Genomic DNA, 434,622 nt, shown 5'->3' with positions numbered 1-434,622 from the left:
GATATATATATTTTACCTCTTGGGCATTTTTTTTTCCAAGACAGTGTTTCTTTGTGTAGCCTTGGCTGTTCTAGAACTCACCCTGTACACCAGCTTGGCCTCCACCTCTCAGAGATTTGCCTGACTCTCTGCAGGGGATTAAAGGCATTCACCACCACTACCTGTCTCTTGAGCTATCTTGATGGCTTATTTTTTTGGTTAAAAAAAATGCACCCCAAAATGAAAACCAGGAGGGTATAGTCACACATGCCTTTAAACTCAGCACCTGCAAGGCAGGTGAATCTTAGCAAGTCTGAGGCCAGCCTGGGCTACACAGTGAGTGCCTATTTCAAAACCAAACAAAAAAATCCAACAACAACAAAAAAAACCAGAATCAAGCTAGCACTCACTGTGTAGCCACCCCCTCCTGGCCTTGAACTTGTGATATTTGCCTGTCACTGGACTTTTTGGTTTTTTACAACTTTAAAGTTTTACTTGTTTATTTGGGGGGCATACGGATACCACAGCACACATGTGGGAGCCAGAGGACAAACATGAGAGCTGCTTCTCTCCTTCCATCGTGTGCCCAAGGGGTTGAACTCCTCATGTCATCCAGTCTGTCCATCAGCACCTCTACCTGAGTCATCCTGCCAGCCCCAATGTGTTTTAAAACAGGGTACTCAATAGTCCTGGGTGGCTTTGAACTCGCCATAATGCTGACGATGACCTCGGACTCATCATCTCCAGCGCCTGAGTACTGGGAGGATTAAGCACAGAAATGTGCCACCACAGCTAGTGGTGCCTATGGTGTGATTGGAATAAGATTCTTCAGTGAACTGGGATGGAAGTCACTGGGGCATGACATCCTTTGACTTTCTCCCTCTCTTCTTGCTTCCTGGTCATTATGAGGTGAATATTTTTGCTCGTGAACCTGCATGATGCTCTACCTCCTCACAGGACCCCCGCAGTGGAACCAGCGGACCAAGGACTGAAAACTGTGGGCCACAAGAAACCTTTCCTCCTTTAAGTTGTCTTCCAAGGTATTTGTCAAGGCAAATAGAATGGCATCATGGGAAAATAAAATTAAAACAGGATCGTGGGGCTCGAGAGAATAAAGAGCACCGCTGCTCTTCCAAAAGACCCAGGTTCAATTGTCAGCAGCCACATGACAGCTCACAGCTGCCTGTAACTCTAGGTCCAGGGCCTCCAACACCCTCTTCGGGCTTCCATAGACACTGAACCGCATGTGGCACAGACACACATGCATGCAAAACACTCCTAAGACAAATCTAAAGTTTACTGGATTTTTAAGCACTTGGTGCTGTGGGAACTCCTTCAGCCAAGAAGAGCCTTTTAGATACCGGCCCATTTCGGGCGTGATCTGAGGCACTATAAGTGCAGATGGAAAAGCGTGCTTGGCCCCCTTTTTTTTTCCTGCTGGGTTTGGTTCTCAGCTTCCAGGGCACACAGAGAACCGTGGATCTCTACCTTTGCTGTGAGTTTTGTCCCCGAATAAACCTTTGTTATACTCCATTCAGGGCTATTGTGGAACTCTTTAATATGCCTACAACTTATAAAAAAACAAAACAGGATCATGGATGTCTTTGGGGAATCGTTTGCATGATGACACATTAAAGGGAAAAAATTCTAACACCCAACTGTCAGAAACAGGCCAATCTCTAGGAGCAGCAGAAGCTGGCCTTGAATCCAGGATTTTCTTTCTCCTACCTTCAGGTGGACAACCATGCCTGGCCTAAACAAAGTTTTGATGCCAAAAAATAAGCTTACTAAAACTCCAGAACTGGATGTTTTCTAACTTTCAGTATTCCATATTCCAAAGTTTTAGTTATTCTTAGTCTAAGTCTATGTTTTGTTATTTCCATGGCAAAGGATCAGATTACCTGCCACTATATGGGAGAAATGAGTTATTAAACCATCTGAGTAGTGTTGGCAAAAAAGACCATGTCTAGACCAGTCTCTGGTCAAAATTTTTCTGTAGAACTCAAGTAAAAACAGCAAGTTACAAACGATGCCAACGATGAAACTCTTCCAACAGCCGGTCACACAAAACCTGTGGGGGAAATGTGCACCTAATGTTATATAACACCGGTTTATCTTGCCTTCACCTAATTTCTCTGACTTGCCCCAATCCGTCTGGGCTTCATTTGTTTGTATCCAGTTCTCTACTTAGGAAGACTTTCAAGGCCTAAAGCTCTTATTTCCCATACCATTTATGGAAGTTCAAATCGCTGGCTGGAAACCTTGCAAAGGAATGCTTGCCACTTTCACAAGTATTACTTCACTCTGAGCCCTCTCCGTCAGAAACAGATCCTCTACAATCAAGAGGTTTCAAGTCCGGGTCAGTGGGCTGGGGGTATAGCTCAGTAGCGCAGTACTTACTACACATTCCGAGCTGTTCAGGCCCTAGGTTCCACCCCAGCACTACAGCGACAGTTAAGTAGGCTGAACCATAAACTAGCTTCCAGTTGACAAGGACTCCTTGACCTCTAGAGCCTGAGGGAACCAAGTGAGGTTAGTCTTGCAGCACCCTAGCCTGACTCTTCACATTCAGTGTAGACTAGTAACTTGAACTCTGGTCTTTCTTGTGTAACCATGGCTATCATGGAACTCACTAAGTAGACCAGGCTGGCCTCAAATCAGAACTATGCTTGATACATGATGCATTACCACACCCAGCTTTGAACTCTGGTCTTGTTTTTTGAGACAGGGCCTCTCTGTGTATTTCTCACTGTCCTGAACTTACTCTGTAGACCATGCTCAAACTCAGATCCATCTGTCTCTGCCTCCAATTAAAGGTGTGTGCCACTACAACCCACTTTGAACTTTGGCTTAACCACACTTTTTTTGGGGGGGGGGGGTGACAGGACGGGACGCAATGTTTCACTACATAGCCCTGCCTGGCTAGCCTGGAACACCTCTGTATCTCGTTTGTGGGATAGGCATAGGCATTCATCCTTCAGCCTGTGTTAGCCCTGAATTTGCACTCCTCCTTGCCTCTGTCTCCTTTAATTCCAGCACTTGGGAAGCAGAGACAGAAGGATCTCTGTGAGTTCGAGGTCAGCCTTGTCTACTGCATGACAGCCAAGACTGTTACATAGAGAAACCCTGTCCTATTTCAAAAAACCAAACCAACCAACCAAAGAGAACCTACTCACTGTAAGCCCTAAACAGACTAAGCAGAAGCTGGTGACTGTACACGATCTCTTCTAACCTGTTAAACTGCTCCCCACAGATCTGCCTTAAATTCTCACTTTTTTCTTTTCAGACTAGAGAGTGGGATTCATTGCAGCAGAATGCTTTCCCCCGGCACTTTACATGATGCTGCCAGAGCCCACATCCTTTCCTAACCACACAAAACTCTACAACCACTGAGATGGTAAAGAAATCCGTCTGCTTGGCTCAGGTTAACTACTGTTCTTCACGTTCTAATTTAGAGAGCAGTCACAACTGGTTAGTTGAGAACACCCCTGGGAATAACAATGTCAAAGCAGACAGAGCAGAGAGAGTGACATACACGCCTGGCTGCCTCGCAGGTCCCCACCTTGATTCTTACTCTCCAGCAAAATCCCTGCCCAATGCTTTCTTACCTTTTGAAGCTGCCATATGGCTGACAAAGGTCTAGTAGCATCTTTTTGCTAGACGTGGCACTAAGGATTGAGCCTTGCCTTGTACACGGTAGACCCCCAGCTGTGACTCCAATGGCATCTAGTTTTCAGATGGAGAATTTATGATGATGCAGTTGACGTTATTCCTTGAACTATGAAGTGGACCATGGCTGTTAGCACCCTCCGGGGTGATGCTGGAAGGCTGCAGGCTAGTAGACAGTGATACCCCAGTTCTTGGATACCTCAGAACAGACAGCATGGACTAGCTTCTTTCCTGAAACTACAGTCCAAGAACAGACAAGATTCTAAAAAGGCAGTATGAGTCTGTAGCTAGTTCAGTTCAGCTCATTACCGCAGCTACAAATACTATTGTGCGCCTGTGTATAGCACACACTGAAAGTTAGAGGACAACTTTCCAGAGATGGTTCTCTCCTTCAACCATAGGTTCTGGGGATCTAATGGTGTTATCAGGCTTGGGTGGCAAGAGCTTTTACCGACAGCCAAGCCGCTGGACCTACTTTGGAGATTTATAGAGACCTTCCATTCTGTTTCGCTCAATCAAAGGACATTCCTGCCCATTATTCTGGAAAATAATGTCTACAGTGACTAGTCCTAAAGAATAAGTTTGCTTTATTATCATGATTCTGGGGAAGACAAACAAACAAACAACAGGGTGGACAGTTCAAGAAAAGAGACACAGGCCGGGCGGTGGTGGCGCACGCCTTTAATCCCAGCAGTCGGGAGGCAGAGGCAGGCGGATCTCTGTGAGTTCGAGACCAGCCTGGTCTACAAGAGCTAGTTCCAGGACAGGCTCCAAAACCACAGAGAAACCCTGTCTCGAAAAACCAAAAAAAAAAAAAAAAGAAAAGAGACACACAATGCCCTATTTTTAAGTTCCAAATTTCTTCTTTTTGATGGGTGGTGGGAGCTGAGCAATGATGTCATCCAGGGGTCGTTCTACTGCCACAAGTGTCCTTTCATCCAAGAGATCCATGAAGAGTAAGGGCTGCAGGAGAGAACAGTGACATCGACAGATGGCATCATCATCGCTCTCCACCAGTCAAGAGTCCAAGGACACAAATCCCTGCCAATCCTCCCTGCTCTCGGACTCAGCACTTCAGTGGAGCTGGCTTATAAGGAGTATGACTGCGGAACCTGAATTGGGCCAGACAGCCGTAGTAGCATAAGCTCAATGGACAACTGGTTTTATAGACACTGAGAATATTCACCAGAAAAAAGAAAATCATGCAAGTTCAATAATTTCCATTACTTTTAATTCTTTTTTTTTTAAATATTTTTTTATTTTATTTATTTATTATGTGTACAGCATTCCTTCCATGTGTGCCCGCAGGCCAGAAGGGGGCGCCAGGTTTCATCATAGATGGTTGTGAGCCACCATGTGGTTGCTGGGAATTGAACTCAGGACCTCTGGAAGAGCAGTCAGTGCTCTTAACCGCTGAGCCATTCCTCCAGCCCCCTACTTTTAATTCTTAAAACATTCTTTAATCAGAAGTTTCACCGAGAAGAATATTCATATTAAGAAACCCCACATGAGCACCAAGATTACTACAAATTTCTCTCACATAGGGAAGTATGATTTGCCTGCCTCTAACTTACTGAGTCAAAAACAACAAAACATAGCTACAGATACAGATAACTTCAAGGCCACTAGTCTCCACCAAGTCAGGGTCTCTACATGCAAAGGAAAATACACTAGTTTCTCAATTGTTAGTTATTATATTTTGATAACATCCCAGGGAAGCAACCATCCAAAATACAAAAAGAACTGTTTACCTTATATATCTTAGAAATTTTAAATGCATGGGCTGTGCGCCTCAGGAAGACATCTGATTCATTTTTGGGAGGAAGTGGATTATAGAGCACAGTTTTGTCGTTTGGAAGTGGCTAAAAGACAAAGATATGTTATTTATTTACTTGGGTGTATAAGGGGTCAAGCCTAGGTATTCACACACAAGAGTACTTGAACGACATCTCCAATCTTTCAGTTGTTTATTACTTCATGAGAGTTTCACTAAGGTGCCCAGGCTGCCCATGAATTCACTCTTTGCCCTTGAATTTGTGTTGCTCCTGCCCCAGTCTTCTGTGGTAACTGGACTACAGGCTTGAAGCACAAGGCCCAACAAGACATGCTACTTGAACTATTACTTTATTGTCTGATATTTTTTTGTTGTTGTTGTTTAATTTTCGAGACAGGGCTTCTCCATAGCTTTTTGGTTCCTGTCCTGGAACTAGCTCTTGTAGACCAGGCTGGCCTCTGCCTGATCCACCTGCCTCTGCCTCCCGAGTGCTGGGATTAAAGGCATGCGCCATCCCCCCCTCACCCCCGGCTTGTCTGGAATTTTTAAGACCAGGTGTTTGATCCTTAGCACCATAAAAACAGAAGAGCAAATGTTATTTTCATTGCCCTTTATGGACCCAGTTCACTAGTTTCTTTGTTTGGTTTGGTTTGAGACAAAGTATCATTGTAGTTCTCTTGATCCTCCTGAGGGCTAGGATTATAGATACACACAACTGTATATGTATTAGGCCCGCAGGTTCTTCACCTATGGATCACTATCCCATAGGAGGGCCATATAAACTGGATGTAGGATCATGAAAATTTGACAAAGGAAAGGTTTCCAAATGTAAAATGACCAAAATTTAATACAAAATCAAACATGTGAACTGGTAAGATGGTAAAGGTATTTCTCATGCAAGCCTGAACACTTAGGTTCAAATCTCAGAAACTACATAAAGGTCTGAAAGGAGAACCAACTTCACAAGTTGACCTTTGACTTCTACACATGCAGGGGCACACACAGCCCAACCCCGTCACGCTTACACACTTACACTGAGTCAGTTCTCTCTTTCCCCCATTTAGGTTCAAGGGGTATAGAACTAAGGTTGTTAGGTCTGGTGGCAAGTGCCATTAACCGAAGGGCTACCTCACCAGCCCAGTTTTAAAACAGATTTATTTTATGTTTATGAATGTTTTGCTTACATGTATGTATTTGTACCATGTGTGTGCCTGGTGCCCATAGCAGTCAGATCCTTGGAAATGGAGTTATGGATGGTTATAAACCATCACAAGGGTACTGGGAACAACCCCACTTCTTTAGTCTTTAATGAATGGAAAATTATATATATAAAGAAAAACTTTTTTTTTTTTAATAAGGTGGGGGCACACACCTTTAATCTCAGCACCTGAGAGTCAGAGGCAAGTGAATCTCTGTGGGTTCAAGGCCAGCCTGACCTATAAGAGCTGGTTCTAGGACAGCTGTTCTAGGGCTGTTACACAGAGAAACCTGTCTCAAACCTCCCCCACAACACACACACACACACACACACACACACACACAAATTTTTAAAAGATGATTTACTTTTGGTAATAGTTCTTCAATATACTTAAGGTCATGTAAAAATGTCTCAGGCAAAAGGGGTCATGAGCAGAATGAGCAAGAACGGGCTTCATACTACATGGCAAAATTAAAGACACACAAGCTTTGGGCCAGTTTTGTCAGTAGCCCTTTGTAAGACAAGAACACATGGACGTGTGCAGGATCTTAGCCCACAGATACTGCACTCTCTACTCCTCCCCTCCACAGCCATATCCAGTTCTCCCCCAGGGAAAATACCACAAACCACCCCCACTGATGTCACCGACACCTCAAGAGATGGCCAAATAAATGATGCACTTCATCTCTCACTTCCTTGGGAACCAGCTCTGCTTACACAAGGGCATGAGGGACTCATCAGCAGCACTTGGGAGAAAGCCTCTGGGCTGAGTTAGAGACAAGTGAGGGAGTGGGAGGCTCTTCCTGGGCCACTCACTCACAGCAGTGACTTGTCACCAGCTCTGCTTCCCACATCCCAGGACACAGGGCCCATGAGATGAGCTGCAGTGACACATCCCTGTGCACACCTCCTTTCGAGCCATCTGCTGCGGTACCACGCACGTTCCACCCACACCTTCACAGATCCACACAACAGCTGCTGTTGGGTATAACTGAAACCCATAGTGCAGTACAGCCATGGCTGTGATCCACAGGCCTCCTAGGAAAGAAAGGCCCTACCCAGAAAAGACAAGTATATTTGGGAAGAATCAAAACAGCAGCCAGCATTTTAAACTAAAGGAAACACTTGTGTCCCTACCTAAATAACAGTCATTGATGCTAGTTTTCCCGACTAGACTTTTCTCAAAACACAAAGACCAACTTTTTGAAGTGTCTTCAGCTAAGGGGTAGGGTGGACAAAACATCCATGTGTGTCTCCTTTAATGAAACTACTTTACTCAGTAACGTGACAATGGAAGTTAAAAGTGAGTCAGTCAGCTCAAAGGTATTCCCTGACAAGGGTCATCTTCTGAATACCAACTTAATCACTTTTCTACTTAGGTTTCTATGTTGAATAGCCAGAGAGAAATAACTACAGCAGCAAAATCTAGTCCATAAAGGCTAGCCCCTTACCCAGGAGCGCGCCAAACAAAAGTGCCTATCCTATCCTCTGAAGACCACACTAGCAGTTCTCATTCGGAGGCTCCTTCCTCTATCTAATCAGTCATTATTTAAACTTAAAAACTTCTAAGTAAAGGTAGGGTGTGCTACTAACTCCAGTAGCACTCAGGAAGCAGAGGCGGGAGGACTGCTGTAAACTTAATGTCAGGCTGGCCAGGCTATAACATCCTGTCACAAAAAAACCCAAAACAAAATGGGGCTGGAAAAGACAGTCTAACAGTTAAGAGCATTTGCTATTCTTGCAGAGGGTCTGGGTTCTGCTCCTAATAGCCATGTCAGGATGCTCACAGCCATCTGTTAACTCCAACTCCAAGGGATCTGAAACACTCTTCTGGCCTCTGTGGGCAACGCGCGCACGAACACACACACACACACACACACACACACACACACACACATTCCTAAATAAAGAAGTCTCAGAACTCACCAAGGACTTGTCAATGATGCAGAACATGTAGGTATCATGAAGGAGGATGTGCATCGGTCTCTTGGGATGGAAGCTGATGTGTGTGATGGGAGTATCCCTCTGGAGCCATAGCTGGTGAAATCCCTGCTTCTGGACAGCTCGGCTCCACTCTGTATACTGCTTGTCTGGGATACTGAACTCAAATACCTGAAGAACATAACACCAAGCAAGTGCACATGTGTACCCACAGAGTTCAGAGGCTCCTGCTCCTTCTGGGTTTTCCTATCCACAAATATTAGCAAACCTCAGGCGCCATATTTTAACATTACATTTTGTTGTTGTTGTTCTTTTTTTTTTCGAGACAGGGATTCTCTGTGGCTTTGGAGTCTGTCCTGGAACTACCTCTTGTAGACCAGGCTGGCCTTGAACTCACAGAGATCCTTCTGCCTCTACCTCCCAAATGCTGGGATTAAAGGTACACGCCACCACCGCCCAGCTTATTTTTGTTTTTTTAAGACAGGGTTTCTCTGTGTAGCCTTGGCTGCTGTAGACCAGGCTGGCCTCAAACTCACAGAGATCTACGTGCCCCCATGTAGCGAGCTACGTGAAGCCACATCTGATAATCAGCTCCTAATTATGCCTAAGACCTGACTTATGCTATTATCACACAATGATTATCAGCTGCTTGCATATGCGTGAATCTATAGGCAGTGCCCACCTGGCAATCCGGGATTGGCAGCCCATGCCTACTTAAGAGCTGGGAGAGGAGAGATTTGCCCGAGGAGAGAGAGGAGAGAGAGAGAGAGAGAAAGTGAATAAAGTCCTGGAAAAACTGCAGTGAGAAGAGCTCCGGTGTGTCGTGCGTCATCCTTGCGGGTCAAGGGTGTACGTGACACCCCCCACCCCAGTGCTGGGATTAAAGGCGTGCCCCACAGCCTGCCTTAGCATTACATTTTACCGTCACTTAAAAAAACTCTTTTAAAGGTAAGTTATAGACAACAACTTACCTGAAATTTTTGTTTGAGACACAGCTTTACAGTTTAGCTCTGGCTGGCCTGAAACTTGTGATCCTCCTGCCTCAACATGCCACATGATAGGATTATAGGTCACTGTCACTAACCTCAGAGGGCATCAGTTTCAATGACAAAGACACTTAAGGTGCCGCCTTTCAATAGTCTTGGTCAAGAATGAAAACCCATGCCCTTTCCCCTGGCTAGCAGCGTGGAGGCCGCACGATGCCTGGAGTTACTGTAAAAGACGTTAACCAGCAGGAGTTCGTCAGAGCTCTGGCAGCCTTCCTCAAAAAGTCCGGGAAGCTGAAAGTCCCCGAATGGGTGGACACAGTCAAGCTGGCCAAACATAAAGAGCTTGCCCCCTATGATGAGAACTGGTTCCACACGCGAGCTGCCTCTACAGCACAGCACCTGTACCTGCGTGGTGGTGCAGGGGTTGGCTCCATGACCAAGATCTATGGAGGACGGCAGAGAAACGGTGTCAGGCCCAGCCACTTCAGCAGAGGCTCCAAGAGTGTGGCCCGCCGCGTTCTCCAAGCCCTGGAGGGACTGAAAATGGTGGAAAAGGACCAGGACAGGGGCCGCAAGCTAACAACTCAGGGACAGAGAGATCTGGACAGGATTGCCAGACAGGTGGCAGCTGCCAACAAGAAGCATTAGGACAAAGGATGCTGGGTTAATAAATTGCCTCATTTATAAAAAAAAAAAAGAATGAAAACCCATGAAAGTGAGAGAGCACTTTTTGGATATCGTGTGCATGCATGAAAAGTAAAAACTGTTTCAAAACAGTAAGCCTCATCTGTTTAGCAATTTAATCAAATATGCTTCCCAGATACACTGTTTCTTTCCAACAGTCCGGTGCAGTGTAGTTGACAGACGAGGATACACAAGCACTGATGAGTTAGTTCATAATGTGCTCATCATTGGGCTGATGAGTTAGCCCAAGTATCTGCAGATTACCTCGTCCCAACTTGACATAAAAAGTGCTGTGAAGGAAGCTCTCACTTCGGCTGAGATCAGATACCTGAATTTTAGTAAGATCTGATTTTCTCATGAAGGCAAACCAAACATTTTTAGGTCACTTCCAAAATTTTATTACATCTCATATCTAGTTTAATACCTGGGCCCATGTTATCTCTAGTTTAAATTAGTAGAGTGTAGTCGGATAGTGGTGGCACACGTCTTTAATCCCAGCACCCAGGAGGCAGAGGTAGTGGATCTCTTTGTTCAAGGCCAACCTGGTCTTAGTTCCAGGACAGCCAAGGCTACACAGAGAAATCTTGTGTGTGGGTAGTAGCGGTGGTGGCAGGGATTAGCAGAATGCATCAAAATTCTCCCATCACTTTGTGCTTCCTAGCTCTAGAACGGCAATGCAAGCTGTGCCCATCACACCAGTGGGTACTGCTGGCCTATGATGGGCTCAAGCCACACATGGAAGCCTCACTCACATGAACTATCTAGCAGAAGGGAACTGGAAGAATGCACTAGAATCTCTTACCTGTTGGTCAGAATGAGCAATGACAAGGTTGTTGGTGTTGGGGGCGATGGCCAGAGCAGTCACTGGAAAGTTGTAAGCAGGGACTGTGCAGTGGAGCTGGGGAGAAAGACAAGGGACAAGGCTATAGGACATCTCATCTTCCTTCAGGAAAGGTTAGATGAGCGGGACATGGTGATGACAACTTTAATGGCAGCACTCCAGGGACAGAGGCAGGCGGTGTCAGTTCCAGCTCTATATGGTGAGAGCCTATCCCCAAAACAACCACCACACACACACAAATGCACAGACACACAGACAAAGCAGAACAAAAGGAAGCTAGATGTCAGCAACTTTTGTAGTTTATTATTGCACTTTCGTTGTTTTCTGGACCAGGCTTTGAGTCCTAAACTCCTCTACCACACAAAACCCTAAGCCCAAGTCAGGTGCTTGAAATAAGGTTCTTTGGAACTCAAAAGCATCCTATGGAAGTTCAGGCATTTCAACAACAAAGAACTTTAATTTCATTAAAAAGAAAATTTTGGCTGGGTATGGTGGCGAAGGCCTTCAATCCTCCTTTGGAAGGCAGAGGCAGGTGGATCTGAGTTGAGGTCAGTATGGCTTACATAGTGAGTTCTAGGCCAGTGAAGACCCTTTCTCAAAGAAACAAACAGATTATGCTCAACTGCTTACAAAATAGAGCATTTCCAGAAAACTCAAGAGCAGTTTTCTCTGAGTCAATGTGTCAATATGAATCACTCAAATATACCACTGTACTGAAAACATACAGCTCTACACTGGTTGGCTTAACAAAAAAAAAGCATTGCCAAAGAATGGACATTTGGGTTCAACTATAAAGCATGTTTGTGGGCATTAGAAAGAAACATGGTTTTTGTCAATGCTAGGGACAGAACTGTGATATACAACTCAATGTATTATTACCTATCTGTCAGAAGGATTCCCCAACTGTGATATCCGCCTTAAATTTCTGGTTCTATCTGATCTAAAATCACACCAAATTCACAAGACCTGTTATGGCCTCCAGCGCTGTATCTATGTATCAAAACTCCCTCCCCAGAGCAGAAACACCTGAGTCCCTTTTGTTGTTGTTATTTGTCTGCTGTATGGTACTGGGGACTGACCTTAGGGTACCATGAATGCTAGGTAAGTACTCTGCTATTGAGCTATATCTCCCTAGCCAGGAAATGGAGTCATCACTCCTAAATCCCTAAATGTAAGTTTGAGTATAGCTTACACCATTCTTTCAATTTTAATATTTTGTGATTTTAATATTATGTTAGTAGTGTTGCGGTTCTAAAGAATCCTCCTCCCCTCCGCCCCAGTTTTTCTTTCTTTCTTTTTTTTTTTTTTTTTTGATTTTTTCGAGACAGGGTTTCTCCGTAGCTTTTGGTTCCTGTCCTGGAACTAGCTCTGTAGACCAGGCTGGTCTCGAACTCACAGAGATCCGCCTGCCTCTGCCTCCCGAGTGCTGGGATTAAAGGCGTGCGCCACCACCGCCCGGCCCGCCCCAGTTTTTCGAGACAGGGTTTCTCTGTAGCTTTGGAGCCTGTTCTGGAACTAGCTCTTGTAGATCAGGCTGGCCTTGAACTCACTGAGATCCACCTGCCTCTGCCTCCCGAGTGCTAGGATTAAAGGCATGCGCCACCACCACCTGGCGGTTCTAAAGAATTCTAAAACAGAAATCTAAAGAAATCTAAAGCAGGAAAAATTCTTCCTTAAAAAAAAGCCTAGGGGGCTGGATAGATGGCTCAGAGGTTAAGAGCATTGCCTGCTCTTCCAAGGGTCCTGAGTTCAATTCCCAGCAACCACATGGTGGCTCACAACCATCTGTAATGGGGTCTGGTGCCCTCTTCTGGCCTGCAGGCATACAGACAGACTATTGTATACATAATAAATAAACATTAAAAAAAAAAAAGCCTAGTAAATTTCCAGGTCATTCTGCTCTGCCTTGAATCTTAACACGACTAGCAGCAGCTTCCCGTATGGCTATGAACTCTGATGCTCACCTTTAGATGATTCAGATCGTATATGTGGACTCCAGCACTGGTACCTGATGCAGCTAGCCAATTCCCATCTGAACTGACTGCCAAAAGACACATGGCCTCCACTATCCCTGAGGACAGAAGAAACAAGTTCTTGAATTAGGCACCCACAGCCTGCCCCGCCCTGGAGAAACCAATGAGAAACCCACATGGCTATAAATCATTTATAGAAGACTTTACTAGAGTTTTGCAAATTAGTTCTAAACATTAACCAATTTTTAATATATATTGAGACAGGAAATTACTTTTGTAGCCCAAGACAGCCCTAAATTTAGGATCCATGTGCCTCAGCCTCCAAAGGTTAGATAACTATGCTTTCCCTACTTTTTAAACTTAATTAGTGATTGTTGGGCATGGTGGCACAAGTTTTTAATCCTAGGACCCAGGAGGCAAAGAATATGAGTTCGAGGCTAGCATGGTCTATACAGCAACTTTAAGGCTAGTTAGGTCTACATCATGAGATGTGGTCTGAGAAAATATAAATATATATATTATAAATATAAATACTATTGTCTCTCGTGTGAAGAAAGTCCAGAAAGATAAAACTAGAGGCATCACTGGTTCAGACCCGAGTAAAGCACTAAAATCACACCCTAAGTTAACTATTTCAGACTACTTTTTCCTTCTTAATGTTTTAAAATTACAGTTAGGGATACATATTTAACAGACTTGAAGCACATATTTAATTTATTAAGTGCCTGCTGTCTGCTTAACACTATGGGGCATGGATGAGACACCTCTGTCAAAAAGGTTTTGAATCAATCTGTAACATTAAGACAAAATGAAAATCAGACACTGACATTATATGCTAAAATATGTGCTGCAAATAACAATCCCAAATAATGAAAAAAGCCTTATAACAGGTCATAAACCATCTCTTGAAAGAGGGAAAAGAAAAGGTAAGGGCAAGATAGTCTAAGATTTATAATAAAAATACTGTTGTTTAACTCATCTGACTCCTGAATGGTCAGCTTCTTCTGATGTAGCTATTTTTTTTTTCACCTTTTCTGTCTTTTTTTTTGGCGGGGGGCGGGGGGGAATATGAGACAAGGTCTTTTTATGTAGCCCTGGCTATCATGAAACTTACTCTGTAGACCAGGCTGGCCTCAAACTGCCTTCCAAGGGCTGGGACTAGAGTTGTGCACCACCAGGCCTGGCATTAAGCAGCTTTTCAATGAATTAATGTTAAGTACTTACAGTCCAGGCTGATGGGAACCTAAAACAGTAATGAAGTAGCTATATGCCAGGGCAAGAACAAGGGACAGGACCGTGGAATGTATTCAACTACCAACGTAAACTAGATACGAAGTTGAAGCCAACAGTTAACTCAGCATTGGCTAGTATATATAGTCACCTACTGACGCAATCTTATGTTCTTAGGGAACATGAAAAAGTCACAAGCACAAAAGACCCCAAATAAAGCTATATGCCTAACAATATTTTCATCTTAAATAAACATCTCATAAAAACAAATCTCTACACAGTAGCACCAGAAAACACCAAACAGTAAGGGGAGCCATTTGGTGTCAGGATTGCAGACGACTTTTACTTTCTTCCTAACTCTGCCAACAAACCTAAGGATGATGAAACTCCTCTGGTCCAAATAAGGAATCAAAAGCCCAGTGAGAAAGAAGTAGGTGTGAGGAACATTTCAGAGCTCATCGAGAGAATCTTCATCTGCCAGAGATCTCCTCCTACTTCAAATGGCAAACATGTGAGCAAGTGTATCTGCAAGGTAAGAAAGAGTAGCAGGCACCCTGGCACTGAGGTCTAAAGAGAAAAAGTCACCAGAGACAGAGAATCCCCTGCTCAGTTAGAAATCCCACCTGATTGAGGCTGGAAAGTATGCAAATGCTTGAAGTTTCCTTCCAGCAGATGAATGATATGCAGAGACCCTTGATTTGATGCCACAAAGAGCTTTGTCGAATCTTCAGAAAACAAAATATGGAGGGCAGAGCGAAGGAACGCTGGCATTTTGGAAACCTTTGGGTAAATCAACAGTAAAAACGAGTGAGAGAAAGCAGCATGCCACAACCTGACAGCCAGGTTACCTTACATTAACTCTCGGGATTGCCAAGAAAGGACCCACAAAAGGCCTAGAATACTGCCATGCTTCCTATAACCTATCTAGCTTTCTCTTCATCCAGATTGCAATGCTCAATTCTCCACCTTGGAAATAACTTAAAATGGGAATAAATACCATTTTTTGTTAGGATTATTTCCCTACTTCTTTTCATTTTATGTATTTAATAACTAAATGAGCCCTAAAACCATACACACACTAACAACAAAAACAGACTCAGCAGGTTGTATTCATATATTTGTGCAAACACACACTCTATTGAAAGTGGAGGGGCTATGAGAAGGGTTAGGGGAGGAGACCTGAGGGAATGGAAGGAGGAAACGAATGTAATTCTATTTTAATTAAAAAATGTATAAAAAGTAAACAAAATAGCAAAAACAAGTACTTAGCATTGCAGTGGTAGTGCTGAAGATTGAATCTAGAACCTTCTCTAAGATTTAAAAACAAAACTAGGGGCTGGAGAGATGGCTCAGTGGTTAAAAGCACCGGCTGCTCTTCCAGAGGTCCTGAGTTCAATTCCCAGGAACCCCATGGAGGTCCACAATAATCTATAATAAGACCTGATGCCCTCCTCTGGTGTGCAGACATATAGAACACTGCATACACAATAAATAAATCTTAAAAAAAAAAACAAAAAAAACAAAAACAAAACAAAAACCAATGATAGAAATCAATCCAACACTTGGGAGGCAGAGACAGGCACATCTTTGTGAGTTCAATGAAAGTCTGGTCTACAGAGTGAGTTTAAGAATAGCTAGGATTGGGCTGGAGAGATGGCTCAGCGGTTAAGAGCATTGCCTGCTCTTCCAAAGGTCCTGAGTTCAATTCCCAGCAATCACATGGTGGCTCACAACCATCCGTAATGAGGCCGGCAGGAAGAATACTGTATACATAATAAACAAATAAATATAAATATTAAAAAAAAAGAATAGCTAGGATTAGCAGCTGCACAGGTGGCTCAGAAGCTAAGAGCGCCGACTGCCGTTCCTGAGGTCCCGGGTTCGAGAACAGCTCGAGCGCTCTATGTAAATAGTCGGGGAAAAAAAAAAAAAGAATAGCTAGGATTATGCAGAGGAACCCTATCTCAAAAATAACAAAAAACAAAAAAGATTTAAAAACAAAGCAAAAACTAAACAAACAAATAAAAACCGTGTGTAGGGGCTTGAGAGATGGCTCAGTGGTTAAGAGCACTGGCTGCTCTGCAGAGGACAGCGATTTGGTTCCCAGTACCTATATGGCAGCTCACAACCTCCTGTAACTCTAGTCCTAGGGACCTATCCCCTCTGGACTCTGGAAGCACCACACACACACGGTAAAAGATATATAAATATGCAAAACATTAATACACACGTGTAAATAAAACATTTTGTAAAATGTGTGTATGTGTAGAGGTCAGAGGTTAACCTGTGGGAGTCTCTCCTTCCACCATGTAGGTCCTGGAGATGGAACTCAGGTTGTTAAACATAGCGGTCCCTGAAAGACTGCTCTGTAACAGCTAAAGAAAAATCCTTTTCACTAAGGATTATTTTTTAAATGATTTTAAATGATTCATTTATTTTTACTTTATGTGCATTGGTGCTTTCCCTGCATTTGTCTGTATAAGGGTGACAAATCACTTTGAGCTAGATTACAGACGGTTTGTGAGCTGCCATGTGGGTGCTGGGAACCGAACCCAGGTCTTCTGGAAGAGCAGCCATCTGTGCAGCCCCAAGGATTCTTATCTAATTCATTTCCACTTCAAACAAAAGTACACATTTAGCAAGTTTACTCTTTTACAGGAATCCACTTTGTCCTCACTTACTCTTTGGAGGCTTATGTTGTCACGTTCATATTTCACTCGATAGAGAAAAAACCGAGAGGCTGTAGAATAGGCTATCCAGCTTCCACACGGGGAAACACAACTGCAGCCAACGTTCTCAGGGCCCTGGCAATTGGAGGAAGCAACATGAGTGGAAAAAAAACACCAACTGTTTTTTAGGCAAAGTCTCACTCTGTCTCACTCCAGTCTCCCTACAGTAGACGGCAAACGGGGCTCACAGGAGTGAGCCATCAGGCCTGGGAAAGCTTCTTGTGACCAGGTTCCCACGACAGGACTCTACGCTCACGGTGCTCTCACATCCTCACAAATGCATCTTTGAGACAGGATTTAACTCAGCCCAAGGTGTGTTAATTCTAAGGCTAGTCAAATTCCCTACTAATCAAAACAGCCCTGAACTCCTAAACTTTTTTTTGCCTCTGCATCCCAAGTACTGGGATTACCGGTAGGATTACCATAAGGACCTAAAAGACATGTTTATAAAAGATAATATGATTAAAGCAATTTACATGGTATGTTGCTAACATAAAAAGGAAACATACATACAAATGAGCACAAGTTCTTTGTCTTTCTGAGGGAGAATATACAAGAAACTGTGGAACTGCTTATCTGTGAACAGCGAAACAGTAAAATGTGGGGTGAGCTTGAAGCTCCACTTGATCACACAACCTTTCACTGCCTTAATTATTAGAAACACACATGCTATTTCTATAATATAAAAAGGAAAACCCAATTTCCTGTACTCACTTATCAAATTCTCAGTATCTAACTTATAAACACCAGTGACACAATCCTTCAGATAAAATGACAAAGTCTGGGCTTCAGACTGAGTGCTGCTCAGATTCAGAATGGAGAAGGGCTCTGGGCCTGGGCGGAGCATGGACCTTCCTCACCTTTGTCTTGAGGTGCAGCAGATGGTCTGCGTTTTTAGAGAGTGGAAGAGTATCTCCGTTCTTGCCTAAAAACAGAAACTTTGAGCTTTCTCTCACCAAAGAAAATTTGTACTTTTTTCATTTTAAAGCCAAGCCTGAGTAACAGAATTTGCCACCAGGAGGTCAGGTTTACCCACATTACCACGCGTGCCATCACAATCTGGAGAGCCATGTGAGGAGCAGCAAAGAGACTTTGACTCTAAGGCAGTCTGCCATAGCTTCTCCCAGACTCACAGTGGGCAGAGGCAGGTTTTAGTACACTCTAAACCCTTCCTAAACTCGCTACTCTTCCCCAAGTCGTGGGACCTTTGTTTCCATACTGCACATCACTCCACCTTCTCAGCTTTCAACAGAAGTCAGGCCAGGGCAAAGTATGACTCCACAACCGTCATTCCAACTAACTCTTACATGCGTCTAATAGAAGCTTAAACTCTGTTTGGGGGGATGGGGGTTGAGACAGGGTTCTCTGTGTAGTCCTGGCTGTCCTGGAACTCACTCTGTTGACCAGGCTGGCCTCAAATCCGGTGTGGCTGTTGTCTCTTAAGAGTTTAGCCAGGCTGTGGCAGAGGCAGGCAGATCTCTGTGAGTTTGAGGCCAGCCTGGTCTACAGAGTGAGTTCCAGGGACAGGCTCCAAAGCCACAGAGAAACCCTGTCTCAAAAAAAAAGGAAAAACAACAAAAGGCCAGGTGTGCATGAAGATAGAGCTCTGTGAGCTCAAGGCCTAGTTGAACTCAACCTGGTCTATAGACTGAGTTCTAGGACAGAAAGAAAAAAAAATTGATATCTATCTTAAGATTTTAGATAGTCACAATGGTTCATGGTTATCTCATCATTTAGGATTGCTGAGTTCAAGGCCAATCTCAACTGCAGAATGAGATTCTATTTCAGAAAACCAAAACAAAGTTTTAACATTCAATAATTTTTTTCTTGTATATGGAAAAAATCGTAATTTCCCAGACACAGTAAAAAAAAGTCCACCCTTCTAAATGTATGCACGTGTGTGCAGGTCAGGCTGGCATTAGGCATTTCCTCAATTGCTCTCCACTTTGTTTTTTCACAGTTCAAGTCTGACTATGTAGCCCTGGATGGCCTGGAATTCCTTAGGGACCAGGCTGGCCCTGAAACTCCAGCTGAGTGCTCGCACAAAGGCAGAGTGTTGAGACTGGGACTAAAGGCGCACACACCATGGCCAGCTCCACTTTACTTTGTGACACAGGGTCTCCCTGCTTCCCTGGTCCTGAACTTCTGATTCTCTTGTTTCACTCTCTTCCCAGTTTCCTTCTGTGCAGGCGCTGGATGATGCTGCAGCTCAGACCTGGAGACCTGTGCTTCCCAGGCAGGCACTTTACTTCTGAGGTAGGCACCAGCCCATCTTGATATCCCCCCCCCCCTTTTACTGTTTTTAAAAATTTGCCAGTTTTTAAAACTAAGTCAAAAACAAAAAGAAACATCAAAAAACTCCCACAAACCTTTCCGCCAATTTACCTGTTGCCACTGTAGATCCTAGTCTCCAAAGCTCCAAGTGATGAGCAAACTGGAAGAGGAGAAGCTGCCTTCTTTTTGAACAGGAAATGAGACGACGCTGCATTCAAGAATTGAAATCTCATAAATGGGCCAATGTGGTCACCTGCTGCTTCAGTTCCAGAGGCAAGAGCAGCATCCTAACAGCCTCTTCCCTATTGCTGAAATCCATTGTGGCCAGCGCCCCCACCACCCCCCAGGCAAAGGCAGGTACATCTCTGTGAGTTCAAGGCCAGTCTACAAAGTGAGTTCCAAGGTAGACTGGGCTACAATAGTGAGACCCAGGCCTACCCCCCCACCCCCCGCAAAACAAAAACAAACAACCCCCCAAACCCATTTTGGTAGATATATCACAGTCTAGCCGCTGTGCTAGGATTTGAGAACACAATGGAGACTGAAATAGCCACTCATCTCAAGATGGTTCTAAAAAACTGACAAGTATGCCACAAGATTTAACACGGATAAACACAGGACGAGCAGAAAAGACGCCTACCCTAGCCTTGTGGAACCAACACAGATGAGGCTCACTGGCAAAGATTAGTCAAGCAGAGAAGGCAGGGTAAGAAGTTCCAGGGAGGAAAGAACACGCAAAAACACTGAGGAGAGCAACTTAGAATTGACAGGCTGGGGGAATGGGCCAGTGCAAGATCAACACAGGATCTAGAGACACATTAAGAATTTAGGGCTCCCAGCACTCAGGAAGCAGAGGCAGGACAGGCTCCAAAGCTACATAGAAACCCTGTCTCAAAAAAAAATAAAAAAATAAAAAATTAAAAAAAAAGGGGGGGCTTTAAGTTGAAGACAATAACCAAAGGCTTTTTAAATAAGAGGAATAATCAAAGTTCTTTTTCTTTTCTTTTTAAAGAGACATCTTGATTAAGGGAGCCATTAGGGAGCTAGTGTTAAACCTGGCACTAGAGAAATTCCCCGGAATCCACAAGACCCTAAGCAACAGTGGAGAAGGTGTCTAAATTGGCCTTCCTCTGCAATCAGATTGATGACTATCTTAAATGTCATCATAGAACCTTCATCCAGCAACTGATGGAAGCAATCAATCCACAGCTAAGCACTGGGCTGAGCTACTGGAGACCAGTCCAAGAGAGGAAGGAGCAATAATATGAACAAAGGGGTCAAGACCCCGATGGGGATACGCACAGAAACAGCTGACCCGAGCTAGTGGGAGCTGACTCTGGATTAATAGCGGGAAACCTGCGTAGGATGAAACTAGGCCCTCTGAACGTAGGTGGCAGTTGTGTGGCTTGGGCAGTCTAGGGGCCCCCACTTCAGTGGGACCAGGATTGTTCCCTAGTGCTTGAACTGGCTTTTTTGATCCCATTCTTTTTGGAGGGATACCTTGCTCAGCCTAGATATGGGTGGAGGGCTTCAGTACTGCCTCAAAATGACATGTCAGACTTTGTAGACTCCCCATGGGAAGTCTTACCCTTTCTGAGGAGTGGATGGGGGGGAGGGTAGGATAGAGAGAAGGTGGGGAGAATGGGAAGGAGTAGGAACTGGGATAGGTATGTAAAATGAGAAAAGATCACTAAAAATAAATAAATATTTATTTATTATGTATAGTGTTCTGTATGCATGTATGGCTGCAGGCCAGAAGAGGGCGCCAGATCTCATTACAGATTGTGAACTACCATGTGGGTGCTGGGAATTGAGCTCAGGACCTCTGGAAGAGCTGTCAGTGTTTTTAACCACTGAGCAATCTCTCCAGCCCTAACAAAGAGCTCCAATGGAGAACACATTGCAATGACACAGATGTTAGCATAAGGAGACAATGAACCTAGTCAGAGTGGTGCACAACTTCAACCCCAGCACTCAGGAGGCAGAGGCAGGCGAGTTCTGGGCCAGTGTGGTCTACTCTACATAGTGAGTTCCAGGACAGCTAGAGCTACACAGAAAAACCCTGTCTCACAAACGAAAAAAAAAAGAGGAAATCGCTGAAAAGGAATTCAGGAGAAAAGACACTGATCCAAAGTAGGATAATGGCGGCACAGAAGTGACTCAATTAAAGAGATAATCAGGAAATAATAAGGCTCTTGAGGGCTGGTGAGCTCAAGAATAGTCTGGCCTCACAGGGAGTTCAAAGTCAGTCAGTGCTACAAAGTGAAATCCTATCTTAAACAGAGGTGGGGGAGGAATGAGGACTATGTCTCTGACGTCGTTAAACCACATGCATGAAATATGAGGGTAATTCATAAAAACATTTTTAAATGTATGTATATAGATGTTGTGCCTGCATGAACTTCTGTGCATCACATTCACGCAGTCCTGAGGAGGCCAGAACAGAGTGTCGGCTCTTCTTGAACTGGTGGTACTAGCTGCCAGATGAGCCTAGGTCATATGAAGGAATCTCTGACCCCTCTCCTATTAACTGTACTTTATAGAAATGTCATGAACTTGTTTTTAAGGGTGGGCTCTATTATTCAGGTGGAGAAGCTAGGCTTGTAGCGTTCCTTTCAAGGTAAATGGTATCATTCCCCACAGTTGAGCAGACCTCCCCTAACACCTAAACTGGGTCTACCTCATTGCCACAATATGCATGTACATATATACATAGCAAGTTGTTGTTGTTGTTTTTAAGGAAGCTTGCCTCAGAAAAGAATGAAGACAGCTTTAGGAAGTATGAGCCTGTTCAATCTGACTGGACAGAGGGATGGGGAGATACTAAAGGCGAGAGGGGATACTCACATGGGGAAAAGTGATCTTCCGGAGGGCAGCATCATAATTCTTTACCTCCACTTTCTCCATGAGAGGACGAATAACTAGGTGGGTGTCTGTGCCTGAAACAAAGGCACACAATGAGAGAAATGCTACCCGAAGAGAAACAGCCAGAGCTGGGGGAGGACCTACCTCCTGATATCAGAGCTGTCGGGCTGTGGGCCACAGTGCGCACATCATGAGTGTGATGCTGGAATGGCTTTGTCCGCACCCACTGCTTCTCACTGCTGCTGGAAGTCACGGGGACCAGCTGAAAATGGAATACTGTGCCCTCGGCTGTGCCCACCACAAAACTGTCTTCTTGCTGAGAAATTAAATCAGGAGGGGGTAGATGTCAACATAACAGGTACAGATGGAAAAAATATTCTTTCCGGTTTTCTATCTGGGCAGCTCAGGGGAAAAGAAAACTCATGCCCTGAATTAGAAAGGAGGTTCCTGCCTGGCAAGGTGGTGCATGCCTTTAATCCCAGATCTCTGTGAGACTGAGATCACCCTGATCTACAGAGTGAGTTCCAGGGCAGTCAAGGCTACAAAGAGAAACCATATCTGGTGAAAGGGAAGAAAGAAGGAAGTTTCCAGGGAAGGCAGTTCCATCAGAGGACCAAGCTCAGACATAAGCAGCAATTGCCCCCTGCTGATAAAGTTAACACTTAGAATTGCCAATGTGTTATGCAGTCACATGCTATACATTCAATGACAAACCAAATACATGATCCATAAAAGTCTAATGAACCAAAAGTTCCTATTACCCAGTGATACAATAGCTGCCAAAATGTAGTACAAAACATTATTCACAATGCTGCTGCTGTAGAACACACGATCACACACCCTTTAATTGTACGCTAAGTTTGGTTTGGTTGGAAATTTTTATTTTGCTGTAAGATCTTAAGAATTACAGGACTGGAGGGATGGCTAAGCAGTTAGGCACTATTGTTCGTTCAGAGGGCCTGAGCTCGGTTTCTAGTGCACAGAGAATGCAGTTTACAACCTCCCATAACTTCCGTTCCAAAGGGATCTGAAGCCTCTGACGTTTACACTCCAGTGCACATATCCATACTCACACCCAACTTAAAAAAAAAAAAAAAGGCTAGAGAGATGACTCAGCAGTTAAAAGGGTATTGGCTGCTCTTCCAGAGGACCCAGGTTCAACCAACACCCACATGGCAGCTTACAACTGTAGCCCTAGTTCCAGGGGATCCAACAGACACACATGCAGGTAAAATACCAATATACATTTTTTAAAAAAGCTGGGCAGTGGTGCCTAACGCCTTTAATCCCAGCATTCAGGAGGCAGAGATAGGCAGATCTCTCTGAGTTTGAGGCCAGCCTGGTTTACAAAATGAGTTCCAGGATAGATAGGACTACACAAAGAAACTGTCTAAAAAAAAACCCTCACAAACAAACATTATATTTATACTTTTTTCTTTTTGTGTCAGGGTTTCTCTTTGCCTGATTCTAATTAATAAAAAAAAACAAAAAAAAAAACTTCTTATAGTTTCAAGTAAGGCACTTAGTATTTTTATTTGATTGTATAAAACATAAATTTCCTTAGTATTATTGGGTTTTTTTGTTTGTTTGTTTTTGTGGTCCTGGCTGTTCTAATCTCCTTCCTTGGTGACAAATGTCATCATCTGCTGAGCTATACCCTAGTAATAACATCTTTATGAAGTTAAATTTTTGTTTTTTATTTTTTTGAGACACAGTTTCTCTGTATAGCTTTGGAGCCTGTCCTAGAACTCACTCTGTAGACCAGGCTGGCCTTGAACTCACAGAGATCCACTTGCCTCTGCTTCCCAGGAGCTGGGATTAAAGGCGTGCACTACCACCACCCAGCTTAAACATTTATTAAAGTTAAACATTTCTACTAAAGAACATGGTAGGTGCTAGGTCATTGTTTATGTGGTTTAGAAGGAATTAGATTTCTCTGCTGCTTGTTGTGTAAAAGAACAGCACATACAATTGGTACATTAGTTGTGCAACGTAGTAGCTTTCCTACTACCTGTTTGCCTAAGTATATGCTGATGCTCACAGTGTTCAAATCACCTACTGATATATTTCTCAGGATGTGCTCCTGCCATTAGGTGACATAACTATATACAAACTATGCGCAGTACAAGGAATAAAATACCTAAAATAGATTTAAATAAGGAACATGTTAGTTGTGAGAAAAAACTGAATCCTTCTAAACTACATAGGCAATATATGAGAAAAGACAGACCAGACCCTAAGGCTGACTTGAAAGCTGGGCTTGAGGATATAAGGTCATATTCTTGGCTACTCAGGAGGCTCAGCAGGAGGACCGTAAGTCCAAGGACTACTTGGGCTGGGAGCATACTCACATCAGCGACAGCAATAGACTGAACATCCGCATTTGCGATGACGTGGCTCTTAACAAGTGTCCCCGTAGCTGAGTCCCATAACTGCACCTTTCCAACAGAGTCCACACTTATGACAGTTCCGTCAGACAAGAAGGCAACGCCCCACACAATACACCTTGACTTCGTCACTCCCAGGTGCTGCCTATCTAAAACCATCTTACGAGTAATGCTCCCTGAAAAATAAGAAAGGCACACATGGAGATGGTGTTTAGTTCCAGTTTCCCAAAGCTGCCCGGACAAGCTTAAGGTGATGAGTCAGAGGGCCTGGACATCCATTGTCAGTGAATGGCAGCTGAGAGGATGAGGCCCCCAAGGTGGGACAGTTGAAAGTTGCTCTATGAGGCTGCGAACCCTTGAAGTAGCAATCTCCTGAGTAAGCAGCGGATAGTATACAAACACCGTCCCAACAGAAGAACCTTAGGTAAAAGGTATGGAGAACTAAGTATGGGACAGGGTGTCTAGAGGGAAAACAGGGTCAAGTTAAAACTGGTAAGAACACGGAGAACAAAGATTTCTTCTTCTCAGAGCAGGGACAGCGAGGCCTGCACTTAACCAGGTAGGAGACTGAAAAAAGAGTGTCAGAATGCAGCTCAGGGCAGAGATGTGTAATGCCAATGCCAGGGTTGTCTAATTCCCAGCACCAAAAAACCAACTGACTGATTTCTGGAAACCAAGTCACACAAGACAGAAAAAATTATTTCTAAGATTCCCCAAACAGGCAACCCAGTGAAGACCATGCTCAAGAGTCCCACTGATGGAACAAGAACAAACAGTACACACGCGGGCGGAAAAAGCTTCCTCTAACAAGAAAAGCCAAACAGACTAACAGAAACAGCAAACAAATGAACAGTGGGCCAGGAAGGGTGCAGAACAGTTGCAGAATGTTATCACTAAAAGCTTCAGAGTGAGGGGCTGGAGAGATGGACAGCTGTTGAGCACTTTCTGCTCTTGCAGGACTGGAGTTTGGTTCCCAGCACCCACACAGCACTTAACTACAGCTCTAGCAGATTCCTGCACACGCACACAATCAAAAAACAACCCCCCCCACCAGGTGGTGGTGGTGCACACGTTTAATCCAAGCACCCAAGAGGCAGAGGCAGGTGGAGGCAGGTGGATCTGTGAATTCCAGGCCTGCCTGGTCTATAAGAGCTAAGCTAGTTCCAGGACAGCACCAAAGCTACAGAGAAACCCTGCCTTAAAAAACCAAAAAACCAAAACCCCAACTCTTAGAAAGAAATGAACAGCCTCAGAGGCTGCAGGTGTAACCACAGAACACAAACTTAGCACAGGCTCCAGCAGCTAAAAACAGAAAAGACCTTTGGAGGTGGCTAAGTGAAAATTTCACTACAAACATTAAGATATGAAGATGACAAATTTATATTAGCGAACAATAAATAAAATAAATAAAAGTAAAAAAGATGAAAAATAAGAGTGGCTAAGAAAGAAGACCCAACACTGAAGTAGTAAAATTCGAGAAAGAGAAAACAGAAACTGATCTACAAAGTAATTAAAAGAATTTCCCCCAAACAGAGGGTTTGAATTAAAGCAATCTCCTACGTATCTAGCACAACTGATTGACACGAGAAAAAACAAACAAACAAAAAAACAACCACATCTACAACAAACAGACTAATACAACAAGAATAACCAAAATTTTAGCTAATGTCTAACAGGGCTCAGGAGCAGAGGCTCACCTAGTGCCTAAAGGCCTGGGTTAGAGCTCCAGCAGAGAAACAAAGAAAACTCCTACAAAGGAAAAGGAAAGGAAAAAAGGCACATGCTCAAAGGTACTAGAAACCAAATAAAAGATTAACTCTCTGTATGGCCAAAGGGTCAATAATCAGAATGGCACCACACTTCCCAACAGGGAAAGGAAGAATCCTAAATAACACAGCAGCAAAAGGGACCCCAGAAAGACGGAAACACAAGTCTTTCTCACCTTGTACAGCACGACCCAAGTGGCTAAGCCAGACCGGAAGAAGTTAAAACAAAGAGACTCATTTCTAAGGACATAGAAATGGCACGAAAAAACAAATAAAAACACCGAAATACTCAGATGTGTTTGTATCAATTTATACAACTCAAAGACTTTATGGATGAAGTGGCAGAGATGTAGGAGAATGGGAATATTCAACAGGAAGCAGACAGGAAGGAAAGTAACTTCCTCTGAGAGCAGTTCACTTGGCCATGATGATAGGAACCCAGTTACAAATAAGCACAAAGATCAGGAGACAGTGTGATGGACACTACAGCAGAAAGCACACAGGGAAGACTCTGATGTTGAATTCAATAACGTGTATAATTAAAAAAAAATCAAAATGTAGAATTATAAATATGCCGTGTACAGCAGAGATAAATCCCAAAAGAATCAGCTAAGGGTTGAAGTGGTTTATTTTGGGGATCAGGAGAAGGGCATAGGAGATTACTCTTTTGGTAATAAGCCTTAAGGAACTCTGTGGCTATAGGCATGTGTAATTAAAGGCAAACAAAACAAAGAAACGTACAAACCAGGCATTGAGGAAAAAGAAAAACAGAGACATACCAATCCCCACCACACACACACTCTCTTTGCCTTTTTTGGGACAGGGTTTATCTGTGTTATAGTCCTGGAACTCACTTTGTAGACCAGGCTGACCTCAAACTACTACCCAAGTTTTTTTGATTTTGTTTTTTTGAGATAGGGTTTCTGTGTGTAGTTCTGGCTGTCCTGGAACTCACTCTGTAGACCAGGCTGGCCTTACACTTAGAGATCCACCTGCCTCTGGCTCTCAAGTGCTGAGATTAAAGGTGTGCGCCATCACTGGCTTGTCTCTGTACAAAAACATGTACAAATATGAGGTTAAAGGCAACGTCACCACTGAAGGGGTCTAATAGCTAATTTTCTACGTCAAGAACAGAAAAGGAAGTCATGGTTCTCTACCTTATATTCCATTTTTTCCGGACACATAGACATCCTAGTTAACACACACTAAATGCTGTATTACTTGAGAGTAAATGGGACTGTAATATATCCTCTTGGGGGCTGGAGAGATGGCTCAGGGGGCTGGAGAGATGGCTCAGCGGTTAAGAGCATTGCCTGCTCTTCCAAAGGTCCTGAGTTCAATTCCCAGCAACCACATGGTGGCTCACAACCATCTGTAATGAGGTCTGGTGCCCTCTTCTGGCCTTAAGGCATACACGCAGAAAGAATATTGTATACATAATAAATAAATAAATATTAAAAAAAAATATCCTCTTACGAAGAAAGTGCTGTATCCTATGGAAGAATGAAGATCCCCCAAATACAGCAGTGCTAATCAAAAACAGGAATGAGAGGCTAAAGAGATGGCTCAGTGGTTAAGAGTGCTTACTACACAGGTTTTAAAAAAAAAATAAAGAGAGAAGTCTGAATCCCAGGACACGTGTAAAGGTTGGACATGGTCCCTTCAGGCCTATCATCCCAGGCCTGGAGGATCATCGGAACTAGCTTCTTGCTGGCCTATTCTAAAAAACAAAATAAAACAAAACAAAAACCAGACTCACCCCTGCCCTGGGTTCATAAGAGACTGTGCCTCAGAAAGAGCCTGAGTCCTTCTAAAGTTCTTCTCTTGTCACTACCTATGAAGGCATGTATACGTACATATAACACAGAATAGACAGAGACAGACACACTTAGTCATATACAGAATGCACATGGAAAACGGGCAAAATTTGTGGTGGACATGTGGAGAGATTAATGAGAAGTTAGCTCATCACATTCATTGAAAACGTGACAAAGTCGAGCTCTCAGAAACTGAGAAATGTAGATCTGACAACACCCACAACACAAATGTACCAAATAGAAAACAGTCACCTGATTTGACATCAAACACGATAACGTAGTCTATGGAGCCAGCTGCAATGTGGGTACCAGCAGGATGCCAACTGAGACTTAGGATCCGACCTTAGGAGTAATAAAACAAGAAAAAAGGTGACATAAACTGAGCTCTCCTCCCACAGCGACCTACATGGCTTCTGCAATTCAGTGTTAGTTTCTCATTCCCCGCAGCAGATGTACTGTCCTGGGTCCCACAATGGAGTATCTGACAACTTGTTTTACTAATGTATAAATAGTTGAGGAAAATATGTAAAATAAACACATCCTTCTGAGAACGATCTGGTTGTGACCTAACAAAATTTCAATGTGCACAGACACTGACTTCAGATTAAAGAGACATACTTGCACGGATGCGCAAATATATGTATGGTCATGCACAAGTATTAACATTACAAACAAGGATGCACTGACTACAAGATGACGGCCTCATGAGACCTTATCATCCAGTGACATCAGCCATCTGAGTTTGTGTAAGCATACCTGATAATGTTCACACGATGGGATGATTTAACACTGTATTTTCAGAACAGATCCCTTCTGTTAACCAACCATAATTAAGCATATCTGTCGCCAGGCGGTGGTGGCGCACGCCTTTAATCCCAGCACTCGGGAGGCAGAGGCAGGTGGATCTCTGTGAGTTCGAGACCAGCCTGGTCTACAGAGCTAGTTCCAGGACAGGCTCCAAAACCACAGAGAAACCCTGTCTCGAAAAACCAAAAAAAAAAAAAAAAAAAGCATGTCTTTCTTTCTTTGGTGGTTGTGCTGATTAGTTTTTTTGTCAACTTGACTAGACTAATTCTATGACATCTACTGAAAAGTACTGTATCACCTTTCCAATTGAGAAATAACAAAAATCTGGTTCCAGTGGATAGCTATCCCTAAAGGACACAGAACACACAGCATGCTCACTACTCTCCAAAACAGGCACAGGCATTGGCAGTCTACAGTCCGCTTTCAGTTTGTAAATCAAGTTTTACACAATCACAAATCTCTGTTCATGCACTGTGACGGTTTCTGTGCTACAAGTAGAGATAGCAGGGACTATTTTGCCTTCAGAGCCTCAAGTACCATGGTGCTCAGTACTTTACAACCCAGAGCCCAAGCAGCAGCAGTTGCTCATGATACTCACCGAGACATTGAAATTGGCTAGTAGGGTTAAGAACCACAGCTAGCCTTTAATCCCACCACTTGAGAGGCAGAAGTAGATGGATCTCTAAGTATGAGGCCAGCCTGGTCAACAGAGTGAGTTCCAGGACAGCGAGGGCTACACAGAGAAACCTTGTCTTGAAAAACAAGCAAACAATAAAAACAAACAAACCACGGCCAGCAAAGCTTAGAGGTGCATGCCTGTAATCACACTGCTAAGGCAGGACTGCATGAGTTTAAGGGCAGTCAGGGCTACACAGAGTAACAGGTAAGTGGGGGCTACAGTGTGAGAAGCTGTCTCACAAAAACCAGAAGAAAAGGGAAAAAGAAATCACAGCTCTCTTGTTGTGCAGATCTGTAATCTCAGTACTCAGGAAGTAGAGGCAGGCCTACACAGAAGAACCAGCCTCAGGACATCATTTAATGATAAAAAACAAACATACAAATATTTAAATTTCACAAAACAGGAGTTTTTGTAGCGGTGCACTGCCTAATTTTATGTCAACTTGACAAAGCTAGTCATTTTGGAAGAGAAACTCTCAACTGAAAAAAAAAAAGCCCCAACCAGGCTGGCCTGTAAGCAAAACTGTGGTACATTTTCTCCATTGTGGAAGGGGACCACCCAGGATGAGAGGTCCTGGATGCTGTAAGAAAGCAGACCGAGGGCTGGAGAGATGGCTCAGCGGTTAAGAGCGTTGCCTGCTCTTCCAAAGGTCCTGAGTTCAATTCCCAGCAACCACATGGTGGCTCACAGCCATCTGTAATAAGGTCTGGTGCCCTCTTCTGGCCTGCAGGAAAATATGTAGACAGAATATTGTATACATAATAAGAAAGAAAGAAAGAAAGAAAGAAAGAAAGCAAGCAGACGAGACAAGGCAGCACCCCTCCATGGCCTCTGCACCAGATCCTGCCTCCAGGTTCCTGACCTGCTTGAGTTTCTACCCTGATTCCCTTTGACGATGGCCTGTCTGTGGAGCTCTAAGCGGATATAAAGTCTTTCCTCTCTGCGTTGCTTTTGGTCATGGTATTTATCACAACAACAGAAACCATAAGATGTACACTATACCTAACACTGACTTTCACACAAACACTAGTTTTCTACTTTGATTTTCTGTACTTTTGCTTAACCAGGCAATCACAACTATGCAACCAGGCAATCACAACTATGCAACCAGGCAATCACAACTATGCAACCAGGCAATCACAACTATGCAACCAGGCAATCACAACTATGCAACCAGGCAATCACAACTATGCAACCAGGCAATCACAACTATGCAACATAATGAGATGTAGAACTCCTAGAACTTTTCCTTGTACACACAAAAAATGTATATATACAAAACATTATTTATAGCAGCAGGAAAACACCCTCTCCCTAGTGGCGCAAAAACATAACTTCTTGTTGAGACTACTCATCACCCCACCAAAAACAACCCTTACTTTTCTGCCGATCAAAATTTCTTGCAAACTGTATTTTGTCTGGAGTGACCTCAAACAGTTTCACAGAGCCATCTTCACAACCGACCTATTGAGAGAGAGATAGAAAACAGACTAAATGAGTCTTCTATAGGACCACTATTCCCACACACAAATATATACATTGTTTCTTCTCTAAAAGCTATCACTTACCCTAAAACCAAACCAACCAAACAGCTTGTCAGAGGGGGTAGGGGACCTATGCTCAAGAAATTGGTATGTATACTCCTGTTGACTACACAGTCTAGTCACAAGTGGGCAACTTTCTGCATATGACATAGAATAAAAGCAGGCTTTCACACATACCTGCCAGAGACCCATGACCTAGTAAAAGATCTACTGACCTTTAAACCCAAATGGAAACATAAGATAGTATACAAGTTAGTATAAGTGAAATATTAAAAAAAAAAAGACATCGCAAAAAATTAAATGTTAGGGCAGAAAAATGGCTCATTGGAAAAAGGCTAGCTGCCAAGCCTGGATAACTTAAGTTTGATCTCAAAGACGTACAAGATGGAAGGAGAAAACCAACTTACACAGTTGTCCTCTGACCATCACAAGCACTCCGCAGCACAGATGCCTCAACCCCCATCACAAATAATAAATGTAACTTCACACACACACACACACAAACACACACACACACACGTGCAGTGAATCTACAGAAGGACTTAACACCCCATATTTCTGAAACAAAAGTTACTATTAAAATACAAACTATATCAAAACAAAACTAGTCTCTACTTAGTTCCAAAGAAGTTCAGAAAATTCTGAAATTAATTAACCCTGACATTTCACAAAGGAATAAACAAGGTCCAAGCTGAAGTAAGTCTTCTTCTGTCCCACCAGCCAGCTCCCAAATAACGGCACAAAGACTTATTAGTAATTATGAAAACTTGGCCTTACTTTAGACTTGATTTTACCTAGCTCTTACAACTTAAATGAACCCATTTCTATTAATCTATGTTTTGCCCATCCTGCTTCTGTGTCTCCTCTGACTTTCTCTCTCTGCCTGGAAGTCCTGCCTATACCTCCTGACTAGCTATTGGCTATTTAGCTTTTTATTACACCAATCACAGCAACACATCTTCACAGTGTACAAATCTTCCATAAAACCAAGCTAACAGCATAAGGGCAAAGTGAGCAGTGATTTATTATTGTTTGTTTGTATGAGCTTTGACTCTATGTATGTACGTGCATCACTTTTGTGCAGTGCCCGCAGAGGCTACAAGAGGGTCTCCAACTACTGGGAACTGGAGTTGTGAGCCACCATGTGGATGCTGGGAACCAATCCAGGATCTGTGCAAGAGCAGTCAGTACTCTTAACTGATGAGTCGTCCCTCCAGCCTATGACCAGGGATTTTTAACCTTCATTGCCAATTCTAATATTTTGTCTTATGAGTCTTGATACCTAGCTAAGCTTGGAATTTCTATAAGACATAAACATGAGGAAGGAAATTTGAGTGGGCATAAAACTACTCTTTGGAATAACCAAGAGTTGCTTACTGACCAAAAGCTGAGAGCCACTGGGGCTGGCGGTCATACTCCAAATAGGTCCTCCGAAGGCGTCCAGAGCATACTTTATGTTTAGTGCCTGTAGGTCATACTCGAGAATTTCTCCGTTAAGTCCAGCACTAAAGAGCCGCTGTCCTTCTGCCCAACATAGGGCTTCTGTAGCCCGAGACTCATGACCTGGGAAAAACTAAAGAAACATCATAACTTTTCCAACCTGCCATGAATTCAAAACTACAGAAACGCTGTAACACCCCAACTTGCAACCATCAACACTTGACGAGTATTTCCCCACAGACAACTAGTATAGGTTTTCACTATCAAACATTTGTGCCTACTAGACACTTTTACTTCTTTCAGCTTCAAATTTTAGTTACTTAATATTACTGTACTTTAAGTTATATGCTTGATTTTCTCTAACTGGATATGAGATATATAATTTCTTAAAACTATTGCAAACTTCTTGACTGTTGGTTATAGGAGGCACAGAGGTCTCTGTGCTCACAGATGAGCATTAGAGAAACCTGGAATGTTAGTACACATGGCTGTTCCTTCAAGGGAAGGAATACACACCCAGAAAGGTTATCCACCCAGAAAGGCTGGGAGCTTACAAGCCTTTGTGCTAGCCGTGTGGCTAGACTTTTTTAGGCATCTGATCTTGCCCCAGACCCTTATCATAAGCTTGTTTCTCTCAGTCAATCTACAGAACCCATTTTTATGGATTTTACAAGGAGTTTCTGTATAGTCATGTTTGATCTGCATGTTCCTCAGGGAGATTTATGTATGCTTTGTTGTATATGCAGAATGAGTTAATCATTACCAAATTGTGCCGTGCTAAAATATGCCAAAAATAAACTACTTGGGGGTTAGACTCCAGAAGTTTGAGCTAACATCAGATGGAGTTGTGTTAAACCAAACTGCCTTCTTCTTGCTATTCAAAAATCATTTCTCCGGGCGGTGGTGGCGCACGCCTTTAATCCCAACATTCGGGAGGCAGAGGTAGGCGGATCTCTGTGAGTTCGAGGCCAGCCTGGTCTACAAAAGCTAGTTCCAGGACAGGCTCCAAAGCTACAGAGAAACCCTGTCTCGAAAAACCAAAAACAAAAAAAAGCAAAAACAAAACAACAACAACAACAACAAAAAAAAAAAACATCTCTCTGTAGGCCTGTGACAGTCACAGAGTCCCAGAATTGACGGTCATTCCCAATCCTGCCCCACAAAACCAATTTTTCTATCCAGGATTTTTCATCTTCTTACTTAACTAGGCAGCCACAGCTATGTTGTACAATGGATGACTTAGTTTTTAACAAAAAAACCAACTAGGTTTTAAAAGTAAAATACAACAGTATATGCAACAGGACATAAAGGACAAAGGGAATGGAAATGGTTTAATTTGTTAAGGTACCTGCTACCAAGTCTGAGGACCCAAATTCAACGCCCAGGACCCATATGGTGGGAAAGAACTGATTCCCCCAGGTTGTCCTCTAGTTTATACAGGGATGTATGGCACGCACACACACCCAAAGGAGAAATGCCAGTCAATTTAGTGCAGCCTAATGTACAGCATTAAGAAGATCTGAAATTGTGTGCTGCACTATCCTAGACCTCAGAATTCACTGATCACTTGCTTACTAACCAAAAGTAACTTTCAAGTCTTGCAAGGTCCATTCAAACTAAATGCCTTTATGCAGGCCTATTATTACTAATCTTTTCTAGTTATTTCTATCGTGCCTTTTCTGTGTTTAAACACACAAATTGTCCACTATGTTACAACTGCCTGGAGCATTCCAATATAGTGACATGTTTTTGACGTCTATAGCTTAGGAATAAGGCTATACAATGGCTGGCTTGCATAAATCAACCTTCTAATGATATCCACTAATACATATCTCAAAACATACCTCTATCAAGAGATACAACATGACAAACACAAAAGTTGCATGACTGTACACATGCTGAAGGCCAGTGTGTCCACTTTACCTGTAAAGAGTTGTCTAGGATACAGTTCACTCCAGCTTTTTGTTCAAGTCTCAAGTTTTCCTTCCTTCCTTTCTTTTTGAGGCAGGGCCTTACACCATGTAGCTCTGGCTGCCATAGAATTTTCTATATGGACCAGGTTGGCCCAGGGCTCATAGTGATAAACTGCTTCTGTCTTCTGAGTGCTGGGATTAAAGGTGTGCACTACCACCACCACAGCCACATGACTATAGCCTCAAATTTTTAAGTATTTTTTCTTAGATATTCAGTATTTTCATACATGTCAAAGTATTTTAATTTTATGCCTGTTTGACACAAACAGACTATGCTTCCTATCTGAACTTGCAAGACCAAGCGACCTATGGGTTAAATGGCTATGTCCAAAAGGCTGAAGTCAATGGACTGAAGGGAATACAGGTCTCCTTACTCCCAGTCTCTTCATTCTGATTCACTAAGCATGTCTTTCTCTAATGACATGACTGAGGTCAGTAACTCTTAATTTTCAAAGACAATGTGTATGTATATGTGCATGCGCGTGTGTACATATGAAGGTCAAAGGACAACTGGTAGGGATTGGCCTCTCCTTCTACCACATGGGTGGCAGAGATCAAACTCAGGTTGTCAGGCTTGCAAGCAAGCATCTTTACCCACTGAGTCATCTTACCCAGCCAGGGGTTTTTTTGAGATGAATTTCTCTGTGTAGCCCTGGCTGTCCTGGAACTCACTCTGTAGATCAGGCTGTCCCTGAACTCAGAGATCTCCTTGCCTCTGGGATTAAAGGTGTGCGCCACCACCGCCTGGCCATCCTGACCAAATTTTAATGAGTAGGAAAGGAGACGTGGGGAAAACAGAAAATGAGACTGAATTAGTTAGCTGTTAAAATTACCTACAGGAGAGTGAAAGAAGAAAATGAGGGAGGGTGGGTAAGAAATGGAGGCCTTATCACTCAACATTACTCAGCAGCAAAGAGCTGAAATAGTCACCAGCATTGCTCACCTAGTAGTTCCCCATCTCACAGAATTTGAAGTTAAGTAGTAAAGAGGCCATTAAGCAAATATACAAATTATGCCAAATACAGTGGTTAGAAATGACAAACAGAAAAGTCACAACATGCAACAAGTGTACACCCAAGCATTCTTATCCTGTTTTTGGCAATGACCCATTTGTTGTGGGCAAGGAACTCCAACTGTTACGTACATACTTGTTCTTCAGCACTTCAACTCCAAGGACGATCCCTAAAGCTTCCTGTCGAGACTGCTTCTCGCTGCTTTATTACACAGCTCAGAAATGGTCTCTTTACGGATCGTTCTTCACGAATGTAAAAGCTCTGATACTTGTTTTTTTTTTTTTTTTTTTTTTTTTTGATTTTTGGAGACAGGGTTTCTCTGTGGTTTTGGAGCCTGTCCTGGAACTAACTCTTGTAAACCTGGCTGGTCTCGAACTCACAGAGATCCGCCTGCCTCTGCCTCCTGAGTGCTGGAATTAAAGGCGTGCGCCACCACCGCCCGGCTCTGATACTTGTTTTAACATCGGTACTGGACACGTACTCAGTCTCTTAGAAACATTTACAGAATACCTGATCTCAAATGCCAGGCTGCTGGACACTGGATACTCATTTACCCGGCTCTTCTCTCTTGAACCGAGCGGAATTTGCACCCGAAGAAAATTAGTAGTCAGTGTCCTTGGAGGGAAAATCTTCGGAGCTTGAGAGATGGCTCAACAGTTAAGAGCACTTGTTCCTGCAAAGGGTTCCCAGCACCCAATGGTAGCTCATAACCTTCTAACTCCAGTTCTAGGGGATCCAGTGCTCTCCCTGGACCACCATGGGCATTAGGCACAACTGAGGTGTACATACATGCACGTAGGCAGAATACTGCTGCACAAAAAATAAATGATACTTGATGTGTACCCAAAGACATTTTATCTAATTAAAAAATTCCTCTACTCCCAAATATAGACAATTAGTCCACATCCTTAGAGACCAGTGAACTTGTTATCACGCTACCTGCTATCATGTTCCAGAGTTTTCCGGTATTACAGCGTTTGAAGACCTTTGATTGAAAATAGAATGCATACTAAGAATCCCAGCAGGAAATGGTATTTTACCAAAATCACAATGATCTCAACATTTTCCTTTCTTCTAGGGGCCAAAAAAAAAAGACCCAGCACACTTCAGTCCCCAAATGGCACGACACAGGATTCCGAGGTAGGATCTTTCTACACAACTTCAGCTAGTCAAACCCTGACCTGCTTTCGCCAATCAAAGGATTTCATATATGCTACAGAAGCTCCGTAGTTCTAGGCAATTCCATCGCAGGCGCACTCACTCCATCTATCTTAAGATAGGACATGTAAGCTGTAGACTTGGAACTTGGAGTTAACATCAGGGACCACCACACCAGGCTTCCTAAAGACTTACTTTCTCCTGAAAGTAGTTTGCTGACAAGTTATAAATTTCCACCGTGCCATCTGTTCGTGAGACAGCCAATCTGTTTGACTGGTTATTGTAAGCCACGCAGCGGATGCCTGATGGAACATAATTAAAGAAACGTACTCGATGGACCTTAAATTCACCCATTCCTGGGGGGACAAAAAGACATCGTTAAACGTTAACTGGAGAATCTCGCAGGCATTCAATTTATTATCACCACTGCTGGATGAGAGATTCCAACGATCTCTCACTAACGTTCATTTCCAATAATGATATCGTGCCCCAGCAAGGCTCGACCACCTCTCAACACGGATGCTTCAACAAATTAACCCCAAAGGCCTACTCCAGTCCTTGTCTTTTTAGCCTACTGAGGAGGAGAAGAGTTTGAAAACCGGCATTTTAGCAAGAATGCTAAACTCTTAACTTTACTAAGTTTGCAAATGACAGATCCACTCCACGACAGGGACGTGAGGCTGATGGGGTGGGGGTGGGGGTGGACGACCCAGAGCACAAGTGAGCAGCGACAAGACTTGGTGATTTTTCCCGACTGCCTCGTCTAGCAGTTACCCCACACACACCTACTGAGTGGAACTTATCTGCCCATCACTCGTCTATCCTCAAGATTAGGAAGCCACAGGCAGAGAGGGCACGTTTTGAAGAGCGAGAGGCTTCGCCACCCCCTGCGCTATGCTAGGTCCCAGGAGTGACTTCCACTCTCTGAAACCGGCTATCTGACAATGTTCGCGGGTCCCCGACCCCGGGCGAGCTGCACCCCATCAGAACCCACTGTCCCAGCAGCCTCCGGAGGTTCTTCCCGAACTCACTTACCGCCCGGCACTCGCTAGCCCGGACCTCACCTCTCTCCGCCCCAGCCCCCACGTGCGCGCGCGCGCTCTCCAGCTCTACCCCGGAAGTGCTCGGCGGAGAGAGGCGGAAGTGCGCAGGCAATGCTCGCGGCGGCGGCGACGGCGGCGGGAGGTTCGGTTGTCGCCCGTTGGCCGCGCGGCGCCGCTCTCGGCGGCCGCCATTGCAGGTCAGGCCGCGGGTGGGGGGCGCGGGAGGACGCGGGGAATGAGGCCGGAGGCGGGAGCCGGGGCGAGAGCGCGGAGGAGCGGCCAGCTAGGGAGCCGGGGCCGGGCGGGGCGCGCGGCTCGGGGAGAAGAATGGCGAGCGGAGGGGCGGGGAGCGGGCGGGGGAGGGGCGCATGCGGGGCCAGGGAGCTTGAGGGCCGCGGGGGCCGAGGCTAGCCCGCAGCGGGCTGGGGGAGCTTGGGGACCCTGAGCTTGGACAGGGACGGAAGGAAGGCAGCGAGCGAGCTGGGCGGAGTGGGAGAAAGGTGGAAAGACTGGCGGAGCGCGGGCGGAGGACGGAGCAGGGGGCGGCGCGGGCCGCATCCTCGAGGTATGTGCGGGGAAAGGGGCTCAGTCCCCTGTCGGGAGGCCTGCTGGAGTCGGATGGACCTGGAACCCAGAAAGCGGGAATGGCAGAAGGAGGCTCAAATGGGGGGTTGGGCGGAGCTGACAGAAATGCGAGGCTTGTTCAAGGGGACATTTATTTTAAATCATGGTGTTGGGGTGGGGGGAGCTTCTGGGAGACAACATTTAGGAGGGTGGTTGCAAAGTGATCTCGGGGGCTTTGTGGATGGAGTGGAGCTTAGGGTCGAGGAGGGTGGTGGCCTAGAGAAGCGGGACTAGGAACAATTTTAGATAGTTGAATTGAATGGTAGAGGAAGGTAGTTGAAAGAGGATTTTTTTGGGAGGAGGGTAAAGGATTTGAAGACCGGTGGGGGCCCCACATGGAAGAAAAAGCAGTTTAAATAAGAGTCGGGGTAGTTTCTTAGGGAGGTAGATGGTGGATTAGACACCGTGGTAAAACAGTTCCAATAGTAGTCTCGGATAGTTTGAAGGGAGTTGGAGAAACGGGGGGAGGGGGGCTTCCAGAAAGTGGGTGGGCTTACAAGTAGAGTCTGTCTAGGCGAAAGAGTGGGAGGGGGACCAAGGGTGGAGGAGATAGAAGAAAATGGGAGAAGAATCCAGCCGAGAGAGGGCCTCCCTTTCAATTGCAGCGCGCGCTCGCGCGCTCCGCCAGAAAGGGTTGGGAGGAAGAGGCAGTGATGCCAGGAAGTGGAGGAAAGGTTGAAATGGGGTGGCAGAGTAGCAGAAGATGGAGAAAACCGGAATAACTCAAATCGACCGAAGCCATCTTTTCTACCCATTGTCTACAAATAACAGTAATTGATTCCCTCCAATGGAGAAAGCCTACCACGTGATGGGAACGTACCACGTGTGTGCATAGTGTCTAAACACGTTTGGAAAACATTCTTCACTAATTAAAGTTCGGAAGCATTCAGTTCCATCTTCCCTCCACAGCCCCTTTTGCAGGGGAACAAGTGTCTCATTTAAAGTAGTTTAGTCTTTAACCCCGCCAAGAGACAAGGCACCCTTAGAAGTTAGGATCAAACATTCCCTCCAGTCACAGAACCACCATGACACTGGTAATAAAAGTGATTTGTATTCAGTCATATATAAAACGTCCTCGGCTGTTCATTTAGCAGAAAGACACAGAGAAGTAGTTGTCATGTTTAGAGAAATGACCTAGAACAGCTTAATTCTGAGGCAATTTGGTAAACCCTGATTTTAGTGTTTGAACTGTTCTCCAGTTAGAAAGTTGACTTGATGACCTCCTGTTTTTATAGGCTATTTTTATTCATTGTAAACATTGGCAATGTGGGTATTAGTGATATTCTACTTGACATATACTAAGAAATATGTTTAACTTTTTTATACTTTAAAAAAGTGAATTTTAAAGTGCAGTTTTGGAAAATTTCAAGAGATTCCATTTAAAACAGGGAAAACCAAAAATACTCGAAGAACTAGTGCCTATCTTGTACATTGATTTAATCCAGCAGAAAAAGCAAAAGACAACACTAGCTGTTTGGATATGTTATAATGAACTTTTTTCCAGACAGGTTTTTTTTTTATGTAGCCCTGGCTGTCCTGGAACATGATCTGTAGACCAGGCTGATAAAATGGACATTTATAAAACATTGTTTAGTCCTAGAAAGTTTTGTATGTTGTTGAATCATTGAGTCACAGTCCTTTGTTTTTCTACTTGTATGATTAGGTATATATCATACCACATATTATTTTGGGAAGTTACCATTGTGAGGGTCACTTATCTCTAAGATATTAGTAACCCTGTAATATGTAGTGATATAGAGAGCAGAGGATGAGAATTGAGTTTGGTCAGATATTAAAATGAAACGTCCTCAGTCCTCATGACCTCTCTTCCTCATGAGGGGCAGAGAACAGGGTATAATTTTGAATCCTGAAGGTGGCATTGAATTTGACTTTTAAAGGTTTCGAAAACCTAGGCATGGATAATAGCTAGCTTAATTGTTAACTACTTTGATGTATTAGCTTGAATTATTAGCTACTTTCAAGACAAGTTACAAGGTTGCTTGCAGTTTTGTAGGAGAATAAGGCCAATTGCATATCTTGAAGTACTGTATGAGAAGGACCGTACTGTGTAGTGGTTAGTGTCGCATTGCCTCTACTTCTTAAAGCTATGTGATCAGTTGCTTAAACTTTAGCCTTTCTAAACCTGTTTCCTTGCCATAAAGAGTGTGATGACCATGACAGGATAAAATGAGATAATGCAGTAAACATTCCGAAGATTAGCGACATAAACTCTTTTTGTATTGGTAACACTGCTGCTTTTCCAAACAAGCCAAACCTCAGGCCAACCTAGAAATGGTCATTGTCTCTTAGTGTTAGAATGAAGTGAGACTGAAGACTCAGAAATTGATGCCTTACAGAAAAATGTCTTTGTGGTGTTTTTTTCTGTTACTACTAACAGAATTTGGCTTGTTACAGGTTAAGCGTTACTCAGTTCACACAAGAAGGGCTTCAGATTTTGGAATATTTGCATTAACTTAGCAGATGAGCACATTTAAACTGATAAAACTGAAAACTTAAAATTTGATACTAATAAGTAACCTAATATAAATTAAATTTTTCATATTTGGAACCATTTCATGTTTTAGAGGTGTTATACTTGGCCTCCTCATCTTTTGTAGTTTTTTTTCCCTCCTGCCTACTCTCAAGGAGTTAGGTACAGATTAAGATGATCATTTTCTTGCCCATTTTTGTTTTTAGAAACAGGATCTTTCTGTGTAGCTGGGCAGGAACTCAGTCTTCTTGCCTCAGCCTCCCAAATGCAGGGATTCCAGGTGTATACCAGCACACCTGGCTTTTTATGTCCTTTTGAATAAAATCCACGCTCATTCTCCTGTCACCCCCATCGGTTGTGTCCCCAGTTCAGCACTTAGTTTAGCTCTTGGCTAGTTCTCTAGTGAGCTCAAGGAGCAAGCAAAGGAATAATAGAATTTAGATGCTACAGGAAATTTTAAGGCATGAAAGTATAATTTTAAATTTTACTAAATTACTAAATACACAAATTATATAAACATAATCATATCAGTACATAGGTGCATCTAAACTACACTGACCCATAGAGCTTGAATTACCTAAATAGATTTAGCATAAGTTTTTACAGGCTTGGTGGAGCATAGTAACAGAATGTCCAAGCTGTGACCCGTAGAATTACTATTTTCCAGGGTATTGCCAGATGTTTGCCAATATTAATAGAAATAGTTCAGGCAAGGCCTCCTGCATCTGTGTAAAAATGTATGTCTTCAACTGAAGTCCCATGGGTAGGTAGGTATTCAAGTGCCACTTCTTAGTCCATTGTTGTGAATTCTTGTTTGATAGGAGACTATCCAGGAAACAGAGCATGCACTGAAAATACCTTAAATCCACATTGTCTGTCTCATTCTTGTGGATAAAAGCACAATTGAAATTGAAATTGAAATGAGTCTTCAGGAAGTATGGTATTTTGGTACATATGATGCATATATGCATACATAAATATGGAGGACAACCTTAGATGCAGTTCTTGCCTTCTGCCTTGAGTTCGTGTCTTGGTGGTTGTTCCACTGCATACCTTCAGGCTTTTTAAGGATTTTCCTTTGTCTTCCTTCTCATGAGGCCGCTGTTACAGGTGCTAATGCTGCATGTTTGCCGTTTTCATGGGTTCTGGAGATTTGAACTCAGGTGCTCATACTTGCATGGCTAACCCTACCTGTGCCATCTCACTAGTTCCAGGAAGTAGGTTTTATCTTTAGACTATGATGTTCACTTATATGGCTTCCATGTCAGTTTCCTTAGACCATCTTATTTTGTTATACCTTGCACTCATCATCATATACCAACTGCATCTTCAGTCATCAAAGCTTATTTGAAAGAACTTCACCTGTGCAGCATTGGCCATTTACAATCCGTATATTACATACTTGATGAATTATAGTCAGAGACTTTCAAAATGCTGAACTTCTTTCTTTACAATCTAAAAAATTAGCTGTTCTCAATAGATTATGAGTCTAAACAATCTTGCATGTGTTATATTTAGTCATGATACAAGTGAGTCATAATCTACGTGTTGGCCTGTAGTCACTTAATGTGATCTTGCAGTAGCTTTCCACTTTCAAGCTAGAACCTGAATCTCAGCCTTTTGAATTGGGATTGGTATCCTTTCACTTCAGAAGTGCTTTGGAGGCCGGACTTAATGCCACATGCCTTTGATACGTACGGTACTCTGGAGGTTCAAACAGGATTGCCAGTTCAAAGATGGACCTTGTCTCAAAAACCACTCAGGTTAGGGCCTGTGACTAGTCTTGTTATATGTACAAAGATCTTTGCCTTTGAAGTTGATAAATTGCCTTTTCTTGGGTGGGACCACAACCTGTTTTGGTCCAGAGACCTAACTTATTCAAGGTGGTACAAGTCTTGGTGCCCTTTTGCTGTTTTGAACAGCATTTAAATATATTGTCACTGGCTGCCTAATTTCTTAATTCCTTTTCATTCCTTCTGGCTCTTGGTTTTGTCCTCTGGGAAGGGAAAGTTAGGTAGTGATTTTTAAGTAACTAGATGACCCAGTTTCCTGTCTCAGTTTTACTATCTTTACTCCAGCTGAATATATACCACGTATGAATAAGTGACTTTATCTGTGTATGACCCAATAGCCTCAACTTCAAAATAGGAATAAATACCTCTTACTAGAGTTGCCATGTTGATTGAAGATACCATGTTCACATGTAGATAGTGTATGGTCCATAGTGAAAATTCAAAATATGTTAGCTGCTGACTGACTCAGTGTTTTTGGTGCTCTGGAAAGAGGTTCTGTCATCCTACTGGAGGTCCAGAGTGATGATAACCAGTAAGAAGCCTATTAAATGACATGCTGGAGTCAGCTATAGTCCTAACTATCTGGAGGCTGAGGCAAGAGTATACCTGGAGTCCTAAGCCAGCCTTGGTTGTGTTGCAAGTCCTTAGCTTGAACAGGAAAAAAAAAACAAAAAACGGGGAAAAAATCTGGTGTGTTTTTGTCAAGTTTGAATACAATTATAAAACCTGTTGGCCAATTATATCACAGTTGGTAACACTATATATTGTCTCATTCGAAAGACAACCAGAAGTTGTAGCTTTGGCCCCCGAATCCAGTCTCCTCTCTCCCTGAATGGCAGTCACAGAGCAAATGAAGCTAGATAGCATCAGCTTTTAGGGTACGCAGAATTGCCACCAGGTGGCACTGTTAGATAATGTAAAAGTATAAAGAGTGTTTTCTTGATCTAAGTTGAGAGTCACATTAGAATAGCACATGCCTTTAATTCCATGACTCAGGAGACAGAAACAGATGGATCCTGAGGCCAGTCTGCCCTTTAAAATACCAGGATAGCCTGAGTTATATAGTGAAACCCTATCTCAAAAGAGAGAAAAGAAAAGAAGTAACCTTGTGATTTGCTGGAGTACACCTGAGTGTATCATCCGTCTCGCTGTTGTCAATAGCAACTGTACTCTGTCTATTCGGAATCAGCAAGAAAACCTAGCCCTTTAGGCCTTGCTAGGCAGTAGAGAATGTACCTAAAAGCACTTAGAAAAGTGCCTGTCAAATGGATGGATCTAGAAAACATATTGAGTAAGGTAACTCAGACCTAGAAAGACAAATATCATATGTACTCACTCATGAGTGGCTTTTAGACATAAAAGCAAAGAAAAACCAGCCTACAGTTCACAATCTCAGAGAACCTAGATAAAGAGGACCCTAAGAGAGACATACATGGATCTAACTACCTGGGAAGTAGAAAAGGACAAGATCTGAGTAAATTGGGAACATGGGGACTGGGAGAGGGCAAAAGGGGATGGGGGAATATATACTCAATAAAAACAATTGAAAAGTGCCTGCCACACACTGGACGGGAGTGTACAACTCAGTTTGCAGAGTGTTGCCTAGCATGTATGAAGCCCTGGGTGAGGTCCCTAGCAACACATAAGCTGGAGGTAGAGGCAGGAGAATCAGAAATTCAAGGTCATCTTCAGGAACAACCTGGTCTAGAGATCCCTTCTCAAAGGGAAAAGGTACCTATCACACAAGTAAGTGATAAATATAAAGGTGTTTTTTTCTTTTTTTTTCCTCCAGTTTTTCAGTCACTTTTTTAAAGAAGGAAGGCTCATGGTGCAAATTGTTATTTCTAGGTGAGTATGTTTTAAGATTTTACTTAGCTTGAGTGCCAAGGGCTATACTGGTTTCACACTGTTCTGGAAGCATTAGGGTCCTCAGGTAAATCTTATATAACTATTTGCATTAAGATCTCTATTTCAGTTCTCAGCACTGCCCAATTTCCCAAGCACTTGTATTTATCCCAGAGTTTCTTTGGGCCTCTAATGGTGGTGTAGGTGTAGGACACTACTCATCCTTCACCACTCAAAAATATTGTAACCACCAGCCCTTTGCTTGCAGTGCGGGGGCTGGAGGCCTGGCAGAATGGGTGCTGATGGAACTACAGGGGGAGATCGAGGCTCGCTACAGCACCGGATTAGCTGGAAACCTCCTGGGAGACCTACATTACACCACTGAGGTGAGGGGGCTTTTATTCCCTACCTTATGCCTCAGTAAAGCAAGCTACACCGAGGTGGTGCTCCCAGGACCCAGTGTGAGGACTTTCCTCAGGTTTGTTGCTCGAGGTTTAGCCAGTCTGTAGAACTGTCTGCTTGCTGTCTCACCACTTTCGCAGTAGCAGGGCAGTGGAGCCTTGGGGAATCTGCAAGGGTCCTAAAAATAGAAATGCTCTTTACTTGGGGCTAGAAAGAATAAAAAGGGCATAAGGGTGGATTGTCCAGTGCAGTTTTTTAACAGTGATAGAGCCAGATTAGGGGTTGTGAGGTGCCACCATTGCTGCCAAGAGCAGCTTTACAAGGCACCTGAGAGGAATGGCCTTGCCCTCAACCTCAGGCATCTCCTTCTTCTTCTGCCAAAGGGAACCCCTGTGCTGATCGTGGGGCACCACATCCTGTATGGGAAAATCATCCGCCTGGAGAAACCTTTTGCAGTCCTTGTCAAACACACTGCTGGGGAGCAGGACTGTGATGAGCTTGGCGCAGAGACTGGCACTCGGTATTTGGTGACAGCACTCATCAAAAACAAGATCCTCTTCAAAACTCGCCCTAAGCCTATTATCACCAACGTCCCCAAGAAAGTATGAAAGAACCCCGGATTTTCCTTAGAGAGCGGCCAACTCCTTGGACTCGTGCTCCATTGCCACCTCGAGGACGGCTGGACGGTTCCCTGGGACCACAGGGAGGACCTGCTATGAACACAGGCCACCCAATGGGCATGAACTCAGATCCTTTCCTTATGGCAGCAGGTTCTCTTGGGGGGAACCTGGCTCCATTTCCAAGGAATCCAGCTTCTTTTCCAAGTTCATCAGGCTCACTGGCTTCAAATCCAGCACACTTTCCTGCTGGTGCTCGTGACCCAAGCATGGCTTCTTTTCCAAGAGGGATGAATCCCACTGGTACAGGTGCAGTTTCCTTCCCAAGGCCAGGTGGCCTTTTGGGACCGGGACCGGGACCAGGACCGGGTTTAAACCCTAGAACAGGGGGTCTTCCAGGCCCAGGACCTATGTCTAACCCCAGATTAGGAGGCCTTTCAGGCCCTGGTCATATGGCCAACCCAAGGGCAGGTGGGCTCCTGGGAACAAGTCCTGACCCCAGAAGTGGTGGCCCTATGGGCCCTGGATGTGCGCCGAACCTGAGGGCAGGTGTTTTAGCCTCTGGTACTGGTCCTCCCAATCCTAGGCCAGTTGGTCTGGGCCCTGGACCAAGTCCTAATCTGAGATCAAGCTTTTTAGGTACAAACCCGGCTCCTAGGTCGGGTATGTTTCCAGGCCCAGGCCTGGGGCCCAATCCACGAGCAGGTGGCTTAGGTCCAGGCCTTGGGCCCAACCCGAGAGCTGGTGGCCTAGGCCCAGGCCCAAATCTGGATACCAGAGCAGGTGGCCTCTTGGGTACAGGATCTGGTCTTAACTTAAGAATGGCTGGACCTCAAGGCTTAGATCTTGCTCCCATTCTAAGGGCAGCAGGTCTTTTGGGAGCAAATTCAGCTTCTGGAAACATGGGCACAAACCCACCTACCATGACAAGAGTACCTGGCCCCATAGGACCAAACACAGGTCCTAGCTCTCGAGGAATTGGCCTTCCGGGGCCAAATCCCTCTGCCATGTCAAGGGCTCCTGGCCCCATGGGCCCTAATTCAGCTCATTTCTCAAGGCCAGGTGGCCCAATGGGGGTAAATGCTGGAGCCTTTCCAAGAGGGACAGGATCAGGAGGACTGAACCCAGCTGCCTTTTCTCAGTCTTCTGGCTCACTGGCTTCAAATCCAGGTACCTTTCAGAGGTCTGCTGGTCTCCAGGGCTCAAATCCAGCAATTTTCCCTAGAGCCTCTGGGCCACTAGGTCCCAACCAAGCAAACTTTCCAAGGGCCACTGGTCTGCAGGGTCCAAGTCCAGCTGCCTTCCCAAGGTCTGCTGGCCCATTAGGCCCGGGTCAGGTTGCTTTCCCAAGGTCAGCTGCTGGGCACCTGGGCTCTTCTCCAGCAGGCCCTGTGGGTGTCAACCCAGCTCCTTTTGCAAGGCCAGCAGGAACCCTGGGTCTTAACCCAGCTTCCTTTCCAAGGATGAATGGCCCTGTAACCAAGACTTTGGTCCCATTTCCTAGGGTAGGCAGCCTCCCTGGTTCAAATCCAGCTGCTTTCCCCAGACCTGGGGGCCCAATGGCTGCGATGTACCCAAATGGAATGTTACCCCCTTAAATACCATTTTTCTTCCAGGGCCACTTCGTTTTTCAAATACTGTGGTTCTGGTCTGGGACTGTCTCTTAGATAAAGGAGTAGATCTGGAGCTACAGTCTGAAGAACATAGCTGGGGCTCAAGTTCAAATGAGCCTTCTTTTTCCTCTGCTTTTTCTCTTGACTGAAGGCAAACTATTTGTGAGACACGGACTATGGCAGATCGAATGATCCTGACTCAAGAGAAAGCATCTCTGGCCTTCTGGACGCCTGCTGTGTGTTGTCCCACAGCTTTCTGCCCCTCGTTTCTTACTAGTTTCTTGACTTGTTCTTGTGGACTTTTCCTCAGGGATGCACTGGCCTGCAGGTCCTAATTCCCCCGTTCACCACTGGAGAATTTGCTCACTTTCTGTCTAGTGATGCTGCATTGGTGAGCGGACCATGCTTCAGTAACTCTGGCCTGGTCACCCTGGACCTGGTCATGTTCTGCTGCCAGACCTTTCCCTGGGGGCTTGAACACAGAACGGAGAGGTGGACACTCAAGTCACAGATCCACACATTTCTGCTTGACTGGACCTGCAGCTCCTTTCTCCTGGGACTTAGGTGCCAGATTTAAGGCTCCTCTGATCATCCAGCTCCCTCTCCACTGGTACTCCCAATCAAAGAACCTCAAAACTTAAACTGATGTGGATGGGAATTGGGGAATTAGGGTGGGGGTGGAGGGATGAAAGGGAGAATCACTGTGCTTTGTTCGGCCTGATGTGAAGGATGGTTGGTGTTTTTCCTGCATTGTCTCTTTTCTTACTGTTTCTTTAATAAATGGGATGAGAGGGCTGTTGCGGTCATTCCATTTTGTTCTCTTCCACAGTGGGCACGTTTAACCTCTGCTTGTCTTTGTTTTGGTGCGACAACAACCTTGTATCCAACATGCTTGCATTTGAACGGTAAGCTTTGGTTTAGCCGTCACTCTTCTGTTTCTGTTTTGTGGAGTAATTGGAGGAGAGCTGGCATTTTTTGGTTGGGAGACTGCATCTGATCGTTATTTCACGAGCCTGAGATTCACTGATACTGTGTATGCATGAGCATTCACGCATGTGCCGTGTTAGAGTGGCCTAAGTGACTTAATTCCCAAAATTGATGCAAGTGTGACAACTTGCCCGGTTTTTGAATTTTTTTAAATTAGCATTTTGTTTTTAATATCTTCCCGCTTCCTTTTTTTTTAAGATTTATTTATTATTTATTTATTTATACAGTATCCTGCCTATAGGCCAGAAGAAGGCACCAGATCTCATTATAGGTGGTTGTGAGCCACCATGTAGTTGCTGGGAATTGAACTCAGGACCTCTGGAAGAGCAGTCAGTGCTCTTAACCACCAAGCCATCTCTCCAGCCCAGCATTTTAAATATTTGAGTGGTGTGTGTGCACTCATAATGGTTTTGCACGTCTGGGAGTCAGAGGACTGTAGGGGGTGGGGCAGTGGTCATCTGCCATGAATCCCAAGGATTGAACTCAGGTCATCAGGCTTGGTAGTAGTTTCTTTTACTCCTGGGCCATCATCTTGCTGGCCTCTTATCCTACTTCTGAATTCTACTGTTACCATTTCTATCATTAGTCCTTTTAAAACTAGAGTAGGAATCAGGTTTATTAAGTACAGGAGGACATAGCTCTGAGATTCCAGCGGTTTCTTTAGATCTAAACTTCTAACCTCGTGTGTTGAAGACTTGGTCCCCAGTGAAGCTCTATAGTAGAGGTAAGAGATGGATTCTTGGACATCGGTGGAGAAACAGCTCTGCTGATAGTCATGGTGTAGGAGGCTAATTGGTAAGTGACGCAGGCTTTAGGCAGAGCACATCTGGAGAGAGTTAGTCATATGAACATAGCTTGGAGAGGTGTGATTTGTCCCTGGCTTCCTCTAGCTCTGTGATACTCTGCCTCACCAAGTACCCAGAACAGTAAAGTGATAGGACACCAAAAGTGTGAGCCAGGGTGAACCTTCCTCCAGAAGCTCACCTGGGTGCTTTGTCACAGCGATGGACACACCAGCATTGTGGAAGAGTTTTTATTTTGATAAGTTCAGTAAAAAAAAATTGTTGACCTGAAAACAGCAAAAAGCTAATCTCCAAGGACAATGAAAACGACGGCGTTAGAAGCAACCGCTCATGGTTGCCAGCAACAAGTTGGCAGCTGCCTTGTCACCCAGAATTGTTTGCATTTCATGGCATCAGGGCTTGGTGGTGGCCCAATAAGGCCAATTTAGCACTAACTGTGGGGTCATTGAGCTCCTTTGAGAGAAAGGTGGCTAGAACCAGTGGTGGCTGGTACAGGCACACCATCAAGCTGCCATAGCAACATCAGGAATACAAGAAGCACCAGAATGGCACCTGCAGTCAACAGAGGTGAGGGTGGGGGAGGGGGGTTGGAAGCTCAGGTCCCTAATGGTGCTGCTGCACAGCACTCTGAGCAGTAGAGAAGCCAGAAAGTGTGATGTCCCATCCAGCTCAGAAGATGCTATTACTCAGCCTTCAAACTGACTCAGCCAAGTCCAGCCAAGGTGAGGTTGAAACTCTTGAAGGCCAGTGTTAAGAGGAGCTTACAGCAGCCAAGGTTTCAATCCCATGGCCTTTAGAGAGAGCTACAAGAAAGGCACTCCTGAGCCAGAAGTTGGGGGAGTATGATCCCTGCCTTGGGGAGCACCAAAGCTTGGATGGTGAGGAGCTATAGAAGACTTGGCAGAGTAGAGGACTAAGCTGGTGGAAGAGCTAGATAAGAGATCGGCATCAGTGCTGGTGAAGGAGTTTGCTTGAGACCTGCAGGACCTCACTGAGGAGCATGCCATTAATTCCAAGGAGAGACAGATCTTTAAGGACAAAGGAGTGGTACAGGAGGAGGAAGGTGTGCTGCAGGGGAACGTGAGCCTGGCGGGTGAAAAGTTGGCCAAGAAGAACGTGGGACTGTGGAAATAGCCCTAGCACCTGCTTTGTACCAAACCCCACCATGCAAGTGGTCTTCACACAGCAAAACCTTTGCTCTTTGGTAACCAGATAAGATGGGGAATTGGAGAGGAACGGACTTGACACTTTCCATGTGAACTAGAGTGATAAACCAATGGTCTCATGAGTGAGAATTGGCAGAACTGGGTCAGCCTGCAACTGTAACTTTAAGTTCAGCAGGGCCTCAGCTTCTCAGTATTTCACACTCAAGGAGATGGTGACCTTTAAGATGACAAAGGGAAGAAAGTCCTCAGAGTGGTAGTGCTAGAGGATGACATAGAGCCTCTTAAGCATTAGACTCAAAAAAAGGGACTTAGGTTCCATACTGCTAAACAAAGGTCAGCACCAATTACCCAGAGTGGAGAGGTGGTCCTGGATAAAGAGGAGCCAGTATCTTGAGCCTGCATCCTCACTAGATGATGCTGGAGTAAAGAACATCAGCAAGGAGGACGACGGGAGTGGAGCTCTGCTATCAGAGTCCCAGAGGTGCAGAAGGAGAAGGCAGAGTTAAAGCTGCAAAAGCGGTTGCGGGTGGGTGGGAGAGGGACATTGGTTGCGGCACCTGCAATGACAACAGCATCAAGAAAGATGGTAGCAGAAGGGTCATCCTGAGAAAGGGGTCCTGGGAGACTTCTGCTGCACTCTATGAGGATTTCCCACCTATGATTTGTCTGGCAACCTGGAGGAACAGGAGCAGCTCCTGGATTTGAGTTCAAGGAGGGTCATATCCTTAGAATGCTTTCTAAATAAGTCAGGGAAAACTTGAGCTGGAGCATGGCCAGCCTGCATAAGCAGTAGCGAGTTCTCAACAACCTCCTCCATTCCTGGACAAGGAGCTTCTTGTGAAAAGGCTAGTCACAGCCCCATTGCTATATAGCGCAGTCCAGAGTATGGCCCCAGCATGTTGTCACTCCTAGCCATGCACAGCACTGGGAACAAGATCAATCACCATTAAGTACAGCCAGTAAAAGGACTGCATGGCTCATCTAAGACTTCAAGGAGAAGGATGGCTGTAAGTCTGATGTTAAGGTTGTGAACTTAGATGGCCTAGGCTAGAAACTCAAAGGAGGTTTTCCAGAAGCCATTCCACTGCTTAGGTAGGAAGGGGTTGGGCAAGGTAGACAGAGCAGTGAGCAAAGAGGCTTACCTGAAGATGAGCTCCCGCTGCACACCTCTGCAGAGTGACTTTGCTTAAGAGGCAAGAGGCCCATGCATTGTGCTCAATGGCTGTGATAAGAACATTACCACCAAAGCTCCCTCCCTTCTGATTCCCTCCCACCCTTAATGTTAAATAAAGTTCCCTCCTTGTTTAAAAAAAGCAGGTAAAAATAAATATGTTTACAAATTGTAGAAGTAATACAAAAGAGGCTGAAATTTCCAATGAGGAAAACTCAAAATGAGTCTCATTGTATAAAGGCTCTTCCCTTGCAAGAAACAGGGATACAGCTGTAGACCCAGTTTAGTTTTGCTGCTGAAAAACTTACAAAATAAATTAGAAAATCCAGTCGAGGTCAAATGTTGTAAGCTCACTACTGTACCTGCATCTTTAATCTGAGGAACGTCGACCACAGTGCAAGGCAGAGGAGTGATGGTAGGACAATCAGTGTTCATCCGGAGTCCACTGTCCTGTGCTAGCCTTCAAGTAAAAGCTGAAGAAAAACACGCCTTGTGGTTGACTGACCGGATTGCCTCCATTGCAGAAAAGCCCAGAGCAACGGCCTTTAACAAATGGCTGCCGCTTCCCAGCCGCCATTGGTTGGGCTTGACATCAGTCAGCAATTTTATTGGAAACTTGAGGTCTGTGTGCTGTGGCAACTGTTAGCTACATCTGGAAAACCCTTGCGTTCATGAGAGGAAGGGAAATGCCAGGGTTTGCTCATCTGTGGTTCCGAGTGCACTTCATTCCTTTGTAGGAAGCACCTGTGTACACCACTTTCCACCTTAGTGTTGGTTCTGAGGGGTTAGCTGGCCCCTCTGAGAACAAATGTTTGGAACAAGTATAAGCACCCCTAAAGTCAAAGGCTTAGTCACGCTCCCAGGTTTTAGATCCAAAAGCCGAGTCTGCTCTTGATTTCAAAACGATAAAAAAAGCTTCTCATCACTCCCAAAAAGAAGCAGGAAAATCAAGCAGCTCAGCGTGGTGAGAGGTCTGAAGATTGTTGGACCAGTTCCAGCTCCTAGTTTGGTTTCCGGACTGAAGAGCAAACGGAGTATCCATTACCTGGCCATAGGATTCCTTAGAGAAGCCACTGAGGAGAATGGATTGTCTTAAAGTTGACCAACTTGGATTTGAGGGTTCATTTGGGCAACACCAGAAAGCTTTCCACTGGGGATGATTGTCGAGAACGGTTATCTAAAAGTCACACATGCCAACCAGTTGCCACGTTACTGACCAGTTCCGAGATGAAAAACTGTGTGATCAGCAATGGTATTCTTTCCATGCATGTAGGGGGCAGCCTTGTAAGTCTTGTGAGAGTTTGTTCTCTGCCACGTGAAGAAGCTTCCCCATGAAAATGAAGAGGTAACTGCTGCCCCACTAGAAAATCACAACCAAGAACAACTATGTGCCTTTGAAGGGAATGAAATATCAAGTAGGATGTCTGGCCTCAGATCAGAGCTGAATTTGAGAGGAATTCAGGTATGAATGAGCCAAAATAGTAACTAAGACTTCTCTGAACACATTGGGTTTTGAGCTTCCTGGTGAATTTGATCTCAGTACAATGTCTTGACAATTTTGAAACCCTTGTAAAGTCTGAGCAGTTTCCAATTGGAGCACATTCAGTCCAAGGCTTCTGTGGTTTTTTAGCACCCCGACAATCTGTCCATCCTGTCAAATTATTTTTGTAAGAGTTGGGAGCTCAGGTAGCCCAACCTGGCCTTGTACCTCTGATCTCTTACATCTACCTTACAAGTGCTGGGATTGTACCCATGACCAAACTTTCCTTTATAATATGCACAAACACCACCAAACGCAGTACTTAACCCCTGGGGGCTTGGTTTATCCCTGGGATGTTTTGATGTGGAGTGGAGTATATTACATAAAGCACCATTTCTTAGACCCTGTTTTCTGATCAAAGATCAGGCTTCCCAGCCTTGTTATCTCAGGCACAATTCGTAATGCATTGATGGCTAATTAGAGGTTGGGGAAGGGGATACTAGCTGGCCAGACTTGATGGGAACTTCTCTTATCCCTCATGTTCAAATAGGGTAGGAGGACATTTTCCTAAAGTCTGTCATTGCTTGCTTCTGTACTAGAAGTTGTCACAGGATGGAAGTTAGCACTTGGTTTAGCCCATTTCTGGACTCTGTAGTTAACAGAAGGAAGTAATCACTGCCTGTGCAAAGGCAAGCAGACCTAGCCTGAGAACAGACAAGTCCATCTGCCCTGCACCTGAACAATCAGTGCTGGGCTTCGAGAGCAGAAGCTCCGCAGGCCACACCACAGTCACAGTTCTTCACATTTCAGGTTTGTCCTTTCGGCCATGAAACTAGAACACAACACTCCCTGTGCCCCCCCACCCTGTCTTTTCCCTCCCCTCCCCTCCCTTACCCATTGCACTTGTCCCGCTTTACTTAGGGTTAGATCACACCTCAGCGAAAGCCAGGCTGTACTGCTCTGGCTTTTTCCCACACCTCCGGGCAATAATGGCCAGGTACAGCATGAGGAGGGCCACCCAGTAGCAGCCGTACAGGATGGCCCCGGAGACCAGGAAAGCTAGCTCAGTCTCACTGAACAGGTCCTGACAATAAGCTGTGTATGCTAGGCCACCTAAAAGAACAGCTACCCAGATGGACACAGGGATTAGGCCAATGAAGTTCACGACAATGGTTTTTCGGCCAGAAGTGCCCCAGCCAGACTTGTTGATGGTAGCAATGGCAAAGATCTTGGCTGGCAGGAGGCTGGACATGTAGAGAAGGGAGTAGAGAGACATGAAGATCATCTCTGCATTGCCTCGAAGGAAGCAGGCATAGGTAGCCTTGATAATGCCCACCAGCTGCACCGTCAGCAGGAAGAGGAGAATGTTCCAGATGCGACCACGGTAGAAAAGTTGTATGACTGTGGCAATGAGGAAGAATGGGAAGAAGCCTGTGACCACTGATTCGTAGGTCATCCAGAGGTGGTGCTTATGGAACCACAGAGAATTATAGAGCCATTCCCGGAAGTAAGACTTGCTCCAGCGGGTCTGCTGGTTGAGCCATCTGAGGTACTTAGTGGGGGTCTCTGTGAGGCACTTAGAGCGTGCTGTATACTTAGTCCGGTAACCAAGACTCAGGACTCGGTTGGTAAGGTGCCGATCATCCCCAAAGCTGCACTTGCTGCCTAGGAACTTCTGGTGGTACCAGTCCTCCAGGAACTGCTGGAGGAGGCTGTTTCGGTACATACCCAAGGGCCCACTGATACACTGCACACAGCCAAAGTAGGACTGGCAGGCCCGCTCCACATTGAAGGCCATCCAGTACCTCACACTGCTCAGGAAGGAGATCCATGAATCATACTTGTTGAGGATCTGTAAGGGGACAGAGATGCTGTGTTCATCTGAGGCCTTTCCACCCTGAGTTCTACAGCCTACTGCTCACAATCCTGGATGTTAGCTGTGAACTTACTAGAACTGAGGAATCTGAAACTCGGAGTGGTCATATAGAGCCTCACTCTCCAGCTCCAGCCACCTTTACACCTGCACTGACTCCCAGTTAAGATGCCCCAGGAGTCAGTGCCTGGTCTTAGAGAGGCTTTGGTGGTTGGAAAGCCCTTAAGGTGACATGACATTGCCTGCAGTGTCCTCTGGCAGAAGACCTGGCTCCGTGTGCTTAACATATTCCCTACAGCTCTTTAGCCTGCATTCCCTAGAACATGGGCTTTTCAAGGAACTAACTTGGGAGCTATCTGCTACACTATCAGTCCAAAAGGAAGTTATTTCTGAGACCTGTAGTATCCAGATCCTATGTCCTTCCAAATACATGAGCTTTCAAAAAAATTTTTTTTATTTTCTGTGTGAATGTTTCCTACATGTATGTCTGTTCACCAATGGCATGTGTGCCTGTGGAGGCCAGAAGAGGGCATCAGATCCCCTAGAACTGCAGTTAGGACGTTCTGAGCCATCAAGTAGATGCTGGTGATCGAACCTGGGCCCTTTGCAAGAGCAGCAGTGATCTTAATAGACGAACCATCTCTCCAGCCCCCTTCTTCAAATTTTCTAATGCTCCCCTCCCCTTACTCATGTTCAATAAGAGCAGGAAATGAGTTGGGCAGTCGGTGCAGTGAGCCCTTAAAGACCACAAAAACTATCAGGAAAACTGCTCCCCAGATGCTAGTAAGTCCAGAGATTCATTTCCCAGGCATATCCCACTGGGCTTGTAAACCGGAAAGGCCAGCCCCAACCCCCAGGCACTCTTGGTTACTTCTTACTTGGACATCTCCTCCAACACCCCCTACTTGAGGATCTTCTTCCAAGACTCGGAGCATCTCAATGGTGCAGGCTGGATCCAGCACGGTGTCAGAGTCACACACCTGCAGGGAAGTGCGTGGTCAGCGCTCTTGGCCTGTATAAGTACCCTCCCGCCTTGGGGGGGGGGGGCTGCTCCTGCCTGAGGAGCCTGACCTCTTTCCCATTCACTTCCAGCAAGTTTCCCTATGCTAGGTAGAAAGGGGGAGGGGAAAGCAAAGGGAAGTAAGAAAATGAACAGCTAACAGTTCAGGTACCACGAGGGGAAGGAGAACGTCCTGGATGATGATGTCAGGCTACTGCTGAGATGCTCTCATCGGTAGTTTGCCTACAGTGTTCTCCTGCTGAACCTACAGCCCTGGGTAAGAATGAGCCTATCTGCCCAAAAGCCCCTCCATGAGACGAAGCTGCTGCTGCCCAAACCTTCTGTGCTTGGCATCTTGGCCAAGTCTTTATGACAGGCCAACAGCTCCTCTTATCTGACCTACTCCGAATAAACCCGGAAGCTGGCAGCAGTTGCCATCAGTCACACCTGCATCATATCGCTGTTAGTTGCACCTGAGCTCTGGGAACATGTATCACGGCGGCTGACTTCCTGCCTGCCTTCTTTCCTTCCTTTCATTTTGAGACAGTCTCTTTTTGTAGCCATGGCCGTGCTGAAGCGCTATGTAGACCAGAAAGGCCTTGAACGCAAAGATCTGCCCGCTTCTGCCTCCCAATTGCTGGGACTAAGTTGTGAGCCACCATGACCAGCCTTTTTTGTATGCTTTTTGAAGTTGCTGAGATGGTCCTGGCATTCCACTGGGCAGAGAAATTGGGTTTACTTACTAACCACTGACTGGGCTCAATGGTCACTGTTCTCCAAGCAGATAAACTCAAATCCCTTAGAAGCTTTTACTAAAACTGCTGGCATAAGGCCCTTAATTAAATTTCCAGAACCAAGAAGAAATGAGGCTGCCTCTGACACCCCAGCCTTCCTCATTCTCTTCATGTTAGAAGACAAGGTGGCACAAACAAGCAGCAGAACGCTAAAGGGGGAGTGTATAGCCATCAGCACCAATTCTGCTTTCTCTGTCCTCCCACCAGACTTCCTTCCATACTGGAGCTGGGGAAGGTGCCATCTAGACTCCCAGAGCCGCCGCCTCAATTTAACGGTCAAGTGCTCAATGCTGCTGGTCTTGACTCAGTGAATTTCTCTCTCTCTCTCCTTCCTTCTTTTCTTCCTTCCTTCTTTCCTTCCTTCCTTCCTTCCTTCCTTTTTCCCTTTCTTTTTTTTTTGGTTTTTCAAGACAGGGTTTCTCTGTAGCTTTGGTGCCTGTCCCGGAACTAGCTCTTTTTTTTTTTTTTTCGGAACTAGCTCTTGTAGACCAGGCTGGCCTTGAACTCACAGAGATCCTCTGCCTCCCTCTGGTTCCCCAGTGTTGGGATTAAAGACATGTGCCACCACCACCTGGCTTCAGTAACCATTTCTAACCCATTCTCCGTGCTGTTTTGTTTCATCCACTCCAAGAAGGTCCTAACTATGCAGTTAGGGAAGGAAGAGTAACATCTGCCTGGGTCTCCCCTGGCTGGGCAAGGTTTGTTTTTTCCCCACAGAGGAGCAGACACATCTTTAGCAGGGCTGTTGGAAGGGTGGCTGAAGCCCAGCAGACGTGCACTGGCTGTAACCAGGGCTGCCTTAGGTTGTGGCTCAGGACCATGAAGAGTAGAGCAAGGCTAAGTGGGAGACTGAAGGTCCACCAGAACACAGGTGATGAAGACAGGCAAAGCAGGTTTGGTCGGTTCCTATGCTTCAGAGAATGGCTAATAAAGTTATTGTTGCCTGAGCAGTTATCAAGACAAAGGGCTTTTTCCTGTGCTTCTGGGTTCTAAGAAAAGTTTAACAAAGACCCCAAGTTCCCAGATAAACTGCAGAATCAACAGCCTTCTAGACACATCCCTGCTTACATACTTGGGTCCATGGATTTAGGAAAAGACAAACAAGTCAACTATTATACAAGGATAACATTAAAAGGGGGGTGGGTGAGTGGGGCTAGAGAGTTGGCTCAGCAGTTAAGAGCATTGGCTGCTCTTCCAGAGGACCCAGGTTCGATTCCCACTACTATAGCTGCCTATAGCTACAGTCCTAGGGAATCAAATTCCCTCTTCTGGCTTCCATGAACACCAACCACACATGGTGCACAGACATAATATGCAGGCAAAATATCCGTACATATGACATAAAAACAATCTTTAAAACAAAGTAGAGCTGGGCAGTGGTGGTTGTGCTCCTTTAATCCCAGCAGAGGCAGGCGGATCTCTGTGAGTTCAAGTCTAGCCTGGTCTACAAAGCAAGTTCCAGAACAGCCACGCATACAAAGAAACCCTGTCTTGGGGAGAAACACACACACAAGCTAACTTTATACTATCGAACACTTCGTAGTATTCAGGGACTGAACATGATGCCAATGAGATGGCCTCGGGACACCGTGGCTTCTAAACAGCCACTATTCTCTCCGTGTTTGTAAACAGATGGCAGAACCCTTGGCAAGTGTAGAAGTCACAAGAGGCTGTGAGAAATTCTGGAGCAGAACCTGGGCAACTGAGTTGTCTGTTTCTAGTTGGTTCTGAAATGTGTACTTTTAATATTTTTTGCTTTCTCTAGTGTGTATTTGAAATTTTAAGCTATGCAAACCTTGCCAGTCTAATAGAATTCTGGTGCCAGCGACCACTTGATCAGGATCTGGGCAGGGTCTGTTTGAGTTCCAGCCCTGCCAACACTGGATAAAGGAAGTTGGTCATTCATATGCCTGCGTCCCTCCAGCTGTCAGACATGAATTCAACACTAGGAAGAATAGGACTTTGTGGCCCTAACGCAAACAAAGCTGAGTGGTGTTTAGCAGAATCCTTTTATTCATTATACTTTTCTTTAAGATTTATTTTTATGTCATGTGATGGCGCACACCTTTAATCCCAGAACTCAGGAGGGAGAGGCGGGCGGATCTCTGTGAGTTCAAAGCCAGCCTTGTCTACAGAGCTTGTCCCAAAAACCAAAAAGAAAAAAAAATTATTATTATGTGTTTGAGTGTTTTGTCTACATGTAAGTCTGCATCATGTGCATGCATTACCTACAAAGGCCATAAGAGGGTGTCAGATACTCTGGAACTAAAGTGAGAGAGGGTTCTGGGAACGGAAGGTGGGTCCACCAGAACAGCCAGCCAGAGCTCTTAACTGCTAAGCTATCTCTCTAGTTCCCTCTTCAAACTTCCTTATGGTATTTGGTCACCCTATTGCCTGGAGTGAGCCAAGGGCTAAAAGCAGGCCGTGGATAGACTGCCGGGCTCACATGGTCTGCTGTTTGACCTAAGCAAGTTATCCTCTAAACTTCTCTTCGCCTCTCTCTGAACCCAGAAAGAGCAGCACTGAACTGCAGAGCTATTATAAAGGTTAAAAGAATGGATATATTTGAAGCAGCCCCAATAGTGCTTGTTATGAAGTCAGTGCTGTGCACCCTTTTGCTGCTGTTATTATGGGGACTCCAGTTCAAAAGTCTGCCCAGTTACCAACAGAACCACAGCCCAGGTTTGGACAACCCAGGGTTTCCTCAGAACTGTTATGCCTTGTTTATGGGCAAGGAGGGGTGGCAGGCAGCAGCACCAAGACCTACAGCAGATTTAAGTTGTTCGAGGAGAGAGTATGTGCCAGTATGCACACACTTCTAGGGAGGCAGCCTTACCTGGATGTAGTCCACTGAGTTGCCAAGGGCCTTGAAGGCTGTGTACATGACTTCACGCTTTCCTCCCCACTTCTGCATGATACATGAGAAGGTGCTGGCCCACACCACGGCTCGCACGCGCTCCATGCCTTCCTGTAGGCTGGCCTCTGTTTCTCCTTCACCCGCCTCATGGAAATTGCTACGCCATACAAAGAAGCCAGCTTGCTCAGTGCCACCCAGAACCTCGTGGAAGATGTCCAACATGTAGGCATCTTCCTGGCGATTGCCATCCACTACCATTACCACCTTGAGGTTTGGAAAGGCGATGCGCTGAGCTGAACGCAGGCACTTGCGCAAGTACTCAGGGTCCTCTTGGTAGGCAGCAATGCAGAGTGCCACCGAACGTCGCCTCTGAGAACAATGTAGCTTCAGTGGGCGCTCTGCCCTGCGCATGCGACGGTGCTCCAGGAAGGCAAACAGGCTCTGGATGAGCAAATGTAGACCCAGGATGGCACCGTAGAGGCCAAAGGACAGGTAGTGCTTTTCTGTGTGGATAAACTGGTAGCCTGTCACGTAGGCTGCCAGGATGCCCCCTAGCACCACCAGGGCAAACAGACTGGTGCCCACCACACGCAGGGCCGTAGTCAGCTGAACCGGCATCTGGGAAGAGAAGAGATAGTGGGGTCAGGCAGGGGCAGGGCAACAGTCTCAGAGGAGCATCCTCAGAGATAGGCCCAGAACAAGAAACGACCCACTAATAAAAACCATTGACACTTCATTGAACTTGACCAAGACCACATGGAAACTCAGAAGCTAGACTGCTGGGGTTCAAGTCCCAGTTCTGCCATTTCTGTCTGCCCAGCCCACTCCCTCTTTAGCTGTGTGACTGTAAAATGTGTCCTACTCCTAACCTCACAGCATGATCCAGGAGCAAACAGATGACAGGTAAGGGAATTAGAGTAGCGTTGACCGTAGATAAACCAAAAGCTAGTTAGTCCCTGGGATGTGGGAGAGCTTCAGCAGGGACCCTGGGCACAAAGGAGACAGGCATCATGGGAGAAGAGGTGTCACCCATGGCCTATAGCCGTCACCTCTAATGGACGAGTGCAGTCTAGGGGGAACTGTTCCTCTGTAACAGCAAAAACCCACGGAGAAAGCAGAGGCAGGAACATGAAGGGGTGTGAGGTAGATAGACACAAATAATTTCCCTTTTCCACCACTAGTCCCTAAGAACCGCCTGGTGTTTGCTTTCACTTTTTCCTTTCCTTGAGAGGCAGGAGAGAAGGCCAGAGGGGAAACTGACGGGGGGTGGGGGGTGTCAGAGTTGGGTATGGACAGCCCTCCTGCAAATCCAGCAAGGAGAACCAGAGGGAAGCGCTGCAAGCACTGCAGAGATGGCTGCTGGGGACTCTCACCTACTTGGTCCTAGTGCCCTGATAGGCTCCCCTGCCCAGCCAGTCGGGCAAACAATGCAGGTTTCCGTTGGTAACTAAGTTGGGGTTCCTAGCACCTGCCCGGCTGGGAACAGCTATGCATTAAGGAAAGGAGCCCAGGACTTGGCAGCAGAGACCAAGGGTTGGACAAACTCCACTGCCTCCTGGCTACCTGACCTTGCCCAAAGATTTAGTGTCCCTGTTCCCGGGAGTGGTGCTAATGATTCCTTGCTTCTCGGATCTAGGTGATTTCCCAGAAAATTAGCTCTCCAGGGAGAGGGTATGAAGCAGAGGGGTAAGGAGAGTTTGCCCTCCCCTCCTGTCGCTGCTACCTGTCCCATCCGGAGAATCCGTTTCCACCCTTGTCTCAGACAATGACCTCTCACTTCCAAGCCTGCTTCAACTCTGATCTCCCTGAAACTGGGCCCCATCCCAACAGGAACAGACTTTGCTGCCAAGGACACCCCTCACATAGGATGGGTGAGGAACAGGCAGTCACTGCTTCAGTCTACACAAGCATTCTTCCAGCCGTGTAGATCTGAAAGGGCGCTAGGCAGCTTGGCCTCTCCGGGAAGCCTGGTCTCTGCACCAGCCCCAGGAGCCACTGCGTGATTCCTCTGTAGGACCCCCGGCTCTCCCTGCACACACCCAGCCTACGTCCCCTGCCGGTCCCTCTCTGGTTGATGCATGGGGGGGCAAGGGGGGGGGCGCTGCGGGCCCTACGGCTTGCCTTGTTCTGGGAAGGGACAGGAGGTGCCCTGGCTAGCCCAGCAACCTGCGCCCTGGCGCCCCGCCTCGGTGCAGTTCCGGAGGCTATCCGGTCAGGTCCAAGGCAGCTAGCGAAGCTCTCGCCACGCTCCTCACCCGGCTTGAGCTTCGCCCGGCTGGCTAAAGACACACGGCCACACCCACGTGCCGATTTCCACGACCCAGAGAAGGAACGGAAAATCCAAGAAATAATAGCTAAATCAGGCCCTACTCATCTTCCCAGGGCCCCAGGTACCTTGGCGAAAGAGTGCCTGCAAACAAAGGCGACATCCCGGCTGTTGCCAGTCCCTCCATCCGCGGGCCGGACCCCTCCCCCTCAGGAATTAAGAGGCACTACCTTTGTACCCACATCCCCACAGAAGACCGAAGAAGGTTCTGCAGCCAGATACCCTATGTGCAATCAGGTTCTGACGCGGGCTCTGGTTGAGGTCCCCTGCCTAGACAGGGGGCTGTATTTCCCTAAGCCGGTAGACGAGAGTGTGATCTTATATCCTGGGCCGCTTCCCCCAACCCCTCAAAAAGAGATCCAGGAAAGCCCGGCCCAGGCTAGCTACTGCGCACTTGGGTTCAAGGGCAGGAGGCTAGAGCGCTTTACAAGATCGATGTGCCGTGTGACAACGGAAGGAAAGAAATAAAACCTCCAGGCAAGGACGCACACCTCCCTACCCAGCCGGGAAACTTTGAGGGTCTGCAAGGTTCGCAGCGCCTCTTTATCTGACAGGTGCGCCCTGCAGTCGGGCCCACGCGCACCGGTATGGAAACTTGCACTGGCGGTTGCGGCTCCTCCGCCCGCGCCTAGGCGCCCTCGGACCCCTCTGAGCCGGCAAGAAGTGGGAGCTCATCTCAAAGACACGTGCTGTGGGGACCAGATCGCTGGAAATCTTGGTGTCCCCGCAGATGCGAAGCCCCTGCGGGCATGAGTGGGGGGAGGGGCACTCTAGCCTTGCGCCCCGCACCACAGTCCCCCCGCCTCCCAATTCATTCACAAAACACGAGCCGCAAGGGAGGAAGGGAGAGAGGTTGCAGGAGCCCAGGATGTTGGAAGAAAGGGAGTAGAGATCGGTGGGGAACCGGCTGCATGAACCGCGCCGGGAAGCCTAAAACGGCCGCAGCCCTGACCACCCAGAGCCCTGGGGTCCCCAGGGCGCGGCAAGAGGCGCCGGAGGGGCAGTCCCGTATGGCCCGCCCCTTGGATGCGCTCACCGTGCCGCTGGCTGCCCGCGCTCCGGTACTCAGCAGGGCCGCGGCGGCTCCATGCCCCTCCTCCGGCTCCCGCCGCCGCCGTGCGCTGCCTCCACGGTGCTGCCGCGCGCTCCGACTGATGATCGCCGGCCCAGCCGAGCCGCCTTTAAGTATTGCGCGCGACCGCCCTCCTCCTCCCCGGGCCGGGAAAGTTGACAAGAGTGGCAGGGCTCCCGGAGCCCGCGAGCGCACCCGATTCCCGGTCACCGGCTGCTGCTCTCCAGACTCGGGGTCCGTCATGGACGCAGCCCCTCCGGCTGCAGAGTTGCAGCCTCTGCGCCCCCTGGAAAACTAGGGACCCCCAGTGCAGCCTAAGGCTCTGCTACTCTGCACAGACCTCTGGGCCAGTAGCCTTGGAAAGGCAGCCATTGTCCCCAGCCTAGAACCTGAAGCTTCGTTAACTTTCCAGACGACCCATAGGGACCTCCAAAATCGTTCCAGTCCATCCCCGCCCCCACACCCGTTTCCCAAAGTCTGAAAACCTACTCACCCTGCAAGCCGGCCAGCCCAGAGTATCTTCCCCCGACTTCTGCACGCCAAGGGGCGGTAAGCTATGTGAGGGGATTCCCTAAAACCAATGTTCTTCTGGAACCTTCCCGGTGGCAAGAGAGAGGAACAGAAGAGAAAAATTGTCAAGTAGAAAGAGGCTGGTCAAAGAAGGTGTTAGCAGTCGTGATAAGCTGAGCTTTGAATTCCGCAGCGGGGCGCTGATATTAAGGCTGTTTGCAAAAGCTGCAGATTGGTCTAGCAGGAACATAGAAGATTCCGGTCTTAAAGCCCAGACAGGTCTTCCTCCCCACTTTCACAGCTTTATTTCCGACATCCCGACCTCTTAAGTTTCCACCTGACAGCCTCGCTCGTACTTTCCAGGTCCCTGAGCTGGGTGAGGTGAGGTGGAGAGGGGGTTCAGGAGAGGAGGGTGCTGTTAGCAGAGGTTTAGAGCCAGCTGGAGACCTTGAGCTTTTACATCCTGGAAAATCTTGAAGAGAAATTATAATTAAAGACTAGTTTTAAAAATGAATTTACCGGCTGGGCAGTGGTGGCGCACGCCTCTAATCCCAACACTCATGAGGCAGAGGCAAGCGGACCTCTGTGAGTTTGAGGTCAGCCTGGTCTACAGAGTGAGTTCCAGGACAGCCAAGGCAAGAAAGCCTGTCTTGACTCCCCCAAAATTGTGTCCTCCAAGCTTCAGCGATAACTTCACCGGTTGAAAGAATTTTATAGGAACATGAGCTGCAGTTTGAAGTTTTCCTCTCAGATTTATCCACAGTCCCTCTGTCGTTTAGCCACAGCCACCCTGCAAAATCAAATACCCTGCTTCAGGAGACACCACTGTATGATCACTGTATGGGCTAAAGGGCTTCCTACATAGCCAAGGATAACCTTGAACTTCTTACTCCCCTTCCTTTCACTGAGAAGGGACAGGTGAGGTCCACCATTCCCAGTTTATTCTATGATGGGGAATGATCCCTGAGCTTTGTGCATGCATGGTAAGCACTGAGTTCTAGCCCCAGCTCCAAAGAGTGTGCCAAGACAGGGTTTCTCTGTGTAACAGCCCTGGCGTCCTGGAACTCACTCTGTAGACCAGGCTGGCCTGGAATTCACTGAGATCCTCCTTCCTCTGCCTCCCCAGTGCCAGAATTGAAGGCGTGTGCCATCACTGCCCAGCTAAGAGCATGCTCATAAAGGCTGTTGAGATGGCCCAGTAAGGGAAGACACTTTGGGCCAAACTTGAGTTCCTTGTCTGGGACTCACATGTTGGAAAGAGATAAGCAGCTACTACAAGTCCTCCGACCTCCACACAAGTGATATACACCTCCACAGTAAATCTATAAAATACAGAAATAATACTGAATATTGAAGCCACTCTCGCATTTGTATTGGGCTAGAGACCTACAGATCATCTGAGGGGCCCCAGCTAGAGCCATCAGCAAATACCCAGCTAAAGACACAGTCACTTGGTAAAGAACTGGTGCACAGGAGTCTGTTGGCTTGTGCTGCCTCTGGTTGTGACAGTAAACCTCACCGTCTCCGTTCTAGAAATGAGGCAGAGAGCTGTTCCAGGATTTGCGGAGTCCTTGAGAAAGTACATAGTAAGCCCCCATCAACCTCAGCCTGAGTGACTTCATGGCCACCCTGCTAGAACATTCGGCGACAGGCAGCACTCCAGTTAGTGTTTAGATAAACAAGCAATGTCTTGTCTTGATGCCATTACAGAGCCTAGGAGCCCAGGGCCACCCGTTCTACATCAAGAGGCAGCAGAGTCTGGAAGGGCCAGGGTCTTAGGGATCTCTTTGCTCTTCCCTCCCCCCTCTCAGAGTTGCAATATGCAACATTTTAGATCAAGGAAAACAAGCAGGGAGTGGGCAGAACCAAAAAGTGGGTGCAGCGGCCTCATGGAGAACAGATGTTCCACACAGAGGTGCGTTCCCTTGTGGCGGGAGGGGCTAGTGTAGTCAGGTCCTGAGCTGCTTGAAGGAGCCAGAAATCTAGATTTCTGGGATTTCACATACAGGTCCAAGCTGCTGATGCATGCACCTGCAGTCCCAGCTGCTTGAGGCTGGGGCAGAAGGATCACTTGACCCTGTTGAGTTCAAGACTATCCTGAGCCAGGTATAGTGGCACACCTTTAATCTCAGCATTCAGGAGGCAGAGGCAGGGAGAGCTTTGTGAATTTGAGGTCAGTCTGGTCTACACAGAGTTCCAGGATAGCTGGGGCTAGAGAGACCTTGTCTCAAAAATAAAAGACTACCCTGAGAGATATAGATACCCAATCTCCCATCTCCAAAAAATTCAGACAATCTAAAATAGCTCTCAGATAGTAGCAGTATGTTCTGTTTCCTCCACGAGGGCTTTCTTCAAGGCCGTGTAGGTCACAATACTACTTAGTACATAATTCAAAGTGGGACTGTCTTGAGTACAGAAAGGCGGCTACTACCTAACAAAGCTGTCCTTTCGCAGCTCACCTCTCTTGTGGACACCCTGCCTGGCTACTGCGTTTGTTTTCAACAAGCGCCCTCAGCTCTGCTGGTGGCCAGTTCTTTTCCTGTATCCTTGAAGGTCAGGGTTAGGTCATACCAGACTGACAGACAACCTGGGGATTCTGTTTTGTTTTTCCTCTGCCCTTAAATTAGTCCCTAAAAGGCTTTGTGTAGCCATCTTTCCTTCCTGTCTTTTTTTTCTAAACGAATGTGGAAAAATTCAGAAGGCAGTTGTCACCTATCGTCTCTCGGCTCCTAAGTTTATGCTCACGAAGAGAATACAATTACTCCAGACTGTCCATGTGCTTGTTAAATGGATACACAGATCACAGAGTTGCTGCTCGAACAATCGTTCCTCCGTTATCTGTGACTGTTTCTCCATTGTATGAATTAGGGACTGGAAAGACGGCTCAATGTTTAAACTCCCATATCAGTGCTGGGAACTGGACTTGAGTCCTCTGCAAGAGTAGCAAGTATTCTTAACCACTAGGCCATCTCTCCAGCTCCTTTCTTCTTTTCCTTCGTCACATTTTTATTTATTTATTGTGGGTGTGGGTGTGCCATGGCCCATGAGGATCAGAGGACAACTTGTGGGAGTCCTTAGGGTCTGTAGCAGGTACCCTTTACCTGCTGAGCCATCTCACTCGCCCAAAAAATCTGCTTCTTCTTCTTCTTCTTCTTATTGTTATCTATTTGTTTTTTTTATGAATATATCTCATTTTCTTTCTTTTTCCCCCCTTATTTATCTATCTATTTATTTTGAGACAGGGCTTCTCTATGTAACAGTCCTGGCTGTCCTGGAACTAGTTCTTGTAGACTAGGCTGGCCTCAAACTCACAGAGATCCACCTGCCTCTGCCTCCCAAGTGCTGGAATTAAAGGCGTGCGCCACCACCACCTGGCAAAGTTACTTTTAAATGGTTAGAATTCTGCAGTTTAAATCTATGCCGAGACCAGGTGGGTAAGAAAAGTTTCGAAACCTCAGTCTGCAATGAAAGTGATGAAGTCTGGGGGTGCAGATTTGAACTTGGCGGCAGCAGAAACACTGGGTGGTTGGCAATATGGAAACCTCCCCACTGTTCTGAAGGCAAGTTGGGGGTGGGGGTGGCAGTGTCTTCCCACCCAAGGGTCTTTCCCCTTTGGGAATGTGCAAGTTCCACCCACACACGCACCCGGTTCACTGTGACACCAGGTGGACACACACACACACACACACACTTCCCCAGACCTTAACAGAACAGAACCACGTGGCAGCCAGCCTCTCAGATCATTGGTTCATGTCACCCGAACTCCAAGTACAGGTGTCTTGTTGGTTTTGCTGTATCGGGTAATTTTTGTTTGTGTTTTGTTTTTGCTTTCCAAGACAGGAATTCTCTATATAATAGATATGGCTGTCCTGGAACTTATTCTGTAACCAGGCTGGCCTCAAACCCACAGAGGTCTACCTGCCTCTGCCTTCCAAAGGCTGGGATTAAAGGCGTGTGTGGGCCATTGTTGTCCAGGGATTGAATCCAGGGCCCCACACATGCAGGGCGAGGGTTCTTCCACCGAACTGTCTCAGCTCATCAATCATTACTCTTAAAGGTGCTGGCGCATCTCTGCTGTCTGTCTTCTTGCTTTAGAGAGTATTTATCACTGTTGCAGGGGAGGTCCAAAATGGAACCATCTGAAAGTATTCAGAGAAGAGCTGTGGACAGTGGCAATCCCTATGGCTGTGTGGGGATGGACTCCTCAGAATTCAGGCCTCCTGTGAGCATGCACCAATGCAGTGGTTCTCACTCCTGTCTGCTGTAAATTAGATTTTTAAAGCCTGTGGGGCTTTTTAAAAAAAAACACTAATGGCTGGAACCCATCCCAAATCAATTTTTTCAGTCACTGGGGTAGGCCCCAGGCTTGAATATTTTATATTTCCCAGGCGACTTTATTATGCATCCAGGGTTGAGTGAACATCCCAAGGGTTCTCCTTAGCTGAGATTTGCAAGGACATTTCTTACATCAAGAAGCAAGAGTGAGCCAAGCACTCTGGTGGTGTGCTCTAGAGCTTCGAACCATGCAGATCCCTCGTCCTCGATACCACTTGCCCCAACACTGGCACGTTTTTACTTAACTGACCTAAACAAACAAACAAACAAACAAACAAAAACAAACTAACAATGAGGGACTAGAGCAGTGGTTCTCAACCTGTGGGTAGTGACCACCTTGGGGTCACATATTAGATAACCTACATATCAGAGATTTACATTATGATTCATAACAGTAGCAAAAAATACAGTTATGAAGTAGCAATGAAATAAGCGTACGGTTGGAGGGGTCATCACAGCATGAGGAACTGTATTAAAGGGTCGCAGCATCAGGAAGGTTGAGAACCACTGGGCTAGAGAGGTGGCTCAGTGGTTGAGAGCACTGGCTGCTCTTCCACAGCACCCACAGCTGTCTGTAACCCCAGCTCCGGGGGACTGCATAAGGCCGGTCTCCAGGCCTCCCTGTGCCCAGGCCTCTCCAATGCACCTACAATGGGAAGCCAAGCACCTTTCGTTGGTGTGGTGATGCTTCCTTTTCTCTTCCTGGAAGCTAGGAAAGCAGCCAGTTCTTTCAGGGAGCGACCGCGGCAGCCTCCGGGAATTTTCATGAACTACATCTTAGGGCATCTGTATATAAGGGAGTTCTCATCCAGAGGATGGTGAAGTCACCCTCAGAGGCGCACAAAGGACAGTCCACTGGTGTTCATGGCCACGAGGAAATGGACACTTGCTTGATTCTGACACCTTTGAACATGACTTTTCGGTGGGGTGGGGACTCATTTCACCCCAGGTCTATCAGTATCTGCACTAACTTTCTCCTCCTTAAGTATAAACAACCTATTTTTCAAGCTCACCCCCTCCCCCCATTCTGCTACAGCCTCAGGCAGCCTATGCTGGTCTTGAACTCCTTCTGTGGCTGCAGATGACCTTGAATTCCTGGTCCTCCTGCTTCTACCTCTCAGGAGCTGGGCTTTGAGGCCTGGACTACCACGGCTGGCTCGGCTCGCCTTCCTTTTAGATTCATATTGTGGCTGCGGGTTCTGAAGTTTTGAGAGTGGTGTGTGGTCCGATGAGGGCTGTGTATTGTGTACGTGGGGGAAGTTCTTGCTGGAGGCTCTGAAGAGCAGGCGGCTTTGTTCTCCAGCACCAGGTGGCTACCTGTGCGTGAGAGGAGCAGGGCTGCACCTCACAAGAGCCCCACCCAGGCGCTGTTCTGAGCAGGTTTCAGCTCTCAAGGTACACAGTGAAGATGAAGCATTGCATCATTTAATAAACCACTTAAAGGCCTAGAGTTTTTTTCTAGGTCCCAGGACCCAGTAGAGAGAAGCTGCCATGGCTCCCCAACCGCTCTGCAGATGGCCTCCTGAAGTCTCCTGGCATTCCCCAGTCAGTTCAGCTGGTCGGCCTCTGGGAAAAGGCTCTTCCACCTCATCTACCTCTGCCCCTCCGCTCTCTGCTTTTCGGTCTTCTGTGTGCAGATTTTGCCTCTTTAAAACTGGGTGTATGGTGAATGTCTGTAACCCCAGCACTCAGGAGGTGGAGGCAGGAGGCACAGTAGTTCAGAAGCAGTCTCGGCTACACAGCAAGTTTAAGGCCAGCCTGGGCTACAAGAGAGTTTGGGCAACAAGGCCCAAACCAGTAACTAGACAGGAAAGGAGCTCACCTCTCCGGATCTTAGCGTTTCCTTCCCCGGCAGAGAGCTGTTCCTCCAGCATCTGTCTCTCCTCTAATGTAAAGGCACTGTGTGTAGTTCAGCAGTTAACACTGCAGCTCTTGCCCATGAGCTCCCAGCACCCACATCAGGCAGCTCACAACTGTCAGGAACTCCAGTTCCAGGGGCTCTGATGCCCTCTTCTAAGTCTTCACAGGTACCAGACATGCATGTGGCACACATACATGCGTACAGACCAAACACATACTCTCTCCCTCCATTTCTCCCTCCTCTCTTTCCCCTACCCTCTCTCTTTCCCTCCCTCACTTTCTCTCTCCCTCTCCCACTTCTCTTCCCTCCCCGCCCCACCATACAAGTCAAGCATCATTTTGAGAATTAAGCCTGAGAACCAAGGCTCCCTCACAAGAGATGAAGGGGCTAAACAACCACCTTCACAAAGGAACCACAAATTTGTTCCTTTGTTGAGACAGGGTCTCCCTACCTATCCCAGGCTGGCCTTGAAATCACAGAGATCCACCCACCTCTCTGTAGGTCTCCTGCTGGGCTTACAGCTCACACCACCAGATCTAGCACGTTACACCTTCCTTGCTCGTATATTTGTGGCTTGCTCTTCAGAGGCTATCTTAGAACTCTACTGCCTAAGCACCCCATAAAAAGTAAACAAAAGCCACCAGCGTGCCAGGTGGTGGTGCACCACGCCTTTAATCCCAGCACTTGGGAGGCACAGGCCAGTAGATCTCTGAGTTCGAGGCCAGCCTGGTCTATAGAATGAATTACAGGACACCCAGGGCTACACAGAGAAACCCTAACTCCAAAAACCAAAACCAAAACAAACAAACAAAAAAATTGGGGGAAAGGGGCTGAGAACTTTAACGAGCCCATTCTCTCACGGCCACTACAAGGTCAAAATGCAGAGATGAACAGCACTAGCAGGTTCTGATGTCTAAGGCTGGGTTTATAGGTAAGGCAGTACTGTTACTTAGTTTAAGTTTTGAGGCTGGGTCTCAGTACGCCCCCTGGTTGGCCTGGAACTTGCTATTTAGACCAGGTAGGGCTTGAACTCACAGATCACAGAGATCTGACTGCCCCTGCGCCATGCCCCCCTCATCCCTCCACACAAACTAAGATGGCACTGTTTAAAGGGAACTGTGGGTGAATCCACTTCAATAAGCAGGGAAATTTTTTTTTTTTTTTAAATCTCATTGACACCGAGAACAGAGTGGGACAGCTGCAAAACCTGGTAGTTAAAGTGCAGCGTTTGAAGCCAGACTGCTTGGTCCAAATACTGGTTTGCCTACTTCTCACTACTGTGGAATCCAAACAAGCAATTAACCTCTTGTATACCTCCATTTTCTCATCTGTACAGCAGAAGTAATTATACCTATTTCAGCAGGAATAACGATACATACCGACAATTCAGCATGTAGAAGGCAGAGGCAGGAGCACCAGCAGTTAAAGGCCAGCTTCACCTACAGAGTGAGTTCAAGGTCATCCTGAACTAAAGAGACTCTGCCTCAAACAAACTAAACCAAGTAATGGGCACTGCCTACCCCACAGGCCCAGTGTGAGTGACTAAGTGTGTTGGTGTGTGTTATCTGCACAGAACAGACTTGAACCACTATAGTGTATACAGTGTATCAATGGTCATTGTGATCACTCCATAAACCGCTATAGTGTATCAATGGTCATCGTGATCGCTCCATAAGGTGACGAAGAGCCATGGCTGCCACTCTCATTGGGGTTACAGGCTGAACCTGACACTGGGGAGCGTGTGTGATAGGGACCGTTGTGTTTGTGTGTGCAGAGTGGTTAAAACATATTTATGTGTGTACCCATGTGTGTACATGTGTATGGGGGTGCAGAGGCTGTTGTTGGGTGTCTCCCTTTATGGCTCTAAGGCCAGCCCTTGGCTTCTCAGTACTCACATGGACGTCACGTGGGTGTGTAGCCGACTTGTAAGGAAGAGATGAATCCTGGAGAAGACTGGCTCACTAGACCAGTCTAGTCAGGTGAGTGCTGGGTTCAAGAGAGACCCTGCTTCAGTCTATAAGGTGGACCGTCAAGGAAGGCACTTGATACCAGCCTCTGGTCTTCACGCCCACAGGCACACATGTGCGCCTGCACACATGCACACGTACACATGTGAAGAAGAGCTAAAGGGATCATATAGCAGTTTGCCAGCGGTGGCTGGAGTAAGAGTAGAGGTAAGATTGTGGAAATTTCTGTTATATATACATTAAATTTATTTATTTTGAGACAAGGCTTACTATGTGGCCTTGACTGACCTGGAGTGGGTGCAATATGTAGACCAGGTTGATCTCAAATTCAGAGTGATCCATCTGCCTCAGAGGAGAGCTGGGATTAAAGGCATGTGCCACCATGCCTGGCTCTATTAAATTATAATTCATACACCAATGCCATGTGAACACGCACACAGACAGAGGCAGTTAGGACATCTCCAGGTGGAGATTCCCTTTCTCAGAGGTAAACACAGGGGGGTGCCCTCTGTAGTTTAGTGGGGACTCAAGTGATGGCACAGCCACACAGCCACGGACCTTTCATGCTGGGGGCTGTCTTAGTTTCTTTCCTATTGCTATAAACAAAACAGAAGAAAACAAAAAAGCATTGCCGGGCAGTGATGGCACACACCTTTAATTCCAGCACTCAGGAGACAGAGGCAGGCAGATCTTTGTAAGTTCGAAGCCAGCCTGATCTACAGAGTGAGTTCCAGGACAGCTAGGGCTACACAGAGAAACCCTGTCTTGAAAAACAAAACAAACCAACTAAATAAATATATCCCCCCAAACCTTCATGACCAAGGCAATTTATAAAAGAAACTGTTTCCTTGGGTTTATGGTTCCAGAAGTGAGAGTCCAGGATGGCAGAGTGAAGGCAGGGATAGCTGAGGGCTTGCATCTTGAACCACAAGCAGGAGGTGGAGTGAGCATACCGGAGAAGGCAGGAAGCTGTTCTGTTTTGTTTTTTTTGATTTTATGTGTATGTTTTGCATGCATGTATGTATGTGCACATGTATATCTGGTACCTGGGGAGTCCAGAAGAGGGTGTCAGATCCTCTAGAACTGGAGTTACAGATGGTTATAGGTGCTGGGAATCAAACCCAGGTTCTCTAGAAGAGCAGCCAGTGCTCATAACCTCTAGCTGTCTCTCCAGTCCCATGTAGGTGGCTTTTGAAACCTCAAAGCCCGCCCCAAGTAACACACCTCCTCCAACAAGTCCACACCTATTAATCCTTCCTAAACAGTTCCATCTGGAGATCAAGTATTCAAGCATAGAACCTATGAGGGCCATCCTCATTTAGAACACCATAGGGCCCTAGGGTGTACAGCACTCACGTTTGCAATTCAAATTCATGAAATCATGAACTTGGTCTCTGTCTCTGTCCCTGTGCGCAAGTGTATATTGGGGATTGAACCCAGGCCTCATGCATGCCAGGCCAGCCCTCTACCACTGAGCTATATTCCCAGTGTGAAAGACTTTTGCTTCAACGCCCAGTTTGGAGAAACAACTCCAGCAGTATTCATCAGTGAACACGGTATCTCATGGAGGGTCTTCAAAGGTGAGCAGCACCTTGGCCGGAACTCAAAAGGACTGGAGCTAAATTCCCCCCAGAGGGCAAGACAATAGCTTCTCTCCGTATTTTCCAATCTAGCTGTCCAAACAGAAAGAAACAAAGCAACTGATCTTTGAAGATCCCAGAGGGTCACCTGGGGGAGGGATAGAAAGGGAGCTTTGGGGAGCACTTTGAGTGACTAGGAGGAGCTGTGGGAGGGACATGGGATCACCCTCAAATGCTAAGTGGGCAGAGGCCCTCCCAGGCGGATGAGAGGGTATGGCTTCCCTGCCAGTGTGTGCTGCAGCAGAGCTAGCGCTGGCCAGCAGGGAAGAGGCTGCGGCACAGACAGCAGCCAGACTTATTCCCAGCCCCCACGCCAAGCGGACACTGAGCTCCGCGCAGTCAGAAGTGCAGCACACCGCAGTGAGGCTGTGCGTGTGACTGCAGCACAAGCGAGCCTGCAGCAGGACACAGCCAGGCCCTCGAGGTCATCAGCACTGCTGGGGCTCGGGGAAGGCGGCCACACAGTCATGGAAAGGTGGCCAGCTCTCAACATCCATTCAGCACTCCGCTGTCATAGAAACCGGGCTGTGGGAAACTACAGAAGGCTTTCTCTGGTCTTAACAGGTCAGATGAATGGACCATCCTCCGGCTTATTACCACAAACTAATCAGTTTTCCCATGCCATGGCCACCCTTCCAACCCCTGGTGAGAGTCACAGGCAGATGGCTGTGGCACTTCCTTCAGGTGTCCTCTGAGATAAAGGGACAGGCCAGGGCCTGTGGGTGGATCCCGGGCAGATGCACACACTTGCTGTCCTTTCTGTTGTAGGAGCAGCAGAAGCCAAACTGGGGGGAGGGGAGTAGAGAGGAATCAGCCTGCTGCTTTCTTGTGATTGAGCAGAAAATAGAAAAAGGGCTGTGTGGTTATATTTATTTCCAGTTTTACAACACATACCACGTTAGCTTTGCAGCACTTTCCAGAAACAAGCTGAAGGAAGCGGCTTCAGGGAAATTCATCTGTGGCTGCACCCTTTGTTCAGCGAACCTCTCTGCTCCCTTTCCGTCCCCCTTACATCTATGCCACCATGGATTCCAGCTCCTCCTCAGCCTCACAGCTCTTGGGGGGGGGGGGGCTTTGTACTTTCTGTTCCTCTTCCTGGAGGTTTTCTTCCCACGTCTTTGGGGACATCCGTTCATCCCTGTGGTTTTCTGAGCTACCCACTTCACCAGGCTGTAGTACTGAGAGCTTTCACCCGACACTCGCTGTCCTCACTTCTGACTTCACAAATAATTTAGCCGGGCGGTGGTGGCGCACGCCTTTAATCCCAGCACTCGGGAGGCAGAGGCAGGCGGATCTCTGAGTTTGAGACCAGCCTGGTCTACAGAGCTAGTTCCAGGACAGGCTCCAAAGCTACAGAGAAACCCTGTCTCGAAAAACCAAAAAAAAAAAAAAAAAAAACCAAAAAAAAAAAAAAAACCAAAACATTTTATTACATTAATTCCTCTATCATGGGTTCCCTGGGATTCAAACTCACACTGTCAGACTTGGCAGCCAAAACCCTTACATGTTATGCTATCTTGCCAGCCCAGTTTCTCTTTGTTTTTATTCAAGACTCTCCCTCTCCCTCTCTCTCTCTCTCTCTCTCTCTCTCTCTCTCTCTCTCTCTCTCTCTCTCGCTCTCTGAGACAGGGTTTCTCTGTGCAGCCCTGGCTGTCCTGCACTCACTCTGTAGACCAGGTTGGCCTTGAGTGTCCAAAAATCTGCCTGCCTCTGCCTCCCAAGTGCTGGGAATAAAGGCGTGCGCCACATTAAAGGTGACCACCATAGGGTCTCTTTATGAAGCTCTGGCTGTCCTTGAACTCACTACAGCACAAGCTCCCTAAGGATAGTTTGGCTCTTTTGCTATGAGCTATGCTCTCAGTGCTTTGGTGGGAGAGCGCAACAAACTGTCCTACTGTCTGACTTTGAACTCACTGAAACCTCCTGCCTTAACCTCCTGAGTGCTGTGGTTATAAGAATTAACTACCATGCATGGCTTAGAAGAGTTATTTGATAATTTTTAATAATTTGGTAATGTTTAGAAGGGTTACATTAAATTATCTTCTCTTTGAATTTGAAGTCAGGAAGAAAAAATTACTCTTAAATTAAGCATACCAAAATCAACAAAGTCAAATACTTTGAGTCTTTTGATAAATAGTTCAAATATAAGTCATCTTATACATGGAGCTAAACGGGCTAAGAGGCTCTGAGGGGCACACGGATTCAGATGGAGAAGGTCCTCAAGTCAGTGCTACCATGGACAGTTACATGGACCTCCTGACATAGTCAACCTGTAGGTCTGAGCAGGCTTTCTCCTTTTCAATTATATACGTGTGGGGTGTGTGTACACATACATATATGTATATGTAAATAATTTCAAAAATGATTTGTGTGTATGTGTACATATGAGTGCTGGTGCCCTCAGAGGCCAGAGGTGGAGCTGCCTGATGTGGGTGCTGGGAACCAGACTTGGGTCCTCTGCAAGCACAGCATGCACTCTTAACTGCTGAGCCATCTCTCCAGCCCTAAGCTGTTTGTACTCTAAACGCTAATCGAGGCCAGTCTGGTCTACAGAAGGAGTTCTAGGACAGCCAGGGCCACACAGAGAAAAACCCTGTCTCGAAAAACAAAAAAACACACAAAAACCAGAACAAAACAAACAAACAGAAAAATAGAAAGGAAGAAAGGAAGGAAGGAAGGAAGGAAGGAAGGAAGGAAGGAAGAGGATTTTCACGTTTGTCCAGGTGATCTAAGAAAATCCTTGTCTTAAAAACACCAACCCTGATTTATGGACATTCTCGATCTGAAAAATACAACTAATGCTATTGCTCTAGCTGAACAGGAATATTCCCTCAAAGCACTCATGGGCCTCTGTTCTGATTTCCCCCTAAGACAGCCTCACTGTGTAGCCCTGGCTGGCCTGGAATTGGCTCCTGAGTGCTGGGGTCAAGGGTGTGCACCACCACTGCCCCTTGGCTCGCTAGGCTGACTGTGGTTTGTAACTGTGAGCTGCCCCTTTCTGGGGGAAGCCCCTTTCTAGGGATACCCCTTTCTGGGGAAGCCTATGAGGAAGGCTGAGCCGAGGCCCCGCTGTAACCTGGCTTGTCGTTGACAGGCAGGAGCATGTGTGTGTCAGCATGCCGTCAGAGTTGGGTTCTGCTTCATTTAGAGCAGAAAGTAGGGAGAAAGTCTCGGACAAAGTTCCATGCTTAGCCCTGTGGTGCTGAGAACCAGGAAACTCCCGATTAGACGTGTCAAGGTGGGCAACAGAGTGGGCTTATCTGAGGCAACCAGCCAGTTTCTTCTTCGTGTGTGTATGTGCATGATGGTGAGGGTACATGCACACTGTGTATGTGTGTGGATCAGATGACAACCTTGGGTGCTGTTTCTCAAGAGGCACTGCCTGGCTTTTTTCATGACAGGGTTTCTTTGTGTGCCCCTGGCTGTCCTGGAACTTGTAGACCAGGTGGACCTCGAACTTAGAGAGATCCACCTGCCTCCCTGACTCTTGAGTACTTGGCTCTTTTTTTTTTTTTTTTTATGCTGGCTGGCCAGTGAGCCTCATTGATGTGCCTGTCTCTCCTCCCAGTGCTGGATTATAGGCATGTGCTGCCACAAGCAGCCTTTTCACTTGGATGCTGGGGGACTGAGCTGAGGTCTTCATGCTGCATAGCAAATACTTTAGGGACTGAGGTATCTCCTCAGTCTTCAATCTCTTTTCTTTCTTTCTTCCTTTCTTCCTGTGCAATGAAAACACCAAAATATATAAATAAATGAGTCAGCAACCACAGTGTTACATCTGAGATTGTTTCAATGAGCTGGTGGCAGGCCACCCATATATAACACATTTTCTGTCTGCCTTTTCTCAGAAAGTCTATTCCACTGTCTCAGTTTTCACCCTGCAAATGGGCAGAGGAGCCAGGCAGTGGTGGTGCACGCCTTTAATCACTTAGGAGGCACTTAGGAGGCAGAGGCAGGTGGATCTCTGAGTTCAAGGCTAACCTGGTCTACAGAGCGTTCTAGGACAGCCAGAGCTATACAGGAAAACCTTGTCTTGAAAAACAAACCAAACCAAACAAAAAAGGAGCAGAGGGAGCAAAAGAAAATGGCCCTAGAGGACAAACAGTGCTTACTCCTTTCTTTCTGCGAGCGTCAATCAGCTCAACGACCAGAGTCAGCCTGGCTGATTATTCCAACAAGGTAATTTTATTCCTTTTCGTACGTTTAAGTAATGTTTCCTTCCCCTTCCCACAGCTGCACACCCACATGACTCTTTTACAGCCAAACGCGACAGCTCTGCCTGCTCCTCATCATAGGCAGAATCATCTCACCATGAAAGAATATCAAGATAGGACCTGTGCAGGCAGCCTCTCCAGCTGCAAGAAAATGGTCCATAGTCACATGCGCATCTCCTCTAAATAGCACAGGACAATGAAAATGTGCAGATTAGATGGGATTCATCCTTTCCCTTCTAACTGCACACGCTCTGGGCCAGATGCAGGAGCCTAAATGGACGCTCTAGAAAGGTAGCCCTGAACACCAAGTGCCCAGCACCACAGAGCTACCTTAAAGCCTGCCATATTGCCAGCACCAAGGAGGTGGAGCCATCTGCTGGGAGGTGTATGGCCACTGCTTTGGCTGCTTGGTCCCTCCCAGTCTTCCAGGTCCTAGGAACCAGGACTATGGCAGGACCACGATCTTCTTCTCCAGCTTCTGGGGAGGGAACAGGAAGTTCCTCATGATCTCATCTAGCTCTTCCAGGGCAAGTTGGGCATGTAGCTTGGCCACATCATCGGGTTCCAGACGCACCACATGCTTTAGCAGGTGATAGAGATCCTTGAGGACATCACTCAGCACCTGGATAGAGAGACAGGTCATAAGCACCTCTGCTGGGAAGCAATCTCAGGCGTCCTTGTGAAGATAATGCAGGGACCTTCCAACCTGGAGAAGGGAGAGCTGGCTGTGGCCCTTGTCCCACAGAAGGTTCCTTTGTGTCTCTTACCCGCGACATTTCACTTGGACTTTAGGCTGCTCCTCATTATTTCCAGGCCCTAGTATAGCACCTGGATCCTCCAGTCAAAGGCTCGCAGAGGCCTCAGGACAAAGACAGTAAGACTGCCTGGGTACAGATGCTTCTAGAACAGCTGGTTGCCCACATTTTTCTCAGGCCCTATGTGTGTATGCACAAGCACACATGGAAGTCAGTTCTCTCCTTCAACCATGTGGATCCTGAGGGCAGAACTGAAGTCAGAAGCCTTGGTAGCAAGCACCTTTACCCACTCAACCATCTCACGGTCCCCTTGGTGGAAAGCGCTTTTGCCCACTGAACCATCTCCTGGTTTTGTTTTTCTGAGACAGACTGGCCTTAAACTTGAGATCCCTGTGCCTCATTCTTTTGAGGGTTACAGGTATGTTTGGATATAGTTTTTTAAAAAAATTATTTTATTTTATTTTTGGTTTTCCGAGACAGGGTTTCTCTGTGTAGCTCTGGCTGTCCTGGAACTTGCTCTGTAGATCAGGCTAGCCTCAAACTCACAGAAATTCGCCTACCTCTGCTTCCTGAGAGCTGGGATTAAACGTGTGTGCCACCACTGCCTGGAATAGTTTAAAATTTTTTAGGGCTGGACAGCATGGTACAAAAAAAGTCTTTAATCCCAGCACTGAGCAGACAGAAGCTGGCAGATCTCTGTGGGTTTGAGGTGCTGTATCATGTGTCTTGGGCTTGCTATGGTAAATTAGGATTCTTCCACCTTGTGAGGTTCTTGGTCAGCATGGGCACTGGAGAAGAATGGGGCAAGGCAGGGAACAGGGTCACCCTAAAAAGCCCCGGCTCGCCCTTCCCACACCCAGCCTCCCTCTGGCTGCCTGAGCTCTGGCTCTAGATTTTTCTTCCTAAGCAGAGCTCCTTCCCTGACCCACACCTTTGCAATGCTATCCCTTTATGCTGGGAAGCTACACACACACCTACAAGATACCACATCCAAAAGCTTTTCTCTCGAATGCCCACCAAGCTAAGTCTAATCTCCTTGAATTCTGTCTGTAGTCCCTATCACAATTATCATTTATTTGTTGTGATGTTTTTTTTTATTTATGTTGGGGATTGGTGTTATATAATTAAAAATATTTTCCTTATTAGATCACAAATACTACTAATGCCCAGGCCATGTCTTGCCTTCTTCCTCTAGTGTGGCCCAGTACTTCATAAAATGATTGGCATCTGGCAGATGATGGAACACATTCATGGGTAATGAGGCACACATGCCACTCCTGACCAGCTTCTTAATTCTAAGGACATTTATCGACACAGTGCCAACCAGGCAGTCCAGTCCCCCAAGGCCTGTGCTGCCTGCTTTAATGACCTATTACTGAAATAATTTGTATTGGCTCTGTATCTTGTAAATGACATCCAATGAGGCAATGGAGCAGGAACATGAGCAGCGGGGACGCATGCCGCATCTCATAGGTGCATCTCTTCCTGCGGTCACTATGGCCCAGGAAGACAACCCCCTGGCAGACTATGGTGAAGGGAGATGAGCAACCCTGGAAGCCAGAAGCAGGTCACGGGGTCTGCCACTCTTACAACCGAACACAGGAAGGTGCTGGCAGCCTGGAGGGTTCCAGCTTTCCATTCTAACTAGAAGCTGTTCCCACCACACAAAGAATGTAACGGTTTTCAGGGAACCCTACCTAACATCCTTTCTTACTCATTCATGTTTTTGTTTTAGCCAAACATCTACACTAAAATCAACGACATAGAAGGAAGCATAACCATCTATCATCCTTGCTCCTTCCGGTCAGCCTGAAGGAGGGACACAGCGCTGAGAGCAGGGGCAGGAATCAAAAAGGGAAGTGGCTGTGCAGTTCCCTCCCTTTCCCGATGGTGGAGAGGCACATGCCTGTGCAAGCTGCGGGCTACACAGTGTGTAATCTGGGTGATTCTGCACACGAGGTAAACACTCTTCTATTTGCATTTAAGATTGACACTGCACAGGGTAAAGATGAGCTATGAAGAGCATGCAATTATTTCACACTTCAGTTTTCTTCTCCCTAGAGCAACCTCAGTGGCAATCAGTAAACACCAGGACAAGACAAGTGAGATTCTGGAAGGGAAAGGGGAAAACTGTATTTTACTATTATTAATGGTAAAATGTTTTAAAATACGTATTTATTTGGGGCTGAAGAGATGGCTCAGCAGTTAAGAGCGCTGGCTGTGCTTCCTCCAGAGTTCTCGAATTCAATTCCCGGCACTCACAACCATCTACATTGAGATTTGATGCCCTCTTCTGTCATTCAGGTATACATGCAAACAGAACACTCATATACACTAAATAAATATGTCAGTTCTTTTAAAGATGTATTTATTTTATGTGATGTGTGCTTGCTTGCATGGATGTCTGTGTATCGTGTGCAATCTGGAACTGGAGTTATAGACAGTTGTGAGCTGCTGTGTAGGTGCTAGGAATTGAACCCAGGTCCTTGCAAGGACAGTAAGCATGCACCTGCGGAGCCATCTCTCTACCCTTATCCCTTCTTTAACTGGGGTCTTGTATTTTGACTTTGCACGGGGATGCAGGTTTTAAAGAGTCAGTCCTGCCACATCTGTTCCTTTCTAAGTGTTGCTCCATGAGCCCCGTGAGCCAAGCTCAGCAGGTCTGTGAGGCATGTCCTGGATTTTCTCAAGCATATGACACACGGGAACATGGCAGGGACCGTCCTAACCAGGCACTATCCACACTCTTCTAACCTGTCTCTGCAACAAGGTTCTGCTTCGCGGTTACTCATTCAATAATCGTTATGAAGGATCTGCACGGTACCCAGGCAGTATACCGGTTCTAAAATCATGACTAATCCAGGAACCCATCCCTCTGGCAGCCAAATCCCATGGGGGAGGCAGACACACATGGCACAGAGAGGTCTCTGCGCAGTAAACAGTGAGCTTGATTATCGGGATCAAAGGAAGTCATCTGCCTTTTCAAGTGGGTGGGAGAGGAGGAACAGCACCCTGCTGCTGAAGGGGGCTTCACTGTGACACTTACTGGGGAACCAAAGAATGGCTTTGGGGTGCATGAGCAAGTCTCATATGAAATAAAGTCGTTTCTAAGCAAAAATAGTTTAAAAATTATATTAATATTTATTATCAAAGTTCTATTTATTTATTTGGTACGTATAAATGTATGTGACTGTACATGTGCCTTGACTAACACATGTGTGAGGGTGGGAGTCACTTCTCTCCCTATACTATGTAGGTAGGGATTGAACTTGGGTCATCAGGCTTGGCAGCAAGCGCCTTTACCCACTGAGCCATCTTGCTGTCCCTGGCCTCCAGCTCTCTCTGCAGTCAAGGATGATTCTGAACTCCTCTGCTGCTTTCTCCCAGAGGTTGAGAGTACAGGCATGTGCCCCCTTGTCTCTTTTTAGCCGTACAGGGATCGGACCCAGAGCTGGGCAAATGCTCCGCCATCTGAGCTACATTTGGAGCCCTCAGAGATTTCTTTCTCCTACAACGACCTACCATTCAAAGAAAGCAGCTTTACCTCTTTAAAAGGGGAAGTCTGAGGCACTGTGCTTTTCCTGGGGTGTGGGTAGGAATTTCCCTGAACAGTGCTATGTCCTTAGATACGAGAGCTGCTTGTGCAAACACACTGCATCCTTGCAGGGGCTGAGCTCCTGCTATCAGGCGCCCAGCTTTTTTAGGGATGTGAGTGTTAGGCAAAGCCTCCTTCTTAATTAATGGGTCCACCTTAGCAACCCACCCTTGTGCAACTTCTCTCCAATCCCACACATCACAGGACTTCCTCTGGACTCCCCAAGGATCAAAGCTTCCTGCCAGCCAAGGATTGTCACCAAATCCTAAGGATCAGGGGCTGAATGCAAGGCAAGTTCAAAGGTAAAGTTATTCACGGGAGCTTGTGAGGTGGGCAGGGTACGAGTGATCCTGTAGAGGAGGCCTCTCATTAAGACCTCCACACACCTGCCACCTACACGTGTGTAGAGCACACAGACATCCCAGTCAAGCCCAAAAGCTCCATGGAGAGGAAGAGGGGCACCTCAGGAAGGTGCTTCCTCTCATTCAGGAGGGCCTGAGCAGCAGGCGGCCGGCAGCAGCATTTTACTTTTGAAGAAGCTATCTGTGGTTTGGGGGGAGTTTATTTTTTGGTGTTGGAGATTTCACCCAGGCATTGTGCCTAATGCTAAACATGTCCTCTACCAACACTGCACATATCCCCATCCCCAGCACCTAGGTCAGGGATAGCTTAAAGAAGCACTCAGATTCCTTGTGTGAAAACTCTTAGAAGGGGCTGGAGTTCAGGTGCCTCACCCGAGACAGTGGGGACTGAACCACACACAGCCATTCTCCTACCCCTCTCGTAGACCACCTTCAGAGTTTCAGTGACAGGAGTTAGTGTGGCTGAGAAGCAAGCTCACTGAAAAGAACAGCGTGAGCAGACTGCCTTGGGCATGCAGAAAACAGCCAGGGACTCCCTCCGGAAGCTCAGGACAGTCCTGCAAAGCTGTGTCTTCGAGTTCAGACCCAAAGAAGAAATAAATGGCAGGAATTCTTCTTTTTATATCTGAAATATGTTTATTTGGTTATATAGCCGCATGACCACAATTTAGAGTATCTGGAAACTACAGGAAAAAAGCCATCTCTAGCCAAACTACCTTTCTAACAAGATACATTAGTAAGGGTGCTCAGTAGGGCAGACAGACAGACAAACATGCACATGCAAACATACACATCCACACTTTTGTTTGTTTTGTTTTTTGAGACACAAAACTATGCAGCCCTGGCAGCCTAGAATTTGCTATGTAGTCCAGGCTGGTCTTGAACTCTTTGAGATGTGCTTGCCTCTGCCTCCCCAGTGTTGGGATTAAAGGTATGTATAAAATTTATACATACACACACAATCTGTAAATATATGATTTTATTTTAGTTTGTCTATGCCTTACTTTATCTGTATGGGTATTTTGTCTCATGAATGTCTGTGCACCACATGTGGGCCGCACCCTCAGAAGCTAGAATCTCCGGAACTGGCATTTCAGAGGCTTGTAGGCGGCCACATGGGTGATGGGAATTGAACTTGGGTCCTCTGGAAGGGGAGTCAGTGCTCTTAACCACTGAGATAACCCTCTAGGCTCCTAAAAATACTTTTAAAAGGGAGTAGTGGAGATGAGATGGCTCAGCAAGTAACGCCACTTACCGCTGAGCCTGGAGACCTGCGTCTGACCCCTGGGACCTACATGGTGGAGGGAGAGAAGCAAGTCCCATAAAAATTTTCCCCTAACCATGGCTTCCCACACTAAGTAAGTAATAAAAAAAATCATAATAAAAGGAAAGTCACTAATATCATCTCTAATTTTCCCAGGGCCCTATGGCTACGGGATAGAACAGACTGGATGGAACTGACTCTGGAGTGCGACTCTGCCAATCACTCGCCACTGTAGTTCCCGTGGGCATCCTTTTACTGCCACAAACCAGGGTACGGAGAGCACATCCACTGCTCCCCAACGGCTGACGCAGGCTCCAGCAGGGAATGCATGTGAGAATACTTTGCTGTCCTAAGCAAGATGATATAAAGAGAAGTATCCTTATTACCACCACGTGGAGAAAGCCTGGCTTGCCAACAGGGGCTAAGGAAACGAGGGCAAAGACAGCTCTGAAGACAGTGGACACCCAAATATAAGCAGGCAGAAAAGGAAAGGGGTGGCTAGGGTGAGGTAGGGGTGAGTAGGCTTAGAACATGGCTTGTTTGCTTTTTGTAACTAAAGAATATTTACTTATTTCCCGCTAAGGCTTTACTTGGGGACTATAACTAGAGGGTGTCACCACTCGACACCATGAAGTATTGGAAGTATTGGTACAGTTAATGAATATAGTTACACATACATGTTAATTTTTTTTTCCAAGACAGTGTTTCTCTGTGTAGCCCTGGCTGTCCTGGAACTTGCTCTGTAGACCAGGCTGCAGGCTGGTCTTGAACTCACAGAGATCTGCCTGCCTCTGCTTCCCTAGTGCTGGGATTAAAGGTGTGCGCCACCACTGGTTGGCTACACATTCATTTTTATATATATTTATTTGGCATGTTTTATGCATGTGGGTGTGCATATGCCATGAAAGAGGTTCTCTTTTTTGACCATGTAGGATCCAGGGATTGAACTCACAATGTCAGGTTTAGTGGCAAGTGCTTTTATGTGCCTTTACTCTCTAAGCTGTCCTAATGTTATCTTACACCCTTAAATTAAAAAATATATTTATTTATTTTTAATAAATAAATATGTATGTGTGTATGTGCATGAGAGTTAGGTGTCTGCTGCCAAGGTCGGAGGTTTGAGATCCCATGAAGCCAGATTTACAGGCAGTTGTAAGCTGTCCAATGTGGGTGACGAGAATTGAACTACTCCTCTGCATGAGTAGTATGTGGTTCTCTCCACTTTTAAGTGGGTTCTGGGGATCAAACTCAGGGCACCATTCTCCCTTAGTGAATGCTTTTACCCGCTGAGCCATCTTATCAGCCATAGTTAATACTATAAAGCATATATAAATTGGATGGTGGTGGCCCATGACTTTAATTCCAGCACTTGGGAGGCAGGGACAGGCCAATATTTGTGGGTTTGAGGCCAGCCTGGGTCTACAGAGCAAGTTCCAGGGCTGCCAGGATTACACAGAGAAACTGTGACTCAAAAACAAACAAACAAACAAGAAACCCAACTAACCAAATAACAACAACAAAACCAAAAAGCAGATATGAAATTTGAAGGACTGTAGCCAATATTAAGTCACAAAGAAAAATTTCTGTCTAAATCACCATTAAAATGTTTAAAAAGAAAGAAAGAAAAAAAGAAACAGGGACAAGGAGGTTTAGAAGGGAAGGAGCTTTACATGCCGTCGAATACATTCAATCTCCACTTGTGTGTAAGAAACAACACAGGATTACTGTAATACAAAGCAGCTCCAGCAAGCTGTGCACCTTGGGAACAAAGCTTTAGCGCAGCCGTGGGGTCGGTGTGGGTCAGGTGGTAGTGGCGTGTGTCACACTGCAACATCTGACAGTGCTGCTGTGTGGAGCTGAGGGCACTGGGGGAATTTTGCTGGGCAAGCAGATACAACTGGATCCCAAGCCTGCGAGGCAGGCAGCCGCTCCGTAATAATGGGAAGCCAAATGGAGGCAGCTGCCTGGCCCAGATATTTTACTGATAAGACCTGAAGGTCTAGGAAAAAGAAATTAGGGCTGATTCAAACAGCAAGGCCAGGCTTTGAGACACTGCATTGAGAATACAGGGAAGCCAGCAAAGAAAGCAGGATTACTGATATCTAAGGGATGTCTTGCCTGATGGACAGAGAACTTGGACTCCCTAAAGCCTAGGCTGCCATTATAGTAACTGGAGGTTATTGAGCCATTCAGAAAGCATGTATTTTCAACGTATTTTGGTTAGACCTAGATAATGGCACCCTGACTCCTCCTGGACTATGCTTCACCGTGGAATGGGGAAAGAATCCCAGGTGTGAACTGCAGATGGGTGGAAGGGGACAGGAGTATCTGCATGATTTTCTCTGAAGAACAAGGAGGGGACTAGCTTGTCAGGTGACAAAATGCTGTAGTGATACAGACAGGTGAGGCAGTGCAGGGACACTGACCAAAGCCCTGGGAGGGATGATGACTCAGGGGTCTTAAACAAAAGGGCAGCATGACTTCCCCAGGTCTCATGTGTGCGTCCAAGCCAGCTCTTGCTAAGGCACTTCACCCAAGGATGGGGTCACAGGCCATGCAGTCCACTGTGGCAGGGACAGGAGCAGCAGCTGTCACAGAGGTGGGAGCAGTGGTGGCAGCATCTTTCAGAGTGTCCTTAAATAGCAACACGAGGAAGGCAGCAGTTTTCCTGCACCTTCACAGGCACTGAAATAGAACAAAGGCGGCAGGGAGAAGGGCCAGAGCCTGTGCAGAGACGGCAGACTGCTGCTGCTTCTGTGGGAGAGGCTGGCAGCGTCTGAGAGAGCCATGACAAACTCACCCTTCAAAGGGCACTCAGCTGCCACATCTGGAGACAAGCTTTATTGTTTCCAGCCCCGGGATCACTGCGCAGGCACCTGCCAAGTGTGGAGGTCCTGTTTCCTTCATTCGCTGAAAGCATTCGGCTTGGGACTAGACAGCCACTGGGCAGAACACAGAGCACTGCTGCCATTTATTGGTGCGTCTACGTCAGTCAGTGGTTCCCACGTGTTTTATCTTGAATCTTGTGATACAAGAATCATTAATCCCAGTTTGCAGAACTGGGTTGGGGTTTAGGGAAGTTTAGAAATTTAGAGTTCAAACCTGTATCTGCCGAGTCTGGTTTCATAAACCTTGCCTTTAAATGTGATCTGTAGGGAGGTCTTGGTCCCTCTCCTGCACTACTTAACGTGCTTAATTTGGATGGTATCTGGCTAGTGGGGCACAGGAGGAGCTGATGGATTAACGGCTCAGTCCAGAGTAGGAAGTGCCAGTTTATGTTGGGACACCCTGAATCATCACAATCTTAGCTTGGTCACACAGCCTTGGTGTCCCTGGAACCGGCCAGGCCTTTCTAGGTTGAGAAGGTGCTGGTTGCAGTCCTAAGAGCATCTGCTTAGTGGAGTTCAGTGCTGGAATGACTTGGGAAGAAAAGGCTGTAGAGTTGGATAAAAGGCCAGAAAGAACAAGAGGCGAAGACATACCCATGTGAAGCTGGGGTCTGTACCGTCCGCTAGTTTATACAGTGTGACACACAGTGGAGAATGTAACACAAGCCCTCATCAGAGGCGGCCACACCGCCCTTGAGGGACAGCACCACTGGAACCAATGACTGCACACTAACTTCACTGCTCACATGAAAACCTCTATTATTTTAGTGGTGCTAGATGGCACACCTTGTGTACACTTGGCAAGTCAAGACCCCAACCTCTGAGAAATCTGTATTTGTCTGGTCTGTTTTTTATTTTATATGTATGAGTGTTTTGCCTGCAAGGATGTCTGTGCATCGCATGCATGACTGGTGCTGGTGGCAATCAGAAGAGGGCATTAGATGCACTGGAACTGGAGTTACTGATGGTGGTCCACCTACCATGTGGGTGCTGGAACTGAACTCAGGTCCTCAGCAGGAACAACAAGTGCTCTTAACTGCAGCATCTTCTCTCTAGATCCTCTCTGTGCCCCCATGAAAACTGTTAAAAAGCCTGGGCTCACCACTTGAAACGTTTTAAATTTTCATATTTTGTAGGAAACTGACAATCTAACAACAATGAGGTGTCTACAAGAAGCTCAACAAGGGGTGTGCGTACGCCTGTGTGTGCGTGTCAGCTTCTCTCTGCCACTGGCTCTGGGTAATGGGAAATTAATTCAGATGCTCATGCTTGTGTGGCAAGCATCTCCCAGCAACCCCCTCCCCCAATAATCTAATAAGAATGAGAAGGAGGCAGTATAAGATCTCATAAAAAAATGACAGGAGACTTAGTGAGGGATCTGTCATGATTTCAAAAGTACATGTCATAAGTAGGTGCCCAAGATGTGGCCAAGTGTCAATGACAAGGGAAAGTGACTTAGGCTATTACTGCATTTCTTGGAATTTCCCTAATGATGAACAGAAAGGTTTTCTTTTTCTAGAAACAGGGAACTGGAAGAATACTTTTTGACATATACATTCAGATTGCATTTCTGGGCCCAGTGAGATGGCTTAGCGGATAAGGGCATTTGCTGTACAAGCTGGACAACCTGAGCTTGATCCCTGGAGCCTACATCAAGGCTGGATATGCGAGCATGCGTTTATAACCCCACACTCACAAAGACAGAAGCTTGTCCCCAGTTAGCCTAGAGTATGAAGCCCAATCAACACAAACAGAAAGACCCACCTCAACAAGATGGAAGGCTCCAGTACCCTCATCCTGAGCAATGCATCCTTGTTAACTAAGGGGAACCAGAGACCAGAAGAAAGCCCAGGGGTGAAGGAAAGGAACCCACATTCATGTCAGCACATCTGAAACAGAAACAGTTGCCTGTCTCTCAGGTACAGCCTCAGGCGTGCTCTATTATTATTATTATTATTAATTTATTTTGGTTTTTCGAGACAGGGTTTCTCTGTAGTTTTGGAGCCTGTCCTGGAACTAGCTCTTGTAAAACAGGCTGGTCTCGAACTCACAAAGATCCACTTGCCCCTGCCTCCCGAGTGCTGGGATTAAAGGCATGTGCCACCACTGCCCAGCTACTTAACTCTTTCAGAACAGCTGGGCTGCCATCTCAGCCCTTACCTCTCACTGGCTGTGAGACCTGAGCATCTAAACACAAATGTGCTGGACCGCAACTTTCTCATCTGGAAATACAGTTTGTGAGCCTACTCATCTCACAGAGTTACTATGAGGACTTAGGATATAAAGAGTTTGGAGGCATACAATAAGCCATTAATAAATATTAACAATATTAAATAGAGAATCTTGGAGGATGTGGCATTTACTAGCAACACACCGCCATGAGCAAACAAACCATGGGGTAATGACCAATGAGCTAGACTAGAACCTACAGAATCCATCTGTTTGATGGTTTTCTTGTCTTTAGATTGTTTTTTTTAAAGAGTCATTCATTTGGGAGAGAACTGGGACATAGGGATATTCTTATTTATTATGTATAGTGTTCTGTCTGCATGCCAGAAGAGAGCACCAGAAAGCATTACAGATGGTTGTGAGCCACCATGTGGTTGCTGGGAATTGAACTCAGATCCTCTGGAAGAGCAGCCAGTGCTCTTAACCACTGAGCCATCTCACCAGCCCCCATCTTTAATTTTTTTTAGAATTGCTTATTTATTTTGTGTGTGGGTCACATGCCACAGTGCACGTGTTGAGGTCAGAGAACAAGAGATGAGGAGGAGCTGGTTCTCTCCTTCTACTACATTGCTCTGGTGGATCAAACTCAGGTTGTCAGCTTTGGTAGCAAATGCTTTTACCTACTGAGCCATCTTACTAGGCCTGTTTTTTTTTTTTTTTGTTTGTTTTGTTTTTTCGAGACAGGGTTTCTCTGTGGTTTTGGAGACTGTCCTGGAACTAGCTCTTGTAGACCAGGCTGGTCTCGAACTCACAGAGATCCGCCTGCCTCTTCCTCCCGAGTGCTGGGATTAAAGGCGTGCTTTGAGATGGTATCATGTGGCCCAGACTGGTCTCAAACTAAGTAGCTGGAGATGACCTTCAACTCTGGTCTTTTTTGTTGTTGTTGATTTGGAGACATGGTTTCTCTGCATAGCCCTGGCTGTCCTGGAACTCACTCTGTAGACCAGGCTGGCCTCGAAATGACAGAGATTCATTGGGTAGGGAAGCAACAAACACCAGGAGTTATTATCCCACTAACAACTACCAGGGCAAGATTCATCACTTTTGTCTTTGCAGAGTTGTGGACATCAGCACCAGACGCCTGCAGATGTAGGTGCAGACAGGGAACTCAGAGACCACGGATCACAAGCCCTGGGTTGCCTCCCACCACCACTTTTCAGCTTTGTCCCATCTTCCCAGTCTTTCTACCATCAGTCTGGGGTCATCTCATATTACCCCAAGAGAGGTACACTCAGCCAGAACTCCTTTTCAGAGCATGGAGCAGAGGAGGGGCAGACCTGCCGTCCAATGCCCTTCAGAGCAGCATGATTACTGTTGGAGGGAGAAAAGTTCCAAGATTCTCCCCAGCCTGGCAACTTAGAAGGGGTTTAGTCCTCTGTGTTTTCTCTCTGCTCCCTAATTTTTCCTGATTCCTGTGATGAGAAGTTGCTGGATGCAAAATCTAGGGCTGGGTTTTTGGCAAGAGACGGTGGGCCATGAGGAAGGGCAAAAGGCACCCAGCCTATTTCCTGTCTCTGCGTTCTGAAGACTTGCTGGCAGGTCCTGGAGGGCACCTGGGCCCAAGGCCAACTCAAACACTCTCCAACTGCTCTTCTGTCATGCTCCTGGGCAGACAGTGACTGTGCTGTGAAGAGGGGGCCAGGTCTGGATTCCTTTTGAATACTATGGCTTCCCAGATCCCAAACAGCCTTTATCTGGTCATGATCTGTGGAGTAAATATCCAGGTGACTCAGTTTCTGGGTCCTTCAGATGACAGGAATATGGAAGATTTAGATTGTGTTCTGAGCCGGGGAACAGTTAACCTATCTTCCTGGTCACATCTTTACACAGGCATCTGAAACCACACCGAAACAGGATGGTTACGAAGACTGAATGGTCTAATTCACCGAAAACACTCGGACATCAGCTCTGTTTCATAATAAGCCCTCAGTCAAAGTGTTCTGGGTAGTTTTCATACACAGTTTTTTGAGGAGGAAACTACTATGCCTATTGAGAGATAGTATTTTGATTTGCTTGAAATCTACCAAAAACAGTTAACTAATTTAGTTTTGTTTTTTTTTTTTGTTTTTTTTTTTTTTCTGGTTTTTCGAGACAGGGTTTCTCTGTGGTTTTGGAGCCTGTCCTGGAACTAGCTCTTGTAGACCAGGCTGGTCTCGAACTCACAGAGATCCGCCTGCCTCTGCCTCCTGAGTGCTGGGATTAAAGGCGTGCGCCACCACCACCTGGCAGTTTACTAATTTAGAAAATCAGGTTGTGTAATGTTGTCATTCATGGTACCTCTCGATCAGTCTATATTTGTAGTCAACCCATTCACACTGATTCTTTTTTTGTTTTGTTTTGTTTTTGTTATCAGTAACAATAACTTTATATTCTAACAGGTAATTTTCCTACTGCTTTAGCATTTTCCTCTCAGAAAACACAAGTTTTAGAACTAGATCACTTGGCCCTTTCTCTTCTTGTCTCCTCCCAGTTCAAAATGCTTGCATCTCTTAACGGCCAGCATCCTCTTGGACCTGCAGTTGGGCTCCACACACTCAAGTCTGAGCACGATCTGTGGTTTTAGCTGTCTTTTGGAATTTTTTTTTTGTCTGCCCACTGTAACCACTCTGCTTCTGATCGTAGTGCCGCTTTCCTTGGGCGTACAGGGAATCCTTGCCCTCCTTATACTGGGTCACTTTGTGAGGTTGATGCTTGCTTGCTACATTTTTTACAGAAAGTCCTTTAGGTTTTGGGTACATTGACCATCTTTGCAGTACCTTTGTCTATCTGACGGAAACAAGAGACCCAGTGTCCGAGACTGCCCCCCCCCCCCCAGTACGAGCCAGGCAGGAAAGGGCTGAGATCATGGTGACTCTATATGCAAGAGCAACTGAATAAGCATGTCTTATTATGAATTATTATCCTGTTATTTCTTTTCTATATTGAGGTTGGATCATTGTATTAGCTTAGAAATATGCCCGTAGTCAGGCGGTGGTGGCACACCACCATCTCTGAGTCCACGACTAGCCTGGTCTACAGAGTGCATTCCAAGACAGTAAGGGCTACACAGAGAAACCCCGGCGGGGGTGGGGGGGGAGGAAGAATCCTCAGACCCAACTTAAAAGCATGACAGGTAAGTGTTTGGAATCTCAGTGATCACAGGCAGATAGGGTCGTGGGTCATCAACCTGCTTACTCAGCAAAAAATCAACAGAGACCCTATTCCAAACAAGTAGAAGGCAAGGACCTTCACCAAGGTCATCTTCTGACCTCTACATAACATTTGTATGCACATATCAGAATCAGGTTTGAAAAAATCCATTCTATCAGCCTTTCTCTAGATTAGACCAATGTATTTTTATTAGAAGAGATTGTTACAGCATACTCTTAAGGTATTGCCTGTGCCCTGCTAAATAGCAGGTATAGCTTCTTATGTTGTGGGCATATTTCTCTTTTTTTTTTCTTTTTTCCTTTTTTTTTTTTTTTTTTTGAGACAGGGTTTCTCTGTAGCTTTGGGGCCTATTCTGGAACTAGCTCTTGTAGACCAGGCTAGCCTCGAACTCACAGAGATCCTCTGCCTCCCAAGTGCTGGGATTAAAGGCATGCGCCACCAGCATCTGTCTGGCTTGGGTCTGAGGATTCTAACGTAGATCTTCTCACCTGAGCAGCAGGCACTTTTACCCACTAAGTCATCTCCTCAGCCCTAAGCCTGGTTCTTCTTTTGCATACTGACTCACCTTAACGATGTCACATAAGGAACCCTGGATACATGATAAATCTTGTTTCTGATGACAACTGAATTAGACACGAGGAAGAGAGGAAGATGCTAGACTTTCACTAGCTTTTGACCAAGGTCAATTGCCAGAGGCAACAGGAAACCAGTGCCACTGCTTCCTGGCATTAGCTTTGGAAAACTATTAACTACAGTCTCTCTACAAGCCTTACTTTCTTCATTCACAAAAGGAGATGTCTGATTTTTCTTCCCAAAGGTTGTTCCATGGAACAGTATTACTTGGTCACTTAAGATGGCAAAGAGTCCTTAGTAAATGAATTTAAGAAAGTGTTAGTCTCTTTGCTACAGAACTTCTCAGGCTCCTTACTAGGCCAACATGAACTGAATCTCTAGGACAGACCCCACTGGCTATAGTACTTCCCCAAACTTTGACATTATTTCAAAGGAGCAACTCAAGAGGTTACTATGCCAATGGACATCTTTGTGGTATGTAAATTATCTCTAAGGTTTCTTCTTGGGCCTTTTGGATCAGAATGAGAAGGATAAGGAAAAGGCTTTCTATGGAAATGGAAGTATTCAGACATCAAAGCCAGGTCTTCCACATGGGGATCCATGTAAATGGGGATGTGGAGGAGAAGGGAGACATTTTCAGTGTTAGGGTTTCAAACTGCCACCTACTTTAGCACTAGAAGAGGCTAAGAATTTCTAATTCAGCAGTTGCAGTGAGGTGCTGAAGCATAACCTTTGTACCATTGCTTCTCAAATCCATCATCCATGCCATACAGATTTGTCACTGTTGAGGAATCTATGGCTCCACTCATGTCCTCAGCACTAACCTCTCACAGGAGGTTGAACTTGAACCTGATTTTATATAGATCAGATATCCCACGCCCCACTTAGCCCATGCAAACGGGGGATGGCCATTCGATCTTAGTTGGGACATCAAGTCTCTCCTCTGTAATGTTTGCCTTTAGGTCAGAACAGGACTCTGGTGTTAGTGCTGTAAGTACCATGTGCTGGACAGCTGTCCCACTGGGCCTGTGAGCAGTGACATTGCCTCACTAGGAAGAGCAAAGGTAAGAGGAGCAGACATGAGGTGCAGTCAGGAATCAGTCTGGGTCTGATTCCTGGCGCCATCTCTGTGTTTCCCACCTTGTTGTGATGGCTCAGCCCTCCTTTTATGAGCACAATAGACTAAAAGGTCCCTTTGCAGGGCTGGAGAGGTGTCTTGGTGGTTAAGAACATGGCTGCTCTTGCAGAGGACCCAAGTTCAGTTCCCAGCATCTACATGGTGGCTCACAATCAGCTAATCCAATTCCAAGGGATCTGATCCCTCCTTCTGGTCTCTGTAGGTGCCAGAATGCAGATATACATGCAGGTGAAACATCCCCACCCATAAAGTAAATTTTTTAAAAAAGAAAAATTTAAAGTCCCTTTGCTTCAGTTAGTTTATGCTAGGTGTTTATTATTTTAATCCAAACAAAATTCTGAGTATAGTTATGCCTGTCCTTTATACCTCTTGAAAGTAAAGTGCACATGTTCCTCTTGAAACCCCACTGAGATGACAGTAAGGGTGTTTTTTGTTTTTGTTTTAAGTGGCACTACCTAGAACAAAGAGAACTAATATGGTAACAATGGTCACACAAGATCTGATGCTAGAAAGCAGTTGGATGAATCTTGGAGTCATAGTTCTGATTTTCCCAGGAAAGCACAGCTTTACCTCGGTATTCTGGCAAATTACTAATAGCATCCTTTTACTTTTACATAGCTCAGTTTGGAAGATTGTCTAATTAATTAATTAATTAACTAAAACAGGCATGGTAGTACATGCCTGTAATCCCTTAGCACTTGGAAAGTGGTAGCAGGAGGACCAGAAATTCAAGGTTAGTCTTAGCAACCCAGCAGAGACAAGGGGCTTTATTTTGTGATGATGAAAATGTTCTGGAAATGAATGGTAGTGATGGCTGCATGCCTTACAAATATATGAAAGTGATGAATTCTTTAAGAGTAAATTTTATAATATATGAATTATATGGATTTAATAAATTGTGTGAGAATAGAATACAAGCTGTGAGGAGCAGCACATACTCTCTGGACCTCTTTCTGTGCCAGCAGCAGCGGCCTTCTAGAAGCCTGTCCCCACCTGGCTTGTCCCTGCCTGGCCTTTCTCAAGTTGCCAACTTTGCTTGGGTTGTGTCTGTGCTTGACCTGATACCTTTCCACTCCTGACACCCTTTATCCCTGTTCTCTCAGCCTCCTGGCTCAGATCCTTGGACAAACGTACCCCTGAAACATGCTCTTCAAGACTGAAGGGGACCTCACTTTACTCTCTTTAGCTCAAGGGTCTGGGGCTATGACTTCATAGCTGCAATCTCACACACGCATCTCATGTCTGGCAGATGATGAGACCTTGAAAAAACAGGCACCAATTGATGACTAAACACTGTTTTCGAGACAGGGTTTCTCTGTGTAGTCCTGACTGTCTTAAACTCTGGTCTTCATGCTTGTCATATCCTAAGCCATAACTCTAACCTCCTGAAAACATTATCTTAAAGCAAATAATTGCACTAGTAATGAATAAAAACGGACAACAATCATGGGTCTAATTGCCCACACTGACAGAATTTTAAGTGACTTCTTTTTTTTTGGGGGGGGGGTTCAAGACAGGTTTTCTCTGTAGCTTTGGAGCCTCCAGGGAACTCACTCTGTAGACCAGGCTGACCTCAAACTCACAGAGATCTGCCTGCCTCTGCCTCCCGAGTGCTGGGCTGCCACCAACTGGCTTAAGTGACTTCTAAACGATTGCCTAGAGATTCAAAACGTGGCAATATCTAACTCATGGCTTCTCTGAGCAAGCTGTCAGAAGGTTGTTGTGTTGGTTCAAATGAGAATGGCCCATAGACTCATATATTTGAGTATTTGGCTCCCATTGATAGAACTGTTGAGGTGTGGCCTTGGAGGAGGTGTCTCACTAGGAGTGGGCTTTGAGGCATTAAAAGCCCATGTCATTCCCAGTTAACTCTCTCTGCCTTGTGCTTTTGGATCAGATGTAAGCTCTCAGCTACTGCTTCAGCACAATGTTTGCTATCATGCTCCCCACCATGATGGAAACCCTCTGGAATGGTGAGCCCCAAATTAAATGTTTTACTTTATAAATTGTCTTGATGATAGTGTTTTGTTATAGCAATAGAAAAGTCACTGAGACAAGAATGATGACTGTGTATATTGAGCCATTTGTCTTATTCTGCTTTGTTTCAAGCCTGACTTAATTTTCTGAATTTAAGGAGCCCATCAGACCAGGAGCACAATTTTCAAATGTTTGTTCCCACATATTAAAAGCAATGTTTAGCTAGGCACGATGGCATACTACCTTTAATCCCAGCACTTGGGAGGCAGAGGCAGCAGATCTCTGAGTTCAAGGCCAACCTGATCTACAAGAGGTAGTTCCAGGACAGGCTCCAAAGCTACAGAGAAACCCTGTCTCAAAAAAAAAAAAAAACAAAAAAAAAAAACAAAAAACAAAACAACAAAAAAAAGAGTTAACTAGTAACAAGCCTGAGCTATTGGTCAAGCATTTATAATTAATATTGAGTGTTTGAGTGGTTTCTTGGGAGTGGCTTGAGGACAGAAATTTCTGCCAATAAGAAACTTTCCATTTGATCTGTCTCTTTATTTTTTAACTCGAATCTGTTTTTGTCAGTGTTAAGTCACACCACAGTCTCTACTTGGCCTAGACAGACTAGCACCAGGTGAATCTAAAACACAAGCACTAGATTCCACCTTCTAGTGTTGGCCATAAAGACTTCTTTTCTAAGGTCCCTACAGTATCACATGCCTCGTCAAATAACTCTTCAATCTGTCCCTACAGTGAAAGCCAAGGAAACAGAAATCCTCTGCCCATGATGGTCCTCTAAGCCTGCATGCCTCATAAGAACCAGCCTGCTCTCCTCCCTCTCTCAGGGATCAGTTCTCTCTGTACTGGCTGAATGGCTGCTATGTGAAGGAGTGCCAGCTTCACAGGACGGCCTTCAATTTCTACTCCTTAGTTATTGTCTCAGGACCAAACTTATGAATATGTATATCTAAACATTTCTAATACATGGGATAAGTGAGTCACTGGGCAGAGGTCAAGCCTGGGAAGAGGAGGTAGTTAGGCTGCACTGTCTTTATTATGCTGCTTAGCTCACTTTTCTGTGTTGAGAGGCCTGTTCTTAACTCTGAAAGCAACACGTTACAGGTCAGAACATGTCATGCCTCCTCTCCTGGTTATTCCTAGTAAATTTGCTTTTCAGTCAGCGTGAGATAGATAGGAGTTTAAAGAAGGTAACTTCTGGCTTCTTAACTGTCATGCTATATATTAAGCACATAGGGGTCTAAAGCTAAATCAAAAAAAGAGAACTTTTCTCTTCAGTAAGAGAGTGAGTGCAGGTTTTGTTTTGACTGCCACTAAACACTCTGGCTACTTTTGAATGAACTAAAAATTACCTCATCAATTAGAGGCAGAGATGGTTTCCCTCTTACTCCCAATCCATCTCCCTACCTCCCTGGCCAGTTGCTGTAACCACAGAGATCCTGGGCCCGACACCCACAAGCAGCAAATGAAACCCAGCACTATCTTTTGGCTACCTTTAGCTGGAGAGATGGGGATTAGCAGGACAGAGAGGAAAACTTCATCAACAGAGTAGCATTTTCACTTCAGCTGTTCCTGGGGGCAAAACAGCTCTCAAGAGAAATGTCAGTGTAAGCTGAGCAGTTCTCTCCACTCCTCATTACAGTGGCCCCAGTTATAATCACAACCACGGTGACAAGATTTAACACACCTGGTCTCAAGGATGCAGCGGGGGAGTTAGGCATCCATCCATCCCATTTCCTTCCTTCACCCACTGAGTAAGCACAATTTGTAAGTTTCAGTGAGTGTGGCCCAGAGGTGTGAACAACAGGAGAGGCATTTTCTATTGACACCACTTTTTAAAAGTGACAGAGATCTTCAAGGCCACAGGTTAATTCCTGTTTGGTGAGGCAAACAGTGCTGCTTTCATTAGCTATACGCAGATGTGAGGCACTTAGATAACGTTTCTTTTCTTTTTCTTTCCTCTTCTTCCCCGGGCCCTCCCGTAGCCCATGTTAGTCTTGAACTTGGTTATGAAGCCAGGGTTAACCTGATCCTCCTGCTCCCAACCCGAGTGCTGAGATTACAAGCACACAACAGCACACCCAGCTTTTAGAGTTCCTGCTTCAGCTTTCATTGTTCTCTAATTCACACACGCACACACACACACACAATTCTCTTTTATTACGTATGTACATGTGTGCACAGCATTACTCATACTTCATAAGAATTTTTCCTCTTTTGATATTGGGGTCAAACTTATTGCGGTCTACAAGTGAGCTACACCCCATGTCCAAAGTTTTATGGATTTGTTTTGTTTTATCTGTGCAACCCAGGAGTACCTGTTCTGTAGCAGACAGAGCTGAACTTGTGACTCTCCTGCCTCCAGATCTCAAATTTGGGGATTACAAGGGTACAACACCATACTGAGCTTAGATTTTTCTTTAAAAGGTTGTAACTTGGGCTGGGCGATGGTAGCACATGCCTTTACTCCCAGCACTCTGGAGGTAGAGGCAGGCAGATCTCTGAGTTTGAGGCCAGCATGGTCCTCAAAGCGAGTTCCAGGAGAGGCTCCAAAGTTACACAGAGATATCTTATCTTGAAAAAACAAACAAAAAAGTTGCAACTTATATTCTTAAATATATTTTATTATTTATTATCTATTTATTTGCATGCACACGTGCATCTCTGTGCATGGGCCTGAGGAGGTAAGAGATATGTCAGAAGCTAGAGTTTCAGGCAGTTGTGAGCTGCCTGATGTGGGGGTGCTGGGAATTAAACTTGGGCCCTCTGCAAGAATAACATATGCTGGAACTGAAGAGATGGCTTAGCGGTTAAGAGCACTGTCTGCTCTTCCAGAGGTCCTGAGTTCAATTCCCAGCAAACCACATGGTGGCTCCCAACCACCTATAATGAGATCTGGGTCCTCTTCTGGAGTGCAGGCATACATGCATGCAGAAGACTATATATATAATAAATAAATAAATCTTTCTTTAAAAAAAACAACAACAACATATGCTGTTAACCGCTGCGCCATTTCTCCAACCTCTTAGATAATCTTTTATTACTAAATACTTTTAGACTGGTAGAAGATTTTAATATAGAATCCTTGTATTCCCTACTCAATCTTCCCAGTTGTTAAGGATTACATAAACAGTGATACTGACTCGGGACCCAGCTCAGCGCAAGCTAGAATGAGTAAAGCTCTACTAGGTTCAACTCCAATTCCAAAAAGAAAAAACTGCAACAAGAACAACACAAGGACCACGATGTATTTACTGGAAGCATCGTAGATTTGTTGTTGTTTGAGATAGGATCTTGCTGTGTAGCCCAGGCTGGCCTTGAGCTCATAATCCACCCACCTTGCCTCCTAAATGCTGGGATTATACGTATATAGCAGTACGCTTAGCCCAAGTTATTTTCTTGAGTGGCAGAGGACGGAACCCAGGCTTTTCCTGTGCTGAGCGCCAGGCAAGTGTCAGACCATCTGCACCCCAGTCCTGTAGATCTTAACAAAGATGGAAAGTACAGAAGTTTCTTAATTCTTGTTTGTACAGCAGGTTCTGAACAAAAGCTGCGTGTATACTACAGCAATTCATTTAATTCTAGGAACCATCAGTTATGTGCACATGTCCCTGTCTTATCGCCAGACAGACTAGGTGAGAACTCCATCACTGCACAATTCTTCCCCTTGTGAGTCAGCTCGGCCACTCTTCCCACTTCCTTTGTGTCACTATTAGTCACAGCCCCAGTATTCATTTCCTGCCATCATCCTCGCTAACTAAGCTTTGATTTTGTTTCAAGCAGAAATGCGCAGGCTAAATGCAGCATGGAGACACCTTACCGTGGGGGTGGTTAGGTGAGCAATGACTGAAACAAAGTAAGCTGAGGGGGATGATGCTAGAAAACTGCCCCCCCCACAGGATGCAAAATGCCTACAATTGTCTTTCTCTCACCTTCTTTATTTCCCATTTAATCAGTTCTAGGGGCCATGCCTACTGTAGCCACACTGCTTCTAGGAGACAACGGGCCATGACAATCCAAGAAACACTGGCCTTTCTATAGCTAAGTTACTAAGAAACACACAGTTCTTGTGATTTGATAAAAACAAATCCTCACTTGACGAGCCCACCACAATCAAGCTTTTCTAACTCACAGGTGAACACGTTCATGCCACATGAGCCCATGCAAGCCCAACCTTACCCTAGGCAAGGCACATGTGAAGGCAGAGAAGAGCAGCCGAGGGTGGCAGACAGGGAAGTGGCCGTTTGGAAACCAGCTGCCAGGCTGAATGACAACAAGTAGGCATTTCTGGAGACAGCGAGGCTGTCAAGGTCGGAAGGGGCTAACTAAGAGTGCCGACATGTACAAACAGGTGTTGGTGACCTGATACGGTGAAACACAGGCATGAATAAACCTCTCTGTGACAGAACAATCACTCTCACAATGGCTTCCTGGAGGTTTGGTTAAATACTGATGTGCGAGCCGCAGATCAGTCTGTGGGTGCCAGCAAGTGAATTATTAATGCAGACTCTAATCTGAAAGCAGCTGGGGAGGTGGTTCCGTTAGAAGCAAGAGGGAAACTCATTTTGAGTTCATTCACTCTCAGCACACATTTCGATTCATAAACTTTCTTCCTGTATTGGCCATACAATGGGGAGAGGTCCAACCAAACCACTTGAAGAAGAAAGTATAATTTAAGCCACAACTCAGAGCTGGAAAGGAAGTCTCTTAGATGAAGCCTTCCATCCCTAAGCATGAACAGTGAAGTGGGTCAGAAAGACAAGCCACCAGAGCTCAGGCTGCAGAGCAGGGTGAATGTGCTCCAGCTAGCTCACCGTGGGGCCTGCCCTGAGACTGCCAGGACTCACAGCCTCTGTAAACACGCATGGTTTTCACGCAGCAGCTACTGTGCTGCTAATGCATCATAGAGACTCTTACTGGAGATGCAAGTCATACCATTTTCTTGCTATGAAAACCCCAACTCAAATCTAAGAAAGACGGTTAAGCTGAACCTGTACAAGGAAGACTGGGTCCCAGAATAACACAAGGAAGGGAAGATGCACGGGGGAGGGGGGGAAGCTGGCTTACCTCAGTTGCTTTCTGGCTGAGTCCCCGCAGCAGCAGCACAACCACATGGATCGCGGCTCTGCGCACTTGAACATCATTGTCGGTCTTAGCTACAGCAATCAGGCAGGCTGTCACCTAGGAGGGTGAAGGAAGAAGTCAATAGGAGCCAGGATTGCATAACTACCTGTAGCCTTTCAACTGCGTTCATCTCAATTACACACTACTTAAGAGCAAGCTGGCTTAGAAAGGGGTGGCTTAGTTTTCTCATGTTCAATGAAGAAGGTGAGATCAGTGGTAGAGGTCCTGATACAGCCAACTGTTTCTGGAAAAGGTCAAAATCTGGTTTGAAATTCAGGGGTGGAACCAAGGAGTGGGAAGGCATAGATGTCTACAGAATATGTTTTCAAAAAAGGCAAGGCCAAATGCAAGTATTCCCTAAAATTGGGGAAAGGTGTTATGTGCTTATCTTTAGGAACTTTCCATCAGAGGAAGGACAGATGGGCCAGAGCAGTTTCTAGGGTCTGAGGACAATGAGGCTCAGCTAAGCAGCTTCGGAGGTCCTGGGCTGCCATGAGACGGGTATGCCATTAATGTCAGTCTCAGCACAGGGCTATGAGGAGAGAGACACTCATCTCCCTCTGCATGTCCACCCAGTCCTTCAAACCTAGTGTCCATTCTAAGAAGACAGCATGGCCAGTTTCAGAGGTGCTCTGCCTGCGTCTCTTCCTTTGTAGACCGGATCTTTCAGCACTCAGGCACTTTCAAAGACAATTCCATCTCAGAAAAGAAGGACTAGAAGTTACTTGCAAACATGGTGTCATGTGGGCCAGTGAGATGGCTCAGAGGGGACAGGTGTGAGCTACACAAGCCTGATGCCCCAAGCTCTATCTCTAAAGTGTTATAAAGGGGAAGGAGAGCCTGATCCCTAAAAATTGTCCCTTGACCCCCTGCACTAAAATAAAACATGGCGCCATACACACAGCTAATAATTACATGTGATAAAAATGAAACAGTGCAAGGCTGGGGATGGCAAACTGCTGTTGTGCAAGCTTGAGGACCTGAGTTAGAAACTGGTACACACAGGGGAAGAGGAGGAGGGGAGGGGAAGGAAAGAGACACAGAGAGAGATTCTAAATCCTGCGCCAGTTATCCTTCCACTGCTCCTCACAAGCACAAAGATACTCTAAAAGGTCTATAAGGAGACACCATTAACAAGATGCCTTTCTGAGGCATTCAGGCAAGGCTTAAAAGGAAAAACATAACTTTTGTGTGTCACATGGTAGTAACAAGCTGCAAGTATGTCTAAATTATTCAATTGGTTTCTCACATAGTTTTGCTATTAGGTTTTCATTGTGTGCTTGTATTTCTTGGCCAGCAGTGGAGGGAATTCTAGCCATGATAAGAAAATAGCCAGACCGTGTACTAGAAAACATGTATAAATACTTATTATGTTCAAAGGATGGGGAATACAGGCACAATGAGGAAACAGGCTTGTGTAGAAATTTTAACTATGCAGGTTGTATTTTTCACAGCTTTCAAACAGTTGGGCAGAGTTCAAAGTACCTAATTAATCAGTGATGGCAGAGAGATTAGAAGGAGGAGGCTTGTTCTGAAATATAATTGCATCTGTGATGTGCTGGCATTCCATCAAGTTAAGCATCTAATAGACACACTTGCAGTTTGAAAGGGAAGAAAAATCCCAGAAACTGCAACCCACGGGGAACTGCTGCTGTTCAGTAAGATCTAGGAAGCTGCTTCTCTGCTTTGGACCTGGGACTCCCAACTCTAAGGCCAGCAGGGGCAGCTTCCATGCCCCTGGCATTAACAGCAGAAGCATTTTAGTTAGGAATTCCTTGGGCCACCTCCAGGGAGGCAACAATATAATAGCTACCTTCACTTTCAAGCTTAGTATTTACAAGGTAGGAACTGAAGACAGAGAAACAAGTTAGAGCTAGGTTGTAGTCTTTCCAGACACACGAAAGTTTTTCTTACTTGGTTTCATAACATAGGAAGCCAGCCCACAGCAACATCACAAGCAGAGGTTCTGAGTGACTGCCCCTGTGCCTCTCGAGGTTTAGCGTTGGGTGCAGGATTCCAATTTGGGAGACCAAGGTTTCCCCTTCAAAACCCTACTGGTGCCTGCTTTTGCCTCCACTGTTCTGCCCCCCTGCGCCTCTCAGTACAAGCCTGGTTCTGATAGTTAAACTACAATTTGGATATCTAGGGAGAAGAATCCTGTTTGGAGAAGGGCTTTTCTCTTCAAAGTTAATTCTTCAATCCCTATGCTATATCTTGAAGGTACAGTGGAAAAAACTGTGCAAGTAGTTGTCCAGGACAATCAGGAAGAGGCCTAAGATCAGAAGAGGCCAATGAACCTTTCTCTACACCTCTGCCATGAGGACCACATCCTACATAAGGAATGGCTGTTCAAGGCAGTAGAATTTTTGTATGGCCTTGTATATGTCATCTAAAGGTCAGAACATTCTCCTGCTCAGGTCAAGCACTTGTGCCCAGCTCATACACTGCTTTCCTGAAAGCTGGTACCATGGATTTCTGCCTAACACTAGAAATGGGGAGCTGGCAAGGCTGTTACCTTCCATTTTTCTAACACTCCAGGGCTAGTCTCTCACCTTTCCAAGGACAGACTCAACATTGCCTTCCATCTCTAAAAGCCTTGGTGAACCACAGACATGATGTAAGGTCTTTACTAATTTATAATATTCCCAGTTTCCATTTCTAAGCTTTCCCATAGGACAGAAATCCACTTTGGATTAATTTGGGACACTTGCCCTGAAGGTCAATGCACCTATCCTAATGAGTGATACTGCTTACTGAAGGCTTCCTCTTCACAGGCAGAATCATGGAAGCCATTTTCCCTTCTGAAAGTCATACAGAAGGGAAGATGATGGCTGCTTTGGAAACATTAGTGGCCAGTTTGAGAAACTGAACATTTCATAGGAGCCACAGAAATAAGGAAGATCATCACCCCCAAACAGCTGGCACACACCTCTATAAGGAAGACTATGTAAATAATGACAGTAGAATGGCAAGATTACCAATAAGCACTTTGGAAAACCCCAGGAGAGAAGCTACTAGAGTTGAGGTGTGCGTCAAGAAGCCATGACCTCAGTGTTCCAGCGTCCCTTTCTCCCTTTCCCTGAAGCTTCATTTGTTAAAATCCAGTTGCTGTGCTCACGTGTCTGAAACTGGATCTACTGGAGAACTATAAAGCAATGGTTATTATGAGCTCATCTTACTCATTTAACCTACCAGAAATAAACCGTGATGGTTACTTGAGCTTCTTCAGGGTTCTCCAAAGCATCAGTGGAGTCTCACTGAAGGTACTTTGTTGCATATGCAACTGCACTGATGGTGGAAAAGCCTGTGATCAACTCAGAGCATGTGCTACTTTGAATGAGAATGTCCCCACAGGCTCTGGCATTTCAACACTTAGTCCCCAGTTGATAGCGCTGTTTGGGGGAAGCTCAGGAGCTGTGACCTTGATGGAGGAGGTACATTAAAAGGGGCAGGCTTTGAGTTTTTTCCTTGCATCATTTCTAGGTTGCTCTCTTCATTTTATGGTTATGGTTTAAGGCATCAAGCCTTGCCAGATATGGTGACACACGCCTTTGATCTCAGCACTCAGGAGGCAGAGACAGGCAGATCTCTGTGAGTTTGGGGTCAGCCTGCTCCACACAGGGAGCTCCAGGACAACTAGGGTTACATAGAGAGACAATGCCCCTACAAACAATAACAACAAAACAAAGACAAAAACAAAACAAAAAAGGAAGATAGATGTATGCCTTCGGCTTCCTGTTCCTGCCTTCACACCACCATCATGGACTCTAGCCCCCCAGAATTGTAAGCCTGAATAAGCTCCTTCATAATTAGGTTGCCTTTGTCATGTTTTATCACAGCAATAGGAAAGTAACTAATAGAGCAGTGACTCTGTACCTGCCTCAGAGCTCAAGTGTGTGGAGTTTTGGGCAGTCATTAAAGTAGGCTCTTCCATGTCCTTGTCACCTGGGACACATCTTATTTGCTGGATTGAGGACAGGCCTCTTCCTGCACTGACTTAAATCACAATACTTCACACAGTGATAAAGATGAAAGCCTACCAAGATTTGGTTTCAAGTAACATAGTGCTTAACATGAACAAGAAGTTGTGGAAAAAATGATAATGTACTCTAAACAGGCTAAATCTTGACACCAACAAAGAAGAAAAACTTGAATTCCCAGTAGGAAGAGAAGGGGAAGAGCTGGACCTATACTTTCTCCCCCCGCCAGCCAAAACCATATAAACTACAGAAGTGTTCCCAATCTGGACCACTCACAAATTAGGACAGCTCTCTTCAGATGCCACAGCTAGAGGGGCGAATGTCCCCAGAGCAAAGAGCATCAGAGGGGTGTCTTTCTTTCTTTCTTTCTTTCTTTCTTTCTTTCTTTCTTTCTTTCTTTTATTTTTCGAGACAGGGTTTCTCTGTGGTTTTGGAGCCTGTCCTGGAACTAGCTCTTGTAGACCAGGCTGGTCTCGAACTCACAGAGATCCGCCTGCCTCTGCCTCCCGAGTGCTGGGATTAAAGGCGTGTACCACCACCGCCCGGCTAGTTCAACTTTCTAACAAAGTGGATTATGAACCTGCACTTCTTCTGTCTTTCTAACACTTATCAACATGACTTCCCAGCTCTGTGTGAGCCCTGTGCTTTGTAGTATTAAGAGCGGCGGGGCTGCGTCCCCAGCACCCCGGCTGCCTGCTAGCTTATGCCCCAAAATAATTACACGGACACTGTATTCTTTTAAACACTGCTTGGCCCATTAGCTCTAGCCCTTACTGGCTAATTCTGATATCCTGATCAACCCATCTCTAATAAACTGTGTAGCACCGGTCTTACCGGGAAAGATTCAGCATGTCTGACCTGGCGGCTTGCTTCATCGCGTGAGTCTCAGAGAGCAGAGCTATCGCATCTGCACGGGAGAGGGGAGCATGGCATCTCTGAGCTCACTTCCTCTTCCTCACAGCATTCTGTTCTGTTCACTCCACCCACCTATGTTCTAACCTATCAGGGCCAAGCAGTTTCTTTATTTAATTAACCAATGACCTTCCTCCATCAGTGCTTGGTCTAGTGAATCATCTGTCCTGTCCATTGTAGACTCTACTAACATGTCAGACTGCAGAGCACTCTCTTCAAGTTAAGGTTCCTTCTCTATCAGCACTTGAGGGTAGGGACCTCCCAGATACCAGGATCAGAACCTTCATTAGACGCTGAAGAGCTAATAAAAATGTCTCAGCGATTTAAAATAAATTACACCATTGCATTTCTTCTGCTGTCTTCTCATCTCGCACAAAAGAACACCCCCCCCCCCCGACTTTGCAAGCCCTATGTGGATTGGCCACTACTTTTCCAACGCTGGCTCCTACTGTTCTTTCTCTTACACTCCTCTCTCCAGCAACAACCCACCTGGAATGTTGTCCTCCAGGTACATGGATCACCTCTTTCCTTACATCTTTGCTCAAATGTCACTCAACAGAAAAATCTGCTTTGTTGGAGTGGATATGGCCTTGTTGGAGGAAGTATGTCACTATGGGGGCAGGCTTTGAGGTTTCCTATACCCAGAATACTGCCCAGTGTCTCAGTCAACTTCCTGTTGCCTCTGAGTCAAGATGTAGGACTATCAGCTCCAGCATCATGTGTTCCTGCACACCACCATGTTCCCTGCCATGATGATAATGGACTGAACTTCTGAAACTGTAAGCCGCCACCCAATTAAATGTTTTGTTTATGAGTTGCCGTGGTTATGGTGTCTCTTCACAGCAATAAAAACCCTAAGACAGTGACAAAATTCAACAAAATCTGGCACTTCTTAAGTGCTATAAACCTGTGTTAGCTCAGTCTTCTATATGCTGTGGTTTCCACGAAGAGAAAGGGAAGAGTCTAGAGGCTGAGAAAGCAAGCTGGTGTTCAGGTTTGGGTTCAGTGATGACAATGAGCAGGACTCTTCTATCCGGCCTCATCCTGTTACAAAGGTATGGCTACTGGCAGCTCTGAGCTGAGCAACTCGGCCTGGCCTGTGTGACCAAGGAAGATCAATGCTAGATTTGCCTAAGATTTTTTGGTAAATAGAAATGACTCACAGATGACCAGAGAATGAAAAAAGGTCAGTCTAGCTCATCCTCAAAGTTTCTTCAAATGTGTCAGCCGCATCAGGGTCTTTGTAGCAATTTATTAGTTGTTTTTAAGCAAGTGTGAGGAACCTGGAACTTAGATTCTAATGACAGGTTGAGCACATCTCTTCTGAAATGCTTGGGACCAAACTGTTGTGGAGTTCAATTTTTTTTGTGTAAAATTTACATATACATAATGTTATCCAAATATGCAATATAATTATATTTCACATAAATTTTAGACACCTAGCCAGAAGGTTAATTCTATACAACCCTTTTTCCTACCTGAGATAGGGTTTTTCTTTCTAGCCCTGGCTGTCCTGGAACTCACTCTGTAGACCAGGCTGGCCTCAAACTCAGAGATCTGCCTGCCTCTGCCTCCTAAGTACTGGAATTAAAGGTGTGTTCTGCCACCACCTGGCCCAATATAACATTTTATGTAATTTTATGAAATTGTACCAAGTTTCGTGGTCTAGAAAAATTTCCAACTGTGACATTATACTGTTATTAGCATTTTGGATTTTAGATCATCTTGGATAATTTTGGGTTTTAGAGGGATGCTCAATCTGGAAGACATCTTTCAATATGAGTATGAAATAAACAGGGAAATTAAAGGCAACAAATCATTACATCAAACATATAGATTAATAGGGAATCAATAATTAATATGATCCCCAAAGGACTCTATGTTCTACCACAGAGCTATTAGGACATATATATTTATTGCTGTGCTATCCACTACAGCTAGGAAACAGATCCAGCCTAGATGTCCATCAAGAGATGAATGAGCTGGGCCAGGGTGGCACATGCCTTTAATACCAGCATTCAGGAGACAGAGGAAAGTGGATCTCTGTGAATTTGAGGTTAGTCTGGTCTACAGAGCAAGCTCCAGGACAGCCAGGACTACATATAGTAAACCCTGTCTCGAAAAGAAAGGGAGAGAGGGAGAGAGAGACAGAGACAGAGAAAAAGGAAATGAGTTACATATATATAGTGAGAAAAGAAAGATGAAATCATAACATTTGCAAGAAAATGAGTTGAACTGAAAATTATCTTAAGGGAAGTATCTCACATTTAAAAAGACAAATACTACCTGTTTTCTCTCACCTTTGATCAAATATTTTATTTATATGTGTCCATTCATGTGTGTGTGCATGTTCATGTATGTGCACCCATGGCCGTTGTGTATACATGTTCATGTATATGCACCCATGGCCGTTGTGTATACATGTTCATGTATGTGCACCCATGGCCGTTGTGTATACATGTTCTTGTATATGCACCCATGGCCGTTGTGTATACATGTTCATGTATGTGCACCCATGGTCGTTGTGTATACATGTTCATGTATGTGCACCCATGGCCGTTGTGTATACATGTTCATGTATATGCACCCATGGCTGTTGTGTATACATGTTCATGTATATGCACCCATGGCTGTTGTGTATACATGTTCATGTATGTGCACCCATGGCTGTTGTGTATACATGTTCATGTATGTGCACCCATGGCCGTTGTGTATACATGTTCATGTATGTGCACCCATGGCTGTTGTGTATACATGTTCATGTATATGCACCCATGGCCGATGTGTATACATGTTCATGTATGTGCATTCATGACCGTTGTGTATACATGTTCATGTATATGCACCCATGCATGTTTATTTCTCTCTCTCTCTCTCTCTCTCTCTCTCTCTCTCTCTCTAGAAATCATGAAACTAGAAGAGGAATCCTGAAAGGTAGAAAAGAAAGTCTTGGGGAGGGTTCAGAAGATGAAAAAGTAGAAGAAGAACAAAAAGGGGGGGCAGCAGATACACATGATATGAAATACAAGGGGACAAATGAAGGAGCGAGGAAGGGGATTAGGGAGAGGGGTAGGGGCAGTGGAGGAAGGGGATTAGGGGAAAGAGGTAGGGGCAGTGGATTAAAAACAACAAAGTATGCATGAAATCTCATAATGAAACTTATTATTTTGTATACTATTTTAAAATAAGTAAATAAAATTCAAAAGTGAACTAAGTTGAGGAAGGGGAGGATGATAGGACAGCCTACAGAGGTTAAATGACAGACTTGTCCCGTTTCAGAGGGATGCAGTAGCAGATGGGAAAGGACCACAGGTTGATCTCCTGACTTAGGAGCCCACACTTTATCACAGTCTCAACAAATCAAACTCTGGGGACAGAGTCGGCATACGGTAGGTACCTCATGAACCACAGGGCCCAGCAGGAAGTCCAGGCGCTGGCACAGCTCTCCCAGGTTGGCTAAGCTGCTGGCCCTGTGTGCAGCATCTGGATCTTTCGCTCCCCTCAGGAATGTGTGGAGCAAAGGCTCCCGGTATTTTGAGACCATGTCCCCTGTAGAAAAAACAAAAAACAAAAAACGATCAAAATCCTTTAACATTTCAGCTCTTTAGTGAAGGACTAGCGATTTAACATGGCACACTACATGGTGCCTTACTCTGCAGTGGGCATATATAACCACTAAGAGTCATGCTCAGAGCTGGGCATGGTGGCTCACGCCTGTAATACAACACTTGGGAAGCTGAAGAAAGTTCTTGTGTTCAAAATCAGCTTGAACTCCACAGACAGCTTCAAGGCAGACTGGGCTCCATACTAAGACTTCTCTCTGTTAGATATGCTAATGTTATTTAGATATGAAAATTAACAAAGCATCATCTTTAGCCTGTAAGAAGTCAAAGCTTAAATGGTGGGTGCAAACAACAAGTGCTGACAACTGTGGTCCTGACACACTCCATGCAGTTCTGTGTCTCTCTCTGCCCTGTGAACATCAACATGGACCGGGGATGACTCAGCCAGTCTATTTTCAGCATAGAAAACCGGTACACACTCAGGGCTGGAGATGGAGCTCGGCTGGTAAAGTGCTTGCCTAGCATGCATATTGCTCAGGGTTGAATCCCTAGCACTGGCTAAAACTCAGTGTGGTGGAGGCCTGTAATCCCAGCACTCAAGAGGCAGGAAGAACAAAAGTTAAAGGTGATCCTCAACTACAGAGCAAGTTCAAACCCAGTTGGGACACATGAGACTTAAAAAAAAAAAAGTGTTCAAACTTGGGCTATTTGACATTTAAGTCCTATAACATACTACATTTAAGATATTTGCAACGAAAAAGAAGATATACTCTTCTACTTTCCCCATAGTGCTTGGCTTCTCTGGAGTTGAGAAGAGGCTTGCTCATTCTGCAGAGCGTAATATAGATCCAAGGCTGGGTTCTAGTTTGGTCTCTGCTCTAAACAATAGTGTGACCTTGGACAATAAACTTCCCCTCTTTAGACAGAGTAGAGATGAGCCCATAAGACAAGATGATGGGCCTTCTGGTTATAAATCTGTAGGTTTGTGAATCATCTTGTTTAGTTAAAGGGACATGAGAGCTAACAGTCCCAGGAAAGAAGAGGGAGCAACATTCATAAGCCCGGCGGTATGAGTTTGTGCAGTTAAAGGAAGTAGGTTCCTTGTCAAGAAGGAGGGCACAAGAAAATAAAAGAGGTCTGGAAATACAGAAGGGAGAGAAATTGCAGGATAAAAAGAATAAGCATAAGAGAACCAAATTAGTTGTTAATAACAGACTTAAAATCAAAATAAATGGTAAAAAATACATTCTAAGTTAATTGATTATTTCTTAGTCTCTTGTTATTACTATTATAGATAGGGTTTTCCTGTAGTTCCAGTTGATCTGGACCTCATGATGTAGCACAGGCTGGCCTCAAAATAATGGCTATATATGTATGCCATGTATAAGGGCAGAAGAAGGGATCAGATCCCCTGGAGCTGGAGTTCCAGGTGGTTGTGAACCACCTGATGTGGGTGCTGGCAACTGTTAGAAGGGCAGCAGGCATTCTTAACTACAGAGCCATTTTTCCAGCCCATTGTCATTATTATTAATTTTGGCTTTTGAGATAGTCTCACATAGTTCAGGCTGGTTTCAGTATTGCCATATAACAAAGACTGGTCTTGACCTCCTGATCCTTCTGCTTCTACCTGCCAAGTGCTGGAAGTACAGAGCCTGTGCCACCATTACTGATCCCTTAATTCTTGCAGTGCTGGAGATCAAACTCAGAGCCTTGTGCATTCTAGTCATGTGCTCTACCATGAAATTACACACCCAGCCTAATTTATTAATTTATAAAATATTTATTAAGCATACATTTCAGGCACTGTCTTAGGTATTGAGACCAATTACATTTACAAAAACAGACTCTTAATGACGCTCATTGCCTAACTGAAAACAAAACAGAAGAGAAAACTGACAACATGGTGCCATGGAGATGCTCTGATCAGTAATTTGACTCAGTTTCTTTTCTACTAAGAACAGAAACATCATCTTCATCACCATCAGCAGCATCAGCAGCAAAACCATGACCACCACCGTCATCACCATCACCACCATAACCATCATCACCACCATCATCACCATCACCATCGTCACCATCACCATCGTCACCATCATCACCACCATCACCACCATCAGCAGCAGCATTTTATTTTATGAGTAAGAATATTTTGTCTGTATGGATGTCTGTACATTTTGTCTGTATGGATGTGTATTCAATGCCCAGAAGGCCAAAAGAGGGCATCACATCCTCTGGAACTGGAGTTAGAGATGGTTGTTAGCCACCAAGTGGGTTCTGGAAATTGAACTCAGGTCTCTAGAAGAGCAGCAGTGCTCCTATTAACCATCTCTTAACCGTCTCTCCAACTTTGAGCCAATACCGTCTCACTCATTCTAACAACATGGTTCCTGGTGTGGCATTTCCCTCTATTACCAATTAATCAGTTCACTCACTCGTTCATTTGATACAATCAGAATCTGAGACAACCGACAACAGTTGATACTGAAATCAGGCACCACTAAAATAACTTTTTTTGAGACAGGTTTGAGACAGGCTCAGGTTGGCCTCAAACTCTCTAATAGTTGAGAATAATCTTGAACTTCTGATCCTCCTGTGCCTTCCTTTCCAGTGCTAGAATTATAGAAATGTACTACCACGCCTGCTTTATGTGATGCTGAAGATCAAGCCCAGGACTTCATGCATGCTCAGCAACCTTCCTAGCAACTGAGCTACATCTGCAGTCCTAAATAAATATTTTATCGCAAAAAAAAGAGTAAAAAAATCCCAGCACTCAGGAGGCAGAGGCAGGAGGATCTCTGTGAGTTCGAGGCCAGCCTGGTCTACTAGTTCCAGGACAGGAACCAAAAGCTACGGAGAAATCCTGTCTCAAAAATTAAAAAAAATATATATTTTATCGCTCTATAGTAAATGAGGAATGCAAACACCTCAAGCTAAGCATGGTTATTGCAAGTGAGTTCAAAGTTTAGTAATTTCTGGTAGCTCAGTCAAAAAAGGAAAACAGAACATAGCTCTCATTATCCAATAAAAGAAGGAACAAAAAATTAGATAAAAATTGAAAGAAAAATACTTAAGAAGTGTCTCAGTAATTCAACCAGAAAATCTTTCTTGGGGGAAGGATGTGGGGACACAAGGAGTGCTGATAATTGAAGTAAGGCCTCACACATGCCAGAGAAGCACTCTGCCACTGACCCACATTCGCAGCCCTGATACAGCAAATCCTAAGTGGGTACCAACAATATCATAACTATGTTCTTAAATAATATAGTATGGACAGGGCTGGAGAGATGGCCCAATATGTACTGTTGCTCTTCCAAAGGACCTGGGTTCAGATCCCAGCACTCACATCAGGTGGTTCACAACTGCCAGTAATTCCACTTCTCAGGTGTGTGTGTTGGGGGGGGGGGTCCAACACTTTTTTTCTGGCTTCTGTGTGTACCTGCATTCTTGTGCACATACCTACATATTTAAAAATAAAATTAAAATCTTAAATAATACAATAAAAAAATAAAATTTCCAGCAGAAACCAACCCCATGAAGAAGCATAGAAAAGAGGGGTTCTTGAGAGAGAGCCAGGGTAAGAGCTCATCAAAAGCTCTTGGATGAAAAGACTTGAAGGGAAATCCACACGAGGATCTAGGGGCAAAGTGAAGAAGAGAGTGAACTCAGAAGCCATACTCTTGTCATCAACCACAGTAGCAGAATGATAGGCAGTACTCATATTACATTCATAGGAGTCATAGGGTTGTTTATACTTACCTTCCACCTAAGTCAAGAGCATGCTCAGTACATTAACAAAGCTATAGTGTAGCTGTTGACTTTGACTTACTGCTGTCCTTTCCTGAGTTTCCTAATTCCTTTCGAGCAACCATCTCAAGTGCACTCTCCACCAACCCATCTCTACCTATGTCTCAGAACCAGAAGTCTCTGTGGGTCAGCATCTCAAGACTGCACTGAACCCAGTCAGTTTGCTCTGGGGCCATTTATCACCTTGTTTTACATACACCAGATCTGTCAGAACTTTGCTCAAATTTGGTTTTAGTAGGGGAATTTCTGGGGCTGTAGTTGGTACTCACTAATCTTTCTCTCTCTTGCCTCTACCATGCCATGTGACTAGGGTCTCAAGACTGCATGTATTCCAGTCTTTAGGTAGAATTCACCCTGACCAGGTTTCTATAGAGGACAAAATGAATGCACACATTCAGCTGGGCAGTGGTGGCACACATCTTTGATCCCAGCACTCTGGAGGCAGAGGTAAATGGATCTCTGTGAGTTCGAAGCCAGCCTGGTCTACAGAGTAAGTTCCAGGACAGCCAGACTACACAAAGGAACCCCGTCTCAAAAAACAAACAAAGAAACAAAAGAACATAGCTTTCAGAGCTACAATTGAATATAGGCACTGGATTAAAAGAATCTATATTAGGCATTCTCAATTTGGATGTTTCAATGTGTCCAATGCTGTTATGTGTATTTTGTTGATATGCTTCTATTCTTCCGTGGAAACAACACTCTAATTTTGTCCAGGTACCTAGTTTTTACTGTTCCTGTGGACTCCGTGCACAGTCTCCATTGGTTTGAGTGAATCATGGTGGGCACAGTGTTAACTGGCTTAGGCAAGGGCATCCGCCCAGTTCTGGACAATAAATTATGAAGGGAAGCATTCTGGAAGACAGAAGATGCATACGAGGATATTCTGACTATGTGGTCTCGAGGACACAAGAAACTAAAGGATAAGGCTTGAAAGGCAAAGGTGGCAGAGCAGAAAGATGAAAGAACCTGGCCTTGGATGATGTCACTGAACCAAGGAATTACCCAGCTAGACTTTGTATCATAGGTAGAACTAACTGCTTATGAAGTTCGTTGATGCTAGTTTCTATTACCTGCAGCCAAAACCATTCTGAGGCCATAATCTCAAACTAATCACTTTTTAACCTTGAGTACGTCTGTGTAAGTTTTACAGCTAACAATACAAAACCCAGAAAAAGTAAACCTGCCAAAACTAAGGGATTTAATAATTCTTACATTAATTTTTTTAAAATATTTATTTATTTATTATGTATACAATATTCTGTCTGTGTGTATGTCTGTAGGCCAGAAGAGGGCACCAGACCTCATTACAGATGGCTGTGAGCCACCATGTGGTTGCTGGGAATTGAACTCAGGACCTTTGGAAGAGCAGGCAATGCTCTTAACCACTGAGCCATCTCTCCAGCCCCCTCTTACATTAATTTTTAAAGATTTATTTTTACTATTTTAAAATTATATGTATAAGAGTGTCTGTGTGTTCATATATGCGCCCTGGAGTCCAGAAGAGCATGATGGATCCCTGGATTTTGAGATACAGGTAGTTGTGAACCACCCAGGTGGTTGCTGCAAGCTAAATTGTGTCTGCTGCAAGAGCAGCAAGCACTCTTATGCGTGGCGCCACCTCTCTAGCCTCTTAAAGGTCTTTATCTCGACTCCATCACACATTGGTAAAGCAGCTTCCAAATTATCTTTATAACCAATGTCCAATAAAAGAAAAACTTAAACTCAGGAATTTTCCTTTTTTTAAGGAAAATTTTAACTGAATCAATATCTTAGTATTCAGCATGATTCTTACATTTGTACATTCTCTCTCTCTCTCTCTCTCTCTCTCTCTCTCTCACACACACACACACACACACACACATTTCCAAAGAAGATGTCATCTTTAGACACCTACCAACTTACTTAAAAAACAAACAAACAAACAAACAAAAAAAAAAACCCCAGAAAACAAAGACCCACTATTTCCCTTAGCAGCTTGGGAGGATAGGTTTATATGCTGAGTGTATTTCATATCCATATGACAACTCATTTAATTGTTAAAAAAAAAAACCCTCTGGGCCCTAAGACATCCACTATCGTTTCTTAGTGTCTGCTTCAGCAAAAACAGCACAATCATTTCATCCATCCCCTTCACCTAGATGAGATGCCCTCATTGCTTCAGTTGAATTTTATTTTGAGTCACCAGACTCTAAGACCTTTCCAGATCTTTTGTCTGGACAATGGCACACACAAGTGCCCCCAACACACAGTGTCCTCATCTTCTTAACAATATGCATTTTGTCTTACAGTTTTATGAAGAACGTATTTCCCACCCCCACTTTCCGGAAATACTCCCCACAGACATCGGCTACAGACTGAGATACCTGGGAAACTGAAGCTGGAGAGGTGCCATCTTTCCCTCGGGCATGTCCAAACAGCTCGGGGAGGTGAACACGGCAAAGCCTGGGTAGGTCCTGCTTAGCCCATCTGTCACAGTCTAGCTCTACGAGGCTTTACTTCAGGAAACAGTAACAACATGTGGCTATCTACAGCTCCTTTTCTTCCCAGCAAGAAAGCAATAACCTCACTAAGAAACAAAACAGCTACATGCCCATGGAAATTAGGGAGGCATTTAAACAACTTCTCAAAAAGAAATTACTTTAGTAGGTGAAAAACTAAGCACATAGTGAAAAGAAAGTGGAAAAGAGTTACCCCACCTTGAACCTGCCCGTCTCACGGTGTAAAATAATAAAAACACATGTGTTTCACATCACTAGGTAACTTCAGAAAGGGAGACCTTTTCCGCAGTTTGATTCCCAGGAGCTCAGGAGTTAGAAAATCCCCAGGGTGGTGACTCCAGCAGGGCCACGCTCCTGCTGATCCAAAGCAGCCAACAGGAGATGTGATAAGACATGATCTGTCACCTGCTGCTTCTGTCCTCGCTACCGTGAACTGAATAAACTGACTTGCTGTCGTGTGTGCCCAGCGTCAACAGATTGCAATTCTGTCAAGGTCACAAGAAACTCAGCCCAACATGGCATATCTAACAGGCAGGATTTCCTCTTTAAAAGCCATTTAGAAAATTAAACAATTTAAACTCAATTAACTTTTGACAGAATTCATCATTTAAAAAAACATGGGTAAATTTTGATCTATTAACAATTACTTTTTGGCCTTGAATGCTCACAGGAAATCACTTCTTTTCCGATTTCGTTCTCCTTTCCTTTCCACCCCGCTGCTGATAAATGTGAGGACCATGTGGAGCACAGAGGTGCAGTGGAGGCCTGCCATCAACGCTGTGTGCACGGAAACCGCTTCAGCTGCGAGAGGCCAGTATGTCCATTACCTTGTTGAAGAACTACGATTTTGAGGTAGGTGGGAAAAGCTTTGTGTCACAAATGATAAACTTGAAAAGAGGTTGCTCCCAGGTCACCAGCTACGGAAAGGCGTGACTCTCAATAGCGGACTCCAGTTCCCAGGCAGAAGGTTTTTTCTCCTGCCACACAGACATTTATTTGGCTCCCCATTAAGAACGGCAGGAACTTCCGCTCTAAAACAAAGGGCACGAATGTGGCCAAGGGACTACTCCATATCTCTGACATTTCAAGGTCCTCATAATCTTCATACTTCTTTGTTTAACTTTATAAGGCATGGTAGGAGAGAAGCAGTACTCAAGTCTTGAAAACAACATAAACAGTGGGGCACAATGGGAGCAGGGACCTTCAGTTCATGGACACACAGAATTTCCACTGAACGGGCTAGGTGAAGGGCTGGGAGCCTACTTATTTTAGGCTGAAGAGAACAAAGGATTCCCCACCTCCTATTTTCGAAAGCATTAATTAACTGCTCCCTTCCTTCTTAGTTTCAAGACTAAACACTTGTGATTTCCTAACCAGGAGAGTACTGGTAAACGGCCTTCTGAAACCATGTATTGATGTGCAGGGAGGGCACTATGGAGCGTGACGGCTAACGTTGTGCTGTCTTGATGGGGCTTGTCAGGCAGGCAGTCACAGCAGTCACTGGGCAGGAATGCTGGGTACTCCCTGGTTGGATTCCCCCACTGGATCTACATGTCAGGGCCCACTCTTCTCCCTACGGCTGTTGATCCACTGCATTTCCATTCATCCCATCATCCTCTTTTGTAAGGTAATATAACCAAGAGGTGATCCTGCACCACAGTGAGTGAATGAGCAAGGTGTCCTGACTTTGTTTCACAGCACCTTAGTGCTGCATCATATGGGCTACCAGAGAAAGAATGATTATAGATGCAAATCATATGCATAGTTTGACAGGCTTCAGTGAGACCATGTCACGATCCCTGCGGGATAAGGCATTAAACATGCAGAAGTTAAAATAGGTAGGGGCAAGGCAGCTCAGACATAGGACTGCTGTTGGTACCAGTAATCTAGCAAGAACGAAATAAAACACTGAGAAAACTCCTTATATCCAAATATTTCCTTAATTTTTTTTTTATTATTTTTTGGGGGGTTAACTCAGAGTTTCTTAGCGTAGTCTTGGCTGTCCTAGAACTAGTTCTATAGACCAGGCTGGTCTTGAACTCACAGAAATCTGCCTGCCACTGCTTCCCAAGTGCTGGGATTAAAGGTGTACACCATCACCACTTGGTCTAAAGACATTATTTTAATTATGTGCATATGAACATGTCTGTGAAAATGTATGTAGTTGCCTATGGAGTCAGGGTTCCTGGAAATGGGGTTACAAGTGGTTGTGAGCTGCCTCACATGGGTGCTGGGAACTCAGGACCTCTGGGAGAACAGTGCACACTCCTAGTTACTGAGCCATCTCGCCAGCTCCTTTCCAAGGATTTCTACTAATGAGGTAACTTAGTAGTTAAGGCAATGGGCTGGCAAATAGTTGATTACTAACTGCTCTGTTTCAGATTCTAGTTAATTATTTAAACTCTATTCCACAGAGAAACCCTGTCTCGAAAAACCAAAATAAATAAATAAATAAATAAATAAACTCTATTCCCTTGGATTAGACAACCCACTTAAAAATGCAAAATAATCCTATGATAATACAATAGGAAGCTGCCATCTACACACTAATAAAAGCTTTAAATGTTTTTATTTATTTATTTATTTATTTTTTTGAGACAGGGTCTCAAAAATCTCTAGCTAGCTCAGGATGGTCTGAACTCCTGATGCTCCTGCTTCCACCTCCAGAGTGTTGGGATCACAGACATGCACCAACAATCCCAGTTTCTACAGTGCTGGGAATGGAACCTAGAGCGTCATGCAATCTAGGCAAGCATTCTACCTACTGAGCTATAGCCCTCAGGCCTGTAAATCTTAAAATACTTCCTCCCTGCGTTTTATAAACTGTGAAGGAATGAAAAGTGATTACTTTCTAGTGACGGTCAAATCTACAAAAGGGTTTGTCTAAAAATGTTTTAAATGGGAGACGGAAGAAGAGGACAAGAGGTGCCACAGGAGTGACTGAGCCCTACCTTATACTTCAACTTGCAAAAGGAAATTTTCTTTCCATCTCTTCAGAGAGCAGTGATGTGCAAATAAGAACCAGAGATAAATATCTTCTCGACAGAGCCAAACAATGTACAGGAAATTCTTTATATCAGGGGGCTCTTGGTAACCCAGGGTGCTGCAGTCACGTAGGTTTCAACAGGAGGGGCTCCGAATGATGTAGTTATGCATTAACTAAGTTAGTCATTCCATTTCAACAGCTCACTGACCCCCAAGATGGGCGTCAATCTGGACAAAGTCACCATGTATGGAAACTGTGCAATGAGAAATTGTACTGGCAAGACAAACAGATCCATCTGTTCTCCTGAAAAGGGCCCCAGGCAGTAACAGACTCAAACTTTCTTCAAAGGTAGAATTTAAAATCCAGAAACATGATCACAAGATGGAAAAGTCCAGGTTTATAGAAAGTCATTTTGAAAGATGAAAGAGGATGAAAAATCTAGACTTAAATGCAGATTTTTTGCATTCTGTGATGATGAAAGTATTAAAACTATTCAGATGATTTAATGAATTTAATTTGCTACATAAATGTTCAAACTCGTTCAAGCACGCCCAAGAGTTAGTTAGTGTCTTAGCACTGTCTGTGCTGCATGTGTGCATGCGGAGGTGCACTCACCAGAGTGTGCATGTGTGAACACCACAGGTCGATGCCAAGTGTCTCCTTCTATTGCTCTCCATTTGAGCTTCTGAGATAGTGTCTCTGAGTGGACCTGGAGTTCATGGTAGCTGGCAAGTTCCTGAGATCTGTCTTTGCACACACCCTTCCGGTTCTGGGGTTCCAGCTATGTGCCTTACCTGACTTTTACAGAAGTACGAGGGATCCAAACTCAGATCCTCATGTTTGTGCAGGAAGCACTTTACAACTGAAACCCCAGCCCCAGGTTTGTTCAGCAGTCAAGAGCACTGGCCAACAGCTCCATTCTCAGCATTCACACTGTGGCTCACAACTGTGGGTAACTACAGCTCCAGGGATCTGATGCCCTATTTTGGCTTTTGCAGGAACTACACATGCACACTATGCACAGACATATATGCAAGCAAACCACCCATCCACATAAAAAGTCAACAGAAATCTTCAAGAGAAATCAATTCTTACTACATGAAGTTCTATAAGACAAAAATAAGTATTTTTCTCCCTAGAGGAATAATGTCTTTTAATCAGATCTTTGGTTTAGTCTTTTGCAATTTAAACAGTCAAAATAAATGCAAAAGTCTATTTCAAAATTTGCCAAGAGAAGAGTGAATTGGGTGCTTAACTGTTCCACATTCTCTCATGTGCAATGAAGCAGAGTCTAAATTGGAATAAGGGGATGAGCTGAAAAAAAAAAAAGTCTGAGAACACCAAAAATAAAAATAACAATAAAATGTTGAAACATGCAAGTACAATTAGCTTGTTAACTTTAAAAAAAGACTGCCTTGCCAGTGGCATCTGATAGCTTCCAACCTGTTACTGACTCACGCGGCAGGTCACTTCGAGGAAAGATCTGCAATTCCTACTCTAAAGAGATCAAATTATAAAAGGTAATGTGGAATATAAAGCTTTAAATGGGAAGAACAGACTAAAATCTAACACAGGAATAATTTGGAAGCAAACAGAGAACGGTTGCCAAGGGAACAGACTATGAACTTGGACACTGGTCCCCAAGGGTCAGCAGGCCTTTTCTGTGAATGCTGCTCACCGTTCACTTTCACCTGCTACTGATGGAACTTTATTTGTGGACACTGCAGTCTGTACTGAACATAATTATGAAACATGACACAAAAGATGGTTCTTTCACTACTCCTTCCTCAACCATTTAAAAATGAGAAACTCACTCTTAAAAGAGGCCAATGACCTAAATTTGACTCAAGGGCCACAGTTTGTGGACCCTACCATCCCCACCCATAAAGCCCCATCTCTCTCTTGTTACAGAAAGAAATCCTTGTTGCTGCTATAGTCACCGATGGACACTCTACCCCTAACACTTTATGCCATTACTGGCAGTTGAGTTTCTAATTTTACAGTACAATTAAAAAAAAAAATTTAAGCTGGGCAGTGGCGGCACAACTTTAGTCCCAGGAGGCAGAGGCAGGAGGATCTCTGTGAGTTCAAGGTCAGCCTGGTCTACAAATTGAGTTCCAGGACAGCTAGTGCTATTACACAGAGAAACTCTGTCTTGAAAAACCACAACCAAAATCAAATAACAAAAACAAAACAAACAAATAAAAAATGAACAAAAGTCAGGTTTAGTGGCCTTGTCTTTTGGAGGCATAGGCATGTGAGTTCTGTGAGTTCAAGACAGTATGATCCACATACTGAGTTCCAGAATAGTCAGAACTACAAGATGAGGTACTTTATCCCCAGAACAAAACTAAGAAAAAATCAACCAACCAAATAAATGTTGGTTCATGTCAGTTTAGGTTAAGGGCAGGATCTTTCTAATCTAATCTGAGCATTTCAGTTTGGTTCTGAGGAAGTAACTAATTCTTGGAACCTATTACCTACCTTTCCTCTAAAAATGGTAATTTTAGTACTAATAATCAAAGCCAACTGAACAACATTTCAAGAGTTGAGCAAGGAATAGCACAACAGACTCCCAGCTATCTCTCTGACTCCAAAATCTTTTTTCATTATCTTCCATACCTGTGACAGACACCAAATCTCTTTCATCATCAAACTATTCTGCCCAACTTTCAAGACCTTCTGTAGTCTAGCACCACCCTCTCCATCTAGCCATAAATCCCCAACACTATTTGCTATAGTAATCCAGGAGTGGAGATTAAGAATAATAAAATAGGAGCTGGAGAGATGGCTCAGCAATTGAAACATATATTGTTCTTGCAGAGGACCTGAATTCAGTTCCCAAAACACACACTGGGCACTCTCACAACTGCCTGCAACTCCTGAGGTCTTCTGGGCTCTGAGGGCACCTGCACTCACATGTGCATATATCCCACATACATACATAAATACATACATAATTAAAATATAATTTTTTAAAAGAATAATATGACAGTCTAACCTATATACTAAGTTCAAGGCCAGCCTGGGCTAAAGGTGAAGAGTGAGGGAGGAAAGCACGCAACACTTACCTCTGGTCTCTACATACATGTGTGAATGTACCTGCAGGTATACATGTATGCACATCCACACTAACAACTGCATACCACAAGCATACACCCAACATCATATAGACAGACACCCAAAACACACACATAACAGACTACAACACATTAAATATAGAAAAAGAAAGAATGATAAAACAAATCTGAGGTCTTTGGTCCAACAGCCTAAAAACCAAATCCCATCAACAAAATGAGTCAAACTGAAAGTGGTTCTGTCTTCAGCTAATCCTTCAGATGGCTCTACAGCTCAGCTTCTAAACCACAGCCTTAGGGGAGGCACTTAGCAAGCCCTGCCTAGAATCCTAGTCTACAGAAACTGGGATATAATAATTTTTCCCTTTAATTGATCATGTTCCCAGGTAATTCATTTTGCAATAATAGATGATTAAAATAGAATGAAATAGAGAGAGAAGATAGAAACCAATAAAACAGAAAGAAAAAACAATTGGAGAAATTAATGAACTTTGAAAGCTGGCTCTCTAAAAAGGTAGGTGCAGCTCTAGCCAGATTGGTCATGTTGAAAGAGAGAAAGAATATTCAGATTATTAACATTAAAAATGAAGCAAGGGAGAGCACAACAAAGCCTATAAACATTAAAATGTTAGGAGAATACTATATTGCTTTTATGGCATATTAAGTAACTTAGATAATAAATTCCTTTAAAGATATTAATCAGTAAAACTGACTTAAGAAGAAAAGAAAATCTAAGAAGTCTTATGTCTACAAAAGAAATTTAAAGTTTTTCAATTGGGTATGGTGCTAACACCTATAATACCAGAATTTGAGAAGCTGAGGCCAGGCAGTTGTGGTGCACACCATTAACTCCAGAATTTGGAAGGCAAAGCCAAGCAGACCTTTGAGTTTGAGGCCAATCTGGTCTATAGAGCAAGTTCAAGGACAGCCAGGGCTACACAGAGAAACCCTGCCTGGGGTGGGTGTTGAAATAAACAATGAACTCTATTAAAAATCTTTTTAAAGAAATAAAGCAGAAGCCAATTCTTAAATATTTTTGAAGATTTAATTGCCCTAAAGCAAACTCAAAACAAGACTATACACCATAATCCTTTCACAAAACAACACAAATGTGCAACAAAATACAATCAAATGAAATAATAGTATACTAGACTAAGTGGGATTTATTAAGGAACACAATGGCTTAGCATTAGGAAATCAATCACTTAGTAGAAGCAAAGTTTGGGCTGGGCAGTAGTGGTGCATACCTTTAATCCCAGTACTTGGGAGGCAGAGGCAGGTGGATCTCAGTGAGTTCAAGGCCAGCCTGATCTACAAAGTGAGTTCTAGGACAGCCAGAACTGTTTCACAGGGGAACCCTGTCTTGAAAAACAAAACAAAATAAAACAAAATTCAGTGCTAGGTATGATTGTAATATCTACAAACCCACCATTCAGAGGGTCAAGACAGGAGGATTATGAATTTAAGGCCAATCTATGCTATATTAGTAAGGTCATGTTTTTATTTTTAAAAAACAAAAAAGCATATAAAAGAATAAGGCTAGCTGGGCACAGGAGTCAGGAAACTACTTGATTAGATTACCATGAGTGAGGTGTGTGTGTGTGTGTGTGTGTGTAGAATAATACTGCAGCTTTAAAGCAGCTCTGCTGAGTTAGATACCTCAAGGCTGGGGATGGAGCTGAGCAGCAGAGCACTTACTTAGAACACATTGGGCTTGGGCTCAACGAACACAGCACTGCAGGAACAAATAGCAGAAACAACAATGAACTCCTTAACACTATTTAAAGTGAAACCTTTAGTGTGTGTATATACATGTGCATGCCACAGCATATATGTGACTGTCATGAATCTACCATGTAGATCTCAGACTTGGAGGCAAGGTTGAGCCCTCTAGCCAGTCCAACACAACAAACTTCTAAAAGTGATTTACTTCATTATCCTTTGACTAGTAATACGGGTCAATTATATTAAAATGTATTAATGCTGGCGCGTTTGATTTTTTTGTTTTGTTTTTGTTTGTTTTGTATTGGGAATAAAACTCAGGGCCTCTTAAATGCTAAGCAAGCACTTTCTCACTGGGCCACATCACTAGACCAAAACTGCATCTTTTCTTCTTCCTTTCCTTTCCTTTTTTTTTTTTTTTTTTTGAGACGTGGTCTCCCCTTTTTGAGACAGGGCCTCCCCTTGTAGCTCCCCATATAGTCTGGCCTGAAACTTGCTATGGAGACCAGGCTGGCCTCAAACTCAGAAATCTGCCTGCCTCTGCTTCTCAAATTCTGGGATTAAAGCTGTGTATCACTAATGCCCATCTTTTACTTCTCTTTTTAAATATATATATGTTTTAGAACTTATTTATATTATTTACTGTGAATGGGTGGTTTGGTTTCTAGAACTTATTTATATTATTTACTGTGAATGGGTGGTTTGGTTTTTAGAACTTATTTATATTATTTACTGTGAATTTGGTTTGCCTCCACACATGCCTGTGCATCATGTTCATGCAGTGCCCACTGAGGCCGTGATCAATTGGAACTGGAGTTAAAGAAAGCTGTTAGCTACTATGGGATAGGGTGCTGGGAATAAAACCCAGGTCTTCTAGAAAAGCAGCCAGTGCTCTGTTGCTGTTGTTTGTGTTTTTTTTTAAACATTTATTTTAAATTCATTTTACATTCTTACTAAGGTTCTCCTTTGTACACCGCCTCCTGCCACCCCCTCACTCCCCTCCCCCAGCCCTCATCCACTCTTCCCAACAGGTAAGGGCTCCCATGGGGTGTCCACAGTTTGGCACATTAATTTGGGACAGGACCAAGTGCCTCCCATCTGTGTTAAGTCTGAGCATGGCATCCCCTCAAAGGGAATGGGCTCTAATAAGCTAGTTCCTGCACCAGGGATAGATCCTGGTCCTATTGCCAGGGGCCCCTTAGATACCCCAAGCTTCACAACTGACTCCCACATAACAAGGGCCTAGTTTGGTCCTATGGAGGCTTCACAGCTGTCCGTCCAAAGTTCATGAGTTTTCCACGACCTTGGTTCATCTGTCTCTGTAGATTTCTCTATCATGATCTTGACCTCACTTGTTCACGTATTCCCTCCTCCCTCTCTTTGACTGGAATTATGGAGGCAGCCAGTGCTCTTAACCATTGAGTAATTTCTCCGGTCTCTGATATCACATCAGCCCCGCTTGTTTGATGTTGTTTTAGGCAGGGTCTCTTTGTATAGCCCTGACTGTCTTATAACTCATTATGCTTACTAGGCTGGCCTTCAATTCACAGAGATCTGCCTACCTCTGTCTCCCCAGTGCTGGGATTAAAGGTGTGTGCTATCACACCTAATTTCATATTTCTTAAAACAAAACATTTTTACCCTCTGCAATCAAAGCAAATGATAAATAATTTTCACTTTGCAAAAAAGTCACAATTTTAGTTGAATATCTGCTGTAAATTTTGGCACTACATCCTGTAAAATACTATGTAGCTATTTAATAGTCATTTCCCTCGTCCTAATTACCAGACTAACCCAACTGGAATTTATTGCAGCCTGTTAGACAAATCCAATTATAGCTGCCTCTACGTATCTGTGAGGGACCTGTTTCAAAGTCTTCATAGAGAAGGTTCCTCATAAAGCCTATCATAGCTTCCCAGATACTCTAAGTCATCTCTAGATTGCTTATAATATCTAGAGTAGTGTAATGCTATGTAAATAGCTGTTTTATTTTATTGCTTTGGGGATAACTGTAATAAAAAGTTTGTATACATATTTAGTGCACACAATGTTTGAGAAATGTGTTTTTGATCTATGGTTGGTTGAATTAACAGAAACTGAACACGTGGATATGGGGCTGACTACGTTCAATTTTCCTTTGTTTTCTGTAATTGGCTGGAAGAACATGGGTAGTCAGGGCAGGATCTGAGTCTGAATACTCTAGTCTCCGGACAGATTATAGGCTTTCTAAAATCAGATTATGGGCTTTATCCTGGAGCTGGATGGGCTGGTAGAGACGTAGATCCCAGGTTGCTCATCAGTTGAATGAACTTTGAGGGGCAAAGTGATTGCTAGTCCTAAACATAAAATCCAAGCCGGCAACATGGAAAAGGGTTGACAGGGAGTTTTGCAAGTTTCAACAGTTAGAAATACACCCTAAAGCCCAGACCCACCCTTTTTCTGGAATACAGGGTATTTTGAGAGAAGATACTATTTTGCCTCAGGATCCTGGGTAATTCCACCTGCCATGGCATATGCCAACAAAGATCTGTGATTGACTCGTCTGCCCTGTCCTCATTCAAATCTGCAGATGGAGCAGCGTGACTGCGGCCTGCCACTTCACTCTCCTCTTCAGAAGTCTCTGACACTGTAAGCGGCAACTTGTCCGAGCTTGCTCACTGGAAGACTACATTCTATCTCTAAAAATAATTAAGATCTGCTGTTCTTTCTGCTAGGGCAAGAGGCTCGCACTGAGTCACACATCCATGAGCCATCCCTGTCTCGCGCATGTTCCCCGGCTCACCGTGGAGCAAAGGCACACACAATTGGAGAAAAATGCCTGGGTTTGGAAGTTTGGTGGGAAGGCACAGAAAATTTTTCTCTGGGAGGCACTGGCAGTCTCAATTGTTGCTGTCAAGATGCACATTTCTGAAGGAAAGTCTTCTTAAAAGCACATGTACTCTCACCTAATCGTTTCTCCCCTGGGAGGCAATTTCCGAGAAAGGAATCAAAGTCTCACCAAAGGGACTGAATAGAAAAATCAGCAGCATCCTTGTAATCAGGAAGAAACTGGCAACAGTCGAATTAGAGAGTTTCTCCTAAATGATAACCAACTAAAACCACAGTCCATCCAGGTTATTGAGTATAATACAACTGTTAACCACTGCCACGGTCTGAGCATGGCCGTGCACAGCTGTAGCCTGAGAAGGGGAAGCTTGAGCCCAAGAGTTCAAGGCTAGCCTATGCAACACTGCAAGACCCCGTTAAAAAGAAAAAGAAAGAGAGTAAGAGAAAGCAAACCAGGAGGGAAAAAAGAAAGAAAACAGGCAGTCATGATAGCTCAGAGGCTGCTAAGTCAGACACTCTTGGGACCTACATGATGACAAAAGAGAATGAACTACTGCATGCTACATACAGACATACACATGCATGCATACAGAGACACACAAATACAGATACATCATATACACACACACACACACACACATAGACACACGCACACACATGCACGTACACAGAGACACACAGATACATCGTACACGCACACACAGACACACATATACACACATGCATGCACACTGAGACACACCAAGAGATACATCACAGAATAAATAAAATTTAAAAAATATTCATGAGCCGGGTGGTGGTGGCGCACACCTTTAATTCCAGCACTCGGGAGGCAGAGGCAGGCGGATCTTTGTGAGTTCGAGACCAGCCTGGTCTACAAGAGCTGGTTCCAGGACAGGCTCCAAAGCTACAGAGAAACCCTGTCTCGAGAAACAAACAAACAAAAACAAAAAAATTCATGAAAAATGTTAGATTAAAAACAAGAATATACATATAAATACAATCCTGAGGAAAAAATCATTAAAACCTAACCTGAAGGTTGGCACCCTAGCTCAGTGGTATAGCCCATGAATGCAATAAGCCCTATGTTCAGTCCTTAGCATCTATTAGGAAAGTAGAACTTTAAACCGAGAGGTTACTTCTAGTCTGCAAGTAATGGACGAGAGTTTTCTTTTTCATACTTTCAAATATTTTCAAAATGACCTAAAATGACCAAGTGTTACTATGTAATTAGGGAATGGGAAAGGTCTATTTATACATTTTAAAATAAAATATAATAAATTAGTCTAGGCTTTAACCTTTAGTCTGACTACATTAGTGTTCCCAGATTATATTAGTATAAACACGTACAAAGCTGAGCCACACTTACGCTGTCCAGAGCACATTTGGCAGGGTGTGCGTGTGCACATGTGTGTATGTGTGTATGCGTGCATGTATGTCTACAAGTGTATCTGTGTGTCTCTGTATGTATGTTTCGTGTGTGTGTGTATGGGTAGGCATGCATGTCATGATTCCTGAGGTCACAGGACAGCCTTAAGTGGTAGTCCTCATCCTCCATCTTGTTGGAGAGAGGGTATCTTGCTTACCACTGAGCAAGGCAGGTTGCTGGCCTGTGAGCTTCCAGAGATATGTCTGTGTCCACTCCCATATTACTGCAGAAGTACCACTATTACAGACATGCCGTCATCTTACTGCAGAAGTACCACTATTACAGACAGGCCGTCATCTTACTGCAGAAGTACCACTATTACAGACATGCCGTCATCTTACTGCAGAAGTACCACTATTACAGACAGGCCGTCATCTTACTGCAGAAGTACCACTATTACAGACAGGCCGTCATCTTACTGCAGAAGTACCACTATTACAGACAGGCCGTCATCTTACTGCAGAAGTACCACTATACAGACACACTGTTATCTTACTGCAGAAGTACCACTATTACAGACACACTATTGCATCTGATTTTACATGGGTTCTGGGAACAAAACTTAGGTCCTCAAACTGTGTGGCAAGAACTTCTTGTCACTAAACCATCTCCTCAACCCCAAAAAACATGAATTCTAAAGTCAAGTGTGTTGAGTGCATGTCTGTAATTCCAGTACCTGGGAAGTGGAGGCAAGAATGATATGGAGTTCCAAGCCAGCCTTGGCTACATAGTGAGTTTGAGGCCAAACTTGGCTACAGGGTTTTTAGATTTTGTCTATAAAAGGGGGGAAAGAACAAAAACAAGTATACAAAACCAAGTGAATTCTAGTAAACAAAACCAAGCAAATTCTAGTCATTAACTATGGTTTTCTGCAGCAGAGCTCTGTAAAAGCCCAGGCTGGTCCTCTATTATTCACACTTCCTTCCATATTTTCACCGTGTCTGCTAGGAGGTGAAAAATCTCTGAATTACCACACTAAAGTTATTTCTCCCAAACTGACCAGTTATGCTGTGCTAAAAACAAAACAACAAACAAACAAAAGAACAACAACAAAACACAAGTCTCTGGTACACACTGCCACATTCACGTACATATCAAGAAGAACCAGGGCAAATAGTTTCTTCTGTGATTCCACAATGCCGTGGGCAGGTCTCTCCTACCTCTTACCGTCACCTCTAGTTGAATTATAAGCTTCCTGTTCTAGCCTCCAGCTGCCCACAGCTCTACCATTAAGTGTCCACTCAAATGTTTGAGTCTGCATGTCTATCTTCGTCTCTCTTTCTCTCTCCCTCTCCTCTTTTGTCCCTTGCCCAAGGCCTTGCTATGTAGCCCAGGCTGGCCTTGAACTCCTAACCCCACTGCTTCAGGGTTCTCAGTTCTAAGAACAGGTACATTCCTCCTCACTCACCTCAGTAAATGTCTTTGAACTGAACTATGATGCTCTCATTACAAAGATGGAGGGGGGGGGGGAGATATTCAAGATAAAGAATTTTGAACAATTATTAGAAAGTACAGATAATGTGGACTTTGTGGTTTCAAACTTGACAAAAGCTAAACTTAAATACAGAGTGGTTGTATGTCACTCTAGGCAGAACTGTTAATAGTTTTTGCATCAAAGATTTATAACCCAAGCTTTAAACAAGAGTCACATGCAAATAAAATGCAACCGGGCGGTGGTGGTGCATCCCTTTAAATCCAGCACTCAGGAGGCAGAGGCAGGAGGATCCGTGCCTGGTCTGTAGAGTGAGTTTCAGGAAAGGCAAGGCTACACAAAGAAACCTGTCTCAAAAAAAAAAAAAAAAAAAAAAACCAAAAAAACCCAAGACAACAAACAAGTAACAGGAACAACAGCAACTACAAAGCTCCACAAATAAAAAGCACTTCAGGTGGTCTACAGAGTTCCAAGACAGCCAGAGCTCTTACACAGAGAAACCCTGTCTTGAAAAACCAACCAACCAAACAAACAAACAAAAAGCAACTTTGGGGTGACGAGTATAGCTCAGAAGTCAAGTGTGTACTGAGCTTGTGTGAGGTCCTGAGTATAATCCCTAGTATCAAAGTCAAAAACTCAACCAAACAAATTAAAAAAACAACCTCTATTTTCATATAATCCTTAAAATGAGAAATAAATATTTCTAAAGTACATGAAATATCCCCTAAACATAGGCAGTATTTAGTAGTTCAACTTATGGTCCATTAAAGAGGTAGGAGGATGACAAAAAGGTTATTGCAAAGGTGACCTTCAGGCCCTTGCCTGGTACACACAGGTCACGGGTTTGATCCTCAGCAACCCACTGATTGGTAGAAAACAGATGAAACCTGCTCAGTAAGAAATCCTCACATATAAGAGAATTTATAGATATTTTATAGAAAGGAATGAATAACTTTAAAAGATTTATTTTTAAAATTATGTTTGTGTGTGTGTATGTGTGTGTGCATGAGCATGCGTGCACACATGAGTGTGCACAAAAGTGCAGGTACTTGTGGAGGCCAGAGGCATCAGATTTCCCTGGGGCTGAACTTACAGACAGTTGTGAGCTGCCTGGTAAGGGTGCAAGGAATCGAACTCTGGTGCTTGGGAAAAACAGTACATGCTTCTATCTGCCAAGCCATTTCTCTAGCTCCTAGGGATGAATAATTTTTCATGAAAGAGTAATTAAGCCTAATAATTGGAAATGCAACTTAGGTTGTGAGACAAGTTGGCAGTTATTTTACTTGGTGTACTTTAAAGCCCCCTCGGTTGAGGAGCAGACAATTAAAGGGTATGCCATTCATACAGAGATGCCCCCTGGAGTTTACACAGCTGTGAGCAACCTGTAGAATGAGTGCTGCAGTCTGACTTTTAAGTATAACAGCCATTGGTCGGTTGTTATTTTTTTGAGGCAGGATCTCTTGAAGTCCAGTCTGGCCTCTGAATCCCCATGCAGTGGAGGATCCCCTGAATTTCCAGATCCCCCCATCTCTACCTCCCCAATGCTAGGATTACAATGAGAGTCACCACACCCAGTTTAATGTTTTACATTTTTCTAGTTTTTTTTTTTAATGCAATGGTACATAATAGCCCACAGGTTATTGTCAATATCAACATTGGACCACACAAGAGGAAACAGATGGAAAAACATTTGGGAAGATTGGCAGCTTAACAATGTGTTAAGATTACATTTCTGAAAGTTTAAAAAAAAAATTGTTCCTCTAAAAAGACAGACTAGGCCAGAATCCTACCATAGCGTTCTCTACATCAAAAGAAGGAGATAAAGACATAGAGATTCATACATGAACAGACATAGTTGGGAGACCTAACTGCATAAGAAGTCAAAAAGGGAAAGTCAGATTTACCTACAACAAATAAACAAAATATAACCCCACAATTCTGCTTCAGAAACAAAACTAAAAGATTAACAACAGAAGAAAATTAACAAAATAAACATCAATAATTCAAGATCTTAAATATACAGACTTTAAAAAATGACAACACAGTAGGGCTGAAGAGATGGCTCAGCAGTTAAGAGTGCATACATCTCTTCCAGAGGACCTGGGTTCAGTTCCCAGCACCCACATCAGGTGGCTCACAATCCTGTGACTCCAGAAACAGGGGATGCAAAGCGCCTACACTCTCATATACATAAAATTAAAAATAATAAAAATAAACTCTTTTAAAAATGAAATTCTAGCCAGGCAGTGGTGGCGCACGCCTTTAATGCCAGCACTTAGGAGGCAGAGGCAGACGGATCTCTTTGAGTTCAAGGCGAGCCTGGTCTACAAAGTGAGTTCCAGGACAGCCAAGGCTAGAAAGAGGAAACCTTGTTTCAAAAAAAGAAAATGCATTAATTAATTAATCAATTAAAATTAAAAAATAAAAATGAAATCCTGTCTGAGTATAGAGATATACATATATCTTCTAACATTTGAGAAGCTGAAGCAGGAACATTGCATGTTTAAGGCCAGCAGGTCTTGTCTAAAAAAAAAGAGGTATACCCATTAAGTCTCACCAAAATAACTTCCTAAATATGAGATGAACAGGAACAAAAGACATGACAAACTGGACAGGGGTTAAGACTGAAGGGTTTTTAACCTTAGGGTTAAGGCCCTGCGATCTTTCCCCTACACAAAGAACTACAGGCAACTCAGGAATGCTGAGTGGAAGAAACAGTCTTCCCAAGGGAATAGCACACCAATTGCTTATCCAATACCAAATGACCAGCCCTGAAAACATGCACACAAGTGACATCATACAAACTGAGAAGGTTACGTTTAGAAATATATGTGTATATTCATATACACATATGCATGCAACAACAATTAATAATAAAGAGGTCATGAATTTAAAAGAGAGCAAAGAGAGAGGGGTATGGGAGTGCTCAAGGCAGGAAGGGAACAGGGAAATGACACTATCTCAAAAACTCAAAGAATAAAAATTGCCAAAAACCAAGCAAACAAAAAAGAGAGCCCCTATGAAACACTGTATCTGTGTAAGGTTATCTGTGACTACTTAACCCATGACAGTCAACAGGTTTATAACAAATAGGCCAGAATCAGGCTCAGCATCACTAAGAGTGAGATGATCCGACAACTCTGTGCCCCTTAATCACGGCAACAGGAAAATGCACTACATAGCACAGCTTAGAAGTATGTTTGCACTTCCAGATTTAATCTGAATTCACATGTGGTGATATCTAACAAATAAAGCTTGCTGGAAGATCAGAGGGTGGAGCGAGTCACTAGTTAACCATAGATGTCTGGAGATCTATACAGACAGGAATTGATACAGCTGGGTAGAGAGAGGAATATAAAGTGGGAGGAGACAGGAGCTTAGCCCTTGATTTGGTCTGAGGATTTTGTAGAGGTAAGAAGTGGCTGTGGCTTGCTCCTTTGTCTCTCTGATCTTTCAGTATTTACCCCAATATCTGGCTAGGGTTTTTATTAACACCAATTAGAACTCATGCTGCATATGGTGCCCAACTTTAGAGCACAAATTCACAAAAAAGTTGCTTGCCTGTGACTTTGTAGCCACTGGTGCATGCTGGAGCTGCATGTGGGGGCTCCCACTGGAGTCACCACCCCACCAGCTAGGTTTTCTATTATTTTTCCCCCAAGCTCTGAGCAAGTTTGGGATTTTCCTGTTACAGCCTCTCTACAACACTCTTCAGCTGCCACCCAAACTACAGAAGCACCTGGACCCCAAATGCCACAGGACTTACCTACCCTAGACTGGCTGGCCCTACTTTCAGGCAGTTCCCGCCATGCATGCTTCTTCCACACAATCCAGTGTTTTTTCAGACAGCCAGGCTCCCTCTCCCCTGTGGGTTATATGCTTCCCCTACAACACCTACCTCTCCTTGGGAAGCTGCCATACACTCTCATCTCACGGCTACATGCTAGCAGCTCCAACTGTCCTCAGCCAGGCTGTGCACTGCCTATGCTCTCAGATCTGACGTGCTATGCAGCCTTGTGCTCCACCCTCATTGTCAGCGGATTTGGTGAGACAACTGGAAATTCTTTTTCCCTTCCTTCCTTCCTTCCTTCCTTTCTTTCTTTTTCCCCTTGGAGTCCAGGTTTGGAGCCTGTCCTAGAACTAGCTCTTGTAGACCAGGCTGGCCCTGAACTCATAGAGATCTGCCTGCCTCTGCCTTCTGAGTGTTGAGATTAAAGACATGTGCCACCACTGTCTGGCTAACAACTGGAAATTCTTAAGAGGGGGGTTAGTTTTAAAAAAAAGGAAAAAGAGAGAAAGTTTTCTTCCCACATTAAAAAATGGGAAACACTGTTACAATGGAGGGAGTTAGGTCTTTGTATGATAATACACTGGTTTGAAAATGGGAAACACTGTTGCAATGGAGGGAGTTAGGTCTTTGTATGATAATACACTGGTTTGAAAATGGGACAATTAAATGAGAGGATAACTAATTTAGATAAAATTTATATAATGTCAATTAGAAACATCAGATATATAATTTTTTTTTTTTTTTTTTTTTTTTTTTTTTTTTTTTTTTGTTTTTCGAGACAGGGTTTCTCTGTGGTTTTGGAGCCTATCCTGGAACTAGCTCTTGTAGACCAGGCTGGTCTCGAACTCACAGAGATCCGCCTGCCTCTGCCTCCCGAGTGCTGGGATTAAAGGCGTGCGCCACCACCTTTTTTTTTTATCACTTAAAAAAAGTTGGTTAATCCGAGTGCTAAGATGCAAGTTTTAGAAAAACTTCACAAAACAAATCATAAAGATATTCAGATCCAGACAAAGGAATTTAAAGAGGAAACAATCTCATCATCGCACTTTAAGGTTAGAGAGAAACAGTCTAAGGTTTTCAAACAACCAACATTAATATATCCTTATAGGAACAACTGCCAAATGATAGATATCCCAAAGGCTGTACAAGAGCTGAAGGTACTCCTGTGGAAATGTTAGATTTAAGGAGATTCAAGGAAGCAACAGTCTCATATTATATGCATTCACCTTTTGTGAAGCAGATTTGAACTTATAATAGAATTATCAACTTATAATAGAATTATCCCTCAAGACTGGAAAGACTTGGTTATAGTAGTCTTGAATCCTGGTCCTCAATTATAATGGAGGACCTGGTGGAAAGATGAGGCTAAGACCATTGGACAATGAAGTAGGGCTAGAGGTATGGAAATCTCCCAAGACCACCTTCATGGAGAGGCAAATTATGCTAATGAACAAAGGCAATTTTTCTATTATGACCACGCCTTGACTTTAGGTTGTACAGCAGCTTTGAATGCTTGGGGACAGAATTAAAGAAGTAGGAAAGGAAAGTGAGTCATTTACTAAAGTTATACAGGGCCCAAAGGAAACTTTCACAGAATTCTTACAAAGACTGACTTTAGTAGTAAATAGAATGATATCAAATTCAGAAGCTAGATAAATAATTATTGAATGTCTGGCTTTTGAAAATGCTAATGTACAATGTAAATTTGTAAGATTAATATATATATATATATATATACATTAATTAAACTTTTTGTCATGATATTATTAGTCATATAGAGTACTAACTAATTCCAGAAAAAGGTTTCATCTAACTTTCTGTACATGATTTCAGTTTTCTGCGGTGAACCATGAACATGCCTAAAAGCAACTTTTGAAATCTCCAAAAAGAGAATGGGGACCCACAATGATTCCTCCAGAACTATGATAACACCACTAAGCTGACAAACATCATCTAAAGGGCAACTTTGAGGTGGCTAGCTGAGATTTTCCAGCCTCAGACTACTCTAGCCAGAACTTGAGACAAAATCCTTCACTCTCCCATTATGCAGAGACTGGACAAGAAATGATACAGCTATCTCTTCCAGGACTTGACCATTAACCCAAATTTTTCTTTTCAGCATCCCCTAAAGATGCCATCACCCCCAGATTGCAGGAAGTAAATTTAAGTACTTGATGCCCACATTCCCAAGAGATAGAGTGGGTAGGTTTTGGTCATTCAATGGGTTATGGATAATTGCCATCATTTAGGGTGGTTGGTTAATGGTTATGGTTAGGAAAAAAGTTGAACAAAGGAGATTAGATTCAGAGTTCTTGTTTTGAAAAGAAAAAAGGGAGATATGATAGGATATAAGGGTAGATTATTGAACCTATTTTCTCCCATTGGTTTTTCAAGATAGGATTTCTCTGTGTAACAGCTCTGGTTGTCCTGGAACTCACTTTGTAGACCAGGGTAGCCTCAAACTCACAGAGATCCACCTACCTCTGTCAAATTTTGCCAAGACAAGGTAGGATAGCCCTTCAGAATATCCTGCTTCACAAAAAGTCAGTCAGACATGCTAGGCTTATAGGCTGAAGATGGATGCCCCAATGTTGCAGAGAAACCATGGATGACTGTCCAGGCAGCCAGCTTTTTCTGTCATTTCTCATAATTTTTGGAAGTTGCTTGCTTGCACTTCCCATTTACTCAGGTAATATTATTTCCTTCTTGGGTCTGTGACAGAGTTGAAGACTTTATAGTTATAGTTTTCCTTATCACCAGATTCAGAAAAGAAATTCACTAAAGAGGTGTAAAAGTGTATAAATTTAAGAGACATAAAAATATAGTTTTGGTAATGTAAGTTAGAATAAAGTGAATTAAAGACAACCTTTAGGACTCACCAAGATAGGAGAGACATGGTGTATTTTTTCTGAATCTGTCAACTGCTAATGAACTAGACATTGCTGATGTATTTGTTGCCTGTATATAGCATATATATTGTACTTATTGTACATAGTTTTTCTTATATTAGTTATAACCTTCTTTCTTATTTTAGACAAAAAAGGGGAAATGCAGTGATATCTTGTGTGTACTCTAACAAATAAAGCTTGCCGGAAGATCAGAGAGTGGAGCTAGCCATTAGCTAACCATAGAGGTCTAGAGGTCCGTACAGACAGAGAGGAAGTGATATGGCTCAGCAGAGAGAGAATATAAAGAGGGAGGAGACAGGAGGTTGGCTCTTTTTTCAGTCTGAGGATTTTGCAGAGGTAAGAAGTTGCTGTGGCTGGGCGGTGATGGTGTACACCTTTAATCCCAGCACTTGGGAGGCAGAGGCGGGTGGATCTCTGTGAGTTCGAGGCCAGCCTGGGCTATAAGAGCTAGTTCCAGGACAGGCTCCAAAGCTACAGAGAAACCCTGTCTCGAAAAACAAAAACAAAACAAAAAAGAAACCAATCAAAGTAAACTGAAAATGATAAAAAAACAATTCAGAAGATTGCTTATCTCTGGGGCAGGCACAGACTAGAAAGGGCAAAAGGAAGTTTTGGGGGTTCATTTCTAATTTGAATAGTAGTTAAGTAAACTGAATGTCATAAAATTGTACTCTTGACATTAGTGTACTATAAACATAGCTAGTTATATAGAATACCTTGAGGGGTTTTTGTTTTGTTTTTGCTTGTTTTGCTTTGATTTTTGAGATAGGTGCCAATATATAGCCCTTGATAACCTGGAACTTAATATATGGACCAGGCTGGTCCTGAACTCACAGAGATCTGCCTGCCTCTGCCACCACATCCAGTCCAAGTTTTAAAACAGAAGGAGAAATGAACTCTTGTTGAGTTCTCCCACCACCACCCTGTACAGCTAGGAGCTAGGGGATGAGGCCAAGAGAGGGGCATTGTACTGAATCCCAGCTCCTTTCACACCACTACACACTGCTGAGGGTAAGAAGGAGCAAGGCCCTGAATGCAATTGGGGTGTGTGCATTAGGCAAGCGTCATCACATTGGTGCCCACACGGACCTCCACAACATTAGCAAAATAAGAACACTGCTTGTGCCATATGAATAAGCCCTATTTCCCTTGAAAGGACTTTAAGTCGTTTGCTCTATGCACCCAGCACACTGGCACAGGGGACTGCACCTCATCCAAGAAGCTGAGGACCAGAGTCTTTCAGATTTCATAATTTTCTGACCTTTGTAATATCTGGATATGTATAAGTATAAACACAAAATTCATTTTTGTTTTGTATACCATTTATATGCATAAACTGAAAGTAATTTTACTTAAAATGTTTTTTGAATAAAACAAAGTTTTGTAGTATGGAATTTTCTAGTTATGACATCATAAGAAGTATTCAAAAAGTTCAGATTTTGGACCATTTGGGGAGTCTAAATTTTCAGATTATGGATGCTGCACCAGGATGTGAATGAGACAGTTAAAGCTGTGACTAGCCAGGACCCCAGAACTCGGGAGGCCAAGGCAGGTGCATCTCTGTGAGTCTGAGGCCAGCTTGGTCTGCAGGACTACATAGAGAGAGTCTCAAAAAAACCCAAATAAGCAAACTAAAGCTATGACTGTTCTCGAGGCTGGAAACTCAGAAAAGTGAGGTGCAGGGAGTAGAGCTGCCAGAATTCATGGGATTTGCCTTGAAATGACAGGGCTGCCTGGGAAACGTGGTTAACTACAGATACCTGCAGAGGAGCGGAGCCTCTCTCCAGTAAGCCCATCCTTTATCTCTCATCGCAGAAAATGACCTGGCTGCTTGATGTGGGCTGAGCCGCCTCTCCAGTGCCCCCTTATGTTTCTGGTTTTGGCTGTTTTTGCAGTACTGGAGATTAAACCCAAGCCCTCATACAGTTTAGGCAAGCACTCTACCACTGAGCTACATTCCCCCCTCCCTCTTTTAACTCCTGAAATAGGGTTTCACTAAGTTACCCAGGTTGTTCTTGAACTCATTCTGTAAACCAGGCAGAACTTGAACTGTGATCCTCCACCTCAGGTTCTTAAGTAGCCGGGATTCCAGTTCTGTACCACTAGGTCCAGTTGATTCCCTTTAATTTTATTATTCAAAATATGACCTTATTTAGTATGAATATCCTCTTTATACATGTGAACACTAAAGCACCAAAAAGCAAAGAAACATTCCCAAGATCACTCAACCAGCTAGAAGCAGCTCAGTATTTGAATCCAGGAAAGCCACATCCACAGCCCACGAGACAATCACTACTCTCAGTTTGTAGGCAGGGAGCAACTCCTTCAGGGTGGTTCAGTTCTAGCACTACCATTCTCTGGCGAAGGAATGCTGACAAACTGCTGAAGGTCTGAGTCACATTTCATTCCTCCTGGGTCTAACAACAGCCTGTCTAAAGGACTTGTTGGGCATGGTGGGGTGTATCTATAATCCCAGCAATCTAGGATGAGGGGGCAGACTGTGAGATGGAGGCCTGCCTGAACTGTTCAGTGTATCTTAGGCCAGCCTGGTTTGCAATCAAGAGCCCATTCTAATCACACAGACCCCAGGGAAACAGCTCTTGGGGAGGGAAACTAAGCAGCTATAGGAAAATAAACAATCTTCTCACAGTTTTACTTGCTCAATATGTGCGCAATCCCTAAACAGTTCGTCACTACCCCTGATCTGCTAGTAGGATGAGCCCTCCAGTACACAAAGATTTTAAAACCACACTGCTTTGTTTCAGAGGATGAGATGAAAAACAAACAAAAAACTCACCTAATGCTCTGACAATTCGCATCAGGACCTCTCCAACTTTCATTCTGGTCTCTGGAGTGTGCTTCTCTTTGCCACTATCGTATTTGGCCAACAGGTCAACCAAGATTTCTTCAGGGTACACATCTGAGAGAAGGGCAACCCCTGGGGTCCAAAACAGAAAGACGGAACTCATTATTTAGGACAGAAAGGCAAGTAAATCTAGATATCATGCATGTGATGAGGGTGAATACGAAGATTTATTTATTTTTACATTTATTAATGTGTGTGTGTGTGCGTGCATGTGTGTGTGTGTAGATCAGAGGATGAGCTGCAAGAGCCAGTTCTGTCCTTTCACCTGCATCCTGGGTATTGGACTCAGGCCATCAGGGTTATTCTGAGCCATTTCACCAGCCCACACAAAGACACCTACACTGTAGCTCTTAAGGTCACAGCTGCTCTCTGTAAGTGGAAGGTGGTGACTAGGCATCCAAATTCCTGGACTTGCTAATCCTAGGCAGGGCTCTAATGTACTGCCACTAACATTCTATGATCTCTGGGCTATGGAAAATCCAGTATAGGCTAGATCACTACAAGTCATGGCTGGATTTGCACAGCAGCAAGGGACCGCCAGGCTTCTCCAGATTTTAGGATTCTAAAGTCAGATGACTGTAAATGCTCCATGACCGTCAGCCCAAAGCTCAGCAGTGCTCCATGCCTTTGCTACAGCTCTTCAATACAGTGTGATGTCCCTTGTAAAACTGTAACTGTGAGAAACATTTTCATGACAGGCATTAGATCTCAGCTTACAGCTCATTTCCTGGATCCCGTCCCCCATCCATAGTAGGCCTCCACAGTTTGTACGAACAAGAGTGCAATCACATCGGAGCCCAGCTCCACATTCACCCCAGCCAGAAAAACGAGGGCTGCACATGTTTTGGATGTCTCCCTGCTTTTACCTCAACCTCTCAGGTCCTCAATGTCAGGTCTGCTTTTTCTCAGCAACCTTTTAATTGCTCTGTCCGCTTCTGTCCTTATTCCTTACCACAGTGGGAACAACTGTTTAACATGCACATCAGGCCCCTTCATTCTGCCCTGACCTCTCAATGGGCTTCCCTTTTCCCCTTCCCTGTATACGCTCCCTCTTGCCCTACCCTCTCTCCATGATCCAAGAACCAAGGAGGCCTTTGAACATGCTATCCTTTGCTCACTTATCCTGAGCAATTCTGCCCACCTAGTTGTTTTGGGGTTTTGTTGTTGTTGTTTTGTTTGTTTTTTTAATTTTTTTTTTTTTGTGTTTTGTTTCTCTAGACAGGGTTTCTCTGTATAGCCCTGGCTGTCCTGGAACTTGTTTTGTAGACTAGGCTGGCCTCGAACTCACAGAGATCTGCCTGCCTCCCAAGTGCTGTGATTTACAGTGTATGCCATCATCGACTGGCTGTTTTTTAGATTTTTAGTACAGCAATCTGCTTCTGCCCCTGTATCTGGGCCTCACCTCTTCTGTTACAGCAGGGGCTTCTCCTTGGGGAAGGCTGCCAGCTTGCTCCAGACCACCTAGCTCATATCCTGTTTTTACCCTTTTTTTTTAAAATTATTTATTTATTATGTATACAATATCCTGCCTGCATGTATGCCTGAAGGCCAGAAGAGGGCACCAGACCTCATTACAGATGGTTGTGAGCCACCATGTGGTTGCTGGGAATTGAACTCAGGACCTTTGGAAGAGCAGGCAATGCTCTTAACCGCTGAGCCATCTCTCCAGCCCTCATATCCTGTTTTTAAACATTAAGTGGCAGCCTCCTTCCACTAGCACTTGACCCTTCTTGCCTGGCTTATTTTCTTCTTAGCACACGGTGCTGTTCAGCTCGCATAAGCCCTTACGGATTGTTTGTTCTTTTCCTTAGAATGCAAACTGCACGAAGCCAAGGATTTTGTTTTATTGTCCACTGTATCCCCTAGAAATGGGCCAGCACACAGTAGGTGTTCAATAAGTATTTGCTCAATAACTCAATGAATGAATGAGTAAAAATGGCTCGAAGAGCCAGCCACATGTGGTGGCTTATGCTTGTAATCATAGTACTCAGAAGGACCATAAGTTTGAGGCCAGTCTGGGCTACATATACCAGATCTCAAGGCAGCCTGGGCTGCTAAGTGAAACTGTTCCAAAAGCCTTAAAGGAAAGCAGGAGAAAAAGCAGGAGGAAAAGAAGGAAGAGGAAGTGGTAATGGTGGGTGGCGGCGGCAGCTACAATGGCTCAAAAATAATCATGATAGAAATCCCGAAATTCATAGAGGACAGGGAGGGAGTAAGCATAAGCAACACTAGAGGATCTACAGTATTTTCATTTAGATTTGCCACTCTGTTGTTTAATCTGACTATCTTCAGGAATGTGCGCATATTATCTTCTGTAGTATAGGCTGTGATTCTAGTCTCATTTACATTCACGTCCACTGTTGTCACTGCACCCGCTGAGGGCTGCACCTGCCTTCCCAGCCTCTTGTCTATCTTCCCCCTCACCCCTGTTTCCAAGGAGCCTAGGAAGCCCCTACATGTGGGCTCACACCTCACACAAGCAGCAGCTCTGCTCATGCAGAGCTTCAGGCTGCAGCAGGAAGAGATGCAGTCCACTCTGTTGTGTAAGCTGATGGAGAAGTCTTTGGGGTCCCAGGTAGAATCAGGGGATATTCTAGCTTAAGGAAAATGTAAATGAATTGTTTACTAAGAAAGAGAAGGGAAATAGCGTCAAGATTCTGGAAAAACCTCAAAGAAAGGTGAACTGGCACGGGGCAGCTGCAACCCCAGCCAGCTCGCCTGGTGGCCTGCGAGCCTTCACCGCAGCTACTTTTATCCAGGGGCTCACACTCAGATCCAGTGGACTCTTTCCTTGTAGGAGCAGAGTCGTTACTTTGTCACGAACAATGGGGAAAATGGGGTTTGCTGTGTAAAACTCTGATATCTAGCATTCCTGAAGCCATCTTACCCTGGTGTCTCTCCTGCCTTGTTCATTTCTCTCTCTCTCTCTAGTCTGTAGCAGAAAAGTGATTTACTTCCTCAGACATAGTATCCTGGCTAAACACGCTCAGATGTGTGGCGTGCACATCATCTGCTCTCTCCGGGAACCACCCTGAGGGTCCTTTGGGAATCGGTAGTTCCCCTTTCCCATTCCCTATTCAAGTGTGCCAATAACACACCTGCCTCCCTCTGGGTGGGACTTATACCCCAGGGTGGCAAATTACAAAACTCTGTCCCATCCCAACCATAATGATTCATTCAGGAATGGGCAAGGAGGTTAGGTCCCAGAACCCAGGTTGGAACTCCATGAAAAGGTAGCCGCCACCCCTTTGTTTAAATTAATGTCCTGGAGTTTCCGGTGGCCACTATGAAGATAAAAACCCACCCAGCAAGATACCAAAATAGAGCCAAGCTAAGGGAGGAGGGAAAGGGAAAAACCCTGATTGATCCTGAGCTTCCAGGTCTAACTGCTCCTACTTACCTACTTATTTTGGATACATAAGCTAATAAACACTATTTTATGTTTGTCAGTTTCTTTTTCTTCCTTCCTTCCATCTTCCCTTCCTCCTTCCTTCCTTCCTTCCTTCCTTCTTTCTTTCTAATTCTTCAAACAAAGGAATTCTAAAATACCTTCTGTGCTGGCTAGGTTTATGTCAACCTGATGCAGGCTAGAATGACTTGAGAAGGAACGTCAATTGAGAAAAATGCCTCATTAAGATCAGCTGAGGGCATTTTCTTAATTAGTGATTGCTGGGAAAGGGTTCAGTTCATTGTGGGTGGCACCATCCGTGGGCTGGGGGTCCTGGGTTCTATAAGAAAGCAGGCTGAGCAAGTCATAGGGAGCAAGCCAGTAAGCAGCACCCTCCATGGCTTCTGCAGCAGCTCCTGACTCCAGGTTCCTGTCCGGTTTGAGTTCCTGTCGGTTTGAGTTCCTATCCTGGCCTCCTTCAATGATGAACTGTGATGTAGAAGCATAAGCCAAATAAACCCTTCCCTCCCCAACTTGCTTTGGTCATGGTGTTTCATTGCAGCAATAGAAACCCTTACTGGGACGCCTCCTTTGAGATTCTTTTCTTTTCTTTTCTCTTCCTATAATGCTGAAGGTGAAGTTCCACCAGGCAGCATTAACTACTTCTACTCTTCTACAAAAGGGCGCTAATGGCTAAGCACAGCCCCACTTCCTACAGCCCTGGGTTCACTGGCCAAGTTTATCTTCTTTCTAGGCCACTCCTCAGACAACTACCAAGGGCTGTCTGACTGCCACTTGAAGTTTTTCTTCCAGAATGCAGCTGTTGCCTTAGAGTTTATCTGGGGCATTAAGGAAGTGCCAGCCTTACTCGGCAGATAGCAAGAAGAAGCACATACAAGGTGAAGAGCCTGTGTTTAGTTAGGTTAATTTAGTTTTTGGTGATTAGTACTTGTAAGTTTTTCTAACTTTGTCATGCTAGGGTTGTATTATAACCTACACATGACCTTTGCCCTTCCATTTAGTAATTTCCTTTGTAATTTGAAAATGTGGCAACTTCTTGGTTATCACAGGTTTCAAGAAAACATGACACACCAATCAATCCCTCTAGCAGCAGGACCCATCAAGGTGCCTTCTGCTCTTCATAGGAGATGGCTGCAGCTGGGGTGCTATGTAGCCAATAAGACACACAGAGAGGTGAAGCTGAACCACACTCTGTTCCATGCTTGGGTACAACACAGGACACAGGGGAACTGGCTCAACAGGGAAACTCTTACTCAAAGAACATCTCGTAATAAAACACTAACTTTGCAAAGTAACTATTTGCACATGCCCCCCCCCACCAGACTTAGATTACAAAGGAGAAATCTATTTGATCAAAGCAGTGACCTCCACATGATCCCTTAGCATGTTGCCAAATGATCTGTAGAGCCTTTCAGCAGGTGCAGGGGGGAAGGCTCGGCTCATATTATCATAAAGATGGATAGCTCTGAATGGTGATGCTGACTGGATCTATCCCACGAGCCTGCTAAGCCATCCTGACTTCAAAACTCGCTTTCCCTGGGCAGATAACAACTACACAAAATACTTGCTCAATTTGGAAAACTACATATTCCCTCAAACTCCTTAGGTGCTTCTGCAAACAAGACTGTAAGAGGAACACAAACCACACAGATTGTGTGGCACCTTTTACATGTGCTATTCAGATTAGGCCAATCTACACACAGAAAGTAGATGTAACGGTGGCCCAAGACTGTGAGAGTTGGATAGGAATGATAACTACTACTGGACACAGAGTCTTTCTGGAGTGATTTAAAACGTTCTAAAACTAACTGTCAAAATGGTACACATCCTATGACTATAATAAAAACTACTTAATTGTACACATTTTAAAAAATTGTTTGGGACTGGAGACATGGGTCAATGGCTCTTGCAGAGTACATGAATTCAGTTCCTCCAATTCCAGGGGATCTAATGACTTTGGCCTCTAAGGCCATCACCATACACACACACACACACACACACACACACACACACACACACACACACACACCTTTTTTAATCTTTGAAAACAATAGCTGGGTATGGTGACACATGTCTAAATCCCAGCCCTTGGTGGTAACTGTTGTTACTATTGATTTAAGGAAGAGTCTCACAATTTAGGTCAGGCTACTGAACTTCTGATCCTTCTGCCTCAGTTTCCCCAATGCTTGATTATAATAACACACTACCAAAGTCTATTCCTCTTTTTTTTCTTTTTCTCTTTCTCCCCACCCCCCACCCCTGAGGCAAGGTTTCTCTGCACTAGCTGTCCAGGAACTTGCTCTTGTAGACCAGGCTGGCCTTGAACTCACAGAGATCCACCTGCCTCTGCCTCCCAAGTGCTGGGATTAAAGATGTGCGCCACCACTGCTCAACAAACTCTAATTTCTTGTAAGTACAGATTGTTTGCTTGTTTTTTCTAGTGCTGGGGATTGACCCCAGGGCCATTTACTAATCTCTATCTTAAATTGTACACTTCATATAGATGAACCCTAAAATAATTAAATATAGTATCTTAGAAAATTATTATCTACATGTGTTGAAACATCATATAGTGCACCATGAACATAGACAACTTAAATTTTTATTATATTTATTTATGGATGCGTGTGTACATGTGCCATGGTGAGTATGTTTAGGTCAGAGGACAACTTTTAGGAGTTGGTTCTCTCCTTAAATCATGTTGGTTCCAGGGATTAAACTCAGGTCACTGACCTTGGCAGCAGGTAGCAGGTGCCTTTACCCACTGAACTATCTGGCCCTCAATTTTTCTTTTCTTTTCTTTCTCTCTCTCTCTCTCTCTCTCTCCCTCCCTCCCTCCCTCCCTCCCCCCCCCCCTCTCTCCTTCGAGATAGGGTTTCTCTGTAGCTTTGAAGCCTGTCCTGGAACTAGCTCTTGTAGACCAACTCACAGAGATCCACCTGCCTCTGCCTCCTGAGTGCTGGGATTAAAGGCGTGCGCCACCACCACTCTGCTATCTCTTTCTCTTTTTAAGACAGGATTTCAGCCAGGTACATACAGCATGGGCTATGCAGAGAAAGTCTGTCTTGAAAACCCAAAAAAGAACAAGAAGATGATGATGACAACAATGACAACAGGATTTTATTACACAGTCCTGGCTGGCCTGCAACTCACTATGGAGGCCAAACTGGCCTCAAACTGCCTCCCAAAGTACTAGGATTAAAGGCCTGTATACCCACACCTGGCACCTTTATATTTTTATATATTACATAAAGATAAATTTCTTTGGTTCTTCTTTCCTTTTCTTTTCTTTCTCACATAGCCCAGGCTGAGGATGACCTTGAACTTCTCATTCTCCTTCACCCCTCTCCCAAGTGCCCAATAAATCTAAAATGAAACCTAAAAAAACTATTTCATATCTTCTTTTTTTAGATCTTTGAATAGATAAAAAACAGGATAAAATAGCCTGGCATATCTCAAATGTTAAGCGAAGTACACTGCCAAGGGCAGAGTTTCAGCTCCAAACAGGCTTTGGCTGCCCCTGCAGTGTAAGAGAAAATGACTTCCTATCAGTGAGCTAAATGAGGAAAAAGTCAAGTATTTCATATTTCGTAGAATGTCTTGCAATCTTGAGAAAATGGCCTACTAGTTTAAAAACAATTTAAATTCTTCATTAAGTCAAAAAATTCTACTCTAAGGATTTATTCTAACACACACATCAGTACAAGTAGATAATTATTATGCGTAAAAGCATTGCTGTAGCACTATTTGTAATAGAAATGACTCAAATCAAATTAACTGTTCATGAATAGAGAGCTGGTTAAATCACAGTCATTCATCCAGTGAAATCTGACGTACCCCTCCCCCACAAAAATGAAGCAGCAGCTTTTTAAGAGCTGTTATGAAATCAATTCCAAGCTCCATTATTAAGCGAAAGCTGAGATTTAGAACAGTGTGTTCAGAATTCAACTGTACTTAAAACAGAGGAAACACACACTTATCAAATAGTCCCAGAATAGACATGGAAGTCTAAGCTACATTTGTGACCAAATGTGGCATAATAACCATAAGATCTATGTTTTCATCGTCCTTAAATCTCACTCAAGTGGCAATGAAGAGAGGAGAGGGGAGGAAGGAAGGGGGAGGGCGAAGAAGGGGAGAGTTGAGGGAAGGGAAGGAAAGGCGTAAGTCCACCAATGAGGAAAAGGAGACCGAGACAAGTCTGAAATATGGAGAAATAGGCTGAAAATGGAGCAGAACAATATGTGTTTGGCAGGGCTGCTGGGTCATTTGGATAAATTTAGTCACAAAGTACTTGGAAAAGGAAGCAAATATAGGAGACAGGCTGATCATTGAGCTTGGCTCACTGATAGACACCACACAGTCAGCAGCAAACACTGCCCAAGATATAGTCAAAAATTAGAATGCGGGGGGGGGGAGCTCAATAGATGCCCCAGTGATTAAGGGATTGTGTTAATCTTGGAGAAGACCCAGGTTCTGTTCCCAGTGCTCAAACAGCAACTTACAATCATAACATCAGTTCCAGGGGATCTAGCACCCTTTTCTGGCCTCTATGGACAAGTACACACTAAATGCATGTACATATATGTGGGAAAAAAACACTCACACATACAGTAAAAAAAACAAATCTCTCAAAAACAAAACAAACAAACAAACAAAAAAACAGTGATGGCACATGCCTTGTCTATAAATCGAGTTCCAGGAAAGTCAGGGCTGTTACACAGAGAAATCCTGACTTAAAAAAACAACCAACCAAACAAACAAACAAACAAACAAAAAGCTAAGAAGAATCTAAATATTAGGAGTTTTTTAAAAAGGAAATAGCTGTATGTGGTAGCATGCACATGCAACCCTAATGCTTGGGAGGTAGAGACAGAAGGACCCTAAATTTAAGGCTATACCCCACTACATAGTGAATCTGAGTCCTGTCTATATTATATAAGACTCTGTCTCAAAAAACAAACAAACAACACAAAAAACCGCAAGGGAAAATATTAGGAGAACCAGTTAGGTGTGAATGTAGCTGCACTTGTACTCAGCCCACATCTAAAGTATAGAAAATGAATAGATAGATAGCCAGGCAGTGGTGGTTCACACCGTAAATCCCAGCACTGGGGAGGCAGAGGCAGGTGGATCTCTGTGAGTGAGAGCTTAGCCTACTCTACAGAGTGAGTTCCAAGACAGCCAGAGTTGCAGAGAGAAACCCTGTCTCGAAAATCCAAAAAAAGGAAAGAAAATGAGTAGACAGGGATGGAGAGACAGCTCAGTGATTAAGAGCACTGGTTGCTCTTCCAGGGCACCTGGGTTCAATTCTCAGCACCCACAGGCTGTTTGCAACTGTCTGTAACTCCAGTTTCGGGGAGTCTGACACCCTCTTCTGGCCTTTACAGGCACTGCATACAAGTGGTATACAGACATAATACAGTAAGCAAAATACTCATACATGTAAAATACTAAAATAATAATTAAAAGAGTAGATAATCCCCATTTTTCTTCATCAAGAAAGATCTATATAAGCATTTTATCTAGAACTGGGGAGGTCATTATTAGAAGAAACTATTTTAAAGAAAGAGAGGGAAACCAAGTGGTGATACACATTTATAATTCCAGCACCCAGAAGACAGATGCAGGAGGATGGTAAGTCTTAAACAAGCCTGGACTACACAGTGAGAGCCTTCCTCAAAGAAAAAATAAACAGGGAGGTGGAAATGATCTCTAGGCCTTCAAAGATAAAGTGGGATAAAGATAGGGCAAAAAACTGTGTTCAAATACTTGGCATAATCACAGGCCAGTGACCCCAGCACTAAGAAGGCTTGCAGCAGGACTTTCAAGTTCAAGGACAGCCCAAGATGCATAATGAATTATAGACAAGCCTAGGCACCTGAGGGAAATGTTGTCTCAAAAGGCCAAGTAATAACAGCAACAACAAAGAACTGTGTTCAACATAATTAACAAATTTATTTAGAAAACTAGAAAAACAAGAAAATATGTGTTTGTAAGGCAAGTTCTAATTTGAAACAACAAAGAATAATAGTTGAGGGGAAAGCCGGGCGATGGTGGCGCACGCCTTTAATCCCAGCACTCGGGAGGCAGAGGCAGGCGGATCTCTGTGAGTTCGAGACCAGCCTGGTCTACAGAGCTAATTCCAGGACAGGCTCCAAAGCCACAGAGAAACCCTGTCTCAAAAAAAAAAAAAAATAGTTGAGGGGAAGTGGTCAGCTGAGTTACTCTGATAGCTCCAGCATTTGGGAGGTAGACAGGAGGCTCCTAAATACAAGGCCAGCCTGGGTTATGTAACCAAGTTCAAAGCTAGCCTGATAGAAGAGAAGAGAAGAGAAGAGAAGAGAAGAGAAGAGAAGAGAAGAAAAGAGAGAACATAAGACACAAAGATCCTTCTGCATCACCATATGTATTGGCCTCTCTTGTGGCTCAAGGGAGACCACATCAGGAGGAGGAGGTTGTGCCTCAGCAAGATGTGTTGGCTGTTACATGGGGGTTCTCATTAAGATAGAAGCTAAGGATAATTTCAACACTACACTAAGATTCCAGGAAATTGCACAAACTGGGGAATCTGGTTATTATATCAAGGAAGTGTGGAGAACTCAACTGGATAGCGGTTGTCTTTGTAATTACAGTGAATGACAACATCTAGCATGCCCATATGCTGTTCAGTTACTCCAAGGCTCCAAAGTTGTACTAATTACAGACAGGTTCCAACAAATTCCTACAGATTCAGGATGAGTGAGTGTTACTCAAGTTTGAGGAAAAGCAGGGTTACACTAAGGAGCCTTGATGGCCAACTGCTGAACATCTGTATGAATATAGGGCAGCTACCTCTTGAATTTTTCACACTTCCTTGTGTGTGTGTGTGTGTGTGTGTGTGTGTGTGTGTGTGTGTACGTGCACATGCAAGCATGTCATGGACAGCATGTGGAAATCATAGGACAGCTTGTTAGAGTTACTTCCACTAGGTGGGTTCTGCAGATTGAACTCAGATCATCAGGTTTTGCAGCAAGTGTGTTTACCCACTAAACTATCTCAGCAAGCCCTTTAATAAGGATTCAAGTAATAATTCATACACTAAGGTAACACTGAGGAATCTGTTTAAATGGTGTCCTAATTTCCACTTTGGAGAGGAAAAAGTAAAAACGTGTGAATAACCCGTTTACAGACAACCACACTTATTGAAATCCCTTGAATTGTAAAATTACACTATTTTTTCCTTTTTTAAACACTTAATGAATTTGTTCTTTGATAATTTTATACACATTTAACCTGCATTCTGATTATTAAACCACCCTCCCTTCTAATGTTTTGAGGCAAGACAGAGCCTCACGTAGCCCAGCTAGTCTTGAACTCCTGTGGTGCCTAGGCAGCACTTGACCTTCTGATCCTATCCACTCTTGAGTGCTGGGAACACAGGTGTGACCTTGATCATGAAATTCCTCTGTACACGCCTGCGCTTGAGAGTCAGAAATCGACACGAGGTGCTTTCCTTAGTCACCATCTGCTTTACTTTCTGAGACAAGATCTCACAGTGACCTTATCAATCAACTAGACTGACTAGTGAGCCCCAGAGAGCCCCTGTCTCTGCCTCCCCAGAGCAGTGAGCCCCAGAAAGCCCCCGTCTCTGCCTCCCCAGGCTAGTGAGCTCCAGAGAGTTCCCGTCTCTGCCTCCCCAAGCTAGTGAGCCCCGGAGAGCCCCCGCCTCTGCCTCCCCAGGCTAGTGAGCCCCGGAGAGCCCCTGCCTCTGCCTCCTCAGCAGTGGGATCACCAGTGTGCATGCTCATATCTGGTCTTTGTGTGGGATCAATCTCAGGGCCTCACACTTGTGCAGGATGTGCTTTACCAAACGAGCACTCCCCCATCCCAGGAAATATTGCTCATAAAAAACTAAGAGCAATCTACTAAGGCACAGTGAGTGTGTTGCATACGCCTGCATACACCAAGCACTGCATATGCATCCATGCTATTAGTGCACTAGACAATCATGTAAAGAAGACCCCATTATCATTTCTAATTTTTTACTGAGGGAGACAGTGAAGAACAAGAGCTGAGAGCAGAGCTGTCATCCTCTACACTCGGTTGCTCTGCCCCACCACAGACCACCTGGCAGCAGTGCCCAGGGTGAGATAACTACCAGACCAGCACAAGCCTCATGAGCACTCTAACCCTAGAGACAGCAAACCTCACACTTTCAAGTTCAGGTGACATTAGCCTCCCTCCAGGACAGGCGCTTTCTGAGGACTCGGAGGTTCATAAGGAGAAGCATCTTACACTCTGTATCCAAGTACACACTCACTGGGACCAGCTGGGCTCCCTGGGGACTACCTTTTCCCACTTGGAATATTATTTAGCTTGTGAAAAAGGGAGATAGTGATGTTAACAAAATTTATAAATGCTCCAATGTGAAATACTGACAGCAAGTCACATAAAAGGGACATGGAAAGTGAGGGCTTCAGTCTCTCTTTAACCAGCTACTCAAACTCCTGCACCCCACAACAGGCCCAAATACAAAGACTGAACTGCAAAGTACACAGTCTGCCTTGTCAGGGCTACCTCTACCAAGCAAGAACATACGGGTGAGTTCAGAGAGAAGCACTAAGAGAGCAGACATCCAGACAATCATCAAGAGGGCTGTAGAGACCGCTCAGTGGACACAGTGCTCACTATGGAAGTGTGAGGACTCAGGTTTGAATCTTCAGAAGTCATGTGATGCTGGCTAAGGTAGTGGACATCTGTAATCCTAGTGCTCCCGGGGTGAAATGGAACAACAGAGACCAACTGTTATACTTCTGCTGGCCTTCCCTGTCACCTGGGTACCCTGTCCTTTTAAGAGACAAGCTCTGCCCACCCTCAATTGCCCCCATTTGCCACCTAGGCAAGCTGATCTTGCTTCTCTCATCTCCCCTCTCTCTGTCAGTCCTTCTTCTGAAGAGGCAGTCTCTGCCTCGCCCTTCCCTTTCTTCCTCTTTCTTCTCTTTCTCTGTCCCTCCATCTCTCTCTTTCTCTCTCCCATCCATAACCCTCTTACCCAAATACCTTATACCCTTCCCAATATCCACTAAATAAACTCTATGCCCAAGCTCTCTCTCTGCATGGTGTATCTGTCAGTCTCCCACCTACCACGGGTCCCATGCCATGAATCATAACACCAACTCAAACACGGTGGAAATCCAGGACTGACAGCTGAAGTTGACCTCCTACTGGAACATGAGCATTGTGGTGCACACAAGTGTGTATACAACAACACAAAGGTGCTCACACATATCATGCACACACACACACACATTCTCTCTCAGTCACTCACACACGAAGGAAGGAAGAAAGGCAGGAAGGGAAGGAGGGAGGGAGGGAGGAAAGAAAGAAGAAAAGAGGAAGGGAAGGAGGGGGAAGGAGGGAAAGAAGGAAACTGTCAAGAACATGATGATGCTCAAGCGTGTGCTATGTATGAACAAAGAAGCCCTAATGTACTGATTGAAACTGAAAGGGAACGAACGAGGGAAGGAGGGCACAGCTTTGAAGGTAATCACTGCTCTGTGTATTCAAAGCAACTTGCATTTCAGCTGATCATGAGTGAGAAATAAAGATGTCACTCATTTAATTCTCCTGAGACTATTTTCAGGGATCATTTCTATAGTTCATTAAATTCTCTTCACATAGCTTTCACAGAGTGAAAACACACCAAAAGAGACATTTACTGGTAAAAGGCACAGGTGGCTCCTGATGCTGCAGGAAACTTGAGCTGATTCACTCTTGAGTCAACTTCAGGGAAGAGGCCAGGTAAGAAATAAAACCCTTTCTACACGTCCTGCAAACCTCAAGCCAGGCAGTCAAGACAGGAGCAGCCAACCTGAGCCTTGGGTTCCCAATGGCATTTTACCTCCAGCCTACAGAGAAGCTGCTGAATCGGCACAGCTGACTGAGGAAGTCACTTGGCCTAAAGCTCTGGCAAGATGGGGCTCATCTTCCACTTGCTCCAGCCAGTGACAGACAGGACAGAAGGGTTTCTTAAAGTGTCCCCTTTCCTTAATTACACCTAGAGATGTTCTAATGAGATGATTGGACGAGCACTGGTAACAGGCACTCCAGGCTAGAACTGGCTTGGAGAAAGTGATCCCTGCAACAGCAGCAGCCATGACAAGCAGGCTCATAACTGCAGCAGCATCAGAGACTAGGCAGGGCTACTGCTAGCCCCTGGCAGAATCTTCTCTCCTAAACACACACACAAGGACACTGCCTATAACCTCAGGGGTAACCACAGAGTTACTTACTACAGATTTCAATCCTGAAGTAAGTCCAACTTATAATAAGATGTATACAAAGCTGACAGTGTGGCTTAGAGGTAGAATATTTGCTTAGCATGTGTGAGGCCCTGGGTTCAATTAAAGGCACAGCAAAAGGCAAGCAGAATAAGACATCTGTAAGCAGAGGAGAAAGGAGAACCATTAAAACTTAACTTTAGGTGCTAGAAAGAAGACTCAGCAGTTAAGAGCACTAGTTGCTCTCCTAGAGGATCTAGGTTTGATTCCCAGACCCACAGCTACAGTTGTCTGACTCCAGTCCCAGGAGATACAATCCCCTCTTCTGGCCTCTAAGGGCACTGCACACAAGTGGTTCATAGCACACATTTAGGCAAAACACCCACATACTTTATATATATATATATATATATATATATATATATATGTATGTATATATATGCATATATATATATCTTTGTTTCTATAGACAAAAAACTTGATTCCCTCCCACAGTGATAATATGGCAGGAACTGTAAAAGATTTAAACACGACAAATAAGTATAAAGTAAAACAAAATTTCCTGGCTTTACTGATAGACACCTGTGATCTCATGATTTGGGAGGTTAAGGCAGGAGGGTCAAAAGTTTGAGGCCAGCTTGGGCTAGATCGGCTTTAGACCAGCCTGGGCTACAATGAGATCCTGACTTAAAAAACAAAAACAAAGACTCAAATTCTAATGTTTAAAACCTGAATATAAGAGAAGCTAAATAAGAAGGTGAACCCAAAGAAAAACATATAGGCACCCTCCTGAATATTAACCTTCATCAGGCGATGAAAGGAGACAGAGACAGAAACCCACATTGGAGCACCGGACTGAAATCTCAAGGTCCAAATCAGGAGCAGATGGAGAGAGAGCACAAGCAAGGAACTCAGGACCGTGAGGGGTGCACCCACACACTGAGACAATGGGGATGTTCTATCGGGAACTCACCAAGGCCAGCTGGCCCGGGTCTGAAAAGACATGGGATAAAACCGGACTCGCTGATCATAGCGAACAATGAGGACTACTGAGAACTCAAGAACAATGGCAATGGGTTTTTGATCCTACTGCACATACTGGCTTTGTGGGAGCCTAGGCAGTTTGGATGCTCACCTTACTAGACCTGGACGGAGGTGGGTGGTCCCTGGACTTCCCACAGGGCAGGGAACCCTGATTGCTCTTTGGGCTGACAAGGGAGGGGGATTTGATCGGGGGAGGGGGAGGGAAATGGGAGGCGGTGGCGGGGAGGAGGCAGAAATCTTTAATAAATAAATTAAAAAAATAAAACCTGAATATAAGTATATTTATTGAATAGTTGACATAAAAAAATAATTAGCCAGCCGGGCAGTGGTGGCGCACGCCTTTAGTCCCAGCACCTTGGGAGGCAGAGGCAGGCAGATCTCTGAATTCCAGGACAGCCTGATCTAGAGAGTGAGTTCCAGGATTGCCGGTGCTACACAAAGAAACCCTGTCTCAAAAACAAGCAAACAAACAAAAAATTCTTTAAAATTTTAGTTTAAGGGTTTAATGTTGTTTTTAACTAAATCTCTGTCAATCTACTTAATCAATAAAGACTTGGGAGCCAGATGCTGGGGTGAAAACCTGCTAGCTCAGAGGCATAGAAAGCACCCTGAAGCTTCCTCCTCCACCAGCATCCTAGAAAGACAGAGCTTTCTCTTATGCCAGCTCAAACAAAACTCTTCCAACTCAATGTCCCTCCCTTCTACTTCCTGTGGATCTCTCTTTTTTTTTTGGTCCTGTGGATCTCTTTATCCATCCTTCTCATTCCCTCTACTCTCCGCGTCAACTGGTTGCTTGCTCTACCTCTTGACCTTTGGAATGTTGTTTTTATTTAATCCTATTTACAGCAAACAGAAAACTCTTGGATTAAAGGTGTGTGCTAGGACTGAGACACACCAGAACTAGAAACAGGTTTTTCCTGTAAATAACATAATTTGGGGGTTCATAGCTTGATCAAATATCCTGCAATAGTCTGGCAAGATGGCTGTAATGTTAAGAGTACTTGCTGCTCTTATAAAGAACACAGGTTTGATTCCCAGCACACACATCAGGCAGCTCACAACCACCTGTATCTCCAGTTCCAAAGGATCCAATGCCCTCTTCTGGCTCCTCAGGGCACCAAGCATATACATGGTACATAATACACATACATGTAGGCATTCATACATATACATAAAATTAAAAATAAATAAAAATTTAAAGCCCAAGGTGGTAACCAGTGCCTTTAATCCCAGCATTCAGGAGACAGAGGCAGGAGGATCTCTGTGAATTCAAAGCCAGTCTGGCCTACATAGTGAGTTCCAAGACAACCGAGGCTGTTATTACACAGAGAAACCTTGTCTCAAAAAACCAAAAATAAATAAATAAATTCTTAAAAATTGGTTGCATTAAAAAGAGAATGTTGAGGGCTCGGAGATGGCTCAGAGCTTATGAGCACTTGTTATTCTTTAGGATGACCCCAGTTCAATTCCTAGTGCTGACACTGTAGCTTGCAACAGTCTATAACTTGACCTCCAGACGATCCAATGGCCTTTTCTGACCTCTATAGGCACCAGGCACACATGTGACACAAAGACACATACCCACACACAAACAAAACACTCATGTAAAATAAGTAAATCTTAAAACAACAAAAAACAGATGGATCCAGGTCTGGTGGTGGCGGCCTGTGGCCACTGCAACTTGAGAGGCTGTCCATGGCAGTCGGACCACAAGTACAAGGCCTGCCTGGGTGACTTGGTGAGACCACATCTCCTAATAAAAGATAAGAAGAGCGCTGGGGAGATGGCTCACGTGGAAGATGGGGGTGGATGTGGCAGCCCACCGTAATCTCAGATGGGGAAGCTAAGTCAGGAAAGCAATGTGGTTAGCCAGACTGGCTGAAACAGCAAGTTAAAGGTTCAACAGGAGAGTCTGCCAACAAATAAGGTGGTGGGGAGTCAAGAAAGACACTCAATGTCAACCTCAGGCCTCCATAAGCACGTTCACACATACATGCACACACATACATGTGTACCCCCCACAAGTCCACATCCATATGCACAAACACACAGACCATACACCCACAAAGTTAAAAAGGGCCAGAGATGTAACTCCATGGCTGAGAGCTTGCCTAACATCTGTAAGGCTCTAGGCTTAATGCCCAGTATTGCAACAACAAAAAAGGAGGTAAATGGTTAATTTAAAAAACAAACAAACAAAAAAAAAAACCAAAAAAAACCCCAGTAACGTGTATATGCAGAAGTAATCTGAAGCCATATTTGAGAGACAGTGTTAACATAAGGCGGGGCAGGTCTCATTCACATATCCACAGAATACTACTGGGCATGTTATTTCGTGATACAAATATAGTCAGCAGTGCTTCTCTAGAGACAGATTAGTTGATGATCACAAGACACTGTGGGTCATAAGGATTCAAGAAGAGGGGAGGAAAAGAGAAGGGTAGAAAGGATGTAAAATGAAGGCAGGGCTTCTTGAAGACAGACAGATGAATTGTTACAAAAAGCACTACCAGCCGGGGATGTAGCACAGTTGGCAAGTGCTGGCATGAAGCCCTGAGTTCCAGCCCCAGCACTGCATGAAACTGGGCCAGGTGGTACAGTTTGTAATCCCAGCACTCAGAAGGTGGAGGCAGGAGGATCAGAAGTTCAAAGTTATCCTTGTTTGATGGAGATGGAGGTAGCCTAGGCTTGTCTCAAAACAAACAAATAAAAAATGAACTAAACTAAATAGAAAAGGGGCTGGTAACATGTAACTCAGTGGCAGAATGCTTGCCTAGCATGCATGCATAAGGCCCTAGGTTCCAAGCACTTGGCTACATAGTGAGTTTTGAGGCCAGCCTGGGACAGATGGCCTCAAACAAAACAAGCAAAACCCCAACCAAGCAACTAAACAAACACGAAACACTCCACAAAACAAACAAACCCATCCATTAAGTTCCATTAAGTGTAACCCTCCTGAAAAAAACAATAAATAAACAAAAAAACGAACAAATAAATAACAAAACAGTGTACTCCTCCAAAGTTCATCACAAAGCTTCCACAGCTGTAGGATCAAGGTCCCATTTAGACCTTCAGGCAAATTCCGCAAAGAGAAACAACTCACCTAATGGCTACAAATATCAAAGCTGCATTTCAAATGTTCTAATTCATTTTCTTACCAAGGGAGTCTGTGTCATCATACTTAACCAGAACCAGAAGTCCCATTGAAAAGTTGCCTGTGGTGGCGCACACCTTTAATTCCAGCATTTGGGAGGCAGAAGCAGGCGATCTCTGTGAGTTCAAGGCCAGCCTGGTCTACAAAACAAGTTCCAGAATAGTCAGGGCTGTTACACAGAGAAACCAGGACTCAAAAAAACAAGCAAACAAACAAACGAACAAATTGTCCACTACGGTTTTTATCTACTAGATATTTTTCTTATTGATATCTAGTAACTTTTTACGTGATAAAGATATTAACTGCTTACCTGCCTTTTGCTAAAAGAAGCAGGTTCAGTGTGATATAATTCATGTATCAGGAAACCGTCATTCTAAAGTGCGGAACTCAGGGGTTTCAGGAGACTCCCAGAGCTGTGCAACCATTAGCACTCTTAGTTCGGGAACATTTTCATAGCCCCAAATGGAAGCTGCCCACTCATTAATCACTTTTCCTTCCCATCCCGAGCCCTGGGCAACTAAAGATCCATCTCCTGTATAAATAGACTATGTTTACCATTTTCCTAGGACATCTTCTGTTGTTAAGTATACTTTGCATTTTAATTAAAGCTAAGGAGATCAAGTCTTTTCAGTTTTCTTCCTGATTTCTTTGCCTGGAGATACTGGTGTTATGCTCATTCACTGCAATTTTTTTTTAACCTCCTGGATCATTAATTCTCTTCCTGGCTGTGTCTGCTGCAAAACTCTCCCCCCTGAATTTTCAGTTATTCTACTTTTTATTTTTAGATGTTCCTTTTAAAAAATCAGTTTGATTTTTTTGTCTTTTATTTCTTACTTCTTAAAGTTATTGTCAAGTTTATTCTGTATTTTTTTTTCCCTTTTTTTTTTGGTTTTTTTTTCGAGACAGGGTTTCTCTGTGGCTTGGAGCCTGTCCTGGAACTAGCTCTGTATACCAGGCTGGTCTCGAACTCACAGAGATCCGCCTACCTCTGCCTCCCGAGTGCTGGGATTAAAGGCGTGCGCCACCATTGCCCAGCTATTCTGTATTTCTTTTTTTTTTTAATATTTATTTATTTACTATGTATACAATTCTTTCTGTGTGTATGCCTGCAGGCCAGAAGAGGGCACCAGACCTCATTACAGATGGTTGTGAGCCACCATGTGGTTGCTGGGAATTGAACTCAGGACCTTTGGAAGAGCAGGCAATGCTCTTAACCTCTGAGCCATCTCTCCAGCCCTCTGTATTTCTTTATAAATACAGTAAGCAGAGTTACTTCTTGATGTGTGTGAGCAACAAATCTAATATCTGAAGTCTTATGGGACCTTGTTTTCTTGTGTTTGGCTGTGACTGTGTGCTAATTACTGGCTTCAAGAACTAGTATGGATGAGTGTGTCCCTTACAGAGAAATATATATCCTAATTAAGGGAGCCATCTTAGGATTGGCAAGAGACTTGACTCTAGAGGGGCTTGCAGGTATCCAGGCAGATGTCCCCAGCTAGTACCTTGAGCAACTGAGGAGAGGGAACCTGAAATGACCCTATCCTATAGCCATACTGATGAATATATCTTGCATATCACCTTAGAACCTTCATCTGGCGATGGATCGAGATAGAGACAGAGACCCAAATTGGAGCACCAGACTGAGCTCTTAAGATCCAAATGAGGAACAGGAGGGAGAACATGAGCAAGGAAGTCAGGACCACGAGGGGTGCACCCACTGTGACAGTGGAACTGATCTATTGGGAGCTCACCAAGACCAGCTGGACGGGGACTGAATTAGCATGGGATGAAACCGGACTTCCTGAACGTCTGACGAGAAGCCAAGGTCAATGGCACTAGGTTTCAATCCTAATACATGAACTGGCTTTGTGGGAGCCTAGCCTGTTTGGATGCTCACCTTCCTGGTCCTGGATAGAAGTGGGAGGACCTTGGACTTCCCGCAGGGCAGGGAATCTGGACTGCTCTTCAGTCTCCAGAGGGGGAGGGGAGTAGGGGGAGGGGGCGATGTGTGCGAGGAGGGGGAGGGAAATGGGAAATGGGGAGGAGGTGGAAATTTTTTTTTCAACAACTAAAAAAAATAAATTAATTAAATGTGCTTTTATCAACAAAAAAAGGATTAGTATGGAGAAATGTAGTGTTACTGTAATGATCAGCAGAAGAGCTTCTGTTTTGGAGAATGAAAGTTTCAATAGTGGTGGTAACAGCTATATGATATGATAAAATAATTAGTGCCAATAAATTGTTTAAAATGCTCAAATGTCAAATTTTATGTTATGGTTCACACATGCATAAAACCACAATACTTTTTTTAAAACAGTGTCTTGCTATAGAGCCCAGGCTAGCCTTCAACTCTTGCTCCTCCTCTCTCTACACCCCAGAAATTCAGGGGTGAAGCACAGCGCAGGGCACTGCACAACACTGCTGACTGACCTGGGGGTCTAAATTGAGGAGTAGACGGTATCTGTTGTTTAATCTCACTTGAAATTGCTCCAAATTTTCATTTCTGCAACTTATCCATGGCTCAATTTCAGGCAAATGTCCTCAGGGCAAATGCGGGATCTCTTGCCGAGTTCACACCTTAAGAGTTCTGCCTTTCTCCTCAAATGTTACCCTGCCCTTCCTCTGCACTTTCAATTCTTTAATGGTCTTAGGTACTTTTGAATGTGTTACTCTATGACAGCTGTATTAAACAGAATGATCTCATTAATGGAAAGCAGAGAGCCACTTTCCCCTAGATTTTAATTAGTTTGAATTTGAGACGTTTGATTTAGGCAGAGTTTCACTATGCAGAACAGAGTCAACTAGAATTCTCCATCATCTTTCCTGGGATTATAGGTATTTACCACCATGCCTGACTAAAATACTTGTTTTAATTACCCAACAAATACAGTATAGATTAAGATCTCTTTATTGTCAGTAGCAGCATATCAGAGCTGGCAAGTGAACTCTGGGGGCTTTCCAGTCTCTGTCTGTCTCTATCCTCTCCAACCCCCAGTATTAGGGCTATAGATGCTTTTATGGGGTGCTGAGGATCCAAATTCAGGTCCCCACGCTTGCACAGCAAGTACTTTACCAACTGAACTATCTCCACAGCCCTCAGTTCTTTTCTGGGTTCCTGTATACAATAAAGTCAACACAAAGGAAAACAAAAGTTGAACACAAAGTGCAAAGATGTTCTTTAGCAATCACCTGGCAACTGGGTGTCAAGATGACCTAATTAGGTCACTGGATGCTCAGGGTCTGACATTTTCTCCCTGAGGTCAATGCACTTCCAACTTGCCTTCCTCTTTAGGGACCAGCAGAGACAAGTCTGATCAAGAAGCAGAACCAAATATCAAAGTCTAAATCTAAACTGAACAGATCCCATGTAAGGGTATTTTTCCAACACTGTCCAAGACCTGACATGACCAGAGAAGTGGAAATTGATGCTTCATTAAGTCAAAAATGTTGAACTTATGATTCAGCAACAAAAGGATCTATGTCAGGGTTAATAAAAAAATGTAAATGAGCCTATTATGTATGTGAGCAACTTCAAGGATCACCTTAATCAATCACATCTGGTAGGATTAGGGATTGTAATTTGTATTTGAAATAATAATGTAATGTAAGCTACTTGCTTTGTGTTATGGGAAAAAGAAGGAAGAACTGGGACTCTCCAAATGGTACCACTAATGGAGGAAGGTCATTGGTTAAAAAAATAAAGAAACTGCTTGGCTCGCCCTCATTGGTTAGAAGATAGGCGGGAGGAGTAAACAGAACAGAACGCTGGGAGGAAGAGGAAGTGAGCTCAGACTCCACAGCTCTCATCTCGGGAGCAGATGCCTCAGAGAGACGCCATGCTCCCAGCTCCCAGGCAGACACACGCGATGAAGCTCCGACCCAGGATGGACATAGGCTAGAATCTTCCCGGTAAGCGCACCTAGGAGCGCTACACAGATGATTAGAAATGGGCTAAATTAATATGTGAGAATTAGCCTAGAAGAGGCTGGATAAAAATGGGCCAAGCAGTGATTAAATGAATACAGTTTGTGTGTTGTTATTTTGGGCATAAGCTAGCCAGGCAGCCGGGGTGCTGGGGACGCAGCCCCGCCACTCTTATTACTACAAATGGCGCCCGACGTGATGGACTAAACCCACTTAAAAAACCTGAGAAGGTTTAAAAATAAGGGAGAGAGAGTTTAACACAGATTTTTGCTGTTTGTTGGTGGCGTGCTGTAGAGAGATTTCCTGATTCGGCAACAGCAGCAGAAAAAATGCTGTGTCATTTTAAAGCGCAGCTTCTTGGGGCTGTGCTGCCAGCGTGAACTCTGGCTTTAAAACATTTGTGGCACTCTGCTTGCTAGAGGCAAGCAAGCGCTCTCATCTAAGAGAAGATTCCTGACTCAGCTTTAGCTGCAAAACCCTACAGCTCATTAAGAGGTCCTGCCACGAAACACTTAAAAGGTGTTGACGAAAAGCTGAACGCATGCTTTTCGGTTTTCAGCCGTAGCAGGAAAAAAGCTGCGCCGTTTAAAAATGCCGGCTTTCTGGGCTGTCCTGCCAGGGTAAACTCTGACTCTTTTATGCAGGCAGTTCATGCGGTTTGCAAGCACAGGCTGCTGAAGCTCGCTTGCTGGCAGGGACCTTGAAATGCCATAGACTTGTGGCAGTAAACATGGCTACAGCCAGTACCTCAGCCATGAGGCTGGAAAGCTAAGGAATGGGCTACATCTAGCTGGCAAAGCCACGGCTTTAGTCCTACTGAGATTGCTTGGTAAATTAAAGACTCATGTGGTCAGAAAAACAGAGAGAGATACAGTAAAGAGAGCATCAAAGACAAAGAAAAATTTTAAATGATTTACAGCGTGTTAAAAATATATGAGAAACCCTGTCTCGAAAAACCAAAAAAAAAAAAAAAAAAAAAAAAAAATATATGCAGACTAAAAGTTGAAGTTCTTAAAGTAAAAAACAAAACAAAACAAAAAAAAGCAAGAGAGTTGTTGTGTGTGGTAGTACACACCTTTAATCCCAACACTTGGGAGGCAGAGGGAGATTGACCTCTGTGACTTCAAGGTGTGGTAGTACACGCCTTTAATCCCGGTGCCTAGAAGGCAGAGACAAACAGATCTCTGTGAGTTCAAGGTGTAGTAGTGTACACCTTTAATCCCAATGCCTGGGAGGCAGAGACAGGCGAATCTCTGAGAGTTCGAGGACAGCCTGGTCTACAGAGTTATTCCAGGTCAAAGATATACAGAGAATATAAAATAGAAGTAAAAAGAAATGAAATAGAGGTTAAAACAAAGGTGTACAAAGATGGAAAATAAACAGAGAATTTTGATACTGTATGCTATTATGCTCTCTTTGAATTATTTGAATGCTGAGGAAAGAGCAAAAGCTACTAAAAGATATTTGTTTATAAATGCTGCTGAACTAATCCAACATAGATATTTTGAATTTGGATCTAAGGATATGATACTTTGGAAAAGAGATTCTTCTTTTGTTTTCACAGAGGATCAGACCTTGTGGATTGCATTTACCCTGATATGGTATGATGGACCACACCCTCCTGAAGGGTTGTTGTGAACATCTTCAGAAAATTGCTTCGCTCAACTGCCAACTGAGATGAAACTAGCACACAGGTTATACTGTGAAAGACCTAATTGACGACGCCCCCATTCAGCAGGAAGCAGTTTGGAGAGAAAAAACTGCGCCCATATTCCCAAATATGGTTTATAAACGTTCTTTTACATTTAAAGGGGGATATGATATAGATATGAATAATTTACATTAGTATAGATTTTGCTTTATTGATAGAGATTTAAGGTCAATTTTGTTATGTATAAGTGTTTCTGATTTTGATTAAGGTATTGTGATTGTGTAGTTCATTTAAATATGTACTGTATAATTAAGAAATATAGGTTGTTAATGGATAATCATCGATAATAGTAAAGCTTGTAGTCATGTTAGTTAGATTTTCTAGATATATAGAGATATATTTTAGATAGACATTCTTCATGTCTTTCAAAGATTACAGAATAGGACATTTAATGTTTTAATAACTTAGGACTTTTCATGACAATGAGACACTCTGCTCCTGGCAGCACCAATCTACTTCAAAAGGAAGATGGGCATCGAAGAGGCTCATTATGGAGTTTGATAGCCATTTGGGCAAGAAACTGCTCTTGCCTGGACTATTGCATAAACTGGACACAGAGAACCCACAGAGAGAGGACTACTGAACTTGCCTAAGGTGAGATGATCTTTCGGGGTTCCTGATTCATGAAAGAGTCTGCGAGACATTCTGCAGGCCACAACAGATAGTGACTGAACTGACTTTGAATTTTCCTGCTTTATGGAAATGTCTGCTGGATACCATGGGCCTGAAGGCTGAAGATGGATGCCCCAACGGTACAGAGGAACTTTGGGTGACTGCCCAGGCAGCGAGATGTCTCTGTCATTTCTAGAGTTTTAAAAGTTGCTTTTTCTTGTTTGCTTAGGTAATATTGTATCTTTCTGGAGTCTTTGATGGAGTTAAGAATAGTTAGTTATAGTTATAGTTTTCGTTAGTTATGATAAAGATTATTGTAATTTTTACTTGATAACTATTTTGTTATATGTAATTTTGCTATGTTAAAGTTAAAGCCTTGCCGGGCGGTGGTGGCGCACGCCTTTAATCCCAGCACTCGGGAGGCAGAGGCAGGCGGATCTCTGTGAGTTCGAGACCAGCTTGGTCTACAAGAGCTAGTTCCAGGACAGGCTCCAAAACCACAGAGAAACCCTGTCTCGAAAAACCAAAATAAATAAATAAATAAATAAATAAATAAATAAATAAAGTTAAAGCCTTTCCTTTTTGTTTAAACAGGAAAAGGGGAAATGATGGAGGAAGGTCATTGGTTAAAAAAATAAAGAAACTGCTTGGCTCGCCCTCATTGGTTAGAAGATAGGTGGGAGGAGTAAACAGAACAGAAAGCTGGGAGGAAGAGGAAGTGAGCTCAGACTCCACAGCTCTCCTCTCGGGAGCAGATGCCTCAGAGAGACGCCATGCTCCCAGCTCCCAGGCAGACACACGTGATGAAGCTCCGAACCAGGATGGACATAGGCTAGAATCTTCCCGGTAAGCGCACCTAGGAGCGCTACACAGATGATTAGAAATGGGCTAAATTAATATGTGAGAATTAGCCTAGAAGAGGCTAGATAGAAATGGGCCAAGCAGTGATTAAATGAATACAGTTTGTGTGTTGTTATTTTCGGGCATAAGCTAGCCAGGCAGCCGGGGTGCTGGGGATGCAGCCCCACCGTCCTTATTACTACAGTACCACGACATAACTCCAGGGAATCAGAGAAAGCAGGGTGCTGTACTTAAACACAGGTCTATTTTACTTATAGACTCTTCCATTATTCTACATTATTCTCTCTCTCTCTCTCTCTCTCTCTCTCTCTCGTGCATCACCACTGCTCAGCATGTTATTCTAGTCTTTTTACTGCACCCTTAAAGAAAAAAAATGGTAGTGGTGGCGCATGTTTTTTAATTCCAGCACTCAGGAGGCAGGGGCAATCAGAGCTCTGTGAGTTTGAGGCCTGCCTGGTCTACAAAGCAAGTTCCAGGACAGCCAGAGCTACATCAGGAGACCGTATCTCAAAGTGGTTGGGGAGAATTCTCTCTTAAAAGGAAGGTGGGTTGAGGGCAAAGTTTACATAGCAATTCTTCAGGGAAGGTAGGTACTTACTGACTCCTTAATAGCTTATAAGGGAGACATGGGCAACTGACTCCATCAAAGCGTCTCTAAATTGTCTTCTGGAAGGACCCTGCCTTTATGGCAGCTCATCTACATGAACAGGAGATGAAGGATTTGAAGAAAATTCTGGGAACCATTAAATTAAGTATGTACCTGTTTACGTGAAAATGTCAAATTCTAGAACAGCCACAGCTTGTTCTACTTACTGTTTGTAGGAGCAGAGGCCTCAGACTTGAGAAAGGTGGGAAGATATTAGCACTGGGTGGATAAAAGCCTTGGGCTCAGGGTTGAATGAGGGCTTTATCACTCACTGGCTAGCAAAGAACATAGTCTTTTTGTTGTTAGAGGTGGCCCTGGGTGGCTTAGAGCCTTGAGGGAGAAGCTAATGAAACAAGCAGCTGCTTCTGGGCCACAGATAGCGCTTAACTGTGAGTGAAAATAAAAGCATGTAAGTAAAGACAATGAATAAGTACTGATCTTTCCATCCAGGAAACCTGTCCCTAAATCACTGCCTGCAGGGGGACTGCAATCTGCACAGACGAGCCTGGGAGCCTGCAAATGGTTCCCAATAGTGTCTACTCTCAAGTTCCATCACTCCTTCCCCTTCATACCCTCACAGCCTCAACTACTGCTTATCCCCCTCCATGCCTGCCCTACTCTGGACCGTCTTCAGGCTTTTGCTTTCCTTCAGCCTCAACTTCTTCCTCCATTTCTATCTAAATCCTGCCCATGCATCCTTCACACTCCCAAGAGTTTCGTGAAAATCTCTGAAATTTTAAGATAATATTTGAAGTGTATTAACTGGAGTTGGAGAGATGGGTCTGTACTTAAGAGGATTTAGTACTCTTCCTGAAGATCTGAGTTTGGTGCTCAGCACCCATGTTAGGTGGCTCCCACCCTCCTGTAACTCCAGCTCTACAGGATCTGACACCTTGTTCTAACCTCCAAGGGCACTTGCATAGACACATGCACATGTGTGCACATATGCAAACTCTTTTTAAAAGAGGTAAAGGGTTTCTCTGTAGCTTTGGGGCCTGTCCTGGAACTAGCTCTTGTAGATCAGGCTGGCCTCAAACCCACAGCAATCCACCTGCCTCCCAAGTACTAGGATTAAAGGCATGTGCCACCACCGCCTGGCTCCACTATCTACTTTTAATTCAAAAAGAAGCTTCACATCCAAATGAAATCCCTCTTCCACACTCTAGTAATGACTACTCCTAGTTCTACAGATTGGCCTGTTTTGGACATTTCACATAAATGGAATCATACAAAATGTGGCTTTTCATGTCTAACTTCTTTCACTTAACCACACTTCCAAGGTTTATACTGTAGTATGAACCGGCAGTATGCCATCTTTTTTATTACCAAATACCATTGTATTAAATAAATGTACCAGGTTTTATTTGTCTACTCACAGGTGACAGGTTCTAGTTGTTCCTACTTCCGGGCTACTGTGCATAATGCTGAGGTGTAAGCTTTTGTGTAGACTATGTTTGCTGTTACTTTCCTTCAGGTCGGGGTCTTGAACGTGCTAGGTAAGCACTCTGTCTTAGAGTTTATCCCTGACGATTTTTTTCTCTCCTTTTTGAGCTAGAATCTTATCTAGAACTTGAGTAGGTCTTGAACTTTTGATGACCCACCTGCCTCTACCTTCTAAGTGCTGAGACTACAGCTAATACACCCACTCCCTTCCCTTAGGAATCTTCCAGACCTTCAGAACCAGACTGGAACTGCTGAGGCATTCAGCCTTGTGAACTGAGCAGTACTAGGCTCTCAGGCTCGCAGCATGTGTTCAGCCATTGTTGTTACCCAGACACTGTGTAGCCAGTCTAATAAATGCACTTCTAACTTATACATTGGCTCTACTGGCTTTTAGAGAACCCTGACTAATACAAGAGGTGATGAGGTCATGAAGACTCAGCTTTTGCAAATGTATTCATGTCAAGATCGTAGGAGTGAGGAGTGGCTTCCTGAAAAAGATGAGTTCAGCCCTCTGACTCTCCAAACCTCTCTGGCTGTTCCCCAAATTCCTTTTGCCATAGGATGATGTAGCACAAAGGTCCTGGCCAGATGTTGCCTTCAGACCTTGGGGTTCTGAGCTTCAGAACTGTAAGAAACAAAGCCCTGTCCTTTATAAGTAAATTCCAGGTCCAGGTATTCTGTCACACAGTACAAAAGACAGCACATGAATGCAATCCAGAAGGGACTTCTGAAGCCTTCTCTGACGCTCCTGAGCAACACCATTCCCTGCTGTGCTGAAAGCCAATGACCACTGAAGGGAAGAAGGAAGAAGAGCAGGCAGTGTGAGGTAGCAAGGTGCATTTTAAAGATCCAGAGATTACCTGAAAAGTAACACTCTACACACTACCTAGTGAGCCAAAGAAAACAAAAATCAAGGAAGCACAAGATCGGCAGACTGTTAAGTTACATAAAGAGCTGGTTTATGATGGAAGTACTGCCACAGGCAGGCCTGGTCCATAAATGCAGAGACCATGAGGAGACTCAATCATCCTTGGGGGCTGAAGCGATGTGGGTACTGCGATGCAAGAGTATGGTTTTCAAATTCTGGTCCTGTCACCTAGTATCTGTGTCACTTTGGACCAGGTAGTTAATATCTTTGAGCCTCAATTCCCTCGTTCTGAACTGGTAGGGTTGCTATGATTGACATATAACAGGTACTCAGTAGGTGGTAACTTATACAACCTACTGCCATTTCTGACATGACAATTACCCAGGGCAATCTTGGAAAGTGCAAATAATTGTGAAGTAGCTATTATTCTTTTCTATATAGGTAAAAGTGCCAAACTGCTAAGTTTCTGATATAAATCTGAATATTGTTTTTTTTTTTTTTTGACTGACAGAAGAAACCACTGGTCAGAAAGTCCAAAAATGAAGCTAGTACAAATGAAACTTTAGTTCAGGGCTTTGAAGTAACTCCCAACCCCCTATGTGGAAAGGGGCAGAAGGCATCATGTAGAGCCTGTGAACTTCAATAAGGTAAGTACAATAAGTACAATGGAAGGGGATCGCTGCAAAAAGGGCTTGCTTCACTTCCACACTCTACCAGCTTTTGTGACTACCAGCAAACCACGTCTTCATTTAAAAAGCTGGTAGAGGGGGCTGGAGAGATGGCTCAGCGGTTAAGAGCACTGCCTGCTCTTCCAAAGGTCCTGAGTTCAATTCCCGGCAACCACATGGTGGCTCACAACCATCTGTAAAGAGGTCTGGTGCCCTCTTCTGGCCTGCAGACATGCACACAGACAGAATATTGTATACATAATAAATAAATAAATAAATAAATAAATAAATAAATAAAGCTGGTAGAGAGCCAGGCATCGTGGTGTATGTCTTTAATTCCAGCACTTGGGAGGTGGAGGCAGCTGGATCTCTAAAAGTTCAAGGCCAAACTAGTCTACTTTAGTGAGTTCCACACTAGCCAGAGCTAAGCAGTCAGACTCTGCCTTTAAAACAACAACAATAAAACCAAACTAACACACACACACACAAAAGGAAGTTGATAAGAGTACTTGCCTAGTCATGGGTTTAATCCCCAGCAAGACATAAACCAACCTGGTGGGCTCAGAGATTAAAAGCTCTGGCTACTCTCCCAGAGGTCCTGAGTTCAATTCCCAGCAAACCACATGGTGGCTCACAACCATCTATAACTAGAACTGGTGCCCTCTTCTGGTGTGCAGACATAAATGTAGATAGAACATTGTACACATAATAAATAAATCTTTTGTGTGTGTGTGAAAAAACATCTAATTGTTTTTATTGAGCTATATACTTTTCTCCACTCCCCTCCTTTCCTCTCCGCTCCCCTTGTACTCTCCCCATGATCCCCACACTCCCAATTTACTCAGGTGATTTTGTCTTTTTCTACTTCCCATGTAAATTAGATAATAAATAAATCTTAAAATAAAAAAAAAACTGGCATGGTGACATATGCCTGGAATTCTAGTACCCGGGAGGTGGAGAAGGTAGGTCAGAAGTCCAAGGTCATCCTTGGGTACAGATCAAGCCTACAGTCAGCCCAGACTATGAGACTGTCCCCAAAGCCAGATAGATAGGTAGACAGACAGACAAACAGATGGAACTACAGTGCTTTACTATATTTCAGGATGACTGGTGGAATCTGGTGTTTCTATCCGCGTTATGAATAATGATCAGCAATGGGAACCACTCAACTGTGCATCAGCTGATGCTGGATAACAAATGTGGCTAGTCCGTAGATGATTAACGTTATTCTTGAATAAATATTGAACAGCATAACATCTGTCATCATCTTTTTTTTCAAAACTAACAACAGAGGGGCTGGAGAGATGGCTCAGCAGTTAAAAGCACTGGATCTTGCAGAAGACCTAGATTCAATTCCAAACACCCACATGGTTGCTCACAACCACCTACAGCTTCAGTTTGAGGGCCTCTAGAGCCTCTTCAGGCACCAGACACACCAGACACACATATGATACACTAGCATACATACAGATAAAACACCCATCCACATAAAATAAAAATTAACAAAAAATTTAAAGCAAACAACAGGATCAGTTTCTACTATTATTAGAAAAATTGTGTAGAAGAGGGACCTGTTGGACCCTGGGAGGTAAAGAGCAAGCTCTCAGGCACAAGAGATTGTGGGTGCTCAGTACCATACTTCACAAACTGATTCATCCTGGAACCCATATACTGGATGGAAAGAGAACAGGCTCTCAAAAATTATACACACATACACACATGCACCTGCAGGCATATGCTCTCTCTGTGTCTCTGTCTCTCTCTTGTTCTCTCTGCAGAAAGTAAACAAATAAACATTTTTTAAAAATAAAGATCTAAATGACCTTCTATGTTATCTTGGAGAACAGGTTTAGGTTAACCTAAGTACAAGTGCCAAAGTCTTTATCTATAAAATGGGAATATTTTGTATCATACGTAAAAATTAACTAAAAATGAACCATATATCTAAATGTTAAGAAGAGCTAAATCAATAAGAGTTGGAAGAAAAATTGTGTTCGCAGTCGTCGCCGCGCCGCCGCCGCTCTCTAATGCCAGCGCCGCCTCTGGCTTGCCGAGCTCCAGCCGAAGGAGAAGGGGGTAGGTAAGTAAGGAGGTGCCCATACCATGGCTCGTACTAAGCCGACTGCCCGTAAATCCACCGGTGGTAAAGCACCCAGGAAACAACTGGCTACAAAAGCCGCTCGCAAGAGTGCGCCCTCTACTGGAGGGGTGAAGAAACCTCATCGTTACAGGCCTGGTACTGTGGCACTCCGTGAAATCAGACGCTATCAGAAATCCACTGAACTTCTGATCCGCAAACTCCCCTTCCAGCGTCTGGTGCGAGAAATTGCTCAGGACTTCAAAACAGATCTGTGCTTCCAGAGTGCGGCTATTGGTGCTTTGCAGGAGGCAAGTGAGGCCTATCTGGTTGGCCTTTTTGAAGATACCAACCTGTGTGCTATCCATGCCAAACGTGTAACAATTATGCCAAAAGATATCCAGCTAGCACGCCGCATACGCGGAGAACGTGCTTAAGAGTCCACTATGAGGGGGGAAACATTTCATTCTCAAAAAAATTTTTTTCCTCTTCTTCCTGTTATCAGTAGTTCTGAATGTTAGATTTTTTTTTTTTTTTCGAGACAGGGTTTCTCTGTGGTTTTGAAGCCTGTCCTGGAACTAGCTCTTGTAGACAAGGCTGGTCTCGAACTCACAGAGATCCGCCTGCCTCTGCCTCCCAAGTGCTGGGATTAAAGGCGTGCGCCACCACCGCCCGGCAGATATTTTTTCCATGGGGTCAAAAGGTACCTAAGTATATGATTGCGAGTGGAAAAATAGGGGACAGAAATCAGGTATTGGCAGTTTTTCCATTTTCATTTGTGTGTGAATTTTTAATATAAATGCAAGATGTAAAGCATTAATGCAAGCAAAATGTTTCAGTGAACACATTTCAACAGTTCAACTTTATAAAAATTATAAATAAACCTGTTAAAATTTTCTGGACAATGCCAGCATTTGGATTTTTTTAAAATAAGTAAATTTCTTATTGACGGCAACTAAATGGTGTTTGTAGCATTTTTATCATACAGTAGATTCCATCATTCACTATACTTTTCTAACTGAGTTGTCCTACATGCAAGTACATGTTTTTAATGTTGTCTGTCTTCTGTGCTGTTCCTGTAAGTTTGCTATTAAAATACATTAAACTATATTAAAAAAAAAAGAGTTGGAAGAAAACAGAAGTAAATCTCCTCAGTGTATCCGCGGGTAGCCTGAAACTCACAGAGATGTACCTGCCTCAAGCCCTGAATGTAAAGGTGTGCACCACCACACCTGGCACATCCATTACAGTTGAATGATAACTTATTAGAAATGACTCCACGAGTATGAGCAATGGAAAAGAAAGCTAACAAATAAATTTCATCAAAGCTAAACTTCTATGTTTCAAACAGCACCACATACAAGAGAACAAGATGTTCTACACACTGGCATAAAATATCTGCAAATCATACATTAAGGAAGTTGTCTCCAGAATACACCAGCAAATATCATAGCCCAATAATAAATAAAACATCCCAAAATGGAAATGGTAAAGAATCTGAATAGATGTTTTTCTAAAGAACATTTTAAAACAGACAAAAACTGATTTTAAAAAAAAAAAGGTGTTCAACATCATTCAACATCATCAGTGAAATACAAACTTAAATCACAATTCATTTCATACCCATTAGGATGGCTGAAAGGAATAGGCCAGAAAATTAACAAGTATTGGCTAGCTAGCATAGTGGAACTTTTGTTTATTATTGGCAGGAATGTAAAATGATGCCACCATTTAAAAAAAAATATTATTGACTTAGCTCTTATATTTAGATATATAATCCATTTTGGCTTAATTTTTAGGCATGATATGAAATAGTCCCATTTTATAGATAAGCATGGAGTTACTATATGACCTAACAATTCCCCCAGCTGTAAACTCAGGGCAAATAAAAACAAGTGTACACAAAACTTTGTAAACCAGTATTCATAGTGGCCGAGAAGTAGAAATGGGGTTATTAAGATAGCTCAGCAAGTTAATGGTGCCTTTGACCTAGTCTGAAGACCTAAGCTTAGTCCCTGGTATCCACATGGTAGAAGGAAAGAACCAACTGCTACAAGTTGTCTTCAGACCTACACACACACACACACACACATAAATAAATAAATAAATAAATAAATTCAATCTAGAAACAATCCAGCTGCCCATCAACTGATGATGGAAAATAAAACGGTGCTATTCAGTACAATGAAATACTAATCTATAAAAAGGAATGGAGATCACGGAGCAGTGGTAGTGCAGGCCTTTAATCCCAGCACTCAGGAGGCAGAGACAGGCTGATCTGAGTTTGAGGTCAGTATGGTCTACAGAGTGAGTTCCAGAACAGGCTCCAAAGCCACACAGAGAAACCCTGTCTTTTTTTTTTCTTTAATATTTATTTATTATTACACAGTGTTCAGTCTGCAGGCCAGAAGAGGGATCCAGATCAAACTACAGATGGTTGTGAGCCACCATATGGTTGCTGGGAATTGAACTCAGGACCTCTGGAAGATCAGCCAGTGCTCTTAACCTCTGAGCCATCTCTCCAGCCCCCGAGAAACCCTGTCTTGAGAAACAAACAAACAACAACAACAACAAAAAGGAATAAAGGTATTAAGGTATTGACCCATGTTATAGTAAGGAAGAACCTTAAAAAGGTATTCTTTATGGAAAGGAACTAGAAAAAATGGAGGTCTGACTCTATTGCCATATGACTCCATTCCACTCATAGGCATGTCCACAAAAGGCAGATCAGAGACAAAAAGCAGACCAGAGGTCAAGGATTTAGTGGCGTGGTATAGCATTTGTCTGGCATATGCAAGCCTAAGGATCTGATTCTTAGCATCACAAAAAAGAAAGAAAGAAAAATGCCCATCATTGGTTGTCAGGGGCTGGGGGAATAACTGATATGGGTATAGGATAAAAACATATTCTAAAATCAGACAGCCATGGTGGCTGTCTGTACCATGACCATGGCAACTCTTATAAAGGAAAGAACTTAATTAGGACTTATTTACAGTTTCAGAGGTTTAAGTCTTTTGTCACCATGGCAGGAGCATGGTGGCATGCAGAGAGACATGGTGCTGGAGAAGTAGCTGAGAGCTGTACATCTGGATTCACAGACAGTAGGAAGAGAATGAGCTACTGGCCCTGCATGGACTTTTGAAACCTCAAACCCATCCCCAGTGACACTTCCTCCAACAAGGCCACACCTCCTAATCCTTGTAAGTAGTTCCACCCCATGATGACTATGCATTCTTATTCAAACTACACAAACTACTACACTGTCCAAATTTTGTGTCCAAAAATTTGTGTGTTGGGGTATATGTGTATGCATACGTATGTTCATGTGTGTGCATATGTACATCAGGTGCACATATATATGTGTGAATGCATGAGGAGGTCAGAAGTCAACACTAGTGTCTTCCTCAAGCTTTCCCCAGACTATTTTTTGAGAAAAGGCCTCTCAGTGAACATGGCACTCACCAATGCAGCTATGCAGGCTGGCCAGTGAGCTCCAGTGATCCATCTGTTTCCATCTCCTCAGTGCTGGGATTACAGACACGCACTTCTGCCCTCAGCAAAACATAGGTCCTTGGAAATGAAACTTGGGTCCTCGGGCTTTCGAGCTGAGCACTATGCCAACTGTGACATCTCCCCAGACCCCTTTTTTTTTGTAGGGGAGGAAGGGGGTTTAAAAAGAATCTCACATAGCTCAGGCTGGCATTAAACTCACTAAAGCAGCCAAGGGTGACTCTGAACTTTGGATCCTCCCGTTTTGATCTTCCAAATGTTGGGGTTACATCTCTATATACTAAAAAACACTGACTTGCACCTTTTAATTTGAGGCATTTTCAGAATGTAAATTATATCTCAAATAAGTTTGAAAGGATGAAGATAATGTCTACTTCCCTGCCAACTTCATGACTTTACTAAGCACAAACAGAATAGACACTGCCAGCGAGACACTAAGAAACCAGATTGGAGCAGAAAGAAACCTTCCAGTTTCAAGGACAAAAATGGAGAAGGCAAAGTTCACACGACTACAGTCCAAATTTCCACACCAGATCTAATAAGATGATCCTTAAGAGACAGAGAATTGTTTTCAGCTAATGGTTTCTTACTTTACTTGAGGTAGAAATCTGAGAATAAGATAAAAGTTGGTGCCTGACAAGTTAAAGCTTGTAATTCTGCTTAGTTGGAAACTCTGTAAAAATCTTGTCATCGTGTATATACACTCATCGCCCCCCTTCTGTGCCTTTTGCCTTGGTTCCCTTTGGCTCTTTTGAAAGAAAAGAAAAAGAGGGTGGAAAAGGGTGTGATTTGTCTGGGCATGTCAAAATGTCTATCCCTTCCTTTACACAATAGCATACTTTCACCTCCATGTCTTGGCTCAGTGTATAGGTTTTTTTCTCCCTTCCTTCCTTCCCTCCCTCCCTCCTTCCTTCCTTCTTTCTTCCTGTTTGTTATAATTGTTTTATCAAAGACATTTTGGGCCTAAGAGTGTGCCTCTGTAGCAAGAAAGAGGCCCTGGGTTCAATCCTAATGATCTTCAAAACAACACCAACACAGCCAAAGATTCTTTTGACACTCAGAAGGATCATTGGGACCCCTGAAATGTAGACTGTTCTTCAAGGACATGACTTTGAGGACATCTGAGCAGATTCGTAGCTGGCTAAACTGTCTGGCTACAAGAGCTTACTGAAGAACATTACTCATGTGTCTACCACATTCATCACAACGGAGCGACATGCCCTTAAGAGTCTTACAGTGCAGGCTGAGGAGATGCTCAGTAGGTAAGATACTTGTCATGCAAGCATGAGGACCGGAGTTTGGATCCCCAGAACCCACATAAAAGCTGGGTGGAGATGGCAGCTACTGTAATCCCAGCAGTTAGGCGGCGGCAGAGGGAATCCCAGGGGTAAGTTGACTAGTTAGTCAAATCAGAAAAATCCAGGTTCAGCTAGAGACCCTGCTTTAGTTAATGAAGTAGGAGTAATCAACAAAGGTAACCAGTGCCAACACATGGCTTCCACATACATGCTTGTATACATACCCTCAAGTGCAAAACACGTGCACAGACACACACACACACAATCCTCAACCCTCAACACATTAAGGGATAATCACAGACATGTCTTAACTCCTATTTTGGGAAAGACAGGACTTCTGCTTTGTATACAATTCCTTATCATTGAAAAAATTTTTGATTTTTTTTTGTCACAGGATATTACTCAGTAGCCACAGCTGGCCTCTAACTCACTCTGTAAACCAGGCTGACCCCCAAATCACAAAGATTCACTTGCCTCTGCTTCTCTGTGCTAGATTTAAAGGTGTCAGCAACTTTATACACAGCTTCCTATCTGCAGCAGCTGCTAGCTCCAGCACTTGCCCGGTATGAATAGCAGATATGCGGACATCTTTTCACAAAGTCAAGTTTAACTATTCAGGGATTTAGTTCTTAGACTGCTACATGAACAGGTAACACATGTAGCAGGAATTCTTAAATAAGACAAGAAGAGATATCTACTGTGGGAATGAATACTCAGCCCCTCTCTGCTCTTTGCCTGGACTGCAGACAGAATTGGTGAATATGTTTAAAAAAAAAAAAAACCCAAACTATCACTGAGTTGAGTGGGAAGTATCCATAGAGTCATGCAGGCAGATTGAGAAAAAGAAAGATTAAATGCATTCACAGACCCCCAAAACTAAGTGCTCCCCAGAGTACTCTCTAGTACCCTTATTACAAACGACCAGAACAGCATGTTTGGAATAACTTGGGCCTGTGCAAGTAACACACAAGTGGGAAAATTCACCTCCTGCTTCTCTTAATGGGAATTCACTTAAGGCCTTGGCTTTTAAGTACATATAACCGACACCAAAAACATCAGTTAGTTCAATCTTGTCCATCTTGGGGAGGCAGAACAGAAATTCCACCTCCCCCTACCTGTCCTGTTATTCATCACTAACTGATTAGCACACCAATTAAAACCACCGAAAACACATGCAACACCAACAGCTGCAGTTTTTATAGGGGATCCCAGAGGCTAATGAGATCAATGGGTTAATAAGCTGAGCCTTTGACAGGCAGAATGTTGCCACATTAGAATGACACACCACTTTCAAAAACTCAGACCTAAAAACAGACAAGAAAGTCTGTGAAAACCATCTCCTTGAAAAAGCACAGGTGACTTGGTGTCTGAGGCTTATATTTAGAGGTGTCCTGGGTTCTCCAGTCACTGGTTTCTCTGGTTTCCTTAAGTGTTACTTCATGGCTGTAGTCGCACCTGCGTGAGCCCCAGCCTGTCTGACCTCCACAGCTGCAGGTCAATTACTTTCTCTGGAAACTCTCAACTCTCCTAGTTGTCCTCTTGCCTCTGGGGTGGTCATCTTGTCTCCCTTAATCCTCTTTCTGTTTATTGCCATGCCTTCCCCACCTGGATGGACTGTACTCTCAAATTGTGAGCCAGAACAAATGCTTCCTTTTCTCTTTCCTTTCTCTCTTTCTCCTCTCCCCTACCCTTTCTTTTTAAGACAGGGCTTTTCTATGTAGCTCTGGCTGTCCTGGAACTCCCTTTGTAGATCAGGCTGCCTTGAACACAGAGATCCGCCTGCCTCTGCCTCCTGAGTGCCAGGGTTAAAGACGTGTGCCACTACTGCCTGGCAACACTTCCTTTCTTAAGGTGCTTTTTTTGTCAGGTATTTTGTAACAATGAGGAAAAATAACTAATGCACACACTGAGTTCCAATTAACAGATAGGAAACTGGAGCCCAAGAGGCCTAACGTCATTGCCAAAGCCTGTTCAGCTGAGAAGCAGTGTACTTAGGCAGTCTGCCTCCAGAATCTCAGTTCTGCATCAAAGGAAACTGAGGCAACTCTAGCTTTCTCACTGTGATTCTGATCCTGTTGGAAAGGGTGCCCAACTTTCTATTCTCCTCTAGTTCTGGAATCTATAAACCAATAGAAGTGTGGAGAACAAAGAACCTCAGAGAAGAAATAAAATGATTTCCATGTTTTCTCCCCAGTGTTAGGAAGATTTATACATGCTAAGCAAATGTTCTAACCACTGAGTTATATTCCTGCTCTATATGGGTTATTTGCTTGCTTGTTTGTTTGTTTTTAGGGTTTTGGAGACAGGGTCTCCCTATTCTGTAACTCTGGTTGTCTTGAAACTCACTCTATAGACCCAGGCTGGCCTGGAAATCAGAGAGATCCACCTACCTCTGTTTCCTGAATGCTATATTAAAGATTTGTGTCACCACATATGGCCCCATATGTGTCTTGATTTTTACTATTTATTTATGTGTATACGGGTATGGGTATTGCATATATGCAATGCTCACAGAGGCCAAAAGAGGCCATCAGATCCTCTGGAGCTAGAGTTACATGTCATTGTGAGGTGCCTAACATGAATGCAGGGGCACAGTATGCACTCAGGTGCTGAGCCATCTCTCCACCCCATGTGTGTATGCGTGTGTGTGTGTGTGTATGTGTGTGCGTGTGTGTGTGGTTTTTTAAATGAAGAAATATTAATGAAAATATTAAATACCTGAAGCTGAGGGTGGTGCTTACTTGTGAATGTGTGAGGACCTAGATTTACTCCCTAGCTCTTGACACCCCACACCAAAAACAAAACCAGAAAAAAAAAATCACCAAGAATAACAAAACAGAAACCATTAAAATGAAACCAAAAACATTTGAAAACTCAAAACCTTGTGGCGTGTGTGTGTGTGTGTGTATGCCCATGTGTGTCCCATGAAGATCAAAGGACAACTTGTAGTTCTTCCCCTCCACCACGTGGATCCTGGATATGGAACTCCAGGCCTCAGGCTTAGGGCCTGTGCCTTTACCTGCTGAGATCTCACTGGCCCCACAAAAGGTTACATTGCAAGAGTTTATGGATGAGTTCTTTACCTCTCTCAACCAAGGAAATGGCACTTAATCTATAGAATGATAAAGTAAACATAAAACTTCATCATTATGAGACATTGAAACTTTCTAAGAACCCTATGGAAACTCTAGAATGCCATTATTATCACTCAGAGTATCCCACGTAGGAAGAGGAAAGATGGACAAAATGACCAGTCATATCTGGTGGTTGTATCCCTCAAGTAAACATGATGCCATCTTTGGTCCACGATAGCTTACCCTGAATTGCAGACAGATACACAAAAGTGTCTTCATGCTCCAAGTTCTCCAAGAATATCTGGAAGCACAAAACAGGGTAAGATGGTTCTCAAAGAGCAAAAAGACATGGAGCCCTTTATCCACCGTCTCTGAGAAGCACATGTTCTTCTTCTTGGTAGAAACTAGTCTGACATAGAACCAACCATGTGAGGAAAATGGTTTATTTGCTTGAAGTCCAATTTCTCTAGCAGTTTAAGAGGGGAGGGAAATTAGGGGGAGAAACTTCTTGAAGTTATCAAGTATATACCAGCACTAGTTATAGAAATCAACACATAAAGAATAATCAACAGATAAAGACTTGATGTGCAAACCTGGGAACCTGAATTTGGTCCCTGGGTCCTATGATAATAGAAGAAAACCAACTACCAAAGTTATCCTCTGACTCCACAGACACTGCAGCACGTGTGTGCACACTCACACTCCCACAGACCTCCACAGACACACTGCAGCACGTGTGTGCCCACACTCACACTCCCACAGACCTCCACAGACACACTGCAGCACGTGTGTGCCCACACTCACACTCCCACAGACCTCCATAGACACACTGCAGCATGTGTGCCCACACTCACACTCCCACAGACCTCCATAGACACACTGCAGCACATGTGTGCCCACACTCACACTCACACAGACCTCCACAGATACACTGCAGCACGTGTGCCCACACTCACACAGACCTCCACAGACACACTGCAGCACGTGTGTGCCCACACTCACACAGACCTCCACAGACACATGGCAGCACGTGTGTGCACACTCACACAACCTCCATAGACACACTGCAGCACGTGTGTGCACACTCACACAGACCTCCACAGACACACTGCAGCACGTGTGTGCACACTCACACAAACCTCCATAGACACACTGCAGCACGTGTGTGCACACTCACACAGACCTCCACAGACACACTGCAGCACGTGTGTGCACACTCACACTCACACAGACCTCCACAGACACACTGCAGCACGTGTGTGCACACTCACACAAACCTCCATAGACACACGGCAGCACGTGTGTGACACGCTCACACTCTATATACATCATGCTCACACACAGTAATATCCATAAACCTTTTTAAGAAGAATCCTCAACACTTTTCTGTGCTGGCCCATGGTGGACCACATTTCAACACAGGTGATCCTGTCCTCTGAGCTACCAGCAGGTGGGGACGCAAGGGAGAGACGATGGATTTATTACAGAGGCAATTTCATGTCTATGCCACTTTTTTTTTTAAATCCTACAAATTGTAGCCCTGTGATTGACACTGCTAACAAACTACTCTCATTCTTTCCCAAAGGAGGCACTTATCAGGGTGTCAAATGCAGTACGGTCTACCTAGGGACACTAGATGCATGTTAAATTTAGACCCTAACATGGAGCATGTGCTCAAATTCCTCCTGCTTGCTGTCTAGGGAAGGCAGGAGTGCCTACTCATGGACCACTCAGGGTCTTTTGCTCAACAGAATCTGGTCTCAACTTCATGCTTGGTGTCTACACTACTGAGGGAGAGCTGAAGACCAGATGGGATGATGACTGGGTTGGAGGACACTGGGGCTGCATATGGAGTGAGGGAAACAATACAGAGTCAGAGCCATGAGAATAAAATATAAGAAATATTTTAAAGACTCCACAGAAAAAGAATTGACAGGTGTCCTCACTGCAATTTTTCTTCTTTCTTTCCTTGTTTTTTTTTTTTTTCCAACTTGACAAAAGCTAGGGTTATATGGGAAAACAGACCTGCAATTGGGAAAATGTCCATCACCAGATTGGTCTTGTAGGCAAAGTTAGAGGGCATTTTGTGGGAGGGCCCAGCACATTGTGGGTGGTGCTACTCCTGAGCAGGTGCTTCTGGGTGATATAAGAAAGCTAGCTGAGCAGGACAAGGGGAACAAGCCAGCAGGCAGAACTACTCCATGGCTTTTGCATCAGTTCCTGCCTCCCAGGTCCTGCCTTGAGCTGTTGCCTTGGCATCCCTAAACGGACTGTGACCTAGGATATGAAAACCAAATCCTTTTCTCCTCAAAGTTGCTTTTGGTCACAGCAATAGAAACCTTAACTAAGACAAGAGGTCTAAAAGGTAGAGAAAAGAGAGGAACAAGAGATGGTTATAAAACATACATGCCATGAAAGCACGGGTTTCGTCTCGGGGAAGAAAGGAATCAGCAAGGGTCAGGAGTGGGGCCGGGAGGACAGCTGTGGGAGGTATGATAGCTAATCTTGAGTGCCAACTTGATGAGATTTAGTAACCACAGAAACAAACCTCTGGGCACATCGATAAGGGAATTTCTCGACTGGGTTCATTGAGGTGGAAGACCCACCCTAACTGTGGGTGGCATTACTCCACGAGCTGGGGTCCTGGACTGAATCAAAAGAAGAAAGGAGTTAGAACTGTGAAACAACCTAAATGCCCCTCAATCAAAGAATGGATAAGGAAAATGTGGTACATTTACACAATGGAGTATACACAGCAGAAAAAAATAACACCTTGAATTTTGCAGGAAAATGGATGAAGCTAGAAAACACTATTTTGAGTGAGTAACCCAGACACACAATTATTACATGTACTCACTCATAGGTGGTTTTTAAACATAAAGCAAAGAAAGACAGCCTACAAATCACAATCCCAGAGTACTTAGACAACAATGAGAACACTAAGAGAGACTTACATAGATCGAATCTACATGGGAAGTAGAAAGTAGAAAAAGACAAGATCTCCTGAGTAAATTGGGAGCATGGGGACCTTGGGGGAGGATTGAAGAGGGGGAAGGATAGAGGCAGGGAGGGGAGCAGAGAAAAATGTAGATCTCAATAAATATCAATAAAAAAAGGGATTTTTTTTCATGAGAATAAGAAGAAGAAGAAGAAGAAGAAGAAGAAGAAGAAGAAGAAGAAGAAGAAGAAGAAAAGTCAGTGAGCTAGAAACAGGCAGAGACGGCTGCTTCTGAGAGACATCTGAATCCAGCCCTGCGACCCGGCTCCTTACCATTTGTCCTCTGGTCACCATACACTCACTGTGGGGCCCACACACTTCACCCACCCCACCACACAAAATAAAAATTTAAATGTAACAAAAACATGTTTGTTTGTTCTTTTTAAAGAAGAAAAGGAGCTGAGTATTCACCTGCCTCTGATTCCTGATTGCAGACACAAGGCGGCTCAAACCTGTCCCCTGCCATCTATTGCCATCATGGACTGTATTCTCAAACTATGAACCATGAATCAATCCCTTCTTCCTTAAATTGCTTGTCAAGTGTTTTGTCATAGTAATGAGAAAAGAAATGCAGGGGACAAATAAAAATAAAATACAGTCAGGTAGTAGTGGTGCACACCTTTAATCCCAACACTCAGGGAGGCAGAAACAGGAGGATCTCTGTGTGTTTGAGGCCAGTCAGGTCTACAGAGTGAGTTCCAGGACAGCCAGAGATACACAGAGAAACCCTATCTCAAAAAAACCTAAATAAATAAATAAGTAAAACACAATAATGTGGGCATACAAAAATTTTACAATAAAACACATTTTCTTGCAAGATAACCAAAAACTAATTTAAAAAATAAAAAGGACAAGAGTGTGGTAGTGCATACCTGTAATCCCAGCACTTGGGAGGTATAGGTAGAGGATCAGTCTGGGCTACATGAGTACCTGTTTCAAAAATTCAAAATTAAGTCTGGCATGATGGGACACTCTTGCAATCCCAGCCCTTTGGAGATAGAGGCAAGAAGATCTGGGCCTCAGGATCACCCTTGGCTACGTACCAAGTTCAAGAATTGCCTGGTCTACCTGAGACTTTATCTCAAAAAAAGAAAAAAGAAAAACAAAACAGGAGAGGACTAGGGGCTGGGGATGAGTCAGTGGGTAAAGTGCCTGCCAAGCAAGTGTGAAGACTAAGGTTCTTCAGCATCCTCTTGCAAAGCGCAGCACTGATAGGTGGAGACAGAGCATCACAGAAGCTTGCTAGGCAGCCAGTTAACCAGTTGGTGAGTTCCAGGTCCAGTGAGAGACTCTCTCAAAAATAAGATGTAGAGTGGAAGAGGAGGACACCCAGAGTTGACATCTGGCCTCCACACCTGCATACACATACATGCCACACACAGACACACACACACACACACATACATACAAATCACAAATAAGGGATATATTTTACGAACTTCTTCGTAAAAAATAATTGGCAAAATTTAGTGAACATAGCAGTGGAGATGAAATGCAGGTAAAGGAAATTCCAAAGGTGGTCCCAACATGCATTATCTAAACTAGCATTCCACAGGATCCTTGGGGGCTAATAGTTACTCAAAGAAGGTTTCTGAGTTCAGTATCATTTCCCTGACAGAAAATCCTTGGCATATGTCTGCATTTTATCTGTAAGATGAGGATAACACAACATTGAAGTTGTGAGAATAAGAGACAGTGCCAGTAAGATACATGACTTGTTCAACAAAGAGCAGACGTTATTATACAATACTTCCAGTATCATACTAACTAAAATAGATGTTTTCCATCAGAATTATAATTTGCAGTCCAAGGGCTAGACAAATAGCTAGATCACTCCATTACTACCAAGGCTCAGAAAGGTTCAAGGTGCTGCCAGGAAGCTGACATTGGGTCCTAGGCAGTAGTTTCCAGGTCCCTTGTTCTTACTGTATCTCACATTCAAGTCCCAAAGACCTCCATAAAAGGGAAAGGTCCTATCTAAGCAATATGCACTCTGCTACATTAGTTTAGAACATCAAGACAGTTTTTTTTTCTGTGAAGGAGGCAAAAGAGTAGAGGAGAGCCAATTAGATCCAGCGCCCCTCTAAAGAGAGATCCAGTTCAAGGTGAGGCTTACCTAGGATGGGTATCCTCCCATCTCTGTGAATTGGCTCATGCTGGCCCACTGCCTGTCTTTTACACGCCCACACTTGGCCAGTTTGTTCAAGACATATAAAAATCAACCTCTCCCAGATTTTTCTCTGACTACCCACCACATTGCTCATACATAAAAACGCTGGCACTCTATCCACGTTCCATTGAGCAGCCCCATGTGGTCTTCTACACCCTTCCTACCTCAATCTGACCTCTCAACAATATAAATTCCTGGAGGATAACCCAGGATGGTGCTAGACACACGATCAGTGTTTAAGAGATATCTGAGTTAGGCTGGTCATGGTGACATGCACCTTTAATCCCAGCACTCAGGAGGCAGAGAGACTGGTGCATCTCTGTGAGCCCAAGGCCAACCAGGGCTCCACAGTAAAATCCTGTCTCAAAACAACAACAAACAAAGCCCCCGAAATGAATGTCTGTTCTGGGCTGCTGTCTGCACCGTATCATCACATGGAGGGCATTGTGTTCTACTCACCTGGAGAAGCTTCTTTTCATCCTTGAGGGCTATCGCTTCTCTCTGCTCTACCCAGCGGGAAAGAGTGCGCAGGGCAGCAGCCCGGGTTGGAATCTGAGGATCACAGGCTGATAAGAGAACCTCCTGGAACTGTTCTGAGGTTATGTTTCTATGTGGCTGACTTGCCGCAATGCCAGGCTCATGAGACTCCTGCTCTGCTTTAGGAGGGTCCTGCTCTTGTTTTGGGTGGTCCGGAGCTACTTCTGTGAGTGTGTCATGACTGGTTTGTTGCTGCTCTATTTTCCATTCCGGGTCTTTTTTGTTCAGGGTACTTTGGGCAGCCATGCTGACAGCCTCCGTGGAAAAGGCTCCATGAGTAGAGATGGTAATTCGGAGATCAACAGCAAGTTCTTGGATGACAGGGTCAGGGTATGTATTAGAGACCTTCTCCAACAGAGGCAGCAGCTGCTTCAGGACTGCAAAATCACTTGACTTCAACTATAAAATGAAAATTTAAAAACAGTAAGTCAAAATGAATGTGTAAAATGTTAAGAAGTGAATATAAGGAGTAACAATCATGACATGTTCATGGTGCAATCAGCACAGTGCAAGGACAAACACTGAAGACTATATGCTAACTAATTACAGCTAACATTTATTGAACACCGTCCACATACAGGCACTTTTCTAAGTTAACAAGCACACATAACAGTAGCCCTGAGATAAAGTGCCAATTAGTTCCTACATTTGAAACAGACACTTAAGAAGGATGCCCAGGAGCCGGGCGATGGTGGCGCACGCCTTTAATCCCAGCACTCGGGAGGCAGAGGCAGGCGGATCTCTGTGAGTTCGAGACCAGCCTGGTCTACAGAGCTAGTTCCAGGACAGGCTCCAAAAGCCACAGAGAAACCCTGTCTCGAAAAACCAAAAAAAAAGAAGGATGCCCAGAATCACAAACCAGAACACAGTGTAAAGTGAAGACGCTACAGTCCAGGCAGTGTGGTTCACGTCTGTCATCACAATGGGGAGTCTGGAGCAGAACTACCCTGAGTTCAAGACTAGCTAGGGCTACATAAATTCAAAAACAGCCTGGGATTCTGTATCAAAATAAAATAAAATAAACAAAAAGTCATATTTTGGAATATAAAAATTAAATTTTAGCTGAGCAGTAGTGGTGCATACCTTTAATTAATCCTAACACTCAGGAGGCAGAGAAAGGCAGATCTTCATGAGTCCAAAGCCAGCCTGGTCTACAAAATTTGGAACCAAGACAGACTCCAAAGCTACAGAGAAAACCTGTCTCAAAAAAAAAAAAAACAAAAAAAAAACAAAAACAAAAACAAAAGAAAATTATATTTTGCCTAAAAACCATCCTTTAATACTGCTTCCTGGGACTGAAGAGGTGGCTCCTGAGTTAGGAGCACCTGCTGCATAATCAAGAGGACCAAAGTTCAAATCCCAGCATCCACACAGAAACTGCATTTTCCATGCACACCTATAATCCTAGCTCCAAGTACGGTGGAAACAGGAGGATTATTAGGGCTCCCTGATGTCTAGCAGAGCAGAGAGATCCTGTCTCAAAGCAATAAATCGAATGATACAGGACACTTCATACCCTGTTTTGGCCTCTGTACACACATAAGTACACACATGTGCATATACACTCTTATATACACATACAAATAAATAATAAAGGACTCTTAAAAATACTTATTTCTGCTAGATTTTTGGGTGTTGGCAGTCCTGAAAGATTCTATATCTTTTTGTTTTGCTGGGTATTTGTTTTTCTTTTTCAAAAGCAGGGTTTTTCCATGTAAGAGCTCTGGCTGTTCTGGAACTTGCTTTGTAGACTAAGCTGCCCTTGAACTCCCAGAGATCTGCCTATCTCTGCCTCCTGAGTGCTGGGATCACAGGATGCGCCACCACTGCCCAGTGTTTTTTGTTTTTTGAGACAGGGTCTCTCTACAGAGTACTGGTGGTCCTGGAACTCACCAGGAAGACCAAACTGGCCTTGAACTCACAGACATTTCCTTGCCTCTGCCCCCAGCCCGACAAGTGTTAGGATTAAAGGTGTGTACCACCATACCTGGCTAGACTCAGTGTTCTTGGAAGCATTTACATCAATCTGTAGTATTTTAAAGCAAATTTAAAAAACAAAAAACAAAAAAAACCTTCGCAGGACACTGGTAACAACAGAAATAAGGCTCTGAATATCTTTAACAACGTTTATAAATTAACACAATGAAGATAATTCCATATTTAGACGGCTTAATCTCAAATGCAGAAGGCACTGCAGACAACTAGTCTTTATATAACTAAGAGATAATTTAAAAATATATTTGTGAAGCTGGGTGGTGGTGGCGCATGCCTTTAATCCCAGCACTCGGGAAGCAGAGGCAGGCGGATCTCTGTGAGTTCGAGACCAGCCTGGTCTACAAGAGCTAGTTCCAGGACAGGCTCAAAAAAAAAAAAAAAAATATATATATATATATATATATATATATATTTGTGCATGTGTATGTGCACATGGGGCACAGTGCCTCTTCACGCAACTGTAGGTCAGAGGGCAATTTTGTGGAGTTGGTTCTCTTCCTCCACTTTTACAAGAGTTTAAGGAATTAAAATCAGGTCTTCAGGTTTGTGTAGTAAGTGCCTTTGTCTGCTGAGTCATATTATTGATGCTGAAAGATCATTTTCTGAAAAGATGTAAAATTAGGGACTGAGCCGATGGCTTGGCAGGTAAGAGCATTCACTGAGTAAGCACGAGGACTCGAGTTTGAATCCTCAGCAGCCATGTAAAATCTGGGAATGGCTGCACATGTGCCTGCTCTCAGAGCTGGGAGGGAGAGACAAAGAGAGACTCTGCTTCAAGGGAATAGGCAGAGAGTGACAGAGCAAGACACCTAGGATCTTCCTTTAGCTTTTGATGTACAAATGGTCACAAGGAGATACAAAATCAAGGCAAGGAATATAGTAGTATCTTAGCATGTGCAGAGTCCTGGTTGAAGGTACTGTGCATTCTAAATAAGGGTTTTACAGGCAAGGACCACCTACCTATAAATGCTTGAAATTCTGAGAAACATTTAGGCTTCCTAGGAAATAACAAACAAAAATGCCCGTGAAAACACTATGTGTGGTCTTCTTTTCCTGTAGCAACACATGACAAATGTTCTCCACACATCCATGGTGTACTGATATCTGAGAGTTGCCCAGTAAGGGAAAGAGCAATGTTTTTAAACTTTTAAAAGCCTATGCCCTTTGATAAACATTTAAAAAGAAGAGAAAAAATAAGAAAAAAACAAAATTGCCTCCTTACCTAAAAATACTCTTCTCCTTTCTTTTTTCTTCCTGCCATTTGTCCATCCACCCATGCTGTTTACTAGCTGCTATAGCAGGCTTATTAACAATGACCAGAAAGCAGGAAATACCTGCTCGAGTGACAACAGCAATTAAGAATGAATGATCTTCTATAGAGAGCATGTCCAGTCCAGTGAAGGGGAGGAAGGACAGAAGGGGAACCAGTCAACTCTCCTTGCTGAATGAACAGGTTCACAACATGAATACCCTCTCTTTGCTTCCCCACTCTGTGGCAGAATCCCTAGTTTGTTCACCACTATTGACAGAATCCCTGAGTTTGCTATGGTTCTAAATATAAGTCAACTACACCTAAAACACAGGCACATGCTTAGCACAATGTTTTGGGGTTTATGTGTATGAGTGTTTTGTTTGCATGTATGTCTATACACCACATGAGTGCAGTGCCTCTGGAGACCAGAAAAGAGCATCTGGTCCCCTGGAACTGGAGTTACAGATGGTTGTGAGGCACCATGTGGGTGCCACAAACCATCCTACAAGAGCAACAAGAGCTCTTTACCTCTGAGCCATCTCAACAGTCCTTAGGGAAACTTTCTTTTACTATTAAGCAATAGCCTTTGGAAAGAAAGGAAGGTAGAAAGTACGAATGAATGGAAGGAACAAAGGGAAAGGAAAGACACAAGAAGACCTAAACAGCTAAAGACGACTGTCCCTTTAGAGAAAAGATACACCTTTGGTATCTAACTAATGAACCTCACTACAACATCTGGGCTTATAGGTTAGGAGTCCAGCCTTTAGCAATACATTCCATTGCTACCCTGGCACAATATGGCTTCAGTGTATCCTAAGGCTAGAATGGTCTATTCAGCTCCACCAACCAGGGCAACAGTGGGCCCACCAGCTCTGCAACATCAAGCAGAAACTGCTCCCTAAGGGGACAGGAGAGACTCCCCAACGTGCTACTTTTATTGATGACCAAGCCTGGAATTTAGAAAGTGAGTATGGGGCTGGAGAGATGGCTCAGTGGTTAAGAGCACTGACTGCTCTTCCAAAGGTCCCGAGTTCAATTCCCAGCAACCACATGGTGGCTCACAACCATCTGGAATGAGGTCTTGTGCCCTCTTCTGGCCTGCAGGCATATACACAGGCAGAATATTGTACTCATAATAAATAAATAAATAAATAAATAAAAAAAGAACCAACAATGTGAAGTTGCCTAATGTACTTTAAAAAAAAAAAAAAAAAAAAAAAAAGAAAGTGAGTATGGAATTACGGTCGTCTTGTTAGCAATCTTAAACCTGCACTTTCTCCAAATTAACTCTCTTCCCGGACGTGAAGTTTTAATAGTCACCTTAATTACATGACTTAGAAAGGAATGAAGAAAGGCCCGATACTGTTAGGTTCTGTTTCATTAGCCAAAACAATGACTTCTAACAGGGAGTATGTAGAGCATGGTGTTCCAGGCTCTAAAGCAGAGACTCAGAGTGACAGGAGTCAACTAGCCCCAGTTCTCAAGTGTGATTTTATTGTGAATACGAGACAAAACCTAGCATTACTAAGGAACTTTTACAGGGCTGGAGAAAGAGAGCTCTGTGGCTAAGAGCACTGGTTACTCTTCCAGAGAACCGGACTCAAATTCTCAGCACCCATGTGGTGGCTCAGATCCATCCAAACTCCAGTTCCAGGAAATCCTACAACCCTCTTCTGACCTTCTTGGGTACTGAGTACACATGTGGCACATATACATATATGGAGGTAAAACATTCATACACATAAAATAAAATAAATCTAAAATAAAATGTAAAAAAGAAGCCCTTGCCAGGTGTGGTGGCACATGCCTTTAATCCCAGCATTCAGGAGACAGAGGCACGTGGATTTCTGAGTTCATGGTCTACAGAGCAAGTTCCAGGACAGCCAGGGCTACACAGAGAAACCTGTCTCAAAAGAACAGGGGAAAAAAACTTATAAACGGCAGGCGGATCTCTGTGAGTTCAAGGCCAGCCTGGTCTACAAGAGCTAGTTCCAGAGCTAGCTCCAAAGCTACAGAGAAAACCTGTCTCGAAAAAAAAAAACTTATTAATGCATTAATCAAGCAGGAAACAAAAATTTAGCAAATCTAGGGCATAAGTAAAGAGGGTGATGTGTTTATATTCACTTAAACTGCAGAGTCGAGGGAGTCAGGATGGCTCACAGCAGGGCAGGGACAGGCAAGTGCTGTCCAAACGCCACAAGCCAGGCCTGGCCAGTGAATACAGAAGCCTCCAACAAGAAGCTTCTAGAAGGGAGATGGGAGAGCTCTGTGGTTCATTGTCCATGTGTTATATTGTCTGAAATACGTACTAAACTACAACACACACACAAGCTAGGCTTTCAATGTATAGACTATCAAAATTAATATTCGACAAGAAAAACAAAACTCAACTAAGCTAATTAAATCCACTAACAATTCAATTTAAGCTATTCCATCTGTGAACCCTTCCTTGTCACATCTAATATGGCTCTGGAACCTTAGCTAAACTTATTTTGTCAAATGACGTGTGGAATGTAAACTTAGGAATGCTAAGGAAATCCAGTAAGAAATGGGATTTGCACTGACAACCAGCCCAGATAAAGTCTTTTTCTCCTTAAGAACAGGCAGGAGGGAGCCACCTTTTGACACTGAAACATACGGACACAGGCTAGCCAGGTATGATTCTTAGAAGGCTGGAGATGGAGCACAGCGGGGAGTGAAAGACCCTGGGTTTGATCTCCAGAACCACAGAGCGAAAAAATAAGAGAAAGGCAAATTCTAATACATCAAAAATCAAATCTGATTTGAATGTTCAGACTCAAAATGCATTCCCCAGGGGCTCCTGCTTGTGGTTGTTGAGTCTGATTTCATAACCTGCTCTGAGACTGTCCTGCTTTCTTGCGGCCTCCTAACCTACTGTGTCACCTGACCAGCGTGCTCTAGCCCAGCCTATCCTCCAAAGGACAGCCTTTGCCAGCGCTGTCCCCAGGGCTCTGCAGCTCAGTTATGCTGGCTTTCCGTCAATGCTCAAAAAAACCAAGCTTTTCTCTGCTTCTGAGCTTTTGCCACGAGTTTCCTTAACTGAAAGGATTCTTCCACCTGTTCCATGCTCGCCACACTCAAACACCTATGCCTCCTTCAGGTCTTAGTGGAATACCTTCGCTCACTGAAGACCTCCCAGCCTCACTTAGATGTTATGTTCTCATGGCCCCCTTCCCTCTTTTTGGGGTGTTCCATTCAATTCTAATCATATTTTAAAATGGTCATTCTGGGTGTGCCTCTCTTCCTGGACTATGGTGTGAGTTATAGGCCACGTCTGTCTTGTCCACTGCTATGTTCTCAGATCTATCATGTGGCAAATACGCAGTCAATAGTGGTTGAATGAATAAATTAAAAATTATAAATTAGAGCTGGAAGGATGGCAGTGGACTGCTCTTGCAGAGGACCTGTGTGCTTGGCTCCCAGGACCCACATTGGGTAGCTCACAGGGGCTCTGACACCATCGTCTAGCCTCAGCAGGCACCCGCACTCGTGTACACATAGACACACACATACACACACACAATTTAAAAATAGAAATAGATCTTAAAAATTACAAACTAACTATGTAAAAACCATAGTGGTGCACACCTGCCATCCTAATGCCTGGGAGGCAGGAAGGAATAGCATCAATGTCATATTGAATTCAAGCCCAGCCTAGGCTACATGAGACTCTGCCTCAAACAAAACAAAACAAAACAAAACTCTTTTTTGGGGGGAGGGAAGTTCAAGACAGGGTTTCTCTGTAGCTTTGGAGCCAGTCCTAGAACATGCTCTGTATATCAGACTGGCCTTGCATTCAGAGGATCCGCCTGCCTCTGCCTCCCGAGTGCTAGGATTAAAGGCGTGCACCACCACCACCTGGCCAAAACAAAACTCTTAAAAATGACTGGCAGCAGGCTTGAGTATATTGCACTGTATGGGCTAAACGATGGGTCCTGAGCTAAGTAGAACCGTGCAAAACAGGTGCCATCTGAGCAGCCAAGAGGTTGCTAAGGGTTTCCCACCAACTCTTTGGAGTCAGAGAACTGAATGTCTGCCTCAGGCACAAAACACTCAAAGTTTCCAAAACAAGTTTGTTCTATGCAGGAAAGAGCCCTGTTCATTTGACGGTGACATGCTGGCAGGTCAATGTGAAGTGGCATTCTATGTTAGAGATTAACGCTCATTAACAACCCAAGTTGGTCATCCTGATTCTCCTGAGCGCAGTATCGATTCTTGTTGTCCATGAAGGTATGGAAGAAAGGCAGCAGGTTCTCGTTCCTACTCAAAAATTCAAGTTTCGCTCATACCTACAACTCACCTGAACAGCCCCTCCCAGCATGACAGCCACCAGCCCCATTGACAGGCTCAGTGTCTGGGATTCCACGGTGCTCTCTGCCTGATGAGCCAGACTTGCGCACGCTCTCTGCAGTGTTGCTGCTACAAAGTCAACTACCTACCAAAGAAGGAAATTAGCATTAGCATCAGTGATGGGGTAAGAAACAAATGTAAAATCCATACATCATATGTCTACGTCTTATCATGTTCAGGATCATGAGAACATACTGGCTGCTTCTATGTAGCAAGAGTGGTGCTCTATACTTTTCTGACTTGTTTTACATTTGCCAGTTTATATAAGATGTTTGGAAAGAAGCCGGGCAGTGGTGGCGCATGCCTTTAATCCCAGCACTTGGGAGGCAGAGGAAGGTGGATCTCTGTGAGTTCGAGGCCAGCCTGGTCTACAAGAGCTAGTTCTAGGAGAGGCTCCAAAAGCTACAGAGAAACCCTGTCTCAAAAAAACAAACAAACAAAAAAAGATGTTTGGAAAGATACAGTGACAGTCAAATGACAAGATGGAGCAGACACTGCATGAGGATATAGCGCTCTCTACTCCACCCAGCACCTTCAGGACCTTAGCAATGCAGAAGCTTCTAAGTATTTTATATGCATATTATCAAGTCTTTTGTTGTTTTTTTTTATGAGACAGACTTATATACTCATATAGCCTAGGTGAGCCTTGAACTTGTTATGTCTTTAAAGATTGTTGTGGACTTCTGCTCTTCTTCCTGATTTCAATTCCCAAGTGTTAGATTAACAGGTATATGTCACCGTGCCCAATTTATGTGCTCGGAAATCAAACTCAGGGCTTCCTGTGTGCTAGACAAACACTCTACTTGTCATTTGAGATGCAAGTCTCATGTAGCCCAGGCTAGCCTCCAACTGGATACACAGCTGAGCATGGCCATGAATGACTGATTCTCCTAATTCTTCTACCTCCTAAGTGCTGGGATTACAGGTTTTTGTTACTGGCTTTCTTTTTCTTTCTTTTTTAAAATTCAGAACTGTCAAGCAAACTCAGGGCCTTGCAGAATACAAGGCAAGGGCTTTACTATAAACCCAGTCCCAAGAACTCTTTTCTTATAAGAAGAGAATTCTCCCTTGTCCCAGCTAGCTATTGCATTTGATATTTACCCAAAGGAGGTAGAAACTTATGTCCACGGAAAAGCCTGGTTGTTTACAGCAGCTCTGATCATGATTCCCAAAGCTTGGTGATGACCAAGATGTCCTTCATAAGGTAAGTGGATAAATAAACTGATGTGTCAAGACAACAGGAAAAGGCCGGGCGGTGGTGGCGCACGCCTTTAATCCCAGCACTCGGGAGGCAGAGGCAGGCGGATCTCTGTGAGTTCGAGACCAGCCTGGTCTACAAGAGCTAGTTCCAGGACAGGCACCAAAATCACAGAGAAACCCTGTTTCGAAAAACCAAAAAAAAAAAAAAAAAGACAACAGGAAAATGAGTCAACACTATAAATGAGCTAGTAAGCCATGAAACACCATGAGGAATATTAGTGAGGAGAATGCTACAACGTGTAGAAGCCCATTGAAAGGATACAAGTGAGAAAGAGATGACTAGAAAGAGGACAGAGGACAGATACGATAGTGAGTCTATTCCTAGGACACATGTGTAATTGCACAACCCCCAGAGGGAACCCTAATGTCAGCTATAGACTCTGAGTGACGGTGATGTGTACATGCGGATTCATCAATTACAACAAAGGGGCCCAGGAATGTAGCTCAGGGGTAGAGACTGCTTGCCTAGCAGGTGGAAAGGTTAAGTCCTCAGGAGAGATATATGCATGTTCACACACACACACACACACACACAAAGAGATAAAGAAGTCTAACAAGGGCACTGCTCTGTGGCAGCAATGGAAAGGTCAGAGACATGTAAACACAGGAGATACCTGAGAAACCTCTGTATCTTTTCAATTTTGTTGTGAACCTAAAACTACTCTTAAAAATAAACTCTTGGGGGCTGGAGAGATGGCTCAGAGGTTAAGAACATTGGCTGCTCTTCCAGAGGTCCTGAGTTCAATTCCCAGCAACCACATGGTGGCTCACAACCATCTACAATGAGATTTGGTGACTTCTGGCATGCAGGCATGAATCCTGTAGACATAATAAATAAATAAAATCTAATAAAATAAAATAAACTCTGGGGTCTGCAGAGATGGCACAGTGGTTAAGAACACTGGCTGCTCTTCCCAAGGAACTGAGTTCAATTCCCAGCACCCTCATGGCAGCTGTTTGTAACCCTAGTCCCAGTCCAGTGCCCTCCCTTCTGGGCTCTGTGGAGACTGCAGACATGGCACACATATGTACATTCAGGCAAACAAACATACACATAAAAAATAAAATCTCAAAAAAAAATTTTGTTGGGCAATGGTGGTGCACACCTTTAAACCCAGCACTCAAGAAGCAGAGGCAGGTGGATCTCCAGGTTTGAGGTCAGCCTGATCTATAGAATGAGTTCTAGGACAGCCAGGGATATACAAAGAAACCTTATCTCAAAAAACCAAAAAGATAGCCAGGCAGTGGTGGCACATGCCTTTAAACCCAGCACTCGGGAGGTAGAGGCAGGTGAATCTCTGTGAGTTTGAGGCCAGCCTGGTCGACAAGAGCTAGTTCCAGGACGGGCCCCAAAGCTACAGAGAAACCCTGTCTCGAAAAACCAAAATAAATAAATAAATAAAATAAAATATAAGAAATAAACTGTGGGCCAGGGAAATGACTAGGTGAGGAAAAGCACTTGCCATGCAGGTCTGATGATTGGGTTCAGATCCTCAGAACCCACTGTAAAAGCTGGAAATGGTAGCATATGTCTGCAACCCCAGCATGCCTTAAGTGGCATGGGAGGCAGGGACATGAGGAACATACAGAGTGAAAGAGTCCCATCTGAAAGGCTTCTGGAACCTGACAGGGCAGCTTGCCTGGACCATATGCAGCAAATGCAAAAAATATTGTGCCTCAAAATCAAGCTAGAAAGGGAAAAAGAATCAATGCCCAAGGTCACCCTCTGACCTACACACACACACACACACACACACACACACACATATATATATAGATATGATATATATTTGATATATATACACATTTGATATATATATGCATATTAGATGTATGTGTGTTTGATAAAATACATATATAAAAATAAATATTACTCTCTGACCATTTATAAAATGTTATCTGAAGAAAGTTTCCTCGTTGGTGATTTCTTAGTTCCACATCGGACAGTCTTAATTCTAATAAGCAATGAATATGGAAGACAATACCCAATTTTATTTATAAGCCAGTGTCTTCCATCAATCTACAAATGATTCAGTCATATTCTAAGTTTCAATATTTCTACAGACTTAAGGTAGTTCATACACAAGATTTTATATAGTGTAGGCTATCAATAACCTTTCAAAGGAATTAATTTGGTCGGCACCATCTGAACAGAGCCTGGTATAATCATCTAGCACAAAGATCTTTGAACAAACAACAGCAGACACACATTCACGCACGTACTCATGCACACGTGTATATTCAGGATTAATGGCTCAAAGGGGAGATATCATTTTGTAAATGGGAAGGTTGAGATAGGTTGTAATAAGCCTCTAAACACTATGCAAGGTTGCATGCTTAACTCTCTGGACAAATCACATGGTGTGCTAGAATCCTCACTGCAAGCTTAAAGCTGGGAGAATGGCCTGTTAACACTTGTCTTCTGGGACAAGGCAGAAAACTGGGAAGGTTATTTAAACGTTCCATGCACAAAAACAATGCTGACAACTTCTACCTCCCTCTCTAACCCTGAGATGTTACTGATTTATATACCATTTTGGGTCACCTGGTTGTGCTACTGAAAAGTTTTTAAAGTGCACCTTGATTTTATTTAGCTTCTATGTTAGCACAAGAATTGTTTAATTGCTGGAGCTAGCTTTTTCTAAGTTTCTTTCTAATTTATTTTTTAATGTTAAAAACATTACATTTGTAGCTGGGCAGTGGTGGTGCATGCCTTTAATGCCAGCACTTGGGAGGCAGAGGCAGGCAGATCTCTGTGAGTTCGAGGCCAGCCTGGTCTACAAAGCAAGTGCCAGGACAGGCTCCAAAGCTACAAGAAATCCTGTTTCAAAAAAACAAACAAACATTTGTTTATTCTTGTGTGAATGCACACGCACACACCACATGTGTGTGGAAGTCAAAACAATTTGTAGGAATCTGTTCTCGCCTACCAAATGAGCTCCAGAGACTGAACTCAGGCTGTGAGATTTGGTGGCAAGCACCTTTATTCATTTAGCAGTCTCACCCAACCCATTATGTACTGTTTGAAAAGAGCTGGAAGTAGGCATGGTGGTGATTACCTTTAATCCCAGCCCTTGGGAGGCAGAGGTAGGCGGACCTCTGAGTTAAAGGCTAACCAGTCTACAGAGCAAGTTCCAGGACAACCAGGGGAAAATCCTGTCTAGGAAAAAAAAAACAAAAATGAAAACAAACAAATAAACGATAAAATAAAAAGGCCATAAAAGGGGGTTGAAAAACAAATAATATGATCCCCTTCTTAGGGAAGAAGCTTTCCATTTGAATGCATGAAAAAACAAAGCAAATGGGTGAAAACCAGGAGAACACCAGGCGATGGTGGCACACGCCTTTAATCCCAGCACTCAGGAGGCAGAGGCAGGCGGATCTCTGTGAGTTTGAGACCAGCCTGGTCTACAGAGCTAGTTCCAGGACAGGCTCCAAAGCCACAGAGAAACCCTGTCTTGAAAAACCAAAAAAAAAAAAAAAAAACAAAAACAAAAACCAGGAGACCATGAAACTGAGAGACACAAGGTCAGTGGGCACTGGGGGAGCTGGAGGAAGGGAGCAGTGGATGGATATGATCAAAATACATTACATAAATGTGTGAAAATTTCAAAGAATAAAAAGAAATTCCTTATCCATCATAGGATGGAAAAAAGAAAAAAAAAAGAAAAAGAATTATTAAAGAACCTGGGAACTATTAACTATGAAGTAATGGCCAGGTAATAATGTATGGCATCAACAAAATATCCTTTCTCCTAAACTTCCTTGGTATTTGTCGGGAGGACACTGAAATAGGGTCTGATTGCGCCTAGGCTGGCCTCTCACCGTGTAGCCATGGATGAGCTTGAACTTCTGATGCTCCTCCCAAGTGCTGGATGACTCCAATGTCTAGGCCGACGGCCTTCCTGTAGCACCCCTGTGATAGCAGCTTACCCTGCTGTGATTGGGATGGGGCTGCCAACCCAAGAAGAGGTCCTAGTGACTGAAGCCCAAGTCAGAGCTCTAGAGCTCAGCTTCTCGGGAGGCTGCTGAAATGCACGAAATCAACAGTCAGCACTTCGTCAGCAAGTTACACATCTCCATAGGATCACTAAGAGGATTAAATGAGTTAATACCCATCATGTGTTCAGGATGGAGCCTGGTAAACAGCAAATACCTAATGTTATTATTAAAGAGTAAAGGAATTCTAAGCGGTTGACTCAGTAGAACCACAAGCAGGTGGGGAGAGATGAGATAGGACACATCCATGGGAATAAGTCTCCTGCTTTCCAGTGTGCCACTCCCACCCACAGTCAGAGTTCCCTGAGTTCAACACTGAGCAAGAATAAACCTCTAGGCTGGCAAGATGGTTCAGCAGGTAGAGAAGTACTTGCCGTACAAGCTAGTCAACTGAGTCTGATCACTGGAACCCAAGTAAAGATGAAAGGAGAGAGGGCAGTGGTGGTGCACACCTTTAATCCCAACACTCAGGAGACAGAGGCAGGTGGATCTCTGAGTTTGAGCCTTGCCTGGTCCACAGGAAAGGTCCACAGAAAGCTCTGCTGATGCTTGTCTATTGTTTCCAGGGAGAACAGGTCAATCAAGACCTTGTCTTTATATTAGGCACTGCTGTGTTTTTGTTTGTATGTTTTGGTTTTGGGGTTTTTGTTTGTTTGTTTGTTTGTTTTGAGTCAGGGTTTGTCTGTATAGCTTTGGAGCCTATCCTGGAACTCACTCTGTAGACCAGGCTGGACTCGAACTCACAGAGATCCATCTGCCTGCCTCTCCCTCCCGAGTGTTGGGATTAAAGGTATGTGTCAACCACCACCCCAGCTATATTAGGCACTTTTGTGCTTTGTTTTTGCAATGAGTCTGTGTTACTTATGTCACACACACAAAATTAATCTCTAAAAAGGGAAAACAAAAACATCATGAATAACCATTTCTACTCTACTGGTTACAGTGATCCAGCTCAGTAGCATGCAAGGGCAGACTAGGAGGCTTGCTCCTTCCCCTGCACTGGCACTGGGCTCCTTGCTGGTCCTGACACACGTGGGGCATACTTCCTTTATCTGGACATCTCAATAGCTCCCAGCTTCCCTGGCTATAGGTTTGTACTCAGAAGTCATCTCTCACTGTGGCTCTCCAAGGCCACCTACTTACCAGCCCTTTTCCTTGCTCTATTTTTCTCCAGAAATGATCACCATCTGACACATTTCATAATGAAATTATCACCAAATGATATTCTTTGCTTTCTTTTTTATATAATGATTTATTTATTTTTATTTCATGTGCATTGGTGTTTTGCCTGCATGTATGTCTGTATGAGGGTGTGAGATCCCCTGGAGCTGGAGTTACAAACAGCTGGGAGCTGCCAATTGTGGGTGCTGGGAATTAAACCCAGGTCTTCTGAAAGAGCAGCCAGTGCTCTCAAATTGCTAGGCCACCTCCCCAGCTCCACTCTTTGCTTTCTTATTTATTATTTCCACTTATGTGAATGTCAGCCCCATGAATGCAGATACATGTCTGTTTTGTTTAGCATTGTGTCCCCAGTACCTAGAAGAGTTAGATAGCACATAGCTCAATATGTGGTCACAGAATGAAAGAATCTGAGAGTTGGTGGAGAACCCCATTTGTAGACAGACCCATTGCATGCCTCGTTTCTCTATTACCATAACACAGATAATATGCCATTTCAATACATTCTACTGAATACTTACTTTTTTGTTAATAGGTACTTCAGTATGCATTTGTAACAGGTAAGGAGATTTGGTTTTGACATTACTACCACGCTATTATACCCAATTCTTTAATATCTCCTAGTGCCTGGTCCACAACTGTTACAAAAATATCTCATGTAATTCCTTTCTTTTTGGGACACATCTCACTATATAGCCCTGACTCGCTTGTAACACTCTAATTCTCTATGTATGCCAGGATGGCCTCAAACTCAGAGATACACCTGCCCTTTCCTCCTGAATGTTGTCATTAAAGGTGTATGCCATCATGCCTAGCCACAATTTGCCTATATTTTTTAAAATTTATGTGTGTATCTGTCTGCATACAGGCTAAGGGCAGAGAAGGACTTTAGGTATTTTCCTCTATTGCTTTTGACTTTATGAGATTAGGGTATCTCAGCTGGAAGACTGGCTGGCCAGAGATCTGCTTATCTTCACCACCCTCCCCCAACCTCACAAGTGTTGGGGTTACAGATGTTCTCTTCCAAGCCAGCTTCTTAAATGGATGTTGGGAATCCAAACTCAAACATGATGCTTGCATGGTAAGCACTTCACTGACTGACCCATCTCTCCACTCTTCCAGTCATTTACCTAAACCCAGTACTGGTTCCTTATTTGTTTGTTTATTTACTTAGGTTTTTTTTTTTTCAGTCAGGTTCGCTACAAAACTCTGGCTGTCCTGGAATTCACTAGTAAATCAAGCAGGCCTTGAACTCACAGAGATCTGCCTACCTCTGCCTAATGAGTGCTGGGATTAAAGGCGTGCACTACCATACCCAGCTTGATTCTTTTTTTTTCTTATTTTTAATGCCATTTATTTGATGAAGAAACAGAAACACATGCACTGTAGATGTTCACATTTTGGATCTGGCATATGGGGGCACACAACACATCTGTTCTTCAATGGTGACATAAGAACAATCTGTCCATGCCAAAATATTTAGCACAGTCCCTATGTACCGCTATCTGCATTAACCCTGAAAGGTACATGAAAAATGAGATGCAGGAAATAAAATCATGAGTAAAGATGCGATGAAGTATAATAAAATTCTGATGGCAACATCTATATAGAAAGTGGGTACAAGGTATTCACTACAAAATTCTTTCAATAAATAAATATTTTTCAGTAATATGTATAATTAATGTTTTACACACACACACAGTCAGGTGTGCTGGTACACAAATGTAATCCCAGCAATGGAGAGGCAGAGGCAGGAGGATCTTTGTGAGTTCTAGGCAAGCCTGGTCTACACAGCAAGTTCCAGGTCATCCAAGGCTACATAGTGAGACACTATCTCAGAAACCAAACCAAGTGGTGATGGCAAACACCTTTAATCCCAGCACTTAGGAGGCAGAGGCAGGTGAATCTCTATGAATTAGAGGCCAGCCTAATCTACAGAGCTAGTTCCAAGACAGACATGGCTATACAGAGAAACCCTGTTTCAGAAAGACAAAATATCAATCAATCAATCAATACAACAACAATCTGCCAAGGGGCTGGAGAGATGGCTCAGTGGTAAAGAGCACCCGCTCATCTTCCAGGCCCCATGTCAGTTTCCAGTGTTCATGGCAGCTGACTCACAACTGCCTGTAACTCCAGATCCAGGGAAACTAACTCCTGTCTTCTGCAGTCACCTGTGCTCAGGTAACATACATAAGTACACACGAGGACATAATGTGTGTGCACACACACTTAAAAATAAAAATAAATTGCTTAAAAAACAAAAATAAATAGAATTACTGAAAAATATTTCAAACTTGAACATTATATAATATGGGGGAAACAGTTTCCCTGGTATTCTGGGACTAACACATAAAGTTTCTATCCACAGCCTTTCTAACCATTTTGGCAAACAATGGTGATCGTTAACTAAATCTATTTCATAAAGGTTTCCAAAATGTAATTCTCTAGTTCTTTTTTAATAGTTTTGGCTGTGATCTTCCTACAGGGCAAGCAGCCTACTACTGTCTAATCCACACCGCCGGCCCTGTGATTTCCCTAAGGAGAAAAACATCCCTTTGTTGCTTATCTGACTGAGCTGGAACCTAATTGTTACAGGAAAGGCAAGACAAATGCTTTCTCCATTCCCTTTGATTATCAATTTATAAAATACAGACCAAATGCCCTAACAATCTCTAAAGAATCCTGGGAGGTTTTTAAAATCATTTTCTGTCTTTGATGTGTCTACTGAAGCCATTGTTCCTCTGAATGCTGTAGTTGTGCTGTGTGTTGCAACAAGAGTCCTTTAAAGGTGGCTCCTGGCTGCTACTGCCACAACCCCATTAAATTCAGATAGCGTCCTTGTGCCTGGGCTCATGAAACTGCCTTGAAGCTTCTAATGTACAATCTTCGCCCTAGACTTCAAATCAACCTTTATCCCAGAGAGCTCTGAACACTTTGAGTAGAAAACGGTATTTATAGACTCCACTCTGGAGCTAGGGCACTACTGCTGCTGACTGCCATTGTTCCCGGCACTGAGAGTGGACACTAGAAAAATATCCATTATCTAAAAAGAAAAACATTAATCATGCATTTACACTAAGATTTCCAACTTGAATTTTCCAATTCAAGAGTATAGGGCTTTTATGATAGCTCTTTGGTTTTTATATGCTTTTCTTATATAAAAAATCTTCATCCTAACCATATCAACTAAACAATTTATAATATATTTTCTTTGTGTGTGCACGCATGTGAGTGTGGGCATGTGTGTGCTTCAAAATAACATCTAATATTTTTACTAGCAGTGAAATTACAAAGGACAGTTTGGTACTTTTTGTTCTGGAACATTTGAACTAACCTGTGCGAAGAGTGAGTTAATGGCCACCTCACCTGCCACACCAGCCCAACACTATCGCTCCTTAATTGGGAAGGAAGGAGGCTAGTGCAGAAGCTCAGTCCATCAGCTTTTAGACCACTCCCCCTTCCACCCAGCACCCTAAGACAGAAACAGACCTGGAAGAGGAAGTCTTCAGAAACCAGATAAACACAAGAGGAACAAATCGCCATGCCAAGTAACACAGGGTCAGTGAACTAAGGAGTGAAGGGCTTGGACAGAAATCAGGAACATAATTCCCATTAAACAGGCAAGCTCAGTCAGAGCTGACAGGCAGCAGCTAACGTTCTCAGCAGGAGCTCCAGCGAAATGCTGCTTAGCAACACGGACAGCAGATGACAATGACAACCATACAAAGAGCTGGAGGATCAGATTAAGTGTGACAATCACACCATCTTACAAAGGACTCTTCCCCAGCCAGGCACAGCTAATTATGGTAAGTGGTAAATACGGTCCCTGCATTGCCTATGCATTATTACTTTATGTCCTATTTTTAAAAAAATGTCAAAGTCAACATTCAGGAACTGGCCCACACAGGAACACTACCCTGAAACCATTGTTTTGAGAATATCTTAAAACTGCACAGGACACTGTGGAGATGAACTGTGAATCTGAGTATGTATAAAATTTAAAGTGATCTTACTAACATTTTTTTTTTGTTTATTTAGTTAGTTGATTGGTTTTTTTGTGTTTTTTGTTTTTGTTTTTGTTTTTGTTTTTTTTTTTTGATACAGAGTTTCTCTGTGCAGTCCTGTCTGTTCCTGACTGAACTTGCTCTGTGGACCAGGCTGACCTTGAACTCAGAGAGCCACCAGCCTCTGCCTCCAGAGTGCTGGGTTAAAGGTGTGTGCCACCACACCAAGACTAATACTTTTTTTTTTTCCAAATTTGAATTCCAATCATTGTCTACTTGTGTGTGGCATATTCACACATGTGTGTAAGTACACATGCCTAAGTGTATGAGGGATCCAGGGGAAGGTGTCAGGTGTCCTATTCTCTCCCTCTCTACCCTATTCATTTGATATAGAGTCTCTCGCTGAGCCTGAACCTATGCTGGTAGTCTCTTCCCTGAACAGAGCTGGGGTCACAGGCACATGTATGATCATACCCAGCTTTTTACATGGGTAATGGGTATCCAGATACAAGTTCTATGTTTGTACTGTAAGTGCTCTCACCCTCTAAACCAGTGGTTCTCAACACGTGGGCCCCAACCCCTTGGAGGGGAGGGTCAACCAACCTTTTCAAGGGGTCACCTAGGGCCATCAGAAAACACAGATATTTATATTTCAATTAGTAATAGTAGCAAAATTAGAGTTATGAAGTAGCAACAAATGTAATTCTTTGGTTGGGGGTCACCACAATATGAGGAACTGTATTACAGGGCTGTAGCATTAGGACGGTCAAGAAACACTGCTCTGAGCCATCACTCCAGCCCTTCATTTACAACCTTTGGCCCATGTGAAACCTTAAAAAAATTAAGACTTTCAGGCTCCCACTCGGGCATATTAAATCCAAAACCTCTAGAAAGGAACCAGGTAGCAGTCTATTTTATAAAGGCTAGGTGATTTTATTTGCACTCAAAGTTGACTATCACTACAGTAGAAAAATATGTAAAGCAGTTCTAGAAGTTTCGTGTATGTGAGACTCACATCAGGAGCTTGTCAGGCACAGAGTATAGTACGAAAGACTCAGCTTCAGCTGGACAAGTGTGAGCTTAATTTTAATTAATAGCCTTCATGTTTAGCCAGAACTCCAAGAAACGTGGACGGGGTGCCACCAAGTTCCAATCTAAACAACTGTTTTTGAGACAGGGTCTCAGCACTTAGCCCTGGCTGGCCTGGAACTCACTCTGTAGACAATACTGGCCTCGAGTTTTACCTGCCTCTGCCTCTGAGTGCTGGGATTAAAGGTGTGCACCACCATGCCTGGCTAAGCAACATTTATTTTTTGAAAAAATGCAAAGAAACCAAAATAACAGCAGGTTGGACCCAGAAAGTGACGGCTACTAACCTGAGATATGTGCGTGAATATCTGCTCAGACATCCTCTCGCACAGGACAGCCAGCAACTGCAGCACCAGCAGCTTTCGCTCCTGCTCTTCTATAAGCAGAGCCTGGTGTTGCTCCAGTTCCAGCAGGCTTGTATAACAGGAGAGCGTGGGTTTGAACTCTGCTTCATTTTCCACTACCAGATGAGACAACTCCTAGAAGCAGGGGATGAAAGAAAGAGTGACAGAAAAGCCACTGGCGCTAAGGACTTGGCAAACATGGAGGGATTCACAGCCAAGGAAGCAATCTGCATTTGTTACACATGCCTGTGGTCTCCGCCACTGGGGAGGCTGAGGGAAAAGGATTGCAGGTTTAAGGCCATCAAGGCTACAGAGGGGTCCAAGACCACCCTGGACAACTCAGTGAGACCTTCAAAACTAAAAAATAAAAAGAACCAGGGGTATAACTTCATGACAGAGTTGTTCTTGTCTAATATATATAAGCACTGGGTTCAAATCCCAGTATTGAGAAAAAGAAAACAAAGAAAACATAAGGTGTAAAGTAATATGCATTTTGTGATACCGTGTATATGAACTTCACGCACACACACAAATACAGAGCACCGGTTTAATGAAAAAAATCAATTCATGAAAGGTGTCCTTTGGCGTCCACACAGTGACTCACACACGCCAACATACATACACATCCAAAAACATACACAAATAAATAAGTGTAAAAAAAGAACAAAAAAGAACTTATTTGGTAAACTTTTTATAATATTTTCATGATTTCTATCACTAGCCTTCCATGAACTAAGTCCTCAGATGATATAACTTAGCCAAAGTCCTTTCAAAGACCATTTCTGGCTTTCCTTTAAGATAAGCCAGAAATAAACGTCTGTTCACAGGGAATTCATTACTGTGGATTTGGTAAGCTTTCGACTGCCCTTCTCCACTGTGAATTCCCATAGAAAGTGAAAACTTTAAGTTCCTTAACAATTAGTGCTCACTGGAGTAGCTGACAGCTGAGAGGAACAGTGTTCAACTGCGCCCGGGTAATTTCCCTCCCTGGGGGACATTTTGAAATGTCTCCAGGACATTTTTGGTTGTCATAATTAGGGGTTAATGCAGGCATTTAGTGGATAGAGGTCACAGATACTGCTAAGAATCCTACAAAGAACAAGACAACCACACCAAATAACACATTTATCTAGACCAAGTGTCAGTTTTGACAAGGTGAAGGTTCCCTGGTTCCAAGCAGGGTTTCCCAAACATTTCCACTCACAGCCTCTTTTCCCTGAGGGATTTACTACAATTCCATGTGTGGTTGTGTGTAGAATATGTATACTAGTCAAGCATACAGTGGTAACAAATTATAAAGAAATTTAGAAATTTACTTTAAAACAATTCTTTGTCATACATCTGTTTTTACCATTTATTAAAGATGAACCAATTTTCATACTAATAAGATGGGTTTGCTTGATTAATTTTACATGAAGAATTCAATCTTAAATATTTGATATGGCAAGATGCACAGTATCTTCAATGTTTCTCAGAGTAGATTGACATTTTGATTTTGTAAGCATCAATACAGCAAACTCAAGTTTGCTTAAATACTTAATACAAAATTGGAAAAATTAGTTGAGGGCCATTTCAGAATTTATTTAAAATTCTGACCTAATCCAAGGCCAAAATTCATTTAATGATTATGTATGTGTCTGTGTATGGGTTTGTTCGGGTTAGTGCAGACACCTACCAAAGGTGGCATTAGATCTTGTAGCACTTGAGCAGTGGGAGAGCCTGACGTGGGTGCTGAGATCCAAACTCAAGCCCTCTGGAAGAGTAGCAAGCACTCAGCACCTGAGGCTCTCTCCAGCCCCCCAAACCAACAATTTCTTATTACTATTATTTTCTTTTTTAGGTTTTTCGAGACAGGGTTTCTCTGTAGCTATGGAGACTATCCTGGAACTTGCTCTGTAGACCACACTGGCCTCGAACTCACAGAGATCCTGGGATTAAAGGCATGTGCCACCACCACCAGACAATCAACAATTTTTAAAATAAAAAAATCCTAACACAATGAAATTAAAAGAGAAACTAATTTAATATTTACCTGCTGAGGAATGGGCATTGGAAAAATATTAAAAGTCTTTGTTTTCCACAGTTAAGCCATTGTTTATATAAAAGCAGCAAGTGCTGTAATTGATAATACATAGCGACCTCGAACCTGAGTAGCGCTGTCTTAGGCTGTGCTTGTTGGCACTGAGTGCTGACACAATGTTCTGCACTGTGCAAAGGGCATGTGGTCTGTGTTCTGAACAACAGCCTCAGTGACACTGTGTGCTGCAAGAGTTGTCAGAAATGCCTGAGCTCATGCCCCACCAGATTTTGAATTAAGTTTTGGTTATTTTATGGTCAAAAACCTTTTGCTGTTGACAAATGTTTTGAAATCCCCCCACCCCACCCACATTCACTTATGTGACCTCACCTGGGGTCATGACCTACAGTTTAAGAGGCTTGTGTTAGCTGGATATAGTTTAGCTGGCAGAATACTTGCCTAGCACGCACAAATCTCTAGGTTCCATTCCTAGAACTATATAAAACAGGCCTGTAATCCTAGCACTCAGGAAGTAGAGACAAGATCAGAAGTTCAAGATCATCATTGGCTAGACAGTTTGAGGCCATGAGACCCTTCAAAAAACAAACAAACAAAATATCAAACTGAGGTTTAGAATAAAGTATTTTGATTTGGTAGTAGTGATAGTTTTTTGTTTTGTTTTGTTTTTGGAAACAGTCTCATTATGCAACCTGTGCTGGCCTGAAATTCAAAATCCTCTTTGTACCTCTGATTCCAGACTGCTGCTATTACAGATATGTACGACCACACCTGGCTGGTTTGGACCATTACAAAGAAAAAAAAAATTCATTTATTTTTTTTCTTTTATGTGTAAGAGTGTTTTGCCTGAATGTATGAATGTATACTCTGTGTGTGTGTCTGGTACCTACAGAGGTAAGAAGGCACTGGATTCCAGAGGGCTGTAGGCCACCCTGTGGGTGCTGGGAATTTAACCCAGGTCCTCTGGAAGAGCTGCCAGTGTTCTGAACCAAAGGACAGCTGGAAACAAAGCACACAAATAAGAGAACCTCTGCTTAGAAAGTAGAACACATGGCTGAGATGGAGGGGAGCGTGAACATGGAGATGAGAGAGCACAGAAAAGAAACAGCCCTATTGCAGGTTCTAGAAACATCAGCTTCGCATTCCCAGACAGCTTGAGAAAGTGGGAAAAGCAAAGCTGGCGGTCTCCAGCAGACATCAGGCAGGGCTAATGTTATGGGGTACATCTAGAGATTAGGGCCAAAGGAAACACAACAGGCACTCGGCAAGAAACGGAAAAGGTTTCAAGTGGCTACAGAGTGAAATGAGGGAGGCAGAGCGGCTGTCTCCTTTCCAAATACCTGACAGCACAACAGTCAGAAAGGATAAGGGATTACTCTGCGGCTCTAAAACCTGCTATTAACTTCAAAAGGGTTCTTACTGTCAACACGGAGCAAAGCTTAACTCTTTCCTAGATCAACAAGGCTGCTTTGTTCATGTCTAACCTCTCAGTGCAAACCACCCAGCGAAGGAGACAGAGCACATCGGTCCCACTGATGTGTCCTCTTGACAACTCCAAAGCTATCAGAAACTGAATTACTCTTTGTCTTCTGTTCATTTGCCCTAAACTGGAAGCTAAATTTTAGGACCTAAAAGTATGAATGCCTTAAAAAGTCAAAGGCTTTACTGCAGCTGTCCCAGAATGAAGAAGAGATGTGACTGTGAGCGCCTACCTTCAAACAAAAGATGAAGAAGTCTCCTGCCAAACCACACTGTTGGCAGTGGGACAGCAAGTCCCCAAGATGTTCAATCTGGCTCTGCTCCGAAGACACCTTCTGGTACAGGGCTTCATCTTCGTCATTACTGCAACACCGGGTAAGAGTGTTTCACATCAATGTCACCAAACATAGCACTTTCTCTCAAAACCAACATCATTTTCTTTCTTAAAGGTCTGTTTTCTTTTGTGTGTACAGGCGCACATGTGTGACTACCAGGGCACATGTGTGACTACAGGGGCACATGTGTGACTGACTACAGGGGCACATGTGTGACTACCAGGGCACATGTGTGACTACAGGGGCACATGTGTGACTACAGGGGCACATGTGTGACTACCGGGGCACATGTGTGACTACAGGGGCACATGTGTGACTACAGGGGCACATGTGTGACTGACTACAGGGGCACATGTGTGACTACAGGGGCACATGTGTGACTGACTACAGGGGTACATGTGTGACTACAGGGGCACATGTGTGACTACAGGGACACATGTGTGACTACAGGGGCACATGTGTGACTACAGGGGCACATGTGTGACTGACTACAGGGGCACATGTGTGACTACAGGGGCACATGTGTGACTACAGGGACACATGTGTGACTACAGGGACACATGTGTGACTACAGGGGCACATGTGTGACTACAGGGGCACATGTGTGACTACAGGGACACATGTGTGACTACAGCAGCACATGTGTGACTGACTACAGGGGCACATGTGTGACTACAGGGACACATGTGTGACTACAGCAGCACATGTGTGACTGACTACAGGGGCACATGTGTGACTACAGGGACACATGTGTGACTACAGGAGCACATGTGTGACTGACTACCAGGGCACATGTGTGACTACAGGGACACATGTGTGACTACAGGGGCACATGTGTGACTACAGGGACACATGTGTGACTACCAGGGCACATGTGTGACTACAGGGACACATGTGTGACTACAGGGGCACATGTGTGACTACAGGGACACATGTGTGACTAGAGGGGCACATGTGTGACTACAGGGGCACATGTGTAACTAGAGGGGCACATGTGTGACTACAGGGGCACATGTGTGACTACAGGGACACATGTGTGACTACCGGGGCACATGTGTGACTGACTACAGGGGCACATGTGTGACTACAGGGACACATGTGTGACTAGAGGGGCACATGTGTCTTGGCATAAAGTTGCACGTGGAAGTGAGAGGACAATTCCCAGAACTCAGTTCTTTCCTGATACCTTATGGGATCCAGGAATCAACTCAGGTTCAGGCCTGAGCACAAGTGCTCTACCTACTGAGTCTTCAGAAGCCTAGAACCTCACAGTAACCTTGTAAAACAGCACTATTTCCATGTAGATCTTCGTTAGGTAGACCCTGAAAATATTTTCCTGTACCTCCATGCTGAAGAATGCAAAGTATTAATTAGAAGCAGAGGTACAACACTTTGTAGTGCTTTAGTACCACTTCCTGAGGGAAGTGGCTTTCAGGATGAACATTGAAAATTTAAAACAAAAAATGTCACATGTGTCTAAACAAAACAAAAAAAAAAAGAAAGAAAGAAAGCTGGTGTGGTGGCTCATCCCTATAATTCCAACACTTGGGATGATACAGGATGATTGTTTCAAGTTTGAGGCCAGCCTGGGCTACATGTAAGTTCAAGACTAGTCTAAGCTATAATAAGTGAACGAACACAACAATAAAAAAGTATAAGCCCAGTGGTGGTGGCGCACGCCTTTAATCCCGGCAGTCAGGAGGCAGAAGCAGGTGGTTCTCTGTAAGTTCAAGACCAGCCTGGTCCACAAAGTGAGTTCCAGGACAGCCAGGGCTACACAGAAAAAGCCTATCTCAAAAACAAACAGGGTTGGAGAGATGACTCAGGAGTTAAGAGCACTGACTGCTCTTCCAGTGAGTTCAATTCCCAGCAACCAAATGGTGCCTCACCACTATCTCTAGTGGGGTCTGAGGCCCTCTTTTGGCATAAAAGTGTATATGTAGGTAGAACTCTCATATACATAAAAATAAATAAATTAAGAAAAACAAACAAACAAAGTAAAAATCTAGCTCCAAAGTCATATATAAATGCTCATATAGAGTTGGGTTTTTTGTTTTTGTCTGTTTATCTTTTGGGGTTTTGTTTGTTTGTTTGTTTTTTGTGACAGGGTTTCTCTGTGTAACAGTCCTACCTGTCCTGGAACTCTTTCTGTAGACAAGGTTGGCCTTGAACTCACAGAAATTTGCCTACCTCTGCCTCCCAAGTGCTGGGATTAAAGGTGTGCACCATGATGCCCAGGGTTTCAGTCATTAATCCTAGCACTCGGGAAACAGGGGCAGGCAGATCTCTGTGAGTTAGAGGCCAGCCTGGTCTACAGAGTAAGCTTCAGGACAGGCTCCAAAGCTACAGAGAAACCCTGTCTTGGAAAACAAGACAAAAAACAAACAAACAAAAAACAGAAACAGAGTCTCATTATGTAGTCCAGGCCTGGAACTAACTCCATAGACCAGGCTGGCCTCGAACTAACAGAGATCCCCCTACCTCTGCCTCCCAAGTGCTGGGATTAAAGGCGTGTGCCACCACCACACAGCTAAAATTTCTTTAAAACAACTTCTTATTGGAAACTTCTGCTAGGCTAATGGCAGAGAGAAAGTGAAACAGATCAAGTTGCCTGCCCTGCCAACACACACACACACAATACACACACACACACACACACATATATACATACATGCACACACATACACACACTGTTTTCAATCTTAGTGTCAATGGGCATTTTTCTTTTTTAAACCCAGGTGTTCATGTAACTTTTTTTTTTTTTTTTTTTTTGGTGTGTGTGCTACAATGCCAAAAGGGCTGTACCCCTAACTGGAACAGACACCCAGATTTTAAGGAGTGGTTGCTTCTGGCAGTACATATTCATTTAATCACTGGTTACTAACTATATTCTCATCAGGAAGTAAAATAATAGTTTCAATGAGAACTGGGTTTTCATATATACATGTACTAATTAAACATGCCAAATACTTTTAAACTCATATTCAATGGGCTCAGTTAATAGACCTGCTAATATTTAATGGTTCTCAGGAAGGTTCCATCAGTCTGATAATTCTACTTTAATATTATGTTTTTTCTATTTTCCTTGTTTATCATATTCAGTATATGTTTTACATTTTCGGCGAGCTAATCATGAATATAAAGTTAAATTTAAGCACTTCTACAAAGAGCCACACTTTGCACGTGACCAGAAGGGAGCGGCTGGGCCAGTGACATACTACACATCTCCAGGCAACAGAAGCTTGGGTTGAGAAAGCAGCATCCTCCTCCACAGATCATCACAAGAGGGAACAATGTAAAGTACAGACTTGCAGGGCTGGGAGCACAGCTCAGTTGCCTTGGATGCATGTCAATCTCCAGCACCACGAAAATAAAATACTAGGAGATATTGTAGAAACAAACTATCCACTCTACTAGGATGTATTAAGTACTTTTTGTTTGGTTGTTTGTTTGTTTTGTTTTTCCAGACAGGGTTTCTCTGTGTGGTTTTGGCTGTCCTGGAATTAGCTCTATAGATCAGGCTGACCTTGAACTCAGATCCTATCTCTGCCTCCAGAATGCTAGGATTAAAGGCTTGCGGCACCACTGCCCAGCCTAGTAAGTACTTTCCAATCCATTCTTATGAAAATCAAACCTCATTATAAAATTACCAACTTCAGTAATCAAACAATTTCCATTAGGAATAAGGCTGGAGAGCGGGCAAGAGAGATGGTTCAGCAGGTAAGAGCTCTTCCAGAGGTCCTGGGTTTGATTCCCAACATCCACACAGTGGCTCATAACCATCTGTAACTCAGGTTCCAGGAGATTAGACACCCTCTCCTGCACAAGGCATGTATGTAGACATGCATACAGACGAAACACCATACATATAAAATAAATGGATAAATAATTTTTTAACTTAAAAAAAGGATCACTAAAGGCATACAAAACCATATTGCTTTTTGAGTCAGAAACAGAACTGGATTGCTCTGGTGTTATGGGGGTACGTGAGCTGCCCTTTGCTCTGGCTCAATGGCAGTGAGCTGTAACTGGGAGCTGGGCTTGCTGTGGTGTGGAGCTGTGAAGCTCCAGTAAACCGCACCTACTGTTAGCTGGCATCTTGGAATAACACCCAGAGGGTCATTTAAGGCTCTGGTTTTTTAAGGATCATAAATAGCAAGTGCCTTGGCTGCCTGTTTCTGGTTTCCTTTCCAACAGCGCCCCTTAGTGGTTGCCTCGCAGAACAATGAAATATATGAAATTCTATCAGGTCTGACATCAGAGGGTGGGTGGGTGAGCTCACCTAACGGTCTCTTGGACGGTAATCACAACGCCACCGTGCATGGCAGCTCTAAACTGACACTGAGGATGGAGGGAGGGCACAGCTTTGTCCAACCCCGAGAATCCTTTCAGGCTGGCAATTGCCTTCTTCCTTTCCAGCTTCACCAGAATCCATAACAAGATCTCTTGGCAAAGCGACCTGGCAGAAAAAGCAGTTATGAATGAACGAGCCTGTCATCATACTCCATGCAGCTAACAAGTTATTCGGAAAAAGAAAGAAAGACTGTCGGGTACCCAAATGCTGCCCTGTCACTGGCTGCTGACACGCAGGAGAAGAAAGCGTGGATCCTTCACATTTCCGAGTACAAATGCCCTGGAAGTCACCCAGGGACAGCCTAACCGCTGGCTCTGGAAGCAGCTCTGGTTGCCACACGAGCATCGTGTTATTATTATTATTTTTACTTCAAGTGTGTTCTACTTGTGCTAAGACATTATGAATGAAAGCATGCACTAAAAAAGAATTATTCTCAGGGCATCAACAGCTGGTGACCAAGAAATAGCATATCTAAGTACAAAGGGCTAGACTGATACAGGCACCCTCCTTGTCAGTCTTTGATGAGACTGCAACAGTGCTAGAGGTTTTTTTTTAAAGATTTTTACTTTTAGGCTGGGCATGGTTACATATGCCTTTAGTCATAAATACAGGGTGAGTACCTTTCTTCACTATTAGCAAACATGCTAATGATTGCTATGAGTTATTGAGCTTACTGTTTGCCAGAACTGTGCTAGGGACTCCAGGATACATCCTGTTCAAGGAACCCAGTAAAGAAGTACTACTGTTGCATATCAGTTTTGTTTGTTTTTTCTTTTTTCTCTGTAGTGCTAACGCTCAAATCCAAGGGTCTCATGCATTCCAGGCACGTGTTTTACCACTGAGGTACATCCTCAGCCTGCCCCAAATCAAAATTCTGTAGACTTCAGGAAGGATGTAACTATAAACTCATACCATGTGAGAGAAATGCCACAAATAACTGAAAACAGGTAATACAAAATAAATCTTTTTCAGGACAGGAACCAAAAGCTACAGAGAAACCCTGTCTCGAAAAATTAAAAAAAAAAAATCTTTTTTAAAATTAACTTGTTTCTTTAATCTTATGTGTATGAATGTTTTGCCTGCATGTATATCTGTACACTATGTTCATGCAGTGCTCAGTGGAGGACAAAAGACAGCATCAGATGCCCAGGAACTGGAGTTACAGTTGTTAGTCACCATGTAGGTGTTGTGAATCGAAGCAGGGTCTTCTACATTAGCAGTCATGGCTCCTACACCAGAGTCATCTCCCCAGCCCCTAAATGAATCAGTTTTGGTTGGTTGGTTGGTTGGTTGGTTTTGGTTTTGGTTTTTGAGACAGGATTTCTGTGTAGCTTTGGAACCTGTCCTGGAACTAGCTCTTAGAGAACAGGCTGACCTCAAACTCAGAGATCCTCCTGCCTCTGCCTCCCAAGTGCTGGGATTAAAGGCATGCATCACCACCAACGGGCATGAATCAGTTTTAAAGTAACACATAAAAGTGTTTTCTGGAAGACTGATAAGCCCTTCCTTTTAGAATGAAAACTCTGCATCTTTGATGCCAAATTTGGCTAAACTATGATATACTAAATTCACATGCAGACTTTTCAGACTTGTTCTCCAGCACTCCACCAGGAAATTATAATCCATCACCTGTTTCCTCCTTCCCAGAGACAGTAAATACAGCATTTCTTACTGCTCAAACAATGGCATATTTACCCATGGAAACAGCTTTCACTTCTGCTGTATAGAACAGACTACAGAAAATCACCCCCAAAACTACATCCAGTTCGCCTTAACCTGTAAAAATCCTTGTTCTTTTCTGTGTAAAATGAGTGAGAGAATCCCCAAACGTCTTCCTACCTTTGAAAAAAATAGCACCCTAATTTAAACTTCACTGTTTATAAACAAATGGGATTCAAATTATAAGCAAAGAAATTCTGTTTGCTTACCTTATGTGAGACACACTCTGACTGGTAAAACAGTAGAGAGAAAAGATCACCCCGAGGAGCGGAAGCAGGGCATCCAGCAATACTGGGAGAGGCTCGTTTGCCACTACATACACCTAGACACAAGAACATGATGAGACAAACCACGACCAGCCAGAGCAACAAGAACTCAACACCAGCCTTCCACAGAACTTAGAGCTTTTCTTACACAGAACTTTCTCCTAAGTTGCACAGTTCTAGTGTCCATGGCTATGCTGAACCTGGCAATAGAACCATGTTGGCTATGTGAATTCCAGCACCTTCTCACCGACAGACTGAAAAACAGCCCAAAGTCAGGAATTCACCCATTTCCTGACCCCTTTCCTTCCTAGCTTCTGGTTGCCTCTGTATCTCCTGATGAGTCTACTGTGATCTGTGCAGTAACGATCCTGCGGCTGAAGGCTGATTAACAGTAACTATTATCAAATAGGAAAACTAAAAACCAGTCTGAAGGACAGAACCATGAACTCAGTAGTAGGGCCTGTGCTGGACTAAGTCCTCAGAGCTGAAAGAGAAGGAAAATTGAACAAAACCTAAAGTAGAAACAAAACAGTTCACTGTGGTTCCAAACTATGATGCTATATGGCAGCTCTATTCTCTTCAAGTCAAGAAATGCTCAAAAGATATGGTAGCTCACATCCAAAAATCCCAGCATTCAGAAGACCAAGGCAAGGGACTTCTGTGAGGGTGAGGTCAGCCAGAGCTATAGTAAGAAACTCTATCTTAATTGCCAGGCAATGGTGGAACACGCCTTTAATTCCAGCACTCAGGAGGCAGAGGCAGGTAGAGGGGGCATTATGGCTCATGTCTATAATCCCAGCACCACCAAGGCAGAATCTGCAGAATCAGGAAGATCACTAAAAGTTTTAGGCCAGCCTGGTGTACACAGCAAGTTCCAGGTTAACCTGGGCTACATAGCAATCATCTTTAAGTCTTTAAGAGAGAGAGAGAGAGTTGGTGTTGGGGAGATGACTCAGTCAGTAAAGCAGTTGTTGTGAGAACACAAGCACCCACATAAAAAGCTGAGGCCGGGCGGTGGTGGCGCACGCCTTTAATCCCAGCACTTGGGAGGCAGAGGCCCGTGAATTCCTGTGAGTTCGAGGCCAGCCTGGTCTACAAGAGCTAGTTCCAGAACAGCTAGGACTGTTACACAGAGAAACCTGGTCTCAAAAAAAAACAAAAAATAAAAAAAATAATAAAAACTGCCTCTAACACTGAGCTAGGAGGCAGAGACAGGAGTACCCCCGGGGCTCACTGACCAGTCAATCTACCCAACTGGATGAGCCCCAGCTTAGTGAAGACCCTATCTCTCTGGATGACAACCAACACTGATCTCTGGCCTCTGTATGTGTATGCACAGACATGTACACATATACCCATGAGCAGGTACACAGACATATAATGCACAAAAAGTAAATGTAATAATTAATTCAGTATTTTTTAAAAATTACAATAAGGGCTGGAGAGATGGCTCAGTGGTTAAGAGCATTGCCTGCTCTTCCAAAGGTCCTGAGTTCAATTCCCAGCAACCACATGGTGGCTCACAACCATCTGTAATGAGGTCTGGTGCCCTCTTCTGGCCTGCAGACATACACGCAGACAGAATATGTATACATAATAAATAAATTAAAAAAAAATAAAAATAAAAAAATAAATAAAAATTACAATAATTTGAAGCTGGACATGGTGGCAAATGCCTGTAACCCTAGTACTTAGGAGACAGAGATGTTTATATAGTATACAGAGTACAGTATAGTCTTGAATATATAGTAAATTCCAGGCCAGCTATGGCTACATATCACACAGGGGCACACATGCACACGCACACACACACACACACACACACACACACACACACACTGTATATGCATATATAAACTTTCCCTGTTAGTTTTAGCAGCTTTATTTAAAGAACAGGGAAACTGGAAAAGAGTGCTGTGGGTACAAATCAAAGCTATTTCTGAGAGATGAAAGCTTGTAGAGGCCCTGTGTAGAGTGAAAAAATCTGTTTTTCCAGCAAACCCTGTCCCTCTAGATGAACTCTAATTTCCCACTCCTCATGCCTCCTGACTCCTCTGTGGAGCCTGATAAGTAAGGAGCTCGCTTCCTGTGCATGATCTAATTTCCATAAGCTGCAAATGAAGGGCCTTGTAGGGCTATGTTCAGAGGTAATATGCAGGCCTAATTACGGCATCACCGACTACAGGAGGTAAAAGAAGGGATCTCCCAGATAACCCAAGGGCCTATTGTCTGGCTCTGGAGCCTGTGTTCTCAGAGGTAAGTGCTGCAGAGCCATCCTTCCGCACCAGCATCTTTGATGGCTGTATACGGCCAACATACTTTAAATTTTATTTTTTTGCAGTGCAGGAGATTGAACCCAGGCCCTCAAGCATGCTAAACATGCCCTTCCCCATGATTATACCCTGGACTCAAACTTCAACATAGCCTCAACCAAGCAAATTTCTCAGAGGAATGTACTTTTGTTGATCCTAAAACTCTTAAGAAATCAATGATCTTTCTATTTAGAAAAAAATTTGTACAGCTATTTATACAAATATATTATTTAATTTTATACAAAGGCTCAGCAAATATATACTAGGTGCCAGTTAAATGCTAAGCAAGCTTGGTGTGCTATGAATACAAGGATGAGCAAAGTCAGCTTTGAAGAAGCTAACATTCCCATGAGGAAGACAGAAAGCAACCACTAGGTAAAGGGAAGGATTATAACAAAAAATAAAAATATAAATATAGCAATATTTTTCAAAGTAGAAAGATTTAGAGACAATGTCCCTTTTGGCTCAAGTTGATAAATGATATATCTTTGATATTTCAAAGAATTCAATGCTTCTGCTTGATATATACATGGTTGTCACATCTTTTCCAACATCAATAGTATTCTTTCATGTACTAAGCCCAAATCTACATCTGTCAGGCTTCCTTGGTGGAAAATACTACTATAGCCTTCTAAGGCTGAGGTTCTTTTCTTTTTCCCCCTAAGACAGGGTTTCTCTGTAGCTTTGGATCCTGTCCTGGACTCACTCTGTAGACCAGGCTGGTCTTGAACTCACAGTAATGCACCAGTCTCGTCTTCCAAGTGCTGGGATTAAAGGCGTACACCATCACTGCCTGGCTGAAGCTGAGGTTCTTAATTCTGTTAAGCACTCGTTGAGTTGTCTATGGCCATAGGTTTGATAGAGGTGACTGGGGAATGTGGCTAAGTTGCCAGAATGCTTGCCTGGCAACTCATGGATTTCATCCCCAGCATAGCACAGAAACTTTGTGTGGTAGCACCTTCCTTATTCCCAGGATGGGGGAGATGGACTCAGGAGCATTAGAAAGTTCACAGTAAAAAAATTTTTTAAAAAAAAGCCAGGTATAGTGGTTTTTTCTTTAAGAGTGTTTGCCTGGATGCACGTATATGCACCACATATGTGCCAGTGCTTGAGGAAGTCAGAAGTGGGTCTTGGTCCCTGAGACTAGAATTGCAGACTGTTGGGAGACATGATGTGGGTGCTGGGAATCAAGCACAGGTCTTCTCCAAGAGCAGCCAGTGTGCTTAACTGCTGAGCCATCTCTCCAGCCTCTCTGTCTCAGCTTTTACACTTATCATACAGGTATTAGCTTGGTTATTTTTTTAAATTTAATTATTGTATATACAGTGTTCTGTTTGCATTTTGCCTGCATACCAGAAGACAGCATCAGATCTCATTACAGATGGTTATGAGCCACCATGTGGTTGCTGGGTACTGAACTCCAGGACCTCTGGAAGAACAGTCAGTACTCTTAACTTTTGAGCCATCTCACCAGCCCCTAGGTATTAAGTTTTTGGCATAAGGGCCAATAATGATAGTTCATGTTTTAAATAAAATGCACAGCTACATACAAATGTAAGTTTAATTTATGCTTTTAAAATTGAGACTACAATAAATGAAACTGTTGTCCTAATGTATGGCCTCCTCTTAATAAATCATGATGGGGATACTCAGAACCAGATAGAACTGAGATGAATAAAAGACTGAATAAAACATTGAAATTTGAGACAGGCTGGATCTTGATTTTTACCTGTTAAAGACTAGGCTAGACAAATGCTGCCCTTGCCTGCAAGCATAGAGACTCTTTGACAGTGGCATTCCAGAACTTCTAATGCACTTGCTGAGTTTAATTAAGACATATGAGAAGAAAAAGAACAAGGCTGTTACCTAATATAGCAAGTACTTTGCACTGTGAAAGCTTTCAGAACATATTGCCTAAAACAGTCTTTTTTTAAAAGAGTTTCTTTGAGCCAAAAAGGAACTGACAGTTTTCTGAGCACTTATGTGCTAGCTACAGTATGCTATGAACCTATCAAAAGTTACCTTATTTCACCGGGCATGGTGGCACGTGCTTGTCAAACCAGCACAGCACTTGGGAAGCAGAGGGAAAAGGACCAGGAGTTTAAGGCCAGCCTGACTACGTGAGACCACATCTCAAAACAGACAAAAAAGTTACCTTTTCATCCCTACAACTCAAAGGGTAAATATGTCAGCTAGAGTCACACAGTTAAGTCCTTCACGACGTCAGAGGAGAACCCACATGTTTGGAGGACCTGGCATGTCCACTACACTGCACCAGACCTGACAACCCAACATCTGCAATCCCCACAGCTTTAAACCACACATCTGTTGGCCCTTGGCTTCAAATTAGTTCAATCACGGCTGGAATTATTCCCCTAGAAAGCCTTAAAACTTCTTCAATTCATACCACATACAAATACTTGGTTTTACACACACATACATACACACATACACACACACACACACACACACACACACACACACACGGTGGGGAAATTATTATATTATTTCTGTGAGCGCTGGAAGAAATCACTTGAACTTTGGGGATTTTCTTTCTTATTTTTAAAACACATTTTTTAGATTTATTTTATGTATATGAGCAGTTTTTCTATATATACATCGATCGATATACCAAGTACATGCTGGTACCCACAGAGGTCAGAAGTAGGCATCTAGTCTCCTAGAACTGGAGCTACAGACACATGTGAGCCACCATGTGGATGCTGGGAACTAAACCTGGGTTCTCTGTAAGAGCAACCAGTACGCAATTGGAAGGCAGCCAGGCAGATCTCTCTAAGTTCTAGGTCAGCCTGGTCTATAGAGTTCCAGGATATCCAAGGCTACACAGAGAAACCCTTTCTTGAAAAACTATAAAAAAAAAAAAAGAGCAATCAGTACTCTTAACCACTGAACCATTTCTCCAGCCTCCTTTCTTTTTTATAAAATGAAAAGTTAATTTATGAAAACTCATAAAATGTACAATATCAAGAGTGGAATCTCCTATAAACTGTGAATTAAAGTAATATTGATGTGTCAATGTAAGCTCATCAATTGTAACAAATGTCTCGAAAAAACCAAAAAAGAAAAGGGAAGGAGAGATGGGGAGTGGGGAGGGGAAAGAATGGAAGGAGAGACTGAAATAAAAAAAGAAAATCAGATTTCCATATATATGGACTGTGTATTTGTAGTTTCAACCACAGACTGAAACATTAGGGAGCGGGTTGCATATGTATGAATACATACAGATAGTTCCCTGATGGGGCTGGAGAGATGGCTCAGCAGTTAAGAGCACTGACTGCTCTTCCAAAGGACCCAAGTTCAATGCCCAGCACCCATGTAGTGACCCACAATTGTCTGTAACTACAGTTCCAGGGGACCCGACAGGCTACACACAGGCAAAACACCAATGCAGGTAAAATAAAAATGAATAATTTCTAAAAATAGAGTTGAGCAACCATTTATGTATCATTCTAATGTACTAGGTATTGTAAGTGTCACAAAGATTTAAAACATGCAGGGAAGGCAGGTATGGAGGCATACTCCTGTAGTCCCAGAACTTGGGAGGTGAAAGCAGGAAGATGAGGAGTTCAAAGCCAGTCTCAGCCACATAGAGAGTTTGAGGCTACCCTGAGCTATAAAGACCCTATTCTAAAAACAAAAACAAGACAAAGAGGAGCTGAGAATGTGGCTCAGGTGGTAGAGTGCTTGTCTAGAATGCACAAAGCCTTGGGATCAAGACCCAGCATGGCATACACCAGGCACTGTGCAGGGCACCTGTAATCCCAGCACTTGAAAGGCAGAGGCAGGAGAGTCAGAAATTCAAGGTAATCCTCAGCTATATACTGAGTTGAAGGCCAGTCTGGGCTACACAAGACTCTATCCCAAACAAACAAACAAACAAACAAAAAATTACATAGAAAGATATGCCTAGGTTATCTGCAAATCCTAAACTCTTTTACATGCAACTTAAGCATCCTGAATTTTCAAAACTTTAGGAATCCTTAAGCTAGACTCCAAAGATTCTAAGAAGCAATTATAAAGTCTGTATTTTTTAAAAATAGGTATTCTAAATTTTTTTCTAAAGGTCCTTCTCATCTAAGTTTCTATTATCCCAACTTTCTCTATAAGACTAATTAAAAATTCAGAAAGAGGAGTCAAATGCCCCCAATCTGACAAAGCAACTGTAATTAGAATTCGCTGCATTTGATGGGGAAACGACTTGGATAATTAAAGTTAAGATCCACCGAATCTGGAAATAGAGATAAAATGGAAATGAGGAAATATAAAATAAATGAATTAACTATCTTCTAGCCTTTCCTACATAGTATTTCTTCTGCTCTTCAGAAGCCTTGGGAAACACTACAGTTAATGCTTCAGAAAACCCTTTTCCCCTGAGTTGTGGCCAGTCTGCTAAAGAGCAGAACACGGGCGAAGAGCAAAGCACAGTGAGTTTCCTGTCCTAACGAGACACCTGGGCCTGTTCACCTCCCAGGCAAAGAAAGCAGGAAATCACTATGCCAGGAGCACAAAAGAATGCAAGCCCTGTGGGGCCTGGTCCCCAGAAACTCAGTAGAGAGTGAATTGACAAGTGACTTGAGCTGCCCCTTAGTCCTTTCTGGAGATACATAATTGCAGGATGAAAGACACAAAGCACATAGAAATGAGAATTCCTCAGAAGAAATACAAGTGAGTATCTAGCACCTACATTGTAGCACAAATAATAAAAACCCAGAGACAGATATTGAGATTCAACCTGAAGATCAGAAAAGCAAAGCAGTCAGCCACTAGGGAGCTCTTGCCTCTATGAAATCTCACTGAGAGTGAGTTCCTGTCTCATTCCGCCTTATATTCCTCTCTAGTGCTAGGATTAAAGGCGTGCACCACCATTGCCCGGCCTCTACGGCTAACTAGTATGGCTACTAGGATTAATAGTGTGTGCCACTGCTGCCTGGCCTGTATGGCTGACTAGAGTGCCTCAGTTAATGCTTTCAGGAGGACACACGCAGGCAATCCCTGACTTTTAAACACAGTGTAAAAGGTCAGTCTCGGGGGACATGCCAGACCCCTTCAGAAAGCCTTAAATAATCATATTCACCACATGTGGTGGCACAGTCTATAATTCCAGCACTTGGACGGCTGAGGCAGGTGGATGAAGGGCTATCCAATGAGACAAAGGGACACTTGGTCCTGGAAGCTCAGGCACAGAGCTGGGCTAGTACACCTGAGAGCCTGAGTCACGGCCCCAGCAGCACCACCAAACCAAAATGAACTTCATGACAGGAATAATATCTCAAAACACATCAAAAATCAGTAGACATGCAAGGAAGCAAGAAGGAAGAAGCCACAATCAGAGCTGGGCAGTGGTGGCGTATTTGAGCCCAGCCTGGTCTACAGAGTGAGTTCCAGGACAGCTGGGCAACACAGAGAAACCCTGTCTCAAAAAAAAAAAAAAAAAAAAAAAAAGCAAGAAAAGAAAAGAAATCAAGGGGCTGGGCGGTGATGGCACACACCTTTAATCCCAATACTCAGGAGGCAGAAGCAGGCGGATCTCTACGAGTTCGAGGCCAACCTGGTCTATAGAGTGAGTTCCAGGGCAGTCTCCAAAGCAACACAGAGAAACCCTGTCTGGGGGGTGGCGGGGAGGAAGTCAATAGGATTGACCCCTCCAAAAGGAGGTTGATTCCCTCAAAAGTAGACTGACTACCCAAAGGGAGAAGAGCACCTGAGTTCAGTTCCTGGAACCCACATGGCAACTCGCAACCATTCCTAATTCCAGACCCAGGGAATCTGATGCCCTCTACTGGCCTCCAAGGGCACTGCATGCATGTGGTACACAGACATGTGCAGGCAAAACACCCATAGACACTGAAATTACTGTAAAAAAATGTATTCTATATTTTCAAAAGGGTAAAGGAAAGGCTGATCAAGATAAGGGTGTCAGAAGACACAATAAAGTCAAGGCTAGCCTGGACTGCATGTAGGTGAGATGCTGCCTCAGAGGAAAAACATCGTGCTGAGAGCACGTACTGTGTGATTTTCTTTAGGTGAACCTACAGAGTGGTTGCCTAGGGCAAAGGGTGGGTGGAGAGTGAGGAATGCTAGCTAATGGCTTCTCTCGGGGAAAGATTTTCTAGAATTACATTGTGATCATGGGTGCATAAGCCTGAACTGTACACTTTAAATGAGTGCACTGTACATTGTGTGGATTTTATCTCAGCAAATCTGTGAGCAGAAGGAATGGAGAGAAAAAACAGCTGGAAATGTTCCCAGATGCCTCTTAGAAGCTAAACAGCCTCTTGTTACCCATCAAGTGGCTGGATCAAGTCATGCTTTCCAGATGTCTTCCTCATTTCCTGCGTGTAAACTCTACTCTATAATTTAGTATTAGCAGAATGTTAATAAAGATTACACTCCCTTTGTTGCTAAATTCCACACAGTGTTTACTATCTTCCTCCAGCATACACATTTCCTCTGTCTTCCAACTGCAGCTGGGCTGCCAAAAATTGCAGGGAGCAATTACCGTCTGCAATGTCCCTACTTCACAGCAGTGTGGGTCAGACTCAGCACCTACAGAAAACTGATGGCTGACTTTCTTAGTGGAAAGGGTCTTCATTGTTGTTGTTTGTTTTTGGGTTTGGTTGGGGTTGTAGGTTTGAGATCACTGTGTAGCACTGGCTGGGCTGGAATTCATTTAGCAGACCAGGATGACCTTGAATTCACAGAGATTGGGCTGCCTCTGCTTCCAAAGGGCTGGGTAAATTAAAGTGAGCCACCATGCACAACTGATTTTTTAATTTTTAAGCACACATTTTATATCTACAAATTTATTAGCGCCATATGTAAAATTTAAAACAAAACAAAAGCCATCCCGCCATCCCTGTTTGTTTTTTTTCTGTTTTGTTTTTGTTTTTTGTTTTTTTTTTTTTGTTTGTTTCTTTTTGAGCCTGTCCTAGAACTAGCTCTTGTAGACCAGGCTGGCCTTGAACTCACAGAAATCTGCCTGCCTCTGCCTCCAGAGTGCTGGGATTAAAGGCATGCATCACCACTGCCCAGCTAGATTTATTATTTTTGATTATGTGTATGTGTGTGTCTTGGTATGTGGGTATGTTCAGGTGCCTGAGGAGCTCAGAGGTACTGGATTTCCTGGGACTAGAATTATAGGCAGTTGTGAACCAACTGACACAGGTTCTGGGAACTGAACTGTAAAAGCAGTATACAGCATATGTTTTTACCAGCTGAGCCCTTTCTCCAGCAGCCTCTACTCATCCAAACTCTTGAAATTCTTGTTAAAAGGCAAAATTACAGATGCAGATCGTTGCTAGCAGGAGGTATTGTTCAAAGTCAGGAGTTTCCAAAAACAAAAGGTCTTCAAACACTAAGTATGAACATTTAACTAGCAACATCATCAACTTGAATTACCAACCTTAAATACATCTTCAATACATCGACTAAGTTCTTCCTCAGTCACCAAAATAGTTCCTGGCACCATATTATTCTCTGGAATCTCTTTGAAAACAAACAAAAGTAGTTCCATCACTTTTCTGAACAGAAGACACTAACAAAGTTTTATAGTAAGAGAGCCCAGGTAAGACCAGAAAATCAGCATTACCACTGTACAATACGCCATTTATATCCATGGAATCTATGAAGCTTCTGATGATGTCAGATCCTGTTTCAGGAAAAGCATTCTAAAACAGAGGACTTTTGTCTTTTTTTTTTTTTTTTTTTTTTTTTTTTGATTTTTTGAGACAGGGTTTCTCCGTAGCTTTTGGTTCCTGTGCTGGAACTAGCTCTTGTAGACCAGGCTGGCCTCGAACTCACAGAGATCCGCCTGCCTCTGCCTCCCGAGTGCTGGGATTAAAGGCGTGCGCCACCACCGCCCGGCTGACTTTTGTCTTTTTAATGGAGTATTAGAAGAGCTGGCTATGGCGGCATATGCTTATCATCTCAGCACCTGCAAAGCCAACTGAGACAGCACAGCCAAGTTCAAGCATGTCCTGTGCTCTATTGCTCTTAAGCATGACCTTGTTCCCAAAATCCAAAAACTGGAGTGGAGAACGGATCACTGGTTAGGAGCACTTGCTACTTTTTCAGAGGACCCAGGTTGTTCCCAACACTCACTTGGTGGCTCACAACTATCCATAATTCCAGGTCCAGGGATCTGGTGCCCTCTTCTGGTCTCCTCAGGAACTGCATGTATGTGGTGCACAGACATACATTCTGGAAAAATACTTATGTACTTTAAAAAATAATGTCTTAAAAAAGGAAAACCCAGCTAGGTGGTAGTGGTGCATGTCTTTAATTCCACCACTTGGGAGGCAGAGGCAGGCAGATCTCTGTTAGTTAGAGGCCAGTTTGTTATACAAAGCAAGTTCCAGAACAGCCAGGGCTGTTACACAGAGAAACCCTGTCTCAAAACACACCCCTATCAAAAAGAAAAAGAAAATGTGTTTCAAGGGATCTGACACCCTCACATAGACATATGGCAGACGTATGGCAGAACACCAATGTACATAAAATACAAAATAAAAAAATAAACTATAAAAGAAAAAAACAAAAAACAAGGTCCAGGACAAGCCCTGACAACCTTGTATGGATGGGAAAATTTTCAAGTGTGATCACTGTTCAATAGTCAAGTAAGAAGCTGATTATTATTATTATTATTTGTTGTTGTTTTTAAGGACAGGGGTTCTCTGTGTATCTTTGAAGTTTGTCCTGGAACTCATTCTGTAGAACAGGCTGGTCTTGAACTCACAGAGCTCTGCCTGCCTCTGCCTCCCGAGTGCTGGGAGTAAAGGTGTGCTCCACCACTGCCCAGATGTTTTCTTTAATCTTTAAAATCACTTTTACTTATTTGTATGTACGCCCGAGCTGTGCTCACCTGCCTGCCACAACCCATAAGTGGAGGTCAGAGGACAACTTCTTCTACCAGTTGGGTCCTGGAGACTGAACTCAAGACGCCAGGCCTGGTGGCAAGCTCCTTTACCCACTGAGCTAGCTGGCTGGTCCTTTTTTAAATTCAGTGGTTTTTTGGTTTTTTTTAAAAAAAAAAAAAAAAAACAGAAACTAACATCTTTCTTCGAAGATTTATGCTGAAAGATTTAGGAGTGATATGTCATCACATCTACAAACTAGCTCTCAAATGTTCCATAAAAAACTAACTGTATTCATGTGTGTAGAGCGAAATGAAGCAAATGTAACCCAAATGGGAACAGTTGGTGACTCTGGTGAAGTGTGTCCCAGGGACTCAATATTCTCTTCCTGGAACTTGGGAAAGTAAAGTTTCCAAGTGAAAAGCTAGGAGAGAAAAAGGAAAACTGAGGACTGAAAGACCCCAGACTTAAGCCCTTTAAGTTTAAACTGTAGGGAGGGTATCCCCAGCACCCCCTTACCTGTTGAAAGACCCCAGACTTAAGCCCTTTAAGTTTAAACTGTAGGGAGGGTATCCCTAGCACCCCCTTACCTGTTGTGGTCAAGCACCGATGCAGAGGAGCTAGCATGGGCTGAAGCAAATACTTCGGAGCCAGCTCTGGGTGTTCCCTCGACATAGTTATGAAGGTGGTCGTGGCCACTCTCTGAAACTGCCGTGCTGTCAATTTATCTTGAAAATGGAATAAGTCCAGAATCTACAATAAAAATCAGCAGCAAATAAGAGAAAGAGGTATTTATATTTTTTGGAATGTGTATGGGTATTTTATGTACACGTGTGTCTGTGTACCACATACATGCTGTACCATAGAGGCCAGGAGGAGCTCGGATCCTCTGGGACTGGACTTCTGAAAGGCTAGTTCCTATGTGGGTGCTGAAAATTAAACCTGGGTTCCATATGTTCTTAACCACTGAATAAGATGTTCTAGTTTGGGTTTTTTTGTGTTTTTGGTTTTTTTGGGGGGGGGGTTGTTTGTTTTGTTTTTCAAGACAGGGTTTCTCTGAGTTTCACAGAGATCCTCTGCCTCCCAAGTGCTGGGATTAAAGGCGTACGCCACCACCACCTGGTTCTCTCGTTCCTTTTATTGTTGCTATAATAAGACTCTGACCAAGAGCAACCTGTGGAAGGAAAGGGTTTTTGGTTTGCTTTTGTTTGGTTTGGTTTTTCTTTGTTTTTTCAAGACAGGGTTTTTCTGTAGCACTGGAACCTGTCCATGAACTAGCTCTTGTAGACCAGGTTGGCCTCGAAGTCACAGAGATCCACCTGCCTCTGCCTCCCTAGTGCTGGGATTAAAGGCATATGCAGGAAAGGGTTTCTTTATAGTTCACGGGTGATGCAGTCAAGTCAGGAACTGAAACAGAAATTATGGCCCAACCTGCTTTCTTATACAACTGAAGACCACCTACTCAGGGGTAGCACCACCACAGTGAGATGGGCCCTTCTACAACAATCATTAGGCCCCATGGATATGCCCACAGGCCAGCCTGATGGAGGCAATTCTTAGGTTGAGGCTTCCCCTTCTCAGGTGATGCTGGTTTGTGTTAAGCTGACAACAAACCAGCAAATACCTGTAACTCTAGAGGACAGGATGGGCATGGGTGGGCGTATGTGTGTGTGTATAGGAAGAGGAGGTGCTGGTGGTCCCCACCAAGCACAGCAGCTCACAACTGTAACCCTAGCACTAGGGAGGCTAAGGCAGGAGAATCACTGCCAGCCTGGGTTGTATATTGAGTTCTGGGCCAGTCTGAACTGCAGCAACCCTGTCTCAAACAAACAAACCATAAAAAGAGAGTCACTCACTAAACAGCCAAATGAAATACTATATCACTCTTCCTTTACTTTTAGAATATTAACTGTCCTTTACTTTTAGAATATTAACTGTCCTCTATGTGAATTAGCAGACAATACTTGATGGATCAACAGAAACAAATGATTTACCTGAGGGCAGATGTCCTTGTAGTAGCTCTCTGGGGACAGAGACTGCTGGGGACAAGAGGCCAGAATCTTTGCAATCAAGTCACATTTCTTCCAGTCAGCAGCTGTGGCCTCGGCATCACTCCCACCAGCAGCACCCGCTGTCACACAGAAAGAACATGCTCACAGCCGTCCCCATATAAAGTGTATGTGATAAATCTGCCTGAATCTGGGATAAGAAATGCTTCAAGATGTGACTCGCTGAATAAGGTACTGAGCCATGTGGCTAACATAGACAAGAACAACAACTAATATAAGTTATAAGAGTTAATAAGAAGTCTGAGCTACTAGGCCAATCAATTTATAACTTAAAAAAAAAGAAATGCTTCTTTTTCTCTACTGAAAACACTCTTTTTTAATATTTTATTTATTCTTTTATAATTTCACAAATATATAAAATATTCTTTGATCAAAATGTTCCCATTACTCTCTCTTAATCTCTTCGAACACCTATTGAAACTAAATTTGAGCTGGGTGTGGTGGTGCATGCCTGCAATCTCTCCTTGGGAAGTTAAGACAGGACTAAGGCAAGCTTGAGACCAAACTGATCTACAAAGTAAGTTTCAGGGTAGTCATGTCTATGCAAAACTCTGTCTCTAAAAGAAAAAAAGCCAAGGTGTAGTAAGATATGTCACAAATTTAAGGCTAGCCTGGTCTACATAAAGAGTTCCAGGCCAGCTAGGGCTACATAGAAAAAAAAGAATTCATTGCTAATAGAGCTTTTAAGAGGCAATTTTTTGTTTTTTGTTTAGTTGGTTGGTTAGTTTGGTTTGGTTTTTGATTTTTTGAGACAGGGTTTCTCTGTAGTTTTGGGGCCTGTCTTAAAACTAGCTCTTGTAGACCAGGCTAGCTTCAAACTCACAGAGATCCGCCTGTCTCTGCCTCCCGAGTGCGAGGATTAAAGCTGTGGGCCATCACAAATGGCTTAAAGCAATTTTTTTTGACGTTGAGGCAGAAGGAAATATGTATTGAAGTTTGTTTTTTCAAAGATTTATTTATGTTCTATCACTTGCTTGATTGTTTTGCTTGCATGATGTATATACACTGAAGAGGCTAAAAGAGGGCATCAGATCCTCTGGAACTGGAGTTACGGATGGTTGTGAGCCACCATGAGGGTGCTGGGAGCTGAACCTAGGTTCTTTCTGGACAAGAACAGCCAGTGCTTTTAACCACTGAGCCATCTCTTCAGGACCTTTGTCTCAGTACTCCTGAGTGCTGAGGTCATAGCATGTACCAACAAGACACCTGACTTGGGGACCTAGTATCCTTAGAGCAGTCCTTCATTCTATGTGTCGTTCAGCAGAATCTACTAGGGCTGCACTCAGTGCCTGCCACATGCTAGGTACAAGGAGTAGGTCGAGCTACACCTTCACACAATGAGATTTAAGGCAAAGGCAGCGATTCACTTCTGACTCAAAGGGAAACATATACCACAGTAACAGAAATATATTATTTCTTACCACCTGCTCCTTCCAAAATGCCCCGGACTACTGCCTGAACGCCGTTGGGTCTCATCAACCTTTCAGAAAGCAACTGCCCACACAGACGCCGAAGCCAGGCTGGGGCCTGACACCTAAGCTGTGTCTTTACATCTGTACAGGACTGAGAAAAGGGGAGGAAGAGCTATAAGCCGAGCATCAGTGAAACATACACAGTATGAACACACCATTTTTTTATTTTTGTGTTGGGAAGGTAGCTCATATGTTTAGTATGTGCAAGAACCTAAATTTGATAACAGAGAGAGAGAGAGAGAGAGAGAGAGAGAGAGAGAGAGAGATACTCCCCCTACCCTCTCTCCATTCAGTTCTAGTAAATGAACCCAGGGCCTTGTGCACAGTAGACAAGCCCTCCCCAGTCTTTCAGTTTCTTTTCAATATAAGCAAGAACTTTCTCTTTTACAAAACCTTCTTCAGTATTACATTTTTGATTTGTTTATTCTCTCTCTCTCTCTCTCTCTCTCATCCCTTGGAACTAGAGTTACAGGCATTTGTGAGCTGCCCGATATGGGCCCTGGGATGCAAACTTGGATCCCCATGATTCAGCAGCATTTCTTCTGAACTGATAAGCCATCTCTCTAGTCCCAATCATATTTTTGCCTTTTTAAAAACAAGGACTCACTAAATACCTCTGGCTGACCTGGAACTTAGCAGATAGACCAAGAGGCTCTCAATTTCACAAAGCTCTGCCTGTCTCTGCCTCCAAAGTGGGATTAAAGGTGTCCATCACCAAAATTTCTTTTCCCTTGAGACAAGGTTTCTCTACGTAACCCTAGATGGCCTGGAATTCACTTTGTAGACCAGACTGTCCTTAAACTCACAAGAGAGCCTTAAGTGCTGGAATTAAAAGCATACATCACCGTGCCCACCGTGCCCACCATGCCCACTCTCTCCAATAATTACTTTTGAGAGAAAAATAAATTAAACTGGCCTAATGGTGTAGGCCTATAATCCTAGATACTTGGGAAGCTGAAGCAGGAGGATTCCCAAGATCAAGGCCTATCTGGGCTACAGACCTGATTTAAGACCAGCCCAGTAAGTTAGCAAAACTCTCTCTCAAAAGAAAAAAAAAAAAGCTATCTTTATGCCAACAATATATTTAGAATGAGACTATAAATAGTAATAGCTCTAATTTAAATTTCTTCAGCTCAGATTATTTCATTCAAAACAGAAGGAGCCCAAATACTTCTGTCAAAAAAATACATTGTCCAGCCGGGTGGTGGTGGCACATGCCTTTAATCTCAGCACTTGGGAGGCAAGGGCAGGAGGATTGCTGTGAGTTCGAGGCCAGCCTGGTCTACAAGAGCTAGTTCCAGGCAGGTAATAAAGAGACACAGAGAAACCCTGTCTCGAAAAACAAGAAAACAAGCAAAAAAAAAAAAATTGCCCAATAGCCAATTGTTAGTTTAAAAACAAAAATCTAGAGAACAGAAGGATGGCTAATGGATAAAGGCACTTGGCACCCAGGTCTAATGACCTGAGTTTGATTCCCTGAACCCATATGGTAAGAGAGTACTTACCTCCCTCCACATGCACCCTGTGGCATCCATGATCTGGCATGTACATCCTCCCCAACACTAATAATTTTAGAAAATTAATACAGAGGCTGAAGATACAACTCAGTGGTAGACTGATTTTGAATATTTTAAGACAGGGTTTCTCTGCATAGCCCTGGCTGTCCTGTCACTTGCTCTATAGACCAGGCTGGTCTCAAACTCAGAGATCTGCCAGTCTCTATCTCCCAAGTGCTGGGATTAAAGGTGTGCCACCACCACCACCCAGCATAGACTGCTTACCTAACATGTATAAGGTCCTGGGTTCCATCTCCAGCATCACAAATTAAAAAGACCCAAAGCTAGGCAGAGTGGCTCCTGGTACTTAGGATGCTGAGGCAAGAGGAGAGCCTGTGCCACATAGTGAGTAACCAGCTTGAACTGTAGAGTGATACTCTGTCTCAAAACAAATATATAGGCTGGAAAGGTAGTTCAATGACTAGGAACATTAATTGCTCTTAGCAGGGGACCTGGGTTCAATTCCCAGCATCTTCATGGTGGCTCATAACCATCTACAACTCCAGTTCCAGGAAATCTAAGCCCCTTTTCTGACCTGGTGCACATGCAGGCAAAACATTCACACTCCTCAAATAAAATAAATATTTTTATTTATTTATTTATTTTTTAGTTTTTCGAGACAGGGTTTCTCTGTAGCTTTGGAGCCTGTCCTGGAACTAGCTCTTGTAGACCAGGCTGGCCTCGAACTCCCAGAGATCCGCCTGCCTCTGCCTCCCGAGTGCTGGGATTAAAGGCGTGCGCCACCACTGCCCGGCTATGTTTATATTTTTTATGAGGCATACATAGTATGCACACTTAGAATCTAGCACTCAGAAGCTAGAAGGCAGGAAGAACACAAATTCAAACTAGCCTGGGCTACACAGAAGACCCTGTCTCAAAAACAAAACAAAAAATATATGTGATGGCAGGTGGTGGTGGTGCACACCTTAAATGCCAGCACTCGGGAGGCAGAGGCAGGTGGATCTCTGTGAGTTTGAGGCCAGCCTGGTCTACAAAGGGAGTTCCAGGACAAGCTCCAAAGCCACAGAGAAACCCTGTCTTGGGAAATGTGTGTGTGTGTGGCACTATATCTCTGTGTGTGTGTTCACATTAAATTGTCATAGCCTTTAAAAAGTGAACATGATCTTGGGAAAGTATCCACTATTCCATTAACAAAAGGTCTTTTAAATTATCCTGAAAGTTAATGACACTTTATTTTATAAATACCACTTAATTATCTAAAAGCTAAAATAAGAGAAGGGCATAGTTGCTTATGGCTACAATCTCTACTTTAGGAGGCTGAAGCAGTATGAATTCTAGAGCAGCCTGGATTACACTAAAAAGGATCTGGAGAGATGGCTCAGCAGTTCAGAGCACTGGCTGCTGTTCCAAATGACACAGGTTTGATTCCTAGCACCCACATGGCCATTCACAACCACCTTTAACCAGTTTAACTGCAGGAGATCTGACACCCTCTTCTGGCCTCCATGGGCACTAGCATGCAGGCAAAATACCCATACAAATAAAATAAAATGCAAAATATAGGCCTTGTATGGTGGTACATGCCTCTCTAATCCTACCACTTGGTAAGTAAAGGCAGGCAGACCTTTGTGAGAGTTCCAGGCCAATCAGGGTTACATAGTGAAACTCTATCTATAAAATAATAATAATTATTATTAAAGAAGTAAGGCTCAACTAGATGATTTTATAGGAAACTAAAGTCAGCTAACTTTCCAGGCAAAGAAGACACATCAGCTCCCACCAAGTCTGAGGCCTGAATACCTGGGGTGGTCCTCCCTGGAGAATAAGTAATTCCCGGACAGCTAATGGTTGGTAGACTTGATCCAAGATGTCTCTCAAGGCTCCCCTCGATAGGACTCTTTCCTCTTCCGTTAAAACCTAAAAGACATGTGCACTTGGCTTTAGTGAAATACAGACCAGGCAGAAAACAGAAGGTAAGGTTTACTAAAACTCAAGAGGGGACAGGAGGAAGGTGTTCCCTCTTAGTCCCTTCTGCACTGAGGAGGCTGTGCTCGGCAACACTTCAGGTCCACTCTCCATCTCTCAGCTGCTCTGTTCTGGGCAGGGGTGTGCTTACCTGCTGCAACTGTGGAGTGCACCTGCTTGCTGCTCCTCTCTCTTCTCTCCATGGGAGTGAGCAGAGCAGTGTACACCCCCTGCCACAGGGCAGATGGCGCCAGTTTTCCAGGGCTCCTGAGACTGCATGAGCAGTAAGTCTGTCTAACTGGACTGCACTAATAGAGCTCCATCTTTGTTTAAAAGATCTCTCCACACCGGCACAAGTAGCCAGGTGGTGGTACACACCTTTGATCCCAGTGCTCAGGAGGGGGGGGGGAGAGGGAGAGAGAGATCTCCACCTTTGTGTTTATGAACAACAGTAGTGATATTTTTACTTCACTGTGGAATTGGTTCTCTCCCTGCACCTTTATGTGGGTTCTGGGGATTAAACTCAGGTCACCGGGTATACATGGTAAACAACTCTACCCGATGAGCCATCTTGCAACCCCCATATTTTGACTTTTCATCTCTTACTCTGGTAACTGTTTTTTTTTTTTTCTTGCATTCAGAACTTAACTATCAAAGAGGGATGAAGGTCGCTTTGTGTACTTCTAATGCCAACAGTACCATCCCCTTAGGTGATTGCCACTCACAGTCCATCAGGGTCCTGCCTGCTAATTACCATGTAATACACTGAAATGTGGGTGCTACACAGAGCAGCTTGACAACTCCTGAGCCAGCCTTCATACTGTGTTCTTTCAGTATGTTTGCCCTTTTTCTCCGTCTTGCCTGAGACCCTTGGGACACTGAAGGGCCTCAAAAACAATGAAGAGATGCCGACTGCAGGCTATAGGCACTGCTGGTTCTGCCAGTGCTTTACCCTGAAGTAAAAAGCAGGTGTTCTGGTTTGGACACTGTTTAGTGACACTGCTTGGACATAGTGGCTTTTAGGTAAATACACGGGAAATGGTGTGTTAGGGTTACTACAGCTGTGATGAATACCAAGGAAGAAGCACAAGCGTGACCCCAGCAGGTAAGAGAAGCGACAGCTTAATGAAGCAGCACTAGGGCATTTGCTCACCCGTGTGACCTTGACCCATTTATATTTTAATGGATGTTTCTCTGGCTAGCTCCTGAGACTGGTCCACGAAGTGAAGACACAATGGTTTCCTATTTGTAAATCTTATCTCCTCAATTATTGTATGTTATCCATGTCTATTCTAGTTTGTTTTCTGTTAATTTGATAAAACACTGACCAAAACCAAGCTGGGGTGGAAAGAGCTTATTCTAAGGCTAACATTTCCAAGTCACTGTTCATCATTAAGGGAAGTCAGGGCAGGAACTAAAGCAGAAATCATGGAAGAACGTGTTTATTGGCTAGCTCTCTGGTTCTATGCTCAGCTAGCTTTTGTTTACAGCCCTGGACCACCTGCCCAGTGATGATGCAGCCCACAGTGGACTGTGCTTTGGCATTAGATAGAAATTCTAGATCTTAGTGGGCAAGGTGGTGCACACCTTTAATCTCAGCACTTGGAAGGCAGAGGTAGGTGGGTCTCTTGAGTTTGAGGTCTACAGAGTGAGTTCCAAGACAGCCAGAGTTACACAGAGAAACCCTGTCTCAAAAACCAGAAGGAGGAGGAGGAGGGAGGAAGGGATTCTAGATCCTTCAATCAGCACGTTCTAAACAACTAAGAAATGTATTCAGATCTTACGCAAGTACACACGCTATCGGTCATAATCTCTCTTCTCTCTGTACAAAAATTTACCTCTTCCACGGGGGCTGGTGGTTTTCTTTTGGTTGGGCAGAACCCCAGCTGGCACAGACCTGCTGCAATATCCCCAAAATGGCGGCAGAAAATCAGGCTCCCCAGAGATGCATGCTGAGCCAGATCTAGGAGGACCCTGCAGCAGGTGTACAGTCTCCGGGTGGCATGGGGGGCAGCCTCTGGACGTACTACGTCTTGAACAACAGCTCCAAACTCAGTCCTGTGTTTCAGAGGGACTCCCACACCAGGCAGGAGGTAGGGGCAGACACCCAAGGTGACTACAAACTGCAGAACCGACTGGACGGTCTTCTGTTGGGAGACGCTTAGTGTATCCGGGCTGAGGGCGGGAGCAGCTTCGGGAGTCTTGGGGTTGGGTGTACCTGGACTAAAATCAGCTACAAGGCGGGTCATGGTTTCCTTCAAACACAGCAGCAGCAGCAGAGTCTGAGAGGTGAAACTCCAGGTGATATCTTCGGAGCTCTGCAGCCACTTGGCCTTACCAGCAGTTTCATCTCTTAGGACTTTCAGCTTCTTCCACTGAGCATCCTTTAGAAACCTGGCCTCCAGCACAGACAGGTTAGATTTTAGGGTCTCCAGCAAGACATCATGCTTTGTGTTCTGTAGTGAACTTAAGCCCGATCCTTTTGAAGGAGAAAAAAAGGGGAAATAATGAACCAAGAAAACAAATGAGATTTTCTTCTGTATGGGACACACTGCCCAATCCAACCAGGAGATGGCCCATGAAAAAGGGAAAAGTTGGGGTGCTGTGGATGAGATTGTTAGGCAGCTGGAAAATGCTTTTGTGGGGGAGTCTTTCTGCGGTGCTATGCGACTGAGCTGAGCTGCACTCCTAACCTCAAACCTTAAAAAGAAAAAAAAATCTATGGGCCATCACAATGGCTCAGTGGGTAGAGCACGTGCCAAGTTGAGTTCCATCCCAGAGCCCATATGGTCAAAGAGAAGAACTGACTTCTGAAAATTGTCCTCTGACCTCCACATCCATGCTATGGCATGTGTATGCCCACACCAACACAAGCATACACGCCTACACAGTAATAAAATAAAAAAATTTAATCTATGGTAGATGCATGGTATTATAAATTTATCCAAACTACATATCAGGAAAACTAATGCAACCATGTAAACCATGGACTTAGGTTAATAACAGTGTTTGAACACTGCTCACCACCTGTAACAAATGTACCACATTAAGGCATGTTAATAAGAGGGGAACGGGGATTCCAGTGGATAATAGAGCGAGCACACGGAAAAGTTCTCAGTTTCCTCTTTCTCTGTGACCCGAAACTGTAATCAAATATATCAGAGTGTTTGGGAAGCAGGGGCAGGAAGATCTTGAGTATCAGGCCAGCCTGGGATGGCTTAAAAACCATACACACACACACACACACACACACACACACACACACACACAGAGAGAGAGAGAGAGAGAGAGAGAGAGAGAGAGAGATGCATGAACACTCACACAGAGGGAGAGAGAAACGTGCATATGCGCTCACACACACACACATGCTCACAGTCACACACATAAACGGTATTCTCTAGATGCTAGGGTTTCCTGTGTTTTTCTTCTTACTTTCTTCTTTTTTTAATGTGTGTGTATACATGTGTGTGTGGGTACACAAGCATCTGTGTGTGAAGGCTGGAATTCAGTATCAGTTGTCTTCCTCAATCGCTCTAACTTATTTTTTGAAACAGGGTCTCTCTATGAACCTAAAGCTCACCAATTTGGCTAGACTGGCTAGCCAGAGAGCCCTGAGGATCCCTTTCTTTCTTTCCGTCTCCTGATGCTGAGATTACAGCTCAAACTACTGCTGCCCTCAGCTTTTTTCCCCCCAGAGATAGGGTTTCTCTGTGTAGTCTTGGTGGTCCTGTAGACCAGGCTAGTATCGAACTCACAGAGACCCACCTGTCTCTGCCTCCCAAGTGTAGGATTAAAGACATGCACCACCAACCCAAACTGCTGCTCCCAGCTTTTACATGGGTGCTGGGGACCCAAACTCATTTGCACAGCAAGCACATTACTAAATGAGTCATCTGCCCAGAGCTTTTCTTTTTCTCACTTAATTACATTTAAATTTTTCTGTAGTAAGTCACACTGCTTCTGTACATAAGTTATTTAAAGGTTATAAAACTATGTATTATATATATAAGTTCATTTCCATAGAAAGTAAAAACAGTATTTCCCAGAATTCTGGTAATGGTAACAGCCAGGTAATGAGATTAAAGTACTTTTTTATTTTCTTCTTTCAGTTTCCTGTAATAATAGGGGCGGCGGGGCTGCGTCCCCAGCACCCCAGCCGCCCGCACGGCTAGCTTAGCTTATGCCCCAAAATAACAACACACAAACTATATTCATTTAATCACTGCTTGGCCCATTCTCTTCTAGGCTAATTCTCACATATTAATTTAGCCCATTTCTAATCATCTGTGTGTAGCACCCCAAGGTGCGCTTACCGGGGAGATTCTAGCCTAGTCCATCCTGGGTCGGAGCTTCATCCCGGGAGCAGGGCATGGCGTCTCTCTCAGGCATCTGCTCCGGAGAGCAGAGCTGTGGAGTCTGAGCTCACTTCCTCTTCCTCCCAACGTTTTGTTCTGTTTACTCCACCTACCCTACCTATGTCCTAACCAATAAAATGGGCCAAGGCAGTTCCTTTATTAGCCAATGACCTTCTTCCATCAGTTTCCCTCCTTTTGTCTACCCTTTATATATAGTAAAGACCAAATGCTCTTATAAAAAAGAACAGGGCTGGGCAGTGGTGGTGCATGTCTTTAATCCCAGCACTTGGGAGGAAGAGGCAGGCAAATCTTAGTGAGTTTGAGGTCACCCTAATCGACAAAGCGAGTTCTAGAACAGCCAGGACTGTTACACAGAGAAACTCTGTCTCGAAAAACAAAAAAACAAAATAATAATAATAATAATAATAATAATAATAATAAAATAAGTAAAAGAGAAACAGTTACAACGTTGTTCTTCAGAGTAATAAGACAGGGCTGGAGAGATGGCTCAGTAGTAAAGAGTATCTTCTGAGTACACAATCTTGAGGACCTGTGTTTGCATCCCAACACACATGTAACGAGCCCAGGCGTGTGGCCTATGCCTGTCACCCTAGTTCTAAATTGGGTGGAAACAGGAGGATTCCCAGAGCTCACCGGCTTCAGCCCTAAATGAGCCCTAAAATCCGAAAGAGACCTTGCCTCAAAAGAAAAAGCAGAGAGAGATAGAGGATGACCTGAAGCCCTCGTCTTGCTTCAGTATACACACACACACACACACACACAACACATACAAACTTACATGTAAATGAATAAATCAACCACATGATGGCTCACAACCATCTGTAATGGTGTCTGGTGCCCTCTTCTGGCCTGCAGGCATACACACACAGAATATTGTATACATAAATAAAAAAATAAATATACAAAAAAAGAATAGTGAGAAACAACTGGATGAAGTGGTTTATATCTGTGGTCCTAGCATTTGGGAGACTATAGGATAACACTGGAAGGTTATCATGAAGCAGGAGCTAACCTGGGCTATCAATGAGACCTATGGATGGGTTTGGGAATATGAATATGAGAATCAGTATAACTGTCTCTGCTTCCCTGGTACTAAGATTACAGGTACAAACTGCTGCCCTCGGCTTTTTTTTACATGAGTGCTGGGGACCCAAACTCAGGTCCTCATGCTTACATAGTGACAGACCCCAGCTTAGCTGCTGTAGTGCCATTTTGCAAGGCTTTCACACAAACAAGTGTAAGTTCAAGGTAAAGTCAGTACTCCTAGGCGGCCAAAACAGGATATCTATGGTCAGACACCAGGCCTAGGAGGGGAACGGACAGTTCTGGGAAAAACTACATGTGCCCTAGATAGAGCCAAGTCAGCTATTATCATATCTTCATGTCCCCAAGAAGCTTGTCCCCAAGTGAACCCATTGCCCCATCTGAACTGACCAATGGGATTCCTGTAACCATGCTTCTACTTCTGTAGCCTGCTCCGCCCGCCCCATTTCCATATAAAAGACCCCCTGCCCAGCCTGAGGGCGTGCAAGTCTTCCAAAGAGACTCTGACACCTGCAGGTACCTGTGCCTCGCTCAATAAATAACCTCTTGCCATTGCAGCCAGTGGTCTCGACTCTTCCTTGGGTTAGGGGTCTCCTCCTGAGGGAAGGACCACTCTGAGGGTCTTTCAATAGCAAGCACATTACTAAATGAGCCAATCTGCCCAGTAGGGTCTTTTTTTATTACACTTAAATTTTTTTTAAATATTTATTTATTTATTCATTATGGATACAATATTCTGTCTGTGTGTATGTCTGCAGGCCAGAAGAGGGTATTAGAACTCATTACAGATGGTTGTGAGCCACCATGTGGTTGCCAGGAATCTAACTCAGGACCTTTGGAAGAGCAGGCAATGCTCTTAACCACTGAGCCATCTCTCCAGCCCCTACATTTAAATTTTTCTATAGTAAATCACATTACTTCTGTACATAAAAAAGTATTTAAAGATTATAAAACTAGGGCTGCCCGGGCCAAGTAGCATTGAAATGAGGTTCCTTCAGCAAATGTACACCTATCAGGAAACGTGAGCCTGTAGCCACTAACCAACATTCAGGTCAGCAGTCAATCTCTCCGTGACTCCCTATGGTACACGATTTCTGTGGCCAGGCGTGAAGTACAAAGCTGTGATTTAAAGCAGGAGCTTGTGGAGTTCTGCCCTGGCCTTGTGATACAGCAGTCAGCCCTGCCCTCTACTGGTAAAAATGAGTAAAACATACCTGAATATGTGGGCTCTTCTTTTTCAACAGCAAAGCCCACCTCCCTCCCCAGCTTGGTTTTAAGAGTCTCACTACTTGGCCTGGCCTCTGCCTCCCGAGTGCTAGGATTAGAGGCATGTGCCATGCCTGATACTAAAGCATTTCCTAAAATATGGCATAAAGGACCCTGGTTGCCGAGATGTGTCAAGGACAAAAGAATTCCTAGTTTGATTGTTGTGATAAACACCATGACCAAAAGCAACTTGGGGAGGAAGGGTTTTTTTTGTTTTTTGTTTTTTGTTTTTTTTTTTTTTTTTTGGCTTACAGGTTAAAGTTCATCATCTAGGGATACCAAGGCAAAAACTCGTGACAAGAATTGAAGCAAAAGCCATGGAGAGGGCCGGGCAGTGGTGGCGCACGCCTTTAATCCCAGCACTTGGGAGACAGAGGCAGGCGGATCTCTGTGAGTTCGAGCCCAGCCTGGTCTACAAGAGCTAGTTCCAGGACAGGCTCAAAAACCACAGAGAAACCCTGTCTCGAAAAACCAAAAAAAAAAAAAAAAAAAAAAAAAAAAAAAAGTCATAGAGAACTGCTGCTTACTGGCTTGCTCCCCACGGTCTGCCCACCTTACTTTTTATACAACCATGGACCAGCTGCCCAGGGGTGGCACCGCCTACAGTGTGACCTCCCACATCAATCATTAATGAAGAAAATGCACCACAGACAAGCCTACAGGTCAATCTAATGGAGGCATTTTCTCATTGAGGTTCCCTTTTAGCTTGTATCAAGTTAGAGGGAGGGAGGGAGGGAGGGAAGGAGGGAGGGAGGGAGGGAGAGAGGGAGGGAGACAGACAGACAGACAGACAGATAACTGAAAACTGACTAGTACAGAAACACTGAGACAGGGTTGGGGATCTACAGAGGTACACATGTCAGGTCCCAAGTTTTGTCTCCAGCATCACACACAAAAAGAGATTTAAACATGTAAAATAATGCTGCTCTCCCTGTTATTTCTCCTTTAACATGTCCTTACAAGGTAAACTAGAGATGTACATCTGTTACTGTAACACTTGGAAGGAAGAGGCAGAAAGATTGTTTCAAGTCGAGGCCAGCCTAGTCTGCACAGTAAATTTTAGGATAGCTTTTAGCAAAAGAATAAGACCTGCCCCATCCACCCCCCAAAATCTACCCTCACCAAAACAAGAGGCGGGTGAGTGGCACAGCATTGCAATCTGAGAACTTGGGGGCAGAAGCAGGCAAATCCCCAAAGTCTGAGGCCAACATGTTCTATACAGCAGGTGCCAAGGGCACATAGCTAGACCCTGCCTCAAATACACACATACACACGCATGTACGCACGCATGCATTGCAGCAGTAAACTAAACTGGTAGAGCAGGTGCAAGTACAGACCTGAGATTTGATGCCCAGAACCAAAACCAAACAGAATAAAAAAAGTCAGTTTGGGATTTAAAAAAAAAAAAAAGCCAGGCAGTGACAGTGCACACCTTAAAAAAACTTTTAAAAAGTTATTTAAAAAAAAAATTAAAAGCCGGGCGGTGGTGGCGCACGCCTTTAATCCCAGCACTTGGGAGGCAGAGGCAGGCGGATCTCTGTGAGTTCGAGACCAGCCTGGTCTACAAGAGCTAGTTCCAGGACAGGCTCCAAAACCACAGAGAAACCCTGTCTCGAAAAACCAAAAAAAAAAAAAAAAAAAAAAAAAAAAAAATTAAAAATGAAAAGAGAAAAGCAGCATCCTGATTCACACAGTACATACATATACGACATAGGATAATTTTAGAGGTATGAAGATAATGTTCAGCGGCTGAGAGTACTATACGCTCTTTCAGAGACCCGAAATTGGGTTCCCAGGACCCACTTTAAGAAGTTCATTGCCTCATGTGACTCCATTTCCAAGGGATCTAATGCCCTCTTCTGGTCTTCATGGGCATTACACACATGCATATACACACAGGTATACACATACACATAAATAAAAATAAAATAAATATTTTTAAAAGATTTATTTATTTGGGGCTGGAAAGATGGCTCAGGGGTTAAGTGCACTGGCTGCTCTCCCAGAGGACCTGAGTTCAATTCCCAGCAACGACATGGTGGCTCACAACCATCTGTAATAAGATCTGGTGCCCTCTTTTGGTGCCCAGGCATACATGCAGGCAGAAAACACTGTATACATAAAAATAATTTTTTTTCTTGGTTTTTCGAGACAGGGTTTCTCTGTAGCTTTTGGAGCCTGTCCTGGAACTAGCTCTTGTAGACCAGGCTGGCCTCCAACTCACAGAGATCCACCTGCCTCTGCCTTCCGAGTGCTGGGATTAAAGGCGTGCGCCACCACCACCACCGGGTTGTAAATTTTTTTTTTGTTTTGTTTTTTTTGTTTTTTGTTTTTCAAGACAGGTTTTCTCTGTAGCTTTGGAACCTGCCCTGGAACTAGCTCTTGTAGACCAGGCTGTCTTCGAACTCACAGAGATCCACCTGCCTCTTCTTTTCTTTTAATATGGGAGTTGGAGGGATGGTTGTTGGTTAAGACCACTGACTGCTCTTGAGAGAACTGGGGTTCAGGTTCCAGTACCCATGTGACAGCTCACAACTGCCTGTAACTCCAGTTCCAGGTAATCCGACCCCCTCTTAGGGCCTCTGTAGGCTCCTACATGCATATGGCGCACACAAACACACTCATAGAAATAGGTACACACACATATTCGTAGGACAAATAAATAATAACATCTATATTTTGACATTGACTCTTTTTGTTTGTTGTTTCTTTTCAAGACAGAATTTCTCTGTGTAGCCCTGGCTGTCCTAGAACTAACTCACTTTGTAGACCAGGCTGGACTCAAACCCACAGATTCTTCTTCCTCTGCCTCCAGAATGCTGGGACACCACTGCCCAGCTGCCATAGACTCTTACTTTAGGCAATATAGTATATTCATCATGCTTCTAGTGAAGGAAACTGCACTTACTCGTTTTACTCTGGGCAATTCCCAATGTACCTAAGCCTTCCTCTGCAAAAACGAACGCGAACACTTCCTATGTCGGGAGACTAAAGGATATCACTTAAACGGAACACTGTGGGACTGCCACTTAGTAGGCTTTCATCTGGACTAACTTCTTTTCACTTTCCTCTAGTCCAGTGTAACGTTTGGGATCGCCTTTTGAAGCGGAGAGCATTCACCTGATCGCCTTTACCTTGACAGTTCGACCTCCCCGCCCACACATACTGTATTTGTAAATAGGGCCTTATTTCTTCCCCGCTTCCCTACATTTCCAGATAGCACCGGACGCTCTATTCTGAATAATTTGCCGTAGTCCGAGAAGGAGATTGGGCAGAACTGTGTTCTAGGTCCAAGGTTGGTCCACTAACATGACCACGTGATTTGGGGCGTGAGGTCCTGGGCAGCCTTGACTAGAGGTTGGTACCCTGTCTAAAAGAAAGAAAACCAAACCAAAACAAACAAAAATGATGCATGGTGATGCCTGCCTAGCCCCAGCACTTGAGAGGCAGAGGCAGTCGAACCACCACAAACTGGGACGCGACAGGAAAGGGCAGCGCAAGGCTTCACCATTCCCTAGGTGCCTTCAGATTCTAAATTGGGACGGGTCAACCCAACACATCCCTGATACCAGAATGGAAACCCCTAAACATCTTCCTCAAACTCAGCCAAAAACGCCCCTGCTCCGCATCTCTGGTTCACTTGGCATTTTGCACAGATCTCGAGCGTGCCCAGAGCCCTCTGGCGACTGAGACCTCACATTACACCTGTGTGAAGGTGTCGCGACAGTCCCCGCTTCTGAGCGGGGCTGGAGCCAACAGTGAGGCGAGCGATGGACCTCGGCCGGATCGCCGGCCCTCCGGAGCTTTAGTTTGCTTAAGTTCTAAGTGAGACTGGACAGGGCCCAAACGGCCCCAGGAGTGGGACTGAGAACCCGGGAGGGCCTGAGGGGAGCATGCTGTGGCAGCCAGGGCAAGCCTAGGAGACGTCTCCCGCGGCCCCGCGAGCCTCAGGGCGAGCCTCGTGCCAAGATTCGTCCTCTCACCTCCCGGGCTCAGCAGCAGCTTCAGCGCTTCCAGAATCGGTTCCAGACCACATGTCTCCAAAAGTCCGCTCGGCGCAGCCGCCGCCGGTTGCGGAGCCGCCATGATTGGAGCGGAGCTCGGCTCCTGAGACGCGCTTTGACGCACTAGTGGACCAGCGTGGCCGCCATGTTGAGTGTGGCGGGCGGCGTGCCCGAGGCCGGGGGCGGGGCCTGCTCTGACGGGAACGCCCCTTCCCTGTAACTGCTTTTTCTGGTCTCCTTTATTCCTCTGAGCACGGTTTCTTATGTTGTTCTTTCAGAAGTCCCAAGTTCAATTCCCAGAATCCATATCGGTAACCAGCCTGTTACCCAGGTTCGCGTGGAGTATAAAACCTCAGATGTACACAAAAACACGCACAAGCATAGTTAAAAATGTTCTTTAAAAGAAAATATAATTAAAAGACAAAAGAAAGGACAAGCATGGTGGCACATATCTTTTTTTATTTTTATTTTTTGGTGGCACATATGTTTAAGCCTAGTACTTGGAAGCAGAGGCCAGTGTGGTCTACATAGCAAGTACCAATCAGGTCAGTCAGAAAGAAAAAGGAAAGGACAAGATTTGTCTTACACATGCCTCTAATTCCAGCTACTATAGAGGCTATAGCAGGAGAATCAGAAGTTCAAAGATAGCCTACACATCTTAGTGAGACCCTGTCTCAAAAATAATAAAAGGTTTGAAAATGTTACCCAGCGATAGAGCACAAGACCATGAGTTCAATCTTCAGTATTAAAACCACCAAAAAAGATGAGTTTTTTGTAAAATAATAAGCATTTCAGAATGAAAATGCTGAAGTACTGAAACCCAATAAAGCAATGTTCACAGCTGTGCATAGAACCAGGAGGAGAAGTTCACACCAATGATACCAGCATTCGAGGAGGCTGATGTCAGAGGATCATGGGTTCAGAACCCTGTCTCAAAAAGCAACAATAGCAAAACGTAGTAAACTAAGTATTATTGATTTCCTTATGTGACATTTAAAAATAAATATACACGGGGCTGGAGAGATGGGTCAGTGGTTTAGAGAGTATTTGTTGTTTTTGTAGAGATCCAGGTTCAATTCCTATCATTGACATGGTGCCTCACAACCATCTATAACTCCAGTTCTGGGGGATCAAATACCCTCTCCTGGCCTTCAAGAGGAACAGTCATACATGTGATGCAAAGACATACATGCAGGCAAAACACACACAACTATAAAGTAAAATAATTCTTTAAAAATTCTAAAAGTAAACATACACATACATATATCCTCTATGAATGTGATAGCTACAAACATCACCATTGGTATATGTATTTGTTTATTGGGGACAGAGATTAAAGCCAGAGCCCCTAGATCATGCTCTCTGCCAATAAACTGCATTGGCACCCCCAGTGGTAAGGTTCTGAAATGTCCTTAGTAAAGCTCCTCTTTGTTCTATTTATACGGCTCTTGCATTACTAGAAAATTCATTTTATACTAAAACCATAACCCCCCAAGTCATGTTTACATGGAAGAGAATTTGAGATTCAGATCATCAGCTTTTCACCTCCATAATTCCTGGTGGGACATTCAAAGATCTCAAGACAATGCTTTTTATTTTTAATTAATAACTTTTAGTTAGCATAAGAATAATTGATTATGACATTTATGCCACACACACCATTGCCCTTTGCTGGTATACTCTACTCCAGCCCATTGCTCCCCTTGTCCATCTTCCTCTCTCCTACCGTTCCTCTTCCTGCCCCAGGACAATGCTTCTGGGAACACACTCTTTAGTACATCTGCCCTCCCCAGTGAACACCCCTGGCTGCACTCAGGAGGCTGAAGCAGGAAGAGAAGGAAAAAAGACAAAGGCCAACCATGGTCCTCTATCATTGCCACTTCCTTCTCAAGACCTAGTGTAAAAAAGCTCCTTGACCATCCCTGAGGTGCACTGGGCACGAGGCGCACTGGGGTGGAGCATGGCTGACTCCTGCCCCTCCAAATTAATGGCTAGAAGTCTTGGGGAGCAAAAACAGTCCTCATGTAGCCAGTCATGGGGGACTCACCAGCAGAGGCAGGTGGATCTCTGAGTTCAAGGCCAGCTTGGTCTAAGAAGTCATGTGTACAACTGAGAAACCCTGTCTCGATGGCAGAGTGGGCAGGAAGGAACCAAACCATGGAGAAGGGAGCTTCCAGCTGAAATGACTTCTTTAATCCCAGCACTTGGAAGGTAGAGGCAAACAGACCTCTCTGAGTTTTAAGCCAGCCATAACTACAAAGTTCCAGGTTATCCAGGGATACACGGTTCAGACCCTTCCTGCTCCCCTACCCCTCCACCCCGACCATCAGCCAGTAGGCATCATTGCTCCATGGATTCTGCTTCAAGTCCCTGCCCTGACTTCCCTCAGTGATAGACTGTGCCCTGAAAGTGTAAACCAAACAAACCCTTTCTTCCCCGAGTTACTTTTCTCAGTGTTTAATGACGGTGACAGATGACACTAGGACACCAGTTTCTTCCTAACTTAAAGACTAGAGTCAATCTGGGCATTTGTGCAAATTCAAGGACAGTGTGAGCTACCCTAGACAGCAATTTAACGCCAGTCCAGACTACAGTGAGACATTGGCTTTAAAATAAAAACAAACAAAAGACCAAGAGCAAGACACACTGGCTTTCGCCAGGATCCAGTCATTTTATTTGCTGCATTCACTTTATCAGCTCCAAGAGTGGATGCAGGCTGTGTCCACATCAGTATAAGAGGCCATGCCCCAGTAGGCAGATAATCACAAGCGGCAGGTCTTCCTACAGCACCCAGTACCACAAAAAGCATACGTTTAAAACGAAGGAAAGACAGAGGATAGTTCTGTGGTTAAGTGCATACTGCTCTTCTGGGACTCAGTTTCAGTTTCTAACACACACACACACACAGAGGTTGGCACACAATTGCCTCTTACTAGCTGTAGAGGATCTGAAACCTCTGACCTCCAAGGGCACCAGCATTCACATATACACTCACAATCTTATTTGGTGGGTGGTTCAAAACATGGTCTGTGTGTGTAGCCCTGGAGGTAATGGAACTCTCTCTGTAGCCCAGGCTGGCCTCAAACTCAGAAATCTGCCTGCCTCTGCCTCCTGAGTGCTGGGATTAAAGGTGTGAGCCACCACTGCCCAGCTCACACACATTTTTAAAAAAACTAAAAGCTAAATAAAAAATTTACAGGGCTGGAGAGATGGCTCAGAGGTTAAGAGCACTGACTGCTCTTCCAGAGGTCCTGAGTTCAATTCCCAACAACCACATGGTGGCTCACAGCTATCTGTAGTGAGATCTAGTGCCCTCTTCTGGCCAGCAAGCATACAGACAGACAGAACACTATACATAATAAATAAATAAATATACATAATTGTAAAAAAAAATTTACAAAAGAGTAAGCATTACTAAGCTGGGGGTACATCTGAATGTTTGGACCCTACTAGCAAGCTCAGAGCTCTAGGTTCAAGCTCTAGTGTCATGGAATGGGGGGAAGAGAGTGGAAGGGAATCGATAAATGTTTCTCGGGATGAGGCCACACCATATTCACGCAGAATCGCTGCCTCCACTATCAAGAAATATTTACTGATTGCAGAGGAAACTGTGGGTTTGCTTCTGTCCCATTGACCTTGGCACTGCTTGCTCTTCAGAGGCCACTCTGAGCAGCGGCCTTGTGCGTGCATTTCCCTCCCAGGCAGAAGGAATGAAAGGACGGAGAAGTCATTTCAGCTGCAAGCTCCCTTCTCCATGGTTTGGCTCCTTCCCGCCACTTTCCCCCTGAGACAGGGTTTCTGTTTGTAGACCAAGCTGGCCTTGAACTCAGAGATCCACCTGCCTCTGCCTCCCCAGTGCTGGGATTCTGAGCTCACCTCCTTTGTCTTTTTGTCTCACTTGGAATTCTGGTAGAGTCAAATCAATCAAACGTCACAACAGTTTAACAAAACTCTTTAATAAAATTTATAAAAATGTATCTTAGAACAGTTTTAATCTTTTACCTTTCCACTCCCCATAAAATACAAAATTATCAGTACCCACACACATATACACTCAAACTACATACAAGTGACACTCTACACTGACTACAGTAGACATTTAAACTACAGAGAAATCAACAGTTCTCACAGTTGATTGCAGTCATTATTTTCTCCCAAAAAATAGTCGCGAGTAAAGCACTTTTAACAAAATTCTCTCCAGTGGTTATCAAAAAGCTGAAATTTTCATTTTTAATTAAAAGACTCAAATCAAGGCCCTCGCCCCCTTTCTCCCATTGGAACAGTGTTTCTTCCTGCTTCTACAAGAAAATGCACAATTTCTAATAGTCTCAGTTTTCTATGCATACTTGGCCCTACTCAGCCAGCATTTTCTGTAGCTACCATCAAAAGCAGCAGGCATTGGAAGGGCATGCTTCCTGGGCTTCAGAAGCTGCAGAAAAGGACTCCAGCCAGGAAGCACATGGTGAGACCCCTCTATTCTTCCAGAAGTTTCCTGAGAAAGAGTTCAAGCCTCACCATCAGTGTGTGAGCTGGCCAGGCACCGTGACACACGAGCCAGTCTCTCGCATTTGCTCTCTGTCTTTGGCTGCAGCACGCTGGGCACTGGGGAGTCTTAGAGCACACGGCTCTTTTACGTTGGTGTGAAGGAAGCATAAGAAACCGAAGGGGGCCTGAAAGCCTTCCTACCAGCTGTGGTCATGGCTCCCTACAGAGAACCGGAGCAACACACCCCACTGTGGCTTTCACCTAGAAGACAGTGACTCCGCACAAGGAATTCCCATTTCAAGTGAGAAATCTGGAGGTGAGGAAGGAAAACTATGAAGGTCTTTAAATCTACACTACCCCTTCAGTCGCACCCCTCCCACGATACCTGTCTCTCACCACAAAAAGACCCAGTCACTTCCGCATCATAGAGTATAGCACCTGGGCAGGGCAACAGAATTCAGGAGCATAAGTGGGTATGAGAATACAGAACACAAACATAATAACTGTGGGAAAGTACACAATTTAAAATTTTTAGTCCCAGCACTTGGGAGGCAGAGGCAGGCGGATCTCTGGGAGTTCGAGACCAGCCTGGTCTACAAGAGCTAGTTCCAGGGCAGGCTCCGAAACCACAGAGAAACCTTGTCTCAAAAAACAAAAAAAACAAAACAAAAAAAAAATTTAGTGCGGGGTGAAGGGCTTGGAACTTGCCTAGATCCCTAGCTCAAAAACAAAAACAAACCATTTCCTATACACAATGAAAGAGAAATAGGGCAGACCCTCTCCCCTATCTCTTAAACTGCCAGTGCTAGCTGACCCTTCTGAGGCTCGAATTGTCATTCTGAAATAAAAAAAACTCTCAACTGGGGCAATAGGTTGGTAACAAGAGGACTCGCCTCTCACTGTAAAGCCCCATATTCATCCCATCCACGGAAAAGGAGAGAAATATTAAAATAAGGAGAGGGTGGGCCTGTGACTCAGTGGCAGAGTTCAAATCCCAGCCCTGTAAAAACAAAAAACTGATTTCAAGAACAAATGACAACCATTCTAACACAGTAGACTGGTAGAACGAGGCCACCATGCAAACCGCATATCAAATCAGTCTCTCTTTTTACAAACTTGGGGAAGGAGACGAAAGGCCACTGGCAACATTATTCTGAACCTTCCATGGCCGCACCCAGGGGCTCCTCTGTAGTCTCCTAGTCATCCTCGCCGCCACCGTACATATCAGCCAGCTTCTTGAAGCGGTTGCCCCACTCGTTCAGATAGTCGTAGTCCTGGTCCTGATCCGACTCGGAGGAGTTCAGTGAGCTCAGGCTAGCAGCTTCGGAACCACTCCCCTCATAGTCAAACACCAGCAGAGAGTCGTAAGGGGGTGCCGTGGGGTCGCTGTCAGCTGCCTTCAGATTCTAGAGGGAAGAGCACCATATTAATTATAACATGTGTATCAACACAGAAGGACAAGTCACAGAATGCTTCTTCTGAGGGACAGCTGCCTGTCAGGATGGGATCCCCGGAAACCAAAGCAAGGATCCCAAACCGCTAATCAGCATGGACAGAGGCTAAAAACAATGAGATCAGCCCAGAAGATCCTCAAAGGCTGATGCACACTGTCATTGTTAAATGCTAACCCTGAAAGGTGAAGTTGAAGGATCAGGAATTTAAGGTCATCCTCTATGTGGTGGTTTGAATGAAAATGACAGCCATAGGCCCACACAGAGTGGCATTATTAGCAGGCGTGGCTTTGCTGGAGTAGTGTGGCCTTGTTGGAGGAGGTGTGTCATTGTGGGGGGGGGGGTAGGCTTTAAGGTCTCTTATGCTCAAGCTATGCCCAACGTGGGACAGACTCCTTCTGGTACCTTCTGCCATCCTGGTCTACATAAGGAGTACAAAGGCTTCTGGAGTTACATAGTCTTGCATGCTTGGTCCCAAGTTAGAACTGCTTGAAAGGATTAGGAGGTATGGCCTTTGTTGCAGGAGGTGTGTCATGGAGAATAGAATTTAAAAGATCAGCTATTTCCAATTAGCTCCCTTTGTCTCTCTCTCCGCCTTCTGCTTGTAGATGGAAATGTGAGCCCTCAACTGCTCCAGCCACGCATGCCCGCCTGCTGCCACGCTCCCTGCCATGAGAGTCATGGACTCGAACCCTCTGGAGTCCCTCGTTAGACTCTTCTGAAAGCTGCCTTGGCCTCAGTGCAGCAACAGAAAAGACAGACACCTAGATTATGGAGCAGGAAAGTCAAACTAAGTCTGCAGTACAACTCCTTTTACTCCTACGAAATCTTTGTAAGTAGATTTTGGTTTTGTCTCAAGGATCTAGACAAGCAGACACCATAAGGCAAGAATGCGAAGGTTCTCACAGGGATGTTTTTCTCCTTGGTTCCCAAGTTAAGAGACGCACCGTGCCCTGGCTCACAGCTTTGCCTACTTACTTCATCGATGAAGTTCCCGATTTCATCAGGATTGGCTGGTCGGGGACGATACTGGGGCATGCTCAGGTGGCTGGGAGCCACATCGTTTCGAATCACTTCAGGTCGAGCATCCAGGCCCCTATGCAACTGGCTCAAATCAAAGTCCTAGAGAAGAGCGGAGACATGGCAGCAAGTGAAAAAGGAAGGAGTGCATAGGCGGGGGGCTTGTTTACTTCACAGCATCGCAGGCTGTGCCACTGGAAAACCCAAAACTACCCTCTGTGCGGTGTTTACCAACACGCGCCCAAAAGCATATGAAATGTCCGTTTCCAAAGTTCAGAGTCTCCTAACTTTCACTGAAAGAAGAGACCACTTGGGGATTCTATGAATGCAAACTTCTGTGTCTTACTCATTTCACGGGGCATGACTATTGGATTGTTATTGCTTGGCAAATTTTATTCAGTCCTCCCCAACCATAGCTGATCCTGCCTGTTAACAGTGGACTCTGTCATGTGAGGGGCTCAGGTAACAAGACAGCAAGTGATGCATGCCTACAGGAACCCGTATCAATTAGGCTCCCGTGCAGCAGACATGGACACAGGGTGCAGCGTAGGGCCTTTCAGCAAAACTCCTCTGCCTGGGTTAGCTGCATCCTCGTGGATTTACAGATGCTATAAGCTTCAATGTAATCAATAAACGCTCCAGAGAACACAACAGTGTCTGGGGAAGGTGCTGTGGAATGATCCTTCTGTACACTGTGAAGATGGTTTTTTGGACAAGGTGCCTTCTGATTGGTTTAATAAAAAAAAGCTGACTGGTCAATAGCTAGGCAAGAAGAGGTTAGGTGGGAGAGCCAAACTGAGAGGATGCTGGGAAGAAGGGTGGAGTGATGGAGTAGCCACCTGGCTCCTAGCAAAACCTGCTTTAAATACCTGATATGAGAATCTCCCCAGCATAGCCAGTAAGTCTCTGTGTAGCTATTCAGAAGCCAGCTGGCAGGATAGAGCTGACTGGTGGGACAGAAACCTCCACCTTCCTGACTTCTGTATCACTGAGATCACAGGGTTCTGGTGCTCCATAGCAGTACTGTGGGATGACTCACTGCCAGTATCAGGCACCACCCCCCACCTCTCCCCCCACCCCGTCATATCTTAAATTTTGCATCTTTAAAACCCACCTGGTCCTCTTCTCCACCTCCTTCTTCATCATAGTAATACACATTGTCCCGGGTGTCGTCATCTGGAGGCAGCAGGGGCTCTTTGACCACCGTTCTCCTCCGTAGAAACAGTAGGAGCAGCAGGATCAGAACTGGATACAAGGGGGAGTGGGGGAGAGATGAGTCATAGGCAAGGAGACCAGAGGAAGCAACATTTATGGGCACGGCAGCCTTGCAACTCCAGGCAAATGGCAGATGGGTAGGCACTTGACGGAAAATGACCTCAAGTCCAGCCTTGGCTACATTGTAAGTTCCAGACCTGCCAGTCTAAGCTAGCTAGAGGAGGGAGAGGGGACCAATAAACAGCCTCCCACTACATTTGAGGCACCAACTTGGTGGACTAAGTCCATGTAAAACCTAAAAATCTTGAAAAGCAACTCTAGACACAGAATAACAAAGTTTAGCCTCATTTTTTTTCAGCTGGTGGCATGCTGCAGCTCCCTTAAGGGAGGTTTTCCTGATTCACTGGGAACAGAAAAAAAGCTGCACATTTTAAAAAGGCAGCTTCCTGGGCCATGCTGCCAGTGCAAACTCCAGCTATGGAGCATTTGAATGGCATTTGTGGGCCCAGGTGTTTTGTGCCCACTCGGGGTCAGGAGCTGAGCCAGTTGGCCAGGAACCAACAAGCAGCCTCCTACCACAAGGTTAGACATCTGACTCCTAGCAAAACTTCTGCTTTAAATGCCTGATGAGAATCTCCCCAACTTCAGTCAAGTCTAATAAACTATATCTACTGGGGAAGGAAAAAAAAAAAAGGTCAGGAACAACAAAAAACATTGATCATAGAAACCCTCAGGGCACCAGCACCAAGTCCAGAACACTCCATAGGTAAAATCGGACCAAGGATTATGGATAGAAATGGCCAGCTTCCTTCCAACATCTCCATTGTCCATGGATATTCATTGTTCAACCTGTTCACCATCTCCACAGTCCCCCAAACAATCACTGGGCTCAGTCAACCAGTTGGAGTTAAGCAGCAGGAGTCTCCAGGCTGCCTAGCAATTTGGTACGGCTGCTCTTGAGCCAAGGGGATGTGAGCAGTAATGGTGTCCACAATGTACAGTTAGGTAGCTTCAACTTCCTCTCTTATCTGTCCTCCAAGGTGGGTGGGTGAGGGTATCTGCCAGCCTTGGCTGTGCTAATAAGAACCGTGAGTGTGCCATGGCCTTGTAACCACACATGTAGTCCTGAAACTTCAGCATCACTTGGAAACTAAATCAAAATGTAGCCTCTGAGGAAGGGACCCTGGGTCTCAGTTCTGGCTTAACTGAGAGGCACAGGTGACTTGCATGCACTCAATCTTAGGAAGCACAAAAAGAATCAGAACAGAAAGACCCTGGGTCCCAACAGAAAGCTCTCCCTAGGAAATGGCCTGTTCCAGTCTTAGGTCGCAGGCTGAGGCACTTGCCCCTGTACTTACTCAGCAAAGCCAGGATCCCTCCAAGAATGCCGAGGATGGCAGGAACTTGCAATCCTGCTTCCACGTAGCCTGCCCTCATGCAGTTGTTGACAGCCCCTTCACAGTCACACACAAGGATGTCCAGTGTGGTCACCTGGTCTTTGTTCTGGTTATCCATGAGCTTGAGGTTGATTTTGTATTCACCTAATTCTAAGGCCTTCTTTGGCTTCAAAAGGAGAGATTCTTGGCCTAGGGAAATGAGACCAGGGAATGTTTAGGGCACCAAAGGTACGCAGCTGGGTTAAGGGATTGTTTGGGGTCCATATTCCTATACAGTATGCTCAGAGGAAAGGGAGAATGCATGAGAAGTAGAAGGAACTGGCACCCGATACCAAGAGGGGTGCATCTGGAGCGAGAAGGGAAATCGGGAAGGGGGAAGGCAGAAACGAGGCAGGCAGTGCTGCTCTAGAGATGGAGCTGGACTTCACACCTGGGTCATTGTACTCGATGGTCCAGTTGACACTGGCCCCGTGGGTGAGTTCAGCAGTGAAGGGGAATGTATTGGGGGGCAGGTCTGGATCGATGATGTTGATGACATGGGGCTGTGGGTTCCTCTGGCAGAATTGCATACTTCGAGGTTCTGGGATGGGAGCGTTGTCATTGATGTCAGATAGGACCAAGAGAAGAGTCCCTGTGCCAGTGGCAGCTGGGGAACCTAGGAGAAAACAGAAAGGCTGTCACGGCTCAGGGATAATATCACCTTCCAGCTGACTGTGCCCCTTCAGCAGGTTCCATACGACACGTACAGCCTCTGCCCTACCACGTCTCCCCTTTCTCACAAGCTCATTGCATATTTGTGTCCAATGATTGAGTTGTTCTTCATATAAATGCAGCTTTCCTCTTCTTGATATTATACTATTAATCCACTTAAGTTTGGGGGGTTTATTGTTTTTACTGTTTTTTTGCTGTTGCTTTGGGTTTTTCGAGACAGGGTTTCTCTGTAGCTTTGGAACTAGCTCTTATAGACCAGGCTGGCCTCGATCTCACAGAGATCTGCTTGCCTCTGCTTCCTGAGTGCTGGGATTAAAGCCGTGCACCACCACCATGAGGCTGTTGTTTGTTTAACACAACGTCTTACTGTGTATCCTTTGGAATTACAATCCTCCTGCTTCAGCCTCCTACAGAAGCCTGGCTCCACCAGATCTTTTAAAAAGTTAAGAAAAAGCTGACTGTGGTAGTGCTTGCTTGGAATAATTTTATTTTATTTTTTAATTAATTTATTTATTTATTTATTTATTTATTTGACACAGGGTTTCTCTGTGTAGCCGTGACCATTCTGGAACTCACTCTGTAGACCAGGCTGGCCTGGAACCCAAAGATCTGCCTAACTCTGCCTCCGAGTGCTGAGATTAAAGGTGTGTGCCACCACCGCCTTGCACTTACTTGGAATCTTAGAACTTCACAGGATGGGGTCGCTCACCTCAAATTTGAGGTCTTCTGGGCTCCATGTGAGTTCAAGGTGAATTTAAATCTAGTCAGGTTTATACGGTAAAACCATGTATCAAAAATAACATGAAATTTAAAAAGACGGTTAAAAGAATTAAGTAATGTCAGGCAGTGGTGGCTCATGCCACCTTTTATCCCAGCACTCAGAAGGCAAAGACAGGTGGATCTCTGAGTTCGAGGACATCCTGGTCTACAGAGTAAGTACCAGGACAAGCAGAGTTGCCCTGTCTTGAAAACCAAAAACAACAACAAAATTAAGTAATAATACATTCACAGTCTTGAACCTGGGATACAAACCCAGGTTTCAGCAGGTAGGAATGAGCTTCCAGTGCAGGGAGAGACAAGAGAAAGAAACCCTACTTGACTCAAATTTTGGAATTTTGTTACCAAGTATTTTTTTACGGATAAAAGAAAAGGAATGAGGGCTGGAGAGATGGCTCAGCGGTTAAGAGCACTGACTGTTCTTCCAGAGGACCTGAGTTCAATTCCCAGCAACCACATGGTGGCTCACAACCATCTGTAATGAGGTCTGGTGTGCTCTTCTGGCCTGCAGGCATATAGGTAGACAGAATATTGTATACATAATAAATAAATTTAAAAAAAAAAGAAAAGGAACGAAATCATGACTCCCAAAGAAAGGCAGGGGCACAGGAGGCGAACAGGCTGGAGAGTGATGGAGCCCAGGGATGTGGATCAGTCACGCAGTATCTGTACCATTATCTGTAGCGATGATGAGAGCTGTATACGTGCTGTTCTTCACGTTCTCCACGTCTTCTCTGTCCATCTCAGCCCGAGTGGAAATGGCACCAGTCTCTGGGTTAATCTCCAGCCACTTGGCAGTGTCCCTCAGAATCCGATACCTGAGGGCACAAGCTGTGGCTTAGAGTAGGGGCAGCAGACAGAATGGAGCGGAGGTCACAGGTACTATTCAGCTGATACACAACTACACACACACACACACACACACATTTTTATGTATTTGTGAGTGTGCTTGAGTGTACGTATGTGTACCACATGGGGCAAAAGGTCAAAAGAGATATCAAATCGCCACAGTTATAGATGGCTGTGAGCTTCCACGTGGGTGGGCGGGTGAGGGGTGTAAGTGGGTGAAGATACTTGGTAGCGAGCCTGACAGTGAACCTGATACCCAAGACCTACACAGTGGCGGGAAAGAACTGACACCCACTGGCTATGCACATAAGGTGATTTAATTCTTCAGGGAAACTGCAGCCATCTTAATTTGTTTGACAAACTATATAATGTTCTCAAAATGATCCAACTTCTCATGGACAGATTTCTCAGAATATATTATCATTACATGACAAATGACTACATTTATATTGGCTTAAATTGCGTACATACATACATACACACACACACTGGGGAGACATATATACATGTCTGCACTGGGGAGGCAGAGCCAGGTGTACTTCTGAGTTTGAGTCCAGCCTGTTCTAAACAGTGAGTGCCAAAGCAGCCAGGACTACACAGTGAAACCCTGTCCTGAAAAAACAAAACAAAACAAAGTATGCACCCACTCAATACTAGTCCTTGGTCCAACTTACGTAATCTTCTGGTTCATGAATATGTCTGGCTCGCGGGCAGTGTAGGATGTGATTTCCTGACCCACACCGAAGTCTTCCGGTACTTCCACCCTCTTCTCGGCTGGCACAAAGATGGGGGCTTCATTCACATCCACCACATCCACCGTCACAGTGGCTGTGGAAAGGGCAAGATTCCCCTCAAAGGGGTCCACGTTGGCCACTGTCACATATAGAACATACTGCTGCTTGGTTTCGAAATCCAAGCCCTAGAGACCAGGAGAGGGAAAAAGTTAAAACTAAAATACAAGGGGTTGGGTGCGTGACTCAGTGGTGGAGCACCTGCCCAGCATGCTCAGGGCCCTGAGTTCACCCACTGTTGCCACAGAACAAATAAATAGCTTTTAAAAAAGAAACGGTTAGTTTAAAAAAATTTTCTGCTGAGTGGTGGTGGCACATGCCTTTAATCCCAGCAGAGGCAGGTGGATCTGTGAGTACGTGGCCAGCCTGGTCTACAGAGTGAGTTCCAGCACAGCCAGGACTACACAGTGAAACACACTTCCAAAAACTGCCACCTTTGATTGACAGCAGTTCTCAAATGCTCACTTGCTGAAGAGACATTAAAGCTCTGAGGTACTCTGGGCATCTATTAACTTTTGCTAAATTTACCAGTAAATCATTCCCACTTTTAATTTAGACTTTTTTTTGGGGGGGGGGATATTTTCCAAAGATTTACAGGCAGTTATAAGTGCTGGCTACCAAAAGCCATTGTCTTTCTAGCCCAATGGTTCTCAACCTTCCTAATGTTGCAACCCTCAGTTCCTCATGTTGTGGTGACCCCAACCATAAAATTATTTTCATTGCTACTTTGAAATTGTAATTTTTCTACTGTTACGAGACATAATGCAAATATCTATGTTTTCCAATGGTCTTAAGCAACCCTGTGAAACGGTCATTCTGCTCTTAAAAGGCCACGATGCATAGGTTGAGAATCACTGCAAGCCTCTGGGTTTAGGACATTTTCCAAAAGACTAACACTTACTTCATTTCTAACAAGCCAAGAAAGTTTCTGCAATCCCCAGAAAGTCAATGCCATCCCCAGACTCTACCCTTCCCCTGATGGTGTTGACCCAATCATAAGACGACATTATAGGACAAGAGAGGCCCAGCTGCTAGCACGTCAGTCATACAAACCTTAGCTGTTTTCAGCATGCCATCATTGGTTGTGGGGTCTGTGATAACAGCAAATTGATGGTCAGGATCATTGACTATGGTGTACACGGCCTGCCACGCTTGAGTATGGGGGGCATCATCATCAGTTACTTTGAGTGTGGCAATATACGCATTTTCCTCATTCTCATCCACTTGACCCACGTACTGCAGAGCAAAGGGAAAACCAGGTCATTATGACAAAGTGAGAAACTTGGAGCCAGGACTTGAGCTAAAGGAATGAGATCCAGAGAAGTGGAATGAGTGACGTCAGGAGTGAGCCCCCAAGGGTAAAGAGTAGGCCCTCGTTTCCCATCAGCAGACCAAACAGCAGTGCCTGAAGCATCTTTCCAAGGCGCTGGGTTTAAGAACCATCTGTTGGCCACATTGTTTGCAAACTGTGATCTAAAGATACACGTGTCATCTGTCCCCAACCCCCCTCCACTCTCTAATCTTTATTAGTAACCATTAAAAAAGATAAATCATGAAAGAGCAATTTTCCATGGGCCTTTTGTGACATAAGAGGGAAAAAGTCAGCTCTGCTTCTAGAAACTACACTATTCAGGCCTCTGTTAACCAACCATTAAATCGACTTCTAACTTAGGAAAGTATGATCTTCCCTTCCAAAACTAAAAAGCTGAGCATGGCATTACATGCCTGCCTGCCAACATGGGCTATAAAATGTTGTGTCCCAAAAATCTTAATTTAATTAAAAATATGTATGTGAAGTTCCTTATCTGGCTCTTAAAACCTTCTCCTTGAATACATTTGATATTCTTGGTATTTAATAACTCTTATGAAGCTGGGCATGGCAGCTTAACCCAGCATTTAGGAAGCATACTACCAGACCACACTGCTCTAGTGTTTGAAGTTCACATTCACTAACCTAGGGATTCACCCATGCACAGAGGCAGAACTTAGCTCCTGAACAATGAAGAGCCCCTCACAGAACCAAAGTGGCAGAATTACCGTGGTTGGGTTAAAGATGGGAGCGTTGTCGTTAACATCGAGGACGGTGATCACGGCTGTCGCTGTTGTGCTTAAGCCTTCGCCTTGAAGGTCAGCAGCTTGAACTACCAGGGTATATGTAGGATAACTCTGCAGAAATCAAACATGGAATCAGAACCTGCTCCAACAGCCAGCCCAAGCCTGGTGCAGCCCACTGCATACAGAAAACTAGACTATGTCATCATCTGTCTCATTGCCCAGGCTGCCTGCCTCCAGGCATTTAGATGCAAAGACTCACACGGACTGCCAGGCTCAGCAGAGGTTGCACCATCCTTGAAATTTAGTATACATTCATTTGCCTTCAACTCCCACTGCAATCCCCCTGAGCCCTGACTGACCTCTCGGTCCAGTCCGGAGGTGAGCACACTGATAACCCCTGTCTCTCTATTAACAGTGAACATGTTTTTGTGAGGCAGCTCGGGATCTTGGCTGATGATGGTATAGGCAATAGCAGCATTGTAGGTGTTCACATCATCGTCTGCGTCAGTGGCTGAGACCTGCATCACAGAGGTTCCTGGAAGTGTAGAGGAGAGATTTAGAATAGCTGCGGTGCTACCTTGGCATTTGTCTGCTCAGAACAACCCTGACCTAGGAGATGACCACTCCTGATCATGATTTTTATTTCTAGAATTCTCATCAAATTGCCAGCGAAGGGAACGTTACACCAAACGTTCAGGGAACTCAACTTTCAAAGCCTATCACTTAGGTGAGAGGAGGCAAGGCAGAGAATGTTGGGAATGAATTAACTAAAATAACCCTACCAAGGCCTTCTCTTTTACTCCTGCTAGCTCTTATTTTTAAAGATCTTATTATTATTATTTGTGTGTGTGTGTGTGTGTGTGTGTGTGTGTGTGGTATGTGTGTGTGTGTTGTACATACATGCAGATGCCCTCCAAGACTAGAGGAGGGTGTCGCATCCTCTGGAGCTGGATTGGCATTAATGCAACACCAAGCCCTAAGAAGTATTCTTTTATTGTTTCTACTTACAAATGTTATATCTGCTTCCCCCACACTCCCACCTCATCTCTCACGGTGGCTTTCAAAGAACACGTCTGAACTTCAGGTTCTAATCCCAAAGAACTGGAGCATCCTTCTGGGTACCCAGTTCACTGTGATTGATTTACCTGGACGAGCGCCCTCGTAGACAGTTCCCTCAAACACCTCCTTGATGAACTCTGGCTTGTTGTCATTCTGATCGGTCACTGTGACCAGAATCTCCATGGGATCCTCCACTGCCTCCCCATTGGATGACACAGCATGGGAGAAGAGCTACAAGAAGAACCAAGTGAGTGTTACTTAGCCCTGCCTGGAAGAGGAACTGGGCAAGGGAGTCCAGTGAGAGTGGCTTCATCAGCCTCCACCCCTTCCACTGTGAGATCTCCACACGATGTGCTGCTGCTGCTGGATAAACTCATAGATGAGAACACACTTATCACGTAGAGATTCACTTTAATTGGGGTAATTTTCCTCTGGCTACAACAGTCTAATGTTTCCCTGAGATTTTTCTGCATATGGCATCTATAGGTTACCTAAGCTCACATTGTAACTAAGCCCCTTGGATTTTCCTCCCTATTATTGCCATCAGAATATATTTTATTATGTAAGAAGCTTCTCCCCAACCCCAAGAACAAGTTGACACCTTTTCACTTCTGTGTGTGTGTGTGTGTGTTCACATGCACTTTCATGCATTACATGGAGCGCCTGGAGCTGGAGTTTCAGGTGGTTATGAGCCACCTGACATGAGTGCAGGGAATTAAAGTCAAGATTATAAGAGCAACAAATTTTTTTAACCATTGAGCCATCTCTCCAGCTCCACTTTGACAACTTCTATCTATGCTCATGTAGGCTAGGAGGAACCCCTGCTTTTCTCCTCTAAGGAAAAGAACAAAACAAAACAAGTACCATCCCAAAGTGTTCTCTTGTGTCCACTTTACCAACATGTCAAGGGATAAGTGATGCTACTCACACGATCTGGGAATCTAACCCGGGGATAAAACATAAATGGCCCCCAAAACTTGACAATTGTTACCTAATGGTCAACAAGTATCTATGAAATAAATACTCACGGTGTAAGTGGCAATATTTTCTCTATCCAGAGGCTCTGTCACTTTCAGCCAGCCTGATTCTCTCTCGATGATAAACACACCAACAGGAGGTCTGTCAGCTCCTGGGCCAGTGATGCTGTAGAAAACCTTGGTTTCTTTGTCCCTATTGGATTTGATCTGCACAAAACCAGAAAAGAGACAGAATTGGCAAGGAAATATCTTGACACTGGGTCCTTTCATCATCTTTTCTCTCAGTCCTTCCCCTACCTGAACCAGTTTTTTAGGAAACGGGCCCTTCTCATTTTCTGGGCAGCTGATGGGGGGGATGACCCAGTCTCGTTTCTGTCTTCTGGGACCCTGGTGAGAGCTGGGAAACATGAGCACTTCTGGCTCGGATCCAGAGGCAGGATCCTAAGAGGAAAGATTAACAAAATGAAGCAATTCAGAAGATAGGAGGTCTACAGTTCCATCTAGTTCACCAATGACTCATTCTCAATAGCAAATTACATGTCCCACCCAAAATGAAGAGCTCCTGACAACGCTATTGTATGGACACAGACTGCCCATTATGGTCCCTATGCTTGGAAGCTTGGTTCCTAACTTAGTGGCCAATGAGAGGTCTTCAGATCACAGGAGATATGTCCTTGAAATATTCTGTGAGACCTCAGTCTCTGCGTTGCTTCATGTATCATAAGATGAGTGTGGTTTATTCTCCTATTCGCTCTCAGTCTGATGTGTTGCCCTTGCTAGAAGACAAAATAACAGCATCATTTGGTCTTAAACCTTCAGAACCGAAAACCCAAGTAAAACCTTTTTCTTTTTATGTTAATTGTCCCAGGAATTTTGTTATAGTGTCAGAATGCTGACCAACACAGCTACACAATAAACAAAGCTATATTCTCTTTAAATTCTGGCTGTTGTTGTTGTTGTTTTTTCAAGACAAGGTTTCTCTATGTAGTCCTGGTTGTCCTCAAGCTCAGAGATCCCACTGCCTCTGCCTCCCAAGTGCTGAGATTAAAGCCATGCACGCTGCCACCACCACCAGGCTGAGCTCTTTAAATTCTTAATACCCAGAATTTGAATAACCATTGTGAAAACACAATTTGTGGGTGCGAACATTTGACAAAACTTACATAATGCATGTCCTTTAAACGACACTATGCTGATAGGTTAAGGTGATGCAGAAGGGATATTTGGGAGTTCTGGACTTCCTTTCTTTGTTCCTAGTGATATAGTTCTCTAAAGTGGAGTTTATCAATCTTGTTTAAATACCAAACTTGTTTAAGTTTGGGGAATTGCTACTAAGAACTACTTTGAGATCGATACAAATGTGTTAATCTTATTGTGCCCTATAAGGGTCCCATTTGTTCTAACAGAAGCTGCTGGATGGGAAACAAAAATAACCTGGAGACTCGTATTGAACAGTTCCAACGCGCAATAAAGATAACTTCATGCACACTCAGGGAAATAAGAGCTGAAGATAAAAGGAAAATGCCTCCTAAATTGTTTAAGTGCTCTGGAGTGATTCGTGGTAACAAAGTTTCTGGAAGATTTCACCCTCTTCTTTCACAAGGAGATACTCATTTAGCAACACAGACCACCTACCAAATTCTAATCTAGCCCTATTTCCTGTTTACTTGTTTGCTGTTTGGTTTGGGTCTCTTTAGAAACAATCTCATGAAGCCCAATCTGGCTTCAAATTGTATAGCCAAGGATGATCTTGAACTTGAGCTCCTCCCTCTATCTGTCACAGGATGACAGACATGTTCCACCATGCTGCTTGAGTGACAGTGGGGAATAGAAGCAGGGCTTCATGCATGCTAGGCCAGGCTCTACCAATTGAGCTACATTTTCAGCCCTCCGGATTCAAAACATGAAAGACAGACATAAAATGTGACCATGTATTCTAAAACCCAATCCCACATACCTGCCATACACACATACACACACACACACACACACACACACACACACACACACACACCTGACACACTCTGCCCTTGCCATCCCTGCATCTGTCACCTACAAAAGAAAGCCAGCATGGTCTAAGTCCTGGCTCTGGGACTGGCTACCTCGCGTTTAATTCTCATCTCCCCATCTGTTTCCAGAGGAGATCACATAACTTCTGTGTAAACTGTCCCAATGACTAAAGTGGGTATTTGTTTTGTTTTGTAGAGATAGAGTCTCATATTGTAGCCCTGACTGACCTGAAACTCACTATGTAAACCAGGCTGACCTTTAGTTCATAGAAATCCACCTATCTCTACTTTCCAAATGTTGGGATTAAAGGTATGTGGCATATCTGGCTAAAATTGAGAGTATGATATTTTGTGTCAAGGTCCTAGAGTTCTTAGAAGGACTAAATGATACTTGCTTACATATAAAGTATCTAGAACAGTGCCTGAAACATAGCAAGTTCTCAGTAAATGCAGATGTGGACAGTTGGAAAACACTAACATAATATTTGAGGGGAATTTAACTTCAGGGCAGGGAATATACAATAAACTGTCCATCAACAGTACACCTTAAGCCTCCAAATGGCCATCTGACAGGGCCACAGTGAACAACTAGACACGGGTAAATGAACACAAACCACTGGTGGGTGAAAAGGTCCTGCCCTGCAGAGCTGCATGGTGTTTACAGAGACGGATGTGAGAGCAAAGGGAATAGTGCCCAAACATCCCGAACACGAAAACCCAGCCGGGCAAAGGGGAAGAAGTAGAATGTTAGATTTGCGTGTGCTTGCATATCGCGATTTCACAGCAGGTGTGTGCTAATCAGGAGAACCCCAGTCTCTGGGTTGTTTGTCACTGTGAGCGTCAGGCTGGCTGCCTCAGTGTCACTTTCCTGGATCTAGAGACCCACACTAGTTCCCCTGGCATTGTGTGGGTTTTGGGAATTCACACTTAGGTCCTCATGCTTACAAAGCAAGTGTGGTACCTTCTAAGCCTTCACTTCCAAATGTGTTTTGTGTGAGAGACAAAGTCTTGTGTTGTGTGGCTCAGGCTCACCCAAACTCACAATTCTCCTGTCTCAGCCTGAGATTACAAGTCTGTGTCACCACTCCAAGACTGAGGGTCTTTTGGTTGTTGTGTTTTGTTGGTTTTAGTCTTTTGCTTGATTAGTTTTTTTTGGTTGGTTTTTTTTTTTTTTCTTTGTTTTTTGAGATAGTGCTTCTCTCTATAACAGCTCTGGAACTTACTTGTAGACCAGGCTGGCCTCAAACTCACAGAGAAGGGCATGCCTCTGCTTCCCGAGTGCTGGGACTAAAGGTGTGCACCACTACCGCCTGGCTAGTTTTGCTTTTTTGAGACAGAGTTTTACTCTGTAGCCCAGGTTGGTCTAGAATTCACTATGTAGTTCAGGGTGTCCTCAAACTCACAGCACACCTGTCTTAGAATTCTAAGTGTTGGGATTAAATCACGAGCCAGCAGCATGTTTGGTTCTTTGTCTTTTGAGACAGGGTCTGCAATACAGTCCTGGCTGGCATTACAGTCACGCAATCCTTCTGCCTCAGACTCCCAAGCATTAGGATTACCCTTACACCCAGAGTTTTATTTTCTTATTAAATCCAGAACTTAGAGGCTAGAGAGATGGCTCAGTTGTTAAGAGCACTTGCTGCTCTTGCAGAGGATATGGGTTCATTTCCCAGCACCCATACAGAAACTTAAAACCATCTGTAACTTCAGCTCCAGGGGATCCCATGCCCCTTTCCAGCCTCCACAGGTAGCAGGCATACATGTGGCACACACATAATATATGCAGGAAAAACAGCAATGCATATACAATAAAAATAAACAAATCTTTAAAATTTTAGTTCTCTTTTTCTCTAACATATACCTCAGTTTTGTGCCCAGAAATATATATGTACATAGGTTACATTTGGGAGTTCAGGATATAACTGGCTGGGTTTGAGTCTCATCAATAAATAAATAGTGCCTGGAGCCTGGAAGGAGGGCTCGGTGAGTAAGGTGCTTGCTGTGCGGGCATGGACAAAGTGGCACACAACTGTAAGCTCAGCACTGGGGAGACAGTGACAGGTAGATCCCAGTCTAGCTGGAAAGACCCAGTCTCAAAAACCATGGTGGGTTCTGGGCATGCTGGCACACATCTTTAATCCCAACACTTGGCAGTTGGATCACCATGAGTTCTAGACCAGCCAGGGCTGCAACGTATGACCTCAAAATAAATAAAGTAAGTAATTAATTACTTAATTAATTAAAAAATTGAGGAAGATTGACCTCTGACCTTGAAGGCGTAAGTCATAAACAATCCCACACCAGTTTGGATTTTGGCTGGAGGAGCGGAAGGACCTCCCGCAACCTGACCTCTCTCTACACACAAGCACACCAACACCACCTTTTTGGTTTTTGTTTACAAAACGACATTTTAACAGCTAGATATGGTTAATAAAAGTAGGACTAGTGCTTGAGAATCCCATAAAAATTCTTAAAAAGGGGGCTGGAGAGATGACTCAGTGGTTAAGAACATTGCCTGCTCTTCCAAAGGTCCTGAGTTCAATTCCCAGCAACCACATGGTGGCTCACAACCATCTGTAATGAGGTCTGGTGCCCTCTTCTGGCCTGTAGGAATACACGCAGACAGAATATTGTATACATAATAAATAAATAAATAAATAAAAATTCTAAAAAGGTAGACAATTAAGCTATATAAAACATTCCTCTTTCTCCCTCATTTCACAATTAAGAATGGATGCTGGACATTGTGCTGCATGCACTCCTTTATATCCAAGATTGGGGAGGCAGAGGCAAGCAGATATATGTGAGCTCAAGGCCAGCCTGGTCTTCATATCAAGTTCCTGTCTCACACACCTCCATGTCCTCTACCTCCCTGACAAGATGGGATGACTGGCATTCATTCCAGCAGCCAACATGAAAAGCCACGTGTGGTGCTAGTGGTGCACACCTATAATCACAACACCTGAAAGGGGGGCATCAGGAGTGCAAGCCCACACGGGCTATAATGAGACCCTGTCCGTAAAATAGGGAAGCTATAGTACACACTTGTAGTCTCGGTATTTGGGAGTCTGAGGCAGGGGGGCCACAAGCTTGAGTGATCTCTGTGAGTTTGAGGCCAGCTTGGTCTACAAAGTGAGTTTTAGGACAGCAAGAGCTAGACAGAGAAAACCTGTCTCAAAAGAACAGCAACAACAACAAAATAAATAAAGAAACCACAAAGGTGTGCAGCACCACACCCAGCTTGGGGGTGTCTATGATGTATACTTGAACATATTCCTGAAACAGCAGAAATATGAAGACAGAGTAAAGTCAGCAGAGGCAAAGGTGTATGGGGGCGGGGGTGGGGGAGGCACTAGAGGAAAAACAAGCCCCCAAACTGTTCTTGGTCTTAGAAGGCTACCACAGTCAACTGCCTGGGGTGGTGGGAAGCCGGGGATACACACTTATTGTGCTGAACTTGCATACATGAGCAGCCAACTGGAGTCAGGAAGCCATGGCTAATGTAATTGAACTAAGTTCTTTCGTTCTTTAATTGCATCAAAGAGAAATACTATATTAGAGGGTTATTAAATTCCATGAACCTCAAGAGTCTTCAGGGAACAGAACAGGAATCAACCTTAAAGGCTTTGGCACTCAATGGATATGGCACAATCCACACTTCTGAGGCAGGAAGCGAGATACGGCTAGAAAGTCCCCTGGAGAGACCCATAGGAAATACCAAGAGAACATTTAAGGCAGGCAAAGGCATTTGGCTTCTGGTAACAATCTCCAGGGACATTCATGACCAGAATCTAAATAGCAAATAGTCTGTCTGTGCATCAGCCTCTTCAATGTTTGCTGGTTGTCGGACCCTCGCGGCAGGCATTGCAAACACCTGGGGAGGGATCTGATGCCAGTGACAGCAGAAAGAAGGCTTAAAACAGTTTGTTTATTATTTGTTTGCATGAATTTATGTGCACCGTGGGCATGCAGGCACCCACGGAGGGCAGAAAAGGGCAGTGTTCTGGGGTGCCTGATACGGGTGTTGCGAACCAAACCCATGTCCTCTGCAAGAGCAGTAAACATCCTTCCCTGCTGAGTTGTCTGTCTCTCCAGCTCTACAGAGGAGCAAAGACTTTCTACTGGTCTTCCTCTCCTTGCTAAGTAAGCCAACCAGCACTTAACCTTATTCATTCTGCCTCAGGACAACAATGACATCAGCTAGTATTTGATGACTCTAACTCACCCAGCTGTCCCTCCATCTCGGGTTCGCATCTGTGTTCAACCAAGTACAGATAGAAATGATTTTTTTTTCATGGTCAGATACGGTGGTGCATGCCTACAATACTACACGTGGGAGGCAGAGATAGGAGGATTGGTTGTGAGTTTAAAGTCACCCTGGGCTACACATCAAGTTTGGGGACAACCTCGGCTATACAAAACCATTTTTCAAATGAAACAAAAAGAGGGTCAGGAAAAGATTTTAAAAGATTTGTTTGGTTTTTGTTTTTCAAGACAGGGTTTCTTTGTAGCTTTGTAGCCTTCCTAAAATTTGCTCTGTAGACCAGGCTTGCCTCGAACTCACAGAGATCTCTCTACCACTTCTGCCCAGAAAGAAGTTATAATCTTTTGAGACGGGGATTCTCTGAGTAGCCCTGGCTCTCCTGGAACTAGCTCTGTAGATCAAATGGGCCTTAAACAGAAATCTGCCTGCTTTGCCTTCCAAGAGCTGAGATTAAAGGCGTGTACCACCACCACCTGGCTTTTTAATGATTTTTTTAAAGGTCTATAGAACTGAGGAGATAGCTCAGTTGGCAGAATACTTGTCTACATCACAAAATGAGCCTGTAATGCTGTCACATGGGAGATGAAAGGTTAGAAGTCATCTGCTATACAGTGAGCTCGAGGCTATCATGAGCCAAAAAAGAAAAAAGCAAAAGGAAGAAACCCATATCAAACATGTTAGTACACACCTGTAAACCCAGATCTCAAGAGGCTGAGGCAGGAGGAAAATGAAGCCAGCCTGGGCTATTTTTATAGCAAAATCCTGCCTCAAAAACAAAACAAACAAACAAAAAAACCAAAATAACTATAAAAATAGCTGTGCTGAATATATACAGATTTCCCCCCTCATTGTTATCTCTAAATAATAAGAGTATAACTGTAACAACTGTCACATGAGTGATACATGGCACATGATCATGCATTATCTTATGTAGAGGTGCACTAACCTGAGGGTGTCCGGTTGTGTGTGGGTATCTACACCCATTTATAAGGGACTTAAGCATCCAGATTTTGCTATTCACAAAGGAAGAGGGGGCTCCTTGTGAATATCAAGTGTATACATATGTTCTTAGTGTTTTATGTGTGTTAATTCACTCAGTCTACACAGGTTAAATGACTCCTCTCTGATTACTGGGATCAGAGATTAGAGAGAGCAATGGTGGGCTAACAAAGCCAAGTAGGGCCCGTGTCTTCCTCCTTATCCTATACTACCAGATCCCTATAATTCAACAGCAACCCCTAAACCCAATCTCAACTGGGGATATTTTTGTCACCCCCACCCTTACCCTTACCCCCATGGGGGTAGTTTTGGCTGTGGTAACTGACAGGTGTTCCTGGAGCCAAGGAGGCCACTTAGCACCCCATAGGGTCTTCCCACAAAATTATCTTGCCTCACAAGATCCCAATACCAAGGTTAGAGGACCCAGGTCAACAGCAATCTGAAAAATATACACACATCCAAGAAATAGCGCAACCTACATGGTGGTGGTGGCGGTGTTGGTGGTGCCTCACAGACTTCAGTATCACTTTGGCAGTAAACTTCTTGTGAGTAGAATCCCAGGCATGGACAAGAAAACTCGTCTCCAGTTTATGAAGGTTTAGAGGTCGCTTGAGCGTGATGGCACCGTCAGGAGCCACTTTGAATTTGGAGTCCTCAGAAAAGTAAGCTGTCCTTGGCCGACCAGTGCACCCTTCAAATCTCACTGCAGGACAGAGATCACAGGAATTAGGATATTGGACAACTAGATCACAGATAAGGACACTCCTTCTTCAAAAAGTGAACCTTACCCCCCCCCCCACCAAATCATACAGAACATGCACTTGCTCAATAAACCATAAGCTGACGATGAACACCCGTACCCAGGGGCGTCTTCATCATCATCAATATCTTCCTACACACAGGGCAAGTGATCTCTGGAGTCTGGTTTGAGTGTTTTTCCTCATCTAGTTAAGTCAGTAAAAATAGTATCATTTTCAAAATGAAAGCAAGATAGGTAACTCAAAATGAAAACCGACCATAAGGCTAGACTGAACTTGCAGCTCAGCCTGATGACAGAGTTTAGACCCCCAGAACCCATGTAAAGAGCAGGACACAGCGGTCTGCATATGTAGCTCAGGACTCCTATATCAAGATGGGAGAACACCCAAAAGCTCATGGGCCAGCTGGCCTCCAGCTCACAGCCAAGTCTGCAAAGACAAGAGACCCTGCCTCAAAACTTTCCCAGAAGATCCAAGTTCAGTTCTAGGAGCATTACAGTGGCTCACAACAGCCAGTAACTCCAGTTCCAGGAAATCTGATGTCCTCTTAGGTCTCTACAGGCACTACATGAACACGTTACACTTGCATGCATATAAAACACACACATAGGGGGCTGGAGAGATGGCTCAGTGGTTAAGAGCATTGCCTGCTCTTCCAAAGGTCCTGAGTTCAATTCCCGGCAACCACATGGTGGCTCACAACCATCTATAATGAAATCTGATGTGCTCTTCTGGCCTGCAGACATACACACAGATGGAATATTGTATACATAATAAATAAATAAATAAATGAGTAAAAAAAACACACACATAATAAAAATAAGTAAATCTTAAAAAGAAAACAGAAGCTGGGCAGTTGTGGCACATAATCAGCAGATCTTTGTGGGTTCAAGGCCAGACTGGTCTACAGAGTGAGTTTCAGGACAGTCGGGGCTACACAGTGAAACCATCTCTCAAAATAAAAACTTAAAATAAAATAAAAAAAAAACAGAGCTTAGATATGGGCACCTAAAGAATTCAAGGGTCAGAGGCTGCAGTAAGATCTCTGGACAATTATTTTTTGTTTTGTTGAAGACAGAGATTTACTATGTGTCCCCCCATCAATCCCACTGGTAATCCCTCCTGAATGCTGGGATTATAGGCATATACCACTCTATTTCAAGTCTTTCTTGACTAAATAGCAAATTTCAGACTGCCTCAACAAAACAAAACCAAACCAAAACAAGGGTCACTAAAATGGCTCACAGGTATGGGTGCTTACAGCCAAACCTGACAACCTGAGATTAATAGCTAAAACCCCCCCACAGTGAAAGAGCTAGTCACATGATAAGAGAACTGACTTCTGTGAGCTGTCTTCAGACCGCCAAAGGCATACCACGGGACACGTATGTGTACACACAGAGAAAAGTAACCAAGGTTGAAAAAAAAGGTTCACAATAAAATTCCTTTTCAAACAGTGTCCATCACTACTCAAAATGGAATTCCCATTTTTTTCCCAAGCATTCTCTTATGAAAATTCCTCTCCCTGTGTCTACTTTACACACCTCTACACTCTCCACTTTGGGCCTGGGGAAGACGCCTGCCTTGCAGTGTTCATTTCTTCCACCAGGGGTCGCCCTTGTAAACATGTCTGAAATCAAAAGTCCAGCACTTGCCAAGAAAATGACATGAACGCTTCCATCGTGAGGGCAGGTACCGACACCACCATCAATTCCACTGGTAAATATGCTTCTTTGGAATCAGATTTGTAATCAGATGGATCTAATGGATCAGTCAAATGGATCTTTGCAGAAGGATCTATATGAACTTCAGCTATTCTTTATTATGGGACGTATAAGCATGTATGGGGAGAGAGAGAGAGAGAGAGAGAGAGAGAGAGAGAGAGAGAGAGAGAGAGAGAGAGCGCAATCAACTTCGGCATAGTTCTTCAGATATTGTCCACCTTGTTTTGTAAGACAAGAATCTCTCATTGCCTGGAACTCAGCAAGCCAGCCAGGCTGGCTGATCAGGACTCCATGTAGTGTTTCTACCTCCCCATACTGAGATTACAGGTCCCCCACCTCATCAGACAAGCACTTTACTGACTGAACCATCTCCCTAGTAGTTCCCAGATACCATTTCTAAAGTCCAAATTAGGAACCTTCGAAGATGCTTTTAAAGAAATTTTCCCAAGAACACAAGTGGGTCGTCTTTGGGGGCTTGTCACAGGCGGGGAATGGGGAACTGGCCTCATTCCTTTACACAGCCAGGACAAATCTTAGCAGTCAAAATCAGCAGAAGCATGACTGGACTTGCCGAGGGTGGTGGCTAAGAAGAGTGAAAATGGCTTTGTAAATAACTTGGTGCAAGGCATGTAACCTGCTCAAGGCATTTCTTAATGGTGGCTCGGCCTCGCTCCTGGAGAGGTGACAGCATGGCAGAGAGCCCCAGCCTGAATTTCCAGGTGGCTGGTTAAGGATCATTATCTTTCAGTAAAACCAGATGCTCTGGGCTGAGACATAATTACAGGAAAGTGAAGGGACTCTCCAGCTCCAGGAAGGTTCTGCGAGTTGCCTTCCAGCCCGGCTCAGCCATGCAGAGATCTGAGAACACCAAGACCGGCACATGGAACTGGGTGTGTGTTCTTTTCCATGAGAAGGTGTTGAATAAAGAAAGCCAGTGAGGGACTGAAGTCAATCTCACCCAGCACAACACCTTTCCTTTAGGGGCTGCTACCTGCTGCATAGTCCACCGGGGAACTGAGACCCCTGAGCACCTCTACCCGAAGCCCGCCACAGCAGTCACTTCTGTCAGCTCAGCAATAGTCTCTAACTGGGGGTGCTCCATTACTGCAGAGTCTGAGGCTACCCTGGCTTGCACATCAAGACCCTTAAAAACAACCCTTCCTATAATCTGAACTAATAGTTTAAGTTACCCTTTGTCAACTATTTTACCCACATTTTAAGTATATGTAGAATATTATTGTTCCAGGCTCCATTTTAAGCACATTACAAATACTAAACACACAGACCCAGAACTGTATGCAGCCTTTTTTAGGGGAAAATGGGGGGAGCCTGAAGGGAAGTGGGTCTGCGTGGTCCTGGTTGTTCTGAAGCTCACTCTGTAGACCAGGCTGGCCTCTGTCGAAGTCTCCTCCTCCCAAGTGCTGGGACTATGGTGTGTGCCACCACTGACTGCCACATCTTTTTATCCATGGGGAAATTTAGGCAGATAGTAACTTATCAGGGCTCGGGGTTGGACCCAGGCAGTCTGAGATCTCTTGCTCCTGACTGTACTTCATGCCTCTATCTATAGCAGGCCCCATGCTTAGCAATATCGTTCTAGACGTGTCTAACTTCTGCATTAATCTGCACCCATCTTCTAGCCCACTTGGAAGAAGCGGTGGTTAAAAGCAGAAAACCTGGAAGAGACAACTTAAGTGCAGACAAATAAAGCCCAAGCCGACGAAAGACTCTGGTGGCAGTGGGTGACTGAGTCTCAGCAACATTCTTTTCCTGCCAGGGTTGGTCTCCCTTGAAGGATCCCATTTCTTCTTCCACTGGGGTGGCTGTGACTGGAATGTGAGTGGGTAGAAACAAAACTCTCGCAGAAGCCTCCGAACATCGCAGAAAATGCAGGGGCCTGAGGACCAGGGAGTCACCGGTCACCAAAGGCAGCTGACCATGGTGGGACACAAGGGACAGGTCTTCCCCCAGAGAAGTTCCACAGCTAATGCCAAGACCTTGGGGTTTAGTTTTACTTCAAAGTTACAAACGTATGATCAGGGAGGCTTCTGAGCTTCTGGGGGCCACACTGCCACTGTGTACCCCAAACTACAGCTCAAACACTGAATATGGAAGATGAGAAGTTTCCCTGGAGTAGACAGTCTCTCCTTCAGAAGTCACCGGCCAGAAAACATCTCCCCGGGTCGCTCACTTTCTTAGATGGCATTGGGTAATGCTGGGACATCCTCCATTAATGGATGTCCACAAAACTAGAAAGTACTACATTCTTACAAAACAACCACACTCAGCAGAAGATACCATCATAGCTTGAAAAATAGGGCAAGGACAGTCCTTCAGTCTGTCCACATCTGGGGCATGTGGCCGAGGAGCCATGGACAAGAACTACAATCTGGTCACTCGGAGAGGAAAAGGGATTTGCTCGTGCTCATTCCGCTCTCACTTCTGGGAATAAACGGGATAAAGGGCAATCCATCATCACCCAGACTGTCCCCAGATGTGTGAGGTCATTAATGCTGACTGTGGACACCTGCCCAGTTTCTACCTGAGCTAATGTGTTTCAAGTTCCACAGTAAATACCAGTGAGTGCTGATCACAATCAGGGTGAAGGCTGCCATCAGTCTCACAAATAGGGCGTCTCGAGTCAGTCAGCAGCCAGGTTAATACTCTACATCTTGGTGCGGGGGCAGTTCCAAGGCCCACCCACTGCATGTCTAGCACAGCCAGGGTCCCTAATGCAGCACAGAAGAGCCAGGCAAGAACACAGAAGACGTGGCCATTGTACCAGAATTAAAGTAAGGATAGCCTGTGGGTCTACAGAGGTCTCGTGCCCAGCAGTGGCTCCTGTTCCTTCAGTTCAGAGCATCTCCCTTTCCCTTCATGTCAAAACCAAGGAAAAGAAAGGCCAGTTTGAAATCATTTACTCTGGACAATCCAGAAATGGCCAGAGTCTGCAGATAAAACTTTCTGAGGCTTGATCGTGGCATAGCCCTGCAGACCCAGTATTAGGTTCTAGTGTTCCTAGATGTCCTGTTTGGTGAGGACCCTGGTCCCAGTTATTTTAAGAGAAATGGAAAAATGAAGTGCAAGAAGGTGAGGACTTTGTCCCTGTTCGTTCCCACCATGGTGGCCAGCCTGCCTTAGTCACCAAGGCTGCTGCCAGGTGCCTTTCCATCATCAGCTATGCGACACAGGCGCCCCTTAAAGTGCCCGTCACTCACAGTCCTCTCGCTTGCTTTTGCCTCTCTTGCCTGGACTGTCTGTTAGCCTCTCTCATGTCCCCACTCTGAGGTGGGCTTTCGTTCTTTCACTCTCCCCGTTCCCCAATAAACCCCTTACACTAACTCTGTTGTGTGTGGCATGTTCTCTTAGGGGCATACCTTGGCGGGGTCGGCCGCAGGTACCTACTTCGCTGCATTTTGTGCTTTCAGACCCTACCATACAGGGCAACTTATTTGGTCACCTCAAAAACGAAAGGGTGGGGGGAGGGGAATAGGGTGGAGAGATGGCTCAGTGGTTAGCAGCACTTGTTGGTCTTCCAGAGGATGCAGTTCAAATCCCAGCACCCATGTTAGGCAGCTCACAATTGCCATTAACTCCAGCTTCAGAGGATCTAATGGTCTCTTTTGGCCTAGCTGACTTTAAAAGGGAGTGGGGATTGGGGCTAAGGAGAAACCCTTTGGCTTCCACCATAGCAAGTCAGGACTATAGTGGCCTGGCTTTTAGCCACAGGTAGACACAGTACCTCACTACCTAAATACAGGGGTGCTAACTGGCACTGGCTGCCACCAAAGGGAGCATTCCTGTGGCAGCTCCAGGACCTTTTGTCTATTGATTAGAAAGAAAGGCTGCCCACTTTCCCTTTCCATGGGATTTCCTGAGGCCGGGGAGGGCCCTGTTCTAAATTCCATAGCAGTGGAATCCCTCACCCTCTAACCCCTGATGTCTCCCCGCAAGACTAGGCAGTTGAGTACTGGTGCCCTGGTTCTCCTAGCCCTAGCCCTTATTAGAGTCTTTCCTATGAGCTCTCAGGCTTAGTCCCACTTGGGTACCAAGGCATGCTGGCCAAAACACCTAAAATCTGGGATCTAACGCGAAGGGTGCACACTCTCCTGGGAGCCTTGAAGAAAACTGCCCGGGCCTGGGTCCTGACTCCACTTAACTTAATACAGACATCCAGAGATGGGAGAGTCCAGGAACAGACACATCTTAGCTTTCCCCCAACTCCTGTAGAATCCAGGGTGAGCAAAAAAGCTCTACAAAACTGGTTTGCATCAAGCGTAATAAGCACTTTACAAACCACTGTGTGAAACATTACTCAGCAAAGGCTCAGAGATTTTAAGTGTCTCTTCCAAGCACATGCAGCAACAAGTGGCAGAGTCATCAAACTGGCTGACCCAGCTGACCCAGAAACCCACCTTCTTAACTCCAGCCCAACCTTCTGGGGTTCGGGGGTTTCCTTCACTCCCCTGTCTCATCAGGAAAGTGAGAACACAGTGTCCATCACCCCATTTGTTGATCTGGACTGTCGGGTCCTCACACGATGGAAGAGACATACACACATCACCTCTTCAGACATAGTCAGGGTTGTTTTCCGCCCCACATCGGGGCTTGGTTTGGTTTTTAATGTCAATAGCAGTGGCTTCTGTATGTATGGTGGTGGGTTAGATAACGACACGCTGCGGTATTTAACACGCCAAGGTGGAGATGAGCGGTTGCTGAATAAAATATGGTGTAGCCAGCGTGTTCCGCGATGAGAGGAAATGAAGCAGTAGAGCCTGCGCTTTGTGAATGAGCCCGACAAGAGACACCCTGCACGGTTCCATCTGCTCTGTGTGAACACTCCCGATCAAAAAACCTAGACAGGACTTAGAGGTGGCGGTGGCAACAAGGGATGAATTTCTTTTTAATAATTATACATTTATTCATTTTGTTTTATGTGTGAATGTTTTAGCTACCTTTATGTCTGTACACCACGTGAAAGTTTAATGCCACCAGAGGTCACAGGATGACATCAGGTCCCCTGGAAGTGGAGTTAAGGGTGGTTATGAACCACCAAGTCGGTGCTGGGAATCAAACCTGGGTCCTTGAAAGACCGGCAGGTGCTCTTAATCACTAAACCGTCTCTGCAACCTCCTTAGTAATGTTTATATTTATTTACTTGTGTGTATGTTCCATGTGGGGGGTGTGTGCATGTCATGGCACATGTGTGGAGGTCAGAAGACAACTTGCAGGAGTCAGTTCTCTCCTTCTACCATTTGAGTTTGAGTAGAAAACTTGGGTCATTAGGCTTTGAGACAAGTGGGTGAAAACCCACTATGGAGTCCTCTCACTGGCCCAAGGTGAATAATCTTGGGGGTTTTGCTAAAACTGTTTTATGTTGTCTATATTAAATTTTGTCTTCTTGAAGTTTGAGGGCAAATACAACTTCTACGCATGGTTTCTCTGTGTGGCCCTGGCTGTCCTAGAACTAGCTCTAGCTGGCTTCAAACTCAGAGATCTGCATGCCTCTGTCTCCCAAATGCTAGGATTAAAGGCCTGGGCAAACCCAACTTCTCTCTCTTTTTTTTTAATATTTATTTATTTATTATGTATACAGTGTTCTTCCTGCATGTCTGCCTGCAGGCCAGAAGAGAGCACCAGACCCCATTACAGATGGTTGTGAGCCACCATGTGGTTGCTGGGAATTGAACTCAGGACCTTTGGAAGAGCAGGCAATGCTCTTAACCTCTGAGCCATCTCTCCAGCCCCCCCAACTTCTCTTTTAATCTAAATGTTTGTGTATGGCTGCACATTAAGTGTGTACACCACACGTAAGCCTAGCTGCCTCAGACACCAGAAGGAGGGGTCAGATTCCCTGGAACTCAAGTATGTAGATGGTTGTAAACATCTGTATGGATGCTAAGCACTGAACCCACATCCTCTGCAAGAACAAGGGCATTTCTGTTGAGCCATTTCTCCAGTGCCCAACAGAAATGCTTCCAAGGTGAATGGGGGAACGGCTGCAAATTCTCTGCATATACCAAAGGCATTTGAAACAACATTTTCAATGGGTGTGATGTTTGATAAAAGAATCTTTCTCTTCCCGCTCTTCCTACATTTTCAATTAAAAAAAAATTAGGGTCAGGAGAGATAGTTCCTCTGTTCTTAGGGAGCACACACACATACACACATAAATTTTTTTAAGACTCTGAAACTTATATGATTAACCTATTGCTACCAGGATGGATAAATTATGCTATAGCTACCATGACTCCACAATAAAAGGAATGTAGTGCGGCATCATGTCTAGAAACGTTTTCCTTTTGCAGTGCTGGAGGTAGAGTCCAGGGCCTTGAGCATACTAGGCCAGCACTCACTCTGCCCTTGGACCACATCCCCAGCTCCTCCAAAGCATCTGTAAACCTTAACAACAGTATGTGTTAAACTACTTATCTCATTTTATGACTTAGAAAATTAAGAGGCAGCCGGGTGTGGTAGCACAGTCTTTAATCCCAGCACTCGGGAGGCAGAGTATGTGGATCTCTTGAGTTTGAGGCCAACATGGTCTATAGAGTGAGTTCCAGGACAGCCAAGGCTACAACATAGAAAAACTCTGTCTCAAAAAAATAAAAAGAAAGTGAAAAAGAAAAAGCTATAAAAAAGATAAAAAGTAGGCTCGTGGAGACCTGGGACTGAGGTGAAGTGAGTATTGGATTGTCAGTAGATCTAAGGGGGGGCTGGATCGGGGGATGGGTGAACCACTTTGAGTACACTTATAAAAATTAACATGCATTTACACTGGGCAAATTGTAAGGTGTGTAAATTATAACTCAATGAACTTGAAGAAATATAGTTATTAGGGTTTCATTTGAGGAGTACCCCATGAGCCAAGGACTACACACCCAATAATAGTACAGCTATCAAAAAGTAAAGAATGAAGAGAGAAGCCACAAATATTCCTTAATTAACAGTAATTACAAGAGCAACCAGGAGCCAGATGTGGTGGCACATGCCTGTAATCTACAAACTTTGGAGGTGGAGGCCAGAAGATCAGGAGATCAAGATCATTGTCATCTATGTAGAATTCAAAGTTAGTCTAGGATGGGGGCTGGAGAGATGGCTCAGTGGTTAAGAGCATTGCCTGCTCTTCCAAAGGTCTGGAGTTCAATTCCCAGCAACCACATGGTGGCTCACAACCATCTGTAAAGAGGTCTGGCTCCCTCTTCTGGCCTTCAGGCATACAGACAGAATATTGTATACATAATAAATAAATAAATAATTTTAAAAAAAGTTAGTCTAGAGAGATGGCTCGGCTAGCCAGGATGACTGCTGCCAAACTAAAGACCTGAGTTCAATCCCTGGGACCCAAACAGCAGAAGGAGACCTAAATCCCCACGAGCTGTTTTATGACCTCCACATGACACATGGCATGTGTTTGCACATACTCACACAGGCAACACAGTAGCAACCATGATACATAGGTATTGAGTGAGCACCTCGTGTTGGCTCCTATGCTGTTGGGGAGCCAGTTGGGTGTTCTGGGATTTTTTGTAGTTGCTCTTTGTTTTTCAAGACAAGGTTTCTTTATGCAGTAGCTCTGGCTGTCCTGGACCTCACTATATAGACCAGGTTGGCCTTGACTCTCAGAGATTTGCTTGCCTCTACCTCCCAAAACACGGTTAAAGGTGTGCATCACTATGCCTAGTTAAGGTTAGGTTTTCTAATCAACTTTTTTCCTGGTGGCAGCTGAGAGTCACAAAACCAGCCGACCATCAATCTAGGATCACTTTCCCAAGCACTAGAGAACACAGAAATGCCCAAAGCCATTTGGGCCATCGGGTACGGAGAGTTGTCACAGAATTCAGAACTTTTGCTTGAGACAGCCTGTGTTGTGCATGCTGGCCTTTAGCTTTTGAACTCAGGGGGTTCTCCTGCCTCAGACTCTGGGGTTGCTGAGATTCCAGGAAATCCAGAATATTTGGTTCATTCAATAACTCAAGAATGAGATCTAAAACCCTCTTCTGTAGAGAATGAACACGAGGCCAGGCCTCTCACCAAATGTGGGCTGTGCCGGAGAAGCACAGACCCTCTGCCTCTGACCTTTAAACAAAACTCCTAAACAAACCCAAAGAAAGGCTAGAAGTCCAAACTGCAGAGGGAGGCGTTTCCCAGTCTGCAGGTCACATGCATCAGCAAATGACTCCATGACAAGCGCCCACTTGTCCACCACGGCTTACAAGAGGCAGCTTTTCCTTTAATGGATGCTAGCATCATTTTTCATTATCCAGAACAAGCAAGCATTGATGGGAAAGGCAGCTGCTTCCACAGAGTGTTTGCTAACCTGCTCGGCCTGCCTGGAAAGGTAATTGCTCAGGAGAGAAATCCCACAACAATGCCACATCCCTTAGAGAGGGACGGGGGAGTGTACCTCAGTTTGGGGGGCTCATTCTAAGAATACCAAGTCAGGGCCAGGAGGTGGTGCAGTGGTGGAGCACGCCTTTAATCCCAGCACTTGGGAGTCAGAGGCAGGTGGATCTTTGTGAGTTCGAGGCCAACCTGATCTACAAGAGCTAGTTCCAGGACAGGTTCCAAATCTACAGAGAAACCCTGTCTCGAAAAACCAAAAAAGAATACCAAGTCAAAAACTATGAAAAGAGGAAACCAAGAGTGACAGATATAACTCAGTGTTTGCTAGCTTGCCAAAGGTTCAGTCTCAAACCTCAGTGCCACAAGAAGGCGTGTGTGTGTGTGTGTGTGTGTGTGTGTGTGTGTGTGTGAGAGAGAGAGAGAGAGAGAGAGAGAGAGAGAGAGAGAGAGAGAGAGAGAGCACAAACTAGTAGTGGGCGTGGTGACTCCAGCATTTGGAAGGCTGAGGCAGGATTATGAAGTAGAGGCCAGAGTGGGTCTGAAACCAGCTGGGCTCCACAGTAAGGCTCTGACAACAACAGTTAACAGTGGTTAAAAAAACCATGAAGGCCAGCCAGTAGGTACAGGTGCAGTATACAAAGTGTACAGCCACAGGTCACATACTCTAGATGCCATAGTGTGAGTGCTGCGACACCTGCCATATAGCCCAGTTCCTCTAACCTTTTACCTCCATGGCTGCAGCTCTTTCAAAAGACTCCATTATTCATTAACCCGGTGTGCTCCCGGTTCCACTGCAACCAAGAATTGGAAACTTGCACACATGCAAATTCTCATGCAAGGTTCCTCACTAAGGTATTGTTTGCAACACACAAGCATGGGCACCAACCCAAGTATCCATCAGGGCAGAATTAGCTAAATAAATGGTGGTATTTTCTTGGGGCAAAATGCTATGTAGCTATAAAACAAAAAAGCTCCTTATACCTGGTTGTTGAATGATCAATACATTATGTTAGGGCTGGGCACAGTGGCTCAGACCTGCAATGCAGCAGTGGGAAAGTTGAGGCAGTTAAGAGGATTGTTAAGAGCCTCAGGTCAATGGGAACTATACAGTGAACTCCAGGGTAGCCTGAGCTAATAGAATGAGACCTTATCTCAATAAACAGCAAAATAATGGATATTTTGCAAATGCTCAGGACTTGGGGCAAGTCACAGGCCACTTAGGATGTCCAACATGCCAATCCCCTGAGGATCGAGACCTTCCCAAGAATTCACACATCACAGGACCCAGGAGCCCTTGTGTGGGATGGCACTTGTGGTGAGGTGGGTGGAGGGTGACCCACATGAGTGAAAGAGGAAAGGCACCGCAGGCAGTTGGCAGTTGTCTGCAGAGAAGCATGACAAAAGCCAAGTCTAGTAACTAGATCCTCCACGAGAAGGTTGTTCAGGTCCCCTGCACCTTCCTAGGTAAGCGGTCTCATATGCAATGCGCAGAGGCTGAAGTGAACCATTACAGATGTGGGCACAAAGGCCTGGGGTGCTGCAGCAGGCGCATATGAGCATGTGTGGGGTTTTGGGGGTGTGTTTTGAGACAGGGTTTCTCTGTAGTTGCCTGCTGAGTGCTAAGATTTCAGGTGTGCACCACACCACTGCCTGGCCCATATGGGACACCCCCTTTTTTTGAGACAGGAATTTCACTAAGGTTAGCCTTGAACTCTCGATATTTCTGCCTCCTGTCTTTGTCTCCCAAGTTCTAGGATTATAAAATTGCACTGCCACAGCTGGCTCAGTATAATGCACGGAGGTCATTCTGGTTGACTTTACATCCTTCCTTCCTACAAAGCATATTTATAAGACTTCATTCCTCAAGACACTTGCCCAAGAGCAGCCGAACAAGGAAGTCATTGCAGGCCTGTTCTCAAGGGCAAAAGATTTAAACAGCATAACAGCAGACTTGCACTCAATAGAACAGGATGCAGAAATTTTCAAAAGGTGGTGGCGAGGCTGTCTGTCCATGGTGGTGAATGCCTTTATGCTCAGGACTCAGGAGAAGTCTGGTCTACAAAGTGAGTTCCAGAACAGCCAGGGCTACATAGAAAAGCCTCGTCTCTGGGGCACTGAGCTGAACAGAGAATTCTCAACAGAAGTTCAAATGGCCAAAAGACACTTAAGATCATGCTCAACTTTCTTAGCGATCAGGGAAATGCAAATCAAGACAACTTTAAGATACCATCTTACACCTGTCAGAATGGCTAAAATAAAAAACACCAATGATAGCCTTTGCTGGAGAGGTTGTAGAGAAAGGGGTACACTCATCCATTGCTGGTGGGAATGCAAATTTGTGCAACCACTTTGGAAAGCAGTGTGGCGGTTTCTCAGGAAATTCGGGATCAACCTACCCCTGGACCCAGCAATACCACTCTTGGGAATATACCCAAGAGATGCCCTATCATACAACAAAAGTATATGCTCAACTATGTTCATAGCAGCATTGTTTGTAATAGTCAGAACCTGGAAACAACCTAGATGCCCTTCAATGGAAGAATGGATGAAGAAAGTATGGAATATATACATATTAGAGTACTACTCAGCAGTAAAAAAAAATGACTTCTTGAATTGTGCATACAAATGGACGGAAATAGAAAACACTAGCCTGAGTGAGGTAAGCCAGACCCAAAAAGAGGAACATGGGATGTACTCACTCATATTTCATATTTGGTTTCTAGCCATAAACAAAGGACATTGAGCCTTAATTAGTGATCCTAGAGAAACTAAATAAGGAGAACCCAAAGAAAAACATATAGGCATCCTCCTGAATATTAACCTTCATCAGGCGATGCAAGGAGACAGAGACAGAGACCCACATTGGAGCACCGGACTGAAATCTCAAGGTCCAAATCAGGAGCAGAAGGAGAGGGAGCACGAGCAAGGAACTCAGGACTGCGAGGGGTGCACCACACACTGAGAACATGGGGATCTTCTATCGGGAACCCACCAAGGCCAGCTGGCCTGGGTCTGAAAAAGCCTGGGATAAAACCGGACTCTCTGAACATAGCTGACAATGAGGACTACTGAGAACTCAAGAACAATGGCAATGGGTTTCTGATCCTACTGCACGCACTGGCTTTGTGGGAGCCTAGGCAGTTTGGATGCTCACCTTACTAGACCTGGATGGAGGTGGGTGGTCCTTGGACTTCCCACAGGGCAGGGAACCCTGATTGCTCTTTGGGCTGACGAGGGAGGGGGACTTGATCGGGGGAGGGGGAGGGAAATGGGAGGCGGTGGCGGGGAGGAGGCAGAAATCTTTAATAAATAAATAAAAACAAAAAATAAAATAAAATAAAACAACAACAGAAAAAAAAAGAAAAGCCTCATCTCAAAACAAAAACAAAACAAAACAAAGAACAAGAGTGAGTGGTGGCACACAGGAGGCAGAAGAATCAACGTGAGCTCAAGGCCAACCTGGTCTATAGAGTGAGTAACAGCACAGCCCAAGCTACCTGGAGAAACCCCATCTTGAAAAAACAAAACAAAAACAAACAAAAAAGCTGTAGTGTAACTCAACAAAGCACTTCCCTAGCATGAAGGAGGTCCTGGGTTCACACTCCATCACTGCTAAATGACCTTTTCTATATCATTCTATTGATCTGTTTGGGGTGATGGCTCACTGGGTAAGAGTTCTCACTCTGCAAGCCAAAGGGCCTGGGCTTGAATTCCTGTGACCCCGGTATTAGAGTAGACAGACACTAGCCATCCTACAGCTCACTGACCACCAAGCCAGCTCACCAACACACTTTACACTTAGGGAACTCTAATAAGGTTAAGAAGGAATTTAAAGACACCTGATACCCTGCGGCTGGCCTCCATGTATGCGAGCATAGGCTCATGCATCCACTCTCGTGTTCATATATCATACACTGTGTACACACACAATTTAAATAAGTAAATAGATTGTTTTCCTGCCTTTACATAACAATGGTTTTCATTGTCTTTATTGAGAGCTGAACTGAAAGAGGAACCTGTGTTTAGTTGACTGTAGCCAACAGCAACCAGTGTGGGTGACACAGCTCCCAAAACCCTGAATGTGGGTCTCAGATGCATTATTGAGTGAAGACACTCAGGGCATGGGAGCCTGTGGGTCTGCCTGACTCTTTGCGGTTTGATAAGAACATTCTCTGGGCTTCAATCTAGCAACATAAATGATAGATGATGTTTTTCTCCTTCCAAGAGTCAGGCTTTAAGAGGGACTTTGACCCCTGGAGTTGATCCCAGGGCAAAGGGGTAAGGATAATAAGTGGCCCTCTGCAAAGGGAGGGACAGGAAGAGAGAAGAATCAGGAATACTAGAATTATGTGGCGGATTCCATGGAGAAAGGCCAGTTACAAGGGCACCGGAGGGTAAGATAAAGACCAGCAGAGACAGGTTAACAGAAACAGTAAGGAACAGAATGATTCCCACGATGAAAGCCAACCTCTGATTGGACCAGCCCCCTCCTGGAGGCCCCTTTCTCTGTTAGCACAGGTGGCTCCAGCAGGGGCCGCCACTCCCCGGCACTGCTAGGCACTAAACACAGAATCTGGATAAATCTGGACTTTGGCCTGAACTGTGCCTCTAACTAGCTGTGGAACTATCAGGAAAATTCATTCATCCTCTTTCTAAAATCAAATGTTTGGATATAGTAGTCCATGCATTGGGGAGGCTATGGCAAGAGAATCCATTCCAGTTTGAGGCCAACAACCTGGGCTACAAAAATAGACATAATGGCCATGATGTCTATAACCCTACTCAAGCTTGAAGCAGCCTACACTATATGGTGAATTCCAGGACACAGAGTAAGACTGTGTCAAACTAACAAAAAAGGCTCTTCATCTTACGGACTCCATAGGAACATCTGAAGCGAGATCCTATGAAGTGAGCCACTAAGTATTGCAATTACATGGCAGTGGCCCAATTTGCAGAGCTAGAATCTTCTGCAGCTGCCTCAAAGGCCACTCCATGGTGGGGAGAGGGACCAGGGGTGGCACCCAGAAGGCTGAGCAGGCTCTAAAGAAGGCTGAACTTTTTGAGGAGGCTGGGATACCAGCAGGGCTCCCCATCTCCCTGCTCACCCTCAGCAGTGGTCATTCCTGCCTGCAGGTGTGGCTGCCCCTGCCTGTGGGGGTGTCTACACAGATCTGCTCTTGGGAATCTGATCCTTCCCCAACCCTTCTCATCAAAGCTTTGGTACAACAGGGAACAGAGTCCGACCATGTCAGCCACTCCCTTCCCAGAATGCTTGTGATCATAAAAGGAAGTGTCCTGGGTAGCTTTTCTGCTTTCCTGACCCCTCCCTAAAGCCTCAAGAGTGAAAGAGTGAGCTGAGCCAGGGTTTCTGAGGGTGGGGGGAGGGGCATCGGAAGGTCTGAGCTCCTGGAATGTAAGTACAAGGGTGCCCGTTGGAGGCCCCATAGCCTTGAGCTGCTGAGTCTCCAGAGGGTCTCAAACTCTCAGAAGGGATCTCTTCTTTGGAAATAGCCATAAGGGGTTAAAATGGATATTTTAGGGCTTGGAGAGATGGCTCAGAGATCACTCAGCCTGTACTGCTCTTCCAGAGGGCCAGAGTGGGGTTCTTAGCACCCATGGTAGGTGGTTCACAATCAGCCATGACAACTCCAGGGGAACTAATACAGCCCCAGCCTTTGTGAGCACTGCACACAATCATACACGGGTCCACAGACACACAAAATGGGGTGTTGTGGTGTTGAAGATAGGGGTGGGGTGAGAGAAAATGCCGGAGACCCACTGTGGCATCAATGACTGGCTATTTCCAGTACCTTCACCCTTTAACCCAAGTCCTCAAAGCACCTGCAGGTACCAGCATTGCTTTGAATTCTGGATGGGGACAGTTTGTCCAGAGGCAAACCACTACAGCAGCCCAAGCCTCTCCCTCCCTCAGGGCAGGGAGAAGACAAAAGTCCTGAAGGGGCAGGTGGTACTGTCACAAGGCCCTTTTAAAAGGAGCCTTTGGGGACTTGGACAATGCAGGAACTGGTGGTTCTGAGACTAAGTTGGCTCCACACCTTGGCATTGTTGGCTCTGGCAAAACTTGAAAAGGCCATCTGGATATTCCCAAAGACCGTCGTTTGCTTAAGTAAAACCAAAGCCTTTGGTGTATGTAATTCCCAGAGAAAGCCCTAGCTTCTAACAAGATACACAGATTGGATGGGTGGGGGTCTGGCCCACAGGACAAAGTCTCCAATCAATGCCAAAAAGCTGTGCATTAACCCTGGATGCGGGTCCAGTGCTCTCCGTTGATGCCAGCTTTAAATACCTTCATTCTTAATGGACCTCTTTTGCTGCCTGGGCACTTCAGGCCAATCAGTCTCAAGCCTTCTCTCTTAAACACCCTCTCAAGCCGTCATCATAGGCTCAACCAGAAAGCCGCTGGCCTAAGCCTGCATTCTGATTACACAACACGTTCATTTTTTCCACAGGCTGGTAGTGGAGGCTTCTCAGAATCCTTCCTCTTTTTTGGAAGGCTGTGAGCCTCCTCACAGAAGGCAGGGCCAGCAATGCTCACTGGATGAGGTCATTTACTGAAAGCTAGGACAGGTTGAGCTGGTGGCTCACATCTGTAATTCCAATTCTGGGGAACCTGCTAAAAGTTTGCCATCTTTCTGGACTACACTGTGAGGACAAACCTAGTCTGGGCCACACAGTGAGAACCTATCTCAAAGGGCAAAAAGGAAACAAAAATGAGGGCTGGCAAGATGGCTCAGCAAGTAAGAGATGCCAAGTCATGTGACGGCAGGAGAAGACTCCTGTTTTCTGACACAATGTGGTCTATGTACACACAAACACAATAAGCAAATAAAATATAATGAAAACAATGCAGAAGAAAATTGGTAACATTTAAAAGTTCACAGTATTTGTCTTTTAAAAAAGAGAAACTATTACTATAACACAAAATCCTTAACTTAAAAGTATGTTTCAATGGTTTGACTATATACCCCAGGTTGTACGTCAATCATCAGTTACTACTTCCCGACACCCTGGCCACGCCACTTCATCAGCTCTATGCCCAGCAGTCTCCTCCCACTTCCTGCAGCTTTGCGTCCACTATTTGTTCTCTGCCTACCCTGGGCATTTCATGCACATACGATACCTGACTTACATGTCTTCATTCTTAATATGGTTCAAGATCAAGTACTACATGTTTGATGGGAACCATACAGTAAGCTAACTGAACCATGTCAGGCTACATGTAAGCTAACTGAACCATGTCAGGCTACATGTTAGCTAACTGAACCATGTCAGGCTACATGTTTAGCTTAACTAAACCACATCAGGCTACATGTTAGCTAACTGAACCACGGCAGGGTACATGTGCTAACTGAACTTCCATCTTACACATTGTAAGTCAAGAAGACCATGATATGAAGAGTCAAGTGTCCCATGCTCCCTTTTTTGTTTGTTTTCCTTTTGTTCTTCCCCAGATAGGGTCTCACTATATGTATAGATGGCCTTGGCTAGCTTTCAACTGCCTATGTGGCCCAGGTTGGTCTTAAACTCAATCCTCCTGCCTCAGCTTCCTAAGATGTTAGAATTAGAGACATGAATATAGTTCCATGCCTAGTAATACAAAAATAGCTGTTTTAGGGAGTGGAGTGTGTGTGTTCTGTGTGTGCAGATTATTGTTTGGGAAGAAGTAGATACCGAGTACTTCCTTCTACCACTCTCTTATCTTTTGAGATGGTGTCTTGTGTATCCCAGGGTGACTATACAACCAGAGGGATCACAGGCATGTGCCACCATGTCCAGTTTGCTCAGTTCTGGGGATCAAATCCATGACTTCTTGCGTGGCAGACAATCACTCTGCCAATGGAGCTACACTCCAGTGTCTGTCTTGTTTTTTATTGTTGTCTTTTAGATGGAGACTTTCTGTGTAGCCTTGGATAGACTGTAACTCAAGGTTTCAACCCTCCTTTTGCCTTTGCTTCCTGAGTACTCAGATTACAAGCCTATGGCACCAAATCTAGATGCTAACAATCCCATCGCACACAAAGCCAAAGCAGAAGAACTGCCAGAAGTTTGAAGCCAGCCTAGTCTATGTAGCTGAGTTCCAGGCCTGTCGGAGAAACAGCTTTCTCTACTAAATCCCTCACTTTGAGGAAAAAAGTCTGGAGAGCACAGGTGGCAGAGGAGATGCATGTAGATCTGGACTTAACACGTCTTGACCCTCTACGTCCAGCATGTCTAACTCCAGCACCTACCTCAAAACCTTTTGCTCCTTCTCAAACCATATGCAGGCACCATCAGAAACTTCAGATCCAAAAGTGCCACCTTGGCTTTACTACAGGGAAGGGACATAGAATGTCTTTTTAAATTACAAACCCGACCTCTGTCTGTGGCTCTCGTGTGCATGGCTATAGCTTATATAAAATCCATGTGCTTAAAAATACAACAGCAGAAGCTTGACTTCTGTAATCCAATAAGATGCTTCCAGGTTCATCCCCCAAGTGGAAGAACAAAGAGGGGGACAGGCCAATCAAAGGCGAGGCACTCCTCCTCTTTATACTCTTGACTGCGCAGAATGGAAGGTCATGTCTGAAATGCCTAGCATTTAAGATCCTACACTAAATAAAACATTCTTGGGTAAGAGAGAGAGGCGTTTGAATAAGGACGAGGCATTGGATGCTGCCTGTGAGAACAGCGTACGGTTCAGAAGGGGCATCCTGTCTCTTGGAAATGAAACTCAAGTAGCTATACAGTTTGTTTTCCTAAATACTAACTTAAACATTGCTTTGGATTGTACGTGTTACGGCTGGAGAAGTGGCTCAGCAGTCAAGAGTGTGTAATGTTCTTACAGGACCCACATTTGACTCCCGGCACCCATATTAGGTAATTCATAACTACAGGTAACTCCAGCTCCAGGAAATCTAATACCCTCTTTCTTGCCTCCAATGGTACCTGCAGATATATAAATGTGTTCATTGTCACACATGATTTAAAACTAAGATAAGCCAAGTATGTACAGTGTTGCATGACTTTAATCCCAGTACTTGGGAGGCAGAGACAGGTAAATGTCTCAGTTGGAAGCCAGCCTGGTCTACAAAGTGAGTTCCAGGACAGCCAGGGCTGCACTGAGAAACCCTGTCTGAAAAAAAACAAAACTTAAATTAATTTACTTAAAAATAACTTTAAAAAATTAAACTTGTTTAAATGGTAGCACGTTATGTGGTACTCAACTCAGGTATCCCTATCTACTCCAGGGCACCCCTACCCTACCGTCTCAAACGTGTATTGCTCCTTTGTAGGGAAGTGTTCAGCACCCTTCCAGCTTTACCTAGAAACACTGACCATTCTCATCATCTGTAGTCACACTCCTGTGAACTTTTTTTTTTTTTTTTTTTTTTTTTTTTTTTTTTTTTTTTTTGGTTTTTTGAGACAGGGTTTCTCTGTGGTTTTGGAGCCTATCCTGGAACTAGCTCTTGTAGACCAGACTGGTCTCGAACTCACAGAGATCCGCCTGCCTCTGCCTCCCGAGTGTTGGGATTAAAGGCGTGCGCCACCACCGCCCGGCACTCCTGTGAACTTATTTCTCCTACCTGACTATAAAATGCCTTCTGACCCACTGTTCCCGATCCTGCTAACCTCCTCCTCCCCCCAGCCTCTGGGAAGTACAACATACTTGCAAACCACTGACACAAAGCAACAAGCTTTGCAGGATAAACTGTAAAAGGAGGTGGTTCCTTGCACTTCTGAAAAGGTTTTTATAAGATCCTACAACAGGAACGAAAAGTAAAATCACCCAACCATGTACACATTGAGAACATGATGAAGGCTGACAGGCCATGAGGACCGCTGACTCAGCTGCCCCAGCGGCCTCTACTCTGCCCTGGGCATCTTCCCTATACCCACATCACCCTCCAGCTGCTGCCCAGGGCATATAGACTTACTGGGACACAAAAGGCAGGTGTCCATTTCATCCGCGAAAGATCTGAGCTACACTGACCACCACTAAATATGTCTAGCACACAGCCAGGCAGAAGCCTGTAAAGCCAGCATGGGCAAGGCAGCAAGGTTAAGAGTTCACATCCAGTCTGTCTCAAAAAGGCCTGTTCAAGAACCTATCTCAAAAAAACAAAGCAAAAGAGCTGGACATGGTGACACGAGCCGTTAATTTCAGCACTTGGGAGGCAGAGACAACAGGTGGACCTGAGTTCAAGGCCAGCCTGGTCTACAGGGAGAGTTCTAGGACAGCCAGGGCTACACAAAGAAACCCTAACTCAAAATAACAAAAAAGAAAGTCAGTGAAACACTGTGAAGGTCAGGACACTTGGAGGCTTCGGTTCTCTCCTTCCATGGTGTGGTGCCCAGAAGACTGAGCTCAGGCAGTGTTGGCAGCAGTGCTTTTACTTGCTGAGTTCTCAACTGCCCGGCTCTTTTTTTGGTAAGTGTGGGTCCTGGGAACTGAACTTATATCTTTGAACTTGCAAGATAAGCACCTTGCAAGGTAAGCTACCTAGTTCTCTACAACTCTTAACACAAATGTCCTAGCTGGAGTGGTGGGCCCACAGCCTCAACCCCAGCACTCAGGAGAAACTCAGAAACAGGTGGATCTCTGAGTTTCAGGCGAACCTGCTCCATATGAGGACTTCCAGGACAGCCAGGGCTATACAGAGAAACCCCGTCTCAACACAAACACAAACACAAACACACACACACACACACACACAGAGAGAGAGAGTTCTAATTCACCCTATTTCAGAAACCTAATCTCTCTCTTTTTAGACTGATTTCCACAAATACAAACAGGAAGGACTCTGTGACAGATTAAACTAGGAGAACCCCAGTTTAATCCAAGCTCCGCCACCTCTGTGCTGAGTAAAGGGCCACCCCTTTACTTCTCAGAACCTCAGTTCAGTTCACTGCAAAGTGAAAATGGTAGTTCCTCTATAGCACCTGGAACGTGCACATTCCTTCCATCCCAAGTGATGCATTAGGGACAACTTAAGCATAGCCCAGAGGTCTCTCACTTAAGCATAGCCCAGGTCTCCCTCCCTTAAGCATAGCCCAGAGGTCTATTTTGCTCATGGGTGTGACTTCTTCTACAAAAAAACACCAGGTGAATACAGAAAATTATACCCAGCTGCAAAGCAGGAATGCACAAAACAAAAGTAGCAGCATCAATGGGCTCAGGGACACACCATGCCACACCCACTCACATCTGGGGCTAAAACTTCCCATGGATCTCTGATAACCCTTGTCCCAGTCTTGGCTGCACAGTAACAGCTAAAGAACTCACACAAGCCGGGCGGTGGTGGCGCACGCCTTTAATCCCAGCACTCGGGAGGCAGAGGCAGGCGGATCTCTGTGAGTTCGAGACCAGCCTGGTCTATAAGAGCTAGTTCCAGGACAGGCTCCAAAACCACAGAGAAACCCTGTCTCGAAAAACCAAAAAAAAAAAAAAAAAAAAAGAACTCACACAAAATCCTTGTCAGACATCTTGGTGAAGTGTGGGGTTTTTTGAGACAGGGTTCTGTTGTAGCTTTGGAACCTGTCCTGGAACCAGCTCTTGCAGACCAGGTTGGCCTTGAACTCACAGAGGTCCGCCTGCCTCTGCCTCCCAAGTGTTGGGATTAAAGGCCTGTGCCAGCCCCTGCTTTCTTTTTTAAAGAGACAGGGTCTGGAGGCTTGGCATAATGTCACTTAGTCCCGTCACAAGAAAGGCAGAAGCAGAGGCAGAGGGATCTCTGTAAGTTCAAGGCCAGAGAATTCCAGCTCAGCCAAGGCTACATAGTGAGACTTGTCTCACAGAGACACACAGAGAAAAACACAGAGGCAGAGGCTCAGGGTCCTGCTATGCTGCCCAGTTTTCACTTGAACACCTAGGTTCAAGGGATCCTCCTACCTCAGAACTAAAGAACCTGAGACGCTAGATACCACCACCGCACCGCACCTGACTTCTGCAAGCTGAAGGTAAGAATGCTGAGCCAAACCCCGTATCCCCACAGTCCAGTGACTTATGTCAGTCGATTTCCATAGAGACTTTTAAGAAAGCTGTATCTGGTTTCAGTAGAATGGATGTAGTTGCTACCTCACTCGAGTCTATGGGGTAAGACTCAGGTAAGATTGTACACAGCTAAAGCTTCAGCCCAGAGATTGGCCCCTCGTAGTAAACACTGCTATTTATGTTCTCCCACCGTTTGCATACAAAGCTTAGTGCATAAGAGATGCTTATTGAGGACTGGGAGTGCACTCAATGGTAGGACACTTGCGTACCATGGAGGAAGTACTGGGCTCAGCACTCACCACTGTCACAAGAGTGAAACTTAGGGGTTACTGCTGCAAGTCTACACCCCTGCCCCTTGGGAGGCTGGCGTAGGATGAGTACAAATCCCTATCCAGCTACAGAGTGAGCATGAGGCCAGCCCAGGAAACTGAGTGAGACAAAGGGGAGTTGTGGGTGTGGCTTAGTGGTCAAGCACTTGTCTAGTCTGAATAAGGTCCCGGCATTCAATTCTCAGAACCTGGGTAAGGGGCACTTAGTGAACAGTTACTGAACCTGCCTTGACATGTCAATGCTTTTATTCATCTTAGTGGACTAATGAAGAGGTGGTGGCGCACACCTTTAATCCCAACACTCAGGAGGCAGAGGCAGGTGGATCTCTGTGAGTTCAAGGCCAGCCCGGACTACAAGTGCTAGTTCCAGGACAGGTAGAACTGTTACACAGAGAACCCTATCTCAAACTCCACCCCCAAAAGGTTTACCCTTCTTCCACAAGAGGGTGGAATAGGGTGGCAACTCTCAAACTCCTAAGCTAGAAATGAAACTTCGAGACTTTGGAGCCAAATGTGGCACTGAGCACAAATGCCAGAGACCCTGAGCCTGTCGGCAAGGGCTGTCTGGTCAGGTGCAAACAAAACAAGGACATCCACCACTGGATACTGCAAATATGGGGCCAACTTTGTGTAAAGAAGCCTAAAGTCTGTTTCAACATCAAGGACACGGCAAGGGCTATAAACCGACTAGACACTCATTTCAAAGGTCAACTGACCCGTGCTCAAATCTCAGGTCCACTCATCACTACACAGTCTCTACTCATACTTCTGCCCCCATTTCCTCAACAACAGACCAACACGAGGCCAGAATTGGTGGCTCTCGCCTATCATTCTAGCACTTGGGAGAACTGGAGAGTCCGAGGATAGACTTTGTCTCAAAAAACAAAACAAGGGGCCGGGCGGTGGTGGCGCATGCCTTTAATCCCAGCACTCGGGAGGCAGAGGCAGGCGGATCTCTGTGAGTTCGAGACCAGCCTGGTCTACAAGAGCTAGTTCCAGGACAGGCTCCAAAACCACAGAGAAACCCTGTCTCGAAAAACCAAAAAAAAAAAAAACAAGGCCTGGCATGGCAGCACACGCCTTTCACCCCAGCTCTCAGGAGGCAGAGGCATCCCTGAGTTCCAGGACAGCCTGGTCTACAGGAGTTCCAGAACAGTCAGGGCTAGAAAAAAACAAAAACAAAAACAAAAAACCCAGCTGGGCATAGTGGTACACTCCATAGATCAAGGCACGTGGGAGGCAGAGGAAGGCAGATTTCTGTAGGTTTGTGGCCAGCATTGTCTATATAGTGAGTTCCAGGACAGCCAGATCTATAGAGAGATAACTTCTCAAAAACAAACAAAAAAACGCACAAACAATAAATTAACAAGTCCTGTTTTCTAAGGCAGTACACAGGATGAGTGCTCGATAATACTGACAGCTAGTCCAGGGCTACAATTGAAAATGAGCAGGAACTCAACAGCAAGGAGGGTCAGATTCAGCTGGGGCCAAAAGGCAGGACATTGGAGGTAACGCTAATCCCCATCAAACACACACCCCAGATCCTTTCTGACACAAGCCACTGTGCTGAGCCGTGCCCGGTGAAGAATGGGTCTTGTTCCGGTCTCTTGCACTTTGTTTCCAAAGGACCCAGAGGCTCCTGGGCTAGGGGAACCACACACACACACACACCCAGCACCCCACCCCCACCGGGTGCTTGGCCAGAAGGAAGAATCAGTTTGAACAGACTAGTTAGCTCATCTTGGTGGAAGCTGATAGAAACTGGGGCAATTACCCACCCTTCAGGACAGAGGTCTGGTCCTGGGTAACTGTCTGACCTCATTTCCGTACCTATGCACCTACAGACCGGCAAGGAGCTCAGCCACAGGCTTCTCCCTTCTCAGTACACGCTGCTCATTCTGTCTGGTTGGTTATCACCTACCAGAACCTTCTGTTCTTGTCATGGAGCCTTTCCTCCATCAGAGGATCTCTTTCGTTTTTGCTTTCGTGGAGTACTCTTGACCCCAGGACTGCCGACAAGCTAAGCACGTATCCAGCCACTTCAATACACCCCTCCCAATTTTCGAAAGGGGGAAATGAATAATGTTCTTTTTATATTTGAATTTTTATATATTTGGGTTTGGTTTGGTTGTTTTGTTTTCCCAAGACAGAGTAGAGTTTCTCTGTGTCCTGGCTGTCCTGGAACTCACTAGCAGACCAGGTTGGCCTCGAACATAGAGATCTGCCTGCCAAGTGTCAATCACCACACCCAGCCATGCCTGAAGTGGTGGTGCACACTTTTAATCCCAGCAAAGGCAGACGGATCTCTGTTCACTGGAGGCCAACCTGGTCTACTTAAGAAGTTGCAGACCAGCTAGGTATATACAGTCTCACTATGTCTGGGTAATATACCATGACTATTAAAAAGAGAGAGAAGAAAAAGAAGACACCTACTGTCTATGTGGTTATTAGATTGTGTCTATTGAAGCCTAAATGTATGACCTATCAGGATAAAATATCTTCAATATAAAATTACATTTACTAGATAGAAGTAGCTAGTGGGCCATGATACAACTGAAAGACATCTTATCATGAGCCTCCTCAAAACAGAGCCCAACCAACAGCACATACGAAATAACTGTCATTCTGAACTACACATAGACTCACTTAGATCTATAAGGCATTTGTAGGTACAAATTAGTAGTAGTTACTGATATGTAAATGTGATAGATGTAGAAATAAAAGAAATAGCTATGTATGACCGGGTGGTGGTGGTGGACTCCTTTAATCCCAGCACTGGGAGGCGGAGGCAGGCAGATCTCTGTGAGTTCAAGGCCAACCTGGTCTACAAAGCGAGTTCTAGAAGAGCCAGCTATGTATCTGGTGACTTGATGGTAGAGCACTTACCTAGCATGTGTAGCAAGTAAGATGCTGGGTTTAATCCCCAACATCTAATGGGGGGGGGGGTTACTTGAAAATTTACTGAGGCAGCATTCTGAGTCCTCCTAGTACAGCAACCTACAATACAGAGCAGGCTGCACCTTCAAGGAGCCTATGCTGGTGGAGTGGGGCGTTGGAAGGTGGAAGGAGTAAGCAGATAATGTATAGTATATTAAGCTGAATCATAACAAAGACTATGAGAAAGGAATTGTACATTTTATTAGGAAGTGGACTCCAACAGGGGGAATCTTTAGTAGCGAGTTATAATGAGCTATATGCCAGGCCAAAGGTGCCCAGCAGTGGAAATAGTAAGCACCATGACCCTGAGGCAGCAGAGTGCTGGGTAACAAATAACATTAGTAAAATTTCTACCATTACATATTGTTATGCTATGACTTTATCTTGCATTATACAAGATGGATCTTACTGCTAGAGGGACAGATGCAAAACCACTCCTCACGGAGCTATGTAGGTGGTGACCTTTGTTCTCTTAGAGTCTACATTGTGCAATGTTGTCTCCACAAGTATTGACTGTCTAGTAAGACAGCTGCAAAGGTGCGGTCTGACACATTAGACTGCAGAGAACCAAGAACTCTCTGGAGGAGCCAGACACCCCACTAATGCCCAAAACATTGAAACCCAGCTGTAGGGCTGATCAAATTTCCCTCTTTATTTTGGTTGGTAGGAACAACAGAGGCAGATGCATGCTCTCTAAACTGTATGGCAATCACCTTGATACTCATCCCTCCTCTATCTACTTTTTATCCTTGTTTTTCCTTTGGTCTTTCCCTTGTGTCTGAGATACAGGTGTAAACAAATTCTTTACTGGAAAAAGAAAGAGAATGTTGGCAGTAGGGCAGAGAAAATTTCCATTCTTAGGGAAACCCCAGCTTTCTCATTTCTGGAGAATTGGTGATTGCCCTATTTCACTGACCACGGCAACTCTTATAAAAGAGAGCATTGAACTGGGGGTTTGCTTACAATTTCAGAGATTCAGTCCATTACCATCGTGGCAGAGAGCAGGTGATACATAGTGCTGAAGCAATAGCAGAGAACTAAAAACTGATCCCCAGACCAAGAGAAAAAGAGACACACTGGGCTTGGCATGAGCCCTTGCAACCTCAAAGCCACCCAGAGACACTTTCTCCAACAAGGCCAGACTTCCTAATCCTTCTAATTCTCCTGAAGGGAGCCACGCCCCGGTGACTAAGCATTTGAATGTATGAGCAGTACTACTGGGATCCATTTTTTTTTTGTTTGTTTGTTTGTTCGTTTGTTTGTTTTTCAAGACAGGGTTTCTCTGTAGCTTTGGTGTCTGTCCCGGAACTAGCTCTTGTAGACCAGGCTGGCCTCGAACTCACAGAGATCCGCCTGCCTCTGCCTCCCCTGCCACCACCGCCTGGCACTGGGATCCATTCTTATTCAAACCAGCATGGTTTAAAAGGTCTGGCTCACCAGGCTCTATCACAGGAGAATCAGATGGTTAGAAGACCTTCAAAGTAATAAGGGCATCATGGAGGGCCAGAGCTACAGGCCAATGTTTCCTCAAAGATTAGACCAGTAACCCCAGCAGGCAAGAAGATCTAGGTCCTACTGGCTAAATCGTGAATTCGAGATCAGCCCAGGCTACAGGAGACCCCTGTCACAAGAAGAGAGAAGAGACATAGGAAGCAGAGAGACAGACACAAGAGAGAACTAAAACCTGCAACTGGTTAACTTGTTACCGGTAAAACAACTGTGAAGACTGCTCAGGCTCATGACTAATTGTCCTTGCTAAAATACCAGGACTGCATTTAAATTCTAATATCTGAAATACATTATGCATTCACTGGACCTGTTATCAAAACCCAGATGAATTAATCATAAATTAAATCAGCACACACCCCCAGAAGAAAAGCAACTTAACTCCCTATCCACAGCAAAGAAAGTCCCGAAATTCTTGGCCCAGCCCAAAACTGAAACTGCAGCTGCCTTATCTCCACGTTGGATCTGTTCTCTGCTCCGTTTGAGTTTCACACTGGCTTCTCCCAGACAACAGCAGGGCTTAGCCATGCCTTTTAACACAGGGTTGGACAACTCATAAATGAGGGAGCTGTGTTTATAGATGCCTCAGTCCAAGGCCAAGAGAGTTAATTGTAAAGCTACCCACTGGAGTGGACTAAGCAAACCACTCTCCCAGCAAGAAGAAAGTGAAGGCTGGACGGAAGCAGGACAGACAGAAGCAAGGGCCTGCCAATCTCTTCTAAACACACTGGAATTTTGTCACACATCTTCCGGGTGGCTCTCAGCACTCAGAAAGCAGAGGTCACAAGATCTAGGCCAGCCAGTCTGCACTTCCAGTCACTCAGAGGTCAAACAGAAAAGGAATGAAGGATGAGGGTACGGTGTACAGTTTGTACCCATTATTTTCCTACATCTCTTCCTTGAAGGACCCTGAGATGCATCCACTTTAGAAGATTCTACTTTCTGGATGAGTCATAACACCAAGGGGAATTCATAACCCTTAGGGATAGGGAACGCCCATAAATAGACACAGGACAATCCAGTGTTATCCTTGGCTACAACGCACGTGAGGCAAAAAAAACAAAAACAAAAACAAAAACAAAAACCAAAAAACTGTGCTTCCTGTGCCATCATATGGACTGGAGGTTGGATCCCAAGAACCAATGTTGAGTGGGAATGGAAGGGTGCACAGGGGACCCCTGGGGCAAGCTGTGAGCCGCGGGTTCAGCTTAGAGACCTGCCTCAATGAATAAGGGAGAATGTAGTTAGAGAAGACTCGCCCCAATCCCCGGCTCTGAACACAACACTCGAATGCACATGCATGAGTATGCATATGCACATGCGCAAAGGTGAACACTGTAGACCATCTGATCCAATCCAGTACAGAGACAGACACACGTGCACACACACCTTGTCTACAACTTGAAATGGCTTCTTCTCACCCCAAGTCCAGAGCCACCTGGGGAGTTTTCTAAAGCATCAACCCCTCAACCACACACAGATCCCTGGCCTCCATTCTCCAAGGCAAACAGGTCACGTGGAGACTGTTATCATTATGGCGCGAGGCGGGACCCTCGTGGGTCCCATGGCAGGTGAGAAACAAGGCCAGACAGAGCGTGAGTGCAGTTTATTGAGGTAAAGGAATGAGGAAGGGAAGAGAACGAGAAAGAGAGAGAAAGAGAGAGAGAGAGAGAGAGAGAGAGAGAGAGAGATGCAGAGAGGGGAAGAGAGAGACAAAATGCTGTCTTCTCAAAGAAAATGGCAGAAAGAGGACACGAGTAGGCGGGGCTTGTCTCTTAAAGAGACCTTTAGCGCCTGTGTACAGACTAGGACCCTGGGCTGGCCAGTGTACTACCTGGGTAATCCGGCCAGATGGCAGGGCAGGACAGCATAATGGCTGAATCTTAACAGAGACTGCACATTTGGGGCGGGGGGTGGGGTGGGGAAACAAGGTCTTTTCAAATAGCCCTGTCCTGGAACTCACTTGTAGACCAGGCTGGCTGGCTGACTCAGATCTACCCGTCTTGGCCTCCTGAGAGCTGGGCTCAAAGACGTGTGCCATCTAACTAGAGTTTGGTGATCCACATTCTAGCTTCGGCTTGGGAATTTACATTCTGATCCAGATGGTTCTCACAGTAGGACCAAAAGACACTTCAACAGCTTCAGTTCAAGAGGCAGAGGGGCAGACAGACCTTTGAGTTGAGGCCTATCCTGGTCTACCTAGTAAATTTCAGAATGCCCAAGGTTAGTAAATAGTAAAGACCCTGTTGGAAGGAAGGGTCGGTCCCAGATATTGAATACTTGCCTAGCATGCAAGAGGCCCTGTATCAGTTATCAGTACTACAAAAATAACAATGAAGTTAAAATGCAGAGTTCTTCACAGCCCTGATCTCAAATATATAAATCAGAATCCTGAGGATGGAGCTGAGTACACAGGAGACAGTTCCCAGCATGATGTTGAAACGTTCTTAAAGAATTTTAGGTGGTGGGCACCAAAAACTCCAGCAGAGCCTGACAGGTGTGAATTCCAGGCCAAACTGCAGGGGGGGGGGGGGCAGGGATTCAGCTCAGTAGCAGAGAGCAGAGTGTTCACCAGTATGCAAGGCCCTAGGTTCATTCCCACCGCTGAGGGGACAAACAGCTCATTAAAAGTAAAGAACTGTTCCCCAGAATTAGCTGAGCGTCCTTTAACAATGCTAATTAACCACTCAGCATTTCCAAAGATGGAGCCAGCAGACCGGAGGGAGAGAGGTGGACTCCCTTCCCCCATTTCGGTCCCACAGTCATCTGACTTCTTGTCTCCCCCCCCTCCCCCCAGGTTTCGCTCATCCTTCCACCCACACCCCTAGGTTGCCCCTCTAAACCTCAGTCTGTAAAACAGGAATGAGGCAGAAAGGGCTGCAGCAGCAATAAAGGCGCAACCCCATTGTGTTCCCCCACCGTTGAGTCCTTTGTTTCCTCGGCAAGAGAGGATAGATTAGTCTCCCTAATCTCTCCCTTCCCCACATGTAATGTAATGCCAGGAGGAGCGGGTTGCCCACATTTCCACAGGCATTCTTCTGTAGCACCCCTGTGGGCCGGCACAGGGTGGGCAGTTCGGTACACTTAAGAGTGGGTACAAATGAAATTCGAGCCCCTTGGCTGGTCCTAAACACTCAACAGAGGCGGCCACATTTTCCTTAATGTGAGAAGCATAAGGAGCACACTTTAAACTATGCTGGGTTTTGTGATTAGCTTTAGGAAGCAAATAGCCTCGGTGGTGATGGAGAGAGTAACACCCTCCTCTCCCTCCCTGTGTAGCCCAGGCTAGCTTCCAACCAGAGCCTCCTGCTCTGTGCTGGGACAACCACATTGTGCTAATACACACAGCTAGGAATAAAGCCTTTTTAAAGCCCTCATCACTGTGGAAAGGGGTGGTAAGAGTGATATTACAAACAAAAGGGTGGCCAGAAAGACAGCACAGCAGCACACGTGTGCTGTTTAGAAGAACAGAGCTGGGGGGTGGGGAGGGAATCTAAGAATCTGATTTTCCTGTAATGCAGCTCTCCAAAAGTCCTTCAGAGATGGAGGTGAGTAAGCCTTGCCTCTGCCCAGTTCACACCTCAGCCCAGTTCACACCTCAGCCCAGTTCACACCTCAGCCCAGTTCACACCTCAGCCCAGTTCGCACCTCTCCTCACCGCTTATTGAGCACTGGACACACCAGGTGCTCCTCTAGGGGAAACCGGAGAAGCCAGGGACCTCTGCATTTGGGAAGAAGCCAAGTGAGTGGAGATCAGAGAAGGCATCCTGGAGGAAGCATCCCAAAGCTGACCACCAGCTGGGCAGGGAGCCCAGTCAAGTGCTGCTGGAAAGAAGACAGAATGTGCCAGCTGGTGGCAGGGAACCTGGCAGCACTATCAAGAATGTGAATCAGGGGCCCCACCCTGTGCCACCTGGACCAGAAATCCTGGGGAGGGCACAGGCTCTGACCAGTGGCGAGCCTGAGCCGTCAGAGGCTGATGTCCAAGTCATTAACTACTAGACTTTGCTCTTTGGAATGGAGGGGCAAGGTCAGGCTAGAAGGGGTCAGAGAGTCCTTGCGATGAATGGGTGCCGGGCCCTCAGCACAGTGCCATCCACCCCCCCCTCCACCACCAATCCCCCCCCCCCCCCCCCCCGTGCTCCTCCTGTCTCCTGCTGCCCATGATCCACCTGAATCCATGCACAATGGCCTTGCTGTTCCTTAGCCCGGAGGCTCTGTCCTAGCTGATCCCTTAGGCTGGACATCCTCAGTATTCTCCCGTCTTGAGTCTTTGCTTAAACGTCCCCCTTTGGTGAGGACTTCAGACCCCCTCAATGCTCCAGCACTTCCCACTTCAAATCCATTTTCCCTAAAAATCTGCTGCCCTCACATTCAGTGGGGGCTTTGTTGTTGTTGTTCTGTTTTTTGTTTGTTTTTTTGTTTTACGAGACAAGGTTTCTCTGTGTAACAGTCCTGGCTGTCCTGGAACTGACTTGTTAGACCAGGCTGGCCTCAAACTCAGAGATCTACCTGCCTCTGCTCCCGAGTGCTGGAATTAAAGATGTGTGCCATCACCACCCGCCAGGCACATTCAGTATTTTATGGTTTTGTTTGGTTGGGTGGTATTTTGTTGTTTGGTTTTTCAAGACAGGGGTTTCTCTGTGTAATACTTGGCTGTCCTGGATGGAACTCACTTTGTAGACCAGGCTGGGCTTGAACTCAGAAATCTGCTAGCCTCTGCCTCCTGAGTGCTGACATTAAAGGTGTGTGTCACCACCTGGCACTTTCAGTGTTTTATATACCTGTGTTTACGGTCTGCTCCTGCCAGTTCTGCAGAGCACTAACCCCAGAATGCAGGTGCCATGATCTGGTTCTGATGCTCCCCAGCCTCTGCGCGCTCCTCCCTTATAGCTCTCCATCTTCAGGCCCAGAATGAACAAACAAAAGATGGCTGAGAAGAGTGAAGGCTGCCACTGCTGAGATGGGCTCCTAGAAAAACTATCTAGAAGCAGAGCTGGGGAGAAGGAAGCCGTGTTGGGTAAGCACTTGGGGGCAGTCACAGAACTCCAGAGGTTGCCCCAGGCCTCCCATGAAACAACACCCTTCCTCCCCCAGGTTTCCAGCTGGCCTGGGGCAGGGAGAAGGAGGAAGACCTGCTACTCCAGATCTCCAGGTCCTCCCACCTTACCTAACAGGCCCCAATCCCATTATCTCTATGACCTGGTAAGGCCCGTCAACCACCAAGACCAAGCTTCCAACAGGAAGTTTGCTCACAGATCCCGCCCCTTTCATCTGAGTCATAGTTCAAACGTCCCTCTGCCCTGGAATCCTGGGGGAGGGGGGTAGTCCTCCCCACTGCCTTGGCTTATGGTCCTCTCCTCTCAGCCCGGCCTGCTGCTCCCCCTGAGGCTTCAACAGCTGCTCCAGCCCACACAGGCCTGGCCCCACCTGCATTCTCAATATGCCCATTGTCTGATAACTTGGCACCCCAGCACTTTCCACCACCTCAGATCCATCTCCAGACCCCCTAGGGACATGGGAGGCTTGTGACCAAAACAAAACTCCCAGGACGTCATCACGGGGTATAGAGGAGGGTTTCTGGTGATCTGAAATAGCAAAAACACCTCCTATGGAGAAGGGGTGGGTATTCTCAGACTGACAAAATTGCCGAAGGCCTGTTATAAATGATAGGTGAGAAAGTGGTTCCTAAAACAACAGGAAGACGGCCGCTGGAGTCACGTGGCCTCAGTTTCAGAGGCCACTGAGTCTGGGAAGGAGTTAGTGACTATCAGAGTTTCCTATCTCCGATCGTTACTTGGATTTTAATGGAGAATTTTTAGTGCCCCCCTCCAGCTACCCCTTTGGTTCAGTTTTACAGGATTTTTTCACATTTTATAAAGGTGACTGCGAAGCCTCTGTGACGGTGAGGTGCGCACGATGAGGTGCGCATGCTCCATCTCCTCTCCCATCCCAGGCATCTGTTTTAGCTCCTAGCTGCTCTGTAACACGGGATGCCTCCCCCTCCATTACTACCGTCGTTATGTGAATTTCTTTCAAATGCTTTCCTGTCTGTCTGTGGCACTCAGAGTTAACTGCCTTACCCTTCACCCCACCTCCCACCGAAGTGGTTATGAGAAACCCATAGGTAGCAATTTGGAAAAGAAAAACAATAATAATTAAAAGGAGCCAGCAGAGTGCCGAAGCCCTTCCATCTCCTCAGCCATTCAGGTTCCAAGGGGAGCCCAAGAGGGCCACTAACTCCCTTTTGTTCCAGGTTTTAAAAGGGGTGGGAGCTAAAGGCTCCAAGTAACCAGAAGACTAGAAATGGGGAGGAACTGCATGGGTGGACTTCAGGATCCACCAGGAGATGGGGTGCAGACATCCTCAGCCAGCCGCTGAGGACCCAGAGGGGCCAATGTAGGCGCGACCAAAGACGTACCTTTCCCAGCAGCTCTACAGACTGGGGACCCTGGGTTGCTGATCAGCTTTTGCAAGCTCCCACTATATTTGTTGGAAATGGAGTTACCCATGTAGTAACTTCTCCAAAGTTGGTACAAAGATTAAAAAGGGGGCTGGAGAGATGGCTCAGTGGTTAAGAGCATTGCCTGCTCTTCCAAAGGTCCTGAGTTCAATTCCCAGCAACCACATGGTGGCTCACAACCATCTGAAATGAGATCTGGTGCCCTCTTCTGGCCTGCAGGCCGACACAACAGAATATTATATACATAATATTTAAAAAAAAGATTAAAAAGGTCAAAAATCACACAACGGTAGTTAATTCAGTATTCAAGCAACCATCCACCCATGTAGCTTTCATTTGGTGATAATGTTGCTAGCCTGGTCCTGACACTCGCCCAGTCCTTCTGGGCTCCCTGAACTTGATCGTTTATGTACAAACTAAGAAACTAGATGAGGGGAGCTGGAGAGATGGCTCAGTGCTTAAGAGCACATACTGTTCTTGCAGAGGACCCCAGTTCAGTTTCTTCACATGAGAAGGCTCACAACCTCCTGTAACTCCCAGCTCCAGGGGGATCAGGTGCTTCTGGCCTGCTTGGGGCACCTGCACTCGGGTGCTTGGTGTTTACTGTGCTCCTCCCACAGTTGAGGTGGAAGGATTAGCAGAAGCAGAGAAACCGTAACTAACCCCCAGAACCGAAAGGAAACCAAGGCTGCCTTAGATGGAAGTTTCCAAATCAAGCCTGGCACCACTCCCTATTTGGTCGCGACAATCAATAGGATAAGGCTACTGTGACCACAGGACGCGGGGACTGTCATCTGTAATGCCAGTAACACTGAGGACATAGAGATCATCTCAAGTTTGAGGCCAATCTGGGCTACACAGTCGGTTCAAGGCCTGCCTGAGCTACAGAGACCCTGTCTCAAAGAAAAAAAAAATCCTCCATTCAGAAAACAAAGCAAAGTTCTGGTGATGAATGCTGGCTCACTGTGAGGGAGGAATGCTTATCTTCCCCCACCCCCTTTCACAGGAAAAGGGACTGAGGTTAAGTAGTTTCCTGAGGTCAAATGGCAAGGAAGGGCTGGTGTCAGCCCAGGGCCCTCTCCACCCTCCAGGTTCACCTAGGTCCCTACAGAATTTCACTGAAAAGAGCAACAGCTTGAAGTCATGACCTTGACGTCGGTCTAAACTGCTGATAATCCTAACAACGTGGTAGCCTGGTTCCCTAGGATTTTTTCTTTTTTTAAGACAGGGTCTCACCTGTAAAGCACTGATCGCCTTCCCCCAGTTTTAACGACTCCTATCACTCAAGTGAGAGGATTACCGAGAAGAGGGAGAGGTCATAGCTAGCTCCAGAAAAACAAGCTCAGCTCAGGCGCACAGGGAAGTTTCAGACTCAGATCCCAGTCACGAGCCCAGAGACTCCCACCTATGAGGTGTACAAAAGGTGTGCTCTCTCTCCCTCCTCCTCTCAGTGAGACAGAGCATCATGCTGCCCAGACTAGCCCTAAACTTCCAGGTTAGTTTCTCCTGCCTTTCTCCCCAGTGACTGGGATAGAGGGTGGGCATGGGTAGAGGACTTCCTTTTTCAAAGGCAGATTAGAAAGACATATCCATAAACAGGATTTTCTCCACAACTTTAGTCATGACGCCAAGCCTGGGGGCTAGGTGGTCATGAAACTGGTCACATGAGCTTTATCAAGTAGCTGCTGGACCCCAGCCATTTCTCAAAAAATCCTGAGCGAGAAGCTAGGAAGAGACCAGTAACTCACAAGAAAGGGACCTTGGAGCACGCAACTCTAAATGGGATGTTTCCACCAAATCTCTGCCTTGAAGGACCAGGGAACCCAGCAGAAGTGGGAGAGAGGATGTAAGAGCCAGAGGGAATTGGAGGACAGCAAAGAAACAAGAGCTTCTAAACACGATTTGACCAGTGCATGTATGAACTCAGAGACTGGCGGCACAAAGGGCCTTCGTGGGTCTGTACCTGATGGGCGTCCTAGGGCTGATAGAAGTAGACATAGGCCCCTCCCTAACCCAGAAGCTATCTCCAACCGATAACCACTTGCAAATGGAAAATTGATTTTCTTTAAGGTTGTATCACTGAGAAAGGAATCACTCTTAAGGGTAGGCCCTATGCCCAGCAGTAGGGCGACCAACACAAGTGAACTCAGCGGCAGCTTTGGAGGCTGTCTGATAATGTTGTGTCAGGGCATTTTTGTTTTAAACCTTACACACACGTAAAGGACTGTATATTATGGCTTACAGTTCTGTATTCTTATGAAATTCCTGTGTGTAAATGTCTGTGTTTCTGTGTCTGTATGTTTGAGCTTTTTCCTTTGGATCTTTTTTTCCCTTTGTTTTTTTCTATACCAGTTTGTTTTTATTTTATCTTATTGTTATTCCTTAGATATCTGTTTTCTAAGAGACAGAAAGAGTGCAGATTGGATGGGATGGGATGAAGTTGAAGGAGGGGAAACCATAGTCAGATTATATGTAAAAAATCTGTTTCTATAATAGAAAAAAGACAAGGGAGGGAGGAAGAAAGGAATCCAGTATCTCCCAGGAAGCATGGGTAAGTAAGGGCCTGTAAAGTACCTGCTGCTCTGAAGGGTGATGTCATGGTGGATTCAGTCTTTGAAAGAGAAACCTTCCCAGGTGAGGCCTCTCTATGACTCAGGACCCGGCCCCACCTGTCGATAAGTACCCAGGTATGTCCAGTGCTGACTCAAGAGGTGACGTTTTCTGGTAGGAAAGCCATAACTTTCCCACAAACAAGTCGGTCATCTTGTTCCCTTTGCAAACCTTCCCACACAATTGTAGCAAGGAATTTGTGGGGGAGGAGGTCTGCAGTCTGAAGTCTACTTGGCTTTCACATGAGCGGTGGGTCACCAGGGCAGCGCCCAAGAGGTTGTGATGGAAATGGACAATCGTTCCCCTCTGCATGAGAACTTTGGAGAACCAGACTAGAGCCATTTTCCTTCGGCAACAAGCCAAGAGGTGGGGTGGCTGGAAAAGAGCATTCGATTCTGGTTTGAATCTGATACCCTTTTAAAGGTGCCAGAGCTGTTCTAAGCCCTCAGGATTGTTCAGCAAATGCTACCGATTAAGTACTTGAAAGCAGCACCCACAAGACCCAATCTAACTTTCTGCAAGGCCTGCTGGTTTTGATGGGGTTTTTTTTGCCATACTGGGTTTAATCTAGGGCATGACTAGGCAGTGGTGGCAGCACACACCTTTAACCCCAGCTCTCAGGAAGCAGAGGCAGAGTTCTGGGACACCCAGGGCTACACAGAGAAGCCCTGTCTTAAAAAAATGATGGATAGATCATTAGATAGATCGATAGATCAATCAATTGATAGATAGATAGGTAGATAGATACATACATACATACATACATACACCTAGGGCCCATGTATCTTAGGCAAACACTCTACTACTGAGCTACATCACAACAATTTTTGGGGTTGTATTTATGTTTTATTTCTGGGTTGTGCAGGGAATGAATGTGCCTGTGTGTTTACATCAGGCACCCAAAGGTCGAACTCAGACTGTTTTTCACAAACCATCCATCCACCTTGCTTTTTTTAGACTGGGTCTTCTAACTGGGACCTGAGGCTTATGATTTGTTGAAACTGGCTATGAGCCTCAGAAATCCCCCTACCTTTGCCTCCCTGTCACTGGAAGTTTAAGTAGGCTACCAGACTTTTTTTTTTGGATTTTTGAAACAGGGTTTCTTTGTGTAGTTTTGGAACTTGTCCAGGAACTCATTCTGTGGCCAGGCCGGCCTCAAACTCAGAGATCCGACTGCCTCTGCCTCCCAAGTGCTGGGATTAAATACGTGTGTCACCACACCCGGCTATTTTTTATTTTTATTAAGACTTATTTATATTTTGTGTTATATGTTATTTGTTAGGGTTAGGACGGGAGAGATGGCTCAGCAGTTAAGAGCACTTGCTCTTGCAGAAGGACTGGGTTCAGTTTCCAGCAGCCATATTGAGCAACCCATAACTGCCTATAACCTAGTGTTGGGGATCCAAAGCCTTTTCTGTTCTCTGACAATGCATGTAACATCTGTTTTATCCATAAATTCACACAGGCACACAGATGCCTATACATAAAGAATAAGTAAATCGGGGGGGGGGGGGTCTAAATAATAAAAGCTTGCTCCTTCATTCCTTCCCTCCCTTCCTTCCTAACTTCCTTCCCCTGTCCTTTTTCCAACACTGGTAACCAATCCCGGGGCCTCACACTCGCCAGACAACATGTTCCTCCTTTTTTTGAAAAAAAAAATAACTTATTTACTTTTATTTTATATACATTAGTGTTTTGCCTGCAAGTGTGTCTGTATGCAGGAATCAGATCCTCTGAAACAGGAGTCACAGACAGTTATGAGCTGTCCTGTGGGTGCTGGGAATTGAACCCAGGTCCTCTAGAAGAGAAGTCTTAATTGCTGAGCCATCTCTCCAGTCCCCTTGTTCCCCCTTTGAGTTACACTTCTAGGCCCAGGGTAATGTTAGTAAGTATGTCGCAAATACTCCATAAAGCATTCTTACTCTAAAAATGTGAAATTCAAAAATAAGTGATGGCGTACATAAATAATCCCAGAACTTAGGAGGCAGAAGCAGGCCAACATGGTCTACATTGCCAGTTCGACTTGTCTCGAAAAGAAGTTCATTGGTGTCCTGTATTTTGGTTTGGCCCCTCTACTTCTGAAGCAGAGTGATGAATCTTACAAAAGGATGGAGACTCTACACACAGTGGAGATTGATTGATGATTGATTGGCGGGATGGATTTTAGCCCTGAGAGCTCTACCTCGGCTGGTCTAACCAAGTTAGCTTTGCATTTTTACCTCTGAGCTTTCTAGATCTCTCATCCAGCTCCTTCCAAGATGCTGGGGCCTGCCAAGAAGTAGGAAGTCTTGAACTATTAATGGGCTGCAGCATGGAGGTGAGAAGCCAATCTGAGAGAGGCTTGTTCAGGGAGGTGAGCCTGACGGCTGGAAAGCAAGGTGCCCGGTGTTCCTTGAGATGTCACCTGGCTTCCTTACACCCTGAAGTGTGGGCCGCAGAGACTCATCTGACCTTTTAGACTCTGGGCAGCAAGCAACCTTGTAATAGGACAATTAGGTAAGGTTATACTGTAGCTGTGTCTACAGGGAGTGCCAAGAAGAAACACAGAGCCTGAAAACATAGCATCCTTCCTCCTCACGTGCCTATACTCTAACAGCCCATTCTGTCTTTCAGAACTTTTGAACGTGTGTGTGCGTGTGTGTGTGTGTGTGTGTGTGTGTGTGTGTGTGTGTGTGTGTGATATGTAGGCAGGGTTATGGTGTTCATGTGGAGGCCCAGAAGATAGCTTTGGAGTCAGTTTTCTCCTTCCACTTTCACATGGGTTCTGGAGAATCAAACTCAGGTTCCAGAAGGTACAGCAGCAGGTACCTTTACTCCCCGAGCCATCTCACTAGGCCGCATTTTATCTTCAAAAACCAAAAACCTCGCTAGGCGGTGGTGGCGCACACCTTTAATCCCAGCACTCGGGAGGCAGAGGCAGGCGGATCTCTGTGAGTTCGAGGCCAGCCTGGTCTACAAGAGCTAGTTCCAGGACAGGCACCAAAAACTACAGAGAAACCCTGTCTCGAAAATAAAAAAAAAAAAACAAAAAAAACAAAAAAACCTCTGTTCTGCCTGGAATACAGCTCAAGAGCAAACAATACAGAAAGGCCTGGCCCCCTAGAATTTGTGTTTTTATGGAAGGAATAAGTGGCATGTTCAATGGTGGAAAGTGGCAGAGAGCGCTGGGGTGTGGCTCAGTTACAGGTACTTGCATGGCACACACAAGGCCCTGTGTTCAATCCCCATCACTGCCCCCAAGAATAGGAGTCAGGGGGCTACAGACAAATAAAGCAATGGGGAAAGTCCTCATTGAATGGGCAACATTCTAGCAAAACTTTACCTGACACAGGTGAGTGGTCATAAACGGGTAACGTATCGGGTGTGGTTGTACATACTTGAAATGCCACCACTCCCAGGTAGGAGGATCAGGAGTTCAAAACCAGCATTCATCTGAAATACTATGGTATTCTGAGTACAACCAGGAAGCAGATTACCTGAACAACGTACATATGGAGAGTCGGGGGAAAAAAATGAGGACCCAAGTCATGGGGCTGTGGTAGGGACCTAGTACCTGAGCCTTGGAAGTCATGGACACGATTTTTATTCTGTATGAAGCAGGGAGTCCCAGGCAATTATAAATAGGAATGATACTTTCTAATTTAATTTTTTAAAAATTCATCACTCTGACCTGGTGTGGTAGCACATGCCTTTAATCTCAGCACTTTGAAGGCAGAAGCAAGTTGATCTATGAGTTCAAAGCCAACCTGTTTTACAAATTGTGTTCCAGGCCAGCTAGCCAAGGCTGAGACACTGTCTCATAAATTTAAAAAAAAAAAAAATCCCCCTGAGTATTGGGTGAAGAATGACTACTGGGAGAAGGGAGGGCGTGGGGAAGAGGACCAGAAAGAAGCCGCCGCAGAGATCCCCTTGGAAGCAGATGGGTCTGCATGCCAAACCACAGAGACAGGTGTAAGTTTAGTCTTGAACTTGTCCAGGTAAAATAAATCTGAAACACTTTCGGCTTCTTAGAAGCTCTCCTAATTACAAAGCTAACTAATTATTATCTAGGGCTCAGCCAATTATCCCACAGGGTCCTGTGCTGGCCGCCATTTATGAGCTGGCTCGTGGGGAACAGGTTCATCTCCGGTACACCCCCCTAGGTCCTACTAGTAGCATCTAAACATGCCCCTCCCCCTCTTTCAGGACCTAAGAACACTCCCACATCTGTCTGGCTTATATGCCTTAAGCCAAGTCCTAGTTGGAACATGACTTGTTAGAGGGAGGAAGGGAATCTTCCCACCTCCCCATGACAGAGAATGGGGAAGAAGAACTTTTTTTTTCCCAGGACCCCCAACACTGAAAAAGACAGGGCTGTTCAGCTAGCAGTATCTGCACGTGAAGGTCAAGAGGCTGAGCAAGCCTCAGAGCACAGGCTGGTGCACAAGGCCACAGCGTAAGCTCAAAGCCAGCCTGGGAAAAAGAGAGACCCTTTTCCAAAGTAGAAGGATGGAGATGTGCGGGACAATGGTGGCACATGGCTTTAATCTCAGCACTCGGGAGGCAGAGGCAGGTGGATTTCTCTGAGTTCCAGGCCAGCCAGACTACACCGAGAAACCCTCTCTCTGGTGGAAAAGAAGATGGAGATGTATCTCAAAGGCAGAGGGCCTAGGATGCGGGAGATCCTGGGTTTAAGTCTCCAGTTTAGCAGTATAGGGGAGAAATGGGCTGTGAAAACTGCCCAAAGCAAACGTTGAAAAGAAAAAAAAAAAAAACTTCAATTGTAATGTCACAAAATCAATGAGGCAGAGAGAAACATCAATGAGGCAGAGAAAAAACATCTTTCTGGGGGTGAGGGGGAAGGAGGAAATCCCTTGCCTCAAGAAAGGAAGTGGGTACCATCGCCCTTAGGAAGGGAAGTGGGTTCTGTGGGACATCTGGGGTTTGGCAACAGGCAGTAGAAACTGGGTTCTGTTTCTGATTGTCCTCAATGCTGGGGATCAAAATCAGGGCCTCACGCTCAGTAGGCTCACACCAGACCACAGAGCCACACCCCCGGACTTCTCCTGACTGTTCAGCAAGGAGATCCTGAGAAGATCCACACAAGAGAAACCTGTGGGAGGGAAGCCCTGGGTGAGGAGGAGACAGGCTGAGCATCGTCTCAGTGTCAGTCGTATTTTGTTCCTGCTCATATATGCTTAATTTGCCTTAGAGACTAGAAGGAGAAAGCCCTCACCAGTGGACTGAAAGGCCCAAAGTCCCACAGGAGCCTGTGGTGACTTTCCTTTTCGTGCCTGCCCACGCCCTCTTACTCACCAAGACCGGGCAGGTGAAACTGACCACTTCTACAGGCCCCTCCTCCCCAAACGCCCTGTGGAAGTCTCTCTAAGCAGAGATTTTTTTTCTGGACCTCCTTGAGGGCAGAGACTCACAGTCTCTGGTGCACTGTCTACATTCTGAATCCACTAGTCCCATGGACCAAGGGTGCTTTTAGATCCTGGACCTCAGGGTAGGTAGCCAGATGCCCACACCCTGACTGGCACCAAGTGTTTACTCATCAAACACCTGTGACCTAACTCCTGGGCTGACAGGGGAATGAATGTGTGTCGGATACCTGGAGAGCGTTAAACAAAAATGCCAAATTCATTAGTGCAGAGTCATGGGCCTTTAACATCCCAGCACTTGGGAGGCAGAGGCAGGCAGATCTGGGAGTCTGAGGTCCAGTAAATTTGTAGGATGGTACATCTGTATTTGTGAATGGCCCCATACAACTCTATGCTTGTCTGTGGGGACGGGGTGGACCATGGTCTCAAAAGATGGCCAGAAAGCCTTTTGCAATGGATCAACAAATAAGTATCTTTAAGCATATGTATTATGAAATAGTCCTAAAAACTGAGGTTTTTGGAACAACAAACTTGAGGCCATCCTGACTTCCCAACCCCCAGCTACTCTACCTACTTCTGCTCCAATTTGAACCCTTTCTAACCCACGGCAATCGCACTGCCGCCCACTCCCACATTGTAAGAAAGAAAATACCATTGAATTTCCTTTTCTAACAAAGGCAAGCTCCTGGTCAATAGTGTGCAAAGCAGTGTTTGCTCAGTACAGAAGCAAGGAGAGTAAAGAAACTGGTTTGGCTGGTTTGCTGGGCGGGAGAGAGAGAGCTTAGGGGCAACTTTCAACCAACTCTCCAGCCAAGCACATAAATCACAGAAAGGGGAAAGTCACAAACCAAGGGCGCCCTGCAGGATTCGATTCTGAATACTCACTGAGTTTGACGGATGCCCCGAGGATTTCGGTATATATGGTTATATCCACGTTACAGATGGGGAAACTAAGGCTCAAGGAAGAAAAGTCTGGGCAGGAGTTCCTCAGCAGACAGACACTGGCGCAAGAACCTTCTAAGACTGGTTTTGGGGTAGCATACACTAGAAATTCCAGCACTTGGGGGCATAGGCAAGAAGACCAGAGATCTAAACCAGTGCTACCTACATAAGTTCCAAGCCAGCCGGTAAACAGGGTCTGGCGTGGGGTGTTCCCAGCACTCAGGAGGCAGAGGCAGGCAGATCTGGTTCAAGGCCAGTCTAGTCTATTCAGGGAGCTCCAGGCCAGCCAAAGCTAGATAGTGAAACTCAAAAATAAATAAAATAAAGTGAAATAGAAGTTACAATTTTTTGTTGTTTGTTTGTTTTTGAGACAGGGTTTCTCTGTAGTTTTAGAATCTGTCCTGGAACTAGCTCTTGTAGACCAGGCTGACCTCGCACTCACAGAGATCCTCCTGCGTCTGCCTCTGCTTCTGCCTCCGGATTAAAAGCATGCACAACAAACGCCCGGTTTACAAATTTCTTTCTAATTGACCAAAGAAAATCACTTTAAAAAGACTAATGCTCATTTCCAGATCTGGGTTTGAAGTCTCCCTTCTGTGGCATCAGAAACTTTCAAAGTGACTTGCTTGGTTCACAATATCTCCAAGGACACGCTTAGGGCCAGACTTGGTGTCCAGGGAGAGTGCTGGGCAGAAACGCCACACAAGAACATTAATTCCAGGCGACCTACTCTGCCCTGCTCATTCACCCTCCGGGGCTGCTCTGGGGACACAGGATGAAGCCACAGAGAAAAAACTGAGTCAAGGTAGCAAAAATTGATTCATGCATCCATTCATTTGTTCAAAACGAGACTAGAAGGCCTGTCAGGTCCTTAAGAAATTATTATCCACTTTTCCCCTTCATTTCCTCTTCCTCTTACTAAGACATTATGTAGCTCCCACCTAGCCTGAAACTCACTACAGAACCAGGTTGTCTCTAAACTCAATCCTCCTGCCTCATGTGCCTCCATGATCAGCTTTTATTTTTTTAATCCTTCTCTCCCCACAGGTAGCTCAGGCTAACCTCAAACTTGAGATCCTCCTGCCTCATCAGCCTCCCCAGCACTGGGATACAGATGTTACAGGTGTTACCACCACACCTGATCTAATGATTCTTGCCGAATTTCTTTTCTTTCTTTCTTTTTTTTTTTTTTTGGTTTTTCGAGACAGGGTTTCTCTGTAGCTTTGGAGCCTGTCCTGGAACTCCCTTTGTAGACCAAGCTGGCCTCGAACTCCCAGAGATCCGCCTGCCTCTGCCTCCCGAGTGCTGGGATTAAAGGCGTGCACCACGACCACCCGGCTTCTTGCTGAATTTCTGAAGCAACTTATGTGGGCAGAAGAGAGATGAAGACTGACCTCAACAGACTAGACTGTTTACTTCAGACAGAAGGACAGACACTCTCCCTCAGGCAAGGGGTGTCTGAGAAGGGACTCACACAGGAGGTTTGGGGAATACAACTCCTGCGGCCACTTGCAAATCTGCAGTTTCTCCCTCCTGGAGCTGTTTATCCAGACAAAGCTGTTTTATGTTTGCAAAATGTCTTGCCCTGAGTATCAGGATATGGGTCATAGTGGGAGTTTGGCAGTGATGGAGAAGGGGTTGGAGTTTCACTATAGTATCTTGGTCAGAGCGTGGAGGAGGTTGTTCAAAATCCTTCTTCCTTTTCTTCCTTCCTTTGAAAAAGGGTGTCACCGTACTGTGTAGTCTACTGAGCTTGGAACTGCTTTGTAGACCAGACTGGCCTTGAAATCTCAGTGGTAGGATTAAAGGTGCACACCACCACAATCAGCTTTTTGAAACAGCAACAACAGCCCATCATTTACCGTGTGTGAACATTCACTGCATGCATGTGAGGTTAGACAACCCGTGGGAGTCCTTTCTCTCCTCCTACCATGTGGGTGCTGTGCACCAAATTCCAGGCTTCACATTTGGTGACAAGTGCCTTTACCCACTATGTCATCTGGCTGACTTTATTTTGGAGACAGGCAGGGCTTTTCTGTGTATCCCTGGCTGTCCTGGAACTCAAAGATCCACCTGCTTATGCCTTACCACCGTGCCTGGCTCATTGCCTTCTCCACCCCCATATTTTTTCATTTATTTTCAGCCATATTTCCCAGGGCTTAGCCTAGTGCTGGCATAAAAGAGCCAGATGCCCATACTCCAGCTAGCATTTATTACTCATCAAATATGCGTTAATGTATATAACAAAACCAATGTATATGATTTTCACACTCAACAGATAAGTAAACAGGGTCTCACAGAAGCAAATTGACTTATATAAAGTCAGATTGGTAGTAACTACTTGTGCTCAAACCTGAAGCTTCCTACACTTTCACGCTGAACCTGCTGTAATGATTTCATTCTTCTTAGAAGAAAACTTGATGCCCTGAAAAGAGATTGGGGTGAGGCACAGTAAAACCCCCAAAGGCTGAGTCTGGACTATGATGGTGTCTCTGGCTGATTTTAGGGTTTTGGCAGCTTCTTGGAGATTTCAAGAGCTGATTGTCCCCACACCTGGCTTATCTAAGGCTGCTCTTGGAAGGGAATGTGTAACAGATACCAAGGTGAGCATTTCAGGCAATAAAAAGTCCCAGAGAGTAAACAGGGATTTTTATCCACCTGGCAGAGAGGGCTGGGCAGCAGGAAGGCAGCTTTCCTTAAATGGCCTGGCTGAGCCTGCGACCTCACCGCCTACACTCCTCCTCCTCAGGAGACAAAGGCAAGGGCGGAATGGCAGACACCAGCCTCTTTTCTAGGAAGGCCTGCATGAGCCCCAGTCCCAGGCATGAGGAATAAGGGGAGAGTTTAGGAGGCTGGGGTGGGAGTGAGTATCTGATGACGGAAGGCGATCCACGTTTGCTTCTCTCCCTATCCCTGCAGCTTTCAGCACATCCTTCAGAAAGGAGAGGAAATGGGTGTATTTAGTCCACACAGGTGGATGCCTGGAACTGGGTCAATCCATCAAGTGACCAAAGCCCAGGCCCAGACTACAGGCCTGTTTGTCCTGCAGACGTTGTGAAGAAAGCTATGGGAGGAAAAGCCAGTAATTTAAAGGGCTTGTCAGCTCTTTCTCACTCCATATAGATGTAACCCTGTTCATTTGTCTAGTGTCTCCAGAGAGGCGAAGGTCTCATCACCTGGGTCTCTGAAAATTCTGTGCTAAGAAAAAGGAAAATAAGCGACACTCTAGAGAAGCAGCTTACAGTAGACTTGGCAGTGTTGGTAATCCCAGCATTCAGGAGGCTGAGGCAGGAGGATCACCATGAGTTCAAGACTAAACTGGGCTATGCCGTGAGTTCCATAACGGCCTGGGTTAGACCTTGTCTCAATAAACCACAAAGACTGTTTCATTAGGATGGGACAGCAATTAGCATGGCCCTGAACAGGGATGACATGAAAACTTGCAAAGAGCTTCGTATTTAAAAAAAAGAAAAGAAAAGAAAAAGAAAACACAGAATCAGTTAAAAACAAACAAAACCCAGCATGGTGGTGCACACTTTCCATCCCAGCAGTGGAGAAGCGGAAGCGGGAAGATCACAAATTCAGTCATCTGCTATACATAAGATCCAGGCCAGACTGAGCCCCTAAACCTCTGTCCCAAAAACAAAACAAAAAACAAACAACCCCAAACAACAACAACAGAACAACCAGAACTGGTGTCTGCTTCCTAACCCTCAAAAAACAGAGGCAGGGGAATCCTGTGAGTTCAAGGCCTGCCTGGTCTACAATAATGAATTCCAGGCCAGCTAAGGCTACCTCTCAAAAACAAAAAAACATCAAAAACAGAACAAATAAATGAACAAACCTAATGAAAGAATATACTTAGATAGTGGGAGGGGTTTTTTGTTTGTTTGTTTTCTGGGTTTTTTTTGTTTTGTTTTGTTTTGTTTTTTGGGTTTTTTTATTTGTATTTTAAAAAGCCAGTGAAAGAATCTGCAAGTCTTTTTTTTTTTGTTTTTGTTTTTCGAGACAGGGTTTCTCTGTGGTTTTGGAGCCTGTCCTGGAACTAGCTCTTGTAGACCAGGCTGGTCTCGAAAAATCTGCAAGTCTTATGGGGCCTTTAATCCCAGCACTTGGGAAGCAGAGGCAGGTGTATTTCTGTGAGTTCCAGAACAGGCTCCAAAATTACAGAGAAACCCTGTCTGGGGGTTGGGAGAGAATCTACAAGGCTGAAACTGTGCAGTCAAGCTCATGGGACACAGGGATGGTCCTTTCTTTGTTCAATCAAATCCTATTTGTAACTTTTTAGCCAGTGTCAGGTCTTATTTCCAAACTCCTGGGCAGCAAACTCTTCAGGAATCTGTATAGGAGAGCCTAGAGCTGCACAATCCTCCATTTCCCCAGAGGTCCAAAGAGAGTGACACCATCTTCCTAAATCTGGGCAACTCTTTCAAGTCACAGAGCATTTCCTGGGATATAAGTGTGATGTCTGGAAAAGCACTCTGACCTAGAGCAATTCCCCACTCCAGTGGAGCAATAGAGCCCTGGCAAGTATGGTGATGGAGCCGCCCCTTGGAAGCTTGGGGGATGCTGAGAGCAGGCTGCCTCTCTCTCCTACCCAAACCACCAGGGAGAACCCCTTTACCTCCCCCACCTCAAGACCTCGGTCCTCAGTCTATTTTACAATGGAAGCAGTTTTCCCCAAACAGGAACACATACCTAGCCTGTCCTTCCTTCAACCTTTCTTTCCTTTCTCCCCCTCTTTTCTTTCTCGTTTTTGAAGAAGAGTCTCATCTCACTCTGTACCCCAGATTCGTCTGGAACTCACTATATAAGACCAGGCTAACCTCAAACTTAGAACTTTTAATAATTCTCCTGCCTCCGCCTCCCAAGAGCTGATTATAGGTATGAACCACTACATCAAGACTCAGCTCTCGCTTTCTTTTCTCTCTCTCTCTCTCTCTCTCTCTCTCTCTCTCTCTCTCTCTCTCTGTGAGAAAAGGGAACAAAAAAGAGAAAGACTAGTTGTAGAATCTTCAGGCAATACAAAAGCCAGTCAAGCCAAACACACACACACACACACACACACACACACACACACACCGAGTTCTTTAAGGACTAGAATGATGTCCACCCTCCGGAAGTTCTCATTTTCACGTCAGGTAAATGGAGCACTTGCTCCCAGATGGGGTCAAAGTGAACAGGTGGCACCATTAGTTATAAATGGTATTATCATGATAATGCAATGGTATTAGTGACTGGTCACTAGAGCTTAGATGTGCAAAATAAAAGCCAGGCTAGTGCCAAAGTGAGTCTATAATCCCAGCACTCCAGGGTCTGAGGCAGGAGGATTAAATTGTGAATTTCAGGCCAGTCCAGTCCAGATAGGACAAAGTGCCTGGCTAGCAGCAGGCCTTGCGTTTGACCCCCAACACAACTAATGCGCAAAGGCCATCCTAACTAAGGCACAGCTGTGTCATCCTGCCACAGGAAAACAAAGCTACCAGCCCGTGGATTGGGGTGTCTACTATGTACTCATGCTCTCCCGTGTCCAACCCTGCACAGCTCAAGACTGAGTGGTGCCTACCTCTTTCCAGAGGCACTGGAAACCGCCTAGGCCACACATACCTCACTAGAGTGTCCCAAAGTGCCACTGAAGGGCTTCCTGAAATGCTCTCAGCAACCTAGCAGAGGCTCAGCATATTCCTTGGGTGGGCAGCAAGTGGAGACAGGCTGGGAAATCATTGACCACTCCAGCTTCAGGGCTACAGGGCAGCACTGTCTTCCTCAGCCAAAGAAAGCTCCACAGAACCAGTCAGATCTCAGAAAAGCAAATAAAACTAACCAATAGAGCTGCTATTTCTCTATAAAACACATCATCAAACTTGGGCACAACTTGCAAAATTCCCAAAAAATCTTAGACACCATTATGATCGCTACAGATTTTGCAGGCGGCCTATGGCTGTAAGAACAAACTTGGTCAAAGTCTTCCCAGAAGGGATCCTGAGTGGCTCCTCCTTTTTATATTATTTCTTTCTTGTTTATCATGAGAGGAGGAGGTGGTTTTGGTACAAAAGAAGCACCTGGAAACTAGGAAAGCCAGTTTAAAAAAAAAAAAAGGTCCTCTTTCCTTGTTCCCAGCCATGCCCAACAGGGAAACAAAGAAAATTCTAGATTATTACAATGAGATAAGACCTGAAATATATTGAGTGCTTGCATTTATGAGTCAGAGCTACCATCTTTTTCTTAAAGAAACGAGGCCAGCCTGGTCTACAGAGCAAGTTCCACTATAGCCAGGGCTACACAGAGAAAATCTGTCTCAAAATACCAAAAAAAAAAAAAAAAGAAGACAAAAAAAAAAAAAGAAAAGAAAAAAACCAATACTATTTTCATCTCTATTAACAAAAGTCACAAGTCACTAAGAGCCTCAGAGACTACATAAATAATGGGAGTCAAATCTCGGTTCTGATCCCCGCCCTGCTGACCCTGTGAAGTCACCTTTTGAGCCTCCAATTGCTTATTAAATGGGAATACAGGCCAACTGGTCCTACCCAGCAGGTTTTGGCGGTCTGAAATGATAGGCTACCTCCCGCAAGAAGTTGGAGAAATACCGATAACCTCTAAATACCCTTGGCCCATCTTGGCCCCTGTAAAAATAGCACAGCCAGACACATCTACCTTGATCAACCACAATCGATAAATTTAGATTCCCAAACTTGCGTAAATCCCAAAGGAGAGTTTTGTCCATTCCTTCCCACGGGCATGGGAGCACAGTTTGTCGGCGCCCCCCCCACCCGATTCAATTCTGCCCAGTTATACCAGCAGAGCGCCCTTACCTCTACCCAGGGCGCGGCCTCTCTCCAGGTGCCTCCCCGGCACCAGGAACGTATAGACCTCGGCACTGAAGCCGGGACGACAGGGCTCGGGTTCTGGCTCCTGGCAGAGCAACGATGAGACCTGGGGTGGAAAAAAGGCAGGCAACCTGGTGACTTGGGGGAACCCATACCGATACCAACAACATAACCCTTCCCTCGCCTGGGGCATCGGGATTGTGGGTGGACGCCCCTCGCGGCAGACAGGGACGCCATCCTCTCAACCCGAAACCAGGCGCCAAACTTCAAGAACCCTTGGGGGAGGGGACTTCCAGGGTCACCACCTCGCAGCCTAGCCTTTCCCACCTGGTTCCATTTGCATCTCACTGGAGTGGAGATGCCTATATTCTTCCGGACACCACTTTCCACGTATCGCAAAGGGTCTCAACAGCTCAGACTTCTCTTTCTTACTCCAGAGAGCCCCCATCCCCAGTCTACCGTCCCTTTACACGGCAGGTGCCTTTATACTGCTAAAGTACCCCTTTCCTTACCTCGGATCGCCCGCGCTGCTTCTACCCCCACCCCTTTTTCATGCAGGCCCCCCATCCTGCTCCAAGCCCCCTCTGCCCGCCTCAAACTGGGACCCAATGCTCAAATTCGGGGTCCCGAGAGCTCGCAACGTGGCGCGCCCCCACCTGGGAACCTGCGGGAGAGGCGGCCACTCTGTGCTTGCCTGGACCCCCCTCCTACTTCACAGCACTCAGCCCCGCGTCGTGCAGCCTCCAGCTGGCCCTCTGCACCCCAACTTTCTTGGAAGAAGGAAATCGGGACGGCAGCAAGCAGCAAATATCAACGAAGGGAGTGGTGGGGCCGAAAGGTGCCCTGCGGGCAGTCAGGACCCTCCAAGTACCTGCAGCAGAAGTAGAATCGCGGAGAAACAGCGGCACAGGGCTCCCATGGCTGGCCGGGCGGACGCCGAGCAAACACGGAGCTCGGGTGCGGTCGGTGCGGTCGGGCAGGGACCGGTTAGGCCGAGCTGGAGTCGAGCAAACTTCCCAAGAGCTCACAGCCGCACCGCTGCTCCCCTCTCCACTGAGCCAGGCAGAGGCTGTGGCCGCCAGGTGAGCCTAAAGGCACCGCCCCCGGCCGCACTGATTGGCTGAGGACGCACCTGCAGGTGGCAGCCAAGGAACGGCACGGCCCTTGACTTCCTCCACCCTAACTGTAGTTGGTGGCTGGCACTGGGACCGAGACTTCCTTGTTTCCTAGAACAAATTCTTTCGAATCTCAGCCCAGGCGTGCTCTGAGTCCACTGAGACTTTGAGTTACAAAGAACTTTACTCTTCATCTACGTTTTTATTTCGTTTTTCTTTATTGTTTTTTGTTGGAGGGGTTTGGTTTACTTTGTCTTAAAGATTTTAAAAACAATGTAGTGTGTGTGTGTGTGTCTGTGTCTGTGTGTGTGTGTGTCTGTGTGTGTGTGTCTGTGTGCGCGCGCGCGCACGCGCGCGCAAGGCACGTGCCACAGCCGGTGTGGAGATAAGATGACAACCTGCAGGAGTCAGTTCTCTCCTTCCGCCAAGAGGGTCTCGAGATTGAATTCCCATCATCAGCCTTAACTAACTGAGCCACCATCAATAGCTTGAGTTTTTTTGGTTTGGGGTTTTTTAAAATCTTTGTTTTCCAGCCCAAGTGGGCCTGGAACTGTCTTAGATAACCTAAGCAATCCTCCTGCTTCCACCTCCCAAACACTGGGTTTGCATAAGTGAGCCACCAGGCCAGAACCATCTAATCATCTAAGTTTCTAACATCTGCCCCCCTCCCCTTGGAGATATGGTCTTGCTATTTAGGCCAGTATGGTCTTGAACTCACTACTGTCCAGACTCAGCTTCCCCACTTCTGGGATGGAACTACAGGTACCCATAAAATCTGTTCTTTTATCTTCTCAGCAGGTTAGTGAGTCAAGGTGTAGATCCAAGGGATTAGAATCTCCTGGGGCTGGAATTACAGGTGTTTTTTTTTTTTTTTTCAGCTGCCCGATGTGGGAGCTGGAAACCGAACTCTGGTCCCCTGGAAGAAAAGCAAGCCTTCTTCACTCCTAAGTCATCTCTCCAGACCCTTGTTTGTCTGGTTATTGTTCATTTGTTTGCCTGAGACAGGATCTATGTAGCCCTGGATGTCCTAGAATTCACTATGTAGACTAGTCTGGCCTGGAACTCAGAGAGGTCCACCTGCCTCCACTTCCCACGGGCTGGGATTAAAGGCGTGTGCCACTACAAATGGCTCGTGTTTGTCTGGTTTTTGGGACAAATTCCTCTTAAGTAGCCCAGACAGGCTTTGAATTTAGAATCCTCTCGCATCAGCATCCTATACGCTGGGATTACAAACAGGCATTACTACACACACCAGTTTTTGATGTCGAACTGGAAGAGAAACTTTAGGATCACTCAATTCTTATTTACCTACAACTTTCTTAATAACGTGTAGGAAGTAAGAGACTAGAACTGAGAGGCTGGAGATGGCTCAGCAGTTAAGAGCACTAGCTGCTCTCCCACAGGACCTGTTTTCAAATCCTAGAACCCGCATGGCAGTTAACAACTGTGACTCCAGTTCCAGGGGCTCTGACGCCCTCGCACAGACACACATGCGGGCAAAACACCAGTATACCTGAAATATAAATAAATTAAAATTAAAAAGATGAACTCCAGCTTTCCTGCTCCACAGATTGAGGCTTTTGTTTGTTTTTCAAGACATGGTTTCTCTGTGTATCCCTGACTATCCTAGAACTCACTATGTAGACCAGGCTGAGCTCAAACTCTGCCTGCCTCTGCCTGCCTCTGCCTCCCTGGTGCTGGGATTAAAGATGTGCACCATCCCTGCCTGGCTAGATTGAGACGTTTAACGCCATAGCCATAACACGTTCACCACCACTTTCTGCAGAGAATTCTATCTGTGGTACATTATTTTAGGATCAAAAATAAGATAAACATTAGATCAGTTTCCCTGTCTTGCCTGTCCTGCCATGGACATGCTAACAAAGGCACCTCTCGTCCTATGATACAGGTTTTGACAAAACTACAAAACAGAGGTTGGGCCAGGCGGTGGTGGCGCACGCCTTTAATCTCAGCACTTGGGAGGCAGAGCAGGCAGATCTCTGTGAGTTCGAGGCCAGCCTGGTCTACAAGAGCTAGTTCCAGGACAGGCTCCAAAACCACAGAGAAACCCTGTCTCCCTGTCTCGAAAAACCAAAAAAAAAAAAAAAAAAAAAACAGAGGTTGCAGGGCTGGAGAGATGGCTCAATGGTTAAGAGCACTGACTGTTCTTCCAGAGGACCTGGATTCAATTCCCAGCACCCACATGGCAGCTCACACTGTCTGAAAATCCAGTTCACCTTTATACCAATGAACATAAAGTTAAATAAATCATAAAAAATTTAGAAAAATTAAAAATAAAAATCACAATAAAAAAAAAAAACAGAGGTTGGGATGGGACTCAGTTTGTAGAGAACAAACCTAACATGAATGGAGCCCGGGATTCCACCCTTACCACTCTAGAAACCAGGTATGGTGCTAGCCTGCTATAATCCCAGCACTTGGGAGGTGGTGGCAGGAAAACCCTAACTCCGGGGCCATCCTCCTCGGCTGCATACTGAGTTTGAGCCCTGAGAGTCTCAAACAAGCAACCAAAAACTACAAAATAATGTTCTTGCAGTCAGTGCCTGTGTGACCTTAGGCAAGTTAGTGACCTCATCTGTACAATTGAGCCCAAAGCCAGAACAATCACTGAGGAGTGAGAGTTATGCCTTTGAAAGGCCTAGCCCTATCTCCCCACCCCTGGGAACAGTCCAACCCTATCGTCCCACCCCAGGGCACAGTCAGGTTTACAGTATTTCCCTTGAAGCTAATGGTAAACCTGAGCCCACAAAGAGTGCAGCTTCGTCTGTAGAGGTGCTGTCTCTAACCCACATAACCCACATTGTCTCTGCCAGCGCTCCCCCAGGCGAACCCCTCCATTTTAATGGCTTTCTAAGCTCACACCCAGCAGCCTTTTGGATTTCCGCTTCTTGGCTCCCTGGGCCTCTTAGCCCACCAGGAGGCTCTGAGGGAGAGGGCTCTGGTATTTTCTTTCCCACTGAAGCTCTTGCCCAGATCAGGGCACTGAACAAGATAATGGAAATAAAGAAGCGTTTTCCCCCATTGGGCAGCCTGTCGTTTATTTTTTTTTCCTCCCAGTTATGTAAAAATACATATTTTATATCATTGCTAGGTGCAGGGAGTCTTTGGGGCTTTGATTTCTTCTGCCAAGCAAACATTGGCCTTGGATTCCTGAGGACTCTCATTGACTCTTCCATTACACTCTGATAATTCAATAAAGAGGGTTTTCGATGATTAAGGGCCGTGTGGACGGGTCAGTCTAAAGCACTTTTTTTTTTCAGTCCTGATGCATTGCTTCAGATTGCTTATCAAGTACTTCTCTAGGCTTCGGAGAGGGTCAGAAAGGGTCATTCATCATCCCCTCCCCCCATCACACACACCCCAAGGAGAGAACACAAAGCGGCTCCCAACACAGTTGGGGCTCTGTGAGGCAGTGAACTTCTCCTCTTCTGTCAAACAGGCATCGACCTCGAGTGTGAAGATCCACTGGGTCCGTATGTAGAGACTGCAGTGTGGGAGCTCCTAGTCTGTATTTATTAATCCACAAAAGGGACGGTGTCCATAGGAAATCTCAGTAGGTTCTTGGGAGGTAGGGCCTCTAGTCCAGGATGGCCTCATACTATGTAGGTGAAAAGATAAGCCTCCCTTTCTGAACTAATCTCCCGAGTGCCAGGCTGACAGGAATGTGCGGGAGCCCAACCCAGGGCCCTGTGAATGCTAGGCAAGCACTCTACAAATTGAACTGGACTTCCTCAACCCTTAGAAGATTGTCCTACATATTCTATAGCAATGTCGTTGTTAGTGGATGGTGGAACCTGAACCCATAACACAGGCTATGGATAGCTGTATTCCAGCCCCCCCCCTTTTTTTTGTTCTTTTTTTTTTTTTTTTTTTTTTTTTTTTTTGAGACAAAGTCTCAACTAGTTGTTCAGGCTAGTCTTACACTCACAGAAAGGCTTTGAACTTGTGACCGTCCTTCCTCAGCATCAACTGAAGGCTACAGGCTTGAACCACCAGGCCCGGACGCTCAGCAGCAGTCTAGAGAAACAGTCTGTGAGGAAAGAAAACCAAACCAACACAAAACAAACATGTGAGTACCCTGGGAACCTCCCCAGTTCCAGGATCTCTTTTCACCACCCACTAGAAAAGCCTCTGAGGCTATCTGTGACCTGGGAAAAAAAACTTTTACACAATCCAGCTAAGCACTGAGAACTTCTCAGGGTCATTTGCATTTTAAAGAGGGTGCTGAGGGCTGAATTTGCTGCTTTCAAAGGAAAGAAATCCTCAGAGCTAGTCCAGGGGACTTAACCTGAAGTGTTGGTTGGGCTGTGAGGAGGGTCTGTGTTTGCATCCAATGCTTCTTAACTCAACTCGGGAGGAGAAAAAAAAATTTAAATCCTGAGATCAGGATCCTGAGAATCTCAGGCACTAACAGAGAGATCACTCTGGTAAGATTGGCAGACTGTCCCACCCTAGATGCACGGCACCCAGCCCTCAGTGGATTGTAAACCGTAGGCTCCTTCATTGCACACTTGGGCTGTGGCTGATGGACTTTCATTTCCTGGATGCCCTACCGGTCAGCGAGAAGGCTAATGATTAACCCCCTGAGCCCTCTTGGTTTCCGGCCCCAGGATTGCAAAAACACTAATGGCTTCTCAGGTGTAACAGCACAAGCCTTTAATCATAGCATTCCAGATGCAGAGGCAGGCAGATTTCGATGAGTGAGGCCAGCCTGGTCCATATAGACAGTTCCAAGCCAACCATGGCTACACAGTGAGGCCCTGTTAAAGGTGTGGGGCGGCGCATGGTTACTTGCATATAAACAATGAACAGTCTCTTTATGGCAGTCATCTCCAGGTTACCTAATACAATGTGGATGCTGTACATTGCTTGTATATATTGTCCTGGAACTCACTATGTACAGATCAGGCTGGTTTTGAACTCACAGAGATCCACCTGTCTCTGCCTCCCAAGTGCTGGGATTAAAGGCATGCACCACCACCGCCTGGCTTCAGATACGATTTTTTTTTTTTTTTTTTTTGGTTTTTCGAGACAGGGTTTCTCTGTGGTTTTGGAGCCTGTCCTGGAACTAGCTCTGTAGACCAGGCTGGCCTCGAACTCACAGAGATCCGCCTGCCTCTGCCTCCCGAGTGCTGGGATTAAAGGCGTGCGCCACCATCGCCCGGCTTCAGATACGATTTTTAATTTTACTTTATTATCCTTTTCTGTTTTGGATAAAATTTTTAGTACACGTGTCTATCTATCTACCTACCTGACAGATTGCAGAAGCAGATTCTATCCTACTCCGTGGATCTTGGGGCTTCAGCTCTCTCATCAGGCTTGGGGGCAAACACCTTTACCTGCTGCACCATCTCGCTGGTCCAGATGCAGTTTTTAAACATGCATAGGTGCATGGTGTGTATGCAGTTACAAGTGCATGTGTGTCCTCACGGAGGCTGACACACCAGGGGGCCTTGCTCAATTGGTCTTCACTTTATTTACTCTCAATGAACGCAGAGCCTGACAAGTCTGTCTAGCCCAGCTGGCCAGCCTACTCTTTGGCTTTCTGCCATTCACCTACAGGACTTTTATTTTATTTACTTATTTTTAAAAAACAGGATCTCACTATGCAGTCTGGCTGTCCTGGAACTCACAGACCCACGCGCCTCTGCCGCCTGAGGAGTGATGGGATTAAAGGCATGTGCCACCATGCCACACCAGAGTCAAACTTTTAAGCAAAAATACATCGCCAGGGTTCGGTGAGATGACTCAACAAGTGCTTGCTGCCAAACCTGACAGCCTAAGTTTGATCTCTGGGTCCCACCTGGCATAAGGAGAAAACTGGCCGTCATACCTGTGCTATAACACGCCCGTGCACGAGAGTAAATCAATGTGATTGAAAAGCACACTCACGCACAATACTCCAGAGGCTGGGCCCTCCCCATAGCATAGCATCTACAAGAAAGAAATCCTCTGGCTATTCTCTCTTCAGAAGCCAAGATTCAGTTGGTGTCAGCTGATCCTCCAAGCTCTACATTACCTTGTGGTTTGTAGCCCAAGGGATGATGACGACTCTCCAGCTCAGCTCCATTATCTTATTGAGTCACACAACAAGCATTTATTAAGTACTCCTGTGTGCCTGATGTTCTGCTCAACACAGGGCACAGAAATAAACAAAATACGGCCCTTGCTTTTATGAAGCTCATAAAATAGTAAGAGCCATGGACAAATAAACATTCATCCATTTATTTACTAAGTACTAACAGAATATAGCCAGGTGATGTTAGCACACGCCTTTAATCCCCAGCATTCAGGAGACAGAGGCAGGTGAACCTCTGAGTTTGAGGCCAGCCTGGTCTACAGACCAAGTTCTGGATGGTCAGGGTTGCATAGAGAAACTCTTGTCTCGAAAAAACAACGACAAAAAACAAAACAATACAAAATACTTACAGCATGCAAAATATGCATCTGGCTTTGTGCTAGAGGCCAGCGATTACATTATAGCAGGTAATTAAAGTACAGCAACTGTTCAAGGGGGCCTGCCGTGTTCAATACACATGATCTCGCCTATCTTCATCTAGCTCTTTGCCCTCAATACATCCATATGACCGATTTGGAAGAGAGAATCGCAGAAAAGTAAAGTTAATAGATGGTCAGAGCTCTCCAAAGAACAGGATCGATAGCACATCCACATCGGCAGCACGGCTCTGTTCAAGCCCAAAGGCCAGGGAAACTAGAAGGAGAGACCCTGGTGTAAGTCCCAGAATCCAGACGTGGAAGCAAGAGTTCCGGTTACCAAGGGCAGAGAAGAACATCCTGTCTTCCACCCTTTATCTTCTGGGGACCCTCAGCAGACTGGATGGTACTGTCTTAGTTTGCTTTCTATTGCTACGATAAAACCCAAAAGCAACTTGAGGAAGAGAGGGTTTATTTGGTTAAATAGACAATTATGACAGACAGGTTATAATCCATCCAGGGCTGACTCAGGGCAGGATCTTGAAAGTAGAAGGTTCACCATGGCTTGTTCAGTATGCTTTCTTATACACCCCAGGACCACCTGTCCAGGTGGGCTAATCCCTCCCACATCAATCGTTAATCAAGAAAATGCCCTAGGGCTGGAGAGATGGCTCAGCGGTTAAGAGCATTGCCTGTTCTTTCCAAAGGTCCTGAGTTCATATCCCAGCAACCACATGGTGGCTCACAACCATCTGTAATGAGGTCTGGTGCCCTCTTCTGGCCTGCAGACAGAATATTGTATACATAATAAATAAATAAATATTTAAAAAAAAAAGAAAAGAAAATGCCCTATAGTGTTGCCTACAAGCAATTTGATGGGCCCATTTTTTCAATTCATGTCCCTTTTCCCATGTAACTCTAGCTGTGTCAAACGGATAAATGCAAAAAGAAACAAAAAAAGACCTGGAGAGATGGCTCAGAGGTTAAGAGCACTGGCTTCTCTTCCAAAGGTCCTGAGTTTAATTCCCAGCAACCACACGGTGGCTCACAACCATCTGTAATGAGATCTGGCACCCTCTTCTGTCCTGCAGGCAAAAAGAAACAAACAAAACCAACCAGGACAGTACCCATTTACTTTTGGTGTCTTTTTCTTTTTAATTGTTAATTTTTAAGTATATGGGTGTTTTGCCTGCTTGTATGTCTATGTACTATATCCATGCATTGCTCTTGGAAGGCAGAAGATGTACAGGGCTGGAGAGATGGCTCAGAGGTTAAGAGCATTGCCTGCTCTTCCAAAGGTCCTGAGTTCAATTCCCAGGAACCATATTGTGGCTCACAACCATCTGTAATGGGGTCTGGTGCTCTCTTCTGGCCTGCAGGCATACACACAGACAGAATATTGTATATATAATAAATAAATAAATATTAAAAAAAAAAGTCGAGTGATGGTGGCGCACGCCTTTAATCCCAGCACTTGGGAGGCAGAGGCAGGCGGATCTCTGTGAGTTTGAGACCAGCCTGGTCTACAGAACTAGTTCCAGGACAGGCTCCAAAGCCACAGAGAAACCCTGTCTCGAAAAACCAAAAAAAAAAAAAAAAAAAAAAAAAGGTGTACAGTATCCTAGATACTGGAGCTACGGACAGTTATGAGTCACCATGTGGGTGCTAGGAATTGAATCTGGGTCCTTTACAAGAGCAGCTAGTAAACCCAGAGGTGGTGGCTCACACCTTTAATCTCAGGGTACTCGGGCTTTGTCTAAGTCAACCTGCCACCCCAGAGGCTTGGGTTTCTTTTCAATATATTTTTAAAAAAATAATTTATTTAACTTTATTTTATGTGCATTGGTGTGAGGGTGTCAGATCCCCGGGAACTGGAGTTACAGATAGTTATGAGCTACCATGTGGATGCTGGGAGCCAAACTCAGTGTTAAGTTGAGGGCATAGTCCCCAGCCCCTAGCATCCATCCCAGCCTCCCTGACCTGGGGAGTTGCTTTGGTCTGTGAGCTCCCAAAGGAGAAACGCATGGTCTCGTGTGCCCCCCCCCCCCACTGCCGCTTTGTGGTCTCCTGGTTCCCCCTCAGGGCCACCCAAGAGTGCAGGAATCCCATTAAACCTGGATATATTTTAATTTGGTGTGTTGTGATTTAGCTTGATTGGGATTTTTGCGTTGGCAGAGAGCTCATATTAGGAAAAATTCTTAACACTCAGGTCCTCTGCAAGAGCAGCAAGTGCTCTTACCAACCACTGAGCCATCTCTCCAGCCCTTTATTTATTAATTAAAAAAATTCTTTTTTACTTTTTGTTTTTTTGGTTGTTGTTATTGTTTTGTTTTGAAATTGGGTCTCAAATATCCCCGACTGCCTCCAGATCACTATGAGGCTGAGCATAACCAAGGACTACTGAACCCCCTGCCTGTGCCTTCCCAGTGCCGAGACTACAGGTAGGCACCATCACACCCTGCATATGAGGCACTGGTGACTGAGCCCAGCGCTTTCTGCATGCTGAACAATCACTGCACCAACTGAGCTACACCCTCAACCCTTACACTTTTTATTTGGAGGCTGGTCTCACTTAGTTGCCCAGACTGGCCTTCAACTCATTTTGTAGCTCAGGCAGGTCTTAAATCTATAATTCTCCTGTCTCAGTTTCTAGGTAGCTGTGATTACAGGCCTGCAGCCCTCAGTCTAATCCTTGCCTAATTTGGCAAGAATCAGTCTGTTGCCCTGGCTGAAACCCCATTCCCAGGGTAGCCAAGAGAAGGCGACAGACAAGAGGCAAGAGCACAAAGGTGTTGCTATTTGTCTCCTTGGAAAGATGGAGAAGTTGGGAGTCTAGAGAGAGGTCCTTGTTTTTAACTTTTATCTTTCTTTGCTTTCCAATGTTGTCTACCAAGGATGGAACTTCAAGGACAGTGAGGGGCAAGGTAGTGACCATAAAGGAGGATTGGGTCCAGGGGACAGTGGTGATAGTCCATCCTGCAGCTCACCAATGGAGCAGAGATTTTTCTCCTCTGTGAAGGCCCAAAGAGGCCAAAGGTCAGAGAGTTTGGGACTTGTAATGATTGTTCTATCTCTTTAAGAGACAAGACACGCCCACTACCTCCCCCATCACCTGAGGCTGAGGCAGGCTGATCTTGAGCTGCCAGCCTGAGCTCAGCTCCCCCTTCCTCTAGGAGAGGCAGCTTCTGTCTCTCTCCCCACTTCTCCCTCCCCCCCCCGCTTCTGTCTCTCTCTTTTCTCTTCTCTTTCTTTCTCTCTCTCTCTGCTCTTCTCCCCTTCTCCCTTCCCCCTCCATAACCCCCTGAATAAATATTTAACCTCATTCTGCATGTCGTGCCTATCCATGTCTCTGTCTCTTGCCTGACTGCCATGTGTCTCCCTGCCTGGGACCAGCCACCACTGCGGGTGTGTGTGTGTGTGTGTGTCTTACCTGTGTGTGTGTCTCTGCCTGGGACTGGTTGCTCTCAGGGTCCACTGCCTGCCACCATGTGGCCTGCTACCACCACTTGGGGACCTACAGCATTTCTGCTGCCTACTGCTACTGGGGATCCTGCGGCATTTTTAATTTTTTCATTACATTTGTTTCTTGTTCATTCAAGGTTATTGTTTTTCTGGGTTTTTTTGTTTTTTTTTGTTTGTTTGTTTATTTGTTTGTTTTTCGAGACAGGGTTTCTCTGTGTTGCTTTTGAGCCTATCCTGGAACTAGCTCTTGAAGACCAGGCTGACCTCAAACTCACAGAGATCTACCTGCCTCTGCTGGGATTAAAGGCCTGTGTCACCACCACCTGGCCCAAGGTTATTGTACTTCTACCTCCCAGCTAGTTGTAAATCAAAATTCTGCTCTCTCAAGGCTATGGTCAACAGGTAAGGCTAGTTGCTGTCAGACATCTGCTCCTGAAATAGGGAAGTAGTTGGTTCCTACTTAAACAAAAGTCTAAGGATCCAACTAAGTTCCAGTTCCCTTTATGGAAATAACTTGGGATTCCACCCAGGGAGTGGTTTGCCTACAGAGTGTTTGGTCTCGGCCTAGAGCATGGTGAATGTAGCTGCCTGTGACTTTCAATTTGTATGTTAATGTAGTCCTTTGTTTTATTCCTATCTTTTGGGGTCAAGGGTATGTTAACCAGTTGGAAATTAAACATGGGCGAATTTTAATTACTCACTGAAAAATTCCCTCCCGACACTATCCTATATTTTTCTGTGTTTTATTATTTTCATTTGCATCTTTATATTTTTATTTATTTTTTAAATTTTTTTTTTTTTTTTTTTTGGTTTTTCGAGACAGGGTTTCTCTGTGGCTTTGGAGCCTGTCCTGGAACTAGCTCTGTAGACCAGGCTGGTCTCGAACTCACAGAGTTTGCATCTTTATATTTTTTACTGTATTTCTAAATTCCCATGCCTCCAGTCTGGAGAAAGGTATTTTGTCGAGGCTGGCCCCTGACACTCCTCATGTTACAAAGGAAGCAGCTGAACCTCAGAGAGATGATTTCAGTTTCATGGCAGAGGCTGCCTTGAGACTGGGGTGCCATAGCTCCAAGACTAGTCCTGCACAGGTTGCCTACACAGACCTGGCACCTGTTAGTCTGGGACTGGGAATTGAACTCAGGTCCTCTAGAAGATCAGCAAGTGCTTTTAATCACTGAGTCATTGAAATGGATGATTAAAATATGCTGCGGATCCCTGGCGGTGGCAGGCAGCAGAAACCTGTAGGTCCTCAAGCGGTGGCAGCAGGACGTGTGGCAGCAGGCAGCAGGCTCTGAGAGCAGCCAGTCCCAGGCAGGGATGGCTGCAAGTCCCCGAGCGATGGCTGGTCCAGGGCAGGGAGACACATGGCAACAGACAAGAGATGGAGACATGGGTAGGCATGCCATGCAGAGTGAGGTTGGATATTTATTAAGTGGGTTATGGAGGGGAAGGGAAAAGGGGAGAAGAGGAGAAAGAGAGAGAGATATAAGAGAGAGAGAAGGGAGAGACAGAAGGGGGGAATGGGAGAAGCAGGGAAAGGCAGAAGCTGCCTCTACAAGAGGGGAGAGGGAGATGGAAAAGGAAGAGACTCGGGCTGTAAGCAGGAAGGAAGATCTGCCTGCCTCAGTGGGTGGGGGAGGGAGTAGGCATGGCTTGTCTCTTAAAGAGACAGAACAGATCATTACAGTCATCTCTCTAATTTTTTTTTTTACTATTTTTTGTTTCGTTTTGTTTCTTTTGTTTTTTGAGATCATGCCCACTGGTTTTAAGTCCCAAGTCATCTCTGTTCTTTGGTTGTTTTATCAATTTATTTATTTATTTTTGAGACTATGTAGCCTTGGTTGTCCTGGAACTCACTACATAGACCAGGCTGACCTCAAACTCCTGGCCTGAGAGACCCCTTGCTTCTGCCTCCCAAGTACCAGGATTAAATGTGTGCACTTCCACACCTGGCTGTTGGCTTTGTTTTTAAAGGGTTATTTATTTTTATTGTGTATGTATGAGTATTTGTGCACAATGAACCTGGTGCCAGGGAAGTTGTGAGCAATCATGTGGGTGCTGGGAACTGAACCCAAATCCTCAGCAAGAAAGAACAGGAAGTGCTCTTACCCACTGAGCCATCACTCTGCTGCCTTGTTTTGTTTTTTGTTTTCTGAAACAGTTTTTGCTGTATCTAAATTGGCTTCAAATTCGCACTCTTCCTGTCTCAGGCCACTGAATGCTGGAATTACAGGCATGTGTCTGACACCACATACTGCTTAATCACAAGCTTGTGAACAAGCCATTTAAACTCTCTTTGCGGTCTGGGGATTTAGGTCAGTGGTAGCATGCTTTCCTAGCTTGCTGAGGTCATGGGTGCAATCCCAGCACTGAAAAAATAAGATTTCTCTCTGAACTCTCCATTCTCTCATCTTTCCAGGGAAAATCATTTGAGCACCTACTCTGTTGAGTGGGTTTAAGAATTAAGAGAAGTGCTGATCTTGGCGTCGAACGCCTTTAATCCCAGCACTTGGGAGGCAGAGCGGGTGGATCTCTGTGAGTTCGAGACCAGCCTGGTCTACAAAGTGAGTTCCTGGACAGTCAGGGGTACACACAGAGAAACCTTGTCTTGGGGGAAAAAAAGAAAAAAAAAAAAAAAAGAACAACCAAAACTATGTAGAGAGACCCTGTCTCACAAAATAAAGGAAGAAAAAATGAGGTGAGGTAACCTAAATAAACATGCAGACAGGAAATGGTAAGTAAACATTAACCGTTATCATTTCCACGCTGCACATTGCTCAGGGGCAGGACTTTCCCAGAGCCAAGTCCACAGGCAGCAGCCCCTTTCCAACCTGGAGTAAGTCAGGCCTTCTGACAAAGGGTGGTAGGGAATCTGCCCCATTGGACAGATCACTTTGGACTTAGTGTCCTATGAATGACCGATTAGGACTGCAGGATAACTTTTGAGGCCCAGAGGTCTGCAGCAACATGTCCCACCTCCAGGCAAACAGGACTCTGCCTCTCAGAGCCTGGGAATCAGGCCAAGATCAAGTCCGGAGGAGATGGAGTGATAAAGCCCCTCCTAAAGGCGATCCCTCTTGAGCATTGACAGCCAATGGAACGGCTCCCTGCCAATTTCAGCCTGGCTAGAGTCAAAGATACCAAGAGAGGGGCTGGGAATTGTGTATGTGTGTTGTGTGTGTATGTGTTGTGTATGTGTGTTGTGTGTACGTGTGTTGTGTGTATGTGTGTGCATGCTCTGTTTGTGTAGCATATCTAGAGACAAACATCTTTGCTTTTACTTTGTTTGAATTAGACAGGAACCCATGTAGTCAGGCTGGTCTAAAATTCACCACGTAGCTGAGGCTGGCCTCGAACTCCTGATTCTCTTGCCTCAACATCCTAAATGATAGGATGACAGATGTGTGTTACCATGCCCAGATTGTTTTCATTTTTCAAATTAAAATTGCTTTCTTAGACTATATCACTGAATACTAGATGTGAAATTATATATATATATATATATATATATATACACATGTGTGTACAGGAGTATACACACGTATATGTATATGTGTGTGTGTGTGTGTAAATTTTCCTTAAGATAAGGAACTTTGAAGCACACTTGTAATTCCAGCACGAATGAGGCTGAGGCAGGAGGATTATAAACTGGAGAGCAGTCTGGCCTACATAGTCAATTCCAGATCAGCATGGACTACACAATGAGACCCTTCCTCAAAAACACCAAAACAGGAAAGAAAGAAACTGTAATTCACACTATTTGTTTTTTTCAAATCCCAGAAGATAGACAGACATACTGTAGGAAGCTGGCCGGTATAATTAGGTGATTAGACAGCTCTATAAGATAATCTAACAACCTAGATGCCCCCAGTTTCCCCACTAAGATAATTCAGTGCCTAGATCCCCACAGTTTTTCCTCTATAAGATAATAAGATAATTCACCGTCTAGATGTCCCGTTTTCCCTCTATAGATAATTTATCAGCCTAGATATCCCCAGTTTTCCTCTGCCCTTAAGAACTATGAGTTTAAGCCTATTTAATTAATTAATTTACTCATTCATTAGTTTTTTGTTTATTTGTTTGTTTGTTTTGTTTTTCGAGACAGGGTTTCTCTGTGGTTTTGTAGCCTGTCCTGGAACTAGCTCTTGTAGACCAGGCTGGTCTCGAACTCACAAAGATCCTCCTGCCTCTGCCTCCCAAGTGCTGGGATTAAAGGCATGCGCCACCACCGCCCGGCTGTTTTTGGTTTTTTTTTTGAGAGTCTCTCCACGCAGACCAGGCTGGCCTCAAACTCACAGAGACCCCCCTGTTTCTGACTCCGGAGTGCTGGGATCGAGGGTGTGTGCCATCGTGCCTGCTCTTCTATTTTTCATTTTTGGTTTGTGAGATAAGGTCTCCTGCATCCCAGGCTGACCTAGCGTTCATAGGATTATCCTGAACTTCTGATTCTTTTGTTTCCGTCTCCCTGACGCGAGGGTCCCGGAGCATGCGCAGTGCGTGCATCAGCTATGCTGCCTGTAGGATGAACCTCGGGACTTTGTCTATGCGCTGAAAGCACTCTCACAGCTGAGCAAAATTCCTGGTGCTCCTCAGCCTTTTTTTTTTTTTAATCTTAATTATTATTTTGAGATAGAGTTTCATTAAACCTTGCTCCATAACCCAAATTGTCTTGAATTTGTGATCCACCTTCCTCAGACTTCCCAATAGCTAGGATTATAGGCAGCACTGTCAAGCCTGGCTGACTGTGAACTTCTATTTTTGCCTTTTTTTTTTTTTGAGACAGGGTTTGGAGCCTGTCTTGGAACTTGTTCTGCATTCCAGGCTGGCCTCGAATGCACAGAGATCCACCTCTCTCTGCCTCTTGAATGCGCCGGGATTAAAGGCGTGTGCCACCACCAACTGGTGACTTTGAATTTCTTGACACTGGATGCTATGTAGTGTTTAGGTCACTATGTCTTCTCATAGGACCTGGGAGTTAATTCTCAAATGAGTAGACAATGGATACTGTCCATTGATTTTCTTTTTCTTTTTGTGTGTGTGTGTCCATTGATTTTCAATATTCGGCTCAACCTCCAGAAAAAGCACAGAGGGCATATTTAAAGTTACAGAACAAAATATAAATATTCTAAATAATACATGACAATTAACAATTGCAAGTCAGGCCCTTGAAAGGCCTAGGCAGGTACCGTGTTGCAAACTGTTCTACTTGTATTAGGAAAAGCTTCTTGGGAAAGCTGTGATTCTCTTCCCATTTAAGGAAACAGAAAGGTGGTAAGGTTTTCCATGGCCAGTAAAGGGTAAAACTGAGATAAGTCGTGGTAGGCCAGGCACTGTCCTAAATACCACACCACTGTGCTAAACCCAATCTTTGGGCCATTACCCTCTTCATTATCTACACAGAATGACCCAACCAACCCAGTGCTGGGGTTACCAACAGTCCCCATTTACCTGAGAAGAAAGGTTCCCAGGGCAGAGGACTTTCCATGATAAAAACCTGGGCTGAGTCAGTAAGCACTGAGTGGCCTTGCGCAACGACAGACAAATGTGTAGGCGCTTGCACCCTTATGCCACCTAAGCCTGCACTGGTAGAAGGGCTAGGGTTCTCGGTGTTCCCAAGTTTTATAGCAGACAGGGTGGAGTTGGCCAGACAGGAACCAGACTGGGACAAGTAGCAGAAACTTCCTGCCTGAGGAGAGAAACAAGAGCCATAAAATGTAGGCACAGAACAAAGTTTCTAAAGAAGTCTGGGAAAATTCCAGAGTTCAGACTCAAGAAGAAGGGCCCATATTGCTCAACAACTTTCCAACTTTTTTTTTATCCTTTCGGTTTTTCAAGGCAGAGTTTCTCTGTGTTAGCCTTGGCTGTCCTGGAAGTCGCTTGTAGACCAGGCTGGCCTCAAACTCACAGAGATCCACCTGCCTCTGCCTCCCAAGTGCTGGAATCAAAGGCGCGTGCCACCACCAACCAACAACTCTCAAACCTCTTAGGCTACTGTCATTTAGTCAGTCAGTGAAACCTGGAGTCAGTAGAAGTTCACTGAGTACCACGGCCTGAGCTAACTTCAGACTGTTGAGGGTGGGGTTTCTCCATCTTCAAAGAGCTTTGATCTGGTAGAGCAAGCAGACAAGGAAACCAGGGCAAGGGACTGTTGAGATGGCTCAGTGGTTAAGCGTGTTTCCTGCACTTCTGAAGACCAAAGTTCAGTTCTCAGAACCACTTAAGTCACATCCGGCTCCAGCGGATCAGATGCCCTCTTCTGGCCCCAAGAGGCACCTGTACTCACCTCACACACACCTTTTTGGTTTTGTTTTGAGTGAGATAGGGTCTCAGCTGGGCGATGGTGGCCTACGCATTTAATCCGAGCACTCGGGAGGCAGAGACAAGTAGATCTCTGTGAGTTCGAGGTCAGCCTGGACTACAAGAGCTACTTCCAGGACAGTCTCCAAAACTACAGAAAAACCCTGACTTGAACCCCCCCCCCGCAAAAAAAGGAGGGGGGAGGAGGAGGGAAAAGGGAGGCGGGGAGGAGGCAGAATTTTTTTTTTTTTTTGGTTTTTCGAGACAGGGTTTCTCTGTGGCTTTGGAGCCTGTCCTGGAACTAGCTTTGTAGACCAGGTTGGTCTCGAACTCACAGAGATCCACCTGCCTCTGCCTCCTGAGTGCTGGGATGAGGCAGAAAATTTTAATTAGAAAGAAAGAAAGAAAGAAAGAAAGAAAGGAAAGTGTAAGTTATTTTGAGAGGATTCAGTCCATCACAGTGTGGGAGTTATGGTGAGAGGCAGGGACAACGTGGTGGCAGGAACAGCAAAAGCAGGCTGGTTCTATTGCCTCTACAGTCAGGAAGCAGACAGTAATGGTTTTGTTTTGTTTTGTTTTCATTGTTTTGAGGTAGGATCTCCTGTAGGCCAGGCTGGCCTTGGACTCCCTACATCACCTAGGCTGGTTATAAACTCCTGAATCCTGGGATTACAGATGTGCACTTCTATACTACCTCCTAATGGCAAGACTTTAAGCACCTGAGCAGCCTGATGGAGCTCGCGTACCTTTCCAGAAGACATCAGGGACCAAAGTTCTCCAATCAAGAGCCTATGCTCTCAACTGACAGGTGTACCAATTACCCATAATCAGCATGACAGCCAGAAGATTCTTATTGGGTAAGATCAGGTCATTGGACCAGTCCCGGTCCAGCTTCCCAGGACCACATGGACAAATTCTGGGAGTATTCATTTGGCTCCATATTAATTTCACTCCATATGCTTGACTCCACGAACATCACAGTTCTGGGAGAACGTCACGAACTGGGTGGAGCACGGTAGTCATAGCAGCTGGGAGGTGTGGCAGAGGTGTTCTTAGTGACTGGCAAGTGGGAGAGGTGAGGCTCTTTAAGGGAAAATGAATGTGTTCTCACTCAGAGGGAGCTGATTCTATGCACAGACAAACTAGTCCTTAAGCCTCAGTGGACTCCCTGGGAATCAAGAGGAGGGACTGCTTCCCCCTGGGGCAGGCTAAGGACCTTCTCTGCAGAAGTTTCAAATGGTTATAAGATGGGACTGACCTTGGGACTGGGGTCCTGACCCCTGCAGGGCCCCCCTTTCCAGAACCACTGACTGACAGATCCCCCTCCTCTAGAAGTCTGAGGTGCTTGTGCCTGCTGGGGATGACTTGGGGACCAGCTTCCTGTAAACACTCCTCTTTAGTAGACATAACTTAGTCCCAGGTTGACCTAAAAATATGAAAAAAACATTTTAAAAGCCCAAAATAGAATGACAAGTGGATTCTGGGACCAAGTTTCAGTCTTCGCTACAGAAACTGTTTTACATCAGTCTGTCTCTATGAGCTGGCTACCGCCTGTGGCTCAGCCTGTAAACGTCTGTTCAAAGGTAGCTGGGCTTTGGGTGGTGCTTCAGGACACAGACCCTGAAGCTACGTACCCTGGGCTCAGCTCTGCTGCTCACCAGACATGCAAATTACCGGCTCTAGGAGCTTCCATTTCCCCATTATGAAATGGCTTCATGATGTCAATAATAGAACTTCCCATTTAGAGCTGTCTATGAATCAGCTAATGAGCCCATGTTCAGACCAGTGTCTGGCACAGAATACACATGTGTAAGTGGTGGCTAGTGCCTACCAACCACCTCAGCAGCAGCTTTCGGTCCTCTGGGAGCTGAGGCCAGGCAGGACAAGGCCAAGACAAGTCAGTACGGTCCCAGTGCTGGGGGTGGGGCAAGGGTGGGGGCTGACGGAGGCTGATAGTTGTCAAAGAATGAAGGACTGTATGGCTAAATCTTGACACCAACAAAGAAGAAAAACTTGAATTCCCAGTAGGAAGAGAAGGGGAAGAGCTGGACCTATACTTTCTCCCCCCACCAGCCAACACCATATAAACTACAGAAGTGTTCCCAATCTGGACCACTCACAAATTAGGACAGCTCTCTTCAGATGCCACAGCTAAAGGGGTGAATGTCCCCAGAGCAAAGAGCATCAGAGGGGTGTTTGGTGGCTAGTTCAACTTTCTTTCTTTTTTCTTTTCCTTTTCTTTCTTCTTTTTTTTTGTTTTTTTTTGGTTTTTTTTGTTTTTTTTGTTTTTCGAGACAGGGTTTCTCTGTGGTTTTGGAGCCTGTCCTGGCACTAGCTCTTGTAGACCAGGCTGGTCTCGAACTCACAGAGATCCGCCTGCCTCTGCCTCCCGAGTGCTGGGATTAACACCGCCCGGCTGTATCAGTGTTTTGCCTGCATACATGTATGTGCATGCCTGGTAGCAGCAGAAGTCAGAGATAGCATTGGATCCCACGTGAGTTCAGGGAACAGAAGCTAGGTTCTCCTCAAGAGCAGCAAGGGCTCTTAAGCACGTAGTCATCTCTTCAGCCCCTGATTTTGTTTATGTATTTGTTTATGTATTTATTTATTTTAGACAGGGTCTCACTATGTAGTCCTGGTTGGCCTGGAACTTGTATATAGACCAGGCTGGCCTCAAACTCACAGAGGTCTGCCTGCCTCTGCCTTCTGAGTGCTGGGAGTCATCACATTCAAATGTTTAGACTTTTAAGTTTCAAATTTTTTTTTTTTTTTTTTTTTTTTTTTTTTTTTTTTGGTTTTTCGAGACAGGGTTTCTCTGTGGTTTTGAAGCCTGTCCTGGAACTAGCTCTTGTAGACCAGGCTGGTCTCGAACTCACAGAGTTAAGTTTCAAATTTTGAAAGCAAACCTCTCTCTCCCATGGCCCCAGCCCGCTCTCTCCTCAGAGCAGCTAATCTAAGCCATCTCTGCGCAACCTTTAGGAATAAACTTCCTTCTTCTGCTTGTTCTGTAGAGCGCTTTGGCTGAACACTAGACTAGTTCATGGTTAGCTTACCCCATCAGTAAATAGATGTATGGAACCCCAGGAACACTTTATCATTTTATGTGTGTATGTGTTGGGTGCACACATGTAAGGGTGCTCATTACTTGTATACATCTGCGTGCAGAGGCCGGAAGTTACCATAGAGCGTCTTCCTCAATTCCTTCTCTGCATTATTTTTGAGACAAGACCTCTCATTGAGCTTGAGTTTTTGTTTTGGGGATAGAGTTTTTCTGTGTACCCCTGGCTGTCCTGGAACTCACTCGTTAGACCAGGTTGGCCTCAAACTCACAGATTCTCCTGCCTCTGCCTCCCGAGTACTGAGATTAAAGATGTGTACCATCACTGCCCAGCTTTTACATTTTTTTTGGCTGTTTTTGTTATTGTTAGTTTAGTTTAGTTTAGTTTTGTTTTGTTTTTTTTTTTTTTAGCAGAGTCTCATGTTCCTAACACTGGCCTCAAACTACAGATTAATATGTAATCAAGGGTGATCTTGAACTTCTGATCTTCCTATCTCTACTTTCCAAATTCTGGGATTACATGTCTTTTTTCTGTGGCTTTGTGCATGCTAGGAAGTGATCTACTGACTAAACCACATCCTCAGCCTTCTAATAACACTTGATTTTACTTATTTTGGTGTTGGAAGGAGTAGGAATGAGACAGGGTTTCAATTTGTAGCCCAGGTCAACCTTGAACTGAAGATCCATTGTACCTTAGTCTTCAGTCTTCAGTCCTGAACCATTCTCTACCTCATCTTTCAGAGTACAGGAGCCACAAGTATGGGCTGTATTACCAGGTTCAGTTAATTAATAAAAATTTTGATGCTGAGGATTGAACTCAGGACTTTGTGCAAAGTAGGTAATGCTAGACTATTAAGCTATAATCCCACAGTACTTAAATTCATTTTTTTTTTTTTTTTTTGTTTTTCGAGACAAGATTTCTCTGTGTGGTTTTGGAGCTTATCCTGGAACTTGCTCTGTAGATCAGGTTAGCCTCGAACTGACAGAGGCCAGCCTGTCTCTACCTCTCAAGTGCTGGATTTAAAAGTGTGTACCACTACCATCCAGCTCAGTATCTTTTTTTGTTTGTTTGTTTGTTTTTTTGAGACAGGGTTTCCTCTGTAGCTTTGGAGCTTTGGAGCCTGTCCTGGAACTAGTTCTTTTTTTTTTTTTTTTTTTGTTTTTTGTTTTTTTCGAGACAAGGTTTCTCTGTGGTTTTGGAGCCTGTCCTGGAACTAGCTCTGTAGACCAGGCTGGTCTCGAACTCACAGAGATCCGCCTGCCTCTGCCTCCCGAGTGCTGGGATTACAGGCGTGCGCCACCACCGCCCGGCATGGAACTAGTTCTTATAGACCAGGTTGGCCTCGAACTCACAGAGATCCACCTGCCTCTGCCTCCAGAGTGCTGGAATTAATGGCATGCGCCACCACTGCCCTGCTTAGTATTTATGTGCTGTGTGTATTATTAAAAAAAAAAAGAAAGAATGCTTCATGTATGAGGTTTTCCTCTTTTGTTTTATTGAGACTGGATCTTATGTAGCTCAGCCTGACTTCAAACTCACTAATTAGCCAAGGATGACCTTGAATCCTGACTCTCCTGCCTCAGCCTCCCAAAGACTGGGATTACAGGCATGCATCACTGAGCCTGGTTATTCTGTGCAGCTTTGAAGAGTTGTATGGGAAAGTAGTTGGGATCATTCTTGTGTGCACAGGACTGCAAAGAGGGCTTGGCGCAGAAGAACCCCTAATGCTCTTCAGAGGACTCAAATTCGATTTGCAAACTCTCCCACACTGGGAGCCTCCTGAAACTTTTCCTGGCCTCCACACAGGCACAGATATACATACACAGAAATAAAAGCGAAAAAAATAAATCTTAAAAAATGAGAATATGTACATATGTGATGGTTTTCAGCCTTCTCTTGTGCCCACAAGAAAGGAAGGGGTGACCCTCCCTCTGAGAGGTTTGACAAGAGGCCTGATTCTTTAAGGTCTTTGTTTTTGAAGCAGACCCCTGAGGTTAGTCATTCAGCAAAGCCCTGTTAACCATTCCCAGGACCTTCTCGTGATATGACAGGAAATGCACTGGCTTCTCAGGGAGAGGAGAACAAGAAGCCTTTATTAGAATGTTATTCACCAAGAACACTTTCTTAGTACAGAGCTTGGCTTTGCTCTTGGGCAACTCTGCAGGCTGGTGTGGGCCTCAGTCTCCTGTGGGGAAGGTGGTCTGGGCTCCAGGACATGCCCAGGCTACTTGGCCATTGGTCCCAATTCTCTTCACTCACTAAATACACATTACCAAAGGCATTTTACTGTTGTTGTTGTTGTTGCTTATTGTTATTTTCCCTCAGAGCGTGTGTGTACTTGGGGGAGTTGTGAATGTGTGTAGGGTGTGCGTGTGCACATTCATATTGTGTAGGTGATGATGACCGGGTCCTAGAGCCAGATGGCCTGGACTCAAGTCATCACTGTTCTACTTCCTAGCTGCATGGCTCGATACGATGCAGGTGCTACGATGCATTGATGCACGTACGTGGACATCTTGTCATCACTGGAGGGATGACAAACCCTAAAGGCTTTCTGGAACAAAGGATATCTAGACAGGAATCGAGTCTCAAGACACTTGCAGGTTAATACAGAGGCCAAGTGGCTTTGAGAGAGAGCAGCTATTAGGTTCCATTATTGGAAAAGTACCTATGAGAGTCAGAGCTTGCTCTTCTCAGATTTCAACTCAGCAATCACGGGATCCCGGGAACTATGCTCAGCACTCGCGATGAATGAGGGCTGGAGGGAGGACATCTGCTTGGGGCCCGTGGGGGAGAGGCACTTGAGATGTATAGCAAGCAGACTCTGGGTGAATGAAAAAACAGGCTCTTGACTCATCACCGTTGCCAAGCCCAATGACCTGGCTTAGATTCCCAGCACTCATATGGTGGAAGGAGAGAGAAACAGCTCCTGCATGATGTTCGTTGACCTCCACATGTGCACTATGCTACTTGGATCACGCATACAATGAACGTAATTAAAAAACAGTCTCCTAAAGTGGTGGCACACACCTTTAATCCCAGCACTTGGGAAGCAGAGGCAGATGGATCTGTGAGTTCGAGATTAGCTTGATCTACATAGCAGGTTCCAGGATAGCCAGAGCTATACCATGAGACCTTGTCTCAAATAAACAAGCAAATAAGTAAGTAAATTAAATTTGGAAAATGAAAGAAATAAAAAAATAAAGAACAGACCCTGTTGAGATCTGCCAGAGGAAGGCACAATGCATTCCAGCTCAAGAAGAGCTAATTCCACTGCCAGGAGAGAGAAAGTTTTTGCAGAGCAGGTGTTAGTAAGAATTGAGAGAAGCCAGGCCTGGTGGCTCACGCCTATAATCCCAGCACTCAGGAGGCCAAGGCAGGTTTGTCTCTAAGTTGGAGGCCAGTCTAGACTAGCTAGTGAGTTCCAGGCTAACCTTGACTCTGGTGAGACCATCTCAAAAATAAACAAAACCTATTAGCCAATATGAAAAGGAAGATGCCTGAGGTGGGGACACCCAGACAGTGTCACAGGGCGAAAGCCGACAGTCCAGCAAGGGGGACGGAGACTGCCTTGTGTGCCTCTATAGTCTGTACCTGGAAGCGGGATAGGTCAACAGGAGCTGGGTCTTTTGGACCAAGGCCGGGAACAAAAAAGGACTTTAAATAGCCTGTTTGTATTTCTCTGCAGTCGTCATGGGACCGCAATGCAGTGTTCACAGGAGGAGGAGAGCTGCTCTGCTCTGCTCTGCTTCCTGCACTCCTCTCTGTGGGGAGTCAGCAGTCTGCCTAGGCCAGAGGAAGAGGACACAGGAAGGGAGGGGGCAGGGCCCGTCAGCTGACCTGGAATCCAAGCCCTTGTTGTTCCCTGGGGGCTGTTGAAGGAGTTGTCTAATATCCCTAAGATAACAAAGGCTTCTGACACTGGCCTGCAGCAGCCTGCTAGGCTCCTTGATGGTGACTAGGGAACCCGTGTCGAGAGTCATTGAATCGTGGAGGGGAAACAGGGCAGTAACTAAAGGGAAATGACTTGCTTCACCGCTTGCTTCCTGACTGTGGCTATGATGTGAACGGCTGTCTCACGGTCCTGCCACCCAGACTTCTGCTGTTATAGACTGTACCCTTGAACTGGGAGCCAAAAAAAAAAAAAAAAAAAACCTTCCTTAAAAAAAGAAACAAGCCGAGCGACGGTGGCGCACGCCTTTAATCCCAGCACTCGGGAGGCAGAGGCAGGCGGATCTCTGTGAGTTCGAGACCAGTCTGGTCTACAGAGCTAGTTCCAGGACAGGCTCCAAAGCCACAGAGAAACCAGTCTCGAAAAACAAAAACAAAAAAAAAGAAACAAAAGTCTTCCAGGTGGTGGTGGCGCACGCCTTTAATCCCAGCACTCGGGAGGCAGAGGCAGGCTGATCTCTGTGAGTCCGAGGCCAGCCTGATCTACAAGAGCTAGTTCCAGTACAGGCACCAAAGCTACAGAGAAACCCTGTCTCGAAAAACCAAAAACAGTGCTGGAGAGATGGCTCAGTGGTTAAGAGCATTGCCTGCTCTTCCAAAGGTCCTAAGTTCAATTCCCAGCAACCACATGGTAACTCACAACCATCTGTAATGAGGTCTGGTGTCCTCTTCTGGCCTGCAGGCATACATGCAGACCGAATATTGTGTACGTAATAAATAAAAAATATTTAAAGAAAAAAAAAACAAGAAACATTATTCCGTAAATCAGGGACTGGCTCAGATAGGAACACTAACTATTCAACCAGAGGTCTTAAGTTCGATTCCTAGTACCCACAGCCATCAGCTCACAGCTTTCTGAAGCCCTCTTCTAGTGTACACACAAAGCCCACATATCATAAAACAAATAAATCTTCTAAAAAAAAAAAGACTTAATTCACTTTATTTTTCTTGCATAAAGTCCTTCCATGGTGGCCTCAGCTGGAGCCTGGGTCCTCTGAGCAGAAAGAATTCCTGAAAAAGAGACTTGGTGAACACAGCCTCTTTCCAGGGGTCAGGAAGTTGTAGGTCTTAGAGATGGCATCAAAGGTGGCCTCGGGGGCTGGAGAGATGGCTCAGAGGTTAAGAGCACTGGCTGTTCTTCCAGATGTCCTGAGTTCAATTCCCAGCAACCACATGGTGGCTCACAACCATCTGTACTGAGATCTGGCGCCCTCCTCTGGCGTGCGGGCATACATCGAGGCAGAATGTTGTATACATAATAAATAAATAAATCTTAAAAAAAAAAAAAAAAAAAAAAAGGTGGCCTCGGTAAAGTTGCCCAGGATGGCAGTGCAGCCCCAGGCTGATGTGTAACAGTCATCAATGCCGGTCACATCAGTAGCTTCTTGGGCACAATGCCAGTGCCTCCAGGGACAGGGATGAGACTCACCAACACAGAGCCACAGCGGCCTGTCACCTTGCATGGGAGAGTAGAGACTTGGCAATCTTGCTCCTTCAGTATCCTCTCCAAACAGGAGCAATGGAAATGTTGGCCAAGATGATGGGTCCTTTCATGACCACTGTAGTCCCAAACCTTGAATCTGGTCCTCTGGCCAGCCCAAGTCTGCTTCTGCACTGGCATGATCTTCTTTAAGGATGTGCCCAGGAAAAAGTTAATAATCTCGGATTCCTTGATGGGCAGGGAGAACAGGTAGATCTCCTCCAGGTACTTGATGCTCACATCCTTAACCAGGCAGCCCAGCTTAAAGACGGGATCTACTCCTTAAGCCTTACCTCCACGAGGCCCAGTGGCCTGGACCTAGGATGTGGCCTCTCAACAGGACCGCAGTCCCATTTCCTCAGAAGTCGCAGGGAGCCTCCTAATTAATCCTGCCCTCCAGCATCCCCCAATCTTCCAGGCACTCCTCTGCATCTCCCTTCATCCATCCGTCATTTGTTTTCCTGGAGAGGAAGCAAAAGCCTTGAGCAGGGATTCGCCTGCCTCTGCCTCCTGAGTGCTGTGATTGAAGCATGTGCCACCACTGCCCGGCCAAATAAATCTTTTTTTAAAAAATACCTTAAATAAATAAAGGACTGGAGTGATGGCTGAGTGGTTGAGTGTTTGCTGCTCAATCGCTAGGACTGGAATTTAGATCCTAGCATTCACATAACAACCTGATGTCTCTCAACTGCCTGTACCTCCACCTCGGAGTGGCCTCATATCCCCTCTTCTGGCTCTGCACACACCCCAAAAAGAGGCACATGCACCTTGACCAGATATATATACCTATATGCATACACATGGACTCATACGTGCACAAGTATGCAGGCACACACACACACACACACAAACATCTTTTTAAAAAGCAAAGTGATTTCATTCTATTGTTTTTCATTAATGGAAACAATATATAAAGTAGACAATCATCTGAAAAGTGTTTCAAACCAGGCATGGTGGCACACTCCTGTGATCCCTGTGGTTGGGTAATGGACTGAAGGAAGGAGAAAAAAATTCAAAGTCATCCTCAGAAGCATAGTAAATTCAAGGCCAGCCTGGGCTTTGTGACTAGGTCTCAGAAGACAAACAACAACAAAGGTTATCAAAGTGAAGGCCACTTTACACCGATGGGAAGAAGGAACAGAGGGAGATCACTGGGAGGAGGAAAGAGAAGGACAGCTTAGCAAAGCTACATAGGGAAGGAGATGGCAGGAAGGGGGGCAGCCAAGTGGGTGAAAAGTGGACTGCTTAATAACCTTGAAACTGGGAAGCCCTAACTTCAGACGTCTGGCAAAGCCATGGACTATTCTCCGCCACTCTATCAGCTGGTGGCTAGTGAGAGGAATGCCACTGTAGCTGCATCTCAGATGGCAGTACTCTGGGTATTCAGATGAAGTCAGATTTTCTAAAATGTCCTGCAGATGTCCTCGCACTAAGAAGGCTCTTCAGCAAGTGGGGGGGGGGGGGCAGGTTCTGTGGTCAGCATCAGCCAAGGGGTTACTATGGTGAACATCAGTTACATTGTAACTGTGGTCAGCATCTGATGTGGGATTCCCCTTTGTATACTGGAAATATGCCATTGGTTAATAAAGAAGCTGCTTTCAGCCAATGGCTTAACAGAGTAAAGCCAGGTAGGAAATCCCAACAGAGATGTAGAAAGAGAGTAGTCAGGGAGATACCATGGAGCCGCTGCAGGAGGAAGACCCCTGGAACCTTACCTGTAAACCACGAGCCTTGTGGTAAAATCTAAAATAAAAGAAATGGATTAAGATGTAAGAGCTAGCTAGAAATATGCTTAAGTTATTGGCTTAAACAGTATTGCAATTAATTTAGTTTCTGTGTGATTATTTCGGGTCTGGGCAGCCTCCTTCTCCAAGCATCAGTATCGTATCTCCAGATGGTTATTTGTATGTGGGATCTAGATTGTCAGTATCGTTACTGTGGTCGTCATCAGTGTCCTTACTATCAGTCTACAGATGGTTATTTGTATGTGGGATCTAGATTGTCAGTATCGTTACTGTGGTCGTCATCAGTGTACTTACTATCAGTCTACAGATGGTTATTTGTATGTGGGATCTAGATTGTCAGTATCGTTACTGTGGTCGTCATCAGTGTACTTACTATCAGTCTACAGATGGTTATTTGTATGTGGGATCTAGATTGTCAGTATCGTTACTGTGGTCGTCATCAGTATCCTTACTAACAGTCTACAGATGGTTATTTGTATGTGGGATCTAGATTGTCTGCCTGTCACAGATCCAGCTGTCCTGTTAAACCTGTCTGACCACTTGACCCATGGCATCTGGCACCTAGGAGGTAGCCCTTAGCGCCTCAGCACAGGGATTGTCCCAGTGCCATCTGCCTGCTTCCCCATCCCCAAACTTCGTCACTGCAGGGCCCTGCCAGGTTCTAGTAGCACCAGGGTCAGAGCACGGGACAGCCTCATTCTCCCATCGCCCGACACCTTCCAGACGGGGTCCTGCATCCTCTCATCTGGGGACTGGTCTGCACTGTAGCCGCAGGCCTCACTCCGCAGTTTTACTTCTCTGTCCTGGAAACCACCTTGGGGAGAAGATGAGAAATACAAACCAAAAAAGGTGAGATCACTTCACACCACCACTTCCCCTTCCTCATCCTCTTTCTTCCTCTGTGGTTCTTGGCAACTTCCCTTTCCTATTTCTAGTGGGAAGCAGGGCAGAGTCTGTGGAAAGCTGACTGTGAGGCCTCTGCTTTCTGGGGTTGCCATGCAACACAGAACTCTCTCCAGTACCCAACTGAACATCCACTTGCATGTCCCATAGACTTCTCCAATGTCGTGTTCAGAAGTGACTTGGAGCTGGGTATAATGGTGTAAGGGACGTACCTACAGCTGCAGCACTGGAGAGACTGAGGCAGGAGGTTTGCCGGATTGCCATGAGTTTGAGACCAGCCTGGGTTACAGAGTGAGACTATTTCAAAACAAAAACAGCCAACATTTGAGGGCTGGAGATATGGCTTGGCAGGTAAGAGCACTGCTCTTCCAGAGCACCTGGGTTTGATCTCGAGCGCGCACAGGATGGCTCACAACTTTCTGTAACTCCAGTTCCAGAGGACTCGATGTCCTCTTTTGACCTCGGCAGCCACTGCGCATATGTGACTCACAGACATTCAAGCAATCAAAATATCTATACACATAAAATAATAAGCTAAAATTTGAAAGTTAAATAAAACAATAAAGCAAAAACTGGCTGGGCCTGATGGCACATGCCAGCGGAATTAGGCAGATCTCCATGAGTTCAAGGACAGCCTGGTCTACATAGCAAGTTCCAGGCCAGCCAGGGTTACCTAGTGATTCCTTGTCTTAAGAAAAAATCAAAATAAAACGAACAGAAACCCCAACAACACATACACAAGATAAATAAATGTAGTTAATTAAAAATCCAAAGAAGAAGCCGGGCGGTGGTGGCTCACGCCTTTAATCCCAGCACTTGGGAGGCAGAGGCAGGGGGAGCTCTGTAAATTGGAGGCCAGCCTGGTCTACAAGAAATCGTTCCAGGACAGGCTCCAAAGCTACAGAGAACCTTGTCTTGAATAACAACAACAAAAAAAAAAAAAAAAAAAAGAAATCCAAAGAAAAATAACAGAACACACACATAATAAATAGAGCAACAACAAAACACAAACATGAACACAGAACGAGATTTAACATTGCCCTTCTCCAGTCTGAAGGAGGCGCTGTTCTCTAATAGCTTAGCATCCTTGACTTGCCGCTCATTCACTGCTGGTGTCTGAGAGGCCATGGAGCCCCCGAAGGAGTCCTGAACCCATTTCTGTTTCTTTCCCTCCAGCCCTTGCTGGGGGATTTTCTTGCTTGTCCTACCCCGGCCACTCTCCCCTGCCCTGTGCACAAATCCTAGATCCTTGGCAAAGACTCTCTCACTCCCTGGATACTTGGATAAAACACATGAAGGAGATAAAATAAGTGGGAAGGAGATGAAATTGAAGTGTCCCCATGAGAGATTGCTTGCCTATGACCACTGCCCTTGTCATGTGGACCCTGTCCTGGGCCTGCGGCCCTCTCTATTTCCAACTAAGACTATGTCTTCTTGCCCTGCCCTATTAGTGCTCGGAGAAGAAATGGCTACCTGCTTGCTAATCCAGGGATACCCTGGTTGGTTATTGTCTAGTTTGCCCTCTATTGCTGTAATAGACCCATGACCAAAGTCAACTTGGGGAAGAAAGGATTTGTTTGACTTGCAGGAACCTGGAGGTAGGAACTGGAGCAGAGGCCATGGAAGAACTTTACTTACTGGCTTGCTCTTTATGGCTTGCTCAGTTTGCTTTTATTTATTAAATTAATTAATTCTTTTCTTTTTCTTTTTTTGTTTTTTCGAGACAGGTGTTCTCTGTAGCTTTGAAGCCTGTCCTGGAACTAGCTCTGTAGACTAGGCGGGTCTCGAACCCACAGAGATCCACCTGCCTCTGCCTCCCAAGTGCTGGGATTAAAGGCGTGTGCCACCGTTCCCCAACTCAGTTTGGTTTGTATACAACCCACAACCATCTGCTCAGCGGTGGCACCTCCCATAATAGGTTGGACCCTCATCAATTATTATTCAAGAAAATGTCCTGGAAGACTTGACTAAAGGCCAATCTTGTGGAGGCATTTTCTCAATTAAGACTCCCACTTCCCAGATGACCCTACTTGTATTAAGAGGACAAAAATCTAATTAACACAGTCACCCTCATTAAGTGGTCTCTCTTTCTTTCTTTCTTTCTTTCTTTCTTGCTTGCTTGCTTTTTGGTAGAAATAACTGATATACAAATTTACTTCCTTTCTTCCATATTTTTTAAAAGGTAAGGGAGAATCACACTCCCTCATTGGTATCTCTGCAGACATGCTCAATGCCAGTTTTGGCTTGCTTCACAAACTTCCAGAGAGTTGACCTTGGCTATCTGACGAACCCTTCAGGACCAGTTTAATCCCTTCGGGATTAGTGACAACCAATACAAGGCACAGGGGCTGGGTTTACCAGACCTCTTTTACCTGGTCCCACAGGCGACAGGTGACTTGGGTCATTATCAGGTGACTTGGCTCGTCATCAGAAAGGGAGATTTCACCCCAGTGAAGGAACCGGTGAGCTCAGCTGAGCTGTCCAGGCCTTTCTGCTCACCAGAGAGCTACCAGCAAGGGATCCACTCATTCAGCAGCTCAGTGGCCTAGGTTCCCATTGGTTAAAATGTCCAGCCCTCACTGGGTGGGGGAGGGAGGCTACCTCATTGCACTGCTGGGCCTATAAGAGAAAGGCAGAGCAGTGCACTGGGTGGTTTGCCCTGGAATTCCAACACTCACTTCCATGCATGTCAGCTTTAGAGTTCAGGGAACTCCATTGGGAGAGCGGTAGGTGGCAATGGGGGCAGAGAGATGAGGATCCCCTGGGGATCTTGGGTCCAGGTCAAACATCCTTCCATTCCTAGCATTGTTGTCTTTGTGGCCAAGGTTGTTTCGGGGGATTTGAGGCTTATGATTCCATTTTCTGGCCAGTACAGAAAGGTACTGTAAACAGCTGAGTCTTTAGGGGTGTATCACACAACTGTCTGTTCTTTCCAGACTGCACTTTCCAGGGCTGGGAGGCATAGATGGCCTCCTGCTGATCTGCAGCCACTTGTCAACAGCAAGAAGCCTTTCTTGGAAGATGGGAACGATCAGTCCACCTTTAGTTGGTCCAATGTTGAGAAGGTAGTTGCCTCCCAAACTTACTGTCTGAACCAATTCCTCAATGATTTCATTCTCATTGGCAACGGTAGACATAGTCACGTCAAGGAGATAGCCCCAGGACGCCTTACCCGTGCTGGTGCACATCTCCCGCTCGCGGTTTGGCAAACTCGGTGCGCATATTTATCCTGACAGTTGTAGTATCCTCCATGAGGACAGGAGCAGTTCTGACCCCACGGGTCATTCACTATCACCTCGTCCTGTTAACAAGGACGGTATAACCCCAGCAGCACAGACATTAAGGGCCTCATTGAATAAATGGGACCTCCTGAGACTGAGAAGCTTCTGTAAACAAAGGACACTGTCACTAAGACAGAAAGGCAACCCCCTGACTGGGAGAAGATCTTCACCAACTCCGCAACTGACAAAGGTCTGATCTCCAAAATATATAAAGAACTCAAGAAACTAGACTGTAAAAGGCTAATCAACCCAATTATAAAATGGGGCACTGAGCTGAACAGAGAATTTTCAACAGAAGAAGTTCAAATGGTCAAAAGACAGTTAAGGTCATGCTCAACTTTCTTAGCGATCAGGGAAATGCAAATCAAGACAACTTTAAGATACCATCTTACACCTGTCAGAATGGCTAAAATCAAAAACACCAATGATAGCCTTTGCTGGAGAGATTGTGGAGAAAGGGGTACACTCATCCATTGCTGGTGGGAATGCAAATTTGTGCAACCACTTTGGAAAGCAGTGTGGCGGTTTCTCAGGAAATTTGGGATCAACTTACCCCTGGATCCAGCAATACCACTCTTGGGAATATACCCAAGAGAGGCCTTATCATACAACAAAAGTATATGCTCAACTATGTTCATAGCAGCATTGTTTGTAATAGCCAGAACCTGGAAACAACCTAGATGCCCTTCAATGGAAGAATGGATGAAGAAAGTATGGAATATATATATATATATTAGAGTACTACTCAGCAGTAAAAAACAAGGACTTTATGAATTTTGCATGCAAATGGATGGAAATAGAAAACACTATCCTGAGTGAGGTAAGCCAGACCCAAAAAGAGGAACATGGGATGTACTCACTCATATTTGGTTTCTAGCCATAAACAAAGGACATTGAGCCTTAATTAGTGGTCCTAGAGAAACTAAATAAGGAGAACCCAAAGAAAAACACATAGGCATCCTCCTGAATATTAACCTTCATCAGGCGATGAAAGGAGACAGAGACAGAGACCCATATTGGAGCACCGGACAGAAATCTCAAGGTCCAAATCAGGAGCAGAAGGAGAGAGAGCACAAGCAAGGAACTCAGGACTGCGAGGGGTGCACTCACACACTGAGAACATGGGGATGTTCTATTGGGAACCCACCAAGGCCAGCTGGCCTGGGTCTGAAAAAGCCTGGGATAAAACCGGACTCTCTGAACATAGCGGACAATGAGGACTACTGAGAACTCAAGATCAATGGCAATGGGTTTTTGATCCTACTGCACGTACTGGCTTTGTGGGAGCCTAGGCAGTTTGGATGCTCAACTTACTAGACCTGGATGGAGGTGGGTGGTCCTTGGACTTCCCACAGGGCAGGGAACCCTGATTGCTCTTTGGGCTGATGAGGGAGGGGGAATTGATTGGGGGAGGGAGAGGGAAATGGGAAGCGGTGGTGGGGAAGAGACAGAAATCTTTAATAAATAAATAAATTAAAAAAATAAATAAATAAAAAACAAGGTCTTACGGCTCTGGCATTGTTTTCACATTGACAAAATGCTGAGTTTGGAAATCATTTTTTCTTATCGAGTAGGTAGAATGGATAAAACTACTCCAAGAGCAAGGGGTCCAGGCCATAGCGTATGTTCCTCTTCTGAACAGCAGCTCCCAACTCACCAACCAAATCCCGAAGGGGCCCCACGTCCTTAGAATTCCAGCTTGGCCAGTTTGTGAAGCCTTCGTGATGCTTTGTGGTCAGGACCACATACTTGGCCCCAGCAGCCTGAAAGAGTTCAGCTGTCTGGTCCTGCTGGAAGAAGCGCGCCGTGAACTGCAGTCCGAAGTCGGTGTAGCTCAAGCCCGGCGAGTAGTTTTCTTTCATGAAGCGCTCCTAGGCCCCTATTCTCTCACCCTGCCAGCGCCACTAGAACCACTCGCTGCCGCAGGTGGGCACCGAGAACACCCCTCATTGCACAAACACCCCGAACTTGGCCTCGCCAAACCATCTCGGCAGTGACTGAGAGTCTAGGCTCTTCCAGTCTGGGGTGTAGCGGCGCGGGGCCTGGGCCACTGCCTGGCCTACAGCAGCAGCCGGCAGCTTCAGCTTGAAACCCACCACCGCCATTACCATTAAGTGGTTCTTTGTTTGTTTGTTTTGGATTTTTCGAGACAGGGTTTCTCCGTAGCCTTCTGGTTCCTGTCCTGGAACTAGCTCTTGTAGACCAGGCTGGCCTCGAACTCACAGAGATCCGCCTGCCTCTGCCTCCCGAGTGCTGGGATTAAAGGCGTGCGCCACCACCGCCCGGCCATTAAGTGGTTCTTAACCAGAGATCCAGGTGGCCTAAGATATCAGCTCTTGTCACCAATCACGTTCTCGTTCTGCCCTTCTCCAAGAATGCAGGGGGTAGACAGAGACAAACGGGAGGTACTTTCTTGCCAATTTGAGATAAACAATCTTATACAGGCTCAAACAACTTAAAACAGATTGTAGAGTAAAATTTCTTTTTCTTTTTCAAAATTAAGTTCTTTAATTTACAAAGTTTTTCCTGTAAAAGAGACAATCATTTCAATACATATACATGTGTATATGTATGTATGTGTGTGTATGTATATAAGTATGTATTGAAAAAGGACTTCTCTATGTAAATCTGACTATCTTGGAATTCACTTTGTAGACCAAGCTAGCCTTGAATTTAGCGATTCGCCTGCCTCTGCCTCCTGAGTGCTGGGACTAAAGGCATGTGCTACCATGCCTTGCTTTCAAACTTTAAATACATTGAGAATTTTTTTTACTTTAGATTTATTTATTTTATGTGTATGAATGTTTTGCCTCCTTGTATGTCTATAAACCAAATGTGTGCCTGGGGTCCGAAGAGCGTTGTTTAGATCCCCTGGAATTGGAGTTACAGATTAATGGATTATGAATCACCATGCTGGTGCTGGGAACTGAACCTGGGTCCTCTGCAAGAGCAGCAAGTTCTCTTAACTGTTGAACCCATCTCTCACCTGCAACTTAAAATTTCAACGAAACAGCCCTCACAGTGTGGGGCGGCCCACACAATTCAAGGGATGAGCCTTGCAATGGACAAGATGGCCTCAGTACTGGCTGGTCCTCATGCAGGATGCACCTAGGGATTCCCGGATTGAGCTGGAGGATTTAGACACAGCTCTCACAACGGGGGTCCTCTCTCCCACAGGGCATTAGGGCTCTAACTGTGAATTACTGCCCCTTCACCCTGCTGTGAGTGGCTCCTCATTAGCACTCCTAGGTGGGACTTTTTTTTTTTTTTTGGTTTTTTTTCGAGACAGGGTTTCTCTGTGGTTTTGGAGCCTGTCCTGGAACTAGCTCTTGTAGACCAGGCTGGTCTCGAACTCACAGAATCCGCCTGCCTCTGCCTCCCGAGTGCTGGGATTAAAGGCGTGCGCCACCACCGCCCGGCCTAGGTGGGACTTTTTTGAAGTGCTAGCGCTGGAACCAGAATTTAAGCATGGTTTACACCACTGTAGGACCGAACTAAGATACCCAGGCTTGCAAGCGATTCTGTGCACCTGGCCCTGTCTCTTGAAAGCACTCTGACACAACTGTCACTCTGTCTTAACCGCTCCCTGTATGAACACAGCAGAGTCCCACATCTCTCCCCCACTTTCCTTTCCCTTGGCTTTACCTTATTATTATGAATTGTGTTTGAGACAGGATGTCGTGTGTTCCAGGCCAGCTCCAGCTTGGTTTATATACCTTGAACTCCTTGATTCTGCCTTTGCATCCTGCATCCTGGGACTGTAGGCCAGTGCACTCTGTTCATGCTCGGCACCTGTGCTGATTTAAATGGACTAACTTAGCAAATAAGCTAGTCAGTTTTTAATTGTTAGCTGCACAACCAAAGTCAATTGGGAAGAGGGAGCCTCGATTGAAGGGTTGCCTTGATCAGATTGGCCTGCGGCCATGTCTGGGGGGGGGCGGGAATTGTCTTGATTGATGTGGGTGGGCTCGGGCCATTGTGGATGGCATCAACCCTAGGCTAGTGGGTCTGGGACCTGTATAAGCAAGCTAGTGCATGAGCCAGAGAACCAGTGTTTGTAGTGTAAGTATAGACTGTTTCCATCCTTGTGGAAACGTCTACTGGACAGCATTGTTTCAGAATTTCTCTGCACATTTTAATAAAAAAAGATCCTTAAAAAACAGAGCAAAAATCCATATAGTCTTCACTTTCTCCACTTCTACCCCAGGGGCACAGCCTTTTAAACAGACTTCTCCATCTTACTCTGTCAGCTGCTTCTCTTGGATCTTTCCACATCAGTACACAGCAATGTTCCTCTTTATTTTAGTTCCAGTGAATGGGGCACATTATTCCGGCAGACCCCACTAGTGGCTAAAAGGTCACTAGCCGTCTTTTGCTTATACAGACAGCGCCGTGGTGGGATGAATGTCCTTTGCTCATCTGTCATCTTGCATATGTGTAAATGTCCATCAGAGACGACCAGAGGAACCAGTTCTAGAGCATCGGTTTGATCATGCTCCTGTCCCCACTGAGCACACACTGCTCCCGTTGTCCTCCCCAGCCCCCTGAAAAGTCCTGCTCAGCTCTCCATTTGGGCTCAGCTTGGGCTTCCCCTCCCTGGGACCACTTTCCCTTTCTCATGCTGGGAGACCCTGTGGAGGAGGAATGAGGCTGCATCTCAGGGACTGGCCCAGGCCAGGCACTGGGCAAAGCCTCGATCCGTGTCTGCAGAGATCTGAGACAGGCATGGAACTCTAGATGGCTCGCATGTCCTTTTATTTATTTTTAATTTTGTGTGTGTGCGCACGTGTGTGCATGTGTGCCTGAGAGCGTGTGTGTGTGTGTGACATGAGCAGGCAAGGGCCAAGAAGGCCAGAAGAGGGGGTCAGTCGGATTCCCTGGAGAGGGGGTTACAAACAATTGTAACAGGCCTTTGTGAATTGCCTGATATGGGTGCAGAAGGGCACTTACCTGCTGAGCCACCTCCCCAATCCCTCTTTCCCTCGCACTTCCAGCCTCTTATCTAAGTGTTACAAACCAGTTAAAAGCCAACTCGAAAGACTTCCTTCCTCTTGCTGGATTATCTCATCAGTCAGGCCAGCCTTGAATTTACCCTATTACCAAGGCCGGCCTTGAACTTGGTGGTCCTCCTGCCTCGGCCTTACAAATAATCGATATTACAGGCCTCCCTCTGCCTGACTGCCTTCTTAGACTTCTCCAGTGGTCCCTCCCACCCTGAACTCGGGCAATTTGAGCACTCAAGTTAACACTTGATTCTTCTCATGGTTTCTGGATATGAAGAACCTCTTTCCAGAGAAAGTGAACTCTGAAAATTTTTTTTAGGGTAGAATAGCAAGGGCTGAGACATGGCTCAGCTTAGAGCCCTTGCCTAAAACTTGTGAAACCTCGGGTCCAGTGAGGCCTCGGGACAAGGCCCAGCTTATACCTCTCCCTTAAACAAGCAAAGCCCTAAGTGCAAAGCAGAGCTTTCTCCTCAAGGCAAGTAGGTCTGAGAGAAGACAACTCTAGGTGTTGTTTAGTGACAGCTAATAGTTTAATGCCTTTGCTCATCTATCTTCTTTTCTTTCTTTCTCTCTCTCTCTCTCTCTCTTCCTTCCTTCCTTCCTTCCTTCCTTTCCAAGAATTGGTCTCTGCATAGCCCTGACTATCTTAGAAAGCACAGCAATTAAAGGCATGAGCAACCATCTGGGCTTTTACCCATCATTTAAAGTCACCTCACAAACTTGGTCGTGGTGGCACACGCCTATAGTTCCAGCACTGGGGAGGTAGAGGCAGGCAGACTTCTGTGAGTTCAGGGTCATCCTGGTCTACATAGTGAGTTCCAAGAGAGTAAGAGTTACATAGTGAGACCCTGACTTGAAAAAAAAAAAAAGAGAGAGAGCGAGAACGCAGGGCTAGAGAGTTGGCTCAGCAGTTAAGAGCATTTGTTGCTATTGCAAAGGAGCTGAGTTCAGTTTCTAGCACCCTCATGGCAGCTCACAACTGTCTGTGATGCCAGTTCCAGGGGATCTGACACCTTCTGGCCTCCATGGTGTACACACATACATGAAGGCAACACACTTATGTACATAAAAAAACAAAGAAAAACAAAACAAAAAACAAATAAATCTTAAAAAATAAGGAAAGAAAGAAAAAAAAGCCCCACAGAACTGGTCAATAGGGGCTGGAGAGATGGCTCAGAGGTTAAGAGCATTGCTTGCTCTTCCAAAGGTCCTGAGTTCAATTCCCAGCAACCACATGGTGGCTCACAACCATCTGTAATGGGGTCTGGTGCCGTCTTCTGGCCTGCAGGCATACATACAGACAGAATATTGTATACATAATAAATAAATAAATATTTAAAAAAAAAGAACTGGTCAATAGCCTGTCTGAGGGAGGTAATACCTCAATTGATGTTCCCTCTTTCCAGATGATATTAAATTAACAAAAAACTCACCAGCACACCAGATGTGGTGGCACATGTCTGTAATCCCAGCCCTGGGAACAGAGGCAGGCAAGCTCTGTGAATTCAAGGCCAGCCTGGGCTATATAGCAGGTTCTAGGTGAATCAGGGCCACAAAGTCTAAAAGAAAAGAAATAGTAATAATAATGATGATGAAATTGAGGTAGAGAGCAATTGAGGAAGATCTGCGACAGCGACCTCTGGTCTCCACATCCCCGCACACGTGGACACATACTTCACATCCTGGAAACACATGGACACACTCCACATCCCCGGCACACCACACACACACACACACACACACACACACACACACACACACACTGAAAGAAAGAAAATCAAAGAGGGGGCGATGGTGGCACACGCCTTTAATCCCAGCACTCAGGAGGCAGAGGTAGGCGGATCTCTGTGAGTTCGAGACCAGCCTGGTCTACAGAGCTAGTTCCAGGACAGGCTCCAAAGCCGCAGAGAAACCCTGTCTCGAAAAACCAGAAAAGAAAAGAAAAACAAAGAGGGCTATCCAAAGATGGCCTTCCTAACAAGCTGGATGGTGCCTAAAGAAGGGAGGGGGATGGCATGCCAGGCAAAAGGCAAATACAGAGGCCTTGAGCTAAGGTGGGCTTGACTTGGAGGGAGGGAATCTTAATAGGTGTCCTGCGATGGAAGGTGTTTCGGTCATGAACCCCAAGTACCAATAGATCCCATGAGTCAGCATTGTCTTTCAGGAGTGCTGTGGTAGTCAGGTCCAGGGATGAGACACAAGCCTTTCCTGTCCTGCCCTGATAGTCACTGAGCCTGGCTTACTAAGACAGCAGGGGGGACAGGAATGGCAGGACCAGATTCCAGCATTCCTGACCCACCCACTCCCTTTCAGATGCCCACCCCATCCTGCAGGCTGTTGGGCAGAGAACTTGGTGACATTGAAGGAATGGTCAGGGCTCCTGGACCACCTTGAATTCGGAGAGAGCCACACACACAAACACACACACACACACACACACACACACACACACACACACACACACACGAGGCTGCACTTCTAACCAGGCCAGGGCTCTGGGGCCCTGAGAGAAGAATCTCGCTGTTCCTGTCTGCCAGGTTTGCAACTGACACAGGCCCAGGCAGGCCCTGGCTCCCCCTTGGTGACTCGGGATGGCTCAGTGAAAGGATCAGGTTTTGCCTGCTCCAGAGCCACGCTGAGTCAGGACTTTTCCCAGGTTTCCAGGTCTGGGCCTGGAGTCAGCCTCTAGCCTAGTCTTGGAGAAGGAAGATGCCCAGCACTGGGCACCCTGAATCCTTCTGCTCCACCAGCCCCCCTGCATAAAACTGGCTTTTCACTGTCTGGTCCTCATATTGAGACATGACTGTGAGCTTGCCCTCTGAAGTCTTTGCTTATGTCCCAGCCAGGCCTTCTCTGGCTGCTGGACCTGAGTCCTCCTCAAGCCAGCCCTTTGCCCTTTGCCCTATCCCAGCCCTCTCTTCTTCTTAGGTTTGCCTTTTAATGCACCATAAGACCTGCACATTTTCTTTTGATGACATGTGTTTTTGTAGCCACAAACTCTCCATACAGTATATAGCCAAGGTTAGCCTTGAACACTAATCTTCCTTCCACTCCAAGTTATGGGATTACAGGTACCCTGCACCAAGTCTCTGTACACATATTTTTGCCCAAAGCTCCTAACATGTCAGAGTTCAAAATTTCAGCTGCTTACTGACTTACTTTTTCTCCAGCACCAGCAATGGTACCTGATATAGAACAAGCTGGGGTTTTGGCTTGGTTGGTTTTGTTTTTTTAAGCAGGGTTTCTCTGTTTAATAGTCCTGACTGTCCTGGAACTCACTTTGTAGATCAGGCTGGCCTCGCCTCAAACCCACTGAGATCCACCTGCCTGCCTCCCAAGTGCTGGAATTAAAGGTGTGCACCGCCACTGCCTGGCCAAGTTTTTTGGTTTGTTTGTTTTTGTGGTTTTTCGAGACAGGGTTTCTCTGTAGCTTTGGATCCTGTCCTGGAACTAGTTCTATAGACGAGGCTGGCCTCGAACTCACAGAAATCAGCCTGTTTCTCTGTCTCTCTAGTGCTGGGATTAAAGCCATGCACCACCACCACCCAGCAAGTTTATTAATAAATAGTTGTTACATGAATGAATACAAAAGGCCTGAGATAATGCCCACAAAACTACAAAGGCAGGGGCTGGAAGGGCTGATGTATGGCATGGAGTTCCATGGTCAGGCAGGCAGTTCTGCCTTAACACAGGACCAGCATACCATCTGAATGGCATTTTGTCATGCATGTCGGCAGCTTGGTCCCAGCTGTAATATCTGGCAGACTGGGTATGACTTTTGTATAACCTTGTGTATATTGGGCAAGAGTTCTACTTTTGAGGTATTTCCCCAGCCTTTACAGGGTTTTACTCTTTTTTTTTCTTTTTTCTCCTTCTTTCTTTTATGTATGTGGGGGGTGCAGGAGGTACCTCAGTTGAATGTTGGTCTTTGGGAGATATCAATCTTGTTTGTTTGTTTGTTTGGTTGGTTTTTGAGACAGAGTCTCTCTATGTAGTGTTGGCTGTCCTGAAACTTGCTATGTAGACCAGGTTGATCTAGAACTCACAGAGATCTGCTTGCCTCTATCTTCTGGGTGCTGGGATGACATGCATTTGCCATCATGCTCTCATAGGATAATGCTTTCGCATACTGTAAAGATTTGTCACTCATATATTACTTTAATAAAAAACTGATGGGGCCAGGTGGTAGTAGCACACGCCTTTAATCCCAGTACTTGGGAGGCAGAGGCGGATCTCTGTGAGTTCGAGGCCAGCCTGGTCTAAAGAGCGAGCTCCAGGACAGGCTCCAAAACTACAGCGAGACCCTGTCTCAAAAACCCCAATAAAACAAAAACCACTGATCAGCTAGTAGGCAGGTAGAACAACCAGATGAGGAGAATTCTGGGAAGAGGAAAGGCAGAGAGTCAATCACCAGTCAGATGCAGAGGAAGCAAGAATGTTTTAATGAGTAAGATCCCAAGCCATGTGACTAAACACAGATAAAAATTATGGGTTAATTTAAGTTGTAAGAGCTAGTTAATAATAAGCCTGAGCTAATAGGCCAACTAGTTTTTTTTTTAATTTTTAAAAATTATTTTTCCTAGGGCTGGAGAGATGGCTGAGTGGTTAAGAGCAGTGGCTGCTCTTCCAGAGGTTCTGAGTTCAATTCCCAGGAAACACATGGTGGCTTACAACCATCTGTAATGAGATCTGGTACCCTCATCTGGCCTGAGGCATACATGGAGGCAGAATGTTGTATACATAATAAATAAATAAATCTAAAAAAATTATTTTTCCTGTCTTGAAAAAAAATATTTTTTACTAGCATATATTAGTTATGCGTGATACATTAGGTCCAGAAGAAACTCAGGACAAATGGCTAAGATATAAAATGAATGGGTGCTGGATGTCCTGAGTACCTGTTCCAGAGTCCTGGCTCCACTCAGCTCTTCTCACCCCTGCCGCCTACCCTAAACCTCTTCAGTTTCTGAACTTTGCTTCTTTTCTCCCGGTTTCTCTTTCCTATAAAATCCAGGCATTCGGCATTGCAGTCTCTCCGTTCTAGTCTTGTTTCTTCTCTCTCTCAGTTCTTGGCTCCTCTCTTCATATTTCCTCTTCCCTCTCTGCTTCCTTCCTCTCTCATTCTCCCCATCTCTCTCTCCTCTCATGGCCCGGTCTAGTCTGCTTAGGTCAACCAGTTTATAATTAATATAAGCTTCTGTGTGTTTCTTTAGGACTGAACGGCTGCGGGACCAGGTGGGACAGAAACTTCTGTCTACAATGACTGGCAGAGGTTTTATTCTTAACAATAAAAAGAGGGCTGGAGGGTACCTTAGTTAGAATGCCTGCGGGGCACTCATAAAGCCTTACATTTAGTTTATAGCACTTGATCAACAAGATACTCCTGCTATCTTGGCCATTTGGGAGGCAGAGACTGAACACTCAGGGGTTGAAGGCTACACAATGAGTTCAAATTTGAGTCCAGGCTAACCTGGGATATATGAGACACCACCCTTAAAGAAAGCATAAAGTTAACTGTCTCCATCATGGCCCTTCCTCTTCCTGTCAATCGGCTGGTCTGGAACCCTCAATTTCCCTGTCTTAGTTTTCCTTTCAAATGCCACCACACCCAGCACTCTTAACTTTCAATTTCCTGTTTTATTTTAGATTTATTTATTTTGTTATTTCATGTGTACAGATGTTTTTTTTTGTTTTTTTTGTTTTTTAATATTTATTTATTTATTATGTATACAATATTCTGTCTGTGGTGCAGGCCAGAAGAGGGCACCAGACCTCATTACAGATGGTTGTGAGCCACCATGTGGTTGCTGGGAATTGAACTCAGGACCTTTGGAAGAGCAGGCAATGCTCTTAACCTCTGAGCCATCTCTCCAGCCCCGTGTACAGATGTTTTGCTTGCATGTATGTCTGTGCACCATGTGAAAACTAGTACCCATGTAAGTCAAAAGAAGGCTTTGAATCCCCTGGAACTGCACTTACACGTGGTTTTTTTCCAGCACTTTAATTGCTCATGCATTCTTCTCTAAATCAAGTAAGTAAGGTGCATATCTTTTTTTTTAAATATTTATTTATTTATTATGTATACAATGTTCTGTCTGTGTGTATGTCTGCAGGCCAGAAGAGGGCACCAGACCTCATTCCAGATGGTTGTGAGCCACCATGTGATTGCTGGGAATTGAACTCAGGACCTTTGGAAGAGCAGGCAATGCTCTTAACCACTGAGCCATCTCTCCAGCCCCTAAGGTGCATATCTTTAGTTCCACAAAGCAGACTACAAGGACAATAGAATTTGTCATTTTTTTTATATCTTTTTTGCACTTACTGGTCGTGTTTTACCACTGGAATCTTTCACATGTCTAAGGAAAGCTCTGTTGCAATGCTATTGGATCTTCCTCTAGACCTCAAAGCTGAGAATGTTCTCAACACGCTTTTCACAACAGCAAACTTCTTCTTCTGAAACAAACAGCACAGATGTGGGAGCCACAGTTAATGAATACAGACTCTGAAGCTAATAAACCCTTTAAAAAGGAACATCTGAAACTTACAAAAGAAAAAGAACCTAAACTCTCTTCTACTTGAATATCTGACTGCTGTCTTTAAATAGTGTGAAGAAGCAGCCTAAATTTATTCAGGGCGAGAGAACTTGTCCCCGGAACCCGAGTTGTCCCTGGCAACAGGATTGGCCATGGAGGCGTGTGCAGCCTGGGCTCTCTCCTCTTCATCCTTCAGGGCTTCCTTACACAGAGCTGTGAAGGAGGTGGGGCTGCTCAGGACAACCTTGGAGAAAAACTGCAGGACCTCCATCTTGCTGGTTTCAGCACAGGCCCTTAGGCCCCACAGGAACTCATAGCATGGAGGATCACTGCCAGATACCAGCTGGTATTCCAGGTACTTTTCTGAATCCAAATCTTTAGTGATGAATTTTCTGGGATTCCCACAGATGAAATCATGCTGTTTATACAACCGTATTCAGCATGTCCCAGATCTTCTCAGGGGCACGGTTGCCCTCCATGAAGACCACACCAATGAGCACCAGGAAGCCTATCTTGGGGATGTCCTTATTCAGGGTTGCTGGGAATTGAACTCGGGTTCTCTGCAAGAGCAATATTTGCTCTTAACCACTGAGCCATCTCTCTGGCCCTCAATTTTCCTTTCTTTTTTTAAAAAAGATGTATTTGGAAATTTATTTATATATCTTTATTTTTATAATTTATTTAACTTTATTTTATGTGCATTGGTGTGAAGGTGTCAGATCCCCTGGAATTGGAGTTATAGACAGTTGTGAAATGCCATGTGGTTGCTGGGCATTGAACCTTGGGGCCCTCTGGAAGAGCAGCCAGTGCTCTTAACCACTGAGCCATCTCACCAGCTCCCTCCCCGCCCCCCCCCCCCCCCCCCCCCCGTTCCTTTAAAAAAAAAATCATAAACCGGGCAGAGGGGGCGCCTGTCTTTAATCCTAGCACTTGGGAGGCAGATGCAGGTGGATCTCAGTAAGTTCAAGGCCAGCCTGGTCTACAAAGTGAGTTCCAGGAGAGCCAGTGCTGTTAACACTGAGAAACCCTGTCTCGAACAACCAACAAATACATAAAATAAAACGGAAGCCATAAAAAGTTCTCCAGGTGGCTGGCAGGTTTGAGCGAATGTAACTGGTTCTTTGGTAAAGGTCACGGCCAGTCACGGACTGCTGCCGCCCACACAGCCGCCAGCCCCAATCAAGGACTGTGCGTCTTCCACCGCAGCGCTTTTTCATTCACTGACTCAAGTACTTACCTGAGTACCTGTTGCGTGCAGGCAGAGCTGGCTTCACAAGCGGACTTCCATATAAGGTATGCCACAGCCAGTGGCCCTGTGACGTGTGCCTCCCCCACGCCCCCTCTTGTTGGCCTTATCCTGGCAAATCAGACTCGGAATGCAAGCTACAGATGTGGTTTGGTTTGGAGAATGGTGCCCTCTGCTGGGAGGTAAGAGAAGTTCCTTTGAGATAACCGCAGCAACTGATCGCTGAAGGTGTACCTAGGCTCTGGGCGTTTCCAGGAATTCTTCCCATGGCAGGAAGGGTTTCATGTATGTGGCTGTGTCGCTAGGCCCGCCACTCTCTCAACCTCCTACATCAATAGTCCTAGCAATCTCCCTTACACAGCCCTCCCAGGCCAGGCACCCTGCTGAGCACTTAACAGATGAAATCTTGTTTGCTCGCCCCATTTGCAAATGGGAAAAAGGAGGCACGGAGAACCAAAGGGTTTGCCCAAAGCCTTCTTCAGAAGTGCAGGATCTGAATTTGGCCTCTGAACCAAATGCCTGCTTAGAAAAGTTGTATGTGGTGGCGCAGCCTTTAATCCCAGGACTCAGGAGGCAGAGGCAGGCGGATCTCTGTGAGTTCGAGGCCAGCCTGGTCTGCAAGAGGACAGAACAGGCTCAAAAGATACAGAGAAACCCTTTCTCGGGGGCGGGGATGGGGTGGTGGTGGTGGTGAGGGAGTGTGTGTGAAAAGTTTTTGTACCCTAATAAATCTCTTCTCCGGAAGCAATAATCCAAATCAGACCAAATCAAACCAAACCAAACTAGAAAAAGCCCAGGTTTAATGGATACCAGCATTCACGAGCAGCCTTCCAGGCCCTCAGAGCAGAGATGGGGAAGGAAGACCTGGAAACCACGTCTTTGTTCTCTGGGGGGCAGTTTAAATACCCTGTGGGAGTGATCCTGTGCATCTCTGAGGAGGGCTCTTCTTTAGGCAGGCTTTCTCAGAGGTGGAGTTCAGACTGAGGCAACTCTCAGGGGAGAGGGCTTGGATGGAACGTTCCACCCAAACATTCCAGACTTTTGGATAAATGGATGCCAGGGGCTGAGGTGAAGCCTTAACCCAAACTTTCCAGACTCTTTGGGTATAAGAATGCCGAGGGCTGGGGTGATGCTCCCAACCAAACAGGGGGGACCATAGAAGATTAACCAAATGCCCAGGCAGCCCTCATTGGCACGACTGAGTATGACGGGCGCGCGGGATTATTGCTCCGAGGAATAGTCAGGGATGTTGGCTCACTCTCTGGAAATACTTTGTTTTTGTTTTTAAAAATTGCATTAATTTTTTTAGGTTGTGTTCATGTGTGTGTGTGTGTGTGTGTGTGTGTGTGTGTGTGTGTGTCTGGGGATAGCTTTAGGAAAACAGTTCTCTCCTTCCACTTGTTGGATTAATGAATTCAGGTCATCACGCTTGGCAGCATGGATCGTACCTGCTGTGCCATCCCACCGCTGGTTCTTGGCACAGAACCCCATGACCGCAGGCTTAAGTCCTCCTTTTGTAGAGGGGAAGCATGTCCAAAGCAAGAGAGCTGTGTGGCGCGCATCTCAACCACACGCCTTAACCACCTGTTCCAGGACTGTTCTTCACCAGGTCGGTGATTCGTCCTCCCATTGTCAAAGGAGCCTAGATTCATTCACAGAGGCCAGGTCTGGCTGTGAAAAGCCATTTCTCCTCTGACACCCTCAGCAAGTCCCAGGGGAGAAGTCGGGCCCAACAGTGGCTGTTGGGTTTTTGTGACTCTGCCGCAGCTGCAGATAGGATTTCCCTGCTTCATTCAGCCTCTGAGAGGAGAGCCAAAGATAAGGGGCAGCAGGTGTGACTGGCTGGGACATCCTATCCTCTTGCACCTGCTTATCAACAAGAGCAGCGGCGGTGGGGTGGGGGGGGACACCAGAGGCAAAGGGGCCCAAGAGCAGAGGCAGGAGCTGCCAAGGGCAGGCGAGAAACCTACAAATCCCCTGAGATACTTACTATATTTTATTAGGTGTGTAAGTGCATGAATATGCCAGCCGTGGTACACATGTGGCGGTCACAAGGACAACTTGGGAAGTCTACCTCATGGGTTCCAGCAATCAGACTCTTGTCAGAGCTGGTGGCAGGCACCTTTACCTGCTGCAGAGTCATCTCAATGGCTCCATAATTCCCTTCTGATTTCTTCATCAGATGACAGCTGTCAGTCTCCATAGCAAACCTATGTATGCACCCAAATCAGCTGGGGTCCTCCAAGGGCACTTTCCTGCGCTAAAGAGTGACTCCTTCGGCTGGGCAGTGGTGGCGCACGCCTTTAATCCCAGCACTTGGGAGGCTGAGGCAGGCGGATCTCTGTGAGTTTGAGGCCAGCCTGGTCTACAAGAGCTAGTTCCAGGACAGGCTCTAAAACTACAGTGAAACCCTGCCTCGAAAAACCAAAAAAAGTGACTCCTTCATAAGAACGTGGGATTTTTTTTGTTTTTTTTTAACTTTGTTTTGTTTTTAAATGATATGCCAAAGGCAAACAAAATGGAGAATTGGAGAATTCACTCAGAGTGTTGGTCAAATTATAATAAATTACAATGTTCCTGATACTGCTGGGGAGTCAGAATGACTTCAAAGTGAAGTCCAAACTTGGCCTTTGGTTGTTGTTTTATTTTATGTACCTGGGTGTTTTCCCTGTATGTATGACTCTGTACCGTGTGTGCCTAAGTAACCCCTTTGCCCAAGAAGGCACCAGAAGAGGGTGTTGGATCCCTTGGGACTGTGAGATGCCGTGTGGGTGCTGGGAATTGAACACATGTCCTCAGAAAGAGACGTCAGCATCTTTTCCACTGAGCTATCTCTCTCCAGCCCCGTGAAATTCTTTTCAGAAGAGTCTGAGTATGTCAAGTATGGCCATCAACAAAATTGTTCAAGTGGGACTGAGGAAATTGTAGGTGTTGCAATGGATGTTTCTTCCCCTGAGAGTGGCTTTTGGCTTTTGTTTGCTTTGTTTCTTTTTGGAGCATGCTCTCTGGAACCCACTGGCCCCACACAGTCATCTTGCCCTAGCCTCCTAAATGCTGGGATTACAGGTTTGAGACCCCATACCTGACTAAGAGTGGATAATCCTTTTCTAAGGTTTATTCATGTATATGAATGTTTTGCTTGCATGTATGTACACCGTGTGTGTGTATGTGTGTGTGTGTGTGTGTGTGTAACCAAGGGAGACCACAAGAGGGCGTTAGATTCTCTAGAACTGGAGTTACAGCCTGTAGTGAGCTGCCATGTGGGTGCTGGTGTAATGGGGAGCCCACTAGAGAAGATCACTCAGCTGTAGTCTACAGCCAACTGAAAGCCTTTGATTCTAGCTGACTGGGACTACACTCAGATATTGGGGACCCAAATGGAGCCCCATGCATTTAGAGCAAGGGGCTTTTAAAGGCAAAAACCACATCCTGGTCTCTTGTTTGGCAGCTGCAGGGGGAGGTTTTATCCAAGCAGATAGTTTAACAAATCCAGGCTGTGAGGCCAAGTTTAAGGAAGTTAGGTGCTATGGGGCTCAGGAAGTCCCGAGTTGGCAGCCCTCACCATGCGGCAGGTTATCAATCCATCCAACCCTTTGTTGTTTGAGACGGGGTCTCACCACAAAGCTCTGGCTGGCCTGGGAAACACTTTTGTTTTTGGAGACAAGGGCCCACCTCCAATATGAGAACTCCTGCCTCAGCCTCTGTGTGCTGGGATTACAGATACACATCACCCAAGATCCTTCTTCCCTTCCCCCTTCCCATAGCCAACAACCTCAAACTTGCAGTGTAGTTTGCAATGACCTTGAATTCCTCCCTAATGTTATAATTACCGGCTTGGGCCACTCAGTTCCATGGGAAGGATGCTAACTCGAGTTCTCTCAGAGCTCTGAAGCTCTAGTGGAGGGGAGGTCGGTGACTCAGGTGTCCACAGTATTATGTCCACCTTCCTACCCTGAGATCAGTGGGACCCACAGGACACATAAGTGAATCTTGAGAAATCTATACCACAAGGAGGAAATTGAGAAGTGAAGGGGTTTGCAAGAGCTTCTAAAAAGTCTAAAACCACCAAACTGAACCTTTCTCATAAACGCCCAGTTAAAGGAGAGAATTAGAATTAGATAAGGGTTTTGTTTTAAATTCATTCCCTTAGCACCTCTGGGAAAATTTTGTTTAATAAAAAAATTCTAGAACATATACATGATTGTCATCACTGTCCATCCACAGGACACAACAGAGAAAATAAAAAATGCAAGACAACTTAGACATACTCAGTCAAAAAAATAATAATAAAGCAGTAATCCAGCCCAGCGTGAGGCCTCAAGGCCCAGAGATCAGACAAACCAGGACCAGCGAGCCCTGCAAGCTTCTCTTCCGGAGGGCCTGAGGGGACACTGACCCTGCCCTTCCAGCCTCTAACTTTTTGAAAACCGCATAAGAAAAAAAAGGGGTGAGGGCTGCAGAAAGAGGCCTCTTTCTAAAGAGAGGGAACCGTGGGAAAGTCTTGAAGAACATCAGAGCGAGGAGGCCCTGAGAGGGCGGGCGGAACACGGAGTGGCAGGTGGGAGACCTCTGCAAGTTCAGCCTCGGAAGCAGCCCTGCCCTGGCTGAGAGGGGATCAGTGCTGAAGTCTGTGCCACACCCTTTCATCTTAGAGGCTACAGTCTGGCCTTCATGTCAGATGCAGTGTGCCTCTCAGGTTACTTCCTGGCAAGCTCCAGAGTCCTTGCAAAGTGGAAGCTAGGTTCCCCTTGTGACGGGATCTTCAGTTCTTGCTGGACAGCTCGGCAGGGCAGCCTAGTCATCCTCACCACCCCCGTACATGTCAGCCAGTTTCTTGAATCGACTTCCCCATTCAGTAAGGTAGTTGTAGTCCTGGTCCTGGTCGGAGGCCGAGGAGGTGAGCGAGCTCAGGGAGCCGGCATCTGAGCCACTGCCCTCGTAGTCAAACACTAGCAGGGAGTCGTAGGGTGGGGCGGTAGGGTCTGTGTTAGCAGCCTTCAGGTTCTAGGGAAACAGAGATCAGCAGTTAGGAATGGCAGGATGGCAACCCTTGCATAACGGCTCAGGGCAACCCAAGCCGGTGGGCAAACACCATGACTCTGAAGTCAGACAGATCAAGCCAGAAGACTATACACAGCAGTTTTGAGACTGGGCAAACCTCTCAGCTGCTCTAGGCCTGTTTCCTATCTATAATATGGTGATGCCCATGGCTTTGGAGGAATTGAGTACACACACAAGTCTTGGTAGGCTACTAGCTGACACGTAGTTAGGCATCGTCTTTATATTTACAAATGTGGGGATTAAGACAGAATTCGCAAACTATCTAGAAACCGTCTAGAAACTATCCTCCTCTAACGAGACGCTCAAAGCATCTTCTCTGAAACAGCTGCCCGATCAATGTTTCCAGGTGTGAGCACCCGAGTGTCTGATGCAGTATTCTAAACAAAGCTCAAGAGAGGTTTGCTGCCAGGCAGTGGTGGCGCACACCTTTAATCCCAACACTTGGAGGCGGAGACAGTTGGATCTCTATGAGCTGGAGGCCAGCCTGCTCTACAGAGCAAGTTCCAGGACAGCTAGGGCTGTTACATAAATAAACGCTGTTTCTTTTTTTTTTTTTAAAGATTTTATTTATTATGTATACAGTATTCTCAGTATTCTGTCTGAAGGTATGCCTTCAGGCCAGAAGAGGGCACCAGATCTCATTGCAGATGGTTGTGAGCCACCATGTGGTTGCTGGGAATTGAACTCAGGACCTTTGGAAGAGCAGGCAGTGCTCTTAACCACTGAGCCACCTCTCCAGCCCAAATAAACGCTGTTTCTAAAACCCAAAAAGAGGCTTGCTGCTGGACTACTTCCAACAGGCAAGAGGGGCAAGCAGGTTTGTTTCCATCTCTGCAGAAGACAGAACAGAGTAGAAGTTGGGGCTGAAGAGTGTGTGTGTGTGTGTGTGTGTGTGTGTGTGATGTAATAAGGGCAGCGGGGCTGCGTTCCCAGCACCCCGGCCGCCTGCTTGGCGGCTAGCTTATGCCCCAAAATAATTACACAGACACTGTATTCTTTTAAGCACTGCTTGGCCCTTTAGCTCTAGCACTTACAGGCTAATTCTCACATCCCGATCAACCCATCTCTAATAATCTGTGAGCACCGGTCTTACCGGGAAAGGTTCAGCATGTCTAACCTGGTGGCTTGCTTCATGGCGTGTGTCTGCCCAGGAGCCGGGAGCATGGCGTCTCTCTCTGAGGCGTCTGCTCCCGAGAGAGCTGTGGAGTCTCTGAGCTCACTTCCTCTTCCTCCCAGCGTTCTGTTCTGTTTACTCCTCCCACCTATCCTCTAACCAATAAAATGGGCCAGGGCAGTTCCTTTATTAGCCAATGACCTTCCTCCATCATTTCCCCTTTTTCGGTTTAAACAAAAAAAAAAGAAAAAAAAGGCTTTAACTTTAACATAGCAAAATTACATATAACAAAACAGTTACCAAGTAAAAGTTACAATAATCTTTATCATGACTAAGGAAAACTATAACTAACTATTCTTAACTCCATCAAAGACTCCAGAAAGATACAATACTACCTAAGCAAACAAGAAAAAAGCAACTTTTAAAACTCTAGAAATGACAGAGACATCTCGCTACCTGGACAGTCACCCAAAGTTCCTCTGTACCGTTGGGGCATCGATCTTCAGCCTTCAGGCCCATGGTATCCAGCAGACATTTCCATAAAGCAGGAAAATTCAAAGTCAATTCAGTCACTATCTGTTGTGTCCTGCAGAATGTCTCGCAGACTCTTTCATGAATCAGGAACCCCGAAAGATCATCTCACCTTAGGCAAGTTCAGTAGTCCTCTCTCTGCGGGTTCTCTGTGTCCAGTTTATGCAATAGTCCAGGCAAGAGCAGTTTCTTGCCCAAATGGCTATCAAACTCCATAACGTACCTCTTTGATGCCCATCTTCCTCTTGAAGTAGATTGGTGCTGCCAGGAGCAGAGTGTCTCATTGTCATGAAAAGTCCTAAGTTATTAAAATATTTTAAATGCCATATTCTGCAGTCTTTGAGAGATATGAAGAATGCCTATCTGAAATATATCTCTATATGTCTAGAAAAATCTAACTAACATGACTACAAGCTTTACTATTATCGATGATTATCCATTAACAACCTATATTTCTTAATTATACAGTACATATTTAAATGAACTACACAATCACAATACCTTAATCAAAATCAGAAACACTTATACATATAACAAAATTGACCTTAAATCTCTATCAATAAAGCAAAATCTATACTAATGTAAATTATTCATATCTATATCATATCCCCCTTTAAATGTAAAAGGATGTTTATAAACCATATTTGGGAACATGGACGCAGTTTTTTCTCTCCAAACTGCTTCCTGCTGAATGGGGGCGTCGTTAATTAGGTCTTTCATGGCATAACCTGTGTGCTAATTTCATCTCAGTTGGCAGTTGAGCAAAGCAATTTTTTGAAGGCGTGCACAGGAACCATTCAGGAGGACGTGGTCCATCATACCAAATCAGAGTAGAAGAAATGAACAGCGTCTCATCCTCTGTGAAAACAAAATAAGAAACTCCTTTCCAAAGTATCATATCCTTAGATCCAAATTCATAATATCTATGTTGGATTAGTTCAGCAGTATTTATAAATAAATATCTTTTAGCATCTGTTTCTCCTTCCTCAGCATTTAAACAATTCAAAGAGAGCATAATAGCATACAGTATCAAAAGTCTCTGTGTATTTTCCATCTTTGTATGCTTTGTTTTAACCTCTATTTTGTTTATTTTTACTTTCAACTCTTTGCTTTTTGAGACAGGTTCTCTGTATCTTTGACCTGAAGTAACTCTGTAGACCAGGCTGTCTTTGAACTCTCAGAGATCCGCCTGTCTCTGCCTCCCAGGCATTCAGGATTAAAGGTGTTTGCTACTACACCTTGAACTCACAGAGATCTGTTAGTCTCTGCCTTCTAGGCACTGGGATTAAAGGCGTGTGCTACTACACACAACAACTCTCTTCCTTTTTTTGTTTTTTACTTTAAGAACTTCAACTTTTAGTCTGCATATATTTTTAACACACTTTAAACCATTTAGAAATTTTCTCTGTCTTTGAATCTCTCTTTACTGTATATCTCTCTTTTTCTGACCACATGAATCTTTAATTTACCAAGCGATCTCAGTAGGACTAAAGCCGTGGCTTTGCCAGCTAGATCCAGTCCATTCCTTAGCTTTCCAACCTCATGGCTGAGGTACTGGCTGTAGCCATGTTTACTGCTATAACTCTATGGCATTTCAAGGTCCCTGCCAGCAAGCGAGCTTCAGCAGCCTGTGCTCGCAAACCGCACAAACCGCCTGCATAAAAGAGTCAGAGTTTGTCCTGGCAGGACAGCTCAGAAAGCCGGCATTTTTAAATGGCGCAGCTTTTTTCCTGCTACGGCTGAAAACCGAAAAGCATGCATTCAGCTTTTCGTCAACACCGTTTAAGTGTTTCGTGGCAGGACCTCTTAATGAGCTGCAGGCTTTGCAGCTAAAGCTGAGTCAGGAAGCCTCTCTTAGATGAGAGCGCTGGCTTGCCTCTAGCAAGCAGAGTAGAACCGAGAAATTGCTGCTACCAAGAAACCAGGCACAATGCTTTCATTTTGTTCTAGAATTACTTCCCAAGCTGGCTCAGGCTTAATGTGGAAGCAGCTGTCCACTGAAGTAATATGGAAGTAATAAGTAATGTGGAAGCGCCAACTGAAGTAGTAAGGGTGGTGGTGGGGCTGCGTCCCCAACACCCCAGCTGCCTGCCCGGCTAGCTCAGTCGGTAGAGCATGAGACTCTTAATCTCACGGTCGTGGGTTCGAGCCCCACGTTGGGCACCATATGATGTAATAAGGGCAGCGGGGCTGCGTTCCCAGCACCCCGGCCGCCTGCTTGGCGGCTAGCTTATGCCCCAAAATAATTACACAGACACTGTATTCTTTTAAGCACTGCTTGGCCCTTTAGCTCTAGCACTTACAGGCTAATTCTCACATCCCGATCAACCCATCTCTAATAATCTGTGAGCACCGGTCTTACCGGGAAAGGTTCAGCATGTCTAACCTGGTGGCTTGCTTCATGGCGTGTGTCTGCCCAGGAGCCGGGAGCATGGCGTCTCTCTCTGAGGCGTCTGCTCCCGAGAGAGCTGTGGAGTCTCTGAGCTCACTTCCTCTTCCTCCCAGCGTTCTGTTCTGTTTACTCCTCCCACCTATCCTCTAACCAATAAAATGGGCCAGGGCAGTTCCTTTATTAGCCAATGACCTTCCTCCATCATGTGTGTGTGTGTGTGTGTGTGTGTATGTGCAGATTGGAAGACAACTTTAGGGAGTCTATAGTAGGCTCACACAGACGTCCCACATTCCTAACTTATGGCTGTACAAATAGCTTATTTGGAGGGTTAAAGCTAGATTTGGGTCACATCTAAATCAGTGGAGGCCCAGTCCTGGGAGTGTGAGGGGTGTCAGAGGCTCCAGCAGTCTTGAAAGTTCCCTGAGGGATTCCAGTGCCAGGCAAGTTTGGGGGCCTCTGTCAGTATCAATCTATCCAGTCCTTGAAGTAATCCACAATAGCTTCCACAATTTTCTCTCCATTAGAATCTTATTTATTGCCAGGTGGTAGTGGCACACGCCTTTAATCCCAGCACTTGGGAGGCAGAGGCAAGGGGATCTCTGAGTTCGAGGCCAGCCTGGTCTCCAGAGCGAGCTCCAGGACAGCCAGGGATACACAGAGAAACCCTGTCTGGAAACAAAACAAGACAAAGCAAACAAACAAGAATCTTATTTAGGGGGCTGGAGAGATGGCTCAGCGGTTAAGAGCACTGACTGCTCTTCCAGAGGACCCGGGTTCGATTCCCAGCACCCACATGGCAGCTCACAACTGTCTGAAAATGCAGTTCCATGAGATCTGACACCTTCACAACAACAAACATAATAAAGTTAAGTAAATAAATAAAAGTTTAAAAAAAAAAGAATCTTATTTGATGGAGGAAGGTCATTGGCTAATAAAAGAACTGCCTTGGCCCATTTCATTGGTTAGAAGACAGGTGGGAGGAGAAAACAGAACAGAACGCTGGGAGGAAGAGGAAGTGAGGTCAGACTCCACAGCTCTCCTCTCGGGAGCAGACGCCTCAGGAGAGACGCCATGCCCCGCTCCTGGGCAGACACACGCCATGAAGCTCCGACCCAGGATGGACTAGGCTAGAATCTTCCCGGTAAGACCGGTTCTCACAGATTATTAGAGATGGGTTGATTGGGATGTGAGAATTAGTCTGTAAGTGCTAGAGCTAAAGGGCCAAGCAGTGTTTAAATGAATACAGTTTGTGTGTTGTTATTTCGGGTAAAGCTAGCCTTTCAGGCGGCTGGGGTGCTGGGGACGCAGCCCTGCCGCTCCAATTACTACACTTATTTATCTATTTTGAGGCAGGGTTTCACTTTTAAGTACAACCTGGCTGGGAACTCATAGCAGTCCTCCTGCCTCAGCCTTCCAAGTGATGGGATTATATGTATGGGCCACATCTGGCTTCATAGTTTAATCTCTAGAATTCAAACCTGTTGGGAGGCAGAGGCAGTTGGATCTCTATTAACAGTTGGTGCACACTGTTAATCTCAAAACACAGGAGGCAGGAACAGGCAGCGGACTTGTTGAGTTGGAGGCCCATCTGGTCTACATAGTTCTAGGTCAGACAAGGCCATAGAGGGTGACCTTGTCTTAAAAGACAAACAAAATCCCAGGACATCCAGGGCTACACACAGAAACCCTGGCCGGGGGGCAGGGACAAGAGAAAAGAAAATAAAGAGACAAAAAATCAAACCAAAAGAAAACAGAAAAAGGAATAAAATAAAGGAACCAGCGAGACAGCTCAGCAGGTGAAGGCACTTGCTGCCCCAAGCTGGATCCCCACACCCATGTGGTGGACGGCAAGAACCAATTTCCACAAGTTCTCTGGGGGGCGACAGGGATGATCAAGATCACCTGCTGCTTTAGTTTGCTTTTTTTTTTTTAACATTTATTTATTTATTATGTATACAGTATTCTGTGTGTATGCCTGCAGGCCAGAAGAGGGCAACAGACCTCATTACAGATGGTTGTGAGCCATCATATGGTTGCTGGGAATTGAACTCAGGACCTTTGGAAGAGCAGGCAATGCTCTTAACCACTGAGCCATCTCTCCAGCTCCCTTTTTTTTTTTTTTTAAATCGAGACAGGGTTTCTCTGTAGCTTTGGAGCCTGTCCTGGAATTAGCTCTTGTAGACCAGGCTGGCCTCGAACTCACAGAGATCCGCCTCCCTCTGCCTCCCGAGTGCTGGGATTAAAGGCATGCACCACTACCTCCCGGCTTTGCTTGCTTTTTTAAACACAAGGTTTCTCTGTGTAGCTCTGGCTGTCCTGGAACTCACACTGTAGTGTAGACTAGGCTGGCCTCGAACTCAGATCCACCTGCCTCTGCCTCCCAAGTGTTGAGATTAAAGGCATGCACCACCATGTCTGGTTCACTTTCTGCTCTTTTTGAGGACTCAAGTTCAGTGCCCAGCACTCACAACTGCCCATATGTAACTCCAGTTTCAGGATGCTGATACCCTTTTCTGACTCCATAAACACACATATGTGGTGCACATGCATACACGCAGGCACACACACACACACCCCTAAAAAAACAATAAAATGTGTTCTACCTGCATGTATGCCTGCAGGCCAGAAGAGGGCACCAGACCTCATTACAGATGGTTGTGAGCCACCATGTGGTTGAATTGAACTCAGTTTCTCTGGAAGGGCAGCCAGATCTCTTAACCTCTGAGCCACTCTACAGCTTCTCTAAAAAAAAAAACTTTTTAAGCAGGCTGGAGTGATGGCTCAGACGTTAAGAGCACATATTGCTATTGCTCTTCCAGAGAAGCCAAGCTCAGATGCCAGCACCCGTAATCAGTGGGTTACAACTGTCACTAGCTGTCACTCCAGCTCCTCATGTACATTTCCCTCCCTACACAGACACACATAATTATTCTTTTAAAATTATTGTTTATTATTATTACTTTTTTAAAAAAGATAGATTCTCATTATGTACCTCTGACTGTCCTGGAACTCACTCTGTAGACCACGCTGGTCTTGAACTTAGATATCTACCTGCTTCTTTCTGCCTCTTAAGTCCTGGGATTGAAGGTTTGCACTATACCCAGCTTTTAGAAATTATTTTTGTTTTTAAAACATTTATATTATGTGCATTGGTGCTGCCTGCATGTACGTCTGTATACCATGAGCATACAGAGCCTGCAAAGGTCATAAGAGGGCATTAGATCCCCCTCAGAACTTGCGTTACAGAGTTGTCAGCCCCCGTGTGAGTGCTGGGATTCAAACCCCAGTCCTCTAGAAGAGCAGCCAGTGGTCTTCACTGTTAAAGCCTCTCCAGCTCCATACACAATCTTTTTTTTTTTTTTAAAGATATATTTATAGCCGGGCGGTGGTGGCGCACGCCTTTAATCCCAGCACTCGGGAGGCAGAGGCAGGCGGATCTCTGTGAGTTCGAGACCAGCCTGGTCTACAAGAGCTAGTTCCAGGACAGGCTCCAAAACCACAGAGAAACCCTGTCTCGAAAAACCAAATAAATAAATAAATAAAATAAAATAAAGATTTATTTATTATGCACACAATGTTCTGTTAACATATATACACCAGAAGAGGCACAAGATCTCATTATAGATGGTTGTGAGCCACCATGTGGTTGCTGGGAATTGAACTCAAGACCTCTGGAAGAGCAGCCAGTGCTCTTAACCTCTGAGCCATCTCTCCAGCCCCCTCAATATACAATCTTAAAATAAAATAAAAACTTAAAAAGTTGTCCTCTTAGCCGGGCGATGGTAGCGCACGCCTTTAATCCCAGCACTCGGGAGGCAGAGGTAGGCGGATCTCTGTGAGTTCGAGACCAGCCTGGTCTACAGAGCTAGTTCCAGGACAGGCTCCAAAGCCACAGAGAAACCCTGTCTCGAAAAACCAAAAAAAAAAAAAAAAAAAGTTGTCCTCTGATCCTCATATATGTACCATGGCAGACAGTGCATAAACACATAAATATATAAATAAAATGTAAAAATGCAAAATAAAACTAGAAAACCAAGAGGCCAGAAATAGTATCACACTGCCTTTAATTACAGCACTTGGAAAGCAGAGGCAGGAGACTCTCTGTGAGTTGGCGGCCCACCTGGTCTACAGCAAGAATTTCAGGACTAAACAGGAAACACTCAAAAAAACAAATAGAAGATGAAGCAATGGCTTAGCAGCCAAGAACACAGGCTGCTCTTCCGGAGGAAAGGGTTTCAATCCCCAGCACCCACATGGGGGCTCAGCTGACAAGCCTCTGCAACTCCAGGGCCAGAGGACACAACACCCTCTTCTGGCCTCTGGGGACACTGTACAATGTGGTTTACAGCCGTGAATGTAGGCAGAACACCCATGCACACAAAATAATAAAACAAAATAGTTTAAAAACAAGCAACAAAAACCAACACACACACACACACACACACACACACACAGAGAGAGAGAGAGAGAGAGAGAGAGAGAGAGAGAGAGAGAGAGGAGAGAGAGCGCCTTATACTCCAAAACTCCAACTTAAACCTGAGTAGTCTGGCTCCAGAATACTTTCCTAATAAAGTGTTTGAATACATGGTGAAACTATTCCTATAAATTTGGAGTTTATGGAGGAGGAAAGAGAAGCCACAGATACTCGAGTATCCAGAGCTCACACAGCTGGTGGGTAGAGCCAGGATTTGAATTCAGGATCAACACAGAAAGTCCTTGTTTGTTCTCCCACACTATTTGCACGTGACTCAGGGGTAGCGTGGGTTAGTCTGCCAGGCCTCACCTCGATGATGAAGTTGCCAATCTCATCTGGGTTGGCTGGCCGGGGACGGTACATGGGTGTGGGGATGAAGGTTGGGGCCACATCATTGCGGAGAACCACCTCAGGCCTGGCCTCCAGCCCCCGGTGGAGCTGGGTGATGTCATAGTCCTTCATGAAAACAAATGGGGGCATTGGGTTGAGAATGTGCCCCATTTCCCACCAGCTACATCTCAGCCCTCTGATGCTTGGGAAGAGGCCAGAGATCCCAGAACCCCTCATTTCTACTGCCCTCCCCCTTCTTCCAAATTAAGGGCAGACTTGGGAGCCACTCAGCTGGGGCAAAGAGAATCTAGTACTAGACACCCTCCCAGGAGAGGGGTTGGTGGCCAATGCTGCATGAAGACCGATGTCTCCGCCAGGGCTGGTGAACAGAGCTAACAGAGGTTCCATCATGGGCCTTGGGAACGCCCACATCTGCCTCCACCACTCCAGTGACCCACCTGGTCCTCTTCACCACCACCTTCTTCACCGTAATAGAAGACATTGTCACGGGTGTCGTCCTCTGGGAGCAGGAGGGGCTCTTTGACCTTTCTCTTCCTTCTCACCAACAAGAGGAGCGCCAGGAGGAGGGCTGGAAGAGTGGGGAAATATGAGAACTCCCCCAGCCATGAGGCCAGCCAGGACCGCAGGCCCTCAGAGCATAATGCATTCATTTATTTATGGGTTTTTCAGAGAGGATCTCATGTAGCCGGGATTGGTCTCGCTGTCTAGCTGAGACTAGTCTTTTTTTTTTTTTTTTTAGATTTATTTATTTATTATGTATACAACATTCCTTCCATGTATGTTTGTATGCCAGAAGAGGGCACCAGATCTCATTATAGATGGCTGTGAGCCACCATGTGGTTGCTGGGAATTGAACTCAGGACCTCTGGAAGAGCAGTCAGTGCTCTTAGCCTCTGAGCCATCTCTCCAGCCCGCTGAGACTAGTCTTGAACTTCTGATCCGTGATGGCTAGTCTTGGGTGTCAATTTGACTACATCTGGAATTAATAAAACCCAAGCAGCTGCGCATGCCTGTGAGGGATTTTGTCTTAATTAAAGCATTTGAAGTGGGAAGACCACTTTTAATCCAGACCTTTTGAGCTGGGAAGATCCACCTTTAACCTGGGCCACACCTTTGGCTGGAAGCCTATGTAAGGACGTGGGAGAAGGACGCTTTGCTCACTGTCTGCTTGCTCTCATTCTTGCTGGAAAGTCCGTACCGTGACTGGCCTTAGAGCCCACTTCTTCAGGATTCCAGCATACTGAAGATCAGCCGAGACATCCAGCCTTGCGGGCTGAACAACATTAGATTCTTTACTTTTTTTTATTTATCATATTTTATTTATTTTTCTACTGGATTCTTGAACCTTCCATCAGTAGACAGCCAATGTTGGACCACAGCCTGTAAACCACTCTAATAAATACTTTATATATATTCATTCTCTAAGTTCTATTCCTCTAGAGAACCTTGACACTCTGCCTCCAAGACCTCTCAAACGCTGGGATCACAGGAATGCACTGCCATATCCAGTTCCGCTTAGGTTTAAAGCCCTGCCATCTCTCGCCTATAGGTCTTCACTTAATGTCACCACCTCCTGGAAGCAGCATGACTCCAATCCTCCAACCGTAGTCCTACAGCATTTACCAAACCAGACTTTCCGCTCTGGTGGTATTGAGGGGGAGCCCCCGGTCGTTGTCGCTAAGTTATTTTATGGGCCTTGGTGTTTTGCCTACATGTATGTTTGTCTGAAGGTGTCAGATCCCCTGTAACCGGGGTTACAGATGGTTGTGAGCTGCCGTGTGGGTGCTGGGATTTGAACCCAGGTCCTGGGGAAGAGTAGCGGTGCACCTCTCCAGCCCCACCTATGCCCCACCAGTTTTCTATGTGGTTCTGGGGATACAGCCCCACCAGTTTTCTATGTGGTTCTGGGGATACAGTCAAAAGGGTGCATGCCTGTTAGGCAAGCATTGTCTTTTTAAAATCCATTGCACAGACTGGTATTCAATAAAGGAAACTTTGTTCAGCTAAGTCAAAGAGCTGTCTTCTGCACTTCTAGGTGGCTGTCTACAATCAAATATCAATACTCATAAATTCCTGTGACGTCCGCCAGAGTTGACACTTGGTCAAGGTCCAGTTCTCTTAAAGCAGAGAGTCCTGGCTAATTCCAACTTAGTCTGAGTACCTGAACGACGTGGGGGTGGACTGTCTTATGAAGTCTTGCTTGTCCGTACCCCTTTCTAAGATGTGACCAGCACTGGCATGATGGTTAGTCTGCATATTCAATGCAACACAATCTAGAATGCTCTAGGAAGAGAAACTCATGAAGGACTGTCTAGATCAAGTTTGCCTGTGGGCAGGGCCGTGGGGGGTGACATAGAGGTAGAGAGAGCTGCCCCTGTGGGTGGCACCATTTCTTAGGCAGGGGATCCTGAGCTGTACATGAGTGAAGAGAATGAATTAAGTTTGCATGCATCCAGTCTCTGTTCCTTTATTTTATGTGTGTGGGTGCTTGCATGTCTGTATTATGTACATATCTGTATCATGTATGTCTGGTGCCCACAGAGGCCAGAAGAGGGCGCTGCTTCCCTTGGAACTGGCATTCAGATGGTTAGGAGCCATCATGTGGGTCCTCTGGGAGAAAAGCCAATGCTCTTAATTGCTGAGCCATCTTTCCAGCCTCTTTCACCCCCTTTTTGAGACAGTCTCACTATGAAGCTCTGGCTGGTCAAGAATTTGTTAGGTAGATAGACTAGGCTGGCCTCAAACTCCCAGAAGTCTACCTGTCTCTGCTTCTGCAGTGCTGGATTAAATGAATGTGCCACCATACCTGGTTGCTTCTCCCCATTCTTGACTGTGGGTGTGACTAGATGCTTCAGGTTCTGAACTGAAAACAAACCTTTCTCCCTTACGTTGCTTCCATCTGGTTTTTGTTTCTGTAGCCCAGTGAGAAAACACCTTACCTGGCTCACAACATATTTGAACATCAGGGGAATAACTGGATGGTTGTGGGAAATCTAGGAACTGAGGCCTGTCCTCAAACTCAGAGATCCACCTGCCCCCAGAGAGCTAGGGTATGCCATCATTGCCCAGTCTAGAAATATTTATTTATTATTACTATTTTTTTTGAGACAAGTTTTCTCTATGTAACAGTTCTGTCTAGTCTAGAGCTCGATATTTAGACCAGGCTGGCTTTGAACTCAGAGATCTGCCTGCCTCTGCCTCCAAAGTGCTGGGATTAAGGGCATGGGTTACCACACCCAGCTATTTATTATTTACATGAGCACACAAAGTAAGGGTTTATCACGTCATCTTCATACACGTGTTACTGTACTTTGTTCTCATTTGTTCCTGTCCCCACTGCCCACCTGTGCTGCTCTCTTCTTCCCACACGGTGCCCCTCCTGCTCCCCTCTGCCCACCTGTGCTGCTCTCTTCTCCCACACGCTGCCCCTCCTGCTCCCCTCTGCCCACCTGTGCTGCTCTCTCCTCCCCACACGCTGCCCCTCCTGCTCCCCTCTGCCCACCTGTGCTGCTCTCTTCTTCCCACACGCTGCCCCTCCTGCTCCCCTCTGCCCACCTGTGCTGCTCTCTTCTCCCACACGCTGCCCCTCCTGCTCCCCTCTGCCCACCTGTGCTGCTCTCTCCTCCCCACACGCTGCCCCTCCTGCTCCCCTCTGGCATGCCCATGCACTTACTCTATTACTTCTTTCTACTTCCTCACCTTGGAATCCCCATTCTAGTTTCATGACCTGCGAATACATACCTATGATCACACACATATATGCACATGCACACACATAAACATATTTACATATATAACCCTAAGTCTGGGTACCACATGCTAGCAGAAGCATGTGGCAGCGTCTTCTTGAGTCTCGTTTACTTCACTTAGCATAATGACTTCCAGTTGTGTCCGTTTCCCTGCAGCTGTCATGAAAGATTCGTGTTTAACAAAATACTTCTGCTTTCTGGCCCATGATGCTTACACTGTGGCACGTTTAAAAGCACTTCATGGCTTGTTAAAACACAGGTAACTTAGGTCTCACCTCTAAGTTTCTGGATCATCAGGTCTGCAGGAGGGCAGACAAGGGAATCTGCCTGTTCTTTTAAAAGCAGGTTTATTGAGTATATTGCAAGAGACAGCCAGATGGAGTAATGAAAGGTTGCCTGAAACCGAGAGTCTGCCTTTCTAACAAATTCCTAGACTACCCAGAACCACTGCTTAGGCCTCAAAGTGACTTGACAGGAAAACATTAGCCTGGCATATTCTTCAAGCTCCAGAAACATCTAGCAATTAAATGATATTTGTAGAATTGGGAGAGTTTAAGAAACGAATGAGTCGGGGAGGAGATAGACCGTTCAACGGTTTAAGAGCACTGGCTACTCTTGAAGGGAACTGGGTTTGATTCCCAGCACCCACATGGCAGCTCAGAGCTGTCTATAGCTACAGTTCTAGGCTATGTAACCCCATTATGGCTTGTTGAGGCACACATGCGATACACATACATTCAGGCAAAAACACTCCTAAGTATAAAACAAAAGAACCAAATGAACGAGAAATATTGGATGTACTCTTAGTTTCAGAAATTCTGAGAAAAATCAGGTCTCTTAAGTACCTAGTTGCACACAGAGGCTTATGGTACTCACTCAGCAGAGCCAGGACAGCACCCAGGATGGGGAGGACGAAACCACCCTTCCAGGGCTCGGGGCAGGTCACCACGTGGCCATAGCAGTCACACACTTTGGCCCTGATCATGGTTAGCTGTTCCCTGTTGCCTTGATCAGACAGAGAAAGGTGCAAATCATACGTGTCTTGCTTCAGGAACTTCTTCAGCGACAAGGCCACGGTGTCTCCTGGAGAGACAGATAATTTCTTAGTCTAGGGATGTCATGCATGGTGAGCAATGAATACAAGATAAGGGGTGATAAGAGCCTCAGCACCCGACGAACAAGAGGCAGTCTTTGTCTGAGTGTAGCGCCGTGATGGAGTACCTGCTTAGCATCCGTGAGGCTCTGGGCTCAAGACCCAGAACACAAAAGCAAAACAAAACAAACAAAATGTTCCCAAAACCCTGGCTAAACTGAAATTTAACACTGTGAGACTGTGAGAAGGAGTATTGGGTTACAAAAGTTACTTCATTTTTTTAGCATTTTTTTATTGTCTTATCACTACTTTTTTTTTTTTTTTTTTTTTTTTTTTTTTGAGACAGGGTTTCTCTGTAGCTTTGGAGCCTGTCCTGAAACTCACTCTGTAGACCAGGCTGACCTCGAACTCACAGAGATCACGTCTACCTCTCGAGTGCTGGGATTAAAGGTGTGTGCCTCCACTGCCCAGCTGTTGTCTTATTTTTGTTGCTGGTGTGTGTGTGTGTGTGCACACAGGCAAGCGTGTGTTATAAGGCATATGTGAAGATCAGAAGATCAGAAGTGAGCCTTCTGGGGGTCAGTCTCCTCTGTCCACCTCTGGGTTCCGGAGTCAAACTCTGGTCCAAGTTTGTGCAACCCTTTGAGAAACCTTACTAGCCCACAAAATTTATTTATTTATTTATTTGTTTATTTATTCATTCATTTATTTATATAGTGTTCTGTCTGCATGTATGCCTGCAAACCAGAAGAGGACACCAGATCTCATTAAAGATGGTTGTGAGCCACCATGTGGGTTGCTGGGAATTGAACTCAGGGTCTCTGGAAGACAGCCATCTCTCCAGCCCTAGCCCCCAAATTAATTCATCTCTTTCTCTCTTTCTTAATGTGTATGGGTATTTTGCCTCCAAGCATGTCTGTACATCTGTGTACCACGTAAGTGCCTGGTGCTCTTGGGGCTAGAAGAGGGTGGTGCTGGATCCCCTGGAACTGTGGTTACAGACAGTGTGGGTGCTGAGAATTGAACCTGGTCCACTGGAAGAGCAGCCAGTGCTCTTAACTGCTGAGCCACATCTCCAGCCCCAATTAATTCCCTATTTTTTAATTGATTTAATTGATTAATTATTTTACACGACAGTTGGGTTGGTATCAAACTCATGGCAGTGCTGGGATTACAGGTGTGAACTGCCATGCTTAGCTGTCATTTTATCAAAAACAAACAAGAACGCAGTTATAGTATTAGCAAAATGGGAGGCTCTGGAAGTCATGTGATATTGGATTGATATTCTTGCTGTAATCAGCTGCTAGAGTATTCTTTGTCTCAAAAGAATATATTATATAAGCCAGGGAATGATGTCATATGCCTTTAATCCCAGAACTCAGGAGGTAGAGGCAGGAGAATCTCTTTGAGATTGAGGTGAAGCCAGACTGGTTTACTAAGTGAGTTTCAGGACAGCCAGGGTTACACAGAAAAACCCTGTCTCAAACATTATTCTAAGAAGTAGCTAACTTAATTGGTTAATGTTCACATTAACTGGTTACCTATCTTTTTTGAGACAGTTCTAGAACTCACTCTGTAGACTTAGGCGAGCCTCAGACTCACAGAGTCTTCCTGAGTGCCGAGATTAAGGACATATGTCACTACTGCCCTGCCTGGTTACCCGTCTTTAAACAAATATTTATTTATTTTATTGTATGTGCATGAGTGTTTTGCCTGCATGTATGTGCACAAAGTGTGTGCTTGGTGCCCAAGGAGGTCAGAGGAGGATGCCCGATCCCTTGACACTGAAGTTACAGATGATTGTGGACTACCATGTGGGTGCTGGGAATCGATCCTGGGTCCTCTAATGAGCAACACATGCTCTTTTTAAGTTTTTTTTTTTTTTTTTTTTTTTTTTGGTTTTTCGAGACAGGGTTTCTCTGTGGCTTTGGAGCCTGTCCTGGAACTAGCTCTGTAGACCAGGCTGGTCTCGAATTCACAGAGATCCGCCTGCCTCTGCCTCCCGAGTGCTGGGATTAAAGGCGTGCGACACCATCGCCCGGCCTTTTTAAGTTTTATTTAATGTGTACAGGTGTTTTTCCTGCATGTCTGTCTGTGCACCACATGCATACCTAGTGCTGTGGAAACCAGAAAAGAACGTCTGACTGAGCTCCTGGAACTGGAGTCGCAGGTGTTTGTGAGCCACCATGTAGGTCCTGAGAATTGAACCAGTGTCCTCTGGAAGGGCAGCTAGTGTTCTGAACCACTGAGCCATCTCTCCAGCCCCCGAAACAGATGCTCTTAATCATTGAGAAATCTCTCCAGCTCTGGTTATCTACTTTTGTTTGTGCTTTTATTGTGGATGCTGCTGTTTGCTTGTTCTTTTGAGACAGGGTCTCATACAGCCTTAGAACTCACCAAGTAGATCAGGCTGGCCTTGAACCCACAGAAATCTGCTTGCTTTTGCTTCCTGAGTACTGGGATTAAGTGTAATCATACCTAGTTCTATGTGTTTTGGTTCTGAAGACATCTTTTAGGGCTCCTGATATAAAGCTAAGGAAGAGCACTTGATGCCCATTTTTGAGACTCTGTGACCCACAGGTGTGATAACAGGAACGCAGGTGTGGTAACTACTGTGGGACCAACACCCACCCAGCGGAACTGGCAGCCTCTTGCTACCACAACTGAGTTAGTTACCTTTCTCGCTGACTTCTGCTGCCCAGTAGATGTCCGAATCATGTGTTAGCTGGGCCTGGAAAGGGGAGGAGTTGGGAGACAAGTCCTTGTCCGTGATGTTCAGCACTTGAGGCACAGGACTTTGGTTACAGATGGTGATCTGGCGTGGTTCTGGGAGTGGGCCATGGTCGTTGATGTCGGTGAGTGTTATCAGGAGGGTTCCAGTGCCAGTTGTGGGAGGGCTCCCTGTTCACAATCACACACATGATGTCTTCAGCTTCTGCTCTTACTCTTGATTGGTGAATGAACCAATGTTAAGTTCCCCTAAGACCTACTTAACCCGCCTACAAGTGGCTCCTGGTTACCACCCAGCTCTCCCCTCTTAAGCCCCTCCACACATTAACTTCATTATAAACTAAATTGACAATGGGAAATCATGGCAATCACAGCATCGTTCTAATTTGTGTCCACAGCAGACATTACTAACAAATCACAGCGCAGCCGCAGCTACTGCATTCAGACAGCCATTATAATTGATCACAGAGTAAAACCCACATGCTACCTCATGCTTGTACAATTGTCTGCTGATCAGCTTCAAGAAACCTGAAGCTTCAGAGAAACCAGCCTCAAGGCCTTGATTCACTAGCTGTTAAGCAGAGACTGTATAATATCAAAATCTCCCTGGTAATGGTGCAACACCACTAATCATTTGTGGGATGCCCCGCGGTCCCTGTCAGTCAACCATCAGTAGAAACTGAGAGGTCAATTCAGAGTTCAGTGAACTAATAACAAGCGGAAAAGTGAGTCCTCAGTACCTTGCCTATCTCTTGGGATTCAGAAAAATTAGGATCATAGCAGTCAGGACTTTAAATCCAGCCTGGTTTGTCAATCTCCTCCCTACCAGCATCTTCTGCTAAGGAGGGAACAGACTGTGTTTGCTCTGGGTACCATAGGCCTGCCCATGGAAGGACTGGTTGAAAGTTCTCACCATTGTCTGTGGCCAAAACCATGGCTTCATAGATGTTGTTCCTCACAAACTGTTCATCCTCACGATCTAAGATGCCTGCAGCCGTGACTTGACCGCTGTCTGGGTCCATGGCGAGCCAGCCAGCTGGGTCTCTCAAGATGTGGTAGCTGGACAGAAAGTTGAGAAGGGTCACAGCTAGCACATGAAGAATCCTACTGCAATCATTCAGAGCCTCCTAGACCAAGTGCAGAGCCTTCAGCCTTGAGCATGGCAGGAAGGGTTTGGTGCAAGGATGATGGCACTGGTATTGAACAAACTTGATGATGAAGGAACAAGCCACCCGAGCGTACCTATGTACGTGGCTGACCTGGTGCCCAGTCCCCAGGTACCTGATCTTCTGGTCCTCCTTGTCTGGGTCCTGGGCAGTATAGAAGCAGACCAGTTCCCCAACAGAGATACCCTCCTGGACCTCAACGACTTTGGAAGGTGGGACAAACACAGGGGCCTCATTGACATCTTCCACGTGGACCACTACAGTGGCAGTGGCCGTCGGGAGATTCAGCACAAAGTCAGCCTCATTGGTCACTGCTATGTACAGGGTGTGTTGGTTCTGAGCCTCAAAATCCAAGCCCTAGGAGAGAAGAGGAAGCTGAGGCAGAAGTTTGTGAAGAGGCCTGTGGACATCAGCAGGGTCACAGTACAGGGACCAAGACTCTGGTCAACAACCATCCTGCCCCCTCACTCCGTTCCCCCCATGTTTCCTAAGGGGAAATCTACTGGGGTCTCTTAGACCACCCCAAAGGCTTAGCGAGCCCTAGGAGGTTCGTTCCCAATGGGACAGTGCTGTCCTCTAGGATGGTCGAGAAGCTGTGGGCATGTTAGTCACGACTGAGTTGCCTCTGGTGACTAGCCTGGGTAGGATGCTGCATCCTACCAATGTTACAGACAAAGAACCACCTCTGTGTCTCTTGTGACTTGCCGGTGTCCCCATGGTCCCTCATACACTGGAGTGAGAAACCTGTTTATAATTAGAGCCAAGAACATGTTTAATACACAAAGCAAGCTTTGGTATGGTTTTAATGTAGACTGAGTTCTCGAGAAACGCAACTTCTGAAAGGGGCTTCTAATTTAATTTGTTCAGGATGTTTTCAGTTGTTTATGCTCTGTTTCTGAATAGCAGTGGTGGTAATGCGTCACCAGGCTGACACACAGGATCCACTGCACTTGGAATGTCTGCAAACAAATGCAAGTATCTGACCACCTCACCGTGCTTTCTGCTGTAGCTGTGCTCCAATGTAGTGCACACACCAAAATAGTTAGGAACCCTTCCTTATATTTTATAATTATCTTTCTATATATATTATAGCCTTATATATTTATAAGATGCATAATAGTTTTTCCTCCTCTTACTTATTTATTTAGACAGTTTTACTATATAGTCCTGGCTTGTCTGGAACTTTTTTTGTTTGTTTTTTGAAGCAGAGTTTCTCTGTATAGCCCTGGTAGTCCTGTAACTCACTCTGTAGACCAGGCTGGTTCAAACTCAGAGATTTACCTGTCTCTGCCTCCCAAGTACTGGGATTAAAGTTGTGGGCCACCACTGCCCAGCTTGGCCTGGAACTCTTAACCACTGAGTTAGCTTTCAATCTCTGGACTGGAACGCAACATAGACGACCAGGCTGTGTTTGAACTCAGAGACCAAAGGTATGGGATTAACGGTATACACCACTCAAAAGAACATATCTGAAATAGTCTTTTTTGTTTAGTTTGAGACAGGGTTTCTCTGTAGCTTTGGAGCCTGTCCTGGAACTCCCTCTGCAGACCAGGCCAGCCTCTGCCTCCTGAGTGTTGGGATTAAAGGCAAGCGCCACCACCACCTGGCTCTGAAATAGTCTTTATTCATCTGTTTATTCATTATTTTGTTTGTTTTAAGGCAAGGCTGGAATGGCTTGATATGTAGACCAGGTTGGCCACAAACTTGCAGTAATCCTCCTGCCTCTACCTTCCAAGTGCTAGTAAGTAAATGTGTCACCATGCCCAAATCGGGTCCACATTCTTTTTTCAAATATTTATTTATTTATTATGTATACAATATTCTGTCTGTGTGTATGCCTGATGGCCAGAAGAGGGCACCAGACCCCATTACAGATGGTTGTGAGCCACCATGTGGTTGCTGGGAATTGAATTCAGGACCTTTGGAAGAGCAGGCAATGCTCTTAACCTCTGAGCCATCTCTCTAGCCCTCAGGTCCACATTCTTTCGATTTATTTATTTATTTATTTTGGTTTTCAAGACAGGGTTTCTCTGTGTAGCTTTGGAGCCTGTCCTGGAACTCACATTATAAACCAGGCTGGCTTCAAACTCACAGAGATCTGTCTACTTCTGCCTCCCAAGTGCTGGGATTAAAGGCGTGCGCCTCTTACCTGGCCAGAACCTTTTAAATGGGCCCATATTCTCAAGCCATCAAACGTTATTATCGTTTCTGGTTGAGTTAGCCTCACTGTATATATAGCTCTACCTGGCCTTGAACTCATAAGGTACCCGAGCTGGCTTGAGTGTATTCTTAGATGGTGGGATTACAAACATTTGACACCATGTCCACATGCTTGTCTCTTAAAGGTTAGGTTGTTTGTAGCCCAGGCTGGTCTCAGATTGGCTACATAGCTGAGAATGAACTTGAACTCCCGACTTTCCAGATACCACATTCCGAGTATGTGATCATAGTGTGATCCCAAAGGCTTTTTGACCCCACCTTACTCTGTATCCTGATGAAAACCAGACCATAAAAGTACCATCCCCAGTACCACCATACTCTCCCAGTCCCCAGAACCCCCAAAACAAAATCCATAATAAGACCCTGTTTCAAAAGCTTAAAGGGGTTCTCAGCACAAGAGCTGGGGACAGTACCAGGAACTACTGTCTTGGTGTAGTCCCCAGTGAATGACTCAAGGGAAGCAGCCGGGCAGGACATCCCTTTGTCCTAGAAGCCCAAACGGACCTACCTTCTTGGTTGTCAGGATGCCTTGGTTGGTCTCTGGGTGAGTGGTGATCGTGAAATGGTCCCCATTATCACCTCCCACGATTCGGTAGGTGGCACGCCATGCTGGTGAGCCGGGGTCATCCAGATCAGTCACGGTTAGACTCTGCACCTCATGGCCCATTGCATTCTCAGGCACTGAGGCCTCATACTGTACGGGGAGAGGGTCAGGACACAGTGCAGTCAGAGCAGAGATCGACGTCACACGACAGGCTGTTCATTGGCTGCCGGAAGCCCCGCAGCCTTCTCACACTTCTGGACCACCAGCCCATAGAGATTTCAGGACACACAGATACAGAGAGACAATCCCAAGCGACAGCACAGATGTGGGGACAAGGTCACATACCCCAGACCCACTTCCCTTCTCCATGAGGGCCTGAAGCTCCAGACTCTCCCAGCCTGGGTGCCTAGGCCCCTACTGTGCACAGCCACCCACCTTAGGGCAGAGAACAGAGGCCCCAGAGAGATGGCCACAAGGACAGGAGCCTCACTGTGTTGGAGGTCTAGCCACAGTTTGGGGGCAGGTAACAAAGACCAGGAAATTAGCTTTCTGTTAAGTTTTAGGTTTTTGTTTTCTGAGACAGGGTTTCTCTGTGTAGCTCTGGCTGTCCTTAAACTCTCTCTGTAGACCAGGCTGACCTCGAACCCAGAGACCTGCCTGCCTCTGCCTTTAGAGTGCTGGGATTAAACGTGTTACGGGGTTGAAGGTGACCCTGAACTAATGATTCTCCTGCTTTACCTCCCTAATACTGTAATTACAGGCACGTGACGCCCTACTTAAGTCTTCAGGACAATTTGTGTGCGCCCACATGTATGTGTTCATGCATGCATATGTATGTGCGTGCACATATGCATGCGCCTGCAGGGGTGAGAGGTCAACTTCAGGTACTGCTCCGCAGAAGCTGACCACCTCATTTCCTGAGACAAGCCAGGGAGCCCCAGGAATCTTATTTCAGACCCCCCTAACAATGGCATTACAAGTGTGGGCCATCACACCTGGCTTTTTACTCAGGTCTCCATGCTTGAACAGTAAACACTTTACAAACAGAGTCATCTCCCAAGGGCAAATTTTTAACGAGGCCTAACTAGTGTTCCGAGGCTAGAGATTTGTGCACGTGCACAGAGGGGCGTGTGTCACTTCAACTGATGTTGAGGGATTTTTCCCCTTTAATTTTTGTATTACATTATGTATTGGGGGTGGGGCGTAGGTCGTGGGGTGAGCTTGTGGAAATCAAAGGACAGGGCCAGTTCTCTCCTTCCGCCATGTGGGTCCCGGGATCAAAGAGGTCATTTGGGTTAGTGGAAAATATTCTTGCCCACTAAGCTACTTCTCCAGCATGGAGTTTTCTATCCTGGCAACTATGTCAGTTTATGGGGTTAGATTCGAGGTCGTAAGTTTCAAATGACATCAAGACTGGTCATGATCAGATCACGGCATCGAAAATTCAGAGCAGTTTAGCAGGCATTTATCATTACCTCCACTTCACAGATTAAGAAACTGGCACAGAGAGACCTGGTGGTTTGCCTAAGGTTACACAGCCAGTAAGTGACAGACTTGGGACTTGGTTGGTTTCGGAGAAGCAGCCAACCTCGGTCCTTTACAAGATGAGGAATGCAGGAAGGAATGGGAGTTACCTTCTGTGGCTCAAACTCAGGGGCATTGTCGTTGACATCAAGGATCTCCACTATGGCCACCGCTGTGGTGGTCGAGCCCTCTCCATCCATGTCTGTGGCCTGGATGGTCAGTGTGTACTCGGGGACTTTCTGGGGGAGAAAGAGCACAGAAGGAGCCCACTGTGAGGGTGTGGGGCTGGAGCCTCATCTCCCAGCAGCTCTCCTGTGGAAGCCCCAGCACTGGCCAAAACCCTCGGCTGCTCCACATAGGCAAAGATATTCATTAGGAAACAGAAGGTAATTCCAATATTCACGGAGCTGGTTCTCCTTTGTGGCACACAGGGGACAACTCTCGGCAACATGCAAACTAAATGAGCCGATTGGACAGGAAATGAGAATTGCTCAAAAGCCTGCACTTCACAGCTGCCTCCTCACCCCCTAGGGGATCTAGCCAGCAGGTTAGGCAGCAGGTCACTGGCCCAAAGAGCTGCGGGACAGCAGAACTAAGTGCAGGAGCAGCCAAGTCAATGCAGCCGACCTGGGTCTCCACGGCTGCCCACTGGGTCTCCACGGCTGCCCACTGGGTCTCCACGGCTGCCCATGCACACGACCTGGGTCTCCACTACCTTGCCTTGACCTTGGGGCAGCCACAGAAGCTTCCACTCTAGCCAGGCTTTAGCACATAGTACCTTCCCAAAGGTCACTTACCTCCCGGTCCAGGCCACTGGAGAGGACACTAATGACCCCAGTGCTTTTGTGGATGGTGAACATGAGGTCATGTGGCTCCTTTGGTTCTTGGCTTTGGATGAAGTAAGCTACCACCCCATTGTAAGTGTGGATGGCATCGTCCTCATCTGTGGCTGTCACCTGCATCACAGACATGCCTGCAGAGAAGGGGCCGCTTAGCACTTCTCTCCAGTACCAGCCTTGCCTACTCTGGAGCCCTGTGATGTTCTGCCAACACCAAAAGGATCTCTCTCTAGCTCAGTGGCAGCCAGCTTCCTGGAACCCACTTGCCGTCACGCCCTTCTTTCCTGGGAAGTGGATTCTCAGTTTATGCTGGTCACAGTCACCGGGGACATTCTTCATATCTCTGAGCCTTCCAGCCACAGCTGTGACCATGGTAGTGATTTCCGATAAATTTGGAGAAAGGTTGACACAAGCTTGTAATCCCAGAACTTTGGAGGCTGAGGCAGCAGGACTGCCCATGAGCTAAAGTCTGGCCTTGACTACAGAGTAGCGGAGACTCTATCTCAATCAAACAGTAAGTATGCATGCTGTTCTTCAGCCTTCCGCTAAATGTAATGGCTATGGCTCTAGCAGCCACAAGAGCTAGCCTAGGATCAGCAGAATAACAAAACAGGAAAATCCTGACCTTTAACTGAAGCCCTATTGCCACCGGGATCAATTGTCTCTGGGCTTTCTCAGGATCAGGAAGGGAAAAGCAAAATTTTCATCTTGTTAAGACTGTTTAGGCCAGCCTGATCTACACAACAGGCTCCAGGCCAACAAAGGCTACACAGTGAGACCATGTTCCAAACAAACCCACACTACAACAGAAGGCCTTTAGAAGCTGGGCATGGTGGCACATGCCTGTAATTCTAGCACTCAGGAGGCAGAGGCAGGTGGCTTTCTGTGAGTCCAAGGCCAGCCTGGTCTACATGGTGAGTTGTAGGCCAGCCAGAGCTGTACAGTGAGACCAACATTTTTATCAGTGTTTGGTGCAAGCTTGAACTCAGGAGGCTAAGGCAGGAGGGTCACAAGTTTGAGGCTAGCCTGGGTTACATGGGTAGATCTTGTCTAAAAAAATCAAAACAAGCAAATAAAAACAACCAATTATTTTAATGGTGGGAATCTCTGTTATTGGCCATCTCTGATCAACTCATCTCTGAAACGCTCAGCCAGACAGCCAAGAGGTGGTCAGTCCAGACTACTCCAAAATGGGGGATAGCTCAGTGGTAGAGCATTTGACTGCAGACTACTCCAAAAGAATAGGACCCTGACCCTGTCCTTGTCCCCAGTGCCTGTCACTGAGTTTAGGAGCACACATCTACTCCCTCATCTTCTATTCCTCTTCCCTAGGGATAGTAGCCTATTTTTGCTTTCCTGCTGGGCCTGGCTGCTTGCCCTGTGGCTGCAGAACTTTGGCTGGGTCCTCCACAGTAAAAGCCCTTTCTGTGCGGTGCTGGTGCTCAAGGCATCTCGTCCAGTCAGCACGTGTTCTACCCGAGCTGCACCCTCAGCGCACGGGTTGTTCCTAACCTTCACAGTATTTCAAGGCTGATACTCCCATTTGGGTTGAAAAGCAGAGATAGGTCATGGATGTATCCAAGGTCACAGGCAGTAAAGTCCAGATTTAACTCTGAGCTTCTAAGTCTGGCTGAGCCCAAGCTTCTGGGAAATCCTCAAATGTGCCTGAGCTCGGCCACAGGTCAGCCTTGATCAGGACTCCCGGGGTGGGCGGGCGGGGCGGTGTGATGAGGGAATATGACACATAGCAACCTCCAGAAGCTGATCCCCGACTAGATCTGGACCCCACAGGCCCAGGGCAGCCCCTCCCCAATCTTACCGGGTGTTGCTCCCTCAATGACCCTCCCTCTGAAGGTCTCTTGAGTGAACTTGGGCTTGTTGTCATTCTGGTCTGTCACGATGATGGAGATGTTCATGGGTTCTTCCACAGAGGCACCGTTCTCAGACACTGCATGGCCATAAAGCTGTAGGCACAGAGGTCTGGGGTCAGCTGGTGTTCCCCCCTCACCAGGCCTTGGCCTACCTCAGGAAAGACACTACACTGGATACTGAAAGCGACTTACCTCATACTTGACAATCTTTTCCCTGTCCAGTGGCATATTCAACAGCAACCAGCCTGTCTCCTTCTCTATGGTGAAGACGCCCTCAGGTGGACTGTCTGCTCCAGGCCCAGTGATGCTGTAGAAAATCTTGGTGCCTCTGTCCTTATTAGATTTGAGCTGGAAACAAAATAAAATGACAGCTGACAAAGTGACAGGTGCCTCACCTGGTGGCAAGGAGCCTTCTGCAGCCCCCACCTGGCAGCAAGGAACCTTGCTCTTAGGTCTTCAGACAATAAACCCTGCAAACAGCAGTGCTGCCCAAGCGGAAGGCACAGACATACCTGATTCAGCCTCTGAGGGAAAGGACCCTTGCCGTTCTCGGGGACGGATATCGGCGGCATCACCCATTCTCTCTTGCGTCTTCGTAAGATGCGGTTGGGCAGGGCACTCACTGCAGGCGTCCCTGCCTGCAAAGAAAGGTGTGAATATGTTAGCTTTTACACGAAAGGAGAAAGGGGTCAGGTGTGGTTACACACACCCATAATCCAGCGCTCAGCAGGCTGAGGCAAAGATCAGGAATAAAAGGTCATCCTCAGCCACCAGCAATTTGAGGACCTGCAGGACCGCCTAAATCATGTGAGACCCCGTGTCAAAAAAAAAAAAAAGGCCCAGTAATAATACTTGTAATATTAAAAATAAAGGAAAAGAAGAACAGTCTATTTTTATTTGTATATACACAAGGAATAACTGTCCTAATTGTGTGTGACATGTAGAAGGAAACCAAAGGGACAGAACCTGCTCACAGTGCTCATCTCAAGAAGGTGGGCAGGGGTATGAGCAGATGGAGACAGAGGCTGTCGTTATACGGCTTTAAATAGTTTTGTTTTGAACATTTGACTATTCAAAAAATTAAAAGGCACTAGGAAGCTGGGTGGCAGTGGCACATGCCTTTGATACAAGCACTTGGGAATCAGAAGCAGGTGGATCTCTGTGAGTTCGAGGCCAGCGTGGTCTACAGAGTGAGTTCCAGGACAGCCTGAGCCACACAGGGAAGACACCAGGAAGCAGGGCCAAGTGCCTCAGGTCTACAATCCTAGAAGTTCACAGGATTGGCAGTCCTGTGTTGAAACGACCTTTACTTGGGGTTAACACGGTAACATGGACCAAACTAGAAGGGAGGGATCTACAGAGCCTTAGTGAACAGGGTGCTGGCAGCCATGTCTTTCTTCCCACCTCATGGGCTGCCTCTCTAGTGCCTCCTACTGGGCAGCTTCAGTCACAGTCGCTTCCCTGCTCTGACTAGCCTTCGATGCTCGCGGATGGTAGGCAGGGCTCACTGCTATAGCAATCAGACTGGCCAGCAGTAATCTGAACACAGCATCTTCCTTTTGTCCTGAAGACAAACATGGTGTTTTACCTGGACTGTCCTACTGCTCAGCACGGTGATTTCTCCATGGTCAGCACCATGCATCTCATGTCCAGTGCATCCAGTCAGTGCTACTGTGAGGAAAAGAGAAAGAGGGAATTAGAAAGCCGCCCCCTGACTAGATTAAGGACTACCAAGTGGTAGCATCCGGAGTCTCTGTCCAGCAGGTGGTTACAAGTCTCAGATGGCGTTTCTACACATCGTCTTACCATTATTTTAAATATTCTTTTCATTTGTATGCTGCATATGTGAGGTGCCCCGTGAAGGACAGGAGAGCCAGATGCTCTGGAGCTGGAGTTGCAGGTATTTTGAGCCCCCTGATATATGAGTGTTAGGAAATGAACTCAGGTCTTCTAGAAGAACAGTCCATGTCCTTAACCACTGAGCTACCTCTTCAGCCCCTCCATTTGGTCTTGGTGGAGGGAGGACCACCTCACCATTAGCTTGTGTGTCCAGCCTCTTTGTTCACCAGGTCAGAGAACCAAGGCTGGGAACATTCACGGCATCAGTTGCTGGTAGCCTTGTTGAGTTACATCTGAAGGATGATGATTTCCCAGAGACGATCTACATACAGCGGGCATCCAAGGATGTGACACCGTGTGACCCTGTTACCCACAGACACTTTCTGCAGTTTCTGGTAACTTAAGTTCGTCATACTTCTTTTCAATTCTACCTGCAAGGCCCCCTCTCCCCCAAAAAAGTTTTATTTATTTTTATTTTACATGTACGGGTGTTTTGCCTACCTGTGTGTCTATGCACCACAGAAGCCAGAAAAGGGATTCGGATTCCCCTGGTACTGAAGTTACAGGTGGTTGTGAACCACCATGTGGTTGCTGGGAATTGAACCTGGATCCTCTGGAAGAGTGGCCGGTTCTCTTAATCACGGAGCCATCTCCCCAGCATTTGGAGTTACTGACTACAAGTCACCAGCATACATCCAAGCTAGCTATTAGTCCATCCCCTTGATTTGTGTTCCTGGGGTCAAGCCTAGGGCTGAGTGAATGTTAGACAATATGGAGTCGCACTCCCAGAGGGAGGATGTGGAGAGACCAGATACCTCGCATGCATGGCTGGTGGGAACGTGTAAGTGAATAGCCACTGTGGAAAAGTCTGGCAGTGGGGCTGGAGAGGCGGTCACAGTTGAGCACTGGCTACTCTTTCAGAGGATCTGGGTTCAACTCCCAGCACCAACATGATGGCTCACGACACCTGTGACTCTAGTTCCAGGACTAGACGCCCTCTTCTGGCCTCTGTGAATACCAAGTACGCATGCGGTGCACAGACAGACATGTAGACAAAACACTCACACACGAAGTAATATGATTTGAAAAAAAAATAAAGTGTAGTCTCAAGGCTAAGCATGTAGCTCAGCAGTAGAGTGCTGTCTCACACGTACAAAGCCCCGAGGTCAATCTCCAGCCAAAAGTGCATGTTAAGATGTCCACAGCAGCACTGCATCACACAGGTGCTCATCACTGCTGCAACCGGAAATGGTAGGTGTCCACGGAAGCAATGCGGACAGAAACACCGCGGTATCACCACACTTTGAAATGACTCAACAGCAGGGACGTGCAGCAAGGAGGAGAAGCAAAGCCAGAGAGGAGGCAGGATGCACACCCCTGGAGGAAGAAACACCCCCTCCCCCAAACAGCCGAAGCTGGCAGTCTCGGTAGTCCAGACAGACCCTGTAATAAAAGACAGAGTAAGAAGAGAAAAACAAGCTTATTAACGCATTCAGTATGTGTCACATGGGCGAAGCCTCCGTGCGGCTAGAACTTTACAACAGTGAACAGTGCAGTTCAGAGAAGCCACAAAGACAAAGGGAAGCACTTACAGCGGCAGGAAACTGATGTAAATCCAGGGAGCAAACTCATGGAGAGAGGTTTCTTTTCTTTTTTTTTTTTTTTTTTTTTTTAGTTTTTCGAGACAGGGTTTCTCTGTGGTTTTGGAGCCTGTCCTGGAACTAGCTCTTGTAGACCAGGCTGGTCTCAAACTCACAAAGATCCGCCTGCCTCTGCCTCCCAAGTGCTGGGATTAAAGGTGTGCACCACCACCGCCCGGCTGGAGAGAGGTTTCTTTACTGATAAGAGCAGCTTTCAGAAAGGAGAATTATAGCCTGTTGGGGGAAAGCTGGGAGGGCAGAAAGGGCCTCCTCCCCTTTCTTCTCTACCTGCTGACCGCCTCTCCAGCCCCTGCATCTGCATCTGTATCCATCCAGCCATCTTTATTCTTTGTGCTAAGTATCGAATCCAGGGCTTAAACATGCTGAGTATATACCCCCTCACCTCCTTCTTTCCTTCCTTCCCTCCCTTTCTCTCTCTCTCTCTCTCTCTCTCTCTCTCTCCAAAGTCTTCTTTTTTTTTTTTTTTTTTTTTTTTTTTTTGGTTTTTCGAGACAGGGTTTCTCTGTGGTTTTGGAGCCTGTCCTGGAACTAGCTCTTGTAGACCAGGCTGGTCTTGAACTCAGAGAGTCATCCTAGGAGAACTGAAATTAAATTAAAGGTGTGCACCAACATGCCTGCCCCTCTTGTGGTACTTTTTAATTGCCTTTTGTTCAAAAATATTTATATCCATCAGGCATCTTCTGGGGCAACACATTTTGGTTTCCTGTAGCAAGATTCCACCTCGTGAAGCTGGGAAGCTGGCAGAGCTTATGGAGGCGGATGAAGTCAGTCAAAGGAGCCCCAGGGCTTAACTACCATAACGAGCCATGGGCAGCCCCCAGGAGTCCAGGGCCGACTTTTAGGAGCCCCTGAACCCCAAAGTTCAGAGCACACACACTTAGGCAGGATCCTCCTGGAAAGCTGGAATGTGCGAGTAGGAAATCGAAGACTGCTTAGAGACAGCCCTGCCTCCTTGACGATATCCTCTCTGAGGAGTCCTGGGCTAACACACTTGGCTCGGGGGAAGAAGGGAAGAAAGGAACCAGGGCTTGATTCTATTCCAGAGGGTGCCAGGAGCCACGAGAACCATGGAGTGGCCCTGGCTTTTATTCTACAGCACATAGGCTCACCCGAAGAATTTTGTTTCTCCTTAATCCTAGAAAGATGACCAGGAACAATAGATGTAAGATAAAGACTAGCCGGGCAGTGGTGGTGCTCACCTTTTATCCCAGCACCTGGGAGGCACAGGCAGGTGGATCTCTGTGGAGCTCGAGACCAGTCTGGTCTACAAAGCGAGTTCTAGGACAGCCAGGATTGTTAAACAGAGAAACCTTGTCTTGAAAAATGAAAAAAAAAAAAAGATAAAGACTAACTCACCTTAAATATAAGCATGTGCCATCACGTCTAGCTAAGAGGTTTAACATGTTCATTAAAGTCACATAGCTAGGCAATGAAAACGCTAAAAGTAGTTCCCAGACCTATATGAAACCTGTCATTTCCATAACCACCTCAGTCACGTGGTCTTTTTCATCTTCCCAAGAGCTTCCTCCACTTCCCATTATTCCTCATCCACAGAAATAACAGAGATCATTCTTAAAGCCAGCTCTTTGTTGTTTTTCACCTGAGGCATACGGCAGCTTTGCCTGCAGGTACGCCAGTAGAGCACTCAAGTGCAGTGCCTGAGCAGGCCAGAAGAGGGCATCAGACCCCCTGGAAATGGAGTTAGAGGGGGCTGTGAGCTGCCCAATGTGGGTGCTGGGAACCAAACACGGGTCCTTGGCAAGAACAGTCCATGCTCTTAACTACTGCGCCAGCTCTGTAGCCCCCTATATTTTTATTTTTAAAGCCTGTTAGTTGTGAGTATCAATGTTTGAATTCAGAAATCCACCTGCCTCTGTCTCCTGAGTGCTGGGATTAAAGGCGTGCACTACCACCACTTGGCATGAACACCGATTTCTTGATGTAGAACTCGGATTAATTTATTAAAGGCTTAGATTTGGAAGACCACCATTCGACTTACAGAACCATCACGAGGACCGCACAAATCAGAGCACAAAACACGACTCTGTCGACCACACACAGCATCACCTAGGATCCCCACCAAGAGGAAACTCCAAGGTGAGATGACTTGCCTAAACCCATACTGCTAAAGAGTAGATTTAGAAGCAGAACCCAGCAGAGGCTAAAGTCAGATCCTTCAGCAAGGCATTCATTCAAACCTGTGCACCCGTGACATTTGCCCAGAAACCACGCTAAAAGTGCTTGTCCGCATGCATCTCCAAATTCCTACAGGGCGCTCTGAAGCCACTTTCCCTTAGCCGTCTACACCATCCATCAACTTAATCAACAACTCCCAGCTGACACAGCAGAAGTGCAGAGTCAGCTTAAATGTGCATCAGTGAGGGACTGACTTTGGTTACATCATCATCCATGCAATGAAACATCAACCGCACGTTACAGGAAGCTATGAACAGGGCAGGGGAGCTAGCTCAGTGGTGAGCACTCACCTAGCATGCGGCCTTGGATTTGACTCCCCAGCACCCCAAAAATAAACAAGCTATAAGAGATGGGCATCCTTATTCCGTAGCCTACGAGAAGATCCTAGGGCATACTGCTAATAAATCTTATCGTCTTAATAGTAGAAAATGAGGGCTGGAGAGATGGCTCAGTGGTTGAGAGCATCACCTGCTCTTCCAAAGGTCCTGAGTTCAATTCCCGGCAACCACATGGTGGCTCACAACCATCTGTAATGAGATCTGGTGCCATCTTCTGGCCTGCAGGAATACACGCAGACAGAATATTGTATACATAATAAATAAATAAATACTTTAAAAAAAAATAGTAGAAAATGATCTGTTTCCCTGCTAATATGCTCATTTGTACTTCATTACTTATTAGTGTGTGTGTGTGTGTGTGTGTGTGCGTGTGTGTGTGTGTGAGACAATGGTGTATTGACCAGGACCTTACACATACCAGGCAAAAACTGTGTCACTGAGCCACAACCCTAATCCACATGTGTCCTCTTAAAGCTGTATTTGAGAGCTGGAGAAGTGGCTCAGTGGTTACAAACACTTCCTCATCAATCACAAGGAATGGAGCTCAGTTGCCGGCAGCTATGTCAGGAGGTTCACAGACGTCGGCAGCTCCAGCTCCTTATGAGAGCTGATGCCTTCCCCTGGACTGTGTCCATCCCCCCATAAATAAAATGGAAAACACCAACAACAAAAATGGAAAAGTATCTCTGAAAAGCAATCCAAAAGAAATAGGCTTCTGGACAGAGAGCCCTGTAGCTGGGACAAAAATGAGGTGATTATTTATTGCAGATTGTTCTGGAGCCCCATGGTTACTACCGTATTCTTTTTTTTTTTTGAGGTTTATTTATTTATTATCTTTACAGTGTTCTTCCTGCATGTATGCCTGCAGGCAAGAAGTGGGCACCAGATCTTATTACAGATGGTTGTGAGCCACCATGTGGTTGCTGGGAACTGAACTCAGGACTTTTGAAGAACAGCTAGTGCTCTTAACTGCTGAGCCATCTCTCCAGCCCTCGTACAGCTATTCAAAACACTGACTTAACATTTGCCAGGCGTGGTATTGTATGCTTATAACCCCAACCCGTAGGAGGTGGAAGCAGGAGAATCAGGAGTTCACTGTGCTTGTCAGCTGGAGTTTGAAGCCATCCTTGGCTGTAGGATAGCCTATCTCAAAACAACAACAAACATAAAAAAATGTAATAGTTACTTTACTTTGGTTTCTGATCTTGAACTGCAGGAGACTCCAGCAGCTCCCTATTCTATTCTTCCAGGTTACCCAGCAGGGCACTAATGACGTCCCCAATACTCATAAGCCTTAAGCCCCCCAAATTCTAAAATATGCCATATCCACAGTAAGCCAGAAAAATCTCCTCTTATTATCTACACACTCTACTCCCAAGGAACGCCAGCACACCCTGTTGCTGTCTCCTGGAACTTCCCACTACTACATGGTGCTGGACATTAAGATCTCAGTATCTAGGGTGTCCATCTGTTCTCAGAGGGGACAGTACCAGCAATCAAGCAGCCAGCAGTCATGTATTAATGGGTATCTTGGCCTCCCCCGCAGGCTACATATTCCAGACACATCAGCTCTAACCCACATTCAACAGGAAGCAGAATACAACCAAGGGGCAGGAGTTCAGGCAGGCAGGGACATGCTTCAAACACCCACTCTGCTAAGTGTTTTCTTTCCCAGTCCTGGGAAACAATATCACCTGCAAGGTAGGTATTACGCTTCCAACCCGGCAACTCAGCAAACAAGAGGCTGTAGGGGCAAAGGGAGAGAGGGTGCCGTAAACTGCCCCAGGGACAGCTTCAGAGAGAAAGTCCCAACAGCTAAAAGGCTGCAGGACTTTAAATCTTGAAGGCAGTCAGTGAAGAACACAGAAGTCCAGCCCACTTGGCTGTCAACTGTATGACTACGAAATGGTGTGGGCATCTGGAAATTCAATCCACTCATCTGAAAAGTGAGAATAATAATAATAATGTGTGCCTGGTCTAGGATAAGACTTTAGTAAAAGGTACTGTCAGTCTACGTAAGCACGGTTAGCCAGCGCATCTAGATCCAAGTCTTGGCTTCTACCAGCTCCCTTTGTATGCTGTGTATACATGTGCCATATGTGTGTATAGCACATACACGTGAGCGTGTACATAAACACACATGCGGAGGCCAGATCAATGTATCAGGTGTCTACCTCAGTCTACCTTATTGCCTTGAAAAGTCTCTTATTGAATGGGAAGTGGCCCCCACGATGTCCCCCACCCGGGACCCCCTCCTCCAGCTGGGCTGACTGGACAGCAAGCCCTCTCAGGCCCACCACCCCGTCTCCACCCTCAATGATGCTGGCTGGGGTTACAGGCACACACAACCAAGCCAGACTTTCATGTGGGGGTTTGAACTCGGGTCCTCACGCTTGCAGGGTAAGTGCTCTTATCAGCTGAGCCAACTCCCTGGTTCCCTCACTCTTTTGAGGTAAGGTTTGCTATGCAGCTTAGGCTGGCCTTGCACTTACTATGTAGGCTAGGCTGGCCTCAAACTTGCAGTAATTTCCCTGCCTTTTGGCTTTCCATGTACTAAGATAATAGGTGTGTGCTACCACACCCAGCTGGCCTTTTTTATTTTTAAAAATATTTAAATTTTTTTATGTGTACTTTTAAATTTTTTTGAGTGTTTTGTCCGAATGTGCATGCAATACCAGCAGCAGCCAGAGAGGGCACGAGAGTCCCTGAAACAGCAGTTACAGGTATCTGTGAGGGGTCACACGGGCGGCCCAGAACTGAACCTGAGGCTTCTGTAACAGCAGCCAGTGCTCCCCTCTGTGGCTCACTGGGGGAAGCAGAGGACAGAGATCTCACACAGACCTCTCTAGGGAAACTTGCTGGGCATCTGTGAGAACATGAGTCATTTTCTCTGTAAATTAGGCATCACAGAGAAACTGCTGAGAGGTTAAGCCCCGGGGCGGACCATTACAGCTTCCTCCTGGACGCTTCCTGGAATCTGTGGCTTTCTGCCACTGTCTCAGACTAAAGCTGAGGCCCAACCCCGGTCTCATCATCACTCATCCTGTGCTGGCCTCACCTTCCTCAGAGAGAGAAGATACTTGTTCCTGGCTGTGAAGCTCTCAAGGCCTCACATCCTGGCTAACTCACGGGGACATGAATGGGCTTGTGTCATGCTCTTTCTGAGGTGAGCTGATGAGCACCAATGAATACATGACGCAATGGTTCAAACTTTAAGGCTGGAAAACAAAGGCCTAGACAGTTCTGACTTCCACACCCACCCAAGGTCTCAAAGTCGTTTGACTGCTGCACCTCGCTTTCCCCACAGGGGTTTGGACAGGGGAACAAACTCAAGGAAAAAGTGCCTGCTGGATCCTGGGAAACACAGCTTTCTGACGGGACTGTTTCTATAGAAATGGACAAGAACAACAACAGAAAAAGATCGGGGCCTCGTGTTTCTGCCCTAGATAGGAGACACTCGACAGAACCTGGAGTCCCTGGCATCGGTTCAAAACTCCTCTCTAAAAGGCCCCCGTGAAGGCTGGCCTCAGATCTTAGACTGACACCACTATAAACCTCGGGTCCTGGAGCTGTGGAAGAAAGGAAGCGTTTTAAGCAGATTTATGCAAACTGATGGGCATTGTGCTGAGGATATCTGCTTGAATTTAGGTTAGAAATGCCCAGACTCCTTCCTTCCCATGCCCAAGGAAACAGCCTTGAAAGGGGGCACTGGACTTCCCAGCCACAATATGAAGGTGCTACATAGCTCCAATGTCCAAATATGTTAGATGCTCTGGCAAAAGAAAATGACCCATCTGAGGACCAAAGACCCATCAGAGTGATCGATCAGTCCCGGCCTATTTCCTGCTGATATTGGGTGTTAGACTAGAGGAAAAGGGAAGTATCTACCTGATCAGGATGTGCTCACACAACAGTTGTGAGAGTGGCAGGAGACACTGCCTTCGAAGTCTCAGTTCTACTTTGTCTGGGGACATAACTGCCTCACAGAGCAAACATGCTTCTGAAGAGTGTTAGGATGAGAGGCACAGAGGGAAAGCATGTAGAACTGACTGGAAAGATGCTGGGGTTTTCCAAAGTAAAGCTGTATACACACAACACACTGAAAAATACTAATTGAAAGGCCATTGCTAAGTTGGGTGGTAGTGGCGCATGCCTTTAATCCTAGCACTTGGGAGGCAGAGGCAGGCAGATCTCTGTGAGTTCGAGGCCAGCCTGGTCTACAAGAGCTAGTTCCAGGACAGGCTCCAAAGCTACAGAGAAACTCTGTCTTGAAAAACCAAAACAAACAAACAACAAAAAACCCATACATAAGCCCTTTGACCCGAGTACGATACCAGAAATTATCACAGATATGGCAAAAATAGACCTACGAGGATCCTTAAATCTGTTGCTTACATAGAAGAAAAAGGACACCATAACCTTCCAATGGAATGCTTGACTAGGTTGTATTACAGGCGCTCGAATATCTACACTATAGCCTCAAATACTATAAAAGAAATTCTCCCAAGGAAAAACAGTGCTCTACAAAGCAGGGAAAAGATTTATAGTACATTTATAGTACACGTCCAACAATTATATATTATTAATAGTTTCACACCGCACAAACGAGGAGAGATGGATCCGAGCCCTGTCTTTGAACCCTGTCCATTAGGCATCGTTTAAACAAGGGGTACCAAGATGGACAGTTGTGGTGGCTTGTGCTCATATACAGCAACAGCAAAGGCTGAGGCAAGAGAGCACAAAAGATGGCAGTGGAAAACAATGTTGAATAGGACTAGAACTGAGCAGACCAATAGGGAGAGGCCGTAGGGTAGAGAAGCATGCGGGGAATGTATCCACTATGCAGGCAGAGAGCCCCTGTGCTTCTGACTGAGCTGTCCCAGGGCGTGCTGGAGGGTCCATCCCCACGCTGGCTTCACTGAAGTTAATCTCCAGCACGCTTAGGGGTCCAGTGCTTCTCCAGAGTGCCAACAGTGGCCAGGCTGAAACCCCACCACGAGGTTCTGGAGACGCACCCTGAATCTACTCTGTTCTGGAGGGCTAAAGAATGTGATTCTTGTTTGAAGATCATCAATAATGTGGCACTGATCTTAGGGTGATTGGGTGGGGTGCCCCTGTAACACAGAACTCAGGAGGGACACAGGACCAGATGAAGCTCATGTGTTCAAGGGCTACAGAGCACAGTCCACGTCCAACCGCATCTACCTAAGACTCTGCTTTCAGAAAACAGAAACAAAAGGGCAGGAGAGATGGCTCAGAGGTTAAGAGCATTTACTGCTCCTGCAGAGGACCCTTGCTTAGTCCTCAGAACCCAGACTGGGTGGCTTGCAGCTGCCTGTAACTGGTTCCAGGAGTTTCTGTGATGTTCTCTTCTGGCTTCTACCAGCACTAGCAAGAACATGGTGCACACAAACTCAAGTAGGTACATACAGATACTATAGCAGCCCATCAGAGAGGAAGTCATTCCATCCTGCAGGGGAGGAGCTCCATGAGACGGAAGGTAAACAACTCAAGATAGCTCAGGAAGTACCTAAAACTGACCAGATTTACTAACACCCCCATCCTCCTCCCTCCCCCAGCCAGAGCAGTTGAGCTGCCAAGAAGACTAAGACCAGACCAGCTTCCTGGAGTAAGTAGAAGCCAGCTGGCTGTCTGGAAGAGGTCTAGACCAGAGTTCCCTGGAAAGGACAGTCTCCAACCAGACAAGCGTTCGGCAGGCAGTGCAGTGCTCTTCAGGTGCCCAGCTTTTTTGAGTTGTCACGCATGCTGAGGTGGGCTTTGGTGATGCTTTTGTTTTGAGTCATTTCTGCCCCTCACCCATATCCCTCTAAGTAGCCCCATTAAAAGTAAGCAATCTTTGCTGGTATCTGTACTTTGGTCTATTTATTATGGGTTCCTAATCTGGGTGTTTCATCTCCCCAGGAATTTTTTTTGTCAAATAACACATACATATATATTAAAAAACAAATCTTTAAAACAAAACACCTCAAAAACATTAATATGCAATCCTTACCTCCACTTTCCAGCCACATCCTAGCCCTTCTTTTCTAACCCCTCATCTTCAACTTCACTTTGCTTATTAGTAGTAGTAACTTTCTCTAAGACAGGCTTTTATATAGCCCTGTCTGGCCTGGAACTTCCTACCAGACCAGAGTGGGCTTGAACTCATGGAGATCCACCTGCTTCTGCCTCCCAAATAGTGGAATTAAAGGCAAGAGTCAGGTGTGGTGGTGCATGAAGGGACTCTAGCCAGCCTGGACTCGGCAACCATGACTCTGGCAGGCCTTGCTCTTCTCGCCCAGTCCCTCTGCCTAGCTAAAAACCACGAGATTACATAGATTACAGCCCTAAAGCTGGCCACCAAGGTCTGTTTCCTTATTTAGCTACTTCCTCCTCCTGAGGCTCCACAACTGAAGTCCAGCTACCAAACTACCGAGGTCTAGCAATCAAGAGCCCCATTCGGCTACCCTACATGCCCAGTTAAAACTAAACACCTCATCCTAACACAGGGTCGCCCCTCCCCTTTCCTTTATAAACTGCCATTTTCCTGCGTGCCACCTCCGTTTCCTCTCCATCTCCTCCAACCAGAGGCAGTCTTTGTTCCCCTCCAGGAAGAATATCCCTTTCCCTTGTTCCCTTCACCTTTTCCTCATCCTCTACCTCCTGTCTTTGTCTCTCATTCCCTGCCATCTGTCCCTCAGAGGCAAATGACTCTCCTTGTCCTGAGCTGATACCAATCTCTTACAGTGCATCAGCACCGAAGGTAGAAACGGGGATCTCTGTGAGTTCCAGGTCAGCCAGGCTACACAGCAAGATTCCCCCCCATACACCCGAAAGGCATGCATTACCATGCCTAGTTATTATCATTATTCTGTTTGTTTTCAAAACAGGACCTCATTATATGGTTTTGGCTGTCCTGGAACTCACTCCGTAGATCAGGCTGGCCTTGAACTCACAGAGATCAGCCTGCCCCTGTGTTAGGATTAAAAGTGTGCAGGACTGCAGCCAGCTAATTGTTATTTTCTGAGACAGAATTTCATGTAGCCCAGACTGCACTCAAATCCATATGTACCGAAGGCTTGCCCTGAACTCCCCGACTGAACTCCCGATGCTCCTTCCTCTATTTCTCATCGTGCCCAGCTAATATCTCTATTTTCAAAATGCATTTAAATTTGTTTTTGGTTTTATTCTGTGTGTATGAACGCTTCACCTGTATGTATATATGTGCATCACATGTGTAACTGGTGCCCATGGAGGTCAGAAGAGGCACTGGATCCTCTATAACTGTGTTAAGAATGGTTATGAGCCATCATGTGGGTATCAGAACTTGAACTTGGGTCTCCTGCAAGAACAGTCAGTGTTCCTAACCACTGAGCTATCTCTCTAGTCCCTAACACCTCTATTTCATATATGAGAAACTAAGGTGCAGTGATTAGAAAAACAGTCTGACCCGGGAGCTGCAACTAATAAGGGAACAAACAGACTCAGCCCAAGCACCCTACACGTCACACTACTGATAAACTTTATGCAAACTTCAACTAGAGAAGTGTGAAATGAGGGGCTGGAGAGATGGCTCAGCAGGTAAGAACACTGGCTGCTCTTGCAGAGCAGTTCCCAGCATCCACCACATGGCAGCTCACAGCTGTCTGTAACTCCAGTTCCAGGGGATCCGACTCCCTCACACAGACACACATGCAGGCAAAACACCAGTGCACATGAAATAAAAATAAATCATTAAAAAGAAAATACAAGTTTGAAATGATTCCACAAACAAAACTTCATGTGCAAAATTTAAAGACACACAAATCTGGCTGGGTGGTGGTGGCACACGCCCTTAATCCTAGCACTTGGGAGGCAGAGGCAGGCGGATCTCTGTGCGTTTGAGGCCAGCCTGGTCTACAAGAGCTAGTTCCCGGACAGGCTCCAAAGCCACAGAGAAACCCTGTCTCAAAAAAACAAAACAAACAAACAAACAAAAGACACACAAATCCCTGTCTTGGGGGCTGGAGCGATGGCTCAGAGGTGAAGAGTTCCGGCTGCTCCTCTAGAGAACCTTGGTTCGGTTCCCAGCACCGACATAGTGGCTCACAACTGTCTGTAACTCCAGTTCCTGGGGATCTGATGCCTTCTTTTGACTTTCCTGGGCACACATATGACACACTTACATACATGCAGACAGAGCATCATAGAAAATAAATCTTAAAACAACAACAAAACCTAAATCCCAAATATCTTGTATTAAAAATAACTGTAGAAACTCACACAGCTGTTAGGCTGCAGAGGCGGTGGGGCTGTAAACTCCCGTCTGGTGGGGCCATGCACACACATGTGTTCACATTCAAACATACGTCTCAAATCATGGGTGCTATGAATTACTTGAGGCTTTCCGGGATGCACCCTTTACATCAATGCAACTGTGCCCTGCCCAAGACTGTCTCCCACAGCACTATCTGGGATTAAGAAAGAATTTATATATCTCTTTCAGTGGGAAAATAAGATCAGAAATGAGCGTCTGCTTTATGACCAGAAACCATCTTTTAGGGAGCAAAAGACCCGCTAGCAGAATCTGAAGTCTAAAGAAAAATCTGAGGGGAGAAAAATGCGTTTTCTTTTCTTGTTCTGTTTGAACCACTTTCAAGCTCTGAGTGGTTGAGAAAAATGTCGGCGTGAATACATTTGGCAGTTCATGTCTAAGTCTTTAAACTTTCAACTGTCTTGGTTTTGGGTGGTTTCAGATGCTTTGGAAACATTCACATTATGGAGTCATAAAAAATGTTACAGTGAAAACTAATGATTTTTAAATAGTGCAGATGCCTTATCTTGGGCTTGCAGCACAGCCCGGCCATAAAAGCTCCGTCCGCCTGCACGGGGCTGAGGCGCACAGCCCACTCCATCACTTCTTAGCCGCTGTCTTTCCTAATAAGGCGGCTCCTGATAGATTTCGAAAAATCCAAACACTTCACAATTTTGTGCTAGCTCCTCCCCATCACCACATCTGTAAAAGATAAAAACAGAGGGCTGGCTCAAATAAATCATGTCCTGTCTACCACTGGAAGACGCCGGAGTGGTCAAAATCAAGATAGATGTGCGTTTCACAATCTGGAAAGATGCCTGCATCTTTTAGCAAGCCAAGCAAGCTGTACAGTAAGATGTATGCATGATATAGTCCAGTTGTTAAAAATTCCTGTGTGTGTGTTCACGTTTTTGTACAGTCGGTGAATTAGCTTGCCGCCAAGACTGACAACCCAAGGTCAACCCCTGGTGCCCACACCGCAGAAAGAGAAAACCTGACTCCAAACTGTCTACATACACAAATAATGTTTTTTAAAATTTTTTTATGATTTATTTATCTTTATTTTATGTGCATTGGTGTGAAGGTGTCATATCCCCTGGAACTGGATTTTCAGACAGTTGTGAACTGCCATGTGGGTGCTGGGAATTGAACCTGGGTCCTCTGAAAGAGCAATCAGTGCTCTTAACCGCTGAGCCATTTCTCCAGCCCACAAATAATGTTTTAAAAAAATTAAAAGAATCTACAAAATAGGAATATATTAAGCCACTAACTGTGCTTGCTCATAGGGAGTAGAATCTGGAAAAAGAACTACCTTGTATGTATTGACAATTTGCTGCAACTGACGAGGAGTTAGTCTGCTAAGTCCAAATTCTCTGTCTGCTACGCTCAGTGTGACCTGGGGGCGGCGGGGGGGGGGTTTACTTAACTGACTTCAGTTCCCTCACCTGTAAAACTGGGTGACGGTACCTCCTTTAAACCATGCTTGAGACTTTAATGAGCCAGTATATATCGAGAGCTTAGAATCACGCCTGTCACATAGAAAGGGCCACACATTTTACTGTAAAAGTGTTTACATCTATAGGGAGCATATGTGTATGGTTTAATTAAAACCTCAGGGGTTGGAGAGACGGTAGCAGTTAAGAGCACACACCACCCTCACAAAAGATAAACTTGCAAACTATTGGCTCACAGGCCAAAGGTAGGGATGAACCCAGTGGGAGTAGGGTTCAGTCCAAACTGGGGAATGCAGGGAAACTCCGTAATGGAATAAAGACCATAAAGGATAAGGATAAAAAGGTCTGGGAGGCTGTTGGGAAGCTGGGCTGAGGGACTCCATAGGGAGAGGGCTGGGCGTGGGGCTTGTGTCTTGTTCTGGCTTGTACGTGGGGAACCCACAAGCAGCTCTTTACCCCATGCCTAAAGATACAAGACAGGGCTTGTCCCATGAAGGCAGCTCAGCCAGCAGTTAGCCTGAAGCAGGACACCCAGGATGTGCCAAGAGGCACGGAACCCTTAGCAGACCCTCCAACTGTCTCTCCAAATAGCCTGAGCAGAACCTTCCTCGTAGCCCCAGGGCACTGGGGCACTCAGAGTGTCCAGGTGGAGCTTAGAGGAACTAGCCTCAGGTCACACCGTTTGGGGTAAGCATCAAGATAGAAATTTCCCCTTTCCTTTAAGTACATAGGTCTGTCTCTTCTGGCTGTTTTAACCAGAGTCTAAAAGGATCTGGGGGATGGGGATATGATCTTTCAATACAGCTCAGGTTGGCATTACTCATGGTCCTCCCACCTCAATTTCCTGAGCACTAGGATTACAGACCTGTGTGCTACATGCTCAGTTTAGATGGTGATTCTCGTTTCTCTATAAAATGACCAACGACCATGAGATGGGTCGGTGCCTGCCACCAAGTCTGACGGCCTGAGTTTGATCTTCAGGACTCACACGCTAGAAGGAGAGAACCAACTCCTGCAAGCCGTCCTCTGACCTTTAAGTGCCTGCTATGGCGCGCGCACACACACACACACACACACACAATTATAACAAGAGACAGATCAGGAAAGGTCCTATGGTCCTCAAGTTTGAGAAAGGAAGCCAGGCCTGGCAGAACATGGATGTAATTCTACCACCTGGAAGGCTGCAGCAGGAAGGTCTCCAGTTCCAGGCTAGCCTGTGTCTCGAGAGTTAGGAGACTCTTTTAGAAATATGAACGTGCACTCCTATACACGTAATTCGAGGGATCAAAGACTTGCTAATCATGCGCTCTACCACCGAGCTAGCTCTACCTCCAGTCCTCTGAGGCAGTCTATTTATGTATTTATCAAGACAAGCTGCTCTGCTCCACAGTCTTCTGCCCCAGACTCTCAAGTCCTAGAATTACAGGCATGCACCATCACGCCCAGCTTTCAGGCGCCTTCTATTCTCCTGCCTCCACCTTCCAAGTCCTAGGATCCCTGGCATGTCCCACAATGCCTGGCCCTTAGGCACTCTCCAATGAGCCAAGATGGGATCCTGAAGTTAAGAAGGGAGAGGAAGGCCTGGGATTACAGCTCCTCAGCCCAGAGCTCTCCCTTCAGGCCACGAGGCGAAGCAGCCCGCCATCTGTACTCATTAAGTCAGGTTCCCCCACACACCTGGCTGGGTGGCTCTGAGCCGTCTTCTCTGTTGCTAAGTAAGGGACAAAGGCGAAGCAGGAGTTTAAAGAGGTTTGCTTTCGTAGAATGAGGTATTTTCGAGCAAGACCAGGGTAGCTGCAGCCTGCATCCTAGGTAGCTAGTGGAGTTTCTAGACCACTGTTGCTAAAGCTCCCAGGAACCCAGAAGGGTGAGGTTTGGAATCTGGCAGTGGTTGGGAAGTCTTTCAAGCTCCACTATCCAAGGTCAGGGGTGGGAGGTGTGGGTCAAGCCGAGGCAGAGAATGAACAGCCAGTGGCAGTGTCTGCTAAGAACGTCAGCGGGAGCCCTGCCAGGCCTGGTATCTGAACCCCACCCCCATCCTAAAGGAGATGTCACAGCGGTCGGACGGAAGTGTTCGGCCTCACCACTCCAGTTCACGGTGATTAACAGAGACCAGGGGAGGGAACAGGAATTCAAGGCTCCTGAGTCAGAGGTTAACTATTTCCAATCTTCCCCTGGCTTGTCTGGAGCCAGAGGACTAGCAATAGCTCTCCCTCAACCACCTGATTCCCACATGGTTAGCACTGTACGCTTAGGGGGGCTCAAGGTCCGATTCCATAGCATAGTGTAGATGACACTAGGCAAATCACAAAATTACTAATGTAGGTTTCCAATCCAGCCAACTGGGGCCAATTCCACCCGTCCCGTGGGGCCTTTTAGGAGGATTAAAGGGGCTTAGTACATAAAGGACAAAGTGTGATTCTGGAATGCGTAAGCTCTCAAGAAGTGGCACTCAGGGGCTGGTGAGACAAGTCAGTGGATAAAGGTGCTTGCCACCAAGCCTGGCAACCATGTTTGATGCCTGGATCCCACATGGCAGGAGAGAGGCGACTCTTGGAAGCTGTCCTCTGACCTTCTCCAGTCACGGATCCCGCACACACATGAACACACAATAAATAAATATAATAAAAAAGAGATCGCATTTAGACTGACGGCTTTTGGACCTTTTCTCGCTAGTTCCTCTGCCCAAATAAACAAAGTGAGGGATAAGGGTCAATGCACAAAACATCGTCTGGGCTGAGGAAAGCCAGGGAGGAGAGGCAAGGGTGGGGGACACAGCGTGGGGGGTTCAGCATCCTGGCTTCAGCAAGGCTATGGCAGGGCCTAGGCATCTGTCCTGCCTTTCCTGAACATTACCTAGCTGCCTTTGCTGAGGCTCAGACAGTCCTGAACAGTTCTCACTTCCCCTCTCCATTTTGCACTATATGGTCCAGCCATATGAACTGGATTTAGTCCTGGAATCCATGCCGATCACCTGCAGGAGCATTCCCTGCCATATCTCACGTCCAGCTCTCTAGCCTGGTTCCTCCCCAGTCTCTAAGACATCATTTCCTATAGGTGCCGTCCTAGTATTCCCTTCTAATGTCAATCTCAACTCCTGCCCACCCCAATACTTATTTTGGCTGTCTCTCCACTTTTCAAAGCAGCCTTTGAAGCTCAGGGCTTTTGTACATTTGTTCACTAATGGATCCCCAGCACCTAGAACATAATCGGGCACACGCTGTAATCCCAGCACCAAGGAGGCTGAGAAGAGAGGATCAGGACGATGTGGGCTACATAGTGTGGGCCTGTCTGAAGTAGGGTGGGGCATAGGGTGGTGTTGAATTGAGGATTAGCAATTACAGTTGCTTGAAGACGGACCCTGTGTGTGTTTCTAATTGGGCGCTCACAAGAAGCTATGGGTCTTGCTCAACTCTGAATATCTCACAGCAAGTACATGCCCAGGCATTTGTGGGCTGAATGACCACTTCAGCTTGGCTTTAGATCTCAGATATTTCACTGCTTCTATAATGAGGGGTGAACTGGATTTGACCATGGGACAGAATGAGAAAGCTGCTTCCCGCCCTTGCCCTGGCCAGGATGAAAATCTCTGCCTAGAAAGCTACAGCCCTTGTCAGGCTTTGTGGTGGTTTGAAGGAGAATGGCTCCCGTAGGCTCATATTTGAGTGTCTGGTTCCCAGCTGGTGGACAGTTTAGGAAGGATCAGGAGGTGTGGTCTTGTTGGAGGAGGGTGTCACTGGGGGTGGGTCACACCAGGCCCAGTCTTTCTCTGCCTCCTGTTTGTGGATCAGCTGTTCATGCCTGTGTGTCCTCACACTCTCCACCATGATGGTCATGAACTAACCCTCTGAGATAGTAAGAAAGACCCTAATTAAATGTTTTCTTCTAGAAACTGCCTTGGTAATGGTGTCTCTTCACAGAAATAGAACAGTGACTAAGACAGGTTTCCTTCCTATTTTGGGAAAAAGGAACAACCTTTAACTTAACAGCAAACAGGATGAGAGTCTACCCCAAGGGGAAGGACCAAATACATACTAAAAACCTGCTGTGTCCTTAGCACTTGGCCATATGAGAAACCAGTCTAGGAGGCAACAGCATCCAAAAGACAGCATCATCTTAGGACAGAGGACAGCTATTCACTTGATACAATACCATACAGTACTGGGCTGCACAGGAGACCCAGGGTTAACCCAGCAAATGTGTTCAGAAAGGGACACAGGTTCAGAAGAAGATGAGAACAAAAATCTCATGGGCTGGGTATGATGACACACATCTTTAGTCCCAGCACTTGGGAGGCTAAGGTAGGTAAATCTCCAAGAGTTCAAAGTCAGCTCAGTCTATGTGAGTTCCATGTATGCCAGGGCAACATTATGAGAACCTGTCTCGAAAAGATAAAAAGATGTTCATGAGGGAAGACGGGGGTGTAGCTCAGTGGCAAAGAACCTGCATAGTATGCACTTTAGAGTCCCTGCAGGAACCTTGTGTGTGTGTGTGTTGTACAGAGTACTAATAGCCAAAACTACTCAAATGGCCATTGACAGCCTTGCGGAACCACAGATGGTCACACAGTGGGATAAAACAGTGAGACTCAACTGCCCTCACACCCAGAATCATGATGAAGATCTCAACATGGGCAACGAAAGAAGCCAGGCCCAAGAGCATATAGTTCATTTCATATCTTTCTTTCCTTTAACACAAGGTCTTACAATGTAGCCCACGCTAGCCTTGAACTCAAGACTCTCCTGCCTTCTTTCCCTTCTGTGTTGAATTACAGTCATGCATCACCACCATTCCCAGTTTATACGATCTTTCCTGTTTCTTATTCGCTTTTTATTTAGTTTTGTGTGTGTGTGTGTGTGTGTGTGTGTGTGCGTGAGAGAGAATCACAGCACACACACACACACGCAGGAGAGAGGACAACTTTCAAGAATCAATTCTTGCTCTTCACCATGTAGGTTCCAGGAACTGAACTCAGGTTTGGCAGTAGGTGTCTATCTGCTGAGCCATCTCATTGGCCCATTTGTTTTTTTGAGACAAGTTCTTAAATAGCACAGGCTGAGGGTGATCTAGAATTTCTGATCTTTCTGCCATTAATCCCCAGGTGCTGGGGTTGCTGGGAGAGTACTACATGACTATACATAATGTTCTAATGCAGGCAAATTAATCTAGGGTATCAGAAGTAAGAATAGTAGTTATCTTGAGAGAAGGGTAGCTGGAAGGCAAGGGGCATCTGAGTTACCAGTGATGCCATTTCTTGGTCTGTGTGCTAGGTACATGGGCATTTTAAGCTGGTGATGCCAATAAGCTAATTAATTTGGCACTTATCTCAACATATTTATTCTTTTCTTAAAATTACATTTATTTGCCAGGTGCTGGTGATGCATGCTCTAAATCCCTGCACTTGGGAGGCAAAGACAAGTGGATCTCTCTGAGTTCGAGGCCAGCCTGGTCTACAGTGTGAGTTCCAGGACAGCCAGGACTACACAGAGAAACTTTGTCTCGAAAACCAAAAAATAAATGATAAATAAATTACATTTATTTAGTTAGCTATGGCAAGGGAAGGAGGGAAAGCCAGTTTACCTGGTATGCATATGGAGGTCAGAGGGACAACCTGCACGAATGGCTGCATCTCTTTCCTCCACGTGGGTCCCAGAGATCAAATTCGGGTCACTGTGCTTGGAGACAAGTGCCCTAAATGAGCTGCCACCTCTCCGGCCCTCAACAGAAGTTACTCTTCAACATCAGTCTCCTAACACAGACTGTCTGGCATCAGGACAGAAGCCTCCCTGATCTTGGCAGGCGCCTTCTTCCCTCCTCTCATGGCCCGCTCCACGTGTTTCACAGAACTTCAGCTTCTGACCCTAGCTGCTCACTGTCCTTCAAAAGCGACACCTTCCTCCTGGTGCAGTAGGGAGGTGAGAACACTCGTTCTGGGTAACCTAGGAACACAGTGCTAGGAGAGGAGGTGACTGGAGGTTTGAGACCTGCCCCCCTGACACAATGGAAGGTGACAGCGGGCAGTCTTCAGCAACCAGCCCTCCCCCCTGCTAAGCGAGGAAGGCAGCTGGCTGGGCTCCAAACCCCAGTTCCCTACCCTTCATTCCTCGGAGGCAGATTTATGGGGCACTACAGAATCCCCTTGGGCTATGGAAGCAGCCAACTAGGACTTACATTCTGGACTCTCTGCTGATTCTGCCCCAGTAACTCCATTTTACATCTAAGGGGAAGGTACTATCACCTGCTTTGCCAGGTAACCATTGCACTAAAGAATAGCTCACACCAGACTGTAAGCTTCCTAAAGGCAGGGACTTATATTCATTCATTGTTAGATAAACTTCTAAAACAGACCCTGAAACATTCAGATCTCGGTTACATGTATGTGGAAAGGATGGCCTATAACTCCAAACTAAAGGCGGGGTTTTTATACTTAATGGCTGAGCTAAACACAATCATCTTGAAACTAACCCAAGCTCAGTCACGTTCATTAGTGAAAGTCTCACCCAAAGGCTTCCTAAGAATTGGTCGATACTGCTGAGGGGGTCCCAATTGGGGCCTGAGTGTCTCTGATCAATGTCATGAAGCTGTTTGTCTCAACTGCTCAACATCAAGGATGGGTAGGTGGCTGTGGCTCCTCACCTCTGACTACTTACTACACTCCTACCTCACGAGTTCCCTCCTCTCTCCTCTCCTTTGTCTCAGCTCTCAGATCACACAGGCCCCATTGGGATGGGCTGGAAGAGGGCAACATCCCTGTTCTCTTCCCTTCCAGATTAACTTCTCTAGTCAAGCTCCTAATACTAGGACCCTGAGAGACTGAATCCTGTGGAGAAGTATTTCTGGAAAATCCTACAATAAGAAAATCTGACTATCTGGGCATGGTGGCATATGCCTTTAATCCCAGCACTCAGGAGGCAGAGGTAGAGCGGGTGGATCTCTGTGAGTTGGAGGCCAGCCTGGTCTAAATAGTGAATTCCAGGCTAGCGAGGGTTACATAGTGAGATCCTGTCTTAAAAAACAAAACAAACAAACAAACAAAAAAATGAACAAACAGGGCTGAAGAGAAGGCTCAGACATTAAAGGCTAGGCTCCCACACAACAGGGAGTCAGAAAATTCTTCAAGTTCTAGCTGGGGCTGCAACAATGACCGCGGTAAAATCACAACCACTAGAATTCCTGTTGTAAAATGGGTTGGCCAGGTGGGTATGGCAGAGGCAGGATAATCTCTCCGAGTCCAAAGTCAGCCTGATCTACACAGTTCCAGGCTAGCCAGGACTACATAATGAGACCCTATCTTTAAAAATGGGATGAGGGGCAAAAAATAGACTGACCTTCACAAAGATTGTCTTGATTTCTTCCAGTGGACCTCCTGGGCCTTGGGTGGGTAACAGGAAGTAAAGTTCTGTCTGGGAGCCTCAAAGATGTTCCTGAACTGTCGAACAAATTAAACCGAGGAAGCCGTCCCTTTGTCTCTCCACCTTTAAACCTCTGGCAGGGTCTGGCTATGGGGTTTCTCAAGTCCCAGCTCTGAGATTAAGACCTCAAAGTATTTAATATTCACCTTCCCTGCTTCAAGGGAATGTTTGGAGGGTAAAGCAAGCTTGGAGCTGTGCAAGGGCTTTGAAGAGGAAGGCAGACACACAAACAAGGTGCTAATTATACCAGATCTTTCTTTTGAGCTCGACTTCACAGCCGCTTATAATATCCATAACCCAGGGGCAAAGAGGGATTGTAATATGGAAAGTATTGTTTGCCTGGCCACACTTGAGGGTTTGTATGTACCCGCAGGATAACCCCTTCAACCTTGTCAGATCCAAGGACGTTGATGCTTTAAGAAGGGGGACTAGGGTGGCCGTACTGAAGTAGAAGCTTCTCACAGGTGAAGACCTTGAGGAAATATACTGGGGAATAAGGCATCTATTTTTGGTGTTGTTAGGGAGTTTCATTTATTTAAAATTTTAAAATTTAGTCTTGCAGGGGCTGGAGAGAGAGAGAGATCAGTGGTTGAGAGCACTAGCTCTTCTTCCAGAGGATCCAGGTTCAATTCCCAGCACCCACAAGGCAGCTCACGCTGTCTGCAACAGTTCCAGGGGATCTGAGATCCTCATACTAATGCACGTAAAATAAAGCTAAATAAATTGTAAAAATTAGTTTTGCAGTGTTAAGGATCAAACTCAAGGCCTCATCTGCCACTAAGCTATACCCACAACTCTTCTTATTTACCTTCTTTAAGAGATGGAATCTTGGGCTGGAGAGATGGCCCAGTGGTTCAGACCGGTAGTCGTTCCTGGAGAGGACTTGGGTTTAGTTCCTAGCACTCACATCGGATGGCTTATGAGCCCTGTACCTTCAGTTCCAGAGGACTGGTGCCCTCTCCTGGCCTCTGTGGGCACATGTGTGGTGCACAAACATTCATGCAGATGCGTGTGTGCACACACACATAGATAGGGTACTCAGTTGACTCAGCAGGGGAAAAAGCTTGCCGAGCACGCCTGAAAACTTGAGTTCAATCTTGGGAAAACCACGGAGGAAGGAAAGAAGAGACTCCTGAATGCACTGTGGTCACAAATAATAAATATGTTGTTTTGTTTTTTGAGATAGGGTCTTAACTGTGTTGCCTTGGCTGTCCTGGAACTGGCTCTGTAGACCAGGTTGGACTCTAACTCAGAGATCACCTGCCTCTGCCTCCTGAGTGATGAGATTAAAGGCGTGTACGACCACACAAAACTATTTTTTTTTTTAAGAGAGAGGATTTTGCTATCTTTTCTGTGTTGGCCATGAATTCCCAGGGCCAAGGTATCCTGCCCCAGCTTCTGGGGTAGCCGGGACTACAAGCATGCCATCCAGCTTGAAGAGTCTCAACTTCCTAGCACCATATGGGCCCAGGAGCTTTTTCTTACTTAAAACCCAGAGTGACTTCCCATTTCCAGGGAAGTTAAGGTGTACTAAGCATATTAGCCCACTCTTTGTTTTATAAACCAGGTGCGTTCTTGGCACAAACCTACCGTTTTCACGACCATAAACCAGACATTCGAGAAAGCAGCATTTCCTTAGGAAAAAAAAGTTTTAAAATTCGTGATATCACCGGGAAGCACTGGCCAACTCAATCACGTAATCAAAAAACTGATCAGCACTTGTCCGCAACCTGTAGCCAAGTAAAGTGACAGCTAATCTGATATATATTTTTTGCTTTGGTAAGGAAGACAAGACACTCACAACTCAAAGCCATACCTGCTCTCGCAATACAGCAGAGAATGCGATGTTGGGGGCGGGGAGGTGGATTTGGGAGAGGTCTGGTGAGCCATAGTGCTTCCTCGGGGAGCCGGAATTGGATTTGGGGCCCTGCCCAAGTTAACATTTTTACAGGTTGGCTCAGTTGCAGTTTCTTAGCCCGCCAGTAATAAAGCCATGTGCAAGAATCTAAAGTTTATGAGGCATGGCCTCTTAATGCCTGGTCTCCGGCTCCCTACAGCCAAGCCTTTAAGGAACCTTGCCTAGCCGGGGTGTTAATTATTTTGTCAATCTGCAGAGTTATTTGAGCAAAGTTTTTTGTTTGTTTAAGGAGTTCCACAGACTCAAGGGCCTCACTTTTTGTGGAGACACAAAGGAGAGTCATTCTGCCCTTAAGCTGTGACACCCCCATATTCAGGCTGTGGACATGTGTACGGAGGGTGAGCGTTTGATGGAAGCACTTAAAAATGCTAGGTGGTAAATGTTCTGAAAGTCGTTTAAACTATAGATCCCCTCCCCAGAAAAAAATGCATGCAAAAGTCCTCTGGAACTTCACTCAAGGATCCCAAGTTACTCCTGGTTTAACAACGTCGGTTTGATCTATAGAGAAAAGCCCATTGTCCTCTCTAGTCAGGAGCCCCCACCAGCTGGTAGATGCGCGAGTCTCATGGCACACGGGTTCTCAGCACCAAAATGACCCTCCACTTTCAAGTTTTTTTTTTTTTTAAATTTGAATGGAGGAAAGCGCAACTGAAAGATCAAAATGTGCTTTGATCGTTTACTCAGACTCCTCCGGCTTGGGACATAGAAGCGCCCTCCCCCACGCCCCCACCCTGTGACTCAAGTGATCTAACATCCTACTACCAGGATGCTTGGAGTGCGGGACCTAGTGTGTCCCCTGTGCGTGATGGCCTCTGCCCAGGTGTGCCAGGCCATTCGCAGGCAGACTACAGGGGCTCAGGCCCTCCGGGAAGGGCAGGGTTAAGAGTGCATTCCAGCCCGGGAAGAAGGGGGGTGGGGAGGGCAGCCCAGAGAAGAGAAACAGACCCGGTCTGTCTGTCGGAGACACAAAGCACGGTTCACAAAGGGGGCCCGAGTAGGGCGAAGGGGGCTGCCCGGGGCACCGCTCATCCCCACACCTGCGCGGGGGTTTTGGGAGGAATGTGCACTGCGCATTCCTCGGCTGTGGCCGGCGCGGGAGATGTTTTCCACGTCGGGGCTGGGTGAGGGGCTCAGCCACCAGGCACTAGGAGGTCAAGACAAGCAGCGGCTGCTGCGCAAGGAGGAGCTGGACTCGGGTGGGTGCACCGTTGCTCAGCCTTCTCGAGCCCATCCCAGCCCGGGAACCACTTTCTGCGCCTTCCCAGGATGTGAGGACATTCCCAGCTCTGGTCCAGATACCCCACCGGAGGATCACAGCAAAGCCGACCAAGTGTGATCTTCCGCTGGCTCCAGGAGGGTCTTACCTTTCCACAGCGTTTGGCTGGGCTCCAGATCAGTTCCTCCCGCCTCCAAGGTCACTTCAGCCTCCCCGAAGTGCACCGGGTAGGGTTCGGAGGCCACGCTTGGTAGCCAGCAAACCTGCGTCTGAGAGCAGAAGGGTTAAGAGGGAGGCTGAGTCACAGGCGTCCCCGGTTCTGCACACCCATCCCTGAGAGTCCTCGGTGGGTCCCCGTAACATCCTTGGCGCCAAGGAACACAGCCCTGAGGTCCGTGCCCCCCTCCCCCGCCCCCGCCCGACGCCCTCAGCGTGAGAACCCCGCCCGCTCTCCAGGGAGCAATCTGGGTTAGGACTAGTGCAAGGCACTGTGGTACCTGAAGCAGGAGGAGCAGGGAGGCGAGAGACCCACTAAGGAGTCCCATGACTGGAGGGAAGTGAAGAGGCTGCCACGACGGTAGGACTAAAGTGCCTGGTACAGTTTTGAGCACCGCGGCTCACTAGAGCCCGCGGGAGGAGGCCAGGTGCGCTCAGGTAGCCGCTGATTGGTCCAACGTCACAAGGTCACGCCCCCTCGCAGGTGGAGCCGAGGCTAGCCTGCTGGAGGCACTCGCGAAGCCCCTGTGGACCCGCCCTGGTTCCCTCCGGCGACCTCCCTGCTCTTTTGGAACTACTCCTGAAAGGTATCCCGTAGCTCTTGCAGGGTTCTGGTTTCTCTGGAAAATAGTATAACAAAACAAAACCCCCAATCGACTCCACCTCAGCCCCTGTAGCACGAGAAGACAAATATTCCATTGCTGGCAACTACAACGGAAAAAAAGTGGAGACGCATCTGAAACCCGACAAAAAAACAGAGGCTTCCCATTCATGCTGCCGGAGGCGTCGTGTTCAAAGCTTTGATGGAGCAAGGCGTGTCTTAACACCAGCTACTGCAGGGTCTGCCCTCTGCCACTTTCTCCACCTCCCACGCGAGCCCTCTGGGAGCGTTGGGGATTTGAAACGGCATCGAGGTCTCAAAGGACCGCGGTACACGATCTGATATACGTTTGAGAGAATAGTTACTTCCGTTTGCAGCTGAACAAATGGTAGGAAACAAGCAGAGAAAGCCCCAGAGTTTGGAAGCCATAGTAACTTCAAAGGGCTTGAGGTAGGGAGATGGTTATGAGTTGTTAGCCCCGTTATTTCCAGCACCCGCAATAAAAATGCTTTCTTCCCCCTTGAAATGTTTCTTCAATTTGATGTTAAATACAAGTAATGGAGATTTTATTTTATCTATTATTGTTATATGTGTCTATGGGCCCACTGCACACATGCGCAGGTCAGAGGAGGACCTTGCGGAGTCGGTTCTCTCCTTAGTTCTGGAGTTTGAACTTAGGGCATCAGGATTGTGCAGAAAGAGTTTTGCTGCTAAGCCATCTCCGTTGCCCTCCTATTTTTTTTTTTTTTAAAGTAGAATCTCACACTGTAGTCTCAGGCTGGCCTTGAATTCATGACAAACTTTCCATCTCAGTATCTGAACTGCTGGCATTAAAGAGGTAAGACTTGACACTATTTTTAAGAATCTAATGTATCTCTGGCTGGCCTTAAACTCAATATAAAACTGGGAATGGCCTTGAACTTCTGAATCTCCCACCTCTACCTTCCTAGTACTAGGATTTCAGGCACGTATCCCCAGGCCTGGTTTAGTTGATTAAGGAAATTGAACCCAAGGTTTGCATGCCAGACAAGTAGTTTATCAGCTGAACTACAGCCCCAGTCCCAATAATGGCAAATTTATTTGTTTGTTTGTTTGTTTATTGATTGATTGGTTTTTTGAGACAGGGTTTTCTCTGTGTAACAGCCTTAACTGTCCTGGAATTAGCTCTTGTAGACTAGACAGACATCTGCCTGCCTCAGCCTCCGGAGTGCTGGGATTAAAGACATGTGCAACCACCACCGGGCCCAATAATGGCAATTTTAAATATACCTTTTATTAGTCTGAAATCCTGTATATAATCTGAAAACTACGTGGTGTGTAACGCTTGTCCCTTAGAAGACAGCCTCCCTGCTTGCTCTACGTTGCTCTTCCTACTATCCTGGACAAGAATGGCTGTCCTTGAGGCACACTGGGGCACACAAGTCCCTGGGCAGGCATAGGTTCCAACTGCTCTTCTCCCTTGTCCTTTCCCTGTAGAGTCAGCCCATCCTGCCCTGCCCCTCCACCTGTGCCGTGCCAGAGACTAAACACAAGGCCTCGCACATGCCCAGCAAGTACTCCACCACTGAGCTGCAGCCTCCACTCTGGAGCTGAGCAGTCGGAACCAATGGAACTTTTTTTTTCTCTGAGCTCTCTCCACCCCCCATTGCTCTCCAGAGAACCCCAGAATGATGCCTGAATCTACCTGCCCTTCTTACTACAAGTCTCTGACTGAGCAATGGAACTTGCGACACAATCAGGCAAGCACTGGCGTTACTTCCTCCACTGGGCGGGATTCAGGCTTGGATCCCACCTCTTACTGAGATGGAACCCTTACCTATCCATTGGTGTATGGATCCCACCTCTTACTGAGATGGAACCCTTACCTATCCATTGGTGTATGGAACTATTTTGACATCTACCCTCTAAAGTACTGTACTAGAGCCAGGAGTGGTGTTCTATGCCTTTAATCCCACTATGGGATGGGGGACAAGATGATTACTGCAAGTTCAAGGACAACCTGCACTACATAGTGAGCCAGTGCTTCAAAAACAGGTGCGTAGAATACAGAAGGGGGGGGGGAGGGCTGGAGAGATGGCTCAGAGGTTAAGAGCATTGCCTGCTCTTCCAAAGGTCCTGAGTTCAATTCCCAGGAACCATATTGTGGCTCACAACCATCTGTAATGAGGTCTGTGATCTCTTCTGGCCTGCGGGGATACACGCAGATGGTTTATTGTATACATCATCATCATCATCATAATAATAATAATAATAATAATAAAAAGAATAGAGAAGACAGCTCAGTGGGTAATGTGCTTGGTAAAGTCCTATGTTCAAATCCCCAGGACCTATGTAATATGGAAAACAGTAGCCCATCTGTAATCTCCTATGGAGGACTGGGAGGAGGATGGGAAGCTATCAGGCTAGCTAGCCCGGTTTATGGCGTCAAACCACAGAAAACCTGTCTCAAACAAGGTGAAAAATAGGACTGCTACCTCGACGGTTGTCCTGCGGCCATGCACCTGGACGTCTACTCACATACATGAACACACACCACCCCACCCCCACCCCACACACATACTGTACTCGGCTGTATTAGGATTAAGTGAATATGTGCACATGAGGATTGAACAGATTAATGTGTTAAAAACGCTGAACTCGGTAGTTGGCACAGAGCAAGGGCCCAGTGTTGTCGTTATTAGGGATGCGGACCATTTGGCTTCCCTGCCAGCCGTTCCTCTCCTAGCCAGCACCCCCATTTCCATAACTAAGAGAATGAGCAGTGTCGGAATCCTTCAATTTCACGGTTGAGGGTACCTGGCATCTGCTATCTCTGGGATCTTCAGTGATCCGCGCAGTCCCAGCAGCTGTGGTGGGTGGAGGCAACTTGCAGGAAAAGCCCAAGGCAGCTAGCTAGTGGCCTGGCGCTCCTGCTGGGGACGCTTGCCGAGTCCTAGGTGCTTGCACGAGTTGCTCTAAGACTCTGGCCCAGAGGGGACAGGGCGGCCCGACCTATTCCTCGCCCCCAAAGTTCCCCGCGCCGGCGCGGAGCCAGACGAAGCCATTAGGCGGACAGTTAAACACAAACGAGCCTCGGGATACAGGCCCTAATTAAGTAAACACTCGGCTGGAGAGTTGTGGAGCGGGCTCATTTCCGCCGCCTTCCCGGGCACTCAGCATTCCAGCGGGGGCCGCGAGCAGAGTGGAGCAAACGGTACTCAGCTCTTCTGCGTGCTTGAATCACGACGCAGCCTTCTGCGCAGCTTCCCCAGCTGGCCATTCATCAATTCAATCGTTTAACTGAATGAATTTCGGTCTTGAGTTTCAGTTAAATTTACGGATAGCCTGGTCAGCTCAGCATGGGCTATATAACAAGCTCTTGTCTCGGAAAAACAAAACAGACGCCCAGAATTTGCTTCCTCCACCCACAACCGATGATTACCTGGTGTAGGTGACAGCCCAATATCCTCCCAGATAGACAAATCCTAAAATGTAATTGCACCATCGAGCTCCCCTGAAGTTAGGCTGATGCTACCTTCTAAGGGACTAGGGCTGTGTTCACATCACCTCTTGCCCTTCTGTCTTGGCTACCAGTTCTTCCTGAGAGCACTTTGTGCGTCAGGTGGGCTATGTGAATCCTTATCTCAAGATGGGGTTCCTGGCCGGGCGGTGGTGGTGCACACCTTTAATCCCAGCACTTGGGAGGCAGAGGCAAGTGGATCTCTGTGAGTTCAGGCCAGCCTGGTCTATAAGAGCTAGTTCCAGTGCAGGCTCCAAAGCCACAGAGAAACCCTGTCTCGAAACACCCCCCCCACACACACACACAAAAGATTGGGTTCCTGGAATCCCACCATGGGCAGAACAAGTTTGGGACTGGAGAAAGACTAAGAGTTTCTGTCTGGTGATGTTTCAGAAACCTAGCATCAGATGTGATGAGGAGGCTTCCGGCTGTTGTTTCATTTCAGAGGAAGTGTCTGGCTGGGGGTACTCATTTTCCACAATGGGAATATACCTTACAGCGGAAGTCTTGCTTAGCGGACTCTGGGCCTCTGGAGCTTTCCCGTCTGTATTGGTTAGTTTTCTGTCATAATAAGAAAATACCCACTACGTGCAACCTAGAAAGAGAAAGGTTTGTTTGGGGCTCTCAGTTTTGGAGGCTCCAGGCCACAGCTGAAAGTGCCCAAAGTTTTGGGCTTATGCTAGCGCAGCATATCATGGCAGAGGTATAAAGGAATACGAAACCCACTTACCTCCTGGCCAGGAAAGAAAGAAAGGAAGAGGAATGGACCTGGTGCTCCAGAGCTATTCCCTAGTGGGCTGGGGAGACAGTTTCCTTCCGTGGGGTAGCCACTGGGAAGTTCTGGTAAGTCAACTTCCACTCAAGTTCATGCAAAAAACACCACTTGTACTCAGACACACTGAAAACGGGGTGCACTAGGCAGGAAGAAGGGAACTGGTAGGGGGAAAAGGAAGTCGGGAGAAGGTAACAGGGGATAAATGTGTCCAAATATATTTTATACATGCATACGATTGCCCTAAAAAATTAACTTTAGGAGACAGAAGTGAAGAGGCTAGTGAGACGGCTCGGCAGTTATGAGCACTGCTGCTCCTGCAGAGAACGCACAGGATGGCTCTTAACATTTGTAATTACAGTTCTAGGAGTTTCCACACCCGCTTTCAGCCTCCTCAGGCACCAGGAACACACATGGTGTACATGCATGTAGGCAAGCATATACACAAACAAATTTTTAAAAAATTAAAAGCCAAAATTAATTTGGGGCTAGGGAGATGGATCAGTGTTGAGGAACACTCTGTTTTTGAAGAGAAACCGGGTTTGTTTCCTAGCACCCACATGGCTGCCTCCCGCCATCCCTAACTCCAGTTCCAGAGAATCTGAAGCTCACTTCTGGCCTCTCTGAGCCCCAAGCATTCACAAAATGTATATGCAGATGACAAAATACTCATATACATAAAATGAATAAAAATAAAAACCCGAAATTCAAATCTGTAGCATTAACAAATCAAATATTAAATAACAAAATATGAGCACGTCTTCCTGGTAATCTAAAGAACTCTAGATCTCTCTCTCTATGTGTGTGTGTGTGTGTGTGTGTGTGTGTGTGTGTAGTTTTCTTTGAAAAAGGGTTGGTTTCACTGTGTAGCCTGTCCTGGAACTCACTTTATATACCAGGTTAGCCCCAGTCTCCCAAGTGCTGGGATTAAAGAAGTGTACCATCACACCTATCCCCAGGCCCCAGCTTTTAAATATTCTATCATTTCCCATTAGTGGACCTTGGAGATCAATCCTTTAATACATGGGCCTTTGGAGACCTTTGTGTGTGTGTGTGTGTGAGTGTGTGTGTGTATGTGTGTGTGTGTGGTGCTGCGGATAAAACTAACGGCTTTGTGTGTGCCAGGCATTGTACCACCGAGTTGTTTCCCCAGCCCCATTTGGAGGCAAAGATCTGAACTATACTACCATTTCCAACGGGGATAGCCTGCTGTACATCCTCCGGCTACATGGGGCTGGAACTATAATACCATTTCAACGGGGATAGCCTGCTGTACATCCTCCGGCTACATCGGACTGGAAGTCTTCCATTCTTTCTCCTTTTCCAGAGAATCACCCCTCCTGGTGTTTCTTGGTTGCATTTTTTCTTTTTTTGGTTTTTCGAGACAGGGTTTCTCTGTGGCTTTGGAGCCTGTCCTGGAACTAGCTCTTGTAGACCAGGCTGGTCTCGAACTCACAGAGATCCGCCTGCCTCTGCCTCCCAAGTGCTGGGATTAAAGGCGTGAGCCACCACTGCTCGGCATTTTGTTTTTAAACACTCTCCGTTTACTGTGCTGCGCAGCCTCTGGTACCACTGCTTCCCTCTAAGCGTCTCCGCTGCTTTACTCTCTGCTACCTCTCTCCCTCTTTCCTCCCACCTAAAACCCTCTTGGAGACGGAGGCTAAGGTTGTCAGAATCAAACAACTCCAGACTTCCCCACAGCACCCACACAGGAAAATATGCGTGAGATAAAAGGTACAATTCACAGATAGCCTGCCTTTCCTTTTCCTCGTGTGTGTGTGTGTTCCCAATGTGAGGGCACATGTATGTAGTGGGTACGTATGAAACACAAACGCATGCATGTGGAGGCTTGGGGTTGTTTGTCAGTCAGGAATCTTTCTATGGTTCTTCTACCATATCCTTTGAGGCAGGGTTTCTCATCAAACCCAGAGTTTCCCAAAACAGCTATACTTTTGACTAGCTAGGTTCCTTTGGGGATCCCATGTCTTCGCCTTCCTAGGCTGAAATGTCATGTGAGAGCCTGCTACCCATGGAGGTCAGAGAAGGCCCCAGATCCCTGAAACCGGAGCTACAGGTGGTTGTGAGCTGCCATACAGGCGCTCTGGGAGAGCAACAGTGCCCTTCCCTGACTCTTCCCTGGCCCTAATGAACATCTTTTAACTACTGTTTTTTATTTGTGTGTGTGTTTGTGTGTAGTGTATGTATGCGTGCATTGTGTGTGTGTGTGTGTGTGTGTGTGTGTGTACATATGTACATGTGCTTGTGCTGGTACACTTGTGTGTGGAGTCCACCACGGAAGACTGCCTGGACAGGACTGTAAGCCAATAGAAAGTCATTATTAGCAAGCTGGGGACTACACTGGATGTTTGGGATCCCAGTGTAACTCCAAGCCTTTTAAGCACAAAAAACATATCCTGGGTTGACATATTTCAGAAGCTAAAAAGCAAGGTTAGTAGGCTTAGAGACTTTCCCAGAACTATGGACTTTGATGGGTTACATTTTTGCTTTCAGTTTTGGCAGATGGTGCTGTCTGTATGCTGAGTTTTACAGCCTGAGTGGTACTTCCATCATGGAGTCAGTTGTGCTAAGCTCTGGAAGCTATTTCACTCCTGCCTGTGCCTGTGACTACACAGGTCCGTGTCGAGTGTCTTCCTCACTGGTTTTCCACTTCATTGGTTTTTTTTTTTTTTTGTTTTGTTTTGTTTTGTTTTGAGACAGAGTCTCTCAGTGAGCCCAGAGCTGGCTAGTCAGCAAGCTCTAGGGACCCACCTCTCTGCCTGCAGTGTTAAGGTTACAGACACATGACTTTTAAGTAGGTGTCGGGGATCCAATCTCAGATCCTCATGTTTGGACATGGGAGATCTACTGAGCCATCGCTCCAACCCCAGGCAGGAATTTTTGTCTTCTTTGTCCACGGCTAGATCCCCAGTGCAGAAAACAGCCTGGCATCAAATGCTCAAACACTCAAATATTTATTGAATGAGTGAAACCAACACAACGATAAACCGTTAGCATCCGGCGGGGTACTAAATGCACAAGAGAAGCAAAATCAATGTTGCTTCCCTGGCTGACCGCACACAACAGCGCTGCAGTGCATCATGCAAGGCGAAGGGTCTTTGTAAAGTGCACACAAATCAAGTGCATCATAAGAAACTGAATGACCGCAGTTCCGCATTGCTCACTGCATGGCAGACCTGCAGCCGTGGACTTCCATGTGTGAGCTTATTCCAGTCCATACAATTCTCTGAGTAGTTCACGTGATTTATATTTCTTTTTCTTTTCTTCTCTTTTTGATACAGGGCTTCTCTGTATAGCTCTAGTTGTCCTGGTCAAATTTCTTAATAGTTAGAAGTTCTGTCCCCTGCGCACGGCCAGACAGCCAAGACAGAGGCAAAATCAGTCTATCTACCCCAGTTCTGCTCTCCAAAATTTGCTGCCTGACTCCATTACCAACCTGCTATTGAGAAGCATTTTCTGGAATGAACTTGGAGAATATGTTTTGTACCTGAGAGAGAATATCTTTAAATATTGAAGAGTTTTCTGTTTTGCTGAAGACTGGACCCAGGGCCTTGCATACGGCAGGCCAAATAAGCTCCGTTTCCAAAGAACAATCCTTTTTCTCAACTCGGAAAATAAACATATTTGACCTTGGTTGAAGGTTAAACTCTGGGTCTTCTGAGAAATATTTAGATAGAGACTTTCTTCCCATTTTTGGTAGTAAAATTCCTAAGTTTCACTCCCCCGGATCTCACTGATGGGGATGTCTCAAAGACCAGGAGATGTTTCCCAATCATCCAGGAAGTGGCCTTAAAACTGGGTGAAGCCATTTCTGGGCATGCGCCACCCAGCCCTGTCAGAAACTGTTTCACAGTCTTGCTTCTTTGAGTCTATCCCTGAATTCCCCGGGAGCCTCCTTTTTGCCGTGTGACGTCATTAGCCAGTACTTCCCATCTGTGCTTCAGGTCCTCAGAGGTGCTGAGACAACAACCTCTTTACGTTTATTGAGAAATCCCTCTGCTTTGCTTCCCTTCCCTGAATCTTGGGTGAGGTAGTGCTGACTTCAGGGCTTACTGAGTGCCTGCCAAGGCCTGAGCAATTACCTTGCAGAGACCAGAAGCCAAGCAGGCAACCTACACACAGAGGGCAAAGGATCAATAAGGCGCTTAGAAAGCCTCAGACTTCACTGGCAGGCTGAGCTCCCGAAACTCAGAATTCTAGACCCTGCTCCCCCACACCTTAAAGAAAACAATAACAATAGAATATTAACAGCTGCTCTCAGGATCATTCTTCAGTTCCCTCTGCAAGGCAGGGTTACCCCTGCGGGTTGTCTCCCAGTTCCCTTTAGAAATTACTTCCTTCAGCCAGCAGGAGACACTGTTGGGGGCAGGAGGGCAGGCCAGAGGAAAAGCCTGTGACTTCATCTTATTTAATCTGAGTTTCATTTCTGTCCATTGCTTGGCTTTTCAGGCTCTCTATTACTATGTTTAAATTCCTCTCAGTTAAATACTTGACCAGACTCTGGCTAAAAGAAAGGCTAAGATGGGCTGGAGAGATGGCTCAGCCATTGAGAGTGGGAATGAGCTTGCAAGGGACATGATTTAGGTTCCGGTCATCCACACTGGGCAGATTACAACCACCTGTGACCCTAGCTGTAGGGGAAATCTATCGCCCACTTCTGGCATTCATATGCAACTACACTCAGGAGCACATACTACCCATATAGACACAGACAGCATACTTTGGTCAGTTGTTGGTGCCCATCTAGGGGCGAATTGTTTGTTTGTGTTTTGTGGAGGCCTGAAAATGTGAGTCTAATTTCCACCTTGTCTGATGGTGAGAAAGTTTGAAGGTCACTCAAAATGGTTGACAAGCATAGTGTGTGTTCCCACTCAGGATGTGAGTGCTTGGTTCTTTTGACATTGATTGATTGACATTCAGTCCTGACAGATGGTCAGGATATGCATACATACTTTTGCTCCTTCCTTTATAACTATGAGGCCACCTGGGGAGGGATGGCTTTCAGGATTTGTGACCTAGAGCAATTCCACTGCCTGAACAACAGAATGCTCAGAGTGATAAAGCCATTGACTGGTTAAGTTGTCCAAGTATCATGTTAATAAAGTCTTTTGTTCTCCACCATTTACTTTGGGTGTAAAAGCTGTGGAAAAAATAAACGTGGGTGATTTCAGGATTTCAGCAATGACTGGAAGGCCCTCCCGGTATTATTCTATGGTTTCTGTCTTATGATTTTTATGCATCTTCATATTCTTTACTTATATTTCTAAAATTCCCATGCCCCACCCTGGCAATAGGTGGTTTTATGGAGGCCGGTCCTCGACAGTGTTTACCTCAGAAAAAAGTTAACCAAGGATGCTAGAAACTAGACCCAGGGCTAACTGAACCACCTAGCATCTCCATCTTGATGTTACCTCCTTGGAGTATCTATTAAAAATGGGTTGCCTGAGGGCCTCTTTTATTTAAAACAATTTAAAATTATCTTAGTCTGTTTTCTATTGCTATAACAGAATACCACAGACTTGGTAGTTTATAAAGAAAAATTTGAGGGGCTGGAGAGATGGCTCAGTGGTTAAGAGCACCACCTGCTCTTCCAAAGGTCCTGAGTTCAATTCCCAGCAACCACATGGTGGCTCACAACCATCTGGAATGAGATCTGGTGCCCTCTTCTGGCCTGCAGGCAGAGTACTGAGAATACTGTATACATAATAAATAAATAAATCTTAAAAAAAAAAAGAAAAAAAGAAAAATTTGAGTCTCATCTCCAGCTCAAGCACATTCCAAAGCTCAGTTGGTAGAGCGAGAAGCAAGTACAAGACCCTGTGTTTGGTCCTTAGTGCCTTATAAACCAGGCATGGTGGTACAATCCTGTAACCCCAGCACTGGGGAGTGGAGGAAGGAGGATCTCAATACCCTCCGTTTCCTAGTGACTCTGGAGCCAGCCTGGACTACAGGAGGCCGTGAGATGTTGTCTCAAAAAGGAAAGGTGGTGAGCTGAAGAAGGAAAGTTTGGTTAGTTCAGTTTTGGGGAGTCCAAGGGCATAGAAGAGACACCTACATGCCATGCAGAAGGGAGTACAAAGGTGGACTTGCCTTTTTTTTTGAACTTTTTTTTGAGACACAGTCTTACTGTGTAGCCCAGGTCGTCCCTGAACCCCCAGTCTCTCTGTCACAGTCTGAGTGGGGAGATTACAGGTGTGTACCACCACACTTGGCTTGGATTTGCCATTTCTCATTTTATTTAATTCTTTTTTTTAAATATTTATTTATTTATTATGTATACAATATTCTGTCTGTGTGTATGCCTGTAGGCCAGAAGAGGGCAGCAGACCCCATTACAGATGGTTGTGAGCCACCATGTGGTTGCTGGGAATTGAACTCAGGACCTTTGGAAGAGCAGGCAGTGCTCTTAACCTCTGAGCCATCTCTCCAGCCCCCTTTATTTAATTCTTAATTGTGTGTGTATGCGTGTGTTCATGCACACATGCTCACGAATGCAGTGTTTTTGAAAACCAAAGGCAACATTGGATACCTCGGAACTGGAATCACTAGTGGTTGTGAGCCACGGGACTTGTGTGCTAGGAACCAACTTCCTGTCTCTTCTTCTTCTTTGGCTTTTGGAGTGCTGGGATAAAAGGTGTGTGCCACCACTGCCCAGCAAATTTTCGAGGTTTATTTATTTTTATGTGTATGTGTGTTTTGACTGCGTGTGTGTCTGTGTACCTTGTACATGCAATGCCCATGGAGGCCAGAAGATGGTTCAGATCTTCTTGGAATTGTAGTTACAGACAGCTGATAGCAGCCATGTGGGTCCTGGAAATCAAACCAGGGTCCTTTGGAAGAACAGCCGGTGTTCTTAACTGCTAAGCCATCTCTCCACCCCGACCCAACCCTCTTCTAGAACAGCACAAGCTCTTAACTGCTGAGCTACCTTACCAGCTGCAGGTTTGAAGCGCCCCACTCTCCCGATAACTAACTCACTCCTGACATAAGGATGATAATTCCTGAAGGCTCTACCCTCACGACCTGACCACCCTTCATTAAGTCTCACCTCCCAACACCACAACAACGGCAATCCAGCTTTTAACACGTCAGCTTGGGAGATGTGTTCAAACCACAGCCAAGCCCAAGCATTATGAAAAACTTCAAACACACGAAAGAATGAGAGAACATGTTCTACTCTGCTCCTTCAGGTGCTGAGAGAACAGCTACCTGGCCAGGTCTTCCTCCTCCCGGGAGATCCATGAGCCCGCTTCTCTGCAGGCAGAGCCTCCGCTCTCCAGTCGCAGCTTCACCAGCAATGCAGGTGCAACTGGACCCCCACCTTCTGATTTGTCTCCTTGTTGGTTTAGAACTCGGCTTTCTAATATGGGTGTTGAGCACTCCCTGCCCCATCACACATCCCAAACTGGAACATTCTCCTTAAAGAATTACACTGAGGCAGGTTCTTGCAGGTGTTACAGAAGGCCCACATCAGTGGCAGCATGGGGAGAGGCCGTCCCACACACTACCATCGTGGAAGTGTTTGTTTTTATGGAAAGATGTCCACAGTGTGCTGTTGAATACCGAGAGAAAGGTGCCGGTGGCTGGCTAGAGCGTGAGTAACTAGACAGATATGTGATAAAGCAAACATTCGAAAGTGTCGCCCGGGGAATCCAGGTGGTTGCTTCTGGTACAATTCTTTCATTCCTTTGTGTATTTTAATTCCTGTGTGTGTGTGTGTGTGTGTGTGTGTGTGTGTATCCTGAGTGTGCAGATGCCCCACTAGTGTTAAAGTCTACAAGGATGCACCATCACACCTATTTTTTATAAAGATTTATTTATTTATTATGTATAAAACATTCCTTCCATGTATGTTTGTATGCCAGAAGAGGGTGCCAGATCTCATTACAGATGGCTGTGAGCCACCATGTGGGTGCTGGGAATTGAACTCAGGACCTCTGGAAGAGCAGTCAGTGCTCTTAACCTCTGAGCCAGCTCTCCAGCCCCACACCTATTTTTTTTTTTAACATGGGTTCTAGAATCAAACTTAGGTCCTCATACTGGCAAGGCTTGCACTTTACTGACTGATATATCTTCTTTAGGATGTATTGTATATGTATGTGAGTGTGGTGTGGGTGTGTATGGTGTGTACACACATGCAGGCGTGTGCATGGTTGGAGGAGGATGACAGTGTTGGCTCTATCGCTCTTTGCTCTGTTCACTTGACACATGGTATCTCACTGAACCTGGAGCCAGGCTGGCTGCTGGTGCCCAGCAAGCCCCAAGCTCCTGTCTCCATCCCCAACAGTGCTGGGGTTACAGGTGTGTGCACAGCCACCCCTAGCTTCTAATGTATGTGTGGAATCTGAACTCAGGCTCTCATTCTTGGACGGCAATGTTCTTATCCTCCAGGCTATCTCCTCAGCTTTTCAGAATAATTTGTAATATAATATTTGGACCTACTTATTCTGTTGGATGTGGTATTTTGTACTCAACACTTGGGAGGCAGAAGCAGGAGAATGGTGAGTTTGAGGTCACCCTGGGCTACACAGCGAGGCTCTGTCTCAAAAAATGTAAATAAATAAATAAACAAATAATTAAAAATAATATCTAAGACCAGGTATTATGGTGTGTACCTAGAATACCAACACTAGGGAGCAGAGGCAGGCTCACCTTCAAGGTCAGCTGAGCAACAGAGGAAGACTATCTCAAAGCAGAAACCCTCATGATATTCTAGATGGGTTTCAGAGCTGGAGAGGTGACTGAGCAGCTGGTATTAGTGATTGTGAGACTCTGAGTTTGGTTCTCGGCATCCACATGAAGACTCTCAACTAGATACCCGCAGCTCCAGTTCCTTCTTCTGGCCTCCAAAGGCACATGCGTAGTGCACAGCAATACCATCCAAGTAAAACACTCATACACATACAATAAATAAAATAAAGTAGAACAACTTAAAAAATTATCAGACCCTGATAGCATGATCCTATAAAGCTAGTTCCCTGGGAGGCTATAATAGGAGAACTGAATGTTTAAGGCCTGCCGAGGCTACATCCAGAATTTGAGTCCAGCCTGGCAATTTGATGAAATCTTGTGTCAAAATAACAACAGCAATAATAATAAGCCAGTACTCTAGAAGCTAAAACAGGAAGATCAGGAGTTCAAGGCCAGCCTCAGCTAAGTAGATTGTTTTAAGCCATTGTGGGCTACATGTGACCCTGTCTCAAAAAACTCTAAACATGCAGGGCACAAAGCCACACGCCTTCAATCCTAGCACTTGGGAACGAGAGGCAAGAGATGTAAGAGTTTCAAATGTGGAGCTGGGGAGATGGCTCAGTTGTTAAGAGTACTGACCGTTCCTCCAGAGGACCTGGGTTCAGTTCCCAGCGTCCACATGGTAGCTCACCACCTTCTGTAACTTCACTTCCAAGGGATCTGTTGGCCTCTCTGGCTTCCACGGGCACCAGGCATGTACTTGGTACATGTACATCTGTGTAGGCAAAGAACTCATACACATAAAAAAGAAATGCGTTTGTATTAAAAAGTAGGGTGGAGAGATGACTCGGCTATTAAAAGCCCTGACTGCTCTTTCAGAGGACCTGGGTTCAGTTCTCAGCCCCACATGGCAGCTCACACTGTCAGTAACTCCAGTTCTAGGGAATCTAACACCATCTTCTGGCCTCTGCAGATACCAGGTACACACACAGTGCACAGACATACATGCAGGCAAACAAAAGAAAAGAAAAAAAAAGAAAGAAAGAAAAGAAAAGAAAAAAAATAACTCGAAAAATGAAACCGAAAAAGAAGTCATAGCAGCTAGGCTTGGTGGAGCACACCTTTGATCCAAGCTCTTAGGAGGCAGAGGCAGGCGGGTGTCTGAGTTCCAGATCAGCCTTGGGTATAGAGAACCTGTCTGGAAAAAAATTAAAAAAAAAACCCACCAACAACAACAATAAAAAAGAAAGATCTATTGAACTGAGCCTGTTGTCGTTCTCACTGTTGAAGCTGGCATTTCTCTGTGTGCTTGACGCTCTTCGTTCATTGGGAACACCACGAAGAGTCTGAGCGCATGCGCAGCACACCTTGTTCCCTGTAGGCGTGATGGCAAACGACAAGGCGTGCAGCTGTTACCAAATGAACTAACGACGAGATACAGAGCCCCGTTCCCTTTTCTTTCAGGACAGCATCTTGCTGCAAGACCCTTCCTTCCTTCCTTCCTTCCTTCCTTCCTTCCTTCTTTCCTTCCTTCCTTTCTCCCTCCCTCCCTCCCTCCCTTCCTCCCTCCCTCATTCCTTCCTTCCTTTCTCCTTCCCTCCCTCCTTCCTTCCTTCCTTCCTTCCTTCCTTTCTCCTTCCCTCCCTCCTTCCTTCCTTCCTTCCTCTCTCCTTCCCTCCCTCCTTCCTTCCTTTTTTTGGTTTTCGAGACAGGGTTCCTCTGTGTAGCCATGGCTATCCTAGAACTTGCTCTGGAGATCAGGTCAGTCCTGAATCAGAGACCGACCTGCCTCTGCCTTCTAAGTGCAGGGATTAAAGGCGTGTGCCACCAATGCCTGACTCCAAATGATTACAAACTCTCCTTGTAGCTCATACCTTACTTGAAGTCTCCATCCTTCTGCTTCAGTATCATCTTCTGCTGGATACCTCATGCCTTTCTTTTTTGTTTTTCAGGCAGTGTTTCTTTGTGTAGCCCTGGCTGGTCTTGAACACCAAGATCTGCTTGCTTCTGCTTCCCAGTGTTGGGATTAAAGGCAGGTGCCATGACCGCTCAGCTGGAAATCATATTTCTCTCTCTTTCTCTCTCTTTTTAAAATCTTTTTTTAAAATATTTATTTATTATGTATACAACATTCTGCCTCCATGTATGCCCAGGTGCCAGATCTCAGTACAGATGGTTGTGAGCCACCATGTGGTTGCTGGGAATTGAACTCAGGACCTCTGGAAGAGCAGCCAATGCTCTTAACCTCTGAGCCATCTCTCCAGCCCCTCTTTTAAAAATCTTTATGCATTTATTTATTTTTATTTCATGTATATTGGTGTTTTGCCTGCATGTATGGCTGTGTGAGCATGTCAAATCCCTTGAAATTGGAATTACAAGACAGGTGTGAGGTGCCCATATAGGTACTTGAAATTGAATCTGGGTCTTCTGAAAGAGAAGTCAGTGAATAGCAAAATTATTAGTAATTGTGTCTTCCTCTCTCATTTTCCTTGTATCACATTTGTATATTTTTCTTTTTTGTTTTCTTACAAAAAACAAACTGTGGGGCTGGAGAGATGGCTCAGTGGTTAAGAGCATTGCCTGCTCTTCCAAAGGTCATGAGTTCAATTCCCGGCAACCACATGGTGGCTCACAACCATCTGTAATGAGGTCTGCTGCCCTCTTCTGGTCTGCAGACATACAGACAGAATATTGTATACTGTATACATAATAAATAAATAAATATTTTTTTTAAAAAAAAAAACAAACTGTTGGGCCAGTGAGATGGCTCAGCAGGTAAAGGCACTTGCCACCAAGCCTGATGGCCCAAATTTGATTCCCAGGACCCACAAGGTAGAGAGGGAGAACACCAGTTCCCCCAGGTTGTTCTCTGATTCAGTGTATTCACACATAAACACCAATCAGTCAATCAATGTAAAAAACTATTTTAAAATGTTGTCATTTGTGAGTTTAAAAAGTAGTTTTAAACAGAGATCAGGTTTTAAGATTTGCCAGTAAAGAACCAGTTGACCCAAGCCAGAAAGGACAACCTCCAGGACAGGAGGGGGACTAACAGAAGACTCCGGAAGATCTCCGCAGAGACTCTAACAAGTCTCCGGGCTCTGCCACTAATCTGCATTTTGTAGGGCTTGCTGGAGTAGGCTTTCACACCCTGCTACACAATAGTTAGGACACCAAAGCCACTCCCTGGATAAAGGGTGACAGCAAGATAAAAACATCACCAGCTAAGGTCTTTAAAAATTTAAAGGCCCGATAAAGCCCTCCGTTCCACATCTGCTAGGGAAGGAAATCGCCTCTGGGAAGCATGTCTGTGGCTGCCCACCTGTACAAACACCTACCCCTGCCATCTTCTGGAGCTGGCCTGAGGGCCTGGGTCTCCTCAGAGTTGGGGGGGGTCCATCCTGTCATGATGTTCTGGAGGATCAAAGCCTGAGATCTAAAGCCTTGGCGAGAATGTGACCACCTGAGGGCATAGATAGGGGGGCCCTGCGTGCAAGAGGCCTGAGCGCTCAGAATGGGGTGCAGCACGTTCCCTGGCTCCACCAGCCTGTCTGCCTACCTCAGACAGAGAGATGTAAGGGCTGGTGCAGGGCTGGTGCAGGGCAGGGCTCCAGGCTGACGCTGCAGAAAGGAAGGAACTGGTGGTGGAGGTGGTGGAGGTGATGGTGGAGGTGGAGGTGGTGGAGGTGATGGTGGTGGTGGTGGAGGTGGTGGTGGTGGTGGAGATGGTGGAGGTGGTGGAGGTGATGGTGGTGGTGGAGGTGATGGTGGTGGTGGAGGTGATGGTGGAGGTGGAGGTGGTGGAGGTGATGGTGGTGGTGGTGGAGGTGGTGGTGGTGGTGGAGATGGTGGAGGTGGTGGAGGTGATGGTGGTGGTGGAGGTGATGGTGGTGGTGGAGGTGGTGGAGGTGATGGAGGTGGTGGTGGTGGTGGAGGTGGTGGTGGTGGTGGAGGTGATGGTGGTGGTGGAGGTGGTGGTGGTGGTGGTGGAGGTGGTGGTGGTGGTGGAGATGGTGGAGGTGGTGGAGGTGATGGTGGTGGTGGAGGTGATGGTGGTGGTGGAGGTGATGGTGGTGGTGGAGGTGGTGGAGGTGATGGAGGTGGTGGAGGTGATGGTGGTGGTGGAGGTGGTGGTGGTGGTGGAGGTGGTGGTGGTGGTGGAGGTGATGGTGGAGGTGGAGGTGGTGGAGGTGATGGTGGTGGTGGTGGAGGTGGTGGTGGTGGTGGAGATGGTGGAGGTGGTGGAGGTGATGGTGGTGGTGGAGGTGATGGTGGTGCTGTGTGTATGCGCATGTGTGGGCGGACGCTGTAGCTTCTGCAGTCACTTTCCACTTCATTTTTTAAGACAATCTCTCACTGAACCTGGAGCTCACAGATTCAGTTAGCCAGCAAGCTCTGGGGATCCACCGTTTCAGTGTCCTCCTTCCCCAGTTCAGGGGTTACAAGTGCATGTACCCTGCGTGTGCCCACTTTTCTGTGGGTGCTGGAGGTCGGAACTTCGGTTCTTCGGCTTGCACAGTCAAGCACTGTACCAGCTGAGCCATTTCCCCAGACCCTGTCAGTTTTTGAAAAACGTTTTGTTGATTCTTTGTGGATTTTACATCATGCATTCCGATCCCATTCATCTTCCCATCCCTTCATATCCGCCCTCTTCCCTTGCAACCTCCCCCCACTAAAATAAAATTTAAAAGAAAACAAACAAACCAAAAGTCTTGGCAGGGAAGCTGTAGGGCGACACAGCGAGTCACCCAGTCAACCCTTTAGTCCGTACATCTTTACTTGCAAGTGTTCGTTGCTGTAAGTCATTGGTCTGGTCCAAGGCCTCTGGCTTCTGCTGCACCAGCGATGCTGGGCCCTCACTGGAACTCCCGAATATCCTGTTGTTGCCTCGGGTCATAGAGATCCTGCAACTTTGGATCTGCAGGTCTGGCCCCTTCACAGGCTCCGGTGGTTTAGATATGAAGTGGATGCTGGGGTAGGCTAACTCACAGCCCTGGTTTTGGACCTGGGTGGTAGCCGGGTTGATCAGCCTGCCAGCTTTCCCTTATCTTCATACCTGGGTCAGCTCTCCAGCACCGCCCCGGCTAGCCTACCCAAGGCAGCAGACAGCAAGGAGTGGGGCCAGTTCTGCTCTCACGCCCTAGGGACTGGCTCACTGGCACCGCCACCTCCAGGGACAGCTCTACTGTTTTCCCCAGCTAAGGTGCAGGGCAGTCCTTCCTTCCTTCCTTCCTTCCTTCCTTCCTTCTTTCCTTCCTTCCTTCCTTGCTTCCTTCAACATATACTTTAAAGAAGCACCAAGGCATGGTGGTTTATGACTATGTTCCCAGCACCAAGCAGGTGGAGACAGAATTATTGTAAATTTAAACGTAAAGAGTGCCAAAGGCCACTTTGGGCTACAAAGTCAGACTCAGTCAATGCAAACGACAAGCAATGAAAACGAATGGAAAAATGAATCATACAGCTAGTGTTCTTTTCGCAGAGTAAAAATAAGGCATTGTAACTCAGCTATGAGCTGTGCCCCCT

The 434,622-nt window shown here is 45.4% G+C and overlaps 9 protein-coding genes, 1 non-coding gene and 1 pseudogene across 15 annotated transcripts; 5 read left to right on the top strand and 6 right to left on the bottom strand.

The window, feature by feature from the left end:
* Window positions 1-4,218: 4,218 nt before the first annotated feature.
* Window positions 4,219-37,855, bottom strand: Utp4 (UTP4 small subunit processome component). 2 transcript variants are annotated; one of them, XM_041650963.1, is made up of 18 exons: window positions 37,766-37,855; window positions 36,926-37,086; window positions 32,528-32,719; window positions 30,982-31,066; window positions 28,369-28,458; window positions 24,498-24,709; window positions 22,291-22,462; window positions 22,129-22,220; window positions 19,393-19,489; window positions 17,868-17,932; window positions 16,960-17,082; window positions 14,902-15,058; window positions 13,040-13,146; window positions 11,037-11,132; window positions 8,547-8,732; window positions 5,400-5,510; window positions 4,482-4,611; window positions 4,219-4,304 (listed from the first exon to the last, which is right to left on the bottom strand). In XM_041650963.1, the coding sequence occupies exons 2-17, from the start codon at window positions 37,082-37,084 to the stop codon at window positions 4,495-4,497; spliced, it is 2,061 nt and encodes a 686-aa protein (XP_041506897.1). In that variant the 5' UTR covers window positions 37,085-37,086; window positions 37,766-37,855; the 3' UTR covers window positions 4,219-4,304; window positions 4,482-4,494. The 2 variants fall into 2 exon arrangements, with proteins under 2 accessions (XP_041506897.1, XP_041506896.1); XM_041650962.1 differs by having other exon boundaries at window positions 4,219-4,611.
* On the top strand, window positions 9,731-10,218 carry LOC121447614 (40S ribosomal protein S19-like). 2 transcript variants are annotated; one of them, XM_041650968.1, is made up of 2 exons: window positions 9,731-9,973; window positions 10,117-10,218. In XM_041650968.1, the coding sequence occupies exons 1-2, from the start codon at window positions 9,761-9,763 to the stop codon at window positions 10,216-10,218; spliced, it is 315 nt and encodes a 104-aa protein (XP_041506902.1). In that variant the 5' UTR covers window positions 9,731-9,760. The 2 variants fall into 2 exon arrangements, with proteins under 2 accessions (XP_041506902.1, XP_041506901.1); XM_041650967.1 differs by having other exon boundaries at window positions 9,731-10,198.
* Window positions 37,856-37,858: 3 nt separating the features above from the next.
* Window positions 37,859-45,536, top strand: Chtf8 (chromosome transmission fidelity factor 8). 2 transcript variants are annotated; one of them, XM_041650969.1, is made up of 4 exons: window positions 37,859-37,970; window positions 44,474-44,529; window positions 44,795-44,912; window positions 45,312-45,536. In XM_041650969.1, the coding sequence occupies exons 2-4, from the start codon at window positions 44,507-44,509 to the stop codon at window positions 45,534-45,536; spliced, it is 366 nt and encodes a 121-aa protein (XP_041506903.1). In that variant the 5' UTR covers window positions 37,859-37,970; window positions 44,474-44,506. The 2 variants fall into 2 exon arrangements, with proteins under 2 accessions (XP_041506903.1, XP_041506904.1); XM_041650970.1 differs by lacking the exon at window positions 37,859-37,970 and adding an exon at window positions 38,205-38,338.
* Derpc (DERPC proline and glycine rich nuclear protein) lies at window positions 45,533-47,953 on the top strand. The gene has a single exon (XM_041650966.1). The coding sequence runs from the start codon at window positions 45,533-45,535 to the stop codon at window positions 47,141-47,143; it is 1,611 nt and encodes a 536-aa protein (XP_041506900.1). The 3' UTR covers window positions 47,144-47,953.
* Window positions 47,954-53,667: 5,714 nt separating this feature from the next.
* On the bottom strand, window positions 53,668-63,482 carry Has3 (hyaluronan synthase 3). Of its 2 annotated transcripts, none has more exons than XM_041650964.1 (4): window positions 62,652-63,482; window positions 59,269-59,907; window positions 55,517-55,618; window positions 53,668-54,617 (listed from the first exon to the last, which is right to left on the bottom strand). In XM_041650964.1, the coding sequence occupies exons 1-4, from the start codon at window positions 62,928-62,930 to the stop codon at window positions 53,694-53,696; spliced, it is 1,944 nt and encodes a 647-aa protein (XP_041506898.1). In that variant the 5' UTR covers window positions 62,931-63,482; the 3' UTR covers window positions 53,668-53,693. The 2 variants fall into 2 exon arrangements, with proteins under 2 accessions (XP_041506898.1, XP_041506899.1); XM_041650965.1 differs by having other exon boundaries at window positions 63,181-63,482.
* Window positions 63,483-74,683: 11,201 nt separating this feature from the next.
* On the bottom strand, window positions 74,684-241,002 carry Tango6 (transport and golgi organization 6 homolog). Its single transcript, XM_041649662.1, has 18 exons — window positions 240,900-241,002; window positions 232,069-232,709; window positions 230,066-230,182; window positions 226,698-226,839; window positions 225,202-225,338; window positions 223,798-223,960; window positions 221,758-221,840; window positions 211,966-212,078; window positions 209,966-210,142; window positions 205,582-205,711; window positions 201,778-201,969; window positions 189,907-190,041; window positions 182,261-182,737; window positions 176,877-176,934; window positions 138,004-138,144; window positions 108,565-108,716; window positions 100,219-100,332; window positions 74,684-77,836 (listed from the first exon to the last, which is right to left on the bottom strand). Exons 1-18 carry the CDS (start codon window positions 241,000-241,002, stop codon window positions 77,660-77,662), a joined length of 3,252 nt encoding a protein of 1,083 aa, XP_041505596.1. The 3' UTR covers window positions 74,684-77,659.
* LOC121446831 (histone H3.3A-like) lies at window positions 168,690-169,861 on the top strand. The gene is made up of 2 exons (XM_041649663.1): window positions 168,690-169,272; window positions 169,431-169,861. Exon 1 carries the CDS (start codon window positions 168,778-168,780, stop codon window positions 169,186-169,188), a length of 411 nt encoding a protein of 136 aa, XP_041505597.1. The 5' UTR covers window positions 168,690-168,777; the 3' UTR covers window positions 169,189-169,272; window positions 169,431-169,861.
* Window positions 241,003-244,856: 3,854 nt separating the features above from the next.
* On the bottom strand, window positions 244,857-315,841 carry Cdh1 (cadherin 1). The gene is made up of 16 exons (XM_041649990.1): window positions 315,651-315,841; window positions 314,765-314,885; window positions 265,459-265,682; window positions 258,005-258,148; window positions 257,759-257,914; window positions 256,817-256,961; window positions 256,031-256,206; window positions 255,654-255,782; window positions 254,670-254,852; window positions 253,500-253,744; window positions 252,649-252,794; window positions 250,919-251,143; window positions 250,450-250,677; window positions 248,991-249,121; window positions 247,835-247,978; window positions 244,857-246,811 (listed from the first exon to the last, which is right to left on the bottom strand). Exons 1-16 carry the CDS (start codon window positions 315,696-315,698, stop codon window positions 246,602-246,604), a joined length of 2,655 nt encoding a protein of 884 aa, XP_041505924.1. The 5' UTR covers window positions 315,699-315,841; the 3' UTR covers window positions 244,857-246,601.
* A 30,104-nt stretch (window positions 315,842-345,945) lies between these two features.
* Window positions 345,946-348,636, bottom strand: LOC121447339 (annotated as a pseudogene).
* A 14,839-nt stretch (window positions 348,637-363,475) lies between these two features.
* Cdh3 (cadherin 3) lies at window positions 363,476-415,844 on the bottom strand. 2 transcript variants are annotated; one of them, XM_041650416.1, is made up of 16 exons: window positions 415,797-415,844; window positions 415,448-415,562; window positions 390,561-390,643; window positions 389,485-389,610; window positions 389,165-389,320; window positions 388,921-389,065; window positions 387,060-387,235; window positions 386,373-386,501; window positions 384,703-384,888; window positions 382,090-382,331; window positions 381,722-381,867; window positions 380,755-380,979; window positions 377,862-378,068; window positions 373,674-373,804; window positions 373,195-373,341; window positions 363,476-364,317 (listed from the first exon to the last, which is right to left on the bottom strand). In XM_041650416.1, exons 1-16 carry the CDS (start codon window positions 415,842-415,844, stop codon window positions 364,108-364,110), a joined length of 2,472 nt encoding a protein of 823 aa, XP_041506350.1. In that variant the 3' UTR covers window positions 363,476-364,107. The 2 variants fall into 2 exon arrangements, with proteins under 2 accessions (XP_041506350.1, XP_041506349.1); XM_041650415.1 differs by having other exon boundaries at window positions 390,561-390,640.
* Window positions 368,110-368,182, top strand: Trnak-cuu. Its single transcript has one exon. It is a non-coding gene; the product is annotated as a tRNA-Lys (tRNA).
* Window positions 415,845-434,622: the final 18,778 nt, after the last annotated feature.

Source organism: Microtus oregoni, unplaced genomic scaffold (assembly GCF_018167655.1).
Source record: "Microtus oregoni isolate MIOR12 unplaced genomic scaffold, Mior012 000004F_ref0000308, whole genome shotgun sequence".
Taxonomy (NCBI): domain Eukaryota; kingdom Metazoa; phylum Chordata; class Mammalia; order Rodentia; family Cricetidae; genus Microtus; species Microtus oregoni.
This window is presented reverse-complemented; position numbering and strand designations above follow the sequence as displayed.

Excerpts from the sequence above, each read along its gene's own strand:
- Tango6 (XM_041649662.1), bottom strand. The coding sequence starts at position 241,002 with ATGGCGGCTCCGCAACCGGCGGCGGCTGCGCCGAGCGGACTTTTGGAG. Across the intron at positions 201,970-205,581 it reads TCTTCATCTTTTGTTTGAAG|GAGTTGTCTCATCTGGTAGT; the intron begins GTAGGCGCTCAC and ends CCCTGCTTCTAG. Across the intron at positions 138,145-176,876 it reads GTATCTGTCTGCAATTCAGG|GGGTTGCCCTTCTCTCAGAT; the intron begins GTAAGCTATCGT and ends TTTGGACCCCAG.
- Derpc (XM_041650966.1), top strand. The coding sequence starts at position 45,533 with ATGAAAGAACCCCGGATTTTCCTTAGAGAGCGGCCAACTCCTTGGACT.
- Chtf8 (XM_041650969.1), top strand. The coding sequence starts at position 44,507 with ATGGTGCAAATTGTTATTTCTAG. Across the intron at positions 44,530-44,794 it reads GTGCAAATTGTTATTTCTAG|TGCGGGGGCTGGAGGCCTGG; the intron begins GTGAGTATGTTT and ends CTTTGCTTGCAG. Across the intron at positions 44,913-45,311 it reads ACCTACATTACACCACTGAG|GGAACCCCTGTGCTGATCGT; the intron begins GTGAGGGGGCTT and ends CTTCTGCCAAAG.
- Cdh3 (XM_041650416.1), bottom strand. The coding sequence starts at position 415,844 with ATGGGACTCCTTAGTGGGTCTCTCGCCTCCCTGCTCCTCCTGCTTCAG. Across the intron at positions 389,066-389,164 it reads AAAAGATTGTCAAGTATGAG|CTTTATGGCCATGCAGTGTC; the intron begins GTAAGTCGCTTT and ends CTGTGCCTACAG. Across the intron at positions 381,868-382,089 it reads AAGGAGGACCAGAAGATCAG|CTACCACATCTTGAGAGACC; the intron begins GTACCTGGGGAC and ends CTTTCTGTCCAG.
- Has3 (XM_041650964.1), bottom strand. The coding sequence starts at position 62,930 with ATGACGGACCCCGAGTCTGGAGAGCAGCAGCCGGTGACCGGGAATCGG. Across the intron at positions 59,908-62,651 it reads CGCGGGCAGCCAGCGGCACG|ATGCCGGTTCAGCTGACTAC; the intron begins GTGAGCGCATCC and ends TTCTCTTCCCAG. Across the intron at positions 55,619-59,268 it reads ACTCAGTGGACTACATCCAG|GTGTGTGACTCTGACACCGT; the intron begins GTAAGGCTGCCT and ends ACTTCCCTGCAG.
- LOC121447614 (XM_041650967.1), top strand. The coding sequence starts at position 9,761 with ATGCCTGGAGTTACTGTAAAAGACGTTAACCAGCAGGAGTTCGTCAGA.
- LOC121446831 (XM_041649663.1), top strand. The coding sequence starts at position 168,778 with ATGGCTCGTACTAAGCCGACTGCCCGTAAATCCACCGGTGGTAAAGCA.
- Utp4 (XM_041650962.1), bottom strand. The coding sequence starts at position 37,084 with ATGGGTGAATTTAAGGTCCATCGAGTACGTTTCTTTAATTATGTTCCA. Across the intron at positions 24,710-28,368 it reads CGTGTTTGATGTCAAATCAG|GGAGCATTACTCGTAAGATG; the intron begins GTGACTGTTTTC and ends CTTATTTTTCAG. Across the intron at positions 8,733-11,036 it reads TTGCTCATTCTGACCAACAG|GTATTTGAGTTCAGTATCCC; the intron begins GTAAGAGATTCT and ends TATGTTCTTCAG.
- Cdh1 (XM_041649990.1), bottom strand. The coding sequence starts at position 315,698 with ATGGGAGCCCTGTGCCGCTGTTTCTCCGCGATTCTACTTCTGCTGCAG. Across the intron at positions 258,149-265,458 it reads AACACCGCCACCACCACCAT|GATCCTGCCTCTGGATCCGA; the intron begins GTAGGTTGCGCT and ends CTTTCCTCTTAG. Across the intron at positions 256,207-256,816 it reads CTACGAGGGCGCTCGTCCAG|GAACCTCTGTGATGCAGGTC; the intron begins GTAAATCAATCA and ends CTACACTTCCAG.